Source organism: Pecten maximus, chromosome 7 (assembly GCF_902652985.1).
Source record: "Pecten maximus chromosome 7, xPecMax1.1, whole genome shotgun sequence".
NCBI lineage: Eukaryota > Metazoa > Mollusca > Bivalvia > Pectinida > Pectinidae > Pecten > Pecten maximus.
This window is the reverse complement of record NC_047021.1, coordinates 335,992-894,599: the sequence shown is the minus strand read 5'-3', so window position 1 is coordinate 894,599 and position 558,608 is coordinate 335,992. Positions and strand designations below refer to the sequence as shown.

The 558,608-nt window shown below is 37.4% G+C and overlaps 13 protein-coding genes and 2 long non-coding RNA genes across 25 annotated transcripts; 6 read left to right on the top strand and 9 right to left on the bottom strand.

Annotated features, from left to right (window-relative positions):
* The first annotated feature begins 3,197 nt into the window (after positions 1–3,197).
* LOC117331275 (beta-1,2-xylosyltransferase RCN11-like) lies at positions 3,198–13,334 on the top strand. Of its 3 annotated transcripts, none has more exons than XR_004533452.1 (3): positions 3,198–3,263; positions 7,259–9,714; positions 9,789–13,334. XR_004533452.1 is itself a non-coding variant. In XM_033889881.1 (2 exons), the coding sequence occupies exon 2, from the start codon at positions 7,813–7,815 to the stop codon at positions 9,052–9,054; it is 1,242 nt and encodes a 413-aa protein (XP_033745772.1). In that variant the 5' UTR covers positions 3,198–3,263; positions 7,259–7,812; the 3' UTR covers positions 9,055–13,334. The 3 variants fall into 3 exon arrangements, 1 of the variants encoding a protein (XP_033745772.1); XR_004533453.1 differs by having other exon boundaries at positions 7,259–9,931; positions 10,002–10,021; XM_033889881.1 differs by having other exon boundaries at positions 7,259–13,334.
* Positions 13,335–18,499: 5,165 nt separating this feature from the next.
* LOC117331274 (DC-STAMP domain-containing protein 2-like) lies at positions 18,500–37,144 on the bottom strand. The gene is made up of 4 exons (XM_033889880.1): positions 37,053–37,144; positions 25,607–26,655; positions 21,947–22,143; positions 18,500–21,200 (listed from the first exon to the last, which is right to left on the bottom strand). The coding sequence occupies exons 2-4, from the start codon at positions 26,636–26,638 to the stop codon at positions 19,952–19,954; spliced, it is 2,478 nt and encodes an 825-aa protein (XP_033745771.1). The 5' UTR covers positions 26,639–26,655; positions 37,053–37,144; the 3' UTR covers positions 18,500–19,951.
* Positions 37,145–86,014: 48,870 nt separating this feature from the next.
* LOC117331001 (probable serine/threonine-protein kinase clkA) lies at positions 86,015–87,965 on the bottom strand. Its single transcript, XM_033889594.1, has 2 exons — positions 87,926–87,965; positions 86,015–87,096 (listed from the first exon to the last, which is right to left on the bottom strand). The coding sequence occupies exons 1-2, from the start codon at positions 87,963–87,965 to the stop codon at positions 86,015–86,017; spliced, it is 1,122 nt and encodes a 373-aa protein (XP_033745485.1).
* Positions 87,966–92,495: 4,530 nt separating this feature from the next.
* LOC117331000 (probable serine/threonine-protein kinase clkA) lies at positions 92,496–93,906 on the bottom strand. The gene is made up of 2 exons (XM_033889593.1): positions 93,743–93,906; positions 92,496–93,627 (listed from the first exon to the last, which is right to left on the bottom strand). Exons 1-2 carry the CDS (start codon positions 93,904–93,906, stop codon positions 92,496–92,498), a joined length of 1,296 nt encoding a protein of 431 aa, XP_033745484.1.
* Positions 93,907–102,925: 9,019 nt separating this feature from the next.
* On the bottom strand, positions 102,926–248,195 carry LOC117330999 (reelin-like). Its single transcript, XM_033889591.1, has 61 exons — positions 247,988–248,195; positions 231,491–231,719; positions 228,174–228,244; positions 223,280–223,382; positions 220,917–221,013; positions 218,579–218,630; positions 216,503–216,602; positions 215,701–215,891; positions 213,493–213,761; positions 206,865–207,013; positions 201,146–201,361; positions 200,245–200,255; positions 198,717–198,829; positions 192,149–192,369; positions 187,776–187,904; positions 187,351–187,460; positions 187,003–187,066; positions 185,334–185,567; positions 181,656–181,817; positions 179,874–180,113; positions 179,167–179,466; positions 178,658–178,795; positions 178,082–178,268; positions 177,114–177,319; positions 176,497–176,656; positions 175,438–175,608; positions 173,970–174,181; positions 173,280–173,431; positions 172,725–172,932; positions 168,252–168,496; positions 164,454–164,642; positions 163,887–164,169; positions 160,254–160,394; positions 158,107–158,284; positions 154,902–155,101; positions 153,065–153,141; positions 149,641–149,800; positions 149,246–149,366; positions 148,220–148,440; positions 142,913–143,181; positions 139,420–139,570; positions 139,012–139,270; positions 138,725–138,866; positions 138,126–138,233; positions 133,209–133,377; positions 131,861–132,001; positions 131,518–131,695; positions 130,448–130,641; positions 129,514–129,832; positions 127,776–128,002; positions 126,154–126,349; positions 125,313–125,488; positions 125,026–125,132; positions 124,088–124,267; positions 123,476–123,699; positions 121,702–121,946; positions 121,281–121,435; positions 116,363–116,579; positions 115,894–116,008; positions 106,509–106,687; positions 102,926–105,835 (listed from the first exon to the last, which is right to left on the bottom strand). The coding sequence occupies exons 1-61, from the start codon at positions 248,193–248,195 to the stop codon at positions 105,784–105,786; spliced, it is 10,521 nt and encodes a 3,506-aa protein (XP_033745482.1). The 3' UTR covers positions 102,926–105,783.
* Positions 248,196–256,192: 7,997 nt separating this feature from the next.
* On the bottom strand, positions 256,193–308,340 carry LOC117331273 (origin recognition complex subunit 5-like). The gene is made up of 15 exons (XM_033889879.1): positions 308,246–308,340; positions 305,332–305,538; positions 300,115–300,207; positions 299,568–299,768; positions 296,727–296,801; positions 295,313–295,424; positions 293,391–293,521; positions 288,515–288,563; positions 287,625–287,715; positions 285,966–286,024; positions 276,648–276,760; positions 275,284–275,334; positions 265,403–265,513; positions 263,064–263,176; positions 256,193–256,464 (listed from the first exon to the last, which is right to left on the bottom strand). The coding sequence occupies exons 2-15, from the start codon at positions 305,434–305,436 to the stop codon at positions 256,419–256,421; spliced, it is 1,350 nt and encodes a 449-aa protein (XP_033745770.1). The 5' UTR covers positions 305,437–305,538; positions 308,246–308,340; the 3' UTR covers positions 256,193–256,418.
* A 162-nt stretch (positions 308,341–308,502) lies between these two features.
* Positions 308,503–316,306, top strand: LOC117331272 (LHFPL tetraspan subfamily member 5 protein-like). Its single transcript, XM_033889878.1, has 3 exons — positions 308,503–309,074; positions 313,119–313,358; positions 314,269–316,306. The coding sequence occupies exons 1-3, from the start codon at positions 308,645–308,647 to the stop codon at positions 314,379–314,381; spliced, it is 783 nt and encodes a 260-aa protein (XP_033745769.1). The 5' UTR covers positions 308,503–308,644; the 3' UTR covers positions 314,382–316,306.
* A 173-nt stretch (positions 316,307–316,479) lies between these two features.
* On the bottom strand, positions 316,480–317,625 carry LOC117330998. Its single transcript, XM_033889590.1, has one exon. It carries the CDS (start codon positions 317,623–317,625, stop codon positions 316,480–316,482), a length of 1,146 nt encoding a protein of 381 aa, XP_033745481.1.
* Positions 317,626–322,790: 5,165 nt separating this feature from the next.
* On the bottom strand, positions 322,791–324,697 carry LOC117331271. The gene is made up of 2 exons (XR_004533451.1): positions 324,192–324,697; positions 322,791–323,744 (listed from the first exon to the last, which is right to left on the bottom strand). It is a non-coding gene; the product is annotated as an uncharacterized LOC117331271 (long non-coding RNA).
* Positions 324,698–329,316: 4,619 nt separating this feature from the next.
* Positions 329,317–361,550, bottom strand: LOC117331269 (uncharacterized protein C3orf67 homolog). 2 transcript variants are annotated; one of them, XM_033889875.1, is made up of 20 exons: positions 361,070–361,550; positions 358,766–358,846; positions 358,207–358,300; positions 357,958–358,030; positions 353,550–353,664; positions 351,165–351,321; positions 350,207–350,298; positions 349,121–349,208; positions 347,792–347,907; positions 347,562–347,622; positions 345,540–345,698; positions 345,196–345,339; positions 344,623–344,925; positions 340,965–341,142; positions 338,827–338,947; positions 337,944–338,480; positions 337,342–337,599; positions 333,914–333,990; positions 332,284–332,396; positions 329,317–330,131 (listed from the first exon to the last, which is right to left on the bottom strand). In XM_033889875.1, the coding sequence occupies exons 1-20, from the start codon at positions 361,088–361,090 to the stop codon at positions 329,983–329,985; spliced, it is 2,937 nt and encodes a 978-aa protein (XP_033745766.1). In that variant the 5' UTR covers positions 361,091–361,550; the 3' UTR covers positions 329,317–329,982. The 2 variants fall into 2 exon arrangements, with proteins under 2 accessions (XP_033745766.1, XP_033745767.1); XM_033889876.1 differs by lacking the exons at positions 350,207–350,298; positions 351,165–351,321; positions 353,550–353,664; ... (2 more) ...; positions 358,766–358,846; positions 361,070–361,550 and adding an exon at positions 350,080–350,148 and having other exon boundaries at positions 329,319–330,131.
* Positions 361,551–361,619: 69 nt separating this feature from the next.
* LOC117331270 lies at positions 361,620–372,896 on the top strand. Its single transcript, XR_004533450.1, has 4 exons — positions 361,620–361,754; positions 366,565–366,620; positions 370,815–370,905; positions 372,176–372,896. It is a non-coding gene; the product is annotated as an uncharacterized LOC117331270 (long non-coding RNA).
* Positions 372,897–406,748: 33,852 nt separating this feature from the next.
* LOC117330997 (S-antigen protein-like) lies at positions 406,749–408,942 on the top strand. The gene is made up of 2 exons (XM_033889589.1): positions 406,749–406,769; positions 406,912–408,942. Exons 1-2 carry the CDS (start codon positions 406,749–406,751, stop codon positions 408,367–408,369), a joined length of 1,479 nt encoding a protein of 492 aa, XP_033745480.1. The 3' UTR covers positions 408,370–408,942.
* A 27,102-nt stretch (positions 408,943–436,044) lies between these two features.
* On the bottom strand, positions 436,045–440,973 carry LOC117331268. 2 transcript variants are annotated; one of them, XM_033889873.1, is made up of 2 exons: positions 440,890–440,973; positions 436,045–439,680 (listed from the first exon to the last, which is right to left on the bottom strand). In XM_033889873.1, the coding sequence occupies exon 2, from the start codon at positions 439,671–439,673 to the stop codon at positions 438,921–438,923; it is 753 nt and encodes a 250-aa protein (XP_033745764.1). In that variant the 5' UTR covers positions 439,674–439,680; positions 440,890–440,973; the 3' UTR covers positions 436,045–438,920. The 2 variants fall into 2 exon arrangements, with proteins under 2 accessions (XP_033745764.1, XP_033745765.1); XM_033889874.1 differs by lacking the exon at positions 440,890–440,973 and adding an exon at positions 440,320–440,673.
* An 11,462-nt stretch (positions 440,974–452,435) lies between these two features.
* On the top strand, positions 452,436–514,999 carry LOC117331267 (copine-8-like). 7 transcript variants are annotated; one of them, XM_033889865.1, is made up of 23 exons: positions 452,437–452,642; positions 454,402–454,489; positions 457,434–457,537; positions 460,256–460,295; positions 460,648–460,724; positions 466,829–466,860; positions 469,410–469,438; positions 471,076–471,179; positions 471,566–471,670; positions 471,806–471,847; positions 472,807–472,882; positions 474,716–474,730; positions 486,024–486,077; positions 487,796–487,857; positions 489,870–489,872; positions 492,967–493,122; positions 498,248–498,320; positions 498,514–498,641; positions 499,606–499,708; positions 501,173–501,230; positions 504,404–504,466; positions 504,587–504,597; positions 507,089–514,999. In XM_033889865.1, the coding sequence occupies exons 1-23, from the start codon at positions 452,554–452,556 to the stop codon at positions 507,251–507,253; spliced, it is 1,677 nt and encodes a 558-aa protein (XP_033745756.1). In that variant the 5' UTR covers positions 452,437–452,553; the 3' UTR covers positions 507,254–514,999. The 7 variants fall into 7 exon arrangements, with proteins under 7 accessions (XP_033745757.1, XP_033745759.1, XP_033745763.1 ...); XM_033889866.1 differs by lacking the exon at positions 504,587–504,597 and having other exon boundaries at positions 452,436–452,642; positions 504,404–504,477; XM_033889869.1 differs by lacking the exon at positions 474,716–474,730.
* A 13,357-nt stretch (positions 515,000–528,356) lies between these two features.
* Positions 528,357–533,341, top strand: LOC117331265. Its single transcript, XM_033889864.1, has 2 exons — positions 528,357–528,388; positions 531,144–533,341. The coding sequence occupies exon 2, from the start codon at positions 531,153–531,155 to the stop codon at positions 533,157–533,159; it is 2,007 nt and encodes a 668-aa protein (XP_033745755.1). The 5' UTR covers positions 528,357–528,388; positions 531,144–531,152; the 3' UTR covers positions 533,160–533,341.
* The last annotated feature ends 25,267 nt before the right edge of the window (positions 533,342–558,608 follow it).

The following is a 558,608-nucleotide window of genomic DNA, read 5'->3' as shown; positions in this document are numbered from 1 at the left end:
ATCAGATATTTTATCTTCATTGCCTGTCCTGCCACTAACTGCATCCTCAGATACAGCAGTTATCACCCCTAAATCCTCTTCGACATTGTCACCACTAGGTGTCTCTGTTTGTGCTGGGATTTCTGAAGGAGGTGGAAGCAATGGCACGCCTGTATTTGACTCTTGTAATAGTTCTTCCAAATCATCCTGCAGAGCTGTTTCATTTTTTTTTGCTTTTGGTTTCTTTTGCTGTTGAACAAGGAAAAAAATTGTTACAACATGATAGAAGTGTATATTTCATGAATTAAGCTAAGTGTATATTATATATTGACTGTACAATTTCATGATATAAGATTGACAGACAATGCCTTGTAAAAAATGGCTGATAATGGACGCAGTCTCATCTGAAACAGATGTTATATAACAAGTTCATACTCAAGAAAAGTTCCTTTCCTTTTCACCAATTGTCTTCTAAGAAAGAGACAAAAAGTCTGAATCCCAAAGTTTTAAAATCAACAGGCCAATGGGCCTTAATGGTCACCTGAGTTTTGATATATATTAGCATATTTGACCCCTGTGGCCTTTAATGCAGTTTAAGGTCATTCATTTGAACAAACATTTTAGACCTTTACCAAAGAATGCTACAAACCCAATATCAGATCTCTGGGCCTTTTTGCTATCGAGAAGAAGTTGATTAAAGATTTTAGCATGTTTGATCCCTGTGACCTTGAAAGAAGGTCAAGGTCATCGTTTGATTAAACTTGGTAGTCCTTCACCCCAGAATGCTACAAACAAAATATCAGGTCTCTGGGCCTGTTGGTAATTGAGAAGAAGTTGAAAATGTAAATTGTTTACGATACACGACGGACCCCAGACAAAAGACGATCGCAATAGGTCAACTGAGACTTTGTCTGAGGTGACCCAAAAAGACAAAACAAGTAAGGATGAAATGTGATGCATCATAGGTTATAAGCCTTTGTCAAAATACTAAGGTCCATATCAAAATATCCAACTTAAATGTAGACACTATAGCTTACAGAATTAAACGCTGGAAATTACATAAACGAAATAAAGGACTGCTACTTCTAGTACTAAACGGCTTCCTTATTTCATTTGAAGATTACCTAGATAGTTGAAGAAATTCTAAAGAAGAAAAGGGAAAGAGAGATAAAAGTGGAAGAAAAAAACTAAAAGAATATTTATAGTAATTTGATGTGTGCATGCTGTTTTGAATGGTTCAAATTAAATTTCTCAATTTTGCAAATGTCTGGAAGTACATGAACGAATCTGGGAGTAGTCGGTGGACATGCCTAGTGAGACAGAGTATATAAATATCAATAATTTGGATCTGTGGCAATTTGTCTTGAGAGAAGTACAGAGATGCATATCCCTGCATCATTTTTCTAGAGTGGGCCAATTTCAACCTAGACTACAGAGTATCAAGCATTGCACTGACACTGACTGGACAAGTTCAAATTGGACTGAATAAGTACACGTACATTAAGACCTATACATATTTAGTTTCATCTACATGTTGGAGTGGCTTAAACCATGTCGGTATATAGACTTAATGAGGATTCATCTTAGTTACTGACACTACACTTATCTGAATGAAATGACATTTTCCAGTTAACTTCCCACCAAGCTTAAATGTCTAGGTCAGTTGGAACCCAGACAAGACATTTGCATATATTGTTGTGTTCTTTCTGATAAGAGGTCTTCTATCCAGCAAGTCATTTATACGATAGTGCCTAATTAACTGATGGAGAGCCCGATCCTCGAGAAAAGGAACATAGAGGAATTGGAGAGGCTATCACGGATCCTCTGCTATTTCGCTCCACCTTAAACGAGACAAAATACTATCCGCAAGTAGCAGTGTGTAAAAATGATAGGGTGCAAAATTAAATCCTTAGAGACATTAAGGAGACTTATGCCATACATGATTTCCACACACAGCAACGGCAGGGAGAGGGGTAGAACATACCAGAGCCACAAGCACAACAGATCAGGTTCCAGGTATATGTAAGCATACTGCGACCTCTGCAACCAGCTTTTAAAACTTTTTATATAGCAACTCACCTTTATGGATTTTAGTTAACTTTTATCACTCAGTCTGCACAGGGTTTTTTAGCATCTGCTCTTAGTAGAACTCTTATCACCAGCTGGTCTGAACTGGGTTTTTAGCATCTGGCCCTAACAGTTTTTATCCATAAAACCTCTCTCTTATCAATCTTTTATTGACCGATTAGCTGCCATTCTTTTAACACTAGCCCATAAGGAACTGTGTGTTGCTGCAATATCTGAAGTTTTTACTTTTAGGGTGTGTATCGGATTTGTTTGTGATTTTACTTTATTCTCATATTGTAATAATGATCTAGCAGGATGGATTTTTAACTTATGATTCTCCAGGGATTCAACTGGACAGCTCCTGAATAGAAAGGAGAGAAAGACACTAAAGAGAAGACATACGGCGGGAAAGGCTAACTGCAGTATCAAATGCTTTTGAGAAGTCCATGATGAGAATCTCTAACTGATATTTGTTGTTGGTGATGAATGAACTCGAACTGCTTACCTTCGCATTATCTTCATTTCAAAAAGTCATGCTGGTGTATGGTGGATATAAAATACATTGGAATATCCGCATGCATCATGCAGTGTCATGATCTTAACGAAATGGGACGATAGTCGGCTATCGAGCACAACCAGCACATAAATTACACCATTTTCAGTAAAAAAAAAATACTAGAGATATAAAACCAACAGTGATTATTCAGTACTGACTCGACATTTTAAAGACATGCATGCACATATATAACGTTATGACGATGCAATTTCCAACAAGCAGCCAGTTTTTATAACCCTTAAAATACATTGTTGCTTCTACAAACATTTACAGATGAATCATTAATATTACATAGTCAGCATGTAGGTATAAGTCTTATACAGTATTTCATAACAAAAAAAATCAATACAGATGCAGCTTTAGTGGCATACTTTTGTGTGTTTACGAGAACTGCGTCTTTCCCTCACAGCCTCTGCCATTGTTGTTTTTCTTATCATATGACATCATTCGGAATTCTATTTACATCGATGACCTGCATTGAGTATGGTTAATTGTAGAAAGGTTCCGAAAAACCATAACAAATCAATCTGAGTTTTTTCTGTGTTTTATTCGCATTTAGAAATAGTTCTTACTTAAAGCTTCTTTTTAACGCCGTCATAGTTTGGGTTGGCACACAACGCGGAAAGATGCTGCATCTGACTGGTGTAAAGAACGCTATATTGTAAGTTGAAGACTAACTGATAGGAAATATTCAGATTGGAAGTTCGTTCTGATTAACTAAAGTGCGTTTGCCGTATACTGCGCCGTGGTCGGCACTTATCTAATCTTCCAACATAATCGAAACAAACAAATTTTGGCGGTGGGCGGACACAAGTGTGTCGATCGGGATCGAACGTTTCCGTTTGAAGTTTTGGTGCTATCTACATTGTATATAATGATAATAGATATTCATTTAATGAATACGGCATGTTTATCACGAAGGTAATCTTCTATATGACCTACTCCAACAATGTTAGAGGTTTTACACGGCGAGATACTTTTGACAGGCGCCGTGTAGTCGCAGTCGGCAAAATCATATCCGATAGAAAAAGAGCCGACCAGCGGCCTCTTATGTTATAGGAGTACTATATATGACCCTAAATAGCAATGCCCAAGCATTTTTTTCATATATATTCTAGAAGTAGGTCTAATTTTGAGTAATTTTCTTGAAGAGTATCACCACCTGATTGTAAAACAGCAATCAGAACAAGTTTGTCATTAAAATAGAATTTTTAGTGAATTTTTGAAATATGGAAATTTTGATCTTATAAACACCACTTATCCAAAAAATCAATAAAAAGCGTACATAGCCCATTAATATGAAAATACTTATGATTCAGAAACAGTTTTTTGACCATAATTTAAGTAACATCATATTCTAATATAAAAAGCAACAAATTCATGCTAAATATTTCCACAGGCACAGATTTTGAAGCTATTGTATTTTACAAAGTTGTCTCCCCTGACAACAAAGTGTCCATATCATAGGAAACGCCTTAATTAAAATGCCTTTTTGTGCAAAATGGACAAACAACTCCCAATGTGTGTAGATTCCTTTCCTGTGTGTAGTTCTGTAAGATATGTTTAGTTCAATCTAATTTATTATACACATAATTGGTTTGTTATCAGAAAATTTAAATGATTTAAAAGTTCCTTTAAACATACATGTACTACTAGCTTGGTTCCTTTTAAAAACAAACATTTATAAATCCTACATTTTTTGATAAATACACAGACAACTTAATGCATGGGATTAAGAATTATAAACACACATAGGATGTGCATGCAGTTGTCAGATATTAATTACAATTTGATGATGTCTATATGATAGTCTAAAGTTAATATGAAGAAACAATTGGCAGATTATAAAAGAAATATGCAGATATATGAACAAGGTGTGATCCTGTGCTACTACTATTAAAATGTTGGAAAAATATTTTTAAATACAATTATATTTTGATATATAACATGCCAAGTGGAAACCACTCTAAATTTCAGCCTAGAGACTTTCATGATTAACTGTCAATCAACTTAAGCTCTAATCTATATAAAGTTAATGACTTGCTTTTTTGTTTTCTGTGACAATAGTAATGCATTTGCTTTAACCATTGTCAAGTCCTTTTTAATTCAAATAAAACAGTAGCAATAGCATCCATTCATAAACAAACAAATCCTCATCCCCCTGTTTTCTTTAATAATCATCCAGTAATTAATACAGCAGGACTGTCACAAACATTTAGGTTTAAGTTTTAATAAGAAAAGGGTACCGGGTCTGATCATATATCAAATATATATGGGCCATAAGGATTACAACAGGTCTAAGAAGATGTACATATCACCATGTACTTAATTCAGCAGAAGAAAATTAGAAACAGAACAAAGAAATCCTAATCACAAACCTACACTTGTATAAAATCATTAATATATACATATATACACTTACCTATCTCTATGAATTTATGAAAGCATCAAACCATTCATAAATACAAATAATTTTAGAAATGAAAGAATCCTCAATATTCCTTCTACTAGAGTAGAACTATAACAATTATAATCACTGGAACTCTCTTGATGACTCTTATAAGAAACTCTGTTTCAATTTCTAGCTAAAAAAACTAAACTAAAAACAGTAGTTTCTTACAACTAACTCTCCAACTATGTCACAATATTTTTCTATAATCTACAGGAAAGGATTTATAATATTAAACCTAGTCTGTTATCCAATCCCCTTTGTCAAAACTAAGTTTTTATAATTTTCTATGTGTATTGTAAGAATACTTTGTCTAACTTATATTTGTTGTGTTGACAATGAAATATTTTGAAATGAAATGAAAATATATTGTGCTTCTGTGTCTTTTGTCTTGGAAAATCCAAAGGAAATTCATCCATTAGCAAGTTGCTTGAATCTGATGATTTTCTTTAGTGCATCTAAACAAATCAAAAGATGGATTTGTAGTCTATGTCCATAGGAAATATATTGCATGATATGGCATATTGCTACTGATACAGAGCTAGTAAGGTGACCTATACTTCTACATAATGTTGAATGTTTTCTCCTTATCAGATAATTTATACTCTGCATTGTTACAGGTTTCCACCATTATAATTACATAATATCTATCATACAGACACACACAGTAACACACATTACACACCAAATCCCATCCCCATGATCTGCTCTAGCTCAGTTCAAATATGTATAGCCAGTTGTACCTAGCCAACCACTTTCTGTTCATTGCCCTTGATTGCTTGCTGGTCTATTGGCTGTCCATAAACAATTTTTGTAATCACTATTTCTTGGAAGGATAATTCTCAAACTTGATTATTAGGTTCCCCGTGGTCCCTTGATGTGCTCATTCAATTTAGAGACTTACCAGTAAACAATAGCCTATAGGATTTCATCTTGGATTTGGATTGTTGATGTTTTTGGTCATATTTCTTTTAGAAGTGCTGGAAGGATATTTCTCAATCCTGATAAAAAGAAAGCCGAACAGAGGTAGCTACCGTGTATTTTAACAATTGAAGTTTTGTTATTGATATATATTTCTCAGAAAGTTTGATGTAGGTTCTGATTGCTTTAAAAGATTATTAAGACTAAGAAGAAAAGGGAAATTTAAGAAGATAAGGGAAAAATTTGTATAAGTTATAATATAGCTTTAATAAGGTCATTCAGTGGTGGAAGTAACAATCACTCGTGGTAGCCTTAATAAGGTCATTCAGTGGTGGAAGTCATGATCACTCGTGGTAGCCTTAATAAGGTCATTCAGTGGTGGAAGTCACGATCACTCGTGGTAGCCTTAATAAGGTCATTCAGTGGTGGAAGTCACGATCACTCGTGGTAGCCTTAATAAGGTCATTCAGTGGTGGAAGTAACAATCACTCGTGGTAGCCTTAATAAGGTCATTCAGTGGTGGAAGTAACAATCACTCGTGGTAGCCTTAATAAGGTCATTCAGTGGTGGAAGTAACAATCACTCGTGGTAGCCTTAATAAGGTCATTCAGTTGTGGAAGTCACGATCACTCGTGGTAGCCTTAATAAGGTCATTCAGTTGTGGAAGTCACGATCACTCGTGGTAGCCTTAATAAGGTCATTCAGTGGTGGAAGTCACGATCACTCGTAGTAGCCTTAATAAGGTCATTCAGTAGTGGAAGTCACAATCACTCGTGGTAGCCTTAATAAGGTCATTCAGTGGTGGAAGTCACAATCACTCGTGGTAGCCTTAATAAGGTCATTCAGTTGTGGAAGTCACAATCACTCGTGGTAGCCTTAATAAGGTCATTCAGTGGTGGAAGTCATGATCACTCGTGGTAGCCTTAATAAGGTCATTCAGTGGTGGAAGTCATGATCACTCATGGTAGCCTTAATGAGGTCATTCAGTGGTGGAAGTCACAATCACTCGTGGTAGCCTTAATAAGGTCATTCAGTGGTGGAAGTCACAATCACTCGTGGATTTTTCTTACATTCAAGAGATAAATTCAAAATGTTTGATAGCACTTAAGATGTGTGATGTACAACAGAAGGATACTCGAACAGTTCATCTGGTCTGATTGAACTCACACGTGTGTTAAATTTAATCCAATACAGGCAAATAGAAAAATGATGAAAATAGTGATGTAATTGTTGAAATAATTGCAGCATCAAATATAATGTAATAAGTTGTTGTTTTGTTTTTGCAGAAATTTGAATGGCCTAGACACCTCACCCTATCAATAAGCAGAAGTTTGAGTGGCTTAGACACCTCACCATATTGATATATAGAAGTTCACAAGACCGTGTCCCGTTAGAATTGCCTGCAGGTGTTCTTGTAAAATATCGTCAATTGATCCATCAACTTAATTTGAACTTCAAGACCTACAGAATCTTCAAAACACGATTAGAAACCTTTCAAAAAACCCAGGATGGATTACAAACATTCACAAACAAATTATGAGGCTTTCTACAAAATCAGGATATAAAATCTTTGACACCAATAACAAGGGCCTTGAACCTTGTGTGATAGCATTGAATTACCAGTGTTGATGTTTCTGATGTGGCTACTTTAAGAAGAAGAAATTTATAAATATAAAAAAAAAACTGATATCACCATTTCCTGAAACTAATTTATTATACTGGAGAACAGATAGGATTACAATGTTTTACTGTTTGAAGCCAGGATTACAATGTTTTATGGTTTGAAGTCTCAAGGCATTTGGAAAATATATAACTTGTACATCAAAACAGAACATATTTAATGATGGTGGCGAAATTAAGACTGAAGAATTCTGTTAAATGTTTTGTACCTTTTCTAGTCATATGTTCATTTATGATCATTTTGATTCCTAAGCTCAATCTGGAACACATTCGACATCAGTTGTACTATCTTTACTGGCTACACGACGTCGACTTGGAACAGGAATGGCTGCACCAGCCCACCAAGCTTTGTGATGGATCATTTATAGGATATGGGAATGAGTTTGCCATTCTCAGAGATGTAGAAGTTTTTCCAGATGTTAAATTCAAACTGAAATGTTCCTCCAAAATGCTTCAAAAATATAAATTCACCAATGGAATGGGTGCAAAAAACCACCTGAACAATTGGTTTAAAGCACTCGAAGACACATCTGCCAATGGAAGTAAAACTGTTCAGAAAAAGAAAACTATTTTTGTGTTGAGATATGAATATGCTAATCTTTACCACCAGATGACTGACTTCTACAACGCTTTTCTCTTAGCATATGTGTTGAAAATTCCACCGGATGACTTGGATGTAGTACTAATGGATCGAAATGCACCTTCAGTTCTGGACAATGCTTGGGATGTCCTCTTTGGAGATGTTAAGAAATTCAAAGATATGAATGAACCAGTTCTGTACAAAGAGATGATATGGGCTGTGATAGGATACAATAGTCCAATGAATTTTCATTCCCTTAAATCTCTGCCCTATGTGAATGAATTCTCCAATTTCCTTAAAGCTAGATATAATGCTGGGCCCAAACTATTAGACTGTGCTGGTGTTTCTATACTGTTTGTGTGGCGTAGAGACTATGTTGCTCATCCAGGAAACCCAACGGGATCAATCTCACGTAAAATAAAAAACGAGAAGGAGCTGATTGAGGCTGTACAGGAAGTGTTCCCTGGCCACAGTGTCGCCGGGATACAGCTGGACGAACATGAAATAAACGACCAGGTGAAATGGGTGTCCCAGACGGACATTCTTGTGGGCATGCATGGAGCTGGTATGAGTCATATTATGGAGCTGCCCTACCATGCAGGAGTGTTAGAACTCTTCCCCACATATAAGGCTAAAACAAATAGACATTTCCGGGCTATGGCAGGGTGGAGAGGACTACATTATCGAAGCTGGCAGAATATCAACCCAAATAATGAGTTTCACGATCAGTATACTCGTATACCACCAATCGTCGTCACTCAGCTACTTCTAAGTCTGTACACAGATATGTGTGGACCAATTAAAACTCGTACAAAATCGTGAGGTAAACATATCACATCATTAAACACCAGATTAAATATGTACACAGTATTGTAGCCCTCTAACTATAAAATAAGATCTGTAATTTAAATTGTTTCCCTAATAAAATAAACTAGGTAACACTGATATCATGCAAACATAGATATAACTGCATAATTCCAATACATCCTATGTAGTATTACAGAACTCCTATATATATAACCTATGTACGTAATACCTTCTATATATTTAACCCTATATAAACAGTACATGTATGAAACCCCTATATACAGAACCCCTATATATGTTACCCCTGTATACATGGAATTTCCTTGGTGCATCTTTGAATTTGACATTAAAAGATTGCCATCACTATTTCTTGAGAAATAGTTAAAGGATTTTCCTCAAACTTCATATATAGGTAGCAGCTCGCCTTGTACATTTGTAGGTCCCCAGTCGTGATCATTGGATTCTGGGTCTAATTTAGGAAAACAAATTTAAAATGGTCAATAGGTGGCCATCTTGGATTTAACATTTGAGGTTTGTTTCTGCTATTTCTTGAAAAGAACTAGAGGGATATCTATATCACATGTAGGTTCCCCTAGCTCCACTAGGTGTACCCTAATAGTCAGTTTTAGATGGTCAGTGAGGTCCACTGTAGATCTGTCAATACTGTACTACTAGGTGTAACCTTATAATGGTCAGTTTTAGGCGGTCAGTGTGATCCACTTGTAGATCTGTCAATACTGTACTACTAGGTGTAATTATCTAACGGTCAGTTTTAGGCGGTCAGTGTGATCCACTGTAGATCTATCAATACTGTACTACTAGGTGTAACCTAATGGTCAGTTTAAGACGGTCAGTGTGATCCACTGTAGATCTATCAATACTGTACTACTAGGTGTAACCTAATGGTCAGTTTTAGACGGTCAGTGAGGTCCACTGTAGATCTATCAATACTGTACTGCTAGGTGTAATTATCTAACGGTCAGTTTTAGACGGTCAGTGTGATCCACTGTAGATCTATCAATACTGTACTACTAGGTGTAACCTAATGGTCAGTTTAAGACGGTCAGTGAGGTCCACTGTAGATCTATCAATACTGTACTACTAGGTGTAACCTAATGGTCAGTTTAAGACGGTCAGTGTGATCCACTGTAGATCTATCAATACTGTACTACTAGGTGTAACCTAATGGTCAGTTTTAGACGGTCAGTGTGATCCACTGTAGATCTATCAATACTGTACTGCTAGGTGTAATTATCTAACGGTCAGTTTTAGACGGTCAGTAAGATCCGCTGATTGTTGTTTTCTTCTTAGGAATTGGACTTTAGCGAGGTCATCTTTAACCAAAAAAATGGCAATTTTGCAATATACCTTGCCATAAACTTACAATGTATGAATAATGTCTGGAAATATTTAGTGTTTTATGTTTCTATCAGTAAATCTTCGCCTGCTAGCAGTATTTTGATATTTTTGGAGTACCGAATCATTGTCTCCTAGCTATAGCAGTATGTTGAGTGTCAGAATTGTCGTCTGCTAGCATACATGTATGTTGATTGACAAAAATTGTCTGCCCTCCCATGCCACATAAAGTTTTGTTTGTGTTTTTCTTTTATAAAGGGGCTTATTTACGGGAAGCTTGGGGCTTACATGTAGATAAATATTGTACAATAACTTCTAAAATTGAATGTTTTATTGATGTATCTAACAGTATGTAAAGTAAAAGGCACAAAGGATCTGAGCATTATTTTGGCCTCAGAGCCTCAATCTATACATATCAATAGCCACCATTTCATTATAAGTTTTGATGGAATAGTACAGAGCTCTGTGTGTTATTAATGTATGTTCAAAATCAGTTATAAATGTAGAACAAACTGACCTTAAAAGACTAACTGCAAGATTTTATTCATGAAATAGTGATGGGAAAAAACAGCAGGCTGGTAAGTGGCCAGGGTCACCCAGATCATATGACATCGTCCTGGATGGTTAGTGGTCATGTGGTCACCCTCATCATGTAACATCGTCCTGAGTGGCCGGTGGCCAGTAGTCACTCTGATCATGTGACATCGGCCTGGGTGGTTAGTGGTCAGTGGTCACCCTGATCATGTGACATCGTCCTGGGTGGTAAGTGGTCAGTGGTCACACTGATCATGTGACATCGTCCTGGGTAGTCTAGTCAGTGGTCACCCTGATCATGTGACATCGTCCTGGGTGGTCAATGACCAGTGGTCACCCTGATCATGTGACATCGTCCTGGGTGGTAAGTGGTCAGTTGTCACCCTGATGATGTGACATCGTCCTGGGTGGTTAGTGGTCAGTAGTCACCCTGATGATGTGACATCGTCCTGGGTGGTTAGTGGTCAGTGGTCACCCTGATCATGTGACATCGTCCTTGAATTGGTGGTCTGTGGCTAGTGGTCCATAGTCATACTGTACATGTATCACTGTCATGCTGATTAAATATATATTATCACCAAACATTTATTGATTATTAAGAAGATTTAACAATTATGATATAGTTATTTGATTTATTGATATACTTGAATGCACTTATGAAATGTTAAATTTATTTTATATTAACAGTTATATGTATTTTATTCAGCTCCTTGCCAATTAACTATAATTGTCATCAGGATAATATATATATATATACATGTATATATAATCCAGTCAGATTTTGATTTGTAGCTGAAGTAAAACCATTTCTCGAGGTCAAAATATGTCAAGTAGGCAGATCCTTACAAAGTCAAATCTCATCCAATCAGGATCTCCTGGGAATGTGTACAGATCCTTACAAAGTCAAATCTCATCCAATCGGGATCTCCTGGGAATCTGTACAGATCCTTACAAAGTCAAATCTCATCCAATCGGGATCTCCTGGGAATCTGTACAGATCCTTACAAAGTCAAATCTCATCCAATCAGGATCTCCTGGGAATCTGTACAGATCCTTACAAAGTCAAATCTCATCCAATCAGGATCTCCTGGGAATCTGTACAGATCCTTACAAAGTCAAATCTCATCCAATCGGGACTCCTGGGAACCTGTCCTGACTGATCATTGTTCTCGCATCATTTAATGGCAGACATATCAAACAACAGTCCACTAGGATTTCTAAAAGTCATTGTGAATGATATATCACAGAGACTCGGCATACTTTCTCAATTAACACTTATACCATGAACCATGGGTTGGAAATTTGTGCCAAATTCCTGTGTGTATAACATCACAAACAGTATGAAACCAAAGGATAATAACATTAATGTGAATTAAAATCCCTATCAAGGTCTGATCTTATTTAAGAAGATGATTAAATAGCCTTACACATAAACTCATATAGCTGTCCTGTCCAATGACTGGCATTTCACCAGAAAACATTGTCCTTCTGCAGGTAGCTGCTCTTGGTAAAAAAAAATTCTTTGAGTTGCTTCCCTTTAAATGTTCCATGTATGGGTTGGCTCCTAAAATGTCAATACACATTATCATATTTATCAATTATAGACCTTTGGTGAGAGTCATGTGTAAATGACCTTAGCTGTTGATAGGACATTAAACAATACAAAACCAAGCCTTTGTTGAGGTAAATATGGTGTTATACTAACCTGGTAGAATCTAATATTGACCTAAGGCAAAGCCCATAGGCTAATATTTCATATTCTACCAGGTTAGTAATACATTATTGACTAAATCAAAGGTTCTGATTTTTTTTATATATATATATGTAATTATATAAATATATATTGGGTATGAAACTTTTTTCCAAAGGGTAGCATTGCAGTAAACCTGTATTTATCTTGATAACAGGGAAACTATTTGGGCAATATGAACAGCCAAGCCACAGGGAAAAAAAACGAATCGTCATCACCCATTGATGGGGCCATGCAGTGTTTTATATGTACACTGTACATAGATTTTCATTTCCATCGTTTTTTATTTCTTTCATGTGAATATTTTTCATTTTTTCCCCAATTTGTTTCTGAATTTTGAAATTACAAATAATATTGATGTAAAAAAATAATAAACTCATATTAAAGATACCACATATAGTACTTTGATCTTATGGTGGATTTGCCTAAATGTCTATCATAGACATCGTAGACATCATAATAAGCCATTTCTATTTTGTAGTCCTTGTGGGGCTCCCACCCCAGACCCTGTAATTCCACACCGACATTTCGGATACTTTCCTGTACCGACATTTCGGATACTTTCCTGCACAAGGCAGCCTCCGTTCTAAAATCCAATTTTCTGTTCAAGGTACTGAAAAGCATAATAAGTTTTCAATAATTTTGTATATGTGTATTATGTTGTTTTTTTCTGATTTGTTTACATATCTTTTATACTCGTGCCATATTTAGGATATTATGTACCTGTTTTGTTTATTACTGTATATGATTAACACTACACATGTTTATGATTATGTACCTGTTTTGTTTATCTTGATGAATGATTACTTCGTTAAATGCCATATAAATTAGTGCTTCAATAACTATTGTTTTTATGTCACCTGAGACAAAGTCTCAAGTGACCTATTCTAACTGCTTTTTGTTCGTTGTCTTCAGCCCTGCATCATGCGTCCGTAAACAAGAATTATTTACATTTTGACTTCTCCAAAATCGCTGAACCAAATTCAATGAAACTTGGCAGGAAGCTTCCATGGTCAAAAGTCAACTAAAATTGTGAATTGTATGGTCCCCACCGCCCAGGGGCCTGAGGGCCAGGCCAAAAGAAGTCTAATTGACTAAACTTTCAAAAATCTTCTTCTCAACTCCCAGATAAGGTAAAATCAAATACTCTTCACAGATAGAAAGGTCTTAAGGTGCTTTACCAAAATTGTGAATTTCATGACCCTTGGGTCTCACGTTTTCCCCTGGGGAGGGAGTAAACTTTACTATAGTTTATACTGTATTGGGAAATCACAATCATTTGTGTGATTTCTATTGGAATTCATTCTAACATTATCAGCATTTGATAACAGCTTGATGGTATATACATGTTGGCTCTTGACCGACTCCCTTGGCTGATGGACTGGGCCAAAAAGGGTTGATTGAATTAACTGAAATATTTCAAAACTCAAGTGACCGTTAAGGCCCTTAGGCCTCTTGTTTATTTATTTTTTTGTCTTTTCCACATCTTAAATGTTGTAATAGAATCTGCATTTGTAATTATTTTTATTGGATCTATTTTAAGTCATCTATATTTATTATAATCTTTATATTAAAACTCTCTAACAGAGTGTTGAGGTAACAGAATTTATTTCTGTGGACTTTAAAAACCAAAACTAGTGATGAAATGAAGTTTTCATGTGAAGCATTTGTTTATATCATTATAAATGATGTATGGATCGATTTTGGTTTATAATTGTATGCTAAGTGTCTTATAAATGAAAATATCCAGTCTGTTACATTATGGTTCCTTGCAAGGTCCAGTGGAGCTATTGCTATACCCCAGCGTCCGTGTTGGTGTCGGTGTTGGTGTCGGCCATAGACAGGCTATGTGGTTCCTTGCCTGGTCCAGTGGAGCTATTGCTATACCCCAGCATCCGTGTTGGTGTCGGTGTTGGTGTCGGCCATAGACAGGCTATGTGGTTCCTTGCCTGGTCCAGTGGAGCTATTGCTATACCCCAGCGTCCGTGTTGGTGTCGGCCATAGACAGGCTATGTGGTTCCTTGCCTGGTCCAGTGGAGCTATTGCTATACCCCAGCGTCCGTGTTGGTGTCGGTGTTGGTGTCGGCCATAGACAGGCTATGTGGTTCCTTGACACTAGTTCTTTCCATACATTTTCGGACCTGCTGACCTTGACTGTGACATTTGACCTACTAAAACTTCTGTAAACTACTAAGGACTGACTGAATGGTAATTAAATATCGTTTGAGTTGGTAGTTGTTCTGGTCACAAAGTTCTATTTAAGGGGCATCTAAACATTATTCTGCTATATAGATGACCCTTAAAAAACCTATCTATGTACATGATACTGTTTTTTCAAAAAAGATCTAATGTCATTTTTGTTCATATTAACACTTTTGATTACATTTGATTTATAATATATGTAATAAGTAAGTTTGGCATCACACAACATACCAATATAAACAAAAACAGTGGTTACTTTCTCTGCTGTCTGGTACCAGTGTCCAAAGTGTCCTGAGATGGAACTCTTCACTTCACTAGTTTTAATTTTGTTTTAAAATTGTACAAGCTTTTTATGTTTGAGTATTACATTATGAAATAAATTTCTTTTGTTTTGATGTCTTATGTTTCCTCCATTTTGTGTGTGTGGTACATGTAGCTAACAGTCAGAAACAGGTATTTTAAGGTCACCTGAGCGGTGATCGGTGACCTTGTCCAATCCGACTTCGTCCTTGGCCGTCGCCATCATTGGTTAACATTTACACATTTTAAACTTCTCAAAAAATCCCGAAACTATTTTTGATGAAATTTTGCAGAAACATTCCTTGGCTAGAGGTCTACCAAAATTGTAAGTTAAATGGTCCCTATCACTCAGAGGATGGGCCAAAAGGGGTCAAATTGACTTACAAAAAAATGTATTTCAAAAATCTTCTTCTCAAGACCCAGATACATGTATGGCAGAACGATACATACTCGTCATGAATGTAAGGTTCTACAGGTGCTTTATCAAAACTATCAATTTCATGGCCCCTGAGTTTCACATTTCCCCTGGGGAGGGGATTTTACTACTAGTATATATAGGGAACTGGCATATTTTAGCATAATTTGTTTAATTTTCATTGGAAATTAGTAAGCATTTGGTCAGGACTAACTTTTCTCAATGACGCGTGTTATCACAGAATGTGTCATGGTCAAGGCCTTGCTATGGGGTCAAAAGTAGATCAAAAATAAAGAGATCAAATTCAGTATTTTTTCATTGCATATGAAAGAACATGATCCACTGAAAAAGAATTTGGAAGTTTTATGGTCATCGAATGAAAAATGAGATAAAGCACTTTGAAAAATCAGAAACGCCACCTCTATATATAACAAAAACCTACCTGTCAGAAACGCCACCTCTATATATAACAAAAACCTACCTGTCGGAAACGTCACCTCTATATATAACAAAAACCTACCTGTCAGAAACGTGGCCTCTATATATAACAAAAACCTACCTGTCAGAAACGCCACCTCTATATATAACAAAAACCTACCTGTCAGAAACGCCACCTCTATATATAACAAAAACCTACCTGTCAGAAACGTCACCTGTATATATAACAAAAACCTACCTGTCAGAAACGCCACCTCTATATATAACAAAAACGCACCTGTCAGAAACGCCACCTCTATATATAACAAAAACCTACCTGGCAGAAACGCCACCTCTATATATAACAAAAACCTACCTGGAAATATGATCGAGGTCATTCATTTGAACAAACTTCCTAGCTTGCATCCAAGAACGCTACAAGTCAGATATAAGGTCTCTGGACATTACAGTTATTGAAAATAAGTTATGGAAATATTTTAGCCTATATGACTGCTCTCACCTTGAAAGGTCAAGGTCATTCATTTGAACAACTTGGTACCCCTTCACCCCAGCATGGTACAGACCAAATATCAAGTCCCTGGACCTCTTGGTTATTGAGAAGAAGTAGTTTAAACATTTAAGCCTATCTGACCCCTGTGACTTTAATGAAACCTACCTGTCAGAAACACCACCGCTATATATAACAAAAACCTATCTGTACTGACTTTCTGTTTGGCACCCATTTTAGTTAATAGTCATTTTAGATGTTATTTTTGTAATATATACAACAAACCAAATAACAACCATAAAGCTGTTTAACCTTGATATGGAAGATAACCTTTCGCTACGTCCTTCTGTGGCCACGATAGATAGAGTTGAGCTGGTACTTTCAGGCTTCTTTGCAAAAGTACATAAAACATATACCCGAAATCAGATTAACCATATGTTTTTGGAACAGTGCATAGTTAAACCAGAGATGTCACCGAGGGGGTGACAAGTATACCCCCCGCTTTTCCAAGATTGGTTTGGATACTTTGTGAAGCTGCCTATCTATGGTACTATAACCAAATCAAATATGTTCTATGTTAAGGTAAGAACTAAGTGAATGCATAGCCGAACAAAATTTTGCTCGTTTTTAAAGAAAAAGGGAAATAACTCTATTAGAACGGGTAATTCGACAAAATCTTTGCATAGAGCTAAGCCTCATAGGGTCCTCTAACTACATACCAAATTTTAGTAAAATCCATTGAAAACAAAGCAAATGCATAGCTGGACAAGCTAGTAACCATTTTTTACATAAAGAGGCATAACTCTGTAAAAAAGGGGGTTTTTTTCGGAAGAAGCCATTCCTGGAGACATAACTTCATGCCATCCTTCAACTCTGTATAAAGTTTCAAGAAAATCCATCAAAAACTAAGTGAATACATAGCCGGACAAAATTATGACACATTTTGTATGAAAAAGGGGCATACCTCTGTTAAAAAGGGCTAAATCGCAAAATCACTGCAGGGGACACAAGTTCATATGGTCTTCTAACTATATACCAAATTTGAGTGAAATCCATAAAGAAACTAGAACTATCGCCAGCATGGCTGACTAATACCCCCGCAATCTACACGAGTCAATGGTGAATTGGAACTGTTTATTAGAGGCTAACTAAGATAACCCAGTAATATAGTGACCAGTTGCCATAGCAGCCATTATTTTGAGAAAAAGAAAGTGGCATGCATATCTACACATGGTCCTCTATATTTGTGTGAAGTTTCATTGAAATTGGCCCTTCAGTTAAGGAGTTGTCCGTACAAACTTAAAGTTATGGTTCTTATCGGAAAACCTGTTTATAGTGACCAGTTGCCAAAGCAACCATAATTTTGAGAAGAAAGTGGCATGCACATCTACACATTGTCCTTTATATTTGTGTGAAGTTTCATTGAAATCGGCCCTTCGGTTTAGGAGGAGTTGTCCGGACAAACTTAAAGTTATGGTTCTTATCGGAAAACCTGTTTATAGTGACCAGTTGCCATAGCAACCATAATTTTGAGAAGAAGAAAGTGGCATGCACATCTACCCATGGTCTTCTATATTTGTGTGAAGTTTCATTGAAATCGGCCCTTCGGTTTAGGAGGAGTTGTCCGGACAAACTTAAAGTTATGGTTCTTATCGGAAAACCTGTTTATAGTGACCAGTTGCCAAAGCAACCATAATTTTGAGAAAAAGAAAGTGGCATGCACATCTACACATGATCATTAATATGTGTGTGAAGTTTCATTGGAATCGGTCCATCGGTTTAGGAGTTGTCCGGACAAAATGTGTCTACAGACGGACGTACGGACGGACAACCTGATTCCAGTATACCCCCTAACTTCGTTGCGGGGGTATAATGAGCGAATGCATAGCCGGACAAATTTTGTGACAGACGGACAAGGTGATTCCAGTATACCCCCCTAACTGCGTTAATAAATAAATAAATAAATAAACATTTTACATCATGCATAACAATATTTTTATAATACTGATAATAACAGTGATCACAATGTAATTTGAACTATATACACTGCATTGTGCGAAGCTTTGATATTTCAAAATTACTCCTGGATTTTTCAAAAGACGGCTTTAAGTATGATCATGGACATTCCAAAACAATGCCTTTTATATTTGTTCAAGGATATTTCAATAAAAAGGCTTGAAAATTTGTTCATGGACATTCCAATGCGATGGTTTACAAATTTGATGATGGAACAATGGCTTACATATTTGTTCATGGACTTTAAAAAGACGACTTACAGTTGTGTTCAACATTTAAAAATAATAGTTTCAAATGGGTTTATTGATATTTCAAAAGAATTGTTAACAAATTTGTTTATGGATGTTTCAAAAGAATGGTTAACAAAATTGTTCATTGGTATTTAAAAGTAGAAGGCGAACAAATTTGCTCTATACTATTTTCAAACGAAGGGCTGACGAATGTCTTCATTACATTTTAAAACAAGGACCAATTCATTTGCTCAGCAATAATTCAAAATAAGCTTCACATATATTTCTTAAGAAGTTACACATTTTGCTCATTGATATTTCATAAAACTGCTAATCTCTTTGCTCTTTAGTTTCAAAACAATGACGTACATAATTGGCATTTCAAAACAAATTGGGTATTAACAATTCATTAAAGGACTGACACATTTTTCATGGATGTGGATATTTCGAAAGAATGACTTACAAGTTTCATTAACAATTGAAGACAATGGCTTACAGCTTCGGTTTTTGGCATGTCAGAAGAGATTCCAAACGAAGGGCTAACAAATGTTTTTATGTAATATTTCAAAATAAGGACCAATTAATTCGCTCGGCAATGTTTCAAAGTTTCCAAAGAATGCCTAACGTTTGTAAAAAAAAAAGAAGATACAAAAGACATTATAACATTTTTCAAATCTTTAGATACAGAAGAACTAATGTGAATTACACTGTATCATACAGTTGTTTCGTCCTTATGGGACTCGTCAGTGATGCCAAGGGTCTGAAGTGTTGATACATGGAACTCTCAAAATATCTTGTAAAGAATTAAATTGGCCAACGTTCCTGAGAGCAAAGGTATATAAATATTATCAGGACTGTACAAACCAAAATTATTGAGTGCCGAAATGTCACTATGGGATACACTATACCGACTGTTAGGGACTGTCGAGTCGACGACGGGAGGCGACCAAATTGAGTATCGAAAAAGCAGCAATGTAATGTAGGATATATGAGGGATGCTGTTTGAGATGTCCAAAAAAACAACGATAGTTAAGGAATTAAGAAAGTATTAACAAATTGAATAATTAATACGATGAATTGTCAGATACCACCATGGGATCATGTAGAGAACAAGGCCTTTAACGTTCGATAAAGGCTATATATATATCGCGGTACATTTTACCAACATCCCCGTCGTTATGTATCTAATTGACACCACCTCCACAAAGGTGACATTTTTCGCCGATTTCGTTCATACAAGTTTCACAATAATCGGCTGAACACGTTGGATTTGTACAAGTGACTATTTTGAGATATTCGCCTTCGTTTGATCCACAGTTGAGACAGGTTCTCGATTCTGGTTTCTTTTTCCCAAACCTTCCTGCAAATGGTCCTTTGTTATCACTTTTCTTCGTCATCCGTCTTTCCTTCTTCATGCTGCGGAGATGCTGTTTAAGTTGTAACTGATGTGTTTTTCTGTCATGTCGTATTTTTCTGTGTAGGTACACGGTCCTCTCCTGCTCCTGTTCTGGGTAGTAATAGGCACATATTTTCCTCCTCAGACGAAGGCTGTAGGACTGCGATAACACGGCTATTATAGCCAGGCCGTATAGGACAGCATAAGCATAGAAAAGGTTAACATTAGGCTCGGCAGGGTTAGGGAGACAACTGGTGACGTTAAAATCGGCATCGTATACGTTATAGAGGTTGATCCCAGTTATAAAAGAGCGCATCAGCTTGGCGATCTCACCTGTACCAGTGATTTCTAGCAGTATACTGCTTTGTCCCGACAGTTCGATGTTCACTCGACCGTAACGGTGTATCAGATATACACAGTAGTAGAGAATGTAGTCGAAGAAGACGATGAGGAAGGCGAATATCATGTGTAAGATAACCTGTATGATTCCTACTGTACTAGACCTGACCTCGGCCGGGGACATCTTCGGTGATTTGGTGTCTGTGTACATACGTTTTTCTCGTTTCCTCAGGGGAAGGATGAATGACTCTCCTTTCGTTTCCCGCTCTTTGTCGTAAGCCTTGAACGCTGTTGTTATGTATATGTTGTTGTACTCGTCACGGGAAATGTAATACTTCAGGTACACAAATGATTGGATAAATAAAAGAAGCAGAGAAAGGGCAAGTAAATTAGTGACCAAAGTCACCCCGAATTGTATCCAGTCAACATTATAGTTTAAGCTTGATTCCACTTCGTCGATAAACTCGCCGGGAGTTTTGGTAGCGTTAGCTAATCCGGATAGACCAAGTTCTCTTATCACATCAAACGCGAACCAACTCTCTATTTCATCTATTCCTTTTTGGACTTCCTTGGCGACGGCGTTAGCAGCTGAGTCCAGAGCCTCGACAGGAGAGCATGCGAATGAGCCTATGTTGACAACCTGACACACACCCGACACGTCTAAGATGTCACAGACATCAGCCAATCCTCTCTTGAATCTGTCGACAGAGAAAGCATCATATTAACACTCATTACATATAAAGCGTAAAACGACCCTATGGATTTTAATCCTTATAGCGTAAAAGGGTTTCTATGACCTCACGAGCAACAGGCAATTGTAAGGATATTTGTTTTAATGATAATTAAATGTATGATACGAGCGCTGATTGACAAGTTGTGAGCCTGATATTGAAGGATTTGAATTTTGCCAGACATATTGTATTATTTTTCAACATAATCCCCTTCAGTATCTATACACTTGCCAGCGGTAATTGAGGGCGTAATGCCACTTATATATAACACCTTTTATTGGCTGCTCAGAAAGTCATCCACTGCATTCTAGGGTTAGGGATAGGATTAGGGTGCCCAAAATAGCTGTTTATAGATGAATGTCTGATGGAGCGAGATCAGATGAATAAGGTTGATGCTCAATCAATGTAAAGCCACCATCGTGAATGGCAAACATGGCAATGAGAGACTCTTTCATCCTTGCCCTAACATATTTTGCCATTTCGCAAAAGCCGCTTGTCTTGTTTTCTTTAAAGTGCTACCTCGTCGATATAAACTAACCAAATGAGACTAGTCCTAGTCAGAGAATAGTAGGAATTAAAAAGAACATCCCCGAGTAGTACCTCCTTCCATACGAGGCTCACAACATATCAACCAACTCTCGTAAGATATTATTAAGATACACCGGATAAATGCACTAAGTGTAATCGAGTCTAGACGTTCTAAAGGTACATACCGATGATGTTCCCCTTTCATTAGTAGTGCTAGGGTTAGGTGCTTGTGTTCCCGTATAAAATCCTTCAGTTCGTTTTCTGTCTCGCGCCGTTTCCTCTTTAGTCCCAGTGATCCTAACGTGCTCACACATTTCGTCTTGGCGTTGCTTATTTCACTTACACACGACGTGTACGCATCGGTGAAAAGACGATTACATTCCTGAAATACAAGGAATACTTTCTGTAACTATAACAACTATGTGACTTTGTATAACACCTCTCACTGTCTGTCTCAGAAAACGAATTAGACGTATGTACATATATGTATGTCTTAAGTCCGTGGTCAAACAGTTTCCGATTTATGGGTGGTAAAATGGTCAATACATGTAGTTCATGACTGATTAGATCAAATAAAACAGTACATCCTAATTACAAGCTTCACACATTCTATACCGGGTACCGTTAGTCACGACATGATTGGAGTTACCGTAGATAACTCACATTCTATACCGCGTACCGTTAGTCAAGACAGGATTGGAGTTACCGAAGATAACTCACATTCTATACCACGTACCGTTAGTCACGACAGGATTGGAGTTACCGTAGATAACACACATTCTATACCGTGTACCGTTAGTCAGACAGGATTGGAGTTACCGTAGATAACTCACATTCTATACCGTGTACCGTTAGTCACGACAGGATTGGAGTTACCGTAGATAACTCACATTCTATACCACGTACCGTTAGTCACGACAGGATTGGAGTTACCGTAGATAACTCACATTCTATACCACGTACCGTTAGTCACGACAGGATTGGAGTTACTGTAGATAACTCACATTCTATACCGTGTACCGTTAGTCAGACAGGATTGGAGTTACCGTAGATAACTCACATTCTATACCGTGTACCGTTAGTCACGACAGGATTGGAGTTACCGTAGATAACTCACATTCTATACCACGTACCGTTAGTCAGACAGGATTGGAGTTACCGTAGATAACTCACATTCTATACCACGTACCGTTAGTCACGACAGGATTGGAGTTACCGTAGATAACTCACATTCTATACCGGGTACCGTTAGTCAGACAGGATTGGAGTTACCGTAGATAACTCGCATTCTATACCGTGTACCGTTAGTCAGACAGGATTGGAGTTAACGTAGATAACTCACATTCTATACCGTGTACCGTTAGTCACGACAGGATTGGAGTTACCGTAGATAACTCACATTCTATACCACGTACCGTTAGTCAGACAGGATTGGAGTTACCGTAGATAACTCACATTCTATACCGTGTACCGTTAGTCAAGACAGGATTGGAGTTACCGCAGATAACTCACATTCTATACCACGTACCGTTAGTCACGACAGGATTGGAGTTACCGTAGATAACTCACATTCTATACCCCGTACCGTTAGTCACGACAGGATTGGAGTTACCGTAGATAACTCACATTCTATACCGCGTACCGTTAGTCAAGACAGGATTGGAGTTACCGTAGATAACTCACATTCTATACCGGGTACCGTTAGTCACGACAGGATTGGAGTTACCGTAGATAACTCACATTCTATACCACGTACCGTTAGTCACGACAGGATTGGAGTTACCGTAGATAACTCACATTCTATACCGGGTACCGTTAGTCACGACAGGATTGGAGTTACCGTAGATAACTCACATTCTATACCGATAACCGTTAGTCAAGACAGGATTGAAGTTACCGAAGATAACTCACATTCTATACCACGTACCGTTAGTCACGACAGGATTGGAGTTACCGTAGATAACTCACATTCTATACCACGTACCGTTAGTCACGACAGGATTGGAGTTACCGTAGATAACTCACATTCTATACCGGGTACCGTTAGTCACGACAGGATTGGAGTTACCGTAGATAACACACATTCTATACCGTGTACCGTTAGTCACGACAGGATTGGAGTTACCGTAGATAACACACATTCTATACCGTGTACCGTTAGTCACGACAGGATTGGAGTTACCGTAGATAACTCACATTCTATACCGGGTACCGTTAGTCACGACAGGATTGGAGTTACCGTAGATAACACACATTCTATACCGTGTACCGTTAGTCACGACAGGATTGGAGTTACCGTAGATAACTCACATTCTATACCGGGTACCGTTAGTCACGACAGGATTGGAGTTACCGTAGATAACACACATTCTATACCGTGTACCGTTAGTCACGACAGGATTGGAGTTACCGTAGATAACACACATTCTATACCGTGTACCGTTAGTCAAGACAGGATTGGAGTTACCGTAGATAACACACATTCTATACCACGTACCGTTAGTCAAGACAGGATTGGAGTTACCGTAGATAACACACATTCTATACCGTGTACCGTTAGTCACGACAGGGTTGGAGTTACCGTAGATAACTCACATTCTATACCGTGTACCGTTAGTCACGACAGGATTGGAGTTACCGTAGATAACTCACATTCTATACCGTGTACCGTTAGTCACGACAGGATTGGAGTTACCGTAGATAACTCACATTCTATACCCCGTACCGTTAGTCACGACAGGATTGGAGTTACCGTAGATAACTCACATTCTATACCGTGTACCGTTAGTCACGACAGGATTGGAGTTACCGTAGATAACACACATTCTATACCGTGTACCGTTAGTCACGACAGGGTTGGAGTTACCGTAGATAACACACATTCTATACCGGGTACCGTTAGTCACGACAGGATTGGAGTTACCGTAGATAACACACATTCTATACCGTGTACCGTTAGTCACGACAGGATTGAAGTTACCGTAGATAACTCACATTCTATAACACGTACCGTTAGTCACGACATGATTGGAGTTACCGTAGATAACTCACATTCTATACCACGTACCGTTAGTCACGACAGGATTGGAGTTACCGTCGATAACTCACATTCTATACCGTGTACCGTTAGTCACGACAGGATTGGAGTAACCGTAGATAACTCACATTCTATACCACGTACCGTTAGTCACGACAGGATTGGAGTTACCATAGATAACTCACATTCTATACCGTGTACCGTTAGTCACGACAGGATTGGAGTTACCGTAGATAACTCACATTCTATACCACGTACCGTTAGTCACGACAGGATTGGAGTTACCGTAGATAACTCACATTCTATACCGGGTACCGTTAGTCACGACAGGATTGGAGTTACCGTAGATAACTCACATTCTATACCCCGTACCGTTAGTCACGACAGGATTGGAGTTACCGTAGATAACTCACATTCTATACCACGTACCGTTAGTCACGACAGGATTGGAGTTACCGTAGATAACTCACATTCTATACCCCGTACCGTTAGTCACGACAGGATTGGAGTTACCGTAGATAACTCACATTCTATACCACGTACCGTTAGTCACGACAGGATTGGAGTTACCGTAGATAACTCACATTCTATACCGCGTACCGTTAGTCACGACAGGATTGGAGTTACCGTAGATAACTCACATTCTATACCACGTACGAGCTGTCAAAAGATTCTATATTGTCAGAATTAATCTATGTATACCATTTGCATACAGTATGGAGGAAAAACTCAACATCCAAGGTCAAATACCGCTTACCGTTTAGAAAAGACATGTATGATATACCACCAGTGTTATTGTGTAACTTACCACTGACGCGGCGTTGAGGACGGCTTTGGCGTCCTGTGCCCCGCTGTCAATGGCGTTGATGGCACTTGCAACAGGTCCAAACGCACTCTCTATGGCATTGCCGATGGCTCGTAGGCCCTTTGTGTTCTCTTCGATCTGGTCAGCGGCCTGATTGATGGGCTCCTGAAGCTGGGTTTTTAAGGACTCGCTTTGGTTGTAGATCACGTTCATGCTGCATGCCATGGCTGTGGAGACCTCCTTCGCGTTGTTTGAGATATTATGAACAGGTCCCGATAAAAGGATGCCCACAATGATTGTGAGAAGAAGGGCTCGACCACGAGCTGAGGCAAGACTGGGCAACATCAGTAGGCCTATACACCTGCAATGGACCGACAAAGCCAGACCGAGGCACATAAAGAACGTCAAACCCAAGGTTATATAGCCTGCGATATCCAGGGCAATTTTAAAGCCGTAAGCAAGCAGGAAGAACAGTCCAACGCCAGCTAATATCCCTATGATAATTCCGAAAACAGATTTCTGCCAAGCAAACTTGTTTCTTTCACTGGAAAATAGTTGATCAGCAAAATTTTTTATTTGGTTAAGACGTTTTTCTTTTGCCTCCTCTGTTTTATCCTCGTCCATTTCACTTAGTTCTTCCTCGTGGTCACTGACGATGTCATTGTCTGTGTCGAAGTCTTCGGCATTATCAGAATCCTCTATCTCGGAATCGTTTCCCATTTTTGACTTCAAATCTCTCATCTCCATGACAGTATTATCTGGTTCGAGAGCTGGTCTGTCGATTTGACTATTATATTGAGGCTCCTGGTTCCTACGAGATCTGGCCTTAGTGAACCTACGTATGATATTAGTGGTGAACGTCTCCACCTTCTGGACGTAGGATGCAGGGAAAACCCCAGTTTCGTTGGTATTGATATTCGTCCCAATAACCCAGCCATTTCCAACATCTTTCACTTTTCGGAATATGTCTCCAACCTGTAACCGTATTTCCTCCGACCCTTCCGGCTCGAAGGCGGCTATAGCTTCATACGACATTATCCCTAGTGTCTAATCTGTAAGTATAGGACAAGTCAGATTATATCTAAATCAACTCATTATACGTCTATTTTTATCTCACAAACTTACTCAATTGATAATTTTTGAACGACTAATATATTACAACATATGAATCATGTTTTATGCATTTTAACGATTTTACAACTTTTGAAGGCTGTTTTATGTCATAGACTTACTGAATTTATACTATTTTAATTTTACAACAATTAAAGCATGTTTTATCAACTTATGCTGATCATTTTTTATAGCATCAAAGGACCAGTAGTTCTAAATGTGGAGATGAATGAGGGTTACTCTGTACAACGTAGTAATTAGATATACAATGTAGGTTACTGTATACAAAGTAGTAATTAGATATACAATGTGGGTTACTGTATACAAAGTAGTAATTAGATATATAATGTGGGTTACTGTATACAACGTAGTAATTAGATATATAACGTGGGTTACTGTATACAATGTAGTAATTAGATATACAACGTGGGTTACTGTATACAAAGTAGTAATTAGATATACAATGTGGGTTACTGTATACAAAGTAGTAATTAGATATATAACGTGGGTTACTGTATACAATGTAGTAATTAGATATACAACGTGGGTTACTGTATACAACGTAGTAATTAGATATACAATGTGGGTTACTGTATACAAAGTAGTAACTAGATATACAATGTTGGTTACTGTATACAAAGTAGTAATTAGATATACAATGTGGGTTACTGTATACAATGTAGTAATTAGATATACAATGTGGGTTACTGTATACAACGTAGTAATTAGATATACAATGTGGGTTACTGTATACAATGTAGTAATTAGATATACAATGTGGGTTACTGCATACAACGTAGTAATTAGATATACAATGTGGGTTACTGTATACAATGTAGTAATTAGATATACAATGTGGGTTACTGTATACAACGTAGTAATTAGATATACAATGTGGGTTACTGCATACAACGTAGTAATTAGATATACAATGTGGGTTACTGTATACAATGTAGTAATTAGATATACAATGTGGGTTACTGTATACAACGTAGTAATTAGATATACAATGTGGGTTACTGTATACAACGTAGTAATTAGATATACAATGTGGGTTACTGCATACAACGTAGTAATTAGATATACAATGTGGGTTACTGTATACAATGTAGTAATTAGATATACAATGTGGGTTACTGTATACAACGTAGTAATTAGATATACAATGTGGGTTACTGTATACAACGTAGTTATTAGATATACAATGTGGGTTACTGTATACAAAGTAGTAATTATATATACAATGTGGGTTACTGTATACAACGTAGTAATTAGATTTACAATGTGGGTTACTGTATACAACGTAGTAATTAGATATACAATGTGGGTTACTGTATACAACATAGTAATTAGATATACAATGTGGGTTACTGTATACAACGTAGTAATTAGATATACAATGTGGGTTACTGTATACAACGTAGTAATTAGATATACAATGTGGGTTACTGTATACAATGTAGTAATTATATATACAATGTGGGTTACTGTATACAACGTAGTAATTAGATATACAATATGGGTTACTGTATACAAAGTAGTAATTATATATACAATGTGTGTTACTGTATACAAAGTAGTAATTAGATATACAATATGGGCTACTGTATACAAAGTAGTAATTAGATATACAATGTGGGTTACTGTATACAAAGTAGTAATTATATATACAATGTGGGTTACTGTATACAACGTAGTAATTAGATATACAATGTGGGTTACTGTATACAACGTAGTAATTAGATATACAATGTGGGTTACTGTATACAAAGTAGTAATTAGATATACAATGTGGGTTACTGTATACAAAGTAGTAGCTAGATATACAATGTGGATTACTGCATACAAAGTAGTAATTAGATATACAATGTGGGTTACTGTATACAATGTAGTAATTAGATATACAATGTGTGTTACTGTATACAAAGTAGTAATTAGATATACAATGTGGGTTACTGTATACAACGTAGTAATTAGATATACAATGTGGGTTACTGTATAGAACGTAGTAATAAGATATGCAATGTGGGTTACTGTATACAAAGTAGTAATTAGATATACAATGTGGGTTACTGTATACAATGTAGTAATTAGATATACAATGTGGGCTACTGTATACAAAGTAGTAATTAGATATACAATGTGGGTTACTGTATACAATGTAGTAATTAGATATACAATGTGGGTTACTGCATACAACGTAGTAATTAGATATACAATGTGGGTTACTGTATACAACGTAGTAATTAGATATACAATGTGGGTTACTGTATACAAAGTAGTAATTAGATATACAATATGGGTTACTGTATAGAAAGTAGTAATTAGATATACAATGTGGGTTACTGTATAGAAAGTAGTAATTAGATATACAATATGGGCTACTGTATACAAAGTAGTAATTAGATATACAATGTGGGTTACTGTATACAAAGTAGTAATTAGATATACAATATGGGTTACTGTATACAAAGTAGTAATTATATATACAATGTGGGTTACTGTATACAATGTAGTAATTAGATATACAATGTGGGTTACTGTATACAACGTAGTAATTAGATATACAATATGGGTTACTGTATACAAAGTAGTAATTATATATACAATGTGGGTTACTGTATACAATGTAGTAATTAGATATACAATGTGGGTTACTGTATACAACGTAGTAATTAGATATACAATGTGGGTTACTGTATACAACGTAGTAATTATAAATACAATGTGGGTTACTGTATACAATGTAGTAATTATATATACAATGTGGGTTACTGTATACAAAGTAGTAATTAGATATACAATGTGGGTTACTGTATACAATGTAGTAATTACATATACAATGTGGGTTACTGTATATAACGTAGTAATTAGATATACAATGTGGGTTACTGTATACAAAGTAGTAATTAGATATACAATGTGGGTTACTGTATACAACATAGTAATTAGATATACAATGTGGGTTACTGTATACAATGTAGTAATTAGATATACAATGTGGGTTACTGTATACAACGTAGTAATTAGATATACGATGTGGGTTACTGTATACAATGTAGTAATTAGATATACAATGTGGGTTACTGTATCCAACATAGTATATACAATGTGGGTTACTGTATACAACGTAGTAATTAGATATACAATGTGGGTTACTGTATACAAAGTAGTAATTATATATACAATGTGGGTTACTGTATACAATGTAGTAATTAGATATACAATGTGGGTTACTGTATACAACATAGTAATTAGATATACAATGTGGGTTACTGTGTACAACATAGTAATTAGATATACAATGTGGGTTACTGTATACAACATAGTAATTAGATATACAATGTGGGTTACTGTATACAAAGTAGTAATTAGATATACAATGTGGGTTACTGTATACAAAGTAGTAATTATATATACAATGTGTGTTACTGTATACAAAGTAGTAATTAGATATACAATGTGGGTTACTGTATACAACGTAGTAATTAGATATACAATGTGGGTTACTGTATACAACGTAGTAATTATAAATACAATGTGGGTTACTGTATACAAAGTAGTAATAAGATATACGATGTGGGTTACTGTATACAAAGTAGTAATTAGATATACAATGTGGGTTACTGTGTACAACATAGTAATTAGATATACAATGTAGGTTACTGTATACAAAGTAGTAATTAGATATACAATGTGGGTTACTGTATACAAAGTAGTAATTAGATATACAATGTGGGTTACTGTATACAATGTAGTAATTAGATATACAATGTGGGTTACTGCATACAACGTAGTAATTAGATATACAATGTGGGTTACTGTTTACAACGTAGTAATTAGATATACAATGTGGGTTACTGTATACAACGTAGTAATTAGATATACAATGTGGGGACTGTATACAACATAGTATATACAATGTGGGTTACTGTATACAAAGTAGTAATTAGATATACAATGTGGGTTACTGTGTACAACATAGTAATTAGATATACAATGTAGGTTACTGTATACAAAGTAGTAATTAGATATACAATGTGGGTTACTGTATACAAAGTAGTAATTAGATATACAATGTGGGTTACTGTATACAATGTAGTAATTAGATATACAATGTGGGTTACTGCATACAACGTAGTAATTAGATATACAATGTGGGTTACTGTATACAATGTAGTAATTAGATATACAATGTGGGTTACTGTATACAATGTAGTAATTAGATATACAATGTGGGTTACTGTATACAACGTAGTAATTAGATATACAATGTGGGTTACTGTTTACAAAGTAGTAATTAGATATACAATGTGGGTTACTGTATACAATGTAGTAATTAGATATAGAATGTGGGTTACTGTATACAACGTAGTAATTAGATATACAATGTGGGTTACTGTATACAATGTAGTAATTAGATATACAATGTGGGTTACTGTATACAATGTAGTAATTAGATATACAATGTGGGTTACTGTATACAATGTAGTAATTAGATATACAATGTGGGTTACTGTATACAATGTAGTAATTAGATATACAATGTGGGTTACTGTTTACAAAGTAGTAATTAGATATACAATGTGGGTTACTGTATACAAAGTAGTAATTAGATATACAATGTGTGTTACTGTATACAAAGTAGTAATTAGATATACAATGTGGGTTACTGTATACAACGTAGTAATTAGATATACAATGTGGGTTACTGTGTACAACGTAGTAATTAGATATACAATGTGGGTTACTGTATACAAAGTAGTAATTAGATATACAATGTGGGTTACTGTATACAAAGTAGTAATTAGATATACAATGTGGGTTACTGTATACAATGTAGTAATTAGATATACAATGTGGGTTACTGTATACAACGTAGTAATTAGATATACAATGTGGGTTACTGTATACAAAGTAGTAATTAGATATACAATGTGGGTTACTGTGTACAACGTAGTAATTAGATATACAATGTGGGTTACTGTATACAAAGTAGTAATTAGATATACAATGTGGGTTACTGTATACAACGTAGTAATTAGATATACAATGTGGGTTATTGTATACAACGTAGTAATTAGATATACGATATGGGTTACTGTATACAAAGTAGTAATTAGATATACAATGTGGGTTACTGTATACAAAGTAGTAATTAGATATACAATGTGGGTTACTGTATACAACGTAGTAATTAGATATACAATGTGGGTTATTGTATACAACGTAGTAATTAGATATACGATATGGGTTACTGTATACAAAGTAGTAATTAGATATACAATGTGGGTTACTGTATACAACGTAGTAATTAGATATACAATGTGGGTTATTGTATACAAAGTAGTAATTAGATATACAGTGTTGGTTACTGTATACAAAGTAGTAATTAGATATACAACGTGGGTTACTGTATACAACGTAGTAATTAGATATACAATGTGGGTTACTGTATACAACGTAGTAATTAGATATACAATGTGGGTTACTGTATACAACGTAGTAATTAGATATACAATGTGGGTTATTGTATACAAAGTAGTAATTAGATATACAGTGTTGGTTACAGTATACAAAGTAGTAATTAGATATACAATGTGGGTTACTGTATACAAAGTAGTAATTAGATATACAATGTGGGTTACTGTATACAATGTAGTAATTAGATATACAATGTGGGTTACTGTATACAAAGTAGTAATTAGATATACAATGTGGGTTACTGTATACAACGTAGTAATTAGATATACAATGTGGGTTACTGTATACAATGTAGTAATTATATATACAATGTGTGTTACTGTATACAACGTAGTAATTATATATACAATGTGGGTTACTGTATACAACGTAGTAATTAGATATACAATGTGGGTTACTGTATACAATGTAGTAATTATATATACAATGTGGGTTACTGCATACAACGTAGTAATTAGATATACAATGTGGATTACTGTATACAACGTAGTAATTAGATATACAATGTGGGTTACTGTATACAACATAGTAATTAGATATACAATGTGGGTTACTGTATACAAAGTAGTAATTAGATATACAATGTGGGTTACTGTATACAAAGTAGTAATTAGATATACAATGTGGGTTACTGTATACAACGTAGTAATTAGATATACAATGTGTGTTACTGTATACAACGTAGTAATTAGATATACAATGTGGGTTACTGTATACAAAGTAGTAATTATATATACAATGTGGGTTACTGCATACAACGTAGTAATTAGATATACAATGTGGATTACTGTATACAACGTAGTAATTAGATATACAATGTGGGTTACTGTATACAACGTAGTAATTAGATATACAATGTGGGTTACTGTATACAAAGTAGTAATTATATATACAATGTGGGTTACTGTATACAACGTAGTAATTAGATATACAATGTGGGTTACTGTATACAACGTAGTAATTAGATATACAATGTGGGTTACTGTATACAACATAGTAATTAGATATACAATGTGGGTTACTGTATACAAAGTAGTAATTAGATATACAATGTGGGTTACTGTATACAAAGTAGTAATTAGATATACAATGTGGGTTACTGTATACAAAGTAGTAATTAGATATACAATGTGGGTTACTGTATACAATGTAGTAATTAGATATACAATGTGGGTTACTGTATAGAACATAGTAATTAGATATACAATGTAGGTTACTGTATACAACATAGTAATTAGATATACAATGTGGGTTACTGTATACAACATAGTAATTAGATATACAATGTGGGTTACTGTATACAACGTAGTAATTAGATATACAATATGTGTTACTGTATACAACATAGTAATTATATATACAATGTGGATTACTGTATACAACGTAGTAATTAGATATACAATGTGGGTTACTGTATACAACGTAGTAATTATATATACAATGTGGGTTACTGTATACAACATAGTAATTAGATATACAATGTGGGTTACTGTATACAACGTAGTAATTAGATATACAATGTGGGTTACTGTATACAAAGTAGTAATTAGATATACAATGTGGGTTACTGTATACAAAGTAGTAGCTAGATATACAATGTGGGTTACTGTATACAACGTAGTAATTAGATATACAATGTGGGTTACTGTATACAAAGTAGTAATTAGATATACAATGTGGGTTACTGTATACAACGTAGTAATTAGATATACAATGTGGGTTACTGTATCCAACGTAGTAATTAGATATACAATGTTGGTTACTGTATACAACGTAGTAATTAGATATACAATGTGGGTTACTGTATACAATGTAGTAATTATATATACAATGTGGGTTACTGTATACAACGTAGTAATTAGATATACAATGTTGGTTACTGTATACAACGTATTAATTAGATATATAATGATGGCTACTGATCAATTCGTTATTTATGTTTGTGGCTTGATAGGTTAAACGACATGGGTAAACGACAGTAAATACCGACATTGAAATTTTTTGTATGGAAACCCTAGACTAATTATAACACCAAAAGCTCCGGAATGGGAAGCGTCTTTCGGGTCATCGACGACAACCCCATGTACATGGTAGACAAATCGTTTTGGCCGTAAACTCGTCAAACTTTGTTAATTAGCATTGATAAGTATGCAGTATTATACAGCTCAAATGTATACCATTAAACTGACTCTAAAGCCCTAGTTGTCTCCCCTGTATAATGGTATAAACATTAGGCACTAGTTATCTCCCCTGTAGAATGGTATAAACGTTAAGCCCTAGTTATCTCCCCTGTAGAATGGTATAAACATTAAGCCCTAGTTATCTCCCCTGTAGAATGGTATAAACATTAAACCCTAGTTATCTCCCCTATATAATGGTATCAACATAAGGCCCTAGTTATCTCCCCTGTAGAAGAGTTAACTCAAGAATGTGTGTAACTTTTATCCTCTGAGATGACTTGAGAGACTTACATTGATACTCTCGGATGACTTGAGAGACATTGATACTCTCGGATGACTTGAGAGATTTACATTGATACTCTCGGATGACTTGAGAGATTTACATTGATACTCTCGGATGACTTGAGAGATTTACATTGATACTCTCGGATGACTTGAGAGACATTCATACTCTCGGGTGGCTTGAGAGACTCAATTGATACTCTCGGATGACTTGAGAGATTTACATTGATACTCTCGGATGACTTGAGAGATTGACATTGATACTCTCGGATGACTTGAGAGATTTACATTGATACTCTCGGATGACTTGAGAGATTTACATTAATACTCTCGGATGACTTGAGAGATTTACATTGATACTCTCGGATGACTTGAGAGATTTACATTGATACTCTCGGATGACTTGAGAGACATTGATACTCTCGGATGACTTGAGAGATTTACATTGATACTCTCGGATGACTTGAGAGATTTACATTGATACTCTCGGATGACTTGAGAGATTTACATTGATACTCTCGGATGACTGGAGAGATTTACATTGATACTCTCGGATGACTTGAGAGATTTACATTGATACTCTCGGATGACTTGAGAGATTTACATTGATACTCTCGGATGACTTGAGAGACATTGATACTCTCGGATGACTTGAGAGATTTACATTGATACTCTCGGATGGATTGAGAGATTTACATTATAATACAATGAGAGCTACAATTTGGTCTCCGAGAGATAAACCATCTAACGTAGGGAAATATTGATATACATTTATATATACACTAGTATTTGAAGCCACATATACCTAAGTATACAACATGACGTACATAACAATTTGTGTCGGATTAATGGTGTATAGGTGATATTAATACAACCTGACTTTTACCGATTTGCTGTTTGTCACATTATAAACTAACAGAATTACAACCACAGATCAAGATATGAGTCATATTGAAAGTGAGGAAGTAATTTTCTGGGTCAATTAGTCAGTCGTCTTCAAGTGGATTCGGGTCCTCATGCGGGTTGATAAATATCATGGTCTCATATGGAAAATGGGACTTTAAGTATACATTTTCACTATTTATCCAAAGGTTTCTAATGTCGTATCGACCTTTTTATGTCAGATTTTTGAAAGGCCGATAAAACGTCAGAAACCTTCGGATTACCTCAAAAGCAGTGTAGTAGTAAAACCACCGCGATTTCATGTTAGAATTAGGACCATTTAAAACAAATATTAACGCTTTAATCTCACAATAATTCCTGACAAGTTTCAACTCAATCGATCTGATGTAACTAGAGATGATTTTTAAAATGACAGACATAGCGAACAGACATAGCGACCATCCTGGTACAATTGGCAAGGACCATCTTAGGACCATTTCAGTCAGGTTTGGGTAGAATCCCACCGGTGAAAATTGAAAAGTTTGGAAAGTGTTTTTAAGATGGCGGCCATCTCAAGATTATTACATTTAAGAATGTGCTTGTTGTCTAACCTGGAACCTTGAATCAACCTTACAAACAAATGAATCAACCTTACAAACAAATGAATCAACCTTACAAACAAATGAGGCCCTTACAAACAAATGAATCAACCTTACAAACAAATGAATCAACCTTACAAACAAATGAGGCCCTTACAAACAAATGAGGCCCTTACAAACAAATGAGGCCCTTACAAACAAATGAATCAACCTTACAAACAAATGAGGCCCTTACAAACAAATGAGGCCCTTACAAACAAATGAGGCCCTTACAAACAAATGAGGCCCTTACAAACAAATGAATCAACCTTACAAACAAATGAATCAACCTTACAAACAAATGAGGCCCTTACAAACAAATGAGGCCCTTACAAACAAATGAGGCCCTTACAAACAAATGAATCAACCTTACAAACAAATGAGGCCCTTACAAACAAATGAGGCCCTTACAAACAAATGAATCAACCTTACAAACAAATGAGGCCCTTACAAACAAATGAGGCCCTTACAAACAAATGAGGCCCTTACAAACAAACGAGGCCCTTACAAACAAATGAGGCCCTTACAAACAAATGGGGCATGGCGTCTGTCACGATTGTTTAGTTGAAGTTAGAGATAGCTTTCGGAACTGGTGTGGAATAATATCGTCCTTATTACATAATGATTATTATTATAGTAATCAAAAAGTATGGTAAAGTGTAGACATATAGTTACGTAGTGGTGTTTCCATCTCCTGCCAGGTCGCTTACGTCTGTAGTATTTACAGGCAGCCTGAGATGTTATGGGCATATATTATGGGGATTCATTTTGAATGATTTTAAATATGTTCTATATATAACAAAATCAATGCATTGTATTTAAGGAAAATGTTAATCTACAAACACAAGCTAAAGTAAAACAAATATGACTTACCTATTGTTTCCTCAGACAGGAGATACATCAGTGTGTATGATGAACCACGGTCCTTGTATACAGAGATAGAGGATGTATTAGTGTGCACGATGAACAGGAAGGTTAATCATAATTCATGTTTAGTATTAGTTGACTGACTCAAGTGTCTGTTCATAAAAGTCCGATTTTCATTTCGTTGGTGGACAGAAGTGACCAATAACTTCCAAAACATTTCATAAGTTACTACATCCCAGAGCTGTCCTAATCTTTTATAACACAGTAGTGACTCAGAGCTGTCCTAACCTTTTATAACACAGTAGTGACCCAGACCTGTCCTAACCTTTTATAACACAGTAGTGACTCAGACCTGTCCTAACCTTTTATAACACAGTAGTGACTCAGACCTGTCCTAACCTTTTATAACACAGTAGTGACCCAGACCTGTCCTAACCTTTTATAACCAAGTAGTGACTCAGACCTGTCCTAACCTTTTATAACACAGTAGTGACTCAGACCTGTCCTAACCTTTTATAACACAGTAGTGACTCAGACCTGTCCTAACCTTTTATAACACAGTAGTGACTCAGACCTGTCCTAACCTTTTATAACACAGTAGTGACTCAGACCTGTCCTAACCTTTTATAACACAGTAGTGACTCAGACCTGTCCTAACCTTTTATAACACAGTAGTGACTCAGACCTGTCCTAACCTTTTATAACACAGTAGTGACTCAGACCTGTCCTAACCTTTTATAACACAGTAGTGACTCAGACCTGTCCTAACCTTTTATAACACAGTAGTGACTCAGACCTGTCCTAACCTTTTATAACACAGTAGTGACCCAGACCTGTCCTAACCTTTTATAACACAGTAGTGACTCAGACCTGTCCTAACCTTTTATAACACAGTAGTGACTCAGACCTGTCCTAACCTTTTATAACACAGTAGTGACTCAGACCTGTCCTAACCTTTTATAACACAGTAGTGACTCAGACCTGTCCTAACCTTTTATAACACAGTAGTGACTCAGACCTGTCCTAACCTTTTATAACACAGTAGTGACCCAGACCTGTCCTACCCTTTTATAACACAGTAGTGACCCAGACCTGTCCTAACCTTTTATAACCAAGTAGTGACTCAGACCTGTCCTAACCTTTTATAACACAGTAGTGATTCAGACCTGTCCTAACATTTTATAACACAGTATTGACTCAGACCTGTCCTAACCTTTTATAACACAGTAGTGACTCAGACCTGTCCTAACCTTTTATAACACAGTAGTGACTCAGACCTGTCCTAACCTTTTATAACACAGTAGTGACTCACACCTGTCCTAACCTTTTATAACACAGTATTGACTCAGACCTGTCCTAACCTTTTATAACACAGTAGTGACTCACAGACCTGTCCTAACCTTTTATAACACAGTAGTGACTCAGACCTGTCCTAACCTTTTATAACACAGTAGTGACTCAGACCTGTCCTAACCTTTTATAACACAGTAGTGACTCAGACCTGTCCTAACCTTTTATAACACAGTAGTGACTCAGACCTGTCCTAACCTTTTATAACACAGTAGTGACTCAGACCTGTCCTAACCTTTTATAACACAGTAGTGACTCAGACCTGTCCTAACCTTTTATAACACAGTAGTGACTCAGACCTGTCCTAACCTTTTATAACACAGTAGTGACTCAGACCTGTCCTAACCTTTTATAACACAGTAGTGACTCAGAGCTGTCCTAACCTTTTATAACACAGTAGTGACTCAGACCTGTCCTAACCTTTTATAACACAGTAGTGACTCAGACCTGTCCTAACCTTTTATAACACAGTAGTGACTCAGACCTGTCCTAACCTTTTATAACACAGTAGTGACTCAGACCTGTCCTAACCTTTTATAACACAGTAGTGACTCAGACCTGTCCTAACCTTTTATAACACAGTAGTGACTCAGACCTGTCCTAACCTTTTATAACACAGTAGTGACTCAGACCTGTCCTAACCTTTTATAACACAGTAGTGACTCAGACCTGTCCTAACCTTTTATAACACAGTAGTGACTCAGAGCTGTCCTAACCTTTTATAACACAGTAGTGACTCAGAGCTGTCCTAACCTTTTATAACACAGTAGTGACTCAGACCTGTCCTAACCTTTTATAACACAGTAGTGACTCAGACCTGTCCTAACCTTTTATACAGACCTGTCCTAACCTTTTATAACACAGTTAGTGACTCAGAGCTGTCCTAACCTTGTATAACACAGTAATGAACCAGACCTGTCCTAACATTTTATAACACAGTAGTGACCCAGACCTGTCCTAACCTTGTATAACACAGTAGTGACTCAGACCTGTCCTAACCTTTTATAACACAGTAGTGATTCAGACCTGTCCTAACCTTTTATAACACAGTAGTGACTCAGACCTGTCCTAACATTTTATAACACAGTAGTGACTCAGACCTGTCCTAACCTTTTATAACACAGTAGTGACTCAGACCTGTCCTAACCTTTTATAACACAGTAGTGACTCAGAGCTGTCCTAACCTTTTATAACACAGTAGTGACTCAGAGCTGTCCTAACCTTTTATAACACAGTAGTGACTCAGACCTGTCCTAACCTTTTATAACACAGTAGTGACTCAGACCTGTCCTAAACTTTTATACAGACCTGTCCTAACCTTTTATAACACAGTTATGACTCAGAGCTGTCCTAACCTTGTATAACACAGTAATGAACCAGACCTGTCCTAACATTTTATAACACAGTAGTGACTCAGACCTGTCCTAACCTTTTATAACACAGTAGTGATTCAGACCTGTCCTAACCTTTTATAACACAGTAGTGACTCAGACCTGTCCTAACATTTTATAACACAGTAGTGACCCAGATCTGTCCTAACCTTTTATAACACAGTAGTGACTTCAGACCTGTCCTACCCTTTTATAACACAGTAGTGACTCAGAGCTGTCCTACTCTTTTATAACACAGTAGTGACCCAGACCTGTCCTAACCTTGTATAACACTAATGACCCAGACCTGTCCTAACCTTTTATAACCAAGTAGTGACTCAGACCTGTCCTAACCTTTTATAACACAGTAGTGACTCAGACCTGTCCTAACCTTTTATAACACAGTTATGACTCAGAGCTGTCCTAACCTTTTATAACACAGTAGTGACTCAGATCTGTCCTAACCTTTTATAACACAGTAGTGACCCAGACCTGTCCTAATCTTTTATAACACAGTAGTGACTCAGACCTGTCCTAACCTTTTATAACACAGTAGTGACTCAGACCTGTCCTACCCTTTTATAACACAGTAGTGACTCAGACCTGTCCTAACATTTTATAACAGAGTAGTGACCCAGACCTGTCCTAACCTTTTATAACACAGTAGTGACTCAGACCTGTCCTAACCTTTTATAACACAGTAGTGACTCAGACCTGTCCTAATCTTTTATAACACAGTAGTGACTCACACATGTCCTAATCTTTTATAACACAGTAGTGACTCAGACCTGTCCTAACCTTTTATAACACAGTAGTGACTCAGACCTGTCCTAACCTTTTATAACACAGTAGTGACTCAGACCTGTCCTAACCTTTTATAACACAGTAGTGACTCAGACCTGTCCTAACCTTTTATAACACAGTAGTGACTCAGACCTGTCCTAATCTTTTATAACACAGTAGTGATTCAGACCTGTCCTAACCTTTTATAACACAGTAGTGACTCAGACCTGTCCTAACCTTTTATAACACAGTATTGACTCAGACCTGTCCTAACCTTTATAACACAGTAGTGACTCAGACCTGTCCTAACCTTTTATAACACAGTAGTGACTCAGACCTGTCCTAACCTTTTATAACACAGTAGTGACTCAGACCTGTCCTAACCTTTTATAACACAGTAGTGACTCAGACCTGTCCTAACCTTTTATAACACAGTAGTGACTCAGACCTGTCCTAACCTTTTATAACACAGTAGTGACTCAGACCTGTCCTAACCTTTTATAACACAGTAGTGACTCAGACCTGTCCTAACCTTTTATAACACAGTAGTGACTCAGACCTGTCCTAACATTTTATAACACAGTAGTGACTCAGACCTGTCCTAACCTTTTATAACACAGTAGTGACTCAGACCTGTCCTAACCTTTTATAACACAGTAGTGACTCAGACCTGTCCTAACCTTGTATAACACAGTAGTGACTCAGACCTGTCCTAATCTTTTATAACACAGTAGTGACTCAGACCTGTCCTAACCTTTTATAACACAAGTAGTGACTCAGACCTGTCCTAACCTTTTATAACACAGTAGTGACTCAGACCTGTCCTAACCTTTTATAACACAGTAGTGACTCAGACCTGTCCTAACCTTGTATAACACAGTAATGACCCAGACCTGTCCTAACCTTTTATAACACAGTAGTGACTCAGAGCTGTCCTAACCTTTTATAACACAGTAGTGACTCAGACCTGTCCTAACCTTGTATAACACAGTAGTGACTCCAGACCTGTCCTAACCTTTTAGGTATTGTCTATGGACCCTAGTCGTAAGTTATGTTTGGTGTATTGTCTATGGACCCTTGTCGTAAGTTTTGTTCCTTAATCTCCTTAATGTCATACATTCAGGGCATGACTTTCTGAACAGCCAAGAAAGTGATATTGCGGCCTTTAAACACCACTGGCCAAAGTGTATAGATACTGAAGGGGATTATTTTGAGGAATAATACAAATCAATAAATCTGGCAAAATTCGAATCCTTCAATTTGAGGCTCACAACATATCAATCAGCCCTCGTAAGACGAATGATTGTTCAAATCATTACAAAGGAATGCTATAAATTATGCAAGTTAAGGAAAAACATATCCGACTGATTATTTAGTAAACAGTTTTATTGCAAAGTATTGAAATAGTGAGTATATTAAATATGACTTGATATTTAACTGGGTTATCCTTTATACATTCGATAAGAAAGCGGAAGTTGTCATCCTGTCATTTTCCTGTTTTACTTGGCGGAAGTTGTACTAGTCGTATCAGTTGTTGTTAATGCCTTACGCACACTGTGTACCATCTCCAATGCATCGCCACCGGATATTGCATTAGCTGAAGCGATAAAGTTGAAGCGGGCGTCTTTGTTGATGGAAAGATTTCATAGATTTCCCCCTATAAAGTATTGTTCTTGCAAGTTAATAATATTTGTGTCAGTGTGTATATATAAGAGTTCCACCTTTACTATGTATTAACGTTAGAGCCTTGATTACGATTCAAATGTTGTTTTGACGAAAAAATGTATCGCCTAATGCAAACGAAATATCACTGGTGATCATGTTGTGTCATACGATCTGGGTCAAAATTACTTTAATCAAAAAGCCGGTGTACGGCAAATTGTTAAAATTTGTACGGCGTCTTGCAACAATCTCATAAAATACTGTACGGCGTTTTGCAGAATAATCAAACTTGTTATTTCTTTCTCATTCCATGAAGTTGTCATCCTGTCATTTTCCTGTTTTACTTGGCGGAAGTAGTAATGAAATCTTTCCATCAACAAAGACGCCCGCTTCAACTTTATCGCTTCAGCTAATGCAATATCCGGTGGCGATGCATTGTAGATGGTACACAGTGACGCAGACGATCTTAAGAGCTGCACTGACTGCTAGCGGCATACCACTTGAATCGCGTGATCAGTATGTTTCTCTCATCATCAAACTGTCATTTCTCTCAGTTAATATTGAATACAAACACATTGTCATTTCTCTCAATCAATATTGAACATCAGCAAATTGTCATTCCCATTAGTCAATATTGAACATCAACAAATTTTCATTTCTCTCAGTCAACATTGAATATCAACAAATTGTCATTTCCCTCAGTCAATATTGAACATCAACAAATTGTCATTTCTCTCAGTCAATATTGAACATCAACAAATTGTCATTTCTCTCAGTCAAAATTGAACATCAACAAAGTGTCATTTCCCTCAGTCAAAATTGCACATCAACAAACTGTCATTTCTCTCAGTCAACATTGAACATCAACAAATTGTCATTTCTCTCAGTCAACATTGAACATCAACAAACTGTCATTTCTCTCAGTTTATATTGAACATCAACAAATTGTCATTTCTCTCTTTGTAAATGTAAAATGTGGTAAGGTGATTAGTTAGATAAATTGTTTACTTTCATAGCCTTCATGCAATGTTCATGAAAAAAACGGGGAAGTTTGTTTTAATTTTGACTGATACGAAATGCCAGGAGAACAAAAAATGTAATGGTGAGGAGGGCGGCTTTTCAATTAAAAACCCCACATATACTGCAAAGACAACTTACTTCGTTTTTGAAGAAAGTAGATAAGTAAGAGAATTGATTTATAGCAGAACGTGCCTTTTTATATAAGTTTACTAACCTACTTTTCAAAAAGCTACTTCAAAATTTATTGATGAAATTCCTTTAAACTGAGTCAAAATCTTTTTACAAATCAAAACAAACAACATTTACTGCAGTCATTTTCCTCTGCAAATTTCATTACATCATAGATCTTGATTTTCCTTCCTTTATAGCTGATGTTTCAGAAAATTTTATGGTCTATTTATTATCGAATCTGACCCAACTCCGTAAATAATATTAAGAAGTGAAATAGGTCTCAAGCGTTTGATAATCTTATTAAAATTAGACTTGTAATTCCCATTCCTCGGTGGTACTCTACGATACAATATAATATCTAGCAATACCCCGTAGAAGGTCATCTCAGCATGACCTTTGAGTTTCAGCTATAAGCCAATGAAAACCTGTCAATGGCGCCATTAGGGTCAACCAAAGACAAAAATCCTTAGTATTTACGACTCAATTCAGCGCTTGATTTGAAATACGCAAAATTTCACAAACATTATTGGTAGACTATCTTAATGGTCACAATAATACTAATAAAAAAAGACTGCTGCTTACATTGAAAGAAGAACAGAAAACGAGTATACAATATCTTGACGATAGGACGAAAATCTTTACTGTACACGTTATTCCTTTTCAAACTATTTTTTACAACGCTGTTGCCTTCACTGTCCTTCTCATATACGATTAAGGAAAACACAGGCATCACACTTTATTTTGTAAAACTATAAATTTGTTGAGGTGAGCAGGGGTGGGCGAAGCTACATTCATGTATATCGTTTACCGTTACTTTGGACCATCTGAATACCTCGGGAACGTTAAGCAAGTATATATACTTCCGAAAAATGAGTTCACTCCTACGGTATATTGTTATCCTGTATTGCAGTGTATCGTAGAGGAGCGGGAATTACAAATATGAATTTAAGTATTAAATTCAAGTTTATACAAACAACTTTAACTTGAATATTTCCTTTCTGTATATGTGTGTTGATTGTTTTATAATGAATCATTTGGTAGTTTAAATGTTTATAAGGGGCATGGGGGTAGAAGGGTTACAAGGGTATAGAATTACTGGTAAGATAAGAATTAGACAGACAGCTAACATAGGTTAAGGATGAGGTCAGAATACTAATTAGGTACAGAGGTCACGTGACTAATTGACCAATTGTCATCGTGACTAATTGACCAATGGTCATTGAGATTAGGGACGCTAAGAATCAGTATAGAAAAAAAAATTTGGAGGTTTGACAGGAATTCTATTGAGGTGGTTTTTATCAGGATCAGTATTCACCCATGTTTTCATTCGCTTGGACCTGATTTTACTACTACTACAGTGTACCAATCAACTGCTATATCTAGCTATCCTATTTTACGGATTTATATCTGACTGTGTTTACGTACGTGAGCGATATAAACTTCCTAACTTTGACCTTTGTCCCGAGGGATTACGTGTTGTTTGATTCAGTGGCTGATATCAAGACTAGTCATTTTTACGATGGCTACAGCAGGTCAGTGATTATATTATTAGGCATGGATCATAACACACAACAAACCATGTGGTGAGGTGTCAAGATTGATTAAGCGGCTGCTAGATATAAACTTTCAGGAACACGTGAATTTACGTTTCACCATCATGGGACCAAAACGGAAACAAACCCGAGCAGAGCCATCCAATCTGAAGGTGTCATTTCTTCAGCTTCTATGAAGAAATCTCAACTCATCACATTATATAAGACCAGTGCTAGGGATGTGCCCATTGACGAAGCTGACAGTGCTTCCCCCAGATCTGTTACAGCTGGGCGGATATTACGTCACGATTCCCAGGATACACCGGTGTCAGACAATCAAGATGGCGGTTTATCATCAGCTTTAACTCAACTGTCGGAAACGATGCTTGCAATGAGGGCCGATATGAAGCTAATGCAGAACCGTATCACCCAATTGAGTGGACAAGCTCCTGCTGCAGCGGCAGGGAGTAGCCAGCAAACACTACGTGATGCAGGTGGCAGTATTTTCACTAGTACGGTCTGTCACAGAGAACATTCAAAACACAGATGTAACCAGGATTCAAAAAACGACAAAGCATCTCGATCAAACCAGCGCCACTAAAGACACCAGTTAAGGTATCTACACCCATCAACATAGATTTGTTGGAACAGATGCTCCAGTCTCATCCAGATAGAGCGTTTGTGCAATATCTCATCTCAGGACTAAGACAAGGTTTTCAAACTGGTATTCAGAATATCCCGGAGAATACATACGAATGTAAGAACTTACTATCTGCACGAACTCAGCCAGAGGCAGTGTCTCAGCTAATTAAATCAGAAGTTGAGAAAGGATTCCTAGCTGGTCCATACCAAAACATGCCATTCAGAGTTTACAGAATCAACCCCATAGGAATAGCGGAAGGGAAATACTCCAAAAAGAAAAGATTAATTGTGGACTTATCATCACCGCATAATGACAATGAGAATCCAAGCTTAAATGATCTTATTGACAAAAAAGAATATTCATTACAATATGTTACTATAGACACAGCAATAGACATCATTAAAAAACAAGGAGAAAAAAGCTGGATGTGTAAAACCGACATTTCTGATGCTTTTAAGCTGATACCCATCCATCCATCATTGTGGGCGTTTCGTGGTATTAAATGGGAGGGACAATATTATTTTTATACCAGATTAGTGTTCGGCAGTAGATCCAGCCCAAAGATCCTTGACTTACTATCATCAGCGATTTGTTGGATTGCTTCAAATATTTTCAACATACAGAATATTCTACATTTGTTAGATGACTTTCTAACTATTGACCCTCCACATCACCAGGCCAGTGGCACCATGACTAACCTGATGACAATGTTCCAGAAGTTAGATATTCCTATTGCCAGTCATAAAACAGCCGGTCCTTCAACTTGCTTAGAGTATTTAGGGATTATATTGGATACTGGGGAATATGCAAGCTAGAATGCCACAGGAAAATATAGACCGTATATGTGAAATCCTTACAGTGTTTAAAGAAAAGAAAACGTGTACTAAACGTGAACTGCTAAGCCTGTTGGGACATCTAAACTTCGCTAGTCGGTGTATTCCTCGTGACAGATCCTTCGTGTCTTATCTAATTGGGCTATCGACGAAAGTCAAAGAACTACATCATCACGTCCATCTTACCCAGGATTGTAGATTAGACATTAGAATGTGGTTTTTGTTTCTCAAACAGTGGAACGGCATATCATTCTTCATCAATGACAATATTACATTATCTGCAGACATGCACTTATACACTGACGTTACAGATAAAGCTTTCGGGGGCTTCTATGGGAATCATTGGTTCCAAGGAAGTTTTCCTGAAGACATGTCCTTAGAAGGGGAGACATTATCTATGGCATTTAGGGGGTTATACCCCATCGTGATGTGTTGTGTTTTATGGGGCAAGAGATAGTCACAAAAAAGGATACCTTTTCACTGCGATAATATGGCTACTGTCGACATTATAAACAAAGGACGCTCCAAGGTTAAAATAATCATGAAATTAATGAGGAAACTGACTTTTTGTGCAGCTTCATGTAACTTTATCATGCATGCACAACACATTCCTGGTGTCAATAATTCAATCGCCGATGCAATATCTCGATTCCAGATGGAGAACTTCCGCAGTTTGGCCCCAGCAGCAGACCTCTGCCCAACACCGTGCCTACCACCTTCCAGCCTACTTCTACTCTGCGGGACAATGTTGAGGAGCTGTGGAAGATGGCCATAAGTCCACATACAGCTCGAGCTTACTCGGTTGCCATACAACATCTGTTAAGATTCCTTACACTATTCGGTAGTGTGACTCCGTTAGGGGGACTTCCTTCATTGTCAGAAGATCTCTTGATTTATTTTGTGACGTACTGCTTTAATAGCTTAAATTTAAAAATCAATACCATTAACTTGTTACTTAGCTGGCATACGATTTCATTACCTCAAGGCGGGCAGAACAAATCCGTTCAGGGATTCAGAGAGGTTATCATGTGTATTACGTGGCATCAAACAAAAACAACGTGGGTGGTCGGAGAATAAGCGATTACCAATTACTTTCGATATTCTTAAAAGGATGTGTGGATTATTAGACGGACACTTATTCTCACATGCCATAGATTTGATGTTGGCATGCGCTTGCAAAATGGCTTATTTTGGATTTCTTAGGTGTGGGGAATTCACAACACAACGTCAATCTCTATGGCAACAGTATCTGAGTGTTCAAGACATCACATTTTCCTACGATCATTCCTTGTATACCATTTTATTGAAAACGTCCAAAACGGATCCGTTCAGATGTGAAGTTAAAATACCGATATTTAAAAACAATATACGACATATGTGTCCTGTAGCGTCCATGCAATTATATTTAAAGTTGAAAGAAACCCAAGGAGCAGTTGGTAGTTCTCCTCTCTTTGTGGGAGAACACGGATCTATTCTTACGCGAGAACAGTTTATTACCTATGTACGCCACCTTTTGACTTTGTTGGGAATAGACTGTAATCAGTACAATGGCCATTCATTTCGAATTGGTGCCGCCACCTCAGCAGCAGCCGCAGGCATCGAAGACCATATGATTCAAACTTTGGGACGTTGGTCTTCCAATTGTTATACACGTTACATTCGCTCATTTTCTGAGGTGATACAGCAAGCACAGACACGCATGTCTAACCTTTGATGTGCGATATGTTTTTGAGTTTGACATCTAGATCTAGACAACCTGAAAACATTTAACAATTTGTTTGCATAATTATGTTAAGTTTTTAATTCTAAGATTTTCACTCTTATATTATGATTAACTTCAAGTTTTATCGTAGATTATACTTTATTATGGTCTTCTTCGGGGCTCTCTTTCAAGAGACAATTATATCGGTTTATAAATCTTATATGTCTCTTTCAATTCGATTTGGCCATCAATTCAGTGTACTGAATTGTAACCCCAATTCAGACATTTAATTCACTCTTGGAATTCAAAATTTATATAATTGTATTATGATTGCATATCCATTTCAATGGTTATTATTACATAATTATCAATCAATTAATGAACAGCATCAGGTCGTCATTGCCGGGTACTCCCCGATTACAACCTACATCATTCCAAATTTGATTTACATCCCGTGACAACACACTACAGGCTGTTTTTGCCGGGTCCTCCCCAACTACAGCCTGGATAATTAGTATACAGTATCCATAACTCCTAGCAGTCGGTGTCTTTGCTGGGCCCTCCCCAATTACCACCTGGAGTTATATATGGATGCCCTGTTTCACTAATTACATGTATCTACAATTCACCTGAAACAGTCACACAGAGTAGCCCCTGAGAATGCCATATTTTATAAGTTTTGTAAATATTCATAATCATGTGTGTTAATAAATGCAGTTTTCCTATAACTTGAGACTATGTTGTTTGTATAAAGACTAACAGTTTAATTCGATTGGAGCTTTTGAGGAACTGTTTTGGTTTATCGCCCTTGAGTAAACAGGTAACTTTTCCTAAGCTTTCAATTACATACATTAAAGTCACATACTCCCAAACAACCTAAGTTCTAGTTTCATACATGTATCAATGACAATTCAAGATGTTTATTCACGCTCTCCTAACATTTAACTGACCACTGGTCTCGACGCTTGGCAGGGGGAGTCCTTGAGACATAAGTGCAAAAAAATAACTCGCCGCATTTATATTTATCGCGAGATTTGTCACGCAGCGGAGAACGAGGCTATAACAACGTGCACTGCACATAAACTACCCACATGTCTGTTGTTTACATATCGAGCATACATGAACTTTGCCTAATAATGCTTTCATTTAAACATATTAACAGAATACCGGTATTCGCCTAATAACTGAACAAAAAAAGCAAACATAGTTTACATTTAAATACGTAATTTTAAAATGTAGCAATATGCATACAACAAAACATCTATGGAATTTTAAATCGGGGAAGTTGACAATGTTAAAAAGCTAATCAGCAATTCAATAGACATGAGGCAAAATCGGAATTCGAGTCTATTCCCTTTTCTTTTCTCGCTTAGTTCTAACGAACCATTTTCTTTCCAAAGGAAATGCTTGGGTTTTGCCGATTCCACTCAGTTTTGCGTCTTTTTTTTGGCAGAATCTGTCACGCTGTTCACGCGTTTGGCGTGCCGCCATTTTGTATGTGGGACTATTTTTCAGAGAAACTTGGTCCGGCAGCCACAGTTATTATTTTGGGAATTTCTCGTATACTTTCATAAATACACATTTTCTTTCAGTTTCTGATTCATGATAGTCTGTTAGGTATGTATCAAATCCGAAAACTGCGAAAAGCACAACATGTAAACATTGATACATGTTTCTTCGAGAGTATGTGACTTTAAATTATCACAATATAGGAGTTTATAATATACTTACCTAAACGTTTCCAAAATCAGTTAAAACTTGAAACCTACAAATGTTATAATGCTGTATAACTGCGTGATTCGGTATTAACGATAATTGATAAATTTATGTTGCAGTATATCTGTATGACTGAGTATGAACGAAGAAATTGATAAAAATATTGCAGTACATGTATATCTGTATGACTGAGTATGAACGAAGAAATTGATGAAAATATTGTAGTATATCTGTATAACTTGGTTCTAACGATGAAATTGATGAATATATTGCTGCATATCTTGTCTGCCCTTAGCTGACAGAAGATGACGGTTAAACAGACGACTATACCTTTACGGGCATTATTACATTATATCAATTAGATTGTCTAATGGTAAACTTAGTGAATGGTGTAGAGGGTCGACCACATATAGCGAATCACTCCACGTTTACATCACACTACCAGTCTAAAAGTACAATAAACCTTAATAAGTGGAAAATAACTCCTACGTAATTAATTACACTAGGTTATCCTATTTCTAGAAAACACTCATTGTCAAGCGTAACATTCATATTTACAATGTATAACTTATATATACCACATACATAACGTATATTCTTAGATATATTCTCGCAATCGGATGTATATACATGTACTCAATATATATCTCGAGTACAAATACAATGTATTACAAATTAAACTCTTTGTATGAAACATACAAGTACAGTACATACCCTGAATGATTGGGCAAGGGTTTTCCCAACTTCGTTCATTGGTATACCTCAGTGTAAGTATCGCTAAATAAAAACAAGGTAACTGTTAAAATAATGTCATTTATCAATAACCTATACATTAGTTATTCCCTAAATAATGTTTACTGAACATTAGTAACTGGTGACCTTCGATGTCCTTGAAGCGATTTGAGGTAATCCTGATGCCATCATTTCCAAATGTGTCCTAAAGAGCTTGGGCCAGTTTCCATTAATTCATGTCATTTTCGTGTAGATCGAAGTCAACATGAGGATTATAATTGACATTCAATAGCATTACCAGAGTAAGTATGGTGGGGTCCTCAGGATGGTTTGATAACATGGTCAAAGGTCAAGAGTTCATAATTGCGGTCACGTCCGCCATAACCGTTACCAGTGCTTCATGGGTCAAGGCCTTGCCTTTCATGTCGAAAAACATTGCAGAGAGGATGTTTCTAGCTATTCCAATTATACGTTTCCAAACACCGCCCAATGTGTGACGAGTGTGGGTCATTAAATTTCCAATTAATTCTGGAATGGCTTAAGCATGTTTGAACTGCTTCATCTTCAACATTGACTAGTAATGTTCTAATTCGTCTGCTGCACCGATAAAATGTGTTCCTCTGTCGGACCTTGTCTACATTTTTGTGATGAAATTGTCAGTATTTAAGTCCCATAGGAGATCATCTTTGTCTAAATGCAGAGTCGTTACCTCTTTCCCCAAATCGTCTGTCGGAAAGGCCTTCCTAATAGCTGAGGTGTTGACGATTAACATTCGCCCATTTTCAAAGAGAGGTTTGTGTCCTTTGAAGCAGACTAATGATTTCTGTTTCTGACGCAGAGGATATCAAACCATCGGCTACATAGAAGTTGTGATTTACGAAGACTTTCACATCTTTGTCAACGTTATTACCATCTTTTTAAGACCGTATGTGGCAACCTTTGGTAAAGGATTAACAGAAGGACTAACAAAAGACATGTACTCTATCAAATCTAAACTCGCGTCGTTGTTACGATACCAAAAAAAACGCAAAAAGTCACGGTGTTCTTTTTTTACGTAGAACAAATAGAACACTGCAGCGGCTGCTAATTTGTTTTCTCTGAACCGTAGAAGTGTACCGAGTAGGTCGTAAGTGAATCGAATATCACTCTAATCTGATTAGGTTTTTGGGGATTGTACACTCCAAATATCGGTAGATACCACACTTCACCCGCTGGAGGAGGCGCTAATTCCGCTGCTCCAGACTTGAAAACTTTATCCATGAATGTTACAAAATGTTCTCTTTTTGTCGGGTCCTTTTGCAATCCGGCATGAAGTATCCTTACTCTCAGTAACGCCATTGTACGGTTGCTAGGCATTGTAGGTTTCGGTTCCCGGGAAGGTAATGAAGTCGTCCAATTACCATTTATATCGCGCTAACACTATTTGTCCATCAAATTGATAAACTGTCTATCCTCTACTGAACAACCAACTTCTTCATCATCCTTTGTTTTTTGGAAAAGGTTGCTGGTATTTTGATTTTCTTTAATAAATAAGTTATATTTACATTGACAAGCCTGTCCGTTTATAACACTATTCTTCATACCACGGAGATCGTTGTGATTAGGAGCATGAACCCTTTCCTAGACAGACTTCGCCGATTATCACCCATCCAAGGCCTAACTTTTGGCCAAACGGAGTCCCACTAAGTCCTATCCTCTGATCCAGCACATGATGAATATCCACAACATCCCGACCTAGAGGAATATGTATCTCTGAATTGTTGTCCATTTGATAGAAATTTCTGTAGCATTGTCCCGGAGATGAGGGTGGCTGTTGGTAACCTCTGGTGAGAGAATTTCATCACAATTTCTTGGAATATCCGAGCATTCTATTAACGTAGGAAGGTCGTACTGTCTTTGTCTATCTATACTGTCCACTCTCCACAACACAACCTGGTGCTCGTCGTCCTGTAGTTTTTACTGTGTTAGCACATGATGACAATGAATACTGTAAGCTCTCGAAACGACATACTAGTAGTCTAGGAATGTGTCTAGCCAGTCCGGTGTAACCAAAGAGCGATAACTTTGATCATCTATAAGCGCGTACAAAGGCATCTTCACTTGAGGTCTATCTTTGGGATAAATGTTTTCTTTAGCTATTTTGGCACATGATTTGCTCAATGAGGGATCCCCACAAAATCTGTGTACATCTACTATTGACATCGTTTTCTCCTCCGTTAAGAATTGGTTTTAAAGAATAGGTTTTAGCTGAAGTATTGTTACTGCGAACTCACCTCTCCTTTTTAACCATATGTTTATCACTGCTACAGCATCTGAAACATATTCTATTGTGTTTCAATACTTGTCTTCTCTCCTCTATGGGTCTCTTGATGAATTCCTTACAGTCTGCGAGGTAATAGGAATCTGAGTAAGGGTTAAGATGACATCATCTCTCCTCTGACGACTTGTTTATAGGTTGTACTAATTCCGTTTTATTTGTCGACACATGGCGTACACTGTTGTGTGAATACTCTTCCCTGTGATCTAGATTTTTCAGACTGGTTGTGTCCAAATTGAAGCTATGATCATTGAGCATAAAGCGTTATAAGTTATGTATGTGATATATAAGAGTTTATTTGTGTGAGTGAAGTTGGTATGTGGGAGAAAGGTAGCTGGGTTCAGTGTATAAGTCTTTGGCTGACACGTTATAGACAGTGGTGATATTTGTGTTGTTGACATTCAATAGAGTAAATCCTGTTTTATATTCAATACCCCATGTCTTCATTGTATGGTGTCTTTTTAATATAATAGACCTGGATTGTTCGTAAAATCTTACCGCTTTAGTAAATACATATCGGTATAACTGTGTGGCATGGTATTCACGATGTATTTAGTAAATATATTGCTGTATAACGTATGATACGGTATTCACGATGTAATTAGTAAACATGTTGCTATCTATCTGTATGACACATGTAATTAATAAATATATTGCTTATTAATCTATTTCTCGGTATTCGCAAGGTTGAAATATCAGACAATATTTACAGACTTAGTTATATGCGGTGTTAAACGCGTCTCCTCGTGTCAATAATACGGCAAGCCAAGTTGTCATTTATGCGCGGAGCAATGTTGATACAGTATTTTACCAATTTATGTCAGATATCTTATGTATTATATGGAATATCTTATATGTTTATCAGTTATCTTGTATGCTTACGAGATATCTTACATGTTTATAAGATAGCCTATTTGAAGTTTAGAAGATATCTTATAAAATATATAAGAATATATAAAAAAAGATATAAGATATAAACTGTTCTTTTTGAGGTATCTTATAAAGTATACAGGATATCTCATAAAGTATACAGGATATCTCATAAAGTATACAGGATATCTCACAAATGATATAAGATATCTTATAAAGTATACAGGATATCTCATAAATGATATAAGATATCTTATAAAGTATATAGGATATATCATAAATGATATAAGATATCTTATAAAGTATATAGGATATCTCATAAATGATATAAGATATCTTATAAAGTATACAGGATATCTCATAAATGATATAAGATATCTTATAAAGTATATAGGATATCTTATAAAGTATATAGGATATCTCATAAAGTATACAGGATATCTTATAAAGTATACAGGATATCTCATAAATGATATAAGATATCTTATAAAGTATACAGGATATCTCATAAATGATATAAGATATCTTATAAAGTATATAGGATATCTCATAAATGATATAAGATATCTTATAAAGTATACAGGATATCTCACAAATGATATAAGATATCTTAAAGTTTATAGGATATCTCATAAATGATATAAGATATCTTTAATATAAATGATATAAGATATCTCTATAAGTATATAGGATATCTCATAAATGATATAAGATATCTTATAAAGTATACAGGATATCTCACAAATGATATAAGATATCTTAAAGTTTATAGGATATCTCATAAATGATATAAGATATCTTTAATTTTTATAAGATATCTTAGATAATTTGGTAAAATCCTGGATCAACGTTGGCCCTTGAATAAATGACGGCTTGGCTTGCAATACAATAACGTAAGTTATTTAACACTGCTGTATGTCAACTGCATCATGCGGGGTTTTTTTGTTTGTTGGCACACTTGGTATATGATACGACCCAGACTACATTTAGTGTGACTTATTGACCGACAGACCTTTACATATTTATCAGAGCGAGTCTCTGTGCCAAGGTCGTTTTCATCAGAGACCAAAAACTGCTTACCTTTGATACACTGTAATGAATGTCATAATATTCATGTTTCCCTTCGGAATCTGGTTTCGCTAATTATATACAAATGTAATACTTGATTATAATTTAAGTAACCGTTCATCACCGTTAACACGGACTGTTGTCTTAACGATCTGATTTCTATGTCTTAAAACCGATAGTTTTGATGGCTGCCTGCTTGTCGTTTTGGATATATAGGAGAAATTCATTTGACCGGCGCTACAAGTTGTATAGGAAACGCTATCCTAAATCCTTACTGTCCGACTATCATCATCAATATCATATCGGCATTATTACTTAATTGTATTACTTAATATACGCTCTCATTCATCTACACACAGTGAACCGTTATCTATAAGTGTTCCTCTCTGTCTTTTAGTTAGAGGACTACTGTTGATGTCAGGCATATGGTTTGTCAGCAGAGGCTGGGCGGGTTGTAAATGCAGAACAGAAAATAAGACAAATGCGATGAATGTATTTAAAAGATGTCCCAAATTATAATGACATAAAGATCACCAATTGTTGATACTTGCTTGCTGCTCATTTTCGAAAAATTAAAAAATATTTAAAAAAAATATCATTTTAAAATGTGGGTAAAATTATTTTATCTATTTAGCAACGTGAAACAGATTAGTCCTGTAAACCTTATATTTGTAGTGCAGGCAAGTTAAACTAATTATATCTTCCGTGCAGGCAAGTTAAACTTATTATATCTTTAGTGCGGGCAAGTTAAACTAATTATATCTTTAGTGCGGGCAAGTTAAACTAATCATATCTTTAGTGCGGGCAAGTTAAACTAATTATATCTTTAGTGCGGGCAAGTTAAACTAATCATATCTTTAGTGCGGGCAAGTTAAACTAATTATATCTTTAGTGCGGGCAAGTTAAACTTATTATATATTTAGTGCGGGCAAGTTAAGCTTATTATATCTTTAGTGCGGGCAAGTTAAACTAATTATATCTTCCGTGCAGGCAAGTTAAACTAATCATATATTTAGTGCGGGCAAGTTAAACTAAATATATTTGTGATGCCAGACAATTAACCGTATTATGTATGTAGTGCGGGACAGTTAACCTTAGTCTATTTGTAGTGTCGGACAGTCAACCTTACTGTATTAATTCTGTAAAATTAAAATACGTGATACTGCTTCAACATTTTCGATTTCGATTTCAACCTTTAAAGTGTTTATAGATACATTTACACTTCTTGAACGAAAAATCTGAATGATTGAATGATAACTTAGTTGAAACTGTGTCACTAGAAACTTGTATCCTATTGGGTGCAGTTTATGTTAGGTCCACAACGACATTCTAGACTTTAACATTGCCTACCTACCCATACCACATTCATGCACATTCAGTCGTGACGGTTATACACCAGGTAGATAGAACTAGACTGACCTGACAACACTCACCATTTTAAAGTTCTGGAAAATCAGCTAACGCTATGGTAAGTAAAACATTTCAATCTTTTTGCAAATACATTTATTTGATTCTAATTCGTGAAAAATAGTGTCTTATTGCATTTAAGAAATTGATGTATACACACAGCAGAGTGTAAACGTTCCTCCGATATTAACTTCATATCAAAAGCTCATCTGAGATGAATGATATACGGGTTCGTGTTTAGAGCGCGCCGTAGTTCTATCGGTACAACCACTGACGATGTAATGTCTTCATCACAGGACACATCCAGGAACAAAGGATCCAATGATTGTAGTCTCTCTTGATTACATTAGGATCCTGTATAGTCTAACCAGTATGACCTGTCTATTACATTAGGATCCTGTATAGTCTAACCAGACTGACCTGTCTATTACATTAGGATCCTGTATAGTCTAACCAGACTGACCTGTCTATTACATTAGGATCCTGTATAGTCTAACCAGTATGACCTGTCTATTACATTAGGATCCTGTATAGTCTAACCAGACTGACCTGTCTATTACATTAGGATCCTGTATAGTCTAACCAGACTGACCTGTCTATTACATTAGGATCCTGTATAGTCTAACCAGACTGACCTGTCTATTACATTAGGACCCTGTATAGTCTAACCAGACTGACCTGTCTATTACATTAGGATCCTGTATAGTCTAACCAGTATGACCTGTCTATTACATTAGGATCCTGTATAGTCTAACCAGTATGACCTGTCCATTACATTAGGATCCTGTATAGTCTAACCAGTATGACCTGTCCATTACATTAGGATCCTGTATAGTCTAACCAGTATGACCTGTCCATTACATTAGGATCCTGTATAGTCTAACCAGTATGACCTGTCCATTACATTAGGATCCTGTATAGTCTAACCAGTATGACCTGTCTATTACATTAGGATCCTGTATAGTCTAACCAGTATGACCTGTCTATTACATTAGGATCCTGTATAGTCTAACCAGTATGACCTGTCTATTACATTAGGATCCTGTATAGTCTAACCAGTATGACTTGTCTATTACATTAGGATCCTATATAGTCTAATCAGTATGACCTGTCTATTACATTAGGATCCTGTATAGTCTAACCAGTATGACCTGTCTATTACATTAGGATCCTGTATAGTCTAACCAGTATGACCTGTCTATTACATTAGGATCCTGTATAGTCTAACCAGAATGACCTGTCTATTACATTAGGATCCTGTATAGTCTAACCAGTATGACCTGTCTATTACATTAGGATCCTGTATAGTCTAACCAGTATGACCTGTATATTACATTAGGACCCTGTAGTCTAACAATACTGACCTGTCTATTACATTAGGATCCTGTATAGTCTAACCAGACTGACCTTTCTATTACATTAGGATCCCGTAGTCTAACCAGAATGACCTGTCTATTACATTAGGATCCTGTATAGTCTAACCAGAATGACCTGTCTATTACATTAGGATCATGTATAGTCTAAACAGTATGACCTGTCTATTACATTAGGATCATGTAGTCTAACCAGTATGACCTGTCTATTACATTATGATCCTGTATAGTCTAACCATTATGACATGTCTATTACATTAGGATCCTGTATAGTCTAACCCGTATGACCTGTTTATTACATTAGGATCCTGTATAGTCTAACCAGACTGACCTGTCTATTACATTAGGATCCTGTATAGTCTAACCAGTATGACCTGTCTATTACATTAGGATCCTGTAGTCTAACCAGTTTGACCTGTCTATTGCATTAGGATCCTGTATAGTCTAACCAGTATGACCTGTCTATTACATTAGGATCCTGTAGTCTTACCAGTATGACCTGTCTATTGCATTAGGATCCTGTATAATCTAACCAGACTGACCTGTCTATTACATTTGGATCCTGTGTAGTCTAACCAGTATGATCTGTCTATTACATTAGGATCCTGTATAGTCTAACAAGTATGATTTGTCTATTACATTAGGATCCTGTATAGTATAACCAGTATGACCTGTCTATTACATTAGGATCCTGTATAGTCTAACAAGTATGATATGTCTATTACATAGGATCCTGTATCGTCTAACCAGAATATCCTGTCTATTACATTAGGATCCTGTATAGTCTAACCAGTATGACCTGTCTATTACATTAGGATCCTGTAGTCTAACCAGAATGACCTGTCTATTACATAAGGATCCTGTATAGTCTAACCAGTATGACCTGTCTATTACATTAGGATCCTGTATAGTCTAACCAGTATGACCTGTCTGTTACATTAGGATCCTGTATAGTCTAACCAGTATGACCTGTCTATTACATTAGGATCCTGTATAGTCTAACCAGTATGACCTGTCTATTACATTAGGATCCTGTATAGTCTAACCAGTATGACCTGTCTATTACATTAGGATCCTGTATAGTCTAACCAGTATGACCTGTCTATTACATTAGGATACTGTATAGTCTAACCAGTATGACCTGTCTATTACATTAGGATCCTGTATAGTCTAACCAGACTGACCTGTCTATTACATTAGGATCCTGTAGTCTAACCAGACTGACCTGTCTATTACATTAGGATCATGTATTGTATAACCAGTATGACCTGTCTATTACATTAGGATCCTGTAGTCTAACCAGACTGACCTGTCTATTACATTAGGATCCTGTATTGTATAACCAGTATGACCTGTCTATTACATTAGGATCCTGTATAGTCTAACCAGACTGACCTGTCTATTACATTAGGATCCTGTAGTCTAACCAGAATGACCTGTCGCATTGACTTTTTCGTAGAATATTCAAAGAAGGCGATCGTATGTGTGCATGGCTTCTGGTTAGTATCTATAGAACAAACCTGATTTTCTATTCCGTGTTGATATATCAGGAGTATGGGGCCAATATTTTGTTCTATAAATACTTACCAGAAACAGACGCCGGTGAAAAGGTATGGACGTTTTGGAGTCAAACGACAGAATAATCACTGCGATATCGCATAACATATTCAAACTATTGACAAAATAAAGCTATTTGGGAGTTCAGTAAACAGGGAAAGGCCTTACTAAAATGTACAATATTATTAAGTTTACTGAGCTTGGTCTCTTTGTCACACGCTTAAAATTGCATAGTCAGGCAGGTTTGCAAAAAAAAAAAAAAAAAAAAAAGACTGACGTGGTCGTTGGTTTGTATAACATCAGAGATCTTATCAAAAGTATCTTCACTATACTATATTAAAGTCGGTAAAACCGAATGTACCCCGGTAATTTGTCGTTGAGGTATCGCGTTGATCGTTGCATGATATCTGAATAGTCAACCTACAAGTTACCAGGAAGGATGATGACGACAATCAATTGTAAAGCTGAAAAAAAACTAAAAAGAAAGATCCAACGTAAAACCAAAACGAAACCCAATAGGATATGAACATATAAAACAACACGCAAATAAGGAAAAACTATATCCGACGAGATTCTAACCATTACAGGATAAAAGATACAGGTACTTTATTTAACGCCGCAAACCGCCTGAAGGCAGACATCTTGGAATATTGCATTCTGGGAAATAAAAATCCTCCATATCCACTACCTATCTCTCCCTGCTTGTCGTTTTGGATTTACAGGAGACATTCTTTTGACCGGTGCTACCAGTTGTATAGGGAACCTGATCCTAAAACCTTCCTGTCCGACTATCATCATCAATATCATATCGGCATTATTACTTAATTGTATTACTTAATATACGCTCTCATTCATCCACACACAGTGAACTGTTATCTATTAGTGTTCCTCTCTGCCTTATAGTTAGAGGACTACTGTTGATGTCTGGTAATATGGTTTGTCAGCATAGGCTGGGCGGGTTGTAAATCAGGACAGGAAATAAGACAAATGCGATGAATGTATTTATAAGATGTCCCAAATTCTAATGATATAAAGATCGCCAATTGTTGATACTTGCTTGTTGCTCATTTTTAAAAATTAAAAAATATCAAAAAAAAAAAATATTTAAAATGTGGGTTGAATTATTTTATCTATTGTTGCAACGTGACTGATTAGCATAAAACATTGGTCCTGTAAACCTTATATTTGTAGTGCGGGCAAGTTAAACTAATTATGTCTTTCGTGCGGGCAAGTTTAACTAATTATGTCTTCCGTGCAGGCAAGTTAAACTTATTATATCTTTAGTGCGGGCAAGTTAAACTAATTATATCTTCCGTGCAGGCAAGTTAAACTTATTATATCTTTAGTGCGGGCAAGTTAAACTTATTATATCTTTAGTGCGGGCAAGTTAAACTAATTATATCTTTAGTGCGGGCAAGTTAAACTAATTATATCTTTCGTGCGGGCAAGTTAAACTAATATATTCCGTGCAGGCAAGTTAAACTTATTATATCTTTCGTGCGGGCAAGTTAAACTAATTTTCTACCACAATACCCTGTGCTATATAACTCTCAGATCATCAGTTAATCATTACAGCTGTTGATTAACAATCTGTTTAAACCACACGTGGTATAAACTCTGTACGCATTTTGATTGGCTAACACGGTGAACTTTGACCCAAGCTGCAATTGTTATTGACGTCATCAATAATCTAATGACGTCGCATCACCGGGTCCAGGACGTCACCGGTACACTTTATTTGCATACGCAAAATTATACTTGGCCACGTTTCCCTTTGATTCGAACCGATATTATTGTGGTAGAAACAGGTCACACGACTCGAAATTGTTGGATATGGAATTTATTTCACACTCGTAAGTTATTTTTTAAAAGTTGCAAAAAACACTCGCTAAAGCTCGTGTCTTTTGTAACTTTGAAAAAATAACTCACTCGTGTGAAATAAATTCCATATCCAACAACCACTCGTAGTGTAACCTCTATATATCTTCCGTGCGGACAAGTTAAACTAATTATATCTTTCGTGCGGGCAAGTTAAACTAATTATATCTTATATCTTTAGTGCGGGCAAGTTAAACTAATTATATCTTTAGTGCGGGCAAGTTAAACTAATTATATCTTTCGTGCTGGCAAGTTAAACTAATTATATCTTTCGTGCTGGCAAGTTAAACTTATTATATCTTCCGTGCGGACAAGTTAAACTAATTATGTCTTTCATGCGGACAAGTTAAACTAATTATATCTTTCGTGTGGGCAAGTTAAACTAATTATATCTTTCGTGCGGGCAAGTTAAACTAATTATGTCTTTCGTGCGGGCAAGTTCAACTAATTATATCTTTCGTGCTGGCAAGTTAAACTAATATGTCTTTCGTGCGGGCAAGTTCAACTAATTATATCTTTCGTGCGGGCAAGTTCAACTAATTATAACATTCGTGCGGGCAAGTTCAACTAATTATATCTTTCGTGCGGGCAAGTTAAACTAATTATATCTTTCGTGCGGGCAAGTTAAACTAATTATATCTTTCGTGCGGGCAAGTTAAACTTAATATATTTGTGATGCCAGACAATTAACCGTATCATGTATGTAGTGCAGGACAGTTAGCCTTAGTATAATTGTAGTGTAGGACAGTCAACCTTACTGTATTAACTTTGTAGAATTAAAATACGTGCTACTGCTTCAACATTTCCGATTTCGATTTCAGTGTTGATACAGATACATTTACACTTCTTGAACGAAAAATCTGAATGCATGATTGAATGATAACTTAGCTGAAACGGTGTCACTAGAAACTTGTATCCTATTGGGTGCAGTTTATGTTAGGTCCACAACGACATTCTAGACTTTAACATTGCCTACCTACCCATACCACATTCATGCACATTCAGTCGTGACGGTTATGTAAATCAGGTAGATAGAACTAGACTGACCTGACAACACTCACCATTTTAAAGTTCTGGAAAATCAGCTAACGCTATGGTAAGTAAAACATTTCAATCTTTTTGCAACTACATGTATTTGATTCTAATTCGTGAAAAATAGTGTCTTATTGCATTTAAAAAATTGATGTATACACACAGCAGAGTGTAAAAGTTCCTCCGATATTAACTTCATATCAAAAGCTCATCGGAGATGAACGATATATCCGTTGTATAGATATAGGGGTTCGTGTTTAGAGCGCGCCGTATAGATATAGGGGTTCGTGTTTAGACCGCGCCGTATAGATATAGGGGTTCGTGTTTAGACCGCGACGTATAGATATAGGGGTTCGTGTTTAGACCGCGCCGTATAGATATAGGGGTTCGTGTTTAGAGCGCGCCGTATAGATATAGGGGTTCGTGTTTAGACCGCGCCGTATAGATATAGGGGTTCGTGTTTAGAGCGCGCCGTAGTTCTATCGGTACAACCACTGACGATGTAATGTCTTCATCACAGGACACATCCACGTACAAAGGATCCAATGATTGTAGTCTCTCTTGATTACATTAGGATCCTGTATAGTCTAACCAGTATGACCTGTCTATTGCATTAGGATCCTGTATAGTCTAACCAGTATGACCTGTCTATTACATTAGGATCCTGTAGTCTAACAAGACTGACCTGTCTATTACATTAGGATCCTGTATAGTCTAACCAGTATGACCTGTCTATTACATTAGGATCCTGTATAGTCTAATCAGTATGACCTGTCTATTACATTAGGATCCTGTATAGTCTAACCAGACTGACCTGTCTATTACATTAGGATCCTGTATAGTCTAACCAGTATGACCTGTCTATTACATTAGGATCCTGTATAGTCTAACCAGTATGACCTGTCTATTACATTAGGATCCTGTATAGTCTAATCAGTATGACCTGTCTATTACATTAGGATCCTGTATAGTCTAACCAGACTGACCTGTCTATTACATTAGGATCCTGTATAGTCTAACCAGTATGACCTGTCTATTACATTAGGATCCTGTATAGTCTAACCAGTATGACCTGTCTATTACATTAGGATCCTGTATAGTCTAACCAGTATGACCTGTCTATTACATTAGGACCCTGTAGTCTAACAAGACTGACCTGTCTATTACATTAGGATCCTGTATAGTCTAACCAGAATGACCTGTCTATTACATTAGGATCCTGTATAGTCTAACCAGTATGACCTGTCTATTACATTAGGATCCTGTATTGTCTAACCAGTATGACCTGTCTATTACATTAGGATCCTGTATAGTCTAACCACGCTGACCTGTCTATTACATTAGGATCCTGTATAGTCTAACCAAACTGACCTGTCTATTACATTAGGATCATGTATAGCCTAACCAGTATGACCTGTCTATTACATTAGGATCCTGTATAGTCTAACTAGTATGACCTGTCTATTACATTAGGATCCTGTATAGTCTAACTAGTATGACCTGTCTATTACATTAGGATCCTGTATAGTCTAACCAGTATGACCTGTCTATTACATTAGGATCCTGTATAGTCTAACCACGCTGACCTGTCTATTACATTAGGACCCTGTATAGTCTAACCAGACTGACCTGTCTATTACATTAGGATCCTGTATAGTCTAACTAGTATGACCTGTCTATTACATTAGTATCCTGTAGTCTAACCAGTATGACCTGTCTATTACATTAGGATCCTTTATAGTCTAACCAGAATGACCTGTCTATTACATTAGTATCCTGTAGTCTAACTAGTATGACCTGTCTATTACATTAGGATCCTGTAGTCTAACCAGTATGACCTGTCTATTACATTAGTATCCTGTAGTCTAACCAGACTGACCTGTCTATTACATTAGGATCCTGTATAGTCTAACCAGAATGACCTGTCTATTATATTAGGATCCTGTATAGTCTAACCAGTATGACCTGTCTATTACATTAGGATCCTGTATAGTCTAACCAGTATGACCTGTCTATTACATTAGGATCCTGTATAGTCTAACCAGACTGACCTGTCTATTACATTAGGATCCTGTATAGTCTAACCAGTATGACCTGTCTATTACATTAGGATCCTGTAGTATAACCAGTATGACATGTCTATTACATTAGGATCCTGTAGAGTCTAACCAGACTGACCTGTCTATTACATTAGGATCCTGTATAATCTAACCAGTATGACCTGTCTATTACATTAGGATCCTGTATAGTCTAACCAGTATGACCTGTCTATTACATTAGGATCCTGTATAGTCTAACCAGTATGACCTGTCTATTACATTAGGATCCTGTATAGTCTAACCAGTATGACCTGTCTATTACATTAGGACCCTGTAGTCTAACAAGACTGACCTGTCTATTACATTAGGATCCTGTATAGTCTAACCAAACTGACCTGTCTATTACATTAGGATACTGTATAGTCTAACCAGTATGACCTGTCTATTACATTAGGATCCTGTATAGTCTAACTAGTATGACCTGTCTATTACATTAGGATCATGTAGTCTAACCAGACTGACCTGTCTATTACATTAGGATCCTGTATAATCTAACCAGACTGACCTGTCTATTACATTAGGGTCCTGTATAATCTAACCAGTATGACCTGTCTATTACATTAGGATCCTGTATAGTCTAACCAGTATGACCTGTCTATTACATTAGGATCCTGTATAGTCTAACCAGTATGACCTGTCTATTACATTAGGATCCTGTATAGTCTAACCACGCTGACCTGTCTATTACATTAGGATCCTGTAGTCTTACCAGTATGACCTGTCTATTACATTAGGATCCTGTATAGTCTAACCAAACTGACCTGTCTATTACATTAGGATACTGTATAGTCTAACCAGTATGACCTGTCTATTACATTAGGATCCTGTATAGTCTAACTAGTATGACCTGTCTATTACATTAGGATCATGTAGTCTAACCAGACTGACCTGTCTATTACATTAGGATCCTGTATAGTCTAACCAGTATGATCTGTCTATTACATTAGGATCCTGTATAGTCTAACCAGACTGACCTGTCTATTACATTAGGATCCTGTATAGTCTAACCAGACTGACCTGTCTATTACATTAGGATCCTGTATAGTCTAACTAGTATGACCTGTCGATTACATTAGTATCCTGTAGTCTAACCAGTATGACCTGTCTATTACATTAGGATCCTTTATAGTCTAACCAGAATGACCTGTCTATTACATTAGGATCCTTTATAGTCTAACCAGAATGACCTGTCTATTACATTAGTATCCTGTAGTCTAACCAGTATGACCTGTCTATTACATTAGGATCCTGTAGTCTAACCAGTATGACCTGTCTATTACATTAGTATCCTGTAGTCTAACCAGACTGACCTGTCTATTACATTAGGATCCTGTATAGTCTAACCAGAATGACCTGTCTATTATATTAGGATCCTGTATAGTCTAACCAGTATGACCTGTCTATTACATTAGGATCCTGTATAGTCTAACCAGTATGACATGTCTATTACATTAGGATCCTGTATAGTCTAACCAGACTGACCTGTCTATTACATTAGGATCCTGTATAGTGTAACCAGTATGACCTGTCTATTACATTAGGATCCTGTAGTATAACCAGTATGACATGTCTATTACATTAGGATCCTGTATAGTCTAACCAGACTGACCTGTCTATTACATTAGGATTCTATATAGTCTAACCAGTATGACCTGTCTATTACATTAGGATCCTGTATAGTCTAACCAGACTGACCTGTCTATTACATTAGGATCCTGTATAGTCTAACCAGTGTGACCTGTCTATTATATTAGGATCCTGTATAGTCTAACCAGTATGACCTGTCTATTACATTAGGATCCTGTATAGTCTAACCAGTATGACATGTCTATTACATTAGGATCCTGTATAGTCTAACCAGTATGACCTGTCTATTACATTAGGATCCTGTATAGTCTAACCAGTATGACCTGTCTATTACATTAGGATCCTGTATAGTCTAACCAGTATGACCTGTCTATTACATTAGGATCCTGTATAGTCTAACCAGTATGACCTGTCTATTACATTAGGATCCTGTATAGTCTAACCAGTATGACCTGTCTATTACATTAGGATCCTGTATAGTCTAACCAGTATGACCTGTCTATTACATTAGGATCCTGTATAGTCTAACCAGTATGACCTGTCTATTACATTAGGATCCTGTATAGTCTAACCAGTATGACCTGTCGCATTGACTTTTTCGTGGAATATTCAAAGAAGGCGATCGTATGTGTGCATGACTTCTGCTTCTGGTTATTATCTATAGAAAAAAATCTGAGCTCCTACTCCTAGTTGATATATCAGGAGTATGGGGCTAATATTTTTTTCTATAAATACCAGAAACAGACGCCGGCGAAAGGTATGTCAACCAGTTTATAAGGAACGTTTACACGTTCTGGAGTAAAACGACAGAATAATCACTGCGATATTGCATAACATATTCAAACTATTGACAAAATAAAGCGAATTTGGAGTTCAGTAAACAGGGAAAGGCCTTACTAAAATGTACAACTTTATTAAGTTTACTGAGCTTGGTCTCTTAGTCACACGCTTAAAAGTGCATAGACAGACAAGTTTGCAAAAAAAAAAAAAAAAAAAAAAGACTGACGTGGTCGTTGGTTTGTATAATTCAAATAACATCAGAGAGCTTATCAAACAAATCTATAAATGTCAATAATTAAAGTCTGTAAAACCGAATGTACCCCGGTAATGTGTTGTTGAGGTACATATGAAAACATATGAACATATAAAAAAAACCACGCAAATAAGATTAACTCTTATAAGGGAAAACAATATTCCCAGCTGATGGAACAGTCTTTGCCTCCTTTGAAACATCCCATATTGTTTTCAGCAAAAGACAATTTGATGAAATATCAGGAGTATGGTAAGGGAGACAAGATGCTGCCTTAAATTAAGATTGACAACAAAAACAACTCATCAATCATATTTTCATATTGCTGTTAGTGATATCATTATGTAAAACTGAGAATGACAGTGTGATGTTAAATATGTTGTTCAAGAAAGTTCAATTCAAAACTTGAGCCATACCTTTCATCCGGGAACTCTGAAATTGAGATGTTTGGAAACACGAATAACACCATTGGTATTATTTCCAATCTTATAAAATAGATACATTGTGATCAACCCATCATGTATTAAGTGAATTGAATATTTTTTGTTTGTTTGAGGTTAAAACATCCGATTAAAAGAAAACTAAAAGACATTTTTAAAGATTGCATGACTTTTCCAATCCACTGATTAATGTACGGATAATACACTGTGTTTGGGGATTAATGGTTGTTCTGTTTCTTAACAAAGACAGCATGCTCGCCTGATATTACTTAGTTAGCATGGAAGATTGGTTGTCTTTGGGGAAAATAATAAGGTTTAGTGAATTTTGGAGTTTTAAATTTTTGGTACTGACAGAAGGGACAAGCGAGGCATTTAACCATGTTTAAACAGATAGAAGAATCAGTGCCTGACTGAGCATTAAGTTTTAAATCTATTCGTGTATATCAGATTTCCTCCTACTTATAAGTCGGTACATGGTCTATATAACTCCTCTACTGTTACGTGACATTGGCGCCACTCTACAGTTACGTGACATTGGCGCCACTCTACAGTTACGTGACATTGGCACCACTCTACTGTTACGTGACATTGGCACCACTCTACAGTTACGTGACATTGGCGCCACTCTACTGTTACGTGACATTGGCGCCACTCTACTGTTACGTGACATTGGCGCCACTCTACTGTTACGTGACATTGGCACCACTCTACTGTTACGTGACATTGGCGCCACTCTACTGTTACGTGACATTGGCACCACTCTACTGTTACTGTTACGTGACATTGGCACCACTCTACTGTTACGTGACATTGGCGCCACTCTACTGTTACGTGACATTGGCACCACTCTACTGTTACTGTTACGTGACATTGGCGCCACTCTACTGTTACGTGACATTGGCGCCACTCTACAGTTACGTGACATTGGCGCCACTCTACTGTTACGTGACATTGGCACCACTCTACTGTGACGTGACATTGGCGCCACTCTACTGTTACGTGACATTGGCACCACTCTACTGTTACGTGACATTGGCACCACTCTACTGTTACGTGACATTGGCGCCACTCTACTGTTACGTGACATTGGCGCCACTCTACTGTTACGTGACATTGGCACCACTCTACTGTTACTGTTACGTGACATTGGCGCCACTCTACTGTTACGTGACATTGGCACCACTCTACAGTTACGTGACATTGGCACCACTCTACTGTTACGTGACATTGGCGCCACTCTACTGTTACGTGACATTGGCGCCACTCTACTGTTACGTGACATTGGCGCCACTCTACTGTTACTGTTACGTGACATTGGCACCACTCTACTGTTACGTGACATTGGCGCCACTCTACTGTTACGTGACATTGGCGCCACTCTACTGTTACGTGACATTGGCGCCACTCTACAGTTACGTGACATTGGCGCCACTCTACTGTTACGTGACATTGGCGCCACTCTACTGTTACGTGACATTGGCGCCACTCTACTGTTACGTGACATTGGCACCACTCTACTGTTACGTGACATTGGCGCCACTCTACTGTTACGTGACATTGGCGCCACTCTACTGTTACTGTTACGTGACATTGGCGCCACTCTACTGTTACGTGACATTGGCGCCACTCTACTGTTACGTGACATTGGCGCCACTCTACTGTTACGTGACATTGGCACCACTCTACAGTTACGTGACATTGGCGCCACTCTACTGTTACGTGACATTGGCGCCACTCTACTGTTACGTGACATTGGCACCACTCTACTGTTACTGTTACGTGACATTGGCACCACTCTACTGTTACGTGACATTGGCGCCACTCTACTGTTACGTGACATTGGCACCACTCTACTGTTACTGTTACGTGACATTGGCGCCACTCTACTGTTACGTGACATTGGCGCCACTCTACAGTTACGTGACATTGGCGCCACTCTACTGTTACGTGACATTGGCACCACTCTACTGTTACGTGACATTGGCGCCACTCTACTGTTACGTGACATTGGCACCACTCTACTGTTACGTGACATTGGCACCACTCTACTGTTACGTGACATTGGCGCCACTCTACTGTTACGTGACATTGGCGCCACTCTACTGTTACGTGACATTGGCACCACTCTACTGTTACTGTTACGTGACATTGGCGCCACTCTACTGTTACGTGACATTGGCACCACTCTACAGTTACGTGACATTGGCACCACTCTACTGTTACGTGACATTGGCGCCACTCTACTGTTACGTGACATTGGCGCGACTCTACTGTTACGTGACATTGGCGCCACTCTACTGTTACTGTTACGTGACATTGGCACCACTCTACTGTTACGTGACATTGGCGCCACTCTACTGTTACGTGACATTGGCGCCACTCTACTGTTACGTGACATTGGCGCCACTCTACAGTTACGTGACATTGGCGCCACTCTACTGTTACGTGACATTGGCGCCACTCTACTGTTACGTGACATTGGCGCCACTCTACTGTTACGTGACATTGGCACCACTCTACTGTTACGTGACATTGGCGCCACTCTACTGTTACGTGACATTGGCGCCACTCTACTGTTACTGTTACGTGACATTGGCGCCACTCTACTGTTACGTGACATTGGCGCCACTCTACTGTTACGTGACATTGGCGCCACTCTACTGTTACGTGACATTGGCACCACTCTACAGTTACGTGACATTGGCGCCACTCTACTGTTACGTGACATTGGCGCCACTCTACTGTTACGTGACATTGGCGCCACTCTACTGTTACGTGACATTGGCGCCACTCTACTGTTACGTGACATTGGCGCCACTCTACTGTTACGTGGCATTGGCGCCACTCTACTGTTACGTGACATTGACGTTAGACTCACTACAAAAGCTGACAGCGTGGTGTATATCGTCAATCTATCAGGCGACATTTCAAAACGCCACATACATACCGGGGGGGGGGGGGGGGGGATAGTACTACGACAATACTACTGACATCAGACCGAAACCGTAATTCTAACTTTAAAACAACGGAACCACCAGGTTAATAAAAAAAAGTCCCCAACACATCTCCCAATGACACCATGGCGTCGACCATAGAACATTCCCGTGCGTCTATCGACATTCCCGTGCGTCTATCGAATCCTTGTGTTATTAATTCTCCATCAGTTGTCCACATCTGTCAATGGGAATCGAACCAACTTTGGCTTGTAAAAACCGTAGGCAGGGGATGCAGGGATGTTGCTATCTATAAATGGAAAATTAACAATATGGAAATCGTCACGTTTATCATACAGTTTAATTGTTAGCTATCCTTGTTGGTAAAATCAATGTGTGGGGCGATGTTGAAGATTCTGTCGCGTCCTTCACGGGATATATCCTATCAACATGGTCAATCGTATTTTTTAAGATATGTCTGTCTTTTGCAATAGACGACAGTCACCCTGTAAGCCGCATTGAAGGGTATTATGTGGTATAGCGGCCACTCGTGTAAGAACATATACAAGTACCTGATTTGTCACACTGCGTGATAATCGTAACAGGCGGGTAAAAGTGGGTCCCCTTGAGAATATGACTTACCCAGTATCTTTTATTTAAGGGGCAATAAAGAGAAGTTGGTATCTCCTGGACACCCGTCCTCATACGACCCCTGACTGTAGGTGTCCCTTAGACACCCGTCCTCATATAGCCCTGACTGTAGGTGTCTCCTGCACAACCGTCCTCATATAGCCCTGACTGTAGGTGTCCCCTAGACACCCGTCTCATATGACCCAGACTGGTATGACTGGTACGACTTAAAACGCTAAAAGCAGAGGAAACCATATACCAAGGTCAATGAGACATTTCCATACATTGTACGCTGTACCTGTAGTTGAGAGGTTTTTTTTTTAAAAAGCCCTTGTTCCAGTAAAATCTAGTCTTTAGAAACTGTAGGGGTTATGTATATAATTGTAGGATAGCTTATCAAATAATGATTGTTGTAATGAGCTGTTTTTTCTTTGCTTTGTTGACTTCTTTGTTTACATTCTACATTTTGTATTTGTCGAGGTAAATACAGGGTATGAAAGGACCCGGCTTACTTAGTCTACACCTTCTCCTTGACCTATATACATTCTTTTCACGAACAAAAAAGTCCTCTGCGTTGCACATGTTGAGGCGTATGGTTTTTAAATAGGACACGTCTCTTTGTATGTAATACAACACGGATCACACTGTAATACCGCTGCACTATTATGCTTTGTTGCAACCTCCTGTTGTAACGCTCTGACAAATACAACCATTAGGTGTACAGACATCGGATAGTTTATCTCACTGTCCACACATATCACTGTCCGTCCACACATATCACAGTCCGTCCACACAAATCACTGTCGTCCACACATATCACAGTCCGTCAAAACATTTCACTGTCCGTCCACGCATATCACTGTCGACACATATCACTGTCCGTCCACACATATCACTGTCCGTCCACACATACCACTGTCCACACATATCACCGTCCGTCCACACATATTACTGTCCGTCCACACATATCACTGTCCGTTCACACATATCACTGTCCGTCCACACATATCACTGTCCGTCCACACATATCAATGTCCACACATATCACTGTCCGTCCACACATATCAATGTCCGTCCACACATATAACTGTCCGTCCACACATATCACTGTCCGTCCACACATATCACTGTCCACACATATCACTGTCCACACATATCACTGTCCACACATATCAATGTCCGTCCACACATATCACTATCCGTCCACACATATCACTGTCCACACATATCACTGTCCGTCCACACATATCACTGTCCACACATATCACTATCCGTCCACACATATCACTGTCCACACACATCACTGTCCGTACACACATATCACTGCCCGTCCACACATATCACTGTCCGTCCACACATATCACTGTCCACACATATCACTGTCCGTCCACACATATCACTGTCCGTCCACACATATCACTGTCCGTCCACACATATCACTGTCCGTCCACACATATCGCTGTCCACACATATCACTGTCCACACATATCACTGTCCGTCCACACATATTACTGTCCGTCCACACATATCACTGTCCGTCCACACATATCGCTGTCCGTCCACACATATCACTGTCCGTCCACACATATCACTGTCCGTCCACACATATCACTGTCCGTCCACACTATCGTGCTTGTATCGACATTCCCGTGCGTCTATCGAATCCTTGTGTTATTAATTCTCCATCAGTTGTCCACATCTGTCACGGAAATCGTGATAATGGGAATCGAACCAACTTTGGCTTGTAAAAACCGTAGGCAGGGGATGCAGGGATGTTGCTATCTATAAATGGAAAATTAACAATATGGAAATCGTCACGTTTATCATACAGTTTAATTGTTAGCTATCCTTGTTGGTAAAATTAATGTATGGGGCGATGTTGAAGATTCTGTCGCGTCCTTCACGGGATATATCCTATCAACATGGTCAATCCTTTTTTTTTTTTTTTTAGATCTGTCAGTCTTTTGCAATAAACGACAGTCACCTTGTAAGCCTCATGAAGGGTATTATGTGGTATAGCGACCACTCGTGTAAGAACATATACAAGTACCTGATGTGTCACACATCATAATAATCGTAACAGGCGGGTGAAAGTGGGTCCCCTTGAGAATCTGATTTAAGGGACAATAAAGAAACGTTGGTTTTTCCTGGACACCCGTCCTCTTATGACCCATACTATAGTTGTATCCTGGACATCCGTCCTCATATGACCCATACTATAGTTGTATCCTGGACACCTGTCCTCATATGACCCATACTATAGTTGTATCCTGGACACCCGTCCTCATATGACCCATACTATAGTTGTATCCTGGACACCGTCCTCATATGACCCATACTATAGTTGTATCCTGGACACCCGTCCTCATATGACCCTTACTATAGTTGTATCCTGGACACCCGTCCTCATATGACCCATACTATAGTTGTATCCTGGACACCCGTCCTCATATGACCCATACTATAGTTGTATCCTGGACACCCGTCCTCATATGACCCTTACTATAGTTGTATCCTGGACACCCGTCCTCATATGACCCATACTATAGTTGTATCCTGGACACCCGTCCTCATATGACCCATACTATAGTTGTATCCTGGACACCTGTCCTCATATGACCCCTACTATAGTTGTATCCTGGACACCCGTCCTCTTATGACCCATACTTTAGTTGTATCCTGGACACCCGTCCTCTTATGACCCATACTATAGTTGTATCCTGGACACCCGTCCTCTTATGACCCATACTTTAGTTGTATCCTGGACACCCGTCCTCTTATGACCCATACTATAGCTGTATACTGGATACCCGTCCTCATATGACCCTTACTATAGTTGTATCCTGGACACCCGTCCTCATATGACCCATACTATAGTTGTATCCTGGACACCCGTCCTCATATGACCCATACTATAGTTGTATACTGGACACCCGTCCTCATATGACCCATACTATAGTTGTATCCTGGACACCTGTCCTCATATGACCCATACTATAGTTGTATCCTGGACACCCGTCCTCATATGACCCTTACTATAGTTGTATCCTGGACACCCGTCCTCATATGACCCATACTATAGTTGTATCCTGGACACCCGTCCTCATATGACCCATACTATAGTTGTATCCTGGACACCCGTCCTCATATGACCCATACTATAGTTGTATCCTGGACACCCGTCCTCTTATGACCCATACTATAGTTGTATCCTGGACACCCGTCCTCTTATGACCCATACTTTAGTTGTATCCTGGACACCCGTCCTCATATGACCCATACTATAGTTGTATCCTGGACACCCGTCCTCATATGACCCATACTATAGTTGTATACTGGACACCCGTCCTCTTATGACCCATACTATAGTTGTATCCTGGACACCCGTCCTCTTATGACCCATACTTTAGTTGTATCCTGGACACCCGTCCTCATATGACCCATACTTTAGTTGTATCCTGGACACCCGTCCTCATATGACCCTGTCTGTAGGTGTCCCCTAGACACCCGTCCTCATATGACCCTGACTGGTAAACTAAAACGCTAAAAGCAGAGGAAACCATATACCAAGGTCAATGAGACATCTCCAGACATCGTACTCTGTACCTGTAATTGAGAGTTAGACATCGGATAGTTTATCTCACTATCCGTCCACACATATCACTGTCCGTCCACACATATCACTGTCCACACATATCACTGTCCGTCCACACATATCACTGTCCGTCCACACATATCACTGTCCGTCCACACACATCGCTGTCGTTCACACATATCACTGTCCGTCAACACATATCACTGTCCATACATATCACTGTCCGTCCACACATATCACTGTCCGTCCACACACATCGCTGTCGTCCACACATATCACTGTCCGTCCACACATATCACTGTCCGTCCACACACATCGCTGTCGTCCACACATCGCTGTCGTCCACACATCGCTGTCGTCCACACATATCACTGTCCGTCCACACATATCACTGTTAATACATATCACCGTCCACACATATCACTGTCCGTCCACGCATATCACTGTCGACACATATCACTCTCCGTCCACACATATCACTGTCCGTCCACACATACCACTGTCCACACATATCACTGTCCGTCCACACATATTACTGTCCGTCCACACATATCACTGTCCGCTCACACATATCACTGTCCGTCCACATATGTCACTGTCCGTCCACACATATCACCGTCGACACATATCACTGTCCACACATATCACTGTCCGTCCACACATATCACTGTCCGTCTACACATATCACTGTCCGTCCACACATATCACTGTCCACACATATCACTGTCCGTCCACACATATTAATGTCCACATATATCACTGTCCGTCCACACATATCACTGTCCACACATACCACTGTCCACACATACCACTGTCCACACACATATTACCGTCCACACACACAAAATGTATCACTGTCCGTCCACACATATCACTGTCCACACATATCACTGTCCTTCCACACATATCACTGTCCGTCCATGCATATCCAACATATTATTAACACAATACTTCCCTACCTTGAGCGTGTGACAGAGAAATCTACAAATGGCAGAGAAAAGAGACCTTAGGGTGACAGACAAAACACATCCTAGGGATTACAGACAAAATACATCCTAGGGATGACAGACAAAACACATCCTAGGGATGACAGATAAAACACATCCTAGGGATAACAGACAAAACACATCCTGCGGGTGACAGACAAAACACACCCTAGGGATGACAGACAAAACAGATCCTAGGGGACCAAAGACAAAACACATCCTAGGGGACCACAGACAAAACACACCCTAGGGATGACAGACAAAACACATCCTAGGGATGACAGACAAAACACATCCTATGGATGACAGACAAAACACATCCAAGGGATGGCAGACAAAACACACCCTAGGGATGACAGACAAAACACATTCTAGGGATGACAGACAAAACACACCATAGGGACGACAGACAAAACACACCCTGGGGATGACAGACAAAACACATCCTAGGGATGACAGACAAAACACATCCAAGGGATGGCAGACAAAACACACCCTAGGGATGACAGACAAAACACATCCTAGGGATGACAGACAAAACACACCCTAGGGATGACAGACAAAACACATCCAAGGGATGGCAGACAAAACACACCCTAGGGATGACAGACAAAACACACCATAGGGACGACAGACAAAACACACACTAGGGATGACAGACAAAACACATCCTAGGGATGACAGACAAAACACACCATAGGGACGACAGACAAAACACACCCTAGGGATGACAGAAAAAACACATCCTAGGGATAACAGACAAAACACATCCTAGGGATGACAGATAAAACACACCCTAGGGATGAAAGACAAAACACACCCTAGGGATGACAGATAAAACACACTCTAGGGATGACAGACAAAACACACCCTAGGGATGACAGACAAATCACACCCTAGGGATGACAGACAAAATACACCCTAGGGATGACAGACAAATCACACCCTAGGGATGACAGACAAAACACAAAACAGGGATTACAGACAAAACACATCCTAGGGATGACAGACAAAACACACCCTAGGGATGACAGACAAAACACATCCTAGGGATGACAGACAAAACACACACTAGAGGACCACAGACAAAACACACCATAGGGATGACAGACAAAATACATCGTAGGGATGACAGATAAAACGCATCCTAGGGATGACAGACAAAACACATCCTAGGGATGACAGACAAAACACACCCTAGGGATGACAGAACAAAATACACCCGAGGGATGCAGACAAAACACATCCTAGGGATGACAGACAAAACACACTCTAGGGATGACAGACAAAACACACCCTAGGGATGACAGACAAAACACATCTTAGGGATGACAGACAAAACACACCCTAGGGATGACATACAAAACACATCCTAGGGATGACAGACAAAACACACACTAGGGATGACAGACAAAACACACACTAGGGATGACAGACAAAACACATCCTAGGGATGACAGACAAAACACATCCCAGGGATGACAGACAAAACACATCCTTGGGATGACAGACAAAACACATCCTAGGGATGACAGACAAAACACACCCTAGGGATGACAGACAAAACACACCCTAGGGATGACAGACAAAACACACCCTAGGGATGACAGACAAAACACACCCTAGGGGACCACAGACAAAACACACCATAGGGATGACAGACAAAACACACCCTAGGGATGACAGACAAAATACATCCTAGGGATGACAGACAAAACACATCCTAGGGATGACAGATAAAACACATCCTGCGGGTGACAGACAAAACACACCCTAGGGATGACAGACAAAACACATCCTAGGGATGACAGATAACACACACCCTAGGGATGACAGACAAAACACATCCTATGGATGACAGACAAAACACATCCTAGGGATGACAGACAAAATACATCCTAGGGATGACACACAAAACACACCCTAGTGACGACAGACAAAACACATTCTAGGGATGACAGACAAAACACATCCTAGGGATGACAGACAAAACACATCCTAGTGATGACAGACAAAACACATCCTAGGGATGACAGACAAAACACATCCTAGGGATGACAGACAAAACACACACTAGGGATGACAGACAAAACACATCCTAGGGATGACAGATAAAACACATCCTGCGGGTGACAGACAAAACACACCCTTGGGATGACAGATAAAACACATCCTAGGGATGACAGACAAAACACACCCTTGGGATGACAGACAAAACACATCCTAGGGATGACAGACAAAACACATCCTAGTGATGACAGACAAAACACACACTAGGGATGACAGACAAAACACATCCTAGGGATGACAGATAAAACACATCCTGCGGGTGACAGACAAAACACAAAACAGGGATGACAGACAAAATACATCCTAGGGATGACAGATAAAACACATCCTGCGGGTGACAGACAAAACACACCCTTGGGATGACAGATAAAACACATCCTAGGGATGACAGACAAAACACACCCTTGGGATGACAGATAAAACACATCCTGCGGGTGACAGACAAAACACATCCTAGGGATGACAGACAAAACACACCCTAGGGATGACAGACAAAACACACCCTAGGGATGACAGACAAAACACATCCTAGGGATGACAGACAAAACACATCCTAGGGATGACAGACAAAATACACTAGGGATGACAGACAAAACACATCCTAGGGATGACAGACAAAATACATCCTAGGGATGACAGACAAAATACATCATAGGGATGACAGTCACATCACACCCTAGGGATGCAGACAAAACACACCCTAGGGATGACAGACAAAATACATCCTAGGGATGACAGACAAATCACATCCTAGGGATGACAGACAAATCACATACTAGGGATGACAGATAGAACACACACTAGGGATGACAGACAAAACACATCCTAGGGATGACAGACAAAACACACACTAGGGATGACAGACAAAACACACACTAGGGATGACAGACAAAACACACACTAGGGATGACAGACAAAACACATCCTAGGGATGACAGACAAAACACACACTAGGGATGACAGACAAAACACACTCTAGGGATAACAGACAACACACCATGGGGATGACAGACAAAACACACAATATGGATGACAGACAAAACACACTCTAGGGATAACAGACAACACACCATGGGGATGACAGACAAAACACACAATATGGATGACAGACAACACATCCTAGGGATGACAGACCGAACACAAAATAGGGATGACAGACAAAGCATACATCCTAGGAATGACAGACAAATTACACCCTAGGGATGACAGACAAAATACACTAGGGATGACAAACAAAACACACCCTAGGGATGACAGACAAAACACATCCTAGGGATGACAGACAGAACACATCCTAGGGACGACAGACAAAACACATCCTAGGGATGACAGACAAAACACACTCTAGGGATAACAGACAACACACCATGGGGATGACAGACAAAACACACAATATGGATGACAGACAACACATCCTAGGGATGACAGACCGAACACAAAATAGGGATGACAGACAAAGCATACATCCTAGGAATGACAGACAAATTACACCCTAGGGATGACAGACAAAATACACTAGGGATGACAAACAAAACACACCCTAGGGATGACAGACAAAACACATCCTAGGGATGACAGACAGAACACATCCTAGGGATGACAGACAAAACACATCCTAGGGATGACAGATAAAACACATCCTGCGGGTGACAGACAAAACACACCCTTGGGATGACAGATAAAACACATCCTAGGGATGACAGACAAAACACACCCTTGGGATGACAGACAAAACACATCCTAGGGATGACAGACAAAACACATCCTAGTGATGACAGACAAAACACACACTAGGGATGACAGACAAAACACATCCTAGGGATGACAGATAAAACACATCCTGCGGGTGACAGACAAAACACACCCTAGGGATGACAGACAAAACACACCCTAGGGATGACAGACAAAACACACCCTAGGGATGACAGACAAAACACACCCTAGGGGACCACAGACAAAACACACCATAGGGATGACAGACAAAACACACCCTAGGGATGACAGACAAAATACATCCTAGGGATGACAGACAAAACACATCCTAGGGATGACAGATAAAACATCCTGCGGGTGACAGACAAAACACACCCTAGGGATGACAGACAAAACACATCCTAGGGATGACAGATAACACACACCCTAGGGATGACAGACAAAACTCATCCTATGGATGACAGACAAAACACATCCTAGGGATGACAGACAAAATACATCCTAGGGATGACACACGAAACACACCCTAGTGACGACAGACAAAACACATTCTAGGGATGACAGACAAAACACATCCTAGGGATGACAGACAAAACACATCCTAGTGATGACAGACAAAACACATCCTAGGGATGACAGACAAAACACATCCTAGGGATGACAGACAAAACACAAAACAGGGATGACAGACAAAATACATCCTAGGGATGACAGATAAAACACATCCTGCGGGTGACAGACAAAACACACCCTTGGGATGACAGATAAAACACATCCTAGGGATGACAGACAAAACACACCCTTGGGATGACAGACAAAACACATCCTAGGGATGACAGACAAAACACATCCTAGGGATGACAGACAAAACACACCCTAGGGATGACAGACAAAACACACCCTAGGGATGACAGACAAAACACATCCTAGGGATGACAGACAAAACACATCCTAGGGATGACAGACAAAATACACTAGGGATGACAGACAAAACACATCCTAGGGATGACAGACAAAATACATCCTAGGGATGACAGACAAAATACATCATAGGGATGACAGTCACATCACACCCTAGGGATGCAGACAAAACACACCCTAGGGATGACAGACAAAATACATCCTAGGGATGACAGACAAATCACACCCTAGGGATGACAGACAAATCACATACTAGGGATGACAGATAGAACACACACTAGGGATGACAGACAAAACACATCCTAGGGATGACAGACAAAACACACACTAGGGATGACAGACAAAACACACACTAGGGATGACAGACAAAACACACACTAGGGATGACAGACAAAACACATCCTAGGGATGACAGACAAAACACACACTAGGGATGACAGACAAAACACACTCTAGGGATAACAGACAACACACCATGGGGATGACAGACAAAACACACAATATGGATGACAGACAAAACACACTCTAGGGATAACAGACAACACACCATGGGGATGACAGACAAAACACACAATATGGATGACAGACAACACATCCTAGGGATGACAGACCGAACACAAAATAGGGATGACAGACAAAGCATACATCCTAGGAATGACAGACAAATTACACCCTAGGGATGACAGACAAAATACACTAGGGATGACAAACAAAACACACCCTAGGGATGACAGACAAAACACATCCTAGGGATGACAGACAGAACACATCCTAGGGACGACAGACAAAACACATCCTAGGGATGACAGACAAAACACACTCTAGGGATAACAGACAACACACCATGGGGATGACAGACAAAACACACAATATGGATGACAGACAACACATCCTAGGGATGACAGACAGAACACAAAATAGGGATGACAGACAAAGCATACATCCTAGGAATGACAGACAAATTACACCCTAGGGATGACAGACAAAATACACTAGGGATGACAGACAAAACACACCCTAGGGATGACAGACAAAACACATCCTAGGGATGACAGACAAAACACATCCTAGTAATGACAGACAAAACACATCCTAGGGATGACAGACAAAACACAAAACAGGGATTACAGACAAAACACACCCTAGTAATGACAGACAAAATACATCCTAGGGATGACAGACAAAACACATCCTATGGATGACAGACAAAATACATCCCAGAGATGACAGACAAAACACATCCTAGAGATGACAAACAAAACACATCCTAGTGATGACAGATAAAATATATTTTTTATGTCTGATTGTATAACAATATATTAATCCATATCGTGGTATTACTTTATTGTTTTTGAAGACAATACCCGTATTAAACTTATATTTTATAGTTAGTTGTTAGCCACTATTTCAGATTAATTTTAGTGTTCTATTTTGTCGTCTACTTTTTTCCCAGTCGTCATTATGGATTTTATTGTTTTATCTTTTGTTCCGTATTACAGGGTTGTTTCCTGAGAGAAGTATTCATCCTAGCTTTTTTGTCCGTCCAGTTGAGTACGGCGTACGAATGTACAGAGGATTCGAGCGTGTGTGAGACGACGCTAGTGATCCAACATAGACTGACTATGATGCACAGGTCAGAGAAGAAAGTGTACCCATACAAGGGGAAGCTGTACAAATATGATATCTCCGATCCCGATAATGCGTCACCTGTCCCTACTGAAGAGGTCATGACGGCAGACGGATGGGAAGACGACAGATTGGTTGTTGTTGCAAATGAAAGCCTTCCAGGGCCAGAGATTATCGTTTATACGGGTCAAAGGTTAAAAGTTCATATCGTAAACAAACTTGCATCAGACACTGTGACAATACATTGGCATGGACTCCCTCAGCCAAAAAGCCAGTGGATGGACGGTGTCCCGTTTGTAACTCAATGCCCCATTCTTGCTGGCCAGACCTTCACGTATGACTTTATCGCAGAACCGAAAGGGACCTACTGGTACCATGCGCACACTGGTACGCAGCGGGACTAAAGGGCTCCATGGTGCATTGGTCATAAAGGAAAGGCAATCCACCATGGCAGAACATATCATGACCGTTCAAGGTTGGAATCACCACTGGGGAGCCGACATGGACCATCAGAAGATGAATTTTGGCAGTTTTAAGGACCGAGTATCAACTTGCAGATAACTACTGGATTCGGGCTGAAACTCTAGAAATAGGACTTACACATAAAACTGAGGCAATATTGCGTTATAGCAACGGACCCATACAGGAACCGACAACATCAAGGAGAAAATGCACTGTCACTGATAGCTGTCTCGTCGTCAATTGTCCGTTCACGACCTTCCCAGCCGACACGTACACCGACTGTCTACGCTTCAACCATCTCAGATCATTAGCCAACAACGACCCTGCACCTATGCCCACCTCTAATGACAGGTTCAAAGAATACCACCTGAACTTTGCCTTTCCAGGGACAACACATTGGCCGTCAACAATTAACGGAAGAAAGTTTAAGTTTCCGCAGGTATCTGCTTTGCAACAGCCGTTCGAGATCGATTCGACTTGTGACAAAGTCGACTGTGGCGAAGAAAGGCTATGTGAATGCACGCACACATTGGACATCAGACACAATGATGTTGTTCAGTTGGTTCTGACTAACATGGGCATTGGCACGGGCTGGTCCCACCCTATTCACCTCCATGGCTATTCGTTCTATGTGCTGAAAATGGGCTATGCAACCTACAACATGACTACAGCAAAATTCATATCCCAGAATACAGATATCGACTGTCGAGGGAATAAGGCTATGACTGAAAGCTTCTGCAACAATGCCACTTGGAGGAATCCCAGTTGGCTTGGAAACAATGTGCCAGGACTTGAGTTGGCCAACTGCTCCACGGAAGGACACGCTGATAATACCTAGCGGTGGGTACGCTGTAATCAGGATCAGGGCCGATAACCCAGGCGTGTGGATAATGCACTGTCACATCCAGCTTCATGCTGATGACGGCATGGTCCTGCTGCTGAACAACTCATACGACAGACATCCGTCTCCGCCCAAAGGATTCCCAATCTGCCATGGATACCCGTCACAGTATCGGGAACATTACGAGGACAGCGTAAAGATGACACCAGCACCTCAGGTGGAAGTGGTGACAAGAACTGTGAAGGTTCCCTCAGAAGGTAAGATTTGTATGTCATTGTATCAGAAGGTAAGATTTGTATGTCATTGTATCAGAAGGTAAGATTTGTATGTCATTGTATCAGAAGGTAAGATTTGTATGTCATTGTATCAGAAAGGTAAGATTTGTATCTCATTGTATCAGAAAGGTAAGATTTGTATGTCATTGTATCAGAAAGGTAAGATTTGTATGTCATTGTATCAGATAGGTAAGATTTATATCTCATTGTATCAGAAGGTAAGATTTGTATCTCATTGTATCAGAAGGTAAGATTTATATATCATTGTATCAAAAGAGGTAGGATACAAATATATTATTAAATATCTTTAATTTTGAAACATTTTCTATTGAATGAATAGGATTTTATGGGTATGATTATGTTGCGTAGATATTAAATGTGTATCATTGTATTAAATATGTAATCGTTTATAAAATTAAAGTATATCTCAATATACTAGAATTATTTTTGTTTTAGAGTATCGATAATATGTGTGAATTAATTGATATGTTGGTTAAGCTTTTTTTCTGACCATTTGATATATTCAGAAACACTTCGTCAATTCAAAGGTTTACTTAACATTCACTGGTCATTTAAATAATACATATTGCTTTCATCGAAATGAAGTTGAATTCTAAATGTATCTTTTAAACTTAATATACAATATAGCCTAATTTGGACATTATTTATCTTGATTAGACGGATATGGGATGAAAACGTTTTGGATCATGTTTACCGTACTGGGATTGATAATCCTGTTCCTGATTGCCTATATCCTACATCTGAGGAAGGAGGTAAAAGAGTCCAAGAACAACCGAAAGTCGTCGTATTTACCAGACAGTATCCCGTCCGAGAACAACCGAAAGTCGACGTATTTACCAGACACTATCCCACAAAGCACAGACGGGAAGGACAATCCAACATTTACAACTGTGACGAAATACTAATCTTGTTTATAAAACAAATGTATACAATAATGTTAACTCCAGAATTAACACGTTGGTATAATGGCTGATAATTTTACTGCCATCTGAACTATTTATCTCCTGCAATATATAGTGTAGTATAATATCCAGATGATTGCTTTAACTTGACATCATGTATATAAATGTAATATGTGTAAATCTTATGGTAATGAACTCTAGTATAATATGCGGATGATAAATGTAATATGTGTAAATCTCATGGTAATGAAGTGTGTAAACATTGAGTAACAACATCAATGTGCTCACCATCGTCTGTTGAGAGTCGAGGTACAAACACACCACGGTTCCGTCAGTGTCGGGAATGATTTCACCAATGTCGCCTAGGAGGAACTGGATGACAACAAAAGCTGCTGGAACACATTGGTATGTTGTTCCCAACACCAGGGAACTATTTCTGTCCGACTGAAGATCCGTTCGGAGACTCTTAACAGGGTTATCTTTAAATTTTCTAATAACGTGAATGACGATATAGAAACATGAATTATGTAAGTATAAGTAGTTGTTATGGTGAAATAACATATGAATAAAATCAGGGATAAATATAAAATTCCTACGTATCAAAATATTCCCGAACATAACACACCAATTATACATTTATAAAACTAAAACAGTTTAATCATGGCTCTAATAGTTTGTGTTTCTTTTTCCTGTGTGTACATTGTTGTGATTATATGATTAATAAAACAACAAATCATTGCTGACTGTCTGCTTATATCTATATTCATTATGATCTTTCTTTACTGGTAACAACCAGGAATTCCTTTCGTAAGCTTTTAATATTAACAACCATGAACTCCTTTCGTAAACTTATAATGGTACCAACCATGGGATTCTCTCATAAGCTTTTAATGGTGACAACCATGGAATTCCTCTTGTAAGCTTTTACAAAATGTTGAGCAAGTGCAGCGGAAATTTCTCTCATGATCTTTCGTTTCATCCAAAGTCTGATTTTAAAGTTTTGTATTGTTGAAACGTGTTCTAATATTTGCCCTATGCATGGTTCAAAACAATCAAACTAATTATTTTCCTCAAAGATACGATTTTGGAATATTTCCATTCGGTTATTATTAAGGAATCTTACTCTTCACTTGAAGTCAATAGTTTTCTTTCTTTTATTTTCTAATCATTAATTTTGTTTTTTTTTGTTGACATAATATGTACATTTGAAGTGACGAAAAAAATTCAATTTGGCAAATGGTCCATGTTTCAACAACGTTTCTTGAATTAAGGAAATTCCTGATCTACGCATAGAAAATAAGTACACATTTCCTACAACAAACAACTACATATTTCCTATCGAAAACAACTACATATTTCTTTTAGAAAATCATAACACAATTTAAGGAAGATTTCTATAATTAACTGCAATAATATAATGCCCCCTCCCCACTTGTGATAGATAAAGCACCTCTTAGTGGTCATCCATTGTGATAGATATACCTCCTAGTGGTCATCCATTGTGATAGATATACCTCCTCTTAGTGGTCATCTATTGTGATAGAAATACCTCCTAGTGGTCATCTATTGCGATAGATATACTTAGTGGTCATCCATTGTGATAGATACACTTAGTGGTCATCCATTGTGATAGATATACCTCCTCTTAGTGGTCATACATTGTGATAGATATACCTCCTCTTAGTGGTCATCCATTGTGATAGATATACCTCCTCTTAGTGGTAATCCATTGTGATAGATATACCTCCTCTCAGTGGTCATCCATTGTGATAGATACACTTAGTGGTCATATATTGTGATAGATATACCTCCTCCTAGTGGTCATCCATTGTGATAGATATACCTAACCTTGGTGTGGTTGGTGGAGGATGTACGGTAGTTGTTACTTGCTGTGCTGTGGTTGGTGGAGGACGTACGGTAGTTGTTACTTGCTGTGCTGTGGTTGGTGGAGGACGTATGGTAGTTGTTACTTGCTGTGCTGTGGTTGGTGGAGGATGTACGGTAGTTGCTACTTGCTGTGCTGTGGTTGGTGGAGGACGTACGGTAGTTGTTACTTGCTGTGCTGTTGTTTGTGGAGGATGTACAGTAGTTGTTAATTGCTGTGCTGTGGTTGGTGGAGGATGTACGGTAGTTGTTACTTTTTGTGCTGTGGTTGGTGGAGGATGTACGGTAGTTGTTAATTGTTGTGCTGTGGTTGGTGGAGGATGTACGGTAGTTGCTACGTGCTGTGCTGTGGTTGGTGGAGGATGTACGGTAGTTGTTACTTGCTGTGGTGTGGTTGGTGGAGGATGTACGGTAGTTGTTACTTGCTGTGCTGTGGTTGGTGGAGGATGTACGGTAGTTGTTAATTGCTGTGCTGTGCTTGGTGGAGGATGTACGGTAGTTGTTACTTGCTGTGGTGTGCTTGGTGGAGGATGTACGGAAGTTGTTACTTGTTGTGCTGTGGTTGGCGGAGGATGTACGGTAGTTGTTACTTGCTGTGGTGTGGTTGGTGGAGGATGTACGGAAGTTGTTACTTGTTGTGCTGTGGTTGGCGGAGGATGTACGGTAGTTGTTACTTGCTGTGCTGTGGTTGGTGGAGGATGTACGGTAGTTGTTATTTGCTGTGCTGTGGTTGGTGGAGGACGTATGGTAGTTGTTGATTGCTGTGCTGTGGTTGGTGGAGGCCGTACGGTAGTTGTTACTTGCTGTGCTGTGGTTGGTAGAGGATGTACGGTAGTTGTTACTTGCTGTGCTGTGGTTTGTGGAGGATGTACGGTAGTTGTTACTTGTTGTGGTGTGGTTAGTAGAGGATATACGGTAGTTGTTTCTTTGTTGTGTTGTGGTGGTTGGAGGACGTTTGGCTGTTCTTGCTTGCTGTGCTATGGTTGGTGGAGGATGTACGGTAGTTGATACTTGCTGTGCTGTGGTTGTCGGTGGATTAGCATGTATAGTAACAATGGTATAACAAATCCTATATTAGTTATAGTATGCCAAAGTCAAATCGGTCTTATATGGTTTATCAGGTATTTTAGCCCAGACTATCGCTGTACGTGGCCTAGGTCAGGATAAGCGGAAAACGACCATACCTCTTTGTTGGTGGTATGCTAATTTGTACTTGTCCAAGGCCCTCAACTGTCTTTCCCTTGGACTGCTGCTGGAGAAACTGTGAGCCTATGAGGTAGATAATACCGAGAAGGGGAAAATAATATCACATCTCGAGAAAGAACTTAATAGCTTGAAACCTAAACCTAGAAATACGGCCAGTGGTCTATTTGGAATCGCGCAAACTGTACAAGTGAATAGTAGTTATGACGTGCTGGATTCTGAAAATATTCGTCGCGACTCTGCAGACAATATTCAAAAGCATTTGAATACAAGTACATGTAAATCAAGTAATGTTTCGTCCGCTGACGATAAGAGTCAGCACGACCCGATAGCATCGGAGCCGGAATCTGCTATACATCAGCCGAGTTACGCAGAGAAGGTAAAAACTGTGCGCACACAGGACACATCTAACGCACGCGATGTTCTCCGAAATGAGACAGCGACAACTGATTCTAAAAGTAGACCTAAGTACGTGTTTCAGGGTGTCCGGAGAAAGTCAAAGCCCAAACGTTTACTCATGTCAAGAATTAAGGCAGACGGTTCGTCGAACGAAATCATCCAATCTATCATATCTTACGCCGCGAATCGCGGTGTCAAAATAACTTGGGTACAATTGTTAAAGTATTGGGACAGAGAGAATCCTACATACACCGCTAGGGTCAATGTAGTGGAAGAGGATTACCATCTTGTTACAGATGGTTCCTTCTGGCCGGAAGGTGTGTTAGTTCGAGAATGGTGGGATCGAGAAGACTCGCGAATATCGAATAAAGGAAAACGCGACGAACGCGATATCAGACGACGGAATGTAAAAGACAAAAATGATTACGCAAACGACTGCATGTATAGTAATGAGGACAGGTCTGTAAAACCAACCCATTATAGAAATGCCGGTTTCGGATATGCGGATACATCGGACGATTGTGATGGATACTAGATGTCGAATCCCTGTGTTATTAGACTTGCTGTTATTAGTATTCTGTTGGTTGATGTTACTACAGACATGGAACATGAGGGGTGCCATGTATGGCACACCGTATTTGTGTGAAACGTTAAAGACAGTTGATGTGGCGGTTGTGGTTGAACATTGGCTTATGCCTGAACAGGTAAGGTTTTTCGATTCTGTAGACCCACATTTTAAGTCATATGCAAGACAGGATAGCCGTATCTCTGAAAACCCTAATAACCGAGGGAACCGCGGTTTTGGCGGCGTCGCTATCATGTGGAATACGCGTCTGCAGGTTATGCCTCTTTTTAATGAAGGAAACGACAGAATTATAAGCATTCGAATCAAGACGGGTGGTACTGTGGTATTCATTATTGGTGTTCTGCTACCGTCCTCTAATCAGAGTTTACGTGAGTATCGTGACACTATCGATACGCTAGCTGATGTTTACGATAGACTTGTCGAAGATGGAACTGTTATCGTGATGGGCGATTTTAATGCTCACATTTCAAAGATATATGGCGAAAAGAATCATGATATAGCGAACCACAGGGGAAAACTCTTGGAGGAATTCATGGTTGAAAGGCAGTTGATATCGGCCAACACTCAGTCATGGTCCACAGGTCTAGAATATACGTTTGTTTCCGGTAATGGTTTAAACGTTAGCATGATTGATCATATATTCGTCAATTACTCGAAAATTGATCTAATCGACTTTTGTCATAATTGCGATGACCATTTTCAGAATGTATCGGACCATGTCCCTGTGCAAATCGGTCTACGTAAACTTCCCGAATTGTATAACCAACAAATCAATGTCCGTAATGTTCATTGGAAAGCTGCTACACCGGAACATATCCAAGCATATCAGGAATATGTTGTAACTTCCTTACGATCTTGCGACATAAGTAATGGTGGTGTGACTGACGCTGATTGTTGTATCAAAACCTTCGTAAAATGTATGAAAGACGCGGCTGATTCCATACTTCCGCATCAAGTATACAAGCATTACCTCAAACCATATTGGAGACGTGGCAATGTGAAAACGCTACATAAGGACATGAGGCACATGAGGTCAATTTGGATATCTGAAGGTCGTCCTAGGGGACACACTTTTGAGTCTTATGCTAAATACAAACACGTGAAGAGGCTGTTTACGAATGAACTTATCAGAGCAAAGACAGAGTATGAGCAAGAGCAATTTCAAAAACTTGGGCAATGTGCCGAAATAGATACAGGTACATTTTATAAAGCTGTAAGGGCTAGACGCGGGAATAACGCGGGTAACGGATCGTCGGAACTTCGCGTTAATGGTGACATAGTACGCGATCCTGACCTTGTACGAGACGCATGGAGAAACCATTATAGTCTCCTTGCAAGCCCACTTGAAAAAGAACATTTCGATAATAAATTCATGACTTATATAACCGAGCGTGTATGCAAACTAGAATCAGAAAGTTTTAATAACTGTGATTCAATATGTGACAATCCTGTAACGCTTAATGAATTGAAGCTTGCATTGCGCGAAATTAATTCTGGGAAAGCTGGTGGACATGATGGTATAGTGGCGGAACATTTAAAGTTTTTGAACGATGAATCGCTTGTCATTTTAGTAAAAATTTACAACGGAATAATCTATACCGAACATTACCCAGGGCATTTCAAATATGGTGTTGTGATCAGTCTGTTCAAAGGAGGGAAGAAAGACAAACTAGATCCGAACAGCTATAGGGACATCACCCTCACTCCTGTTATTCAAAAATTGTTTGAAAAAATCCTCTATCAAAGAGTATGGAAGAAATGTTCTGAACTGGATTTTCCTCATCCGCTACAGCAAGGCTTCCGTAGTCGCTGTGGTAGTATAACTGCAGCATTTGTGGCAAAAGAATCAATTTCTCATTATATAGAACAGGATTCAAAAGTATTCGCTGCCTTTTTGGACAACCAGAAGGCATTTAACAGTGTATGGATAACCGGAATGATGTACAAAATATACCATCTTGGTTTCAATGGGAAATTTTGGCGTCTTTTGTTTGACTCTTATCGAAACGTTGAAGCGTCTGTGCTTTATAATCAAATCCTGAGCAAACGGTATCCGGTGTTGCAAGGCGTCGGACAAGGAAGAACTTTATCTGCTTGGTGTTTTTTGGTAATAATAAATGATCTGATAGCTGAACTTGACACTTACAATCACGGTTTGAAAGTAGGAAATGTACATGTCCCGGGTGTTTTGCTAGCGGACGATACCATGGTCCTGTCCGCTTCCATGGACCATCTTCAACATGAATTAGACATTGTACATACATATTCATGCAAATGGAGACTTAATTATAACCCACAAAAGAGTAACGCTATGCAGTTTACACTAAACCGTCAGAAGCTGACATTTAATCGCACTGTTCATCTTGGCGAGAAAGAACTGTCCTGGGTAACGAGCACCATTTACGCAGGGGTTAGCTTCGTATATAACCTGAAAGACGATGAAGGCATACTCGACTCATGTAAAAAAGGAAGACGTACGCTTAATTCCCTTGTAGGTGTTGGCATTCATTATAATGGGTTAGACCCCTTAACGAGTAAGACTATACTGACTTCTGTGGTTATTCCAGGGATAGTATATGGATGCGAATTGTGGAATAATTATACCCAAAAAGCAACTGACCAAGTAAATGTAACATTAAGACACGCTTGTAGGCGCTGCGTTGGTCTACCGCAACGATCATATACTGCGGTTACCTCGCAATGTATCGGTCTGATGGATCTGTGGAGTATGGTAGAAGAGAGAAAGCTGAACTTTTGGAATAAGCTTGCAAATGGCAATATGTCATTTGTGTGGTACCTGTTATTTGTCGTCAGATTATGTAGCTTCATTTATGGCAACACACTTAAACGGAAGATGGGTTTTATCCAAGATGTTTTTAAATTAATGGCGAAATTCCAAATCGATATGTTTTTCAAAGAACAGGTTACTGACTTTATTTCATATCCGAAGACTACATGGAAAAGGTTTATCAAAAATGTTATAGCATATTGGTATTATGATAAATGGAGACATGATCTTGCATCAAAAGTGGAACTAAAACGGTATAGTGGAATACACGTATCGATGGGTCCTAACCCCATTCTGAGTTTATGTTCAAAGTTTCCGAAACATTGCTGGAAATTAGTAGACCTTATGCTCTTATCAGTGACTAATGTAACCGAAGAAGTGATATGTAGATTGTGTGCGAAAAATAGCATCGATATCGTTGCGCATTTACTTACTGAATGCCCAGTACTCTATATGACACGCGATGCTTTCTTAGAGCAGGTTGTTAATGTTATAAACGTAAAAGATTATGTAAAATTTTCATTTCTTGAAGACAATGTTCAAACTGACTTTTTACTGGGATGTCGTACGCAGGTTCAGTTGGATGATGAGGAATGGAAACACCTAATGCTGGTAGTCTCAGACGGGATTGATGTGCTGCTCTCTGATATGAACTCAAAACTATAAAAAAACTTAATCAGTGTAATCTGATTTAGAAACTAAAACATTCAAATGATTTGATGATTTGATTCAAATAATTTATGTATTGCATTTCGTAACTAAGGTATTGTATTTATGTATTGTTCAAAATCTCTGTAAAGAGGAAATAAAGAATCTGTCTGTACATTTGAAGTGACGAAAAAAATTCAATTTGGCAAATGGTCCATGTTTCAACAACGTTTCTTGAATTAAGGAAATTCCTGATCTACGCATAGAAAATAAGTACACATTTCCTACAACAAACAACTACATATTTCCTATCGAAAACAAATACATATTTCTTTTAGAAAATCATAACACAATTTAAGGAAGATTTCTATAATTAACTGCAATAATATAATGCCCCCTCCCCACTTGTGATAGATAAAGCACCTCTTAGTGGTCATCCATTGTGATAGATATACCTCCTAGTGGTCATCCATTGTGATAGATATACCTCCTCTTAGTGGTCATCTATTGTGATAGAAATACCTCCTAGTGGTCATCTATTGCGATAGATATACTTAGTGGTCATCCATTGTGATAGATACACTTAGTGGTCATCCATTGTGATAGATATACCTCCTCTTAGTGGTCATACATTGTGATAGATATACCTCCTCTTAGTGGTCATCCATTGTGATAGATATACCTCCTCTTAGTGGTAATCCATTGTGATAGATATACCTCCTCTCAGTGGTCATCCATTGTGATAGATACACTTAGTGGTCATCTATTGTGATAGATATACCTCCTCCTAGTGGTCATCCATTGTGATAGATATACCTAACCTTGGTGTGGTTGGTGGAGGATGTACGGTAGTTGTTACTTGCTGTGCTGTGGTTGGTGGAGGACGTACGGTAGTTGTTACTTGCTGTGCTGTGGTTGGTGGAGGACGTATGGTAGTTGTTACTTGCTGTGCTGTGGTTGGTGGAGGATGTACGGTAGTTGCTACTTGCTGTGCTGTGGTTGGTGGAGGACGTACGGTAGTTGTTACTTGCTGTGCTGTGGTTTGTGGAGGATGTACAGTAGTTGTTAATTGCTGTGCTGTGGTTGGTGGAGGATGTACGGTAGTCGTTACTTGTTGTGCTGTGGTTGGTGGAGGATGTACGGTAGTTGTTAATTGTTGTGCTGTGGTTGGTGGAGGATGTACGGTAGTTGCTACGTGCTGTGCTGTGGTTGGTGGAGGATGTACGGTAGTTGTTACTTGCTGTGGTGTGGTTGGTGGAGGATGTACGGTAGTTGTTACTTGCTGTGCTGTGGTTGGTGGAGGATGTACGGTAGTTGTTAATTGCTGTGCTGTGCTTGGTGGAGGATGTACGGTAGTTGTTACTTGCTGTGGTGTGCTTGGTGGAGGATGTACGGAAGTTGTTACTTGTTGTGCTGTGGTTGGCGGAGGATGTACGGTAGTTGTTACTTGCTGTGGTGTGGTTGGTGGAGGATGTACGGAAGTTGTTACTTGTTGTGCTGTGGTTGGCGGAGGATGTACGGTAGTTGTTACTTGCTGTGCTGTGGTTGGTGGAGGATGTACGGTAGTTGTTACTTGCTGTGCTGTGGTTGGTGGAGGACGTATGGTAGTTGTTGATTGCTGTGCTGTGGTTGGTGGAGGCCGTACGGTAGTTGTTACTTGCTGTGCTGTGGTTGGTAGAGGATGTACGGTAGTTGTTACTTGCTGTGCTGTGGTTTGTGGAGGATGTACGGTAGTTGTTACTTGTTGTGGTGTGGTTAGTAGAGGATATACGGTAGTTGTTTCTTTGTTGTGTTGTGGTGGTTGGAGGACGTTTGGCTGTTCTTGCTTGCTGTGCTATGGTTGGTGGAGGATGTACGGTAGTTGATACTTGCTGTGCTGTGGTTGTCGGTGGATTAGCATGTATAGTAACAATGGTATAACAAATCCTATATTAGTTATAGTATGCCAAAGTCTAATCGGTCTTATATGGTTTATCAGGTATTTTAGCCCAGACTATCGCTGTACGTGGCCTAGGTCAGGATAAGCGGAAAACGACCATACCTCTTTGTTGGTGGTATGCTAATTTGTACTTGTCCAAGGCCCTCAACTGTCTTTCCCTTGGACTGCTGCTGGAGAAACTGTGAGCCTATGAGGTAGACGGGCCTGCTACAGACCTCATCAGAAGTTACTTCAGTATCAGGCGACAGTGTACTAGGCTGAGACATGTATCCAGTGAATTGGGCCTTTTATCAAAAAGGGTATCCCAGGGATCTATCGTTGGACCCCTGATGTTCAAACGATATTTATTTTACAATTTGCAGATGGTACTCTTTATAACTATGCTGATGACAATACCCCGGCTCAAATTAGCCATACTCGAACAGATTTGACAAAAACACTTGAAGATGAAAGCTTTAAGCTATTACATATAAACCGGTTTGCGGAAATGGCATGGAAGCCAATCCGGACTTTCAGCCAATATGTATTGACAAAACAATCCTTCAAACATTGATTCTTACAGTCAAGCTACTGGGTGTTGATATCGACTCAAATTAAAACTTCAACGTGCACCTTTCGAACACATGCCGTAAAGCTTCTGAGCGACTGTGTGTTCCCTAGCGAACTGGTAAATATCTGACAAAGATGGCAAAAAATAGTGCCAGTTAATTAAGGTAGACCGATCCCTTCTGTGACGTCACAGACATGAGTCCGGCGATCCGGCGTCCGGCGATCCGGCGTCCGGCGATCCGGGCCCTTGATTATATTCACGAATAGTTACATCTGGTTTAATTTTCAAGTCAGCTGGGAGATAAATGTTTAGGCCTACAGCACGATGCGGTCAAGAGGTAAAGGGGTCAGTTTTGTAAAACTAAAAGACTAGGTAAGGCTTATGCTTTCAATGAAGTGAGAACATAAATTAAAGATGGTCCATTGAAAACAAGGACAGCGCCGATGTATCACATAATGTGCCAATGTGTGACGACCATATAACGTTAGTTACAATCTCGGCGGAGACAATTTATATCAAGTCAGGAAGAGGTTAGCACATCTCCAATTTATGGCAATGTAGAACAAGAGGACACTTCATGGCGCACGGGCCGACGCATAGTGGAGTTGGGGACTTTGGCCGATGCTCTAAAAGTACATGCACTTTGCGGCAACCAACAATTACTTCAGTATGTCAGAGACCTATATACTAGTAATAGGTCTCTGAGTATGTACTCCATCTGTCAGATTGTATATTGTTTGGGGAACGTAAGTTCGGCCTTGCGCACTTTACATGTGATATATTGTTATTCAGAATACGAGGTAGTCAACCATATTCCAACCGCGGCTAGACACAGATCAGAAAAAGGAGGAAACGCATGGGACGTAAACACAAAACTTGCAACATGCATTGATGGTATAAAAGATCTATATAAACTCAAACGAAATTTACGTTGACATTCGACAATTTTTCAAAAACCTAAAACCCGTGAAATTGATGTAGATGTTAAGTGCCTTTTTACTCATATTCTGGATATATTATAAATATTGTATTTAATTAACTGTAGGCCTATAAAACACGTTTCTTGTGATCCGTCTAGGCTGGAGATTTCACTCCATCTCTACCAGGTTCGAGCAGTTTTATAAATAGATCACAACAAAAACGGATGACGGATTGACAAGCACAAATTCGGACCCTTTAAAGAGGCATGTCCGTGAATGAATTGTAACGAGTTGCATAAATGCAAAAAATACATAAACAAAAACCATCAAAAGGCCAACTCTGGTAATTTCTACATCACTACCATGTCAGCAAATTGCGGCGCCCGGGTGTAAAGCTCAAGAGCGTCTTCGTTGCCACAGGTGTAAAATACGGAAATGTTTAATTTTCCTATTTAACTATTACCAATCAATCCAATAAGACTTGATGATGTCAAAATATATAATTCCGATAAACTGTGAGATTTACAGTCATTTCGATCGCGGATTTTGCTGTATATGTTGCATAATTCGTGGATTGCGGCATAATTTGGTCATACCCGCCTACAATGTGGGCGAATTAGCAAAAAATGAGAGGTGTTTTTCCTGTCAGTTATCCTTGCAAGTTATAGCCAATTTATCATTTTGTTCCGTGGTCGGGTTATTTTCCTTGAAGGACATCATTATCACATCAAAAAAGAGAAAAAATATCCCAATCGTTCTTCCGATCCCGTCTTCGGCGTTCATTTTCTATCGAAATTATCGTTGTCCGGGTGTAAAATTCATCGACGCCCAGGTGTAAGCACCGGCGCCCGGTCAGTACGATTGAACCCGGTGAGTAAAGCCTGGGGTCGCGGTTCGATGACGGTGGAGGCACACTACTTGCTTTTCTGTTACATCGGTTGACCACTCCAAGTGCAAGCTATATGAAAATGAGAGGCTTCGTTGGGGATAAAACCTGGGTTAATGTGTGTTCGGGGCGAACACGTTTGAAAAGTGAGGAATAGTGAGGCAGGTTTTAATTGTAAATAGGGTACATAGTGATTTCAGGTGGGGGAATTTCCATTAAGTCAGTCGGTAGAGCGACGGAGCAGTAAGCAGAGGGTCGCGGGTTTAACCCCTTGTGGCGGCACTAAATTCGCTTTCCTGTTATATATATGAAAATATTGTTGTATCGTCTGCCCTTTTACGTTGTTAGTAGCAAAGAAATATGGCAGTAGAATACTGATGCCATTATTAAGTGCACGATCATTTGGAATCCAACAATGCAAAGTAAAGACAATGAAATTCACATCAGGACAAACAATAAACAAGTCTGTCACTCAACTTGCAGTGTTCGAAAGTAAAGGTGGTCCGATGGCCAGAGGCTATAGAAAACCTGGTCGGTCTATGTAAAATTTCTCAGTGTTGGCCCCAATGGCTATGAAAAGTTCGAGTCCTGACATACATTACAATTCATGTAAACAACATTCCAATATTTTCTGACAAATGATGATATGAAATCCGAGCTTAAAATAGAGGTTTTTTTAACCCATAATAGCGTGTTATTACTGGATGATGCAAGCGTTTGCGTGACAGTAATGCTACTTTTCAACAATATGTTTACAAAATGGGTCTGTGGAAAAATGACTTGGGCTATGGGATTTCAATTTGCTGTAGACATACTGTCTAAGGCATTTTCATATATACTTTCATGTATAGATGTTTAGATGTAATACATAGTTATGTTACAATGTGTTGTAGCATTTTTTTTGTGTCATTCTTTTAAATTAACCCCCCCCCCCCCCCCCCTAAAAAAAAGTCTAAAATCTGAAAATGTGGTAGTATATATGTAAGAGGAGCGTACGTTAAACTGCACCCGACTCGCCCTTGTGGACCAACAACCCAGGTTCGATGGGTAACTTGTATCTGTCGTATAGAGAGAAAACAAACGCCTTGAACTACAATTAACACTTTATTAACGATGACATAAACATTTACAACATGAAATTACATATAAACGGACAGCAGCATAGGCCTAGCTATATAATAAACATCCTAACCTAAAACCACCCCCATACCTGTACGACCTAACTAAACCCAACATCCCGACTAATACTTTCGTGTAAATTTGGCAGAGGACTCTATTTGTGTAAACTGAGGTAACATTTGTGAAAATGCGCATCATTTCTTTTTTGAATGTCCAATATATGCTACTGCTCGTGCTGAAATGTTCCAATATTTTAATGATTTAAATATACGTGTAAATTTAAATTTGTTATTATATGGTAATGAAAACTTGGCTTTGGAAGTGAATAGTTATGTATTTGGATATGTGCAGTCTTTCATAAAGTCCAGCAGAAGATTTTGAATATATATACTTGTATCTCTTTATTATGTAAATGTACATTGTATGTTAAATTATCAATTTTTCCTCCTAAATGTTACATGATTTACTATATATTATACCTATGTCATTACTTGTAAATATTAACATGTTGAGTGGAGAAGGCTTCATAAGTTGTAATAACTTGTGCCTAATCCTATTGTTCTTGTTTAGACAATAAAATATGTTTAAAGTCAAGACTAGTACTACCCACCCAAGACCCTACATACCCTAACGTTACATTAGTACTAGCGAGAAAGACGTGACAGCACACAGGAAATTAATCCATCAGACTGCCCAGTATACGATACACCACCCTAAATTTATCCCACTTTTTAACAATACAAAACTATAAGGACCAATCACGACAGAGGATACACAGGCACGACATACACTGACGAAAAAGCAAGCGACTACGAACAATGCACGACAAAAACATCGACCAGAGACAGCACACGTGAACAGAGGACTAGCAAAGGTCAAGGTGACACAGGTACACATAGTACAGACACGACATATAGGCATGACATATAGTTATCGTTAAGCTTAGAGCAAGGGTACGTAATTTCGCACAGTACGTAAATTCGCACACCTGACATTTTTTTGCGTTTTTCCTCCAAGTGGTCGAGGGCTGTGTTTTTTTGTTTACATGTTGACTAATGCCAACCTTTAGTGGAACATTTGCCGTTTTAAGTACATATTTTCAGATTTAGTTCGTTTTGAAAACAAATTTTAACTGATACGACTCTCGTCCGATAAAATGGATACCGGATGATTAAATATTTTATTTAAAATAATCCCAATTGTTGATTGGCATGTGAATTTGCAAATATTTAAGGAAAATATCATTTGATCAGATTATAAACAAAACTTATTACAAATCCACCAAGTATAACTAATAACAGCGCTGACCTGCAGACACCCCATCATTTTCACCGCCTTGTTTACATTACCTCCGTAGGGAGCGGTCATTATTTAAAGCAAAAATGGCGGTAAATTGACACTTTCCAATTTTACATTATTTTGTTTTTAAAGATATTTTTAATCATGGCATTGGGCTTAATCTTAGTTTAGGATGTTGTTTGTCTACAAAATGGCTGAAAACTATTTTTACCAACAAAATTAAATAAGTTAGATGGGTGTGCGAAATTACGTTCCCGATCGTCTTCAAACCCAGCAATAAACACAAGTTAACAACAGCTCCCTTGCGCAGTGATACGTGTGCGCATATCAGGTTGCACACTTGTATGTTACGAAGCATTTGTACATCTAACAATGTGAGGTATTCTTTCTTGATTTGAAATTCATTTGATGGAAATGTATTTAAATACATACAGAAAGTGTGCGAAATTACGTACCCCCACTCTAACCCTGTCAGCTTAACCTGTCAGTACATACACGATAACATCCCCCGCTACATATACATGTTACGGTGAGTGATTACTGTCATAGGCTGCGCTCTTCTAAGGCTTTGCCTTAATTCAAATTACATTATCGCATAGGTTGGAACGCTCGACACTCGAGCAACCTTGTTTAGCGCTGCAAATGAAGCTCATATTGTGCATATTCTGGCATTCTGTATCACCGATACGCTTCGTTTGACATGGCGTATTAGAAGAAAGCGTCTGAAGGACCGTTAGTGTAATGTTCTAATTTTCATCCGGAAAAGAGGAAAATATCCGGAAAATGTTAATTGCGTTTGGGAAATCAAACAAATAAAATTCTTTTAGAAAAAAAGAAAGCACCAGTAACATAGATTACAATATAATTTATGAAAGAAAATGGTAAAGATTTAACAAAAAAATTCATCAATCTCAGATTCCAAAATAACTGCTCTAATTTGGTAATTTGAGCCATACTTGAAGCAAAAGTTTTGGGGTACCAGCAAAGTAAACGGCCATAGTGTCAAAAGTAATATGGTGAGGTGTTATTTTTATTTTTTTCTCTTAAAGCATACATATGAAATTTTTAATTAAGCAAAAAAAAGGGGGTAATTTTTCTGTTCATTTTTTCAGGAAAAAAATAAACGTGTATTTTTTTAAATCAATTTTTCACTAAAAATAACAGGTTTTTTGTATAAAAATAGCCATATTTTGTTAACCACCCAAAGAATCTTCTCTTTTTTGATAATTATGAATGATATTGCTCATACTGATGATATAAATAGGATATAAACTCCTTTTTATGCTTGAGGTGAATATTATCGGGGAAAGATAAAATCTACCAAAATCCTTAAAAATATGGTTCAGCTATTAATTAATACGTATCTTTATGTGGCCCTGGTAGTAAAACGAACGTGGTGACATATGTTTTTTATGTGTTTTTTGTGATAAGAGCATAATTAACATTGAAATAAAAATAAAATTAAGGAGATCTATCAGAGGAAACCCGAATGGGGCGGTCTACCTTAATTAATGTAAAAATTGTTTCTGTTTAATAAAACTCCACAAGTAAGATTAAAGAAAAATGGATTTTCAAGAACTCAGAAGAGCTTTAGATCAATCTCGAGCATTCGCCCCTGAAGAAGTAAAATAGCTTTTAATTGTTCAACACTACCACGTCTGATATCAGAAAGATTTTCTAGTTCTTATAACGAAACATACAAGTTTGTCAAGTAATGCGGACGATTAAAAGTGAATTATAAAGGAAAGTAATGGTACACACCGACAAAGATAAAATGATGTTCTTTCAGACACGATAAAGATAAAATGTTTATTACGTGAAAATAACAGAAAGATGAAACCAAACAGCTAAGTTCAAAACACAATTCAATGATATATACAAAACTAAGCAAGTTACAGAGATAATAGGCAATTTAAATTAATTGGTGTACAAGCTGGTGTATTAAATCAACACTGTTAATTACTTATCTTATAACAGCTGTCCTTGAGTAATCCTTTCCTATCCATTTCTCCAAAATTAAGAATGTTTATACTCCCACAGTTCGCAGTATCAGGCAATTAATAATCCAACAAAATTCACAAAACTCACCTTAACAGTTGTAAATCAGTTCCGGATAACAATTTGTCTCTCGTGGTATATATACTAGATTCTATATTGCCAAATCTTTCGAGAACATTGTCCAGCCATCTCTTTTCTAGAATTGTCTAACACACTTTTTGCAAACAACCACTTGTCAATAAATACTTGTAAACAAAATGCAATGACACATCTCTCTTGCAGAACATGCCAGAGTTATATATTTCTGTAAGGGTTATCTCCCTTCAATCAATGTTATATACCATGATGTGCTTTCAGACACGATAAAGACCTCCTTGTCAAGTGCTAAGGTTCATTTGAAGATCCATGAATGATGCATGCATTTACTCTATCGATCGGATACAATGAATGGCAGAAATATATAACTCTTGCCACCCCCTGTCAAAAAGTCGGATTTTGCCATTTAGGCTTATTTTTACCGCTTTTAAACGAATTGTCATCTCTTATAGCAGCATAGACTGCACAAATATTGAAATTTTACAAACTTTATGGAAGTTTCCGAACAACGCCGTTTCCGGATTTTGCTTTACTTGTTAGTGTGTGTTAAACTTGTCGTCTGCATGAATATAAACAACGATAGTGACTAGGCCTACTGATCGAGGGGAGGAGATATTCGAGGAGATATTCGAGGAGCTAGCAGCCAGAATTGTTGAACTGGAGAACTGACAGACATGGATAACAGATGACATGTTCCAGGGGATCGATTTGATGATGCAGATGACACAGAAGCGTTTGTAAAAAATATGAAAACAAAACATGATAAAAAGATGAGTGATATAAAGACTCTCCGGTTGATAAGAGGTGTAATATCAAAATGGTCATATCTTTAAATATTCGGCTGACAATATATTTTACTCCACAGCTGCCTGCGAATATATGCCCTCAAATATAACAAGAGACCCAGAGGGCCTATATTGCTTACCTGAATATTTAAGTAAGTATGGCGAATAGAAATGCTCTGATTTAAGTTAATTTTCAAATATTTTCCTACTTTTGAACTGACTCTCCTAACAGTGGTTCACCACTCAAACTGCAGGGTAGACTAAAGCTTGTCATTCTTGAAAAAGTAATTGAAAGTTGTTTTTTTCTCTCTACATTGCCCTTATTTGGCCTCCTTTTCCCCCGCTAAAAGAGAGTCACATCCTTCCTTTATGCAACATAAAGCAATGCTAAATAATCCTCCAGATAAAATTTCATCAAAATTTAAAAAAACTTAACCTTTGGGCAAAGTTAGCTAAACAGTTGTTAACAATAATATTACTACAAAGGGTAATAACTCTGTCAGTTACAGCTGAATAATTCCAATTTTGGAACTTGTCCAAGATATTTTTGATATATGCTACATGCAAAGTTTCATCAAACTTGGTTGATATTTACTCCAGTTATCATGGTCACAAGGTCTAATAATAATAGTATTACAAAGGGCAATAACTCTGTAAGTTACTGTCAAATTATTTTTTATTTCCGAACCCATCTGAGATCTTTTTGATATTTGGCTGCATACAAAGTTTTATCAAATTTGATTGTTATTTACTGCAGTTATCATGTTCACAAAGTCAAATAATATAATTACAAAGGGCAATAACTCTGTAAGTTACTATCAAATACTTTTCATTCTCGAACTCATCAGAGATCTTGTCGATATGTAGCTGCATACAAAGTTTCATCAAATTTGATCGCTATTTACTGCAGTTATCATGTTCACAAAGTCCAAAAATAATATTATTACAAAGGGCAATAACTCTCTCAGTTACTTTTGAATAATTTCCATTTCTAAACATGTCCGAGATCTTGTTGTTATATGGCTGCATACAACGTTTCATCAAACTTGGTTGATATTTACTCCAGTTATAATGGTCACAAAGTCCAATAATAATATTATTACAAAGGGCAATAACTCTGTAAGTTACTGTCAAATTATTAGGCGATTGGGTGCCATAGATCACGAGTTCGAGGCCCAGTCATGGCACGAGTCATAAAGTTGGTTTCCGTCATCAGTTGTGTTGCTATGTTATGTATATCAAATAATTAGCACAATGTATCATATGCACTATGTGTTTGTGATCCGAAGATAAAGATTTGAATTTCCTGTTGTAGTTGTACTGTGATGAATATTTATACCATGTGTACAATTCGCTTCCATGCATGTAAATACATTGCGATCCAGGTATTCATATCATCTAAATTCTACAAACGACTTCCACCATGATCATATCAGGATTACCGATATTTGGCTGACCATCACTGCGCTATTAAAACATTATTTTTTAAGAACACCGATGTGGCGCAGCCGTATAAGCTGCGGATATTTCTGGCTAGGTGATTGGGTACAGTGTGTTGGAGGAGTGGCCGGTTTGGATAACCTTGGTCACGTTGTTGTGTATGTCATAGAATAGCTAGGATCAACTCGTTTGTATGGTTAGCCAAATTCAAGTTTTATTTCATTGTCACATGTAAATACACATATTCATGAAAATATCGCATGTACATCATAAGATAATTTGATTAAAACAGTTAAGATATATAAACACCCAGCTAATATTGACTTGGGACACCATATATAGTTGTATTGTTAGCTGTATAAGAGTATGACATGTTAGAACAAATAACCTCCGACAGAGGCAGCAATGTTGAATTATATTGCAACATGATTCCAACATATATCAACATAATGTATTACATCAATACTGAAAAAAGAGTGGTTCAGGTTAATTCTTTTGTACATCATACACAACAACAGTATACTATATTCTGTGTTATCAAACGTCAGTATAGCCAGGTACATCAGATATTATAATGGTTTTCTAAATTGTGTTGTATCAAACGTGAGTATAGCCGGGTACATCAAATATTACTAATTTACTTTTATTATTACAATGGTTTACTACATGGTGTTGTATCTAACGTCAGTATCTATTACATATATCACCGGGTACATCAATTATAACTAGTGTAACACCATAAATAGTTTAACTAACGAAACACCTTTCACTCTCGCATGCAAAAGTGAATCACTTTTTTGCCATTAGTCAATCATTAGTTGCTTTCATCTAATGGTAAAGTATATAGCCCCCTTGTCTTCCATAGTGTATTTGCTTCATGTTCTAAGGGCTGTGCTGAAACATATATTTGTTATTTCTATGATAATTAAAGTATGCTTCGTGTGGATGGTGCTTGAGGTGTTATTCTGTGAATGCTTAAGAGAACAGAAGCACATGGGTTCATACAAATAATGATATGATTGGGAAGGGAATAAGGGGTGAAAGGTATGTCATGACAGGTGCCCCATGTTGTAAAGGTAACAGTGAGGCATGATGGGAATCAATTATGACAGTTATATATGTAGTAATTGGTGCCACATGTGGGGACATGAGACGTTACGATGAGTGCCACATGAGGTGGAATTTGATGTTATGATAGTTGATACATGAGATGATAGGAGCCATTATGACGGGCGGGGTGCCACATGAGATGACAGAAGACATTCTAACGGATGCCAAACTAAGTGATATTTGATGTTATGATATGTGATAGATGAGGGGACAAAAGACTTAGTGACAGGTGCCAAATGTGTACATATAACTGTACATATGGAAGATGTAATGATGGGTGACAAATTATGTGATGGAAAATGTTATTGCAGGTGGTACATTTATTGTATATAGGATAACAAAGATATTATGACAGGTGGTATATATGGTGATGGGAGATATTATGACAGGTGGTATATATGGTGACGAGAGATATTATGACAGGTGGTATATATGGTGACGAGAGATATTATGACAGGTGGTATATATGGTGATGGGAGATATTATAACAGGTGGTATATATGGTGACGAGAGATATTATGACAGGTGGTATATATGGTGACGAGAGATATTATGACAGGTGGTCTATAGGGTGATGGGAGATATTATAACAGGTGGTATATATGGTGATGGGAGATATTATGACAGGTGGTATATAGGGTGATGGGAGATACTATGACAGGTGGTATATATGGTGATGGGAGACATTATGACAGGTGGTATATAGGGTGATGGGAGATACTATGACAGGTGGTATATATGGTGATGGAAGATATTATGACAGGTAGTATATATGGTGACGAGAGATATTATGACAGGTGATATATATGGTGACCAGAGATATTATGACAGGTGGTATACATGGTGATGGGAGATATTATAACAGGTGGTATATAGGGTGATGGGAGATATTATGACAGGTGGTATATAGGGTGATGGGAGATATTATGACAGGTGGTATACATGGTGATGGGAGATATTATGACAGGTGGTATATATGGTGATCAGAGATATTATGACAGGTGGTATATAGGGTGATGGGAGATATTATGACAGGTGGTATATATGGTGACGAGAGATATTATGACAGCTAGGTGGTATATATGGTGCTGGGAGACATTATGACAGGTGGAATATATGGTGACGAGAGATATGACAGGTGGTATATATGGTGACCAGAGACATGACAGGTGGTATATATGGTGACAAGAGATATTATGACAGGTGGTATATATGGTGATGGGAGATATTATGACAGGTGGTATATATGGTGATGGGAGATATTATGACAGGTGGTATATATGGTGATGGGAGATATTATGATAGGTGGTATATATGGTGACGGGAGATATTATGACAGGTGGTATATATGGTGATGGGAGATATTATGACAGGTGGTATATATGGTGACAAGAGATATTATGACAGGTGGTATATATGGTGACGGGAGATATTATGACAGGTGGTATATAGGGTGATGGGAGATATTATGACATGACATATGTACCACATTTGGTGATTGGCGGTGCTACAACAGGTTAAGGAAGCATTTAGCTTTGTCAAGTGTGATTCTTATTTAAAACATTGGAATCTTGGCAGTGTAGTGTGTAAGGTCTAGTGTAGGGTGGTGTGTGAGATCTACCCAGTGATGGTGATAGGCCTTGGTAAATATACATGTAGGTAATGTATAGTATGACTGCAAAGAAAATGTGTTACACGGGTGGTTGTTTGAAATATTTAGAGTTTGGCTATACCAAATGTTGTCATGGTACATTGATGGGGGTAAACTTCCCTCAGAACACAAGGATAGCATTTACTCTCATGCCACAAAATCACTTTACATAGCAGTACACTCGAGGGTGTGTACAGTTTTATTATGGAGATTACTACCATCTAAATCCCTTTGCTGGCCAAATGTCTTCCACTTTGTATTTTAGGTAGGAACAAACAAAACGTCTTTTTCATTCTCCTCTCCATTTACTTCGTCTGAATCTTGAAAAAGAATTATGATTTCTGAAAAGTGAACAAACCTCAATTATTCATATGTTAATACAATACTTGAGTAAGAAGTATGATACTTTTATTTTATCACTTATATTAACTATGACTGAAATTGGCGTGTGGTTGATCTTCTTCAACATTTATGAGGGGGAAAAAACTCTTGATGTAAGATTTTTTTTTTTTAAATTATCCAGCTGCTTGAGACAGTAATTGTTTATTTGGTTTATCATTTTTACCCTTTCTAATGATGGCATTCCTACATTTCGATGGTTACAATATTATCTATCAGGGCTCATTCTCAAAATTAAAAGTAACATTTTTGCATAGATTGTAGTCCTGTATATTTTCAGATTTTAACATATATGTTAAGATTTCTATAAATCTAGTCTTAGTAAATCATGATTTTCTCAGGATTTTCACACATTTGCATTGTACAGTAACTTAGATAATGCTTTTCTTAGAATTATGTTTTGATTATCACAAACCATTACAAACTTTTGCTATACTTTTTCTTAAAGCTTATGTTGTTGAGTACACTAATTTACATTATATTTTTGACTTACTCTCTTTTACAAACTTTAAAATATGCTTTTCATAAACTTTGTAATGCGTATATAAAAAGATTATACAAACTTACATTACGATTATCACAAAGTTAATATGTTGTTAATTTCCACAAACTTGCCTAATGATTTGTACGTCATCAATCGCCCACTGGTCATGCCCCTCTCCATCATGTACTGGTTGCCACCATCGGAACTGCACTCCATTGACCTGTGCATCCCTGGGTAGATTATATGCTGCCATTTTTGGATTAAGATAATCTTCTGGGTCATGTCTAGCCAAAAGTTTCCAGTGTGTTCCCTGTAAATGTTTAATGACTTGATGTAAACAGTGTGTTCCCTGTCAATGTTTAATGACTTGATGTAAACAGTGTGTTCCCTGTCAATGTTTGATGACTTGATGTAAACAGTGTGTTCCCTGTAAATGTTTAATGACTTGATGTAAACAGTGTGTTCCCTGTGAATGTTTAATGACTTGATGTAAACAGTGTGTTCCCTGTGAATGTTTAATGACTTGATGTAAACAGTGTGTTCCCTGTGAATGTTTAATGACTTGATGTAAACAGTGTGTTCCCCGTGAATGTTTAATGACTTGATGTAAACAGTGTGTTCCCTGTAAATGTTACACTACAGTACAGACACATAAGGATGCTTCCTTCCAAATTAAGTTAAATTTTGATCAGTGGTTAACAAGAAGAAATCAATTGTTGACAGACAGACGTGGGACTCCAGTGCCATAGTGTGACAAAAACCTTATCTGTAGTACACTGTAGCAATACATCTCTATATATACCTAACACCTACATCATTCCGTACATTACATGTGGACATCAGACCTACCTCATCTGTACTGTAGTAACACCCCTCTGTACCTAACACCTACATCAGTCCGTACATTACATGTGGACGTCAGACCTACCTTATCTGTACTGTAGTAACACCCCTCTGTACCTAACACCTACATCAGTCCGTACATTACATGTGGACGTCAGACCTACCTTATCTGTACTGTAGTAACACCCCTCTGTACCTAACACCTACATCAGTCCGTACATTACATGTGGACGTCAGACCTAACCTCATCTGTACTGTAGTAACACCCCTCTGTACCTAACACCTACATCAGTCCGTACGTTACATGTGGACGTCAGACCTACCTTATCTGTACTGTAGTAACACCCCTCTGTACCTAACACCTACAGTTGGGAGCAAACTAAACTTGGTACCAAGTGCACTTCGTAGTGCACACGTAGTGAACAACGTAGTGCACTAGACTAAACATCGTAGTGCATTTGAGTTCACTACGATGTTAACTCCAGTGCACTACAATGTTAACTCCAGTGCACTACGATGTTAACTCCAGTGCACTACAATGTTAACCCAAGTGCACTATGATGTGCACTTCAGTTCTTGGGTAAATGTTGTTATGAGCTATATGATTTGATGTGTTGTATATTATGTATGTGTGCAAGTCAAGTTTTGAAGGTATAGCTTCGTGTATGTAGCACAATTAAACCTTCTGACTCAGTACTAATCTAGACTTGCTGACAGAGAGATTTCTTATTAGATTTAAATATAATATATTCTGTCAAAATGTCAGTCTTAACGTATAAAGGCCAGAGGAATTCAATCCATGCCAGATGCAGGAAATGTGTATTTTTAACACTATGCTAAAACAATATGAACAAGTACTAATTGTAATGGGAAACCATTACAGAAGTCCCCCAAACACCCCTGCAGTCATACCATCACGTTCGGCATCCCTCAATATCCCTATATACCAAATTTCATTGAAATTGAACAATATCTAAATTTCGACCAATCAGAAGCTTCCGTATGGTTGTTATGGTAGTGAACACCATTTAGTTGATTTTGGAGTCCCCTAATACCCCTACATACCAAATTTCATCAAAATCTGACAATATCTAAATACAGACCAATTAGAGGCCAGGAAATGGCGGCCATTTTGTTAAAAAGTGAAAGTGAGGTTACGAGAGTGACCGGTGTTTCATGATGTACCTTCAAACCAAATTTGTATCAGTATCTTGCAGTTAAGATTTTATTAGGATTAATTCATTGTGTGTAAAAGTATGTAGCTTCCCCTCAACTTATGTTAATTATTTGTTTTATATTGAATAAGCAAACAAATTTATATATTTTCCTAAAAGCTTCACATACAATGTTACAATTATAGTTATATTCATGATATATAAATGATTAATTGATTAGGGAGTATACCTATAATTATGTATACATATTAAGCAATCTCCATTAAAAGCCATTAATTACTTGTTTGATATTAGATAAACAAACAAATTAATTTATTTTCCTCAAAGCTTCACCTACAATGTTATAATTATAGTTATATTCATGAAATATAAATCATTAATTAATTAAGGAGTACCTAATTAAATATATATAAGTAATCTCCATTGAAAGCCATGTTTGTTATAAAATGAGAAATCATTTTAGATTTCATCCATATACTAATTAGCAATACTGCATTTTGATTGTCATTTAGATAATGAAACTGAAAATTCAGTGAAAACAAAAGCAATTTTGTTTACCGCAGATACAAAATATGAAACAATTGACCAAGCACTGTTTACTATTGTATACTGTTCACAGAACTGTATTAAGTTGAGTCGCTTTACATAATTATGAAAACAGTTCAAACTAAGGAACAAGTTAATCTCCCTGTGGCTTGTCGGTTGTACCTTGTTGTGCCCATCTCCAACACCAAAAAAGAAAGTCAAAGTGAATAATCCAACTTTAAATGTAAGTATTAATAAATTTGCATTCTTAATGATCAATATACGACACCCAGCGTTTACCAGGTAAGACATTCTGAACTACGATACAGGTAAAGTATTTTCTTGGTCAGGTGAGACTACAGGTGTGAGAGTAGAACAATAGGGGATAATTACAGGTAGGGTCAGAGACATATATACAGAGAGATTAGTAACATCGCTATTTCCCCGTACACATAGTGGCTCCCTTTATTCGTGACCACTCAAGCATATCCCTTATCGAGAGCGTCCTGTCTCCTATCAAACACACGCGAGCGCAGGTAAATCGGGCTATGCGCATGTGTGTATCGTAGTATTGGAACTTATTCGACATGTTCTGGTTAATCCGCCATTACGTCAGACCAAAACATCGTCATTTTAAATACACACAGAAAGCACATCGTTTTATTTTGGCCACTACAAAAGTTACCACATTAACCAAAATCTATCAAACTTATGGGATATAGTCTTATTGATCATGCATATTGTTGTCATTTATCCGTATTTTCGAAAATCCATTGGGTCCTATTCGACATGTCTAAGTTTGTAAATAGCCGCCATTACGTCAGACCAAAACATCGTCAATTTTAAACGCACACAAAAAGCACATCGTTTTATTTAGGCCACTACAAAAGTTACCACATTAACCAAAAACTATCATACTTATGTGATATAGTCTTAGTGATCATGCACATTGTTGCCATTTATCCGTATTTTCTACAATCCATTGGCGTCCTATTCGACATGTCTAAGTTTGTAAATAGCCGCCATTACGTCAGACCAAAACATCGTCAATTTTAAACGCACACAAAAAGCACATCGTTTTATTTAGGCCACTACAAAAGTTACCACATTAACCAAAAACTATCATACTTATGGGATATAGTCTTATTGATCATGCATATTGTTGCCATTTATCCGTATTTTCTAAAATCCATTGGGTCCTATTCGACATGTCCAAGTTTGTAAATAGCCGCCATTACGTCAGACCAAAACATCGTCAATTTTAAACGCACACAAAACGCACATCGTTTTATTTTGGCCACTACAAAAGTTACCACATTAACCAAAAACTATCAAACTTATGGGATATAGTCTTATTGATCATGCATATTGTTGTCATTTATCCGTATTTTCGAAAATCCATTGGGTCCTATTCGACATGTCCAAGTTTGTAAATAGCCGCCATTACGTCAGACCAAAACATCGTCAATTTTAAACGCACACAAAAAGCACATCGTTTTATTTAGGCCACTACAAAAGTTGCCACATTAACCAAAAACTATCAAACTTATGTGATATAGTCTTATTGATCATGCACATTGTTGCCATTTATCCGTATTTTCTAAAATCCATTGGGTCCTATTCGACATGTCCAAGTTTTGTAATTAAGCAGCCATTACGTCCGACCAAAACATCGTCAATTTTAAACGCACACAAAAAGCACATTGTTTTATCTAGGCCACTACAAAAGTTACCACATTAACCAAAAACTATCATTCTTATGGAATGTGGTCTTGATTATCATGCACATTGTTGTCATTTATCCGTATTCTCGAAAACCCCATAGGGACTTTTCGAAAATTGGAGATTCCCGCCGATCTTTCCTGCGTTGTGCTTGACTTTCATACTCAAAATACAAACACTTGGACAGCAAATTGTGATATATTTCATATTGATGACACTTCTGCACTTTGATATTAATAAAATTAAAGCACATAATTGGATCTTGGTGTGGATTTCAATTAGAAATTATCGATAATTATGTGTCTGGTTTTCAAGTTTTCTCCAATATGGCGTCTAGTGAAGACTGAACCGAGCGACCGCAAAGGATTGTGGGAAGGTCAGGGGCCACTATGTAAACACAAGGGCAAATAGAGAGCTGCCAATCCCTCTGTATATATGTCTCTGGTGAGTGTAGGACAAAAGCCCCCCCGGACATTAGCCCCCCCGGACATTAGCCCCTAGGACAAAAGCCCCTCCGGACGAAAGCCCCCCCGGACATTAGCCCCCCCGGACAAAAGCCCCTTCATTATAAATTTAGCTGGTATACTTTATATAAATCTGTACTTTTGAAAAACAAAAACTGTATATATACTGCTGTTTTTATCTCTGAAATTTGTAATATACTGCAAATATTGATAATCAAAGAAATGCCTACAAAACATGTTGCTCTGTGTTGTAATTTTAATTTTAGGAATGATTAAAATCAAAGAAACAATATAAAAACAATTCATACCTGTGCAAACATAGAAATTTCACTGTTGATACACATGAAGCCATTAATGATATATTTCCTTCGAGGAGAATACAACATCAATGAAAAACCTACCAAACACCTGTGTAACAGCTTATTGTTTATGTAACAGTAAAATCAATGAAAAACCTACCAAACACCTGTGTAACAGCTTATTGTTTATGTAACAGTTCAAGTAGTTGTTTACATTGCTAAAACATATATTGTAATTTTAAAAAAAAATGAATAAATAAAAACATAAAAAATAAAAAAAATATATATAATTTTTTTTATGAAGGGGCTTTTGTCCACTTTTTGATTAGTGTGAAGGGGCTAATGTCCGGGGGGGCTTTTGTCCTAGGGGCTAATGTCCGGGGGGGCTTTTGTCCGTACCTCGTCTCTGGTAGGGTCTAACCAACAGATCAATTTTCACACCTTGGTCTTGTATGGTCATACCTGAGTGACCACCAGGTAAATTCCATGTAAAAGTGGTCAGTCAAGTGCAACATTTTGTAATCAGTCATTTCAGCAAAATAATAATGATAAGTAGTTAACCTCCCTATAGACATTTGAAAAAAAAATCATTTGTTTATAATCTTATAAATATAATAATGTTATAAGTAATGAAAAAAGTAATCAAATTATAAACATATTTGTTTTACCTATAATTTTTTAAGATCTAGTCGATGCAGACATTTGGTCTAGCATGACTAGTACTGTAACTATAATTTTTGACACTTTGATTTAACCCATACTCTAATACACACAGCTTGGTGACACTTATCAAAACGACAGGTAAACTCACAAGTTTTTGTTTGGATTTTAAAAACCTTTATAATATTATCTCGAAAGTCTTATTATAAAATTATATAAACTTGCAAACCAGTATTTTTATTTCTCAATAATAATCAATAATTTTAACGGGGAAACTAATTTATACACTTATTAGGTACATACGATAAAAATTAGATTGGGGACTGATTATATATCATTACATGAGTGTTTAGGGGAGGGGTAGCCATGCATGACTAGTACAGTACCTGTACAGGTAAACCCTTAATTAAGCTTAATGCCCTTTGGCCATGCCCAGAACAGCTGGACTCCTTGTGCCAGATAACCTTGGCTGTGTTTTCACACCTTTCAACAAAATAACAATCATAATCCCATTTTGTGTGATTTACCTGGTCTGGAAAGACTGTATAATAAAAAGGGCGGAAGGTTATACTGCTGCTTTGTCGATTACAAGAAAGCGTTCGATCTTATTGAAAGGTCTCAATTATGGAGTAAACTAATAAGACAAGGTGTGAGGGGGAAAATGTTACGAGTCATTCAATCATTATATAATTCAGTTAAATCTTGTGTGAAACATAACGGTTATTACTCTGATTTCTTCTCCAACACAATCGGTCCCTTCCAAGGAGAAATCCTCTCCCCGATTTTGTACTCAATATTTGTAAATGACTGTGAAATGCATTTTATAAGTGAATGTTGTCCATCAATTGAACTTAACTTAATCAGTATTTTTCTTCTTATGTATGCTGATGATACAGTGTTATTTGCTGACTCTCCAGAGAATTTGCAACAGGTCATAGATGCTCTCAAATCTTATAACAATAAATATAGTCTTATTTTGAACACAGACAAGACGAAAATAATCGTCTTTAGAAACGGCGGGAATATTAAAAATAACGAAAAGTGGTTTTACAATGAAACTGAACTACAAATTGTAGACCAATTCAATTATCTAGGGATGCTTTTCAATTATAATGGTAAATTTTATGTTACCCAAAAGCATGTGGCTGAACAGGGCAATAAAGCATATTACGCTATATATAATAAGTTCAAAAATCATGATTTCAACATTAATACCCAATGTTCTGTGTTTGACACATATGTAAATAGCATACTTAGTTACAGTGCCGAGGTATGGGGTTTCCACAAAGCCTTAGATATTGAAAAGATACATATTAATTTTTGTAAAAAAGTACTTGGTGTGAAAAAAAGTACATGTAATAATTTAGTATATTGTGAACTCGGAAGATTACCATTGTCAACATTCAGAAAACTTCGTATAATTAAGTACTGGTTGAAACTGAGAAATTCATATAATTGTATATTAAGAAATTGCTATGAGGAAAGGATAAGATCAAATGGCAGTTGGATTTTAAACATAAGAGCAGAATTAGATAAATTAGGATTATCTTATCTTTGGAACAATATAACATGCAATGCTAGGAAAGCTTATAAAATTATTGAAAATAGATTTTACGACGTTTATCGTCAAGAACTTTTATCAAACATACAAGCAATTCCAAAGGGTTTTCTATACCGACATCTTATCGATAATTTTACACTACAATTTTATTTAACTAAACCTATTAGTAGTTCTTACCAAAAGAATATAGCACGTATTAGACTTAGTTCACACAATTTGAATATTGAACAAGGACGGTATAGAAACCGTCCTAGAGATCATAGGATATGTGAAGTATGCAATTCTAATGATGTTGAGGATGAATTTCATTTTCTTCTAAGGTGTAACTGTTATACTGATTTAAGGCAAAAGTACATTAAGTCATATTATTACAGACGTCCCAGTGTTTTTAAGTTGATCCTTCTATTAAATACCCGGAATATTGGAGAATTAAATAAGTTAGGCAAATATATATCTTTGTGTTTTAAGCGCCGAAATAATTATATCTAATTTTGCCTCAAGATAGGTTGATACAAACATATCAGACCTGTACTTTCATTTAAATTTTATATCAGTTTAAAAGACATGTCGAATGGTTGAGATTGTATAATTATAGGATAAAAGGTATATATCAGTGTACTTCCTGTCTACAAATAAGTGGTCCTTATAAAGCTAATATGTAAAATCGTATATGTATATACTTAAAGTAAGGATTGGCACTATTTACCGTTTCTATAGTACTAGTATACTATATCATGCTTGTATTATCAATGAAACATATTGTATACTATATTACTTTATTATGCATTTATGATAAATGTATATGAATATTATCTATACTTAATAAATATGTCAGCGTTCATATAGATTTTATCCTGGGGCTTATATCGAGGATTTGTATGAAGAGTTTCTTTTAAAAAATCCTGAAAATTTTGTGGTCAACGTAGTGAATGTTAAAATATCAGTGCATAAACACTGTGATTATCATTTAATATGAATTTAAGTAAATGTAATGCATTGTGCTATTTTTTAATGATATACCATGTAATGTGTTCTTCTATATCAAGATATATATATTCTTGATTGATATAATGATATGATTGTCCATCACTATCTGTACTATTGTATTATTGTATATGTATATGTCTACTCTCCAATGTGTCTCGTAACACAAGGAAATAAAATAATCTGAATCTGAATACCTGACGGTATACAAACTATCTGTATAACATTTATGTTGCATGTACAATATATGTTTCAATGAAGGCAGAATCAATATTGCTTGATGTTAATCGATTTAATTTTAATTTCAAAACTGGTATTTTCAATGCTTTCTTAATTTTAAGTTTTTGTGTATATTCTATTTACCAATACATGACATGTATTATACTTATATACATGTAATAAACATATCTGAAATAAAAGTGAAATGTACACACCATCATGAACACACACAATATACATGGACTAGTCCCTGTATATATATTTTTGAAATTTTGTTTTAATGAAACATTTATATGTTCAAGAGAATATGCATTGTATATCAAATACTTTGTATGTATTGACTCTAGTGCACTATGATGTGAACTCAAGTGCACTACGATGTTCACTCCAGTGCACTACAGTGTTAACTGGAGTTAACTTTTGTAGTGCACTGAAGTGCACTAGACTACCAAGTTTAGTTTGCTCCCAACTGTACATCAGTCCGTACATTACATGTGGACGTCAGACCTACCTTATCTATACTGTAGTAACACCCCTCTGTATCTAACACCTACATCAGTCCGTACATTACATGTGGACGTCAGACCTACCTTATCTGTACTGTAGTAACACCCCTCTGTACCTAACACCTACATCAGTCCGTACATTACATGTGGACGTCAGGCCTACCTTATCTATACTGTAGTAACACCCCTCTGTACCAAACACCTACATCAGTCCGTACATTACATGTGAACGTCAGACCTACCTTATCTGTACTGTAGTAACACCCCTCTGTACCTAACACCTACATCAGTCCGTACATTACATGTGGACGTCAGACCTACCTTATCTGTACTGTAGTAACACTCCTCTGTACCTAACACCTACATCAGTCCGTACATTACATGTGGACGTCAGACCTACCTCATCTGTACTGTAGTAACACCCCTCTGTACCTAACACCTACATCATTCCGTACATTACATGTGGACATCAGACCTACCTCATCTGTACTGTAGTAACACCTCTCTGTACCTAACACCTACATCAGTCCGTACATTACATGTGGACGTCAGACCTACCTTATCTCTGGTGTACTGTAGTAACACTCCTCTGTATTTAACACCGGCACCGGTTCGTACATTACATGTGGATGTTTGTGCTCGACATCCTATCTGTAGCACAAACATTATTTTGCTGGAAAAGATAATTGTGAATTGCAGCAAAAAACCATATGAGGTTTGTAATTTATTTTAATGAACTGTCTGGGACTAGTAATATTGAAAAAGATACTTTCATAGTTAAGGTATGGATTATTACACTTACTATATTAAAACTTCCTGTAGACAATATGATTATGTACATAGGTATATGCATGAAGAAATGGCAATGATATATTGAATTCTGCTTGTAAAGAATTATTTTGTAAAATTCATAAAGCACTTGAGATATTCAGTGGAAACACGATCAATTGACAACATTAATTAGTTGCTATTTGATGGTTTAACTAAAGACAAAATGAAAACAAAATACAAGGTCAGCATATTATACCTTGCACTGCGGAGATCCATTTCCGAGGTAATCATCTGTCGTAAGCCACAGTCATTGAAGTATAGTGTTTTCCCATGGGCATAGGGCAACAGAGCACCACACCCAAACCCTATACCCCCTCCAGTGATGGTAGACCAGTAATGTCTGGCCACCCCTCCCTCAAATGAATCCAACATCGTCCGGAGGAGATGTCTGGCGATTTTCTCACAGGATAATCCTGAACAAATTACAGATGTTGACAAGATAAATACAATTTTTGTTGTAATACCAAGACTTCAATCAGTACCTGATCTGTATTCCCATTATCATAGTCAGTAACTAATCTGTATTCCCATTATCATAGTCAGTATCTCATCTGTATTCCCATTATCATAATCAGTAACTAATCTGTATTCCCATTATCATAATCAGTAACTAATCTGTATTCCCATTATCATAATCAGTAACATATCTGTATTCCTATTATCATAGTCAGTAACTAATCTGTATTCCCATTATCATAATCAGTAACTATTCTGTAATCCCATTATCATAGTCAGTAACTTATCTGTATTCCCATTATCATAATAAGTAACTAATCTGTATTCCCATTATCATAGTCAGTAACTAATCTGTATTCCCATTATCATAGTCAGTAACTAATCTGTATTCCCATTATCATAGTCAGTAACTAATCTGTATTCCCATTATCATAATCAGTAACTAATCTGTATTCCCATTATCATAATCAGTAACTAATCTGTATTCCCATTATCATAGTCAGTAACTAATCTGTATTCCCATTATCATAACCAGTAACTAATCTCTATTCCCATTATCATAATCAGTAACTAATCTGTATTCCCATTATCATAATCAGTAACTAATCTGTATTCCCATTATCATAGTCATAATCTAATCTGTATTCACATTATCATAGTCAGTAACTAATCTGTATTCCCATTATCATAGTCAGTAACTAATCTGTATTCCCATTATCATAGTCAGTAACTAACCTGTATTCCCATTATCATAGTCAGTAACTAATCTGTATTCCCATTATCATAATCAGTAACTAATCTGTATTCCCATTATCATAATCGGTAACTAATCTGTATTCCCATTATCATAGTCAGTAACTAATCTGTATTCCCATTATCATAATCAGTAACTAATCTGTATTCCCATTATCATAACCAGTAACTAATCTGTATTCCCATTATCATAACCAGTAACTATAATCTGTATTCCCATTATCATAGTCAGTAACTAATCTGTATTCCCATTATCATAACCAGTAACTAATCTGTATTCCCATTATCATAGTCAGTAACTAATCTGTATTCCCATTATCATAATCAGTAACTAATCTGTATTCCTATTATCATAGTCAGTAACTAATCTGTATTCCCATTATCATAATCAGTAACTAATCTGTATTCCCATTATCATAATCAGTAACTAATCTGTATTCCCATTATCATAACCAGTAACTATAATCTGTATTCCCATTATCATAATCAGTAACTAATCTGTATTCCCATTATCATAATCAGTAACTAATCTGTATTCCCATTATCATAACCAGTAACTAATCTGTATTCCCATTATCATAGTCAGTAACTAATCTGTATTCCCATTATCATAACCAGTAACTATAATCTGTATTCCCATTATCATAATCAGTAACTAATCTGTATTCCCATTATCATAGTCAGTAACTATAATATGTATTCCCATTATCATAATCAGTAACTAATCTGTATTCCCATTATCATAACCAGTAACTAATCTGTATTCCCATTATCATAGTCAGTAACTAATCTGTATTCCCATTATCATAACCAGTAACTATAATCTGTATTCCCATTATCATAATCAGTAACTAATATGTATTCCCATTATCATAGTCAGTAACTAACCTGTATTCCCATTATCATAACCAGTAACTAATCTGTATTCCCATTATCATAGTCAGTAACTAATCTGTATTCCCATTATCATAGTCAGTAACTAATCTGTATTCCTATTATCATAGTCAGTAACTAATCTGTATTCCCATTATCATAATCAGTAACTAATCTGTATTCCCATTATCATAATCAGTAACTAATCTGTATTCCCATTATCATAACCAGTAACTATAATCTGTATTCCCATTATCATAATCAGTAACTAATCTGTATTCCCATTATCATAACCAGTAACTAATCTGTATTCCCATTATCATAGTCAGTAACTAATCTGTATTCCCATTATCATAGTCAGTAACTAATCTGTATTCCCATTATCATAGTCAGTAACTAATGTGTATTCCCATTATCATAGTCAGTAACTAATCTGTATTCCCATTATCATAGTCAGTAACTAATCTGTATTCCCATTATCATAGTCAGTAACTAATCTGTATTCCCATTATCATAATCAGTAACTAATCTGTATTCCCATTATCATAATCAGTAACTAATCTGTATTCCCATTATCATAGTCAGTAACTAATCTGTATTCCCATTATCATAATCAGTAACTAATCTGTATTCCCATTATCATAGTCAGTAACTAATCTGTATTCCCATTATCATAGTCAGTAACTAATCTGTATTCCCATTATCATAATCAGTAACTAATCTGTATTCCCATTATCATAATCAGTAACTAATCTGTATTCCCATTATCATAGTCAGTAACTAATCTGTATTCCCATTATCATAATCAGTAACTAATCTGTATTCCATATCAGTCAGTAACTAATCTGTATTCCCATTATCATAATCAGTAACTAATCTGTATTCCCATTATCATAGTCAGTAACTAATCTGTATTCCCATTATCATAACCAGTAACTAATCTGTATTCCCATTATCATAGTCAGTAACTAATCTGTATTCCCATTATCATAGTCAGTAACTAATCTGTATTCCTATTATCATAGTCAGTAACTAATCTGTATTCCCATTATCATAGTCAGTAACTAATCTGTATTCCCATTATCATAATCAGTAACTAATCTGTATTCCCATTATCATAATCAGTAACTAATCTGTATTCCCATTATCATAACCAGTAACTATAATCTGTATTCCCATTATCATAATCAGTAACTAATCTGTATTCCCATTATCATAACCAGTAACTAATCTGTATTCCCATTATCATAGTCAGTAACTGATCTGTATTCCCATTATCATAGTCAGTAACTAATCTGTATTCCCATTATCATAGTCAGTAACTGATCTGTATTCCCATTATCATAGTCAGTAACTGATCTGTATTCCCATTATCATAGTCAGTAACTAATGTGTATTACCATTATCATAATCAGTAACTAATCTGTATTCCCATTATCATAGTCAGTAACTAATCTGTAATCCCATTATCATAGTCAGTAACTTATCTGTATTCCCATTATCATAATAAATAACTAATCTGTATTCCCATTATCATAGTCAGTATCTCATCTGTATTCCCATTATCATAGTCAGTAACTAATCTGTATTCCCATTATCATAGTCAGTAACTAATCTGTATTCCCATTATCATAATAAATAACTAATCTGTATTCCCATTATCATAATCAGTAACTAATCTGTATTCCCATTATCATAGTCAGTAACTAATCTGTATTCCCATTATCATAATCAGTAACAAATCTGTATTCCTATTATCATAGTCAGTAGCTAATCTGTATTCCCATTATCATAGTCAGTATCTCATCTGTATTCCCATTATCATAGTCAGTAACTAATCTGTATTCCTATTATCATAGTCAGTAACTAATCTGTATTCCCATTATCATAGTCAGTAACTAATCTGTATTCCTATTATCATAATCAGTAACTAATGTGTAGTCCCATTATCATAATCAGTAAGTAATTTGAATTCCCATTATCATAACCAGTAACTAATCTGTATTCTCATTATCATAACCATTACTAATGTGTATTCCCTTTATCATAATCAGTAACTAATCTGTATTCATATTATCATAGTCAGTAACTAATCTGTATTCCCATTATCATAGTCAGTAACTAATGTGTATTCCCATTATCATAATCAGTAACTAATCTGTATTCCCATTATCATAATCAGTAACTAATCTGTATTCCCATTATCATAACCAGTAACTAATCTGTATTCCCATTATCATAGTCAGTAACTAATCTGTATTCCCATTATCACGACTGTAATCGGTAACTAATCTGTATATAACCGTGACAACAGATAGATCTAGTATTGTTACTTTGTATGTTACTTTGACAACAGATATATCTAGTATTTTTACTTTGTATGTAACCTAGACAACAGATATATCTAGTATTCTTACTTTGTATGTTACCTTGACAACAGATAGAGCTAGTATTCTTACTTTGTATGTAACCTTGACAACAGATAGAGCTAGTATTCTTACTTTGTATGTTACCTTGACAACAGATAGATCTAGTATTCTTACTCAGTACATAACCTTGACAACAGATAGATCTAGTATTCTTACTCAGTACATAGCCTTGACAACAGATAGATCTAGTATTCTTACTCAGTACATAACCTAGATCTAGTATTCTTACTCAGTACATAGCCTTGACAACAGATAGATCTAGTATTCTTACTCAGTACATAACCTTGACAACAGATAAATCTAGTATTCTTACTCAGTACATAACCTTGACAACAGATAGATCTAGTATTCTTACTCAGTATGTAACCTTGACAACAGATAAATCTAGTATTCTTACTCAGTATGTAACCTTGACAACAGATAGAGTTTATATTGTTATCCTGTATATAGTGTTGACAAGAGATAGAGAATACATTGTTATCCAGTATGTAACCATGACAACAGATTGAGCTTACATTTGTATATTGTTATCCAGTATGTAACCTTGACAACAGACACAAGTTACCTGTTAAGGTAACAACAGACAATGTACAGCATATTTACCTGTGTAACCTTCCTGACAGACACAGGCGCCAAACAGACATGCCCCCCTTCCACTACACATGCCCGGACATTTTTCCCCGACATAAACATCATCCAGAGCCCAGGATGAGGCTGATGAATTTGTTGCTTCCTGTAGCCATCGGAATCTTGTCACACTAGAGAGAGAAACAACAGCTTAGTTACATCCACCACTTACTTCTAATAAGGACATGAAAAGGTATGCTCAAATGCTTAACAGAATGTAACAAGTAAAGGTGGGATATATATATAGTCAATGATATTTACCTCTAAACTGATCAGAAATACTGTAAAGTTTGAAAAAAATCAGAGTGTTATCTATAACTGAATTTCAAATCTTCCGAAAGATTACATCCTATTAATATTTTAACACATCTATCATTAAATGTCTGTGAAAAGCTACCTTGAGTAGACTGTGTCAGGGAGATCAATGGTGACCCAGGTCCAGGTGGGGTAACCTTGTGGTGAATATTCACTGGCAGAGTGATAGTGACTCGGACGACAATCAGTCTGCATACCATTCAGATCAGGTAGACACAAGGGCTGGACATAATCCCAGCGGTCAGTGGCTGGATTCTTGTTATATAACAGTTTGACCGGTGAGTTAGAGGCACAGGAGTCCGGCTGACCATTACAGCCTACTACTATCTGAGGAAACAAAACCATTACAGCCTAATATATATACTGTCTGAGGAAACAAAATCATTACAGCCTAATACTGTCTGAGCAAACAAAACCATTACAGCCTAATTCTGTCTGAGCAAACAAAACCATTACAGCCTAATACTGTCTGAGCAAACAAAACCATTACAGCCTAATACTGTCTGAGCAAACAAAACCATTACAGCCTAATACTGTCTGAGCAAACAAAACCATTACAGCCTAATACTGTCTGAGGAAACAAAACCATTACAGCCTAATACTGTCTGAGCAAACAAAACCATTACAGCCTAATACTGTCTGAGCAAACAAAACCATTACAGCCTAATACTGTCTGAGCAAACAAAACCATTACAGCCTAATACTGTCTGAGCAAACAAAACCATTACAGCCTAATACTGTCTGAGGAAACAAAACCATTACAGCCTAATACTATCTGAGGAAACAAAACCATTACAGCCTAATACTGTCTGAGGAAACAAAACCATTACAGCCTAATACTATCTGAGGAAACAAAACCATTACAGCCTAATACTGTCTGAGCAAACAAAACCATTACAGCCTAATACTGTCAAACAAAATCACTGACAGTAACATTTGCAATTACAGTGTAACTCTCCTTTGGTATCTCCAGTTCATCAGTATATATCAAAACAGCTAATTTTTAAGTTTCTTTTTTTTTTGCATTATGTTTTGTACAATTTTACACCAAACATTTAAATTCAACAAGCAAATTAATGAAATCTTTATCCCCTGTTTTCTGAGGTAAGGAGTAAAAATGTCATCTTAGCTTGACAGAATGATAATTTTTGTTAGCCTTAATGTATTGCTTGAAACTCAAAAAACGTAATGCCTTATACAGGATGTTTGATAAATATGAAATTATGGGATAAAGAAAACTAATTTTGCAAGACTTCTCTTCTCATCTGCCATTAACAAAACTCTACCATGAATTTAGCCGAGTGCTCAATACATTCAACCCTGTTCCAAAGTTTGAATGTTTTCGGAAAATATTTAGGAAAGTTATATTTTTTGCAGCCAAAGTAAATTTTTTGTTAATCCAGGGATTAGAACTCTGCCAAATAACATCTAGCAAAAGTGGATTAGCTCTTAAGGCATTTAACATTATTATCAAGTTTGACGAAAACCTGTTAACAATTATTTCAGTTATTTCACGGAAATGGATGAAAACAACATTTTAAGTTAATGAAGGGGCTATAACTCCTTCAAATACAGTTCAGCAAAAGTAGCAATCAAACTTGGCTGAGCCCTTAATGCTTCAAACCTTGTTCAAACCAAGTTTGAATAAAATCTGTTCACATTTGATGCAGTTTTTGCACAGAAATGAAGCATGACAGACAGACAAACCCCAAATTAATATCCCACGTGAAAGCAGGGCTTAAAAAGAAATAAAGCTAAAGAGTGATGGAAATTGAATTGATCTAGGACATTGGTAACATTACTCTCACCTACACGCCATAAAACAGTTTATTGCTAAGTTAAAAGACCAAGCCTACCTTGAACTGTAACATGTAGTTGTGCTGTACAATCATTTGACCAGAGGTGATGCTTCGTGTGCCTTTTCCTTCATCCCAGGCTATCGCATGACCATCAGTGGTACACACATGCTCACGAATTTCCCCGTGAGGAGTAAATTCCCAGGGTGCATCACTCTGAATATCCACACCTTCTGTGTCATCAAAAGAAACATGCATCTCGCTGGGGTTGATCTCAGTTCCACCTACAAACAGAAGTCTCTCTATATCTGTGACAGCATTGTTTGGTATCTAATGGTAAATTCTTAACAAAAATGAAAAAAACAAATCTGTCCATTGACAACTTTTCTACAGTTACTTATACAAGAACTACTTGAGTATTTCAAATTTTATCATAAAGTAGTGGTAGTTTCAAAGAAAGGATGAGAGAATTATTTGTGTATGCATGTCATTCACAATATATATATATTTTTTATATATCGTTATAAAAGCAATATTGTGGTAGTGGTATTTTTTATAAAAGCAATATTGTGGAAGTGATCTTTTTTTTTATAAAGCAATATTGTGGTATTGATATTTTTGATAATAGCAATATTGTGGTAGTGATCTCTCTATACAGTGAGTAATACATACCAATATATACTTCGTCAATATCCCACTGAGGGCCATTCGGTGAGTATCCCTCTGACAATGGCTGCCACCAGCGTACCTTGGTACTCTCAGTCCTGGCTCCTTGAGGAAGGAGAATGTAGTCCTTCTTTACTTCCTGGTAACTGGCATAATCCAGGACATGGAGGCTCTCCCAGTGAATACCTGGAGAAACAAATTTTTCTACAATGGCTTGTACCTCTCTAGAGATTTTACGAAAAGTTCTCAACTACATGTCCAAAGTGGACACTATAATGAATATGTGTCAACCAATTGAAAGCAAAGAAGCTAATTAGATATGTGAAGGATGGCAGCCACCATGAACCATGACAGAACATGAAAATAAACTTTCAAATGTATGTAAAGCTATAAAACTATACAAAAGTGACGTTTGTACGTAAACTGTACCAGCAGATAAGGTACAATTACAAGGAATAGGTTCCCTATTATTGTCCTGAAGCAATATTTTCATTTTTCTGGCAACCAATAATAAAATGATGATTTTCAATTCAATACTGAATATATGGAGATTCATCAAAACTATCGCTTTACTTCTGATCAACTTTAATTGCAACCATGGAAGATGGAAATATAACGGGCGGAGATTACACTCACAATTGTCGACAGAGTATTGTAATATGACACGAGATTACACTCACCATTGTCGACAGAGTATTGTAATATGACACGAGATTACACTCACCATTGTCGACAGAGTATTGTAATATGACACGAGATTACACTCACCATTGTCGACAGAGTATTGTAATATGACACGAGATTACACTCACCATTGTCGACAGAGTATTGTAATATGACACTAGATTACACTCACCATTGTCAACAGAGTATTGTAATATGACACGAGATTACACTCACCATTGTCGACAGAGTATTGTAGTATGACACGAGATTGCACTCACCATTGTCGACAGAGTATTGTAATATGACACTGTGTCGCGAGGATGTCGGAGGATAACATCCTGGTTCCGTGCTGGCCCCACCAATCACAGCGTAGTATTGTATAAACCTATCAAAACATGTAATTTACACTTGTATTCCAATTAGATATTATCCACATCACTGATGAATATTATATAATCATGTACAATGTAGATGAGATTTATTTTCATTTTATTTTCACTACTATCATATGATTAAACAATATTAACAAGAACAGAAGGCGTTTTTTTTTCCCCAATTCAATTACCTGGCATTACGAAGGTCAAGGTCACCTGTGACAATTTGTCGGTTACCAGGACCAGACATGACCATGGCCGAGTCTTCCACTAGATCGTGGCATCCTCTACCCACATGACCACCCTGGACTAATGACCACTTGGTCTTGTCTACATCTGATCCTTCAAAGTTATCCTTTAAGTATGTCTAAAAACAAAATAATCCTTCAAATATGTCTGAAATCAACAAAATAATCCTTCAAGTATGTCTGAAAACAACACAATAATCCTTCAAGTAAGTCTGAAAACAACACAATAATCCTTCAAGTATGTCTGAAAAACAACAAAATAATCCTTCAAGTATGTCTGAAAACAACAAAATAATCCTTCAAATATGTCTAAAAACAACAAAATAATCCTTCAAATATGTCTCACTCTGAAAACAACACAATAATCCTTCAAGTATGTCTGAAAACAACAAAATAATCCTTCAAATATGTCTAAAAACAACAAAATAATCCTTCAAATATGTCTCACTCTGAAAACAACACAATAATCCTTCAAGGACCAGGCATCATCAACTACCTAAAGATTTATTTTGCACTTTTAACCAGTAAATAACTATCTGGAGTTATTCCTTGTAATTATAGCATTTAACTCAACAGATCATTTTTTTATTTCTGAAAAATCACAAAAAGAATTAGGAAAAGAAATATTAATGAATTGGAAATGCTTTATCAAACATGTGTGTGTTAACTAATACAGGTCATTTAATAAATGTTTCATTGATTTACAACAGAAATACACAAACCAATATTAAGTTAGTTTTGTTTCATTTCTGTCTAATTCCATGTAACCATACTACACACTTACAGGATTCACAGAAAACAGCGAGCTACAGTCTGTATTTCCATATCCGGAATCACAGGAGCATTGTGGGAAGTGACAGGTGCCTCGCCCACTACAGTGCTGTTCACAGGGAGGACCTACGTACAGCTGTCTCACTCCCCACAGGTGGGCATTGCCCTCCTGTCCATCTGCCTTCTGGATCCATCGCAAGCGAGTACCACTGGGGAACAAAATCAAGCAACAAAATGATTATATCAATGGGATCAAACTTATTTTGCTGATACAGCCAGCTAGTAACTGTGATCTTGAGTTAGTATTAGTCAAATCATAGACATCTATGGTTCAATATGAAGCACAGAGGTAAATGAACAACACATTACAATAAAAACAGGATCTCCGACTGCTGGTACATACAGTTGAGTGTAGACTAAAGGTTACACAAAGTGCACTCCGAGTGCACTCCGTTTGGACTCGGAGTGCACTCCGTTTGGACTCCAGGTAAACTTGGAGTGCACTCAGAGTGCACTCCAAGTTTATCTGGAGTCCTATCAGGCCCCAATCCTACCTGGGTCCACATGTATCACATGTACCTGTAACCAAGTACATATATACATAATGTTTATAGATAGATGTATACTCTTATACATTTTGACTCCTTAAACATGTAACAATAAGATATGTGCTACTGTTTTATCTTTGTATATATCATCTTATTATTTTGTTGGTTCATTTCTCGTTGGTTAACTAACAGCATCTTATATAATTGATTTTTTTCTATTAGTTAACCGTATATAAAACGAATAGATCTGGCACTTCGTTGAAAAATGTATGATAGCATTCCTTTGATTTGAAGAGTTTTAATAAGCCACGTCAATTAGTAGCAAATTGGCAATAAAAAATGTATTTGGCAAGTTGTTTGTGGTCTCTCAAAATGTTTTTTTGATTGTGTACTGGACATAACTTGTACTCCAAATGGAGTGCACTCGGAGTGCACTTGGGTGTAACCTTTAGTTTACACTCAACTGTACAATGATGTAGGCTTGTTATGACATGAGCTTTTGCCAAAGTCGGTCTTTTGTTTTTTAATTTGAATTTCCAGCTTCAAAGTGACCCTGCTGTAACTAACCAGCCTTGATACAAATGGGTACACCTCCAAGCCTCACAATGAACCTGCTGTAACTGAACATGCACCCTTGATATGTGTATAACTTCAAGCTTTACAGTGACCCTGCTGCAACTGAACAGCCTTGATACAAATGGGTACACCTCCAAGCCTCACAATGACCCTGCTGTAACTGAACATGCACCCTTGATATGTGTATAACTTCAAGCTTTATAGTGACCCTGCTGCAACTGAACAGCCTTGATACAAATGGGTACACCTCCAAGCCTCACAATGACCCTGCTGTAACTGAACACCCTTGATATGTGTATAACTTCAAGCTTTACAGTGACCTTGCTGCAACTGAACAGCCTTGATACAAATGGGTACACCTCCAAGCCTCCAAATGACCCTGCTGTAATTGAACTGCATTGATATGTGTAGAATTTCAAGCTTTACAGTGACGTCGACCCTGCTGTGACTAAACAGCCTTGATACTGATAGACCTTCAAGCTCTACACTGACCCTGCTGTAATTGACATACCTTGATACTGGTAGACCTTCAAGCTTTACAGTGACCCGGCGCCACATTCCCATTGGTTCACTGAAGAAGATGGTGGGCATCTGTGGTCCCCCATTACACTGCGGATCGTCAGGTAGACACTGATGTTTAAGGTGGTGCCAATGTAATCCATTGTCAGATGAGTACTGTAGGTGGACAGGAGGACCACTGACATTCCACTCCTGGCCACAGCCCACGTTTATCTCAAACTGAATACACGCAACAACTAGAATTTCATTTAACTACTAATGTTATTATGGCTAAGCATATTTTTAAGAAATAAATGTTCATTCAAACCAAATTATCTGGGTCTGTCAGTAAAATCCAGGCTTATCAGATGGCAGAGGCTAATGACATTGGCTAATATCAAATGCCTTTTAACTTTAATCTTATTCCTGCTACAATTGCAGGAACCATACATTTCAATAACATGTAGTCTGTGTTTGTACCTGTAACATGTAGTCTGTGTTTGTACCTGTAACATGTAGTCTATGTTTGTACCTGTAACATGTAGTCTATGTTTGTACCTGTAACATGTAGTCTATATTTGTACCTGTAACATGTAGTCTATGTTTGTACCTGTAACATGTAGTTTATGTTTGTACCTGTAACATGTAGTCTATGTTTGTACCTGTAACATGTAGTCTGTGTTTGTACCTGTAACATGTAGTCTATATTTGTACCTTTAACATGTAGTCTATGTTTGTACCTGCAACATGTAGTCTATATTTGTACCTGTAACATGTAGTCTATATTTGTACCTGTAACATGAAGTCTATATTTGTACCTGTAACATGTAGTCTATATTTGTACCTGTAACATGTAGTTTGTGTTTGTACCTGTAACATGTAGTCTGTGTTTGTACCTGTAACATGTAGTCTATGTTTGTACCTGTAACATGTAGTCTATGTTTGTACCTGTAACATGTAGTCTATATTTGTACCTGTAACATGTAGTCTATGTTTGTACCTGTAACATGTAGTCTATATTTGTACCTGTAACATGTAGTCTATATTTGTACCTGTAACATGTAGTCTATATTTGTACCTGTAACATGTAGTCTATATTTGTACCTTTAACATGTAGTCCATATTTGTACCTTTAACATGTAGTCTATGTTTGTACCTGTAACATGTTTGTACCTGTAACATGTAGTCTATATTTGTACCTGTAACATGTAGTCCATATTTGTACCTTTAACATGTAGTCTGTGTTTGTACCTGTAACATGTAGTCTATGTTTGTACCTGTAACACAGAGTCTATGTTTGTACCTGTAACACAGAGTCTATATTTGTACCTGTAACATGTAGTCCATATTTGTACCTTTAACATGTAGTCTGTGTTTGTACCTGTAACATGTAGTCTATGTTTGTACCTGTAACATGTAGTCTATATTTGTACCTTTAACATGTAGTCCATATTTGTACCTGTAACATGTAGTCTATGTTTGTACCTGTAACATGTAGTCTATATTTGTACCTGTAACACGTAGTCTGTGTTTGTACCTGTAACATGTAGTCTATGTTTGTACCTGTAACATGTAGTCTATGTTTGTACCTGTAACACAGAGTCTATATTTGTACCTTTAACACGTAGTCTATGTTTGTACCTGTAACATGTAGTCTATATTTGTACCTGTAACATGTAGTCTATGTTTGTACCTGTAACATGCATATGTAGTCTATGTTTGTACCTGTAACATGTAGTCTATGTTTGTACCTGTAACATGTAGTCTTCATCAATATTGATATCCTGAGTTGTTAACACAGAGTTTTCATCCACGGGGGTGGTTCCCTTGGCAACATTAGTCTCCCCACAGTAATTATCAGCAACCATGTTGTCAGAGGCTAGCCAATCACTGTCATTCAGCTCATCAGAGAACTCACCAACCATGCTGCTGGGATTTACTTTTTGTCCCCCGATCCTGACATTGTCCAGAACCCAGTCTCCAACAGGTTTGCCTCCGTGTGTGGGCTGCCACCATCGTATCCTTACAGCTCTCTGTCTTGCGCCCTCAGGTAAATCTGCATGGACAAACCTGTCAAATATTATAGATTATTATAGACTATGGAAACCAAGATTTTGAAGACACACAACAACTGCTGAAATTGGTTTGTTCTGTACAACTTTTATTGTTCACAGACAAGCAGTTTGTAAGTATCACATTATCACTTTCCCTGGGTATTTCTTTATTTCTAATTCATGTCACGGCTATATTTGGATAAATTTAAAACCATCAATAACTGAATTTGTCCCGCAGCTTTTGTGAAGAAGTCAAAAAAGTTAATTGTTAATTGATGACAATACAAAATACAAAATACAAAAGGTAATTAGAATAGGTCACTGTAGACTTCTCAGGTGATCTAAAAAATTGTTACATAATGACAAACTAGAAAATGTGTGTACTGCTGCCACTTGACCCAACGAAACCTTGGACATAGGTAACACTATATCCCTCCCCCCTCCACTTCATAGCGGGGTATATAGCAAAATAGCCAGTAATAACATAACTACCATGAGAGGAGATATAACAAGATTTTACCATACCATACCAGGATCTCCTATTTAAATGTGTAGGTAAGTATTAGCTATGGTAATGGAATCATTATCTGCTCTAGGACCTAGAGATTTTAATTGTCCTCATCATGATCACCTTGGTGATTTGTACAGGGCATAGTATAGTTCAATGACCGATGTCCAGGTGGAGCCACCATCAGTGGAGTAGTCGACGAGCACACCCTGGTTACGAGTGACTGGGGCAGCATTGCATCCAAACATAAAGTAGAACTGGATCATTGTGGCGTTGGAAAGGTCAAGGTCATGGCTAATCAGCAATCGACTGCAACCCTGGCAATGACAGTTAAATGACAGAAAAACCCTGACAACAAAGGTTTATAACAGTACAACCCTGACAACAAAGGTTTATAACAGTACAACCCTGACAACAAAGGTTTATAACAGAACAACCCTGACAACAAAGGTTTATAACAGAACAACCCTGACAACAATGGTTTATAACAGTACAACCATGACAACAAAGGTATATAACAGAACAACCCTGACAAGAAAGGTCTATATTAGAAAAACCCTGACAACAATGGTTTATAACAGAACAACCCTGACAACAAAGGTTTATAACAGTACAACCCTGACAACAATGGTTTATAACAGAACAACCCTGACAACAAAGGTTTATAACAGTACAACCCTGACAACAATGGTTTATAACAGTACAACCCTGACAACAATGGTATATAACAGTACAACCCTGACAACAAAGGTTTATAACAGAACAACCCTGACAACAAAGGTATATAACAGTACAACCCTGACAACAAAGGTTTATAACAGAACAACCCTGACAACAAAGGTTTATAACAGTACAACCCTGACAACAAAGGTTTATAACAGTACAACCCTGACAACAATGGTTTATAACAGTACAACCCTGACAACAAAGGTTTATAACAGTACAACCCTGACAACAATGGTTTATAACAGTACATAGGTCAATTTATCTTCTTTATAATGGTATCTACATTTTGCTTCTCGGGAAATGATATTGAGATGATTTTTATTATACCACTCATTTCCTTCATTTCACATTGAAGAATATGAAAACTAGGTAAATAATTTTTTATCAAAAGATTCTGAAGATGAACAATTAACTGAACAAATACATATAAATACCAGGTAACATAGTGATCCATTCACAGTGCCTACCTCCATGAAATGCAAGGTGTTACCGGAAGCCAGAACTTCACAAGCCTCAGTGACCTTTGCCCCCACAACCTTTGACCACAGGGTATCATCGATTCCATTGGAGAATGTATCATACAGATGAGTAGGAAGCGCTTTGATTGGCTGACCACAATTGACACCTGACCAACCTGAATCACACCTGCAACAAAAGTCAATGATTAAGTAAAAACGTGATCTTGGATTCTTGAACCCAGTAACTAATAAATCACAAAAATTTCTTTCGAATAAGAAGTTTTCAAAAAATAAAAGCATTAAAAAAATCAAAGAACACATAATAACTGAATATTTTATACTAAACACTTACAAACAGCCCGAGTTAGAACAGCGACCATGACCTCCACACAATGAGGGGCAGTCCTTGCCAATATACAGGTAAGACACAGCCCACGGCTGTTTGTCTAATGTCCAGCCATCCTGTATCCACATCAGTCGGGTGGACTTAGACCTGTCACAAACATACACACATTGAAGATGAGTAGACTTAGACCTGTCACAAACATATATACAGTAGACTTAGACCTGTCACAAACACATACACATTGAAGATGAGTAGACTTAGACCTGTCACAAACATACACACATTGAAGATGAGTAGACTTAGACCTGTCACAAACATATACACATTGAAGATGAGTAGACTTAGACCTGTCACAAACATATACACATTGAAGATGTGTAGACTTAGACCTGTCACAAACACATACACATTGAAGATGTGTAGACTTAGACCTGTCACAAACATATATACACATTGAAGATGTGTAGACTTAGACCTGTCACAAACATATATACAGTAGACTTAGACCTGTCACAAACATATACACATTGAAGATGTGTAGACTTAGACCTGTCACAAACATACACACATTGAAGATGTGTAGACTTAGACCTGTCACAAACATATATACAGTAGACTTAGACCTGTCACAAACATATATACAGTAGACTTAGACCTGTCACAAACATATACACATTGAAGATGAGTAGACTTAGACCTGTCACAAACATATATACAGTAGACTTAGACCTGTCACAAACACATACACATTGAAGATGAGTAGACTTAGACCTGTCACAAACATACACACATTGAAGATGAGTAGACTTAGACCTGTCACAAACACATACACATTGAAGATGTGTAGACTTAGACCTGTCACAAACATATATACAGTAGACTTAGACCTGTCACAAACATATACACATTGAAGATGAGTAGACTTAGACCTGTCACAAACATATATACAGTAGACTTAGACCTGTCACAAACATATATACACATTGAAGATGTGTAGACTTAGACCTGTCACAAACATACACACATTGAAGATGTGTAGACTTAGACCTGTCACAAACATATACACATTGAAGATGTGCTTATTATAGTCCTTTACCCCACCATAAAAATATCAAGTCTCTGTGCTCACAGTTATTGAGATAAAGTTATTTAAAGACAAAGTTGATGCTGGATAGCTGGCCGGCCAGCTGGATGGACGGACGATGGATGCGGCTCCAATTCATAAGCTCATGTGCCCTCCAGGCAGGTTAGCTAATGATCCCCAGTCTATGATCCATTACACTGTGAATAATAGTAAACTTTTTTCAAATACCAAATAATTTGTAATTTATTGCTACAATAAGTGTTCACTAACCTTGTATAGTGAGGCATGGGAATAGTGACCCTGTTCCAGCCTGTGTGGGTATCCGACACCAGGGAACTCCCAGGATAAAATCGTCCACAGTCCATATCCGATGGAAGACAAGGTGCCTGAAGGAGCTTCCAACTGTTACCCATGTCATGTGAGTACTGTATCCTAACACCTGTAAAAAATATACCACAAACAGGTAAGGTGTTTAGTAGTGAGTACTGTGTTTTAACACCTGTAGTGAGTACTGTGTCCTAACACCTGTAGTGAGTACTGTATCCTAACACCTGTAGTGAGTACTGTGTCCTAACACCTGTTGTGAGTACTGTGTCCTAACACCTGTAGTGAGTACTGTATCCTAACACCTGTAGTGAGTACTGTGTCCTAACACCTGTAGTGAGTACTGTGTCCTTACACCTGTACAAATTACACCACATACAGGTAAGGTGTTTAGTAGTGAGTACTGTATCCTAACGCCTGTAGTGAGTACTGTGTCCTAACACCTGTAGTGAGTACTGTGTCCTAACACCTGTAGTGAGTACTGTGTCCTAACACCTGTAGTGAGTACTGTGTCCTTACATGTGTAGTGAGTACTGTGTCCTAACACCTGTAGTGAGTACTGTGTCCTAACATGTGTAGTGAGTACTGTATCCTAACATGTGTAGTGAGTACTGTGTCCTAACATGTGTAGTGAGTACTGTATCCTAACATGTGTAGTGAGTACTGTGTCCTAACACCTGTAGTGAGTACTGTATCCTAACACCTGTAGTGAGTACTGTATCCTAACACCTGTAGTGAGTACTGTATCCTAACATGTGTAGTGAGTACTGTGTCCTAACACCTGTAGTGAGTACTGTATCCTAACATGTGTAGTGAGTACTGTATCCTAACATGTGTAGTGAGTACTGTGTCCTAACACCTGTTGTGAGTACTGTATCCTAACACCTGTTGTGAGTACTGTATCCTAACATGTGTAGTGAGTACTGTATCCTAACATGTGTAGTGGGTACTGTATCCTAACACCTGTAGTGGGTACTGTATCCTAACACCTGTTGTGAGTACTGTATCCTAACACCTGTTGTGAGTACTGTATCCTAACACCTGTTGTGAGTACTGTATCCTAACATGTGTAGTGAGTACTGTATCCTAACACCTGTAGTGAGTACTGTATCCTAACACCTGTAGTGAGTACTGTATCCTAACACCTGTTGTGAGTACTGTATCCTAACATGTGTTGTGAGTACTGTATCCTAACATGTGTAGTGAGTACTGTATCCTAACACCTGTAGTGAGTACTGTGTCCTAACACCTGTAGTGAGTACTGTATCCTAACATGTGTAGTGAGTACTGTGTCCTAACACCTGTTGTGAGTACTGTATCCTAACACCTGTTGTGAGTACTGTATCCTAACACCTGTAGTGAGTACTGTATCCTAACACCTGTAGTGAGTACTGTGTCCTAACACCTGTTGTGAGTACTGTATCCTAACACCTGTTGTGAGTACTGTATCCTAACACCTCTAGTAAGTACTGTATCCTAACACCTGTAGTGAGTACTGTGTCCTAACACCTGTAGTAAGTACTGTATCCTAACATGTGTAGTGAGTACTGTATCCTAACACCTGTTGTGAGTACTGTATCCTAACATAACATGTGTAGTGAGTACTGTATCCTAACACCTGTAGTGAGTACTGTGTCCTAACACCTGTTGTGAGTACTGTATCCTAACATAACATGTGTAGTGAGTACTGTATCCTAACACATGTAGTGAGTACTGTGTCCTAACACCTGTAGTGAGTACTGTATCCTAACACCTGTTGTGAGTACTGTATCCTAACATAACATGTGTAGTGAGTACTGTATCCTAACACATGTAGTGAGTACTGTGTCCTAACACCTGTAGTGAGTACTGTGTCCTAACACCTGTAGTGAGTACTGTATCCTAACATGTGTAGTGAGTACTGTGTCCTAACACCTGTAGTGAGTACTGTGTCCTAACACCTGTAGTGAGTACTGTATCCTAACATGTGTAGTGAGTACTGTATCCTAACATGTGTAGTGAGTACTGTATCCTAACACCTGTTGTGAGTACTGTATCCTAACATAACATGTGTAGTGAGTACTGTATCCTAACATGTGTAGTGAGTACTGTATCCTAACACCTGTAGTGAGTACTGTATCCTAACATGTGTAGTGAGTACTGTGTCCTAACACCTGTAGTGAGTACTGTGTCCTAACACCTGTTGTGAGTACTGTATCCTAACATGTGTTGTGAGTACTGTATCCTAACACCTGTTGTGAGTACTGTGTCCTAACACCTGTAGTGAGTACTGTATCCTAACATGTGTAGTGAGTACTGTATCCTAACACCTGTTGTGAGTACTGTATCCTACCACCTGTAGTGAGTACTGTATCCTAACACCTGTACAAATTACACCACATACAGGTAAGGTGTTTAGTAGTGAGTACTGTGTCCTAACACCTGTTGTGAGTACTGTATCCTAACATGTGTAGTGAGTACTGTATCCTAACACCTGTAGTGAGTACTGTATCCTAACATCTGTTGTGAGTACTGTATCCTAACACCTGTTGTGAGTACTGTATCCTAACATGTGTAGTGAGTACTGTATCCTAACATGTGTAGTGAGTACTGTATCCTAACATGTGTAGTGAGTACTGTGTCCTAACACCTGTAGTGAGTACTGTGTCCTAACACCTGTTGTGAGTACTGTATCCTAACATGTGTAGTGAGTACTGTATCCTAACACCTGTTGTGAGTACTGTATCCTAACATGTGTAGTGTACTGTATCCTAACACCTGTAGTGAGTACTGTATCCTAACATGTGTAGTGAGTACTGTATCCTAACATGTGTAGTGAGTACTGTATCCTAACATGTGTAGTGAGTACTGTATCCTAACATGTGTAGTGAGTACTGTGTCCTAACACCTGTAGTGAGTACTGTATCCTAACACCTGTTGTGAGTATTGTATCCTAACACCTGTAGTGAGTACTGTGTCCTAACACCTGTTGTGAGTACTGTATCCTAACATGTGTAGTGAGTACTGTATCCTAACATGTGTAGTGAGTACTGTGTCCTAACACCTGTAGTGAGTACTGTATCCTAACATGTGTAGTGAGTTCTGTATCCTAACATGTGTAGTGAGTACTGTATCCTAACATGTGTAGTGAGTACTGTATCCTAACACCTGTTGTGAGTACTGTATCCTAACACCTGTAGTGAGTACTGTATCCTAACACCTGTTGTGAGTACTGTGTAATAACTCTACAGAAGATTATTGTTGGAGGTCAGTGGGAGTATAAAAACAAGCTTTAAAATTTGGTGCTACAAGGTTAATTCAATCATAGGATCAAACTATGATAGATATTCTCACCTCTGATTAGTTTATAAAGACACAGGATGTTACATAGGAAGTAAACACTTCCCTCAGTAAGAGTAAAGTCGAACTCATATGTGGAGCTTCTGACTGATACATGAAAAGTTAGAATCAACAAATTGTATAGTTTGATGTTAATGGTCAGCATATTTAACCAATGACCAGTAGGTATATAAGAGTAACAACTGACCAGTATGTAAGGCTGACAACTGTCCAGTTTGTAAGGGTGACAACTGACCAGTAGGTAATGGTGACAACTGACCAGTATGTAAGGTTGACAACTGACCAGTAGATAAGGGTGACAACTGTCCAGTATTTAAGGGTGACAACTGACCAGTAGGTAAGAGTGACAACTGACCAGTAGGTAAGGGTGACAACTGACCAGTAGGTAAGAGTGACAACTGACCAGTAGGTAAGAGTGACAACTGACCAGTAGGTAAGGGTGACAACTGACCAGTAGGTAAGGGTGACAACTGTCCAGTAGGTAAGAGTGACAACTGTCCAGTAGGTAAGGGTGACAACTGACCAGTAGGTAAGAGTGACAACTGACCAGTAGGTAAGGGTGACAACTGACCAGTAGGTAAGAGTGACAACTGACCAGTAGGTAAGAGTGACAACTGTCCAGTAGGTAAGGGTGACAACTGACCAGTAGGTAAGAGTGACAACTGACCAGTAGGTAAGAGTGACAACGAACCAGTAGGTAAGGGTGACAACTGACCAGTAGGTAATGGTGACAACTGACCAGTATGTAAGGCTGACAACTGTCCAGTATTTAAGGGTGACAACTGACCAGTAGGTAATGGTGACAACTGACCAGTATGTAAGGCTGACAACTGTCCAGTATTTAAGGGTGACAACTGTCCAGTAGGTAAGGGTGACAACTGACCAGTAGGTAATGGTGACAACTGACCAGTAGGTAAGGGTGACAACTGACCAGCAGGTAAGGGTGACAACTGACCAGTAGGTAAGAGTGACAACTGACCAGTAGGTAAGGGTGACAACTGTCCAGTAGGTAAGAGTGACAACTGACCAGTAGATAAGGGTGACAACTGACCAGTATGTAATGGTGACAACTGACCAGTATGTAAGGCTGACAACTGTCCAGTATTTAAGGGTGACAACTGTCCAGTAGGTAAGGGTGACAACTGACCAGTAGGTAATGGTGACAACTGACCAGTAGGTAAGAGTGACAACGAACCAGCAGGTAAGGTTGACAACTGACCAGTAGATAAGGGTGAAAACTGACCAGTAGGTAAGAGTGACAACTGACCAGTAGGTAAGAGTGACAACTGACCAGTAGATAAGGGTGACAACTGACCAGTATTTAAGGGAGATAACTGACCAGTAGGTAAGAGTGACAACTGACCAGCAGGTAAGGGTGACAACTGACCAGTAGATAAGGCTGACAACTGTCCAGTATTTAAGGGTGACAACTGACCAGTAGGTAAGAGTGACAACTGACCAGTAGATAAGGGTGACAACTGACCAGTATGTAATGGTGACAACTGATTGGTACATGACACCTACTGTAACAGTCCTGCGATGGTGAACATCCCATGGCGATATCAAACTGTACAAACGTTCCCTCCTCTACCATCACATCGGCAGATGTGGCATATCTCATCGGTCCCTCACCTGTAAGTAATGTGGGGTGTAATGTACACAACAATTCATGTTAATCTATTGGGATACATTGTAATGTACACAACAATTCATGTTAATCTATTGGGATACATTGTAATGTACACAACAATTCATGTTAATCTATTGGATACATTGTAATGTACACAACAATTCATGTTAATCTATTGGATACATTGTAATGTACACAACAATTCATGTTAATCTATTGGGATACATTGTAATGTACACAACAATTCATGTTAATCTATTGGGATACATTGTAATGTACACAACAATTCATGTTAATCTATTGGATACATTAAGTGTAAGGATTGCCACATTTATTTCCTTAATATGTAAATATTAAACTAATAAATTAAAATCAACCTGTTATTTTGCCATTTTCAACCTAGAGGTACACTGTACATTGAACTCACATTGAAATGAATTTACACTCACATTGAAATGAATTTACACTCACATTGAAATGAATTAACACTCACCCTGGAAGTGAATGGACTCTGCCAGAGATCCACATACATGTTCTATTACCCCTCCAGGGTACATGAGCCAACTTGTCTCCAGTGGGGTCATGGGGTCATCCAACAAGGGCTGCATCCCCTGAACATCTCCTCCAATGTATATCTATTCCCCAAAACATGATCAATGTTATAAATTAAAAATATTTAGGAGTCCTAATTACTGTAACTTTGATATGTATGACGAAGATGAGGTACTTCTACCTGGTCATTTATATATGATCAAAGAACAAGGGTTTGATGCTTGTTACCTGGTCAATGGCCCAGTCTTGGGTAAAGCTCCCATCCAGTGATGGCTGCCACCACCGGAGGTGTGTGGAGTTGGTACGAGCCTTCTCTGGCAGATGAAGTGCATAGTATTTCGGCCTGTTGCTGTGTTGGTTAAAATCAAACTGTTCAATTGACTGCCAGGATACACCGCCATTGATACTGGACTGGAGGTACACAGGCATACTGTTGTCTGTCAGAGGTGTCGTCTCACACCCCAGGCGCAGGAAAAACTGTACCGTACTGAAAAGATTCAGGAGATATTTAAGATTTTGAAAAATGTTTTGTTTAATTATAGATAATAGTCAGGAGATTTGAGACAAATAACATTTAATTTGATTTCACAAAGTCACACCTACCCCTGACATTACTGAGGTCAAGGTCACACCTACCTGACATTACTGAGGTCAAGGTCCCTACTAACCAGCACCCTCTCTCCAGCAGCATTGAAATGGAGACTGCTGCCACTAAGCAGAATGCCACATTCATCACTTATGTGGCCACCACTGGAAAGCCACCACTTAGTTTCATCTACTGGCTGATCTAACATATATCAAAGGTCAAAGTTGAAAGAGCATTTATGTAAAATATATGAAAAGCATGTAAAAGGTATTTGAGTCAGAAAGTGACCATCAAAAAATTAATATTCCAGAAATTAATATTTGTGCTGTGAAATTTAGCAGAAACAATGTGTGTTTTGCAAACCTTTTTGCATTAATCTGAAAGTACTTAAAGTGAAAGTATCTTAGACCATCCCGACCAGTATTGTATGTAAAACGCTGTACAATTGTAGATCCCTCGACTAGCACACTGACCATGTGGTCCCTCGACTAGCATACTGACCATGTGGTCCCTCGACTAGCATACTGACCATGTGGTCCCTCGACTAGCACACTGACCATGTGGTCCCTCGACTAGCATACTGACCATGTGGTCCCTCGACTAGCATACTGACCATGTGGTCCCTCGACTAGCATACTGACCATGTGGTATATCGACTAGCATACTGACCATGTGGTCCCTCGACTAGCACACTGACCATGTGGTCCCTTGACTAGCACACTGACCATGTGGTCCCTCGACTAGCACACTGACCATGTGGTGACCCTCGACTAGCATACTGACAATGTGGTGACCCTCGACTAGCATACTGACCATGTGGTCCCTCGACTAGCATACTGACCATGTGGTATATCGACTAGCATACTGACCATGTGGTCCCTCGACTAGCATACTGACCATGTGATCCCTCGACTAGCATACTGACCATGTGGTATATCGACTAGCATACTGACCATGTGGTCCCTCGACTAGCATACTGACCATGTGGTCCCTCGACTAGCATACTGACCATGTGGTCCCTAGTCTAGCATACTGACCATGTGGTCCCTCGACTAGCATACTGACCATGTGGTCCCTCGACTAGCATACTGACCATGTGGTCCCTAGTCTAGCATACTGACCATGTGGTGACCTTCGACTAGCATACTGACCATGTGTTGACCCTCGACTAGCATACTGACCATGTGGTCCCTCGACTAGCATACTGACCATGTGGTCCCTAGTCTAGCACACTGACCATGTGGTCCCTCGACTAGCATACTGACCATGTGGTCCCTAGTCTAGCATACTGACCATGTGGTCCCTAGTCTAGCATACTGACCATGTGGTCCCTAGTCTAGCATACTGACCATGTGGTCCCTAGTCTAGCATACTGACCATGTGGTCCCTAGTCTAGCATACTGACCATGTGGTCCCTAGTCTAGCATACTGACCATGTGGTCCCTAGTCTAGCATACTGACCATGTGGTCCCTCGACTAGCATACTGACCATGTGGTCCCTAGTCTAGCATACTGACCATGTGGTCCCTAGTCTAGCATACTGACCATGTGGTCCCTAGTCTAGTATACTGACCATGTGGTCCCTAGTCTAACATACTGACCATGTGGTATATAGACTGGCATACTGACCATGTGGTATATAGACTGGCATACTGACCATGTGGTCCCTAGTCTAGCATACTGACCATGTGGTCCCTCGACTAGCATACTGACCATGTGGTATATTGACTAGCATACTGACCATGTGGTATATTGACTAGCATACTGACCATGTGGTCCCTAGTCTAGCATACTGACCATGTGGTCCCTAGTCTAGCATACTGACCATGTGGTCCCTAGTCTAGCATACTGACCATGTGGTCCCTAGTCTAGCATACTGACCATGTGGTATATTGACTAGCATACTGACCATGTGATCCCTAGTCCAGCATACTGACCATGTGGTATATCGACTAGCATACTGACCATGTGGTCCCTAGTCTAGCATACTGACCATGTAGTCCCTAGACTAGCATACTGACCATGTGGTCCCTAGTCTATCATACTGACCATGTGGTCCCTAGACTAGCATACTGACCATGTGGTCCCTAGTCTAGCATACTGACCATGTGGTATATTGACTAGCATACTGACCATGTGATCCCTAGTCCAGCATACTGACCATGTGGTATATCGACTAGCATACTGACCATGTGGTCCCTAGTCTAGCATACTGACCATGTAGTCCCTAGACTAGCATACTGACCATGTGGTCCCTAGTCTATCATACTGACCATGTGGTCCCTAGACTAGCATACTGACCATGTGGTCCCTAGTCTAGCATACTGACCATGTGGTATATTGACTAGCATACTGACCATGTGGTCCCTAGTCTAGCATACTGACCATGTGGTATATCGACTAGCATACTGACCATGTGGTCCCTAGTCTAGCATACTGACCACATGTGGTCCCTAGTCTAGCATACTGTCCATGTGGTCCCTAGTCTAGCATACTGACCATGTGGTCCCTAGTCTAGCATACTGACCATGTGGTCCCTAGACTAGCATACTGACCATGTGGTCCCTAGTCTAGCATACTGACCATGTGGTCCCTAGTCTAGCATACTGACCATGTGGTATATAGACTAGCATACTGACCATGTGGTCCCTAGTCTAGCATACTGACCATGTGTTGACCCTCCACTAGCATACTGACCATGTGGTCCCTAGTCTAGCATACTGACCATGTGGTGACCCTCCACTAGCATACTGACCATGTGGTCCCTAGTCTAGCATACTGACCATGTGGTCCCTAGTCTAGCATACTGACCATGTGGTATATAGACTAGCATACTGACCATGTGGTCCCTAGTCTAGCATACTGACCATGTGTTGACCCTCCACTAGCATACTGACCATGTGGTCCCTAGTCTAGCATACTGACCATGTGGTGACCCTCCACATACTGACCATGTGGTCCCTAGTCTAGCATACTGACCATGTGGTATATAGACTAGCATACTGACCATGTGGTCCCTCGACTAGCATACTGACCATGTGGTCCCTAGTCTAGCATACTGACCATGTGGTGACCCTCGACTAGCATACTGACCATGTGGTATATAGACTAGCATACTGACCATGTGGTCCCTCGACTAGCATACTGACCATGTGGTCCCTAGTCTAGCATACTGACCATGTGTTGACCCTCGACTAGCATACTGACCATGTGGTCCCTAGTCTAGCATACTGACCATGTGGTCCCTAGACTAGCATACTGACCATGTGGTCCCTAGTCTAGCATACTGACCATGTGGTCCCTCGACTAGCATACTGACCATGTGGTCCCTCGACTAGCATACTGACCATGTGGTCCCTCGACTAGCATACTGACCATGTGGTCCCTAGTCTAGCATACTGACCATGTGGTCCCTCGACTAGCATACTGACCATGTGGTCCCTCGACTAGCATACTGACCATGTGGTCCCTAGTCTAGCATACTGACCATGTGGTCCCTAGTCTAGCATACTGACCATGTGGTCCCTAGTCTAGCATACTGACCATGTGGTATATTAACACCTCCACTCCGCGTAAATACAAAATCTGTTTTGGAAAAATCATCTCGCAGGTAATCAGGGAGATGGTTGGCTGGATGGCAGCTGTCACCTTGGTAACCAGGATCACATGTACACATCATGGTGTTAGAACACTGGCCATGTCCTAAACAATGGTCCATACAGGCCATTCCAATGAACACATTGTCGATGGCCCACTCAGGGCCGAAGTCTTCGTCTGGAATGAATCCCTGGTACCATCGGAATCTTAGAGACCTTAGTTAAGATCAATAAAAAAAAAAAAAACTTTTTCAAATGATATGTTTTAAACACCTTGACAGAAAACTGTAATGTTTTCATATTTAATATAATAATTGATTTTTAGGAATTATTGATTTTAATTATCAAATATGATTTAGACCTGCAAAACAAAAAACAATCATTTGTATTATCACATGTAATAATGACGTTCAGCATTCTATTCATTAACATAAAATTATATCATATCCAAAATCATATTTCATCGTTCATACAGGCTTTTTAAAAGAAAATGGAAAATTCAATGTGTTTCCCTTTTTGTACACTTTGATGTGATTTTGTGTATTTTTGGGTATATATTGCTTATTGCAGTATTGTTAGACTGTAAGTGTAAAAATGTCTCAAGCACTGTTACAATCTTACCAACTAACCCACATAATTATGTGTACCAAATTACTCAAATGTGTGTACCATCTAATTATCGCCATGTGTGTACCAATATATTACCCACATGTATGTACCAACTAATTACCCCCATGTGTGTACTAACGTACCCCCATGTGTGTACCAACTTACCCACATGTGTGTACCAACTAATTACCCCCATGTGTGTACCAACTTACCCACATGTGTGTACCAACTTACCCCCATGTGTGTACCAACTTACCCACATGTGTGTACCAACTAATTACCCCCATGTGTGTACCAACTTACCCACATGTGTGTACCAACTTATTACCCCATGTGTGTACCAACTAATGACCCCCATGTGTGTACCAACTTACCCACATGTGTGTACCAACTTACCCACATGTGTGTACCAACTTACCCACATATGTGTACCAAAACTTACCCACATGTGTGTACTAACTTACCCACATATGTGTACTAACTTACCCACATATGTGTACTAACTTACCAACATATGTGTACCAACTTACCCACATGTGTGTACCAACTTACCCACATATGTGTACCAAAACTTACCCACATGTGTGTACTAACTTACCCCCATATGTGTACCAACTTACCCACATGTGTGTACCAACTTACCCACATGTGTGTACCAACTTACCCTAATGTGTGTACCAACTTACCCACATGTGTGTACCAACTTATTACCCCCATGTGTGTACCAACTTATTACCCCCATATGTGTACCAACTAATCCCCCAATGTGTGTACCAACGTACCCCCATGTGTGTACCAACTTATTACCCCCATGTGTGTACCAACTAATCCCCCAATGTGTGTACCAACGTACCCCCATGTGTGTACCAACTTACCCACATGTGTGTACCAACTTACCCTAATGTGTGTACCAACTTACCCACATGTGTGTACCAACTTATTATCCCCATGTGTGTACCAACTTATTACCCCATATTTACCCCCATGTGTGTACCAACTAATTACCCCCATGTGTGTACTAACTTACCCCCATGTGTGTACCAACTTACCCCCATGTATGTACCAACTTATTACCCCCATGTGTGTACCAACTAATTACCCCCATGTATGTACCAACTTATTACCCCCATGTGTGTACCAACTTATTACCCCCATGTGTGTATCAACTTACCCCCATGTGTGTACCAACTTATTACCCACATGTGTGTACCAACTTATGACCCACATGTATGTACCAACTTATTACCCCCATGTGTGTACCAACTTACCCCCATGTGTGTACCAACTTATTACCCCCATGTGTGTATCAACTTACCCACATGTGTGTACCAACTTATTACCCCCATGTGTGTACCAACTAACAACTCCAATGTGTGTACAAAGTTATTACCCCCATGTGTGCCAACTAACAACTCCAATGTGTGTACCAAGTTATTACCCCCATGTGTGTACCAACTTATTACCCCCATGTGTGTACCAACTAACAACTCCAATGTGTGTACCAACTTATTACCCCCATGTGTGTACCAAGTTATTACCCCATGTGTGTACCAACTTACCCCCATGTGTGTACCAACTTATTACCCACATGTGTGTACCAACTTATTACCCCCATGTGTGTACCAACTAACAACTCCAATGTGTGTACCAACTTATTACCCCCATGTGTGTACCAACTTATTACCCCCATGTGTGTACCAACTAACAACTCCAATGTGTGTACCAAGTTATTACCCCTATGTGTGTACCACCTTACCCCATGTGTGTACCAACTAATTACCCCCATGTGTGTACCAACTTATTACCCCCATGTGTGTACCAACTTATTACCCCCATGTGTGTACCAATATATTACCCCCAATGTGTGTACCAACTTATTACCCCCATGTGTGTACCAACTTATGACCCACATGTATGTACCAACTTATTACCCCCATGTGTGTACCAACTTACCCCCATGTGTGTACCAACTTATTACCCCCATGTGTGTACCAACTTATGACCCACATGTATGTACCAACTTATTACCCCCATGTGTGTACCAACTTACCCCCATGTGTGTACCAACTTATTACCCCCATGTGTGTATCAACTAACAACTCCAATGTGTGTACCAAGTTATTACCCCAATGTGTGTACCAACTTACCCCCATGTGTGTACCAACTAATTACCCCCATGTGTGTACCAACTTATTACCCCCATGTGTGTACCAACTTATTACCCCCATGTGTGTACTAACTTACCCCCATATGTGTACCAACTTACCCACATGTGTGTACCAACTTACCCACATGTGTGTACCAACTTACCCTAATGTGTGTACCAACTTACCCACATGTGTGTACCAACTTATTACCCCCATGTGTGTACCAACTTATTACCCCCATATGTGTACCAACTAATCCCCCAATGTGTGTACCAACGTACCCCATGTGTGTACCAACTTATTACCCCCATGTGTGTACCAACTAATCCCCCAATGTGTGTACCAACGTACCCCCATGTGTGTACCAACTTATTACCCACATGTGTGTACCAACTTACCCACATGTGTGTACCAACTTACCCCAATGTGTGTACCAACTTACCCCCATGTGTGTACCAACTAATTACCCCCATGTGTGTACCAACTTATTACCCCCATGTGTGTACCAACTTATTACCCCCATGTGTGTACTAACTTACCCCCATATGTGTACCAACTTACCCACATGTGTGTACCAACTTACCCACATGTGTGTACCAACTTACCCTAATGTGTGTACCAACTTACCCACATGTGTGTACCAACTTATTACCCCCATGTGTGTACCAACTTATTACCCCCATATGTGTACCAACTAATCCCCCAATGTGTGTACCAACGTACCCCATGTGTGTACCAACTTATTACCCCCATGTGTGTACCAACTAATCCCCCAATGTGTGTACCAACGTACCCCCATGTGTGTACCAACTTATTACCCACATGTGTGTACCAACTTACCCACATGTGTGTACCAACTTACCCTAATGTGTGTACCAACTTACCCACATGTGTGTACCAACTTATTATCCCAATGTGTGTACCAACTTATTACCCCATATTTACCCCCATGTGTGTACCAACTAATTACCCCCATGTGTGTACTAACTTACCCCCATGTGTGTACCAACTTACCCCCATGTATGTACCAACTTATTACCCCCATGTGTGTACCAACTAATTACCCCCATGTATGTACCAACTTATTACCCCCATGTGTGTACCAACTTATTACCCCCATGTGTGTATCAACTTACCCACATGTGTGTACCAACTTACCCCCATGTGTGTACCAACTTATGACCCACATGTATGTACCAACTTATTACCCCCATGTGTGTACCAACTTACCCCCATGTGTGTACCAACTTATTACCCCCATGTGTGTACCAACTAACAACTCCAATGTGTGTACCAAGTTATTATCCCCATGTGTGTACCAACTTATTACCCCCATGTGTGTACCAACTAACAACTCCAATGTGTGTACCAACTTATTACCCCCATGTGTGTACCAAGTTATTACCCCCATGTGTGTACCAACTTACCCCCATGTGTGTACCAACTTATTACCCACATGTGTGTACCAACTTATTACCCACATGTGTGTACCAACTTATTACCCCCATGTGTGTACCAACTAACAACTCCAATGTGTGTACCAACTTATTACCCCCATGTGTGTACCAACTTATTACCCACATGTGTGTACCAACTTATTACCCCATGTGTGTACCAACTAACAACTCCAATGTGTGTACCAAGTTATTACCCCTATGTGTGTACCACCTTACCCCATGTGTGTACCAACTAATTACCCCCATGTGTGTACCAATTTATTACCCCCATGTGTGTACCAACTTATTACCCCCATGTGTGTACCAATATATTACCCCCAATGTGTGTACCAACTTATTACCCCCATGTGTGTACCAACTTATGACCCACATGTATGTACCAACTTATTACCCCCATGTGTGTACCAACTTACCCCCATGTGTGTACCAACTTATTACCCCCATGTGTGTACCAACTTATGACCCACATGTATGTACCAACTTATTACCCCCATGTGTGTACCAACTTACCCCCATGTGTGTACCAACTTATTACCCCCATGTGTGTATCAACTAACAACTCCAATGTGTGTACCAAGTTATTACCCCCATGTGTGTACCAACTTACCCCATGTGTTTACCAACTAATTACCCCCATGTGTGTACCAACTTATTACCCCCATGTGTGTACCAACTTATTACCCCCATGTGTGTACCAACTAATTACCCCCATGTGTGTACCAACTTATTACCCCCATGTGTGTACCAACTTACCCCCATATGTGTACCAACTTACCCCCATATGTGTACCAACTTACCCCCATGTGTGTACTAACTTACCCACATGTGTGTACCAACTTACCCCCATATGTGTACCAACTTACCCCCATGTGTGTACCAACTAATTACCCCCATATGTGTACCAACTTACCCACATGTGTGTACTAACTTACCCCCATATGTGTACCAACTTACCCCCATATGTGTACCAACTTACCCCCATGTGTGTACCAACTTACCCCATATGTGTACCAACTTACCCACATGTGTGTACCAACTTACCCACATGTGTGGAGAGAATCAAGAGTGATGAGGACACGGCGCCAATAGCTGGAAGTCCCTCCGTAGTAGACAGACGGGTGTAGTGTGACATCAAAACAACGAGCAGACGACACTTCAGCACAGTTGGGCACCAGTAAATGCCAAGTTTTTCCTCCATTAGGCGAGTACTCCAGTCGGACAGGGTATCTGTCTGTAGGTTCTGACTCACAGCCAACATTTATCTGGAAGGTTGATCAGTGATTGTGGTAAATTTTCTGATTTGATAAAATAATATCATTAATTACAGACATGATTCATTCAAACATAATCATAGAAAAATGGTTGAACATCTTTAAATTATTTGACACCTGTGACTTTGAGGGTCAAGGTGACTTATTTCAAAGAGATTGTTAACCAAGAAAATGCACAAATAAAGTATGAGTATTGTCATTATAATGATAACAGGACAGTTTACATCACTCATATCAAACTGTAGGACAGACATTGGTCCTACATAACAACACTCACATCAAACTGTAGGACAGACATTGGTCCTACATAACAACACTCACATCAAACTGTAGGACAGACTTTGGTCCTACATAACAACGCTCACATCAAACTGTAGGACAGACATTGGTCCTACATAACACTCACATCAAACTGTAGGACAGACTTTGGTCCTACATAACAACACTCACATCAAACTGTAGGACAGACATTGGTCCTACATAACACTCACATCAAACTGTAGGACAGACTTTGGTCCTACATAACAACACTCACATCAAACTGTAGGACAGACATTGGTCCTACATAACAACACTCACATCAAACTGTAGGACAGACATTGGTCCTACATAACAACACTCACATCAAACTGTAGGACAGACTTTGGTCCTACATAACACTCACATCAAACTGTAGGACAGACATTGGTCCTACATAACAACACTCACATCAAACTGTAGGACAGACATTGGTCCTACATAACAACACTCACATCAAACTGTAGGACAGACATTGGTCCTACATAACAACACTCACATCAAACTGTAGGACAGACATCGGTCCCACATCCATGTCCCTGGTTACTACGTAGTGTTCACCAGAATCAGGGCCTCGTCTAAACACCAAACCTGACTGTCCCGCAGATATAGTGTCACTCCTGTACATACAGAATACTCAGTCTTTAGGATGTAGACAAAATTAAAATCAATAAATAAGAAATATAGTTTTGAACATTGGGAATATTCAACAGTAAACATATGCTAATATTCCTATTTTGTCTATAATTATTAAACACTTTCTTTACCAGTTAATAAATTTTAAGTAAACTACCAAATTCTATATCACATCTATTGAAAGGTTTATATGATATTATTAATAAGTAAAAATGTACATTGTATCTGATTTAAAACTTAAACAACAAAATGTTTTACCTGGTTTTGTGCTGACAGTAACTACCAACCTCTCCATCATTGACAAAAAGCCAAACATCAGAAAGAGGCTGTGAGTCAAAACTGTCTACCAACATGCTCGGGTTCATCACCATCCGGCCGATAAATAGGTTATCTACAGCCCAAGTTGATCTCATCTCACCTAGATATATTTAACAGCCAAGAGTTTTCAAGTATAAATTTGCTGAAGAGTACAATATTTTATAAACTTAAGGCAATTTTTTTAGCAAACTGGAGAAATGAAATTTTTACTTCCACGAAAGGAATCAATTATAGAATTTACAAGACTGAACTTTGTTTAGAGAATTATTTACTAGAACTCCCTCCCAAATTAGCCAAAGCGTGCTGTAAATTTAGAGTAGGTAATACAAAAATACCAATCCAAAGTGGTATATGGACTATTCTACCATGTTTGCTATGCAACGCCAGTTTTGAATGGTTTAAAACCATGTATTATTTTCCAATAATACACGCTCGTGCCAATAATACACGGTCGGGAGTCACGGCTGTAACAATTTTATATATCTAATATTCACCCGTTTTAATAAAGGTTACTATAGCCGAGTGGGCTAATGGGTTAGTCTTTCATTCATTTTTATCACGACGCAAGTTCGAATCCTCCGGAGGCCCACCTTTTTTTTTTCTTTTTTTTTTAATCCTTTTTTTTAATTTTCAAAATCAATGCCATATGAAAGATGCTCTTGATCGTAGTACTGTATTGCCTGTATATTTCATCAACAAATAATGCAATACTCAAGAAATAAATTACAAGGTTTTCTCGGGGTTTCTTTGCTGTTTTTCTATTAGAAAGAGGTCGATCTAAGAACTAAACAGTACACGGTAGAATAGAAATAATCAACTTTGACTCGTGTATTGTTGCAGGATATACAACTCGGACTCGGATATTTTGCAATTTTAATTAATAACTCAGGCCTGTGGCCTTCGTTATTAATTCAATTGCAAAATATCCACGTCCTCATTGTATATCCTGCAATAATACACGAATCATCGTTAATTATTTCTTAAATATACCACGAAAACATAGAATATGTACTTTATGTAATTTAAGAAAAATAGGCGACCAATTTCATTATTTATTTAACTGTGATCAGCAACTTATACTCAATAGTAGACGGAAATATATGTCTAGATATTATTATGAAAGACCAAATACATTTAAATTTCATATATTATTCAATTACTAACTAAAAATGAACCTATTTCATTGGCTAAATTTATTATTGATATAATTATAATAATTAATACTGATGTCCATCCTGTTTTACCATGTTTCATTGTTATCCATTTGTCTGTATTCTTATTCTCTACACTGTACTGTTTACGAGAATAAACAAATTGTCATAACCTAAACATCACCCTCTGGCCGATCAAAAGGTTAACTATACAGCCCAGGTTGATCTGTCATAACCTAAACAGCACCCTCTGGCCAATCAAAAGGTTAACTATACAGCCCAGGTTGATCTGTCATAACCTAAACAGCACCCTCTGGCCGATCAAAAGGTTAACTATACAGCCCAGGTTGATCTGTCATAACCTAAACATCACCCTCTGGCCAATCAAAAGGTTAACTATACAGCCCAGGTTGATCTGTCATAACCTAAACATCACCCTCTGGCCGATCAAAAGGTTAACTATACAGCCCAGGTTGATCTGTCATAACCTAAACATCACCCTCTGGCCGATCAAAAGGTTAACTATACAGCCCAGGTTGATCTGTCATAACCTAAACATCACCCTCTGGCCGATCAAAAGGTTAACTATACAGCCCAGGTTGATCTCATCTCAGCTACAACATGAATATCTTTAACCTGTAAAATATTGATGCTTTTAGCAAATCAAGGTAAATTTATTGGATTTATCAAATTGTCAAATGAAAGACATCTTTTCTTTCCTTTTCTCTTCTTTCACTTTTCCTTCAAAACATTTGATAACTTTATACAACACTCTACAGCAGGTGGATCCTGCAATTGTCAAAATCCAAGATGACCGTACTGTTTGTTAATCTGTTTCTTTCTTTCAATCAGACTTTCATGCTCAACTGGAGACCAAGGGGAACCTCTACATTCAAGTTTGGGTAAAACCCATAATGGCCATTTAGTACTTTAAGAAAAGTCAAAGAATTGTCAAAATCCAAGATGGCTGCATGTTGGCCATGTTGTTGTCAGGTTGGACCGATACAGGAATACACATAACTATGGATCAAGGGAAACCTACATATGAAATTTGAGAACTAGCAGTAAACTTCAATTGTCAAAATACAAGATAGCTGTCTGTTGGCCATGTTGTTTTCTGATCGGTCCAAAATGCAATATGCACAACTTTGGACCAAGGGAAACTTAGATATGAAATTTGAGAAAGATCCCTATAGTACTTTCTGAGAAATAGAGATAACCAACTTCAATTGTCAAAATCCAAGATGGCCACCTGTCAGCCATGTTGTTTACCGATCTGTCCCCAAATGTAATATATACAACAAGGGACCATCTGATTGACTAGTACCCAACGCGCTCCCCTCCCTGTTGTACAGTTTTATAGCATTTTGAATTTTTACAAATTTAGAATTGATTTTGGATGGATATAAAATCAGACAAATAATTGAAGGGTTATATGGTTATTTATCAGAAAACCTGTTTACAATGACTTATTATCATCTCGACCATAATTCTGAGAAACAAGTTGGATGCACAATAACACATGGCCCTTTGTATTTGTGTGAAGTTTCATTGGGATTGAATAACCAGTCTAGCAGTTGTCTGGACAAGGAAAGTCTGTTGATCATGACTGGCTACCATGGTAACCAAAATTTTGGATTTCAAATAGCTGCATGCATATCTGACCATGTTCCATAACGTTTGGGTGAACGTTTTGTTAAAAGCAGTCCACAAGTTTAGGAGTTTTCTTGACAAAAACTCTGCTGATAGTGACCAATGACCATGGCAACAAAAATTTTGGAATTGCATGCACATCTACACAGGTTCTTCTATATTTGTGTGAAGTTTCATTGGAATCTGCCCACCAGTTTACGAGAAGTGGTTTGGACAAAATTGTTATCAGAAAACCTGTTTATAGTGACCAGTAACCATAGCAACCAAAATATTGAGAAAAAAAAAATTGCATGCATATCTACACATCATCCTATATTTTTGTGTGGAGTTTTATTGGAATCGGCCCACTGGTTTAGTAGGAGTTGTCAGGACAAGATTATGGGACAACAGATGGACAGACAAACACGCCGATTCCAGTATACTCCCCCCCCCCCCCCCCCCCCCAACTTCATTGTGAGGGTATAAAAAGTCTCATTTTCCCCTGTTATACACACAAGAGCTTTTATAACAGTTTAAAAGCTCCTCAAACGTAATAAAGTGAGGATAACAAACTTTCTTACCTCCATTTTTCGGCTGCCAGAATCTGATGCGAGTAGCATTATTTCTGGCCTTGAAAGGAAGGTCAAGGCCGAAGTATCTACAATGGCAAAACAACACATTATCTGTGATACACTATAATCAACAGCTAAAAATCTGCTAAATATTCAGACAAACATGAGGCCCAGAAGGCCTGTATCACTAACCTCAATATTTTAGCAATCATGAAAACATGGGTTAGGATGGGACAGAACATTGCTTTATAATACTTTTTATAGCCCCCTTCACCCATGAATATTCACTGTGATTATTTTTTTTATCATAAATCGTATTCGATGCCTGGATGTCAAGGTGTGATGTCAAGGTGTGATGTCAAGGTTTGATGTCAAGGTTTGATGTTAAGGTGTAATGATCACATGTGATGCTTGGATGTCAAGGTTTGATGTCAAGGTGTGATGTCAAGGTTTGATGTCAAGGTTTGATGTCAAGGTTTAATGTTAAGGTGTAATGATCACATGTGATGCTTGGATGTCAAGGTTTGATGTCAAGGTTTGATGTCAAAATTTGATGTCAAGGTATGATGCCAAGGTATGATGTTAAGGTGTGATGTCAAGGTTTGATGTCAAGGTGTGATGTCAAGGTTTGATGTCAAAATTTGATGTCAAGGTTTGATGTCAAGGTGTGATGTAAAGGTTTGATGTCAAGGTTTGATGTCAAGGTGTGATGTCAAGGTGTGATGACAAGGTGATGCTAAAGTACGATGTTAAGGTTTGATGCCTAGGTATGATGTCAAGGTTTAATGTCAAGGTTTGATGCCCACATGTGATATGTCAAGGTTTGATGTCAAGGTTTGATGTAAAGGTTTGATGTAAAGGTGTGATGTCAAGGTTTGATGTCAAGGTGTGATGTCAAGGTTTGATGTCAAAATTTGATGTCAAGGTTTGATGTCAAGGTGTGATGTAAAGGTGTGATGTCAAGGTATGATGCCAAGGTATGATGTCAAGGTTTGATGTCAAGGTGTGATGACAAGGTGGTACTAAAGTACGATGTTAAGGTTTGATGCCTAGGTATGATGTCAAGGTTTGATGCCCACATGTGATATGCCAAGGTATGATGTTAAGGTGTGATGTCGATATCTAATGCCAGGATGTCAAGGTGTGCTGCCAATGTGTGATGCCCACTTGTGATACCAAGGTGTTGTATATGTTGCCATGGTGACCACTTGTACTAGTTTATTGCTGTATTGACATGGCCATATATCTGTTTCCATGGCGATCATGTGTAAATACCTATTGCCATGGAGATTCTGTGTACCTACTTGTTTCTAGAGTAAGACGTACCTGGCTCCTTCGTGACTGTGGTAGTGGATTTCTGTGTACCTACTTGTTTGTAGAGTAAGACGTACCTGGCTCCTTCGTGACTGTGGTAGTGGATTTCTGTGTACCTACTTGTTTCTAGAGTAAGACGTACCTGGCTCCTTCGTGACTGTGGTAGTGGATTTCTGTGTACCTACTTGTTTCTAGAGTAAGACGTACCTGGCTCCTTCGTGACTGTGGTAGTGGATTTCTGTGTACCTACTTGTTTCTAGAGTAAGACGTACCTGGCTCCTTCGTGACTGTGGTAGTGGATTTCTGTGTACCTACTTGTTTGTAGAGTAAGACGTACCTGGCTCCTTCGTGACTGTGGTAGTGGATTTCTGTGTACCTACTTGTTTGTAGAGTAAGACGTACCTGGCTCCTTCGTGACTGTGGTAGTGGATTTCTGTGTACCTACTTGTTTGTAGAGTAAGACGTACCTGGCTCCTTCGTGACTGTGGTAGTGGATTTCTGTGTACCTACTTGTTTGTAGAGTAAGACGTACCTGGCTCCTTCGTGACTGTGGTAGTGGATTTCTTTGAGAAGGTTCCATGTGATACCTCCATTGATACTGTACTGTAGAAGGACACTCTCCGACCTCGGCCAATCCAGAACCTCTCCATTACAGCCAAACTTGAAGAAGAACTCCATTGTATCCAACATACTGGTGTCTATATCACGACTCACCACCATCCTCAAGTTTCCCTGTGGAATACCAACAATTGTACAGTAAAATACAATAGGCTGTAGAAAACAATTAGAATATGTGATGTACCATTACTTGTATAATTAATAATGATCTAAAACCCAATCTGTTTACACAAGTGTTAAAATTAACATGAGGCCAATGGCCTTATCAGTCACCTGAGATCGGATATATAGGTGATGTTTTGTTTTCAAACTAAGATTTAACACATATCATCCCTGTGACAATGAAAATTGAGTAAAGTTCATTCAAACTTGGTAGCCTTAACCCAGCATGCTCCTGGCTAATCATCATGACCTTGTCAGTTTTAATTACATGTCCAGATTTGTCAGTATAGTAAGTGTTAATTACATGTCCAGATTTGTCAGTATAGTAAGTTTTAATTACATGTCCTGATTTGTCAGTATAGTAAGTGTTAATTACATGTCCTGATTCATCAGTATAGTAAGTGTTAATTACATGTCCAGATTTGTCAGTATAGTAAGTTTTAATTACATGTCCATTTTTGTCAGTATGGTAAGTGTTAATTACATGTCCAGATTCATCAGTATAGTAAGTGTTAATTACATGTCCTGATTCATCAGTATAGTAAGTGTTAATTACATGTCCAGATTTGTCAGTATAGTAAGTTTTAATTACATGTCCTGATTTGTCAGTATAGTAAGTTTTAATTACATGTCCAGATTCATCAGTATAGTAAGTGTTAATTACATGTCCAGATTCATCAGTATAGTAAGTGTTAATTACATGTCCAGATTTGTCAGTATAGTAAGTTTTAATTACATGTCCTGATTTGTCAGTATAGTAAGTGTTAATTACATGTCCAGATTTGTCAGTATAGTAAGTTTTAATTACATGTCCAGATTCATCAGTATAGTAAGTGTTAATTACATGTCCAGATTTGTCATTTTAGTAAGTTTTAATTACATGTCCTGATTTGTCAGTATGGTAAGTGTTAATTACATGTCCAGATTTGTCAGTATAGTAAGTTTTAAATACATGTCCATTTTTGTCAGTATGGTAAGTTTTAATTACATGTCCAGATTCATCAGTATAGTAAGTTTTAAATACATGTCCAGATTTGTCAGTATAGTAAGTTTTAATTACATGTCCTGATTTGTCAGTATAGTAAGTGTTAATTACATGTCCAGATTTGTCAGTATAGTAAGTTTTAATTACATGTCCTGATTTGTCAGTATAGTAAGTTTTAATTACATGTCCTGATTTGTCAGTATAGTAAGTGTTAATTACATGTCCAGATTCATCAGTATAGTAAGTTTTAATTACATGTCCTGATTTGTCAATATAGTAAGTGTTAATTACATGTCCTGATTTGTCAGTATAGTAAGTGTTAATTACATGTCCTGATTTGCCAGTATGGTAAGTTTTAATTACATGTCCTGATTTGTCAGTATAGTAAGTGTTAATTACATGTCCAGATTTGTCAGTATAGTAAGTGTTAATTACATGTCCTGATTTGTCAGTATGGTAAGTTCTAATTACATGTCCTGATTTGTCAGTATAGTAAGTGTTAATTACATGTCCAGATTTGTCAGTATAGTAAGTGTTAATTACATGTCCAGATTCATCAGTATAGTAAGTTTTAATTACATGTCCTGATTTGTCAGTATAGTAAGTGTTAATTACATGTCCTGATTTGTCAGTATAGTAAATTTTAATTACATGTCCTGATTCATCAGTATAGTAAGTGTTAATTACATGTCCAGATTCATCAGTATAGTAAGTGTTAATTACATGTCCTGATTTGTCAGTATAGTAAGTGTTAATTACATGTCCAGATTCATCAGTATAGTAAGTTTTAATTACATGTCCTGATTTGTCAGTATAGTAAGTTTTAATTACATGTCCTGATTTGTCAGTATAGTAAGTTTTAATTACATGTCCTGATTTGTCAGTGTGGTAAGTTTTAATTACAGGTCCTGATTTGTCAGTATAGTAAGTGTTAATTACAGGTCCTGATTTGTCAGTATAGTAAGTTTTAATTACATGTCCAGATTCATCAGTATAGTAAGTGTTAATTACAGGTCCTGATTTGTCAGTATAGTAAGTGTTAATTACATGTCCTGATTTGTCAGTATAGTAAGTTCTAATTACATGTCCAGATTTGTCAGTATGGTAAGTTTTAACAAGGACATAGTTGACAAGATCCTCAGCCCATGCAAATATTGTATTACATGAAAATAAAGCGGGTAACATGCATAAAAATATGAAACAAATGACAAAGCATTTAGAATCATTACATTTATTTGTGTTCAGTCATCAAGTCACTGTGACAGTAATCAACATAATTAGTAACAAGTCTACCAAGTTTCATCAAAATCTGATCATTCCTTCAAAAGATTTCTTGCTGAAAGCTATCAGCCAATCAGATCACAGCAGCCTCATTAAATATGTGTGACATATGCCGATTATCTAACTTAAGCGAGGAGTTTAGGTAATAAGTCTATCAAGCAAGTTTAATCAAAACCCGATCATTTCTTCAAAAGGTATCATGTGGAAAGCGAATCCGGATGGTCGGAACCCATTTGTATATCCCCGGCAACTTCATTGAGCTGGGGATAATTATGATGATTGGCCACTTGGGGATCAACCTCAGCATTTGTACCATTGCTTAGTTCCAGAGAAAAAGTTGTTTATATCAATTAAGCCAAATTGACCATTTTTAGCCCCATCCCTCAGCCCCCAGGGTGGTTTGCCCCACCATTTGTACAATTTCTAGTCCCCACCCCATAATGATGCTACCAGTCAAATTTTGTTCAATTCTCATCAGTGGTTATGAAGAAGAAGTCAATGGTTGACAGACGGATGGATGCCGGACACTATGATATCCTTAGGACTAGGTGAGCTAAAAATTCTCTGTAGCAAGCAAGGCCTGTCAAAAACTGTGTGGTAAGGCGGTGAGTGACTGTCCATTCACAAGTTTATAAAACTTGATACACATGTAAATCTGGACATGACTTAATGTGCATGTAAGACAGCCTACCTTATTAAACGTGAGTGAACGTCCACTGACAAGTTTTCCACAAATGTCAGAGTTTTCTCCTCCATATATCTCTCTCCAGTTGTCAGAGTTCACGTCACGACTGTTGAAGTCATCCCTCAGCATCATGGGTAGGGGCTTGCTTGGTACGCAATAAGGGCCAGAAAATCCTGGGTCACATCTGTAAAATAAGCATTTACACTGTTACAAATAAAGATAACAAGAGATCCCTCAGGACAACATAACAAACTTTAATTGTCAAAATCCAAGATGGCTACCTGTTGGCAATGTTGTTTTCAGATTGGTCCCAAAATGCAATATGCATAGCTAGGGACTAAGGGGAACCTACATATGAAATTTGAGAAAGATCCCTTCAGTACTGAGAAACAAGGGCCCAATGGGCCCGAATCGCTCACCTTCAATGCAGTGATCTTTTCATATATGGATCCTGCAGTTATTTGAAAGCATGCTACAGGACCAATATAATGTCTCTCAGCACTTAAGCTATTCACTAAAAGTCATTTAAAGATTTAAGCATACTTGATCGACGTGACCTTGAATGTGAGTCCGGGTCATTCATTTGAACAAACTTGGTAGCCCTTCACCCCAGCATGCTAAAGACCCAATACCAACTCCATGTGACTCTTGGTTATTGAGAAGAAGTCGTTTATATATTTCAGCCTTTTTGACCCCTTTGACCTTGAATAAAGATCAAGGTCATTCATTTGAACAAAGTTGGTAGCACTTCACCCCAGCATGCTACAGACCTAATATCAACTCCCTTGGACGCTTGGTTATTGAGAGGAAGTCGTTTAAAGATTTTAGCCTTTTTGACTCCTGTGACCTTGAATGAAGGGCAAGGTCATTCATTTGAACAAACTTGAGAGCCCTTTACCCCAGCATGCTACAGGCCAAAAATTAGGTCTCTGGGACTCTTGGTTATTGAGAAGAGGTCGTTTAAAGATTTTAGCCTTTTTGACTCCTGTCACCTTGAATGAAGGTCAAGGTCATTCATTTGAACAAACTTGAGAGCCCTTCACCCCAGCATGCTACAGACCCAATATCAACTCCCTGGGACTCTTGGTTATTGAGAAGAAGTCGTTTAAAGATTTTAGCCTTTTTGACTCCTGTGACCTTGAATGAAGGTCAAGGTAATTCATTTGAACAAACTTGGTAGCCCTTCACCCCAGCATGCTACAGACCCAATATCAACTCCCTGGGACTCTTGGTTATTGAGAAGAAGTCGTTTAAAGATTTTAGCCTTTTTGACTCCTGTGACCTTCAATGAAGGTCAAGGTCATTCATTTGAACAAACATGAGAGCCCTTCACCCCAGCATGCTACAGGCCAAATATTAGGTCTCTGGGACTCTTGGTTATTGAGAAGAAGTCGTTTAAAGATTTTAGCCTTTTTGACTCCTGTGACCTTGAATGAAGGTCAAGGTCATTCATTTGAACAACCTTGGTAGCCCTTCACCCCAGCATGCTACAGACCCAATATCAACTCCTTGGGACTCTTGGTTATTGAGAAGAAGTCGTTTAAAGATTTTAGCCTTTTTGACCCCTGTGACCTTGAATGCAGGTCAACTTTATTCATTTGAACAACCTTGGTAGCCCTTCACCCCAGCATGCTACAGACCCAATATCAACTCCCTGGGACTCTTGGTTATTGAGAAGAAGTCGTTTAAAGATTTTAGCCTTTTTGACCCCTGTGACCTTGAATGAAGGTCAACTTTATTCATTTGAACAAACTTGGTAGCCCTTCACCCCAGCATGCTACAGGCCCAATATTAGGTCTCTGGGCCTTTTGGTTATTGAGAAGAAGTTGCTTGAATGGAAAAGTTGACGCCGGACAGACGGCCAGACGACGGACCACGGCATAAGCTCACTTGCCCTTCGGACAGGTGAGCTAATAATGATAACAAGATTTGTTATGGAGGGACGGATGGACGGACGGCCGGACCAGAGACCACAGACCATGATTTGAATGATGATGGGCTAAAAGTTACAATATCTAGATTCTTTTTTCAATATTTGATCTATTTTCAACTCCAGGGGGTAACAAGGAATATTGAATGTTTTCCTGATATTCACTAAAATCTTAATAAAAAACATTTTTTTAAATCTTTGTTCTTCAAACCAAAATACTGACACACAAGTTTTGTTCCTGCAGTAGCCCTGACCAGAACACAGCCACGGACAACCATCTCCGAGGTACACGTTATCCAGGGCCCATACGTTTCCACGTTGGGATGATGTATGCTGCATCCATCGGAATCTTGTAGCTGGGGACCTACAACCATACACAATACTGGATGTGAAACTGATACTGGTACAAAATCAACACTAAACATTTAAACCTACAGACAGATGTACATACTGGTACAAAAACAACACTAAACATTTAAACCTACAGACAGATGTACATACTGGTACTAAATCAACACTAAACATTTAAACCTAGTCAGATGTACATACTGGTACTAAATCAACACTAAACATTTAAACCTAGACTGATGTACATACTGGTACTAAATCAACACTAAACATTTAAACCTACAGACAGTAGGACAGAAGTTGACCTTATTATGTGACAATCCAGTGACTGGTCTACAGTCATGTCATACATAAATCACATACAATAAACAAGACTTACACACCACCTGGTGGTAGATATAAACAAGACTTACACACCACCTGGTGGTAGATACAAACAAGACTTACACACCACCTGGTGGTAGATACAAACAAGACTTACACACCACCTGGTGGTAGATACAAACAAGACTTACACACCACCTGGTGGTAGATACAAACAAGACTTACACACCACCTGGTGGTAGATACAAACAAGACTTACACACCACCTGGTGGTAGATATAAACAAGACTTACACACCACCTGGTGGTAGATACAAACAAGACTTACACACCACCTGGTGGTAGATACAAACAAGTCTTACACCCCACCTGGTGGTAGATATAAACAAGACTTACACACAACCTGGTGGTAGATACAAACAAGAATTACACACCACCTGGAGGTAGATACAAACAAGACTTACACACCACCTGGTGGTAGATACAAACAAGACTTACACACCACCTGGTGGTAGATACAAACAAGACTTACACACCACCTGGTGGTAGATACAAACAAGACTTACACACCACCTGGTGGTAGATACAAACAAGAGGCCCAGGGGCCTTAACGGTCATCTGACTCTAAATTAAAACCCTTATATTATTGTAGTATGCATTCTCTGTAGCATGTATATAGTAGCACTGTTGGCCATGGTGGCCATCTTGGATTTCTGACCGACCCAATAAATAACAACACTTGGTCTGGACCATCTAAGGATAATTTCAGGTAAGTTAGAGCTGAATCCCACCGGTGGAATTTGAGAAGAAGTTTGAAATAGGCATTGTCCAGGAAAACCATGATTGCGCAATCATGTTACAAAATGGCCGCCATATTGCTGCAATGTCATAGTTTTTACGAAGCCAAAAAAATAACAACACTATGTTGGCTCGCCTTCCTTGACATCCTCACCCATTTCCAGCTCAATGGCACCAATGGAACTGGAGAAGAAGTTTAAAATGTGTTTTTCAAGATGGCGGCTATGGCGGCCATCTTGGATTTCGGACCGACCCAAAAAATAACAACACTTGGTCGGGATCATATCAGGATCATTTCAGGCAAGTTTCAGCTCAATAGCACTGGTGGAACTTGAGAAGAAGTTTAAAATGTGTTTTTCAAGATGGCGGCTATGGCGGCCATCTTGGAATTCGGACCGACCTGAAAAAAAACAACACTTTGTCGGGATCATCTCAGGATCATTTCTGGCAAGTTTCAGCCCAACAGCACTGGTTGAACTTGAGAAGAAGTTTAAAACGTGTTTTTCAAGATGGCGGCTATGGCGGCCATCTTGGATTTCGGACCAACCCGAAAAATAACAACACTTGGTCGGGATCATATCAGGATCATTTCAGGTAAGTTTCAGCTAAATAGCACTGGTGGAACTTGAATAGAAGTTTAAAATGTGTTTTTCATGATGGTGGCTATGGCGGCCATCTTGGAATTCGGACCGACCCAAAAAATAACAACATTTTGTCGGGATCATCTCAGGATCATTTCTGGCAAGTTTCAGCCCAACAGCACTGGTTGAACTTGAGAAGAAGTTTAAAACGTGTTTTTCAAGATGGCGGCTATGGCGGCCATCTTGGATTTAGGACTGACCCGAAAAATAACAACACTTGGTCGGGATCATATCAGGATCATTTCAGCAAGTTTCAGCTCAATAGCACTGGTGGAACTTGAGAAGAAGTTTAAAATGTGTTTTTCAAGATGGCGGCTATGGCGGCCATCTTGGATTTCGGACCGACCCGAAAAATAACAACACTTGGTCAGGATCATATCAGGATCATTTCAGGCAAGTTTCAGCCCAACAGCACTGTTGGAACTTGAGAAGAAGTTTAAAATGTGTTTTCAAAATGGCGGCTATGGTGGCCATCTTGGATTTCGGACCGACCCGAAAAATAACAACACTTGGTCAGGACCATCTCAGGATCATTCCTGGCAAGTTTCAGCTTTATAGCACTGGTGGAACTGGAGAAGAAGTTTAAAATGTGTTTTTCAAGATGGCGGCTATGGCGGCCATCTTGGAAATTGGACTGACCTGAAAAATAACAACACTTGGTCGGGATCATCTCAGGATCATTTCTGGCAAGTTTCAGCCCAACAGCACTGGTGGAACTTGAGAAGAAGTTTAAAATGTGTTTTCAAAATGGCGGCTATGGCGGCCATCTTGGATTTCGGACCGACCCGAAAAATAACAACACTTGGTCAGGACCATCTCAGGATCATTCCTGGCAAGTTTCAGCTTAATCCCACTGGTGGAACTTGAGAAGAAGATTGAAATGTGAAAAGTTTACGGACGGCAGACGGCGGACGGCGCACGGCGCACGGCGCACGGCGGACGGCGGACGGCGGACGGCGGACGACGACGGACGAAACATGATGGCTATAGGTCATCCTGACCCTTCGGGTCAGATGACCTAACAAGACTTACACACCACCTGGTGGTAGATACAAACAAAACTTACACATCGCCTGGTGGTAGATATAAACAAGACTTACACACCACCTGGTGGTAGATACAAACAAGACTTACACACCACCTGGTGGTATATACAAACAAGTCTTACACCCCACCTGGTGGTAGATATAAACAAGACTTACACACAACCTGGTGGTAGATACAAACAAGAATTACACACCACCTGGAGGTAGATACAAACAAGACTTACACACCACCTGGTGGTAGATACAAACAAGACTTATACACCACCTGGTGGTAGATACAAACAAGACTTACACACCACCTGGTGGTAGATACAAACATGACTTACACACCACCTGGTGGTAGATACAAACAAGACTTACACACCACCTGGTGGTAGATATAAACAAGACTTACACACCACCTGGTGGTAGATACAAACAAGACTTACACACCACCTGGAGGTAGATACAAACAAGACTTACACACCACCTGGTGGTAGATACAAACAAGACTTACACACCACCTGGTGGTAGATACAAACAAGACTTACACACCACCTGGTGGTAGATACAAACAAGACTTACACACCACCTGGTGGTAGATACAAACAAGACTTACACACCACCTGGTGATAGATATAAACAAGACTTACACACCACCTGGTGGTAGATACAAACAAGACTTACACACCACCTGGTGGTAGATATAAACAAGACTTACACAGCGGCCGGTGGTAGATATACTGATACTCTCGTCCAGTTACGATGCTGGTCAGAAACATACTTGCTGGACAAGTGGTAACCTGAACACTCAAAGTTAGGGGGAGTACACTCCTCCACGACAGGTCGCCAGGTCTGACCCATGTCCACGGAGTACTCGAGTTCCACACTGTACAGAGTGCCATAGATTGTCCCATAGAGAGAGTCACACGCCATAGCAATGTCAAACTGTAGAAACATGGACGGAGTCACACGAAAATCATGAGTAACGGCAAACCTCAGTCCTATGGAAACAACATAAAGTACAGACAGATAAGATTTTATTGTGGGTAAATCTTGTACTCCATCATGAAAATAAAGCAATCTTAATTCCAAATTCTGTTTAAGCATTTTACTGCTTACAGAAAATTTATTTCCTTTATTGTTTCATTAAACATAAAGACACAAAGTTGTCACCAAGCAGAAACACTACAAAATGTTGTGTATGCTTAAGATATCAATAATATTAAAGTGAATAAATAATTGCATCGACTGGGGTTTGAAACCTGTTGAATACGCCTGTTTTTACCTTTATCCCGACTGAATTCCAGGGCATTTCCCTGAGAGTAACATGTTATCCTAGGGATAGCACTTTCTGTCAGCATCCATTTCTGGGGGTCAGGGGTCATGGAGTGGAAGTCATCATGGAAACCATCAGAATTGGTCTCATTCACACCCACAATGACACTATCCAGGCCCCATTCTGCACGAGGTAAACCTGCCAATGATATTCAGCTTGGTCAGTTTTATTTCAATCCAAGAAATAAAATGTTAGCACCTAACAACAAGACATTTGTATAATGTAATTAACAATTCAAGGCAATTTGACAGCCCTTCTGTACATTACAAAGAAAGGTTTACTGGGAAGCCAAACAACTAAGGATTAATAAATCCTTGGAGGTATCTTACACTGTACCTCCATAGCCCATATCTCTTACACTGTATCTCCATAGCCCATATCTTACACTGTACCTCCATAGCCCATCTCTTACACTGTACCTCCATAGCACATCTCTCTTACACTGTACCTCTATAGCCCATATCTCTTACACTGTACCTCCATAGCCCATCTCTTACACTGTACCTCCATAGCCCATCTCTTTACATGTACACTCCATAGGCCCATCTCTTACACTGTACCTCCATAGCCCCATATCTCTTACACTGTACCTCCATAGCCCATATCTCTTACACTGCTACCTCCATAGCCCATATCTCTTACCACTGTACCTTCCATAGGCCTCATCTCTTACACTGTACCTCCATAGCCCATATCTTACACTGTACCTCCATAGCACATCTTTTACATGTACTCCATAGGCCCATATCTCTTACACTGTACCTCCATAGCCCATATCTCTTACACTGTATCTACATAGCCCATATCTCTTACACTGTACCTCCATAGCCCATATCTCTTACACTGTACCTCCATAGCCCATATCTCTTACACTGTACCTCCATAGCCCATCTCTTACACTGTACCTCCATAGCCCATATCTCTTACACTGTACCTCCATAGCCCATCTCTCTTACACTGTACCTCCATAGCCCATATCTCTTACACTGTACCTCCATAGCCCATATCTCTTACACTGTACCTCCATAGCCCATCTCTTACACTGTACCTCCATAGCCCATATCTCTTACACTGTACCTCCATAGCCCATATCTCTTACACTGTACCTCCATAGCCATACCTTACACTGTACCTCCATAGCCCATCTCTTACACTGTACCTCCATAGTCCCATATCTCTTACACTGTACCTCCATAGCACATATCTCTTACACTGTACCTCCATAGCCCATATCTTACACTGTACCTCCATAGCACATCTCTCTTACACTGTACCTCCATAGCCCATATCTCTTACACTGTACCTCCATAGCCCATATCTCTTACACTGTACCTCCATAGCCCATATCTCTTACACTGTACCTCCATAGCCCATATCTCTACACTGTACCTCCATAGCCCATATCTTTACACTGTACCTCCATGCCCATATCTCTTACACGACCCCCTGCCCATTCTTACCTGTACTCCCTAGCCCAATTCTTTCACTGTACCTCCTAGCCCCTCTCTTACACTGACCCCATAGATCTTTAACTGTACCTAAGCCCCTATTTTAATTACCTCCAAGCCCCCTCTTTTAAATGACCTCCTAGCCATATTTTTACACGTACCCCATAGCCCATCTCTACATTACCCCTAGCCCCCCTTTTTTACATTGTAGTCCCGCCCATATCTCTTCACTGTACTCCATAGCCCATATTTTTACATATACCTCCCAAACCCCCTCTTAATGTACCTCCATAGCCATATCCCCACACTGTATCTCCCCTGCCCCTCTCTTACAGTGACCCATAGCCCCTCTTTACATGACCTCCATAGCCCATATCTCTTACATGTTTTCATAGCCCATCTCTTTCAGTTACCTCCATGCCCCTCTTAAGACCTCCATAGCCCCAAATTTTTAAACTGTACCTCCATAGCCCATATCTCTTACACTGTACCTCCATAGCCCATATCTCTTACACTGTACCTTCCATAGCCCATATCTCTTACACTGTACCTCCATAGCCCTATCTCCGTACACTGTACCTCCATAGCCCATATCTTACACTGTACCTCCATAGCCCATCTCTTACACTGTACCTCCATAGCCCATATCTTACACTGTACCTCCATAGCCCATCTCTTACACTGTACCTCCATAGCCCATCTCTTACACTGTACCTCCATAGCCCATACCTCTTACACTGTACCTCCATAGCCCATATCTCTTACACTGTACCTCCATAGCCCATATCTCTTACACTGTACCTCCATAGCCCATCTCTCACACTGTACCTCCATAGCCCATATCTCTTACACTATACCTCCATAGCCCATATCTCTTACACTGTACCTCCATAGCCCATATCTCTACACGTGTACTCCATAGCCCCTCTCTCTTACACTGTATCTCCATAGCCCATCTCTTACACTGTACCTCCATAGCCCATCTCTTACACTGTACCTCCATAGCCCATATCTCTTACACTGTACCTCCATAGCCCATATCTCTTACACTGTACCTCCATAGCCCATATCTCTTACACTGTACCTCCATAGCCCATCTCTTACACTGTACCTCCATAGCCCATATCTCTTACACTGTACCTCCATAGCCCATCTCTTACACTGTACCTCCATAGCCCATATCTCTTACACTGTACCTCCATAGCCCTATCTCTTACACTGTACCTCCATAGCCCATATCTCTTACACTGTACCTCCATAGCCCATATCTCTTACACTGTACCTCCATAGCCCATATCTCTTACACTGTACCTCCATAGCCCATCTCTTACACTGTACCTCCATAGCCATATCTCTTACACTGTACCTCCATAGCCCATATCTCTTACACTGTACCTCCATAGCCCATATCTCTTACACTGTACCTCCATAGCCCATATCTCTTACACTGTACCTCCATAGCCCATCTCTTACACTGTACCTCCATAGCCCATATCTCTTACACTGTACCTCCATAGCCCATCTCTTACACTGTACCTCCATAGCCCATCTCTTACACTGTACCTCCATAGCCCATATCTCTTACACTGTACCTCCATAGCCCATCTCTTACACTATACCTCCATAGCCCATATCTCTTACACTGTACCTCCATATCCCATATCTCTAACACTGTACCTCCATAGCCCATATCTCTTACACTGTACCTCCATAGCCCATATCTCTTACACTGTACCTCCATAGCCCATCTCTTACACTGTACCTCCATAGCCCATATCTCTTACACTGTACCTCCATAGCCCATATCTCTTACACTGTACCTCCATAGCCCATATCTCTTACACTGTACCTCCATAGCCCATCTCTTACACTGTACCTCCATAGCCCATCTCTTACACTGTACCTCCATAGCCCATATCTCTTACACTGTACCTCCATAGCCCATATCTCTTACACTGTACCTCCATAGCCCATCTCTTACACTGTACCTCCATAGCCCATATCTCTTACACTGTACCTCCATAGCCCATATCTCTTACACTGTACCTCCATAGCCCATATCTCTTACACTGTACCTCTATAGCCCATATCTCTTACACTGTACGTCCATAGCCAATATCTCTTACACTGTACCTCTATAGCCCATATCTCTTACATTGTACGTCCATAGCCCATCTCCTACACTGTACGTCCATAGCCCATCTCTTACACTGTACCTCCATAGCCCATCTCTTACACTGTACGTCCATAGCCCATATCTCTTACACTGTACCTCCATAGCCCATCTCTTACACTGTACCTCCATAGCCCAATGGCTGCCACCATTTAAAGATGGTAGCATCTGTTTTTGCCTCTGGTGGCAGAGAGATGGTGAGTTTTTCTGTGCTGCCATTGTAGATACGAGGTTCAACGACCTTCAGGGTATGCCACGTGACCTCATTATCGGTTGAGTAAGCCACCACCACACCCTCATTACGGCTGTTGGGTTGGTGGCACTCGGGGGAACTTCCATCACTTCCAATACGAATAGCGAACTGCAACATCCTGTCAAGTAAATTGTGTTAGTCTTGTACTTACAGAATGGTTGTGTTGATGAAATTTACATTATTATGATGTGTATATGATGGAGCTAAGACATAGGTCCCAGCAAAAACTTTTAAAAGTACTCATCTGTCAGACAAGTGGCTTGATAAAAAGTACTTGTCAATCAGACAAGTGGCTTGGTGTAAAAAGTACTCGTCTGTCAACTAGTGGCTTGGTAAAAAGTACTCGTCTGTCAACTAGTGGCTTGGTAAAAAGTAATCGTCTGTCAGACAAATGGCTTGGTAAAAAGTACTTGTCAGTCAGACTAATGGCTTGGTAAAAGTACTTGTCTGTCAGACTAGTGGCTTGGTTAAAAGTACTTGTCACTCAACTAGTGGATTGGTAAAAAGTACTCGTCTGTCAGACTAGTGGCTTGGTAAAAAGTACTCGTCTGTCAGACTAGTGGCTCGGTAAAAAGTAATCGTCTGTCAGACAAATGGCTTGGTAAAAAGTACTTGTCAGTCAGACTAATGGCTTGGTAAAAAGTACTTGTCAGTCAGACTAGTGGCTTGGTAAAAAGTACTCGACTGTCAGACTAGTGGCTTGGTAAAAAGTACCTGTTTGTCAGAATAGTGGCTTGGTAAAAAGTACTCGTCTATGGGACCAGTGGTTTGGTAAAAAGTACTCGTCTGTCAGACTAGTGGCTTGGTAAAAAGTACTCGTCTGTCAGACTAGTGGCTTGGTAAAAAGTACTCGTCTGTCAGACTAGTGGCTTGGTAAAAAGTACTCATCTGTCAGACTAATGGCTTGGTAAAAAGTACTCGTCTAGTGTTGAGGGAGGACTAATTTCATACTTGAGAGAGGACTTATTTCGTACCTGAGAGAGGACTAATTTTGTACTTGAGAGAGGACTAATTTCATACTTGAGAGAGGACTAATTTTGTACCTGAGAGAGGATTAATTTTGTTCCTGAGAGAGGACTAATTTTGTACCTGAGAGAGGACTAATTTTGTACCTGAGAGAGGATTAATTTTGTACTTGAGAGAGGACTAATTTCGTACCTGAGAGAGGACTAATTTTGTACCTGAGAAAGGACTAATTTTGTACTTGAGAGAGGATTAATTTTGTACCTGAGAAAGGTAGTGTTGAGGGAGGACTAATTTCGTACTTGAGATAGGACTAATTTCGTACCTGAGAGAGGACTAATTTTGTAACTGAGAGAGGACTAATTTTGTACCTGAGAGAGGACTAATTTTGTACTTGAAAGAGGACTAATTTTGTAACTGAGAGAGGACTAATTTTGTACCTGAGAAAGGACTAATTTTGTACTTGAGAGAGGATTAATTTTGTACCTGAGAGAGGACTAATTTTGTTCCTCAGAGAGGACTAATTTTGTTCCTGAGAGAGGACTAATTTCGTACTTGAGAGAGGACTAATTTCGTACTTGAGAGAGGACTAATTTTGTACCTGAGAGAGGACTAATTTTGTACCTGAGAAAGGACTAATTTTGTACCTGAGAAAGGACTAATTTTGTACCTGAGAGAGGACTAATTTTGTACCTGAGAAAGGTAGTGTTGAGAGAGGACTAATTTCGTACTTGAGATAGGACTAATTTCGTACCTGAGAGAGGACTAATTTTGTACCTGAGAGAGGACTAATTTTGTACCTGAGAAAGGACTAATTTTGTACTTGAGAGAGGATTAATTTTGTACCTGAGAGAGGACTAATTTTGTACCTCAGAGAGGACTAATTTTGTACCTGAGAAAGGACTAATTTCGTACTTGAGAGAGGACTAATTTCGTACTTGAGAGAGGACTAATTTTGTACCTGAGAGAGGATTAATTTTGTACCTGAGAGAGGACTAATTTTGTACCTGAGAGAGGACTAATTTTGTACTTGAGAGAGGACTAATTTTGTACCTGAGAAAGGACTAATTTCGTACTTGAGAGAGGACTAATTTTGTTCCTGAGAGAGGACTAATTTTGTACCTGAGAAAAGACTAATTTTGTACCTGAGAGAGGACTAATTTCGTACTTGAGAGAGGACTAATTTTGTACCTGAGAGAGGACTAATTTTGTAACTGAGAGAGGACTAATTTTGTACCTGAGAAAGGACTAATTTTGTAACTGAGAGAGGACTAATTTTGTACCTGAGAGAGGAATAATTTTGTACCTGAGAAAGGACTAATTTTGTACCTGAGAGAGGACTAATTTTGTACCTGAGAAAGGACTAATTTTGTAACTGAGAGAGGACTAATTTTGTACCTGAGAGAGGAATAATTTTGTACCTGAGAAAGGACTAATTTTGTACCTGAGAGAGGACTAATTTTGTACTTGAGAGAGGACTAATTTTGTACCTGAGAAAGGACTAATTTCGTACTTGAGAGAGGACTAATTTTGTACCTGAGAGAGGACTAATTTCGTACTTGAGAGAGGACCAATTTTGTACCTGAGAGAGGACTAACTTTGTAACTGAGAAAGGACTAATTTTGTACCTGAGAGAGGACTAATTTTGTACTTGAGAGAGGACTAATTTTGTACCTGAGAAAGGACTAATTTCGTACTTGAGAGAGGACTAATTTTGTACCGGAGAGAGGACTAATTTTGTACCTGAGAGAGGACTAATTTTGTACCTGAGAAAGGTAGTGTTGAGAGAGGACTAATTTTGTAACTGAGAGAGGACTAATTTTGTACCTGAGAGAGGACTAATTTTGTACCTGAGAGAGGACTAATTTTGTACTTGAGAGAGGACTAATTTTGTACCTGAGAAAGGACTAATTTCGTACTTGAGAGAGGACTAATTTTGTACCTGAGAGAGGACTAATTTCGTACTTGAGAGAGGACCAATTTTGTACCTGAGAGAGGACTAATTTTGTAACTGAGAAAGGACTAATTTTGTACCTGAGGGAGGACTAATTTTGTACTTGAGAGAGGACTAATTTTGTACCTGAGAAAGGACTAATTTCGTACTTGAGAGAGGACTAATTTTGTACCGGAGAGAGGACTAATTTTGTACCTGAGAAAGGACTAATTTTGTACCTGAGAGAGGACTAATTTTGTACCTGAGAAAGGTAGTGTTGAGAGAGGACTAATTTCGTACCTGAGATAGGACTAATTTCGTACCTGAGAGAGGACTAATTTTGTACCTGAGAAAGGACTAATTTTGTACCTGAGAAAGGACTAATTTTGTACTTGAGAGAGGATTAATTTTGTACCTGAGAGAGGACTAATTTTGTACCTCAGAGAGGACTAATTTTGTACCTGAGAAAGGACTAATTTCGTACTTGAGAGAGGACTAATTTCGTACTTGAGAGAGGACTAATTTTGAACCTGAGAGAGGACTAATTTTGTACCTGAGAAAGGACTAATTTTGTACCTGAGAGACGACTAATTTCGTACTTGAGAGAGGACTAATTTTGTACTTGAGAGAGGACTAATTTTGTACTTGAGAGAGGACTAATTTCGTACTTGAGAGAGGACTAATTTTGTACCTGAGAGACGACTAATTTCGTACTTGAGAGAGGACTAATTTTGTACTTGAGAGAGGACTAATTTCGTACTTGAGAGAGGACTAATTTTGTACCTGAGAGAGGACTAATTTTGTACCTGAGAGAGGACTAATTTCGTACTTGAGAGAGGACTAATTTTGTACCTGAGAGAGGACTAATTTTGTAACTGAGAGAGGACTAATTTTGTACCTCAGAGAGGACTAATTTTGTACCTGAGAGACGACTAATTTCGTACTTGAGAGAGGACTAATTTTGTACTTGAGAGAGGACTAATTTTGTACTTGAGAGAGGACTAATTTCGTACTTGAGAGAGGACTAATTTTGTACCTGAGAGACGACTAATTTCGTACTTGAGAGAGGACTAATTTTGTACTTGAGAGAGGACTAATTTCGTACTTGAGAGAGGACTAATTTTGTACCTGAGAGAGGACTAATTTTGTACCTGAGAGAGGACTAATTTCGTACTTGAGAGAGGACTAATTTTGTACCTGAGAGAGGACTAATTTTGTAACTGAGAGAGGACTAATTTTGTACCTCAGAGAGGACTAATTTTGTACCTCAGAGAGGACTAATTTTGTACTTGAGAGAGGACTAATTTTGTACCTGAGAAAGGACTAATTTCGTACTTGAGAGAGGACTAATTTTGTACCTGAGAGAGGACTAATTTTGTACCTGAGAAAGGACTAATTTTGTACCTGAGAGAGGACTAATTTCGTACCTCAAAGAGGAATAATTTCTTACCTGAGAAAGGTAGTGTTAAGAGGTGCTGTCACAGCCTCCCTTGTACCCTTATCATTGAAGAACAAAGCATTTCCATAATCAACCACCCCACAGCCAAGGCCAAGCTTTCCACCCATAATCCTCCTCCAGATGTTTCGAGGTTTGTGATGGTTGTCAAACCAGTCCAGTAGGCCATGAGGAGTCTCACCGGGGGATTGGCAGTCTGGTTCTGAAAGGATTGGTTTATACTCATGTTTTGTAAATAACCTATATTTCCCTGGTTATATAAACATGTTGTACCGTACATAGAGAAGTTACACAGTTATACATACCTAGGTATCCCTCGTATACATTGTATATAACATAGTAACACAAATGACGAAGGATATAAATATATAAATACCAGGTACATGTATATACCGTTGTACCGTTGATAGAGAAGTTACACAGTAACACATACCTAGGTATCCCTCGTATACATTGTATATAACATAGTAACACAAATGACGAAGGATATAAATATATAAATACATGTATATATACATGTTGTACCGTACATAGAGAAGTTACACATACCTAGGTATCCTTCGTTACAGCTACATGTTGTACCGTTAGTACATAGACCCTCTCTGTGACAGTTCTCAGGACAAGGAGGCCCAATGTACACATCATTCAGGGCAAAACTGTGGGCATACCCTCCAGGCTGCCACCAGCGGAAGAGGACAGGGCTGTAACAGGAAGAATGGATTAGAGGGGAACCTTCTAGCAATAAGTTGTTTAAAGATTTTAGCATAGTTGACCCCTGTGACCTTGAATGAAGGTCAAGGTCATCCGTTTGAACAAACTTGGTAGCCCTTAATCCTAGCATGCTTCAGACCTAATATTGGCTCTCTGGGCCTTTTGGTTATCAAGAAGAAGTCATTTAAATATTTTAGCATATTTGACCCATGTGTCCTTGAATGAAGGTCAAGGGCCTCCATTTGAACAGACTTGGTAGCCCTTCATTCCAGCATGCTACAGACCCAATATCAGGTCTCTGGTCCTGTTGGTAATTGAGAATAAGTTGAAAATGTAAATTGTTTACAACGCAAGAAGGACGCCGGATGACGCTGGACAAAAGGCTATTGCAATAAGTCAACTGAGACTTTGTCTCAGGTGACCTAAAAATCCAACTTCACATCATCCCTAATTTACAGTAGGTTGTGTTTAGATGTCTTTAGTATCGCTTTCATGACTCTCTCCACAGGTGAGAGCAAAATGACTTACTGCATTGCGACTGCCTGTGAGATGGGTATGACAACTGTCTGCCAGTAACCATGGGGACCAGAGTAATATATGGTTCCCTCTGTGTGTTCACTACAGTCCATCTCCTGGTAACATGGCTCCGACAGAAGGCGCCATGTCTGGCCACCATCATGGCTATACTGTAACAGGACTGGGTGGTCGAGGCGGAACAGATTACTACAACCGACATTGATCTGGAAACAGGATAGTTAGAAACATTTTATACATCACAAGTTTTTTCTTAATTGCTAATATGGAGGAATTTAAAACATATTTTACTAAAATCAATATCAGTGAAAACAGAATCCTCAATCAAATACTTACATTTTCCCTTAATTACATCACATTACATAGACTTTATTCCATTTTGGATATAAACTAATTTCTAAGTCATTTGGAAAAGCAATGAAGATTTTATATCAATTTCACAACATTTAAGTTTTTTTCTAAAATACAATGTACAGCAAAAAATCAAAAGGGTGTGTTGAGATGTCTGTACTACAATGTAATCTGTAGGGTGTGTTGAGATGTCTATACTACAATGTAATCTTTAGGGTGTGTTGAGATGTCTGTACTACAATGTAATCTGTAGGGTTGGTTGAGATGTCTGTACTACAATGTAATCTGTAGGGTGTGTTGAGATGTCTATACTACAATGTAATATGTAGGGTGTGTTGAGATGTCTGTACTACAATGTAATCTGTAGGGTGTGTTGAGATGTCCATACTACAATGTAATCTGTAGGGTGTGTTGAGATGTCCATACTACAATGTAATCTGTAGGGTGTGTTGAGATGTCTGTACTACAATGTAATCTGTAGGGTGTGTTGAGATGTCTGTACTACAATGTAATCTGTAGGGTGTGTTGAGATGTCCGTACTACAATGTAATCTGTAGGGTGTGTTGAGATGTCCATACTACAATGTAATATGTAGGGTGTGTTGAGATGTCTGTACTACAATGTAATCTGTAGGGTGTGTTGAGATGTCTGTACTACAATGTAATCTGTAGGGTGTGTTGAGATGTCCATACTACAATGTAATCTGTGGGGTGTTGAGATGTCTGAACAAAAATATAACTATATTCTAGGTTTGGTTGAATTAACATTCATTTAAAACCTTTTGTAAAACTGAGCTAAACAAAGAGCTTTGAAGTTCTGATTCCCAACATCCCTAATTTCCAGAGTCACTGATCTTTGAAGATTTTCAGTAAATGATGGATGTATTTGGATGCATGACCACTACGTGATCTAACTATATGCCAAGTTTGGTTAAAATTGGACATATTCTGTTTGAGCAACAATGACATTTTTATGATGGCATAGACTTACTGTTCGACAAAGTCGCAGGCAGGACAAAATGTATTCATTAACACAAGGAGGTTGAGTGTCCCTTCTTTTTTGTGTCAGATTAAACAGACATGAAAATAACAGCCATAGAAAATAACCTCACCCTGAACTGAACAACGTCTCCAGTCTTCAGGTCAAAGTCCTTTGTGATGGCAAATTTATCATTCTCCTGATTGGTGAGAATGAGGGCAGGGTCCCGAGCCTGGCAGTATTTACCCAGCACACCTTCTGTCACAGTCGACCACACATTGGAGTCCAGCACATCCAGATGATCCTAACCAATCACAAACATAAACATCAGTTTGGTTCGGAATTTATAACTGGTTAAACATTAAATACCTAATCAGCAAAAACATATCTTACAGATACATAACATTACGAGATTTATTGTTTTACAGATACATAACTTTAACAAGATTTATTGTTTTACAGATATATAACTTTAACAAGATTTATTGTTTAACAGATACATATAACTTTAACAAGACTTATTGTTTTACAGATACATAACTTTAACAAGATTTATTGTTTTACAGATATATAACTTTAACAAGACTTATTGTTTTACAGATACATAACTTTAACAAGATTTATTGTTTTACAGATATATAACTTTAACAAGATTTATTGTTTTACAGATACATAACTTTAACAAGATTTATTGTTTTACAGATATATAACTTTAACAAGATTTATTGTTTTACAGATACATATAACTTTAACAAGATTTATTGTTTTACAGATATATAACTTTAACAAGATTTATTGTTTTACAGATATATAACTTTAACAAGATTTATTGTTTTACAGATACATATAACTTTAACAAGATTTATTGTTTTACAGATACATATAACTTTAACAAGATTTATTGTTTTACAGATACATAACTTTAACAAGATTTATTGTTTTACAGATACATAACTTTAACAAGATTTATTGTTTTACAGATATATAACTTTAACAAGATTTATTGTTTTACAGATACATAACTTTAACAAGATTTATTGTTTTACAGACACATAACTTTAACAAGATTTATTGTTTTACAGATACATAACTTTAACAAGATCGATTTATTGTTTTACAGATACATAACTTTTACCAGATTTCCCTTTTGATTATCAATAAGCTGCCCCGCATCATTGTTCTCTATACTCACATTAAAGTTGTCCTCCATCTTTGTCATGTGATCATAACTGCCGAGCATGATTTCATCGATGGCCCACTGGTCCTGTCCACCACCAGAGTGAGAGCCCTGCCACCAACGGAACTGTGTGTTGGGAGAGCGGGCCTCGGGTGGGAGAACAGCGTGTACAAATCTGTGGGTATATAGGTTAATGTTTAAATGTTAACCTTAACCCGACCACCAACAGAACTGTGTGTTGGGTGAGCGGGCCTCGGGTGGGAGAACAGCGTGTACAAATCTGTGGGTATATAGGTTAATGTTTTAAATGTAAACATTTTGTGTCCAACTCGTCATCAATCTGGTTTGTGACCACAGGACTGGCGAATGTGTTCTAGATAACAATAAGATGTACCCAGGAATACAACGCCATTTTACTGACACCAAAGTTATGTCTATACTTCACATATCACATCAGATCACACAGGAAGCTCTTCCAGGTAATTAACATACAAAAAACACTTAAGAATAAGATACAAGAGGTGCACTGCATGTTGGCCTGCAGACATTTCTATAGAGGTAAGGTTATAACATATCTGTTTTAGAAGTGAAATATTTTGTGTCCTAATAATGTTGATATAACAATGACATACTTGGGATTCCTGTACTCGTCTGGTACTAGTTCCATCAACTGTTCCCAGGTGGTGCCACCATCTGTAGAGAACTGGAGGACAACTCCTTCCTGTCGCGTCTCTGACCCTGAACAATCTGGGAGGTGACCTCCAATCCTCAGGTAGAACTGGAGATAATCACTCTCTCTTGTGTCAAAGTCCTTTGTCTGTAGCTCACGTACTCCGTTCTGTTGAGAGAGTAGGGGAATAAAAACCATTATGAATGTTTGAAACTCCAAAACTTTATGAATTGACCTACAGAATATAGGTAAACAACAGGTCAAATGGGCCTGTACCAATTAACTTCTTCAAATGCAACTTCAAAGTTGATCTAGGTCATTTATGCAGATGCTAGGCTGATTACCACTTTATTCAATGTAAGAGTAGGCTAGGTGTATACCTATAAAACAATTTAGTAATCCTTCATTCCAGCATACTAATCTCAGGTCTCTAGGTCTTGTGTTTATTGAGAATTGGTTGTTTAAAGATTGTAACCTATTTGACAACTGTGACCTTCAACGTAAGTCAATGTCATTCATTTGAACAATCTTGGTAGCCCTTTTAACCTCTAGCATGCTACAGACCTAATATCAGCTCTGGACTTCTGAATTGGTTAGTGAGAAGTAAAAGATAACACCAGATGGCTGATGGCTACTGCACCATCAGCTCACCTGTCCTTTGAGCAGGTGAGTTAACAATAGCTGTGCATGTAACTAATTTTGGTACACACAAATTTCAGCATATAAATATCAAACTTGACCAGACAATTGATTGTACTCTATACAAAAGTGTTTTCACTTTGTTTCATTGTATAAACCATTAAATATAAAACTAGAAAATACAGAGTCAGGTCACCTTTCCCAGTTATTTTTCTACTTGCTCAAATTTTGAAATGATCCTTTTGAATTTTCTTCAAAGCTATAATCTCCACGGACTAAAATACCACTTACTCCTGAGAAATAAAGGGACTCCCCTGACAGAAGAGTTCCACAGCCTTTCCTTCCGTTGATCACCTCTCCTCCTAGGATACTTGAGAAGTCAGCTTCTGGTTCGTATCGTATCCCAAAGTCAGCCTGCATGAAGGATTGCCAAGCTTGCTGGTTGTGACAGTCCAATCCTTCAAACCCTTCCTCACACCTACCACACAAACTTATTTCTATCAGAAGTCAACAGATTTTTCAAGGTTATTTTTTCCAGGTCAAATTGACATCTATACAATAATGATAAACTAATTTGACACCTCAGATTATTGTGATTTACCAAAGAGCTGATTAAAATGTTTATCAAACAAAAGTTCAGGACATTGTACAAATAAATGGGTTGGAATCTCAACAAGAGGCCCAAGGGCCTTAACGGTCAACTGAATAGTGAGATGACCAACTAATCTGGAAGCCTTTAAGTTCTAGCATATTTGTTAGATTACAATATGGCTGAATTACTATTTACTGAGTTATAAAATATTCAGTCAAGATGTAGACGTTTCAAGACTGCTTGTACGTAGGTAAGAAAATATATGTGATGTTTACCTACAGACTCCATCCATACACTGACCATGTCCACTACACATGGATGGACACTGCTGACCAATGTATAGTCTGGACACTCCCCAGGAATCTGTCGAGCTCCAATCCGGCTGGCGTAGACGGAACTTGGTCACAGGGCCCCTGACAAAGAGAGCAAAATCAAATTGGACTTGATATACTACGAGTTTAGTCCAATGCACAATTTACTATACTGAATCTTATCATCTTATAAGTACAATTGTATCCAAGAAACCATTGTTAAAATGTCTAAATGAATTACTGGTATGACATATCATCAGCCTGGTTTACAAATGATGTTTTTTTCTCCAATTTGTTATTTATCACTGTGGTAAGCCTGGACATATGTCACCACCCAAATTATCCACATTGTCTACTGCACTACGTCACCATACAGTGCTATAATTGTTGTGTTCCCTGTAATATTGAGAGAACCAACAATGGTATAATTGTTTTGTGCCCTGTAATATTGAGAGTACCAACACTATACGTACCAGGTGGCTGGAGGAAGTGGCACAGTGACTTGAGTCCAGGCCGTGTATTTAGAAGATTTGTAAATCGTCCCCTCTGTGAAGACATCACAAGCTTTAGGAGGCAGACAGGGGGCAGTGACGAGCCCCCAACTCAGGCCATGGTCCGCAGAAAACTCGAGGTAAAGGTCATTGTCAAGGTCGTCACTGTACATAAGGTGACATCCCATGACCAGGTCAAATTGGATGATGTACGATGGACCCACATGCATCGAACTGGTCATCAGAAATCGCTGGCCACCATCTTCATGAGGATCATAAAAACTGTAAAAAACATTTATATTGCTTGTTTTTTTCGTTTTATAACACATCATAACTACAAAATATGAAAAGGTTAAATTAATATTTTTTTATACATATTTTTGTAACTTTCTATCCTGTTTCTTTTTTTTTTTTTAGATATTCTAAAATGCATTTCAGATCACAAAAATAGATAGATACAATAACTCGAAAAGAATAGGAATGTGAGAATTAATACTGATCAAAATATCCCACAGTATTACTGACTTGTAAACATTACATCATTACACAGACCTGTTATAGTTGAAGCATAATACAATGATTTGGTGTGATGCCTGGTGCCATCAGTCCGATTTAATGATACATACACTTTAAAAAACGAATATCACATGAAATCTCAATCATGGATACACCTGACTTTCTCTACTAACCTGATAGACCTCCATTTATCACAGTAACCGTCGGAGATCTTGCCTAGGTTTAATATAAGAGGAGTTGTATCATTGGCTGCATCGCTCATCTCCATGGTGAGGGTGTTAAACAGGTGACTATTGAGACTTAGACTGTCTATGGCCCACACATCTCGTCCACGCCCCGAGTGTTCTGGCTGCCACCAGCGAAACCGACAGCCCATGCCCCGAGCTCCCTCTGGTAACATGACCATGTCTGACCTAACACAGTTAAATGTGATTACTATTATATCATCAAAGGGAAGGAATTGTGTGTTCTAGTTCAGCAAAGCACTGCTCTACATGCTAAATAATCATATCTGAGGACAGAAGACATTGAGGAGGAGGAGAATTTAGTTTGGTGAGCTGAAGTCTGAGGACAGAAGACTTTGAGGAGGGAGGAGAATTTACTTTGGTGAGCTGAAGTCTGAGGACAGAGACAGAAGACTTTGAGGAGGTGGAGAATTTACTTTGGTGAGCTGAAGTCTGAGGACAGAAGACTTTGAGGAGGTGGAGAATTTAGTTTGGTGAGCTGAAGTCTGAGGACAGAAGACTTTGAGGAGGTGGAGAACTTAGTTTGGTGAGCTGAAGTCTGAGGACAGAAGACTTTGAGGAGGTGGAGAACTTAGTTTGGTGAGCTGAAGTCTGAGGACAGAAGACTTTGAGGAGATGGAGAACTTACTTTGGTGAGCTGAAGTCTGAGGACAGAAGACTTTGAGGAGATGGAGAACTTACTTTGGTGACTTTGAGGAGGTGGAGAACTTAGTTTGGTGAGCTGAAGTCTGAGGACAGAAGACTTTGGGGAGGTGGAGAACTTACTTTGGTGAGCTGAAGTCTGAGGACAGAAGACTTTGAGGAGATGGAGAACTTACTTTGGTGACTTTGAGGAGATGGAGAACTTATTTTGGTGAGCTGAAGTCTGAGGACAGAAGACTTTGAGGAGATGGAGAACTTACTTTGGTGACTTTGAGGAGATGGAGAACTTATTTTGGTGAGCTGAAGTCTGAGGACAGAAGACTTTGAGGAGATGGAGAACTTACTTTGGTGACTTTGAGGAGGTGGAGAACTTACTTTGGTGAGCTGAAGTCTGAGGACAGAAGACTTTTGAGGAGGTGGAGAACTTAGTTTGGTGAACTGAAGTCTGAGGGACAGAAGACTTTGAGGAGGTGGAGAATTTAGTTTGGTGAGCTGAAGGCTGAGGACAGAAGACTTTGAGGAGATGGAGAACTTACTTTGGTGAGCTGAAGGCTGAGGACAGAAGACTTTGAGGGGGAGGAGAATTTACTTTGGTGAGCTGAAGTCTGAGGGACAGAAGACTTTGAGGAGGTGGAGAACTTAGTTTGGTGAGCTGAAGTCTGAGGGACAGAAGACTTTGAGGAGGTGGAGACTTAACTTTGGTGAGCTGAAGTCTGAGGACAGAAGACTTTGAGGAGATGGAGAACTTAGTTTGGTGAGCTGAAGTCTGAGGGACAGAAGACTTTGAGGAGGTGGAGACTTTCTTTGGTGAGCTGAAGTCTGAGGACAGAAGACTTTGAGGAGATGGAGAACTTACTTTGGTGAGCTGAAGTCTGAGGACAGAAGAGTTTGAGGAGATGGAGAACTTACTTTGATGAGCTGAAGTCTGAGGACAGAAGACTTTGAGGAGATGGAGAACTTACTTTGGTGAGCTGAAGTCTGAGGACAGAAGACTTTGAGGAGATGGAGAACTTACTTTGGTGAGCTGAAGTCTGAGGACAGAAGAGTTTGAGGAGATGGAGAACTTACTTTGATGAGCTGAAGTCTGAAGGACGGAAGACTTTGAGGAGATACCAGGAAATGCCTCCATTACAGCTGTAGTCGAGGAGAACAGACTCGGATTCCTGGTCAGGTGGTGGACAGTTTGATGTTGTAGACTGGCTTCCAACTCGAATATAGAACTGAAGGTACCTAAAATATATCAAAACATTGGGGTGTTTCAGGTTCCCAGTAATATTTATAATTGGGGTGTTTCAGGTTCCCAGTAATATTTATAATTGGGGTGTTTCAGGTTCCCAGTAATATTTATAATTGGGGTGTTTCAGGCTCCCAGTAATATTTATAATTGGGGTGTTTCAGGCTCCCAGTAATATTTATAATTGGGGTGTTTCAGGCTCCCAGTAATATTTATAATTGGGGTGTTTCAGGTTCCCAGTAATATTTATAATTGGGGTGTTTCAGGTTCCCAGTAATATTTATAATTGGGGTGTTTCAGGTTCCCAGTAATATTTATAATTGGGGTGTTTCAGGTTCCCAGTAATATTTATAATTGGGGTGTTTCAGGTTCCCAGTAATATTTATAATTGGGGTGTTTCAGGTTCCCAGTAATATTTATAATTGGGGTGTTTCAGGTTCCCAGTAATATTTATAATTGGGGTGTTTCAGGTTCCCAGTAATATTTATAATTGGGGTGTTTCAGGTTCCCAGTAATATTTATAATTGGGGTGTTTCAGGTTCCCAGTAATATTTATAATTGGGGTGTTTCAGGTTCCCAGTAATATTTATAATTGGGGTGTTTCAGGTTCCCAGTAATATTTATAATTGGGGTGTTTCAGGTTCCCAGTAATATTTATAATTGGGGTGTTTCAGGTTCCCAGTAATATTTATAATTGGGGTGTTTCAGGTTCCCAGTAATATTTATAATTGGGGTGTTTCAGGTTCCCAGTAATATTTATAATTGGGGTGTTTCAGGTTCCCAGTAATATTTATAATTGGGGTGTTTCAGGTTCCCAGTAATATTTATAATTGGGGTGTTTCAGGTTCCCAGTAATATTTATAATTGGGGTGTTTCAGGTTCCCAGTAATATTTATAATTGGGGTGTTTCAGGTTCCCAGTAATATTTATAATTGGGGTGTTTCAGGTTCCCAGTAATATTTATAATTGGGGTGTTTCAGGTTCCCAGTAATATTTATAATTGGGGTGTTTCAGGTTCCCAGTAATATTTATAATTGGGGTGTTTCAGGTTCCCAGTAATATTTATAATTGGGGTGTTTCAGGTTCCCAGTAATATTTATAATTGGGGTGTTTCAGGCTCCCAGTAATATTTATAATTGGGGTGTTTCAGGCTCCCAGTAATATTTATAATTGGGGTGTTTCAGGTTCCCAGTAATATTTATAATTGGGGTGTTTCAGGTTCCCAGTAATATTTATAATTGGGGTGTTTCAGGTTCCCAGTAATATTTATAATTGGGGTGTTTCAGGTTCCCAGTAATATTTATAATTGGGGTGTTTCAGGTTCCCAGTAATATTTATAATTGGGGTGTTTCAGGTTCCCAGTAATATTTATAATTGGGGTGTTTCAGGTTCCCAGTAATATTTATAATTGCTAAATGGAGAGTTAGACCTTAATGCATTATATAATTCTATATTCTGTATGTGTTTTTGGTATTATTATCTATAGAGTGCCATTAATATCAATCTGTATCTCAATGTCAGTTTCCATCATTAAATGAAACCTTTGGTGAACACCATCCTGGAAGTTTTATATATTTTTCATGTTAACAAGAGACCCATGGGCCTGTATCGCTCACCTGGTTGGATTTGACCAAACGTTAAAATAATGTTCATGTTCAATTTGTTAATATGTAGCTTTATTTGTCGAACAATGCTATATCATAGTTATAGTGTGGGGATCCAGCTGCTTTAAAGAAATAATGAAGTCCTGACTGTTTAAGGGTGTGAAAAGACAGCAGGTATTGTTTTTACAACATGATCATGTTTTAGCTAAGTCCCTTAGTGTGGGGAAAGACCCTTGGGGCTATTTTTACATCAGAATTGTGTTTATCCCTTAACGTCCAGCGATGCTATACATGGTTATGGGATGGAGGGTCACAGCAAAATCTTTCCACAAAGGATATACCTCTAGATCTGAGCAAATTGGGTTCAAATCCATTCAAAACTTATAATAAGTAGCAATTTAAAGAAATCACCTCTATTTCCCCTATTTGATCCCACCCCTCTGACCCCTTGGAGGTCAGAATCGTCATTTATGCAAAATCTGTTGTTCCCCTTCCCCCAAGGATGTTTCTGACCAAATTGGGTTTAAATCCATTCATAACTTTATGACTTTAGTAGTGATTTAAAGTAATTCCCTCTAATTTACATATTGGACCACACCCCTTTGGCCCCTTGGGAGACAGAGTCACCTTTTATTCAAAATCTATTCCCCTTCTCCCAAGGATGTTTCTGACCAAACTGGGTTAAAATCCATCTACAACTTTAATAAATTACCTCTATTTCCCCTATGTGACCCCACCCCTCTGGCCCCTTGGGGGTCAGGGTCACCATTTATGCAAAATCTGTTTCCCTTCCCCCAAGGATGTTTCTGACTAAATTGGGTTCAAATCCATTCATAACTTAATGACTATTCCCTTATTTGACCACGCCCCTCTGGCCCCTTGAGGGTCAGAGTCACTATTTATGCTAAATCTGTTTCCTCCAAATCCATTCAAAATTTTATGACAAGTAGCGATTTAAATGAATTACCTCTATTTCCCTTATTTGACCACACCCCTCTGGCCCCTTGAGAGTCAGAATCACCATTTATGCAAAATCTGTTCCCCTTCCCCCAAGAATGTTTCTGTCAGTGACTAAATTGGGTTAAAATCCATTCATAACTTTATGACTAGTAGCGATTTAAAGGAATTACCTCTATTTCTCCTATTGGGCCCCACCCATTTGGCCCCTTTGGGGTCAGAATCACCATTTATGCAAATTCTGTTCCCTTTCCCCCAAGAATGTTTCTGACCAAATGTGGTTAAAATCCATTAAGTATTTTATGACTAATAGCAATTTAATGCAAATGTTGACGGACGGACGACGGACGCCGCACCATGGCATAAGCTCACCTGACCTATGGTCCAGGTGAGCTAATAAATTGATACACATTTTATTCAGATATCTTTAATAATAATTATCTTTCCCAAATTTGATTTTTTGAAAAATTATAACTTGTTTGTATCTAAGAAATTAATTGATTTCCTTCTATCTATCAAGATGAAATAACATAATGAAGAGAACATTTTATGATGACTGAATCTAAGATAAAATATTAATTACCTGTTATGTGTTGTGGTGAATGAATCTAAGATAAAATATTAATTACCTGTTATGTGTTGTGATGACGGAATCTAAGATAATATATTAATTACCTGTTATGTGTTGTGGTGAATGAATCTAAGATAAAATATTAATTACCTGTTATGTGTTGTGATGACGGAATCTCGGATAATATATTAATTACCTGTTATGTGTGGTGATGACTGAATCTAAGATAAAATATTAATTACCCATTATGTGTTGTGATGACTGAATCTAAGATAAAATATTAATTACCTGTTATGTGTTGTGATGACTGAATCTAAGATAAAATATTAATTACCTGTTATGTGTTGTGATGACTGAATCTAAGATAAAATATTAATTACCTGTTATGTGTGGTGTTGAATTCAAACGTGCTAATCTGCCTTGGACCAGCTTGATTGAAAACTAAAGCTTTCTCTGAAGACAGTACTCCACAAACATAGCTGAGTTGTCCTCCCTTGATTGTTAAAGAGTTGGAGGAGGTGAGTACGGCTGGGTCAGCGAAGTTCTCCATCAGTTCTGTAGGGTTAGGCACTACAGTCTCCTCACATGTAGGTCCAGTATAGCCAAAGTCACACCTGTTAACGAGTTCAATTACAACATAAGTCTACAACAGCTGAAGTCACACCTGTTAACAAGTTCAATTACAACGTAAGTCTACAACAGCCGAAGTCACACCTGTTAACGAGTTCAATTACAACGTAAGTCTACAACAGCTGAAGTCACACCTGTTAACGAGTTCAATTACAATGTAAGTCTACAACAGCCGAAGTCACACCTGTTAACGAGTTCAATTACAACGTAAGTCTACAATAGCTGAAGTCACACCTGTTAACGAGTTCAATTCCAACATAATTAAGTCTACAACAGCCAAAGTCACACCTGTTAACGAGTTCAATTACAACGTAAGTCTACAATAGCCGAAGTCACACCTGTTAACGAGTTCAATTACAACGTAAGTCTACAATAGCTGAAGTCACACCTGTTAACGAGTTCAATTACAACGTAAGTCTACAACAGCCGAAGTCACACTTGTTAACGAGTTCAATCCTTCAGGACAATCAAATCTCACCTACATACGATATTCAGACATGTTCTTGTCATCCTTCGGGACAATCAAATCTCACCTACATACGATATTCAGACATGTTCTTGTCATCCTTCGGGACAATCAAATCTTACCTACATATATCATTCAGACATGTTCTTGTCATCATCCTTCGGGACAATCAAATCTCACCTACATACGATATTCAGACATGTTCTTGTCATCCTTCGGGACAATCAAATCTCACCTACATACAATATTCAGACATGTTCTTGTCATCCTTCGGGACAATCAAATCTTACCTACATATATCATTCAGACATGTTCTTGTCATCCTTTTAGACAATCAAATCTTACCTACATACGATATTCAGACATGTTCTTGTCATCCTTTTAGACAATCAAATCTTACCTACATATATCATTCAGACATGTTCTTGTCATCCTTTTAGACAATCAAATCTTACCTACATATATCATTCAGACATGTTCTTGTCATCCTTCGGGACAATCAAATCTTACCTACATACGATATTCAGACATGTTCTTGTCATCCTTCGGGACAATCAAATCTCACCTACATACGATATTCAGACATGTTCTTGTCATCCTTCGGGACAATCAAATCTCACCTACATACGATATTCAGACATGTTCTTGTCATCCTTCGGGACAATCAAATCTCACCTACATACGATATTCAGACATGTTCTTGTCATCCTTCGGGACAATCAAATCTCACCTACATACGATATTCAGACATGTTCTTGTCATCCTTCGGGACAATCAAATCTTACCTACATACGATATTCAGACATGTTCTTGTCATCATCCTTCGGGACAATCAAATCTTACCTACATACAATATTCAGACATGTTCTTGTCATCCTTCGGGACAATCAAATCTTACCTACATACGATATTCAGACATGTTCTTGTCATCCTTCGGGACAATCCAAACTCACCTACAGGTGCCGTCCCAACACACTCCATGGCCTTGGCATCCTTCAGGACATTCACCTATATAAACTGTAAAAACTCTCTTTCAGTAAGATTTTCTGTATATTACAAAAACGATGTGATGATTGATTATCTCGGGATCTCTCCCCTTTAACCACATGCTAATTGTTTAATATTTAAACAAGTAAAATCATACAAGTTATTAGATTTTCTTTACTATTATACAACAACTGCTAATCATGCATAATCTTTTTATCCAGACTATAATTGAACGTCGATCAGCGTCCCATATCACAACGTATTGTTTATTGTTTCCCATCGGGTTATATCCATTGTTTTTAATCTTGTCTCACCATTGTCAATGGCCCAGTTTGGTGCAGCACCCTCTGATGTCTGTATCCAGCGGAACCTCACGTGGGGAACCATGGCAACGTAAGGTACTGGTATAGTAACCTGCTTCCAGCTTTGTAACAAAACAATCAAAGGTCGGCTTACATTATCAATACAACTGTCTGGACGACACTACATGATTTGATAAATACATTTGTAGATGATCACATTAGCAATTATGTGAATGATTCTGAAATTTTCCATGCTATATTAATATTTATAGTTTTTTATATATGGTGGTTTATAGTGGTGACTTCCAATGAAATATATGAGCTGCTATTATATAATTATATGTATCAAAGCTGATGACTTAGCAAACTTTATCAAAATGTGGATTACATAAACTTCAACTTCTGATGTTCCTATCGTGTTTATAATGTTGCTGTACCTAGGGTAGTCATTGGAGGAGAAGGAGGAGACAACAGGTTGGTAGTTGCCTTGACAACGGCCATGTAAACACGGTGTCTGGAGGTCATGCCATGTCTGTCCCAGATCTGTGGAGTACTGCAGGTCTACTCTGTGGACAGGAAACATGTCAAAGGTCATAGCTAGGTTAAAGGTCAGATAAATATAGCACACTGTTTGTTCATAAGCTCTTGTCAGCTGAATTGCCAACAGGCTGTTATAGCGGACGTAAAACCTGTTAAATAAATAAATGTTGATAAGGTTTAAAGTTAAAGACCTTAACGGTCACATGGGCTCTGAAATACATACCGATAGTTGAGAATCTTGTTTTTAGATAAGAAATTTAACTTTTTTGACCCCTGTGACCTTGAAAGTAGGTCAAGGCCATTCATTTGAACCAAATTTATTCTGTTATCCAAGCATTTCACAGTCCCAATATCATGACGCTGGGCCTCTTACCAAATGAGAAGAAGTTGTTTAAAAATTTGAACACAATTGATACTTGTCACCTTGAATGGAGGTTAATGTAAGTGTTAGTCCTCAATGCCAGCTTAATTGCTACTTGGCCAATATCATGACCCTTGTCCTCTTGGGTATTAAGAAGAAGTTGTCAAAATACTTCAACACATTTTACCCCTTGTGACCTTAAAATAGGCCAAAGTCATTCATTTGAAAAGACATTGTAGCCCTTCATCACAGCATGCTACTGATTCAGTATCATGACCCTTGGCCATTTGGTTATTGAGAAGAAGTTTTTAAATAGTTCAATACCTTTGAACCCTATGACCTTGAAAGTAGATTAAAGTCATTTACAAGAAAAAACTTGGCAGCCTTCATCCCAGTATAATACTGGTCTAATACCATGACTCTGGGCCTCTTGGTTAATAAAAGAAGATTAAACCCTGTCACTGTTCATATGGTTCAAAGAAATTTCAAAGAAAGTTAAACCAGTTGGAGTTGTAGTTATACCTGTTAGAGTTGTAGTTATACCTGTTATACCTGTTAGAGATGTAGTTATACCTGTTAGAGGTCTAGTTATACCCGTTAGAGTTGTAGTTATACCTGTTGGAGTTGTAGTAATACCTGTTAGAGTTGTAGTTATACCTGTTAGAGTTGTAGTTATACCTGTTAGAGTTGTAGTTATACCTGTTATACCTGTTAGAGTTGTAGTTATACCTGTTAGAGTTGTAGTTATACCTGTTAGAGTTGTAGTTATACCTGTTAGATTTGTAGTATTACCTGCTAGAGTTGTAGTTATACCTGTTAGAGTTGTAGTTATACCTGTTAGAGTTGTAGTTATTCCTGTTATACCTGTTAGAGTTGTAGTTATAACTGTTAGAGTTGTAGTTATACCTGTTAGAGTTGTAGTTATACCTGTTAGAGTTGTAGTTATACCTGTTAGAGGTCTAGTTATACCCGTTAGAGTTGTAGTTATACCCGTTAGAGTTGTAGTTATAACTGTTAGAGTTGTAGTTATACCTGTTAGAGTTGTAGTTTTACCTGTTAGAGTTGTAGTTATACCTGTTAGAGGTCTAGTTATACCTGTTAGAGGTCTAGTTATACCTGTTAGAGTTGTAGTAATACCTGTTATACCCGTTAGAGTTGTAGTTATACCTGTTATACCCGTTAGAGTTGTAGTTATACCTGTTAGAGTTGTAGTTATACCTGTTAGAGTTGTAGTTATACCCGTTAGAGATATAGTTATACCTGTTAGATTTGTAGTAATACCTGTTAGAGTTGTAGTTATAACTGTTAGAGTTGTAGTTTTACCCGTTAGAGTTGTAGTTATAACTGTTAGAGTTGTAGTTATACCTGTTAGAGTTGTAGTTATACCTGTTAGAGTTGTAGTAATACCTGTTAGAGTTGTAATTATACCTGTTAGAGGTCTAGTTATACCCGTTAGAGTTGTAGTTATACCTGTTAGAGGTCTAGTTATACCTGTTAGAGGTCTAGTTATACCCGTTAGAGTTGTAGTTATACCTGTTAGAGTTGTAGTTATACTTGTTAGAGTTGTAGTTATACCTGTTAGAGTTGTAGTTATACCTGTTAGAGTTGTAGTTATACCTGTTAGAGTTGTAGTTATACCTGTTAGAGTTGTAGTTATACCTGTTAGAGTTGTAGTTATACCTGTTAGAGGTCTAGTTATACCTGTTAGAGTTGTAGTAATACCTGTTAGAGTTGTAGTTATACCCGTTAGAGTTGTAGTTATAACTGTTAGAGTTGTAGTTATACCTGTTATACCCGTTAGAGTTGTAGTTATACCTGTTAGAGTTGTAGTTATACCTGTTAGAGTTGTAGTTATACCTGTTAGAGTTGTAGTTATACCTGTTAGAGGTCTAGTTATACCTGTTAGAGGTCTAGTTATACCTGTTAGAGTTGTAGTTATACCTGTTAGAGTTGTAGTTATACCTGTTAGAGTTGTAGTAATACCTGTTAGAGTTGTAGTAATACCTGTTAGAGTTGTAGTAATACCTGTTAGAGTTGTAGTTATACCTGTTATACCTGTTAGAGGTCTAGTTATACCTGTTAGAGGTCTAGTTATACCCGTTAGAGTTGTAGTAATACCTGTTAGAGTTGTAGTTATACCCGTTAGAGTTGTAGTTATAACTGTTAGAGTTGTAGTTATACCTGTTATACCCGTTAGAGTTGTAGTTATACCTGTTATACCCGTTAGAGTTGTAGTTATACCTGTTAGAGTTGTAGTTATACCTGTTAGAGTTGTAGTTATACCTGTTAGAGGTCTAGTTATACCTGTTAGAGGTCTAGTTATACCTGTTAGAGTTGTAGTTATACCTGTTAGAGTTGTAGTTATACCTGTTATACCCGTTAGAGTTGTAGTTATACCTGTTAGAGTTGTAGTTATACCTGTTAGAGTTGTAGTTATACCTGTTAGGGGTCTAGTTATACCCGTTAGAGATGTAGTTATACCTGTTAGATTTGTAGTAATACCTGTTAGAGTTGTAGTTATACCCGTTAGAGTTGTAGTTATAACTGTTAGAGTTGTAGTTATACCTGTTAGAGTTGTAGTTATACCTGTTAGAGTTGTAGTAATACCTGTTAGAGTTGTAGTTATACCTGTTAGAGGTCTAGTTATACCCGTTAGAGTTGTAGTTATACCTGTTAGAGTTGTAGTTATACCTGTTAAGGTTGTAGTAATAACTGTTAGAGTTGTAGTTATACCCGTTAGAGTTGTAGTTATACCTGTTAGAGTTGTAGTTATACCTGTTAGAGTTGTAGTTATACCTGTTAGAGTTGTAGTTATACCTGTTAGAGTTGTAGTTATACATGTTAGAGTTGTAGTTATACCTGTTAGAGTTGTAGTTATACATGTTAGAGTTGTAGTTATACCTGTTAGAGTTGTAGTTATACCTGTTAGAGTTGTAGTTATACCTGTTAGAGGTCTAGTTATACCTGTTAGAGTTGTAGTAATACCTGTTAGAGTTGTAGTTATACCCGTTAGAGTTGTAGTTATAACTGTTAGAGTTGTAGTTATACCTGTTATACCCGTTAGAGTTGTAGTTATACCTGTTAGAGTTGTAGTTATACCTGTTATACCCGTTAGAGTTGTAGTTATACCTGTTATACCCGTTAGAGTTGTAGTTATACCTGTTATACCCGTTAGAGTTGTAGTTATACCTGTTAGAGTTGTAGTTATACCTGTTAGAGTTGTAGTTATACCTGTTAGAGTTGTAGTTATACCTGTTAGAGGTCTAGTTATACCTGTTAGAGGTCTAGTTATACCTGTTAGAGTTGTAGTTATACCTGTTAGAGTTGTAGTTATACCTGTTAGAGTTGTAGTAATACCTGTTAGAGTTGTAGTAATACCTGTTAGAGTTGTAGTAATACCTGTTAGAGTTGTAGTTATACCTGTTATACCTGTTAGAGGTCTAGTTATACCTGTTAGAGGTCTAGTTATACCCGTTAGAGTTGTAGTAATACCTGTTAGAGTTGTAGTTATACCCGTTAGAGTTGTAGTTATAACTGTTAGAGTTGTAGTTATACCTGTTATACCCGTTAGAGTTGTAGTTATACCTGTTATACCCGTTAGAGTTGTAGTTATACCTGTTAGAGTTGTAGTTAAACCTGTTAGAGTTGTAGTTATACCTGTTAGAGGTCTAGTTATACCTGTTAGAGGTCTAGTTATACCTGTTAGAGTTGTAGTTATACCTGTTAGAGTTGTAGTTATACCTGTTAGAGTTGTAGTTATACCTGTTAGAGTTGTAGTTATACCTGTTAGAGGTCTAGTTATACCCGTTAGAGATGTAGTTATACCTGTTAGAGTTGTAGTTATACCCGTTAGAGTTGTAGTTATACCTGTTAGAGTTGTAGTTATACCTGTTAGAGTTGTAGTAATACCTGTTAGAGTTAGGGTCAATAGCACAGCCCATGTTGATACCAAACTGAACGATTTTGTCTCTGTTAGGGCCGGCTCCTTGAGGGGTCACAGGAAACACACGGACACTGTCCAGGGCCCACACATCTTGGCCTCCACCATTGTGGAACTTTTGAATCCAACAGAAGCGTACCTCCTTCTGTCTAAGTTGACCCTCCACTGGTAGGGACACCAACCTGGACTCCTGGACGAGTATACATCATGTATCATTCAGTAGATTCTTTATAACAAACATATATAACAATAACGAACAGTCACAGAAAAGAAGTAGTGAATTTATATACAACACCAAAAGTAATTCACTATCATTACTATCATACCTTACCATCACCATCCATACACTACCATCACCATTCATACGCTATCATCACCATCCATACACTATCATTACCATCCATATACTATCATCACAATCCATACTCTAGTATACTATTATTGTCTACACCTTAAGATTATGTGCATGGTATAAAATATATTATGATCAGAGATATTGTGATACTTGAAAATATAACAATTTAAAAGTTTACAATTTTCAAATTGTGAAGTTAATTAAGCATTGAACTGCTTTCATTTGGAAGTTATGGGCTGATGAATGCCATCTGGACGAAGGCAAATTTAATGAAGCGCGCTAGCGCTTCATGTTGAATTTGCCTTCGTCCAGTTGGCATTCATCAGCCCATAACTTCCAAATGAAAGCAGTTCAATGCTTATATTTACATTTGACAACGAATTTGAAAGACTATATCCAGGAATTTTACTCTGATAATGAATAAACAAATTATTATCGTCAAAGACGGAACAGCCTTTTCAACTGCCATCTTTCGTTATCGCCGACGTTACAATTATGACGTCACTATAATAATGACGTCATAATAAAGATTTGGAAGTTATGGACTCATAACTTCCAAGTGAGCTTGGTAAAGTTATATAGTGGGGCTGCAGTGTAAATGTAAATATTGTGAAAATAACTGCACCTTCTTTGATCATGACCTGCTTTTACCTGTTGAAACTCAGCTGAATGACTGAATCCTATACTAGTTATAACAGAACCGACTAGAACTGGCTATAGTTATTATAGAGCTGACTATAGTTATTATAGAACTGACTATAGTTATTATAGAACTGACTACAGTTATTATATTGCTGACCAGTTATAATAGAACTGACTATAGTAATTATAGAGCAGACTTGTTATTATAGAACTGACTAGTTATTATATTGCTGACTATAGTTATTATAGAGCTGACTAGTTATTATATTGCTGACTATAGTTATTATAGAGCTGACTATAGTTATTATAGAACTGACTATAGTTATTATAGAACTGACTATAGTTATTATAGAACTGACTACAGTTATTATATTGCTGACCAGTTATAATAGAACTGACTATAGTAATTATAGAGCAGACTTGTTATTATAGAACTGACTATAGTTATTACATGTATATTGCTGACTAGTTATTATATTGCTGACTATAGTTATTATAGAACTGACTAGTTATTATAGAACTGACTATAGTTATTATAGAACTGACTATAGTTATTATAGACCTGAATACAGTTATTACAGAACTGACTATAGTTATTATAGAACTGACTAGTTATTATATTGCTGACCAGTTATAATAGAACTGACTATAGTAATTATAGAGCTGACTAGTTATTATAGAACTGACTAGTTATTATATTGCTGACTATAGTTATTATAGAGCTGACTAGTTATTATAGAACTGACTATAGTAATTATAGAGCAGACTTGTTATTATAGAACTGACTATAGTTATTACATGTATATTGCTGACTAGTTATTATATTGCTGACTATAGTTATTATAGAACTGACTAGTTATTATAGAACTGACTATTGTTATTATTGAACTGACTATAGTTATTATAGAACTGACTATTAATTATTGAACTGACTATAGTTATTATTGAACTGACTATTTAGTTATCATATTGCTGACAGGTTATTATAGAACTGACTTTAGTTATTATAGATCTGATTATGGTTATTATAGAACTGACTAGTTATTATAGAACTGCATGACTATCATTAGTATAGAACTGAGTAGTTATTATAGAACTGACTTTAGTTATCATAGAACCGACTAGTTATTATAGAACTGACTTTAGTTATCATAGAACCGACTAGTTATTATAGAACTGACTATTGTTATTATTGAACTGACTATAGTTATTATAGAACTGACTATAGTTATCATAGAACCGACTAGTTATTATAGAACTGACTATTGTTATTATTGAACTGACTATAGTTATTATAGAACTGACTATAGTTATTATAGAACTGACTAGTTATTATAGAACTGACTTTAGTTATTATAAAACTGATTATGGTTATTATAGACGTGACTAGTTATTATAGAACTGCATGACTATCATTAGTATAGAACTGAGTAGTTATTATAGAACTGACTTTAGTTATCATAGAACCGACTAGTTATTATAGAACTGACTATTGTTATTATTGAACTGACTATAGTTATTATAGAACTGACTATAGTTATTATATTGCTGACAGGTTATTATAGAACTGACTTTAGTTATTATAGAACTGATTTTAGTTAGTATAGAACCGACTAGTTATTATAGAACTGACTATAGTTATTATATTGCTGACTAGTTATTATAGAACCGACTATAGTAATTATATTGCTGACTAGTTATTATAGAACTGACTATAGTTATTATATTGCTGACAGGTTATTATAGAACTGACTTTAGTTATTATAGAACTGATTTTAGTTAGTATAGAACCGACTAGTTATTATAGAAGTGACTAGTTATTATAGAACTGATTAGTAATGATGGAACTGACTATAGTTATTATTTAACTGACTATCTATTATGGAACTGACTATAGTAATTATAGAACTGACTAGTTATTATATTGGTGACTAGTTATTATAGAAATGGCTTTAGTTATTATAGAACTGACTAGTTATTATAGAACTGCATGATATCACTAGTATAGAACTGACTTTAGTTATTATAGAACCGATTAGTTATTACAGACATGACTAATTATTACAGAACTGAGTAGTTATTATAGAACTGACTATAGTTATTATAGAACTGACTATAGTTATTATAGAACTGACTATAGTTATTATAGACCTGAATACAGTTATTATAGAACTGACTATAGTTATTATAGAACTGAGTAGTTATTATGGAACTGCATGACTATAGAACTTTATATGGCTGATTATATATGGAACTGACTATAGCTATTATGAATTAACTTATATTGCATCAAATGGAATATGAGACTGTCGTATAAATCATTTACCTCAATTGAACTTGTTTTAATCATTTTCATTATCATAAGAAATAGATCAATTTAAAGCAAGGAGAGCATGTTTTAATACCTTAAAACTTAAGTTTTAAATTCACCTTTACTGTACACATGATAAAGTTACACAATATAATCAATAAGCATCATATAAATAGAACCCCTGTAAGATTTGACAATATGTAAAACCCAGAATACCGACTGACTGAGCAGCTTTGACTGACAATTAACTATACTTAATACGGTACGTTAAACTTAATTAACCTCAAAATCAAAATGTTAAGACTGGGTTTGTCTCAATGTAAAATCAGGAAACATCATTTGATAAAGTTACCATGGCTACAATACTGCTGTAATACATTATATTTTGTCTGTGTAAGCTAACTTGACATTATATGTGTGGCTGGTTTTTCCATGTCTAAATTTAACACCAAGTGTCGAGCTGTATAGTCTATACACTGATAGTGACAGTTAGTAAGGTTTTCAACACAATAGTACTGATGAGGATACAATGGCCTGCGAGATCCACAAACATGAAGGGAAACAGAAGATTATGGTATGTGTGAGTTGTAACTATGGAGTTTGTGACTTATGTATAGAAGACAACCATAATGGACACAAACTTTTGTCATATGATACGGTAGCCCAGAATGTTATCGATCGTCTGCAGGAATCCACTAACAGTCCACAGTTTATCACGCTGAACGATCAACTGAAGCACATTACAGAGTTACGTCAATGTGAAGCTGATCAAGCTGTCAGAACAAAGGAAGAACTTCAGGAAAGACAGGGGCAAATTAAACAACACGTCGACGAGTTTATGAAGACATCTGTGACAAAACTGGACCAGCACAATGACAACATGTTAAATGAATTAGACAAATTCCTGAAAAATATAAATGAACAAATCCAAAAAGTTGATGACTTTAAGAAGGGAGTAGAGAGGCTAACGACCTTAAGTCCTCTGGATATTGTAGAACAGGGATGGAGAATGGAGGTCCCCAAAATTCAATTGGTGGACTTTCCAAATGTATCAAGACTTGTGTTTGTACCACAAGGGGAGGCAATGGGGAGGTTGTTTGGAGAACTGACACCTGAGGGTCTAACTCCACCAGCCAGTACACTCCAGTCAGAGGCAGCTACTCAACAGGAAGAAAGCTACAATCAAAATGACTTTCAATTATCTAGTATAGACACATCTGAACTGTATTGGGATGGCCCAGACTCTGGTATCAACACACACATTACCAGTTCTACTGACTTGGACACACTGTCTACTGATTCGGACACACAGTTGAAATCTACAGAGAATCCTCAATGTCTCCAGTGTGATGTCAGCCTGACTCACAAACATTCGTTTCATATTTCTCAGACGGCACGGGCCATGAAGCCAACATCTGATGGAAACTGCTGGGTGAAATGTCATACTGACAACAGAGTTAAACTTGTCCGTACCAATGGTGACATTGTCAGTGTGATTAACTGTAATTCCCCAGTACTTGATATGGCCGTGGTACCGGTGACAAAACAGGTCTTGTTTACATTCACATCAGAGAATGTGATCAGGCAAGTAAACCAAAATGGCCCGGACCTAATCATGTCCTCCCTGATCCATACAGGACCGCTGAGACCTTGCTTCATGTGTGTGACACACCATGGGGACATCTTGGTGACACTAACAAACAAAACGTCCTGGTCTGTAGAGCCAGACTCTACAACAGAGCTGGTCAAGTACACTAGTAATGGTAGGAGACTGACCAGTATTAGGGAAGATGGACATGGTGACAATCTCTTCTTTATTTCCGATGGGATATCTATTGATAACAATGGAACAACAGTGGTTGTTATTAATGCTACAGCCAGAGATCCAATGAGAAGTCATTTGGTGATGTTGGATCAGCAGCTGAATCTCAAACTCCGGTATATATCCGATGGAGCTACCTTGGCTGCTGAAGACCAGATGTCCAAACAAACCAATGAATTCTGGATAACAGGAGCGGCGTTCAACCAGCACAACCTCTTACTCGTCTCTGAGTTTTACTCTCAGACAGTGCAGCTGCTCGACCCAATGTGTAAACTGCTGAAAGTTTTAGTAAGGGAGCACCAGGCTCCCCCACGGACACTCGCTCTACAGGCCGGTGGTACAGAACTGTGGGTGGGACTACGGGGTGGAGTAGTACAGGTGTACAAACACACGTGTGAATTTACAACGGGGTGGAGTAGTACAGGTGTACAAACACACGTGTGAATTTACAACGGGGTGGAGTAGTACAGGTGTACAAACACACGTGTGAATTTACAACGGGGTGGAGTAGTACAGGTGTACAAACACACGTGTGAATTTACAACGTGACATCAGTCCTACATCTGGAGGAAGGTCAACAAAATGATGACCTGGTCAATTATCTCGATCGAAACCAGACTTCTGAAGTGTTGTTGTGTGGCCGTGACTTACCCGATGTTTATTAGGGGAGAACTTCTGAAGTGTTGTTGTGTGACCGTGACTTACCCGATGTTTATTAGGGGAGAACTTCTGAAGTGTTGTTGTGTGACCGTGACTTACCCGATGTTTATTAGGGGAGAACTTCTGAAGTGTTGTTGTGTGACCGTGACTTACCCGATGTTTATTAGGGGAGAACTTCTGAAGTGTTGTTGTGTGACCGTGACTTACCCGATGTTTATTAGGGGAGAACTTCTGAAGTGTTGTTGTGTGACCGTGACTTACCCGATGTTTATTAGGGGAGAACTTCTGAAGTGTTGTTGTGTGACCGTGACTTACCCGATGTTTATTAGGGGAGAACTTCTGAAGTGTTGTGGTGTGACCGTGACTTACCCGATGTTTATTAGGGGAGAACTTCTGAAGTGTTGTTGTGTGACCGTGACTTACCCGATGTTTATTAGGGGAGAACTTCTGAAGTGTTGTTGTGTGGACGTGACTTACCTGATGTTTATTAGGGGAGAACTTCTGAAGTGTTGTTGTGTGGCCGTGACTTACCCGATGTTTATTAGGGGAGAACTTCTGAAGTGTTGTTGTGTGACCGTGACTTACCCGATGTTTATTAGGGGAGAACTTCTAAAGTGTTGTTGTGTGACCGTGACTTACCCGATGTTTATTAGGGGAGAACTTCTGAAGTGTTGTTGTGTGGCCGTGACTTACCCGATGTTTATTAGGGGAGAACTTCTGAAGTGTTGTTGTGTGACCGTGACTTACCCGATGTTTATTAGGGGAGAACTTCTGAAGTGTTGTTGTGTGACCCTGAGTATTTTCCCCATACAATAGGACATGTACATCTTCTGACTCTGTCATGTGGCAACTTCCACTTCCTGTAAAAATAAGTTACACAAGGTTGTCTTAGAATTATGATGCAATAGTACAACACTAAAGGATACATAGAGATATGAGGCTATATATGTATATATATAGGGGATTTGTGGTTTGTTTTGTTTAACGTCCTATTAACAGCCAGGGTCATTCACGGACGTGCTAGGTTTTGGAGGTGGAGGAAGGCTGGAGTACCCGGAGAAAAACCACCGCCCTACGTTCAGTACCTGGCAACTGCCCCACGTAGGTTTCGAACTCGCAACCCAGAGGTGGAGGGCTAGCGCTAAAGTGTCGGGACACCTTAAACTTTATGACTAGCCCTCCACCTCTGGGGATTAGAGGGGTTGACTATTAGGTCAAATAAAGTGGGAATACCTGACTCTTACTTGTATAATACCTGACACTTACCTGTACAATCCTGACACTTACTTGTACAATACCTGACACTTACTTGCACAATACCTAACACATACTTGTACAATACATAACACTTACCTGTACAATACCTGACACTTACTTGTACAATACCTAACACATACTTGTACAATACATAACACTTACCTGTACAATACCTAACACATACTTGTACAATACATAACACATACTTGTACAATACCTGACACTTACTTGTACAATACCTAACACATACTTGTACAATACCTGACACTTACCTGTACAATACCTGACACTTACTTGTACAATACCTGACACTTACTTGTACAATATCTGACACTTACTTGTACAATACCTGACACTTACTTGTACAATACCTAACACATACTTGTACAATACATAACACTTACCTGTACAATATCTGACACTTATTAGTACAATATCTGACATTTACTTGTACAATACCTGACACTTACTAGTACAATACCTGACACTTACCTGTACAATACCTGACATTTACCTGTAATATATCTGACACTTGTACAATACCTGACACTTGTACAATACCTGACACTTACTTGTACAATATCTGACACATACTTGTACAATATCTGACACTTACTTGTACAATACCTGACTCTTACTTGTACAATATCTGACACTTGTACAATATCTGACACTTACTTGTACAATATCTGACACTTGTACAATACCTGACACTTACCTGTACAATATCTGACACTTGTACAATATATGACACTTACTTGTACAATATATGACACTTACTTGTACAATATCTGACACTTACTTGTACAATACATGACACTTACCTGTACAATACCTGACACTTCTACAATACCTGACACTTACCTGTACAATACCTGACATTTACCTGTACAATACCTGACACTTACTTGTACAAAACCTGACACTTACTTGTACAATATCTGACATTTACTTGTACAATATCTGACACTTACTTGTACTATATCTGACACTTACTTGTACAATACCTTACACTTACTTGTACAATGACTGAAAAAACAAGAGAGTAGAGATATATATAGAACAAGTGATTCTATAGGTATCTGGAGTACATGATAGATGTAAACTTACCCATAGAGAAGTAGAATCGAAGGTGATACTTACCCATAGAGATGTAGAATCGAAGGTGATACTTACCTATAGAGAAGTAGAATCGAAGGTGATACTTACCCATAAAGAAGTAGAATCGAAGGTGATACTTACCCATAGAGAAGTAGAATCAAAGGTGATACCCATAGAGAAGTAGAATCGAAGGTGATACTTACCCATAGAGAAGTAGAATCAAAGGTGATACTTACCCATAGAGAAGTAGAATCAAAGGCGATACTTACCCATAGAGAAGTAGAATCAAAGGTGATACTTACCCATAGAGAAGTAGAATCGAAGGTGATACCCATAGAGAAGTAGAATCGAAGGTGATACCCATAGAGAAGTAGAATCGAAGGTGATACTTACCCATAGAGAAGTAGAACCGAAGGTGATACTTACCCATAGAGAAGTAGAATCGAAGGTGATACTTACCCATAGAGATGTAGAATCTAAGGTGATACTTACCCATAGAGTTGTAGCATAGAAGGTGATACTTACCCATAGAGGTAGAATCGAAGGTGATGCTTACCCATAGAAAAGTAGAATTGAAGGTGATACTTACCCATAGAGAAGTAGAATCGAAGGTGATACTTACCCATAGAGGTAGAATCGAAGGTGATGATTACCCATAGAGAGGTAGAAACGAAGGTGATACTTACCCATAGAGATGTAGAATTGAAGGTGATACTTACCCATAGAGTTGTAGTATAGAAGGTGATACTTACCCATAGAAAAGTAGAATCGAAGGCGATACTTACCCATAGAGAAGTAGAATCAAAGGCGATACTTACCCATAGAGAAGTAGAATCAAAGGTGATACTTGCCCAGAGAAGTAAAATCGAAGGTGATACTTACCCATAGAGAAGTAGAATCGAAGGTTGCCAACTCCTCTAGTATCGAGATATGGTGTACATGCTTTTCTACGTCCATTACTGCTGAACACTAACGAATTTCCTTCGTGAATGATGCCACAGTTTACGTCCGGCAAGCCACCCTGTATGTCCCACCTGTTTAAAGGAAACCATTGATGTGTTTACCTATATATATTTTAGTTGTACATGTTTATTTATGATGTACAATACCGAAGTTTTGACGTTCGTCACATGAACGTATAGTAACATTCATCAATGTTAAGTTGATACCTTTTGAGATGCATATGGAAATACAAACGAAAACTGACAAAGAAATCACCGTTAAAATGTGTGAACCTTACTAACAAAGTACATTGAAGTGAAATACTTATGATAATTGATAATAATTGTTGAATTTTAATTATTTTTAAATAAATTTCTGTGGTACTGATCAAAGTATGAAAAGTAATTTTTAGAACATAAAAAGACAAAAAAAAAAAAAAAAAAACGAGATCAAAAACATTTGATATTACCAAATGATAATTTTCTGTATCTTATTTGATAGATATTTGTTGTGGTTAATCCTGGGTATTATTTTTTTTAGTCTTAGATTTGTAGTCGACTGAAAAAGTCAGATTTAAGTTTGAAAATATTAATATGCTGTAACCCCACGCAATGTGTGAAAATATTCGAAGTCCAAAATAAGTACAAAAAAGCACGATGGCATTAGCTGAAAAATTCTAAGTCCCAAAAAAGTAGGAAAAAAGTACATCCATATTTTCACAATCTTTCAAAAAAATTCTAAGTCAGATTTCAGCACAAAAAAAGTACTCTGAAAAATTTCAGAGTCCAAATAAAGTACAGAAAAAGTACCCTGAAAAATGTCTAAGTCCAGAAAAGTACAAAAAAAGTACTCTGAGAAATTTCAGAGTCCAAATTTAGTACAGAAAAAGTACTCTGAAAAATTTGTAAGTCCAGAAAAGCACTTAAAAAGTATACTTTTTTGGTACTTTTTCAAAAAAGTAGGAATTAGTATATACTTAAAGTAGCATAAAAGTATACTTTAGTGTGCTTTATTTCGGTATGGGATATACCATTACCTATTTTAGTCGTACATGTTTATTTATGATGTACATACCATTATCTATTTAAGTCGTACATGTTTCCTTATGATGTACATACCATTATCTATTTTAGTCGTACATGTTTATTTATGATGTACATACCATTATCTATTTTAGTCGTACATGTTTATTTATGATGTACATACCATTATCTATTTTAGTCGTACATGTTTATTTATGATGTACATACCATTATCTATTTTAGTCGTACATGTTTATTTAGGATGTACATACCATTATCTATTTTAGTCGTACATGTTTATTTATGATGACATACCATTATCTATTTTAGTCGTACATGTTTATTTATATAATGCACACCAAAAAAAAATACTATCTTATGGTAATAACTCTGACCAAGTTTCAATCATTTCCAATGGAAATAAAACAAATTATGATAAAAAAAATGTGATTTTCCTATATAAACTGTTTTTTTCAGTTTTAAAATCTTTTTATTCATCCTTTTGCATATTATAAGTACATGAAATACATAGAAAAAACATCAATTATTTATACAGTTTTACAGCAGCACAATATCATTTTTTGAGAAGAGCATCAAGGGTGACAATGATTTGGTATACATAATAGTAACATAAAATGTGTACATGTATATATATTGAAACAATGTTTAATGGCTAATAGAAATAAAGTATGTATTGAACAATTTAGATAAAGATGAACCATTGTTGAATTATATATAGATTACAGTATTAAGAGGTTGGTAGGTGTACATATATAGTATTGAAGAGTTATGACATATATATGTATAGTAAGTTGACCATCATTTGTATAAACTGGAGGTGTTGCATGATTGTATAGTATAGAATATATATAATGGTTTTAAGAAACAGCAGAAATGCAAGCTACCCGAATATTATTTTGAGACTTGTCTCCCTTTGATTAAAAGCTATATCTGGATCTGCATATAATAATTATAGAAAGGCTAATGAAAGTAGCTATTGTTAATTATTGATTTATGGCATGTACTTATATAAGGCAATTAGTGAATATAGTAATAAAACAAGAAATAAAGGATTTTTTTTTCTATCATTTACAACATTTAATACAGCTTTCACACTCACTTTCACACATTTACTGAATGCATACTGTAAAAGTGGAAATGTTCGCGGTGTGGAAATTTTCGCTTGTTTCGCGACCATCAAATCTCCGCGAAATTATCCACACGCGAACATAATAACACGTGAAAATATTGACACGCGAATATTTCCATGAAATAAACTAAATTAAATCCAAGACGCAAGTTCCTAGTGTTATACCATCTGCACTCAAGCGTCATATCGTCCGTGATGTATAACGTTGTCATGGTCGGTTACGAGACATGCATGGATATAAACTAATTTAAGTAATGTTTAAAATGTATTTTATTTAAAAAGATGTTTAAAAAGTATTTTATTTAATTCAATGTTTATTTATCATTAAATTTGCTTCATTTCGTGATAACTATGACCGTTACTACGTTAATGTTACTGTACAGATTAATCTCGGAGCAGCTCGGCCTTTTGTAGCTATACATTATGTAGGCCCAGAAACAGCTCAGGTTTCATTTGTTACACAAAAGATAGACTTACTTGTAATAGAAACGTAAAGTCATTGCACGGTAACATGTTTTATCTGAATCTGAAACTTCGATACATTATTGCAATAAATAACCCGTTTAATTTAGCATTGCATGCATAAGCGTTTGCGTTTAGGAAAGGGCTACTGTAGAAACAGGTATATGTTGGAGAAATAGGTCAGACATCAATATGTCTGCTTTTAAATAGCCCAGTCGTTTTTAAATATCTGACATATTTGATATCTGCAAAATTAACCATCGCTAATTGAGACACCTGCGTTTGTTTTGACTGGACATGAATGCTTATCACAGCACTCAGCATGACCGGGTGGCCGATCCGTTCAACTTTACAGTGGGCGGCACCTCGCGTGGCCTGTCTACTAATTATCGTAAGCGAGGAGGTTTACATGTTGACAGGTATACCAGAGATGTTCAGTCGCAATTAAATAATCAAAATACTAAGTTAACACTGTATTTGACAATACATGATTTCTTAATCAGTTTGCCATACAGCACAAGTACTAGCTGATATCGTACATCGCGATGTACATTATCGGGGCCTAAAGTTGCGATCAGCTGCCTCTTGCGGTGTACTGTTCAACGCAAAAAACTGCATCAACGCTAAAATGTGTGACATATATATTTTTTTTTTCTGTCACAGACGTACTGCAAAGATCACACATACAACCCATTAACCTGTTGATCAAAGTATTGGTATATTACTGGGCCGACCGACGCGAGCTTTCAATGAAGTTTTCTGAAAAATCTTTCTTTACGTACATGCCTACTGACATCACGCGAAAATATATTTTCATCATGAGTGACACCGCGAAAACATCCACACCGCGAATAGTTTGGAGGCTGACTAAGCGAAAATTTCAACGCACGAAAATAGTCACTTTTACAGTATATATATATAAACTTATACAAATAAAAGGTGCATTTTCAGTAAGAGAAAAAAATCTATTTTATATGGACCATTTATTTTCAAACTTATTGTATTTCTAAATATTACTTCTTCTATTTTCAGATAAAAATCTAATTCGTTTTTAAATCCATTTATATTAGGAAGACAGTTCCTAAGTCTTTGTTTGTAAATATGAAACTTTGCTAATAGAATTATATATAAGTAAAGTGTTGAGATATTTTAACTCTTTTCCTATATAAACTTAGTAACTAAGTTCAGTCCCTCCCAAGGGGGCAATATGAAACCCAGGAGCCATGAAATTCACAATTTTGATAAAGCACAATAAGATCCTTCCATCCATGAAGAGTACTTGATTCCAACATATCTGGGCCTTTATAATAAGTCAATTTGACCCTTTTTGACCAGCCCCTCAGGCCCCTGGGGCGTTGGGAAGGTTTCTGCAAAATTTTATGTTTTAGGTGTCAGACCAGCCTCATTGATAAAAAATATGATTGTCCTCCACAAAAGATGTTTCACACCAAATTTGGATGTAATGTAACCAAGGGTTAAGAAGGAGTAGGGTTTTAAGCAAAAATTCACAAAAGTTCCCCTTTTTGTGGCCCTGCCCCTCTGTCCTTATTGGTCAGACCAGCCTCATTTATATAAATTATGTTTGCCCTCCCCCTAATGATGTTTCACATTAAATATGGTTGTAATCCACCCAAGGTTTAAGAAAGAGAAAGGTTTTAAAGCAAAATTTTAGCAAAGTTCCCTTTTTGGGGCCCCGCTCCTCTGTCCCCAGGGATAGGACCTGCCCCACCTCTCTGTCCCCAGGGGTCAGACCAGCCTGATTTCAATAAAATATGATTGACCTCCACCAATGATGTTTCACACCAAATTTGGTTGTAATCAACCAAAGGGTTAAGTAGGAGTATGGTTTTAAAGCAAAATTTCACCAAAGTTCCCTATTTGGGGCCCCACCCCTCTGTCCCTAGGGGTCAGACTAGCCTTATTTCAGGGATGCAGATGGTATTCTGCTGATAGACGGAGCACGATGGCTATAGGTCATCCTGATCCTTTGGTTCAGATGACCTAAGAATGTAGGTCAAAGTGACTTATTTTGATACATAGAACATCCCCACTGGTATGAGGGTTCCAGTGACAAGTAGTGTAGGAGATACAACCTGGACAAATATTTTCTGTTTGTAGGTCAAAGTGACTTAATTTTGGTACATGACACACCACCTCACCTCGGATATACATGATACAAACTACAGTCCTTTCCCAGTTCCTAGTGGGGAACTAATGTGACAAAGACTCCAACTCACCTCGGATACACACGATACAAAACTACAGTCCTTTCCCAGTTCCTCCACCTCACCTCGCATACACATGATACAAAACTACAGTCCTTTCCCAGTTCCTCCACCTCACCTCGGATACACATGATACAAAACTACAGTCCTTTCCCAGTTCCTCCACCTCACCTCGGATACACATGATACAAAACTACAGTCCTTTCCCAGTTCCTCCACCTCACCTCGGATACACATCACACAAAACTACAGTCCTTTCCCAGTTCCTCCACCTCACCTCGGATATACATGATACAAACTACAGTCCTTTCCCTGTTCCTCAAACTCACCTCGGATATACATGATACAAACTACAGTCCTTTCCCAGTTCCTCCACCTCACCTCGGATATACATGATACAAACTATAGTCCTTTCCCAGTTCCTCAACCTCACCTCGGATACACATGATACAAAACTATAGTCCTTTCCCAGTTCCTCCACCTCACCTCAGATACACATGATACAAAACTTTAGTCCTTTCCCAGTTCCTCCACCTCACCTCGGATACACATGATACAAAACTACAGTCCTTTCCCAGTTCCTCCACCTCACCTTGGATACACATGATACAAAACTACAGTCCTTTCCCAGTTCCTCCACCTCACCTCGGATACACATGATACAAAACTACAGTCCTTTCCCAGTTCCTAGTGGGGATCTAATGTGATGGGATGAGGAGGTAGGAAGTATACATACCCTGGCTGTTGTTTCAGCTCAAACACTTCTTCCAGTACAACATCAGACATGTCCTCTGTACTAAGGTCCATATCCCTGGTCACGACATAGTTTACTGTCTGGTTCACCATACTAAAGTACATTGAGTTCTCTTCTGACCGACACTTACGCTGTAAATATTAACACACAAATTAAATGTCAAAAGAAATAGCTGGCATTATAAATCAAAGACAGACTTGTCACCCAACACTTACGCTGTAAATATTAACACACAGATGTCAAAAATAATAGCTGGAATTATAAATCAAAGACAGACTCGTCACCCAACACTTACACTGTAAATATTAAAACACAAATGTCAAAAGAAATAGATGGAATTATAAATCAAAGACAGACTCGTCACCCAACACTTACGCTGTAAATATTAAAACACAGATGTCAAAAGAAATAGCTGAAATTATAAGTCAAAGACAGACTCGTCACCCAACACTTACGCTGTAAATATTAACACACAAATGTCAAAAGAAATAGCTGGAATTATAAATCAAAGACAGACTCGTCACCCAACACTTACGCTGTAAATATTAACACAAAGACAGACTTGTCACCCAACACTTACGCTGTACATATTAACACAAAGACAGACTCGTCACCCAACACTTACGCTGTAAATATTAACACAAAGACAGACTCGTCACCCAACACTTACGCTGTAAATATTAACACACAGATGTCAAAAGAAATAGCTGGAATTATAAATCAAAGACAGACTCGTCACCCAACACTTACGCTGTAAATATTAACACACAGATGTCAAAAGAAATAGATGGAATTATAAATCAAAGACAGACTCGTCACCCAACACTTACACTGTAAATATTAAAACACAAATGTCAAAAGAAATAGCTGGAATCATAAATCAAAGACAGACTTGTCACCCAACACTTACGCTGTAAATATTAACACAAAGACAGACTTGTCACCCAACACTTACGCTGTACATATTAACACAAAGACAGACTCGTCACCCAACACTTACGCTGTAAATATTAACACAAAGACAGACTCGTCACCCAACACTTACGCTGTAAATATTAACACACAGATGTCAAAAGAAATAGCTGGAATTATAAATCAAAGACAGACTCGTCACCCAACACTTACGCTGTAAATATTAACACACAGATGTCAAAAGAAATAGATGGAATTATAAATCAAAGACAGACTCGTCACCCAACACTTACACTGTAAATATTAAAACACAAATGTCAAAAGAAATAGCTGGAATCATAAATCAAAGACAGACTCGTCACCCAACACTTACGCTGTAAATATTAAAACACAAATGTCAAAAGAAATAGCTGGAATTATCAATCAAAGACAGACTTGTCACCCAACACTCACGCTGTAAATATTAACACACAGATGTCAAAAGAAATAGCTGGAATTATAAATCAAAGACAGACTCGTCACCCAACACTTACGCTGTAAATATTAACACACAGATGTCAAAAGAAATAGCTTGAATTATCAATCAAAGACAGACTCGTCACCCAACACTTACGCTGTAAATATTAACACACAGATGTCAAAAGAAATAGCTGAAATTATAAATCAAAGACAGACTCGTCACCCAACACTTACGCTGTAAATATTAACACACAGATGTCAAAAGAAATAGCTGGAATTATCAATCAAAGACAGACTCGTCACCCAACACTTACGCTGTAAATATTAACACACAAATGTCAAAAGAAATAGCTGGCATTATAAATCAAAGACAGACTCGTCACCCAACACTTACGCTGTAAATATTAACACACAGATGTCAAAAGAAATAGCTGGAATCATAAATCAAAGACAGACTCGTCACCCAACACTTACGCTGTAAATATTAAAACACAGATGTCAAAAGAAATAGCTGGAATTATAAATCAAAGACAGACTCGTCACCCAACACTTACGCTGTAAATATTAACACAAAGACAGACTCGTCACCCAACACTTACGCTGTAAATATTAACACACAGATGTCAAAAGAAATAGCTGGAATTATAAATCAAAGACAGACTCGTCACCCAACACTCACGCTGTAAATATTAACACACAGATGTCAAAAATAATAGCTGGAATTATCAATCAAAGACAGACTCGTCACCCAACACTTACGCTGTAAATATTAAAACACAAATGTCAAAAGAAATAGATGGAATTATAAATCAAAGACAGACTCGTCACCCAACACTTACGCTGTAAATATTAAAACACAGATGTCAAAAATAATAGCTGGAATTATCAATCAAAGACAGACTCGTCACCCAACCCTTACGCTGTAAATATTAAAACACAGATGTCAAAAATAATAGCTGGAATTATCAATCAAAGACAGACTCGTCACCCAACACTTACGTTGTAAATATTAAAACACAAATGTCAAAAGAAATAGCTGGAATCATAAATCAAAGACAGACTCGTCACCCAACACTTACGCTGTAAATATTAACACACAAATGTCAAAAGAAATAGCTGGAATTATAAATCAAAGACAGACTCGTCACCCAACACTTACGCTGTAAATATTAACACACAAATGTCAAAAATAATAGCTGGAATCATAAATCAAAGACAGACTCGTCACCCAACACTTACGCTGTAAATATTAACACACAGATGTCAAAAGAAATAGCTGGAATTATAAATCAAAGACAGACTCGTCACCCAACACTTACGCTGTAAATATTAACACACAGATGTCAAAAGAAATAGCTGGAATTATCAATCAAAGACAGACTCGTCACCCAACACTTACGCTGTAAATATTAACACACAAATGTCAAAAGAAATAGCTGGCATTATAAATCAAAGACAGACTCGTCACCCAACACTTACGCTGTAAATATTAACACACAGATGTCAAAAGAAATAGCTGGAATTATCAATCAAAGACAGACTCGTCACCCAACACTTACGCTGTTAATATTAACACACAAATGTCAAAAGAAATAGCTGGCATTATAAATCAAAGACAGACTCGTCACCCTACACTTACGCTGTAAATATTAACACACAGATGTCAAAAGAAATAGCTGGAATCATAAATCAAAGACAGACTCGTCACCCAACACTTACGCTGTAAATATTAACACACAGATGTCAAAAGAAATAGCTGGAATTATAAATCAAAGACAGACTCGTCACCCAACACTTACGCTGTAAATATTAACACACAGATGTCAAAAGAAATACCTGGAATTATAAATCAAAGACAGACTCGTCACCCAACACTTACGCTGTAAATATTAACACACAGATGTCAAAAATAATAGCTGGAATTATCAATCAAAGACAGACTCGTCACCCAACACTTACGCTGTAAATATTAAAACACAAATGTCAAAAGAAATAGCTTGAATTATAAATCAAAGACAGACTCGTCACCCAACACTTACGCTGTAAATATTAACACACAGATGTCAAAAGAAATAGCTGAAATTATAAATCAAAGACAGACTCGTCACCCAACACTTACGCTGTAAATATTAACACACAGATGTCAAAAGAAATAGCTGGAATTATCAATCAAAGACAGACTCGTCACCCAACACTTACGCTGTAAATATTAACACACAAATGTCAAAAGAAATAGCTGGCATTATAAATCAAAGACAGACTCGTCACCCAACACTTACGCTGTAAATATTAACACACAGATGTCAAAAGAAATAGCTGGAATTATAAATCAAAGACAGACTCGTCACCCAACACTTACGCTGTAAATATTAAAACACAAATCTCAAAAATAGTAGCTGGAATTATAAATCAAAGACAGACTCGTCACCCAACACTTACGCTGTAAATATTAACACACAGACGTCAAAAGAAATAGCTGTAATTATAAATCAAAGACAGACTTGTCACCCAACACTTACGCTGTAAATATTAACACACAGACGTCAAAAGAAATAGCTGGAATTATAAATCAAAGACAGACTTGTCACCCAACACTTACGCTGTAAATATTAACACACAGACGTCAAAAGAAATAGCTGTAATTATAAATCAAAGACAGACTCGTCACCCAACACTTACGCTGTAAATATTAACACACAGACGTCAAAAATAATAGCTGGAATCATAAATCAAAGACAGACTCGTCACCCAACACTTACGCTGTAAATATTAACACACAGATGTCAAAAGAAATAGCTGTAATTATAAATCAAAGACAGACTCGTCACCCAACACTTACGCTGTAAATATTAACACACAGACGTCAAAAATAATAGCTGGAATCATAAATCAAAGACAGACTCGTCACCCAACACTTACGCTGTAAATATTAACACACAGACAGACTCGTCACCCAACACTTACGCTGTAAATATTAACACACAGATGTCAAAAGAAATAGCTGGAATTATAAATCAAAGACAGACTCGTCACCCAACACTTACGCTGTAAATATTAACACACAGACGTCAAAAGAAATAGCTGGAATTATCAATCAAAGACAGACTCGTCACCCAACACTTACGCTGTAAATATTAACACAAAGACAGACTCGTCACCCAACACTTACGCTGTAAATATTAACACACAGACGTCAAAAGAAATAACTGGAATTATAAATCAAAGACAGACTCGTCACCCAACACTTACGCTGTACATATGTCAAACATAGCTTAGTTTAGAATTGTAAGTCAAAGACAACCCACAGAAAATTATTGTTACAAAGCAGAAATGATAAAATAATCAAGAGACATCTAGGATTAGTGAGTAACCTAAAAATAAAAACACTTGGTCAAGACCATCTCAGGATCAAGTCTGAGCTGAACCCCACTGGTGGAACTTGATGATAAGTTTTAAATAGGTGTTGTTCAGGAAATTAACTTTTACTTTTAATTTACTTTTACTGTTTGTACCATATCATTATGGATATTCTTAGGTGTTAAACCTTTTTATGCAAATATTGGATCACTGCTCTTTCACCGATTTTGTACATTCTGCGAAAGCTGCTTGTCTTCTTTACTTTAGAGTGCTGCTTCGTCGATATACACGTAAACTAACCAAATGAGACAAGTCCTTGGGTTCACAGCCCTATATAGTCAGAGAATAGTAGGACTTAAAAAGAACATCCTTGAGTACCTCCTTCAATACGAGGCTCACAACATATCAATCATCCCTCGAGGCTCACAACATATCAATCATCCCTCCAGGCTTACAACATATCAATCATCCCTCCAGGCTTACAACATATCAATCATCCCTCGAGGCTCACAACATATCAATCATCCCTCCAGGCTTACAACATATCAATCATCCCTCCAGGCTCACAACATATCAATCATCCCTCGAGGCTCACAACATATCAATCATCCCTCCAGACTCACAACATATCAGTCATCCCTCGAGGCTCACAACATATCAATCATCCCTCCAGGCTTACAACATATCAATCATCCCTCCAGGCTCACAACATATCAATCATCCCTCCAGGCTCACAACATATCAATCATCCCTCCAGGCTCACAACATATCAATCATCCCTCCAGGCTCACAACATATCAATAATCCCTCCAGGCTCACAACATATCAATCATCCCTCCAGACTCACAACATATCAATCATCCCTCCAGGCTCACAACATATCAATCATCCCTCGAGGCTCACAACATATCAGTCATCCCTCCAGACTCACAACATATCAATCGTCCCTCGAGGCTCACAACATATCAATCATCCCTCGAGGCTCACAACATATCAATCATCCCTCGAGGCTCACAACATATCAATCATCCCTCGAGGCTCACAACATATCAGTCATCCCTCGAGGCTCACAACATATCAATCATCCCTCCAGACTCACAACATATCAATCATCCCTCCAGGCTCACAACATATCAATCATCCCTCGAGGCTCACAACATATCAATCATCCCTCCAGGCTCACAACATATCAATCATCCCTCCAGGCTCACAACATATCAATCATCCCTCCAGGCTCACAGCATATCAGTCATCCCTCGAGGCTTACAACATATCAATCATCCCTCCAGGCTCACAACATATCAATCATCCCTCCAGGCTCACAACATATCAATCATCCCTCCAGGCTCACAACATATCAATCATCCCTCCAGACTCACAACATATCAATCATCCCTCCAGGATCACAACATATCAATCATCCCTCCAGACTCACATCATATCAATCATCCCTCGAGGCTTACAACATATCAATCATCCCTCGAGGCTTACATCATATCAATCATCCCTCCAGGCTCACAACATATCAATCATCCCTCCAGGCTCACAACATATCAATCATCCCTCGAGGCTCACAACATATCAATCATTCCTCGAGGCTCACAACATATCAATCATCCCTCCAGGCTCACAACATATCAATCATCCCTCCAGGCTCACAACATATCAATCATCCCTCCAGGCTCACAACATATCAATCATCCCTCGAGGCTCACAACATATCAATCATCCCTCAAGGCTCACAACATATTAATCATCCCTCCAGGCTCACAACATATCAATCATCCCTCCAGGCTCACAACATATCAATCATCCCTCCAGGCTCACAACATATCAGTCATCCCTTGAGCCTCACAACATATCAATTATCCCTCGTACTTACCTGGATATTAGCTCCAGGGAAGAAAAGCCAGTTAGAGGGGTCAACGGGGTCAAAGGTGTCGGAGATGACCAAAGGGGCATTAGCTGTGTTGACCACCAGGATATTGTCCAGGGCCCAGCAGGACTTGTATGGACCAGTGTGTGATTCCTCCCCTATAGGTGTGTAATCCTCTGTACTCTCCTCTCCAATCAGGCTGATGTTACCAAGGTCACCCCTGATGTTACTAAGGTCACCCCTGATGTGGTACTTCTTCAATAGGGGTTTACTTCCTGTAGGTATTGTTAAGTACGTTGTAAAGCATTGAAATATTGGCAGATACATTATATATGTGTATACATGTTGTGGCAGGATTAAATATGTCTTCCCTTCGCACTTATTATGCATTATTGACCTTTGACCTTTAGTTCAGGGTTGCACTGCACTTTGTCAGTAAGGTGATATAGTTATACATCAACAGAAGCAGTGTACTGCACATTATCTTTTAAACTAGAGGAGGCATCTATGCTTCAAGTCTCATTAACATATCTTCAAAAGTATAGAAAATTAACTTAGAACAAGAAATTGCTGAAAAATTGGACTTGTTTTATCTTGAGATCAAGGTCAAAGTGAAAGTGACGCAAGGATGCTTTAAGTTTCATCAAAATATCATCAACAATTTAGAAGATATGGCCCTGACAAGAAAGTATTGGGAAAATTTTAACTTATTTGACCTTTAACCTTAGGTCACTGTCACATTGACATAATATCGGTGCACTGAACATAAGCTTTACAATGTATGTGCTGCAAGTATCCTATATAACATGTATTAAGACATACCTATATCATTACTAGACACTAGATATAACATGTGTTAAGACATACCTATATCATTACTACAGACACTAGATATAACATGTATTAAGACATACCTATATCATTACTAGACACTAGATATAACATGTATTAAGACATACCTATATCATTACTACAGACACTAGATATAACATGTAAGACATACCTATATCATTACTACAGACACTAGATATAACATGTGTTAAGACATACCTATATCATTACTAGACACTAGATATAACATGTAAGACATACCTATATCATTACTACAGACACTAGATATAACATGTATTAAGACATACCTATATCATTACTACAGACACTAGATATAACATGTATTAAGACATACCTATATCATTACTACAGACACTAGATATAACATGTGTTTAGACATACATATATCATTACTACAGACACTAGATATAACATGTGTTAAGACATACCTATATCATTACTAGACACTAGATATAACATGTAAGACATACCTATATCATTACTACAGACACTAGATATAACATGTAAGACATACCTATATCATTACTACAGACACTAGATATAACATGTAAGACATACCTATATCATTACTACAGACACTAGATATAACATGTAAGACATACCTATATCATTACTACAGACACTAGATATAACATGTGTTAAGACATACCTATATCATTACTACAGACACTAGATATAACATGTAAGACATACCTATATCATTACTACAGACACTAGATATAACATGTAAGACATACCTATATCATTACTACAGACACTAGATATAACATGTGTTAAGACATACCTATATCATTACTACAGACACTAAATATATAACATGTATTAAGACAAACCTATATCATTACTAGACACTAGATATAACATGTAAGACATACCTATATCATTACTACAGACACTAGATATAACATGTGTTAAGACATACCTATATCATTACTAGACACTAGATATAACATGTGTTAAGACATACCTATATCATTACTACAGACACTAGATATAACATGTAAGACATACCTATATCATTACTACAGACACTAGATATAACATGTGTTAAGACATACCTATATCATTACTACAGACACTAGATATAACATGTGTTAAGACATACCTATATCATTACTAGACACTAGATATAACATGTGTTAAGACATACCTATATCATTACTAGACACTAGATATAACATGTGTTAAGACATACCTATATCATTACTACAGACACTAGATATAACATGTAAGACATAACTATATCATTACTAGACACTAGATATAACATGTAAGACATACCTATATCATTACTACAGACACTAGATATAACATGTGTGACATACCTATATCATTACTACAGACACTAGATATAAGACATACCTGTGTTGGTATCATTGTCATCAGCTGGTGTATCAGACTGAGGAGAATCTAGTAATGGCAGATTGTCAGGTAATAATGAAAGTTTGTTGATAGCTGGGGGCTCCTGTGACCAACGGACACACACATTGTCCTGCTGACCATTCACCGGAATGTGGACAAGATGTGTCTCAGGCTTAGGTCCATCTGGGGCACTGAATAATGATATCATTGAGGTCAAGGACACTATATCATTGAGGTCAAGGACAATATATCATTGAAGTCAAGGACACTCAATCATTGAGGTAAAGGACACTCTATCATTGAGGTCAAGGACACTCTATCATTGAGGTCAAGGACACTCAATCATTGAGGTAAAGGACACTCTATCATTGAGGTCAAGGACACTATATCATTGGGGTCAAGAACACTCTATCATTGGGGCAAGGACACTCAATCATTGGGGTCAAGGACAATTCACAGTTAAGGTCAAGGACACTATATACATATGTATTATTAGAAAGCTTCAGGGTAAATCAATGCTATTGACCCAGGGAGCCATAACCAATAGTACAACCCGAAGTCTATAAAATAAAATGTCTCTTATAGACATTTGTTTTCATAATTTAAAAAGGTAACTAAGGATTCAATTTAAGCCTCAGCCTTCAAATTTACTTACCTGACAGTATCTATGACAACCCATGTTACCTCAGCCTTCAAAACTTACCTGATGGTATCTATGACAACCCATGTCACCTCAGCCTTCAAAACTTACCTGACGGTATCTATGACAACCCATGTCACCTCAGCCTTCAAATTTACTTACCTGACGGTATCTATGACAACCCATTCACTGCAATGGTTGATTCCGAGAGCGACAATGATATCCTCTTCCTCAAAGACGGTGCCTCCACAAGTTCCGGCAGCTGTATATAAAATAATTCATGAATTCACTGGGGATTATAATCTGTTTGGACGTTTGTGAAATACATTAACGATGCATTGCTTTTCCAGTCTTTAAAGTGATTAGTCATGTACAAAGTGCTCCTTTAGCCACAGAATCACTTCAGTGACCTTATTGTTTCTGAACTAATCCTCTGAAATGAACTTCCTCAAAATATTGATGTGATGGTTATTCACACACTTGGAATCAATTAACTTGTTCCCACTAATTTAAAAGCAGGGAATTTGAAATAGAGTTGCTAACAGGTCAATGTCAAGTCAACGGCAGTGTAAATATTACACCAATGTCAAGTCAATGTCAACATCTAATCAACATCAATGTAAATATTACATCAATGTCAAGTCAACATCAATATCAACATTACATTAATGTCAAATCAATGTCAATATTACATCAATGTCAACATTACATTAATGCCAACTCAATATCAATGTCAACATTACATAAATGTCAAGTCAATTTCGACTTTACATCAATGTCAAGTCAATGTCAACATTACATCAATGTCAAGTCATTACATCAATGTCAAGTCAACGTCAATGTCAACATTACATCAATGTCAAGTCAATGTCAACATTACATCAATGTCAAGTCAATGTCAACATTACATCAATGTCAAGTCAATGTCAACATTACATCAATGTCAAGTCAATATCAACATTACATCAATGTCGAATCAATTTCAACATTACATCAATGTCGAATCAATGTCAACATTACATCAATGTCAAGTCAATGTCAACATTACATCAATGTCAAGTCAATGTCAACATTACATCAATCTCAAGTCAATGTCAACATTACATCAATGTCAAGTCAATGTCAACATTACATCAATGTCAAGTCAATATCAACATTACATCAATGTCAAATCAACATCAATGTTTAGCATCAATTTTTTTGTTAATCCAAGATAGATGTAAACTTTAATTGCTCTATTCCGTTCATATAGAAACGTAGATCAAAGTGACCTGGTTTTGAAAAATTTACGTTTAACCTAAGACTAATAAATGATGTCAACAACAGTGAATGAAAGTGAGTTGACATCTTTTATGATCATCCCACATGTCCATTTGTATTGTCCTATAGCAATTCTTAGAAGTACCGCGTATATCACAGTAACCTAATTTGGCATTCAGCATCTGTTGCATCTAAGATATCAATTTTCATTGTCCTAGAACAATTTTCAATGAAAGTAGGTCACCTTGACATAATTTTATATAAATTCAAGTTTAACATTAATTTCTCATCTCAGTTTTTTAATTTTTATTGTATGGCAATATTTAGAAAGATAGATCACATGTCCAAGAACAAATTTGACAAAAGTAGGTCACAAAGACCTTATTCTATAAATTCAAGCTTAGTTTACTGGTTTATTGGTATATAAATATGGTATTTGCCAATCAATAGATAGATGGATTTATTGTCAGATAAATATGGTATTTGCCAATCAATAGATTTATTATCAGATAAATATGGTATTTTCCAATCAATAGATTTATTGTCAGATAAATATGGTACATGTATTTGCCAATCAATAGATTTATCATCAGATAAATATGGTATTTGCCAATCAATAGATTTATTGTCAGATAAATATGGTATTTGCCAATCAATGGATTTATTGTCAGATAAATATGGTATTTTCCAATCAATAGATTTATTGTCAGATAAATATGGTATTTGCCAATCAATAGATTTATTGTCAGATAAATATGGTATTTGCCAATCAATAGATTTATTGTCAGATAAATATGGTATTTGCCAATCAATAGATTTATTGCTCCACTATGGTAGGCTTATTACTGTAGATAAATTTATTGTCAGATATTGAATGGTTTGGTCAATGAATTAACAGCTTGATTTATTGTCAGATATTGAATGGTTTGGCCAATAGACAGACACATGTTTTGATTCAATCCTTTTACCAATACATACAGATTGTAAACTGAAGAACTGCAGCAGACGTCAAGTTCAGTGGAACAGACATCTGAAAAATAAAATTTTATTATCTGTTAGATAACACACAGTGTAATGGTGTAGTAATTCATTTTATTATCTGTTAGATAATGCATAGTGTAATGGTGTAGTAATTCATTTTATTATTTGTTAGATAACACAGTGTAATGGTGTGGTAATACATTTTATTATCTGTTAGATAACACAGTGTAATGGTGTAGTAATTCATTTTATTATCTGTTAGATAACACACAGTGTAATGGTGTAGTAATTAATTTTATTATTTGTTAGATAACACAGTGTAATGGTGTAGTAATTCATTTTATTATCTGTTAGATAACACACAGTGTAATGGTGTAGTAATTCATTTTATTATCTGTTAGATAACACAGTGTAATGGTGTAGTAATTCATTTATTATCTGTTAGATAACACACAGTGTAATGGTGTAGTAATTCATTTTATTATCTGTTAGATAACACAGTGTAATGGTGTAGTAATTCATTTTATTATCTGTTAGATAACACATACTGTAATGGTGTAGTAATTCATTTAATTATCTGTTAGATAACACACAGTGTAATGGTGTAGTAATTCATTTTATTATCTGTTAGATAACACACAGTGTAATGGTGTAGTAATTCATTTTATTATCTGTTAGATAACACAGTGTAATGGTGTAGTAATTCATTTTATTATCTGTTAGATAATGCACAGTGTAATGGTGTAGTAATTCATTTTATTATCTGTTAGATAACACACAGTGTAATGGTGTAGTAATTCATTTTATTATCTGTTAGATAACACAGTGTAATGGTGTAGTAATTCATTTTATTATCTGTTAGATAACACACAGTGTAATGGTGTAGTAATTCATTTTATTATCTGTTAGATAACACAGTGTAATGGTGTAGTAATTCATTTTATTATCTGTTAGATAACACAGTGTAATGGTGTAGTAATACATTTTATTATCTGTTAGATAACACACAGTGTAATGGTGTAGTAATTCATTTTATTATCTGTTAGATAACACAGTGTAATGGTGTAGTAATTCATTTTATTATCTGTTAGATAACACACAGTGTAATGGTGTAGTAATTCATTTTATTATCTGTTAGATAACACAGTGTAATGGTGTAGTAATTCATTTTATTATTTGTTAGATAACACACAGTGTAATGGTGTAGTAATACATTTTATTATCTGTTAGATAACACACAGTGTAATGGTGTAGTAATTCATTTTATTATCTGTTAGATAACACAGTGTAATGGTGTAGTAATACATTTTATTATCTGTTAGATAACACACAGTGTAATGGTGTAGTAATTCATTTTATTATCTGTTAGATAACACAGTGTAATGGTGTAGTAATTCATTTTATTATTTGTTAGATAACACACAGTGTAATGGTGTAGTAATTCATTTTATTATCTGTTAAATAACACAGTGTAATGGTGTAGTAATACATTTTATTATCTGTTAGATAACACATACTGTAATGGTGTTGTAATTCATTTTATTATCTGTTAGATAACACACAGTGTAATGGTGTAGTAATTCATTTTATTATCTGTTAGATAACACATAGTGTAATGGTGTAGTAATTCATTTTATTATCTGTTAGATAACACACAGTGTAATGGTGTAGTAATACATTTTATTATCTGTTAGATAACACACAGTGTAAAACACACAAAATTCATTTTATTATCTGTTAGATAACACACAGTGTAATGGTGTAGTAATTCATTTTATTATCTGTTAGATAACACACATTGTAATGGTGTAGTAATTCATTTTATTATCTGTTAGATAACACAGTGTAATGGTGTAGTAATTCATTTTATTATCTGTTAGATAACACACAGTGTAATGGTGTAGTAATACATTTATTATCTGTTAGATAACACACAGTGTAATGGTGTAGTAATTCATTTTATTATCTGTTAGATAACACACAGTGTAATGGTGTAGTAATACATTTTATTATCTGTTAGATAACACACAGTGTAATGGTGTAGTAATACATTTTATTAGCTGTTAGATAACACACAGTGTAATGGTGTAGTAATACATTTTATTATCTGTTAGATAACACACAGTGTAATGGTGTAGTAATTCATTTTATTATTTGTTAAGATAGCACACAGTGTAATGGTGTAGTAATACATTTCTCCAAAATTTCAAATGATTTGATGCCTTGCAGTCTGTACCACAAGCAGAAAAGCCAGTGTACTAGGTACACTTTTGATCAGTGTCATTCAAAGATCTCATTAATAATATTCTACTATATCATGTTAGGCCTGACTTACAAGGCTGCGTGATCCGTCTGTGTTACAGAAGAGAGTCGAGTCACCGTGAAGGACAGTTCCACAGTCACTGTTGATGGACGCCCCTTCATGGGATGCCCTGTAAATGGATCAGGGTTAAATATAATCTTCTTATTTATATATTTAAAATTTCTAAAAAGTTATTCTCTTTCAAGAGATTTACTTATCAGTTTTTCGTTTATTTTTGTTTTACATAATACAAAATATAAAATGATTTGGAATTGTAAAATATATTTGAATTGCCATTATTTGCACGACAAACCCATTTTCTGTCTCAACTACTCTGTTGGATATGTGATGGAACAGAAAAAAATAACTCTTGATTAAAACAATTAACTCACCAAACATACTTAACTCACCAAACATACTTAACTCACCAAAAATACTTAACTCACTAAACATGCTTAACTCACCAAACATACTTAACTCACTAAACATACTTAACTCACCAAACATACTTAACTCACCAAACCAAACATACTTAACTCACCAAACATACTTAACTCACCAAACGTACTTAACTCACCAAACGTACTTAACCCATCAAACATACCTAACTCACCAAACATACTTAACTCACCAAACATACTTAACTCACCAAACGTACTTAACTCACCAAACGTACTTAACACATCAAACATACTTAACTCACCAAACATACTTAACTCACCAAACATACTTAACTCACCAAACATACTTAAGGCACCAAACATACTTAACTCACCAAACATACTTAAGGCACCAAACATACTTAACTCACCAAACACGTAACTCACCAAACATACTTAACTCATCAAACATACTTAACTCACTGAACATACTTAACTCACCAAACATACTTAACTCACCAAACATACTAAACTCACCAAACATACCTAACTCATCACAAACATACTTAACTCACCAAACATACTTAACTCACATACTTAACTCACCAAACGTACTTAACTCACCAAACATACTTAACTCACCAAACATACTTAACTCACCAAACATACTAAACTCACCAAACATACCTAACTCATCACAAACATACTTAACTCACCAAACATACTTAACTCACCAAACATACTTAACTCACTAAACATACTTAACTCACCAAACATACTTAACTCACCAAACATACTTAACTCACCAAACATACTAAACTCACCAAACATACCTAACTCATCACAAACATACTTAACTCACCAAACATACTTAACTCACCAAACATACTTAACTCACCAAACATACTTAAGGCACCAAACATACTTAACTCACCAAACATACTTAAGGCACCAAACATACTTAACTCACCAAACACGTAACTCACCAAACATACTTAACTCATCAAACATACTTAACTCACTGAACATACTTAACTCACCAAACATACTTAACTCACCAAACATACTAAACTCACCAAACATACCTAACTCATCACAAACATACTTAACTCACCAAACATACTTAACTCACTAAACATACTTAACTCACCAAACATACTTAACTCACATACTTAACTCACCAAACGTACTTAACTCACCAAACATACTTAACTCACCAAACATACTTAACTCACCAAACATACTAAACTCACCAAACATACCTAACTCATCACAAACATACTTAACTCACCAAACATACTTAACTCACCAAACATACTTAACTCACTAAACATACTTAACTCACCAAACAAACTTAACTCACCAAACATACTTAACTCACCAAACATACTAAACTCACCAAACATACCTAACTCATCACAAACATACTTAACTCACCAAACATACTTAACTCACCAAACATACTTAACTCACTAAACATACTTTACTCACCAAACATACTTAACTCACCAAACATACTTAACTCACCAAACATACTTTACTCACCAACATACTTAACTCACCATACTTAACTCACCAAACATACTTAACTCACTAAACATACTTAACTCACCAAACATACTTAACTCACCAAACATACTTAACTCACCAAACATACTTAACTCACCAAACATACCTAACTCATCACAAACATACTTAACTCACCAAACATACTTAACTCACCAAACATACTTAACTCACTAAACATACTTTACTCACCAAACATACTTAACTCACCAAACATACTTAACTCACCAAACATACTTAACTCACCAAACATACTTTACTCACCAAACATACTTAACTCACCATACTTAACTCACCAAACATACTTAACTCACTAAACATACTTAACTCACCAAACTTTATTCACCAAACATACTTAACTCACCAAACATACTTAACTCACCAAACATACTTAACTCACCATACTTTATTCACCAAACATACTTAACTCACAAAACATACTTTACTTACCAAACATTAGCATCAAAGTCAGGTGATGTATCAAAACTCTCCCTCAGTAGGTAGTTATCAGCGTTGATACCGATTGTGTCTGGTCTCTCTGGTTCTCTTGAAGCTATCATCAAAACAGAAATCTTGATGGAGAATTAAGTACATATACACCAGTACAGTAAGTACATATATACCAGTACAGTAAGTACATATATACCAGTACAGTAAGTACATATATACCAGTACAGTAAGTACATATATACCAGTACAGTAAGTACATATATACCAGTACAGTAAGTACATATATACACCAGTACAGTAAGTACATATATATACCAGTACAGTGAGTACATATATATACCAGTACAGTAAGTACATATATACCAGTACAGTAAGTACATATATATACCAGGACAGTAAGTACATATATACCAGGACAGTGAGTACATATATACCAGTACAGTAAGTACATATATACCAGTACAGTAAGTACATATATACCAGTACAGTAAGTACATATATACCAGTACAGTAAGTACATATATACCAGTACAGTAAGTACATATATACCAGTACAGTAAGTACATATATACACCAGTACAGTGAGTACATATATACCAGTACAGTGAGTACATATATACCAGTACAGTAAGTACATATATACCAGTACAGTAAGTACATATATACCAGTACAGTGAGTACATATATACACCAGTACAGTAAGTACATATATACCAGTACAGTGAGTACATATATACCAGTACAGTGAGTACATATATACCAGTACAGTGAGTACATATATACACCAGTACAGTAAGTACATATATACCAGTACAGTAAGTACATATATATACCAGTACAGTGAGTACATATATACACCAGTACAGTAAGGACATATATACCAGTACAGTAAGTACATATATACCAGTACAGTGAGTACATATATAACAGTACAGTGAGTACATATATATACCAGTACAGTGAGTACAGTACAGTGAGTACATATATACCAGTACAGTAAGTACATATATACCAGTACAGTGAGTGCATATATAACAGTACAGTGAGTACATATATATACCAGTACAGTGAGTACATATATACCAGTACAGTGAGTACATATATACACCAGTACAGTAAGTACATATATACCAGTACAGTAAGTACATATATACACCAGTACAGTAAGTACATATACACCAGTACAGTAAGTACATATATACCAGTACAGTAAGTACATATATACCAGTACAGTAAGTACATATATACCAGTACAGTGAGTACATATATATACCAGGACAGTGAGTACATATATATACCAGTACAGTGAGTACAGTACAGTGAGTACATATATAACAGTAAGGAGTATAATGGTTTTAGGTTTTCCTGACCCTTTGGGTCAGATGACCCTAAAAAGGTTATCAACAACCAATCAGTAAAGGCTGTCATTAACCAATCAGGGAAAGGCAGTCAACAACCAATCAGTGAAAGGCAGACATCAACCAATCGGTGAGAGGCAGACAACAACCAATCAGTGAAAGACAGTCAACAACCAATTAGTGAAAGGCAGTCAACATTGAGGTCATTTCTACAGATACTATGCTGATAACCAATTAATTCAATGTATATTATTGGCCTAATATCGGGTCTTGGTGACTCTTGGCTTTCACAAGATTTAAAAATATTTCACCCCTGTGACCTTGAATGTTGATCAATGTCATTCATTTGAACACACTTGGTAGCCCTACACCCCAGCATGCTACAGAGTACAGACAGGCCTAACCTCAAGTGCCTCAGCCTCTTGGTGTTTGAGAAGAAGTTGTTTGAAGATTATAGCCTATTTGACCCATATGACCTTGAATGAAGGTCAAGGTGATTTCTTTGAACAAACTTGATAGCCCTTCATGCAAGCATGCTACAGACCCAATATCGAGTCCCCAGGCCTCTTGGTTATTGAGAAGAAGTCGTTTGAAGATTATAGCCTATTTGACCCATGTGACGTTGAATGAAGGTCAAGGTCATTTATTTGAACAAACTTGGTAGCCCTTCACCCCAGCATGCTACAGGCCCAATATCAAGTCCCTGGGCCACTTGGTTATTGAGAAGAAGTTGTTTGAAGATTATAGCCTATTTGACCCATTTGACCTTGAATGGAGGTCAAGGTGATTTCTTTGAACAAATTTGGTAGCCCTTTACCACAGCATGCTACAGGCCCAATATCAAGTCCCTGGGCCTCTTGGTTATTGAGAAGAAGTCGTTTGAAGATTATAGCCTATTTGACCCATGTGACCTTGAATGAAGGTCAAGGTCATTTATTTGAACAAACTTGGTAGCCCTTCACCCCAGCATGCTACAGGCCCAATATCAAGTCCCTGGGCCTCTTGGTTATTGAGAAGAAGTTGTTTAAATGAAAAAGTTGACGCCGGACAGACAGACGGACAGACGACGGACGCCACACCACGGCATAAGCTCACTTGCCCTTCGGGCAGGTGAGCTAAAAAATAGCTTGGATATTCATTGTTTCTATTCCAAGTATAATTTGTATGATTTACCGCATGAATTTCCATAGAATGAATGAACTCACGAATGATGGTAATACCTATATGGCGCCTTTTTCAGAACAAGAGGCCCATGGGCCTTAACGGTCACCTGAGTTTTGATATATTTTAGCACATTTGGCCACCATGACCTTGAACAAAGGTCAAAGTCATCCATTTGAACAAACTTGGTAGCCCTTCATCCCAGCATGCTACAGGCCCAATATTAGGTCTTTGGTCCTTTTGGTTATCAAGAAGAAGTCATTCAAAGATTTTAGCATATTTGACCCTTGTGACCTTGAATGAAAGTCAAGGTCATCCATTTGAACAAACTTGGTGGCCCTTCATCCCAGCATGCTACAGGCCCAATATTAGGTCTCTGGGTCTTTAGGTTATCAAAAAGAAGTCGTTCAAAGATTTTAGCATATTTTACTTCTGTGACCTTGAATGAAGGTCAAGGTCATCCATTTGAACAAACTTGGTAGCCCTTTATCCCAGCATGTTACAGGCCCAGTATTTGGTCTCTGGGCCTTTTGGTTATCAAGAAGAAGTCATTCAAAGATTTTAGCATATTTGACCCTTGTGACCGTAAATGAAAGTCAAGGTCATCCATTTGAACAAACTTGGTAGCCCTTTATCCCAGCATGCTACAGGCCCAATAACAGGTCTCTGGGCCTTTCGTTATCAAGAAGAAGTCATTCAAAGATTTTAGCATATCTGACCCCTGTGACCTTGAATGAAGGTCAAGGTCATCCATTTGAACAAACTTGGTAGCCCTTCATCCCAGCATGTTACAGGCCCAGTATTTGGTCTCTGGTCCTTTTGGTTATCAAGAAGAAGTCGTTCAAAGATTTTAGCATATTTGACCCTTGTGACCTTGAATGAAGGTCCAAGTCATCCATTTGAACAAACTTGGTGGCCCTTCAACCCAGCATGCTACAGGTCTAATATGATGTGTCTGGGCCTTTTGGTTATCAAGAAGAAGTCGTTCAAAGATTTTAGCATATTTGACCCTTGTGACCGTAAATGAAAGTCAAGGTCATCCATTTGAACAAACTTGGTAGCCCTTCATCCCATCATGCTACAGGCCCAATATTAGGTCTCTGGGCCTTTTGGTTATCAAGAAGAAGTCATTCAAAGATTTTAGCATATTTGACCCATGTGACCTTGAATGAAGGTCAAGGTCATCCATTTGAACAAACTTGGTAGCCCTTCATCCCATCATGCTACAGACCCAATATCAGATCTCTGGGCCTGTTGGTAATTGAGAAGAAGTTGAAAATGTAAATTGTTTACGACGGACGACGGACGACGCCGGACAAAAGGCGTCTCAGGTGACCTAAAAAGGCGACACAAAAATTGGAAATATGTAAATCCATCGGTTTTAAGTAAAAATAAAAACATTTTCAGGATCTGATTTTATTTCCCTCGGTGAACAGTTATAAGCAGAAAAACAACAAATGCACAACATTTAATAAATTTGAGTAGTAATAATAAATTGATATCAAATGCAATCTTTGCACAAATTCCTGTGTGAATTAATTATTACTGCAGTGATTATTCTTTAACCAGTGTTATGAATATACAGGTGAACTGTGTATTCAGATTTCTCACCTGTTGCCAACTCATCTGATGACTAACATTTAACCCTAGTCCTAATTCTAAAGACGTTAGGTACACACATCAATTGGAGTGGTGGATCTAAGAGGTTTTGTAGACATGATGAGTGAAGTCGTTGATAGCATTTGTTGATTGCCAGAACATTTAACTACATTTATGTACTGAACATCTTACCCTGAACATGTCATTATAGTGCTATCCATACTTTTCTCAAGCAAGCACTTTTGGTAAGGAAGCACTGTATGAAGTTTGAGTTTGATTAGCCAAAGGGAACTCAAGTTATTGCAAGGAAACCAATTTTCTATTAATAGTAACAGCGACCTTGACCTTTGACCTTTGAACCTGAAAAGCAATCCCAAGCAAGCACTTTTGGAAAGGAAGCACTGTATGAAGTTTGATTGGCCAAAGGGAACTCAAGTTATTGCACGGAAACCAATTTTCTATTAATATTAACAGTGACCTTGAACTTTGACCTTTGAACCTGAAAAGCAATCCCAAACAAGCACTTTTGGTAAGGAAGCATGGTATGAAGTTTGAGTTTGATTAGCCAAAGGGAACTCAAGTTATTGCACGGAAACCATTGTGCGGACGACGCCGACGACATTGACGCCTATATGTCACATTTTCAAGGTGACACAAAAATGCATGTATAGCTATTTATTTTTCTAGCTTCCAAGAAAAGAAGGTCACCTGACAAGGAACAACCTATAACACTTACAATCCTCACCAAAACAGATTAAACTCTCAAACACACTAACCTCCAAGTTCACACAGCTGAAGAACAGTGGTGTCCTTGAATAGCATCTGGTGCCCAAGTGTGGCTGTAGCTCTGAAATCAGAAAAAACGTTTATCACACCTGTTCTCTGCCTGAAGTAGTATTTCAACAATTTTTCATTGATTTCATTAACCCAGAGCCCCACATCTGGCAGCAATACCAATTATAAACATGTACAAGCAAGGGAGTGTACAGAATGCTTACATGATCAAAATAAAGTAAAGAATGAGGGGACAAGATGGTATATCTAGTCCTTGGTCATGGGGACAGTGAGAGGAAAGAGAGTAGGGGACAAGATAGTATATCTAGTCCTTGGTCATGGGGACAGTGAGAGGAAGTAGAGTAGGGTGGGGGACAAGATGGTATATCTAGTCCTTGGTCATATAGACAGTGAGAGGAAGGAGAGTAGGGTTGGGGACAAGATGGTATATCTAGTCCTTGGTCATGTGGACAGTGAGAGGAAGGAGAGTAGGGGTGGGGGACAAGATGGTATATCTAGTCCTTGGTCATGGAGACAGTGAGAGGAAGGAGAGTAGGGTGGGGGACAAGATGGTATATCTAGTCCTTGGTCATTGGGACAGTGAGAGGAAGGAGAGTAGGGGACAAGATGGTATATCTAGTCCTTGGTCATGGAGACAGTGAGAGGAAGGAGAGTAGGGGACAAGATGGTATATCTAGTCCTTGGTCATGGGGACAGTGAGAGGAAGTAGAGTAGGGTGGGGGTCAAGATGGTATATCTAGTCCTTGGTCATGGAGACAGTGAGAGGAAGGAGAGTAGGGGTGGGGGACAAGATGGTATATCTAGTCCTTGGTCATGGGGACAGTGAGAGGAAGGAGAGTAGGGGACAAGATGGTATATCTAGTCCTTGGTCATGGAGACAGTGAGAGGAAGGAGAGCATGGGACAAGATGGTATATCTAGTCCTTGGTCATGGGGACAGTGAGAGGAAGGAGAGTAGGGGACAAGATGGTGTATCTAGTCCTTGGTCATGGGGACAGTGAGAGGAAGGAGAGTAGGGGACAAGATGGTATATCTAGTCCTTGGTCATGGGGACAGTGAGAGGAAGGAGAGTAGGGGTGGAGGACAAGATGATATATCTAGTCCTTGGTCATGGGGACAGTGAGAGGAAGGAGAGTAGGGTGGGGGACAAGATGGTATATCTAGTCCTTGGTCATGGAGAAAGTGAGAGGAAGGAGAGTAGGGTGGGGGACAAGATGGTATATCTAGTCCTTGGTCATGGGGACAGTGAGAGGAAGTAGAGTAGGGGACAAGATGATATATCTAGTCCTTGGTCATGGAGACAGTGAGAGGAAGTAGAGTAGGGTGGGGGACAAGATGGTATATCTAGTCCTTGGTCATGGGGACAGTGAGAGGAAGTAGAGTAGGGGACAAGATGATATATCTAGTCCTTGGTCATGGAGACAGTGAGAGGAAGTAGAGTAGGGTGGGGGACAAGATGGTATATCTAGTCCTTGGTCATGGAGACAGTGAGAGGAAGGAGAGTAGGGTTGGGGACAAGATGGTATATCTAGTCCTTGGTCATGGAGACAGTGAGAGGAAGGAGAGTAGGGGACAAGATGGTATATCTAGTCCTTGGTCATGGGGACAGTGAGAGGAAGGAGAGTAGGGTGGGGGACAAGATGGTATATCTAGTCCTTGGTCATGGAGACAGTGAGAGGAAGTAGAGTAGGGGTGGGGGACAAGATGGTATATCTAGTCCTTGGTCATGGAGACAGTGAGAGGAAGGAGAGTAGGGGACAAGATGGTATATCTAGTCCTTGGTCATGGAGACAGTGAGAGGAAGGAGAGTAGGGGACAAGATGGTATATCTAGTCCTTGGTCATGGGGACAGTGAGAGGAAGGAGAGTAGGGGTGGGGGACAAGATGGTATATCTAGTCCTTGGTCATGGAGACAGTGAGAGGAAGGAGAGTAGGGGTGGGGGACAAGATGGTATATCTAGTCCTTGGTCATGGGGACAGTGAGAGGAAGTAGAGTAGGGGACAAGATGGTATATCTAGTCCTTGGTCATGGGGACAGTGAGAGGAAGGAGAGTAGGGGACAAGATGGTATATCTAGTCCTTGGTCATGGGGACAGTGAGAGGAAGTAGAGTAGGGTGGGGGACAAGATGGTATATCTAGTCCTTGGTCATGGGGACAGTGAGAGGAAGGAGAGTAGGGGACAAGATGGTATATCTAGTCCTTGGTCATGGAGACAGTGAGAGGAAGGAGAGTAGGGGACAAGATGGTATATCTAGTCCTTGGTCATGGAGACAGTGAGAGGAAGTAGAGTAGGGTGGGGGACAAGATGGTATATCTAGTCCTTGGTCATGGGGACAGTGAGAGGAAGGAGAGTAGGGTGGGGACAAGATGGTATATCTAGTCCTTGGTCATGGGGACAGTGAGAGGAAGGAGAGTAGGGTGGGGACAAGATGGTATATCTAGTCCTTGGTCATGGGGACAGTGAGAGGAAGGAGAGTAGGGGACAAGATGTTATATATAGTCCTTGGTCATGGAGACAGTGAGAGGAAGGAGAGTAGGGGACAAGATGGTATATCTAGTCCTTGGTCATGGGGACAGTGAGAGGAAGTAGAGTAGGGGACAAGATGGTATATCTAGTCCTTGGTCATGGGGACAGTGAGAGGAAGGAGAGTAGGGTTGGGGACAACATGGTATATCTAGTCCTTGGTCATGGGGACAGTGAGAGGAAGGAGAGTAGGGTGGGGGACAAGATGGTATATCTAGTCCTTGGTCATGGAGACAGTGAGAGGAAGGAGAGTAGGGGGGACAAGATGGTATATCTAGTCCTTGGTCATGGAGACAGTGAGAGGAAGGATAGTAGGGTGGGGGACAAGATGGTATATCTAGTCCTTGGTCATGGGGACAGTGAGAGGAAGTAGAGTAGAGGTGGGGGACAAGATGGTATATCTAGTCCTTGGTCATGGAGACAGTGAGAGGAAGGAGAGTAGGGGTGGGGGACAAGATGGTATATCTAGTCCTTGGTCATGGAGACAGTGAGAGGAAGGAGAGTAGGGGACAACATGGTATATCTAGTCCTTGGTCATGGGGACAGTGAGAGGAAGGAGAGTAGGGGTGGGGGACAAGATGGTATATCTAGTCCTTGGTCATGGGGACAGTGAGAGGAAGGAGAGTAGTGTGGGGTCAAGAAGGAAGGTTAGGGAGGGGAATATTACTTACAGAAAGCTGACACATTCAGTTCCTGTCACAGGAGCTAGTCAGAGGAAGGTTAGGGAGGGAAATACTACTTACAGAAAGCTGACACATTCAGTTCCTTACTTACAGAAAGCTGACACATCCAGTTCCTGCCGCGGGAGCCAGCCAGAGGAAGGACAATCGATGCCCTGGCCGCGGAGAAATGTGACTGTGGACAATGGAACACATCAGGTTTTGGGCGGAGAGAGCATCACCATAGTAACCGAGATTTTCCAGGCGTGTCCTAGCACTACTGCTCATTGTGTACAATCCGGTCATGAGGAAGCCATCAAAGTTCTGGTTTGAAGTGATGGACACTGAAAGAGATGATTTTAATGAAGAGAAAAAACTGCCATCATCCTAGCTAGTGACACATAAGTTATTCTATGATGTACATGTATTGTGGAATATGCTTTTGTTCCAAAGTATAGAATAAGGTCACACATATGAATGTGAAAGTTACCTATGAAGATGATGCACATTCTATACTGATATAACCACTGTCCTGGACATGTAGTCCTCTTTACTATCTTTACATTTCTGTTGGCGTAGACAAAAACTTGTTTTGATGAATAATCATCATTGGCACAGCAACCAAATCAAACTGAACCATAGTTTCAAACAAGAAAAAGGATTAATCTGGCTGCTTTCCTTATTTCATACATCAGTCAATACAAGGCTGTATAGTGTTACATCTACCCTGTCATCACTCTGACAAGGCTGTATAGTGTTACATCTACCCTGTCTGTCCTGTCATCACTCTGACAAGGCTGTATAGTGTTACATCTACCCTGTCATCACACTGACAAGGCTGTATAGTGTTACATCTACCCTGTCATCACTCTGACAAGGCTGTATAGTGTTACATCTGTCCTGTCATCACTCTGACAAGGCTGTATAGTGTTACATCTACCCTGTCTGTCCTGTCATCACACTGACAAGGCTGTATAGTGTTACATCTACCCTGTCATCACACTGACAAGGCTGTATAGTGTTACATCTACCCTGTCATCACTCTGACAAGGCTGTATAGTGTTACATCTGTCCTATCATCACTCTGACAAGGCTGTATAGTGTTACATCTACCCTGTCTGTCCTGTCATCACACTGACAAGGCTGTATAGTGTTACATCTACCCTGTCATCACTCTGACAAGGCTGTATAGTGTTACATCTACCCTGTCTGTCCTGTCATCACACTGACAAGGCTGTATAGTGTTACATCTACCCTGTCATCACTCTGACAAGGCTGTATAGTGTTACATCTACCCTGTCATCACTCTGACAAGGCTGTATAGTGTTACATCTACCCTGTCTGTCCTGTCATCACTCTGACAAGGCTGTATAGTGTTACATCTACCCTGTCATCACTCTGACAAGGCTGTATAGTGTTACATCTACCCTGTCATCACTCTGACAATGCTGTATAGTGTTACATCTACCCTGTCTGTCCTGTCATCACACTGACAAGGCTGTATAGTGTTACATCTACCCTGTCATCACTCTGACAAGGCTGTATAGTGTTACATCTACACTGTCTGTCCTGTCATCACTCCGACAAGGCTGTATAGTGTTACATCTACCCTGTCATCACTCTGACAAGGCTGTATAGTGTCAAATCTACCCTGTCATCACTCTGACATGGCTGTATAGTGTTACATCTACCCTGTCTGTCCTGTCATCACACTGACAAGGCTGTATAGTGTTACATCTACCCTGTCATCACACTGACAAGGCTGTATAGTGTTACATCTACCCTGTCTGTCCTGTCATCACTCTGACAAGGCTGTATAGTGTTACATCTACCCTGTCATCACTCTGACAAGGCTGTATAGTGTTACATCTACCCTGTCATCACACTGACAAGGCTGTATAGTGTTACATCTACCCTGTCTGTCCTGTCATCACTCTGACAAGACTGTATAGTGTTACATCTACCCTGTCATCACTCTGACAAGGCTGTATAGTGTTACATCTACCCTGTCATCACTCTGACAATGCTGTATAGTGTTACATCTACCCTGTCTGTCCTGTCATCACACTGACAAGGCTGTATAGTGTTACATCTACCCTGTCATCACTCTGACAAGGCTGTATAGTGTTACATCTACACTGTCTGTCCTGTCATCACTCCGACAAGGCTGTATAGTGTTACATCTACCCTGTCATCACTCCGACAAGGCTGTATAGTGTTACATCTACCCTGTCATCACTCTGACAAGGCTGTATAGTGTTACATCTACCCTGTCATCACTCTGACAAGACTGTATAGTGTTACATCTACCCTGTCATCACACTGACAAGGCTGTATAGTGTTACATCTACCCTGTCATCACTCTGACAAGGCTGTATAGTGTTACATCTACCCTGTCATCACTCTGACAAGGCTGTATAGTGTTACATCTACCCTGTCATCACTCTGATAAGGCTGTATAGTGTTACATCTACCCTGTCATCACACTGACAAGGCTGTATAGTGTTACCTCTACCCTGTCATCACTCTGACAAGGCTGTATAGTGTTACATCTACCCTGTCATCACTCTGACAAGGCTGTATAGTGTTACATCTACCCTGTCATCACTCTGACAAGGCTGTATAGTGTTACATCTACCCTGTCATCACTCTGACAAGGCTGTATAGTGTTACATCTACCCTGTCATCACTCTGACAAGGCTGTATGGTGTTACATCTACCCTGTCATCACTCTGACAAGGCTGCATAGTGTTACATCTACCCTGTCATCACTCTGACAAGGCTGTATAGTGTTACATCTACCCTGTCATCACTCCGACAAGGCTGTATAGTGTTACATCTACCCTGTCATCACTCTGACAAGGCTGTATAGTGTTACATCTACCCTGTCATCACTCTGACAAGGCTGTATAGTGTCAAATCTACCCTGTCATCACTCTGACAAGACTGTATAGTGTTACATCTACCCTGTCATCACTCTGACATGGCTGTATAGTGTTACATCTACCCTGTCTGTCCTGTCATCACACTGACAAGGCTGTATAGTGTTACATCTACCCTGTCATCACACTGACAAGGCTGTATAGTGTTACATCTACCCTGTCTGTCCTGTCATCACTCTGACAAGGCTGTATAGTGTTACATCTACCCTGTCATCACTCTGACAAGGCTGTATAGTGTTACATCTACCCTGTCATCACACTGACAAGGCTGTATAGTGTTACATCTACCCTGTCTGTCCTGTCATCACTCTGACAAGACTGTATAGTGTTACATCTACCCTGTCATCACTCTGACAAGGCTGTATAGTGTCAAATCTACCCTGTCATCACTCTGACAAGACTGTATAGTGTTACATCTACCCTGTCTGTCCTGTCATCACACTGACAAGGCTGTATAGTGTTACATCTACCCTGTCATCACTCTGACAAGGCTGTATAGTGTTACATCTACACTGTCTGTCCTGTCATCACTCCGACAAGGCTGTATAGTGTTACATCTACCCTGTCATCACTCCGACAAGGCTGTATAGTGTTACATCTACCCTGTCATCACTCTGACAAGGCTGTATAGTGTTACATCTACCCTGTCATCACTCTGACAAGACTGTATAGTGTTACATCTACCCTGTAATCACACTGACAAGGCTGTATAGTGTTACATCTACCCTGTCATCACTCTGACAAGGCTGTATAGTGTTACATCTACCCTGTCATCACACTGACAAGGCTGTATAGTGTTACATCTACCCTGTCATCACTCTGACAAGGCTGTATAGTGTTACATCTACCCTGTCATCAATCTGAGAAGGCTGTATAGTGTTACATCTACCCTGTCTGTCCTGTCATCACTCTGACAAGGCTGTATAGTGTTACATCTACCCTGTCAGTCCTGTCATCACTCTGACAAGGACTGTATAGTGTTATATCTACCCTGTCTGTCCTGTCATCACTCTGACAAGGCTGTATAGTGTTACATCTACCCTGTAATAACTCTGACATGGCTGTATAGTGTTACATCTACCCTGTCATCACTCTGACATGGCTGTATAGTGTTACATCTACCCTGTCATCACTCTGACAAGGCTGTATAGTGTCACATCTACCCTGTCATCACTCTGACAAGGCTGTATAGTGTTACATCTACCCTGTCATCACACTGACAAGGCTGTATAGTGTTACATCTACCCTGTCATCACTCTGACAAGGCTGTATAGTGTTACATCTACCCTGTCATCACTCTGACATGGCTGTATAGTGTTACATCTACCCTGTCTGTCCTGTCATCACTCTGACAAGGCTGTATAGTGTTACATCTACCCTGTCATCACACTGACAAGGCTGTATAGTGTTACATCTACCCTGTCATCACTCTGACAAGGCTGTATAGTGTTACATCTACCCTGTCATCACTCTGACAAGGCTGTATAGTGTTACATCTACCCTTCTGTCATCACACTGACAAGGCTGTATAGTGTTACATCTACCCTGTCATCACTCTGACAAGGCTGTATAGTGTTACATCTACCCTGTCATCACTCTGACAAGGCTGTATAGTGTTACATCTACCCTGTCTGTCCTGTCATCACGCTGACAAGGCTGTATAGTGTTACATCTACCCTGTCATCACACTGACAAGGCTGTATAGTGTTACATCTACCCTGTCATCACTCTGACAAGGCTGTATAGTGTTACATCTACCCTGTCATCACTCTGACAAGGCTGTATAGTGTCACATCTACCCTGTCATCACTCTGACAAGGCTGTATAGTGTTACATCTACCCTGTCATCACTCTGACATGGCTGTATAGTGTTACATCTACCCTGTCATCACTCTGACAAGGCTGTATAGTGTTACATCTACCCTGTCATCACTCTGACAAGGCTGTATAGTGTTACATCTACCCTGTCATCACACTGACAAGGCTGTATAGTGTTACATCTACCCTGTCTGTCCTGTCATCACTCTGACAAGGCTGTATAGTGTTACATCTACCCTGTCATCACTCTGACAAGGCTGTATAGTGTTACATCTACCCTGTCATCACACTGACAAGGCTGTATAGTGTTACATCTACCCTGTCTGTCCTGTCATCACTCTGACAAGGCTGTATAGTGTTACATCTACCCTGTCATCACTCTGACAAGGCTGTATAGTGTTACATCTACCCTGTCATCACTCTGACAAGGCTGTATAGTGTTACATCTACCCTGTCTGTCCTGTCATCACACTGACAAGGCTGTATAGTGTTACATCTACCCTGTCATCACTCTGACAAGGCTGTATAGTGTTACATCTACACTGTCTGTCCTGTCATCACTCCGACAAGGCTGTATAGTGTTACATCTACCCTGTCATCACTCCGACAAGGCTGTATAGTGTTACATCTACCCTGTCATCACTCTGACAAGGCTGTATAGTGTTACATCTACCCTGTCATCACTCTGACAAGACTGTATAGTGTTACATCTACCCTGTCATCACACTGACAAGGCTGTATAGTGTTACATCTACCCTGTCATCACTCTGACAAGGCTGTATAGTGTTACATCTACCCTGTCATCACACTGACAAGGCTGTATAGTGTTACATCTACCCTGTCATCACTCTGACAAGGCTGTATAGTGTTACATCTACCCTGTCATCACTCTGACAAGGCTGTATAGTGTTACATCTACCCTGTCATCAATCTGAGAAGGCTGTATAGTGTTACATCTACCCTGTCTGTCCTGTCATCACTCTGACAAGGCTGTATAGTGTTACATCTACCCTGTCAGTCCTGTCATCACTCTGACAAGGCTGTATAGTGTTATATCTACCCTGTCTGTCCTGTCATCACTCTGACAAGGCTGTATAGTGTTACATCTACCCTGTAATAACTCTGACATGGCTGTATAGTGTTATATCTACCCTGTCATCACACTGACAAGGCTGTATAGTGTCACATCTACCCTGTCATCACACTGACAAGGCTGTATAGTGTCACATCTACCCTGTCATCACACTGACAAGGCTGTATAGTGTCACATCTACCCTGTCATCACTCTGACAAGGCTGTATAGTGTTACATCTACCCTGTCATCACTCTGACAAGGCTGTATAGTGTCACATCTACCCTGTCATCACTCTGACAAGGCTGTATAGTGTCACATCTACCCTGTCATCACTCTGACAAGGCTGTATAGTGTCACATCTACCCTGTCATCACTCTGACAAGGCTGTATAGTGTTACATCTACCCTGTCATCACTCTGACAAGGCTGTATAGTGTTACATCTACCCTGTCATCACTCTGACATGGCTGTATAGTGTTACATCTACCCTGTCATCACTCTGACAAGGCTGTATAGTGTTACATCTACCCTGTCATCACTCTGACAAGGCTGTATAGTGTTACATCTACCCTGTCATCACTCTGACAAGGCTGTATAGTGTTACATCTACCCTGTCATCACTCTGACAAGGCTGTATAGTGTTACATCTACCCTGTCATCACACTGACATGGCTGTATAGTGTTACATCTACCCTGTCTGTCCTGTCATCACTCTGACATGGCTGTATAGTGTTACATCTACCCTGTCATCACTCTGACAAGGCTGTATAGTGTTACATCTACCCTGTCATCACTCTGACAAGGCTGTATAGTGTTACATCTTCCCTGTCATCACTCTGACATGGCTGTATAGTGTTACATCTACCCTGTCATCACACTGACAAGGCTGTATAGTGTCACATCTACCCTGTCATCACTCTGACAAGGCTGTATAGTGTTACATCTACCCTGTCATCACTCTGACAAGGCTGTATAGTGTTACATCTACCCTGTCATCACTCTGACAAGACTGTATAGTGTTACATCTACCCTGTCATCACTCTGACAAGGCTGTATAGTGTTACATCTACCCTGTCATCACTCTGACAAGGCTGTATAGTGTTACATCTACCCTGTCATCACTCTGACAAGGCTGTATAGTGTTACATCTACCCTGTCATCACTCTGACAAGACTGTATAGTGTTACATCTACCCTGTCATCACACTGACAAGGCTGTATAGTGTTACATCTACCCTGTCATCACTCTGACAAGGCTGTATAGTGTTACATCTACCCTGTCATCACTCTGACAAGGCTGTATAGTGTTACATCTACCCTGTCATCACTCTGATAAGGCTGTATAGTGTTACATCTACCCTGTCATCACACTGACAAGGCTGTATAGTGTTACCTCTACCCTGTCATCACTCTGACAAGGCTGTATAGTGTTACATCTACCCTGTCATCACTCTGACAAGGCTGTATAGTGTTACATCTACCCTGTCATCACTCTGACAAGGCTGTATAGTGTTACATCTACCCTGTCATCACTCTGACAAGGCTGTATAGTGTTACATCTACCCTGTCATCACTCTGACAAGGCTGTATAGTGTTACATCTACCCTGTCATCACTCTGACAAGGCTGCTATAGTGTTACATCTACCCTGTCATCACTCTGACAAGGCTGTATAGTGTTACATCTACCCTGTCATCACTCTGACAAGGCTGTATAGTGTTACATCTACCCTGTCATCACTCTGACAAGGCTGTATAGTGTTACATCTACCCTGTCATCACTCTGACAAGGCTGTATAGTGTCAAATCTACCCTGTCATCACTCTGACAAGACTGTATAGTGTTACATCTACCCTGTCATCACTCTGACATGGCTGTATAGTGTTACATCTACCCTGTCTGTCCTGTCATCACACTGACAAGGCTGTATAGTGTTACATCTACCCTGTCATCACACTGACAAGGCTGTATAGTGTTACATCTACCCTGTCTGTCCTGTCATCACACTGACAAGGCTGTATAGTGTTACATCTACCCTGTCATCACTCTGACAAGGCTGTATAGTGTTACATCTACCCTGTCATCACACTGACAAGGCTGTATAGTGTTACATCTACCCTGTCTGTCCTGTCATCACTCTGACAAGACTGTATAGTGTTACATCTACCCTGTCATCACTCTGACAAGGCTGTATAGTGTCAAATCTACCCTGTCATCACTCTGACAAGACTGTATAGTGTTACATCTACCCTGTCTGTCCTGTCATCACACTGACAAGGCTGTATAGTGTTACATCTACCCTGTCATCACTCTGACAAGGCTGTATAGTGTTACATCTACACTGTCTGTCCTGTCATCACTCCGACAAGGCTGTATAGTGTTACATCTACCCTGTCATCACTCCGACAAGGCTGTATAGTGTTACATCTACCCTGTCATCACTCTGACAAGGCTGTATAGTGTTACATCTACCCTGTCATCACTCTGACAAGACTGTATAGTGTTACATCTACCCTGTAATCACACTGACAAGGCTGTATAGTGTTACATCTACCCTGTCATCACTCTGACAAGGCTGTATAGTGTTACATCTACCCTGTCATCACACTGACAAGGCTGTATAGTGTTACATCTACCCTGTCATCACTCTGACAAGGCTGTATAGTGTTACATCTACCCTGTCATCAATCTGAGAAGGCTGTATAGTGTTACATCTACCCTGTCTGTCCTGTCATCACTCTGACAAGGCTGTATAGTGTTACATCTACCCTGTCAGTCCTGTCATCACTCTGACAAGGCTGTATAGTGTTATATCTACCCTGTCTGTCCTGTCATCACTCTGACAAGGCTGTATAGTGTTACATCTACCCTGTAATAACTCTGACATGGCTGTATAGTGTTACATCTACCCTGTCATCACTCTGACATGGCTGTATAGTGTTACATCTACCCTGTCTGTCCTGTCATCACTCTGACAAGGCTGTATAGTGTTACATCTACCCTGTCAGTCCTGTCATCACTCTGACAAGGCTGTATAGTGTTATATCTACCCTGTCTGTCCTGTCATCACTCTGACAAGGCTGTATAGTGTTACATCTACCCTGTAATAACTCTGACATGGCTGTATAGTGTTATATCTACCCTGTCATCACACTGACAAGGCTGTATAGTGTCACATCTACCCTGTCATCACACTGACAAGGCTGTATAGTGTCACATCTACCCTGTCATCACACTGACAAGGCTGTATAGTGTCACATCTACCCTGTCATCACTCTGACAAGGCTGTATAGTGTCACATCTACCCTGTCATCACTCTGACAAGGCTGTATAGTGTCACATCTACCCTGTCATCACTCTGACAAGGCTGTATAGTGTCACATCTACCCTGTCATCACTCTGACAAGGCTGTATAGTGTCACATCTACCCTGTCATCACTCTGACAAGGCTGTATAGTGTTACATCTACCCTGTCATCACTCTGACAAGGCTGTATAGTGTTACATCTACCCTGTCATCACTCTGACAAGGCTGTATAGTGTTACATCTACCCTGTCATCACTCTGACAAGGCTGTATAGTGTTACATCTACCCTGTCATCACTCTGACAAGGCTGTATAGTGTTACATCTACCCTGTCATCACTCTGACAAGGCTGTATAGTGTTACATCTACCCTGTCATCACTCTGACAAGGCTGTATAGTGTTACATCTACCCTGTCATCACACTGACATGGCTGTATAGTGTTACATCTACCCTGTCTGTCCTGTCATCACTCTGACATGGCTGTATAGTGTTACATCTACCCTGTCATCACTCTGACAAGGCTGTATAGTGTTACATCTACCCTGTCATCACTCTGACAAGGCTGTATAGTGTTACATCTTCCCTGTCATCACTCTGACATGGCTGTATAGTGTTACATCTACCCTGTCATCACACTGACAAGGCTGTATAGTGTCACATCTACCCTGTCATCACTCTGACAAGGCTGTATAGTGTTACATCTACCCTGTCATCACTCTGACAAGGCTGTATAGTGTTACATCTACCCTGTCATCACTCTGACAAGACTGTATAGTGTTACATCTACCCTGTCATCACTCTGACAAGGCTGTATAGTGTTACATCTACCCTGTCATCACTCTGACAAGGCTGTATAGTGTTACATCTACCCTGTCATCACTCTGACAAGGCTGTATAGTGTTACATCTACCCTGTCATCACTCTGACAAGACTGTATAGTGTTACATCTACCCTGTCATCACACTGACAAGGCTGTATAGTGTTACATCTACCCTGTCATCACTCTGACAAGGCTGTATAGTGTTACATCTACCCTGTCATCACTCTGACAAGGCTGTATAGTGTTACATCTACCCTGTCATCACTCTGATAAGGCTGTATAGTGTTACATCTACCCTGTCATCACACTGACAAGGCTGTATAGTGTTACCTCTACCCTGTCATCACTCTGACAAGGCTGTATAGTGTTACATCTACCCTGTCATCACTCTGACAAGGCTGTATAGTGTTACATCTACCCTGTCATCACTCTGACAAGGCTGTATAGTGTTACATCTACCCTGTCATCACTCTGACAAGGCTGTATAGTGTTACATCTACCCTGTCATCACTCTGACAAGGCTGTATGGTGTTACATCTACCCTGTCATCACTCTGACAAGGCTGCATAGTGTTACATCTACCCTGTCATCACTCTGACAAGGCTGTATAGTGTTACATCTACCCTGTCATCACTCTGACAAGGCTGTATAGTGTTACATCTACCCTGTCATCACTCTGACAAGGCTGTATAGTGTTACATCTACCCTGTCATCACTCTGACAAGGCTGTATAGTGTCAAATCTACCCTGTCATCACTCTGACAAGACTGTATAGTGTTACATCTACCCTGTCATCACTCTGACATGGCTGTATAGTGTTACATCTACCCTGTCTGTCCTGTCATCACACTGACAAGGCAGTATAGTGTTACATCTACCCTGTCATCACACTGACAAGGCTGTATAGTGTTACATCTACCCTGTCTGTCCTGTCATCACACTGACAAGGCTGTATAGTGTTACATCTACCCTGTCATCACTCTGACAAGGCTGTATAGTGTTACATCTACCCTGTCATCACACTGACAAGGCTGTATAGTGTTACATCTACCCTGTCTGTCCTGTCATCACTCTGACAAGGCTGTATAGTGTTACATCTACCCTGTCATCACTCTGACAAGGCTGTATAGTGTCAAATCTACCCTGTCATCACTCTGACAAGACTGTATAGTGTTACATCTACCCTGTCTGTCCTGTCATCACACTGACAAGGCTGTATAGTGTTACATCTACCCTGTCATCACTCTGACAAGGCTGTATAGTGTTACATCTACCCTGTCTGTCCTGTCATCACTCGACAAGGCTGTATAGTGTTACATCTACCCTGTCATCACTCCTGACAAGGCTGTATAGTGTTACATCTACCCTGTCATCACTCTGACAAGGCTGTATAGTGTTACATCTACCCTGTCATCACTCTGACAAGACTGTATAGTGTTACATCTACCCTGTAATCACACTGACAAGGCTGTATAGTGTTACATCTACCCTGTCATCACTCTGACAAGGCTGTATAGTGTTACATCTACCCTGTCATCACACTGACAAGGCTGTATAGTGTTACATCTACCCTGTCATCACTCTGACAAGGCTGTATAGTGTTACATCTACCCTGTCATCAATCTGAGAAGGCTGTATAGTGTTACATCTACCCTGTCTGTCCTGTCATCACTCTGACAAGGCTGTATAGTGTTACATCTACCCTGTCAGTCCTGTCATCACTCTGACAAGGCTGTATAGTGTTATATCTACCCTGTCTGTCCTGTCATCACTCTGACAAGGCTGTATAGTGTTACATCTACCCTGTAATAACTCTGACATGGCTGTATAGTGTTACATCTACCCTGTCATCACTCTGACATGGCTGTATAGTGTTACATCTACCCTGTCATCACTCTGACAAGGCTGTATAGTGTCACATCTACCCTGTCATCACTCTGACAAGGCTGTATAGTGTTACATCTACCCTGTCATCACACTGACAAGGCTGTATAGTGTTACATCTACCCTGTCATCACTCTGACAAGGCTGTATAGTGTTACATCTACCCTGTCATCACTCTGACATGGCTGTATAGTGTTACATCTACCCTGTCTGTCCTGTCATCACACTGACAAGGCTGTATAGTGTTACATCTACCCTGTCATCACACTGACAAGGCTGTATAGTGTTACATCTACCCTGTCATCACTCTGACAAGGCTGTATAGTGTTACATCTACCCTGTCATCACTCTGACAAGGCTGTATAGTGTTACATCTACCCTGTCTGTCCTGTCATCACACTGACAAGGCTGTATAGTGTTACATCTACCCTGTCATCACTCTGACAAGGCTGTATAGTGTTACATCTACCCTGTCATCACTCTGACAAGGCTGTATAGTGTTACATCTACCCTGTCATCACGCTGACAAGGCTGTATAGTGTTACATCTACCCTGTCATCACACTGACAAGGCTGTATAGTGTTACATCTACCCTGTCATCACTCTGACAAGGCTGTATAGTGTTACATCTACCCTGTCATCACTCTGACAAGGCTGTATAGTGTCAAATCTACCCTGTCATCACTCTGACAAGACTGTATAGTGTTACATCTACCCTGTCATCACTCTGACATGGCTGTATAGTGTTACATCTACCCTGTCATCACTCTGACAAGGCTGTATAGTGTTACATCTACCCTGTCTGTCCTGTCATCACACTGACAAGGCTGTATAGTGTTACATCTACCCTGTCATCACACTGACAAGGCTGTATAGTGTTACATCTACCCTGTCTGTCCTGTCATCACTCTGACAAGGCTGTATAGTGTTACATCTACCCTGTCATCACTCTGACAAGGCTGTATAGTGTTACATCTACCCTGTCATCACACTGACAAGGCTGTATAGTGTTACATCTACCCTGTCTGTCCTGTCATCACTCTGACAAGACTGTATAGTGTTACATCTACCCTGTCATCACTCTGACAAGGCTGTATAGTGTTACATCTACCCTGTCATCACTCTGACAAGGCTGTATAGTGTTACATCTACCCTGTCTGTCCTGTCATCACACTGACAAGGCTGTATAGTGTTACATCTACCCTGTCATCACTCTGACAAGGCTGTATAGTGTTACATCTACACTGTCTGTCCTGTCATCACTCCGACAAGGCTGTATAGTGTTACATCTACCCTGTCATCACTCCGACAAGGCTGTATAGTGTTACATCTACCCTGTCATCACTCTGACAATGCTGTATAGTGTTACATCTACCCTGTCATCACTCTGACAAGACTGTATAGTGTTACATCTACCCTGTCATCACACTGACAAGGCTGTATAGTGTTACATCTACCCTGTCATCACTCTGACAAGGCTGTATAGTGTTACATCTACCCTGTCATCACACTGACAAGGCTGTATAGTGTTACATCTACCCTGTCATCACTCTGACAAGGCTGTATAGTGTTACATCTACCCTGTCATCACTCTGACAAGGCTGTATAGTGTTACATCTACCCTGTCATCAATCTGAGAAGGCTGTATAGTGTTACATCTACCCTGTCTGTCCTGTCATCACTCTGACAAGGCTGTATAGTGTTATATCTACCCTGTCTGTCCTGTCATCACTCTGACAAGGCTGTATAGTGTTACATCTACCCTGTAATAACTCTGACATGGCTGTATAGTGTTATATCTACCCTGTCATCACACTGACAAGGCTGTATAGTGTCACATCTACCCTGTCATCACACTGACAAGGCTGTATAGTGTCACATCTACCCTGTCATCACACTGACAAGGCTGTATAGTGTCACATCTACCCTGTCATCACTCTGACAAGGCTGTATAGTGTCACATCTACCCTGTCATCACTCTGACAAGGCTGTATAGTGTCACATCTACCCTGTCATCACTCTGACAAGGCTGTATAGTGTCACATCTACCCTGTCATCACTCTGACAAGGCTGTATAGTGTCACATCTACCCTGTCATCACTCTGACAAGGCTGTATAGTGTTACATCTACCCTGTCATCACTCTGACAAGGCTGTATAGTGTTACATCTACCCTGTCATCACTCTGACAAGGCTGTATAGTGTTACATCTACCCTGTCATCACTCTGACAAGGCTGTATAGTGTTACATCTACCCTGTCATCACACTGACAAGGCTGTATAGTGTTACATCTACCCTGTCATCACTCTGACAAGGCTGTATAGTGTTACATCTACCCTGTCATCACTCTGACAAGGCTGTATAGTGTTACATCTACCCTGTCATCACACTGACATGGCTGTATAGTGTTACATCTACCCTGTCTGTCCTGTCATCACTCTGACATGGCTGTATAGTGTTACATCTACCCTGTCATCACTCTGACAAGGCTGTATAGTGTTACATCTACCCTGTCCATCACTCTGACAAGGCTGTATAGTGTTACATCTACCCTGTCATCACTCTGACATGGCTGTATAGTGTTACATCTACCCTGTCATCACACTGACAAGGCTGTATAGTGTCACATCTACCCTGTCATCACTCTGACAAGGCTGTATAGTGTTACATCTACCCTGTCATCACTCTGACAAGGCTGTATAGTGTTACATCTACCCTGTCATCACTCTGACAAGACTGTATAGTGTTACATCTACCCTGTCATCACTCTGACAAGGCTGTATAGTGTTACATCTACCCTGTCATCACTCTGACAAGGCTGTATAGTGTTACATCTACCCTGTCATCACTCTGACAAGGCTGTATAGTGTTACATCTACCCTGTCGTCACTCTGACAAGGCTGTATAGTGTTACATCTACCCTGTCATCACACTGACAAGGCTGTATAGTGTTACATCTACCCTGTCATCACTCTGACAAGGCTGTATAGTGTTACATCTACCCTGTCATCACTCTGACAAGGCTGTATAGTGTTACATCTACCCTGTCATCACTCTGACAAGGCTGTATAGTGTTACATCTACCCTGTCATCACTCTGACAAGGCTGTATAGTGTTACATCTACCCTGTCTGTCCTGTCATCACTCTGACAAGGCTGTATAGTGTTACATCTACCCTGTCATCACTCTGACAAGGCTGTATAGTGTTACATCTACCCTGTCATCACTCTGACAAGGCTGTATAGTGTTACATCTACCCTGTCTGTCCTGTCATCACTCTGACAAGGCTGTATAGTGTTACATCTACCCTGTCATCATTCTGACAAGGCTGTACATTGTTACATCTACCCTGTCTGTCCTGTCATATTAAAGTTTTTCTGATATATCTTACAAAGTGCTAAAGTCTTAATTTTGTAAGATATACCTAACAAAGTATTAAAGTCTTACTATTGTAAGATATACCTAACAAAGTATTAAAGTCTTACTATTGTAAGATATACCCAACAAAGTATTAAAGTCTTACTATTGTAAGATATACCCAACAAAGTATTAAAGTCTTACTATTGTAAGATATACCTAACAAAGTATTAAAGTCTTATAATTGTAAGATATACTTAACAAAGTATTAAAGTCTGACTATTGTAAGATATACCTAACAAAGTATTAAAGTCTTACTATTGTAAGATATACCTAACAAAGTATTAAAGTCTTATAATTGTAAGATATACTTAACAAAGTATTAAAGTCTTATAATTGTAAGATATTCCCAACAAAGTATTAAAGTCTTACTATTGTAAGATATACCCAACAAAGTATTAAAGTCTTACTATTGTAAGATATACCCAACAAAGTATTAAAGTCTTACTATTGTAAGATATACCTAACAAAGTATTAAAGTCTTATAATTGTAAGATATACTTAACAAAGTATTAAAGTCTGACTATTGTAAGATATACCTAACAAAGTATTAAAGTCTTACTATTGTAAGATATACCTAACAAAGTATTAAAGTCTTATAATTGTAAGATATACTTAACAAAGTATTAAAGTCTTATAATTGTAAGATATTCCCAACAAAGTATTAAAGTCTGACTATTGTAAGATATATCTAACAAAGTATTAAAGTCTTATAATTGTAAGATATACCCAACAAAGTATTAAAGTCTGACTATTTTAAGATATACCTAACAAAGTATTAAAGTCTTATTATTGTAAGATATACTTAACAAAGTATTAATGTCTTACTATTGTAAGACAATCCCAACAAAGTATTAAAGTCTTACTATTGTAAGATATACCTAACAAAGTATTAATGTCTTATAATTGTAAGATATACATAACAAAGTATTAAAGCCTTATAATTGTAAGATATACGTAACAAAGTATTAATTAAAAGTCTGACTATTGTAAGATATACCTAACAAGTGGACAGTTAATATGAGCAAGTCATATATATAATGTATGTACATTGTATTGCTGAAAAACTGAATAAAAAGTAAACTATGAAAAAAATACATATACCTAACAAAGTATTGTTATTGTATAACACAACATTTTATTGTTACACACCATTTGTTGTGTCTGATCTTTTTGTTGTTCCACAAATAAAAGTACAATTTATATTGTTGTATTGATCATTGTTACAGTTATAAGGGCTAACTACAACACCCAAGAAATCATTTGAATGTGATGAACCACAAAAGTACACTCAAACATTTCACCTGATAAAGTGTTACAAACCAAATAAACAGTTCTGTATCTCAAATCTTACCATTGTAGAAATCTCCGGGAGTGTAGTATTCCGGGTTACCCTCTACCGACACTCGTATGGCTACTTCACCTTTCTCCGCTATAAGGTCATTAGTGTTGCCATGGTAATTACACAAGAAAAAAAACGGTTCCACATATGGAGAAAATCCAGCAGTATTCTTTGCAATAAAAAATATCACTTGTATAACTAATATCAAACTCCTCGCCATGCTGTTAACAGAAGTACCTGAAATAGACATAAATAAACCTCGTTAGGCTAAGACATCCATCGTTTACTGGTACATCTGTAAGATCAGTCAGGATAAATAACTTTTACTGGATATTTTCATGACAAAAAATATAATCCCATTCAAAATTAACATTATTATATTTCATGAAATATGAAAAGTCCAATTGCATTCATGATAATAAAACAATTATGAAATTCTAAATGTAATAAAAAGTAAATTTTGTACTGTTCCTATTTGAAATATATTACATTTTGATTTCTATACAAGATGTTAAATACTTTTTCTTTAATATTACTTCAACATTGATATTCAATTTTAAAACTTCTCCTGAAATAAAATTTATTCAATGTTAATTTTTAAAGAAATGAAATGTAATGTTACCTGGTGTTGTTGAGCATCTCGATGAGAGTGTACTGTATCTAATGTTCGGGACAATAAATTGTATATCACATCTATACACTTGGTTAAACTACTCCTGGTCCAATAGCCCTGTAACATTAGCCAAGTATTCCAGCAGCACACGTCATCCACTTGAACCAATTCTGGGTAAGATAGAGGTCCCCATGGGGTTTAATGTTTCTGAAGGACTAGTGTACAGAAACAGTTGAATGAACTTAAATTACCTTTTATTTATTTATAATTATTTTATTTTTGTATTTACATTTAACTTCATCATTATATTTATCTAAATTTAACTCCATTTTTGCATTTATTTAAATTTAACTTTAATGATCTTTTATTCATTAACTCATTTTTCATATTCTGTTTGCAACATCATTGGCTTATGTTAAACATTAATGAGTAAATTATATAAAATATTTGGAATTATTGCTATCAAAATCAAATAAAACAGCTTAGTTATCGAGATTTACATTTGTGTTACTTCAGAATGAAAATGAACTTATGGTTATAAGCACCAAAAATAATCTGAAATGTACTGAAGAGACCCAGTTTTCGTTTTCGTTTTAAATGTCAGATTTACAGTAAATCTTTGTAAAATACAGGACCCCACACATTTTATGATTTTTATCAAATTTTATGTGATAAGAACAAATAATTAAGCCAAAATTTTCTCTTCAATCAAAATAAATAAAGTTTTAGGTAAATTTTGCGATGTTATCACATTAGGACAGATAGCATGACACACTTGATATATTACAAATCACAAGGGCTCCAAGGCACTTCACACTTTTCAGAAGTTAAGGGTCAATAGGTGTCAAGTTATCTACTATATCTCATTTACATCTCACTTCATCAATCACTTCCAAAATACATGGTTAATGTAATGTAGAAGCTGTTTAAGTACCCAGCACTTCTGGTGTTCCAATTCCACACATCTTCTCACCAGCCATTTACACTCCAGTATCAATCCAACAACATCCAAAACTATTCTATTTAAATAACTTTTGATGATAAATATTTATATTTATAAATATCTGTTGTTAATGAGCCCTCATCAATTCAATGTGTTTTAAACCAGAATACTCAGTAATGAATTAATCTATTACAAGATGACCAAACTTTCATGGATCTTAGGGAGCATGAACCATGATGGGTTTTGCAGTTTGACAGAATTTGTTTATCAGACCCAGTCCCGGTATGATGATAGATATAGCGATTACGTTACACACTTTTCATTTGACATCAGCATTTTCCAAACTCATATTACTCCTGAAATTTTTTCTGTGTAGATATCAATTAATCACTTTTAAAATTGACACACTGATCAGTAATCCTTGACAAGAAGCCCAAAGACCCTGTATCTCTCACCAGCTTCTAATGCAACTTTGAGTTGATCCAGGTCACTTCTGCAGATGCTAAGCTAACCACCTCATTCAAATACCTGATAAAAAGCTAGGTTTATTAAACAAAAACCGTAGACTTCCATGTACACATGTACAACTGGCCCAACATCAGGTCTCTGGGTTTCTTGATTGTTGAGAAGTCATTCTTTAAAGGTTATACAACATTTGACCCATATGATCATGAAAATAGGACAAGGTCAGTATATCGAACAAACTTTGCAGCCTTCATCCACTCATACTACAAGCCCAATACTAGATTTCTGGGCCGTTTAGTTATTATGATATTAGTTATTATGACATTAGTTATTATGACATTAGTTATTGTGATATAAGTTATTATGATATTAGTTAGTGTGATATTAGTTATTATGATATTAGTTAGTGTGATATTAGTTATTATTATATTAGTTATTATGATATTAGTTATTATTATATTAGTTATTATTATATTAGTTATTATGATATTAGTTATTGTGACATTAGTTATTATGACATTAGTTATTGCGACATTAGTTATTGCGACATTAGTTATTGCGACATTAGTTATTGTGATATTAGTTATTATATTAGTTATTATATTAGTTATTATGATATTAGTTATTATATTAGTTATTATGATATTAGTTATTATGATATTAGTTATTGTGATATTAGTTATGATATTAGTTATCATGACATTAGTTATTATGACATTAGTTACTGTGATATTAGTTATTATATTAGTTATTATGATATTTGTTATTATGATATTAGTTATGATATTAGTTATTATGATATTAGTTATTGTGATATAAGTTATTGTGATATTAGTTATTGTGATATTAGTTATGATATTAGTTATTGTGATATTAGTTATTGTGATATTAGTTATTATGATATTAGTTATTGTGATATTAGTTATTGTGATATTAGTTGTGATATTAGTTATTGTGATATTAGTTATGACATTAGTTATTATGACATTAGTTATTGCGACATTAGTTATTATGACATTAGTTATTGTGATATTAGTTATTATATTAGTTATTATATTAGTTATATTAGTTATTGTGATATTAGTTATTATGATATTAGTTATTATGATATTAGTTATTATGATATTAGTTATTATGACATTAGTTATTATGATTTAGTTATGTGTAAAGGTATGATAGGTTAGTTTTATGCATATAGTTATTATGATATTAGTTATTATGATATTAGTATTATGTATTAGTTATGTAATGATATAGGTTAGTTATGATATTAGTTATTATGATATTAGTTATTATGATATTAGTTATTATGATATTAGTTATTATGATATTAGTTATTGTGATATTAGTTATTATGATATTAGTTATTGTGATATTAGTTATTATGATATTAGTTATTATGATATTAGTTATTGTGATATTAGTTATTGTGATATTAGTTATTATGATATTAGTTATTGTGATATTAGTTATTGTGATATAAGTTATTGTGATATTAGTTATTGTGATATTAGTTATTGTGATATTAGTTATTGTGATATTAGTTATTATGATATTAGTTATTGTGATATTAGTTATTGTGATATTAGTTGTGATATTAGTTATTGTGATATTAGTTATTATGACATTAGTTATTATGATATTAGTTATTGTGATATTAGTTATTGTGATATTAGTTATTATGACATTAGTTATTATGACATTAGTTATTGTGATATTAGTTATTGTGATATAAGTTATTGTGATATTAGTTATTGTGATATTAGTTATTGTGATATAAGTTATTGTGATATTAGTTATTGTGATATTAGTTATTGTGATATTAGTTATTATGACATTAGTTATTATGATATTAGTTATTATGATAAAGTTGTTCAAAGATTGAACTTAAACGTGGATAGATTACAGATAAAGTTCATTTCTTGTCACAAACTTTGAGGGGCTCCACCATAGGAATCGACCACTAAAATGTTACTATTCTAGGCCTTTCGGTTTTATGAGTAGTTGTTTGAATGTTTTAGCAAATTTGACTGCAACTGTCATTATGGCTCAAGGTCATTTATTTTCACAAACTTGGTAGGTCTCCATCTCATTAAGCAGCCAAATGAGCCAGATATCATGATATCATCACACTAGGATTTTTTTAAACAAAAAGAAGTAGTTTAAAGGTCTTAAAAATTTGACCCTTTTGACTTTAGATATAAGTCAATGTTATTTTTCTTCACAAAATTTGTCAGACTTCATCCTATATCAATCTTATCAGCCAAATATCATGTTTCTAGGATTGTTGGTTAACCAGAGGAATTCATTAAATGTTCTTACAACTTGTGACCCCTGTGACCTTGAAACCAAAATAGATTTTTTTTCAAACAACCTTTAGTGGTGCTCTATCCCAGAAACCTAACGGCCTAATATCATGATTATCAGATTCGTGGTTCATGAGAAGAAGTTGTTTAATGTTTAAGTTGACAGATGGACAAGACACCGTGCATAAGTTCATTTCGCCCTTTGTCGAGCTGATGAATAATTAAAAAGAAATTCAAAAGAATCATTTCAGAACAATAATAAGATGTCCACTGGGCCTGTATTGTTCATGATCAAAGGCCATATGAATAACCTCTGTGAACTAACATCAAATTCAATAAGAGATCTTGGCTCGTATCATTGTATGATCTTTATTGGTTTTAGGTAAGTTGGATCTTTCTTGTACTGACCTAGTTCATCATCTACTTTATTGTCATGTCTGTAGTGAAGAGTTTGAAATATACACCTGACATTGAAAGTGGGTCAAGGTCATTCATCTGAACAAACTTGAGGCCTTCATCCTATAATGCTACTGGCTCAATATTATGACCCTCAGTTTCAGATTACTGAGAAGTCATCTAATGATCTTAACACATTTTATTTGTTACCTTGAAAGTATTCAAGGTCATTCATCTGAACAAGTTAAAAGCCCTGGTCCTCTTGATAAATGGGAAGTGTCAAATTTATATCACTCAATTTCAAGGTAATTTATTTGAAAACGTTTTGAAATCCCTTCATCCCAGTAAACTACAGCACAAATATGACCCAAGGCCTCTTGGTTATAATATTAATCATGCTCTTCCTCTATATAGTCACAGCTTATCTAGTTTCCCCACATGCAGCCAAAACTAATCCTCTTATTCCACTTTCCAGCCACTAAACTAGAATTTCCATTAATCAGCCAGTTTTCTAAGTAAACTAGCTGTCTCAAAACCCTTTTCTAAGACAAAGAAATACAAACGATTAACACACTAACAATTAGATATCTCTGTATGTAGCTTTACGGAGACAAAGAAATACAAACGATTAACACACTAACAATTAGATATCTCTGTATGTAGCTTTACGGAGACAAAGAAATACAAACGATTAACACACTGAACAATTAGATTTCTCTGTATGAGCTTTACGGAGACAAAGAAATACAAACAATTAACACACTAACAATTACATTTCTCTGTATGTAGCTTTACGGAGACAAAGAAATACAAACGATTAACACACTAACAATTAGATTTCTCTGTATGTAGCTTTACGGAGACAAAGAAATACAAACGATTAACACACTAACAATTAGATATCTCTGTATGTAGCTTTACGGAGACAAAGAAACACAAACGATTAACACACTGACAATTAGATATCTCTGTATGTAGCTTTACGGAGACAAAGAAATACAAACGATTAACACACTAACAATTACATTTCCCTGTATGTAGCTTTACGGAGACAAATAAATACAAACGATTAACACACTGACAATTAGATATCTCTGTATGTAGCTTTACGGAGACAAATAAATACAAACGATTAACAAACTAACAATTACATTTCTCTGTATGTAGCTTTACGGAGACAAAGAAATACAAACAATTAACACACTGAACAATTACATCAGTTAATTTATTTTCATAACATTGCATACAATTGTGGTTTAGAAATATAGAATTTCAATGTAGAATGGACAATTTTCCTGGACATTGTTTTTTTCTCAATTCATATGATAATGTTATTGTCTATTGTGATCCTTGTCACCAGGGTAGATGTCTTCAGAATAAAGGTTTTATTTGAATTTTCAGTGAAATCTAGTCTCTCATTAATCAAATACTTTGCAGTCTTTTACAAGAGTATTGAGGTAAGCTGACTTTTGTAATTTATAAACCTTCAGAGAATCGAAGGTAAATATACCGCACACATTAGGTTTCTAAAGAAACATCAATAACTAGAACTGTCGCCAGGATGGCTGACTAATACCCCCGCAATCTGCACGAGTCAATGGTGAATTGGAACTGTTAATTAGAGGCTAACTAAGATAACCCAGTAATAAAGTGACCAGTTGCCATAGCAACCATAATTTTGAAAAAAAAATGGTCCTCTACATTTGTGTGAAGTTTCATTGAAATTGGCCATTTAGTTTAGGAGGAGTTGTCCGGACAAACTTAAAGTTATGGTTCTTATCGGAAAACCTGTTTATAGTGACCAGTTGCCATAGCAACCATAATTTTGAGAAAAATAAAGTGGCATGCACATCTACACATGATCATTAATATTTGTGTGCAGTTTCATCAGAATTGGCCCATCGGTTTAGGAGGAGTTGTCCGGACAAAATGGGTCTACAGACGGACGGACGGACGGACGGACGGACAACCTTATTCCAGTATACCCCCCTAACTTCGTTGCGGGGGTATAATAAGTTTAAACTGTCAAAATCCATGATGGCAGTATTTTAGTCATTTTGTTTTCCTGATCAGCCTCAACATACCAAGGGGACAGTCTACACACCAAGGGGACAGTCTATACACCAAGGGGACAGTCTACACACCAAGGGGACAGTCTACACACCACGGGGACAGTCTACACACCAAGGGGACAGTCTATACACCAAGGGGACAGTCTACACACCAAGGGGACAGTCTTCACACCAAGGGGACAGTCTACACACCAAGGGGACAGTCTACACACCAAGGAGACAGTCTACACACCAAGGGGACAGTCTACACACCAAGGAGACAGTCTACACACCAAGGGGACAGTCTACACACCAAGGGGACAGTCTACACACCAAGGGGACAGTCTACACACCAAGGGGACAGTCTACACACCAAGGGGACAGTCTACACACCAAGGGGACAGTCTACACACCAAGGGGACAGTCTACACACCAAGGGGACAGTCTATACACCAAGGGGACAGTCTACACACCAAAGGGACAGTCCACACACCAAGGGGACAGTCTATACACCAAGGGGACAGTCTACACACCAAGGGGACAGTCTATACACCAAGGGGACAGTCTACACACCAAGGGGACAGTCTATTGTGATCCTTGTCACCAGGGTAGATGTCTTCAGAATAAAGGTTTTATTTGAATTTTCAGTGAAATCTAGTCTCTCATTAATCAAATACTTTGCAGTCTTTTACAAGGGTATTGAGGTAAGCTGACTTTTATAATTTATAAACCTTCAGAGAATCCCTTAGCAGATCCTTTTGTTTTTGGGAACATACAATATGATGTATGTCCAGTTGTATCACAACAGTATTTGTCACTTATGGTGTAATAAAACTGGCCAAGTTTTTAACACAGCATCAAAAAGATTCTCTGTATAATTCTCTCACATGTGGTCTCCTGATATCATCATTGGCATTTATTCCATCATTAGTTGATAGGTGAGTTCTGTGGTATATCTTTATATTAATTCCATCATTAGTTGGTAGGTGAGTTCTGTGGTATATCTTTGTGTTAATTCCATCATTAGTTGATAGGTGAGTTCTGTGGTATGTCTCTGTGTTAATTCCATCATTAGTTGATAGGTGAGTTCTGTGGTATGTCTCTGTGTTAATTCCATCATTAGTTGATACACGAGTTCTGTGGTATATCTTTGTGTTAATTCCATCATTAGTTGATAGGTGAGTTCTGTGGTATATCTTTATATTAATTCCATCATTAGTTGGTAGGTGAGTTCTGTGGTATATCTTTGTGTTAATTCCATCATTAGTTGATAGGTGAGTTCTGTGGTATATCTTTATATTAATTCCATCATTAGTTGGTAGGTGAGTTCTGTGGTATATCTTTGTGTTAATTCCATCATTAGTTGATAGGTGAGTTCTGTGGTATATCTTTATATTAATTCCATCATTAGTTGGTAGGTGAGTTCTGTGGTATATCTCTGTGTTAATTCCATCATTAGTTGATAGGTGAGTTCTGTGGTATATCTTTGTGTTAATTCCATCATTCGTTGATACGCGAGTTCTGTGGTATATCTTTATGTTAATTCCATCATTCGTTGATAGGTGAGTTCTGTGGTATATATTAATTCCATCATTCGTTGATACGCGAGTTCTGTGGTAGCCAGATTATTACCACCTGGAGTTGAGACGTAGTATTGGTGCCACAAACTCTACACAAAGTCGTATAGATATCTCAGGACATCAAACCCCACAGTTCTGTAAAAAAACAAAACCTATGATTTATTGATATCAGCACAGAAATTGTAGAGGCCAAATGGACCTCTTGTCTAATGACAAACCTAGTTAAAATCAACTGCCCATGACCTCAATTACTTCATCAGAACATCTGAGGATACTGCTACCAGGGTCAGATTACCTCCTTGTAAAACGTGTTGGTTATTGTAACAAAGGGTCCAATGGACCTGTATCCCTTCTATTAACAACTGTGATATTGATATAGGTCATTTAATTAAGAGAAAGGTAACACAGATAACTTGGTACAGTGGTAACTAGGTAACACAGATAACTAGGGACAGTTGTTACTAGGTAACACAGATAACTAGGTACAGTGGTTACTAGGTAACACAGATAACTTGGTTACAGTTGTTACTAGGTAACACAGGTAACTTGGTTACAATTGTTACTAGGTAACACAGATAACTTGGTCATAGTTGTTACTAGGTAACACATAATTTGGTTACAGTTGTTACTAGGTAACACATACAAGAGGCCCAATGGGCCTGTATCGCTCACCTGGCTCTACAGCAAATTTGCAGTTGATTGAGGTCATTTCTACAGATACTATGCTGATAACCACTTTATTCAAATATCAGAGTAAGCTATGTCTATTCATGTCAATATCGTTTCTAGTCCTTCATTCCAGCATACTATTGGCCTAAGATCGGGTCTTGGTGACTCTTGGCTCTAAGCATGCTACAGACAGGCCCAATATCAAGTCCCTGGGCCTCTTCGTTATTGAGAAGTCGTTTGAATATTATAACCTATTTGACCCATGTGACCTTGAATGAAGGTCAAGGTCATTCATTTGAACAAACTTGGTAGCCCTTCACCTCAGCATGCTACAGGCCCAATATCAAGTCCCTGGGCCTCTTGGTAATTGAAAAGAAGTAATTTGAAGATTAAAGCATATTTGACCCATGTGACCTTGAATGAAGGTCAAGGTCATTTATTTGAACAAACTGGGTAGCCCTTCACACCAGCATGATACAGGCCCAATATCAAGTCCCTGGGCCTCTTGGTTATTGAGAAGAAGTTGTTTGAAGATTATAGCCTATTTGACCCATGTGACCTTGAATGAAGGTCAATGTCATTTATTTGAACAAACTTGGTAGCCCTTCACCCCAGCATGCTACAGGCCCAATATGAAGTCCCTGGGCCTCTTGGTTATTGAGAAGAAGTTGCTTAAATGAAAAAGTTGACGCCAGACGGCCGGCCAGCCGGCCGGTCGACAGACGCCGCACCAAGGCATAAGCTCACTTACCCTTCGGGCGAGAGCTAATACCTAGGTACAGTGGTTACTAGGTAACACAAGTAACATGGTTACAGTTGTTACTAGGTTACACAGGTAACTTGGTACAGTGGTAACTAGGTAACACAGGTAACTTGGTTACAGTTGTTACTATGTAACAAAGATAAATAGGTACAGTGGTTACTAGGTAACACAGATAGCTAGGTACAGTTGTTACTAGGTAACATAGACAACTAGGTACAATTGTTACTAGGTAACACATATAGCTTGGTACAGTGGTTATAAGGTAACACAGATAACTAGGTACAATTGTTACTAGGTAACAAAGACAATTAGATACAGCTGTTGCTAGGTAACACAGACAACTAGGTACTATTGTTACTAGGTAACACAGATAACTAGATACAGTTGTTACTAGGTAACACAGATAACTTGGTCCAGTGGTAACATAGTAACACATGTAACTTGGTTACAGTTGTTACTAGGTAACACATGTTACTTGGTTACAGTTGTTACTAGGTAACACATGTAACTTGGTACAGTTGTTACTAGGTAACACATATAACTTGGTTACAGTGGTTACAAGGTAACACATGAAATTTGATACAGTTGTTACTAGGTAACACAGATAACTACATACAGTTGTTACTAGGTAACATAGACAACTAGGTACAATTGTTACTAGGTAACACAGATAACTAGATACAGTTGTTACTAGGTAACAGACAACTAGGTACAATTGTTACTAGGTAACACATATAGCTTAGTACAGTGGTTGCAAGGTAACACAGATAATAAGATACAGTGGTTACTAGGTAACACAGACAACTAGGTACAATTGTTAATAGGTAACACAGATAACTAGATACAGTTGTTACTAGGTAGCACAGATAACTAGGTACAGTACTGTTGTTACTAGGTAACAGATAACAAGGTACAGTGGTAACTAGGTAACATAGATAACAAGGTACAGTGGTTACTAGGTAACACAGATAACTAGGTACACTTGTTACTAGGTAACATAGACAACTTGGTACAGTTGTTAGTTACTAGGTAACACAGATAACTTGGTACAGTGGTTACTAGGTAACACAGATAACTAGGTACAGTTGTTACTAGGTAACACAGATAACTAGGTACAGTTGTTACTAGGTAACACAGATAACTAGGTACAGTTGTTACTAGGTAACACAGATAACTAGGTACAGTGATTACTAGGTAACAGATAACTAGGTACAGTTGTTACTAGGTAACACAGGTAACTTGGTAAAGTGGTTACTAGGTAACTCAGATAACTTGGCAGAGTTGTTACTAGGTAACACAGATAACTAGGTACAGTTGTTACTAGGTAACACAGATAACTAGGTACAGTTGTTACTAGGTAACACAGATAACTAGGTACAGTTGTTACTAGGTAACACAGGTAACTTGGTAAAGTGGTTACTAGGTAACACAGATAACTAGGTACAGTGATTACTAGGTAACAGATAACTAGGTACAGTGGTTACTAGGTAACACAGGTAACTTGGTACAGTGGTTACTAGGTAACACAGATAACTAGGTACAGTTGTTACTAGGTAACACAGATAACTAGGTACAGTTGTTACTAGGTAACACATAACTAGGTACAGTGGTTACTAGGTAACACAGATAACTAGATACAGTTGTTACTAGGTAACACAGGTAACTTGGTACAGTGGTTACTAGGTAACACAGATAACTAGGTACAGTTGTTACTAGGTAACACATAACTAGGTACAGTTGTTGCTAGGTAACACAGATAACTAGGTACAGTTGTTACTAGGTAACACAGGTAACTTGGTACAGTGGTTACTAGGTAACACAGGTAACTTGGTACAGTGGTTACTAGGTAACACAGATAACTAGGTACAGTTGTTACTAGGTAACACAGGTAACTTGGTACAGTTGTTACTAGGTAACACAGATAACTAGGTACAGTTATTACTAGGTAACAGATGACTAGGTACAGTGGTTACTAGGTAACACAGGTAACTTGGTACAGTGGTTACTAGGTAACACAGATAACTAGGTACAGTTGTTACTAGGTAACAGATAACTAGGTACAGTGGTTACTAGGTAACACAGGTAACTTGGTACAGTGGTTACTAGGTAACACAGATAACTAGGTACAGTTGTTACTAGGTAACACAGATAACTAGGTAAAGTGGTTACTAGGTAACACAGATAACTTCGTACAGTTGTTACTAGGTAACACAGATAACTAGGTACAGTTGTTACTAGGTAACACAGATAACTAGGTACAGTTGTTACTAGGTAACACAGGTAACTTGGTAAAGTGGTTACTAGGTAACACAGATAACTAGGTACAGTGATTACTAGGTAACAGATAACTAGGTACAGTGGTTACTAGGTAACACAGGTAACTTGGTACAGTGGTTACTAGGTAACACAGATAACTAGGTACAGTTGTTACTAGGTAACACAGATAACTAGGTACAGTTGTTACTAGGTAACACATAACTAGGTACAGTGGTTACTAGGTAACACAGATAACTAGATACAGTTGTTACTAGGTAACACAGGTAACTTGGTACAGTGGTTACTAGGTAACACAGATAACTAGGTACAGTTGTTACTAGGTAACACATAACTAGGTACAGTTGTTGCTAGGTAACACAGATAACTAGGTACAGTTGTTACTAGGTAACACAGGTAACTTGGTACAGTGGTTACTAGGTAACACAGGTAACTTGGTACAGTGGTTACTAGGTAACACAGATAACTAGGTACAGTTGTTACTAGGTAACACAGGTAACTTGGTACAGTTGTTACTAGGTAACACAGATAACTAGGTACAGTTATTACTAGGTAACAGATGACTAGGTACAGTGGTTACTAGGTAACACAGGTAACTTGGTACAGTGGTTACTAGGTAACACAGATAACTAGGTACAGTTGTTACTAGGTAACATAACTAGGTACAGTGGTTACTAGGTAACACAGGTAACTTGGTACAGTGGTTACTAGGTAACACAGATAACTAGGTACAGTTGTTACTAGGTAACACAGATAACTAGGTAAAGTGGTTACTAGGTAACATAGATAACTAGGTACAGTGATTACTAGGTAACACAGATAACTAGGTAAAGTGGTTACTAGGTAACACAGATAACTTCGTACAGTTGTTACTAGGTAACACAGATAACTTGGTACAGTGGTTACTAGTTAACACAGATAACTTGGTACAGTGGTTACTAGGTAACATAGATAACTAGGTACAGTGATTACTAGGTAACAGATAACTAGGTACAGTGGTTACTAGGTAAGAGATAACTAGGTATAGTGGTTACTAGGTAACACAGATAACTAGGTACAGTTGTTACTAGGTAACACAGGTAACTTGGTACAGTGGTTACTAGGTAACACAGATAACTAGGTACAATTGTTACTAGGTAACACAGGTAACTTGGTACAGTGGTTACTAGGTAACACAGATAACTAGGTACAGTTGTTACTAGGAAACAGATAACTTGGTACAGTTGTTACTAGGTAACACAGATAACTAGGTACAGTTGTTACTAGGAAACACAGGTAACTTGGTACAGTGGTTACTAGGTAACACAGGTAACTTGGTACAGTTGTTACTAGGTAACACAGGTAACTTGGTACAGTTGTTACTAGGTAACACAGATAACTAGGTACAGTTGTTACTAGGAAACACAGGTAACTTGGTACAGTGGATACTAGGTAACACAGGTAACTTGGTACAGTTGTTACTAGGTAACACAGATAACTAGGTACAGTTGTTACTAGGAAACACAGGTAACTTGGTACAGTGGTTACTGGGTAACACAGGTAACTTGGTACAGTTGTTACTAGGTAACACAGGTAACACAGGTAACTTGGTACAGTTGTTACTAGGTAACACAGGTAACTTGGTACAGTGGTTACTAGGTAACACAGATAACTAGGTACAGTGGTTACTAGGTAACACAGATAACTAGGGACAGTTGTTACTAGGTAACACAGATAACTAGATACAGTTGTTACTAGGTAACACAGATAACTACGTACAGTGGTTACTAGGTAACACAGATAACTAGGTACAGTTGTTACTAGGTAAAACAGATAACTAGGTACAGTGGTTACTAGGTAACACAGATAACTAGGGACAGTTGTTACTAGGTAACACAGATAACAAGGTACAGTGGTAACAAGGTAACATAGATAACAAGGTACAGTGGTTACTAGGTAACACAGATAACTAGGTACAGTTGTTACTAGGTAACACAGATAACTAGGTACACTTATTACTAGGTAAAACAGATAACTAGGTACAGTGGTTACTAGGTAACACAGGTAACTTGGTACAGTGGTTACTAGGTAACACAGATAACTTGGTACAGTGGTAACTAGGTAACACAGATAACTTGGTACAGTTGTTACTAGGTAACACAGATAACTAGGTACACTTGTTACTAGGTAAAACAGATAACTAGGTACAGTTGTTACTAGGTAAAACAGATAACTAGGTACAGTGGTTACTAGGTAACACAGATAACTAGGTACACTTGTTACTAGGTAACAGATAACTAGGTACAGTGATTACTAGGTAACAGATAACTAGGTACAGTGGTTACTAGGTAACACAGATAACTAGGTACAGTTGTTACTAGGTAACACAGATAACTAGGTACAGTTGTTACTAGGTAACACAGATAACTAGGTACACTTGTTACTAGGTAACACAGGTAACTTGGTACAGTGGTTACTAGGTAACACAGATAACTAGGTACACTTGTTACTAGGTAACACAGGTAACTTGGTACAGTGGTTACTAGGTAACACAGATAACTAGGTACACTTGTTACTAGGTAACACAGATAACTAGGTAGTTGTTACTAGGTAACACAGGTAACTTGGTACAGTGGTTACTAGGTAACACAGGTAACTTGGTACAGTGGTTACTAGGTACATTGAGTGAAAGCTGTTAATTATTACAAGTAGAGCACTTATCCAAGGAAATTTGCAATTGTCGCCAAAAATTAGGAGAATTAATGATCTAAAACACTTCCTTCCCTGCTAATCCTTAAAGAAATAGGTCAAGTTAGTCGTCCAAGAGAGTTTTGTACAACCCCAAGTGTAAGGTAATTACAACCCACTAGTGGTAGGGACGTAATCAGCCAATCTCAGCAATGGAAAGTTATTTTACTACAAATCCAGTGTCAACAGGGAGTCAATGCTCTGAGGGCTTTACACTTGGATGTAGAGCCTCAGTATGTAGGTAAAACATTGGGGGGGGGGGGCTTGTTGTCCGAGAGAATATGTTAATGTGATTACTGACCTTGACACTGATTTAATGAACTCCAAGGACACCAGACATTTGTATTTGGGCGTGTCTATTTGGTCATCTCCAGCCACTTGTCCAAGCATGTTTAGACTGACCAAAGAGGAGATCTACAATCAAAAAATATACAACAACAGTGTTACAATGACCTAATCAGGCCAGGGATGGACTGTTTCTCCTACATGGTCACATTAGATTCCAGATCAAGGATCACTCACACAAGAGATCTCACAGATATCTCGGCTCCTATCATCGCATCATTTTTATCTGGTCTATGCTTCCTTTACTTTTCTCTTTTCCTCTTAATTATTGTAAATGTTTAAATCAAACATGGCCATCTGTACAATACACACAACTAAGGATCAAGGAAAATATACCGCACACATTAGGTTTCTAAAGAAACATCAATAACTACAACTGTCGCCAGGATGCCTGACTAATACCCCCGCAATCTGCACGAGTCAATGGTGAATTGGAACTGTTAATTAGAGGCTAACTAAGATAACCCAGTAATAAAGTGACCAGTTGCCATAGCAACCATAATTTTGAAAAAAAATGGTCCTCTATATTTGTGTGAAGTTTCATTGAAATTGGCCATTTAGTTTAGGAGGAGTTGTCCGGACAAACTTAAAGTTATGGTTCTTATCGGAAAACCTGTTTATAGTGACCAGTTGCCATAGCAACCATAATTTTGAGAAAAATAAAGTGGCATGCACATCTACACATGATCATTAATATTTGTGTGCAGTTTCATCAGAATTGGTCCATCGGTTTAGGAGGAGTTGTCCGGACAAAATGCGTCTACAGACAGGCAGACGGACGGACGGACGGACGGACAGACAACCTTATTCCAGTATACCCCCCTAACTTCGTTGCGGGGGTATAATAAGTTTAAACTGTCAAAATCCATGATGGCAGTATTTTAGTCATTTTGTTTTCCTGATCAGCCTCAACATACCAAGGGGACAGTCTACACACCAAGGGGACAGTCTATACACCAAGGGGACAGTCTACACACCACCGGGACAGTCTACACACCAAGGGGACAGTCTACACACCAAGGGGACAGTCTACACACCAAGGGGACAGTCTACACACCAAGGGGACAGTCTATACACCAAGCGGACAGTCTACACACCAAGGGGACAGTCTATACACCAAGGGGACAGTCTACACACCAAGGGGACAGTCTACACACCAACGGGACAGTCTACACACCAAGGGGACAGTCTACACACCAACGGGACAGTCTACACACCAAGGGGACAGTCTACACACCAAGGGGACAGTCTACACACCAAGGGGACAGTCTACACACCAAGGGGACAGTCTACACACCAAGGGGACAGTCTACACACCAAGGGGACAGTCTACACACCAAGGGGACAGTCTATACACCAAGGAGACAGCAACCATGGGGCAAGCCTACATATAAAGAGGCAGCCTATATTTCAGGCTTGAGAAATATTCTTCAAGTACTTCTCAAGCGTGGTGATACCAACGATTGTTTACGGATAGATGAAAAATAACAAACCAACAAACGAAGGACTGACCATGGACAAGTGGATGGTGCATGGCTAATAAATGAAAGTGTCCTCTTCTGGTATTTTAATGGTACCATACATATAATGTATAACATGCAACTATCGAGTCTGTTTATCAAGTTGTACCCACCTGTACAAATATATTAGCTGTAGGGGACACTTTTCCCTCAACTCTCGAATCTGTTTATCAAGTTGTACCTACCTGTACAAATATATTAGCTGTAGGGGACACTTTTCCCTCCACAACTCTCGAGTCTGTTTATCAAGTTGTACCCACCTGTACAAATATATTAGCTGTAGGGGACACTTTTCCCTCCACTATCGAGTCTGTTTATCAAGTTGTACCCACCTGTACAAATATATTAGCTGTAGGGGACACTATACTTTTCCCTCCACTATCGAGTCTGTTTATCAAGTTGTACCCACCTGTACAAATATATTAGCTGTAGGGGACACTTTTCCCTCCACTATCGAGTCTGTTTATCAAGTTGTACCCACCTGTACAAATATATTAGCTGTAGGGGACACTTTTCCCTCCACAACTCTCGAGTCTGTTTATCAAGTTGTACCTACCTGTACAAATATATTAGCTGTAGGGGACACTTTTCCCTCCACAACTCTCGAGTCTGTTTATCAAGTTGTACCCACCTGTACAAATATATTAGCTGTAGGGGACACTTTTCCCTCCACTATCGAGTCTGTTTATCAAGTTGTACCTACCTGTACAAATATATTAGCAGTAGGGGACACTTTTCCCTCCACTATCGAGTCTGTTTATCAAGTTGTACCTACCTGTACAAATATATTAGCTGTAGGGGACACTTTTCCCTCCACTATCGAGAAGAAAATGGCCATCAGCCTGTCTATAGGGAACTGTTTCGGACCCAGCATGTGGTTACTAGTCTGAAACAAATGATAATGAAACTGTCTGAAATCTTTCGTAATTACCTCCCTTAGGAAATGTTAGTTAGAGTAAGGTAAACAAGTGCAATCAATGATTGCGAAAGCTCACCGGCGGCAGCAATCACACTATGCATTCATTTTTTATGTATGTATAAGCATGTCATTTTGAAATTGTATGTCACATAATATCGCTCCTAGACCTCTAATGGATGTATAAACCAAATAAGGATGTGGACTTACAAGCTTTCCAAAACTAACACCCAAAATCTTTAAATTAAGTCCATTAAATGGTAAAATGCCAAAAAAATCACAATTTTTTTCGGCATGATTTTGCCATAACATCACTCCTGGACATCTAATGAATGTATAAACCAAATTAAAAGGGTGTTAGGTGCATACTTTTGGACTTACCCCCAAAACTTTGAAGTGGATTTTGGTGCTACAAAACTTTGAAGTGGATTTTGGTGTTAAAAAAGTTAAGTTCACAAAATGGTAAAATGCGAAAAAATCACAAAATTTTTCTGCATGATTTTGCCATAACATCACTCCTAGACTTCTAATGAATGTATAAAGCAAATTAGATGGGTGTGAGGTGTATATTTTGGACTTAGAAGCTTTCCAAAAACTGATCCCAAAAACTTTAAGTTTTGGGGTGGGACGCCGACGCGGATGCGGACACCGGGGTGACAGCATTAGCTCTTGGTTATTCGTAACCGGTGAGCTAAAAAAAAACAGTCCTAATAATCCATTGACTAAGGTCAAACTAGAACTGTCATCTGGGGGGCCAACTCATACCCCTACCCCCATTAGGTTATTTGTAGAATTATGAAAATAATTGCAGTCTTGTAACACAGGATCGAGGTCAATTAAGCTTTCCGAAACAGGGAGGTAAATACTACCTCTTATAGATTACACACATCTACAATGTATAAGGATTAGTCCTGGTAAGTATCCCATTGGGATTGATATGACAAGGACTCAGCAATGGGAAACCATCACAAAAGTCCCCCAAAACCAAACACCTCCATATTCCTGAAGATGTAAATGTGGTCTCTATGGCAACAAAACCGATGCAGTTGCATTTACAGTCTCTAAAACACCTATCAACCAATTTTCAAAGAAATTCAGAATTTTATGTGATACTAGTATTTGATTTAATACAGTTCCACTACATAGCCTTGTTTACCTGGTGATCAGTTCGTATATTGTTACTGGTATATTAACCTGGTAAACTTTTGAAATATGACAGAAGTGTTTTTCTGTAAGGTTTTTTTGCCTTTTTCCTGCCTTGCTTGAGGATCTTCCATTCTCTGTTAATAATAATATATTTATCTTTTTTGAAATTAAGTGAGATATATTACTTATATGTCTCCTCAGTTTATGCATGATTGACTAGTAATCATTTCTTATATTGTTTCTAATTAAGATAGGAAGTAGGTTTTTCAGTAAGAGTTATTGCCCTTTGTTATTTCTCTTGTCAAATTCCCTGGCAATATCAGTATTTATACAACAATAAAAATGAAAGACAGTACCGATAAACACAAGTACAGATTCAGGTATTACCTTATTAAATATAACCTAGTCCATTGTTATATCCTTGTGTACCTTCTCCCTCTTATTTAACTTGTCTTTCTCTGCGCTGATTCTATTCTACTTTTCCTTTAATTACTTAAATCTCTTTTCTTTCTTTCTTTCTTTCTTTCTTTCTTAAAAACAGTACATATCAGTTATTTAGCAGTTACACTATAGACCATTAATATTTAATCTTTAATATAGTGTTGAAATGTAGCTATAATGATAAGGAATGGAATGATTGTATGTTATGTATAGAAAAATTTAATTGTAAATAATAAGTAAACTTGGTTTTTAATTTTAAAAAATCAAAAAAAGGTTTCAAAGAAGTCAAACAATATATAATTCGCAACAAATCAGAATCTTCTATGTGATTACTTTGGCAGCCAATTCCAAACAGTAAAATTTGCAGTCCCCTAATATCTTTAACAAATTTTCATCAAAATAGGACAATATTTTAATTTCAATCAATCAGAAGCCTAAATGTGGTTACTATGGCAATGAAACCCATTTAGTTGAATTTGCAGTCCCGTAATACCCTTGTACACTTTAATTTGTTTTGGTGTTGCTGATATGGGTTAATTATTTAATACATGTCCCTCGACAACATTTTTATTTGTTTTGGTGTTGCCGATATGGGTTAATTATTTAATACATGTCCCTCAACAACACTTTTATTATCAAAGTATATCATACACATACTTAACTTTGACATATCATCGAAGTAATTGTACAACACTAATTTGTATAGCTGAAGAAGCAGGATTGGCTCTTAGTAAACTGCCAGGAATGGTCCTCTTAATGCTACTTCAAAATACCAACAATTTCCTCAAGTGGAAAACACAAATACCAAGTACCATGGAATCAGACACAGGTTTCCTACCAGGACCTAGACAAGTGTTTATGCTTAGACTTAATTAATTAAAATGATTTTTTTTTAAAAGGATCTATTTTAGTTTCATACAATAAATACCGAGATGAGGAATCATCTATAGTGATAAAGGATATCAAACGACAACCACTGCCCTGTCTATGTGGAAAGAAATAACAGTCACACATTGGACTGATATTTCTCACATCTAATGTTTTCATCAACAATTCAATATCTTACATTCATCATTGAAAAAGAAATCTATTTCAAACAGTGCTGCCAACTTATTAAATCTCAATAACAAGGATTAGTGACAGCTTTAATTTGTACGGTTGTTGTCATGGTACACGTGTTATATTATGGACGTTAGATTAGTGACAGCTTTAATTTGTACGGGTTGTTATGGTACACGTGTTATATAATGGACGTTAGATTAGTGACAGCTTTAATTTGTACGGGTTGTTGTTATGGTACACGTGTTATATAATGGACGTTAGATTAGTGACAGCTTTAATTTGTACAGGTTGTTGTTATGGTACACGTGTTATATAATGGACGTTAGATTAGTGACAGCTTTAATTTGTACGGGTTGTTATGGTACACGTGTTATATAATGGACGTTAGATTAGTGACAGCTTTAATTTGTATGGGTTGTTGTTATGGTACACGTGTTATATAATGGACGTTAGATTAGTGACAGCTTTAATTTGTATGGGTTGTTGTTATGGTACACGTGTTATATAATGGACGTTAGATTAGTGACAGCTTTAATTTGTACGGGTTGTTATGGTACACGTTATATAATGGACGTTAGATTAGTGACAGCTTTAATTTGTACGGGTTGTTGTTATGGTACACGTGTTATATAATGGACGTTAGATTAGTGACAGCTTTAATTTGTACGGGTTGTTGTTATGGTACACGTGTTATATAATGGACGTTAGATTAGTGACAGCTTTAATTTGTACGGGTTGTTATGGTACACGTGTTATATAATGGACGTTAGATTAGTGACAGCTTTAATTTGTACGGGTTGTTGTTATGGTACACGTGTTATATAATGGACGTTAGATTAGTGACAGCTTTAATTTGTACGGGTTGTTGTTATGGTACACGTGTTATATAATGGACGTTAGATTAGTGACAGCTTTAATTTGTACGGGTTGTTGTTATATAGTACACGTGTTATATAATGGACGTTAGATTAGTGACAACTTTAATTTGTACGGGTTGTTGTTATGGTACACGTGTTATATAATGGACGTTAGATTAGTGACAGCTTTAATTTGTACGGGTTGTTATGGTACACGTGTTATATAATGGACGTTAGATTAGTGACAGCTTTAATTTGTACGGGTTGTTGTTATGGTACACGTGTTATATAATGGACGTTAGATTAGTGACAACTTTAATTTGTACAGGTTGTTGTTATGGTACACGTGTTATATAATGGACGTTAGATTAGTGACAGCTTTAATTTGTACGGGTTGTTGTTATGGTACACGTGTTATATAATGGACGTTAGATTAGTGACAGCTTTAATTTGTACGGGTTGTTGTTATGGTACACGTGTTATATAATGGACGTTAGATTAGTGACAGCTTTAATTTGTACGGGTTGTTGTTATGGTACACGTGTTATATAATGGACGTTAGATTAGTGACAGCTTTAATTTGTACGGGTTGTTGTTATGGTACACGTGTTATATAATGGACGTTAGATTAGTGACAACTTTAATTTGTACGGGTTGTTGTCATGGTACACATGTTATATAATAGACGTTAGATTAGTGACAGCTTTAATTTGTACGGGTTGTTGTCATGGTACACGTGTTATATAATGGACGTTAGATTAGTGACAGCTTTAATTTGTACGGGTTGTTGTTATGGTACACGTGTTATATAATGGACGTTAGATTAGTGACAGCTTTAATTTGTACGGGTTGTTATGGTACACGTGTTATATAATGGACGTTAGATTAGTGACAACTTTAATTTGTACGGGTTGTTGTTATGGTACACGTGTTATATAATGGACGTTAGATTAGTGACAGCTTTAATTTGTACGGGTTGTTGTTATGGTACACGTGTTATATAACAGACGTTAGATTAGTGACAGCTTTAATTTGTACGGGTTGTTGTTATGGTACACGTGTTATATAATGGACGTTAGATTAGTGACAGCTTTAATTTGTACAGGTTGTTGTTATGGTACACGTGTTATATAATGGACGTTAGATTAGTGACAGCTTTAATTTGTACGGGTTGTTGTTATGGTACACGTGTTATATAATGGACGTTAGATTAGTGACAGCTTTAATTTGTACGGGTTGTTGTTATGGTACACGTGTTATATAATGGACGTTAGATTAGTGACAACTTTAATTTGTACGGGTTGTTGTTATGGTACACGTGTTATATAATGGACGTTAGATTAGTGACAACTTTAATTTGTACGGGTTGTTGTTATGGTACACGTGTTATATAATGGACGTTAGATTAGTGACAGCTTTAATTTGTACAGGTTGTTATGGTACACGTGTTATATAATGGACGTTAGATTAGTGACAGCTTTAATTTGTACGGGTTGTTGTTATGGTACACGTGTTATATAATGGACGTTAGATTAGTGACAGCTTTAATTTGTACGGGTTGTTGTTATGGTACACGTGTTATATAATGGACGTTATATTAGTGACAGCTTTAATTTGTACGGGTTGTTGTTATGGTACACGTGTTATATAATGGACGTTAGATTAGTGACAGCTTTAATTTGTACGGGTTGTTGTTATGGTACACGTGTTATATAATGGACGTTAGATTAGTGACAGCTTTAATTTGTACGGGTTGTTATGGTACACGTGTTATATAATGGACGTTAGATTAGTGACAACTTTAATTTGTACCGGTTGTTGTTATGGTACACGTGTTATATAATGGACGTTAGATTAGTGACAGCTTTAATTTGTACGGGTTGTTGTTATGGTACACGTGTTATATAATGGACGTTAGATTAGTGACAGCTTTAATTTGTACGGGTTGTTGTTATGGTACACGTGTTATATAATGGACGTTAGATTAGTGACAGCTTTAATTTGTACGGGTTGTTGTCATGGTACACGTGTTATATAATGGACGTTAGATTAGTGACAGCTTTAATTTGTACGGGTTGTTGTTATGGTACACGTGTTATATAATGGACGTTAGATTAGTGACAGCTTTAATTTGTACGGGTTGTTGTTATGGTACAGGTGTTATATAATGGACGTTAGATTAGTGACAACTTTAATTTGTACGGGTTGTTATGGTACACGTGTTATATAATGGACGTTAGATTAGTGACAGCTTTAATTTGTACGGGATGTTATGGTACACGTGTTATATAATGGACGTTAGATTAGTGACAGCTTTAATTTGTACGGGTTGTTGTTATGGTACACGTGTTATATAATGGATGTTAGATTAGTGACAGCTTTAATTTGTACGGGTTGTTGTTATGGTACACGTGTTATATAATGGACGTTAGATTAGTGACAGCTTTAATTTGTACGGGTTGTTGTTATATGGTACATGTGTTATATAATGGACGTTAGATTAGTGACAGCTTTAATTTGTACGGGTTGTTGTTATGGTACACGTGTTATATAATGGACGTTAGATTAGTGACAGCTTTAATTTGTACGGGTTGTTGTTATGGTACACGCGTTATATAATGGACGTTATATTAGTGACAGCTTTAATTTGTACGGGTCGTTGTTATGGTACACGTGTGTTATATAATGGACGTTACATTAGTGACAGCTTTAATTTGTACGGGTTGTTGTTATGGTACACGTGTTATATAATGGACGTTAGATTAGTGACAGCTTTAATTTGTACGGGTTGTTGTTATGGTACACGCGTTATATAATGGACGTTACATTAGTGACAGCTTTAATTTGTACGGGTTGTTGTTATGGTACACGTGTTATATAATGGACGTTAGATTAGTGACAGCTTTAATTTGTACGGGTTGTTGTTATGGTACACGCGTTATATAATGGACGTTACATTAGTGACAACTTTAATTTGTACGGGTTGTTGTTATGGTACACGTGTTATATAATGGACGTTAGATTAGTGACAGCTTTAATTTGTACGGGTTGTTGTTATGGTACACGTGTTATATAATGGACGTTAGATTAGTGACAGCTTTAATTTGTACGGGTTGTTGTTATGGTACACGTGTTATATAATGGACGTTAGATTAGTGACAGCTTTAATTTGTACGGGTTGTTATGGTACACGTGTTATATAATGGACGTTAGATTAGTGACAGCTTTAATTTGTACGGGTTGTTGTTATGGTACACATGTTATATAATGGACGTTAGATTAGTGACAGCTTTAATTTGTACGGGTTGTTATGGTACATGTGTTATATAATGGACGTTAGATTAGTGACAGCTTTAATTTGTACGGGTTGTTGTTATGGTACACGTGTTATATAATGGACGTTAGATTAGTGACAGCTTTAATTTGTACGGGTTGTTGGTACGGTACATGTGTTATATAATGGACGTTAGATTAGTGACAGCTTTAATTTGTACGGATTGTTGTTATGGTACATGTGTTATATAATGGACGTTAGATTAGTGACAAATTTAATTTGTACGGGTTGTTGTTATGGTACACGTGTTATATAATGGACGTTAGATTAGTGACAGCTTTAATTTGTACGGGTTGTTGTTATGGTACACGCGTTATATAATGGACGTTAGATTAGTGACAGCTTTAATTTGTACGGGTTGTTGTTATGGTACACGTGTGTTATATAATGGACGTTAGATTAGTGACAGCTTTAATTTGTACGGGTTGTTATGGTACACGTGTTATATAATGGACGTTAGATTAGTGACAGCTTTAATTTGTACGGGTTGTTGTTATGGTACACGTGTTATATAATGGACGTTAGATTAGTGACAGCTTTAATTTGTACGGGATGTTATGGTACACGTGTTATATAATGGACGTTAGATTAGTGACAGCTTTAATTTGTACGGGTTGTTGTTATGGTACACGTGTTATATAATGGATGTTAGATTAGTGACAGCTTTAATTTGTACGGGTTGTTGTTATGGTACACGTGTTATATAATGGACGTTAGATTAGTGACAGCTTTAATTTGTACGGGTTGTTGTTATATGGTACATGTGTTATATAATGGACGTTAGATTAGTGACAGCTTTAATTTGTACGGGTTGTTGTTATGGTACACGTGTTATATAATGGACGTTAGATTAGTGACAGCTTTAATTTGTACGGGTTGTTGTTATGGTACACGCGTTATATAATGGACGTTATATTAGTGACAGCTTTAATTTGTACGGGTCGTTGTTATGGTACACGTGTGTTATATAATGGACGTTACATTAGTGACAGCTTTAATTTGTACGGGTTGTTGTTATGGTACACGTGTTATATAATGGACGTTAGATTAGTGACAGCTTTAATTTGTACGGGTTGTTGTTATGGTACACGCGTTATATAATGGACGTTACATTAGTGACAGCTTTAATTTGTACGGGTTGTTGTTATGGTACACGTGTTATATAATGGACGTTAGATTAGTGACAGCTTTAATTTGTACGGGTTGTTGTTATGGTACACGCGTTATATAATGGACGTTACATTAGTGACAACTTTAATTTGTACGGGTTGTTGTTATGGTACACGTGTTATATAATGGACGTTAGATTAGTGACAGCTTTAATTTGTACGGGTTGTTGTTATGGTACACGTGTTATATAATGGACGTTAGATTAGTGACAGCTTTAATTTGTACGGGTTGTTGTTATGGTACACGTGTTATATAATGGACGTTAGATTAGTGACAGCTTTAATTTGTACGGGTTGTTATGGTACACGTGTTATATAATGGACGTTAGATTAGTGACAGCTTTAATTTGTACGGGTTATTGTTATGGTACACATGTTATATAATGGACGTTAGATTAGTGACAGCTTTAATTTGTACGGGTTGTTATGGTACATGTGTTATATAATGGACGTTAGATTAGTGACAGCTTTAATTTGTACGGGTTGTTGTTATGGTACACGTGTTATATAATGGACGTTAGATTAGTGACAGCTTTAATTTGTACGGGTTGTTGGTACGGTACATGTGTTATATAATGGACGTTAGATTAGTGACAGCTTTAATTTGTACGGATTGTTGTTATGGTACATGTGTTATATAATGGACGTTAGATTAGTGACAAATTTAATTTGTACGGGTTGTTGTTATGGTACACGTGTTATATAATGGACGTTAGATTAGTGACAGCTTTAATTTGTACGGGTTGTTGTTATGGTACACGCGTTATATAATGGACGTTAGATTAGTGACAGCTTTAATTTGTACGGGTTGTTGTTATGGTACACGTGTGTTATATAATGGACGTTAGATTAGTGACAGCTTTAATTTGTACGGGTTGTTATGGTACACGTGTTATATAATGGACGTTAGATTAGTGACAGCTTTAATTTGTACGGGTTGTTGTTATGGTACACGTGTTATATAATGGACGTTAGATTAGTGACAGCTTTAATTTGTACGGGTTGTTGTTATGGTACACGTGTGTTATATAATGGACGTTAGATTAGTGACAGCTTTAATTTGTACGGGTTGTTATGGTACACGTGTTATATAATGGACGTTAGATTAGTGACAGCTTTAATTTGTACGGGTTGTTGTTATGGTACACGTGTGTTATATAATGGACGTTAGATTAGTGACAGCTTTAATTTGTACGGGTTGTTGTTATGGTACACGTGTTATATAATGGACGTTAGATTAGTGACAGCTTTAATTTGTACGGGTTGTTGTTATGGTACACGTGTTATATAATGGACGTTAGATTAGTGACACCTTTAATTTGTACGGGTTGTTGTTATGGTACACGTGTGTTATATAATGGACGTTAGATTAGTGACACTTTAATTTGTACGGGCTGTTGTCATGGTACACGTGTTATATAATGGACGTTAGATTAGTGACAGCTTTAATTTGTACGGGTTGTTGTTATGGTACACGTGTTATATAATGGACGTTAGATTAGTGACAACTTTAATTTGTACGGGTTGTTGGTACGGTACATGTGTTATATAATGGACGTTAGATTAGTGACAGCTTTAATTTGTACGGGTTGTTGTTATGGTACACGTGTTATATAATGGACGTTAGATTAGTGACAGCTTTAATTTGTACGGGTTGTTATGGTACACGTGTTATATAATGGACGTTAGATTAGTGACAGCTTTAATTTGTACGGGTTGTTATATACTTACTCTCTCATGTTTCTTTATGAATTTTGCTCGTTTGTCAACCTTGCCAGAGTTCTGAAAAAAAAAATATAACCTGATTTGATTGTTAGGTTTTCAATACTGATTATTTATAAAATGAAAATTCAACAGCCAAACAAGATCCCAAAAGGATCCTAGCGCCCACCATCAAATTATCTTTATTGGTCCAACGAAAGGCTTCTATCTTTTTTCTACTTTCATTTTGTTCCTCTCTGATCATGTTATAATAACTGGTACATATCTATAACACGTTATAATAACTTGTACATATCTATAATATGTTATAATAACTTGTACATATATATAACATGTTATAATAACTTGTACAAATCTATAACATGTTATAATAACTTGTACAAATCTATAACATGTTATAATAACTGGTACATATCTATAACACGTTAAAATAATGGGTACATATCTATAACACGTTATAATAACTGGTACATATCTATAACACGTTATAATAACGGGTACATATCTATAACATGTTATAATAACTGGTACATATCTATAATATGTTATAATAACTTGTACAAATCTATAACACGTTATAATAACTTGTACAAATCTATAACATGTTATAATAACTGGTACATATCTATAACACGTTATAATAACGGGTACATATCTATAACATGTTATAATAACTGGTACATATCTATAATATGTTATAATAACTTGTACAAATCTATAACACGTTATAATAACTTGTACAAATCTATAACACGTTATAATAACTTGTACAAATCTATAACATGTTATAATAACTGGTACATATCTATAACACGTTATAATAACTGGTACAAATCTATAACACGTTATAATAAGTTGTACATATCTATAATATGTTATAATAAATTGTACATATCTATAACACGTTATAATAACTGGTACAAATCTATAACACTTGATAATAAGTTGTACATATCTATAATATGTTATAATAACTTGTACATATCTATAACATGTAATAACTGGTACATATCTATAACATGCTATAATAACAGGTACATATCTATAATATGTTATAATAACTTGTACATATCTATAACATGTAATAACTGGTACAAATCTATAACATGCTATAATAACAGGTACAAATCTATAACATGTTATAATAACTTGTACATATCTATAACATGTTGTAATAACTGGTACATATCTATAACATGCTATAATAACAGGTACAAATCTATAACACGTTATAATAACTGGTACATATCTATAACATGCTATAATAACTTGTACATATCTATAACACGTTATAATAACAGGTACAAATCTATAACACGTTATAATAACTGGTACATACTAATAAGTTTTCTGCCTATAAACTACAAACCTACCCTGGCAAAAAACCTGCGATCAGTCTTGGCAGGGTTGTAGGAAGCAAGGTAGGCTGCGATCAACAGATACTTGGAATAGTACGGAAGTTCCACGTGGTTTCTCGAGGACAAACCTGCAGTGAAGAAAATGACTTAAACATCCACCAAAGTATTGTAACTTGATGTACCAACACTTGTTCACTCAAATTTACTTGTTTTCATTAAGTTTCCTACAATACATGTAAATCAACTAACTAGTTACACTTCTTAATCTACCTAGATGCCTTTAATATATCTTTTATTTTATCCTTATTCTGGAGAAAAATCTTTATTGAAAGAAACACGTCTACATGAGTTAACTCCCTTCCACCATAAAGCAGTTTTATTAATAACTAGCTTATATTAACATATATTCCTAATACTTAACAACAGGCCCATGGGCCTTAATGGTCCCCTCAGTTTTGATATATTTTGGCAGATTTGATTCCCATTACCTTGAAATTGAGGTAAACATCATTCACCCCAGATGCTTAAGGTCTCAGGGCCCTGACATACACTACCTCGTAGAGGTACCAGGTAAGTTATTCCAGACATACACTACCTTGTAGAGGTACCAGGTAAGTTATTTAGATATACAGTACCTTGTAGAGGTACCAGGTAAGTTATTCCAGACATACACTACCTTGTAGAGGTACCAGGTAAGTTATTTAGACATACACTACCTTGTAGAGGTACCAGGTAAGTTATTTAGACATACACTACCTTGTAGAGGTACCAGGTAAGTTATTTATACATACATTACCTTGTAGAGGTACCAGGTAAGTTATTTAGACATACACTACACTACCTTGTAGAGGTACCAGGTAAGTTATTTCAGACATACACTACCTTGTAGAGGTACCAGGTAAGTTATTTCAGATATACACTACCTTGTAGAGGTACCAGGAAAGTTATTTAGACATACACTACCTTGTAGAGGTACCAGGTAAGTTATTTAGACATACACTACACTACCTTGTAGAGGTACCAGGTAAGTTATTTCAGACATACACTACCTTGTTGAGATGTCAGGTAAGTTATTTAGACATATACTACCTTGTAGAGGTACCAGGTAAGTTATTTCAGACATATACTACCTTGTAGAGATGTCAGGTAAGTTATTTCAGACATATACTACCTTGTAGAGGTACCAGGTAAGTTATTTAGACATATACTACCTTGTAGAGGTACCAGGTAAGTTATTTAGACATACACTACCTTGTAGAGGTACCAGGTAAGTTATTTCAGACATACAGTACCTTGTAGAGGTACCAGGTAAGTTATTTCAGACATACACTACCTTGTAGAGATGTCAGGTAAGTTATTTAGATATACAGTACCTTGTAGAGGTACCAGGTAAGTTATTTCAGACACACTACCTTGTAGAGGTACCAGGTAAGTTATTTCAGACATACACTACCTTGTAGAGATGTCAGGTAAGTTATTTAGATATACAGTACCTTGTAGAGGTACCAGGTAAGTTATTTCAGACACACTACCTTGTAGAGGTACCAGGTAAGTTATTTCAGACACACTACCTTGTAGAGGTACCAGGTAAGTTATTTCAGACATATAGTACCTTGTAGAGGTACCAGGTAAGTTATTTAGACATATACTACCTTGTAGAGGTACCAGGTAAGTTATTTCAGACATACACTACCTTGTAGAGGTACCAGGTAAGTTATTTCAGACACACTACCTTGTAGAGGTACCAGGTAAGTTATTTAGACATATACTACCTTGTAGAGGTACCAGGTAAGTTATTTCAGACACACTACCTTGTAGAGGTACCAGGTAAGTTATTTAGACATATACTACCTTGTAGAGGTACCAGGTAAGTTATTTCAGACACACTACCTTGTAGAGATGTCAGGTAAGTTATTTAGACAAACACTACACTACCTCGTAGAGGTACCAGGAAAGTTATTTAGACATACACTACCTTGTAGAGATGTCAGGTAAGTTATTTAGACAAACACTACACTACCTTGTAGAGGTACCAGGTAAGTTATTTCAGACATACACTACCTTGTTGAGATGTCAGGTAAGTTATTTAGACATATACTACCTTGTAGAGGTACCAGGTAAGTTATTTCAGACATATACTACCTTGTAGAGATGTCAGGTAAGTTATTTCAGACATATACTACCTTGTAGAGGTACCAGGTAAGTTATTTAGACATATACTACCTTGTAGAGGTACCAGGTAAGTTATTTAGACATACACTACCTTGTAGAGGTACCAGGTAAGTTATTTCAGACATACAGTACCTTGTAGAGGTACCAGGTAAGTTATTTCAGACATACACTACCTTGTAGAGATGTCAGGTAAGTTATTTAGATATACAGTACCTTGTAGAGGTACCAGATAAGTTATTTCAGACACACTACCTTGTAGAGGTACCAGGTAAGTTATTTCAGACACACTACCTTGTAGAGGTACCAGGTAAGTTATTTCAGACATATACTACCTTGTAGAGATGTCAGGTAAGTTATTCCAGACATACACTACCTTTTAGAGGTACCAGGTAAGTTATTTAGACATACACTACCTTGTAGAGGTACCAGGTAAGTTATTTAGACATACATTACCTTATAGAGGTACCAGGTAAGTTATTTCAGACATACACTACCTTGTAGAGGTACCAGGTAAGTTATTTCAGACATACACTACCTTGTAGAGGTACCAGGTAAGTTATTTCAGACATACACTACCTTGTAGAGGTACCAGGTAAGTTATTTCAGATATACATTACCTTGTAGAGGTACCAGATAAGTTATTTCAGACATACAGTACCTCGTAGAGGTACCAGGTAAGTTATTTCAGACATACAGTACCTTGTAGAGGTACCAGGTAAGTTATTTCAGATATACACTACCTTGTAGAGGTACCAGGTAAGTTATTTCAGACATACACAACCTTGTAGAGGTACCAGGTAAGTTATTTAGACATACACTACACTACCTTGTAGAGGTACCAGGTAAGTTATTTAGACATACACTACCTTGTAGAGGTACCAGGTAAGTTATTTAGACATACACTACACTACCTTGTAGAGGTACCAGGTAAGTTATTTCAGACATACACTACCTTGTTGAGATGTCAGGTAAGTTATTTAAACATATACTACCTTGTAGAGGTACCAGGTAAGTTATTTCAGACATATACTACCTTGTAGAGATGTCAGGTAAGTTATTTCAGACATATACTACCTTGTAGAGGTACCAGGTAAGTTATTTAGACATATACTACCTTGTAGAGGTACCAGGTAAGTTATTTAGACATACACTACCTTGTAGAGGTACCAGGTAAGTTATTTCAGACATACAGTACCTTGTAGGGGTACCAGGTAAGTTATTTCAGACATACACTACCTTGTAGAGATGTCAGGTAAGTTATTTAGATATACAGTACCTTGTAGAGGTACCAGGTAAGTTATTTCAGACACACTACCTTGTAGAGGTACCAGGTAAGTTATTTCAGACATACACTACCTTGTAGAGGTACCAGGTAAGTTATTTAGACATACACTACCTTGTAGAGATGTCAGGTAAGTTATTTCAGACATACACTACCTTGTAGAGGTACCAGGTAAGTTATTTAGACATACATTACCTTATAGAGGTACCAGGTAAGTTATTTCAGACATACACTACCTTGTAGAGGTACCAGGTAAGTTATTTCAGACATACACTACCTTGTAGAGGTACCAGGTAAGTTATTTCAGACATACACTACCTTGTAGAGGTACCAGGTAAGTTATTTCAGATATACATTACCTTGTAGAGGTACCAGATAAGTTATTTCAGACATACAGTACCTCGTAGAGGTACCAGGTAAGTTATTTCAGACATACAGTACCTTGTAGAGGTACCAGGTAAGTTATTTCAGATATACACTACCTTGTAGAGGTACCAGGTAAGTTATTTAGACATACACTACCTTGTAGAGGTACCAGGTAAGTTATTTAGACATACACTACACTACCTTGTAGAGGTACCAGGTAAGTTATTTCAGACATACACTACCTTGTTGAGATGTCAGGTAAGTTATTTAAACATATACTACCTTGTAGAGGTACCAGGTAAGTTATTTAGACATATACTACCTTGTAGAGGTACCAGGTAAGTTATTTAGACATACACTACCTTGTAGAGGTACCAGGTAAGTTATTTCAGACATACAGTACCTTGTAGAGGTACCAGGTAAGTTATTTCAGACATACACTACCTTGTAGAGATGTCAGGTAAGTTATTTAGATATACAGTACCTTGTAGAGGTACCAGGTAAGTTATTTCAGACACACTACCTTGTAGAGGTACCAGGTAAGTTATTTCAGACACACTACCTTGTAGAGGTACCAGGTAAGTTATTTCAGACATATACTACCTTGTAGAGATGTCAGGTAAGTTATTCCAGACATACACTACCTTGTAGAGGTACCAGGTAAGTTATTTAGACATACACTACCTTGTAGAGGTACCAGGTAAGTTATTTAGACATACATTACCTTATAGAGGTACCAGGTAAGTTATTTCAGACATACACTACCTTGTAGAGGTACCAGGTAAGTTATTTCAGACATACACTACCTTGTAGAGGTACCAGGTAAGTTATTTCAGACATACACTACCTTGTAGAGGTACCAGGTAAGTTATTTCAGATATACATTACCTTGTAGAGGTACCAGATAAGTTATTTCAGACATACAGTACCTCGTAGAGGTACCAGGTAAGTTATTTCAGACATACAGTACCTTGTAGAGGTACCAGGTAAGTTATTTCAGATATACACTACCTTGTAGAGGTACCAGGTAAGTTATTTCAGACATACACAACCTTGTAGAGGTACCAGGTAAGTTATTTAGACATACACTACACTACCTTGTAGAGGTACCAGGTAAGTTATTTAGACATACACTACCTTGTAGAGGTACCAGGTAAGTTATTTAGACATACACTACACTACCTTGTAGAGGTACCAGGTAAGTTATTTCAGACATACACTACCTTGTTGAGATGTCAGGTAAGTTATTTAAACATATACTACCTTGTAGAGGTACCAGGTAAGTTATTTCAGACATATACTACCTTGTAGAGATGTCAGGTAAGTTATTTCAGACATATACTACCTTGTAGAGGTACCAGGTAAGTTATTTAGACATATACTACCTTGTAGAGGTACCAGGTAAGTTATTTAGACATACACTACCTTGTAGAGGTACCAGGTAAGTTATTTCAGACATACACTACCTTGTAGAGATGTCAGGTAAGTTATTTAGATATACAGTACCTTGTAGAGGTACCAGGTAAGTTATTTCAGACACACTACCTTGTAGAGGTACCAGGTAAGTTATTTAGACATACACTACCTTGTAGAGATGTCAGGTAAGTTATTTCAGACATACACTACCTTGTAGAGGTACCAGGTAAGTTATTTAGACATACATTACCTTATAGAGGTACCAGGTAAGTTATTTCAGACATACACTACCTTGTAGAGGTACCAGGTAAGTTATTTCAGACATACACTACCTTGTAGAGGTACCAGGTAAGTTATTTCAGACATACACTACCTTGTAGAGGTACCAGGTAAGTTATTTCAGATATACATTACCTTGTAGAGGTACCAGATAAGTTATTTCAGACATACAGTACCTCGTAGAGGTACCAGGTAAGTTATTTCAGACATACAGTACCTTGTAGAGGTACCAGGTAAGTTATTTCAGATATACACTACCTTGTAGAGGTACCAGGTAAGTTATTTAGACATACACTACCTTGTAGAGGTACCAGGTAAGTTATTTAGACATACACTACACTACCTTGTAGAGGTACCAGGTAAGTTATTTCAGACATACACTACCTTGTTGAGATGTCAGGTAAGTTATTTAAACATATACTACCTTGTAGAGGTACCAGGTAAGTTATTTCAGACATATACTACCTTGTAGAGATGTCAGGTAAGTTATTTCAGACATATACTACCTTGTAGAGGTACCAGGTAAGTTATTTCAGACATACAGTACCTTGTAGGGGTACCAGGTAAGTTATTTCAGACATACACTACCTTGTAGAGATGTCAGGTAAGTTATTTAGATATACAGTACCTTGTAGAGGTACCAGGTAAGTTATTTCAGACACACTACCTTGTAGAGGTACCAGGTAAGTTATTTCAGACATACACTACCTTGTAGAGGTACCAGGTAAGTTATTTAGACATACACTACCTTGTAGAGATGTCAGGTAAGTTATTTAGATATACACTACCTTGTAGAGGTACCAGGTAAGTTATTTAGACATACATTACCTTATAGACGTACCAGGTAAGTTATTTCAGACATACACTACCTTGTAGAGGTACCAGGTAAGTTATTTCAGACATACAGTACCTTTTGTAGAGGTACCAGGTAAGTTATTTAGACATACATTACCTTATAGAGGTACCAGGTAAGTTATTTCAGATATACACTACCTTGTAGAGGTACCAGGTAAGTTATTTCAGACATACACTACCTTGTAGAGGTACCAGGTAAGTTATTTCAGACATACACTACCTTGTAGAGGTACCAGGTAAGTTATTTCATATATACATTACCTTGTAGAGGTACCAGATAAGTTATTTCAGACATACAGTACCTCGTAGAGGTACCAGGTAAGTTATTTCAGACATACAGTACATTGTAGAGGTACCAGGTAAGTTATTTCAGATATACACTACCTTGTAGAGGTACCAGGTAAGTTATTTAGACATATACTACCTTGTAGAGGTACCAGGTAAGTTATTTAGACATACACTACCTTGTAGAGGTACCAGGTAAGTTATTTCAGACATACAGTACCTTGTAGAGGTACCAGGTAAGTTATTTCAGACATACACTACCTTGTAGAGATGTCAGGTAAGTTATTTAGATATACAGTACCTTGCAGAGGTACCAGGTAAGTTATTTCAGACACACTACCTTGTAGAGGTACCAGGTAAGTTATTTCAGACACACTACCTTGTAGAGGTACCAGGTAAGTTATTTCAGACATATACTACCTTGTAGAGATGTCAGGTAAGTTATTCCAGACATACACTACCTTGTAGAGGTACCAGGTAAGTTATTTCAGACATACACTACCTTGTAGAGGTACCAGGTAAGTTATTTCAGACATACACTACCTTGTAGAGATGTCAGGTAAGTTATTTCAGACATACACTACCTTGTAGAGGTACCAGGTAAGTTATTTCAGATTTACACTACCTTGTAGAGGTACCAGGTAAGTTATTTCAGACATACACTACCTTGTAGAGGTACCAGGTAAGTTATTTAGATATACACTACCTTGTAGAGGTACCAGGTAAGTTATTTCAGACATACACTACCTTGTAGAGGTACCAGGTAAGTTATTTCAGACATACAGTACCTTTTGTAGAGGTACCAGGTAAGTTATTTAGACATACATTACCTTATAGAGGTACCAGGTAAGTTATTTCAGATATACACTACCTTGTAGAGGTACCAGGTAAGTTATTTCAGACATACACTACCTTGTAGAGGTACCAGGTAAGTTATTTCAGACATACACTACCTTGTAGAGGTACCAGGTAAGTTATTTCATATATACATTACCTTGTAGAGGTACCAGATAAGTTATTTCAGACATACAGTACCTCGTAGAGGTACCAGGTAAGTTATTTCAGACATACAGTACATTGTAGAGGTACCAGGTAAGTTATTTCAGATATACACTACCTTGTAGAGGTACCAGGTAAGTTATTTAGACATATACTACCTTGTAGAGGTACCAGGTAAGTTATTTAGACATACACTACCTTGTAGAGGTACCAGGTAAGTTATTTCAGACATACAGTACCTTGTAGAGGTACCAGGTAAGTTATTTCAGACATACACTACCTTGTAGAGATGTCAGGTAAGTTATTTAGATATACAGTACCTTGCAGAGGTACCAGGTAAGTTATTTCAGACACACTACCTTGTAGAGGTACCAGGTAAGTTATTTCAGACACACTACCTTGTAGAGGTACCAGGTAAGTTATTTCAGACATATACTACCTTGTAGAGATGTCAGGTAAGTTATTCCAGACATACACTACCTTGTAGAGGTACCAGGTAAGTTATTTCAGACATACACTACCTTGTAGAGGTACCAGGTAAGTTATTTCAGACATACACTACCTTGTAGAGATGTCAGGTAAGTTATTTCAGACATACACTACCTTGTAGAGGTACCAGGTAAGTTATTTCAGATTTACACTACCTTGTAGAGGTACCAGGTAAGTTATTTCAGACATACACTACCTTGTAGAGGTACCAGGTAAGTTATTTAGATATACACTACCTTGTAGAGGTACCAGGTAAGTTATTTCAGACATACACTACCTTGTAGAGGTACCAGGTAAGTTATTTAGATATACACTACCTTGTAGAGGTACCAGGTAAGTTATTTCAGACATACTTTGGTTTGATTTGGTTTATTTTGTTTAACGTCCTATTAACAGCTAAGGTCATTTAAGGACGGCCTCCCGTGCGTGCGACATGTATGCGTGTGGTGAGTGCGTATGTGTTTTGGGAGGCTGCGGTATGTTCGTGTTAAGTCTCCTTGTGATAGGCCGGAACTTTTGCCGATTTATAGTGCTATCTCACTGAAGCATACTGTCGAAGACACCCAGCAGCACACCCCACCCGGTCACATTATACTGACAACGGGCGAACCAGTCGTTCCACTCCAACTATGCTGAGCGCTAAGCAGGAGTAGCAACTACCATTTTTAAAGACTTTGGTATGTCTCGGCTAGGGGACAGAACCCAAAACCTTCCTCACAGCGGCGAACGCTCAACTAAAGGCCAAACGTGAGGCATTGTCAAGGGAGACATTAGGAAGAAGAAAGTTGTTAAGAAAGAAGAGAAAAGATAAGATCCCAAGTTTAGTCGCCTTTTACGATCATGCAATGGGGGCAGCAGGTACAATTCTTACGCCCTAACTGCAGGGCAGTTTCAGACATACACTACCTTGTAGAGGTACCAGGTAAGTTATTTCAGACATACATTACCTTGTAGAGGTACCAGGTAAGTTGTTTCAGACATACACTACCTTGTAGAGGTACCAGGTAAGTTATTTCAGACATACAGTACCTCGTAGAGGTACCAGGTAAGTTATTTAGACATACACTACCTTGTAGAGGTACCAGGTAAGTTATTTAGACATACACTACCTTGTAGAGGTACCAGGTAAGTTATTTCAGACATACAGTACCTCTTAAAGGTACCAGGTAAGTTATTTAGACATACACTACCTTGTAGAGATGGCATCTGTCCCACTTCTGTTTCCTGCTGTGCTTTTTCCCACTGAGAACTACAAATTGAGTAAACAAATACAAATCAAACTAAAAATAGATAGTACAAAAGAAAAAAAATTGCTCAGATGAAAAGGACAGAGATAATTATTTTAGATAACCCTGGCAAGCCCATATTTCTGAAATTCAGAATGTCTGAAATATGTGTTGTTCACAATAAAGAGAATTCAGTGACCAGTAGCCATAGCAACTATAATTTTGAGAAAAAGAAAGTGGCATGCACATCTACACTTGATCATTAATATTTGCATGAATTGGAATCGGTCCTTCGGTTTAGGAGGAGTTGTTCGGACAAACTTAAATTGATGGTTCTTATCGGAAAACCTGTTTATAGTGACCATAATTTTTAGAAAAAGATACAGATAAACAGCCTATAGTAAATACCTTGACACTTCCCTCAGGTAAACAGTCTGTAGTACATACCTGGACACTTCCCCAAGGTAAACAGTCTGTAGTACATACCTGGACACTTCCCTCAGGTAAACAGTCTGTAGTACATACCTGGACACTTCCCCCAGGTAAACAGTCTGTAGTACATACCTGGACACTTCCCTCAGGTAAACAGTCTGTAGTACATACCTGGACACTTCCCTCAGGTAAACAGTCTGTAGTACATACCTGGACACTTCCCTCAGGTAAACAGTCTGTAGTACATACCTGGACACTTCCCCCAGGTAAACAGTCTGTAGTACATACCTGGACACTTCCCTCAAGTAAACAGTCTGTAGTACATACCTGGACACTTCCCTCAGGTAAACAGTCTGTAGTACATACCTGGACACTTCCCTCAGGTAAACCGTCTTTAGTAGTAGTACGTACCTTGACACTTCCCCCAGGTAAACAGTCTGTAGTACGTACCTGGACACTTCCCTCAAGTAAACAGTCTGTAGTACATACCTGGACACTTCCCTCAGGTAAACAGTCTGTAGTACATACCTGGACACTTCCCTCAGGTAAACAGTCTGTAGTACGTACTTGGACACTTCCCTCAGGTAAACAGTCTGTATTACGTACCTGGACACTTCCCTCAAGTAAACAGTCTGTAGTACATACCTGGACACTTCCCTCAGGTAAACAGTCTGTAGTACATACCTGGACACTTCCCTCAGGTAAACAGTCTGTATTACGTACCTGGACACTTCCCCCAGGTAAACAGTCTGTAGTACGTACCTGGACACTTCCCCCAGGTAAACAGTCTGTAGTACATACCTGGACACTTCCCTCAGGTAAACAGTCTGTAGTACATACCTGGACACTTCCCCCAGGTAAATAGTCTGTAGTACATACCTGGACACTTCCCCCAGGTAAACAGTCTGTAGTACGTACCTGGACACTTCCCCAAGGTAAACAGTCTGTAGTACGTACCTGGACACTTCCCCCAGGTAAACAGCTGTAGTACATACCTGGACACTTCCCTCAGGTAAACAGTCTGTAGTACATACCTGGACACTTCCCTCAGGTAAACAGTCTGTATTACGTACCTGGACACTTCCCTCAAGTAAACAGTCTGTAGTACATACCTAGACACTTCCCCCAGGTAAACAATCTGTAGTACATACCTGGACACCTCCCCCCAGGTAAACAGTCTGTAGTACATACCTGGACACTTCCCTCAGGTAAACAGTCTGAAGAGCCTTTTTCAGGTGAGGTTCTATATTTTTCCACAACTTTCTTGTGTCTGATGCTTCGGCTGCAAGAATATATTTGTAACATTACACATAAAGGAAGGAAATGTATGGATGGTCGTGTGGTGAGGTCAGCATTCATTGGCTATTCCCCAATCAACATGAAAAGTTAATTGGGCTATTTGTCCATCCACATGGGTTTTCTCTGGATTCTCTAGTTGCCTACCATACCATTAGTTGTTATATTTCGTTTTGCATTTGTTGTAAAAATAAATAAAGTTTACTGTTTGATAATCTATAATGAAAAGCACTTTGTACCACTTGTAAACAAACTCAGATTAGCATTATCACTGTTTATGATGGTATGTGGTACATTCAAATCAATATATTACTAATCTGAAGCTTTCTTGGCCTTTTAAAAATCTAATATCAGAACTCCTGTCATAGTGAAAATGGGGGGGAAATTGACCCATCCTCGGCCATGTTTACAAACAGTTTGGATTTGACATTTGATATCCATCAAGGTAGAAGGAGCCAGTATAATGTTATACTGTAATTACCTTCTCCTGTCCTGATTGGCTGACAGTACAGGTCATAGTTCAGCCCTGCCTGTATATAATGTTATACTGTAATTACCTTCTCCTGTCCTGATTGGCTGACAGTACAGGTCATAGTTCAGCCCTGCCTGTATATAATGTTATACTGTAATTACCTTCTCCTGTCCTGATTGGCTGACAGTACAGGTCATAGTTCAGCCCTGCCTGTATATAATGTTATACTGTGATTACCTTCTCCTGTCCTGATTGGCTGACAGTACTTCTCGTAGTTCAGCCCTGCCTGTATATAATGCTATACTGTACTTACCTTCTCCTGTCCTGATTGGCTGACAGTACTTCTCGTAGTTCAGCCCAGCCTGTATATATATAAATATATATTATAATAACAGTGTGGCAAAGCAAGAGTTAAAAGTAGAGGCATCAAAGATTTATTAATAGAATGTCGGGTCATTGATAGTAGATAGTTAATCAATTAATTATTTCCCATAAACCACTATTAATATCAATGACAACTGTAATTACACATCAATAATATCAGTAAATATATACATTGTACATGATTCCCATAAACCACTATTACTATCAATGACAACTGTAATTATACATCAATAATGTCAGTAAATACATTATATACATTCGGGCAGGTGAGTTATAAACCACTTAACCTTCATTCAGGTGAGCTATAAACCACTTACCCTTCAGACAGGTGAGCTATAAACCACTTACCCTTCGGTCAGGTAAGCTACAAACCAGTTACCCTTTGGTCAGGTAAGTTATAAACCAGTTACCCTTCGGTCAGGTGACCTATAAACCACTTACCCTTCGGTCAGGTGAGCTATAAACCACTTACCCTTCGGTCAGGTGAGTTATAAACCACTTACTCTTCGGTCAGGTGAGTTATAAACCACTTACTCTTCGGGCAGGTGAGTTATAAACCACTTACCCTTCGGTCAGGTGAGCTATAAACCAGTTACCCTTTGGTCAGGTGACCTATAAACCAGTTACCCTTCGGTCAGGTGACCTATAAACCACTTACCCTTCGGTCAGGTGAGTTATAAACCACTTACCCTTCGGTCAGGTGAGTTATAAACCACTTACCCTTCAGTCAGGTGACCTATAAACCACTTACCCTTCAGTCAGGTGACCTATAAACCACTTACCCTTCGGTCAGGTGAGCTATAAACCACTTACCCTTCGGTCAGGTGAGCTATAAACCACTTACCCTTCAGACAGGTGAGTCATAAACCACTTACCCTTCAGTCAGGTGACCTATAAACCACTTACCCTTCAGACAGGTGAGTCATAAACCAATTACCCTTTGGTCAGGTGACCTATAAACCACTTACCCTTCAGTCAGGTGAGCTAAAAACCAGTTAACCTTCGGTCAGGTGAGCTATATACCAGTTACCCTTCAGACAGGTGAGTCATAAACCACTTACCCTTCGGTCAGGTGAGTTATAAACCACTTACCCTTTGGTCAGGTAACCTATAAACCACTTACCCTTCAGTCAGGTGACCTATAAACCACTTACCCTTCCGTTAGGTGAGCTATAAACCACTTACCCTTCGGTCAGGTGAGCTAAAAACCAGTTAACCTTCAGTCAGGTGACCTATAAACCACTTACCCTTCAGTCAGGTGAGCTATAAACCACTTACCCTTCAGTCAGGTGACCTATAAACCAGTTACCCTTCGGTCAGGTGAGTTATAAACCACTTACTCTTCGGGCAGGTGAGTTATAAACCACTTACCCTTCGGTCAGGTGACCTATAAACCAGTTACCCTTTGGTCAGGTGACCTATAAACCACTTACCCTTCAGTCAGGTGAGCTATAAACCACTTACCCTTCAGTCAGGTGACCTATAAACCAGTTACCCTTCGGTCAGGTGAGTTATAAACCACTTACTCTTCGGGCAGGTGAGTTATAAACCACTTACCCTTCGGTCAGGTGACCTATAAACCAGTTACCCTTTGGTCAGGTGAGTCATAAACCACTTACCCTTCGGTCAGGTGAGTTATAAACCACTTAACCTTCGGTCAGGTGAGCTATAAACCACTTACCCTTCGGTCAGGTGAGCTAAAAACCAGTTAACCTTCAGTCAGGTGACCTATAAACCACTTACCCTTCAGTCAGGTGAGCTATAAACCACTTACCCTTCAGTCAGGTGAGTCATAAACCACTTTCCCTTCGGTCAGGTGACCTATAAACCAGTTACCCTTCGGTCAGGTGAGCTATAAACCACTTACCCTTCGGTCAGGTGAGCTAAAAACCAGTTACCCTTCGGTCAGGTGAGTTATAAACCACTTACCCTTCGGTCAGGTGACCTATAAACCAGTTACCCTTCGGTCAGGTGAGCTATAAACCACTTACCCTTCGGTCAGGTGACCTATAAACCACTTACCCTTCGGTCAGGTGACCTATAAACCACTTACCCTTTGGTCAGGTGACCTATAAACCACTTACCCTTCAGTCAGGTGACCTATAAACCACTTACCCTTTGGTCAGGTGACCTATAAACCACTTACCCTTCAGTCAGGTGACCTATAAACCACTTACCCTTCGGTCAGGTGACCTATAAACCACTTACCCTTCGGTCAGGTGACCTATAAACCACTTACCCTTCAGACAGGTGAGTCATAAACCAATTACCCTTCGGTCAGGTGAGCTATAAACCAATTACCCTTCGGGCAGGTGAGTCATAAACCAATTACCCTTTGGTCAGGTGACCTATAAACCACTTACCCTTCAGTCAGGTGAGCTAAAAACCAGTTAACCTTCGGTCAGGTGAGCTATATACCAGTTACCCTTCAGACAGGTGAGTCATAAACCACTTACCCTTCGGTCAGGTGAGTTATAAACCACTTACCCTTTGGTCAGGTAACCTATAAACCACTTACCCTTCAGTCAGGTGACCTATAAACCACTTACCCTTCGGTTAGGTGAGCTATAAACCACTTACCCTTCGGTCAGGTGAGCTAAAAACCAGTTAACCTTCAGTCAGGTGACCTATAAACCACTTACCCTTCAGTCAGGTGAGCTATAAACCACTTACCCTTCAGTCAGGTGACCTATAAACCAGTTACCCTTCGGTCAGGTGAGTTATAAACCACTTACTCTTCGGGCAGGTGAGTTATAAACCACTTACCCTTCGGTCAGGTGACCTATAAACCAGTTACCCTTTGGTCAGGTGAGTCATAAACCACTTACCCTTCGGTCAGGTGAGTTATAAACCACTTAACCTTCGGTCAGGTGAGCTATAAACCACTTACCCTTCGGTCAGGTGAGCTAAAAACCAGTTAACCTTCAGTCAGGTGACCTATAAACCACTTACCCTTCAGTCAGGTGAGCTATAAACCACTTACCCTTCAGTCAGGTGAGTCATAAACCACTTTCCCTTCGGTCAGGTGAGCTAAAAACCAGTTACCTTTCGGTCAGGTGAGCTATAAACCACTTACCCTTCGGTCAGGTGAGCTAAAAACCAGTTACCCTTCGGTCAGGTGAGTTATAAACCACTTACCCTTCGGTCAGGTGACCTATAAACCAGTTACCCTTCGGTCAGGTGAGCTATAAACCACTTACCCTTCGGTCAGGTGACCTATAAACCACTTACCCTTCGGTCAGGTGACCTATAAACCACTTACCCTTTGGTCAGGTGACCTATAAACCACTTACCCTTCAGTCAGGTGACCTATAAACCACTTACCCTTTGGTCAGGTGACCTATAAACCACTTACCCTTCAGTCAGGTGACCTATAAACCACTTACCCTTCGGTCAGGTGACCTATAAACCACTTACCCTTCAGTCAGGTGACCTATAAACCACTTACCCTTCAGACAGGTGAGTCATAAACCAATTACCCTTCGGTCAGGTGAGCTATAAACCAATTACCCTTCGGGCAGGTGAGTTATAAACCACTTACCCTTCGGTCAGGTGCGCTATAAATAAATTACCCTTCGGTCAGGTGAGCTATAAACCACTTACCCTTCGGGCAGGTGAGCTAAAAACCAGTTACCCTTCGGTCAGGTGAGTTATAAACCACTTACTCTTCGGGCAGGTGAGTTATAAACCACTTACCCTTCGGTCAGGTGAGCTAAAAACCAGTTACCCTTCGGTCAGGTGAGTTATAAACCACTTACTCTTCGGGCAGGTGAGTCATAAACCACTTACCCTTCGGTCAGGTGACTTATAAACCAGTTACCCTTTGGTCAGGTGAATCATAAACCACTTACCCTTCGGTCAGGTGAGTTATAAACCACTTTCCCTTCGGTCAGGTGACCTATAAACCACTTACCCTTCAGTCAGGTGAGCTAAAAACCAGTTACCCTTCGGTCAGGTGAGTTATAAACCACTTACTCTTCGGGCAGGTGAGTTATAAACCACTTACCCTTCGGTCAGGTGACCTATAAACCAGTTACCCTTTGGTCAGGTGAGTCATAAACCACTTACCCTTCGGTCAGGTGAGTTATAAACCACTTACCCTTCGGTCAGGTGACCTATAAACCACTTACCCTTCAGTCAGGTGAGCTATAAACCACTTACCCTTCGGTCAGGTGACCTATAAACCAGTAACCCTTCGGTCAGGTGAGCTATAAACCACTTACCCTTCGGTCAGGTGAGCTATAAACCACTTACCCTTCGGTCAGGTGACCTATAAACCACTTACCCTTTGGTCAGGTGACCTATAAACCACTTACCCTTCAGTCAGGTGACCTATAAACCACTTACCCTTCGGTCAGGTGAGCTATAAACCACTTACCCTTCGGTCAGGTGACCTATAAACCACTTACCCTTCGGTCAGGTGACCTATAAACCACTTACCCTTCAGACAGGTGAGTCATAAACCAATTACCCTTCGGTCAGGTGAGCTATAAACCAATTACCCTTCGGGCAGGTGAGTTATAAACCACTTACCCTTCGGTCAGGGGAGCTATAAATAAATTACCCTTCGGTCAGGTGAGCTATAAACCACTTACCCTTCGGGCAGGTGAGCTATAAATAAATTACCCTTCGGGCAGGTGAGCTATAAACCACTTACCCTTCGGGCAGGTGAGCTATAAATAAATTACTCTTTGGGCAGGTGAGCTATAAATAAATTACCCTTCGGTCAGGTGAGCTATAAATAAATTACCCTTCGGGCGGGTGAGTTATAAACAAACACTGTCATGCACACTGGAAATACAAACCAGATATCTGATTTCCCTAAGGTCCCTACACACCATGTGGAACACACTCAGGAGAAGATTCAGGTACATTGAATAGAAGTCCGCCTCGCTGCCATCAGGTCGGTCCTCTGTCAGAATTGTCAGGACTTCATCTGAAGCACGAAAACCAATGAAGTGTGAACACATTGCCATTGAATTAATACATTCAACAAAATAATACTACAGTTAATAGACAAACAGAGACACCTTCCTATGACCTCTAACCTTTTGTGTATCCAGGGAAGTTGACTATGTAGGGTTCACATTAACCCTTTATTGTGTAGGTATGACCTCTAACCTTTTGTATAGTCAGGGAAGTTGGCTATGTGGGGTTCACAGTGACCCTTTATTGTGTAGGTATGACCTCTAACCTTTTGTATAGTCAGGGAAGTTGGCTATGTAGGGTTCACAGTAACCCTTTATTGTTTATGTATGACCTCTAACCTTTTGTATAGTCAGGGATGTTGACTATGTAGGGTTCACAGTAACCCTTTATTGTGTATGTATGACCTCTAACCTTTTGTGTAGTCAGGAAAGTTGACTATGTAGGGTTCACAGTAACCCTTTATTGTTTATGTATGACCTCTAACCTTTTGTGTAGTCAGGGATGTTGACTATGTAGGGTTCACAGTGACCCTTTATTGTGTAGGTATGACCCCTCACCTTTTGTGTAGTCAGAGAAGTTGACTATGTAGGGTTCACAGTAACCCTTTATTGTTTATGTATGACCTCTAACCTTTTGTGTAGTCAGGGATGTTGACTATGTAGGGTTCACAGTGACCCTTTATTGTGTAGGTATGACCTCTAACCTTTTGTGTAGTCAGGGAAGTTGACTATGTAGGGTTCACAGTGACCCTTTATTGTGTATGTATGACCCCTCACCTTTTGTGTAGTCAGAGAAGTTGACTATGTAGGGTTCACAGTAACCCCTTTATTGTGTAGGTATGACCTCTAACCTTTTGTGTAGTCAGGAAAGTTGACTATGTAGGGTTCACAGCAACCCTTTATTGTTTATGTATGACCTCTAACCTTTTGTATAGTCAGGGATGTTGACTATGTAGGGTTAACAGCAACCCTTTATTGTGTAGGTATGACCTCTAACCTTTTGTGTAGTCAGGGAAGTTGACTATGTGGGGTTAACAGTGACCCTTTATTGTGTAGGTATGACCTCTAACCTTTTGTGTAGTCAGGGATGTTGACTATGTAGGGTTCACAGTTACCCTTTATTGTGTAGGTATGACCTCTAACCTTTTGTGTAGTCAGGGATGTTGACTATGTAGGGTTCACAGTTACCCTTTATTGTGTAGGTATGACCTCTCACCTTTTGTGTAGTCAGGGAAGTTGACTATGTAGGGTTCACAGTGACCCTTTATTGTATAGGTATGACCTCTAACCTTTTGTGTAGTCAGGGAAGTTGACTATGTAGGGTTTACAGTGACCCTTTATTGTGTAGGTATGACCTCTAACCTTTTGTATAGTCAGGGATGTTGACTATGTAGGGTTCACAGTAACCCTTTATTGTGTAGGTATGACCTCTAACCTTTTGTATAGTCAGGAAGTTTACTATGTAGGGTTCACAGTAACCCTTTATTGTGTATGTATGACCTCTAACCTTTTGTATAGTCAGGGAAGTTGACTATGTAGGGTTCACAGTGACCCTTTATTGTGTATGTATGACCTCTCACCTTTTGTGTAGTCAGGGAAGTTGACTATGTAGGGTTCACAGTAACCCTTTATTGTGTATGTATGACCCCTCACCTTTTGTATAGTCAGGGAAGTTGACTATGTAGGGTTCACAGTGACCCTTTATTGTGTAGGTATGACCTCTAACCTTTTGTGTAGTCAGGGAAGTTGACTATGTAGGGTTCACAGTGACCCTTTATTGTGTATGTATGACCCCTCACCTTTTGTGTAGTCAGGGAAGTTGACTATGTAGGGTTCACAGTAACCTGTGCCAGTGCGGAACTTCTCCCATACAATTTCGGTCATTAATATCACACATACATTTTGATGGGTCTGTAAAGGAAAACAAAAAGAAACTTGTCAACTGGATAATTACATTACCATTGTTTATTACATGGTCAGAATACACAATTACCATAGTAATGCAAATGTATGAAGAAAATTACGTAAAAATGATCCTAATGGCAAGTATCATATCATACTTCTCAATCTACTGTCAAATTGATCTTGTAATATGTAAAGTTATCTCCCTTGGATCATTGTCAGAAGGTTGGGAGAATGTAGTCCGAGGAAGATTGAAAGATGTGAACTCCTACGTATACATTATACCAATTTATACAACAATGATATACCAGCTAATGTTGTCTGAGGAAGGTTGGGAGAATGTAGTCTGAGGAAGGTTGGGAGAATGTAGTATGAGGAAGGTTGGGAGAATGTTGTCTGAGGAAGGTTGGGAGAATGTTGTCTGAGGAAGGTCGGGAGAATGTTGTCTGAGGAAGGTTGGGAGAATGTTGTCTGAGGAAGGTTGGGAGAATGTAGTCTGAGGAAGGTTGGGAGAATGTTGTCTGAGGAAGGTTGGGAGAATGTAGTCTGAGGAAGGTTGGGAGAATGTAGTCTGAGGAAGGTTGGGAGAACGTAGTCTGAGGAAGGTTGGGAGAATGTTGTCTGAGGAAGGTCGGGAGAATGTTGTCTGAGGAAGGTTGGGAGAATGTAGTCTGAGGAAGGTCGGGAGAATGTTGTCTGAGGAAGGTTGGGAGAATGTAGTCTGAGGAAGGTTGGGAGAATGTAGTCTGAGGAAGGTTGGGAGAACGTAGTCTGAGGAAGGTTGGGAGAATGTTGTCTGAGGAAGGTTGGGAGAATGTAGTCTGAGGAAGGTTGGGAGAATGTTGTACGAGGAAGGTTGGGAGAATGTTGTCTGAGGAAGGTTGGGAGAATGTAGTCTGAGGAAGGTTGGGAGAATGTAGTCTGATGAAGGTTGGGAGAATGTAGTCTGAGGAAGGTTGGGAGAATGTAGTCTCAGGAAGGTTGGGAGAATGTAGTCTGAGGAAGGTTGGGAGAATGTAGTCTGATGAAGGTTGGGAGAATGTTGTCTGAGGAAGGTTGGGAGAATGTTGTCTGAGGAAGGTTGGGAGAATGTACTCTGAGGAAGGTTGGGAGAATGTTGTCTGAGGAAGGTTGGGAGAGTGTTGTCTGAGGAAGGTTGGGAGAATGTTGTCTGAGGAAGGTTGGGAGAATGTAGTCTGAGGAAGGTTGTGAGAATGTAGTCTGAGGAAGGTTGGGAGAATGTCGTCTGAGGAAGGTTGGGAGAATGTAAACTCCTACATTATACCAATTTATACAACAATGATATCATACCAGCTCCTGTAGTCTGAGGAAGGTTGGGAGAATATTGACCTCCTTATCTCGGAGACACTCTGCTTTGTCAAGCACCTGAAATGAATAAAACAATAACTTTTAACATATAGTATCTAATGTTTTAACTAGTTCACAAACAGAAGTAATCAGCTAATAAAATGAACAGGCCCTATAGGCCTTAAGTCATCTGACTATAAAGAACGAGTTATACAAATAACAAGAGGCCCCCATAGGCCTCAACAGTCACCTGACTACAAAGAACCAGTAACACAATTAACAAGAGGCCCCATAGGCCTTAAGTCATCTGACTTTGGAGAACCAGTAATACAATAAACAAGAGGCCCCATAGGCCTTAACAGTCATCTGACTATAAAGAACGAGTTATACAAATAACAAGAGGCCCCCATAGGCCTCAACAGTCATCTGACTACAAAGAACCAGTAACACAATTAACAAGAGGCCCCATAGGCCTTAAGTCATCTGACTTTAAAGAACCAGTAATACAATAAACAAGAGGCCCCATAGGCCTTAACAGTCATCTGACTATAAAGAACGAGTTATACAAATAACAAGGGGCCCCCATAGGCCTCAACAGTCATCTGACTACAAAGAACCAGTAACACAATTAACAAGAGGCCCCATAGGCCTCAACAGTCATTTGACTATAAAGAACCAGTAACACAATTAACAAGAGGCCCCATAGGCCTTAACAGTCATCTGTCTATAAAGAACCAGTTATACAATTAACAAGAGGCCCCATAGGCCTTAACAGTCATCTGTCTATAAAGAACGAGTTATACAAATAACAAGGGGCCCCCATAGGCCTCAACAGTCATCTGACTACAAAGAACCAGTAACACAATTAACAAGAGGCCTCATAGGCCTCAACAGTCATCTGACTATAAAGAACCAGTAACACAATTAACAAGAGGCCCCATAGGCCTTAACAGTCATCTGTCTATAAAGAACCAGTTATACAATTAACAAGAGGCCCCATAGGCCTTAACAGTCATCTAAGAATATGTTTAAAGTGCATTCTTCAAAAAAATGGTCACCATGGCAATCCTTGATTTCTGGCACACCAAAAAAATAATAACACTTTGTCAGGATCATTACAGGTAGTTTTTCAGTGGAATCCCACAAGAAGAATTTGTGCAGTCGTTATTCAACAAAACTTGTACAATCATGTTACAAAATGATGACCATAGCTGCTGTTTCAAAAGACAATGAACACTGTTAAATTTAAATTTAATAATCTTTTAGTAATTTTAGTAATTTTTTTCACAACAGATGGTTAATCATAATCAACAATGCAATTACTTGCCCTTGAATACATTGTTATTATAACTATTACGTCATAATTGACAATTGAATGTTATCCTCCTGAAGAGTACTTCAGGGGGGATTTTACCTGTAAAAAATTGTCCTAATGAAGACCCTGCGATAGGGTCGAAACTAGTAGACAATAAAGTTCCAACTTATCGGTAACGCTTGAGTATGTTGCAGTTATTACTCCCTTCTTATATTTAATTATTTACTCTAACTGCCCAGCATACCTATAGGGTATCCAGACTCAACGCGAAGTACCACACTGAGAAAACCCACTGATTTCCAGCTGACGTTGGCTCCTTTCTCCTCCTTTATATGTTTTGACAACAACATTTTATTTGCTATTTCAAGCTCAATGGAACGACCCCAAATAAATAACAACATTTGGTCAACACCATCTCAAGGCAAGTAGAGTAAGAATTTGAAGAATGCATTTTTTAAATCTATTTTTCATTTCAAAATGCATCTTTTAGCTAAAACTTACTTGTCCTGTCCAGTCTACAAGTGAACGGTAAAATGTACTTGTCCTAAAAAATTTATACTGGTACAAACAAGTTGGACAAGTATGAATGTGGAGTCCTGGTAAAACAAGAGGCTCATGGGCCTTAACGATCACCTGAGTTTTGAAATATTTAAGTTAATTTAATTGACCTGCCCATCAGTCCATGGGGTCAGTCAGGGCCAACATGTGCATACCATCAAGCTGTCATCCCATGCTGATAATGTTAACTAACTTAAATTGCAATCAAATAAATGATAGTCAAAATTGTGATTTCCCTATATAAACCTTAGTCAAATTAACCTCCTCCCCAGGGGCAAACACGAGACCCCAGGGTGATGAAATTTACAATTTTGGTAAAGCACCTGAAGATCCTATCTACAAAGAATATTTGATTCTACTTTATTTCGGTCTTGAGAAGAAGTTTCTTGAAATTTCAGTTGATTTGACCCTTATTTGTTACCGCCCATTAGTCCCTGGCGTTCAGTCAGTGCCAATATACATGTAGTTTACAACAGGCATCCCATACTGATAATTCTGACCAAGTTTGCTTTATTTCCAATGGCAATTGGAACAAACAATGCTCAAAAATGTGATTTCCAAGGGGGAAACGTATGAGACCCCATGGTCAGGAAGTTCACAAGTTTGGAAAAAGGACCTTAAGACCTTTCTAACTGTGAAGAGTATTTGATTCTATCATATCTGGGAGTTGAGAAGATTTTGAAATCTATTTTTTGGCCCCGACCCTAAGGACCTGGAGGGGAAGGGGGGGGGGGGGGGGGGGGGGGGGTGGGGGGGTGTCAGGACCTTATATAATTCACAATTTGGTTGACCATTGGCCATGGAAGCTTCCTACCAAATTTTATTGAATTTGGTTCAGAGGTTTTTGAGAAGAAGTCGAAAATGTAAATTGTTTACGAACACAAAACGCACGACGGTCAACGACGGACAAAAGGTGGTTAGAATCGTTCACTTAAGACTTCGTTTCAGGTGACCTTATAAATCTTACTCACAATATATACTGTCTGTTTGTTCAGACCCTGATCTTCACACACTTGTCTGAACATCCGTATAAAGTCGTTCATGTTATCACACTTGAGGTAAGAATCCGGGTCAGCCATGTATGACCGTAAACCCTGTAGCTTGTTAAGGATCTTCTCGTACATAAATCGTTGATTGTAACACTCCACACAGTTGACAGTGACATGAGGTAACTGTGAATATAAAACATGAAGGTAACCTGGGGTAACTATATCTATACAACAATATATAGTACATAGTAATATATAACGATATATATAGTACATAGTAATATATAACTATATATATAGTACATAGTAATATATAACTATATATATAGTACATAGTAATATATAACTATATATAGCTGACAATATGTCACACAAGTTCCTATCACAATGATTTAAAGATAAATAGTTACCTGGGGTAACGATAGCTACACACAATATCGAGTTTCTATCACAATGATTTAAAGATAAATAGTTACCTGGGGTAACGATCGCTATACATCAATATGTTACACAATAAGTTAAGGCCTACCTCTAGTGTCTGGACCAGGGAGTTAATGACAAGTGACTTCCCTGTACCTGTGTGTCCATATATAAACAGAGCAGGGGGCGCCACCTGCTCTCGCTGAAAATAAACAGGAATATCAGTTGAACTACTTCTCCCAAGTCATACAATATAGTGATCGGTATAACAACATCACTCATACAATATAGTGGTCGGTATAACAACATCACTCATACAATATAGTGATCGGTATTTACAACATCATTCACTCATACAATATATGGTCGGTATAACATCACACATACAATATAGTGGTCGGTATAACGACATCACTCATACAATATAGTGGTCGGTATAAAAACATCACACATACAATATAGTGGTCGGTATAACAACATCACTCATACAATATAGTGGTCGGTATAACAACACTCATACAATATAGTGGTCGGTATAACAACATCACTCATACAATATAGTGGTCGGTATAAAAACATCACACATACAATATAGTGGTCGGTATAACAACATCACTCATACAATATAGTGGTCGGTATAACAACACTCATACAATATAGTGGTCGGTATAACAACATCACTCATACAATATAGTGGTCGGTATAACAACATCACTCATACAATATAGTGGTCGGTATAAAAACATCACACATACAACATAGTGGTCGGTATAACAACATCACTCATACAATATAGTGGTCGGTATAACAACATCACACATACAATATAGTGGTCGGTATAACAACATCACTCATACAATATAGTGGTCAGTATAACAACATCACTCATACAATATAGTGGTCAGTATAACAACATCACACATACAATATAGTGGTTGGTATAACATCACTCATACAATATAGTGGTCAGTATAACAACATCACACATACAATATAGTGGTCAGTATAACAACATCACACATACAATATAGTGGTCGGTATAACAACATCACTCATACAATATAGTGGTCGATATAACAACATCACTCACACATACAATATAGTGGTCGGTATAACAACATCACTCATACAATATAGTGGTCGGTATAACAACATGACACATACAATATAGTGGTCGGTATAACAACATCACACATACAATATAGTGGTCGGTATAACAACATCACTCATACAATATAGTGGTCAGTATAACAACATCACTCATACAATATAGTGGTCGGTATAACATCACTCATACAATATAGTGGTCAGTATAACAACATCACACATACAATATAGTGGTTGGTATAACAACATCACTCATACAATATAGTGGTAGGTATAACAACATCACTCATACAATATAGTGGTCGGTATAACAACATCACACATACAATATAGTGGTCGGTATAACAACATCACACATACAATATAGTGGTCGGTATAACAACATCACTCATACAATATAGTGGTCGATATAACAACATCACTCACACATACAATATAGTGGTCGGTATAACAACATCACTCATACAATATAGTGGTCGGTATAACAACATGACACATACAATATAGTGGTCGGTATAACAACATCACACATACAATATAGTGGTCGGTATAACAACATCACTCATACATTATAGTGGTCGGTATAACAACATCACACATACAATATAGTGGTCAGTATAACAACATCACTCATACAATATAGTGGTCAGTATAACAACATCACACATACAATATAGTGGTTGGTATAACATCACTCATACAATATAGTGGTCAGTATAACAACATCACACATACAATATAGTGGTTGGTATAACAACACTCATACAATATAGTGGTCGGTATAACAACATCACACATACAATATAGTGGTCGGTATAACAACATCACTCATACAATATAGTGGTCGGTATAACAACATGACACATACAATATAGTGGTCGGTATAACAACATCACTCATACAATATAGTGGTCAGTATAACAACATCACACATACAATATAGTGGTTGGTATAACATCACTCATACAATATAGTGGTCGGTATAACAACATCACTCATACAATATAGTGGTCGGTATAACAACATCACTCACTTATACAATATAGTGGTCGGTATAACAACATCACACATACAATATAGTGGTCGGTATAACAACATCACTCACACATACAATATAGTGGTCGGTATAACAACATCACTCACACATACAATATAGTGGTCGGTATAACAACATCACACATACAATATAGTGGTCAGTATAACAACATCACACATACAATATAGTGGTCGGTATAACAACATCACTCACACATACAATATAGTGGTCAGTATAACAACATCACACATACAATATAGTGGTCGGTATAACAACATCACACATACAATATAGTGGTCGGTATAACAACATCACTCACACATACAATATAGTGGTCAGTATAACAACATCACACATACAATATAGTGGTCGGTATAACAACATCACTCACACATACAATATAGTGGTCGGTATAACAACATCACTCACACATACAATATAGTGGTCGGTATAACAACATCACACATACAATATAGTGGTCGGTATAACAACAACACTCATACAATATAGTGGTCGGTATAACAACATCACTCATACAATATAGTGGTCAGTATAACAACATCACTCATACAATATAGTGGTCGGTATAACAACATTACACATACAATATAGTGGTCGGTATAACAACAACACTCATACAATATAGTGGTCGGTATAACAACATCACTCATACAATATAGTGGTCGGTATAACAACAACACTCATACAATATAGTGGTCGGTATAACAACATTACACATACAATATAGTGGTAGGTATAACAACATCACTCATACAATATAGTGGTCGGTATAACAACATCGCACATACAATATAGTGGTCGGTATAACAACATCTCTCATACAATATAGTGGTCGGTATAACAACATCACACATACAATATAGTGATCGGTATAACATCACTCACTCATACAATATAGTGGTCGATATAACAACATCACTCATACAATATAGTGGTCAGTATAACAACATCATTCATACAATATAGTGGTCGGTATAACAACATCACACATACAATATAGTGGTGGGTATAACAACATCACTCATACAATATAGTGGTCGGTATAACAACATCACTCATACCATATAGTGGTCGGTATAACAACATCACACATACAATATAGTGGTTGGTATAACAACATCACTCATACAATATAGTGGTCGGTATAACACCATCACACATACAATATAGTGGTCAGTATAACAACATCACTCATACAATATAGTGGTCGGTATAACAACATCACTCATACAATATAGTGGTCGGTATACAAACATCATTCACACAATATAGTGGTCGGTATAACAACATCACTCATACAATAAATCTTTTTCTTAATCATTTGTTTACATTGTAAACTTACATATGAAAAAGAAAGATCTTTCTGAGAAACATTGATAACATTTATTCAAAATCAAAGTTGACTGCCAGCTAGTTGGCCATTTTCCCCCTGAACAGTTTCATGTTTCTGATAATTACTAGTCTACAACTTACTTCTTACTATGATAATTACTAGTCTACAACTTACTACTTACTATGATAATTACTAGTCTACAACTTACTACTTACTATGATAATTACTAGTCTACAACTTACTACTTACTATGATAATTACTAGTCTACAACTTACTACATACTGTGATAATTACTAGTCTACAACTTACTACATACTGTGATAATTACTAGTCTACAACGTACTACTATGATAATTACTAGTCTACAACTTACTACTTACTATGATAATTACTAGTCTACAACTTACTACATACTGTGATAATTACTAGTCTACAAAGTACTACTATGATAATTACTAGTCTACAACTTACTACATACTGTGATAATTACTAGTCTACAACGTACTACTATGATAATTACTAGTCTACAACTTACTACTTACTATGATAATTACTAGTCTACAACTTACTACTATGATAATTACTAGTCTACAACTTACTTACTACTATGATAATTACTAGTCTACAACATACTACTTACTATGATAATTACTAGTCTACAACTTACTACTATGATAATTACTAGTCTACAACTTACTTACTACTATGATAATTACTAGTCTACAACTTACTACTTACTATGATAATTACTAGTCTACAACTTACTACTTACTATGATAATTACTAGTCTACAACTTACTACTTACTATGATAATTACTAGTCTACAACTTACTACTTACTGTGATAATTACTAGTCTACAACTTACTACTTACTATGATAATTACTAGTCTACAACTTACTACTTACTATGATAATTACTAGTCTACAACTTACTACTTACTATGATAATTACTAGTCTACAACTTACTACTTACTGTGATAATTACTAGTCTACAACTTACTACTTACTGTGATAATTACTAGTCTACAACTTACTACTTACTATGATAATTACTAGTCTACAACTTACTACTTACTGTGATAATTACTAGTCTACAACTTACTACTTACTATGATAATTACTAGTCTACAACTTACTACTTACTGTGATAATTACTAGTCTACAACTTACTACTGTGATAATTACTAGTCTACAACTTACAACTTACTGTGATGATTACTAGTCTACAACGTACTACTTACTGTGATAATTACTAGTCTACAACGTACTACTTACTGTGATAATTACTAGTCTACAACGTACTACTTACTATGATAATGACTAGTCTACAACTTACAACTTACTGTGATAATTACTAGTCTACAACGTACTACTTACTATGATAATTACTAGTCTACAACTTACTACTTACTGTGATAATTACTAGTCTACAACTTACTACTATGATAATTACTAGTCTACAACTTACTACTATAATAATTACTAGTCTACAACTTACTACTTACTATGATAATTACTAGTCTACTCTTAATTACAAAAAACTTAGAGAGGAGGCCTGTATATACAAGATTAAAATGTTGAATAAAAAAACAGAAAAGGGAAGTAACTCTTCCAAATTACTGAATGATATGCTTCTGATCACAAATGCATGTCGTTAACTATACTATTTACATGGTTCAAAGGTATTGGTCAAAACTGGAAGGCGAGATCTATGGACCGAAAAAAAGGTAAATGACAGAAGTGCAATGCTAAATACCATATAATTCATGGCTTCTCATCAACATTCCAACAGTCTCGGTCACCAAGTAGACCCCTGTATATTTACCTTCCCAATGAGTGATACTAAAGTCCTGATTTGCCGATCCCGGCAGGAGATTTTACCAGACATGTTTGTGACTGGATCTACTTCCTCTATTTCTACAGTTGTCATGGTAACTCCTGAATATCTCTGGCACTTTGATGTATCCTACATATATATAGCTTCCACTTGATGCAAAACTGGTCTGGAGCCTGACTTCGTACCTCAGGTGACCTGCAAGATAAGAGGTGTTGTTCTTCAAAATGTCAGGTTCATTGGAAGGAATGCAATTAGATGTTACAAGTAATTATTACAATTCTATAATTAATGAAACAAAGATCAATACATCAAAACCAATATCTGTATTTCTGGTTTTGCTCCTTTTAAAAAGGAAAGGAAATGTCTGTAGTACATTTGTACATATGTAATTTTGTATCACGGTACAGATGTGATTTAAATACAAGTACATGTCACCCCCGGTACAGATGTGATTTAAATAAGTACATGTAGGAGCCCTGACAGACACCAAAAGTAAGTCACATGCATGGATTAAATAATCTTACCCTTCATTCCGTCTGACAGGGTTAAAATAATAGGTCTCCTAGACCATAATTGAGCATGACAAAGCAGGGTATTTGAATGTACATAAGTAAATTTTAAACAGATGTATACATTTAAAAATTACTCATCAACATTTAAACTGTAACCTCAACTTGTTATGTTCTCATTTCCGCCACTTCAGGTAAATCATCAGTCATTACTATAAATAAGGTAATTAGTCTCAGCTAGGCTATGATGGATCTCACTGACTTCATAATTTAATTTAAAACAGCTGTCATTAGTTGAAACGTCGGCAGACTTATTGGTAGACTAGTAGTGGAGTAGAGCCAATCAGGTATGACCTGTAACCCCCCCCCCCCTTCTTATTCTCACCACCATGTGAACCTTAAACTACACATCACACCTGTACCAATGATTTATCAGTCATCCATGTCACCACACCTGGCCAGTTGTCCCTCCACCCATGTTTACTAGATAATTACCTCACAGGGGGTCCATTCGCCCATCCATTCACAGTATATTGCTACAGTGACCTGACCCCTAGTTAGTTTCTTGTCTTTATTTGTACTGGTGGTAATGTTTTAAATGTATGATCAATTTTGTGAACATATGAAATCATCAAAATGTGAAGTTTGGATTTTCTTTTTAAAAGCAATCACTACATTAGTATTAATTACATTGTTTAATACTCTTCAAATCCTCTTTTACCTGATAAAATTATTACAAAATACATTGTATAATATTCTCCAAATCCTTATTTACCTGATAAAATTATTACAAAATACATTGTATAATATTCTTCAAATCCTATTTTACCAGATTACCTGGTCCAAATGAAAAATACATTGAGAACTTCCAATCACACTACAAACTGGAAACGACCGGAATACTACTAGACACACCAACACTTTACCATATAACAATGAAAGAATCATAAATTCTAAAAACAATGCTTTCTATGCTTAAAACATCTTTTAATTCTTTTTGTAGATAAAACCACCTTCTGTATCTATGTAATACTGAGCTGCCTTCAGGTCTGAAGAATACTACTCGGGGAGAGGTGGCAGGATTTAGTCAATTTTGTGGAGGATCCTTCGGAAGTCCTCCACATCAGTTACTGTTACACAGCTGTTGTCAGCTGGGACTGTTTTTACAGGTTCCAAGTGTTCCTGTGAGAAGTTTAATGTTTTACAGATATCAGATAGATCCCACCCCACACTCAGCTATCTGCCCTCCAGGTGTATTTGCCTGGCTACACCATTTTCCTGGACAGGTGTCCCTTTCCCTCTGGCCGTATCCAGTTTTACCTGTATACATAACTAACACCCTGATACAAGCACAGGCTAAGGTCCAACTGTTCTCTGGCTATATCTAGGTTGTGTTATGAGTACCTATATACAGAGGCTGCAGAGTATATGTTAAGCAGGGTTCACCCTGGACCAAAAATCATGGGCCATTTTGACAAGATTTCAGAAATCTATGGGCCAAAACATAGAAAATTGAAGAAATTTGGCCCTTGGCCCATGGCCCTTTCCAGAGTTATCCCTGGCTAAGTTTTGTTTAAGTTGAACTTAAACGTTTTTAGCAACACAAAACTTTGAGTGAAATGTTGATAACATTATCGGTGTTGCCGCAAGTACCTTAATTTACCTGTATGGGGGTTTAGGTCCTACATCACCTGTTTACCTCTTCTAGTCTACCTGTAGTCTATATTGTCAGTCTAAACCTAAGCTAGTGCACTAGGTGTAAAGGTTATAGTCTACACATTCACTGTAATTTTGATTCCATTTAATGGACATTGGACCCATTCGTAACATACAGAGACAATACATAAAACATCTACATGCAAACAATTACTCATACAGTCAATTGCAACACAGGGGCATGTCTAGTCTTATATTAAAAAATATCGGATGCTTCCCTTGTCTTAATATATAGGTATTCTGGCTATTTTTCAATATAAGACTAGACATACCCTTGTGATTTCAATGACAATGTACAAAATTTATACAATATAGTAAATGGCCAAGTTCACCAGGCTCTACAACAGGCTATGTCTGTTTTCTTTCCACGCACTTTCAAGAGACTCAGAGATAACTGTATAATAATTTGTCATAATAATTCGGACTACTATACAGCGAATATATGATCCAGGTAACATGAAGAAATTCTTGGGATAAATGACTGGTGTTTAATTTGTCAAACTTTACAAAATAAGAAAGTGACTACATGCACGTGGGCTAGCTTAGGGCACGGGGCATCAGTGGTTCCGTCAGGAAATCAGAAAGCGTACAGATGCGATATATATATACTGTACCTGTGCCTAAGACACTTAGTGCGTGATTTTTGTTAGTCTCTGTCGTCTATATATAATGTTTACCTGCTAAATAAGTTAGATCAACACCAAATGTTCTTCATTTTTCCCACCAAATGCCAAACGTTTTCACACACTTCCGGTTTCCGGCAAAATATGACCCGTGACCTCTGCATCTGTAATGAGCCATGTGGTATTCTTAAAATAGCTCTGGTGGAACAGGTTTATGCATGGCGGTATCAACAACAGGTAAGCACAGCCAATCAATGAGCTGAGGTAGAAACCTGTTCTACCAGTTTGATCGGGCGCTATTTTTAGATTGTATTTCCATTGACAGAGGCTACGAATCGTAGACCTCACCCTCCGTTTACAAACTACACACGAGGTCTAATTTCGACCGGTGGAAGAAACGTCGGGGAGTTTGTAAATATCGCACAAACAGGTGCTGCAGGTCGGGGTAGCATCATGACGTCTGTTATGGATCCGAATGTTTCTAAATTCAACCCAGAGACAGCAAGAGTGTACCATTTTCGTTACATGAGAGAATACCGTGCTATCTGTGCATTATGGGGTCTGCTCACAATCATCTGGTGTATATTGAATCTGGTGACATTTATCCAGCCTCAGTGGATTGGAGACAGTCCGCAGTCCCCGGGATACGGACATCTGGGCGTGTACGCCAACTGCTACCCCGATCACGACCGTGGGGAGTACTTGTGTGATGGGTCCCCCTTCAGCTGGGACTCGATCCTCAACAACTCCTTCAAAGCGACATCGTTCTTCGTTGGTGTATCAGCCTTGTTGATGTTGATCACAGTAGCTGCCCTGCTCTTCTTCTTCTGCTTCAAGAAAACCTTGGTGTTCTACTTGTGTGGAATTATGGAAATCATCTCTGGTATAACGCAAATATGTATTATATATATAGTATATCAACTGCATTATAATCATGATTTTTTATCCACAATATATAAATTATTTATGTGTATGAATTGACTGCTTTATATATTTAAGCATCTTCATATTTCATCATAATTAAAGAAAACAGGCACTCATATATAACAATTTAATGCTATATATTTTTTATGAAAGTGATTTTATTTGAAAAAAAAGAATGAATCGCTCACTATGAAGTCCAATATGATTCATTCAAGAAATGGATGATGCCCCTTGCTATGGGTGTTTACTAATAACCCTTGTTATGGGTGTTTACTAATAACCCTTGTTATGGGTGTTTACTAATAACCCTTGCTATGGGTGTTTACTAATAACCCTTGTAATGGGTGTTTACTGGTGCCCCTTGTCATGTGTGCTTACTTATAACCATTGTTATGGGTGTTTACTAATAACCATTGTTATGGGTGTTTACTAATAACCATTGTTATGGGTGTTTACTAATAACCCTTGTTACAGGTGTTTACTGATAACCCTTGTTATGGGTGTTTACTGATGCCCCTTGTTATGGGTGTTTACTGATGCCCCTTGTTATGGGTGTTTACTAATAACCCTTGTTACAGGTGTTTACTGATAACCCTTGTTATGGGTGTTTACTGATGCCCCTTGTTATGGGTGTTTACTAATAACCCTTGTTATGGGTGTTTACTGATAACCCTTGTTATGGGTGTTTACTGATAACCCTTGTTATGGGTGTTTACTGATAACCCTTGTTATGGGTGTTTACTAATAACCCTTGTTATGGGTGTTTACTAATAACCCCTTGTGGGTGTTTACTAATAACCCTTGTTATGGGTGTTTACTAATGCCCCTTGTTATGGGTGTTTACTAATGCCCCTTGTTATGGGTGTTTACTAATAACCCTTGTTATGGGTGTTTACTAATAACCCTTGTTATGGTTGTTTACTTGAACTACAAAAAGAGACTTATTTCTTAATTGATAAGATACTAAAAGGTATATATAGGTACAAGTATATGTAGGTAACCGTACGTGTAGGTACCAGTACGCGTAGGTTCCAGTACGCATAGGTACCAGTATGTGTGGGTACCAGTACGTGTTGGTACAAGTATGTGTAGGTACCAATACATGTAGGTACCAGTATGTGTAGGTACAAGTACGTGTAGGTACCAGTACGTGTAGGTACCAGTACGTGTAGGTTCCAGTACATGTAGGTACCAGTACGCATAGGTACCAGTACGCGTAGGTTCCAGTAGGCGGAGGTACCAGTACGCTTAATGCGTAGGTACCAGTAGGCGTAGGTACCAGTACGCTTAATGCGTAGGTACCAGTACATGTAGGTACCAGTATGCGTAGGTACCAGTAATGTAGGTACCAGTACGCGTAGGTACCAGTACATGTTTTATGTATACTTTTAAGTAAAAGTTATACAAAAACGTGAGAATATTGGAGTACCTTGTAGTGGTGTGGTGGGGGTCAGATGGTGGTGGTACCTTGTAGTGGGGGGTGGGAGGTTAGATGGTGGTGGCACCTTGTAGTAGTGGGGTGGGGTGGGGGGTTAGATGATGGTGGTACCTTGTAGTGGTGGTGGGGGTGTCAGATGGTGGTGGTACCTTGTAGTGGTGGTGGGGGGTGTCAGGTGGTGGTGGGGTGTCAGATGGTGGTGGCACCTTGTAGTGGTGGGGTGGGGTGGGGGGTTAGATGATGGTGGTACCTTGTAGTGGTGGTGGGGGGTGTCAGATGGTAGTGGTACCTTGTAGTGGTGGGGTGGGGGTCAGATGGTGGTGGTACCTTGTAGTGGTGGTGGGGTGTCAGATGGTGGTGGTACCTTGTAGTGGTGGTGGTTGTGGTAGTGGTGGGGGTTGTACTTCGATTGTTCATAAACGAATAAAACTATTTTTTACATCTATCTACCTTGTAGTGGTGGGGTGGGGGTCAGATGGTGGTGGTACCTTGTAGTGGTGGGGTGGGTGGTCTGATGGTGGTGGTACCTTGTAGTGGTCGTGGGGTGGGGGGTCAGATGGTAGTGGTACCTTGTAGTGGTCGTGGGGTGGGGGGTCAGATGGTGGTGGTACCTTATAGTGGTGGGGTGGGGGTGTCAGATGGTGGTGATACCTTATAGTGGTGGGGTGGGGGGTCAGATGGTAGTGGTACCTTATAGTGGTGGGGTGGGGGTCAGATGGTGGTGGTACCTTATAGTGGTGGGGTGGGGGGTCAGATGGTGGGGGTACCTAATAGTGGTGGGGTGGGTGGTCAGATGGTAGTGGTACCTTGTAGTGGTGGGGTGGGGGTCAGATGGTGGTGGTATCTTGTAGTGGTGGGGTGGGGGTGTCAGATGGTGGTGGTACCTTGTAGTGGTGGTGGTTGTGGTAGTGGTGGGGGTTGTACTTCGATTGTTCATAAACAAATAAAACTATTTTTTACATCTATTTAAAATGCACTCATCACAGCAGTGGGATTAACATTTCAAGATAAAAAAAACATTAAGTGATCTCACAGTGAATTCCAGTGTGAACACTTTGGTGTCCCAGCAACGAGTGCTCCATTAGATTCCACTGTGTTAAACTAACAATACACAGATACAATTGACTAAGTCAAGTGTGTCTATATATTGTGAATGTTAAAGTGTAAGAAGTTTGATAGATAGCATATCCAATCTGATTTTATGGAAATTTAATAACATTTGTATAAAGTTAGTTAAATAGCATATGTAGGAAAACCTAGAAATAGTTTTCTGTATAACAGGAAACGTGTATGTTGTCTGAAAGGATGAAAGTTTCTATTAGAATATGGCCTGTATAGGCAGGTGATTGGAGGTGGTTCATAGTAGACTTGGTCTTTATAGACAGATGACCAGGGCATACATTAGATATAGACAGTTTCTGTGTGGAGGTGGTCTTTATAGACAGGTGATGGTGGTGTGTTATATATAGACAGTTTCTGTGTGGATGAGGTTTCTATAGACAGGTGATGGTGTGTTATATATAGACAGTTTTTGTGTTGATGTGGTCTTTATAGACAGGTGATGGTGTGTTATATATAGACAGTTTTTGTGTTGATGTGGTCTTTATAGACAGGTGGTGGTGGTTTGTTATATATAGACAGTTTCTGTGTTGATGAGGTCTATAGACAGGTGATGGTGGTGTGTTATATATAGACAGTTTCTGTGTGGATGTGGTCTTTATAGACAGGTGATGGTGGTGTGTTATATATAGACAGTTTCTGTGTGGATGTGGTCTTTATAGACAGGTGATGGTGGTGTGTTATATATAGACAGTTTCTGTGTGGATGTGGTCTTTATAGACAGGTGATGGTGGTGTGTTATATATAGACAGTTTCTGTGTTGATGTGGTCTTTATAGACAGGTGATGGTGGTGTGTTATATATAGACAGTTTCTGTGTGGATGTGGTCTTTATAGACAGGTGATGGTGGTGTGTTATATATAGACAGTTTCTGTGTTGATGTGGTCTTTATAGACAGGTGATGGTGTGTTATATATAGACAGCTTCTGTGTGGATGTGGTCTTTATAGACAGGTGGTGGTGGTGTGTTATATATAGAGTTTCTGTGTGGATGTGGTCTTTATAGACAGATGATGGTGGTGTATTATATATAGACAGTTTCTGTGTGGATGTGGTCTTTATAGACAGGTGATGGTGGTGTGTTATATATAGACAGTTTCTGTGTGGATGTGGTCTTTATAGACAGGTGATGGTGGTGTGTTATATATAAACAGTTTCTGTGTGGATGTGGTCTTTATAGACAGGTGATGGTGGTGTGTTATATATAAACAGTTTCTGTGTGGATGTGGTCTTTATAGACAGGTGATGGTGGTGTGTTATATATAGACAGTTTGTGTGTATGTGGTCTTTATAGACAGGTGATGGTTGGGAGGTAGTATATAAACACTTGCTATGATTCCTTGAAATTTGACATGCAGGCCAGGCCATGTTTTAGTGTAATTGTTAATTAACTGTATTAATTCCAAATTGACTTTAATTTCACCTTTAATACCTGTTTTCCTTGTAGCTCTGTTCATGTTTCTGGCCTGTGTGATCTACCCTAGCGGATGGAACCAGGCCGAGGTGAAGACTATCTGTGGTGATATGGCTGGGGAGTACCGCCTGGGCGAGTGTGGGATCCGCTGGGGTTACATCCTCGCCATCCTCGGTATATTTGATGCTGCCTTTCTAGCTATTCTTGCATTCCTCTTAGCTACAAAACGTGCAAAGCTGGAGATGTACTCAACGACCGGCACAGTGACAAAGTGTGAGTATATGTGTAGTTATCTGAAATACTTGGATAGCCTTACAAATGAACATCTTTCTGTTTAATTGAAAGGTTGTCCCTCAGAACCATGGGAGTTGGTCTAAAGTGTAAGATTACTGAATGTGTAACATTAACAAATTCATTGTCTTGATTAATTCTTCATTTCTGTATAGATATTTAAAAATTCCAAAGTAGTTGGTTTACTTTGATTCATTTGAGCGAGCTGGGCTTCAAAGAAATCTTAATTTTGACTAAATTAAGATGTTTGAAGTATATGTGTTGAAATGTTAGAGATATGTATTGAAGGGAAAAAATCCTTCATCTACATTTCCATGTGATTTTGGATTCACTGGTTTGGGTGTGTAACATAAAATAAGGCAGGTATATAAGGCAGGTAAATAAGGCAGAAATAAGGCAGGTAAATAAGGCAGGTAAATAAGGCAGGTATATAAGGCAGGTAAATAAGGCAGGTATATAAGGCAGGTAAATAAGGCAGGTATATAAGGCAGGTAAATAAGGCAGGTATATAAGGCAGGTAAATAAGGCAGGTAGATAAGGCAGGTAAATAAGGCAGGTAGATAAGGCAGGTAAATAAGGCAGGTAGATAAGGCAGGTAAATAAGGCAGGTAAATAAGGCAGGTATATAAGGCAGGTAAATAAGGCAGGTATATAAGGCAGGTAAATAAGGCAGGTAAATAAGGCAGGTATATAAGGCAGGTAAATAAGGTAGGTATATAAGGCAGGTATATAAGGCAGGTAAATAAGGCAGGTATATAAGGCAGGTCTCTACCTGTATATATAGTTGTAGGATGGTAGTTAGACTGCTAACTTCAGTATTTTAAAAATATTTCTGGTTTGTTTTATACATTTCCAATTCATATTTGAAATAATCAATATGTTTTTATTACAGCCGAGTTGAATGGCTACTCGGGCGACACCCTTTCGAAGCATTCCGTGCCGATTCAGCCAGTGGTGGCCGTCCCGGACTCTCAGTATGGTGGCCGACGGGACTTTACTCTGTGATTCCTCATTTTCCCGGACTGTATGGGTCATTTATTATCTCTGATCTGCCAACAAACTTGCTGCTGTTTGTAACTATGTTCAAGGTGAAGATGATGGGCTGCATGCTTCAGCATCCTTGAATAATTCTTACATAGTGATATAATAATAATGTTTCCAATGTGTATATAAAACGCTTCATGTGCTGAAGATGAAGCTTACCCATGGAAAAAAAAAACGTGACAAAGAAAAGTTATCTGGGAAAGTGGACAGAAGGATCAAACTAAGAAATGTATTACATGTCATCAGTGATGTTGTTACTAAAATATGTCTGTATATAGATTATAAAACAAAAATCTTATGATGATATTCATTCTCTTCACAAAAACATTTTGGCAGAATTATTTTGTAGAATGGGAAGATTTCTAATATTTAAAACAGGAATAGAACACAGGTCAGAATTGTTTTTATAATGAATATATTACTATGTAAAGTTTGATACCAAATTTTCATTATAGGGGCAATGCATGGGTATGTGAGTGTATAGTACACACAGGTCCCTAGGGTAACAGAGAATTCTCATTATAGGGGCAATGTATGGGTATGTGAGTGTATAGTACACACAGGTCCCTAGGGTAACAGAGATATCATAAAGGAACTTTGAACAAATGAATAAATATACCCAGTCGAAATAGTATTACAGGACAGGTGTCCTGTCACCTGGGGGCAATAGAATAATGATTCTAGAAATATACATGTGTGTAACCAATGTTCACTTCAAAGACATAATCATATTGAATGATCAAGGTGAAAATAGGAGGCTGAAGACTCAAGGAGGATGTATTATCAGAGAGCTGTCAATGGGCAGTACAAATGAGAAACAGAATGTCAAACTATTACACTGATGGGAGACTTAGCAGTTCATCTCCTCCATCTGTGTAATATCTGGCCCTGTAAATCATATTTCTTTATTCTGTAGAATCTTTCTGTACCATATTACATATATTTTTGCATAGTTTAAAAATGTATACCAACACAACGATAACAAATATAAACCTCTGGATGCTTTCTGATGTTGTTCAGTCAGTCTTTGTACATAATTCTATCTCTATGCATTTTTAAATAGTTTTTCAGTTAAAGCAATTAAAAAGTCTTCGAAAAATTTTCTTTTGTACTTTTTATTTGAGAAATTGTCTCAATAAATATATTGTATGACCCTGTCTCTTTGGAAATTTACTGGCCTGTTTTATATTACATCAGTGATTGAATTGAATGCTTACAACAAGCTCAAAAATATTATTCATGTAGGCATTGTTTTATAAAAGAGAATGACTGGAACCAACAAGGTAAAGTTTCTTCTCGCCCGATTATCATTACACGATACATACCTTTTAGTTGTGCGAGTGTATTTTACTGTTGTATTATCAGTATGGTTTTATGAGTAGCTCCTTATATAACGAGGCTTTATACACAAAATATGTATATACATATATATATCCATAATGAACTGCTTGAAAATGGTTTCAGTAATCTATACATTATACGTTCATATTGGTTTAAATTATATTTTTATGGAGGAAAGGTGAGAATACATGTTTTTTCTTCACTATGAAATTCAGACAGAACACCCTAACAATCAAATTCACCTTTACACAGAAATCCATGAAAACCATATTGGTGAGTCTGTTTAGCATTTCCTGTTAAAAAGAGGTGATCATTAAAATATCTGGGAACACCAGATAGTCACTACAATGTACTTTGTTTCATTCCTAAGCTAAAGAAAATATTGGTCCTCATTTTTACGATATTGAAAACATTGTAATTAATTATTCCTCCAGTTCATTTTTCTAAACAGGGGGTTTGGGAATCTGTAGTATTGATGTATTTAAAATTTGATGAATTGTGATTTTGTACATAAGGAAGAAACAATAAATATACACCATTTTCTACATCGTGTCCTGGCCTGTTTTTTCAAACAACTTGATCAAGTGTCACAAGCATGTCCTCGACATTTCCTTATGTGACAGGTGTCGGAAAGAAGTCCTCGACCTTTCCTCATGTGACAGGTGTCGGAAAGAAGTCCTCGACCTTTCCTCATGTGACAGGTGTCACAAACATGTCCTCAACATTTCCTCATGTGACAGTTGTCCAAAAAAAGGCCTCGTCCTTTCCTCATGTGACAGGTGTCAGACAGAAGTCCTCGACCTTTCCTCATGTGACAGGTGTCGGAAAGAAGTCCTCGACCTTTCCTCATTTGACAGGTGTCGGAAAGAAGTCCTCGACCCATCCTCATTTGACAGGTGTCGGAAAGAAGTCCTCGACCCATCCTCATGTGACAGGTGTCACAAACATGTCCTCGACATTTCCTCATGTGACAGGTGTCAGAAAGAAGTCCTTGACCTTTCCTCATGTGACAGGTGTCGGAAAGAAGTCCTCGACCTTTCCTCATGTGACAGTTGTCGGAAAGAAGTCCTCGACCTTTCCTCATGTGACAGGTGTCGGAAAGAAGTCCTCGACCTTTCCTCATGTGACAGGTGTCACAAACATGTCCTCGACCTTTCCTCATGTGACAGGTGTCAGACAGAAGTCCTTGACATTTCCTCATGTGACAGGTGTCAGAAAGAAGTCCTCGACCTTTCCTCATGTGACAGTTGTCAGACAGAAGTCCTCGACCTTTCCTCATGTGACAGTTGTCGGAAAGAAGTCCTCGACCTTTCCTCATGTGACAGGTGTCGGAAAGAAGTCCTCGACCTTTCCTCATGTGACAGGTGTCACAAACATGTCCTCGACCTTTCCTCATGTGACAGTTGTCGGAAAGAAGTCCTCGACCTTTCCTCATGTGACAGTTGTCAGACAGAAGTCCTCGACCTTTCCTCATTTGACAGGTGTCGGAAAGAAGTCCTCGACCCATCCTCATTTGACAGGTGTCGGAAAGAAGTCCTCGACCTTTCCTCATGTGACAGTTGTCGGAAAGAAGTCCTCGACCTTTCCTCATGTGACAGGTGTCGGAAAGAAGTCCTCGACCTTTCCTCATGTGACAGGTGTCACAAACATGTCCTCGACCTTTCCTCATGTGACAGGTGTCAGACAGAAGTCCTTGACATTTCCTCATGTGACAGGTGTCGGAAAGAAGTCCTCGACTTTTCCTCATGTGACAGTTGTCGGAAAGAAGTCCTCGACCTTTCCTCATGTGACAGTTGTCAGACAGAAGTCCTCGACCTTTCCTCATGTGACAGTTGTCAGACAGAAGTCCTCGACCTTTCCTCATGTGACAGGTGTCAGACAGAAGTTCTTGACATTCTTATGTGACAGGTGTCAGACAGAAGTCCTCGACCTTTCCTCATGTGACAGTTGTCGGAAAGAAGTCCTCGACCTTTCCTCATGTGACAGGTGTCGGAAAGAAGTCCTCGACCTTTCCTCATGTGACAGGTGTCACAAACATGTCCTCGACCTTTCCTCATGTGACAGGTGTCAGACAGAAGTCCTTGACATTTCCTCATGTGACAGGTGTCAGAAAGAAGTCCTCGACCTTTCCTCATGTGACAGTTGTCAGACAGAAGTCCTCGACCTTTCCTCATGTGACAGTTGTCGGAAAGAAGTCCTCGACCTTTCCTCATGTGACAGTTGTCAGACAGAAGTCCTCGACCTTTCCTCATGTGACAGGTGTCGGAAAGAAGTCCTCGACCTTTCCTCATGTGACAGTTGTCGGAAAGAAGTCCTCGACCTTTCCTCATGTGACAGTTGTCAGACAGAAGTCCTCGACCTTTCCTCATTTGACAGGTGTCGGAAAGAAGTCCTCGACCCATCCTCATTTGACAGGTGTCGGAAAGAAGTCCTCGACCTTTCCTCATGTGACAGTTGTCGGAAAGAAGTCCTCGACCTTTCCTCATGTGACAGGTGTCGGAAAGAAGTCCTCGACCCATCCTCATTTGACAGGTGTCACAAACATGTCCTCGACCTTTCCTCATGTGACAGGTGTCAGACAGAAGTCCTTGACATTTCCTCATGTGACAGGTGTCGGAAAGAAGTCCTCGACCTTTCCTCATGTGACAGGTGTCACAAACATGTCCTCGACCTTTCCTCATGTGACAGGTGTCAGACAGAAGTCCTTGACATTTCCTCATGTGACAGGTGTCGGAAAGAAGTCCTCGACCTTTCCTCATGTGACAGTTGTCGGAAAGAAGTCCTCGACCTTTCCTCATGTGACAGTTGTCAGACAGAAGTCCTCGACCTTTCCTCATGTGACAGTTGTCAGACAGAAGTCCTCGACCTTTCCTCATGTGACAGGTGTCAGACAGAAGTTCTTGACATTCTTATGTGACAGGTGTCAGACAGAAGTCCTCGACTTTTCCTCATGTGAGAGGTGTACTCAGAGACAAGTTCTTGACCTGACTAACACTTCCCAGACCTATCTATGGACAGGATATGCTGACTATGGATAGGCGGTGCTGACTAACACTTCCCAGACCTAAAACATATCTATGGTCAGGCAATGCTGACTAACATTCCGGACCTAAAACATATCTATGGTCAGGCAATGCTGACTAACATTCCAGACCTAAAACATATCTATGGTCAGGCAATGCTGACCAACAGTCCGGACCTAAAACATATCTATGGTCAGGCAATGCTGACTAACAGTTCCCGAACCTAAAACATATCTATGGACAGGCAATGCTGACTAACACATCCCAGACCTAAAACATATCTATGGTCATATAGTGAGGCAATACTGACTAACATTCCGGACCTAAAACATATCTATGGTCAGGCAATACTGACTAACACATCCCAGACCTAAAACATATCTATGGACAGGCAATGCTGACTAACATACCAGACCTAAAACATATCTATGGTCAGGCAATGCTGACTAACATTCCGGACCTAAAACATATCTATGTACAGGCAATACTGACTAACATACCAGACCTAAAACATATCTATGGACAGGCAATGCTGACTAACACATCCCAGACCTAAAACATATCTATGGTCAGGCAATGCTGACTAACACATCCCAGACCTAAAACATATCTATGGATAGGCAATGCTGACTAACACATCCCAGACCTAAAACATATCTATGGACAGGCAATGCTGACTAACATTCCGGACCTAAAACATATCTATGGTCAGGCAATGCTGACTAACAGTTCCCGAACCTAAAACATATCTATGGTCAGGCAATGCTGACTAACACATCCCAGACCTAAAACATATCTATGGACAGGCAATGCTGACTAACATACCAGACCTAGAACATATCTATGGTCATATAGTGAGGCAATACTGACTAACATTCCGGACCTAAAACATATCTATGGTCAGGCAATACTGACTAACACATCCCAGACCTAAAACATATCTATGGACAGGCAATGCTGACTAACATACCAGACCTAAAACATATCTATGGTCAGGCAATGCTGACTAACATTCCGGACCTAAAACATATCTATGTACAGGCAATACTGACTAACATACCAGACCTAAAACATATCTATGGACAGGCAATGCTGACTAACACATCCCAGACCTAAAACATATCTATGGTCAGGCAATGCTGACTAACACATCCCAGACCTAAAACATATCTATGGATAGGCAATGCTGACTAACACATCCCAGACCTAAAACATATCTATGGACAGGCAATGCTGACTAACATTCCGGACCTAAAACATATCTATGGTCAGGCAATGCTGACCAACAGTCCGGACCTAAAACATATCTATGGTCAGGCAATGCTGACTAACACATCCCAGACCTAAAACATATCTATGGACAGGCAATGCTGACTAACATACCAGACCTAGAACATATCTATGGACAGGCAATGCTGACTAACACATCCCAGACCTAAAACATATCTATGGTCAGGCAATGCTGACTAACATTCCGGACCTAAAACATATCTATGGTCAGGCAATGCTGACCAACAGTCCAGACCTAAAACATATCTATGGTCAGGCAATGCTGACTAACACATCCCAGACCTAAAACATATCTATGGACAGGCAATGCTGACTAACATACCAGACCTAGAACATATCTATGGACAGGCAATGCTGACTAACACATCCCAGACCTAAAACATATCTATGGTCAGGCAATGCTGACTAACATTCCGGACCTAAAACATATCTATGGTCAGGCAATGCTGACCAACAGTCCAGACCTAAAACATATCTATGGACAGACAATGCTGACTAACATCCCAGACCTAAAACATATCTATGGTCAGGCAATGCTGACTAACATTCCGGACCTAAAACATATCTATGGACAGGCAATGCTGACCAACATTCCGGACCTAAAACATATCTATGGACAGACAATGCTGACTAACATCCCAGACCTAAAACATATCTATGGTCAGGCAATGCTGACTAACATCCCAGACCTAAAACATATCTATGGTCAGGCAATGCTGACTAACATTCCGGACCTAAAACATATCTATGGACAGGCAATGCTGACCAACAGTCCGGACCTAAACATATCTATGGACAGGCAATGCTGACTAACACGTCCCGGACCTAAAACATATCTATGGACAGGCAATGCTGACTAACACATCCCAGACCTAAAACATATCTATGGTCAGGCAATGCTGACTAACACATCCCAGACCTAAAACATATCTATGGACAGGCAATGCTGACTAACATTCCAGACCTAAAACATAGGTATGGAGAGGCAATGCTGACTAACATTTCATGGACCATTCAGCATAATTGGACTTTGTTTCCAAAAATAACTCTCCCCAGAGATAAACGGATAGTGGGATTTCCATCGTTCGTATAGGTAGTATCGGTGTAGTTCTGTGATGCCCAGTAGATGGATTCCACAAGGAATACAGGAGTCCGGCCATAAAATAGAGTAATCACAGGAGTCCGGCCGTACAATAGAGTAATCACAGGTCAGTCTGGCCGTAAAATAGAGTAATCACAGGAGTCCGGCCGTAAAATAGAGTAATCACAGGAGTCCGGCCGTAAAATAGAGTAATCACAGGAGTCCGGCCGTAAAATAGAGTAATCACAGGAGTCCGGCCGTAAGATAGAGTAATCACAGGAGTCCGGCCGTAAAATAGAGTAATCACAGGAGTCCGGCCGTAAAATAGAGTAATCACAGGAGTCCGGCCGTAAAGTAGAGTAATCACAGGAGTCCGGCCGTAAAATAGAGTAATCACAGGTAAGTCCGGCCGTAAAGTAGAGTAATCACAGGAGTCCGGTCGTAAAATAGAGTAATCACAGGAGTCCGGCCGTAAAATAGAGTAATCACAGGAGTCCGGCCGTAAAATAGAGTAATCACAGGAGTCCGGCCGTAAAATAGAGTAATCACAGGAGTCCGGTCGTAAAATAGAGTAATCACAGGAGTCCGGCCGTAAAATAGAGTAATCACAGGAGTCCGGCCGTAAAATAGAGTTATCACAGGAGTCCGGCCGTAAAATAGAGTAATCACAGGAGTCCGGCCGTAAAATAGAGTAATCACAGGAGTCCGGCCATAAAATAGAGTAATCACAGGAGTCCGGCCGTAAAGTAGAGTAATCACAGGTAAGTCCGGCCGTAAAATAGAGGAATCACAGGTCAGTCCGGCCGTAAAGTAGAGTAATCACAGGTCAGTCCGGCCGTAAAATAGAGTAATCACGGGAGTCCAGCCGTAAAATAGAGTAATCACAGGTAAGTCCGGCCGTAAAATAGAGTAATCACAGGAGTCCAGCCGTAAAATAGAGTAATCACAGGTAAGTCCGGCCGTAAAGTAGAGTAATCACAGGTCAGTCCGGCCGTAAAATAGAGTAATCACGGGAGTCCGGCCGTAAAATAGAGTAATCACAGGAGTCCGGCCGTAAAATAGAGTAATCACAGGAGTCCGGCCGTGAAATAGAATAATCACAGGAGTCCGGCCGTAAAATAGAGCAATCACAGGTCAGTCCGGCCGTAAAATAGAGTAATCACAGGAGTCCGGCCGTAAAATAGAGTAATCAGAGGTCAGTCTGGCCGCAAAATAGAGCAATCACAGGAGTCCGGCCGTAAAATAGAGTAATCACAGGAGTCCGGCCGTAAAATAGAGTAATCACAGGAGTCCGGCCGTAAAATAGAGTAATCAGAGGTAAAAAATGACCACGACAACATCTTGCTGGGTTTCTCGACTGAAATCCAAATATTTACTAGTTTCGACATTAAGGGGTGTCATCATAAGAACAACTTTGAAATACAAGCATTCGGGTATGTATAAGGTACGGTGCCTAGCTTGCCAACCATAAAAACATCTTATAGTCTATGACGTAGTACATAGTCATATTTTACCTCTGATCTCCTCTGGGATAGTTAGAGTGAATAGCATTCAATAACCTTTTGAACATCTAGACAATAGGGCTTTGCAAGTTGTATTACCAACAGAACATATTCTAGAAAATAAACAAAATCATTCATATTTCTACTTTTATTTCTCTCTCCTTTTGGATCACAGACTTGTGTACATATTAAATAAAACATTAACAATTCAGCAACATGTTTATCAAACGTCACTCAGCATAGGTCTGTATACCTCTTTCATAAATCATAAAGGACACATCCTGTAAACATTCACATCACTATACAGTTAACCCTCCTTATACTGCCACTGTACTGAACATTGTCACTCTATACAGTAAACCCTCCTTATACTGCCACTGTACTGAACATTGTCACTCTATACAGTTAACCCTCCTTATACTGCCACTGTACTGAACATTGTCACTCTATACAGTTAACCCCTTATACTGCCACTGTACTGTACATTGTCACTCTATACAGTTAACACTCCTTATACTGCCACTGTACTGAACATTGTCACTCTATACAGTTAACCCTCCTTATACTGCCACTGTACTGAACATTGTCACTCTATACAGTAAACCCTCCTTATACTGCCACTGTACTGAACATTGTCACTCTATACAGTTAACCCTCCTTATACTGCCACTGTACTGAACATTGTCACTCTATACAGTTAACCCCCCTTATACTGCCACTGTACTGAACATTGTCACTCTATACAGTTAACACTCCTTATACTGCCACTGTACTGAACATTGTCACTCTATACAGTTAACCCCCCTTATACTGTCACTGTACTGAACATTGTCACTCCAGTTAACCCTCCTTATACTGCCACTGTACTGAACATTGTCACTCCAGTAAACCCTCCTTATACTGCCACTGTACTGAACATTGTCACTCTATACAGTTAACCCTCCTTATACTGCCACTGTACTGAACATTGTCACTCTATACAGTTAACCCCCTTATACTGCCACTGTACTGAACATTGTCACTCTATACAGTTAACCCTCCTTATACTGCCACTGTACTGAACATTGTCACTCTATACAGTTAACCCCTTATACTGCCACTGTACTGAACATTGTCACTCTATACAGTAAACCTCCCTTATACTGCCACTGTACTGAACATTGTCACTCTATACAGTAAACCCTCCTTATACTGCCACTGTACTGAACATTCACTCTATACAGTTAACACTCCTTATACTGCCACTGTACTGAACATTGTCACTCTATACAGTTAACACTCCTTATACTGCCACTGTACTGAACATTGTCACTCTATACAGTTAACCCTCCTTATACTGCCACTGTACTGAACATTGTCACTCTATACAGTAAACCCTCCTTATACTGCCACTGTACTGAACATTGTCACTCTATACAGTAAACCCCCTTATACTGCCAATGTACTGAACATTGTCACTCTATACAGTTAACACTCCTTATACTGCCACTGTACTGCCACTGTACTGAACATTGTCACTCTATACAGTAAACACTCCTTATACTGCCACTGTACTGAACATTGTCACTCTATACAGTTAACACTCCTTATACTGCCACTGTACTGAACATTGTCACTCTATACAGTTAACACTCCTTATACTGCCACTGTACTGAACATTGTCACTCTATACAGTAAACCCCCTTATACTGCCAATGTACTGAACATTGTCACTCTATACAGTTAACACTCCTTATACTGCCACTGTACTGAACATTGTCACTCTATACAGTAAACCCTCCTTATACTGCCACTGTACTGAACATTGTCACTCTATACAGTAAACCCTCCTTATACTGCCACTGTACTGAACATTGTCACTCTATACAGCAAACCCTCCTTATACTGCCACTGTACTGAACATTGTCACTCTATACAGTAAACCCTCCTTATACTGCCACTGTACTGAACATTGTCACTCTATACAGTTAACCCTCCTTATACTGCCACTGTACTGAACATTGTCACTCTATACAGTTAACCCCTTATACTGCCACTGTACTGTACATTGTCACTCTATACAGTTAACACTCCTTATACTGCCACTGTACTGAACATTGTCACTCTATACAGTTAACCCTCCTTATACTGCCACTGTACTGAACATTGTCACTCTATACAGTAAACCCTCCTTATACTGCCACTGTACTGAACATTGTCACTCTATACAGTTAACCCTCCTTATACTGCCACTGTACTGAACATTGTCACTCTATACAGTTAACCCCCTTATACTGCCACTGTATTGTAAGATTGTGGCATTATCAGAGGCTTTGTCATTAAAAAGTATAAAGCAGATTTTCAAATATGTTAACCGTAATTGAGGAAACAAAACCTGTAGCTTAAATCATGTTCATATGGAACACCTTATTAGTGTAACCATCATTGTACAGGTCGCCAATTCTTCAGTAACATTAGTGAATAACTGGAAATACAACAACAGTTATCATTACCACCAGTTGTGTTAACTTACTGTGGAAATACAACAGTTATTATTACCATCAGTTGTGTTAACTTACTGTGGATATACAACAACAGTTATCATTACCACCAGTTGTGTTAACTTACTGTGGATATACAACAGTTATCATTACCATCAGTTGTGTTAACTTACTGTGGAAATACAACAGTTATCATTACCACCAGTTGTGTTAACTTACTGTGGATATACAACAGTTATCATTACCACCAGTTGTGTTAACTTACTGTGGATATACAACAAGTTATCATTACCATCAGTTGTGTTAACTTACTAGGGATATACAACAACCGTTATCATTACCACCAGTTGTGTTAACTTACTGTGGATATACAACAGTTATCATAACCATCAGTTGTGTTAACTTACTGTGGATATACAACAGTTATCATTACCACCAGTTGTGTTAACTTACTGTGGAAATACAACAACAGTTATCATTACCATCAGTTGTGTTAACTTACTGTGGAAATGCAACAACAGTTATCATTACCATCAGTTGTGTTAACTTACTGTGGAAATACAACAACAGTTATCATTACCACCAGTTGTGTTAACTTACTGTGGATATACAACAGTTATCATTACTGTGGATATACAACAGTTATCATTACCACCAGTTGTATGACATATCGCTGAGGTATGTATATAAAGATGTGAATAAATAATCATGAAAGGAAATCTCTCGCTGTTGACCAGTGGTCTAGATCGCTGTTGACCAGTGGTCTAGATCGCTGTTGACCAGTGGTCTAGATCGCTGTTGACCAGTGGTCTAGATACAGAATGTTCTGTGTCATTTATAACACATGTGCAGAATACACCACACACATGTCAACAAAAATGGCTTCCCAAGTTAATCGACTGTAGCTGAAAAGAGTTATAAAACAAAAGATGGCAAAATGGGACCTGTTCAAGTCAGACAGAGCAATCTGGATGATGTACAAACATGTATTCTGCTGCATCGGCAGTAAGTGTACTAAATTGTGTGGTCAAGCTGGACACTGGAAATTGATGTGACTATACGGATAGCACAGAAATGTAAATTGTAAGGTGTACATGTATTATTTATATCAAAAAAACATGTACAATCAATAAAAAAAATGTTTTTACCATGATGTCCCTTTGAAGCACTTAACACAAATTCATAATTATGTATTTGAAAAGATGTTCAACTCAATTTACTAACAAAATCCTTAATGTTCTAAACTTTAAACACACAGATGATCATGGAATGCAGTTGATATGGCATACTGTCCTCACAGCCAGACATTGCCACCTTGTGGTCAACTCAACGTATCTGTTCAAGGTATTGTTAAATAAAAATATAACAAAGCCTGTAAAAAATCAACCTTCAGTTACAAACCTGTAGATAACACGGCGATGATCTTATCCTCATTTCATACAGACAATCACTTTACAAATATGGCAACTCTATGTAACGTAAAGAAATCAAACTGTAAAATACATCTCACTTTTAACATTCTCATTCTAAGTAGCCTGTGTTACAGATGTGATTACCAATTTAAATTACTTAATAAAATAAAATTTTATAAATAACAATATGGGATGAAAAAAAGAAATGTCTAAACTGATATTAACTAGAATGTAATTCTCAAACTCTATGTTGATCACAAAACTGAAATATTCAAACCAACCTTATCTACATAATGTAGGTAGCCTGTGTACTTGGTGAACTAAGTAAACCTTTTTGTATACAACACATGTCAAGTCTCCAAAATAAATGTTAACTCTAATCACTGACAAATAAAATACATTACATTGTGAATCATATCATGCAGATAAGATAAAATTGCAAAACTAAAATTATTATCAAATTATTAAATATAACTTTCTGTGAAAACATACCATTTATATAAATCACAACTGGCCAAGAATACTGAATTATGCTGTGAATGCTACACAGCATTGATATAATGATACAGGTCTGTATGATACACTAACATGTGTTAAACTATAATGATCATTGGTTGATCTGATGATACAGGTCTGTATCTATAATGATCATTGGTTGATCTGATGATACAGGTCTGTATCTACAATGATCATTGGTTGATGTGATGATACAGGTCTGTATCTATAATGATCATTGGTTGATCTGATGGTACAGGTCTGTATCTATAATGATCATTGGTTGATCTGATGGTACAGACCTGTATCTATAATGATCATTGGTTGATCTGATGATACAGGTCTGTAACTACAATGATCATTGGTTGATCTGATGGTACAGGTCTGTAACTATAATGATCATTGGTTGATCTGATGGTACAGGTCTGTAACTACAATGATCATTGGTTGATCTGATGGTACAGGTCTGTAACTACAATGATCATTGGTTGATCTGATGGTACAGGTCTGTAACTACAATGATCATTGGTTGATCTGATGATACAGGTCTGTATCTATAATGATCATTGGTTGATCTGATGATACAGGTCTGTATCTACAATGATCATTGGTTGATCTGATGATACAGACCTGTATCTATAATGATCATTGGTTGATCTGATGATACAGGTCTGTATCTACAATGATCATTGGTTGATCTGATGATACAGACCTGTATCTATAATGATCATTGGTTGATCTGATGGTACAGGTCTGTATCTATAATGATCATTGGTTGATCTGATGGTACAGGTCTGTATCTATAATGATCATTGGTTGATCTGATGGTACAGGTCTGTATCTATAATGATCATTGGTTGATCTGATGGTACAGACCTGTATCTACAATGATCATTTGTTGATCTGATGATACAGGTCTGTATAATGATCATTTGTTGATCTGATGATACAGGTCTGTATCTATAATGATCATTGGTTGATCTGATACAGGTCTGTATCTATAATGATCATTGGTTGATCTGATGATACAGGTCTGTATCTACAATGATCATTGGTTGATCTGATGATACAGGCCTGTATCTATAATGATCATTGGTTATCTGATGATACAGGTCTGTATCTATAATGATCATTGGTTGATCTGATGATACAGGTCTGTATCTATAATGATTATTGGTTGATCTGATGATACAGGCCTGTATCTATAATGATAATTGGTTGATCTGATGATACAGGTCTGTATCTACAATGATCATTGGTTGATCTGATGATACAGGTCTGTATCTATAATGATCATTGGTTGATCTGATGGTACAGGTCTGTATCTACAATGATCATTGGCTGATCTGATACAGGTCTGTATCTATAATGATCATTTGTTGATCTGATGATACAGGTCTGTATCTATAATGATCATTGGTTGATCTGATGATACAGGTCTGTATCTATAATGATCATTGGTTGATCTGATGATACAGGTCTGTATCTATAATGATCATTGGTTGATCTGATGATACAGGTCTGTATCTATAATGATCATTGGTTGATCTGATGATACAGGCCTGTATCTATAATGATCATTGGTTGATCTGATGATACAGGCCTGTATCTACAATGATCATTGGTTGATCTGGTGATACAGGTCTGTATAATGATCATTGGTTGATCTGATGATACAGGCCTGTATCTATAATGATCATTGGTTGATCTGATGATACAGGCCTGTATCTATAATGATCATTGGTTGATCTGATGACACAGGTCTGTATCTATAATGATCATTGGTTGATCTGATGATACAGGTCTGTATCTATAATGATCATTGGTTGATCTGATGATACAGGCCTGTATCTATAATGATCATTGGTTGATCTGATGATACAGACCTGTATCTATAATGATCATTGGTTGATCTGATGACACAGGTCTGTAACTATAATGATCATTGGTTGATCTGATGATACAGGTCTGTAACTATAATGATCATTGGTTGATCTGATGGTACAGGTCTGTATCTATAATGATCATTGGTTGATCTGATGATACAGGCCTGTATCTATAATGATCATTGGTTGATCTGATGATACAGGTCTGTAACTACAATGATCATTGGTTGATCTGATGATACAGGTCTGTATCTATAATGATCATTGGTTGATCTGATACAGGTCTGTATCTATAATGATCATTGGTTGATGTGATGATATAGGTGTGTATCTATAATGATCATTGGTTGATCTGATGATACAGGCCTGTACCTATAATGATCATTGGCTGATCTGATGATACAGGTCTGTAACTACAATGATCATTGGTTGATCTGATGATACAGGCCTGTATCTATAATGATCATTGGTTGATCTACTGTATACACTACTTGTATGGATAACACTCTTAAATTCATAGACAAAGAAGTGATACACTGATGGGCTGACAGACAGATGGATTGACAGACAGATGGATTGACAGACATCAATATTTCAAGCCAGGGGACAAACAAAATAAACTGTATTTTGAGTTTAACATTTAAACTATTATACATAGTTTTTTTTTTAAGTTATTAAAACTTTTAATAGTTAAAACATACATGTACAAGTATATAAGTTCCCAGATTTTAAAACTCTCACAGATTTCTGAATCAACACATTTCTTGAAAACATTTCTTGAGGACGTTCACTAAATAAAAAGATTTACACACTGTTCATGTATTTAACTGTGACAGTTTCTGACAATGTCTATGTTTATGTACTTGGTACCTGAAATTCACAATCTGAATGAACACCACTACAATTACAAAATCCTATGTCAATGCTGATGAATGGATTCCAAACTGTAACATGAAAATTGCTGATTGGAAATGAATGATGGCTAACAGAATATTCAGATTTCCAGACAATCAAATTTTGCTGACACACCTGTTGAATATAAGAGGACAATGCTACACAAGTTCATAGTATTTACAGCTCCTTGGATCATAGTAACAGTTGAGACAAGGATCGTACAGTAAGTCCAACTCCTCTATAGAATCATCATCCGTCGTATCCTGTCGTCCTATTGCAGATAATCCTGCCTTCCTCGGGCTCAAATCTGGAACAACAACAGACTCTTCAAAACAGCATTCTGAGATATTTCCAGTCATGCACAATTTTTGTTTGAGAGAAGATGTTGAGGAGATAGCTGTACTGAATTAGTAAGTGATGTCTTGCATAAGATAACTTGGTGATTGAAATAAATTGGGTGTGGTGAAGTGTTGTAGGATTACTACTTCAGTTATAAACAATTTATCATAAGCTAAAATCTGAAAACAAATGTATGTTGTCTGACCTCATATCAATGTATGTTGTCTGACCTCATATCAATGTATGTTGTCTGACATCATATCAATGTATGTTGTCTGACATCATACCAATATATGTTGTCTGACATCATACCAATATATGTTGTTTGACATCACATTAATGGATTACAAACCTGAAGTTTCCTTCCGTGGAGACAGGTCAATAGATGCTATCGCTGTACTCACCAGAAAGTTCCTTCCGTGGAGACAGGTCAATCGAGAGATACTATCGTTGTACTCACCAGAAAGTTCCTTCCGTGGAGACAGGTCAATAGAGAGATGCTATTGTTATACTCACCAGAAAGTTCCTTCCGTGGAGACAGGTCAATAGAGAGATACAATTGTTATACTCACCAGAAAGTTCCTTCCGTGGAGACAGGTCAATAGAGAGATACTATTGTTATACTCACCAGAAAGTTCCTTCCGTGGAGACAGGTCAATAGAGAGATGCTATTGTTGTACTCACCAGAAAGTTCCTTCCGTGGAGACAGGTCAATATAGAGATGCTATTGTTGTACTCACCAGAAAGTTCCTTCTGTGGAGACAGGTCAATATAGAGATACTATCGTTGTACTCACCTGAAAGTTCCTTCCGTGGAGACAGGTCAATAGAGAGATACTATCGTTGTACTCACCTGAACTTTCCTTCCATGGAGACAGGTCAATAGAGATGCTATCGTTGTACTCACCAGAAAGTTCCTTCCGTGGAGACAGGTCAATAGAGAGATACTATTGTTATACTCACCAGAAAGTTCCTTCCGTGGAGACAGGTCAATAGAGAGATACTATTGTTGTACTCACCAGAAAGTTCCTTCCGTGGAGACAGGTCAATAGAGATGCTATTGTTGTACTCACCAGAAAGTTCCTTCCGTGGAGACAGGTCAATAGAAAGATGCTATTTTTATACTCACCTGAACTTTCCTTCCGTGGAGACAGGTCAATAGAGATGCTATTGTCATACTCACCTGGAAGTTCCTTCCGTGGAGACAGGTCAATAGAGATGCTATTGTTGTACTCACCTGAAGTGTCCTTCCGTGGAGACAGGTCAATAGAGAGATACTATTGTTGTACTCACCAGAAAGTTCCTTCCGTGGAGACAGGTCAATAGAGAGATACTATCGTTGTACTCACCAGAAAGTTCCTTCCGTGGAGACAGGTCAATAGAGAGATACTATTTTTATACTCACCAGAAAGTTCCTTCCGTGGAGACAGGTCAATAGAGAGATACAATTGTTATACTCACCAGAAAGTTCCTTCCGTTGAGACAGGTCAATAGAGAGATACTATTGTTATACTCACCTGAAGTTTCCCTCTGTAGAGACAGGTCAATAGAGAGATACTATTGTTATACTCACCAGAAAGTTCCTTCCGTGGAGACAGGTCAATAGAAAGATGCTATTGTTGTACTCACCAGAAAGTTCCTTCCATGGAGACAGGTCAATAGAGAGATACTATTGTTGTACTCACCAGAAAGTTCCTTCCGTGGAGACAGGTCAATAGAGATGCTATCGTTGTACTCACCAGAAAGTTCCTTCCGTGGAGACAGGTCAATAGAGATGCTATCGTTGTACTCACCAGAAAGTTCCTTCCGTGGAGACAGGTCAATAGAGATGTTATTGTTATACTCACCAGAAAGTTCCTTCCGTGGAGACAGGTCAATAGAGATGCTATCGTTGTACTCACCAGAAAGTTCCTTCCGTGGAGACAGGTCAATAGAGATGCTATCGTTGTACTCACCAGAAAGTTCCTTCCGTGGAGACAGGTCAATAGAGATGCTATCGTTGTACTCACCAGAAAGTTCCTTCCGTGGAGACAGGTCAATAGAGAGATGCTATTGTTGTACTCACCAGAAAGTTCCTTCCGTGGAGACAGGTCAATAGAAAGATGCTATTTTTATACTCACCAGAAAGTTCCTTCCGTGGAGATGGGTTATTGCTGCCCACAGACAGGTCCTCGTTCGAGTTCTTCAGCTGGTTTTGGAAGACTGGTAGGGGTGGACTAAACATTCCCCAGTCCCTGTAACCATGTTATAAGGTTTTAGTGACAGCAGTACAATGTATAAACATATCAAGATTTGGTGTAAATCAACATAACAACATTTAAATATGACATGATTACATATTGATACAACGTTACAGATTACTGACTTTAATTATAGTATTACAAATAATATGTAAAACAAGAGGCCCTATGGGCCCTGTATCACCTAGATCATATATCAGTGAATATGGCAAGACACTCTACATCAACATCAGGACCCTGGTGGCCAGAGCAGATCCACTGTTTATACAAAATTGCTTCAGCTTTACCCAAGGATGCTTCAGACCAAATTGGGTAAAATTCCTTGAGTCGCTCATGCCATGACATAAGCTGATTATATTAACATATATATAAATTCAAACAGGAACAAGAAAATAAATAAATTTATGAAGATCTTCCTAAATTCAAACTTCTATGATCTAAAAACGTTCTACTTTCTCTATGACTGGAGCTTTATATAGATAGACAAGACAGCTGTCTGGTATAGACCTACCTGGGGTCGGATGAGGTGAGGGTTGTCTGGTGTAGACCTACCTGGGGTTGGATGAGGTGAGGGTGTCTGGTGTAGACCTACCTGGGGTTAGATGAGGTGAGGGTGTCTGGTGTAGACCTACCTGGGGTCTGATGAGGTGAGGGTGTCTGGTGTAGACCTACCTGGGGTCAGATGAGGTGAGGGTGTCTGGTGTAGACCTACCTGGGGTTGGATGAGGTGAGGGTGTCTGGTGTAGACCTACCTGGGGTTGGATGAGGTGAGGGTGTCTGGTGTAGACCTACCTGGGGTTGGATGAGGTGAGGGTGTCTGGTGTAGACCTACCTGGGGTTGGATGAGGTGAGGGTGTCTGGTGTAGACCTACCTGGGGTCAGATGAGGTGAGGGTGTCTGGTGTTGACCTACCTGGGGTTGGATGAGGTGAGGGTGTCTGGTGTAGACCTACCTGGGGTCAGATGAGGTGAGGGTGTCTGGTGGTGACCTACCTGGGGTCAGATGAGGGGAGGGTGTCTGGTGGTGACCTACCTGGGGTTGGATGAGGTGAGGGTGTCTGGTGGTGACCTACCTGGGGTTGGATGAGGGGAGGGTGTCTGGTGTAGACCTACCTGGGGTTGGATGAGGTGAGGGTGTCTGTCTAGACTTACCTTGGGTTGGATGAGGTGAGGGAGTCTGGTGTAGACCTACCTGGGGTTATATGAGGTGAGGGTGTCTAGTGTTGACCTACCTGGGGTCAGATGAGGTGAGGGAGTCTGGTGTAGACCTACCTGGGGTTATATGAGGTGAGGGTGTCTAGTGTTGACCTACCTGGGGTCAGATGAGGTGAGGGTGTCTGGTGTAGACCTACCTGGGGTTGGATGAGGTGAGGGTGTCTGGTGTTGACCTACCTGGGGTTGGATGAGGGGAGGGTGTCTGGTGTAGACCTACCTGGGGTTGGATGAGGTGAGGGTGTCTGGTGGTGACCTACCTGGGGTCAGATGAGGGGAGGGTGTCTGGTGTTGACCTACCTGGGGTTGGATGAGGTGAGGGTGTCTGTACTTAGTCGAGATTTCATTTCATCCTGGTAGTTGTGAGGGGCATTAGGCTGGAAAACAAGACAATTTTATCAACAAATACTTCACAGATAAGAGGCCCATGGGCCTTAGCTTTCATCTGAGCATAGAAAGTTTTCAGCTAATTTGACCAAGCTGAAAGTTAGAATGAATTCCAATATAAATCAAACAAATTATAGTAAAAAATGTGATATAAACTAAAGTAAAGTGTACCTCCTCCCCAGGGGCAAACGTGAGACCCCAGGGTCAAGAAATTCATAATTTCAGGAAAGCATCTTAAGACCCTTCCGTCTACGAAGAGTTTTTTATTCTGAAGAGTTTTTTATTCTATTATATTTGAGGTTTGAGAAGATGTCTTTTGAAATTTCAGTTAAATCTGACCATTTTGGGCCCCGCCCATCAACCCATGGGGGTCAGTCAGGGTCAACATGTGCATACCATCAAACTGTCATCCAATGCTGATAATGTTAACCAAGTTAGAATGAATTCAAACAGAAATCAAACAAATGATGGTCAAAAATGTGTTTTCCTTATATAAACTATAATTATAGTCAAGTTTAGCCAAGCAAACATGAGACCCCAAGGTGATGAAATTCACACATTTGGTAAAGCACCTTTAGTTAAGACCCTTCTATCTATGAAGAATATTTGATTCTACTTAATTTGGGTCTTGAGAAGAATATTTTTAAAATTTCACTCATTTTGTCCTCTTTTGGCCCCATCCCTCAGTCCCATAGGGAGTTTGGTTAACCTTTTGCCATTGAAAGTATTTGCAAAATTTCATTGAAATTGGTTCATGGGTTTCTGAGAAGAGGTCAAATATGTAAATTGTTTATGGACGGATAACACACGACAAACGATGCAGAGCACAGGACGATGCACAAAAGGTGATTAGAATAGGTCACTCTCTGGTGACTTTAAAATAAAATAAAATGCAAAGTTAGCACTAGAACATACTTATAAGGTGAGTGGTATCTATTAAGAAATGTTTGGAGGGAATATTGAATTAAATGAAAACTAGAGATTGCTTCTATGAATAAAAACATTTCACCTATAAATATAAATCTCCCCTTTTCCCTTACTAGGCTTTGATTTTGTTCTGCACTCAATTGACTTAGGCCTTTGACCTTAAGGACAACGTCACATTGCACTGTTATGGCCTTGACTTACGGGAACCTGACACGTACTGATGTAACACAATGTACAGAGAGTAGGAAGGTCGTTAACTTACGGGAGTCTGACATGTACTGATGTAACACAATGTACAGAGTAGACAGAGAGTAGGACGGTCGTTAACTTACGGGAGTCTGACACGTACTGATGTAACACAATGTACAGAGTAGATAGAGAGTAGGATGGTCGTTAACTTACGGGAGTCTGACACGTACTGATGTAACACAATGTACAGAGTAGATAGAGAGTAGGACGGTCGTTAACTTACGGGAGTCTGACACGTACTGATGTAACACAATGTACAGAGTAGATAGAGAGTAGGACGGTCGTTAACTTACGGGAATCTGACACGTACTGATGTAACACAATGTACAGAGTAGATAGAGAGTAGGACGGTCGTTAACTTACGGGAGTCTGACACGTACTGATGTAACACAATGTACAGAGTAGATAGAGAGTAGGATGGTCGTTAACTTACGGGAATCTGACACGTACTGATGTAACACAATGTACAGAGTAGATAGAGAGTAGGACGGCCGTTAACTTACGGGAGTCTGACACGTACTGATGTAACACTATGTACAGAGTAGATAGAGAGTAGGACGGCCGTTAACTTACGGGAGTCTGAAACGTACTGATGTAACACTATGTACAGAGTAGATAGAGAGTAGGACGGTCGTTAACTTACGGGAGTCTGACAGGTACTGATGTAACACAATGTACAGAGTAGACAGAGAGTAGGACGGTCGTTAACTTACGGGAGTCTGACACGTACTGATGTAACACAATGTACAGAGTAGACAGAGAGTAGGACGGTCGTTAACTTACGGGAGTCTGACAGGTACTGATGTAACACAATGTACAGAGTAGACAGAGAGTAGGACGGTCGTTAACTTACGGGAGTCTGACACATACTGATGTAACACAATGTACAGAGTAGACAGAGAGTAGGACGGTCGTTAACTTACGGGAGTCTGACACGTACTGATGTAACACAATGTACAGAGTAGACAGAGAGTAGGACGGTCGTTAACTTACGGGAACCTGACACGTACTGATGTAACACAATGTACAGAGTAGATAGAGAGTAGGACGGTCGTTAACTTACGGGAGTCTGACAGGTACTGATGTAACACAATGTACAGAGTAGACAGAGAGTAGGACGGCCGTTAACTTACGGGAGTCTGACACATACTGATGTAACACAATGTACAGAGTAGACAGAGAGTAGGACGGTCGTTAACTTACGGGAGTCCGACACGTACTGATGTAACACAATGTACAGAGAGTAGGACGGTCGTTAACTTACGGGAGTCTGACACGTACTGATGTAACACAATGTACAGAGTAGACAGAGAGTAGGACGGCCGTTAACTTACAGGAACCTGACACGTACTGATGTAACACAATGTACAGAGTAGATAGAGAGTAGGACGGTCGTTAACTTACGGGAACCTGACACGTACTGATGTAACACAATGTACAGAGTAGACAGAGAGTAGGACGGTCGTTAACTTACGGGAGTCTGACACGTACTGATGTAACACAATGTACAGAGTAGACAGAGAGTAGGACGGTCGTTAACTTACGGGAGTCTGACACGTACTGATGTAACACAATGTACAGAGTAGACAGAGAGTAGGACGGCCGTTAACTTACGGGAGTCTGACACGTACTGATGTAACACAATGTACAGAGTAGACAGAGAGTAGGACGGCCGTTAACTTACGGGAGTCTGACACGTACTGATGTAACACAATGTACAGAGTAGATAGAGAGTAGGACGGTCGTTAACTTACGGGAGTCTGACACGTACTGATGTAACACAATGTACAGAGTAGACAGAGAGTAGGACGGCCGTTAACTTACGGGAGTCTGACACGTACTGATGTAACACAATGTACAGAGTAGACAGAGAGTAGGACGGTCGTTAACTTACGGGAGTCTGACACGTACTGATGTAACACAATGTACAGAGTAGATAGAGAGTAGGACGGTCGTTAACTTACGGGAACCTGACACGTACTGATGTAACACAATGTACAGAGCGTAGGACGGTCGTTAACTTACGGGAGTCTGACATGTACTGATGTAACACAATGTACAGAGTAGACAGAGAGTAGGACGGTCGTTAACTTACGGGAACCTGACACGTACTGATGTAACACAATGTACAGAGTAGACAGAGAGTAGGACGGCCGTTAACTTACAGGAGCCTGCCATGTACTGAGACTGGTGTCATCGTCACTGGTCAGTGTAGGAGAGAAGTCATATAAGTTGCGAGGATTGTGTTCCTGTGTGGAGTGAGGACTCTTATTTGCAGGCATGCTGGGAGCTGTCTGTTTCCTTGGCGATTCGACTACATCCTCCAATTCCTCATCATTATGACGTTTCATGCTGGATAACATTTTGGCTTCAAATGATTCTGTAATGTCTGCCATTTGGTATTTTGAAAAGTCATATGGCTTCTATAAAATGAAAAATAAATCACCAAGTATTAAAAAAAACAACATTCTTACCTGGTAATTTAAAACACTTTAAACATCTTGATTTCTAACCTTCTCTTAATTTACAGATATGTAATTATCACTGTCATCAAAATAATTATTGAATCAGGAAAAAATTAATATTTGTAAAATTTATCAACTATATATTGCGATAAAAATAAATAACACAAAAATGACAATTAAGTTATAATGGAATAGATTTGATCATGGGGTGAGATAATGTTGGAAGGTTTGTTTCATAAAGGTTTGTCTTAAGAATGTGTAAACAAACATGATAATATTTGGCTGGATCCATTGTTGCCTACCTCAGATGATTTCAGTCGGGCATCATTCATTGGAATCTCTCGTAAAGATTTTCGACTCATGCGGGAAATAGAATTGTTAGATAAATGTCCATTGCTCATTCCGGGAACTTGTAATACTGATGTGTTAGAGCGGAGTTCTGGACTTTCGTTGGCAATCTGAGGCTGTACTGAACTTAACACTGTCCTCGGAATCTTTTTTTCCACCCCAGATTTAGGACTAACTGACATATTGTTTGTACCATTTCTGGTTTTGCCACTGTGATTTCGGCTATTGGTGCCACTTTGTGTGCCACTATGTGGTCGACTATTTGTGCCACTATGAGGTCGACTGTTTGTGCCACTATGAGGTCGGCTGTTTGTGCCACTATGTGGCCGACTGTTTGTGCCACTGTTAGGCCGTGACCCTGCTAACTTTTTCCAGAGATGTACATCATCTTCATCACTACTCGAGTTTTTGCTAAAGAAATCCTCCTCAGGACGCGCTCCTCTGGCTAAGTCCTTGGAAACCTTCTTTGAATTTTGTGGAAGTGCTCTAGACTGAAAAATTGTCAAAGGGTAACCACCACTGCTTTTTGTTTCTATCACAATAACAGGTACATTATAACACTTCAGAAAAAGTAACAGAAAATACTATATTTACAAAATAGGACTAAGTTATCAAATACGGGCAAGAATGAGGTTTGATGTAGTATTTTACCATCTACTAAAACAATCAGATAGTGGTCATCCTGATGACCAATTACTAAAACAATTAGATAGTGGTCATCCTGATATACATTGGTATAACAATCAATTTGTCATTCGTTAATTATATTCCTGTATCACCTCCTATACAATTCGTTAATTATATTCCTGTATCCTATACAATTCCTTTAATTTTTACCTGTGATGAGAAGTCAGCATCTAAGATACTGTCTGTCTGGCTCGGGGACAAATGGCGTCGTGGTGCTGACTTTGGTGGAACAGCAAACATGAATATGTTGTCTTTTTTGTCACTGTCTTCCCTATAAATACAGCAATACTCGATTACAACACATGACTTGATACAAAAAATCTTTAAACTTCAGAGAAAAAAAAATATGCATAATTTCTTAATCAGTAAAGACTATACTAAGAAACTTTTATACTTAAGCTCATGTTTTGTGATCGGAGTCAAATGTAGCAGTGACATACACAATCCTACATGATCCTGTAATAACACATTAATCTTGTCAATCCTACATGATCCTGTAATAACACATTAATCTTGTTAATCCTACATGATCCTGTAATAACACAATAATCTTTTCAATCCTACATGATCCTGTAATAACACATTAATCTTGTCAATCCTACATGATCCTGTAATAACACATTAATCTTGTTAATCCTACATGATCCTGTAATAACACAATAATCTTGTCAATCCTACATGATCCTGTAATAACACATTAATCTTGTCAATCCTACATGATCCTGTAATAACACATTAATCTTGTCAATCCTACATGATCCTGTAATAACACATTAATCTTGTCAATCCTACATGATCCTGTAATAACACATTAATCTTGTCAATCCTACATGATCCTGTAATAACACATTAATCTTGTCAAACCTACATGATCCTGTAATAACACATTAATCTTGTCAATCCTACATGATCCTGTAATAACACGTTAATCTTGTCAATCCTACATTATCCTGTAATAACACATTAATCTTGTCAATCCTACATGATCCTGTAATAACACATTAATCTTGTCAATCCTATATGATCCTGTAATAACACATTAATCTTGTCAAACCTACATGATCCTGTAATAACACATTAATCTTGTCAATCCTACATGATCCTGTAATAACACATTAATCTTGTCAATCCTGCATGATCCTGTAATAACACGTTAATCTTGTCAATCCTACATTATCCTGTAATAACACAATAATCTTGTCAATCCTACATGATCCTGTAATAACACATTAATCTTGTCAATCCTACAGGATCCTGTAATAACACAATAATCTTGTCAATCTATAGCTACATGATCCTGTAATAACACATTAATCTTGTCAATCCTACATTATCCTGTAATAACACATTAATCTTGTCAATCCTACATGATCCTGTAATACCACGTTAATCTTGTCAATCCTACATGATCCTGTAATAACACATTAATCTTGTCAATCCTACATGATCCTGTAATAACACATTAATCTTGTCAATCCTACAGGATCCTGTAATAACACAATAATCTTGTCAATCTATAGCTACATGATCCTGTAATAACACATTAATCTTGTCAATCCTACATTATCCTGTAATAACACATTAATCTTGTCAATCCTACATGATCCTGTAATACCACGTTAATCTTGTCAATCCTACATGATCCTGTAATAACACATTAATCTTGTCAATCCTACATTATCCTGTAATAACACATTAATCTTGTCAATCCTACATGATCCTGTAATAACATGTTAATCTTGTCAATCCTACATTATCCTGTAATAACACATTAATCTTGTCAATCCTACATGATCCTGTAATACCACGTTAATCTTGTCAATCCTACATGATCCTGTAATAACACATTAATCTTGTCAATCCTACATGATCCTGTAATAACACGTTAATCTTGTCAATCCTACATGATCCTGTAATAACACGTTAATCTTGTCAATCCTACATGATCCTGTAATAACACATTAATCTTGTTAATCCTACATGATCCTGTAATAACACATTAATCTTGTTAATCCTACATGATCCTGTAATAACACATTAATCTTGTTAATCCTACATGATCCTGTAATAACACGTTAATCTTGTCAATCCTACATGATCCTGTAATAACACGTTAATCTTGTCAATCCTACATGATCCTGTAATACCACGTTAATCTTGTCAATCCTACATGATCCTGTAATAACACATTAATCTTGTCAATCCTACATGATCCTGTAATAACACATTAATCTTGTCAATCCTACATGATCCTGTAATAACACATTAATCTTGTCAATCCTACATACTCATCACTCTCTTCGTACTCCTCCCGGCCCAGATCCTCAGCCGAACTCTCCTCTTCATCTGTCAGATGATCCCAGTCCTGGCCCAGACCTGCCTTCTGTTTCAACAGTTCTATCACACTGCTCATAGACTCATCCATCACCTCGGCACCCTCTTCCTCATAGTCTTCACAGTGGTACTCTATATGGTTTAAAAGATGTAAAGTAAAATGTTTTGGGATGTAAAACAAACGCAAAATGATCCTTAGGCATTCGTTGGAACTATTGTATTCTCTTTTTTAATTAACAAATAACTATCTTGAGTTTTTGATGAGAACAGAAGATGGGATGATCAGCCTTTATCAACTTAATCACCCCACAACTGTATATTTGACCAGAGAGACAATAGACGATAAAACGTAAATATACTTTTAAGTTAGTAGAAACTTGATCATAACTTTAATATCCTCATTTTAGACTCCATGTCTCCAAATTTGACCTTTAAACCTCAACCCAATATATCACCTGCTGGTTTAAGTTCCTCCACCTCTACCACAACCCAATATATCAATGGCTGGTTTAAGTTCCTCCACCTCTACCACAACCCAATATATCAATGGCTGGTTTAAGTTCCTCCACCTCTACCTCAACCCAATATATCAATGGCTGGTTTAAGTTCCTCCACCTCTACCTCAACCCAATATATCAACTGCTGGTTTAAGTTCCTCCACCTCTACCACAACCCAATATATCAATGGCTGGTTTAAGTTCCTCCACCTCTACCTCAACCCAATATATCAACTGCTGGTTTAAGTTCCTCCACCTCTACCTCAACCCAATATATCAACTTCTGGTTTAAGTTCCTCCACCTCTACCACAACCCAATATATCAACTGCTGGTTTAAGTTCCTCCACCTTTACCACAACCCAATATATCAATGGCTGGTTTAAGTTCCTCCACCTCTACCTAACCCAATATATCAATGGCTGGTTTAAGATCCTCCACCTCTACCACAACCCAATATATCAATGGCTGGTTTAAGTTCCTCCACCTCTACCACAACCCAATATATCAATGGCTGGTTTAAGTTCCTCCACCTCTACCTCAACCCAATATATCAATGGCTGGTTTAAGTTCCTCCACCTCTACCTCAACCCAATATATCAACTGCTGGTTTAAGTTCCTCCACCTCTACCTCAACCCAATATATCAACTGCTGGTTTAAGTTCCTCCACCTCTACCTCAACCCAATATATCAATGGCTGGTTTAAGTTCCTCTACCTCTACCTCAACCCAATATATCAATGGCTGGTTTAAGTTCCTCCACCTCTACCTCAACCCAATATATCAACTGCTGGTTTACGTTCCTCCACCTCTACCTCAACCCAATATATCAACTGCTGGTTTAAGTTCCTCCACCTCTACCTCAACCCAATATATCAACTGCTGGTTTAAGTTCCTCCACCTCTACCACAACCCAATATATCAATGGCTGGTTTAAGTTCCTCCACCTCTACCTCAACCCAATATATCAATGGCTGGTTTAAGTTCCTCCACCTCTACCTAACCCAATATATCAATGGCTGGTTTAAGTTCCTCCACCTCTACCTCAACCCAATATATCAACTGCTGGTTTAAGTTCCTCCACCTCTACCTCAACCCAATATATCAACTGCTGGTTTAAGTTCCTCCACCTCTACCTCAACCCAATATATCAACTGCTGGTTTAAGTTCCTCCACCTCTACCACAACCCAATATATCAATGGCTGGTTTAAGTTCCTCCACCTCTACCTCAACCCAATATATCAATGGCTGGTTTAAGTTCCTCCACCTCTACCTAACCCAATATATCAATGGCTGGTTTAAGTTCCTCCACCTCTACCACAACCCAATATATCAATGGCTGGTTTAAGTTCCTCCACCTTTACCTCAACCCAATATATCAATGGCTGGTTTAAGTTCCTCTACCTCTACCTCAACCCAATATATCAATGGCTGGTTTAAGTTCCTCCACCTCTACCACAACCCAATATATCACCTGCTGGTTTAAGTTCCTCTACCTCTACCTCAACCCAATATATCAATGGCTGGTTTAAGTTCCTCCACCTCTACCACAACCCAATATATCAACTGCTGGTTTAAGTTCCTCTACCTCTACCACAACCCAATATATCAATGGCTGGTTTAAGTTCCTCCACCTCTACCACAACCCAATATATCAACTGCTGGTTTAAGTTCATCCACCTCTATATAATTCTCCATGTCCCAGATGTCTACTAGCCTAACTCTATGACCCTATGACCCTATGACCCTATATTTTCTTTAATATGAGAAGAGGATTTTTAACTTTATTTCATTCTTTGCTCCCTCAAAACTTTTTTCCTGGTTTGCCTAAGTTATTTTCATTCAAAATATTTTATTCAATCAAGCATTTGAATTAATTTACATACAATATTTCATAATAGAGATAGATTTTAGATATAAAGTGGATTGGACAACAGGCTAAGCCTGTACAGGTCCTTTCCGTACTTCCGTTATACATATTATAAGTAATTTTAATGGTATACAATGTAGTTGTATTTCTAATTATTTAACGATATAGTAAAATGGAATGCTTATTATCAATTAATGGAGGAAAAGAAAGATCATAGTTGAGAGGAAAGTTTTGCTTATAATAGAGAAGATAATTAAGCTTATGAGCTTTTCATTAATACCAATTTTGTAAAAAAAAAAAAAAAAACTCTGCCAGTACAATTGTATATGTAATATAATTTAAAAATATTTTCTCAGATTTTAATGTGTCCCGCAATATATACACCTACTTTTGGTGTAAGGTTGGCAAAACACAATATTTGGAAGTAAACAGACAATCCTGTGACAAAATTGGGCCCATAATGCATAATGCATTTTCCTGATCCAACCAGTATGAAGTATAGACATGTGTAGTGTCATACTATGTATTTACTATACACACACGTTTTGTGCAATCGAGGAGAAATCCCTCGCAGCACGAGGTTATGATCGAGAGGTTCGACATCTGTTAATATTCTATAGTAGATACATACTAAGTATCATCATGGTGTTTTTTATTTTAACATTTCAAGTTAACTCTATATGAAGCGCCTAATAATTCACATTAAGTGTTGTTTTAAATCAATGACCTACCATGTCTATTAGTTCATACGTTAAGAAAATTAGACTGTTTGTATTTTACTGTGTTCTATTTGTTACATACAGTGTACACAACATACAACATACTAAGACGGAGGGTCCTGTGTATCCATGTACATTTACTTCATACAAAAGATGAAAATCGTGAGTTTATGGACATATGTCTTGTCCTGATGATACAACACTACAATCATGTGGTATTAATAAAAGAAAATGCCATCTTCAATTGTATTGCTGTGCTGACATGTTTTGGACAATTCCTTAGAAAATTTCAGAAGGAAATGCTATTTTACTAGATTTTGCCATTGTTTATGAAACTTATGTAGGTCAGATGCTTTGTGAAGGAATCCAAAATCAAGAAATTGCATTATGTGTTATGGATATCATTTCCTCACATGATTGTCTGTTTACCCATGATCTTAGTCAGTACTCAAAGGTGACTGATATACATAATCCCTGTGTAATGGAAAATAATCATTACACTGTCAAATTATTTACATCATACATACCCTTTGAAGCCTTAGAGCTCAGTTTGCTGTGTGGATCTTGTCCCGAGGCTCCAACCCCTTTAAAACGACTGCCTGTTCTCCCGACTTGTTGGTCAGCCATTCTCGGGACTCCCTGTACTACAGCACAACGTGCTGTCTCCGCAGATCTGTTTCGGTTGGCTGAATCTGCTGTATTCTCACTTTCGTCTGATAAAATGAGCTCTCCATCTGATACTAAGCGTTTGCGATGTGTAGCTGTGAGACTACTGTAACCGGACTCTGAATGCTGTGACTGTTTGTTTGGACCAACACTTGTGCTCTCATCTTTAATAATTATACAGTTAATTATAAGCATTTTGCCCTTGACATCAAACTCGTACCAAATTTTATCAGATAGGAAACTGAAATTATTTTTGATAAATAAACTAACAACCTAAAACTTTCCATGCAAAATTAAAAGATGCAAAACTGATAAAATTTGCTTTCTGTATAAAAATGGTTAGTTTAACTCATTGAAGAAAATTCAATAAAATATTTAAAATTACCTAACTGTTCCTGATTGTTGGAATTCTGAAGCCCAGCAGATTGACTTACCCGTAACAGAACCAGCACTTGACACACGGTCCTTACCGACTCCACTACCACCAGCCTTTACACGTATCTTACGCCGTAGTCTGTCCTTGGATGGCTCACGAGGGGGGTGGGGCTGTACCATAGAGAAATCCTGTTTTGGTTTGTCTGAAAATCAACATTGAACTTATATATTATTCTAACAAATTGTTTTCTATAGAGTTCTGTTACAAGAAAAATGTTGAAATTACTTTAGATCAGCAACACTATGCAACATAAAGTAGATTGATATAAATAACACATGCCATGGGTTATTTTATGTCAATACTTTACAACTCTCCTGTCTAAACGTGAGGATACCAACTTACCGATCCGGGACATCATTTCCAGATCAACCTGGGAGAGGGAGTCAGAGCCCTGTCTCTGGTGGGAAGGCTGGTGGACGGAATCTTCTCGACTGTGATCACTCAGAAGTCCATCCTTACTTGTTATACTGGAAGACAGCTCAAAGTGCTCCTCCGATGTGTCTGTCAAATAGTACATACTCGTCAATATCATCTCCTCCGACATGTCTGTCAAATAGTACATACTCGTCAACATCATCTCCTCCGACATGTCTGTCAAATAGTACATACTCGTCAAAATCGTCTCCATCTGACATGTCTGTCAAATAGTACATACTCGTCAATATCGTCTCCTCTGACATGTCTGTCAAATAGTACATACTCGTCAACATCATCTCCTCCGACATGTCTGTCAAATAGTACATACTCGTCAATATCGTCTCCTCTGACATGTCTGTCAAATAGTACATACTAGTCAATATCATCTCCTCCGACATGTCTGTCAAATAGTACATACTCGTCAATATCATCTCCTCCGACATGTCTGTCAAATAGTACATACTCGTCAATATCATCTCCGACGACACGTCTGTCAAATAGTACATACTCGTCAATATCGTCTCCATCTAAATCTTTTATATGCACATTCTCATAAAAACCTCATATATAATAAATAATTTTGTGAAAATCAATGTCAAACTAGCAATCTTCACCAGTATTGGACTTCCATCAATGCCAGGTGAATTTTGTTTTAATGGTGTAAAATGTGTAGTTTATGTAAGGATTTTGTAAGAGACCAATGTTTGTACGGTATGTACACTGTCACCTTCATCAGACAAACTGTATGATGAAGGTGACAGTGTATTTGTCTGAGGACTTCTACAGGTGCACCTATAAAAACACCAAGGAATACCAATTTTACCAGTGATGGGTGAATATTTGTTATTGGTGAATATTTGTTATTGGGTAAATATTTGTTATTGGTGAATATTTGTTATTGGGTAAATATTTGTTATTGGTGAATATTGGTGAATATTTGTTATTGGTGAATATTGGTGAATATTTGTTATTGGTGAATATTTGTTATTGGGTAAATATTTGTTATTGGGTAAATATTTGTTATTGGTGAATATTTGTTATTGGTGAATATTTGTTATTGGGTAAATATTTGTTATTGGGTAAATATTTGTTATTGGTGAATATTTGTTATTCGTAAATATTTGTTATTGGTGAATATTTGTTATTCGTAAATATTTGTTATTGGGTAAATATTTGTTATTGGTGAATATTTGTTATTGGTGAATATTTGTTATTCGTAAATATTTGTTATTGGGTAAATATTTGTTTTCTGTCAATGGTGAATATGTGTGAATGGTGAATATTTAATTTGTGAATGGTAAATATCTGTGATAAGGTGAATATCTGTGATATGGTGAATATCTGTGATATGGTGAATATCTGTGATACGGTGAATATCTGTGAATGGTGAATATCTGTGATATGGTGAATATCTGTGATACGGTGAATATCTGTGAATGGTGAATATCTGTGATATGGTGAATATCTGTGAATGGTGAATATCTGTGAATGGTAAATATCTGTGAATGGTGAATATCTGTGAATGGTAAATATCTGTGATATGGTGAATATCTGTGATATGGTGAATATCTGTGAATGGTGAATATCTGTGATATGGTGAATATCTGTGAATGGTGAATATCTGTGATATGGTGAATATCTGTGAATGGTGAACATCTGTGTGAATATCTGGCAGAGAAAATTATCTAGTATAAAGTAGATAAAACAATATTAACAAATCCGAAGATGATATTTTTATGTTATACTTTTTCATGCCATGATGTTCCTTGTTTCTGTATAGCATACAGTATATACTAGGGTAAAATGATACTCTATTCATCTGTAGTTACAGTTTTTAATGTGAACATTAGGTTATCATTATATAAAATAACTTAAACTGTCTCCTCAACAATTGAAACAAGCTACAAAACACAGAAATGGTGTATACAGAACACCAACCAAACTAACCTTCTGTCTGAGAATCCATTCGAGAGTATGTATTTCTGCTACTTCTGTTAGTCATATTGCCCTGTGAAAAAGCAAAAAATCTGTTTACAAAAATATTTTTACTATTGGATAGCAAATTCAATCCTGCAGAGTGGATCACTATCACTCATGAACTAAATAACTAAATTTCTTTAAGATTGTCCAAGAAAATTACTGCTGTATCAATAGACGATTGTGAACCTGTGTCTTACCTGTGCGGACTTCCTACTCGTATTCTGACTCGTGGTTTTACCTCCAGGTACCTTGGAACCAAATGCTATATGGTAGGAGTCATTTAAGGAAGTCCGACGTCCACTGGAGTTCAAATCTAAATCAAAGTTTTGTATGTTATTGTACTACGACATGTTATTGTACTACGACATGTTGTTGTACTACGACATGTTATTGTACTACGACATGTTATTGTACTACGACATGTTTAAATCTAAATCAAAGTTTTGTATGTTATTGTACTACGACATGTTATTGTACTACGACATGTTATTGTACTACGACATGTTTAAATCTAAATCAAAGTTTTGTATGTTATTGTACTATGACATGTTATTGTACTACGACATGTTATTGTACTACGACATGTTTTAATCTAAATCAAAGTTTTGTATGTTATTGTACTACGACATGTTCAAATTGTTTACTATTGATCATTTCCTTCCTACTAGATTCCAGCCGTGGATATTTTTACTGCTCAAAATTCTCAGGAATCTTTCCCTTCAACTTTAAGTTAATACAATTTAATAGTGGAAATTACCATACAAAAACAACGTAAAAAATCTTCAGCAGTTTTCAAATCCTTTATAAACAAATATTAATGAAAGGCTCAATTGGGTTTGTCACTCACCTGCTTCTAATGCAACTTTGAAGTTGATCTAGGCCATTTATGCAGATGCTAGGCTGATTTTATTCAAATGTAAGAGTAGGCTAGGTTTATTCATTTAAAACAATTCAGTAATCCTTCATTCCAGCATACTACGGGCCAAATCTCAGGTCTTTGGATCTTTTGAATATTGAGAAGATGCTGTTTAAAGATTTTAACACATTTGACCCTTGTGACTTTGAAAATAGTTCAAGGTCATTCATTTGAACAAACTTCACAGCCCTTCACCCAAGCATATTACAGGCCCAATATCAGGACCCAGGGCTACTTGGGTATTGAGGAGAAATCACTTTTTAAAAGATTTTAGCCTATTTGATTCCTGTGACCTTGAAAAAAGGTCAAAATCATTCATTTTAACAAACTTGATAACCTTTCACTCCAGCATGCTACAGGTCCAATATCAGTCCCCTGTGTCTCTTGGGTATTGAGAAGAAGTTGTTTAAGGGAAAAGTTGACGCTGGACTTACAAAAGGGCCGACAGACGGACGATGGACAACCCACCATGGAATGGAGTTAGAAAACAGATGGGCTACATTCATTTTAAGAAAGCTACTCATCAAAAACAATATACAGTTACATGAAGAGAAGAAATACTTCTACAACAGGAAGATTAAATTTCTGATCTTTAAAACTGTTGCTGTACCTAGTTCCAGAGTGGCTGATGCGCGATTCACATCTCCACTCCCGCCTCTCAGCCTCTCACCGTGTCGGATCTTAGTCAATGTAAGCAGCTGGAATTCATAGTTATATCATTACAGGAATGTAGTTAGAATCTCAAACATTCAGCTGCACACATCAATTTTAACAGATACCCATGAAAAATACAGGTATTTTATCATACATATGACATATACATAGGATCTAAAATGAGTTTTCACTTCAGGAGATTTTATGAAATAAGGCTTTGGTGAGCAAAAAACTAAACTGAGTTTCATCGATCTCAAATGAAATGAAATGAAAATACATTTTAGAGCACATATTTTCACATTACTAAGAAAACTTACTTTTAGACAGATTTAAAAGTTAAAATGTTGAGGAAAAAATCAAATCTTCATTTTAAAACCCTAATATAATGCCAATCAAAAATGCTAGGGTACAATACACAAGTAACATACACACACATAATGTATGCAAAAATGTTAAATGAGAGAATTCACTGGATAACAGGCTGCTAATACAACCTTCAAAATTAATGTAAACCATTTAATTTTTCTATTTATTTGTTAAAAAAAATAGAAAAAAACACTTCATCAAATCTTTAACTTTGTATTCTGACAACAAGACAGTGCTAATTTGTGCTGACTGCTAAATACAATTTCAGCATTTTCTGCTGCTATTACCTGTTAAGATTTGCTTACATGAAAATCACTGAGAATAATTAGGTTTCATTTCAACAATTTACTGTTAGCTATTTTTGATATATTGATAAGTAAACTAAACAACAGAAAGAGAGTATTACTAACTATATAAAGTCCAAATCACTTTAATATTAAGCACATTTCACTATTAAGACCTATTTTGCCTGTGTTATTTGCTGGATGTCGTTGGACAGTTGACTCGACTTTGGTATTAAGCACATTTCACTATTAAGACCTACTGTACCTGTGTTATTTGCTGGACGTCGTTGGCCAGTTGACACGACTTTGGTATTAAGCACATTTCACTATTAAGACCTATTTTACCTGTGTTATCTGCTGGACGTCGTTGTCACTAGTAAGACCTACTGTACCTGGGTTATTTGCTGGACATCGTTGGCCAGTTGACACGACTTTGGGATCTGGTCAAGTTCTCCAGAATTACTTGGAGGGCAGCCATACATTTCTACAGTAAATAAGACACAAACAAATGATTAACAAGAATTCCATGGAAGTGGATGTGTCAACTGCGCAGAGAGTTGGATGATTACAAGTAGCATGGAAACAGATTTTCTATTAATAATAACAGAAACCTTGACCTTTGACCTTTGGACAAGTAAAAAAACAATCCAATGCAAACACTTGTTGTAAGGAAAAAATGTATGAAGTTTGATTTTGATTGGCCAAAGGGAACAAATTTTTCTATTACAGTGACATTGACCTTTGACCTTCAGACCTGAAAAGCAATCCGAAGCAAGCACTTGTGGAAAGGAAGATCTGCATGAAGTTTGAGTTCGATTGTCCCAAGGGAACCTGGTTATCCCACAGAAACAACTCTTCTATTTTTTAGTAATGGTGTCTTTGGCCGCCGACACCGAAATGTCAGGAAAACGCATTTAATATATACCATAATATCAATGATGGCTAAAATCAATTGATATAAAAAGTAGTTTTTAAAAAGACAATGATTAGAATTTATCTCAAAAGTTGACTGTCCTACATTTACAATGCAAATAAAAGGCATGTTGATTATTACAATATTATTACCTCCCTTTAATTCAAAAGCAAGCTACAATCAAAAATAAAATTTAAGTCTGGTGTTTATGTTTTTTTGATAGTGAACATGGGAATCTAAATTCTGTCTTTAATCTTTACCTCAGTTGTATTTTCCAATATCTTTAGATTTGGATGCATAACCACAAAGTTGGGTTTTTTTTTTTTTTGTTTTTTGTTTTTTATTTATCAAACAGTTTGTACTGATTTTAATGAAATATTATCATTTATACCCAATAGGATTTAAATACTTTCTACCACAATGGAGTGGAAACCTACCCTCATCTCCTGCTGTGTCAGGTGGCTGGGTCTTCATAGTAAAAATACGCCGAAGTTTACAGTTAGCAGATACAGTGATACTTTGTGTTGCTTTGTATGTCTGTCCCCGCCAAGTCTCACCCACCAAGGACACCATGTCTATACACATGTTCAGCCACTGAATAAAAAAACTCAATTCATTCATTCAATGTTTATTCAAACAATGATACTTCCAACTCTTTATAATAGAATAAAACTTTTATATCTGATTTCATCTCTTTATAATATGAACTTCCATAACTCTTATATACTGATACCTTCCTAATCCTTTAAATACTGATACCTTCCCATAACTCTTAAATATGATACCCTCCCAAACTCTTTATATACTGTCCTTCATACCTCTTTATAATACTATACACCTTTCCATAACTTTTATAACACTGATAATTTACTCTTATATACCCATGATATCTACATACTCTTATAACACATGATGATATCCTTAACCTCTTTATAACACTGATATCCTTACCCTCTTTATAACACTGGTATCCTTACCCTCTTTATAACACTGATACCCTAACCCTCTTTATAACACTGATACCCTAACCCTCTTTATAACACTGATATCCTTACCCTCTTTATAACACGGATACCCTAACCCTCTTTATAACACTGATATCCTTACCCTCTTTATAACACGGATACCCTAACCCTCTTTATAACACTGATATCCTTACCCTCTTTATAACACGGATACCCTAACCCTCTTTATAACACGGATACCCTAACCCTCTTTATAACACTGATATCCTTACCCTCTTTATAACACTGGTATCCTTACCCTCTTTATAACACTGATACCCTAACCCTCTTTATAACACGGATACCCTAACCCTCTTTATAACACTGATATCCTTACCCTCTTTATAACACGGATACCCTAACCCTCTTTATAACACTGGTATCCTTACCCTCTTTATAACACTGATACCCTAACCCTCTTTATAACACTGATACACTAACCCTCTTTATAACACTGATAGCCTTACCCTCTTTATAACACGGATACCCTAACCCTCTTTATAACACTGATACCTTAACCCTCTTTATAACACTGATACCCTAACCCTCTTTATAACACGGATATCCTAACCCTTACCCTCTTCATATTACTAATATCCTTTCCATAACCCTGTGAATACCAACACAATAAGGTGTTTAGTTAGTTACCAACACATAGTGTTATGTTGATGTTCTACCAACACAATAACGTGTTTAGTTTTGATGATACCTAACCATAAGTGTTAGTAATGATTCTACCAACCATAACGGCTGCTTTATTTAACTGATTACCTAACACATAGTTTTAGGTTGATGTTACCCAATACGGTTTTAGTGAACTGATACCACAATAACCTCTTTATGTAACTGTTCTACCTAACCAATATTTTAGTAATGTTCCTAACCCGTACATGTGTTTAGTGTTATAATGTTCTACCAACACCTAAGTGATTTAGTTTTGATGTTCTACCAACACAATAAGGTGTTTAGTGTTTAATGATCTACCAACACAATAAGGTGTTTAGTGTTTAATGTTCTACCAACACAATAAGGTGTTTAGTGTTTAATGTTCTACCAGTACAATAAGGTGTTTAGTGTTTAATGTTCTACCAACACAATAAGGTGTTTAGTGTTTGATGTTCTACCAACACAATAAGGTGTTTAGTGTTTGATGTTTTACCAACACAATAAGGTGTTTAGTGTTTGATGTTCTACCAACACAATAAGGTGTTTAGTGTTTAATGTTCTACCAACACAATAAGGTGTTTAGTGTTTCATGTTCTACCAACACAATAAGGTGTTTAGTGTTTGATGTTCTACCAACACAATAAGGTGTTTAGTGTTTAATGTTCTACCAACACAATAAGGTGTTTAGTGTTTAATGTTCTACCAACACAATAAGGTGTTTAGTGTTTGATGTTCTACCAACACAATAAGGTGTTTAGTGTTTAATGTTCTACCAACACAATAAGGTGTTTAGTGTTTAATGTTCTACCAACACAATAAGGTGTTTAGTGTTTGATGTTCTACCAACACAATAAGGTGTTTAGTGTTTAATGTTCTACCAACACAATAAGGTGTTTAGTGTTTAATGTTCTACCAGCACAATAAGGTGTTTAGTGTTTAATGTTCTACCAACACAATAATGTGTTTAGTGTTTAATGTTCTACCAACACAATAAGGTGTTCAGTGTTTGATGTTCTACCAACACAATAAGGTGTTTAGTGTTTGATGTTTTACCAACACAATAAGGTGTTTAGTGTTTGATGTTTTACCAACACAATAAGGTGTTTAGTGCTTAATGTTCTACCAACACAATAAGGTGTTAAGGACACTTACAATACTTCGGCGGAGGATGGTGAGAGGAATCTTGGCATGAAGTGGAGTGACCTGAGTCTCCTTCTGTGCTGTAGAGAAGTGAAGCCTTCTCTTATTGTTACCCAAGTCTGCTACTCTGTAACCACAAACAGTTCAATCATGTAGTCTCCTCAAAACTATGAAAATTCCATTTTCATCATTCCGTAACTGGACGGACATTTATAGGACAAATATTCTCTTATATATATAACTCATCCAAATTGTGTGCACTAAACACAAATATTTATGGTAATTGAATTCTTGTTACTAACAGTATGAGCAAAATTGAGTTTGTTTGTGTTTTTATTCTTGTGATAATTTGATAATTGTAAAGGCAATGGTCTGACAGACTACTAAGACTACATGGAAAAGGTATTAGGCAGTTGGGCTATGATAGAACATGGTCAAAATTATAAATCAATTTTAACAAACATGTCTGATGTGTTATACTGAGTTAATAACGGTTTACTGCCTACATGTCACTATGACTAAGTTGTCTTTACAATATAACGGTTTACTGCCTACATGACTATCACTAAGTTGTCTTTACAATATAACGGTTTACTGCCTACATGTCACTATCACTAAGTTGTCTTTACAATATAACGGTTTACTGCCTACATGTCTACGACTAAGTTGTCTTTACAATATAACGGTTTACTGCCTACATGTCACTATGACTAAGTTGTCTTTACAATATAACGGTTTACTGCCTACATGACTATCACTAAGTTGTCTTTACAATATAACGGTTTACTGCCTACATGTCACTATCACTAAGTTGTCTTTACAATATAACGGTTTACTGCCTACATGACTATGACTAAGTTGTCTTTACAATATAACGGTTTACTGCCTACATGACTATCACTAAGTTGTCTTTACAATATAACGGTTTACTGCCTACATGACTATGACTAAGTTGTCTTTACAATATAACGGTTTACTGCCTACATGACTATCACTAAGTTGTCTTTACAATATAACGGTTTACTGCCTACATGACTACGACTAAGTTGTCTTTACAATATAACGGTTTACTGCCTACATGACTATCACTAAGTTGTCTTTACAATATAACGGTTTACTGCCTACATGTCACTATCACTAAGTTGTCTTTACAATATAACGGTTTACTGCCTACATGACTATCACTAAGTTGTCTTTACAATATAACGGTTTACTGCCTACATGACTACGACTAAGTTGTCTTTACAATATAACGGTTTACTGCCTACATGACTACGACTAAGTTGTCTTTACAATATAACGGTTTACTGCCTACATGACTATCACTAAGTTGTCTTTACAATATAACGGTTTACTGCCTACATGTCACTATGACTAAGTTGTCTTTACAATATAACGGTTTACTGCCTACATGACTATCACTAAGTTGTCTTTACAATATAACGGTTTACTGCCTACATGACTATGACTAAGTTGTCTTTACAATATAACGGTTTACTGCCTACATGACTATGACTAAGTTGTCTTTACAATATAACGGTTTACTGCCTACATGACTATCACTAAGTTGTCTTTACAATATAACGGTTTACTGCCTACATGACTATGACTAAGTTGTCTTTACAATATAACGGTTTACTGCCTACATGACTATGACTAAGTTGTCTTTACAATATAACGGTTTACTGCCTACATGACTATCACTAAGTTGTCTTTACAATATAACGGTTTACTGCCGTACATGACTATCACTAAGTTGTCTTTACAATATAACGGTTTACTGCCTACATGACTATCACTAAGTTGTCTTTACAATATAACGGTTTACTGCCTACATGACTATCACTAAGTTGTCTTTACAATATAACGGTTTACTGCCTACATGACTATCACTAAGTTGTCTTTACAATATAACGGTTTACTGCCTACATGACTATCACTAAGTTGTCTTTACAATATAACGGTTTACTGCCTACATGACTATCACTAAGTTGTCTTTACAATATAACGGTTTACTGCCTACATGACTATCACTAAGTTGTCTTACAATATAACGGTTTACTGCCTACATGACTATCACTAAGTTGTCTTTACAATATAACGGTTTACTGCCTACATGTCACTATGACTAAGTTGTCTTTACAATATAACGGTTTACTGCCTACATGACTATCACTAATTAGTTGTCTTTACAATATAACGGTTTACTGCCTACATGACTATCACTAAGTTGTCTTTACAATATAACGGTTTACTGCCTACATGTCACTATCACTAAGTTGTCTTTACAATATTACGGTTTACTGCCTACATGACTATCACTAAGTTGTCTTTACAATATAACGGTTTACTGCCTACATGTCAATATGACTAAGTTGTCTTTACAATATAACGGTTTACTGCCTACATGACTATCACTAATTAGTTGTCTTTACAATATAACGGTTTACTGCCTACATGACTATCACTAAGTTGTCTTTACAATATAACGGTTTACTGCCTACATGACTATCACTAAGTTGTCTTTACAATATAACGGTTTACTGCCTACATGACTATCACTAATTAGTTGTCTTTACAATATAACGGTTTACTGCCTACATGTCACTATCACTAAGTTGTCTTTACAATATAACGGTTTACTGCCTACATGACTATCACTAAGTTGTCTTTACAATATAACGGTTTACTGCCTACATGTCACTATCACTAAGTTGTCTTTACAATATTACGGTTTACTGCCTACATGACTATCACTAAGTTGTCTTTACAATATAACGGTTTACTGCCTACATGTCAATATGACTAAGTTGTCTTTACAATATAACGGTTTACTGCCTACATGACTATCACTAATTAGTTGTCTTTACAATATAACGGTTTACTGCCTACATGACTATCATTAAGTTGTCTTTACAATATAACGGTTTACTGCCTACATGACTATCACTAAGTTGTCTTTACAATATAACGGTTTACTGCCTACATGACTATCACTAAGTTGTCTTTACAATATAACGGTTTACTGCCTACATGTCACTATCACTAAGTTGTCTTTACAATATAACGGTTTACTGCCTACATGACTATCACTAAGTTGTCTTTACAATATAACGGTTTACTGCCTACATGTCACTATCACTAAGTTGTCTTTACAATATAACGGTTTACTGCCTACATGACTATCACTAAGTTGTCTTTGCAATATAACGGTTTACTGCCTACATGACTATGACTAAGTTGTCTTTACAATATAACGGTTTACTGCCTACATGACTATCACTAAGTTGTCTTTACAATATAACGGTTTACTGCCTACATGACTATCACTAAGTTGTCTTTACAATATAACGGTTTACTGCCTACATGACTATCACTAAGTTGTCTTTACAATATAACGGTTTACTGCCTACATGACTATCACTAAGTTGTCTTTACAATATCAGGGGTTGACATAATCACTTGTCGTACATGTGTTTCTACTTTCCATCTGTTATGTGTAAACAGTGAGATGATTTATTATAAAGTAGAGGTAAGCACTGCAAGCCATAATTTCGACTCATAATAATTACTAACAACAATAAAACAGCAAGAAAGTATTATTACAAGTTATTTAAGTTTTACTAAACCATCCTTTTTTTACCTAAAAGCAGATGAATGAAGTACTTTAAAATAATTAACTTTCATGAAGAACTGTTCGACTAAACTGTAAACAAACTTACTACTGTGAAAACATTAAAACATGTCACCGTTTTCTAGGGCACGGCAGTCTGCTTCATCTGTAGCCTCCTTAATTATATCAAAACTGATTCATTTTTATTACGATTCCAGCAGACGGTATCTGTCGTAGTATCAATGCTCTCACATGTACAGCATTCGCATGCGTTTCAAACATACTAGTGATACCGATTACATGTTTTCGAGAGCCCTCGGAAGTCTACCATCATTTCTATGTAGTTCCGAATGAAGCTTTAATAAGCATGATCAACTCACTTCCGTTCGATGGTTAACACAATTTAAAGGAGTTTTTACTCATTTTACAGTGAGTATTGAATCAGTTTTGACTTCAGAATATAACATAAATAAAACACAAAGACAGATTTGCTACTTGTCCCGTCGGACAAGTACTTTAATGACTTCACTTGTCCGACATCAATTTCGTCTGGTACCGGACAATCGGACAAGCGTTAATGTCGACCCCTGAATATAACGGTTTACTGCCTACATGACTATGACTAAGTTGTCTTTACAATATAACGGTTTACTGCCTACATGACTATGACTAAGTTGTCTTTACAATATTACTATCAATTGTAATAAGTTACATTGATAAAACATCATTCAATGAAACCACAACTTAAACAAGTCAGAATAAAACTGTACTTGTAGCAATACATCTACTACCAGGTATAAGACCTACCCTAGTTCAATGGACAGGTCCTGACCCTTTGCAAGGTGAAGCTGTATTACCAGGTATCGCTGGATCAGGGGAACTGTACAAACAGAAACGTTCACCAATTTATATTATCAGAAGCATAAATCAACACAGCATAACATATTACATCCAACAAGTGGCTATCTCAAAATATTTCTCTATAGATCAAAACTAAAAATTATAATTCAAGAATCTAACTTCATGGCATACCATACAAATAATGATAGTGCTTACCTGCTTGTGACTGATCCTTTGGGAACTGAACCTTGGTAGTTGATGGTGTCCCTTCCAGACTATAGATAAAACTCTTCACATCCTTATCAAATGTCTGTAACAAGTCAGTACACATATTAATGATTAGCATAAAATTGGCATTTAGACTGAGACCAAGGTTTGTGCTGAGTATCTTATTGTGAAAGAACAGGAAAAACATGTGTTTGCTGGGTCCACAGGCAGAATATATACTGTATATAGAATCACATGTTTGCACCTCACATATATATAGGGGAGGCCATATCCTGAAATGACCATAGCAGTTGATTTAGGACATTAAATGATACTAAACTAAACCATTCCTTTTGCAAATAAATATGAGGTATTTTTCAGACTAAATGAGGGTACATCTGTTTTGTTTGAATAGACTTCTTAATAGTAAGAGGGATCCTTTTTATTTTCTACGATTCCAAATGTTATTGCGACTTTAACACAAACTCTGTGAAACATAGCTTAATTTGATGTAGAAGGTGGCACCTCTAGCCTATAACCACCTCATCACTACAGCAAGAAAATGTACCTTCTTAACTCCACCACTGAACTTCCAATGAGCAGACGATTCCTTTCCTTGTAAGGTAAGAATTTCAAAAAAAGGTCCACCCTGAAAGAAAAAATTAATTAATTGGCATTAAATTCCATTATCACTAAAAACATAATACTCACACAAATAAATTTACACTTTCACCAACAGTTCTAAATTTATATTGGCTCATTGTACTGTTGCTATGAAGTGAGACATAATAATCAACATGGCAAGCTTTCTGGCCTTCTACTTCAATCAATGCATCATTGACACACAGAGGATTGTAATAAAGATGACTGTAGCAGGACAGGATTGGGTTGAACAATACCATAACATTAGAGGTTGCTGGTCAGCTGATTTATTATCTAGTTGAACAATACCATAACATAAGAGGTTACATTGCTGGTCAGCTGTTTTATTAAACAATACCATAACATAAGAGGTTGCTAGTCAGCTGTTTTATTATCTAGTTGAACAATACCATAACATAAGAGGTTGCTAGTCAGCTGTTTTATTATCTAGTTGAACAATACCATAACATAAGAGGTTGCTAGTCAGCTGTTTTATTATCTGATGTTATTGTGCTGACTGTAACTTCTTATTTCCAAAGTGCTATTTCTTTGATGTGCATTCCGCCCTAAAATCAGGGGGAAAGAAAGATTTGATTAGATCACTATTTATGAATTAAACCTTAATGACAAGGTTGATGACAGTTTATGCATTAATTATGCCTTTTAATGCTCCAATCACTATATCATCTAAAATAGTTATTTATTACAAAAAAAAAAGGTGCAGTCAATGGTTGAGTTAACCTCAGCTTTCAAATATGTTGGTTTTGGTCAATTCAAAACGCAAATCAGTACAAATTCTATTTGCCATGTGGGTGTTTGCATAATTTTGCTTTTATACTAACATGACATTTCTGTATCTCTTCAGTGAAGAGTGCTATGTTCTATCATTTTAACGTTGGAAGAGGGGACAAAAATTTCGCAAAGAATTAGAATTTTGAGAATTGAAAAGTTTTTGGGTTACACAGTACTTATCATAAATTTGTCAACCGATACCTCTAACATTATTGGAGTAGGCTGAACACCAGTGGCAAGGTAGCTCAAAGAGAATATATAGTTTGGAGGCCTCAAGTTCAAGTTCTAGTCTGATTGTTGTATTTTCCCTTTCACATTACAATTATCGTCCCCCTATAAATATCCACATGTACAGAAAGTGGAATAAAGGTGGTGTGTATCTCTGCAGGAAGATTTAAATTTCTTAGTGAAAGGAAAGAAACAGAATTCAAACCAGGCTGGTCTGGTTGCCGCATTTCCCATCACCTGTACATGATAATCAAAATAGAGATTAGATCAATGCTTAATATTGATGTACTTGCTAATTTTATATCATCTTTTTATTACAAACCTGTGATGGACAGTTGTCTTTTTTAAATGAATTTTAATCAAACCAAATAGAATGTCTAAAAGTGTCTTACTCACAAGGATAATTCAAGAAAGGCATGTATATCTACAGATCTATAGCTATACAGGTCGGGGAAACCCCTAGATCGGCATATAATACCTCGATCGGCTTATTATACGCCGATTGAGGTATGGATTTGTTACTAAAAATAGCTCAAATCAATTTAAACTCATCTTTTTAAAAATTTCTATCCAAATCGCATTTATTTAGGCATTAAACGTTATACAAATACAAAAATTAATTTATTTGAGTGCAGGGAAAGAACTGAAAACAGATGTAATACTTCCGGTCTATATGGCCTATGTTACGATGGTAGTGTTACTTGTAACATCAAGTTTCTAAGTAGCCACTGCTTCCATTAAACATATTTCAGCAAAATATTATTTATTTTGTCATAAATTCATGCGACTTGGATAGAAAATTTTAAAAAGATGAGTTTAAACTGATTTGAGCTATTTTTAGTAACAAATCCATACCTCAATCAGCGTATAATAGGCCGATCGAGGTATTATACGCCGATCTAGGGGGTTTCCCCAACCTGCTATAGACTGACTGTTACATATATACAGGAGAGGAAAAAAACGCAACAACCAGACTGGGAGTCCCAAGTCTAGACGGCCACTATTTGAGCTACCTGGCCAGCCACCGGCACTCAGCTCAGTTCAGTTCAACTACATTCCTCCCTCATTTAATAAACTCTTCGACCCCGAAGACATGAGACCCTACACCACTTCCGTGGGTATTTGAGCTAAATTGTACCTGGCACTGGCACTCAGCCCAGTCCAGTTCCACTACCCTGACACTTAGACACAAAGAAAGTCTGTACATTACCTGGTACTCATTTTTGAACATGGTGCTACGTTACTGATACTTTGTTCAGACACTGTTTGTAGGGAAGTCCTGGTATTTTGGTAGTTTAACACGTATTTTTGTCATTTTTATGGAAAGATTAAGTAATCCAAAGGAAGCCTAGTGGATAATTTTTTGCATTTTCATTATGAATGGCTGGAAGTTAAACGCATGCCATGTCTGTCCAAATTCCTCTGGTACCACTTTTAAAACTTTGCAAAAAAAAACCACCAATCATTCACTGGTCGAAGTGTCTTCATTTATTTTGTCCTTATCCTGATTCGTCTTCACGCATAAACCAGGACAGTGACTGTCGTATTTCTTTTACATATGGTCCAAATCTTTGCAGTGTGAAGGCGTTGCATTAAGGAATTAATGTCACTTTACTTCCAACACAAAAACTATCCAAACATGACAAGTTTGCAAACAAAAGTTTCGGAAGTTCCATTCCTGTCCTCCATTTTGGTTGCTACTGAGTCTGTGCGTCCTCATAAACCAATCAAATCAGTTGTAACAAAATGAAACGAAGTAACGCATATGATTTACGTACATTCACTGCTTGTTTAGTTGGACGTTGTAAATGAGTGCGTCCAAACCATCAGGTAACACCAACGTGCCCGCGATTAGAACGATTACAAGAAGATTACAAACATGTCTGGAAGGGAAGGTAATAATTGAATTAAATATTAATTAATTTGGTATTTACATGGATGCCGATATGATAGTGAGTAGAAAAGGAAGGATTATATAATATATATCAGGCCCCTATTGATGAAATTCTGAAATAGCCTTTCCCAAATCGCTGTTTTTGTGGACTGGACTAGATTCTAGTACTGTGAGTGTGATTTTTCATAAACATGGAGAGTAAGACGAGAAGAAATTGTTTTTATAGCTATCAGATACATAACTTTAAAGTTTATAATAATAACAAACCATGTATTGGCTTTATATTTAAATATATGCTCTACATTAAAAAAATATATATCTTATCAAATAAGAACAACTGTGACCAATCAATTAAGACCTAGATCTACATGTATTTAAAATTGTAGTATTTAATAGTTATCAGTCGATATAACATCGATCCATCAGAAGAAAAATAGACAATATATTGTAATATCGAGGGAGGGTCCGCCCGGACCAACCGTTCCGGGCCAGTGTCGGCGAGACAAAAACCAAGTGATCATATAGTGTTTAAATTCCCAAATCTACCAACACTGGCCAGCGGACATGTCCAGCGAACTCTCCCTGCTGTTTCAGTCCGCTTCAATCCAAATCCAAGTCCCTCGGATGTGGAGGAGTTTACAAGTCACAAACCAATCAACACTTTGTATAAAGTTAACTAACGTTTATTAAAGTAAACATATTAAATGATATAGGCAAAGTATTTACATATGTAGAGTAGACAGATAGTTAATGGTTAGAAATCAATGCCCCAGTAGCCTTCCCACGTGGTAACAAATGAGCCTAATCTAGAGCACTAATAAACCCAGCCAACACCCCATACCGTGATCCTCTATAGTCAACACTAACATAACCTACACCCTATCGTCCCCTAACGTAGGTGTGCTGTTGTCAGCACATGTGTGGTACTGGTGTTCAGCACCTTGTGGCAACGTTGTCGAAGCCTGGTTTGTGGAGAGGGTGTCCTCTCCTGAGGTGTTGGCCGGGTATCCGGCCATGCAAGTCCCCGATTATCACTGTGCAGCCCCTTTTATACCCCAGCCCCCTGGTCCTACATGCAACCTGCATCCCTGCATCGCATACCCATTCTTATTGGACAAATCTATGGCATATGCGTAGTGAGGTCAGAACCTCTTCCAGCAACTCACCAAGATCCGGTCGTCTCCAAAGTAAACACCCCTGTAAACTTAGACAGCACCGGTGATAGCGACTAATACACAACCAGAAGAATACACGGAATGTATAGCCCTACCGTACCATTTGGTTGCAATTAAAGGATAGTACTATTAAAGGGACTCACAGTGATAACGGTATAACAATTGATACTGATAAGTCATAGTAAGGCCATAGTGACCTGTTTTCCCACAAGATTAAAAATTGCAATTATTACTGATTTGTAATAAATAATAAAAATAAATAATTTGTATCACAATAGATGTATTAGAAATATGATTCCTCCTTAAACTTAAACTATAGAAACACGCCCCATATATGGCAGGAAGGACATTAACTCTGAAAAAATGGTACAGTCGATATGACGTCTGCCTGGTTCAAATCCCCAATAAGAAGTAAGAAAGGAAAGAAAGATTAGGCGGGAAAAGGAAGAAAGAATTAGACGGTGCATATCACGGGTCAAGCGGTCAGTCATTGTCCATTTCATTTCAACATATTTTATTGTATAACATTTATACAAATGGGTTAGACAGCCGGCTAAGTCTTCCCCAATATAAATAGATCTAGAACAATAGAATTATACTATAACAATTGAAAGTAAAGAAGTATAATAAATATGGTATATAAATGTCCATACACACACAACACCTATACATAACAATAGTATACCTATTCGGAGCCTACTATTACGATGGTACATAAAACGAAACGAAAGTAAACGCACGGTTGCAGAGAAAATGCAAATAACTGACACCTTACGTCCCCCCGCCTACCGTAACATTCCTAAACTAACCCCCTAGCCTCTACACTCTACGATCTACCTTACGTCCCCCGCCTACCCTAACATTCCTAAACTAACCCTCTAGCCTATACATTATATGATCTACATTACGTCCCCCGTCTACCGTAACATTCCTAAACTAAACCCCTAGCCTCTACACTCTACGATCTACCTTACGTCCCCCGCCTACCCTAACATTCCTAAACTAACCCTCTAGCCTATACATTCTACGATCTACCTTACGTCCCCTGCCTACCCTAGCATTCCTAAACTAACCCCCTAGCCTATACATTATATGATCTACATTACGTCCCCCGTCTACTGTAACATTCCTAAGCTAACCCCCTAGCCTCTACACTCTACGATCTACCTTACGTCCCCCGCCTACCCTAACATTCCTAAACTAAACCCCTAGCCTCTACACTCTACGATCTACCTTACGTCCCCCGCCTACCCTAACATTCCTAAACTAAACCCCTAGCCTCTACACTCTACGATCTACCTTACGTCCCCCCGTCTACCGTAACATTCCTAAACTAACCCTCTAGCCTATACATTCTACGATCTACCTTACGTCCCCCGCCTACCCTAACATTCCTAAACTAACCCTCTAGCCTATACATTCTACGATCTACCTTACGTCCCCTGCCTACCCTAACATTCCTAAACTAAACCCCTAGACTCTACACTCTACGATCTACCTTACGTCCCCCGTCTACCCTAACATTCCTAAACTAAACCCCTACCCTAACATTCCTAAACTAAACCCCTAGACTCTACACTCTACGATCTACCTTACGTCCCCTGCCTACCCTAACATTCCTAAACTAAACCCCTAGACTCTACACTCTACGATCTACCTTACGTCCCCCGCCTACCCTAACATTCCTAAACTAAACCCCCTAGCCTCTACACCCTACGATCTACCTTACGTCCCCCGCCTACCCTAACATTCCTAAACTAAACCCCTAGCCTCTACACTCTACGATCTACCTTACGTCCCCAGTCTACCCTAACATTCCTAAACTAAACCCCTAGCCTCTACACTCTACGATCTTCCTTACGTCCCCCGCCTACCCTAACATTCCTAAACTAAACCCCTAGACTCTACACTCTACGATCTACCTTACGTCCCCCGCCTACCCTAACATTCCTAAACTAAACCCCTAGCCTCTACACCCTACGATCTACCTTACGTCCCCCGCCTACCCTAACATTCCTAAACTACCCCCCTAGCCTCTACACTCTATCTCCCCCATTCCACCTTCTAAGACCTACTTCTATGTGGTTCAGGAACTCAATCCTTCAAACTGCCCGCCACAAATGAACATATCACCGCTATATATACAGCCATGACAATGCAGAAACGACCTACAAATCAAGATACAGCACACTGACACAGGGACTCCACACAATCAACAACACAGGTACAGTACACTGTCACAGGGACTCCACACAGTCAAGATACAGTACACTGTCACAGGGACTCCACACAATCAACAACACAGGTACAGTACACTGACACAGGGACTCCACACAATCAACAACACAGGTACAGGTGGACAAAACACACAACAGGCGTTCTGACCTAAAACTAGCACAGCAACGGACATTAACTGACTGTTGCCTAACTCATTAACATATAGAATACAAAATGTACAACAAATGCTAACATAAAACAATTTATTCTCGTCATAGTAGAATAAGATATCTCTGGTCCTGATCATGACACCATGGTGAAAAGACCAAATGTTTATTGGTTGTTTTTTTCTGACATACTTAAATCAAGAAAACTACCATTAAGTTTATTTTTTCCCCAAAAGTGTTATGTTTAATGCAAGAATACATTATAATCAATAGAATATTGTGCCTTGAAAGGGTGTTTAGCCAAAATGACATTAAACTCTTTAAAATGAATTGTCCATGCCAAGTTGCAATTTATTTAGTCATGAAACATCATACAAATGTAAAAATAAAAATTATTTGCACATTGGAAAGGACCAAAAATTGATACATTACTTCTGGTAGCTAGAGTAACATTAAGTTCGAAGTAGACAAAGCTTTCAGTAAATATCTTTTAGTAAAACATTATTTAATATTATCTAAAATTTACCTTAAAATTGTCATTGGGAATTGGCTTCAATTTTTTTAATGCATTGGATTTCCCTCTTAAAGAACTCCTGTTGAGTGTGATAAGAAGGACCGTCTGCCCAAGTGCCATCTGGGGCATCTCAGTTTCCTCTTAGAACCGATAGTGTATGCTGTCTATACACACTAGCTCCTATTAGAATAGGATCGAGAACTTTGTTGTCCTACCTAGTGCCGAAGACTACCTCCTGACAATGGTCCATGTCTCGCATCCTACCTAGTGCCGAAGACTTCCTCCTGACAATGGTCCATGTTATCCTACCTAGTGCCGAAGACTACCTCCTGACAATGGTCCATGTCTCGCATCCTACGTATACCTAGTGCCGAAGACTACCTCCTGACAATGGTCCATGTTATCTTACCAGTGCCGAAGACTACCTCCTGACAATGGTCCATGCGAGACATCAGCATGTTGACCTCTGGCTAAGCTTCCATGTCATTGTTCATGATGGGACAAGTTTGTGTTACTCTTCAGAAAAGTGGCCGGCCTCCATTATTTTTGTTTGGCCGTTTACCTGAAGATAAATATCATGTTCCATGATCAGTAGGATTTTTCATTAACAAAGTAATTAAAAAATTTCATTGAATGTTTTATATTTATTCTAGGACCAGAGATATGATAGTGTTTGTTTATCATTATTGAGTCTTGTTATGTTGATTTGATAGTAATTTTAATCTTTCATATTTCCAGGAGGAAAAAAGAAGCCTTTGAAGGCTGCAAAGAAGCAAAAAGATGATCTTGATGATGTAAGTAGTTAATGTCACTCATAGAATGAGACAGACATTGCCTATAGTTGGTTCATAACGAAATACTGACATGTGTAATATGTTGGTGGTGATACACTTCTCATGACGACACAACGTATGTGTCGAAACTAGTCAACATTCTTTATTAAAGTCGATTAACCCAGCAAGACGTTGTCATGGTCATTTTTACCTATTAACGTGTAATATGTTGGTAGTAATTAATTTATAATACACTGATGTAGGCATCGAAATACTGACATGTGTAATATGTTGGTGGTGATACACTGATGTAGACATCGATACTGACGTGTGTAATATGTTGGTGGTGATACACTGATGTAGGCATCGAAATACTGACGTGTGTAATATGTTGGTGGTGATACACTGATGTAGGCATCAAAATACTGACGTGTGTAATATGTTGGTGGTGATACACTGATGTAGGCATCGATACTGACATGTGTAATATGTTGGTGGTGATACACTGATGTAGGCATCGAAATACTGACGTGTGTAATATGTTGGTGGTGATACACTGATGTAGACATCGAAATACTGACTTGTGTAATATGTTGGTGGTGATACACTGATGTAGGCATCGATACTGACTTGTGTAATATGTTGGTGGTGATACACTGATGTAGGCATCGATACTGACATGTGTAATATGTTGGTGGTGATACACTGATGTAGGCATCGATACTGACATGTGTAATATGTTGGTGGTGATACACTGATGTAGGCATCGAAATACTGACATGTGTAATATGTTGGTGGTGATACACTGATGTAGGCATCGAAATACTGACATGTGTAATATGTTGGTGGTGATACACTGATGTAGGCATCGATACTGACTTGTGTAATATGTTGGTGGTGATACACTGATGTAGGCATCGATACTGACATGTGTAATATGTTGGTGGTGATACACTGATGTAGGCATCGAAATACTGACATGTGTAATATGTTGGTGGTGATACACTGATGTAGGCATCGAAATACTGACATGTGTAATATGTTGGTGGTGATACACTGATGTAGGCATCGAAATACTGACATGTGTAATATGTTGGTGGTGATACACTGATGTAGGCATCGATACTGACTTGTGTAATATGTTGGTGGTGATACACTGATGTAGGCATCGATACTGACTTGTGTAATATGTTGGTGGTGATACACTGAATTTCACTGATGTAGGCATCGAAATACTGACATGTGTAATAAGTTAGTGGTGATACACTGATGTAGGCATCGATACTGACATGTGTAATATGTTGGTGGTGGTACACTTATGTAGGCATCGAAATACTGACATGTGTAATATGTTGGTGGTGATACACTGAATTTCACTGATGTAGGCATCGAAATACTGACATGTGTAATATGTTGGTGGTGATACACTGATGTAGGCATCGAAATACTGACGTGTGTAATAAGTTAGTGGCGATACACTGATGTAGGCATCGATACTGACTTGTGTAATATGTTGGTGGTGATACACTGATGTAGGCATCGATACTGACTTGTGTAATATGTTGGTGGTGATACACTGATGTAGGCATCGATACTGACATGTGTAATATGTTGGTGGTGACTGATGTAGGCATCGAAATACTGACGTGTGTAATATGTTGGTGGTGATACACTGATGTAGGCATCGAAATACTGACATGTGTAATATGTTGGTGGTGATACACTGATGTAGGCATCGAAATACTGACATGTGTAATATGTTGGTGGTGATACACTGATGTAGGCATCGATACTGACTTGTGTTATATGTTGGTGGTGATACACTGATGTAGGCATCGATACTGACATGTGTAATATGTTGGTGGTGGTACACTGATGTAGGCATCGAAATACTGACATGTGTAATATGTTGGTGGTGATACACTGATGTAGGCATCGATACTGACATGTGTAATATGTTGGTGGTGGTACACTGATGTAGGCATCGAAATACTGACATGTGTAATATGTTGGTGGTGATACACTGATGTAGGCATCGATACTGATATGTGTAATACGTTCGTGGTGATACACTGATGTAGGCATCGATACTGACGTGTGTAATATGTTGGTGGTGGTACACTGATGTAGGCATCGAAATACTGACATGTGTAATATGTTGGTGGTGACTGATGTAGGCATCGAAATACTGTGGATTAATTTGCAGACAACAGTACATGTATTGTCAAAACATTTGTGTCAACAGGATAAGAGCTGAAGTGCACACAATAAGTTATGAAGGCTGAAAACAGGTCTGATTGTTGAAACTTTGTAAAAGCCTGCAGCTGATAATCATAACTTGGACAAACTCAGTATATATGTAGGTATCCAATGTAAAACAAATAATGCATGTGTTTTGTGATGTACATGTAAGCAAACATATGTACAGATGTTTATACAACATGTACAGATGTTTATACAACATGTACAGATGTTTATACAACACATACAGATGTTTATACAACATGTACAGATGTTTATACAACATGTACAGATGTTTATACAACATGTACAGGTGTTTATACAACATTTACAGATGTTTATACAACACATACAGATGTTTATACAACATGTACAGATGTTTATACAACATGTACAGATGTTTATACATGTTCAGATGTTTATACAACACATACAGATGTTTATACATGTACAGATGTTTATACATGTTCAGATGTTTATACAACACATACAGATGTTTATACATGTACAGATGTTTATACAGGTTCAGATGTTTATACAACATGTACAGATGTTTATACAACATGTACAGATGTTTATACAACATGTACAGATGTTTATACATGTACAGATGTTTATACAACATGTACAGATGTTTACACAACATGTACAGATGTTTATACAACATGTACAGATGTTTATACAGCATGTACAGATGTTTATACAGCATGTACAGATGTTTATACAACATGTACAGATGTTTATACAACATGTTCAGATGTTTATACAACATGTACAGATGTTTATACAACATGTACAGATGTTTATACAGCATGTACAGATGTTTATACAGCATGTACAGATGTTTATACAGCATGTACAGATGTTTATACATGTACAGATGTTTATACAGCATGTACAGATGTTTATACAACATGTAAAGATGTTTATACAACATGTACAGATGTTTATACAGCATGTACAGATGTTTATACAACATGTACAGATGTTTATACAACATGTACAGACTAGGATGGTTGGGTGGCACAGTGGTAATTATAACACTTGCCTTTCACCTAGGCGGCCAGGGTTCTATTCCCTGATCAGAGGTAAAAAGGTATGGGGTCACCTGCCCGACCAAGTGTGTTTTCTCCGGGTTTTCCGGTTTCCTCCTAAAGCAAGACCCCTCACGTGCTTCAATCCGAGCCAACAAACGTGATTAAAATCGGGTATTTCCAAGGAAATAATTGATGTCATGTGATCTCATTAGAACCAATGAGTGATAGCTAGTGTTACATTCCAATCTATAATAAGTTTCCTCATGACATCACTGAGGAGCCAATGTAATAGTCAAGATTCGTGGAGTCTTATATATTGACTCCCGCTAAAAATAGAAATTATGTCATCTGATGCATGAGCCAATATGTATTTTTAGCACAGATCAATATCACATTCCACAGACCTGTCGAAATGTTATCTATCGACCTTCGGCCTTCTTGTGATGTGATGAGGATTTTTTAAAGGAACTTAAAAAAAAATGTTTTTAATTAATATAAATCATAATAATAAAGTAAATGCAGTCTTCATGTAATCCATGGTTTTACAGGGACCTGCCCTGAACTATATGCCCCCAAGGCCGAAGGCACCAAAGTCTGTATTTGTATAATAATTATATAATGTTTATACACAGTTGTACAACATGCACATATGTATGTTTAAACAACATGTACACTGTTAAACAAATGTACAGATGTTTATAGAATATGCCCACTGTTATATAATAAGTTTGGGATAATTTTGATAGGTTCATCTTTCAGAATTTACTTTTGTTGTAAACTCTACATATTTAAATGTAAATCTGAAGGAATTTGCCAAAATTCAAGATGACTAGTACTGTTGTAAAGGATATGAAATAAAACAACTGAATCAAGTTATTTGTTGAGTCTGCTAACATTACCAAATGTGAAAATGAAAGAGTATTTTTCTGTTTTATAGGAAGATCTTGCATTTAAACAGAAACAAAGAGAAGAGCAAAAAGCCTTAAGTCAAAAGGCAAAGGAACTGTCTGGGAAGAAAGGACCAATTGGTGAGATGTTGTATTGTTTATTTCTCATTTTCTGGACCTTTTTTTCACCTTTGCTAATTTTCAGCCTTTTTACGTCACATCAAGTGACCTTTTCAAATTGTCTTTTGTCCGTTGTCGTCCATCGTCCATTCGTGAACAATTTACATTTTCAACTTCACAATAACCAAGAGGCCTAGAGACCTGATATTGTGCATATATATAGCATGCTGGGATGAAGGGCAATCAAGAGTGTTCAAATGAATGACCTTGACCTTCATTCAAGGTCACAGGGGTCAAATATGCTAAAATTTTAAATGAATTTTTACTCAATAACGAAGAGGCCCAGAGACCTGATATTAGTTAGGCCTGCAGCATGCTGGGGTGAAGGACTACCAAGATTGTTCAAATGAGTGACCTTGACCTTCATTCAAAGTTTCAGGGATCAAATATGCTCAAGTCTTTAAACATCTTCTTCTCATTAACCAAGAGGCCTAGAGATCTGATGTTAGACCCATAGCATGCTGGGGTGATCAAGGGCTATCAAGATTGTTCAGATGAATGTCAATGAGTGACCTCGACCTTTGTTAAAGGTCACAGGTTTCGAATATGCTAAAACTTTAGAACGACTTCTTCTCATTAACCAAGAAGCCTAGAAACCATATAGCATGCTGAGGTAAAGGACTACAACATTTGTTCAGATGTATGAACATGAACTTGACCTTCATTTATGGCCACCAGGCACAAATATGCTAAAATCTTTTAAACATCTTCTGATGGACCAACACACATAGAAACGATATATTTTGCCTGTAGCATGCTGGAGTGAACACATTGACCTCATATTCAAGGTCACAGGAATCCAATCTACCAAAATATATCAGGTGACCGTTAAGGCTCATGGACCTCTTGTTTCCCTACCACTTGCCACATCAAATTCAAAGTTGTCTTGGTATACGTATACGTGACTTATAGTGATTTACAGATCAAGTTTGATCCCAGTGTTAATACTCCATACTTTGCACTGTCATCAGATTGATTCATAAGGCGACTTTTATTTCATTTCATGTTAATTGAGTCATGATACATCATATTGCAGGTCCCAAAGTAGCCTAAATCATATGTAAGGAACATGTGTAGCTCTACAAAGATAAATTCTCATAATTGCTGAACAATTTCAAGGAACCAGTGTAAAAAGATCTTTCTATAATAATACTAGTGTTAATATTGTTATTGCATTATGGTCTCACTTACACATCAATAAATTTAATCGATGTTGTTTCTTCATTGACAGGTGGCTCAGGCATAAAGAAATCAGGAAAGAAATGACCCCTGGAGAATAGAGGGGGATTATTGGGAAAGTGGGAAGACGTTATTCTGAATCACTTAACAGACATGATCATGGATTCACATATAATAAAGTGAACACCTCATTGTCATTGGACTCTGTTTTAATCATCACAACCATGCTCTGGAGAAGAAGTTAGCTGGATATCATTTCTCTCAAAATTTTTAGCAAGATTTAATAAATTAGAGTGTAAATGCACAGAACATATATTTACCCTAATCCTTGTGAATACAGACAAGCTTTTGACTGTTTTAGAAGTATCATGTTTTACAATTTCACTTCCAGTAGTTTACAAAGCATGGTTGTAGACATAATCAATAATTGTGTTGTTTGGTTGTCTTGTAAAAATATTAGGGAGATCGTAATTTAATCTGAAGCTGTGAATGAACACTCTTTATCTTCAGTTTTTTATCCCTGTCTAAATGTAAATTTTGATGTCCTTAGCTGATAAAAAAAAACATTGTGTTCAATAGATGTTCACATAAATGATGCATTGTGCAATACATTTAAGTGTAAACATACAGGTTTATGTAAAAACAAAGGAAAATTTCTTAAATATCTTTCTTCACAATAACATTTTGCTTTTGTTTATCAGATGTAAAAAAATATTTTAAAAGAGATGCTGACATAATATTGGAAAAAATAAAATTACAAAATGAAACAAGAATTGAAATGTTTTTTTTCAAATTTCTTACTTGATTTATTAAGTGCACCATTTCACAAACACTGTCTGTCTTTAAATTTAACAAATCTGAAGTTTTCTAAATATAAAAATGCAAAAATAGTTCCTGTTAAATACTGTACACTGAGGTTACGTATGGTGTTAAATACTGTACACTGAGGTTACATGTGGTGTTAAATACTGTACACTAAGGTTACATATGGTGTTATACTGTACACTGAGGTTACATATGGTGTTTAATACTGTACACTAAGGTTACATATGGTGTTAAATACTGTACACTGAGGTTACATATGGTGTTAAATAATGTACACTGAGGTGACATAAGGTGTTAGACACTGTACACTGAGGTTACATATGGTGTTAAATACTGTACACTAAGGTTACATATGGTGTTAAATACTGTACACTGAGGTTACATATGGTGTTAAATACTGTACACTGAGGTTACATATGGTGTTAAATACTGTACACTGAGGTTACATATGGTGTTAGATACTGTACACTGAGGTTACATATGGTGTTAAATACTGTACACTGAGGTTACATATGGTGTTAAATACTGTACACCGAGGTTACATATGGTGTTAAATACTGTACACCGAGGTTACATATGGTGTTTAATATTGTACATTAAGGTTACGTATGGTGTTAAATACTGTACACTAAGGTTACATATGGTGTTAAATACTGTACACTGAGGTTACATATGGTGTTAAATACTGTACACTGAGGTTACATATGGTGTTAAATACTGTACACTAAGGTTACATATGGTGTTAAATACTGTACACTAAGGTTACATATGGTGTTAAATACTGTACACTGAGGTTACGTATGGTGTTTAATACTGTACACTGAGGTTACATATGGTGTTAAATACTGTACACTAAGGTTACATATGGTGTTAAATACTGTACACTAAGGTTACATATGGTGTTAAATACTGTACACTGAGGTTACGTATGGTGTTTAATACTGTACACTGAGGTTACATATGGTGTTAAATACTGTACACTAAGGTTACATATGGTGTTAAATACTGTACACTGAGGTTACATATGGTGTTAAATACTGTACACTAAGGTTACATATGGTGTTAAATACTGTACACTGAGGTTACATATGGTGTTTAATATTGTACATTAAGGTTACGTATGGTGTTAAATACTGTACACTGAGGTTACACGTACGACCAATTTCCAAGAACACAGGTTTTCATAGTATAAGTTTGACTGAGCTTGTGTGTCCCGCCTAGGCAAACTTCTCTGATGATGGTCCATCCCACTTTGTTAACATTATCAGCATGGGATGACAGCTTGATGTACTGTAATCCACATGTTGGCCCTGGCTGACCTCATTGGCCCTGGCTGACCTCATGTTGGCCCTGGCTGACCTCCAGGGCCAAACAGTGTCAATATAATGAACTTAAATATTTCAAAACTCCGGTGACCATTAAGGCCATGGGCTTCTTGTTTAACTGGAAACATTATCCTACCTTTGTTTTGGAACACTTAGCACTAGATATACAATATTAAACTGTAAAATCATTTATACAGCACTAGATATACAATATTAAACAGTAAAATCATTTATACAGCACTAGATATACAATATTAACTGTAAAATCATTTATACAGCACTAGATATACAATATTAAACAGTAAAATCATTTATACAGTACTAGATATACAATATTAAACTGTAAAATCATTTATACAGTACTAGATATACAATATTAAACAGTAAAATCATTTATACAGCACTAGATATACAATATTAACTGTAAAATCATTTATACAGCACTAGATATACAATATTAACTGTAAAATCATTTATACAGCACTAGATATACAATATTAAACAGTAAAATCATTTATACAGTACTAGATATACAATATTAAACAGTAAAATCATTTATACAGTACTAGATATACAATATTAAACTGTAAAATCATTTATACAGCACTAGATATACAATATTAAACAGTAAAATCATTTATACAGTACTAGATATACAATATTAAACAGTAAAATCATTTATACAGCACTAGATATACAATATTAACTGTAAAATCATTTATACAGCACTAGATATACAATATTAAACAGTAAAATCATTTATACAGTACTAGATATACAATATTAAACAGTAAAATCATTTATAAAGCACTAGATATATAATATTAACTTTAAAATCATTTATACAGTACTAGATATACAATATTAAACTGTAAAATCATTTATACAGCTCTAGATATACAATATTAAACAGTAAAATCATTTATACAGCGCTAGATATAGAATATTAAACAGTAAAATCATTTATACAGTACTAGATATACAATATTAAACAGTAAAATCATTTATACAGTACTAGATATACAATATTAAACTGTAAAATCATTTATACAGCGCTAAATATACAATATTAAACTGTAAAATCATTTATACAACACTAAATATACATGTACACTATTAACTGTAAAATTATTAATATTGAGATAGCTACAAATTAAGCTGAAAACATTTGAAATGACGGACGAATTGACGTTATACTGGCTATCAAACACATGCTTGTTAAGGACTCACACAACTAAATCAGCCAATCAGCTGGTGTTTCTCGTGAACCAAGTCCCTGAGGAAAATGTGTTTCTTAGGTTTGTAACTGTTTTCATGAGTAATTAATATATGGGTACTTTCTATACACGAAAATAAATTGTAGGGTCTTGAAGTTTGGAAAATCAAAAATATACACTCCTACTGAAAATAGAATGGCGTAGGATTAAAAAAAGTAAAAAGACGGGAATTCTCCAGGTAGGGGTTCCCCAGTGTACTGTTAATGTCAGGGTTACTGTCTTCCGAGTACCCGTGTGCTCTAATATGCCATTAAACATATACAATAACAATATTTATCCGATAGAAAAAACTTCAAACTTTAATTTGATATAAATTTCACATCATTTGAACTTCAAACGAGCGAATAACAATATTGATAATAACATATAGTAAATTATTTAGTTGTGTGAGTCCTTTAAACATTTGAAATGACGGACGAATTGACGTTATACTGACTATCAAACACATGCTTGTTAAACATTTGAAACTAGAACTGTCGCCAGGATGGCTGACTAATACCCCCGCAACCTGCACGAGACAATGGTGAATTGGAACTCTTAATTAGAGGCTAACTAAGATAACCCAGTAATATAGTGACCAGTTGCTAAAGCAACCATAATTTTGAGGAAAAGGAAGTGGCATGTACATCTACACATGGTCCTCTATGTTTGTGTGAAAGTTCATTGAAGTCGGCCCTTCTGTTTAGGAGGAGTTGTGCTGACAAAGTTAAAGTTATGGTTGCTATCGGAAACCCTGTTTATAGTGACCAGTTGCCATAGCAACCATAATTTAGAGAGAGAAAAATGGCATGCACATCCACACATGGTCTTCTATATTTGTGTGAAGTTTCAGTGAAATCCGCCCTTCGGCTTAGGAGGAGTTTTCCGGACAAAGTTAAAGTTATGGTTGCTATCGGAAAACCTGTTTATAGTGACCAGTTGCCATAGCAACCATAATTTAGCGAAAAAGAAAGTAACATGCACATCTACACATGATCATTAATATGTGTGTGAAGTTTCATTGAAATCGGCCCATCGGTTTAGGAGTTGTCCGGACAAAGTAAAAGTTATGGTTGTTATTGGAAAACCTGTTTATAGTGACCAGTTGCCATAGCAACCATAATTTAGAGAAAAAGAAAGTGGCATGTACATCCGCACATGGTCCTTTATATTTGTGTGAAGTTTCATTGAAATCGGCTCTTCGGTTTAGGAGTTGTCCGGACAAACTTAAAGTTATAGTCTTTTGTTTTATCGAGAACACCGCCATACAACTCTGGGTTAAATCTGTGTTGAGATACATTCTCAAACTAAGAACAAGGGTGGTGACAAAAGGATCAATTGGCACATGAACAAGGATCGAACATGTCCTGATATGTATTGCACACGGGTATTTTGTCCTTAATTGACAAATTCAGTTATAGCAGGATTACATGTTGGTAAATCCAGACTATGTATGTCACTAGAAGATCACTAATGTCCATATGTTGATGCGACCACTTCCGTCCATATGTTGATGCGACCACTTCCGTCCACATGCTGATAAGACCTCTTCCGTCCATATGTTGATATGACCACTTCCGTCCACATGTTGATAAGACCACTTCCGTCCACATGCTGATAAGACCACTTCCGTCCATATGTTGATATGACCACTTCCGTCCACATGTTGATGTGACCACTTCCGTCCACATGTTGATAAGACCACTTCTGTCCGTTTTCTCCAGTTAGAATTAAACGTCTTCATGGCCGAGCTTTTGTTGGAGAAGTATTCATCAAACCGCTTTGACCTGTACTGTAGACCTGTAGACGTGGATACATGAGACCTTTAGTTATAGTATACATAGGATTCGATCATCATATTCCATAGCGATATAGTCTATCCTACCATTATCCTATTCTCCAGATTTTTTTTTATTAGCAGTATTCGTAATAAAAAAGCTGAATTACTCTAAAGAACCTGTTTTAAACGTTCATCTTTGACGGGAGTATTATGGTATGGCGTTGTCTGTCCGGCCGGCGTAAGCTTTCGTTTGTCTAGCAATCTCCTGTATTTTTCGGCCGATCTCTTTTAAACTTGATGTTATGATCGTGATATCAAGTTGTGTCTCCCAGAAAACAATTCTTATTTATCTGTTTTTCCAAGAGTTAATGCTCTTTGTTCATTTCAGTATTGGAGTTTTGTATCGCTTTTCACCGCCTTCATTTTTGACCGATCCCTTTGGTAATTGGAAGACATTGTGATTTTAATATAATCAAATTGTGTGTCCTGGAAAGAACACCGGAGATCTCCTATATTCAACCATTTCTTTTTTAAACTTGGTAGGCCTTATAATCATATGTTGGTGTGTTTTCTAAAAAAGAATTATGATTCAACGCTTTTTGCCAAAATTATTGCCCTTTGTTTCTTTCAGAACTGGATTTTTATCTGGCGATTTCCTCCTATATTTTTGACCGATTTCTTTGAAACTTCTGTATAATTCAAATGCATAAGAGAAATTAACTAGCTCAAACACTGATTGCATTTCATGGTGGCTGTTGGCAAGGCGGGCAATGTCATCTGCGCATGTAGGGCAGGCTACATTGATGTCTCCAATGTGGGTTCCCATGGCAGTGCTAGTTATACTGTCCAGTATGGTGTTATTATATATCTTATAGAGCGTGGTTGAGAGCTTGGCTCCCTGTTTTGTTCCCTGTTTGAGCTGTACATCGTCTGAGAGGTTGTCTTCTATTTGACTTTGATGTTAGAATTCCTGTACATGTTCCTCGGTAGGATCCAGAGAGGTCCTGTCACTCCTGCATGGTAAAGATTGTTGGAAAGTATCTCATGGTTCACCGTGTCAAAGGCTTTTTGTGCATTTGCGTTACCAGAAACTTGTTCTCTTTTGCATGTATGATTGCCTCAGAGACCAGAAGGGCAGCCCCGAGGGGTGAAACTCCTGACGTAAAGCCACTCTGTAGTGGATTTTGTTTGAGATTAATAATTTACCCCAGTCTGGACTTCACGATGGCCTCCAAGACTTTGGAGAACGTGTTTGTGACTGTGATACCTCTATAATTGGATGGTATTGTTTTATCCTTTCCCTTTGTGAGTATATGTGTTAGTATCCCTTCTTTCATCGGATTGGTTATGTCCAGATTTTACAGTAACTTATTGAAATGTTTTGGCTAGGGTAGCTGCTAATTTATCCCCTACATATTTCAGATGTTCTGCTGATATGCCATTTGCATCCATGGCTTTTCCGGAGTTGAGACTTTTTATGGCTATCCACTTCTTTTTCTGACATAGGCTTGATCGTAGTGCCTTTTGAGACTTCAACTTCCACGATGACCGCATTTTGTATTTTTGAAAATGCTCTTTTGTTAAGTCGTTACTAATGACCGGTTGTGGTGTGGCTAATTGTTCTAGGATTTCCAAAGGTTTAGAATAGAGAATGTTGTTGACGTTGGTTACTTTAGTGTTTTTGGAGCTTGACGATCTTTGCTTGCTAACCAGTTTATAAATAGCTAACTGTCCCTCTGTGAGGAATTCATGATATCTCGATGAAGTTGGCTACGCTGGGATGCATAGGCTCTCCGTTGAAGTGCTCTTACTCTTCTTTTAATCGCCTTGGCTTTTTGGTGGAGTGCCAGGGATTCCACTTCGTTTTTAGATGTTCTTCGTTTTGCTTGTACTAATTTTGAATCTTTAAGGGCTTTAGCTATGTCCTCATTGGTGATTGCTTTTCCCACCTTTCTTAGAGTGATGCCCTAAAACTCAGTAAACTCTTACTCCTCGGCAACAGTTCATGGGTAACATTCACGGTAAATCACGTGACCGGGCAACATTTCATGGGTAACATTCACGGTAAATCACGTGACCGGGCAACATTTCATGGGTAACATTCACGGTAAATCATGTGACCGGGCAACAGTTCATGGGTAGCATTCACGGTAAATCATGTGACCGGGCAACAGTTCATGGGTAGCATTCACGGTAAATCATGTGACCGGGCAACAGTTCATGGGTAGCATTCACGGTAAATCATGTGACCGGGCAACAGTTCATGGGTAGCATTCACGGTAAATCATGTGATCGGACAACAGTTCATGGGTAGTATGTTTTATAATTATTGTAGTATGGAAATCTCAACACACCCTACAGATTACATTAATTTAATTTTTGCTGCATTTGTGGAGAAAATTTTTTTTTTTGAGAAATTAATTTAAAGTCATTATTGAAGCGATTTTGAGGTTTCAGTGGGGCAGGCGAAACATGTTATTAAAACTTACTATACTGACAAAGTGTTACAGGTGAGACATGTCATTAACACTTACTATACTGACAGTGGGACAGGTGAGACATGCCATTAAAACTTACTATACTGACAGAGTGGGACAGATGAGACATGTAATTAACACTTACTATACTGACAGTGGTACAGGTGAGACATGTCATTAACACTTACTATACTGACAGAGTGGGACAGGTGAGACATGTCATTAACACTTACTATACTGACAGTATGGGACAGGTGAGACATGTCATTAACACTTACTATACTGACAGTATGGGACAGGTGAGACATGCCATTAAAACTTACTATACTGACAGTATGGGACAGGTGAGACATGTCATTAACACTTACTATACTGACAGTATGGGACAGGTGAGACATGTCATTAACACTTACTATACTGACAGTGGGACAGGTGAGACATGCCATTAAAACTTACTATACTGACAGAGTGGTACAGGTGAGACATGTAATTAACACTTACTATACTGACAGTGTTACAGGTGAGACATGTAATTAACACTTACTATACTGACAGAGTGGTACAGGTGAGACATGTCATTAACTCTTACTATACTGACAGAGTGGTACAGGTGAGACACGTAATTAACATTTACTATACTGACAAAGTGGGACAGGTGAGACATGTAATTAAAACTTACTATACTGACAAAGTGGTACAGGTGAGACATGTCATTAACACTTACTTTACTGAAAAAGTGGTACAGACGAGACATGTAATTAAAACTTACTATACTGACAAAGTGGGACAGGTGAGATATGTAATTAACACTTACTATACTGACAGTGTTACAGGTGAGACATGTAATTAACACTTACTATACTGACAGAGTGGGACAGGTGGGACATGTAATTAACACTTACTATACTGACAAAGTGTTACAGGTGAGACATGTCATTAAAACGTACTATACTGACAAAGTGGGACAGGTGAGATATGTAATTAACACTTACTATACTGACAGTGTTACAGGTGAGACATGTAATTAAAACTTACTATACTGACAAAGTGGTACAGGTTAGACATGTAATTAACACTATACTGACAAAGTGGTAAAGGTGAGACATGTCATTAACACTTACTATACTGACAAAATGGGACAGGTGAGACATGTAATTAAAACTTACTATACTGACAAAGTGGGACAGGTGAGACATGTAATTAACACTTACTTTACTGAAAAAGTGGTACAGACGAGACATGTCATTAACACTTACTATGCTGACAAAGTGGGACAGGTGAGATATGTAATTAACACTTACTATACTGACAGAGTGGGACAGGTGGGACATGTAATTAAAACTTACTATACTGACAAAGTGTTACAGGTGAGACATGTCATTAAAACTTACTATACTGACAAAGTGGGACAGGTGAGATATGTAATTAACACTTACTATACTGACAGTGTTACAGGTGAGACATGCAATTAAAACTTACTATACTGACAAAGTGGTACAGGTTAGACATGTAATTAACACTATACTGACAAAGTGGTACAGACGAGACATGTAATTAAAACTTATTATACTGACAAAGTGGTACAGGTGAGACATGTCATTAACACTTACTATACTGACAAAGTGGGACAGGTGGGACATGTAATTAACACTTACTATACTGACAGTATGGGACAGGTGAGACATCTAATTAAAACTTACTATACTGACAAAATGGGACAGACGAGACAGGTCATTAAAACTTACTATACCGACAGTGGGACAGGTGAGACATGTCATTAACACTTACTATACTGACAGGGGGTTACAGGTGAGACGTGTCATTACACTTACTATACTGACAGTGGTACAGGTGTGACATGTCATTAACACTTACTATACTGACAGTGGTACAGGTGAGACATGTAGTTAACACTTACTATACTGACAGAGTGGGACAGGTGGGACATGTAATTAACACTTACTATACTGACAAAGTGGTACAGGTGAGACATGTCATTAACACTTACTATACTGACAGTATGGGACAGGTGAAACATGTCACTAACACTTACTATACTGACAGCATGGGACAGGTGAGACATCTAATTAAAACTTACTATACTGACAAAATAGGACAGACGAGACAGGTCATTAAAACTTACTATACCGACAGTGGGACAGGTGAGACATGTCATTAACACTTACTATACTGACAGGGGGTTACAGGTGAGACGTGTCATTACACTTACTATACTGACAGTGGTACAGGTGTGACATGTCATTAACACTTACTATACTGACAAAGTGGGACAGGTGAGACATGTAGTTAAAACTTACTATACTGACAAAGTGGGACAGGTGAGACATGTCATTAACACTTACTATACTGACAGAGTGGTACAGACGAGACATGTCATCACACTTACTATACTGACAGTGGTACAGGTGAGACATGTCATTACACTTACTATACTGACAAAGTGGGACAGGTGAGACATGTAATTAAAACTTACTATACTGACAAAGTGGGACAGGTGAGACATGTAATTAAAACTTACCATACTGACAGAGTGGTACAGACGAGACATGTCATTAACACTTACTATACTGACAGTGGTACAGGTGAGACATGTCATTACACTTACTATACTGACAAAGTGGGACAGGTGAGACATGTAATTAAAACTTACCATACTGACAGAGTGGTACAGACGAGACATGTCATTAACACTTACTATACTGACAAAGTGGGATAGGCGAGAGTTTTAATTACGTGTAATTCTTGTAATGGATTTGATGTATATAATATGCAGCATAGGAAAAAAGTTTTCTCAGATGAAAAGATTCGTTCTCCATCGAAATATTTATCTTTAAATTTTATTATTTCGGTATCTTCATTCATAAAATTTTCACAAGAACATATTTATTAGTAAAGTCAATGAAGACCACATGGATCTGATGTTTTTCTGTACCTATATTGTAATTAATGCACACATACGAAAAAGGCAAACAGATATTTAATGATAACAAGGCACTTTACCAAAATACTTAGTGGCTGTTTCTTGTTTTTCCTTAATGACGGTATGGAGTTGTAACTGATTTAGTGATGTAGAGTCAGATTGTGTGATATGTACTGCGGACATCCGATTTATGAAAATAAGAACCCTATCTAACCGTGTATCGTGTTTGCATAACATCGGTAATCATCGGCGGTTAATAGAAAACACGTAACAGAAACGGCTTTTCTCCCGAGAAACAGAATGACTTTGAGTTATGGGGCGTCCTAACAATCACGGATTGGCGTGTGTATGGAATGTTTACGCGTTTGTTTACCGACCCCCGGGAGGACACATATTTACTATGATGACGTCACCACTCGACGCCTTACTAACGAAACATCTACTAAAGTCATATTGACACGTTTATCGCCATAACCAAAGACTAACTTTCTAATACAAGTCCTGGCTACATATAAATCATATGTACAATTGTATACCAATATAGATATAGATAGCTGTTGGTGGAAGTCTGTATGGGGACGGTATATATCACCTTAGATGTTGGTGGAAGTCTTTATAGGGACGGTGTATATCACCTTAGCTGTTGGTGGAAGTCTGTATAGGGACGGTGTATATCACCTTAGCTGCTGATGGAAGTCTGTATAGGGACGGCGTATATCACCTGAGCTGTTGGTGGAAATCTGTATGGGGACGGTGTATATCACCTTAGTTGTTGATGGAAGTCTTTATAGGGACGGTGTATATCACCTTAGCTGTTGGTGGAAGTCTGTATAGGGACGGTGTATATCACCTTAGCTGTTGGTGGAAATCTGTATGGGGACGGTGTATATCACCTTAGCTGTTGGTGGAAATCTGTATGTGGACGGTGTATATCACCTTAGCTGTTGGTAGAAGTCTGTATGGGGACGGTGTATATCACCTTAGCTGTTGGTGGAAGTCTGTATAGGGACGGTGTATATCACCTTAGCTGTTGGTGGAAGTCTGTATAGAGACGGTGTATATCACCTTAGCTGTTGGTGGAAGTCTGTATGGGGACGGTGTATATCACCTTAGCTGTTGGTGGAAGTCTGTATGGGGACGGTGTATATCACCTTAGCTGTTGGTGGAAGTCTGTATGGGGACGGTGTATATCACCTTAGCTGTTGGTGGAAGTCTGTATAGAGACGGTGTATATCACCTTAGCTGTTGGTGGAAGTCTTTATAGGGACGGTGTATATCACCTTAGCTGTTGGTAGAAGTCTGTATAGGGACGGTGTATATCACCTTAGCTGTTGGTGGAAGTCTGTATGGGGACGGTGTATATCACCTTAGCTGTTGGTGGAAGTCTGTATAGGGACGGTGTATATCACCTTAGCTGTTGATGGAAGTCTGTATAGAGACGGTGTATATCACCTTAGCTGTTGGTGGAAGTCTGTATAGAGACGGTGTATATCACCTTAGCTGTTGGTAGAAGTCTGTATAGGGACGGTGTATATCACCTTAGCTGTTGGTGGAAGTCTGTATAGGGACGGTGTATATCACCTTAGCTGTTGGTGGAAGTCTGTATAGGGACGGTGTATATCACCTTAGCTGTTGGTGGAAGTCTTTATAGGGACGGTGTATATCACCTTAGCTGTTGGTAGAAGTCTGTATAGGGACGGTGTATATCACCTTAGCTGTTGGTGGAAGTCTGTATGGGGACGGTGTATATCACCTTAGCTGTTGGTGGAAGTCTGTATGGGGACGGTGTATATCACCTTAGATGTTGATGGAAGTCTGTATAGGGACGGTGTATATCACCTTAGCTGTTGGTGGAAGTCTTTATAGGGACGGTGTATATCACCTTAGCTGTTGGTGGAAGTCTGTATAGGGACGGTGTATATCACCTTAGCTGTTGGTGGAAGTCTGTATAGGGACGGTGTATATCACCTTAGCTGTTGGTGGAAGTCTGTATAGGGACGGTGTATATCACCTTAGCTGTTGGTGGAAGTCTGTATAGAGACGGTGTATATCACCTTAGCTGTTGGTGGAAGTCTGTATAGGGACGGTGTATATCACCTTAGCTGTTGGTGGAAGTCTGTATAGGGACGGTGTATATCACCTTAGCTGTTGGTGGAAGTCTTTATAGGGACGGTGTATATCACCTTAGCTGTTGGTGGAAGTCTGTATGGGGACGGTGTATATCACCTTAGCTGTTGGTGGAAGTCTGTATAGGGACGGTGTATATCACCTTAGCTGTTGGTGGAAGTCTGTATGGGGACGGTGTATATCACCTTAGCTGTTGGTGGAAGTCTGTATAGGGACGGTGTATATCACCTTAGCTGTTGGTGGAAGTCTGTGTGGGGACGGTGTATATCACCTTAGCTGTTGGTGGAAGTCTTTATAGGGACGGTGTATATCACCTTAGCTGTTGGTGGAAGTCTTTATAGGGACGGTGTATATCACCTTAGCTGTTGATGGAAGTCTTTATAGGGACGGTGTATATCACCTTAGCTGTTGATGGAAGTCTGTATAGGGACGGTGTATATCACCTTAGCTGTTGGTGGAAGTCTGTATGGGGACGGTGTATATCACCTTAGCTGTTGGTGGAAGTCTTTATAAGGACGGTGTATATCACCTTAGTTGTTGGTGGAAGTCTTTATGGAGACGGTGTATATCACCTTAGCTGTTGGTGGAAGTCTGTATGGGGACGATGTATATCACCTTAGCTGTTGGTGGAAGTCTGTATGGGGACGGTGTATATCACCTTAGCTGTTGGTGGAAGTCTGTATGGGGACGGTGTATATCACCTTAGCTGTTGGTGGAAGTCTGTATGGGGACGGTGTATATCACCTTAGCTGTTGATGGAAGTCTGTATGGGGACGGTGTATATCACCTTAGCTGTTGATGGAAGTCTGTATGGGGACGGTGTATATCACCTTAGATGTTGGTGGTAGTCTGTATGGGGACGGTGTATATCACCTTAGCTGTTGGTGGAAGTCTGTATAGGGACGGTGTATATCACCTTAGCTGTTGATGGAAGTCTGTATGTGGACGGTGTATATCACCTTAGATGTTGATGGAAGTCTGTATGGGGACGGTGTATATCACCTTAGCTGTTGGTGGAAGTCTGTATGGGGACGGTGTATATCACCTTAGCTGTTGGTGGAAGTCTGTATAGCGACGGTGTATATCACCTTAGCTGTTGATGGAAGTCTGTATGGGGACGATGTATATCACCTTAGCTGTTGGTGGAAGTCTGTATGGGGACGGTGTATATCACCTTAGTTGTTGGTGGAAGTCTGTATGGGGACGGTGTATATCACCTTAGCTGTTGGTGGAAGTCTGTATGGGGACGGTGTATATCACCTTAGCTGTTGGTGGAAGTCTGTATGGGGACGGTGTATATCACCTTAGCTGTTGGTGGAAGTCTGTATGGGGACGGTGTATATCACCTTAGCTGTTGGTGGAAGTCTTTATAGGGACGGTGTATATCACCTTAGCTGTTGGTGGAAGTCTTTATGGGGACGGTGTATATCACCTTAGCTGTTGGTGGAAGTCTTTATAGGGACGGTGTATATCACCTTAGCTGTTGATGGAAGTCTTTATAGGGACGGTGTATATCACCTTAGCTGTTGGTGGAAGTCTGTATGGGGACGTTGTATATCACCTTAGATGTTGGTGGAAGTCTGTATGGGGACGGTGTATATCACCTTAGCTGTTGGTGGAAGTCTGTATGGGGACGGTGTATATCACCTTAGCTGTTGGTGGAAGTCTTTATAGGGACGGTGTATATCACCTTAGCTGTTGGTGGAAGTCTTTATAGGGACGGTGTATATCACCTTAGCTGTTGATGGAAGTCTGTATGTGGACGGTGTATATCACCTTAGCTGTTGGTGGAAGTCTGTATGGGGACGGTGTATATCACCTTAGCTGTTGGTGGAAGTATGTATGGGGACGGTGTATATCACCTTAGATATTGGTGGAAGTCTGTATAGGGACGGTGTATATCACCTTAGATATTGGTGGAAGTCTGTATGGGGACGGTGTATATCACCTTAGCTGTTGGTGGAAGTCTGTATGGGGACGGTGTATATCACCTTAGCTGTTGGTGGAAGTCTGTATAGGGACGGTGTATATCACCTTAGCTGTTGGTGGAAGTCTGTATGGGGACGGTGTATATCACCTTAGCTGTTGATGGAAGTCTTTATAGGGACGGTGTATATCACCTTAGCTGTTGATGGAAGTCTGTATGGGGACGGTGTATATCACCTTAGCTGTTGGTGGAAGTCTGTATGGGGACGGTGTATATCACCTTAGCTGTTGGTGGAAGTCTGTATGGGGACGGTGTATATCACCTTAGCTGTTGGTGGAAGTCTGTATGGGGACGGTGTATATCACCTTAGCTGTTGGTGGAAGTCTGTATGGGGACGGTGTATATCACCTTAGCTGTTGATGGACGTCTGTATAGGGACGGTGTATATCACCTTAGCTGTTAGTGGAAGTCTGTATGGGGACGGTGTATATCACCTTAGCTGTTGATGGAAGTCTGTATGGGGACGGTGTATATCACCTTAGCTGTTGGTGGAAGTCTGTATGGGGACGGTGTATATCACCTTAGCTGTTGATGGAAGTCTTTATAGAGACGGTGTATACCACCTTAGCTGTTGGTGGAAGTCTGTATAGGGACGGTGTATATCACCTTAGCTGTTGGTGGAAGTCTGTATGGGGACGGTGTATATCACCTTAGCTGTTGGTGGAAGTCTGTATGGGGACGGTGTATATCACCTTAGCTGTTGGTGGAAGTCTGTATGGGGACGGTGTATATCACCTTAGCTGTTGGTGGAAGTCTGTATAGGGACGGTGTATATCACCTTAGATGTTGGTGGAAGTCTTTATAGAGACGGTGTATACCACCTTAGCTGTTGGTGGAAGTCTGTATAGGGACGGTGTATATCACCTTAGCTGTTGATGGAAGTCTGTATGGGGACGGTGTATATCACCTTAGCTGTTGGTGGAAGTCTTTATAGGGACGGTGTATATCACCTTAGCTGTTGGTGGAAGTCTGTATGGGGACGGTGTATATCACCTTAGATGTTGGTGGAAGTCTGTATGGGAACGGTGTATATCACCTTAGCTGTTGGTGGAAGTCTGTATGGGAACGGTGTATATCACCTTAGCTGTTGGTGGAAGTCTGTATGGGGACGGTGTATATCACCTTAGCTGTTGGTGGAAGTCTGTATGGGAACGGTGTATATCACCTTAGCTGTTGGTGGAAGTCTGTATGGGGACGGTGTATATCACCTTAGCTGTTGGTGGAAATCTGTATGGGAACGGTGTATATCACCTTAGCTGTTGGTGGAAGTCTGTATGGGGACGATGTATATCACCTTAGCTGTTGGTGAAGTCTGTATGGGGACGGTGTATATCACCTTAGCTGTTGGTGGAAGTCTTTATAGGGACGGTGTATATTACCTTAGCTGTTGGTGGAAGTCTTTATAGGGACGGTGTATATCACCTTAGCTGTTGATGGAAGTCTGTATGGGGACGGTGTATATCACCTTAGCTGTTGGTGGAAGTCTGTATGGGGACGGTGTATATCACCTTAGCTGTTGGTGGAAGTCTGTATGGGGACGGTGTATATCACCTTAGCTGTTGGTGGAAGTCTGTATAGGGACGGTGTATATCACCTTAGCTGTTGATGGAAGTCTGTATGGGGACGGTGTATATCACCTTAGATGTTGGTGGAAGTCTGTATGGGGACGGTGTATATCACCTTAGCTGTTGATGGAAGTCTGTATGGGGACGGTGTATATCACCTTAGATGTTGATGGAAGTCTTTATAGGGACGGTGTATATCACCTTAGCTGTTGATGGAAGTCTGTATGGGGACGGTGTATATCACCTTAGCTGTTGGTGGAAGTCTGTATGGGGACGGTGTATATCACCTTAGCTGTTGATGGAAATCTGTATGGGGACGGTGTATATCACCTTAGCTGTTGATGGAAGTCTGTATGGGGACGGTGTATATCACCTTAGCTGTTGATGGAAGTCTGTATGGGGACGGTGTATATCACCTTAGATGTTGATGGAAGTCTTTATAGGGACGGTGTATATCACCTTAGCTGTTGATGGAAGTCTGTATGGGGACGGTGTATATCACCTTAGCTGTTGGTGGAAGTCTGTATGGGGACGGTGTATATCACCTTAGCTGTTGATGGAAGTCTGTATGGGGACGGTGTATATCACCTTAGCTGTTGATGGAAGTCTGTATGGGGACGGTGTATATCACCTTAGATGTTGGTGGAAGTCTGTATGGGGACGGTGTATATCACCTTAGCTGTTGGTGGAAGTCTGTATGGGGACGGTGTATATCACCTTAGCTGTTGGTGGAAGTCTGTATGGGGACGGTGTATATCACCTTAGCTGTTGGTGGAAGTCTGTATGGGGACGGTGTATATCACCTTAGCTGTTGATGGAAGTCTGTATGGGGACGGTGTATATCACCTTAGCTGTTGATGGAAGTCTGTATGGGGACGGTGTATTTATTGGAATTGTTAAATGAAATGTAGTGTTATTGTATAATTCATTATGAATTAAACTTAGTAATTGAGTTGTATAAACACAGCGGAAGAATTGGTGTGGCAGTGTTTCAGTTTCGGAGTTGCACAAGTGACATATTCCATTTGATATATTCATTACATGCAGTCTTTTCTCTGTATATATTATTCTGTGAGTGCATTTCCATTGATATTCCTTCATTTGTTTGTTATTGCTTTGTCAGTTTTTGTTTCAGATTTCCCCATATTTTATACCATACTATTTCTTTTTGAAAGTGATCATTCCATTTTATTTCTGCATTTGGTCTCGTAATTGTTTTTTTTTTATTTTGTAAAAATGACAGCTGAAGTTCGTTTGTTTTCAGAATTTTAAAATTATCTATTTTAAAAATACATATCTTTGACTTATTGTTGATGTAAATGTGTTGCCTTTTCACTTCTCCATCATTTTGCCCTTGCAATTGTGAAATAAACAGTTGCAAATTCGTATCACCAAAAAGTGGACATGATAAAATTTGTCGTATTCCACTTGGTTCTATTTTTTATTTGAAGTTGGTCCATGTTCTCAATATAGTATGATAGAATTTTTGACATTTGGTTTGCTAATGCTTTGTCCTGTTAAGTCTGAACAGGCTGTTATTTTGCTTATGATTACCAAAAATAAATAAAATTTTCCTATTGCATTCCAGCTCTCAGTCTTTGTATGCAGAATTTTGTATATACTTTTAGTTTGTTTACTTTCTACCAAAGTCTATCAAATTTATCATACTCAACCAACCGTTATCGTTGCTATTACAACAAACTTTCCTCTCTATCTGATTAACCGTCCCATTACATGTATAATTCCATATTATTTTATTTTTTTCCTGTACATATATCTCCAAGATTCCACTGGCTTCAATTTCAAATCATATCAATGACATAATAAAGGATTAGAAGATTAGTGCTTTCCCTTCGTAGGTAAGATTTCTTGTTTTCCAAACATGGAGACAGTTTCGTACAGTTTCGGACAGTTTCTGTACTTTCGGACAGTTTCGGACAGTTTCGTACAGTTTCGGACAGTTTCGGACAGTTTCTGTACTTTCGTACAGTAAGGACACATACATCTTTGGCATTTTTTTTTCCATATTCCATCATCATCTTTCTCATGACCATGAAAAATACCTAGAGTTTATACAGCAGATTTTTGTCCGTTTAATTTCTGTAAATATAGGATCTTTGTTTTCCATGGTCCTAAGTAAAAACCTTCTGTTTTATTGTAATTGATTTTTGATCCAGATGCACTAATTACCCCGCCCCAATTCCTTCCCCGAACAGAAAACAGACACGCGCCAACTCACAGGAACTAGACACAATGGATATTTACTTTGTCTATATAGTTGATACTACCTGTAGAAATAGGTGTATAATATTAGGTGTATCTAGCACCTGTGTAACAGCATGCTGGGATCACCCGACATACCGTTACTGAACACTTTCGTACAGAAAGGACACATACATGTGGTTACATCACAGCACAGACCCCATTCACGTCAACAAGTATTTAATACGTGGTCTGTGATCTAGGACGTCTTCGTTAGCACCTGATGTTGTGTGGGAGCGGTTACTGGTTACCGACATGTAATTATAGTGCCGTACACGTGTAGTACGCGCTAATTTTGACTCGTACCTTGATGGAGTACAATTAGCAATGACATTATCTCGTTAATGACCTTTAGTATAGTACCTGGTCCCTTATTCGAATCTGCCGTCTTCAACATGACAAGAATACTGCAAACATATTAAATTGAATTCGTTTACTTTATTAGCGATAAAACTACAGAAAAAAATAGTTTAAAAATCTGAATAATTTGCTTTATTACTGCCGTTATGATTTGAAAAGTTGAGTTGTCTATTTATATAAATCTTGTGGGAACATTTTACCTTGCAATAACGAACGCTTTCTTTCCCCGGACGGTTTTTTGGTTTGTTTTTGTTTAACGTCCTATTAACAGCCAGGGTCATTTCAGGACGTGCCAGGTTTTGGAGGTGGGGGAAAGCCGGAGTACCCGGAGAAAAACCACCGGCCTACGGTCAGTACCTGACACTGCCCCACGTAGGTTTCGAACTCGCAACCCAGTGGTGGAGGGCTAGTGTTAAAGTGTCGGTACACCTTAACCACTCGGCCACCGCGGCCCCTCCCCGGACGGTTGTCCGACACACTATCAAATGATTTAGAGGTAGTCAACCTTAAGTATACCGCGTGTGTTGATGAGACTAAAATGCGGTGTAGAACTGAGGAATAATGCTCGTGCCATGTGCTTTGTCACATCAGGGCAAGAAAAATAAAGTTAATCATCGGCCCAAAAGCAATAAATTAATTTTGTTTTGTTTTGTTTCTTAACACCTTTTTAACTTTCCGAACATCTCTTTTGACAAAAGCCCAACCCTTTGACATAAGGGATGAGACAAGGCAGCTTATTGGCTTCGTCTCTAGACTCAGAATAAATGACACTTCAAGAGTTGTCGTTAGAATGAACTCTATGTAATGACAATGGAGGGATGTGTTATTGTGTTCTCGAGTGGCAATGCAGTGCCTTTTTACACGCTGTCATTTGCCCAATAATTTTGTTTCTAGGATGTAAAATTCAGAAAAAGTCCTCTGGTCACACGACACACCGCGTCATCCTAAGGTGTGTACGGTACAGCTTGTCAGTAATAATCCCAATTTTGTCCGGTCCTTACACGTCAGATCTAATCCATTGCCTTTGTATACCGGTATCTGGTCGGAGATGAAAATGTTCGCAGGGGATGAACGAAGGTCACGTCCGTATATTTATAATATAAGTATAATACGTGTACAGACACAGGGGATGGACGAAGGTCACGTCCGTATATTTATAATATAAGTATAATACGTGTACAGACACAGGCGATGGACGAAGGTAACCGTCCGTATATTTATAATATAAGTATAATACGTGTACAGACACAGGAGATGAACGAAGGTCACGTCCGTATATTTATAATATAAGTATAATACGTGTACAGACACAGGGGATGAACGAAGGTAACCGTCCGTATATTTATAATATAAGTATAATACGTGTACAGACACAGGGGATGGACGAAGGTCACGTCCGTATATTTATAATATAAGTATAATACGTGTACAGACACAGGGGATGAACGAAGGTAACCGTCCGTATATTTATAAGTATAATACGTGTACAGACACAGGGGATGGACGAAGGTAACCGTCCGTATATTTATAATATAAGTATAATACGTGTACAGACACAGGGGATGGACGAAGGTCACGCCCGTATATTTATAATATAAGTACAATACGTGCACAGACACAGGGGATGAACGAACGTCACGTCCGTATATTTATAATATAGTATAATACGTGTACAGACACAGGGGATGGACGAAGGTCACGTCCGTATATTTATAATATAAGTATAATACGTGTACAGACACAGGGGATGAACGAAGGTCACGTCCGTATATTTGTAATATAAGTATAATGCGTGCACAGACACAGGGGATGAACGAAGGTCACGTCCGTATATTTATAATATAGTATAATACGTGTACAGACACAGGGGATGGACGAAGGTCACGTCCGTATATTTATAATATAAGTATAATACGTGTACAGACACAGGGGATGAACGAAGGTCACGTCCGTATATTTATAATATAAGTATAATACGTGTACAGACACAGGGGATGGACGAAGGTAGCCGTCCGTATATTTATAATATAAGTATAATACGTGTACAGACACAGGGGATGGACGAAGGTAACCGTCCGTATATTTATAATATAAGTATAATACGTGTACAGACACAGGGGATGGACGAAGGTCACGTCCGTATATTTGTAATATAAGTATAATACGTGTACAGACACAGGGGATGGACGGGGGTCACATCCGTATATTTATAATATAAGTATTATACGTGTACAGACACAGGGGATGGACAAAGGTCACGTCCGTATATTTATAATATAAGTATAATACGTGTACAGACACAGGGGATGAACGAAGGTAACCGTCCGTATATGTATAATATAAGTATAATACGTGTACAGACACAGGGGATGAACGAAGGTCACGTCCGTATATTTATAATATAAGTATAATACGTGTACAGACACAGGGGATGGACGAAGGTCACGGCCGTTTATTTATAATATAGTATAATACGTGTACAGACACAGGGGATGGACGAAGGTCACGTCCGTATATTTATAATATAAGTATAATACGTGTACAGACACAGGGGATGGACGAAGGTAACCGTCCGTATATTTATAAGTATAATATGTTTACGGGGTAGGATAGCGGATTCTGTATCATCTTGGTGTTTTATATCGACGATATATATCTATCGATATTAATGATTGACAGAAGGGCGGTTCCTTGTTTTTCAGTTCTACAAAGTCAGCATGCTGCAACCACAAGCCGTCTGTACGCAATACATGCATCACCTCCACAGGTAAACAGGTGAAACTGGTTTCTGTTAAAAACCTATATATAATTACAAACGGTATCATATAACAAAATCATTTTAACCAGAAACACTTGTTACAATAACAAGTGATATATATAGACTAATAGCTGTTGTTATGTGTATATATAAACGTGCCGGATTCCGCGCGTGCTTTACCAGTCACGTTACTGTGTGTGGAGACATTGTATAGATTTGACGTGTAAGGAGCGGAGAGTTTTGGGAACAATGCCGACAAGCTGTACCGTACACACCATGGCGCGGAGAGTCGTGTGACCAGAGTTACTGTATACCCAGCAATCGTCCTGTAGACTCCAGTGATAAACTATATACCCAGCAATCGTTCTGTAGACTCCAGTGATAAACTAATCGTCCTGTAGACTTCAGGGATAACGGACAACGACAATATACACACCTAACGAGACAACAGGAGAAATGTTTGGCGTGATAGCTTCATCGTCTGGCTGTAAAGGTAAACGGTATATAAGATACCTAAATAATATTGCCACAATTAATGTTAATTTTTCACTATTAATCATTTCATTGACAAATCGAATTCCAGAATAGATCATTTATCATGCCTAAATATAGCATTCAAAATTTTATAGTTACATTATATTAAATGTTTTTAAAAGCAAAATGAAATTCTCCTCTAAACAGACTATATTGTGATGCTGTAGTATAAATGAATGTCATCGTAACACCTAGCTTATTCAAGGTCTTTTTCAAATCACATGTACACTATATATAGTCAATGGCTTTAGATTCCACCGTCCAACACGTCAAATGTCGCCTGGTCCTGATAACTGACGCGGGTTTTATACTCTTATTTCAACGAACCTATACAACATCCGATCGGTAGATAGATGTGGTTTGACTGGAATGACACCCAGTAGCAAATGGTTCCATCTTTAATAACAAACATTTACAAGTTCATCATGTTGTTTGGTTACGGTTGTTATTTTGACTTTAGATTCGGTTACGGTTGTGCTATTTTGACTTTAGGTTTGGTTACGGTTGTGCTATTTTGACTTTAGGTTTGGTGACGTTTGTGTTATTTTGACTTTAGGTTTGGTTACGGTTGTGTTATTTTGTCTTTAGGTTTGGTGACGGTTGTGCTATTTTGACTTTAGGTTTGGGTTACGGTTGTGCTATTTTGACTTTAGGTTTGGTTACGGTTGTGCTATCTTGACTTTAGGTTTGGGTTACGGTTGTGTTATTTTGACTTTAGGTTTGGTTACGGTTGTGCTATTTTGACTTTAGGTTTGGTTACGGTTGTGTTATTTTGACTTTAGGTTTGGGTTACGGTTGGGTTATTTAGACTTTAGGTTTGGGTTACGGTTGTGTTATTTTGACTTTAGGTTTGGGTTACGGTTGTGCTATTTTGACTTTAGGTTTGGTTACGGTTGTGTTATTTTTGACTTTAGGTTTGGGTTACGGTTGTGTTATTTTGACTTTAGGTTTGGGTTACGGTTGTGTTATTTTGACTTTAGGTTTGGTTACGGTTGTTATTTTGACTTTAGGTTTGGTGACGTTTATGTTATTTTGACTTTAGGTTCGGTGACGTTTATGTTATTTTGACTTTAGGTTTGGTTACAGTTGTGTTATTTTGACTTTAGGTTTGGTTACGGTTGTGTTATTTTGACTTTAGGTTTGGTGAGGTTGTGTTATTTTGACTTTAGGTTTGGTTACGGTTGTGTTATTTTGACTTTAGGTTTGGGTTACGGTTGTGTTATTTTGACTTTAGGTTTGGTGACGGTTGTGCTATTTTGACTTTAGGTTTGGGTTACGGTTGTGTTATTTTGACTTTAGGTTTGGTTACGGTTGTGCTATTTTGACTTTAGGTTTGGTTACGGTTGTGTTATTTTGACTTTAGGTTTGGGTTACGGTTGTGTTATTTTGACTTTAGGTTTGGGTTACGGTTGTGTTATTTTGACTTTAGGTTTGGTTACGGTTGTGTTATTTTGACTTTAGGTTTGGGTTACGGTTGTGTTATTTTGACTTTAGGTTTGGGTTACGGTTTTGTTATTTTGACTTTAGGTTTGGCTACGGTTGTTATTTTGACTTTAGGTTTGGGTTACGGTTGTGTTATTTTGACTTTAGGTTTGGTTACCGTTGTGTTATTTTGACTTTAGATTTGGTTACGGTTGTGTTATTTTGACTTTAGGTTTGGTTACGGTTGTGTTATTTTGACTTTAGGTTTGGGTTACGGTTGTGTTATTTTGACTTTAGGTTTGGGTTACGGTTGTGTTATTTTGACTTTAGGTTTGGGTGACGGTTGTGTTATTTTGACTTTAGGTTTGGGTTACGGTTGTGTTATTTTGACTTTAGGGTTGGTTACGGTTGTGTTATTTTGACTTTAGGTTTGGGTTACGGTTGTGTTATTTTGACTTTAGGTTTGGTTACGGTTGTGTTATTTTGACTTTAGGTTTGGGTTACGGTTGTGTTATTTTGACTTTAGGTTTGGGTTACGGTTGTGTTATTTTGACTTTAGGTTTGGTTACGGTTGTGTTATTTTGACTTTAGGTTTGGTTACGGTTGTGTTATTTTGACTTTAGGTTTGGGTTACGGTTGTGTTATTTTGACTTTAGGTTTGGGTTACGGTTGTGTTATTTTGACTTTAGGTTTGGTTACGGTTGTGTTATTTTGACTTTAGGTTTGGTTACGGTTGTGTTATTTTGACTTTAGGTTTGGTTACGGTTGTGTTATTTTGACTTTAGGTTTGGTTACGGTTGTGTTATTTTGACTTTAGGTTTGGTGACGGTTGTGTTATTTTGACTTTAGGTTTGGTGACGGTTGTGTTATTTTGACTTTAGGTTTGGGTTACGGTTGTGTTATTTTGACTTTAGGTTTGGGTTACGGTTGTGTTATTTTGACTTTAGGTTTGGTTACGGTTGTTATTTTGACTTTAGGTTTGGGTTACGGTTGTGTTATTTTGACTTTAGGTTTGGGTTACGGTTTTGTTATTTTGACTTTAGGTTTGGTTACGGTTGTTATTTTGACTTTAGGTTTGGTTACGGTTGTTATTTTGACTTTAGGTTTGTGTTACGGTTGTGTTATTTTGACTTTAGGTTTGGGTTACGGTTGTGTTATTTTGACTTTAGGTTTGGTTACGGTTGTTATTTTGACTTTAGGTTTGGGTTACGGTTGTGTTATTTTGACTTTAGGTTTGGTTACCGTTGTTATTTTGACTTTAGGTTTGGTTACGGTTGTTATTTTGACTTTAGGTTTGGGTTACGGTTGTGTTATTTTGACTTTAGGTTTGGGTTACGGTTGTGTTATTTTGACTTTAGGTTTGGTTACGGTTGTTATTTTGACTTTAGGTTTGGGTTACGGTTGTGTTATTTTGACTTTAGGTTTGGGTTAGGGTTTTGTTATTTTGACTTTAGGTTTGGTTACGGTTGTTATTTTGACTTTAGGTTTGGTTACGGTTGTTATTTTGACTTTAGGTTTGGGTTACGGTTGTGTTATTTTGACTTTAGGTTTGGTTACCGTTGTGTTATTTTGACTTTAGATTTGGTTACGGTTGTGTTATTTTGACTTTAGGTTTGGTTACGGTTGTGTTATTTTGACTTTAGGTTTGGTTACGGTTGTGTTATTTTGACTTTAGGTTTGGGTTACGGTTGTGTGATTTTGACTTTAGGTTTGGGTGACGGTTGTGTTATTTTGACTTTAGGTTTGGGTTACGGTTGTGCTATTTTGACTTTAGGTTTGGTTACGGTTGTGCTATTTTGACTTTAGGTTTGGGTTACGGTTGTGTTATTTTGACTTTAGGTTTGGTTACGGTTGTGCTATTTTGACTTTAGGTTTGGGTGACGGTTGTGTTATTTTGACTTTAGGTTTGGTTACGATTGTGCTATTTTGACTTTAGGTTTGGGTTACGGTTGTGCTATTTTGACTTTAGGTTTGGGTTACGGTTGTGTTATTTTGACTTTAGGTTTGGTGACGGTTGTGTTATTTTGACTTTAGGTTTGGGTTACGGTTGTGTTATTTTGACTTTAGGTGTGGTGACGGATGTGTTATTTTGACTTTAGGTTTGGTTACGGTTGTGTTATTTTGACTTTAGGTTTGGTTACGGTTGTGTTATTTTGACTTTAGGTTTGGTTACGGTTGTGTTATTTTGACTTCAGGTTTGATTACGGTTGTGTTATTTTGACTTAGGTTGGTTACGTTGTGTATTTTGACTTTAGGTTTGGTTACGGTTGTGATTATTTTGACTTTAGGTTTGGGTTACGGTTGTGTTATTTTGACTTTAGGTTTGGTTACGGTTGTGTTATTTTGACTTTAGGTTTGGGTTACGGTTGTGTTATTTTGACTTTAGGTTTGGGTTACGGTTGTGTTATTTTGACTTTAGGTTTGGTTACGGTTGTGTTATTTTGACTTTAGGTTTGGTTACGGTTGTGCTATTTGACTTTAGGTTTGGGTTACGGTTGTGCTATTTTGACTTTAGGTTTGGGTTACGGTTGTGTTATTTTGACTTTAGGTTTGGGTTACGGTTGTGTTATTTTGACTTTAGGTTTGGTTACGGTTGTGTTATTTTGACTTTAGGTTTGGTTACGGTTGTGATATTTTGACTTTAGGTTTGGGTTACGGTTGTGTTATTTTGACTTTAGGTTTGGGTTACGGTTGTGTTATTTTGACTTTAGGTTTGGTTACGGTTGTTTATTTTGACTTTAGGTTTGGGTTACGGTTGTTATTTTGACTTTAGGTTTGTGTTACGGTTGTGTTATTTTGACTTTAGGTTTGGGTTACGGTTGTGTTATTTTGACATTAGGTTTGGGTTACGGTTGTGTTATTTTGACTTTAGGTTTGAGTTACGGTTGTGTTATTTTGACTTTAGGTTTGGTGACGTTTGTGTTATTTTGACTTTAGGTTTGGGTTACGATTGTGTTATTTTGACTTTAGGTTTGGGTTACGGTTGTGTTATTTTGACTTTAGGTTTGAGTTACGGTTGAGTCATTTTGACTTTAGGTTTGGTTACGGTTGTTATTTTGACTTTAGGTTTGGGTTACGGTTGTGTTATTTTGACTTTAGGTTTGGTTACGGTTGTGCTATTTTGACTTTAGGTTTGGGTTGTGTTATTTTGACTTTAGGTTTGGGTTTGGGTTGTGTTATTTTGACTTTAGGTTTGGGTTACGGTTGTGTTATTTTGACTTTAGGTTTAGTGACGGTTGTGTTATTTTGACTTTAGGTTTGGGTTTCGGTTGTGTTATTTTGACTTTAGGTTTGGTTACGGTTGTGTTATTTTGACTTAAGGTTTGGTTACGGTTGTGTTATTTTGACTTTAGGTTTGGTGACGTTTGTGTTATTTTGACTTTAGGTTTGGGTTACGGTTGTGTTATTTTGACCTTTAGGTTTGGTTACGGTTGTGTTATTTTGACTTTAGGTTTGGTGACGGTTGTGTTATTTTGACTTTAGGTTTGGTTACGGTTGTGTTATTTTGACTTTAGGTTTGGTTACGGTTGTGTTATTTTGACTTTAGGTTTGGTTACGGTTGTGCTATTTTGACTTTAGGTTTGGTTACGGTTGTGTTATTTTGACTTAAGGTTTGGGTGACGGTTGTGTTATTTTGACATTAGGTTTCGGTTACGGTTGTGTTATTTTGACTTTAGGTTTGGTTACGGTTGTTATTTTGACTTTAGGTTTGGTTACGGTTGTGTTATTTTGACTTTAGGTTTGGTTACGGTTGTGATATTTTGACTTTAGGTTTGGTTACGGTTGTGTTATTTTGACTTTAGGTTTGGTTACGGTTGTGTTATTTTGACTTTAGGTTTGGTTACGGTTGTGCTATTTTGACTTTAGGTTTGGTTACGGTTGTGTTATTTTGACTTAAGGTTTGGGTGACGGTTGTGTTATTTTGACATTAGGTTTGGTTACGGTTGTGTTATTTTGACTTAAGGTTTGGTTACGGTTGTGTTATTTTGACTTTAGGTTTGGTTACGGTTGTGCTATTTTGACTTTAGGTTTGGTTACGGTTGTGCTATTTTGACTTTAGGTTTGGTTACGGTTGTGTTATTTTGACTTAAGGTTTGGGTGACGGTTGTGTTATTTTGACATTAGGTTTGGTTACGGTTGTGTTATTTTGACTTAAGGTTTGGTTACGGTTGTGTTATTTTGACTTTAGGTTTGGTTACGGTTGTGTTATTTTGACTTTAGGTTTGGTTACGGTTGTGCTATTTTGACTTTAGGTTTGGTTACGGTTGTGTTATTTTGACTTTAGGTTTAGTTGCGGTTGTGTTATTTTGACTTTAGGTTTGAGTTACGGTTGAGTCATTTTGACTTTAGGTTTGGTTACGGTTGTTATTTTGACTTTAGGTTTGGGTTACGGTTGTGTTATTTTGTCTTTAGGTTTGGTTACGGTTGTTATTTTGACATTAGGTTTGGTTACGGTTGTGATATTTTGACTTTAGGTTTGGTTACGGTTGTGTTATTTTGACTTTAGGTTTGGTTACGGTTGTGTTATTTTGACTTTAGGTTTGGTTACGGTTGTGCTATTTTGACTTTAGGTTTGGTTACGGTTGTTATTTTGACTTTAGGTTTGGTTACGGTTGTGATATTTTGACTTTAGGTTTGGTTACGGTTGTGTTATTTTGACTTTAGGTTTGGTTACGGTTGTGTTATTTTGACTTTAGGTTTGGTTACGGTTGTGCTATTTTGACTTTAGGTTTGGTTACGGTTGTTATTTTGACTTTAGGTTTGGTTACGGTTGTGTTATTTTGTCTTTAGGTTTGGGTTACGGTTGTGTTATTTTGACTTTAGGTTTGGGTTGCGGTTGTGTTATTTTGACTTTAGGTTTGAGTTACGGTTGAGTCATTTTGACTTTAGGTTTGGTTACGGTTGTTATTTTGACTTTAGGTTTGGGTTACGGTTGTGTTATTTTGACTTTAGGTTTGGGTTACGGTTGTGTTATTTTGACATTAGGTTTCGGTTACGGTTGTGTTATTTTGACTTTAGGTTTGGTTACGGTTGTTATTTTGACTTTAGGTTTGAGTTACGGTTGAGTCATTTTGACTTTAGGTTTGGTTACGGTTGTTATTTTGACTTTAGGTTTGGGTTACGGTTGTGTTATTTTGTCTTTAGGTTTGGGTGACGGTTGTGTTATTTTGACTTTAGGTTTGGTTACGGTTGTGTTATTTTGACTTTAGGTTTGGGTTACGGTTGTGTTATTTTTACTTTGGGTTTGGTTACGGTTGTGTTATTTTGACTTTAGGTTTGGGTTACGGTTGTGTTATTTTGACTTTAGGTTTGGGTGACGGTTGTGTTATTTTGACTTTAGGTTTGGTTACGGTTGTGTTATTTTGACTTTAGGTTTGGTTACGGTTGTGTTATTTTTGTTGGGTTTGGTTACAGTTGTGTTATTTTGACTTTAGGTTTGGTTACGGTTGTGTTATTTTGACTTTAGGTTTGGTTACGGTTGTGTTATTTTTGTTGGGTTTGGTTACAGTTGTGTTATTTTGACTTTAGGTTTGGTTACGGTTGTTATTTTGACTTTAGGTTTGGGTTACGGTTGTGTTATTTTGACTTTAGGTTTGGGTTACGGTTGTGTTATTTTGACTTTAGGTTTGGTTACGGTTGTGTTATTTTGACTTTAGGTTTGGGTTACGGTTGTGTTATTTTGACTTTAGGTTTGGGTTACGGTTGTGTTATTTTGACTTTAGGTTTGGTTACGGTTGTGTTATTTTGACTTTAGGTTTGGTTACGGTTGTTATTTTGACTTCAGGTTTGGTTACGGTTGTGTTATTTTGACTTTAGGTTTGGTTACGGTTGTGTTATTTTGACTTTAGGTTTGGGTTACGGTTGTGTTATTTTGACATTAGGTTTGGTTACGGTTGTGTTATTTTGACTTTAGGTTTGGTTACAGTTGTTATTTTGACTTTAGGTTTGGGTTACGGTTGTGTTATTTTGACTTTAGGTTTGGGTTACGGTTGTGTTATTTTGACTTTAGGTTTGGGTTACGGTTGTGTTATTTTGACTTTAGGTTTGGTTACGGTTGTTATTTTGACTTTAGGTTTGGGTTACGGTTGTGTTATTTTGACTTTAGGTTTGGTTACGGTTGTGTTATTTTGACTTTAGGTTTGGGTTACGGTTGTGTTATTTTGACTTTAGGTTTGGTTACGGTTGTGTTATTTTGACTTTAGGTTTGGGTGACGGTTGTGTTATTTTGACATTAGGTTTGGTGACGTTTGTGTTATTTTGACTTTAGGTTTGGTTACGGTTGTGTTATTTTGACTTTAGGTTTGGGTGACGTTTGTGTTATTTTGTCTTTAGGTTTGGTGACGGTTGTGTTATTTTGTCTTCAGGTTTGGTGACGTTTGTGTTATTTTGACTTTAGGTTTGGTGACGGTTGTGTTATTTTGACTTTAGGTTTGGGTGACGGTTGTGTTATTTTGACTTTAGGTTTGGTTACGGTTGTGTTATTTTGACTTTAGGTTTGGTTACGGTTGTGTTATTTTTGTTGGGTTTGGTTACAGTTGTGTTATTTTGACTTTAGGTTTGGTTACGGTTGTGTTATTTTGACTTTAGGTTTGGGTTACGGTTGTGTTAATTTTACTTTGGGTTTGGTTACGTTTTTTTTATTTTTCGTTTGGGTTTGGTTACGGTTGTTTTATTTTTTGTTTGGGTAGGTTATGGTTGTTTACGTATCCGTTCGGGATCGAATGGCGATGTCAACGCCTTTTGATTCGATGTGCTATGTTCGCGGTGAAGGTGTTCCGAAATGTACATTTTTGCCACACACCGTACAATTTACACGGGTTACACGATATATATACGTACGTACAGTATACACGTGTTACACGATATCTATACGTACAGTATACACGGGTTACACAATATCTATACGTACATAAACTTTACACGGGTTACACGATATCTATACGTACGTACAGTATACACGGATTACACGATATATATACGTACATACAGTATACACGGGTTACACGATATATATACGTACGTACAGTATACACGGGTTACACGATATATATACGTACATACAGTATACACGGGTTACATGATATATATACGTACGTACAGTATACACGGGTTACACGATATATATACGTACATACAGTATATACTTGTTACACGATATTTATACATACGTACAGTATACACGGGTTACACGATATATATACGTACGTACAGTATACACGGGTTACACGATATATATACGTACGTACAGTATACACGGGTTACACGATATCTATACGTACGTACAGTATACACGGGTTACACGATATCTATACGTACAGTATACACGGGTTACACGATATATATATGTACGTACAGTATACACGGGTTACACGATATCTATACGTACGTACAGTATACACGGGTTACACGATATATATACGTACAGTATACACGGGTTACACGATATATATACGAACAGTATACACGGGTTACACGATATATATACGTACATACAGTATACACGGGTAACACGATATATATACGTACATACAGTATACACGGGTTACGCGATATATATACGTACGTACAGTATACACGGGTTACACGATATCTATACGTACATACAGTATACACGGGTTACACGATATCTATACGTACGTACAGTATACACGGGTTACACGATATATATACGTACGTACAGTATACACGGGTTACACGATATCTATACGTACATACAGTATACACGGGTTACACGATATATATACGTACATACAGTATACACGGGTTACATGATATATATACGTACGTACAGTATACACGGGTTACACGATATCTATACGTACGTACAGTATACACGAGTTACACGATATATATACGTACGTACAGTATACACGGGTTACACGATATCTATACGTACATACAGTATACACGGGTTACACGATATATATACGTACGTACAGTATACACGGGTTACACGATATATATACGTACGTACAGTATACACGGGTTACACGATATATATACGTACGTACAGAATACACGGGTTACACGATATCTATACGTACATACAGTATACACGGGTTATACGATATATATACGTACGTACAGTATACACGGGTTACACGATATATATACGTACGTACAGTATACACGGGTTACACGATATCTATACGTACATACAGTATACACGGGTTACACGATATCTATACGTACGTACAGTATACACGGGTTACACGATATATATATGTACGTACAGTATACACGGGTTACACGATATATATACGTACGTACAGTATACACGGGTTACACGATATATATACGTTTGATGTGGCTTCATCTTTATCTCCTAAGAACCTAGTGAAACAAACAAAACAAGAAAAGGTGTCGGTCACTGGCCATTTTCGAAAATTGAAAAACAAGCATTTTAAATAAAGCAAAACAACTGGAAACTGTTTTGTCGGTTAAACGCCGCAAATCAACACAAATTAGCAGTTCCCTGGTACAATGGGTGTAAATAAAGCCCGCCCACATGTGGCAGTGTTTGTGATAATTTCTGCGGAGTCTACATGTACAAAGAGATTGATGTTGGATGCTCTTTGGCCAGCTATTGTTATACCTATGTTATGCCTATCAATGATAGTGATTAGCTACACATGTCTAGATGACTGTACCAATACAAGACCGAGGTTGTGCTAGTCGACTCATTATACCGCCCGCTATACTAAATATCTGGCATTTTTATAACACTGTGTTCCGACTGCCAACTGCTTTTCACGAGGTAGTGGTGTTTGACGAAATACGTGATGGATTTGATGAATAACTTTACGTTATATTACTACTAAATTTGATAAGTATAAGGATGTTTGTTATGTCGAAATGAACCTACCGCGTTGAAAAACAAAAACATTCACTACAAGGCACGCACCGCCATCACATCGATTCAACTCGCGATGTTATTTTGTTAAACCTTTTAGTTATATTATTTATTATTTACTTTTACCATCTGTACACCACCTAAGATGTTTTCTAGTTAATTATAATAGGCTCTCGGCGAATTAATTATCGGCCGAGGGGATCGTTTTCACAACATACCGATACTTATTGTTGTTTATACCTACTATATGTGTGTAACTGTTCCATGTTTATATGTGATCGTATGTAATTTACCTGTGTCTTGATAAAGGGGCAGATTGCCTCGAAAATTCGACAATTTACTTGTCTGTACTGTCGTTATTACTACTTGACAATTATATATATATCGCACTCGTGAAACATATAAAAAAATTAGCCTCACTCGTGAAATATATCAAAAATATTAGTCCCACTCGTGAAATATATTTGTTATTACTGAAGATAGTGTAAGATATCCTCTATGTATATAAACAGTAACATAATATTAGGATAAGGATGTGTGATATGAATGCACACACACACACACGCCCACCCACACCCACACCCTCACCCACCCACACACCCACCCTCACCCACACCCACCCACCCATCCACACACACACACACGCACGCACACACACACACACACACACACACACACACACACACACACACAACCTCACCCACACACACAACCCCCCCCCCCACACACACACCCTCACCCACACACACCCTCACCCACACACACACACACACACCCACACCCACACCCACACACCCACACACACACACACACACACACACACACACATATATATGTATACATATAATATTTGTAGATATCATCGATTTAATACAGATATTGAAATATGTTTTATGTATCAAACATTATAACGACCAGTTTCATATCTATCCGATGTGATGTGCAGAATATTTCGGTAAAAACCCCCTCGCCAAATATATCTCCGTACAACGATGCAGTTTAATCGGAATGATCAGAACATTCTACTTTTGATAATAAAACGATCACTGTCAATCATATAACATGTTTTAAACACAACGACATGCGTCCAACACCAAGCTTTCTAATAAATCTTCTCCCTACTTCAGCTAGCTCAAGGTTCTAACGCCAACCCGACCCTAGATAACACTGCTAAGTTCCGCCCTGATTTCAAGGCGGAAGGAAAGGGACAACAATATCCGTATTTATAGATATAAACTTGGTTACAACGGTGTGTACATTTAAACAGTCCAATCACCAAGTCTGACCAAATTAATAATATGTTGACACAAAACACTTTGCTACATCATTCCACCGCTTCATGTAACCTATTTCGAACATGGCGACATTGGTTGTAAAAGATACGAAATGTGTGTTACCATGCGGAACAAATATAAAGTGCAAAGCAAATAGCCTTTCGTTTGTTTTGCTTTATATTCCATTTTTGCATTTAACGGACCGCCATTTTTAGTCCGAGTTGTTACCGGAATGAAGTCTGGAAATGTAAATAGTCGTGATTGTGTCTTTCAGTGCTGTGTTTGTGCATTTAATGATGAATTCATGAAAAAGAGGTTATAACATGACACCGTTAAACACTTAAACGTAAATTACTTGCTTGACATGATCAAAATCCTGACTTTGAAAATTTGACATTCTGCTTAGTGTAAATCCGTCTTGGGAAGTTAGAGGTTATACAGGGCCTGTCATAAGGTTCTCGCCGTGTTATCATCTAACATTGTTGGAGTAACCTTCTTCAGTGTGATTAGCAATGTTGTTGCGATAATATCGTTAATGAACCAATGAGCTTGTATAGCTTCTGGCACATCAGAAGAATGACAGGTCTGTGCATTAACAAGCCAGGAGTGTGCACCAAGGGGACGCGAGCCTGTCTATTTCATATCAAATACCCTAGTGGTCGGCGTCAGGGAGCTATCATTGCAGGCGAGAGATGTGTATCAGGAATAGTTAGCCAGCTTCTTTTGTGACATAAACTGATAACAAGGCTTCATAGGTTGTCAAATACAAGCCCTGCTACTTAATGTGTGAAACAACCCGGTTTGTATGCACTGAGATGATGTTCAATCGAAAGCTAAAACGATCTTAAAACAACCTGGAATCTGTGTCTGTGTACATCATGACGTCGGAGTTCATCAGGGTATCTTCATCTACTGTATCGGGATCGAACGCTGTACTCAGACATGAAGTCAAACGCGTGTAAATAGGTTTGTACGTAAACATGACGATCTGTACTCACTGTCGTATGAGACGACTAACTGTACATGTGAGACCCCTTGCAGAATGGGACAAAAGAGCCCAGGTCAGGAGACAAAGGTGAGCCCAAGTCAGGAGACAAAAGAGAGCCCAAGTCAGGAGACAAAGGAGAGTCCAAGTCAGGAGACGAAAGAGAGCCCAAGTCAAGTGACAAAGGAGAGCCCAGGTCAGGAGACAAAAGAGAGCCCAAGTCAGGAGACAAAGGAGAGCCCAAGTTAGGAGACAAAGGAGAGTCCAAGTCAGGAGACAAAGGAGAGCCCAGGTCAGGAGACAAAGGAGAGCCCAAGTCAGGAGACAAAGGAGAGCCCAGGTCAGGAGACAAAAGAGAGCCCAAGTCAGGAGACAAAAGAGAGCCCAAGTTAGGAGACAAAGGAGAGTCCAAGTCAGGAGACAAAGGAGAGTCCAAGTCAGGAGACAAAGGAGAGCCCAGGTCAGGAGACAAAGGAGAGCCCAAGTCAGGAGACAAAAGGGAGCCCAAGTCAGGAGACAAAAGGGAGCCCAAGTCAGGAGACAAAGGAGAGCCCAGGTCAGGAGACAAAAGAGAGCCCAAGTCAGGAGACAAAGGAGAGCCCAGGTCAGGAGACAAAGGAGAGCCCAAGTCAGGAGACAAAGGAGAGCCCAAGTCAAGAGACAAAAGAGAGCCCAAGTCAGGAGACAAAGAGAGCCCAAGTCAGGAGACAAAGGAGAGCCCAAGTCAGGAGACAAAGGAGAGTCCAAGTCAGGAGACAAAGGAGAGTCCAAGTCAAGAGACAAAGGAGAGCCCAAGTCAGGAGACAAAAGAGAGCCCAAGTCAGGAGACAAAGGAGAGTCCAAGTCAGGAGGCAAAAGAGAGCCCAAGTCAGGAGACAAAGGAGAGTCCAAGTCAAGAGACAAAGGAGAGCCCAAGTCAGGAGACAAAAGAGAGCCCAAGTCAGGAGGCAAAAGAGAGCCCAAGTCAGGAGACAAAGGAGAGCCCAAGTCAGGAGACAAAGGAGAGCCCAAGTCAGGAGGCAAAAGAGAGCCCAAGTCAAGTGACAAAAGAGAGTCCAAGTCAGGAGACAAAGGAGAGCCCAAGTCAGGAGACAAAGGAGAGCCCAAGTCAGGAGACAAAGGAGAGCCCAAGTCAGGAGACAAAGGAGAGCCAAGGTCAGGAGACAAAGGAGAGTCCAAGTCAGGAGACAAAGGAGAGCCCAAGTCAGGAGGCAAAAGAGAGCCCAAGTCAAGTGACAAAAGAGAGTCCAAGTCAGGAGACAAAAGAGAGCCCAAGTCAGGAGACAAAGGAGAGCCCAGGTCAGGAGACAAAGGAGAGCCCAAGTCAGGAGACAAAGGAGAGCCAAATTCAGGAGACAAAAGAGAACCTAAGAACAAGGCCCGCTGTATCACACTATGTTGTTTGTAGAAGGCGACTTAACGTGGGCCACCAGCAGAACCTGAAAGGGTTGTTTTTCTTTGTCTTCTATTTAGGGGGATATTGGTCTTATATCCATTTTCATGGATCTCCATGAAAACCTATTTGTACTCGAATGTCCCTATTTCCCCCTCGTGTTGTAAATTCGAGTTAGAATTACAGTGTCATTTTCGTGTCAGTATTCTCTGTTGTATCTCTTGTATTTGAGTTAGAAATACGGTTTCGTCGCTAGGCTCTATTGTTTCCCCTCGTTTTATTGGGTTGAGTTAGAATTACGGTTTCGTTATTATGTCAGTATTCTATGTTGTTTTTGAGTTAGAATTACGGTTTCGTTATCATGTCGGTATTCTGTGTTATTTTAGAGTTAGAATTGTAGTTTCATTATTATATCGGTATTGTCTGTTGTTTTCTCTCGTTTTATAAATTTTGATTTCCCCTCGTTATTATGTCGATAATCCCTGTTGTTTACCCTCGCTTTGATGTCGGTATTCTCTGTTGTTTACGCCCGTTACCATGTCGATAATCTCTGTTGCTGTTCCTCGTTTTTATGTCAGTATTATATGTTGTTTACTTATCGGTGTTTTATGTTGTAATCCTTATAATTTGATGTTACGTATATATCATTTGAAGCATCACTTGAGTGTAAACAAGTTGTTGACGTAATTTATCATTCTCGTATTCTGTACAGGTCCCAGCCACAGCAGCAGTAGTACCAGCAGCAGCAAACATCAGAGTAACCATGACAACCACCAACGCAGAGGCAGCCAGGACGTAAAAGTGGGTATCAGAACCTCTTGTCGGAGGAAGTTTGGATCGTAATCAGCAGATACTTTCTTTTGATTTCTGTCTGTTTATGTACAGCTATATATCATAGATTTGTGTCTGTTTGTGTCCGTTTAGGTACAGCTATATATCATAGATTTGTGTCTGTTTAGGTACAGCTATATATCATAGATTTCTGTCTGTTTAGGTACAGCTATATATCATAGATTTGTGTCTGTTTGTGTCTGTTTAGGTACAGCTATATATCATAGATTTCTGTCTGTTTGTGTCTGTTTAGGTACAGCTATATATCATAGATTTCTGTCTGTTTAGGTACAGCTATATATCATAGATGTTTGTGTGTTTAGGTACAGCTATATATCATAGATGTTTGTGTGTTTAGGTACAGCTATATATCATAGATTTGTGTCTGTTTAGGTACAGCTATATATCATAGATTTGTGTCTTTTTAGGTACAGCTATATATCATAGATGTTTGTGTGTTTAGGTACAGCTATATATCATAAATTTGTGTCTGTTTAGGTACAGCTAAATATCATAGATTTTTGTGTGTTTGGGTACAGCTATATATAATAGATTTTTGTGTGTTTAGGTACAGCTATATATCATAGATTAGTGTCTGTTTAGGTACAGCTATATACCATAGATTTGTGTCTGTTCAGGTACAGCTATATACCATAGATTTGTGTCTGTTTAGGTACAGCTATATATCATAGATTTTTGTGTGTTTAGGTACAGCTATATATATAGATTTGTGTCTGTTAAGGTACAGCTATATATCATAGATTTGTGTCTGTTAAGGTACAGCTATATATCATAGATTTTTGTCTGTTTAGGTACAGCTATATATCAAAGATTTGTGTCTGTTTAGGTACAACTATATATCATAGATTTTTGTCTGATTAGGTACAGCTATATACCATAGATTTTTATGTGTTTATGTATACTCTATATATCATAGATTTCTGTATGTTTAGGTACAGTCATATATCATAGATTTGTGTCTGTTTAGGTACAGCTATATATCATAGATTTGTGTCTGTTTAGGTACAGCTATATATCATAGATTTGTGTGTGTTTAGGTACAGCTATATATCATAGATTTGTGTGTGTTTAGGTACAGCTATATATCATAGATGTTTGTGTGTTTGGGTACAGCTATATATAATAGATTTGTGTCTGTTTAGGTACAGCTATATATCATAGATTTGTGTCTGTTTGGGTACAGCTATATATCATAGATTTGTGTCTGTTTAGGTACAGCTATATATCATAGATTTTTGTCTGTTTAGGTACAGCTATATATCATAGATTTGTGTGTGTTTAGGTACAGCTATATATCATAGATTTCTGTTTGTTTAGGTACAGCTATATGTCATAGATTTGTGTCTGTTAAGGTACAGCTATATATCATAGATTTCTGTTTGTTTAGGTACAGCTATATGTCATAGATTTGTGTCTGTTAAGGTACAGCTATATATCATAGATTTGTGTCTGTTTAGGTACAGCTATATACCATAGATTTCTGTATGTTTAGGTACAGCTATATATCATAGATTTTTGTGTGTTTATGTACAGCTATATACCATAGATTTCTGTGTGTTTAGTTACAGCTATATATCATAGATTTTTGTGTGTTTAGGTACAGCTATATATCATAGATTTCTGTGTGTTTAGGTACAGCTATATACCATATATTTCTGTATGTTTAGGTACAGCTATATATCATAGATTTGTGTCTGTTTAGGTACAGCTATATATCATAGATTTGTGTCTGTTTAGGTACAGCTATATATCATAGATTTGTGTCTGTTTAGGTACAGCTATATATCATTGATCTGTGTGTTTAGGTACAGCTATATATCATAGATTTTTGTCTGTTTAGGTACAGCTATATATCATAGATCTGTGTGTGTTAAGATACAGCTATATATCATTGATTTCTGTCTGTTTATGTACAGCTATATATCATAGATTTGTGTCTGTTTGTGTCCGTTTAGGTACAGCTATATATCATAGATTTGTGTCTGTTTAGGTACAGCTATATATCATAGATGTTTGTGTGTTTAGGTACAGCTATATATCATAGATTTGTGTCTGTTTAGGTACAGCTAAATATCATAGATTTTTGTGTGTTTGGGTACAGCTATATATAATAGATTTTTGTGTGTTTAGGTACAGCTATATATCATAGATTAGTGTCTGTTTAGGTACAGCTATATACCATAGATTTGTGTCTGTTTAGGTACAACTATATATCATAGATTTTTGTCTGTTTAGGTACAGCTATATATAATAGATTTTGTGTGTTTAGGTACAGCTATATACCATAGATTTCTGTATGTTTAGGTACAGCTATATATCATAGATTTGTGTCTATTTAGGTACAGCTATATATCATAGATTTGTGTGTGTTTAGGTACAGCTATATATAATAGATTTTTGTGTGTTTAGGTACAGCTATATATCATAGATTTGTGTGTGTTTAGGTACAGCTATATATCATAGATTTGTGTCTGTTAAGGTACAGCTATATATCATAGATTTTTGTCTGTTTAGGTACAGCTATATATCAAAGATTTGTGTCTGTTTAGGTACAACTATATATCATAGATTTTTGTCTGATTAGGTACAGCTATATACCATAGATTTTTATGTGTTTATGTATACTCTATATATCATAGATTTGTGTCTGTTAAGGTACAGCTATATATCATAGATTTGTGTCTGTTTGGGTACAGCTATATATCATAGATTTCTGTCTGTTTAGGTACAGCTATATATCATAGATTTCTGTATGTTTAGGTACAGCAATATACCATAGATTTCTGTCTATTTAGGTACAGCTATATATCATAGATTTGTGTCTGTTAAGGTACAGCTATATATCATAGATTTGTGTCTGTTTAGGTACAGCTATATATCATAGATTTGTGTCTGTTTAGGTTCAGCTATATTTCATAGATGTTTGTCTGTTTAGGTACAGCTATATATCATAGATTTGTGTCTGTTTAGGTACAGCTATATATCATAGATTTGTGTCTGTTTAGGTACAGCTATATATCATAGATTTGTGTCTGTTTAGGTACAGCTATATATCATAGATGTTTGTCTGTTTAGGTACAGCTATATATCATAGATTTTTGTCTGTTTAGGTACAGCTATATCATAGATTTGTGTGTGTTTAGGTACAGCTATATATCATAGATATTTGTCTGTTTAGGTACAGCTATATATCATAGATTTGTGTCTGTTTAGGTACAGCTATATATCATAGATTTGTGTCTGTTTAGGTACAGCTATATATCATAGATTTTTGTCTGTTTAGGTACAGCTATATATCATAGATCTGTGTGTGTTAAGATACAGCTATATATAATTGATTTCTGTCTGTTTATGTACAGCTATATATCATAGATTTGTGTCTGTTTGTGTCCGTTTAGGTACAGCTATATATCATAGATTTGTGTCTGTTTAGGTACAGCTATATATCATAGATTTGTGTCTGTTTAGGTACAGCTATATATCATAGATTTGTGTCTGTTTGTGTCTGTTAGGTACAGCTATATATCATAGATTTGTGTCTGTTTGTGTCTATTTAGGTACAGCTATATATCATAGATTTGTGTCTGTTAAGGTACAGCTATATATCATAGATTTCTGTCTGTTTAGGTACAGCTATATATCATAGATGTTTGTGTGTTTAGGTACAGCTATATATCATAGATTTGTGTTTGTTTAGGTACAGCTATATATCATAGATGTTTGTGTGTTTAGGTACAGCTATATATCATAGATTTGTGTCTGTTTAGGTACAGCTAAATATCATAGATTTTTGTGTGTTTGGGTACAGCTATATATAATAGATTTTTGTGTGTTTAGGTACAACTATATATCATAGATTAGTGTCTGTTTAGGTACAGCTATATACCATAGATTTGTGTCTGTTTAGGTACAGCTATATACCATAGATTTGTGTCTGTTTAGGTACAGCTATATATCATAGATTTGTGTCTGTTAAGGTACAGCTATATATCATAGATTTTTGTCTGTTTAGGTACAGCTATATATCAAAGATTTGTGTCTGTTTAGGTACAACTATATATCATAGATTTTTGTATGATTAGGTACAGCTATATACCATAGGTTTTTATGTGTTTATGTATACTCTATATATCATAGATTTGTGTCTGTTAAGGTACAGCTATATATCATAGATTTGTGTCTGTTTGGGTACAGCTATATATCATAGATTTCTGTCTGTTTAGGTACAGCTATATATCATAGATTTCTGTATGTTTAGGTACAGCAATATACCATAGATTTCTGTCTATTTAGGTACAGCTATATATCATAGATTTGTGTCTGTTAAGGTACAGCTATATATCATAGATTTGTGTCTGTTTAGGTACAGCTATATATCATAGATTTGTGTCTGTTTAGGTTCAGCTATATTTCATAGATGTTTGTCTGTTTAGGTACAGCTATATATCATAGATTTGTGTCTGTTTAGGTACAGCTATATATCATAGATTTGTGTCTGTTTAGGTACAGCTATATATCATAGATTTGTGTCTGTTTAGGTACAGCTATATTTCATAGATGTTTGTCTGTTTAGGTACAGCTATATATCATAGATTTTTGTCTGTTTAGGTACAGCTATATATCATAGATTTGTGTGTGTTTAGGTACAGCTATATATCATAGATATTTGTCTGTTTAGGTACAGCTATATATCATAGATTTGTGTCTGTTTAGGTACAGCTATATATCATAGATTTGTTTGTGTTTAGGTACAGCTATATATCATAGATTTGTGTGTGTTTAGGTACAGCTATATATCATAGATTTTTGTCTGTTTAGGTACAGCTATATATCATAGATTTTTGTCTGTTTAGGTACAGCTATATATCATAGATTTTTTTCTGTTTAGGTACAGCTATATATCATAGATTTTTTTCTGTTTAGGTACAGCTATATATCATAGATTTGTGTGTGTTTAGGTACAGGTATATATCATAGATATTTGTCTGTTTAGGTACAGCTATATGTCATAGATTTGTGTCTGTTAAGGTACAGCTATATATAATAGATTTGTGTCTGTTTAGGTACAGCTATATACCATAGATTTCTGTATGTTTAGGTACAGCTATATATCATAGATTTTTGTGTGTTTATGTACAGCTATATACCATAGATTTCTGTGTGTTTAGGTACAGCTATATATCATAGATTTTTGTGTGTTTAGGTACAGCTATATATCATAGATTTCTGTGTGTTTAGGTACAGCTATATACCATAGATTTCTGTATGTTTAGGTACAGCTATATATCATAGATTTGTGTCTGTTTAGGTACAGCTATATATCATAGATTTCTGTGTGTTTAGGTACAGCTATATATCATAGATTTTTGTGTGTGTTTAGGTACAGCTATATATCATAGATTTTTGTGTGTTTAGGTACAGCTATATATCATAGATTTCTGTGTGTTTAGGTACAGCTATATATAATAGATTTTTGTGTGTTTAGGTACAGCTATATATCATAGATTTCTGTGTGTTTAGGTACAGCTATATATCATAGATTTGTGTCTGTTAAGGTACAGCTATATACCATAGATTTCTGTGTGTTTAGGTACAGCTATATATCATAGATTTGTGTGTGTTTAGGTACAGCTATATATATAGATTTGTGTGTGTTTAGGTACAGCTATATATCATAGATTTGTGTGTGTTTAGGTACAGCTATATATCATAGATTTGTGTCTGTTAAGGTACAGCTATATATCATAGATTTGTGTCTGTTTAGGTACAGCTATATATCATATATTTGTGTCTGTTAAGGTACAGCTATATACCATAGATTTCTGTGTGTTTAGGTACAGCTATATATCATAGATTTCTGTGTGTTTAGGTACAGCTATATATATAGATTTGTGTCTGTTTAGGTACAGCTATATATCATAGATTTTTGTCTGTTTAGGTACAGCTATATACCATAGACTTGTGTCTGTTTAGGTACAGCTATATATCATTGATTTTTGTGTGTTTAGGTACAGCTATATATCACAGATTGTTTTCCTAGTGGGTTGGGCGGGAGTTTGAACAAAAACATTGTGATATATGGTGAAGGCCAATGTTTATCATGGCTAAGAATAACCCTGTCGGTTTTATTTTTGTAAAGCAGTTGGTTCGTAGCTTCCTAAATAACATTCATTTAAGTCAGTTTCGTTCCTCTAACAGTCCACGTTCTGTTAACAAAAATAACACATACGATGTACTATATGATGAGCTGATTCCGAATTTAGCCTTCTTCCGCAACACATGTTTGGTGCATGGCCACTCCTTACCGATCTTAGATACCTTTGTCCTTGTGTTTCGCATGTATTTATAGAGAAATTTCAGCTTGTTATTTTGCATCCGAGATATGTTGATATTTGTACTTGTCAAATAAGATAAACAGTTATACATTTAGTCATTATTTCATATACGACTAAATACATGCATTTTTTAGATATAAATTGATTAATGATATAATAAAACATCGGTATAGATCTTTATGGAGTAGTTTTTTTAACGTCTATGTATGTTTTTATTTATAAAGACCTAAACTAGGTTTTTTATCATTAGATAAATATCTGTCTGGTTTGAGGGACGTAAGATGTAGGAATGTTAGACATGGAAATTGTCTGTAATGCTGATCTAAACTTTCCTTTGCCTGACGTAAAATAGATCTGTATTTAACAAGCTTGTAAAATGTCGATAAATTTGACAAAATAAGCATGCGCAACTGTTGCCTCTTAAATTCAACTAGGTCAAGTTCAGCATGCGCAATTCATAACCCATGTTTACATCCAGTCGAGTTCAGAATGTTCTTTTACGCCGAACTTTATAGACCAATAAACATTTCACAGTGAAACAAGGCTAGTTTAATTTCCCGTTTTTCATAACAGTAAGATTAAATAGAGAGATATATTAAGTGTTTTAAGTTGTTATGAGCGCCGTAATGTTTGGGATGTTCACACCGTAACACATATCCTCTTTTTAATGATGGTATCTCGTGCTGCACCAAGATCCTCTGTTTCCTGTTGTTTAACCACGTGTTAAAATAGCCGACAATTTACTCGTCAATATAAATGCATTCATGTTTGTTGTCAGACAGCCAAACAGCTTGCCCTATTTTTACCTACCTTTCCAAACTCTGTGAAAGAATCATGCACGTGAAAGCTAGCTCACGTGCGGAAATCTAGCTCGCGTGAGCAGATTTGTTTTCTACTAATACAAAGAAATGTTTAGTCCTGCATAGAACGAGATATAATAAAACAGGAGGTAAGGACGAAATTGATCTTTTTGACATTTACGATAGCGTGCATCGACAAAGTGTGATTTCAGGGTATCTATCTAGTTTGGAAACAAAGAGGATCACGTGCTGTAGGGTTGATCCAAGTAGCGTATTAAATCATTGCTCTGATGTAATGAAACAGAAGTAACTTGATAAATTGTTAGTATCGATCATGGCTAACCATGGGTTTTGGCGTTAACACGTAATTTGATAAGCTGCTTGTTATTTTCGAAAAAAAAAAAAAAAAAAAATATTGGACGAAATAACCATGCCGTTATGCTCGCAAATGTCTAGAGGAGGCCGTGAATGACATTGCACAAATATGGCATATCGGGAGGCATTTCAATTATAAAAACGTTGTTTTTGAGTAAAGTAGTTATACCTTAGAGAAAACATTTACCTTTGTCTTTCTTCATGTACGAGAAACGGCGCTAAACACAATCATGATTAAAGTAGCGTTTATTGTGTTAACCCTAACCCTGGCATGTTAATAGGACGTCTAACAAAGTCAACCTAATTAATCTGTAATATCGGACTTTTTACATAAAGGTATGAGGTATAACCTCATTTAGGTAAGATATAGCATATTTCATCTTTTTTTATGAAACAACCATTGACATAATTGTTAAACACATTACCATTGTACTCCTAGTGTTAAACACACTACCATTGTACTCCTAGTGTTAAACACACTACCATTGTACTCCTAGTGTTAAACACACTACCATTGTACTCCTACTGTTAAACACACTGCCATTGTACTCCTACTGTTAAACACACTGCCATTGTACTCCTACTGTTAAACACACTACCATTGTACTCCTACTGTTAAACACACTACCATTGTACTCCTACTGTTAAACACACTACCATTGTACTCATACTGTTAAACACACTACCATTGTACTCCTACTGTTAAACACACACTACCATTGTACTCCTACTGTAAAACACATTACCACTGTACTCCTACTGTCAACACACTACCATTGTACTCCTACTGTTAAACACACTACCATTGTACTCCTACTGTTAAACACACTACCATTGTACTCCTACTGTTAAACACACTACCATTGTACTCCTACTGTTAAACACACTACCATTGTACTCCTACTGTTAAACACACTACCATTGTACTCCTACACATACCACGTCTAAGTGTTGTATCATAGAGTAGCTCGATTGATACTCTCGTTTCCATGTCTAACACATTAGTCACCACAGAGGTTTGTATAAAAGCTGTTAATCTGATCTATTTAAAGGGATCTGAGTAGATTTTACAGTACACAGACCCTGCCATATCAATCTTTAGATTAACATTTTATATGCAAACGCATGTGGTAGTCACAAGTTCATGTAAGCGAGTTCGATCACCAATGATTTACTTTAGTCCGACTGTTCCCTCTAATGTCATTACATATACAACAACCCAACTGCCGTGCTTCCAAATGATGACGCATGCGCAAATGAAGTCTAGTTGCCATGGTCAGACCAAAGTAAAGCAATGGTATGACCATTGTCGACTAGACATGCGCACCTTAACTTCTTGTTTCTGTACACATGCGCATTATAAATAACCAAAGTGATCATCATGAGTTAGCTCCTACTCTAGTTAGACCAAGGCCGTTTTCGTTTGTACGATCCAAACGGTTGTTGTTCGTTTATGATAAAGACTGACCTGCTGATTTTATATTGTTTTCGGGCGAGCCTTGACAAAGACTAACAAGGCCTGTATTAACATTTGCAGGTCCGTCAAGATACACATTTGTATGTTTGAAATATTACATTTAAAAACTGACAGATCGGTTTATCCGCATACACGAACAGGCCCTGTATCTACTATTAGTTTCTGATCGAACTCGCTCATGTACGATCTAGTTATGGAGTATAACTGCGCATGCTCAGTGGAGTGCTTACTAATTTTCTGTCCTCAAACACAAGCCTGACTCCTTTCCTTATATTTGTGCACAGGACCGAGAAACCTTTATAACCCCGGAGGAACTATTCCAAATAATATCCAACAAACGAAACGCCGAACTGATCAGCAGTCGACACAAACATTCACCAAGATGTATTCATTCTGAACATAGTCTTTTCACACCACAGGAAAAACCAAGTCATCATAAAGACAAAGAGAGCAGAAAGTATGGTGTCTTTTCTATAAACCAGGCCATCGGAACATCCATGTCGTGTGTCGGCGGATCCCAGCAGTTTGTGCGAGAGTTGGGTGTCAAAGCATCCGCCTCTCCGAAGACTTGAACAGTATCTAAAGACCCGAGACCTGTGATAACATTGTTCGTGTGGCACTTCCTGTGCCTGTCTGAGGGGATTTACGTCTCGATGAGAAGGAAATTGTTATTTAGGAGGAATGTGAGGAGGTAGTGAGATGAGCGATACACCCGAGTCCCCTTTCGAGTAATGGTTCACGAGAAATGTTGTGGATCATGGGGTTTCCTGCGGAAGATAAGTCGGTAACCATTTTTGTTACCATATTTAGACACGTGACATAATTATGTTGTCATGGGAATCCCAGTCCGTATTCATGAATATTGTGCTCAAGCTCACTCACACTCATTCGGTGCTTTCACTACTAAAACTCATTTCCGTGGTTCGGTAAAAATGAATATCCTAGCGATGATTTGAAATAGCTACTGTGTTACCCGAGTTTCCTCTGGTCCTAACACCACACTTAGACATTATGACATATAATTGTCAGTTGTTGGGGCATTCTAAGATGAGCACTACACCAGGCACCTCTCTATCAGACTTTCTAAATCTCGTGTCAGGGCCACAGTAAACTCCGGCTAGCCACTATGCAGATGATTGAAATGCAATACGTATTATATGACGATTTTAGTGAAGACTTTCAACTTGATTTCATAAGCACTGACTCTCATTCTACATTAAAGAAGCAACACGGAAGACAGACTAGCCCGAGAATACCGAGTGTTTACCATTCCAATGTTATGTTGTTAATCACACATGTATTAATACCAGGAAATCACTTCTAATCCACGAGATAATTATTTTCGGTGATGTATTATTCACGAAAACAAACGATCTTGGGTAAATATGTCTCGCCAAATTTTATTTCGACCCCATTAAACAGGGAAATTAATTACTTACTGATTAATACAGTTCATAAAGAAATCAGGATTTTGTGTAAGCCACCCACAGAACAAAAATTTAATTAGTATCTTTTAAGATATTGCGTCCTTCAATCGATAATTATATGATACAATATAGCATCGACCTCCTTATGGATATCCTGTACAGTGAGGATGTTAGCGACCTCCTTATGGATATCCTGTACAGTGAGGATGTTAGCGACCTCCTTATGGATATCCTGTACAGTGAGGATGTTAGCGACCTCCTTATGGATATCCTGTACAGTGAGGATGTTAGCGACCTCCTTGTGGATATCCTGTACAGTGAGGATGTCTGTACAGTGAGGATGTTAGCGACCTCCTTATGGATATCCTGTACAGTGAGGATGTTAGCGACCTCCTTATGGATATCCCGTACAGTGAGGATGTTAGCGACCTCCTTATGGATATCCTGTACAGTGAGGATGTTGGTGTCTTTTTCCCGTTCGCGCAGAAAAATATAGTGTGACTTTTGTAGATTGTGAAATATAAAATACTTATCTTGACTTGATTGGATCTGTAAGCTGACTGTCGATTTGATTTCGTGAAAAATGACATCACCGAGGACAATTTCCCGAAAGCAGTATATATTGTATTGTATGCTCCGTATACGTTTTTTTTATGTGAAAATATTTTTGTTTCATGTTCCTAACGCTTAATCTCACATATGTGACGCGTACCTGTTTTACACGAGTTTTAACTTACACAGGGACCAGACAAAAGCTCATTGGCCATGAGATAATTTTATCAGTATTATATCAAAAGATTATTCACCGACGTTACTGGATCCTGTGACCATTTCAAGTAGATGCGGTAGAGATCGCCTCTGTAAAACAGGTATGGCTATGTGTAATTCACTCAAATGTTTAGCTTTATGTGGTTTTACAACGATTAATTCATATTAAATAATAAGACATTTCATTGTGTCGAAGTTTTGTATCGGTTATTTCGGAACACTTTAGATCAAGAGGACTAAGTTATAGTCCAGCAGCAGCCCTCTACACCTCGCAGTCCACATAATGGTCTCTAGTGTTTTATGTATGTTGGATGAGTGCTGATTCCAAAACTACCTGGTGCCGTAAGGTAAACATTACGAATATATCATTAAAAAACACCAATATGTACTTAGTCAAATCCAAGATGTTCAATGGCCACTAATAAAATCAAAGAATAAATTTTTTAAGATACGAACTCCGAGAGCTCGCAATGGCAATGCGTGTGGAAACCATAATTAAGGTTATCATTCCAATAATTTATTTTTATGTGTTCTACATTTTTGCGGGGGTATAGATGTACCTATGATACAAACCACAGTCCAAACAGATAAACTTATATGGGGTACAGGCGTACCTATGACACCATACTGTACACAGACCACATACATTAACTTGTATGGGGTACAGGCGTTAACACCCTCACATCTGATAGTATAGTTTACTAGTTATAACATCCCTCACATCTGATAGTATAGTTTACTAGTATGTTAACACCCTCACATCTGATAGTATAGTTTACTAGTATGTTAACACCCTCACATCTGATAGTATAGTTTACTAGTTATAACACCCTCACATCTGATAGTATAGTTTTACTAGTATGTTAACACCCTCACATCTGATAGTATAGTTTACTAGTATGTTAACACCCTCACATCTGATAGTATAGTTTACTAGTTATTACACCCTCACATCTGATAGTATAGTTTACTAGTTATAACACCCTCACATCTGATAGTATAGTTTACTAGTGTGTTAACACCCTCACATCTGATAGTATAGTTTACTAGTATGTTAACACCCTCACATCTGATAGTATAGTTTACTAGTTATAACACCCCCACATCTGATAGTATCGTATAGTTATAACACCCTCACATCTGATAGTATAGTTTACTAGTTGTAACACCCTCACATCTGATAGTATAGTTTACTAGTGTGTTAACACCCTCACATCTGATAGTATAGTTTACTAGTATGTTAACACCCTCACATCTGATAGTATAGTTTACTAGTTATAACACCCTCACATCTGATAGTATAGTTACTAGTTATAACACCCTCACATCTGATAGTATAGTTTACTAGTTATAACACCCTCACATCTGATAGTATAGTTTACTAGTATGTTAACACCCTCACATCTGATAGTATAGTTTACTAGTTATAACACCCTCACATCTGATAGTATAGTTTACTAGTTATTAACACCCTCACATCTGATAGTATAGTTTACTAGTATGTTAACACCCTCACATCTGATAGTATAGTTTACTAGTTATAACACCCTCACATCTGATAGTATAGTTTACTAGTTATAACACCCTCACATCTGATAGTATAGTTTACTAGTTATAACACCCTCACATCTGATAGTATAGTTTACTAGTTATAACACCCTCACATCTGATAGTATAGTTTACTAGTATGTTAACACCCTCACATCTGATAGTATAGTTTACTAGTATGTTAACACCCTCACATCTGATAGTATAGTTTACTAGTTAGTTAACACCCTCACATCTGATAGTATAGTTTACTAGTATGTTAACACCCTCACATCTGATAGTATAGTTTACTAGTATGTTAACACCCTCACATCTGATAGTATAGTTTACTAGTTATAACACCCTCACATCTGATAGTATAGTTTACTAGTATGTTAACACCCTCACATCTGATAGTATAGTTTACTAGTTGTAACACCCTCACATCTGATAGTATAGTTTACTAGTATGTTAACACCCTCACATCTGATAGTATAGTTTACTAGTATGTTAACACCCTCACATCTGATAGTATAGTTTACTAGTATGTTAACACCCTCACATCTGATAGTATAGTTTACTAGTTATAACACCCTCACATCTGATAGTATAGTTACTAGTATGTTAACACCCTCACATCTGATAGTATAGTTTACTAGTTATAACACCCTCACATCTGATAGTATAGTTTACTAGTTATAACACCCTCACATCTGATAGTATAGTTTACTAGTATGTTAACACCCTCACATCTGATAGTATAGTTTACTAGTTATAACACCCTCACATCTGATAGTATAGTTTACTAGTATGTTAACACCCTCACATCTGATAGTATAGTTTACTAGTATGTTAACACCCTCACATCTGATAGTATAGTTTACTAGTTATTAACACCCTCACATCTGATAGTATAGTTTACTAGTGTATAACACCCTCACATCTGATAGTATAGTTTACTAGTATGTTAACACCCTCACATCTGATAGTATAGTTTACTAGTTATAACACCCTCACATCTGATAGTATAGTTTACTAGTTATAACACCCTCACATCTGATAGTATAGTTTACTAGTTATAACACCCTCACATCTGATAGTATAGTTTACTAGTGTGTTAACACCCTCACATCTGATAGTATAGTTTACTAGTTATAACACCCTCACATCTGATAGTATAGTTTACTAGTTATAACACCCTCACATCTGATAGTATAGTTTACTAGTTATAACACCCTCACATCTGATAGTATAGTTTACTAGTTATAACACCCTCACATCTGATAGTATAGTTTACTAGTTATAACACCCTCACATCTGATAGTATAGTTTACTAGTGTGTTAACACCCTCACATCTGATAGTATAGTTTACTAGTATGTTAACACCCTCACATCTGATAGTATAGTTTACTAGTATGTTAACACCCTCACATCTGATAGTATAGTTTACTAGTATGTTAACACCCTCACATCTGATAGTATAGTTTACTAGTATGTTAACACCCTCACATCCGATAGTATAGTTTACTTGTATGTTAACACCCTCACATCTGATAGTATAGTTTAATTGTATGTTAACACCCTCACATCTGATAGTATAGTTTACTAGTATGTTAACACCCTCACATCTGATAGTATAGTTTACTTGTATGTTAACACCCTCACATCTGATAGTATAGTTTACTAGTTATAACACCCTCACATCCGATAGTATAGTTTACGAGTTATTAACCCTCACATCTGATAGTATAGTTTACTAGTGTGTTAACACCCTCACATCTGATAGTATAGTTTACGAGTTATTACACCCTCACATCTGATTGTATAGTGTATTAGTATGTTAACACCCTCACATCTGATAGTATAGTTTACTAGTTATTACACCCTCGCATCTGATTGTATAGTTTACTAGTATGTTAACACCCTCACATCTGATAGTATAGTTTACTAGTATGTTAACACCCTCACATCTGATAGTATAGTTTACTAGTGTGTTAACACCCTCACATCTGATAGTATAGTTTACTAGTATGTTAACACCCTCACATCTGATAGTATAGTTTACTAGTGTGTTAACACCCTCACATCTGATAGTATAGTTTACTAGTTATAACACCCTCACATCTGATAGTATAGTTTACTAGTATGTTAACACCCTCACATCTGATAGTATAGTTTACTAGTTATAACACCCTCACATCTGATAGTATAGTTTACTAGTGTGTTAACACCCTCACATCTGATAGTATAGTTTACTAGTGTGTTAACACCCTCACATCTGATAGTATAGTTTACTAGTTATTACACCCTCACATCTGATAGTATAGTTTACTAGTATGTTAACACCCTCACATCTGATAGTATAGTTTACTAGTTGTTAACACCCTCACATCTGATAGTATAGTTTACTAGTGTTAACACCCTCACATCTGATAGTATAGTTTACTAGTGTGTTAACACCCTCACATCTGATAGTATAGTTTACTAGTATGTTAACACCCTCACATCTGATAGTATAGTTTACTAGTATGTTAACACCCTCACATCTGATAGTATAGTTTACTAGTATGTTAACACCCTCACATCTGATAGTATAGTTTACTAGTATGTTAACACCCTCACATCCGATAGTATAGTTTACTAGTTGTTAACACCCTCACATCTGATAGTATAGTTTACTAGTGTGTTAACACCCTCACATCTGATAGTATAGTTTACTAGTTATTACACCCTCACATCTGATAGTATAGTTTACTAGTGTGTTAACACCCTCACATCTGATAGTATAGTTTACTAGTATGTTAACACCCTCACATCTGATAGTATAGTTTACTAGTATGTTAACACCCTCACATCTGATAGTATAGTTTACTAGTATGTTAACACCCTCACATCTGATAGTATAGTTTACTAGTATGTTAACACCCTCACATCGATAGTATAGTTACCTTGATAGTATAGTTACTAGTTATAACACCCTCACATCTGATAGTATAGTTACTAGTGTGTTAACACCCTCACATCTGATAGTATAGTTTACTAGTGTGTTAACACCCTCACATCTGATAGTATAGTTTACTAGTATGTTAACACCCTCACATCTGATAGTATAGTTTACTAGTGTGTTAACACCCTCACATCTGATAGTATAGTTTACTAGTGTGTAACACCCTCACATCTGATAGTATAGTTTACTAGTATGTTAACACCCTCACATCTGATAGTATAGTTTACTAGTATGTTAACACCCTCACATCTGATAGTATAGTTTACTAGTAGTGTTAACACCCTCACATCTGATAGTATAGTTTACTAGTATGTTAACACCCTCACATCTGATAGTATAGTTTACTAGTTGTTAACACCCTCACATCTGATAGTATAGTTTACTAGTATGTTAACACCCTCACATCTGATAGTATAGTTTACTAGTTATTACACCCTCACATCTGATAGTATAGTTTACTAGTATGTTAACACCCTCACATCTGATAGTATAGTTTACTAGTTATAACACCCTCACATCTGATAGTATAGTTTACTAGTATGTTAACACACTCACATCTGATAGTATAGTTTACTAGTGTTAACACCCTCACATCTGATAGTATAGTTTACTAGTGTGTTAACACCTCACATCTGATAGTATAGTTTACTAGTATGTTAACACCCTCACATCTGATAGTATAGTTTACTAGTATGTTAACACCCTCACATCTGATAGTATAGTTTACTAGTATGTTAACACCCTCACATCTGATAGTATAGTTTACTACTATATTACACCCTCACATCTGATAGTATAGTTTACTAGTATGTTAACACCCTCACATCTGATAGTATAGTTTACTAGTATGTTAACACCCTCACATCTGATAGTATAGTTTACTACTATATTACACCCTCACATCTGATAGTATAGTTTACTTGTATGTTAACACCCTCACATCTGATAGTATAGTTTACTTGTATGTTAACACCCTCACATCTGATAGTATAGTTTACTAGTATGTTAACACCCTCACATCTGATAGTATAGTTTACTAGTTATAACACCCTCACATCCTGATAGTATAGTTTACTAGTTATGTAACCCCCTCACATCTGATAGTATAGTTTACTAGTATGTTAACACCCTCACATCTGATAGTATAGTTTACTAGTTATAACACCCTCACATCTGATAGTATAGTTTACTAGTATGTTAACACCCTCACATCTGATAGTATAGTTTACTAGTGTGTTAACACCCTCACATCTGATAGTATAGTTTACTAGTATGTTAACACCCTCACATCTGATAGTATAGTTTACTAGTGTGTTAACACCCTCACATCTGATAGTATAGTTTACTAGTATGTAACACCCTCACATCTGATAGTATAGTTTACTAGTGTGTTAACACCCTCACATCTGATAGTATAATTTTACTAGTATGTTAACACCCTCACATCTGATAGTATAGTTTACTAGTATGTTAACACCCTCACATCTGATAGTATAGTTTTACTAGTTTGTTAACACCCCTCACATCTGATAGTATAGTTTACTAGTTATTAACACCCTCACATCCTGATAGTATAGTTTACTAGTATGTTAACACCCTCACATCTGATAGTATAGTTACTAGTGTTAACACCCCACTCTTTTTGAAGTTTTCTAGTTTAAAAACCCCTCCATCTGATAGTATAGTTTTGTTGTTAAACCCTCCATTGTAGAATTTAATATAAGTTAAACCCTCACCTGATAGTTAGTTTAAGTATGTTACACCCCACTCTGATAGTATGTTTATTATAAACCCCCCCACATCTGAAATAGTTACAGTATGTTAACAACCCACATCTAAGTTAGTTACTATTTACACCCTACTTGTATATAGTTACTATTGTTAAATAATTAAGTTTTTTTACTATTTAACACCCACATTTATAAGTTTCTGTATTTTAAAACCCTCAATTGATATATAGTTTACTAATGTGTTAAAAACCCTACACTGATAGTATATTTTACTAGGGTTAACACCCCCACATCGATAATTAGTTTACTGGTTTTTAACACCCCCAATCTGATAGTAAGTTTACTATTTTAAACCCCCAAAAACTGAAGTTGTTTCTATTGTTAAAAAAAACCCTCACATCTGATAGTATAGTTTACTAGTATGTTAACACCCTCACATCTGATAGTATAGTTTACTAGTATGTTAACACCCTCACATCTGATAGTATAGTTTACTAGTTATAACACCCTCACATCTGATAGTATAGTTTACTAGTTATAACACCCTCACATCTGATAGTATAGTTTACAAGTTGTTAACACCCTCACATCTGATAGTATAGTTTACTAGTTATAACACCCTCACATCTGATAGTATAGTTTACTAGTATGTTAACACCCTCACATCTGATAGTATAGTTTACTAGTGTGTTAACACCCTCACATCTGATAGTATAGTTTACTAGTATGTTAACACCCTCACATCTGATAGTATAGTTTACTAGTATGTTAACACCCTCACATCTGATAGTATAGTTTACTAGTATGTTAACACCCTCACATCTGATAGTATAGTTTACTAGTATGTTAACACCCTCACATCTGATAGTATAGTTTACTAGTTTTAACACCCCCACATCTGAATATAGTTTTTTAGTTTTTAAAAACAAGAAAAAAAGTTTTATTTCCCCCCATTGATAGTAAGTTTTCTAGGGGTTAACACCTCCATTTTGAGGGAAGTTTTTCTAGTGTTTAACACCCACATCTGATAGTTAAGTTTTAGTTGGGAAAAAAATAATTGAAAAGTTTATATGTTTAACCCTCAATCTGATATATAGTTTACTAGTTATAAAACCCCCCACATCTGAAGTTAGTTTCTAGTTGTTAACACCTCAATCTGATAGATAGTTTTCAGGGGTTTAAAACCCCAATCGATAGATGTTTATAGTTTTTAAAACCCTCCCAAAACGATAGATAGTTTACAGTTGTTAAACCCCCACATCTGATAGTATGTTACAGTATACACCCTCCCTCTGATAGATAGTTTTATAGTTTTTAAACCCCCAAAATTGAAGGATTAAATAATTGTTAAAACCCCCCAAATCTGATGTATAGTTTACTAGTATGTTAACACCCTCACATCTGATAGTATAGTTTACTAGTATGTTAACACCCTCACATCTGATAGTATAGTTTACTAGTGTGTTAACACCCTCACATCTGATAGTATAGTTTACTAGTGTTAACACCCTCACATCTGATAGTATAGTTTACTAGTATGTTAACACCCTCACATCTGATAGTATAGTTTACTAGTTGTAACACCCTCACATCTGATAGTATAGTTTACTAGTATGTTAACACCCTCACATCTGATAGTATAGTTTACTAGTGTGTTAACACCCTCACATCTGATAGTATAGTTTACTAGTATGTAACACCCTCACATCTGATAGTATAGTTTACTAGTATGTTAACACCCTCACATCTGATAGTATAGTTTACTAGTATGTTAACACCCTCACATCTGATAGTATAGTTTACTAGTTATTACACCCTCACATCTGATAGTATAGTTTACTAGTATGTTAACACCCTCACATCTGATAGTATAGTTTACTAGTATGTTAACACCCTCACATCTGATAGTATAGTTTACTAGTGTGTTAACACCCTCACATCTGATAGTATAGTTTACTAGTATGTTAACACCCTCACATCTGATAGTATAGTTTACTAGTTATTACACCCTCACATCTGATAGTATAGTTTACTAGTATGTTAACACCCTCACATCTGATAGTATAGTTTTCTAGTGTGTTAACACCTCACATCTGATAGTATAGTTTACTAGTATGTTAACACCCTCACATCTGATAGTATAGTTTACAAGTTATTACACCCTCACATCTGATAGTATAGTTTACTAGTGTGTTAACACCCTCACATCTGATAGTATAGTTTACTAGTATGTTAACACCCTCACATCTGATAGTATAGTGTTATAGTGTGTTAACACCCTCACATCTGATAGTATAGTTTACTAGTTATAACACCCTCACATCTGATAGTATAGTTTACTAGTATGTTAACACCCTCACATCTGATAGTATAGTTTACTAGTATGTTAACACCCTCACATCTGATAGTATAGTTTACTAGTATGTTAACACCCTCACATCTGATAGTATAGTTTACTAGTATGTTAACACCCTCACATCTGATAGTATAGTTTACTAGTTGTAACACCCTCACATCTGATAGTATAGTTTACTAGTGTGTTAACACCCTCACATCTGATAGTATAGTTTACTAGTATGTTAACACCCTCACATCTGATAGTATAGTTTACTAGTATGTTAACACCCTCACATCTGATAGTATAGTTTACTAGTATGTTAACACCCTCACATCTGATAGTATAGTTTACTAGTATGTTAACACCCTCACATCTGATAGTATAGTTTACTAGTATGTTAACACCCTCACATCTGATAGTATAGTTTACTAGTGTGTTAACACCCTCACATCTGATAGTATAGTTTACTAGTGTGTTAACACCCTCACATCTGATAGTATAGTTTACTAGTTATTACACCCTCACATCTGATAGTATAGTTTACTAGTATGTTACCACCCTCACATCTGATAGTATAGTTTACTAGTATGTTAACACCCTCACATCTGATAGTATAGTTTTACTAGTGTGTTAACACCCTCACATCTGATAGTATAGTTTACTAGTATGTTACCACCCTCACATCTGATAGTATAGTTTACTAGTGTGTTAACACCCTCACATCTGATAGTATAGTTTACTAGTGTGTTAACACCCTCACATCTGATAGTATAGTTTACTAGTATGTTAACACCCTCACATCTGATAGTATAGTTTACTAGTATGTTAACACCCTCACATCCGATAGTATAGTTTACTAGTTATAACACCCTCACATCTGATAGTATAGTTTACTAGTATGTTAACACCCTCACATCTGATAGTATAGTTTACTAGTTGTTTTAACACCCTCACATCTGATAGTATAGTTTACTAGTGTTAACACCCTCACATCTGATAGTATAGTTTACTAGTTATGTTAACACCCTCACATCTGATTAGTATAGTTTACTTACTAGTGTTAACACCCTCACATCTGATAGTATAGTTTACTAGTATGTTAACACCCTCACATCTGATAGTATAGTTTACTAGTATGTAACACCCTCACATCTGATAGTATAGTTTACTAGTTATAACACCCTCACATCTGATAGTATAGTTTACTAGTATGTTAACACCCTCACATCTGATAGTATAGTTTTACTAGTGTGTTAACACCCTCACATCTGATAGTATAGTTTACTAGTTATAACACCCTCACATCTGATAGTATAGTTTACTAGTATGTTAACACCCTCACATCTGATAGTATAGTTTACTAGTGTGTTAACACCCTCACATCTGATAGTATAGTTTACTAGTATGTTAACACCCTCACATCTGATAGTATAGTTTACTAGTATGTTAACACCCTCACATCTGATAGTATAGTTTACTAGTGTGTTAACACCCTCACATCTGATAGTATAGTTTACTAGTATGTAACACCCTCACATCTGATAGTATAGTTTACTAGTGTGTTAACACCCTCACATCTGATAGTATAGTTTACTAGTTGTAACACCCTCACATCTGATAGTATAGTTTACTAGTGTGTTAACACCCTCACATCTGATAGTATAGTTTACTAGTATGTAACACCCTCACATCTGATAGTATAGTTTACTAGTTATAACACCCTCACATCTGATAGTATAGTTTACTAGTGTGTTAACACCCTCACATCTGATAGTATAGTTTACTAGTGTGTTAACACCCTCACATCTGATAGTATAGTTTACTAGTATGTTAACACCCTCACATCTGATAGTATAGTTTACTAGTATGTTAACACCCTCACATCTGATAGTATAGTTTACTAGTATGTTAACACCCTCACATCCGATAGTATAGTTTACTACTATATTACACCCTCACATATGATAGTATAGTTAACTAGTGTGTTAACACCCTCACATCTGATAGTATAGTTTACTAGTTATAACACCCTCACATCTGATAGTATAGTTTACTAGTGTGTTAACACCCTCACATCTGATAGTATAGTTTACTAGTTATTACACCCTCACATCTGATAGTATAGTTTACTAGTATGTTAACACCCTCACATCTGATAGTATAGTTTACTAGTGTGTTAACACCCTCACATCTGATAGTATAGTTTACTAGTTATTACACCCTCACATCTGATAGTATAGTTTACTAGTGTGTTAACACCCTCACATCTGATAGTATAGTTTACTAGTGTGTTAACACCCTCACATCTGATAGTATAGTTTACTAGTATGTTAACACCCTCACATCTGATAGTATAGTTTACTAGTGTGTTAACACCCTCACATCTGATAGTATAGTTTACTAGTATGTTAACACCCTCACATCTGATAGTATAGTTTACTAGTATGTTAACACCCTCACATCTGATAGTATAGTTTACTAGTGTGTTAACACCCCTCACATCTGATAGTATAGTTTACTAGTATGTTAACACCCTCACATCTGATAGTATAGTTTACTAGTGTGTTAACACCCTCACATCTGATAGTATAGTTTACTAGTATTAACACCCTCACATCTGATAGTATAGTTTACTAGTTATTATAACACCCTCACATCTGATAGTATAGTTTACTAGTGTGTTAACACCCTCACATCTGATAGTATAGTTTACTAGTTATTAACACCCTCACATCTGATAGTATAGTTTACTAGTGTGTTAACACCCTCACATCTGATAGTATAGTTTACTAGTTGTAACACCCTCACATCTGATAGTATAGTTTACTAGTGTGTTAACACCCTCACATCTGATAGTATAGTTTACTAGTTATAACACCCTCACATCTGATAGTATAGTTTACTAGTATGTTAACACCCTCACATCTGATAGTATAGTTTACTAGTGTGTTAACACCCTCACATCTGATAGTATAGTTTACTAGTATGTTAACACCCTCACATCTGATAGTATAGTTTACTAGTATGTTAACACCCTCACATCTGATAGTATAGTTTACTAGTGTGTTAACACCCTCACATCTGATAGTATAGTTTAACTAGTATGTTAACACCCTCACATCTGATAGTATAGTTTACTAGTTATAACACCCTCACATCTGATAGTATAGTTTACTAGTATGTTAACACCCTCACATCTGATAGTATAGTTTACTAGTGTGTTAACACCCTCACATCTGATAGTATAGTTTACTAGTGTGTTAACACCCTCACATCTGATAGTATAGTTTACTAGTGTGTTAACACCCTCACATCTGATAGTATAGTTTACTAGTGTGTTAACACCCTCACATCTGATAGTATAGTTTACTAGTTGTAACACCCTCACATCTGATAGTATAGTTTACTAGTGTGTTAACACCCTCACATCTGATAGTATAGTTTACTAGTGTGTTAACACCCTCACATCTGATAGTATAGTTTACTAGTTGTAACACCCTCACATCTGATAGTATAGTTTACTAGTGTGTTAACACCCTCACATCTGATAGTATAGTTTACTAGTATGTTAACACCCTCACATCTGATAGTATAGTTTACTAGTATGTTAACACCCTCACATCTGATAGTATAGTTTACTAGTGTGTTAACACCCTCACATCTGATAGTATAGTTTACTAGTGTATTAACACCCTCACATCTGATAGTATAGTTTACTAGTAGTTAACACCCTCACATCTGATAGTATAGTTTACTAGTGTTAACACCCTCACATCTGATAGTATAGTTTACTAGTATGTTAACACCCTCACATCTGATAGTATAGTTTACTAGTATGTTAACACCCTCACATCTGATAGTATAGTTTACTAGTATGTTAACACCCTCACATCTGATAGTATAGTTTACTAGTATGTTAACACCCTCACATCTGATAGTATAGTTTACTAGTTGTAACACCCTCACATCTGATAGTATAGTTTACTAGTTGTTAACACCCTCACATCTGATAGTATAGTTTACTAGTATGTTAACACCCTCACATCTGATAGTATAGTTTACTAGTATGTTAACACCCTCACATCTGATAGTATAGTTTACTAGTATGTTAACACCCTCACATCTGATAGTATAGTTTACTAGTATGTTAACACCCTCACATCTGATAGTATAGTTTACTAGTATGTTAACACCCTCACATCTGATAGTATAGTTTACTAGGTGTTAACACCCTCACATCTGATAGTATAGTTTACTAGTTGTTAACACCCTCACATCTGATAGTATAGTTTACTAGTGTTAACACCCTCACATCTGATAGTATAGTTTACTAGTATGTTAACACCCTCACATCTGATAGTATAGTTTACTAGTGTGTTAACACCCTCACATCTGATAGTATAGTTTACTAGTTTTAACACCCTCACATCTGATAGTATAGTTTACTAGTATGTTAACACCCTCACATCTGATAGTATAGTTTACTAGTGTGTTAACACCCTCACATCTGATAGTATAGTTTACTAGTATGTTAACACCCTCACATCTGATAGTATAGTTTACTAGTGTGTTAACACCCTCACATCTGATAGTATAGTTTACTAGTTATAACACCCTCACATCTGATAGTATAGTTTACTAGTATGTTAACACCCTCACATCTGATAGTATAGTTTACTAGTATGTTAACACCCTCACATCTGATAGTATAGTTTACTAGTTATTAACACCCTCACATCTGATAGTATAGTTTACTAGTATGTTAACACCCTCACATCTGATAGTATAGTTTACTAGTGTGTTAACACCCTCACATCTGATAGTATAGTTTACTAGTATGTTAACACCCTCACATCTGATAGTATAGTTTACTAGTTATTACACCCTCACATCTGATAGTATAGTTTACTAGTTATAACACCCTCACATCTGATAGTATAGTTTACTAGTTATAACACCCTCACATCTGATAGTATAGTTTACTAGTATGTTAACACCCTCACATCCGATAGTATAGTTTACTACTATATTACACCCTCACATATGATAGTATAGTTAACTAGTGTGTTAACACCCTCACATCTGATAGTATAGTTTACTAGTGTGTTAACACCTCACATCTGATAGTATAGTTTACTAGTGTGTTAACACCCTCACATCTGATAGTATAGTTTACTAGTATGTTAACACCCTCACATCTGATAGTATAGTTTACTAAGTTGTTAACACCCTCACATCTGATAGTATAGTTTACTAGTAGTGTTAACACCCCCACATCTGATAGTATAGTTTACTAGTATGTAACACCCTCACATAGGATAGTATAGTTTACTAGTGATGTTAAACACCCCTCACATCTGATAGTATAGTTTTATCTATTATTTACACCCTCACATCTGATAGTCTAGTTACTAGTGATGGTTAACACCCTCACAATCTGATAGTATAGTTTACTAGTGTGTTAACCCCTCACATCTGATAGTATAGTTTACTAGTTATGTTAACACCACTCACATCTGATAGTATAGTTTACTAGTTGTAACACCCTCACATCTGATAGTATAGTTTACTAGTGTGTTAACACCCTCACATCTGATAGTATAGTTTACTAGTGTGTTAACACCCTCACATCTGGTTGTATAGTTTACTAGTGTGTTAACACCCTCACATTGATAGTATAGTTTTACTAGTTGTTTAACACCTCACATCTGATAGTATAGTTTACTAGTGTGTTAACACCCTCACATCTGATAGTATAGTTTACTAGTGTGTTAACACCCTCACATCTGATAGTATAGTTTACTAGTATGTTAACACCCTCACATCTGATAGTATAGTTTACTAGTGTGTTAACACCCTCACATCTGATAGTATAGTTTACTAGTATGTTAACACCCTCACATCTGATAGTATAGTTTACTAGTGTGTTAACACCCTCACATCTGATAGTATAGTTTACTACTATATAACACCCTCACATCTGATAGTATAGTTTACTAGTATGTTAACACCCTCACATCTGATAGTATAGTTTACTAGTATGTTAACACCCTCACATCTGATAGTATAGTTTACTAGTATGTTAACACCCTCACATCTGATAGTATAGTTTACTAGTTATTACACCCTCACATCTGATAGTATAGTTTACTAGTGTGTTAACACCCTCACATCTGATAGTATAGTTACTAGTGTGTTAACACCCTCACATCTGATAGTATAGTTTACTAGTATGTTAACACCCTCACATCTGATAGTATAGTTTACTAGTATGTTAACACCCTCACATCTGATAGTATAGTTTACTAGTATGTTAACACCCTCACATCTGATAGTATAGTTTACTAGTTGTTAACACCCTCACATCTGATAGTATAGTTTACTAGTATGTTAACACCCTCACATCTGATAGTATAGTTTACTAGTGTGTTAACACCCTCACATCTGATAGTATAGTTTACTAGTTATAACACCCTCACATCTGATAGTATAGTTTACTAGTTATTACACCCTCACATCTGATAGTATAGTTTACTAGTATGTTAACACCCTCACATCTGATAGTATAGTTTACTAGTATGTTAACACCCTCACATCTGATAGTATAGTTTACTAGTAGTGTTAACACCCTCACATCTGATAGTATAGTTTACTAGTATGTTAACACCCTCACATCTGATAGTATAGTTTACTAGTGTGTTAACACCCTCACATCTGATAGTATAGTTTACTAGTGTGTTAACACCCTCACATCTGATAGTATAGTTTACTAGTTATAACACCCTCACATCTGATAGTATAGTTTACTAGTATGTTAACACCCTCACATCTGATAGTATAGTTTACTAGTATGTAACACCCCTCACATCTGATAGTATAGTTTTACTAGTGTGTTAACACCCTCACATCTGATAGTATAGTTTACTAGTATGTTAACACCCTCACATCTGATAGTATAGTTTACTAGTATGTTAACACCCTCACATCTGATAGTATAGTTAACTAGTGTGTTACCTACCTCACTTCCAATAATAGAAACTAACAGTGAAGTTTGAAGAAAATCCCAGCACTTCTCCAGAAATAGCGACAATAATAATTGTTGACTGACAGACGGATAACGAACGTACGGCGATTTCAATAGAGAAAAAAGTAACACATATTTTTCCCTCAATGGCTTTAATGGATTTCTAATAAAAGATACCAGTTATATGAACAAAGAAATACATAAAAACAGTTCCTAATATTGACCTTAATCAGAAAGTTTTACTCTTAGGATTTCTGTAGTTTCTTTCAGAAATGTTTCTCATCGGTATATTATCTTTATATACTGAAAAAAAACCATAGTGTCGTTTTCTTGTTTTTTTTTTTGTTGTTTTTACTTAAAATTTTCATTTTACAAAAGTTACATCTCAGTCATTGCCATTTTCAAATTTGCCAGTAGTTTAGAAAATAAAGAGCAATACCTGGTTATTTTGATATCTACATTATGTGTACATGTTTTATGATATCAGTCGACAAGTGAAAATTCTCTGGGGTACACAACACCATTTACCTTCACCATATATATATACCTATCACATTTGTCATGTACCATATCCCAACACAAAGTCTCAACATGTCGGAACACCAGTCGGTACAGTAGAGGCGCCGATAACAAATGACATAAACAACGGTGAGTTATGTCGGAACCTGAACTCTTCTTAGGATGACAGAATTGATGGGTTGATTCGATTTTCAAGATACATTTTGCGAAAATAAGAAATCCGGAGGCAAATAAAAATATGTGAAAATTACTGCATGATAGATAGGTATGATTGTGTTCTCATCACCCTACTGGCACGTGCAGACTGTCCCGAAGAGCTTCACATGATATTGGAATAAGACCGTCTCTTCATTTTATAAACCAAGGGGAATAACTCTAACAAAAATATCTTAAAAATAATCGTGGTCCTTAATTTCACAACTTTTGTTTTAATTTGTCATGTTAACTTATTTTGTAAAATGCATCAATTGGAAATGTTTAAACAATACATTTTTCACACAATATTCCTCTAACCAAATAGATTAATAAACAGCCAACATCTGTCCATGCATTCATTCCATAGCTATTTTATATCTCATAAACATAGTACAACATTACACAGCATCAGGACCAGGGAATGTATAGACTTGTTCAGCATTATCTTTGCATATCAAGATCTTAAATTAAATTCCCACCTCAAAGATTTGTGGTAGATGGGAACGTCCTGATTGTTGTAAAGTCAATAGCTTCTATCACCCAAGTTGCATACGATTTATTTTCAAAAAATATACATTCTGAAAGACTTTACACATAAAATCACTATGTACATGAGGAAACAAAGATAAAAATATTTCTATAACACAATAATTGTAAACAATGCATATATGAGAACACACAATCAGATTGAACATCATTGATATGTATGGTATACATTAGGTGGAGTGCTATAATCAAATCTAGCTATCATTAACATTCATTTGGATAAAAAATCAGCACTTGTGTTCTTAATTCAATTTACATAATAATATCTAATTCAGATCAAGTATATAGTATATATTCAGTAGGCAAGTGAAAATTATTACAATCATCGGACTGTTTGTGATTTCTTCACTATCAATACTTCTTAAAGAGATATAGTTGTGTCACATGATTATTGTATTAAGAGAATCGTCCTGACATCTAACGACTTAAATATTATGATGTGTTCATATCTGTTTTCATTGTAGTAGATATGTACAATATATAATACACACACATAGAAATATCTAATAACGTTCAGATCTACGGCAAAACCAGACTAATTAGGTATAACTTAGGTACCTGAATAAGAATAGCATTATATACACGTAAATATAAAAACTAATAATTAACCTGTTTATAAAAATATTAACAATTTTTTTGCAAATACATTTTAGAATGTCAGCAGGATAATCTCCCCTGATATACGATGGGGAAACTTACAGTAAATACACAATGGTCATTCAGCTGCTAAACTTCACTCCAGGTGAATCATTTTGTGATGAATGTGGTAGTTATGAAACAGGTGCAAAAGAACAATTTGCAGAAATGAGAACAATATCACACAATTAAACCCGACAGAAATAACTGTGTATATACATGTATAATATGTAGTAAATGTACTGATGATTTTTACGATACAGAAAAGAAGAAATAACTAATATACTAATGCAAAAATAACCCCGAATTTAACTGTATCAAAAATATCCTCAAATTTAACTGTATCAAAAATAAACCCAATTTCAGTGTATCAAAAAAAAAACCCAAATTGTACAGTTTCAAAAATAAACCCAATTTTACTGTATCTAAAAGGAAGAAGGGCATGAAAATATAACCAGATAAAAATCTTTTAATGATATATATAAACAAGAAAGATGTGTAATTTCGGAAAAACAAACTTCCTTATAAGTCTAAATAAAAAACAACAACATATTTAAGCATATATTTTTGCTTGATAAATAGAAAAGTGTGTGAAAATAAAGTAATCAATGTTAAAACATGGACTGTTGAAATACAAACTGTTCCCACTTCCATTAACTTCAAATTAGTTCAAATACATAAAGATTTACGGTATAATTAATGTCAAAGCTTCTTTCTCAAAAACATTTGTATATTCCTGTATTAACTCTCATGTACCCATGAAAGTAAATTAAGCTATTGAAATAAGCCATTACTTCAGAAGATTCAAATAGATCTGATCCACAGACAAGACACACCAGCTAGCCCACTTTCCAGTTAAAAAAGGTAAGACTTTAAACAGCTTTAAATTCTTTAACTTTCTATTCTGCCAAACTAATTAAAGTTTTTTGAGATTTGGCCAATAATGCATTTTTGATAACACAAAAGAAAAAAAAATGCCAAAATTGTCTTGAACAAAAATGTCTTTTTCATTATTTATCTTTTATTTGATTTAGTTTTAATGTGATTCTCTGAGGAAATTGAAGTTCACTAGAAGCCTAAATTGCGTGTTTGTATCCTTATATTTTATCATGAGATTATGGTGGTAGAACGCGACTAGAACTATGGCTATCCCAATAGGCTTGTTCATCTATCAATGACCGTTCAACCACAGCAAATACAATAACTGCTGTCAGAATGGCCAATAGGCCAGAGAATATAATAAATCTCTCAGATTTTCTTGCACATCTCTGAGCCTCATCAATATTTCCACGCATAATTCCTTCATCAAATTCCTTTTCAGTTTTAAAGGCATAATACACAGCTGGTATACCTGTTGGAAAGAAGAAAAAACAGGCAATAATTCCAAAGATCTTTAACAACATGATATGGCGTTGTCGCAAGGGACGCTGACGCTCCAAGTCTCTCCACCTCTCTGTTTCCTGAATATTGGCTGTTTGGATCACGCGACGGCCATTATTGCTTCCATTCGATTTTGCAGTTGATTCTGAAGTGCTCTTAAAATGAACTGGAGTACTTTTAGATTGAGCATTCCCATTCTGATTTGAAGAAGTTGTCATGATGGTCACTGATGGCTCATTAGCACTGCCATTTTTTTGCACACTAGGGGTGACAACCTGACCTTGACCTTGATTCAATTTGACCTCTGGCTCAACATCGACCTTGTCAAATGGTAGTGTCTTTTCATTATTTTCTGGGTTGTTGAAATCAAAAGGTGTGAATCCTTCGTTATCAAACTGTAGGTGTCCGAGGTGGGGTTGGAGTTCATTATCATAGGCCAATTCATCGTCCCCCACCATTCCTTCCCCTGGCTGATAACGCTTCGCCATCGTTTATCTGAAGGGTATGAAAAATAACCGACTTAAATATACTGTAAGACAATGCCAAGTTTAAGTCTGGATTTGAATGTACAGGCTTTTAACAAAGATAAATGAGGAAAGCAGCTCTGTTTACTGCTTGAATGTATCCTGCATCATGGTTAGTAGTATTATACTAAACTTAACTGTTTATCCTTATAAATTAAACTGAAACATTATTAATGCTTGTAAAATACTTTTTACCATGTTATTGTTCCAAATCTGTCTACTGGAACTCTTGCTGGATTTTTACAAATATCTTTAGCTAGGAGTGAATAAATTAGCTACTTGAGGTAGAGCACTGACATAGATTTCTGTTATCTAAGCATATATATATACATGTATATACTCATTTCTTAGACTTATAGACTTGTGTTATCTTATATAAGTATATGATAAACCCATTTCTCTGACTTATAGACTTGTGTTATCTGTACATAAATATATATATCCATTTCTCTGACTTATAGACTTGTTATATCTGTATATAAATATGTATATCCATTTCTGCAACTTATTGACTAATTGTATTACCTGTATATAAATATATATATCCATTTCTCAGACTTACAGACTTGTGTATTCTGTACATATATATATCCTTTTCTCAGACCTTTACCTGCTGGAGAGTACACTCCCTCCCGAGGCTGTCATGTTAGAAATCCTTGAACACAAAGAGGCTTTCCCTGAGCTAGGGAGAGGTTATAAACTCTACAGGCGTTTGTAGTCATTACTGTGCTATTTTATATATACAAATGTATACTGTCTTCTACTAAATGAAGGTTCATCATGGCCACCATAATATACAGGTTAGTGTCTCGAGTGGACCCTAATCATGACACTCTTTATAGAACGAGTAGTAACATTAGAGGGGTTCGGTAGCCCCTGGAAGATTAGATTACATATTTTTCCTAAACTTATTCATAGACACAGCCACACTAATACCAGGGGCCCTAGTATTAGTGTGACTGTGTCTATGAATAAGTTTAGGGCATGTGTTATAGTAGCATATGACTAGTGTTCCCCTACTGCTAAATATAGATTTACGTGCGATGACGTTTATGTTCGCCAGGTACAGATCGGGGGGTGAAGGTGCTTATTTGTCCTTCAAACACGTCCTCTAACAGTAAGTTACAGAGAGCCGTATATACTTAATACAAGATCTGACCTCATTAACAGATTGATTTACCTGTCGTATTTCTGTTGCTGATCACGGGACTCACACCGTCGCCATACTGATAACATAGAACACTACCTGGCCAACAGGGGGCGCTTTGTGCTATTGGCGCCAAATACAAAATTTGAAGTCTAGCCACGTCTACTGCTCGGGACAAACTAACATTCTCTCGTTGAAAGATAAAAAGACCTGCAGGCAGGTCAGAATAACGTGAAGTGGATATCAAAGCGGATTCAGAAACGCACTTTAAAATACTTTTGAATCTATTTTTACACGCCAAAGATTATTTATCTGATAAATCTCGAATGAAATGAACCGTGAATGTATATTTTCTTTTCCCTGTAAGCGACCGGAATCTTATATAGTTCAATCCCAAGTGGAAGAAGTTGAATGCGCATTGTCATTAGGTACATAATTACTATTTATTCACTATTTTTGATATAAAAGTTAATTTGTTTTTTTTTTATAGTATTTTTGAAATATTTTTTTTTCTTGTTTAAACCAGAGACCTATATATGTCTCTGGTTTAAATAAAAAAAAAAATCAACTTTTTGATAGAAAATTCTTTCATTTTCCTATATAAAGATAGAAAGATATGAGGTTACACGCATAAGGCACCGTTTTACTATTTGATTATTATTTCTTGATATCAAGAATTATTTTTTTATACCAAGAACTTGAATTCTTGAGATAAAAATTAAATAGTAAACATAGAAAAATGGAGAGATTTTAGAATTATTATAAATAATCACTTTGATATAAGAAAATGAATAAAAATACGAACCGTGAGGTTGGTAAGTTTCCCTAGGGCCTCTGGAAATATTACATTTGTACTTAACAGGTTGATAAATCCTCGTATTCACCTGATAAAAGGTTGATAATTGTATAATATTGTTCAGCCATTGACTTTGCTACTGTATGGAGAGTCGAACGTTGGAAAAAAACATGTCGATATTAAATTGTGATATTGTAATATTAAAGGTAAAATATTAAATATAACTTATGTACTGGAACCAAGTCTTGTGTAAAAAAATGGAATTAAACAAACTCGGTCTTTCTCGTGTTTTATCGGTTTAAAACAATGTGTGTGCGCGCGTGTGTGGAGGTGCGTAGGGTGTTGCCATTCTTATTTTCATATTTTATTTGAATAATTTATAGGAGTTCATTGATAACGAAGTGAAATATCTATGATATATTGCTTTGTCAAAACTTTATCGGATTGTATCTAAAACTATTAATTTTGTTACATTATGTATATGCCGACGACACTGTTGTGCTAGCAGAATCGCCCGAAGGCTTACAGGAACCATTGGGTGTATTTGGTGATTACTGTAAAGAAAGGAAATTATAACTTGATAGAAACAAATATTAGACAGTTCCTTTTCAAAAAAAATTAAAAAGTCGTAAATTTGTGCTGTATGGACAGGAAATTGAAATTGTAGATTCTTATCCATATCTTGGGTTATTGTTCCACTATGCTGGAAACTGTGGTAAGAAAAATAAATTAGCGGACCAAGCTGAAAAAGCTTTGTCTGAAATACTATTAGTATATAGGACAAGAAGCCAATGGCCGGGTCGGTCTCTGACAAATTGATTTCTATCATTACTTTGGAATTTTTAAACCTGGAACCAGGGGACACTGATGCCCTTTGTGAACTTTGTTCACGTGGATTGTAGGCGAAGGAATTCTGCTCTTCTTTCCATCTCGTGTTTGGATTATACAAAAAGTTTTTTTTTCAAATGCCAGGTACGTTCGTTTTTTTTCTCAGAAATCTGGCAGTGAAAATGACATGTTTTGTTAACACGTATCCCGAACTGGGATAAATCTGTGGATTCTGATCCATACGCAGTCCATGTTCGTGATAGTCCAACATAGGTTACATTAGGGGTAGGACGCTCTTACCAGTAACCCAGCATCCCTCGACTGAAGTGGTTACTGAACGACACATGGAGTTTGATATCAGTAGATAACCTTTACGTGATCCAGGGAACTTTGTAGTCGGCCAGAGCTACATAATGATTTAGAAATGTTGGAAGTGATACAATTGATTCGGTCAGGTCATGGATAGCAGACGGGGTAGATGCTTTCAGCTTTCTTTGACATGTTAAAGGGAATTTTAAGGGGAAATCATATGACTCTGGTTTACCACCAAAGCTAATCTTCCCAAATACATCAATATGTAAGGAGAAAATATCGTCTGGGGCTGTTCGGGTATTAGGTAAGGTTGGTGAGTGAGATGCCAGGGATGGTCATGCCCTTGACAATTGAGCCTTCTAAGCCAAGGTTATGTCAGGATGTTCGTTACATAAACCTCTGGACAAATGATTCTCCTTTTCGATTAGAGACATTGAGTGATGTACATTGGCTGGCTGAGAAGAATGCCTACATGGAAACATGACGAGTAATCTGGTTTTGACCACATAAGGATATCTGTGGAGTCGCAGTCTTTCTTTGACCTACAATTTGGTGGATATGCCATGGTTTATACAATTATACCGTTTGGGTGGAAGGCATTCCCATAAATATATCAAACTACATACATGGTTGTTATTTCCTATTTGAAATGTAAATCTGTCAACAACCCAATATATAGATGAGAGGGTGGGTATAGCTGGTAGAAGTGTTGGAGATGCACTTTTGTTTGTTTTTGTTTTACGTCCTATTAACAGCCGGGGTCATTTGAGGATGTGCCAGGTTTTGGAGGTGGAGGAAAGCCGGAGTACCCGGAGAAAAGCCAACCTACGCTTAGTACCTGGCAACTGCCCCACGTAGGTTTCGAACTCGAAACCCAGAGGTGGAGGGCTAGGGATAATGTGTCGAAACACCTTAACCACTCGGGCCACCGCGGCCCCTGGAGGTGCACAAGTGTTATATGAAGGTGAGGTTATTATGTTGAGAGGTCAATAGGTCAATAGCTACAGACATAGAGAGCCATAGAAGAGTAAAATCATTCATTATTTTGTCGAGAGGTCAACTGGTCAATACATACAGGCATAAAAAAACCTCTAGAAGAATAAAACTAGATGGGGAACTTAAAGGGGAAATCTGTAACTGGCGTTTTGTAGACACCTGAGATGGTTTTTTTTTCTAAATGAAGACCAGAGAATCATGAGCAGGTTAACATGTCAACAAAATGCTACTCAGTTCAGAAAGTCTCGAAATGGTGAAATGCATTATACACCAATCCCTACACCTAAGTCTTCAGGTGTGAATGTATATGCACAGGATTCGAGGGGGAAGGAGAACACATGTGTTTCCACCTATGCATGATAACATCTCTACTATAATTAATTTGTGAGCAAGGCGTGGTTAACTGTACCTGTGTCCTTCCGGTTGCAAATTGGTGAGCGCTTTCAGAAAGGGATGATGATAACTCCTTCTAAACATGGTTTTGTGAGTGGCAGGAAGGGTCTGACATGGAGATTGGTTACATACCGGTTGTCATTATCATAGTCTGAATGTTTTATTTACACGTTACGCTGACTGTTGACTTGGTGGATATTGATAACAAGATTTTGGAGTTAGTTTAAACATTATCTTTATTCAACAAGACACAATAACATTACATATACAGAAAATAGCAAATGGGATGGGAAAACAAGCTTAAAGCTTATATTAATTCCTTTCCCAATCACAGAAAAGCAAATACATCTTCGGAACTAGTTTCTTTAGTGTCTTTTCTGAACACTTTGCCAGGGAAACCATTACTTTCTGCATGCTCTCCTGATAATATGAGTAGGTTTAAAGTGTGGAAAGATAGGATGGAAAGATTAATAATCATAAAGTACACTGTAGGTTTCTGGGGTCAAAAGGGAAAACATCTTGTGGCTGTTCCGTCCCGTTAGCTTCTGGTACGGTTAGCGTGTTAATACAATATTTAGTAGATATTTTTAGTGGTGCTGGTCTTACAAGGTTTTGGATATGTCAAGTTTTATTGAGATCCGGCGGCTTCCCCCTTGGTCAAGAATTATTTAAGGTTGATTCATGAAGAAAAGGCCAGACCCCATGTTTTGCTAAAACAGGCTTCTCCTATCTTTTTATCCCAGATAAAGTCAATCTCAGTTTATAGCGGAATCTAGACCGGGAAGATATCTCTCTGCGGGAGAGTAGGAGTATTAGAGGGACCAGACTTGGTTTGAATTACAATTTTTTTGGTGGTGACAGGGCCGGTGATCTAGCGGGTTCATGACGCAGGATATTAGATCTTTGAATGATGGAACAGGTCTGAGTCATACTTATGGATAGACTCTGCGTGGTGCAAAAGACAAGACCAATATGTTTGTTGTCAAAGGATGTGAAGATTGCCTTCTTTGCCCGGTCAACGGTTTGCAGGTTTATGTTGATGGGTCAGAGAAACTAGGGGTTTTATTTCTCCTGGATTTCTCTTCAGGACACAGGCGCTTGCATAGAAAATGTGATTTTCATTTTTTTTATGACAGTGGTATGTGTAATCTGTTAAGCACAAGGTTGGCAACTCCGCCACGAGCGAAACGGCACACCACCACACTCCAATCGACTAAAACACACATTTATTCAAACTGACACGGCGCATACTTTATACTACCGCCATCTAGAAACAATTATCTTTTACCTACCATGTCACTCATTACGAAATGTTACATCCAAAACACAATAATCCGTGAAAACATTGCCGAATTCCTCCAACAAAATACCATTTTTCAAACTGCTCCCCCAGCCTGTCCAGATTGCCATTTACATACGGAGTTGAAAGGTCATGCGCTTATATAATCGTCTGTCGTCAGAGCCCCGTTCGATTTGCACTCTTCTGATTCTAGAAGATATCTTCCGGTCACTCGATTTGAAGCTCTTCTGCTTCTGGAAGATCTTCTACTCTTCCGTCTCAAAGCTGGAAGATTTATCTTCCAAGATGGCGGCGACCATGTTTTAAGTGTGCGAGTGATGAGTTTCACTAGAGAAGGATTTATAACACATACATGCACATGTTTGTGTCATCGTGTTTGAGAAAACTTAAAAACTTGCTTATTTTTTGTTTTATTCTCCCGGTTTACTCGATTTACATATAACGGAATACGATCTTCTTAGAAGGCTTCTCTTCTTAGAAGAGTGCAAATCGAACGGGGCTCTGGTGTACTTTTTGGGGTCATCTCCGAATGCATTTTGTCCGGAAAACGCTTCGGCTCGTTGATAAGTGTCGCCTAATTTACGATAATTTGAAGAGTTTCGTCGAATGAGCGATGATTTATAATCATGAATTATTTATTATTTTGAATGTGAGAATACCATGCACCGAATATGACAGACACAGGAAAAGCAAACGAAGTCAAGAATGCCTATTCTGCAATCACATTCACGTAGTAAGCCTAGACAGTTCATACTTTGAAATTAAAAATGTAAAAGGGAAATGGATTAGCATACTTTTGTCACAAAGATAGAACAAAATGTTTATTTATTGATTAACTTTTGTCAGTTTACTGAAATAAGGACAAGCAAAAAGAAAAGTGTATCACGAATAAGACTATCATCAGATTACTGGAACGTATACCAACATTGCTTACTTCAGACCTGTTCATTAATTTCTACACATTTTTCAAATATCATGTCGTTGTCAAATACGAAGATCATACCCTGCCAAACGATTTGCATATTATGTGATCAGTGATCCTTCCTCAATTTATTTAGTACATGTATATATATATGGGGCAAAGAAGTAATTCCAACAGTGTGGACAATGAGGCTTGTTAAATTTTCGAGGCAATCCGCCCCTTTATCAAAGCACAAAAAATACAGATACAATCACATAATATATATAAGAAGTACTGGAAATACAATAAAATACAATAAGAATAATGTTTTAGTAACTGGAGAAACAACAATGAACCCTTCGGCAAACGTGGGCCGAAAGCGGATACTAGCGTGACTGTATCATGTTCAACACTAGAACGCTATGCGACCAACGGTATATTTTGAATTCCACCGCACGTGAAAGTATATCGAATAGTTCAAAGACGATTCGTCCCTAAATACTTAGAGAATAGGTAAGTAAAAAATTAGTGGACGACATTGCATTGATATCAGATTTCAGAATAAAAATGTTGCATTATCGTCTCTACAGTGATTGATTAAATATATTAAATCATTACAAGTAATTCGTATCCTCCATACATTTATGTGAGGATCCAGTGTTATCTGGATTATACTGTTCATATTACTTCTTTGACCCATATATATATATACACATGTATATAACTTTATCTCTGCGTATTGCATATACGTGTATATATGTATATATTAACTAAACTTTTTATATTAACTAAAAAGTGTATTTTACCAACAACAAGACCTTGTGGATGATTAGACTTTGGATAAACATGTTTAATATCGTCAGAAAATAAAGATTATTATAAAGAAGATATATTTATTGGCAAATACATATCTGCCTCTTAAAAAAAAATAAAAAAAATAAATATCATAGTGTTTCACTTACCTGTACTGACTGCACATCTAAAACTGACGTCACATTGCCTTTTTCTGTGTACTTCATCATGAGGTCACAAGTCAGTTGCTCCCGATCGTGGTGAATATTCTCGCACAATTTGTATCTCTTACATATCTTTTTTATACACTGTAATCTTCCTATGGTCTGTAAGTACATGAAGGACTTGTAATACCTGTTTGACTTCTGGTCAGTGTGTACACTAGTAACACACTGGTCATGTCCGACGACAACTGGAGATAAGTTGAAGAAGACAATTGCTGTCGGTATAACATGCTGCAGTGACACAACAAACATGATGATGTCACATCATATTTAGATTATATTCTTATCATTTAACGTTCGATGGCGCAGTGCTTTATGTTCTACGAATACTTTCAGTTAATGTGTAGAAAACGTTTATCCAAATATTCGTATTCTAATTAAAATCTCACTGTTAACATCCTTCACCGGTGTCTGACGAAGGTAACTTATTGTAGTCACGAAAACACTGTTTGTGATATGCCAAAGTTATAGCTTATTAATCCAAAATTATCGAACGAACTACATTTATCAGAATTATCAGGCCAATGATGGAACGTCTGCCTGATTGATGACATGGTCATGACAGTACAACAACACGGAAGTAAAGAGAGAATATTAATTATTTACGGATTGCACTCCTACATGCCATACAGATTTATAAACAGGATATCACAGTTTGTTTAGACATAATCATCGAATATACCATACCGTACCGTATAAATTGATTATATATATATATAATCATAAACGTAATAGACTGGGACGGGACAAACTCACTCCATGGGGACCTAAACTTCCTTAAAACCTTGTTAAAATATTTTTTTTTCACTTCCAGTTTTGATATTAAATCAAAGGAATATCGAACGGTAATAATTATTCAGAACAATTTCCTAAATGATTACGAACCAGGGGACATATAAATAAATAGCTTATCAAATGTTACTTCACAGGCGCATTGAATCTCCATCAATCACAATCAATGTTTCAAATTTGGCGCGTACCCCGACTGCACACGCTGTGACGTATCTGATAGATGACGGTGGCGGGATAGAGGCCACCATGACTGTCTCGATTTACATGGAGGACCTCTGGAACAACTTAGATATGGCTCCTACTTACTTTTAACAAACTAGGATGGAACTGGAACACAAAGTTGTCAAAAAAAAGTTGGAAATGAAATCAGACGACATGATATTGTTGAATATCAATCTGATTAAAATCATGTGTTATATGGCTACGTTTACTACGTAAATAATTACGTCTGAACAGGCGTAGTCACTTTCCAACTTGATTTTTAGATAAAGAATAATGATCTTACCCTGATCTAGGCAACCCACACTGATAATCTGAGCTAAAACATTCAGGTAAACTATCACGTGAACTATTGTGATTCCCACGGTACCAGAGTAGATCGCGTATCTGTAGTTAATTGACATATTGATTAGGAGTTTTACATACCCATCCATGTATGTGTCTGCAATTTGACTTTTTTATCCAAGTAAAACTTTCTATCTCGATATTTCTGTCTACATACTAAGTACATTAGATTAACTATATTATTCTTTTAATGTTGAAAATATCTTTCAAATACGACACATGAAAAATAAATGGTATTAAGAAACATAACAAAATATGAAAGATACATCTTGGCGATTCTAATGTAGTCTTCCCACCATCCCTAAAACCAAGATATCAATTTTGTTGTAATTTTGTCCAGTCATTTTTGCCTATATTTTGAGTATAGTGACTGGATTGTTATAACGAGTTAAATATCTTTATTTGCCTTCATTTTCTAGATGTTTGACATGTTTCTTTGAGACGTGTCTCGTGTTTACGTTTGATATGCTGATGGAGGTAAACTCACGGAGCAATGTTGATCCAGGATTTTACCAAATTATATAAGATATCTTATAAGCTTTATAAGATATCTTATATACATGTACTTTATAAGGTATCTTATATAATAAATGAGATATCTTATATACTTTTCTTTATAAGATATCTTATTTATTATATAAGATATCTCATAAAAGATGTAAGATATCTTATATAATATATAGGATATCTTATAAAATATATATCATATGATAAAAGATATCTTATAAACTTTAAATAATATATAAGATATCTTATCAGATATATGATATCTTATATAATTTGGTAAAATACTGGATCAACATTGCTCCACGAATAAATGACAACTTGGCTTGCCGTAGTGCCACAGTGACAGCATTGGTGTCGGGTACCGTCATGCTTCCTGACGTGTCGTGCCAGCGACGATTCCAATGTGTACGTTTTCATACAGATGCGATATTTGTACCTTGGTTTCTCTTTTATTCCTTCTTCACGAAGTGGATTTGATAAAGCCATCTGTAAAGCTAATACTTATATATTATATACAGTCGTGACCTCCTGCGTGACAGACAGTCGTCGACCCCATGGGCAACACAGAATCTTGGGGAGTAAATGTGCAATTTAAGATTAGATATTCCCCCAGGGTTCCGTGATATTAGACATCTCTGGGTTCTGTGATATTAGACATCTCTGGGTTCCGTGATATTAGATATCTCTGGGTTCCGTGATATTAGACATCTCTGGGTTCCGTGATGTATGTATCTCTGGGTTCCGTGATATTAGACATCTCTGGGTTCCGTGATATTAGACATCTCTGGGTTCCGTGATATTAGATATCTCTGGGTTCTGTGATATTAGACATCTCTGGGTTCCGTGATGTATGTATCTCTGGGTTCCGTGATATTAGACATCCCTGTGTTCTGTGATATTAGACATCTCTGGGTTCCGTGATATTAGATATCTCTGTGTTCTATGATATTAGACATCTCTGGGTTCCGTGATGTATGTATCTCTGGGTTCCGTGATATTAGACATCCCTGGGTTCCATGATATTAGACATCCCTGGGTTCCGTGATATTAGACATCTCAGGGTTCTGTGATATTAGACATCCCTGTGTTCCGTGATATTAGACATCTCTGGTTTCTGTGATATTAGATATCTCTGGGTTCCGTGATATTAGACATCTCTGGGTTCCGTTATACATGTATTAGACATCCCTGGGTTCCGTGATATTAGACATCTCTGGTTTCTGTGATATTAGATATCTCTGGGTTCCGTGATATTAGACATCTCTGGGTTCTGTGATATTAGACATCTCTGGGTTATGTAATATTAGACATCTCTGGGTTCTGTGATATTAGACATCTCTGGGTTCCGTGATATTAGACATCTCTGGGTTCCGTGATATCAGACATCTCTGGGTTCCGTGATATTAGACATCTCTGGGTTATGTAATATTAGACATCTCTGGGTTCCGTGATATTAGACATCCCTGGGTTCCGTGATATTAGACATCTCTGGGTTCTGTGATATTAAACATCACTGGGTTTCGTGATATTATACATCTCTGGGTTCCGTGATATTAGATATCTCTGGGTTCCGTGATATTAGACATCTCTAGGTTCCGTGATATTAGACATCTCTAGGTTCCGTGATATTAGACATCTCTGGGTTCTGTGATATAAGACATCTCTGGGTTCCGTGATATTAGACATCCCTGGGTTCCGTGATATTAGATATCTCTGGGTTCCGTGATATTAGATATCTCTGGGTTCCGTGATATTAGACATCTCTGGGTTCCGTGATATTAGACATCTCTGGGTTCCGTGATATTAGACATCTCTGGGTTCTGTGATATTAGACATCTCTGTGTTCCGTGATATTAGATATCTCTGGTTTCTGTGATATTAGACATCTCTGGGTTCTGTGATATTAGACATTTCTGGGTTCCGTGATATTAGACATCTCTGGGTTCCGTGATATTGGACATCTCTGGGTTCCGTGATATTAGACATCTCTGGGTTCCGTGATATTAGACATCTCTGGGTTCCGTGATATTGGACATCTCTGGGTTCCGTGATATTAGACATATCTGGGTTCTGTGATATTAGACATCTCTGGGTTCCGTGATATTGGACATCTCTGGGTTCCGTGATATTAGACATCCTGTGTTCTGTGATATTAGATATCTCTGGGTTCTGTGATATTAGACATCTATGGGCACTGTGATATTAGACATATCAGGGTTCCGTGATATTAGACATCTCTGGGTTCTGTGATATTAGACATCTCTGGGCACTGTGATATTAGACATCTCTGGGTTCGGTGATATTAGACATCTCTGGGTTCTGTGATATTAGACATCTCTGGGTTCTGTGATATTAGACATCTCTGGGTTCTGTGATATTAGACATATCTGGGTTCCGTGATATTAGACATCCCTGGGTTCTGTGATATTAGACATCCCTGTGTTCTGTGATATTAGACATCTCTGGGTTCCGTGATATTAGACATCCCTGTGTTCTGTGATATTAGACATCTCTGGGTTCCGTGATATTAGACATCCCTGTGTTCTGTGATATTAGACATCTCTGGGTTCCGTGATATTAGACATCTCTGGGTTCTGTGATATTAGACATCTCTGGGTTCTGTGATATTAGACATCTCTGGGTTCCGTGATATTAGATATCTCTGGGTTCTGTGATATTAGACATCTCTGGGTTCCGTGATATTAGATATCTCTGGGTTCTGTGATATTAGACATCTCTGGGTTCTGTGATATTAGACATCTCTGGGTTCCGTGATATTAGATATCTCTGGGCTCTGTGATATTAGATATCTGGGTTCCGCAGAGACCTATATACTAGTATATAGGTCTCTGGGTTCCGTGATAGAAGTATTTGCTATACGGATGTTATGTTTGAGAATATTAGCAACAGTCCAGTTCCGCTACATATGACCACCGGGGATGGCATTTTTGCCAAATTTTAATCTAGCCCCCCCCCCCCCCCCCCCCCCGCCAAAAAAAAAACAACGTCTCAAAATGTGCTATACACACTAGGGGAGGTCTAAATACATGTAGACTGTAACTACCGAGGACAACGGAACTTCGAATTCCCTCGCTTACTTAGCGTGTGTTAGGCGCAACTAATCGATAATGTACTTTAGTAGCTAAACAGACAAGACTAACGATAAAACCTGAGATTAACATAAACAGGAAGTTGACGGTCCACCTCGACCGAAGTTGACAACTTTTTTGCAGAATCAGAAGATAGAAAAGAGTTGTCATTTGTAAGATTATTTTCAGCTGTAAAAGCTGTGATGGCAGGTTACCCAGGTGCTCAAGGAAATTTCCAGGCGGGAACGGCTGCAGTTCCAGCATCTCAAGTCGAAATAACTATATCGTGCAGGTAAAACTTGGTCTGTTTTGTCCTTCCTTGAAGTTAGTAATCGGGCTTGTCACCTTCCTAAGACCCCAAAATAATGATATATATATATACAAACCCTATATCACTTATCATTTGATCTAGGGATCAGACCCAAGGGTTAATCACAGGTGCCTGACTCGTTTTATAAAATAATAACATATATAACAGTACATATTAATGATATAAATGAGATTTATTTGTACTCTTATATGTTATTATTTTATAAAACGAGTCAGGCACCTGTAGGTTAATTTTTCATTTTGGGTCTAAGGGAGATGTCAGCCTCTGTGTATCTGTATATCGATCATCAAACACTGGAGATTCTGACAGTAAATTTCTGAGTTGTGATGTTTAACAGCCTTCCAAAATTCTGCTATGGGCCGACTAACATCAGATTTCATAGTGAAAAGGGATGATTAACCACAGTATGTTTTCAACTATTCAATACCAATATCAAAACAGCAATATTATTTAAAAGTAGGTGTCGGTCGCCTTACTAGCTTAGACTAGCGGGAATCTCCCTTTAGCCTAGTGGTAGAAATATGTTTGCATTGAGAACGAGAAAGTCGCTAGTTCAAAGCCCGGCAAGTGCATGTGCAGGGTTCCTTTTCATTACTCCTTCCTATTACACAGACGTACATGTCAAAACATAAAGCAGGTCAATCCATTCATTTTATTATTAATGCAAATCTGAGTTTCCAAACATTTTGCAGCCATAATGTGTATGGCATGATTAATACAGGTCTAAGTGGAGACTGTTTTTAACATGAGGAATTACACTGTACCTTCGTTACAAGATGTCATCGGGTCACATGACAATGAATGTGATTATAATAAATATGGGTGGATTGACCTGTTTATGTATGCTGACATGTGTATGCTTGTACAGTCAGGTATGTCAAAAAGTTACACAGTTTTCAATGTATGTGTGTTTTTGTGTTTTCAATCTGAATGGCAGTATATATTCTATTTTAGAAAACATACAATGAAGTACAAACCAGAGGGATGGGTTTGTTTTTCCCTGCCTCCATCCCCCCTTTCACTATTGCAGGAGTTTTGACGTTAGCCCTTGTAAGATTTTTGAAAGGCCAGTAAAACAGAAATTTTCAGATTAGCGATACCCTAGCTTATTTTATAATTGTCAGTTTTAACACATATTGCTACAGTTTTGTGGCCCACAAGCACATGTCACACCTACGATTATTCCTACTCTATACATCTTTTTGTACTTGTGTTCTTTACAGACATTTATACAATCACGTGTGTATACAAGTTACGTGTTTTAATCCTACTCACTTGTGTGTGTATACAAGTTACGTGTTTTAATCCTACTCACTCGCGTGTGTATACAAGTTACGTGTTTTAATCCTACTCACTCGCGTGTGTATACAAGTTACGTGTTTTAATCCTACACACTCGCGTGTGTATACAAGTTACGTGTTTTAATCCTACACACTCGCGTGTGTATACAAGTTACGTGTTTTAATCCTACTCGCGTGCGTGTGTATACAAGTTACATGTTTTAATCCTACACACTTGCATGTGTATACAAGTTACATGTTTTAATCCTACTCACTTGCATGTGTATACAAGTGTTACATGTACATATGTATCTCTCCTGCTTCCAATATACAATCCAACTGATACAATTTTGAGTGTACAATTGTACTTTCCATGCTGATCTGTTCCCTTTCATTACTTTAGTTATGGTATGTTTATATTTTTTCATACTTTGTTGCAGGGGATTGAAGGATGCTGATTTGTTTTCCAAGTCTGATCCAATGTGTGTCCTCTATACGAAAGATAAGAAAACAGGGTCATACTATGAGGTGAGTGCTAATATTTAAATTTACACGCATTGAACAAGCAAAGTATGAATGAAAACAAATTGATTTCAGGAATTAAAATGATGCAAATTAAAGGATTGTTTATTGTACAAAATATTGTATGCTGTTGTAACAAGTCTTGCATAAAAATATTCCTGTGACAAAGACTATATGGTTTTTAGGTGCTGTCAAACACTGTCACCTATAGCTGTAATCACAGGCTTTTCGGAGGAAATATTCATTTGGAACTCTTTGGGGAAACAAAATATCGCTTACCTCTGTGATATATTTGAATCACGATGGGTTCAGGATGAGACCGGAAATTATTCTTTCCAAACAAACTAACAACACACTATCTTCTGCCGCGAAATATAAATCACGCTTATAAATATCTGAAGACATTTGTTTAAGATAAATAGTTATAGAAAAAGCTTTAAATTCATACACAATGACCTGTTTTATCATTAAGTATTATGCAATATTTTTCAGCTTATACCCTCTGCTTTTACAGCTATATCGTCAATTCATGTATATCATTATATATTAATACATATGTACAGTATCGTAACTAAGATTTAACAGACACCACAACTTTCACTTAGTCCACCCAAATAATATTAAATCTCTTCCAGAAAGAACCAAAAGACAAGGTGAGCTTATGCCATACAGTGGTGCTCGATGTCCATCTGTCCGTAACAATTAACTTCTTCAAAACCACTGATCATAGTTTTAACAAAATTTGACCGGTAGCATCATTATGAGGTCTGGATTAAAAATTGTAAAAATGGTGGGGATGACCCCCCAGGGGCTGAGGGGTGGGGCCAAAGATATAGATGACTTTTTCTATGGAACTAAGCAATGGATATTGCTCATATTTGTCTGGTAGCATCGTTATGGAGTAGGGATTTAAAATTATACAAATGATGGGGCTGACTCCTCCGAGAGCTGGTTGCATCCTAAGGGTAGGAATAAACCAATTTGTACAAATGATGGGGCTGGCCCTGAGGGCCTAAGGGGAAGGGCCAAAAGGGCTCAATTTGGCTAAATTGATATAAATGACTTCTTCTTTGAAACTAACCAATGGATATTGCTCAGAATTGTCTGCTGGCATCGCTATGGGGTATGATTCAAAATTATACAAATGGTGGGGCTGGTTGCATCCTTATATGTCTTTGTTCTAATTTCAGGACGGACAGAGACATAATATGGCTTTATTCTGATTTCAGGTTGGACGGACAGAGGCGTAAATAGAGGATATCTAACAGTACTAGTGTCTTCAGTAATACCAAATATATTTCACGAGTGGGGCTAATATTTTGATATTTTTCACGAGTGCGCAGCACGAGTGAAAAATATCAAAATATTAGCCACACGAGTGAAATATATTTGGTATTACTGAAGACACTGTTAGATATTCTGTTTATTACTTTTTTTATCAACGAAAAACCTACCCCGTATGCTAACTAGGCCGACAGCAAAAGTTTGCATACAAAAAAGGTAGTTCCCCCGTCCAGGTGCTGACATATATTATATGTCGGGCTTTCTGATTGGTCAATTATTTTGGTACAAATCAGCAAAAGTGATATTTTCACTTTTATAGAATGAATAATTTTTGATATTTCACTGGTAAAAATGTAATAATATGTCTTTATTCTGATTTCAGGTTGGACGGACAGAGGTGTAATATGTCTTTATTATTGAAATGGGCTCCGTCCGTCCGTGTGTTCGTCCGAGATTCTTTTCCGGGCTATAACTCCATAACCGTTCAACGCAGCTCCTTGAAACTTTCTGTATATATCAGACTAGTGCCCTAGTTGTGCCTTTTGCTATTGCGGACCTTCCATTTTCGGTACTTTTTCTGTCACCATGGAAACTTAATCAAAAATACCAAATTACTGTTTCCTTTTGTTTCCGGGCTATAACTCCAAAACCGTTCTACGCAGCTCTTTGAAACTTTCTGTATATATCAGACTAGTGCCCTAGTTGTGCCTTTTGCTATTGGGGACCTTCCATTTTCGGTATTTTTTCTGCCACCATGGAAACTTAATCAAAAATACCAAATTACTGTTTCCTTTTGTTTCCGGGCTATAACTCCATAACTGTTCAACGCAGCTCCTTGAAACTTTCTGTATATACCAGACTAGTGCCCTAGTTGTGCCTTTTGCTATTGCGGACCTTCCATTTTCGGTATTTTTTCTGTCACCATGGAAACTTAGTCAAAAATACCGAATTACTGTTTCCTTTTGTTTCCGGGCTATAACTCCAAAACCGTTCTACGCAGCTCCTTGAAAATTTCTGTATATATCGGACTAGTGCCCTAGTTGTGCCTTTTGCTATTGCGGACCTTCCATTTTCGGTATTTTTTCTGTCACCATGGAAGCTTAATAAAAAATACCAAATTACTGTTTCCTTAATAACTCTTACTTTGAGCTTGATATATACATGTATTTGGGTTTTCATACCATCTGCGGGGCGCGGGGGATAATGCCAAGCTTTGCGGCTCCTTGTTTTGATTTCAAGTTGGATGGACAGAGGCATGATATGTCTTTATTCTGATTTCAGTTTGGACGGACAGAGATGTAATATGTCTTTATTCTGATTTCAGTTTGGACGGACAGAGACGTAGTATGTCTTTATTCTGATTTCAGGTTGGACGGACACAGACGTAATATGTCTTTATTTTGATTTCAAGTTGGACGGACAGAGGCGTAATATGTCTTTATTCTGATTTCAGTTTGGAAGGACAGAGGCGTAATATGTCTTTATTCTGATTTTAGGTTGGACGGACAGACGTTATATATCTTTATTCTGATTTCAGGTTGGATGGACAGAGACGTAATATGTCTTTATTTTGATTTCAAGTTGGACGGACAGAGGCGTAATATGTCTTTATTCTGATTTCAGGTTGGATGGACAGAGGCGTAATATGTCTTTATTCTGATTTCAGGTTGGGCGGACAGAGATGATAAAAGATACTCTAGACCCAGACTTCGTGAAAAAATTCACAATGCAGTACTTCTTTGAAGAATCTCAAAAATTGAAGTTTGAAATGTAAGTTTTCCTTTTGAGGGCTATTCAAATCGTCTTTAGTCTGTGGTCTGCTTGTCCGTCCATAAACAATTATTGTTATCACCATTTCTCATAAAATAATGTACCGAACTTTCTTACACTTTGTATGTAGCTTCCTTATCATTATGGTCCCTAGTTGTGCATATAGAATTTGTAGACTGATCGGAAACAAAATGACATTTAGGATTTTGACAGGTTGAAGTTTGTTACCACTATTTCTCAGAAACTAATTAATGTATCTTAAGTTTGATCTTTATCATATGTAGGATTCTTTTGGTCCCTGGTTGTGCATGTTAAACTTGAGATTGATTGTCGGCCATTTTTAATTTTGATAGGTTGAAGTTTCTTAACGCCAATTCTCAGAAAGTTCAAATTCTTCATGGAACTTTCTCGAATTTCTTCTGTGGTCACTAGTTGTGCATGTTTTATTTTGTGACTGATATAAGAACAAGATGTCTAAGAGGTGGCCATTTTGAATTTTATCAGTCAAAGTTTATTATCACTATTTATCAAAAAGTTTTTCATATATATCGTTCTCAAATTTGTTATGTACAGTATGTGTCCCTTGGTTAGTAGTTGTGTTTTTTCCATTTTGAGACTGCTCAGAAATCAAAATGGTTGAAAGGTGGCCGTTTTGAATTTTTGACAGTTGAAGTTTGTTATCTCTATTTCTCAGGAAGTTCTTCATTGTTATTTCTTGAATTTCATTTTGTTAACCATGTTTCATAGAGAGTTCTTGACAAATCTATCACATAATTAATATGTAGGTTCAGCTTGTTTTCAAATGATTGAGTAGAAGAGAAAAGTAGAGAAAATATCAATCTTACAGAGGGCCAATAAAGGTCATTTGATAGTGGGCACCAAGATCCCTCTTAGCTTGGATCTCTTGTTTTACCTAGATTAATGAAAACTATGTAAATACCAAAGGAGAGTTGTGTTACATTTAATCACATGTTCTGGACATGTTACCTTTGATCACATGTTCTGGACATGTTACCTTTGTGTCATAACTTACATGTATAGGATTTAGCCTTTAGTCAAGTTCATTTTTCAAATCATGATTTTCCATTGAATAAGATGTTGATATTAAGTACTACAGTTAGTCTTTTAAAATGTCATCTGCTAATTATAGGTACTGACCTGACAGTCCAAACACAGAATCTGCTAACTAGGTGTTGATCTGACAGTTGAGACTCATAATCTGCTAGCTAGGTGTTGATCTGACTGTCGAGACTCATAATCTGCTAGCTAGGTGTTGATCTGACTGTCGAGACTCATAATCTGCTAGCTAGGTGTTGATCTGACAGTCGAGACTCATAGTCTGCTAGCTAGGTGTTGATCTGACAGCCCAGACACCGAATCAGCTAGCTAGGTGTTCATATGACAGTCGAGACTCATAATCTGCTAGCTAGGTGTTGATCTGACAGCCCAAACACATAATCTGCTAGCTACTGTAGGTGTTGATCTGACAGCCCAATTTAACACAGAATCTGCTAGCTAGGTGTTGATCTGACAGCCCAAACACAGAATCTGCTAGCTAGGTGTTGATCTGACAGTCGAGACTCATAATCAGCTAGCTAGGTGTTGATCTGACAGTCGAGACTCATAATCAGCTAGCTAGGTGTTGATCTGACAGTCGAGACTCATAATCAGCTAGCTAGGTGTTGATCTGACAGTCGAAACTCATAATCTGCTAGCTAGGTGTTGATCTGACAGTCGAGACTCATAATCAGCTAGCTAGGTGTTGATCTGCATGACAGCCCAGACACATAATCTGCTAGCTAGGTGTTGATCTGACAGCCCAGACACAGAATCTGCTAGCTAGGTGTTGATCTGACTGTCGAGACTCATAATCTGCTAGCTAGATGTTGATCTGACAGCCCAAACACATAATCTGCTATAGTTAGGTGTTGATCTGACAGTCGAGACTCATAATCTGCTAGCTGGGTGTTGATCTGACTGTCGAGACTCATAATCTGCTAGCTAGGTGTTGATCTGACAGTCGAGACTCATAATCTGCTAGCTAGGTGTTGATCTGACAGCCTAGACACAGAATCTGCTAGGTAGGTGTTGATCTGACAGTCGAGACTCATAATCTGCTAGCTAGGTGTTGATCTGACAGCCCAAACACAGAATATGCTAGCTAGGTGTTGATCTGACAGTCGATACTCATAATCTGCTAGCTAGATGTTGATCTGACAGTCGAGACTCATAATCTGCTAGCTAGGTGTTGATCTGACAGCCTAGACACAGAATCTGCTAGCTAGGTGTTGATCTGACAGCCTAGACACAGAATCTGCTAGCTAAGTGTTGATCTGTGATTTATAAACCCCTATAGGCTATACAACAAAGTTATTTATCTGTGATTTATAAACCCCTAGATAGGCCTTACAACAAAGTTATTTATCTGTGATTTATAAACCCCTAGATAGGCTATACAACAAAGTTATTTATCTGTGATTTATAAACCCCTAGATAGGCCTTACAACAAAGTTATTTATCTGTGATTTATAAACCCCTAGATAGGCCTTACAACAAAGTTATTTATCTGTGATTTATAAACCCCTAGATAGGCCTTACAACAAAGTTATTTATCTGTGGTTGATAAACCCCTATAAAGTTAGATTGAAACTGAAACATAACCTAAAATGTATTGCATAATTTACTTGTACATTCTATATTGTTGTTTTCTGTTTACAGATATGATGTAGATTCTAATACAGTGAGACTTGATGCCCATGTAAGTTGTCAGGTTGTCTGTGGTTGGCTATTAAATGACATACATCACTAGGTTGGCATCACTTGGCAAAGTTTAATCACATGTAAAAGTGTTTCATACATGATACACATTATAAATTTAATCACATATTTCATGATAAAATTAAGCGGGGTAAAGGGGTTTCCATGTCGTGCCTACATTTCTAGTTGTTTAAGTTTTTATCTAATCAAGTGATCGAAACAAGGTGAGCAATACAGGCCCTCTGGGCCCCTTATCTAATCAAATGATCGAAACAACACGGTTTTACTGATTCTAACATCTGCTTTAGAATTTATTGGAAACAGAAACTTTAGTATCATGAATTTCATTCCAGGATTTTTTAGGACGATTTGAAGGAACGTTAGGAGAAATTGTTGGATCCCCAGGAGGAAAAATAGAAAAACCTTTAACGTAAGTAATAGCCAATGATTAATGTTTTAAGACTTTATCGTAGAAGTATACAACCATATAGCACTCATTATTGAAAAGACTGTTCCATTACATGTACATCAAATGACTTGAATTGCCTTGTCAGTTTAAAACACTACAAATTCAGTATAATCCGTAGACAGTTCCAGGTGTAAGTTTTAAACACTACAAATTCAGTATAATCCATAGACAGTTCCAAGTGTAAGTTTTAAACACTACAAATTCAGTATAATCTGTAGACAGTTCCAGGTGTAAGTTTAAAACACTACAACTTCAGTATAATCCATAGACAGTTCCAGGTGTAAGTTTAAAACACTACAACTTCAGTATAATCCGTAGACAGTTCCAGGTGTAAGTTTTAAACACTACAAATTCAGTATAATCCGTAGACAGTTCCAAGTGTAAGTTTTAAACACTATAAATTCAGTATAATCCATAGACAGTTCCAGGTGTAAGTTTTATACACTACAAATTCAGTATAATCCGTAGACAGTTCCAAGTGTAAGTTTTAAACACTACAAATTCAGTATAATCCGTAGACAGTTCCAGGTGTAAGTTTTAAACACTACAAATTCAGTATAATCCATAGACAGTTCCAGGTGTAAGTTTTAAACACTACAAATTCAGTATAATCCATAGACAGTTCCAGGTGTAAGTTTTAAACACTACAAATTCAGTATAATCCATAGACAGTTCCAGGTGTAAGTTTTAAACACTACAAATTCAGTATAATCCGTAGACAGTTCCAGGTGTAAGTTTTAAACACTACAAATTCAGTATAATCCGTAGACAGTTCCAGGTGTAAGTTTTAAACACTACAAATTCAGTATAATCCGTAGACAGTTCCAGGTGTAAGTTTTAAACACTACAAATTCAGTATAATCCATAGACAGTTCCAAGTGTAAGTTTTAAACACTACAAATTCAGTATAATCCATAGACAGTTCCAGGTGTAAGTTTTAAACACTACAAATTCAGTATAATCCGTAGACAGTTCCAGGTGTAAGTTTTAAACACTACAAATTCAGTATAATCCATAGACAGTTCCAGGTGTAAGTTTTAAACACTACAAATTCAGTAAGTTTTAAACACTACAAATTCAGTATAATCCGTAGACAGTTCCAGGTGTAAGTTTTAAACACTACAAATTCAGTATAATCCGTAGACAGTTCCAAGTGTAAGTTTTAAACACTACAAATTCAGTATAATCCGTAGACAGTTCCAAGTGTAAGTTTGAAACACTACAAATTCAGTATAATCCATAGACAGTTCCAGGTGTAAGTTTTAAACACTACAAATTCAGTATAATCCATAGACAGTTCCAGGTGTAAGTTTTAAACACTACAAATTCAGTATAATCTGTAGACAGTTCCAGGTGTAAGTTTTAAACACTACAAATTCAGTATAATCCGTAGACAGTTCCAAGTGTAAGTTTTAAACACTACAAATTCAGTATAATCCATAGACAGTTCCAGGTGTAAGTTTTATACTCTACAAATTCAGTATAATCCGTAGACAGTTCCAAGTGTAAGTTTTAAACACTACAAATTCAGTATAATCCATAGACAGTTCCAGGTGTAAGTTTTAAACACTACAAATTCAGTATAATCCGTAGACAGTTCCAGGTGTAAGTTTTAAACACTACAAATTCAGTATAATCCGTAGACAGTTCCAAGTGTAAGTTTAAAACACTACAAATTCAGTATAATCCATAGACAGTTCCAGGTGTAAGTTTTAAACACTACAAATTCAGTATAATCCATAGACAGTTCCAGGTGTAAGTTTTAAACACTACAAATTCAGTATAATCTGTAGACAGTTCCAGGTGTAAGTTTTAAACACTACAAATTCAGTATAATCCATAGACAGTTCCAGGTGTAAGTTTTATACTCTACAAATTCAGTATAATCCGTAGACAGTTCCAAGTGTAAGTTTTAAACACTACAAATTCAGTATAATCCATAGACAGTTCCAGGTGTAAGTTTTAAACACTACAAATTCAGTATAATCCGTAGACAGTTCCAAGTGTAAGTTTTAAACACTACAAATTCAGTATAATCCGTAGACAGTTCCAAGTGTAAGTTTAAAACACTACAAATTCAGTATAATCCATAGACAGTTCCAGGTGTAAGTTTTAAACACTACAAATTCAGTATAATCCATAGACAGTTCCAGGTGTAAGTTTTAAACACTACAAATTCAGTATAATCCGTAGACAGTTCCAAGTGTAAGTTTTAAACACTACAAATTCAGTATAATCCGTAGACAGTTCCAAGTGTAAGTTTAAAACACTACAAATTCAGTATAATCCATAGACAGTTCCAGGTGTAAGTTTTAAACACTACAAATTCAGTATAATCCATAGACAGTTCCAGGTGTAAGTTTTAAACACTACAAATTCAGTATAATCCGTAGACAGTTCCAGGTGTAAGTTTTAAACACTACAAATTCAGTATAATCCATAGACAGTTCCAGGTGTAAGTTTTAAACACTACAAATTCAGTATAATCCATAGACAGTTCCAGGTGTAAGTTTTAAACACTACAAATTCAGTATAATCCATAGACAGTTCCAAGTGTAAGTTTTAAACACTACAAATTCAGTATAATCCATAGACAGTTCCAAGTGTAAGTTTTAAACACTACAAATTCAGTATAATCCGTAGACAGTTCCAAGTGTAAGTTTTAAACACTACAAATTCAGTATAATCCATAGACAGTTCCAGGTGTAAGTTTTAAACACTACAAATTCAGTATAATCCGTAGACAGTTCCAGGTGTAAGTTTTAAACACTACAAATTCAGTATAATCCGTAGACAGTTCCAGGTGTAAGTTTTATACACTACAAATTCAGTATAATCTGTAGACAGTTCCAAGTGTAAGTTTTAAACACTACAAATTCAGTATAATCCGTAGACAGTTCCTGGTGTAAGTTTTAAACACTACAAATTCAGTAAGTTTTAAACACTACAAATTCAGTATAATCTGTAGACAGTTCCAGGTGTAAGTTTTAAACACTACAAATTCAGTAAGTTTTAAACACTACAAATTCAGTATAATCCATAGACAGTTCCAAGTGTAAGTTTTAAACACTACAAATTCAGTATAATCTGTAGACAGTTCCAAGTGTAAGTTTTAAACACTACAAATTCAGTATAATCCGTAGACAGTTCCAGGTGTAAGTTTTAAACACTACAAATTCAGTATAATCCATAGACAGTTCCAAGTGTAAGTTTTAAACACTACAAATTCAGTATAATCCGTAGACAGTTCCAGGTGTAAGTTTTAAACACTACAAATTCAGTATAATCCATAGACAGTTCCAGGTGTAAGTTTTAAACACTACAAATTCAGTATAATCCGTAGACAGTTCCAAGTGTAAGTTTTAAACACTACAAATTCAGTAAGTTTTAAACACTACAAATTCAGTAATAATCCGTAGACAGTTCCAGGTGTAAGTTTTAAACATTACAAATTCAGTATAATCCGTAGACAGTTCCAAGTGTAAGTTTTAAACACTACAAATTCAGTATAATCTGTAGACAGTTCCAGGTGTAAGTTTTAAACACTACAAATTCAGTATAATCCGTAGACAGTTCCAGGTGTAAGTTTTATACACTACAAATTCAGTATAATCTGTAGACAGTTCCAGGTGTAAGTTTTAAACACTACAAATTCAGTATAATCCGTAGACAGTTCCAAGTGTAAGTTTTAAACACTACAAATTCAGTATAATCCATAGACAGTTCCAGGTGTAAGTTTTAAACACTACAAATTCAGTATAATCCGTAGACAGTTCCAAGTGTAAGTTTAAAACACTACAAATTCAGTATAATCTGTAGACAGTTCCAAGTGTAAGTTTTAAACACTACAAATTCAGTATAATCCGTAGACAGTTCCAGGTGTAAGTTTTAAACACTACAAATTCAGTATAATCCGTAGACAGTTCCAGGTGTAAGTTTTAAACACTACAAATTCAGTATAATCCGTAGACAGTTCCAGGTGTAAGTTTTAAACACTACAAATTCAGTATAATCCATAGACAGTTCCAGGTGTAAGTTTTAAACACTACAAATTCAGTATAATCCATAGACAGTTCCAAGTGTAAGTTTTAAACACTACAAATTCAGTATAATCCATAGACAGTTCCAGGTGTAAGTTTTAAACACTACAAATTCAGTATAATCTGTAGACAGTTCCAGGTGTAAGTTTTAAACACTACAAATTCAGTATAATCCGTAGACAGTTCCAAGTGTAAGTTTTAAACACTACAAATTCAGTATAATCCATAGACAGTTCCAGGTGTAAGTTTTAAACACTACAAATTCAGTATAATCCATAGACAGTTCCAGGTGTAAGTTTTAAACACTACAAATTCAGTATAATCCATAGACAGTTCCAGGTGTAAGTTTTAAACACTACAAATTCAGTATAATCCGTAGACAGTTCCAGGTGTAAGTTTTAAACACTACAAATTCAGTATAATCCATAGACAGTTCCAGGTGTAAGTTTTAAACACTACAAATTCAGTATAATCCGTAGACAGTTCCAGGTGTAAGTTTTAAACACTACAAATTCAGTATAATCCATAGACAGTTCCAAGTGTAAGTTTTAAACACTACAAATTCAGTATAATCCATAGACAGTTCCAGGTGTAAGTTTTAAACACTACAAATTCAGTATAATCTGTAGACAGTTCCAAGTGTAAGTTTTAAACACTACAAATTCAGTATAATCCGTAGACAGTTCCAGGTGTAAGTTTTAAACACTACAAATTCAGTATAATCCGTAGACAGTTCCAGGTGTAAGTTTTAAACACTACAAATTCAGTATAATCCGTAGACAGTTCCAGGTGTAAGTTTTAAACACTACAAATTCAGTATAATCCATAGACAGTTCCAGGTGTAAGTTTAAAACACTACAAATTCAGTATAATCTATAGACAGTTCCAGGTGTAAGTTTTAAACACTACAAATTCAGTATAATCCATAGACAGTTCCAGGTGTAAGTTTTAAACACTACAAATTCAGTAAGTTTTAAACACTATAAATTCAGTATAATCTGTAGACAGTTCCAGGTGTAAGTTTTAAACACTACAAATTCAGTATAATCCATAGACAGTTCCAGGTGTAAGTTTTAAACACTACAAATTCAGTATAATCCGTAGACAGTTCCAGGTGTAAGTTTTAAACACTACAAATTCAGTATAATCCATAGACAGTTCCAGGTGTAAGTTTTAAACACTACAAATTCAGTATAATCCATAGACAGTTCCAAGTGTAAGTTTTAAACACTACAAATTCAGTATAATCCATAGACAGTTCCAGGTGTAAGTTTTAAACACTACAAATTCAGTAAGTTTTAAACACTACAAATTCAGTATAATCCGTAGACAGTTCCAGGTGTAAGTTTTAAACACTACAAATTCAGTATAATCTGTAGACAGTTCCAAGTGTAAGTTTTAAACACTACAAATTCAGTATAATCTGTAGACAGTTCCAGGTGTAAGTTTTAAACACTATAAATTCAGTATAATCCGTAGACAGTTCCAGGTGTAAGTTTTAAACACTACAAATTCAGTATAATCCGTAGACAGTTCCAGGTGTAAGTTTTAAACACTACAAATTCAGTATAATCCGTGGACAGTTCCAGGTGTAAGTTTTAAACACTACAAATTCAGTATAATCCGTAGACAGTTCCAGGTGTAAGTTTTAAACACTACAAATTCAGTATAATCCGTAGACAGTTCCAGGTGTAAGTTTTAAACACTACAAATTCAGTATAATCCGTAGACAGTTCCAGGTGTAAGTTTTAAACACTACAAATTCAGTATAATCTGTAGACAGTTCCAGGTGTAAGTTTTAAACACTACAAATTCAGTATAATCCGTAGACAGTTCCAGGTGTAAGTTTTAAACACTACAAATTCAGTATAATCTGTAGACAGTTCCAGGTGTAAGTTTTAAACACTACAAATTCAGTATGTTTTGAGGTTAAGATCTCTGTTTAATTCTGATAGATGTTATCTGTTAAGATAACAATATTTAATATGTTGATCCACATTTCTTTCTTTACTTTGTTTTGAACAGAATACAGAATTACCAAAAAGGACGAATTATAAGTAAGTAGACTCTATTAACTGATACCACTGTAATGATACCATTTGTTATAATATATAATTACTGACATGTTATAGAATTGTTATAATATATAATTACTGACATGTTATAGAATTGTTATAATATATAATAACTGACATGCTATAGAATTGTTATAATATATAATTACTGACATGTTATAGAATTGTTATAATATATAATTACTGATATGCTATAGAATTGTTATAATATATAATTAGACATGTTATAGAATTGCTATAATATATAATTACTGACATGTTATATTATAATTGTTATAATATATAATTACTGACATGTTATAGAATTGTTATAATATATAATTACTGACATGTTATAGAATTGTTATAATATATAATTACTGACATGTTATATTATACTTGTTATAATATATCATTACTGACATGTTATAATTGTTATAATATATAATTACTGACATGTTATAGAATTGTTATAATATATAATTACTGACATGTTATAGAATTGTTATAATATATAATAACTGACATGCTATAGAATTGTTATAATATATAATTACTGACATGTTATAATTGTTATAATATATAATTACTGACATGTTATATTATAATTGTTATAATATATAATTACTGACATGTTATAGAATTGTTATAATATATAATTACTGACATGTTATATTATAATTGTTATAATATATAATTACTGACATGTTATAATTGTTATAATATATAATTACTGACATGTTATAGAATTGTTATAATATATAATTACTGACATGTTATAGAATTGTTATAATATATCATAACTGACATGCTATAGTATTGTTATAATATATAATTACTGACATGTTATAATTGTTATAATATATGATTACTGACATGTTATATTATAATTGTTATAATATATAATTACTGACATGTTATAGAATTGTTATAATATATAATTACTGACATGTTATATTATAATTGTTATAATATATAATTACTGACATGTTATAATTGTTATAATATATAGTTACTGACATGTTATAGAATTGTTATAATATATAATTACTGACATGTTATAGAATTGTTATAATATATAATAACTGACATGCTATAGAATTGTTATAATATATAATTACTGACATGTTATAATTGTTATAATATATAATTACTGACATGTTATAATTGTTATAATATATAATTACTGACATGTTATAATTGTTATAATATATAATTACTGACATGTTATAGAATTGTTATAATATATAATTACTGACATGTTATAGAATTGTTATAATATATCATAACTGACATGCTATAGTATTGTTATAATATATACTTACTGACATGTTATAATTGTTATAATATATAATTACTGACATGTTATATTATAATTGTTATAATATATAATTACTGACATGTTATAGAATTGTTATAATATATAATTACTGACATGTTATAGAATTGTTATAATATATAATTACTGACATGTTATAGAATTGTTATGATATATAATTACTGACATGCTATAGAATTGTTATAATATATAATTACTGACATGTTATAATTGTTATAATATATAATTACTGACATGCTATAGAATTGTTATAATATATAATTACTGACATGCTATAGAATTGTTATAATATATAATTACTGATATGTTATAGAATTGTTATAATATATAATTACTGACATGTAATAGAATTGTTATAATATATAATAACTGACATGCTATAGAATTGTTATAATATATAATAACTGACATGCTATAGTTATAATATATAATTACTGACATGTTATAGAATTGTTATAATATATAATTACTGACATGTTATAGAATTGCTATAATATATAATTACTGACATGTAATAGAATTGTGATAATATATAATTACTGACATGTAATAGAATTGTTATAATATATAATTACTGACATGTTATAGAATTGCTATAATATATAATTACTGACATGTTATAGAATTGTTATAATATATAATTACTGACATGTTATAATTGTTATAATATATAATTACTGACATGTTATAGAATTGTTATAATATATAATTACTGACATGTTATAGAATTGTTATAATATATAATTACTGACATGTTATAGAATTGTTATAATATATAATTACTGACATGTTATAATTGTTATAATATATAATTACTGACATGCTATAGAATTGTTATAATATATAATTACTGACATGTTATAGAATTGTTATAATATATAATTACTGACATGTTATAGAATTGTTATAATATATAATTACTGACATGTTATAGAATTGTTATAATATATAATTACTGACATGTTATAATTGTTATAATATATAATTACTGACATGCTATAGAATTGTTATAATATATAATTACTGACATGTTATAGAATTGTTATAATATATAATTACTGACATGTTATAGAATTGTTATAATATATAATAACTGACATGTTATAGAATTGTTATAATATATAATTACTGACATGTTATAGAATTGTTATAATATATAATTACTGACATGCTATAGAATTGTTATAATATATATTTACTGTTCATGTTACAGTTAGAGCTGAAGAAATGAGTAGCTGTAAGGTAAGTTGTGAGAATCACATTTACAATATACTACCTTTTTATACCCCCGCAACGAAGTTAGGGGGGTATACTGGAATCAGGTTGTCTGTCCGTCCGTCCGTCCGTCTATCTGTAGACACATTTTGTCCGGACAACTCCTCCTAAACCGATGGGCCGATTCCAATGAAACTTCACACACACATTAATGATCATGTGTAGATGTGCATGCCACTTTCTTTTTCTCAAAATTATGGTTGCTATGGCAACTGGTCACTATAAACAGGTTTTCTGATAAGAACCATAACTTTAAGTTTGTCTGGACAACTCCTCTTAAACCGAAGGGCCGATTTCAATGAAACTTCACACAGATATAGAGGACGATGTGTAGAATATTGATGTGCATCTCACTTTCTTTTTCTCAAAATTATGGTTACTATGGCAACTGGTCACTATATTACTGGGTTATCTTAGTTTGCCTCTAATTAACAGCTTTAATTCACCATTGACTCGTGCAGATTGGGGGGGTATTAGTCAGCCATCCTGGCGACAGTTCTAGTTCAATTTTGACCTCAGTTATCAGATCAGAGAAAATAAAAGTATTCCTGTTTAGAATGAGATTTTTTTGGGCAGGTGTTGGAACTTCCTGACTTTTATTAACTTTAAATGTACATACAATGTTTTTTATCTTAAAATCTTCTTGTACTACTTAAATGTTAATATTACTCAACATTGTATAATACTATCATCAGTATTAGGGAATATTTAACCACATCATTTGTTGATCTGATATTTGTCTAAGCTGTGGTCAAGTTTTGAGGGGCAGACATATCAATATTAACTACATACACAATGTACTGGTGATAGCAAGTGGGGTAACCACATGGTTTAAAACTGTACTATTAAATAGTCTAATGAACAGTTTGATCAGTCACATAAAATAACATCATTATTTTGTTAATACTCTACTGAACACGTACGTACCACCTAAAGGATAATTAACAAAAACAATATTATTGTGTTTGCTGTTTTGGTATATTGACTGTTTTGGTATATTTACTGTGTTGGTATATTGACTGTGTTGTTATATTTACTGTGTTGGTATATTTTCTGTGTTGGTATATTTACTGTGTTGGTATATTTACTGTGTTGGTATATTTTCTGTGTTGGTATATTTACTGTGTTGGTATATTTACTGTGTTGGTATATTGACTGTTTTGGTATATTTACTGTTTTGGTATATTTACTGTGTTGGTATATTTACTGTTTTGGTATATTTACTGTGTTGGTATATTTACTGTGTTGGTATATTTACTGTGTTGGTATATTGACTGTGTTGGTATATTTACTGTGTTGGTATATTGACTGTGTTGGTATATTTACTGTGTTGGTATATTGACTGTGTTGGTATATTTACTGTGTTGGTATATTTACTGTTTTGGTATATTTACTGTGTTAGTATATTTACTGTGTTGGTATATTGACTGTGTTGGTATATTTACTGTGTTGGTATATTTACTGTTTTGGTATATTTACTGTGTTGGTATATTTACTGTTTTGGTATATTTACTGTGTTGGTATATTCACTGTGTTGGTATATTTACTGTGTTGGTATACAAGTAATGTATTTACTAAGTTGCTGATTTTGTTATATTTTCCAGGAAGTAGTCACTCTACAATTTAAAGCCATCCATTTAGATAAGAAGGACTTTTTTGGTAAATCAGATCCCTACCTGGTGTTTTACAGAGCTAATGAGGACAGCAGGTGAGTTGACTATTTTGATAAATCTATATGATGCTTCAGTCTTTGTGGATAAACATTCCTGTGTTTAGTATATAAATAGTGTTAATTTTAATTGTCTCTGAGAATTTATCTGTTTAGTTTGTAAATAGCATTAATTCTAATTATCTCTGAGAATTTCTCTGTTTAGTTTGTAAATAGTATTAATTCCAATTGTCTAATTGAGAATTTCTCTGTTTAGAAACATTTTAAGACAGTACTTGATCCACTCTTACTCAATACTGTACATACAAAATGTATTGGATTGAGTTGTTTTTGTTCTTGACATTAACGACAGAATTGCCTTTTCAAGAATATTCCATGTTTAGCTTATTCTTAATTTAAATGTTTGACTTTTATTATGTTCTTAGCTATACCATTGTACATAAAACTGAAGTTATAAAGAATACACTAAATCCAACATGGAGACCCTTCACCGTGCAGGCCAGAGCTTTGTGTAACGGCGACTACGATAGGTTAGTTCCTACTTCATTACGAAACTGTATGTTATAATAAAAAATCAATGTTATCGCAATAATGAAAAAAAAACATTCAGCTGAAATCTATTTACATCAAATGACAATTTGAATAACCAAATTCTGTGATTTCAGGTCTATTAAGGTTGAATGCTATGACTGGGATAGTGATGGAAGGTGAGTAAAATAAAACAGAATATTTCATACTAGAAAGTGAATTTTTAGCCCACCATCATCAGATGGAGGGCTATTGAAATCGCTTTGCTTCCGTGGTATGTGGTCTGTCCGTCCCTCCGTAAACAAATCTTGTTATCGCTATTCCTCCGAAAGTACTGAAGAGATCTTTCTCAAATCCTGTGTAAGTTCTCCTTGGTGTCTAGTTGTGCATATTGTATTTTGGGACCAATCGGAAAACAACATGGCTGACAGGTGGCCATCTTGGATTTCGACAATTGTAGGTTGCGCCTGCTATACCATTTGGGGAAAGATCCCTTTGGGATCTCATGTATTATCATACCCTGGTGACAAAGTCAAGGACAGAATATAGCTGTCTGTTTGTATGGGAGTGGGTTCAATGGTATGTTCACCCTTTGTCAGCGCTCTAGCATTTTCATTCTTAAACAGATTTTGATCAAACTTCAAATTAAACGAATTGGTCAAGTATGAGAATACCTCCCAAACAAGTTTATGTTTTAGGGTTTCAAGGTCAAGGACAAGGTCCCATTACTATTTATAGAAGTTAGCACTCCAGCAACTTCATTTAATTTGATTAATGCATTTTGAATTAATACAACTTCCAACATTGGTTAAGATTAACAATACCTCAAATGAATTTTGTTCCAGGGTGCCAAGGTTAAGGACACAGTTACTTTGTATAAAAAATCTTTTGTCATCCACCAAGACTTCATTTTAAACAGAATCTAACCAAACTTCATATATATTGGTATGAGAATACCCAGATCAAGTTGGCCCCAGGCCTTATATTTTAGTGGGTATTCTTATATTTGTAACTTGAAGTAATTTGTTGTGTCATGATCCTGTAGTCAGGTGACACATATATGGTTAAGGTTTCCCAATTGATTATTAAACTCTTTTAATAAATTCCATATTAAATGTGTATGTTGTCTTGTTTGCAGTCATGACTTCATTGGAGAATTCACCACCAACATGAGGGAGCTGAGCCGAGGTCCTGGCTCCAGTAACCAATTTTCTGTAGGTACTTTTATACAGGCCTGTCATAAGTACATTCAACCTTTGACAACTGATTTTTGTGACAGTTGGACCAATGAAAGGTTTGTAAGGATAGAGGTCATTTAGACCCCTTTGACACTACTTAGATAGAGAAATAACTAGATTTGTCCCCACTTCCAGGTCAAGGTCAAACTGAGGTCACATGCCAAACACTAGTGAGCAACACTGAAAAGTATTTGTTTCAACCACAAAAGATTTGAGGAACTTGTTGGTATTCATAAATAAAGCTACTTGGTGTTCAATGTCCTTATATTACATTGTCCTATATTATTATCCTTACACTGTCCTATATTATTATCCTTACACTGTCCTACATTATTATGCTAACATTATCCTACATTATCCTTACATCCTCCTTACATTGTCTATACACTATCCTTACACTATCCTTACACTATCCTTACACTATCCTTTCATCCTCCTTACATTGTATTTACACTATCCTTACACTATCCTTACATTGTATTTACACTATCCTTTCACTATCCTTACACTATCCTTACATTGTATTTACACTATCCTTACATCCTCCTTACATTGTATTTACACTATCCTTACACTATCCTTACACTATATCTTTACATTGTATTTACACTATCCTTCCACTATATCTTTACACTATCCTTACTTGTCTATACACTTTCCTTACATCCTCCTTACACTATCCTTACATCCTTCTTACACTATCCTTACACTATCCTTACATCCTCCTTACATCCTCCTTACATTGTCTTTACACTATCCTTACATTGTCTTTACACTATCCTTACATTGTCTTTACACTATTCTTACACTTTCCTTACACTATTCTTACACTTTCCTACACTATTCTTTCACTATCCTTACACTATATCTTTACACTATCCTTACATTGTCTTTACACTATCCTTACACTATATCTTTACACTATCCTTACATTGTCTTTACACTATCCTTACACTATATCTTTACACTATCCTTACATTGTCTTTACACTATCCTTACACTATATCTTTACACTATCCTTACATTGTCTTTACACTATCCTTACACTATATCTTTACACTATCCTTACATTGTCTTTACACTATCCTTACACTATATCTTTACACTGTCCTTACATTGTCTTTACACTATCCTTACACTATCCTTACACTATCCTTACACTATTCTTACACTTTCCTACACTATTCTTTCACTATCCTTACACTATATCTTTACACTATCCTTACATTGTCCTTTACACTATCCTTACACTATCCTTACATTATCCTTACATCCTCCTTACTCTATCCTTACATTGTCTTTACACTATCCTTACATTGTCTTTACACTATCCTTACACTATTCTTACATTGTCTTTACACTATTCTTACACTTTCCTTACACTATTCTTACACTCTCCTTACACTATCCTTACACTATCCTTACACTATCCTTACACTATCCTTACATTGTCTTTACACTATCCTTACACTATCCTTACACTATCCTTACACCCTCCTTACACTATCCTTACACTATCCTTACACTATTCTTACAGTACCCTAATTTGTCCTATATTGTCCCTACTTTACCTTCATTGCACCTTTATTTAAGGATTAACTTGAACGATTTTGAAACAGAAATCAGATTATTAGCTATTTAATGGATACTTTCCTGTGAGAAATTATAATGGATCAGAATGGAAGTTACAAACAGCAACTTAATTTCTTTTTGTTATCAGATGATGACATACATTTCTTAGGCATTAGAAATGTTGGTTTCAAGTAGTATTGCAAAATGAATTGGAAACATTTTATATGTTGATTGTAGTCTGCCCAGTGGCCGGTAAGTATAAATCCACAGCTGGTCTGACATTAGGACATCAGCTATATCATGATATCAGGTATACTGTAATCGTGTATATTTGCTTCATATACTGATGATGGCATGCATATGCTGGGCATATATAAGGCTTCCACTTTATAATCACATTGCATGATGTTGTCATGTGCATTTGTCCAGATTTCAGACCCTTGTCCTCACTGAGATACTGTCACATGTTTTATGTCCTACTTACCCAGACTCTGTCCCTGATTTCAGACCCCGGTCCTCACCTAGATACTGTCACATGTTTTATGTCCTACTTACCCAGACTCTCTCCCTGATTTCAGACCCCGGTCCTCACTGAGATACTGTCACATGTTTTATGTCCTACTTACCCGGACTCTCTCCCTGATTTCAGACCCCGGTCCTCACTGAGATACTGTCACATGTTTTATGTCCTACTTACCCAGACTCTCTCCCTGATTTCAGACCCTGGTCCTCACTGAGATACTGTCACATGTTTTATGTCCTACTTACCCAGACTCTGTCCCTGATTTCAGACCCCGGTCCTCACTGAGATACTGTCACATGTTTTATGTCCTACTTACCCGGACTCTCTCCCTGATTTCAGACCCCGGTCCTCACTGAGATACTGTCACATGTTTTATGTCCTACTTACCTAGACTCTGTCCCTGATTTCAGACCCTGGTCCTCACCTAGATACTGTCACATGTTTTATGTCCTACTTACCCGGACTCTCTCCCTGATTTCAGACCCCGGTCCTCACTGAGATACTGTCACATGTTTTGTGTCCTACTTACCCAGACTCTCTCCCTGATTTCAGACCCTGGTCCTCACTGAGATACTGTCACATGTTTTATGTCCTACTTACCCGGACTCTCTCCCTGATTTCAGACCCCGGTCCTCACCTAGATACTGTCACATGTTTATGTCCTATGTCCTACTTACCCAGACTCTCTCCCTGATTTCAGACCCCGGTCCTCACCTAGATAATGTCACATGTTTTATGTCCTACTTACCCAGACTCTCTCCCTGATTTCAGACCCCGGTCCTCACTGAGATACTGTCACATGTTTTATGTCCTACTTACCCGGACTCTCTCCCTGATTTCAGACCCCGGTCCTCACTGAGATACTGTCACATGTTTTATGTCCTACTTACCCAGACCCTCTCCCTGATTTCAGACCCCGGTCCTCACTGAGATACTGTCACATGTTTTATGTCCTACTTACCCAGACTCTCTCCCTGATTTCAGACCCTGGTCCTCACCTAGATACTGTCACATGTTTTATGTCCTACTTACCCAGACTCTCTCCCTGATTTCAGACCCTGGTCCTCACTAAGATACTGTCACATGTTTTATGTCCTACTTACCCAGACTCTCTCTCTGATTTCAGACCCCGGTCCTCACCTAGATAATGTCACATGTTTTATGTCCTACTTACCCAGACTCTCTCCCTGATTTCAGACCCTGGTCCTCACTGAGATACTGTCACATGTTTTATGTCCTACTTACCCGGACTCTCTCCCTGATTTCAGACCCTGGTCCTCACTGAGATACTGTCACATGTTTTATGTCCTACTTACCCAGACTCTCTCCCTGATTTCAGACCCTGGTCCTCACTGAGATACTGTCACATGTTTTATGTCCTATGTCCTACTTACCCAGACCCTCTCCCTGATTTCAGACCCCGGTCCTCACTGAGATACTGTCACATGTTTTATGTCCTACTTACCCAGACTCTCTCCCTGATTTCAGACCCCGGTCCTCACTGAGATACTGTCACATGTTTTATGTCCTACTTACCCAGACTCTCTCCCTGATTTCAGACCCCGGTCCTCACTGAGATACTGTCACATGTTTTATGTCCTACTTACCCGGACTCTCTCCCTGATTTCAGACCCCGGTCCTCACTGAGATACTGTCACATGTTTTATGTCCTATGTCCTACTTACCCAGACCCTCTCCCTGATTTCAGACCCCGGTCCTCACTGAGATACTGTCACATGTTTTATGTCCTACTTACCCAGACTCTCTCCCTGATTTCAGACCCCGGTCCTCACTGAGATACTGTCACATGTTTTATGTCCTACTTACCCAGACTCTCTCCCTGATTTCAGACCCCGGTCCTCACTGAGATACTGTCACATGTTTTATGTCCTACTTACCCGGACTCTCTCCCTGATTTCAGACCCCGGTCCTCACTGAGATACTGTCACATGTTTTATGTCCTACTTACCCAGACTCTCTCCCTGATTTCAGACCCTGGTCCTCACCTAGATTATGTCACATGTTTTATGTCCTACTTACCCAGACTCTCTCCCTGATTTCAGACCCCGGTCCTCACTGAGATACTGTCACATGTTTTATGTCCTATGTCCTACTTACCCAGACCCTCTCCCTGATTTCAGACCCCGGTCCTCACTGAGATACTGTCACATGTTTTATGTCCTACTTACCCGGACTCTCTCCCTGATTTCAGACCCCGGTCCTCACTGAGATACTGTCACATGTTTTATGTCCTACTTACCCAGACTCTCTCCCTGATTTCAGACCCCGGTCCTCACTGAGATACTGTCACATGTTTTATGTCATACTTACCTAGACTCTCTCCCTGATTTCAGACCCTGGTCCTCACTGAGATACTGCCACATGTTTTATGTCCTACTTATAATTACCCAGACTCTCTCCCTGATTTCAGACCCTGGTCCTCACTGAGATACTGTCACATGTTTTATGTCCTACTTACCCAGACTCTCTCCCTGATTTCAGACCCTGGTCCTCACTGAGATACTGTCACATGTTTTATGTCCTACTTACCCAGACTCTCTCCCTGATTTCAGACCCCGGTCCTCACCTAGATACTGTCACATGTTTTATGTCCTACTTACCCAGACTCTCTCCCTGATTTCAGACCCTGGTCCTCACCTAGATACTGTCACATGTTTTATGTCCTACTTACCCAGACTCTCTCCCTGATTTCAGATCCCGGTCCTCACTGAGATACTGTCACATGTTTTATGTCCTACTTACCCAGACTCTCTCCCTGATTTCAGACCCCGGTCCTCACTGAGATACTGTCACATGTTTTATGTCCTACTTACCCGGACTCTCTCCCTGATTTCAGACCCCGGTCCTCACTGAGATACTGTCACATGTTTTATGTCCTACTTACCTGGACTCTCTCCCTGATTTCAGACTCCGGTCCTCACCTAGATACTGTCACATGTTTTATGTCCTACTTACCCGGACTCTCTCCCTGATTTCAGACCCCGGTCCTCACCTAGATACTGTCACATGTTTTATGTCCTACTTACCCAGACTCTCTCCCTGATTTCAGACCCTGGTCCTCACCTAGATTATGTCACATGTTTTATGTCCTACTTACCCGGACTCTCTCCCTGATTTCAGACCCCGGTCCTCACTGAGATACTGTCACATGTTTTATGTCCTACTTACCCAGACTCTCTCCCTGATTTCAGACCCTGGTCCTCACTGAGATACTGTCACATGTTTTATGTCCTACTTACCCAGACTCTCTCCCTGATTTCAGACCCTGGTCCTCACTGAGATACTGTCACATGTTTTATGTCCTATGTCCTACTTACCCAGACCCTCTCCCTGATTTCAGACCCCGGTCCTCACTGAGATACTGTCACATGTTTTATGTCCTACTTACCCAGACTCTCTCCCTGATTTCAGACCCCGGTCCTCACTGAGATACTGTCACATGTTTTATGTCCTACTTACCCAGACTCTCTCCCTGATTTCAGACCCCGGTCCTCACTGAGATACTGTCACATGTTTTATGTCCTACTTACCCAGACTCTCTCCCTGATTTCAGACCCTGGTCCTCACCTAGATACTGTCACATGTTTTATGTCCTACTTACCCAGACTCTGTCCCTGATTTCAGACCCCGGTCCTCACTGAGATACTGTCACATGTTTTATGTCCTACTTACCCAGACTCTCTCCCTGATTTCAGATCCCGGTCCTCACCTAGATTATGTCACATGTTTTATGTCCTACTTACCCAGACTCTCTCCCTGATTTCAGACCCCGGTCCTCACTGAGATACTGTCACATGTTTTATGTCCTACTTACCCAGACTCTGTCCCTGATTTCAGACCCCGGTCCTCACTGAGATACTGTCACATGTTTTATGTCATACTTACCTAGACTCTCTCCCTGATTTCAGACCCTGGTCCTCACTGAGATACTGCCACATGTTTTATGTCCTACTTACCCAGACTCTCTCCCTGATTTCAGACCCTGGTCCTCACTGAGATACTGCCACATGTTTTATGTCCTACTTACCCAGACTCTCTCCCTGATTTCAGACCCTGGTCCTCACTGAGATACTGTCACATGTTTTATGTCCTACTTACCCGGACTCTCTCCCTGATTTCAGACCCCGGTCCTCACTGAGATACTGCCACATGTTTTATGTCCTACTTACCCAGACTCTCTCCCTGATTTCAGACCCTGGTCCTCACTGAGATACTGTCACATGTTTTATGTCCTACTTACCCAGACTCTCTCCCTGATTTCAGACCCCAGTCCTCACCTAGATACTGTCACATGTTTTATGTCCTACTTACCCAGACTCTCTCCCTGATTTCAGACCCCGGTCCTCACTGAGATACTGTCACATGTTTTATGTCCTACTTACCCAGACTCTGTCCCTGATTTCAGATCCCGGTCCTCACTGAGATACTGTCATATGTTTTATGTCCTACTTACCCAGACTCTCTCCCTGATTTCAGACCCCGGTCCTCACTGAGATACTGTCACATGTTTTATGTCCTACTTACCTAGACTCTGTCCCTGATTTCAGACCCCGGTCCTCACCTAGATACTGTCACATGTTTTATGTCCTACTTACCCGGACTCTCTCCCTGATTTCAGACCCCGGTCCTCACTGAGATACTGTCACATGTTTTATGTCCTACTTACCCAGACTCTGTCCCTGATTTCAGACCCCGGTCCTCACTGAGATACTGTCACATGTTTTATGTCCTACTTACCCAGACTCTGTCCCTGATTTCAGACCCTGGTCCTCACCTAGATACTGTCACATGTTTTATGTCCTACTTACCCAGACTCTCTCCCTGATTTCAGACCCAGCTAGCTGTTATTGTCCGTTGCATATTTCCCAATTTTACTGGACACCATTGACCCTGAAGCTTTCACTTGACCTCTACATTAATGTATAGTATGGCATGTTTTGTTGTCTTCCCGTCCTGATACAGGTGGCCTAGCTTGATAGTATTTGTACATAACAATAACACTATGTAGAAGTAATACATACAAAGTTCTATCTTTAATATTTCAGTAGTAATTTAATCACTAGCATTATTAGTCGTTATTAAGTATTTTAAATTCTAGCAATTAGTTGTTTATAGTTGCACATTTTAGGTTTCAAAATTTTAGAATTAAAGATATTTAATATTTTAAAGTCTATATCTGAATTCTAAAGTCTGACGTTTTCAGTTTTATGTTTGCTGAATTAGGACTATATAACCAGGAACTAGAATGAGTATCTAAAAGTTTTAGAAAGAAAATAATAGCATATTAAAAACAATGGTGAGTCCTTGGTAAGAATTAATTAAAAAACACAATAGTCATATTATATAATAGTGCTTTGAATGTATTGATTATATCTGTAAAACCATACATTAACCTGATGGAACACATCACATACCTGTAAACCTTTCCTGTTTGGGGCTCCCTTATGGAACACATCACATACCTGTCAACCTTTCCTGTTTGGGCTCCCTTATGGAACACATCACATACCTGTCAACCTTTCCTGTTTGGGGCTCCCTTATGGAACACATCACATACCTGTCAACCTTTCCTGTTTGGGGCTCCCTTATGGAACACATCACATACCTGTCAACCTTTCCTGTTTGGGCTCCCTTATGGAACACATCTCATACCTGTCAACCTTTCCGGTTTGGGCTCCCTTATGGAACACATCACATACCTGTCAACCTTTCCTGTTTGGGGCTCCCTTATGGAACACATCACATACCTGTCAACCTTTCCTGTTTGGGGCTCCCTTATGGAACACATCACATACCTGTCAACCTTTCCTGTTTGGGCTCCCTTATGGAACACATCTCATACCTGTCAACCTTTCCGGTTTGGGGCTCCCTTATGGAACACATCACATACCTGTCAACCTTTCCTGTTTGGGGCTCCCTTATAGAACACATCACATACCTGTTAACCTTTCCTGTTTGGGCTCCCTTATGGAACACATCACATACCTGTTAACCTTTCCTGTTTGGGGCTCCCTTATGGAACAGATCACATACCTGTCAACCTTTCCTGTTTGGGGCTCCCTTATGGAACACATCACATACCTGTCAACCTTTCCTGTTTGGGCTCCCTTATGGAACACATCTCATACCTGTCAACCTTTCCGGTTTGGGCTCCCTTATGGAACACATCACATACCTGTCAACCTTTACTGTTTGGGGCTCCCTTATGGAACACATCACATACCTGTCAACCTTTCCTGTTTGGGGCTCCCTTATGGAACACATCACATACCTGTCAACCTTTCCTGTTTGGGCTCCCTTATGGAACACATCTCATACCTGTCAACCTTTCCGGTTTGGGGCTCCCTTATGGAACACATCACATACCTGTCAACCTTTCCTGTTTGGGGCTCCCTTATGGAACACATCACATACCTGTCAACCTTTCCTGTTTGGGCTCCCTTATGGAACACATCACATACCTGTTAACCTTTCCTGTTTGGGGCTCCCTTATGGAACAGATCACATACCTGTCAACCTTTCCTGTTTGGGGCTCCCTTATGGAACACATCACATACCTGTCAACCTTTCCTGTTTGGGGCTCCCTTATGGAACATATCACATACCTGTCAACCTTTCCTGTTTGGGGCTCCCTTATGGAACACATCACATACCTGTCAACCTTTCCTGTTTGGGGCTCCCTTATGGAACACATCACATACCTGTCAACCTTTCCTGTTTTGGACTCCCTCATTAGGGCCCTGTATCACTGTCCATCCTATCCGTTCACAAATTTGGTTCTGAGCTGATAACTTTAGTATTTATTGTTACAAGAGTGATTTAAATGCACATGAAATAGTTAAAATGATTGAAGTCCACAATGTCAACCTCAGCGATATGGGCGTTTAAGACCTATCATTGTTTTAGTTTTTACTCCAAATTATTATATTGGAATTCTGCATATTTCTCAATCTTGCATTCATACTGAAGTTAGATTAGTTCATTGCATAGGACAAGCAAATACATTGTAGGTTAAATTGCACGTTCTACTATTTCAAGGAAACATTTAATATACACGTATATGTTTTGAAGACATTAATTTTCATCTTGCATTCCTCTCTCATTTCTGATTTGAAAAGTTGACAGGTATATGGTTATTACATTACCTATTGTTGGTGTTCAGTAAGATGTACATGTACCTGTTGTTGGTGTTCAGTAAGATGTACATGTACCTGTTGTTGGTGTTCAGTAAGATGAAGCTGTTGTTGGTGTTCAATAAGATGTACATGTAGCTGTTGTTGGTGTTCAGTAAGATGTAGCTGTTGTTGGTGTTCAGTAAGATGTAGCTGTTGTTGATGTTCAGTAAGATGTAGCTGTTGTTGGTGTTCAATAAGATGTACATGTACCTGTTGTTGGTGTTCAGTAATATGTTCCTGTTGGTGTCCAGTAAGATGAAGCTGTTGTTGATGTTCAATAAGATGTACATGTAGCTGTTGTTGGTGTTGAGTAAGATGTAACTGTTGTTGGTGTTCAGTAAGATGTAGCTGTTGTTGATGTTCAGTAAGATGTAGCTGATGTTGGTGTTCAGTAAGATGTAGCTGTTGTTGGTGTTCAGTGAGATGTAGGTGTTGTTGGTGTTCAGTAAGTTGTAGCTGTTGTTGGTGTTCAGTAAGATGTAGCTGTTGTTGGTGTCCAGTAAGATGTACATGTACCTGTTGTTGGTGTTCAGTAAGATGTAGCTGTTGTTGGTCTTCAGTAAGATGTACATGTACCTGTTGTTGGTATTCAGTAAGATGTAACTGTTGTTGGTCTTCAGTAAGATGTTCCTGTTATTGGTGTTCAGTAAGATGTAGCTGTTGTTAGTGTTCAGTAAGATGTAGCTGTTGTTGGTGTTGAGTAAGATGTAGGTGTTGTTGGTGTTGAGTAAGATGTAGCTGTTGTTGGTGTTGAGTAAGATGTAGCTGGTGTTAGTGTTCAGTAAGATGTAGTTGTTATTAGTGTTCAGTAAGATGTACATGTACCTGTTGTTGGTGTCCAGTAAGATGTACATGTACCTGTTGTTGGTGTTCAGTAAGATGTAACTGTTGTTGGTGTTGAGTAAGATGTAGCTGTTATTGGTATTCAGTAAGATGTAGCTGGTGTTAGTGTTCAGTAAGATGTAGTTGTTATTAGTGTTCAGTAAGATGTAGCTGTTGTTGGTGTTCAGTAAGATGTTCCTGTTGTTGGTGTTGAGTAAGATGTAGCTGTTATTGGTGTTCAGTAAGATGTTCCTGTTGTTGGTATTCAGTAAGATGTAGCTGTTGTTAGTGTTCAGTAAGATGTAGCTGTTATTGGTGTTGAGTAAGATGTTCCTGTTATTGGTGTTGAGTAAGATGTTCCTGTTATTGGTGTTGAGTAAGATGTTCCTGTTGTTGGTGTTGAGTAAGATGTTCCTGTTGTTGGTGTTGAGTAAGATGTAGCTGTTGTTGATGTTTAGTAAGATGTAGCTGTTGTTGGTGTTCAGTAAGATGTTCCTGTTATTAGTGTTCAGTAAGATGTAGCTGTTATTGGTGTTCAGTAAGATGTTCCTGTTATTAGTGTTCAGTAAGATGTAGCTGTTATTGGTGTTGAGTAAGATGTAGCTGATGTTGGTGTTGAGTAAGATGTTCCTGTTGTTGGTGTTGAGTAAGATGTTCCTGTTGTTGGTGTTGAGTAAGATGTAGCTGTTGTTGATGTTCAGAAAGATGTAGCTGTTGTTGATGTTCAGTAAGATGTAGCTGTTGTTGGTGTTGAGTAAGATGTAGCTGTTGTTGATGTTCAGTAAGATGTAGCTGTTGTTGGTGTTGAGTAAGATGTAGCTGTTGTTGGTGTTGAGTAAGATGTAGCTGTTGTTGGTGTTGAGTAAGATGTAGCTGTTGTTGGTGTTGAGTAAGATGTAGCTGTTGTTGGTGTTCAGTAAGATGTAGCTGTTGTTGATGTTCAGTAAGATGTAGCTGTTGTTGGTGTTCAGTAGGATGTAGCTGTTGTTAGTGTACAGTAAGATGTAGCTGTTGTTGGTGTTCAGTAAGATGTAGCTGTTGTTCGTGTTCAGTAAGATGTAGCTGTTGTTGGTGTTCAGTAAGATGTAGCTGTTGTTGGTGTTCAGTAAGATGTAGCTGTTGTTAGTGTTGAGTAAGATGTAGCTGTTGTTGGTGTTCAGTAAGATGTAGCTGTTGTTGGTGTTAGTAAAGATGTAGCTGTTGTTGGTGTTCAGTAAGATGTAGCTGTTGTTAGTGTTGAGTAAGATGTAGCTGTTGTTGGTGTTGAGTAAGATGTAGCTGTTGTTGGTGTTCAGTAAGATGTAGCTGTTGTTGGTGTTCAGTAAGATGTAGCTGTTGTTGGTGTTCAGTAAGATGTAACTGTTGTTGGTGTTCAGTAAGATGTAGCTGTTGTTGGTGTTGAGTAAGATGTAGCTGTTGTTGGTGTTGAGTAAGATGTAGCTGTTGTTAGTGTTCAGTAAGATGTAGCTGTTGTTGGTGTTCAGTAAGATGTAGCTGTTGTTGGTGTTCAGGGAGATGTAGCTGTTGTTGGTGTTCAATAAGATGCACCTGTTGTTGGTGTTCAGTAAGATGTAGCTGTTGTTGGTGTTCAGTAAGATGTAGCTGTTGCTGGTGTTCATAAAGATGTAGCTGTTATTGGTGTTCAGTAAGATGTAGCTGTTGTTGGTGTTCAGTAAGATGTAGCTGTTGTTGGTGTTCAGTAAGATGTAGCTGTTGTTGTTCAGTAAGATGTAGCTGTTGTTAGTGTTCAGTAAGATGTACCTGTTGTTGGTGTTCAGTAAGATGTACCTGTTGTTGGTGTTCAGTAAGATGTAGCTGTTTTTGGTGTTCAGTAAGATGCACCTGTTGTTGGTGTACAGTAAGATGTAGCCGCTGTTGGTGTTCAGTAAGATGTAGCTGTTGTTGGTGTTCAGTAAGATGTACCTGTTGTTGGTGTTCAGTAAGATGTAGCTGTTGTTGGTGTTCAGTAAGATGCACCTGTTGCTGGTCTTCAGAAGCTTGTACCTGAGATTATTTACCTGTTATACAATGTCATATTATCTATTATGCATGATATGGTAAAGCTTGCATAAACAGGACAGTCCTCCTGCCAGCTATATACTTAAATTAATGCAATGCATGCTTAGTTGATAACAGTAGGAATCACCATTGTCTCTATACACATGTCAGGTGAGACCCATTGACTCTATACACATGTCAGGTGAGAACAATAGGAATCACCATTGTCTCTATACACATGTCAGGTGAGACCCATTGACTCTATACACATGTCAGGTGAGAACAATAGGAATCACCAGTGACTCTATACACATGTACATGTGAGAACAATAGGAATCACCATTGTCTCTATACTCATGTCATGTGAGAACAATAGGAATCACCATTGACTCTATACACATGTCATGTGAGAACAATAGGAATCACCAGTGACTCTATACACATGTCAGGTGAGAACAATAGGAATCACCATTGACTCTATACACATGTCATGTGAGAACAATAGGAATCACCATTGTCTCTATACTCATGTCATGTGAGAACAATAGGAATCACCATTGTCTCTATACTCATGTCATGTGAGAACAATAGGAATCACCATTGTCTCTATACTCCTGTTAGGTGCTGGTCTGTTATTTCTAGACTGTTGATACTAACTGCATGTATGTTAACATTATCTATGTCAAGGTAGGGGTGACATTTCAAACTGTCACTTATCAAAACAATCACTGCTAACAATGATTCACCATCACCATAGTATTATATGGCATATAGAGTTATACTTCAGATAAATATGAGTATTATTTCCTGCATCAATATTAATTCTAGATGTTCTTGTTTAACAACTCAGAAGTAATATCCTTTTAAAAAATACATATTCCATTGGTGTCTCCCCCACCCCAACCCCCCAAAAAAACAAATTAATATTTAATGATATGGCTACAGGTAAATTATTGCACAATGTTCTGAGAATGAATTTGGTGATGAAGACTATTAATTTTTGCAGGTGATCAATCCGAAGAAAAAGGCCAAGAAGAGAAAATATACCAATTCAGGGGAGGTAACTTAAATCTTTCTTGATGTATTTTATTTGGCCACCTGTATCGTCTCAGATGACCTATTGCGATTGCCTTTTGTCCTGCGTCATGTGTCGTCTGTCCTACGTCGTAAACCATTTACATTTTCCTGGGGATTAGGTAAAATTTACTATATATAATAGATTATATATAAGTAAATCATATTTTAGACTGTAATTTGTTTCATTTCTATTTCAATTAATTCTAACTTGGTTAACATTATCAGCATGGAATGACAGTTTGATGGTACATGTATATTACATGTTGGCCCTGACTGTGTGTCCCCAAGAGGGGGCCAAAAAGGGTCAAACTAGCTGAAATATTCAGAAATCTTCTTCTTAAGACCCAGATAAGGTAGAATCCAATTCTCTTTATTGATGTAAGGGTCTAAAGATGCTTTACCAAAATTGTGAATTTCATGTCCATAGGGTCTCATGTTTGCCACTTTGGAGGAGGTACCCTTTACTGTAGTTTATATAGGGAAATCACATTTTTGACTATCTTTTGTGCCATTTCTTTTTGAATTAGCAGGTTTGGACACAGTTTGCTGGTATGCAATTATTGGCCCCCAGGGGCTGATGGACGGGTCAAAAAAGGGTCAAATTTACAGAAATATTTCAAAACTCAGGTGACCGTTAAGGCCCATGGGCCTCTTGCTTACACTAGAACTCTCTAGTAGAAAACGTGTTACTGGTAACAGGTTTTTGACACAGGATTTGTACGTATACTTTTTGTGTACAATTTTATCTACTATTAGCAGTAGATATTTTTGACACACTATGTACGTACATTTTTGCGTTGACAAAAACATACTACTAGTAACAACATTTTGCCAGTCCGATATCGGCCATTGTACTATTCTGTATCTAGAACATCAACAACATTTCCATAGATGGAACTATCCTGTTGGTGTCCTACTTGTCGGAATCTTTTTGTAATATCTGTCCATTAATTGATCAAATCCCTTACTTTTCAAAAAGATAAAGATAAGTACATCAGTACAGTGTGTTAATAACCTTTTCTCTCATCCCAACGGTATCATACTGGTCTGTCCAGGCAAATACACCCATGCTTGCTGTGTGTGTATTACCTCGCTTCCGGTATAGGATAGCCACGCGCGCGCAATGATACAAAAGTAGGTCGCCGAACAGAAAGTAGATCTATCTATAGATTTGTAAACACATCGTCTGCTCCATGTGCTAGGCCAGATCTAATAATTTTTTTTATTTATGATATAAATTATGTAAAAAAAAACACGTTCTTTTATTGTTTTTTATTAATAAAACATGGAACTATATTTTCACGCGAAAGGACACACTAGCTTGGCTGACATCAAGTGATTTGGCTTCGCTTGCAATGACAGGGCTGCTGAAACAACATTAGACTGTGGAATTGAATGAGAAAGCTATCGACAGATAGTGCCTATTTTTGCATATTTTAGGTTGGGGAATGAGAGAAAAATACTCAATCATATGTGGTTCATGTAGGATAGGGATATTTCACCCTCTGGGTCACAAAATGTGGTAAAACCTCAGGTTTTACCACATTTTGTGACCCCTCGGGTGGAATATTCCCTATCCTACATGACCACATATGAAAGAGTCTTATAGTATTGAACTTGTTTCAAGAATCTTATAAGTTTTATAGAAAATGAGCATTGAATTTAAATTTTGAATTTTAATTTGAGTGTATTCTACCTTAGGCCATACTGATGTCCTATAAGATGGAGATCCAACATTCCTTCCTGGACTACCTACAGAATGGGTAAGTAACTCTTCACAAATTGTATCAGACTTATTTGTTGGTTATAGTAACAGGTAAAGCCTCTCTATATATACATAACATATAGATTCTGTCAAAATTACCAAAAAATATGATGATAGAAAATATACCCTAATGATAATATGAGAATCATTACCGTAATTAAAACCGGCACACAACCCACTGATAACGGTGAATCTCTAATGCAGTGCTCCACTCTCTGTATGTAAATCATGTCAAATATGGGAGGGGACTATAACTTGATAAAGGGGGTGGGGAGGGGACTATAGCTTGATAAAGGGAGTGGGGAGGGGACTATAGCTTGATAAAGGGAGTGGGGAGGGGGCTTTAGCTTGATAAAGGGGGTGGGGAGGGGACTATAACTTGATAAAGGGGGTGGGGAGGGGATTATAACTTGATAAAGGGGGTGGGGAGGGGACTATAGCTTGATAAAGGGTGTGGGGAGGGGACTATAACTTGATAAAGGGTGTGGGGAGGGGACTATAACTTGATAAAGGGGGTGGGGAGGGGATTATAACTTGATAAAGGGGCTGGGGAGGGGATTATAACTTGATAAAGGGGGTGGGGAGGGGACTATAACTTGATAAAGGGGGTGGGGAGGGGACTATAACTTGATAAAGGGGCTGGGGAGGGGACTATAACTTGATTAAGGGGGTGGGGAGGGGACTATAACTTGATAAAGGGTGTTGGGAGGGGACTATAACTTGATAAAGGGGGTGGGAGGGGACTATAACTTGATAAAGGGGTGGGAAGGGGACTATAACTTGATAAAGGGGTGGGGAGGGGACTATAGCTTGATAAAGGGGGTGGGGAGGGGAGTATAGCTTGATAAAGGGGTGGGACGGGGACTATAACTTGATAAAGGGGTGGGGAGGGGACTATAACTTGATAAAGGGGGTGGGGAGGGGACTATAGCTTGCTAAAGGGGGAAGGGAGGGGACTATAGCTTGATAAAGGGGGTGGGGAGGGGACTATAACTTGATTAAGGGGGTGGGGAGGTGACTGTAACTTGATAAAGGGGGTGGGGAGGGGACTATAACTTGATAAAGGGGGTGGGGAGGGGACTATAACTTGATAAAGGGGTGGGGAGGGGACTATAACTTGATAAAGGGGGTGGGGAGGGGACTATAACTTGATAAAGGGGGTGGGGAGGGGAGTATAACTTGATAAAGGGGGAGGGGAGGGGAATATAGCTTGATAAAGTGGAGGGGAGGGGAGTATAACTTGATAAAGGGAGTGGGGAGGGTGAAAAAGGGTAAAATTTACAGAAATATCAGGTATATACAGTGTATATCAGAAACTCAGGTGACCGCTAAGGCCCATGGGCCTCTTGTTTAATAAATTGTGAGGTCTTGCTTCACTTTAATCTTATGTACACTGAGGACATCAAGTAGATTTGACATCAAACACCTATAGTGTCATACTGCTGATTAATAATTGATACAATGGAAAAGTTATCAAAGTTTGCTTCAGAACCTTGTCATTATATATTCGGCACTTGACATTTCCCATCATCAGATGGGGAGCTGTTAAAATTGTCCTTCGTCTGTGATCTATGGTCCATCAATAAACAATCCTTGTTGATCTATGGTCCATCAATAAACAATCCTTGTTGTTGCCCTTTATTGAGAAATACATTGTAACTTTCGTTATTTCTTTATGTAAGTTAGGGTTGAGACTCATTGGAAAACAAAATACCACCTGTGAGCCATTTTGTATTTGTTGTGTGTTCTCTCCACCACCTTCCCTCTCCTCCCCATCCCCCCCCCCCCCCCCCCCCAGTACTGACCCACAGATACACACTCTACAGTAACACAATCTATGTTATTATCGTTATGATATATAGCAAGCAGCTGATAAACAAAATAAATGTTGGAACATTTCAGAATGTTATATATGTATGTAGTTGTCAGGTTTAAGTTTTTTTAATGACATTTCTTTCTGTTTTCTTCATATTTTTGTGGACCCTGGGTTTTACTTCAATGGACATAAAGTGGGTATGTATAATTTCCCCTTGACATCTCATTTTCACCATCTTATGGTGAAGTTAATTTTAACCATGATATTGAGGCTCCTTGTTCAGACTTCAGAATCACAGCTATCCTTTTACTGCAGAAAAACTTTCATCATTGTAGCTAAAATACACACCAGCCAATGCCTAAACTTTTTTCGTAAGGGAGCTAACTTTGAAGACATTTCTGTTGGTTATTGCCCTTGAATTACTGACACTATAGCTTACTGTAAATAGAGACATTGGTACCTTGGTAAACAAATAGACAATTGATCCGAGTACCTCCTGTTTAGTACAATAGACAGTTGATCCGAATACCTCTTGTTTAGTACAATAGACATTAGATCAGAGTACCTCCTGTCTAGTACAATAGATATTTGATCCGAGTATCTCCTGTTTAGTACAATAGACATTAGATCCGAGTACCTCCTGTTTAGTACAATAGACATTAGATCAGAGTACCTCCTGTTTAGTACAATAGACATTTGATCAGAGTACCTCCTGTTTAGTACAATAGACATTTGATCCGAGTACCTCCTGTTTAGTACAATAGACATTTGATCCGAGTACCTCCTGTTTAGTACAATAGACATTTGATCCGAGTACCTCCTGTTTAGTACAATAGACATTAGATCCGAGTACCTCCTGTTTAGTACAATAGACATTTGATCCGAGTACCTTCTATTTAGTACAATAGACATTAGATCCGAGTACCTTCTGTTTAGTACAATAGACATTTGATCCGAGTACCTTCTGTTTAGTACAATAGACATTAGATCCGAGTACCTTCTGTTTAGTACAATAGACATTAGATCCGAGTACCTTCTGTTTAGTACAATAGACATTTGATCCGAGTACCTTCTGTTTAGTACAATAGACATTTGATCCGAGTACCTCCTGTTTAGTACAATAGACATTTGATCCGAGTACCTCCTGTTTAGTACAATAGACATTAGATCCGAGTACCTTCTGTTTAGTACAATAGACATTTGATCCGAGTACCTTCTGTTTAGTACAATAGACATTTGATCCGAGTACCTCCTGTTTAGTACAATAGACATTTGATCCGAGTACCTCATGTTTAGTACAATAGACATTTGAACCGAGTATCTCCTGTTAAGTACAATAGACATTAGATCCGAGTACCTCCTGTTTAATACAATAGACATTTGATCCGAGTACCTCCTGTTTAGTACAATAGACATTTGAACCGAGTACCTCGAGCTCATGTTTAGTATAGCAGTACCGTACCTTGGTAAACAAATAGACATTTGATCAGAGAGCCTGCTGTAGGGAGATATGATTTTTGAAGCAAACTTTGATTCTTTTTCCAGTGCATTAATTCGAAGTACATCTCACTAATCAATTAATCCTATTATCCTGGATACGTTATCATTTTTCCTCTAAGTTCAGCCTCTTCTTCACTGGTGACTTGTGTATTCATACTTTTTATATATACTAGGTAGACTCTTTTAATTGCTATTACAAATGTATGATAGAGTTTACAGTTACTACCCCTGTAATAGTGAAGGGGTTATGTTTAGTGTCACAAGTCACAGTTACTACCCCTGTAATAGTGAAGGGGTTATGTTTAGTGTTGTCACAGTTACTACCTCTGTAATAGTGAAGGGGTTATGTTTAGTGTTGTCACAAGTCACAGTTACTACCCCTGTAATAGTGAAGGGGTTATGTTTAGTGTTGTCACAAGTCACAGTTACTACCCCTGTAATAGTGAAGGGGTTATGTTTAGTGTTGTCACAAGTCACAGTTACTACCCCTGTAATAGTGAAGGGGTTATGTTTAGTGTCACAAGTCACAGTTACTACCTCTGTAATAGTGAAGGGGTTATGTTTAGTGTTGTCACAAGTCACAGTTACTACCTACCTCTGTAATAGTGAAGGGGTTATGTTTAGTGTTGTCACAAGTCACAGTTACTACCTACCTCTGTAATAGTGAAGGGGTTATGTTTAGTGTTGTCACAAGTCACAGTTACTACCCCTGTAATAGTGAAGGGGTTATGTTTAGTGTCACAAGTCACAGTTACTACCTCTGTAATAGTGAAGGGGTTATGTTTAGTGTTGTCACAAGTCACAGTTACTACCCCTGTAATAGTGAAGGGGTTATGTTTAGTGTTGTCACAAGTCACAGTTACTACCCCTGTAATAGTGAAGGGGTTATGTTTAGTGTTGTCACAAGTCACAGTTACTACCCCTGTAATAGTGAAGGGGTTATGTTTAGTGTTGTCACAAGTCACAGTTACTACCCCTGTAATAGTGAAGGGGTTATGTTTAGTGTTGTCACAAGACACAGTTACTACCCCTGTAATAGTGAAGGGGTTATGTTTAGTGTTGTCACAAGTCACAGTTACTACCCCTGTAATAGTGAAGGGGTTATGTTTAGTGTCACAAGTCACAGTTACTACCCCTGTAATAGTGAAGGGGTTATGTTTAGTGTTGTCACAAGTCACAGTTACTACCCCTGTAATAGTGAAGGGGTTATGTTTAGTGTTGTCACAAGTCACAGTTACTACCCCTGTAATAGTGAAGGGGTTATGTTTAGTGTTGTCACAAGTCACAGTTACTACCCCTGTAATAGTGAAGGGGTTATGTTTAGTGTTGTCACAAGTCACAGTTACTACCCCTGTAATAGTGAAGGGGTTATGTTTAGTGTTGTCACAAGTCACAGTTACTACCCCTGTAATAGTGAAGGGGTTATGTTTAGTGTTGTCACAAGTCACAGTTACTACCTCTGTAATAGTGAAGGGGTTATGTTTAGTGTTGTCACAAGTCACAGTTACTACCCCTGTAATAGTGAAGGGGTTATGTTTAGTGTTGTCACAGTTACTACCCCTGTAATAGTGAAGGGGTTATGTTTAGTGTTGTCACACGTCACAGTTACTACCCCTGTAATAGTGAAGGGGTTATGTTTAGTATTGTCACTAGTCCTGATATACAGTTAGGTAATTACTCTGTTTATTTATACTAATTGTTTTGTAAATGTTTGAACCTCCTCAGGTCATATTATTATAGGGCTTTGTTTCACTTTTGATTATTAAATAAATTGGTTCATTTTCTTACTAGTACTGAGATGAGCTTCACTGTGGCTGTGGATTTCACTGCCTCCAATGGAAACCCATCCTCTCCAACCTCTCTTCACTATCTCAACCCATATGGAGCTCCGAACCAGTATGCAGCTGCTATACAGGCAGTAGGGGAGATAATTCAGGACTATGACAGGTAACTTGACATTTATTACCATCCATACGAGTAAAGTAAATTCATAAGTCAAAGATCAAAATTAATAAAACATAATAATAGATAAAAATTAATTGATCTTTAACTCAAGAGTGTGCTAAACATCATCTATGTACCACCCTATAGTTTTTAGGTCATCTGACTGAAAAGATCAGGATACCTATATAGCCGTCATGTTTCATCCGCCATCGAGAGCAGTAAGCCATTCACATTTAATTTGTTGTTATGGTTGACTTCATGTTTGCTCATATGTCCAAATGCTGTGGTGTATCGTCTGTCACCAATGTATTCAGCAGTCTGCCGTCTGCCCGGCGTCCCTTTAAATAACTTTTCAATGACCTAGAGGCCCAGAGACGTGATATTGGGCCTGGAGCATGCTAGTATGAAGAGCTATCAAGTTTGTTCAAAAGAAAGACCTTGACCTTCATTCAAGGCCACGGTGGTCAAATGTGCAATATCTTGACCTGAAGTTGCTTATTGGAGCAAAATTCGAAATTGTTCTATTGCCTACACTCTCAACTATATTGTTTTGTAAGAGGTCCAGTGACAAATATATCATATTGAATCTGTGCATAATATATATTTCGCTTATTAAACGTTACATGTACATAATGATCTAGATGTATGTAAAAATGTCACCTTTACCTGCTGCCATGAGGTTTATAGCTTTGCTAAAGATGTTGAAATACAAGGTTATAGTTTATTTACTGAAAGTTTTCTGGTCAAAACTATAAAGTGGAGAACTATTGAAAGTTTGTGTAAGTAATGGATGTTGTGGTCTGAATAAGTAATGGATGTAGTGGTCTGGAATAAGTCATAGATGTTGTGGTCTGGAATGTGTAATGGATGTTGTGGTCTGGAATAAGTAATGGATGTTGTGGTCTGGAATGTGTAATGGATGTTGTGGTCTGGAATGTGTAATGGATGTTGTGGTCTGGAATGTGTAATGGATGTTGTGGTCTGGAATGTGTAATGGATGTTGTGGTCTGGAATGTGTAATGGATGTTGTGGTCTGGAATGTGTAATGGATGTTGTGGTCTGGAATAAGTAATGGATGTTGTGGTCTGGAATGTGTAATGGATGTTGTGGTCTGGAATAAGTAATGGATGTTGTGGTCTGGAATAAGTCATAGATGTTGTGGTCTGGAATAAGTAATGGATGTTGTGGTCTGGAATAAGTAATGGATGTTGTGGTCTGGAATGTGTAATGGATGTTGTGGTCTGGAATAAGTAATGGATGTTGTGGTCTGGAATAAGTAATGGATGTTGTGGTCTGGAATAAGTAATGGATGTTGTGGTCTGGAATATGTAATGGATGTTGTGGTCTGGAATGTGTAATGGATGTTGTGGTCTGGAATAAGTAATGGATGTTGTGGTCTGGAATAAGTAATGGATGTTGTGGTCTGGAATAAGTAATGGATGTTGTGGTCTGGAATGTGTAATGGATGTTGTGGTCTGGAATAAGTAATGGATGTTGTGGTCTGGAATAAGTAATGGATGTTGTGGTCTGGAATAAGTAATGGATGTAGTGGTCTGGAATAAGTAATAGATGTAGTGGTCTGGAATAAGTAATGGATGTTGTGGTCTGGAATGTGTAATGGATGTTGTGGTCTGGAATGTGTAATGGATGTTGTGGTCTGGAATGTGTAATGGATGTTGTGGTCTGGAATAAGTAATGGATGTTGTGGTCTGGAATAAGTCATAGATGTTGTGGTCTGGAATGTGTAATGGATGTTGTGGTCTGGAATAAGTAATGGATGTTGTGGTCTGGAATGTGTAATGGATGTTGTGGTCTGGAATAAGTAATGGATGTTGTGGTCTGGAATAAGTAATGGATGTTGTGGTCTGGAATAAGTAATGGATGTTGTGGTCTGGAATAAGTAATGGATGTTGTGGTCTGGAATGTGTAATGGATGTTGTGGTCTGGAATGTGTAATGGATGTTGTGGTCTGGAATAAGTAATGGATGTAGTGGTCTGGAATAAGTAATAGATGTAGTGGTCTGGGATGTGTAATGGATGTTGTGGTCTGGAATGTGTAATGGATGTTGTGGTCTGGAATGTGTAATGGATGTTGTGGTCTGGAATAAGTAATGGATGTTGTGGTCTGGAATGTGTAATGGATGTTGTGGTCTGGAATGTGTAATGGATGTTGTGGTCTGGAATAAGTAATGGATGTTGTGGTCTGGAATGTGTAATGGATGTTGTGGTCTGGAATAAGTAATGGATGTTGTGGTCTGGAATAAGTAATGGATGTTGTGGTCTGGAATATGTAATGGATGTTGTGGTCTGGAATGTGTAATGGATGTTGTGGTCTGGAATGTGTAATGGATGTTGTGGTCTGGAATAAGTAATGGATGTTGTGGTCTGGAATAAGTAATGGATGTTGTGGTCTGGAATAAGTAATGGATGTAGTGGTCTGGAATGTGTAATGGATGTTGTGGTCTGGAATGTGTAATGGATGTTGTGGTCTGGAATAAGTAATGGATGTTGTGGTCTGGAATAAGTAATAGATGTTGTGGTCTGGAATAAGTCATAGATGTTGTGGTCTGGAATGTGTAATGGATGTTGTGGTCTGGAATGTGTAATGGATGTTGTGGTCTGGAATAAGTAATAGATGTTGTGGTCTGGAATGTGTAATGGATGTTGTGGTCTGGAATGTGTAATGGATGTTGTGGTCTGGAATGTGTAATGGATGTTGTGGTCTGGAATAAGTAATGGATGTTGTGGTCTGGAATAAGTCATAGATGTTGTGGTCTGGAATAAGTAATGGATGTTGTGGTCTGGAATAAGTAATGGATGTTGTGGTCTGGAATGTGTAATGGATGTTGTGGTCTGGAATAAGTAATGGATGTTGTGGTCTGGAATAAGTAATGGATGTTGTGGTCTGGAATAAGTAATGGATGTTGTGGTCTGGAATAAGTAATAGATGTTGTGGTCTGGAATGTGTAATGTATGTAGTGGTCTGGAATGTGTAATGGATGTTGTGGTCTGGAATGTGTAATGGATGTTGTGGTCTGGAATGTGTAATGTATGTAGTGGTCTGGAATAAGTAATGGATGTTGTGGTCTGGAATGTGTAATGGATGTTGTGGTCTGGAATGTGTAATGGATGTTGTGGTCTGGAATAAGTAATGGATGTAGTGGTCTGGAATAAGTAATAGATGTAGTGGTCTGGAATGTGTAATGGATGTTGTGGTCTGGAATGTGTAATGTATGTAGTGGTCTGGAATAAGTAATGGATGTTGTGGTCTGGAATGTGTAATGGATGTTGTGGTCTGGAATGTGTAATGGATGTTGTGGTCTGGAATAAGTAATGGATGTTGTGGTCTGGAATAAGTAATGGATGTTGTGGTCTGGAATAAGTAATGGATGTTGTGGTCTGGAATGTGTAATGGATGTTGTGGTCTGGAATGTGTAATGGATGTTGTGGTCTTGGAATAAGTAATGGATGTTGTGGTCTGGAATGTGTAATGGATGTTGTGGTCTGGAATGTGTAATGGATGTTGTGGTCTGGAATAAGTAATGGATGTTGTGGTCTGGAATGTGTAATGGATGTTGTGGTCTGGAATAAGTAATGGATGTTGTGGTCTGGAATAAGTAATGGATGTAGTGGTCTGGAATAAGTAATGGATGTTGTGGTCTGGAATAAGTAATGGATGTAGTGGTCTGGAATAAGTAATGGATGTAGTGGTCTGGAATAAGTAATGGATGTTGTGGTCTGGAATAGTAATGGATGTTGTGGTCTGGAATGTGTAATGGATGTTGTGGTCTGGAATGTGTAATGGATGTTGTGGTCTGGAATGTGTAATGGATGTTGTGGTCTGGAATGTGTAATGGATGTTGTGGTCTGGAATAAGTAATGGATGTTGTGGTCTGGAATAAGTAATGGATGTTGTGGTCTGGAATAAGTAATGGATGTTGTGGTCTGGAATAAGTAATGGATGTTGTGGTCTGGAATGTGTAATGGATGTTGTGGTCTGGAATGTGTAATGGATGTTGTGGTCTGGAATGTGTAATGGATGTTGTGGTCTGGAATGTGTAATGGATGTTGTGGTCTGGAATAAGTAATGGATGTTGTGGTCTGGAATAAGTAATGGATGTTGTGGTCTGGAATGTGTAATGGATGTTGTGGTCTGGAATGTGTAATGGATGTTGTGGTCTGGAATAAGTAATGGATGTTGTGGTCTGGAATAAGTAATGGATGTAGTGGTCTGGAATGTGTAATGGATGTTGTGGTCTGGAATGTGTAATGGATGTTGTGGTCTGGAATAAGTAATGGATGTTGTGGTCTGGAATAAGTAATGGATGTTGTGGTCTGGAATATGTAATGGATGTTGTGGTCTGGAATGTGTAATGGATGTTGTGGTCTGGAATGTGTAATGGATGTTGTGGTCTGGAATGTGTAATGGATGTTGTGGTCTGGAATAAGTAATGGATGTTGTGGTCTGGAATAAGTAATGGATGTTGTGGTCTGGAATGTGTAATGGATGTTGTGGTCTGGAATAAGTAATGGATGTTGTGGTCTGGAATGTTCTTCAGATCACATTATAAGTCATAATACAAACAGTGCAGTGCACATTGTTTGCTTAATGTTGCAGGACATGGTTACCTTACTGTAATCATGTATTATATATATATATAATTAGACATTAACTAGACATATTACAAAGTTGTTAAGACATACAACTACAAATGATCATTTCAAGTTCACTGTATCATATCTGATGAAGAATACACTCATAACAAAGCCAAAAAAAAAACCTCTTCTCAGTTAGTAAACAAAAGTCACAGTGGAGAGTAAATGATATTGGATTAGAGGATTAGTAGCATCCCTAAGATGGATCGGTAACAAATCTGTTCAAGTGAACAACCTTGAAATACTATCTGGATCACTGGCGTCCAATGTGTTTAATAGCAGAGATGGAGCTAGTATATCTCTATGGTGGATTTTATTGTTATTCTGGTTGATTACATTTACCAGCAGATCTGAAACAAAAAATGAGCACATCTGTATTTCCAGCTTCTGAGAATTATAGAATTAATCCTGAATTACCAGAATATATCATAATGTAAACATTAGAAGTAAACTGAATGTTCCTCTCCTACAGTGACAAACTGTTCCCTGCCTTAGGATTTGGGGCCAGGATGAGCGATGGGAGTGTACATCATGAATTCGCTCTGGTAAGTCTCCAATTACAACATCTCCTAAGGTAATATTTTATGTTTGACATATAACAATATGTATATTAATAATTGATAAAATATATAAATTTGCTTTTATTTTCATTTCAGATGACCTTAATTTATATATATGTAAAAAGTAAATCCCATGATCACTAAACTATTGACAAGTTTATTGAACTGTAAATTTCAGAACTTCAGCCCGACCAATCCATTCTGTCAAGGTGTACAGGGGATCCTACAGGCTTACTATAACTCACTGAAGAATGTACAACTTTATGGGCCGACGAACTTCGCCCCAGTAATCAACCATGTGGCCAGGTAAGTTTCCTCAGGTGATGATACCAACAGATTTATGGGCCAACAAACTTCGCCCCTGTAATCAACCATGTAGCCAGGTAAATTTCCTCAGGTGATGATACCTACAGCTTTATGAGCCGACAAACTTCGCCCCTGTAATCAACCATGTAGCCAGGTAAATTTCCTCAGGTGATGATACCTACAGCTGTAATCAACCATGTGGCCAGGTAAATTTCCTCAGGTGATGATACCTACAGCTGTAATCAACCATGTAGCCAGGTAAATTTCCTCAGGTGATGATACCTACAGCTTTATGAGCCAACAAACTTCGCCCCTGTAATCAACCATGTAGCCAGGTAAATTTCCTCTAGTGATGATACCTACAGCTTTATGAGCCGACAAACTTCGCCCCTGTAATCAACCATGTAGCCAGGTAAATTTCCTCAAGTGATGATACCAACAGATTTATGGGCCAACAAACTTCGCCCCTGTAATCAACCATGTGGCCAGGTAAATTTCCTCAGGTGATGATACCTACAGCTTTATGAGCCAACAAACTTCGCCCCTGTAATCAACCATGTAGCCAGGTAAATTTCCTCAGGTGATGATACCTACAGCTGTAATCAACCATGTGGCCAGGTAAATTTCCTCAAGTGATGATATCTACAGCTTTATGAGCCGACAAACTTCGCCCCTGTAATCAACCATATGTGGCCAGCTTTATGGGTTATTGAAGGTTTGCTACATCAGTGTGTGATGGTTCTATTTTGTGACATATATTGTAGGTTTGCTACAACAGTGTGTGATGGTTCTATTTTGTGACATATTGTAGGTTTGCTACAGCAGTGCGGGATGCTTCTAACTATTTTGTGACATATTGTAGGCTTGTCCGAACAGTGTGTGATGGTTTTAACTATTTTGTGACATATTGTAGGTTTGTCCGAACAGTGTGTGATGGTTCTAACTATTTTGTGACATTTTGCAGGTTTGCCACAGCAGTGCGGGATGGTTCTAACTATTTTGTATTACTGATTATCACTGATGGAGTTATCACCGACATGCCTCAAACCATGCAGGCCATAGTCAATGTAAGTATAGTACTGCTTGTGTACTCAACAAGGCCATAGTCAATGTAAGTATAGTACTGCTTGTGGACTCAACAAGGCCATAGTCAATGTAAGTATAGTACTGCTTGTGTACTCAACAAGGCCATAGTCAACGTAAGTATAGTACTGCTTCTGTAACTCAACATACCAATGTAGGGACAATCGATATACTGATGGTGACAATAAAATTGGTAAATACATTTAATCAACTGCAACAGAATAAAATTGATAAATACATTTAATTAACTGCAACAGAATAAAATTGGTAAATACATTTAATTAACTGCAACAGAATAAAATTGGTTAATAAGTCTAATTAACTGTAACAGAATAATTTTAAAAATAGTTTTAGTGATTCCACTTTAAATTTTCCTGGGAAAGATTGACTCCTTAGAGATGAATGGTTTACAGTTATTTCATGTCTGACATTTCCAAATGATGAAAATAGTCCAATGAATTAAAGCGTGGTGTTTGGCTCCCTAAGGTATATAACCCTATTGATTTGAGGCATGATCAGCCAAAGTCAATGTCACTGTAAAATTTGGCATGTCTGCAGGGCAATAAGTTAGAATAAATTATCGATGAACTTTGTATGTGGCAAGGGTTAGAACTACATGTATATTAACTGGGTCATTGTCAATCACTGATATTAATGCTTTAATACCCATCTAAATAAGTTAAAGCACTATTAGGACTAGGAACTATCTTTTAAAGCTATAAACTTATTACAGGATAGATGATTAAAAAAATGACTAGCAAATAACTTTGGGCTAAAATGGCAGAAGGTCAAGGTCGTTGCTAGTACCGATTGTTAAACATAAATTTTGCCTTTCAATACTTAGATATCATGAAATTGGTACATGTATGTGTGCTGCCTCAGGGATTGATTTAAGGTCACTCAAAGATATTAATGGAGGGGCAGAAACCCAAAGAAGTGGGGTAGCACACTACAGTAGGACAGCCATGGATGATTTTTTGTAAGCAACTCCTGTAATATGATATACATAAAAAATGAAAAAAATAAATGTATTGGCTATAAATGGTATACATTTGTATCTTTAAAACGTCCATATTGTAGTTTAGAACTGACATTCCCTATAATACATGACTGTATACTATAATTGGTATATATCTGTATTTTTATAACGTCCACATTTAGAACTGACATTCCCTATAATACATGTATACTATAATTGGTATATATCTGTATTTTTATAACGTCCACATTTAGAACTGACATTCCCTATAATACATGTATACAATTGTACTATAATTGGTATATATCTGTATTTTTATAACGTCCACATTTAGAACTGACATTCCCTATAATACATGTATACTATAATTGGTATATATCTGTATTTTTATAACGTCCACATTTAGAACTGACGTTCCCTATTAATAATACATGTATTTGTTCCTAATTACTGTTGTATTGTATTGCAGGCGTCTGGGTTACCAATGTCAATCATCATTGTAGGGGTAGGAGATGCAGATTTTGAAGGTAAACTTTTTGCATCTTGAGAATGTTTTAACTACTTGTATTTGAAAAAAAATTAACATTTAAATGTACATTCTCTGTCTTATTTCCTTTCTATGCCCCGCCATAAAAATGATTGGGGGGTGGGGGTTGTTGTCTTGGGTGCATGTACAATGTAGTTATAGCGTTGTCCATATCTGTCGCGTCCGGTCCTGATTCAGTTTTGATGCCAAGGTCACTGTTGCTCAATATAGTGTACTTTTTGTTGTGTTGAATTTATATTTTTCAACTATGTATATATATACATTAAATATAGAAAATCATCAACCGATTCCATTTCATCATATCATGCTAGCTACATCATTTCTTAAGAGATTTGGATGGAAGCTTATACACAAAATCAAGTTTATAGACATAATACAGCTTTTACAGACATGCCCTGAACATATATTATATTATAGTGTTTGTGCTTCAGACTTCCAAGGTCAAAATCACTTCAAAGACACCATCTAGTCCCGTCTCGTCCCGTTTCAATGTTAACACAAAGCAACTTTAATCTTTGACAGATTTTCATCAAACTTTATGCTATTTTTGTACCATCGTCTTTCTGGCATATCGATCAGATATCCATATCAACATATTCAACATAGGAAGGTGTTAAAACTGACTATCTCAATTACAGTTGTTTTATATTCTACTAAGATCTGTATAAATGTATGACACTAGATACTTATATGTATAAATAGTTAATATCTATAAAGATAATTATACTGTTACTACATAGTTAATATCTATATCGATAATTATACTGTTACTACATAGTTAATATCTATATCAATAATTATACTGTTACTACATAGTTAATATCTATATCTATAATTATACTGTTACTACATAGTTAATATCTATATCAATAATTATACTGTTACTACATAGTTAATATCTATATCAATAATTATACTGTTACTACATAGTTAATATCTATATCTATAATTATACTGTTACTACATAGTTAATATCTATATCTATAATTATACTGTTACTACATAGTTAATATCTATATCTATAATTATACTGTTACTACATAGTTAATATCTATATCTATAATTATACTGTTACTACATAGTTAATATCTATATCTATAATTATACTGTTACTACATAGTTAATATCTATATCAATAATTATACTGTTACTACATAGTTAATATCTATATCAATAATTATACTGTTACTACATAGTTAATATCTATATCTATAATTATACTGTTACTACATAGTTAATATCTATATCTATAATTATACTGTTACTACATAGTTAATATCTATATCTATAATTATACTGTTACTACATAGTTAATATCTATATCTATAATTATACTGTTACTACATAGTTAATATCTATATCGATAATTATACTGTTACTACATAGTTAATATCTATATCAATAATTATACTGTTACTACATAGTTAATATCTATATCGATAATTAAACTGTTACTACATAGTTAATATCTATATCTATAATTATACTGTTACTACATAGTTAATATCTATATCTATAATTATACTGTTACTACATAGTTAATATCTATATCTATAATTATACTGTTACTACATAGTTAATATCTATATCTATAATTATACTGTTACTACATAGTTAATATCTATATCGATAATTATACTGTTACTACATAGTTAATATCTATATCGATAATTATACTGTTACTACATAGTTAATATCTATATCAATAATTATACTGTTACTACATAGTTAATATCTATATAGATAATTATACTGTTACTACATAGTTAATATCTATATTGATAATTATACTGTTACTACATAGTTAATATCTATATCAATAATTATACTGTTATTACATAGTTAATATCTATATTGATAATTATACTGTTACTACATAGTTAATATCTATATCTATAATTATACTGTTACTACATAGTTAATATCTATATCAATAATTATACTGTTACTACATAGTTAATATCTATATCGATAATTAAACTGTTACTACATAGTTAATATCTATATCGATAATTATACTGTTACTACATAGTTAATATCTATATCGATAATTATACTGTTACTACATAGTTAATATCTATATCGATAATTATACTGTTACTACATAGTTAATATCTATATCGATAATTATACTGTTACTACATAGTTAATATCTATATCAATAATTATACTGTTACTACATAGTTAATATCTATATCGATAATTAAACTGTTACTACATAGTTAATATCTATATCAATAATTATACTGTTACAACATAGTTAATATCTATATCTATAATTATACTGTTACTACATAGTTAATATCTATATCGATAATTATACTGTTACAACATAGTTAATATATATATCGATAATTATACTGTTACTACATAGTTAATATCTATATCGATAATTATACTGTTACTACATAGTTAATATCTATATCGATAATTATACTGTTACTACATAGTTAATATCTATATCAATAATTATACTGTTACTACATAGTTAATATCTATATCAATAATTATACTGTTACTACATAGTTAATATCTATATCAATAATTATACTGTTACTACATAGTTAATGTCTATATCTATAATTATACTGTTACTACATAGTTAATATCTATATAGATAATTATACTGTTACTACATAGTTAATATCTATATCGATAATTATACTGTTACTACATAGTTAATATCTATATCTATAATTATACTGTTACTACATAGTTAATATCTATATCTATAATTATACTGTTACTACATAGTTAATATCTATATCTATAATTATACTGTTACTACATAGTTAATATCTATATCGATAATTATACTGTTACTACATAGTTAATATCTATATAGATAATTATACTGTTACTACATAGTTAATATCTATATCGATAATTATACTGTTACTACATAGTTAATATCTATATCAATAATTATACTGTTACTACATAGTTAATATCTATATAGATAATTATACTGTTACTTCATAGTTAATATCTATATCGATAATTATACTGTTACTACATAGTTAATATCTATATCGATAATTATACTGTTACTACATAGTTAATATCTATATAGATAATTATACTGTTACAGAGATTTTACTTGTTGCAGGCTTATTCACAGGTTTAATTTGTAATAGAAATTGTTTGTTTTAGCCATGGACACACTGGATGGGGATGATGTCAGATTATCGTACAACGGCAAGCAGGCAGTCAGAGATATTGTACAGGTATGTTACAGTCAGAGATATTGTACAGGTATGTTACAGTCAGAGATATTGTACAGGTATGTTACAGTCAGAGATATTGTACAGGTATTTTCCAAGCAGGCAGTCAGAGATATTTTACAGGTATTTTACAAGCAGGCAGTCAGAGATATTGTACAGGTATGTTACAGTCAGAGATATTGTACAGGTATTTTACAGTCAGAGATATTGTACAGGTATTTTACAGTCAGAGATATTGTACAGGTATTTTACAGTCAGAGATATTGTACAGGTATTTTACAGTCAGAGATATTGTACAGGTATTTTACAGTCAGAGATATTGTACAGGTATTTTGCAGTCAGAGATATTGTACAGGTATTTTACAGTCAGAGATATTGTACAGGTATTTTACAGTCAGAGATATTGTACAGGTATTTTACAAGCAGGCAGTCAGAGATATTGTACAGGTATTTTACAGTCAGAGATATTGTACAGGTATTTTACAGTCAGAGATATTGTACAGGTATTTTACAAGCAGGCAGTCAGAGATATTGTACAGGTATTTTACAGTCAGAGATATTGTACAGGTATTTTACAGTCAGAGATATTGTACAGGTATTTTACAAGCAGGCAGTCAGAGATATTGTACAGGTATTTTACAGTCAGAGATATTTTACAGGTATTTTACAGTCAGAGATATTGTACAGGTATTTTACAGTCAGAGATACTGTACAGGTATTTTACAGTCAGAGATATTGTACAGGTATGTTACAGTCAGAGATATTGTACAGGTATGTTACAGTCAGAGATATTGTACAGGTATGTAACAGTCAGAGATATTGTACAGGTATTTTACAGTCAGAGATATTGTACAGGTATTTTACAAGCAGGCAGTCAGAGATATTGTACAGGTATTTTACAGTCAGAGATATTGTACAGGTATTTTACAGTCAGAGATATTGTACAGGTATGTTACAGTCAGAGATATTGTACAGGTATGTTACAGTCAGAGATATTGTACAGGTATTTTACAGTCAGAGATATTGTACAGGTATGTTACAGTCAGAGATATTGTACAGGTATGTAACAGTCAGAGATATTGTACAGGTATGTTACAGTCAGAGATATTGTACAGGTATTTTACAGTCAGAGATATTGTACAGGTATTTTACAGTCAGAGATATTGTACAGGTATGTACCAGTCAGAGATATTGTACAGGTATGTTACAGTCAGAGATATTGTACAGGTATTTTACAGTCAGAGATATTGTACAGGTATTTTACAGTCAGAGATATTGTACAGGTATGTTACAGTCAGAGATATTGTACAGGTATTTTACAGTCAGAGATATTGTACAGGTATTTTACAGTCAGAGATATTGTACAGGTATGTTACAGTCAGAGATATTGTACAGGTATGTAACAGTCAGAGATATTGTACAGGTATGTTACAGTCAGAGATATTGTACAGGTATTTTACAGTCAGAGATATTGTACAGGTATTTTACAGTCAGAGATATTGTACAGGTATTTTACAGTCAGAGATATTGTACAGGTATTTTACAGTCAGAGATATTGTACAGGTATTTTGCAGTCAGAGATATTGTACAGGTATTTTACAGTCAGAGATATTGTACAGGTATTTTACAAGCAGGCAGTCAGAGATATTGTACAGGTATTTTACAGTCAGAGATATTGTACAGGTATTTTACAGTCAGAGATATTGAACAGGTATTTTACAAGCAGGCAGTCAGAGATATTGTACAGGTATTTTACAGTCAGAGATATTGTACAGGTATTTTACAGTCAGAGATATTGTACAGGTATTTTACAGTCAGAGATATTGTACAGGTATTTTACAAGCAGGCAGTCAGAGATATTGTACAGGTATTTTACAGTCAGAGATATTGTACAGGTATTTTACAGTCAGAGATATTGTACAGGTATTTTACAGTCAGAGATACTGTACAGGTATTTTACAGTCAGAGATATTGTACAGGTATGTTACAGTCAGAGATATTTTACAGGTATTTTACAGTCAGAGATATTGTACAGGTATTTTACAGTCAGAGATATTGTACAGGTATTTTACAGTCAGAGATATTGTACAGGTATTTTACAGTCAGAGATATTGTACAGGTATTTTACAGTCAGAGATATTGTACAGGTATTTTACAGTCAGAGATATTGTACAGGTATTTTACAAGAGCAATGGATAAGATAATCTTATTAGAATCTGATTAAGTTTTTATATTGACATATAGCAGGTGATTTTGATCAAAAATGTTGGTACATACATGTAGATGCTTTTGTTTATCTTGTTTCAAATGATTTGACCAGTGGGACCAGATATGTGTAATATATTCATATTAATTACATTTTTATGGCCATGAAAAGTTAATAGGGACAGTTTTGAGATGATGTCTACTGACAAACCCCAACAAAGGCTTTCAGGCCCTAAATTAATGTTTGCAGGCCTAATGAGTTTGTCCAAATATGTTGAACTAATACACACTGGTTTGGGTTGATGCTTCTCTAGATTAAAAAATCAGCACTATTACAAAATCAAATTTAATTTAGTTGCATATACATGTACAACTGGTAAATCTGAATGTGTAAGTTTGTGTGTTTTAGTTTGTGCCATTCAGAGACTTCCTTCGGGGTGGTAACAGTAGCAGTATGCAGATGTGCCAGGCAGCTCTAGCCAAGGAGGTGTTAGCTGAGATCCCAGACCAGTTCCTCTCCTATATGAAGGCCCACAACTTCAAACCTAGACCACCAGCAGATGGACCCCACTGATACAACTCTGCTGTGAGACATCTGGGCTCAGTGATTTAGTCAAACTGTTCCCTCTCTGCTTGGTGACTTTGGGGTTCGCTGACTTTGGGGTTCGCTGACTTTGGGGTGGCTGACCTTTGGGTGGCTGACCTTTGGGTGGCTGACCTTTGGGTGCCTGACCTTTGAGTTCGGTCACTTGGGGAGGGGGGTGATAACTTCTGGGTACAGGTTCTTTTGAGCTCTGTCTCTTGGAATTGCTGTGACTTTGAGTCTAAAAGACCTCATTGTTGTAACTTCTATTTTGTAACTTTTCTGATCTCTCTATTTGTACTCTGTATTGATATAAGATATGAGGGACCTAAAACACTGTCTATTGCTCAAATGAAATATTTCAATAATAATTACTCGATTTATATTCTGATCTTCTTTTCTAATCTGTAGTCACTCACTTGTATACTTGTATTCAGTAAATATATATTTATATACAAAGTTTAACATTAGATCTAGTAAGACTAGGATTACTGGTCTATATCGGACCGGTAGACCGGTCTATATCGGACCGGTAGACCGGTCTATATCAGACTGGTCTTTATCGGACTGGTAGACCGGTCTATATCAGACTGGTCTATATCAAATGATTGATGACAGTCTTTGTTCAGGGTATTTCAATGATAACTACAGCAGTATGGTGAAATATTACAATCACCAAATATTTTAATCAATTTGTGGTGCTCTGTAGGATTATAAAGCAATATTATACGAATGTATCTGACAGGTTAATTGTCGATCACTTTATTATCATTTTAACTATTCAGAATAGAATAACATATATCTTAGTGGGATCTACTCTCAACTATGACAAATGCTACTGTATCTCAACCATCACATATACCACTGTATCTCAACCATCATGGTTGCCTCTGGGAAGGGGGTAAACTTTACTATAGTAATAGCTTATATATGGGAATTTTTTTACTATCAATTGTTTGATTTCTGTTGGAGTTCATTCTACCTTAATTTACGTTATCAGCCTGGGATGACAGTCTGATGGTGTACACTTGTTGGCCCTGACTGACCACCAGGGGCTGATGGTGTACACTTGTTGGCCCTGACTGACCACCAGGGGCTGATGGTGTACACTTGTTGGCCCTGACTGACCCCCAGGGGCTGATGGGTAGAATCAATATGAGTCAAATCAACTGAAATATTTCAAAACTCAGGTGACCATTAATGCCCATGTTATTTGCATGCTACTAACTTCCGATACAAATTCATACTTACCAGTACCTGTCTTAACAAATTGGAATCTTTTTAATAAGACATGTTTTATATAATATGTGCATATCATAGTGTTCATTGAATGTCATTATGGTCTGTATTAGTTATAAAATATCTCTTCAAATGTTTGCCCCTATGGGGTTGTGTTTTAGCTTTTCAATTACAACATTTGGATTGTGATAGCAATGATTATAGTGAATTAGAAAACAAATTTTGAAAAATTGTAACAATGTATTCATTGATAACTTATCGTTGATATGACACTGTTTATTTACATTGATATATACATTATATTTTATTCCTGTTTATGTTGCAATAATATATGAAATTGAATTTTATTTTGTTTACTGTGGAAGACAAATAGGGTTCACACAATTATCATAATATTTAGTGTTTTTAGAACTTTTATTTCTTAAACCTGGTTAGTGGTTTTAATAAACTATCAATTAATATAATAATTAAATATATCTGGTGTTTTACATGTGTTTTATTTACACACATTTTATATATGATGAAGTAAATTATGTTTTGATGTTGGTGTTGAACTGCTAGATACTGTGTAATAGAGACATGTATTAGATTGTATAATATATATTACATATATCTCATTAGTCCCGAAATAAACCCCACTCAAATTCATTTTCCTTAAAGACTTCTGAGAGTAACATTGATTTTATTTATGATGTTGGACAAGTAACACATTTGTCGATGTTTATGACATGAGGGTATGACATGGTATTACAGGTCAGTGATATGTGAAATAATACAAGATTATACATACAATGATTTAGGTAGTGACTGATGTTTAAATATGATAAAATTCTATTTACAGTCGAACCCATTTATATTGAAATGCTCGGGGAATGGAAAAATACTTCAAATTAACTGGTTTTCAATATAACCGGGATCCAGCCTTTTGCCGACATATTTAAGTACCGCGCTACGTCAAACAACACACCAGTGTTCAATATAGTTGATTTTACTTAGTCAGTATTTACAATCAGTTCCAAAATGATAATAGTTTCACAGTTTATTAAAAATAATGTTAAATTCGACGGGAGAAGTCTTCGACTGTTGCTTGTTTTTTGTTTATGTTGAGTTCGAATTCGCGGACACATGTGAGAACAGTTTCCGGTACATCCCGGCTACTTTCCAAGAAACTACCGTCTGAAATCGGACATGTGCGTCGATGATAGATGGATTTTCACGAATTGTTTGAGGGTCGTTGTCAATATCACTGTTCTGGTTACGTTGTTATCATTTTCTGTCGAATCCCTAAGAATGGCCTCGTCATTTGTTATTGTCTCGCGTGTAGTTAAATGAGTGTCAATTTCGATGTATATATGTAGCAGAAGCCTAAATAAGCTGTGTCCCTCATGGTATATTCGTAAACAAATAATTAAAAGTCACAATTTAATTGTATTGTGTAAATCAGAATTTCATTTTTACCTATCTATTGATCGGACGCACGTACCGTAGCGGCTGGTAATTATATAATCTAAGCCAGTCGTGGCGACTTTCAATTTAAGCGATACATAAACAATGGTTTAGCATTGTTGGGGGCAATAATTTCCTTTCAAATAAAGCGATATTTCAAATAAACCGATTTCAAAATAACCGATGAAACAATACAAAGACAAAGAAGGCATTTGGACGGGATTTTATTTCACTTCAAATTAAGCGATATTTCAATATATCCGATTTCAAATTAAGTGGGTTCGACTGTATTTTAATATTCGCTTTTGTTACAAAATAACACTCTACATAAACTAGTGGCTTTTTCACTCATTTAAATTGATATACATCTAAGTTCTCTCTGTAACTTGTTAAAATGTACGTCTGTATACAATCACCTGAAGGCCTAATTATACCAAAGAGTAAATAATCATACCATACTGTCAGCTATTTATAGTGGAAGTGAAAAATTCAATCTGAAAACGACCTTTTACAGACAATTCTACATAAATGGGAATTATTGTACTAACACTGAAAAATAACTACAGAATAACATTTGTCTTTATTGTTATGTGAGAGTGTCTAAATATGAGAATTCGTCACTTTGACCAGTTTAGATGTATTTTATAGTCACATTCCTTCTCTGTGTTGAAACTGTTAATTGTTTAATTTGATTGCTGTTGAATTTGTATTCCAGTTTAGAGTAGGTTTTTAGAGTAACATAAATCCCACCGATAAGTCTGTACTCAAGGCCAAGTCTGTACTCAAGGCCAAGTCTGTACTCAAGGCCAAGTCTGTACTCAAGGCCAAGTCTAGGCCAAGTCTGTACTCAAGGCCAAGTCTAGGCCAAGTCTGTACTCAAGGCCCGAGTCTGTACTGAAGGCCAAGTCTGTACTCAAGGCCAAGTGTGTACTCAAGGCCAAGTCTGTACTCAAGGCCAAGTGTGTACTCAAGGCCAAGTCTGTACTCAAGGCCAAGTCTAGGCCAAGTGTGTACTGAAGGCCAAGTCTGTACTCAAGGCCAAGTGTGTACTCAAGGCCAAGTGTGTACTCAAGGCCAAGTGTGTACTCAAGGCCAAGTCTAGGCCAAGTGTGTACTCAAGGCCAAGTGTGTACTCAAGGCCAAGTCTAGGCCAAGTGTGTACTCAAGGCCAAGTCTAGGCCAAGTGTGTACTCAAGGCCAAGTCTAGGCCAAGTGTGTACTCAAGGCCAAGTGTGTACTCAAGGCCAAGTCTGTACTCAAGGCCAAGTCTAGGCCAAGTGTGTACTCAAGGCCCGAGTCTGTACTGAAGGCCAAGTCTAGGCCAAGTGTGTACTCAAGGCCAAGTGTGTACTCAAGGCCAAGTGTGTACTCAAGGCCAAGTCTGTACTCAAGACCAAGTCTGTACTCAAGGCCAAGTCTAGGCCAAGTCTGTACTCAAGGCCAAGTCTACTCAAGGCCAAGTCTAGGCCAAGTGTGTACTCAAGGCCAAGTGTGTACTCAAGGCCAAGTCTAGGCCAAGTCTGTACTCAAGGCCAAGTCTGTACTCAAGGCCAGACATACACCATTCACACTTCAGATCGTAACAATGTCTGACAAATATCAACACAAATATAACCCTAGTCTTCAGACTTACCATACAGTCTACAAGTTACAAATATCAACACAAATGTAACCCTAGTCTTCAGACTTACCCTACAGTCTACAATTTACAAATATCAACACAAATAACCCTAGTCTTTAGGCTTACCATGCAGTCTACAAGTTACAAATATCAACACAAATAACCCTAGTCTTCAGGCTTACCATACAGTCTACAAGTTACAAATATCAACACAAATGCAACCCTAGTCTTCAGGCTTACCATACAGTCTACAAGTTACAAATATCAACACAAATGTAACCCTAGTCTTCAGGCTTACCATACAGTCTACAAGTTACAAATATCAACACAAATGTAACCCTAGTCTTCAGGCTTACCATGCAGTCCACAAGTTACAAATATCAACACAAATGTAACCCTAGTCTTCAGGCTTACCATACAGTCTGCAAGTTAAGTTTGTACCAGTACATAGAAAACTGGTCACAATTATCAAATTGAGATTTGGATAGGTACTGTTGGATGTCTTCTTCTAAAGATGTATCTTTAGTAATGAAGTTGTCTGCCCTTGAGAGAGATATCTTTAGCACTGAAGTTGTGTGCCCTTGAGAGAGATATTTTTAGTATCAAAGTTGTCTTCCCTTGAGAGAGATATCTTTAGTAATGAAGTTGTCTTCCCTTGAGAGAGAAATCTTTAGTAATGAAGTTGTCTGCCCTTGAGAGAGATATCTTTAGTATCAAAGTTGTCTTCCCTTGAGAGAGATATCTTTAGTATCGAAGTTGTGTGCCCTTGAGAGAGATATCTTTAGTATTAAAGCTGTGTCCCTTGAGAGAGATATCTTTAGTAATGAAGTTGTCTGCCCTTGAGAGAGATATCTTTAGTATCAAATTTGTCTGCCCTTGGGAGAGATATCCTTAGTATCGAAGTTGTCTGCCCTTGGGAGAGATATCTGTAGTATCGAAGTTGTCTGCCCTTGAGAGAGATATCTTTAGTAATGAAGTTGTCTGCCCTTGAGAGAGATATCTTTAGTATCAAAGTTGTCTGCCCTTGGGAGAGATATCTTTAGTATCGAAGTTGTGTGCCCTTGAGAGATATATCTTTAGTAATAAAATTGTCTCCCTTGATTTGGATATCTTAGTATTAAAGCTGTGTCCCTTGAGAGAGATATATTTAGTATCAAAGTTGTCTTCCCTTGAGAGAGATATATTTAGTATCGAAGTTGTCTCCCTTAATTTGGATATCTTAGTATTAAAGCTGTGTCCCTTGAGAGAGATATATTTAGGGGTAAGGCTGTCTCCCTTGATTTGGATATCTTAGTATTAAAGCTGTGTCCCTTGAGAGAGATATCTTAGTATTCAAGCTGTGTCCCTCGAAAGAGATATATTTAGGGGTAAGGCTGTCTCCTCTGAAGAGAGAAATCTTAAGTGTCAAAGTTGTCTCACCTTGAGACATATCTTTAGTGATAAATTTATCTCCCTATTGAGAGACATATATTGGAAAGTATCTTTAGTATTAAAGCTGTGTCCCTTGGAGAGGGATATCTTTAATAGTAAAGTTGTCTCCCTTGATTGAGATATCTTTAATGGTAAAGTTGTCCACGTTTGAGAGATGTTTTGAATTAATCAAATAACTGAAGCTTGTGAGATACGGTCTTGTAATCCCTTTGGAGATATGTTTTCACCTTATGACACACACATATATATATATATATATAAATTACAATTTTCTGGGGAGAGAGAGAACTGCAAATTATACTTAAAGAAATGTACATCTTCAGAGCTTTATTCGGGTATTTTATAGGATTCTGGGTAAAACAGTGCCTGTCTGTTCCTTTGTGCCAAAATGGCGACCACTCTAGTGTCCTTAGTGTCCTCTTCGTTTCACCATCAGAGAAACTCCTAGTCATCTTTTGCTTGAGAAGTTCTGTGTACTTACAATATCTGGCAGGGAAATGTTGGATTCATATGAAGGTCTCACGACGGCACTACTATTTGATGGCTTCTTGTCTATTAACACATTCAGCTCACATCCACCCTAATGTTAAAGAAGAGGCGGCTGATGCTTTGTGTAATCATTCTCATATGTTACCTGTGTCAACCCTAACCATAATGGCGGCAAAGAGCCTACATAAAAATTCAGCATCAACCAAACTTGCGTGGCTGTTTTTGCTCTTCTTCACTTAAGACATGTTTCTCGACTGTTGGTGTATGACCGATGGTGCAATTCTTCATCTTCTTGAGGTTTCCAACATGTTTCTTGACTGGCTTAGTGATAATGATGTTAGGCTTTATTTAAACTTGATCACATATAGAACAACGACTGGTCTATTATTTTATCACATATCGTACTAATATTTCAGTTTCCTGGCACAGCCTGCAGGTCAGTTGTGTCAAGGGCTCAGCTTCTGTGTTGGCCATATCAACCCTCGCCATGTCCGCATCGGCACGACTGACCCTCTCCACACTGATTAAACCAATTACTAAATACAACACATATTATAGCTAGATCTTCTCGACTTCGTGTACGACCGCTGGGCACATGAGTATATCTAGTATTATCGTTTTTCAATCGGTCATCCGACCGGTCAGCCAGACAGAGGCCTCTGATTGGTCGAAATATTGTCATATTTTGATTAAATATGGTATATAGGTAAAGTATGACACTAGAATTACAAACACCTGGGATATCGCCTGTTCTGTTCAAGACGGGCTGTGTAATGGTTCCTGTTACAACTGATACTTGTTTGAAGATTCTTTTCTTCCTATTTTTGTTATTTTATCCCTATAGTGCCAAACTTAGAGGGGATAGCTTACTACAGTAAACAAGGACCTGGTACAAATAGGGCTTCCGTACAGTTCACGTTTATGTACAGTATGTACAGGGACTGTTATATGTATATAATGTTACAGGCCTAAGACTCCTACAGATTTGGGAATTTGTTAAAAAGGGAGCATCAGTGTAAAATATGTTTGAATTAGCATTTTATTAAGTATTGAATTTAGAATGTAATAGGTTTATTTTAAAAATGCATATATACGTTTATCATCAATGTTATTTTGAATGCCCAGATTTAATCTCCTTAGAATAAAATATGATTTATAATAGATCTTTTGTTTTAACTCTGATCAATATGTATAAGTCTGCTTTACATGTTGTAAAAGCTGAAAGCGTCTTTACAAAACACTGATGACGTGTGTAACGTACATACGTTACGTGACGTAATTTTGTGGCTTGATGGTTAATGGGTGACTTTCAATCAATTACTTTGATTTTGTATTATTTTATGGTTACCATAATAACCAGTTTAAATTGTTCTAAGGTAAATACTCTACCATAACCAGCATCATCACGACCAATATTCCTCGTATTTATTATGTATATTTATTGTCGATATCTCTTTACAACTAAAATATCCTTGTGTTTTAATCAATAAATTATAACCCTGGCATTTAAAGTATGTGTCACTTATTTGTAGCCCGCAACCAAAATATATAGAGATTTTATACTAATGTATCTGATCACTTGACTGGCTGATTACATTTGTACATCAGTAACTTATTATATATATAATTAAAACAAAGATAGTATTACCGAGACAGTCATAAAGAGATATGGCGTACGGGATTTCTAACAAAGATAGTATTACCGAGACAGTCATAAAGAGATATGGCGTACGGGATTTCTAACAAAGATAATATTACCGAGACAGTCATAAAGAGATATGACGTACGGGATTTCTTACAAAGATAATATTACCGAGACAGTCATAAAGAGATATGACGTACGGGATTTCTAACAAAGATAGTATTACCGAGACAGTCATAAAGAGATATGACGTACGGGATTTCTAACAAAGATAATATTACCGAAACAGTCATACAGAGATATGGCGTACGGGATTTCTAACAAAGATAATATTACCAAAACAGTCATAAAGAGATATGGCGTACGGGATTTCTAACAAAGATAGTATTACCGTAACGGTCATAAAGAGATATGGCGTACGGGATTTCTAACAAAGATAATATTACCGAAACAGTCATAAAGAGATATGACGTACGGGATTTCTAACAAAGATAATATTACCGAAACAGTCATAAAGAGATATGGCGTACGGGATTTCTAACAAAGATAGTATTACCGTAACGGTCATAAAGAGATATGGCGTACGGGATTTCTTACAAAGATAATATTACCGAGACAGTCATAAAGAGATATGACGTACGGGATTTCTTACAAAGATAATATTACCGAGACAGTCATAAAGAGATATGACGTACGGGATTTCTAACAAAGATAATATTACCGAAACAGTCATACAGAGATATGGCGTACGGGATTTCTAACAAAGATAATATTACCGAAACAGTCATACAGAGATATGGCGTACGGGATTTCTAACAAAGATAATATTACCGAGACAGTCATAAAGAGATATGGTGTACGGGATTTCTTACAAAGATAATATTACCGAAACAGTCATAAAGAGATATGGCGTACGGGATTTCTAACAAAGATAGTATTACCGTAACGGTCATAAAGAGATATGGCGTACGGGATTTCTTACAAAGATAGTATTACCGAAATAGTCATAAAGAGATATGACGTACGGGATTTCTAACAAAGATAGTATTACCGAGACAGTCATAAAGAGATATGGCGTACGGGATTTCTAACAAAGATAGTATTACCGAGACAGTCATAAAGAGATATGGCGTACGGGATTTCTAACAGTTAATATTACCGAGACAGTCATAAAGATACGGTGTACGGGATTTCTAACAAAGATAATATTACCGAGACAGTCATAAAGAGATATGACGTACGGGATTTCTAACAAAGATAGTATTACCGAGACAGTCATAAAGAGATATGGCGTACGGGATTTCTTACAAAGATAGTATTACCGAGACAGTCATAAAGAGATATGGCGTACGGGATTTCTAACAAAGATAATATTACCGAAACAGTCATAAAGAGATATGGTGTACGGGATTTCTAACAAAGATAATATTACCGAGACAGTCATAAAGAGATATGGCGTACGGGATTTCTAACAAAGATAGTATTACCGAGACAGTCATCAAGAGATATGACGTACGGGATTTCTTACAAAGATAATATTACCGAAACAGTCATAAAGAGTTATGGTGTACGGGATTTCTAACAAAGATAGTATTACCGAGACAGTCATAAAGAGATAGGGTGTACGGGATTTCTTACAAAGATAATATTACCGAGACAGTCATAAAGAGATATGACGTACGGGATTTCTAACAAAGATAGTATTACCGAAACAGTCATCAAGAGATATGACGTACGGGATTTCTAACAAAGATAATATTACCGAAACAGTCATAAAGAGATATGACGTACGGGATTTCTAACAGATAATATTACCGAGACAGTCATAAAGAGATATGACGTACGGGATTTCTAACAAAGATAATATTACCGAAACAGTCATACAGAGATATGGCGTACGGGATTTCTAACAAAGATAATATTACCGAAACAGTCATAAAGAGATATGGCGTACGGGATTTCTAACAAAGATAGTATTACCGTAACGGTCATAAAGAGATATGGCGTACGGGATTTCTTACAAAGATAATATTACCGAGACAGTCATAAAGAGATATGACGTACGGGATTTCTAACAAAGATAGTATTACCGAAACAGTAATAAAGAGATATGGCGTACGGGATTTCTTACAAAGTTAATATTACCGAAACAGTCATAAAGATACGGTGTACGGGATTTCTAACAAAGATGATATTACCGAAACAGTCATAAAGAGATATGACGTACGGGATTTCTAACAAAGATAATATTACCGAAACAGTCATAAAGAGATATGACGTACGGGATTTCTTACAAAGATAGTATTACCGAAACAGTCATCAAGAGATATGACGTACGGGATTTCTTACAAAGATAGTATTACCGAGACAGTCATAAAGAGATATGACGTACGGGATTTCTTACAAAGATAGTATTACCGAAACAGTCATCAAGAGATATGGCGTACGGGATTTCTTACAAAGATAGTATTACCGAAATAGTCATAAAGAGATATGACGTACGGGATTTCTAACAAAGATAGTATTACCGAGACAGTCAAAGAGATATGACGTACGGGATTTCTTACAAAGATAACATTACCGAAACAGTCATAAAGAGATATGACGTACGGGATTTCTAACAAAGATAGTATTACCGAGACAGTCATAAAGAGATATGACGTACGGGATTTCTTACAAAGATAGTATTACCGAAACAGTCATAAAGAGATATGACGTACGGGATTTCTTACAAAGATAGTATTACCGAAACAGTCATAAAGAGATATGACGTACGGGATTTCTTACAAAGATAACATTACCGAAACAGTCATAAAGAGATATGACGTACGGGATTTCTAACAAAGATAGTATTACCGAGACAGTCATAAAGAGATAGGGTGTACGGGATTTCTTACAAAGATAATATTACCGAGACAGTCATAAAGAGATATGGTGTACGGGATTTCTTACAAAGATAATATTACCGAGACAGTCATAAAGAGTTATGGTGTACGGGATTTCTTACAAAGATAATATTACCGAGACAGTCATAAAGAGATATGGTGTACGGGATTTCTAACAAAGATAATATTACCGAGAAAGTCATAAAGAGATATGGCGTACGGGATTTCTAACAAAGACAGTATTACCGAGACAGTCATAAAGAGATATGGCGTACGGGATTTCTAACAAAGATAGTATTACCGAGACAGTCAAAGAGATATGACGTACGGGATTTCTAACAAAGATAGTATTACCGAGACAGTCATAAAGAGATATGGTGTACGGGATTTCTAACAAAGATAATATTACCGAGAAAGTCATAAAGAGATATGACGTACGGGATTTCTAACAAAGATAGTATTACCGAGACAGTCAAAGAGATATGACGTACTGGATTTCTAACACAGATAATATTACCGAAACAGTCATAAAGAGATATGACGTGTGGAATTTACTTAGACCCGAGCAATACGTTCATGGTGGCGTGGACCTGTTCGGGAATCATCTCTCAATGATGGCGAGCCAAGAATATCAAAGAAGATAGGTTTACACTTTAAGAAACAATATCATGCACTTATAACTAACCCATAAATTATAATCTTAATTCGTTTTATAAACGACTGTTATCATAAGCAAAGTTGGGGAAACTGTTGAACTCAGCATCGAAGCATTATTTTATCTGACAGAAGGACACCCCGATGACAACTGTTTTAAGCAGTATGATCCCAGTACTATTAATAATATTCATAAACAAGAGGCTAACTGCCACGTACCTCCCTGGACAGGATCTTTCGACGACAAAGCTATGATTTTTCTGACAAGCAAATTTTGACGGACAGTTGGATACAGACTTATAGTGATAGTGAAATATGACCTGTCAAAGGAAGGCATTTAAAAGCGTGAGCGGGGTACACCTGACTTTGCTCAGTTGTCAATGACGTAACACTTTAAATCATCTTATTTGTATTATGTGAATTGGCTGTTGCCTTTGATAAGATAAAGAGATTTAAGTTTTTTTACCGTATTTGACCCCTCTGACCTGTCAAATGTCAAATGTCATTGGTATGAGGGATTTAAAAAATATGCTACATGTATAGCACTTATTTATTGACAAATTATTACGCTGGTTCTTCTAGAACTTGAGAAGTTCCCCAAAGAACTTTCTATATTTGACCAGGGACATCCATGTATATAAATGTCTTCCTTCGTCACTCGTGATTCTAAGTAATTGCTTAATGTGTGTATTTGCATCCCTGACAATGTACATTAAGCAGCCTGTTACCGACAGAAATGTTTATACATTTAATTATATATAAGATGTTTTGTAATTAATCACAATCATGCCTTCGGCGAATCATTTATCGACCGAGGGGATCATCTTCACATTACTATATTGTTCGTGTCTTATCTACTCTGTAACTGTTTTATGTTCTATGCCTATATGTGATCGTTTATGATATACCTGTATCTTGATAAAGGGGCAGATTGCCTCGAAAATTCGACAATTTACTTGTCTGTACTGTCGTTTTTACTACAATGTACTTGATAGCATTTGTCTCCTCATTAATAGTTTAAAAGTAAGGTACCAATGACATTACCTTGACACACACCTTTAAGTGTGTAAACACTATGTTTGTACCTTTGACCTTTAGGGCAAAATGACCTCATTACAGTGCACTGCACAATATTGAAGGATGATATTGCACATAAATGTATACCACACGTTTAGTTTCGTCACTATATTTTAAAGTTATCGTCCAGAGAAAAAATATTCTGTGTTCAGGCCATTTTGTTAACAGAATGGCAAATGCATGGGTTTCGTTGCCATAGTAACCACAAGGAGGCATCTGATTGGTCAAAATTTAATAAGTTTGATTTCTATAAAATAAAAACCCACACAACCTTTTAGGGGACTGCGAATTCAACCGCATAAGTTTTGTTACCATAGCTACTACCTTTGCATTTCGAGACTATAGGGGGCGTATGGGGAAGTAGTGCAATGGTTTCCCATTAAAACTTATTTTATGTAAAATGACACTTTCAAACAAGTTTTCAGTTTACTATACAGCAATTCTGATTGTCTCTTATGTACCTATTGTTTGTTTTAATTAAACTGATGTTAGTGCTACATGTAAGTATACATACGTACATAAAAGCAGTATTTAAATGATCCTAGCACTTTCAACAAACATAAGAATTATGCGACGCATGATGTGTTGATTGCAAAGAAAAGACATTATTAAATGTCGGAAAAAATGTTTAAAGTAAAAATATGTGATTTCAATAATGAAGCTGATTATGAAGTGAGAGAACGAGGATGATGATGCGGCAATATTTAAAAGATTATAAGCATTTTTCAAATAAAGAAATGCAAACCGCAACCAATAACCTAAAACTAATTACTTTGGGAATAGTAGGCTACTAGTAACGGGAGAATTTCTCCTTCTGTAGGAATAGTAGGCTACTAGTAACGGGAGAATGTCTCCTTCTGTAGGAATAGTAGGCTACTAGTAACGGGAGAATTTCTCCTTCTGTAGGAAAAGTAGACTACTAGTAACGGGAGAATGTCTCCTTCTGTAGGAATAGTAGGCTACTAGTAACGATTTGGGATAATTTCTCCTTCTGTAGGAATAGTAGGCTACTAGTAACGGGAGAGTTTCTTCTTCTGTAGGAATAGTAGGCTACTAGTAACGGGAGAATTTCTCCTTCTGTAGGAATAGTAGGCTACTAGTAACGGGAGAATTTCTCCTTCTGTAGGAATAGTAGGCTACTAGTAACGGGAGAATTTCTCCTTCTGTAGGAATAGTAGGCTACTAGTAACGGGAGAGTTTCTCCTTCTGTGGGAATAGTAGGCTACTAGTAACGGGAGAATTTCTCCTTCTGTAGGAATAGTAGACTACTAGTAACGGGATAATTTCTCCTTCTGTAGGAATAGTAGGCTACTAGTAACGGGAGAATTTCTCCTTCTGTAGGAATAGTAGGCTACTAGTAACGGGAGAATTTCTCCTTCTGTAGGAATAGTAGGCTACTAGTAACGGGAGAATTTCTCCTTCTGTAGGAATAGTAGGCTACTAGTAACGGGAGAATTTCTCCTTCTGTAGGAATAGTAGACTACTAGTAACGGGAGAATTTCTCCTTCTGTAGGAATAGTAGGCTACTAGTAACGGGAGAATTTCTCCTTCTGTAGGAATAGTAGACTACTAGTAACGGGAGAGTTTCTCCTTCTGTAGGAATAGTAGGCTACTAGTAACGGGAGAATTTCTCCTTCTGTAGGAATAGTAGGCTACTAGTAACGGGAGAATTTCTCCTTCTGTAGGAATAGTAGGCTACTAGTAACGGGAGAATTTCTCCTTCTGTAGGAATAGTAGGCTACTAGTAACGGGAGAATGTCTCCTTCTGTAGGAATAGTAGGCTACTAGTAACGGGAGAATTTCTCCTTCTGTAGGAATAGTAGGCTACTAGTAACGGGAGAATTTCTCCTTCTGTAGGAATAGTAGGCTACTAGTAACGGGAGAATTTCTCCTTCTGTAGGAATAGTAGGCTACTAGTAACGGGAGAATTTCTCCTTCTGTAGGAATAGTAGGCTACTAGTAACGGGAGAATTTCTCCTTCTGTAGGAATAGTAGGCTACTAGTAACGGGAGAATTTCTCCTTCTGTAGGAATAGTAGGCTACTAGTAACGGGAGAATTTCTCCTTCTGTAGGAATAGTAGGCTACTAGTAACGGGAGAATTTCTCCTTCTGTAGGAATAGTAGGCTACTAGTAACGGGAGAATTTCTCCTTCTGTAGGAATAGTAGGCTACTAGTAACGGGAGAGTTTCTCCTTCTGTAGGAATAGTAGGCTACTAGTAACGGGAGAGTTTCTCCTTCTGTAGGAATAGTAGGCTACTAGTAACGGGAGAATTTCTCCTTCTGTAGGAATAGTAGGCTACTAGTAACGGGAGAATTTCTCCTTCTGTAGGAAAAGTAGACTACTAGTAACGGGAGAATGTCTCCTTCTGTAGGAATAGTAGGCTACTAGTAACGATTTGGGAGAATTTCTCCTTCTGTAGGAATAGTAGGCTACTAGTAACGGGAGAGTTTCTCCTTCTGTAGGAATAGTAGGCTACTAGTAACGGGAGAATTTCTCCTTCTGTAGGAATAGTAGGCTACTAGTAACGGGAGAATTTCTCCTTCTGTAGGAATAGTAGGCTACTAGTAACGGGAGAATTTCTCCTTCTGTAGGAATAGTAGGCTACTAGTAACGGGAGAATTTCTCCTTCTGTAGGAATAGTAGGCTACTAGTAACGGGAGAATTTCTCCTTCTGTAGGAATAGTAGGCTACTAGTAACGGGAGAATTTCTCCTTCTGTAGGAATAGTAGGCTACTAGTAACGGGAGAATTTCTCCTTCTGTAGGAATAGTAGGCTACTAGTAACGGGAGAATTTCTCCTTCTGTAGGAATAGTAGGCTACTAGTAACGGGAGAATTTCTCCTTCTGTAGGAATAGTAGGCTACTAGTAACGGGAGAATTTCTCCTTCTGTAGGAATAGTAGGCTACTAGTAACGGGAGAATTTCTCCTTCTGTAGGAATAGTAGGCTACTAGTAACGGGAGAATGTCTCCTTCTGTAGGAATAGTAGGCTACTAGTAACGGGAGAATTTCTCCTTCTGTAGGAATAGTAGGCTACTAGTAACGGGAGAATTTCTCCTTCTGTAGGAATAGTAGGCTACTAGTAACGGGAGAATTTCTCCTTCTGTAGGAATAGTAGGCTACTAGTAACGGGAGAGTTTCTCCTTCTGTAGGAATAGTAGGCTACTAGTAACGGGAGAATTTCTCCTTCTGTAGGAATAGTAGGCTACTAGTAACGGGAGAATTTCTCCTTCTGTAGGAATAGTAGGCTACTAGTAACGGGAGAATTTCTCCTTCTGTAGGAATAGTAGGCTACTAGTAACGGGAGAATTTCTCCTTCTGTAGGAATAGTAGGCTACTAGTAACGGGAGAATTTCTCCTTCTGTAGGAATAGTAGGCTACTAGTAACGGGAGAATTTCTCCTTCTGTAGGAATAGTAGGCTACTAGTAACGGGAGAATTTCTCCTTCTGTAGGAATAGTAGACTACTAGTAACGGGAGAATTTCTCCTTCTGTAGGAATAGTAGGCTACTAGTAACGGGATAATTTCTCCTTCTGTAGGAATAGTAGGCTACTAGTAACGGGAGAATTTCTCCTTCTGTAGGAATAGTAGGCTACTAGTAACGATTTGGGAGAATTTCTCCTTCTGTAGGAATAGTAGGCTACTAGTAACGGGAGAATTTCTCCTTCTGTAGGAATAGTAGGCTACTAGTAACGGGAGAATTTCTCCTTCTGTAGGAATAGTAGGCTACTAGTAACGGGAGAATTTCTCCTTCTGTAGGAATAGTAGGCTACTAGTAACGGGAGAATTTCTCCTTCTGTAGGAATAGTAGGCTACTAGTAACGGGAGAATGTCTCCTTCTGTAGGAATAGTAGGCTACTAGTAACGGGAGAATTTCTCCTTCTGTAGGAATAGTAGGCTACTAGTAACGGGAGAATTTCTCCTTCTGTAGGAATAGTAGGCTACTAGTAACGGGAGAATTTCTCCTTCTGTAGGAATAGTAGGCTACTAGTAACGGGAGAATTTCTCCTTCTGTAGGAATAGTAGGCTACTAGTAACGGGAGAATTTCTCCTTCTGTAGGAATAGTAGGCTACTAGTAACGGGAGAATTTCTCCTTCTGTAGGAATAGTAGGCTACTAGTAACGGGAGAATGTCTCCTTCTGTAGGAATAGTAGGCTACTAGTAACGGGAGAATTTCTCCTTCTGTAGGAATAGTAGGCTACTAGTAACGGGAGAATTTCTCCTTCTGTAGGAATAGTAGGCTACTAGTAACGGGAGAATTTCTCCTTCTGTAGGAATAGTAGGCTACTAGTAACGGGAGAATTTCTCCTTCTGTAGGAATAGTAGGCTACTAGTAACGGGAGAATTTCTCCTTCTGTAGGAATAGTAGGCTACTAGTAACGGGAGAATTTCTCCTTCTGTAGGAATAGTAGGCTACTAGTAACGGGAGAATTTCTCCTTCTGTAGGAATAGTAGGCTACTAGTAACGGGAGAATTTCTCCTTCTGTAGGAATAGTAGGCTACTAGTAACGGGAGAATTTCTCCTTCTGTAGGAATAGTAGGCTACTAGTAACGGGAGAATGTCTCCTTCTGTAGGAATAGTAGGCTACTAGTAACGGGAGAATTTCTCCTTCTGTAGGAATAGTAGGACTACTAGTAACGGGAGAATTTCTCCTTCTGTAGGAATAGTAGGCTACTAGTAACGGGAGAATTTCTCCTTCTGTAGGAATAGTAGGCTACTAGTAACGGGAGAATTTCTCCTTCTGTAGGAATAGTAGGCTACTAGTAACGGGAGAATTTCTCCTTCTGTAGGAATAGTAGGCTACTAGTAACGGGAGAATGTCTCCTTCTGTAGGAATAGTAGGCTACTAGTAACGGGAGAATTTCTCCTTCTGTAGGAATAGTAGGCTACTAGTAACGGGAGAATTTCTCCTTCTGTAGGAATAGTAGGCTACTAGTAACGGGAGAATTTCTCCTTCTGTAGGAATAGTAGGCTACTAGTAACGGGAGAATTTCTCCTTCTGTAGGAATAGTAGGCTACTAGTAACGGGAGAATTTCTCCTTCTGTAGGAATAGTAGGCTACTAGTAACGGGAGAATTTCTCCTTCTGTAGGAATAGTAGGCTACTAGTAACGGGAGAATGTCTCCTTCTGTAGGAATAGTAGGCTACTAGTAACGGGAGAATTTCTCCTTCTGTAGGAATAGTAGGCTACTAGTAACGGGAGAATTTCTCCTTCTGTAGGAATAGTAGGCTACTAGTAACGGGAGAATGTCTCCTTCTGTAGGAATAGTAGGCTACTAGTAACGGGAGAATGTCTCCTTCTGTAGGAATAGTAGGCTACTAGTAACGGGAGAATGTCTCATTCTGTAGGAATAGTAGGCTACTAGTAACGGGAGAATTTCTCCTTCTGTAGGAATAGTAGGCTACTAGTAACGGGAGAATTTCTCCTTCTGTAGGAATAGTAGGCTACTAGTAACGGGAGAATGTTTCCTTCTGTAGGAATAGTAGGCTACTAGTAACGAGGAGAATGTCTCCTTCTGTAGGAATAGTAGGCTACTAGTAACGGGAGAATTTCTCCTTCTGTAGGAATAGTAGGCTACTAGTAACGGGAGAATTTCTCCTTCTGTAGGAATAGTAGGCTACTAGTAACGATTTGGGAGAATTTCTCCTTCTGTAGGAATAGTAGGCTACTATAAACGGGAGAATTTCTCCTTCTGTAGGAATAGTAGACTACTAGTAACGGGAGAATTTCTCCTTCTGTAGGAATAGTAGGCTACTAGTAACGGGAGAATTTCTCCTTCTGTAGGAATAGTAGACTACTAGTAACGGGAGAATCTCTCCTTCTGTAGGAATAGTAGGCTACTAGTAACGGGAGAATTTCTCCTTCTGTAGGAATAGTAGGCTACTAGTAACGGGAGAATTTCTCCTTCTGTAGGAATAGTAGGCTACTAGTAACGTGATAATTTCTCCTTCTGTAGGAATAGTAGGCTACTAGTAACGGGAGAATTTCTCCTTCTGTAGGAATAGTAGGCTACTAGTAACGGGAGAATTTCTCCTTCTGTAGGAATAGTAGGCTACTAGTAACGGGAGAATGTCTCATTCTGTAGGAATAGTAGGCTACTAGTAACGGGAGAATTTCTCCTTCTGTAGGAATAGTAGACTACTAGTAACGGGAGAATTTCTCCTTCTGTAGGAATAGTAGACTACTAGTAACGGGAGAATTTCTCCTTCTGTAGGAATAGTGGGCTACTAGTAACGGGAGAATTTCTCCTTCTGTAGGAATAGTAGGCTACTAGTAACGGGAGAATTTCTCCTTCTGTAGGAATAGTAGGCTACTAGTAACGGGAGAATTTCTCCTTCTGTAGGAATAGTAGACTACTAGTAACGGGAGAATTTCTCCTTCTGTAGGAATAGTAGGCTACTAGTAACGGGAGAATTTCTCCTTCTGTAGGAATAGTAGGCTACTAGTAACGGGAGAATTTCTCCTTCTGTAGGAATAGTAGGCTACTAGTAACGGGAGAATTTCTCCTTCTGTAGGAATAGTAGGCTACTAGTAACGGGAGAATTTCTCCTTCTGTAGGAATAGTAGGCTACTAGTAACGGGAGAATTTCTCCTTCTGTAGGAATAGTAGGCTACTAGTAACGGGAGAATTTCTCCTTCTGTAGGAATAGTAGGCTACTAGTAACGGGAGAATTTCTCCTTCTGTAGGAATAGTAGGCTACTAGTAACGGGAGAATTTCTCCTTCTGTAGGAATAGTAGGCTACTAGTAACGGGAGAATGTCTCCTTCTGTAGGAATAGTAGGCTACTAGTAACGGGAGAATGTCTCCTTCTGTAGGAATAGTAGGCTACTAGTAACGGGAGAATGTCTCCTTCTGTAGGAATAGTAGGCTACTAGTAACGGGAGAATGTCTCCTTCTGTAGGAATAGTAGACTACTAGTAACGGGAGAATTTCTCCTTCTGTAGGAATAGTAGGCTACTAGTAACGGGAGAGTTTCTCCTTCTGTAGGAATAGTAGGCTACTAGTAACGGGAGAATGTCTCCTTCTGTAGGAATAGTAGGCTACTAGTAACGGGAGAATTTCTCCTTCTGTAGGAATAGTAGGCTACTAGTAACGGGAGAATTTCTCCTTCTGTAGGAATAGTAGGCTACTAGTAACGATTTGGGAGAATTTCTCCTTCTGTAGGAATAGTAGGCTACTATAAACGGGAGAATTTCTCCTTCTGTAGGAATAGTAGACTACTAGTAACGGGAGAATTTCTCCTTCTGTAGGAATAGTAGGCTACTAGTAACGGGAGAATTTCTCCTTCTGTAGGAATAGTAGACTACTAGTAACGGGAGAATCTCTCCTTCTGTAGGAATAGTAGGCTACTAGTAACGGGAGAATTTCTCCTTCTGTAGGAATAGTAGGCTACTAGTAACGGGAGAATTTCTCCTTCTGTAGGAATAGTAGGCTACTAGTAACGGGAGAATTTCTCCTTCTGTAGGAATAGTAGGCTACTAGTAACGGGAGAATTTCTCCTTCTGTAGGAATAGTAGGCTACTAGTAACGGGAGAATTTCTCCTTCTGTAGGAATAGTAGGCTACTAGTAACGATTTGGGAGAATTTCTCCTTCTGTATGTATACACATGTAATCGAGTATTGCTTTCTGAATCGGCGAAGAGTTTGCAAAGTCTTCTGAACAGTTAATCAAATACTTACTCATATAAACGTATTGTAATAACTGTAACGTCCGCTCTCCATAAATACGGGACGTGAAAGTTCTTTTTGGGATGGTTGTGGTGCGATAAACATAATTCAACACAGGATATAAAGTTTACTGATATGTATTAATCCACAGGAAAATCCCGAAGGTACAATATAATCCAATGAAGTTTCATCCATCTTCCACACTATCGCCGGCGCATTTCACACTTAACAGTTCACACACATTTAAACAAAACTAAGTCTACATATTTACATCCTAAATATGTACATCCAAACGGCACTAAGTCCGTTTAGACTTTACCCCGAAATATGGGCGTCTCTAAACCCCTATACGTCATTTCTAATTAAAGCCCTAGGCACTGACCACTGGTCCCACGGACCGTGTGCTACCTAATAATGACTGACTTTGAGGTGCTACCGTTTGGTTATATTTTACCTTGATATAGAACCTAGAACGGGTTAATTAACTACTGATCTAAGGGAAGCAACTCGAATAGATTTGGCTGACTATAGCGTATAGCTTTAACTATTCTAGGTAACTTTGAACACATAACGTATAAAACTTGTCTATTTCCTAGTTCACTACATAACCTAATATTATGGTATATGTATTGTAATAACCTAGTTTTATGTTATATGTATAGTAATAACCTAATATTATGGTATATGTATTGTAATAACCTAATATTATGTTATATGTATTGTAATAACCTAATATTACGGTATATGTATTGTAATAACCTAATATTATGTTATATGTATTGTAATAACCTAATATTACGGTATATAATTCATTCATTGAGTCGTTGATGAGATGTACAGGGGTCGGTCAGAGTCTGTGTGTGGCGTAAACATTCACAGGGACCGTAATTAGTATCACCGCCCAGAGTTATCGTTCCTGATCCAAAATTAGACAAGGGGATTTCCGAGCACGTACGAACATGGCCAGAAGGTGAGTCCAACATGTTGAATCATTTGCACTAGGTGTATGGAATATTCTCGATTTCAAGTGTAAGCTATGTTAAAGCGATTTTATGAAATACTTCTTTATATTGTTCTAAAGTTAATTAGGTGTACAATATGCAGACGCATGTGTTCACATGAACGACATACTCCAGTGAGTTATGTACATGTGCAGCTGTTGTACTCACTAACTCAGGGGTCCTCCTAAAGACATGAATGGACCTGAAAGGACCTGAATATGGACCTGAATGGGTTTTAAAGGTGTCACATAATAAATGACAAAGATTTTTTTAAACATGTGCCTTCAGATTAATAAAATATACTTGTTACCTAGACTATATACTTTACAGTAGGTCTAATGGGGGAAAATGCCATTACAGTATGTACCTGGAAAATAGACCTGCCGATTTGTCGAATAGTCTCATACAATGAAATAAACCTTACATTTTGATAACAGTACTAATTTGAATAGGCTACACTGGTCTGTTATTTTGAAAATATATCAAAACACTCGAACCACAGACATTTGTAACAACAACTGGATATGCTCAATCTAGTATATTGTCTTTTAATTCTGGTTGTTAATGAACTCGGCAATTAATATTTCCATTCAATATTAAATATTTTCATTCAAAGTATAAACCCCCACAGATATTCACTATAATAACTATATGGCTATATCTTAGCATCGTCCCAAATGGGGTCGTTGCAACCACACGTAAACATACCTAATTTTACCCACATTTTATATCCTTTCGGAACGCCTCGGATGTATTCCATATCATTCTATAGATGTTTGAAGAGAAGCAACTCATCCGTTCTTAAGAATTAAAATCGCAACAGTACGAGTATTGACGAAATGAAACTCGCGTGTACCTTATTGGTTTTTAAGGATCATTGAAATGTTCACTAAAATCGTAAATATGTACAGAAATTCGTGATGATTTAAAGAAACATTGGGTAGAACATAGGCTACATAAATGACGATATTTTTAGTGGGACAATGGTCGGAGTAGTATATATAGAGCGCCGATCTTTCTATACTACACTATAATTATTAATTTCTCAACGTTCATTCCTTTTACTTTACACTCTGAAAGGGTTTTCTTTGGGGATATAGACAAGAAAAAAAGGGGCAAGGAATAATTTTCTGGGGAAACTTAAAGAAATGACGATATTTTTAGTGGGACAATTGTCGGAGTAGTATATATATAGAGCGCCGATCTTTCTATACAACAATATACTTATTAATTTGGTTTACACCTGTATTTACTATTTTAATTCTACGCTTAGTTTACAGATGATAAGTCATTAAATGATTGCAATTACTTATTAATATCGTTAATAATGACAAAATAATGTGTGTGCGAGTTTCATTGCGTCAGTCAGTTGGACTATCAAAGCAATTCATATTAGAACGGAGGAGTTATTCCCCTTCAAACATTCATAAAATCCCGTGTAAAATTCCCGAGGTGTTCCGAAAGGAAAAAAAAATTGCAGTATTGTGTTTTTTTCAACGTCTGATTGGAATCGTCCCAAATGGGACGATGCTAAGATATAGATCCGGGCACATCAAGGATGTTGATTAAAAATAACTAATATAATAAAGTTTGAAGGCACACGTACGATGCATATGCTAGCAATACATTTGGCTGCAAGAGCAGATAATACTGAAACATAAATAAAAAGATGCTGAAAATGTAAATAAAACATGACGGTAATGTAAATAAAACATGACGATAATGTAAATAAAACATGACGGTAATGTAAATAAAACTTGATGATAATGTAAATAAATGATAAATAAAACATGACTGTAATAATATAAATAAAAAGATGATGAAAATGTAAATAAAACATGATGATAATGTAATAAAACCTGATGATAATATAAATAAAACATGGTGATAATGTAAATAAAACATGGTGATAATGTAAATAAAACATAATGAAAATGTAAATAAAAGTTAGTTATAATGTAAATAAAAAATGATGATAATGTAAATAAAACTTGGTGATAATGTAAATAAAACATAATAAAAATGTAAATAATACATGATGATAATGTAAATAAAACATAATGAAAATGTAAATAAAACATGATGATGATTTAAATAAGACATGATGATTATGTAAATAAAGCATGACAATAACATAAATAAGCAGACGATGAAAATAAAACATGATGATAATATTCATAAAATATGATGATTCCAATAAAAGAGGATGATATAATGTTTCAAACACAGGAGTGATGTAAATACAGTGGTATGATAATGTAGCGAATCAAACTTCGAGAGTTCGATAGATTCAAATCTCTTCATCGTAAGATGGCTCCGTCATCTGGTTCCTATTTAATACTACCTGAATTTCAACAGAAAGTGCAAATCTGCTTTCATTTTGTTATCATATATTATGTTCATGTATAAATGTGTCATTCGACCACGCGGAAAGAAATGTCCAGGCACCTAATTTGTTCAGCGTTCTAAATGATGCTGTGGTTGCAGCTTTCTTATACAGAAGATACACTGTCATCTTTTTATTAAGGATTGTCGTATTTTCTCTGCGAAAATCATAAAATATTTCAGTAAATGTTTATTATATTGATTACGTGTGAGTTTAAGTATTTCATGAAAATATGTGTAACTTAATACAAAATCAGAAATTGAGTTTAGTATACATTCTTTGTTATCTACTTTTGTCAACTTTTAATATAATATAGGAACAAACTCTTCTCATTTCAGGTAGAAACAATGATGAATCCAAAAGACCCTAGTGAAATTCAGAATAAATCTCTGATTTTGTCAAGGTATTTCGACCAGAGAGTTGGTTCAGAGGAGGTCTTTGCCTTCACGACGAAAGCCCATATATTGCGTGAATGTGTACATAATGCTAGCGCTGACAACTTCAGTGTATTACATGCTGGAAGTGTATTCGCGGGAAACAGTGCGAGTGTGGCAGATAATGATATACTGTTAATAGACAATCTGGTTGAGGTTTTATTGCCAGAACAACTTGTTTCTGAGGAGATCAAACATAAGACTGTCCTGTATATGAAGGAGTCTGATTGTCCACCTGGGTATAGACTGTTACAGCTTTGTCAACTTGGAAGGAAGTGTAGTCGCTGGTTGAATGATTCACTTGTTACTGTTGGAGACGCAGTGTTTGTAAGCAATGAAAACTGTAAAAAGGTTTCCATGGAAACAATGGGAGCTGTTTCAAAACCATTGTTGTCAAGTGGCTCTTTGGATATCATATTTTCTCTGAAGTGCAATAGCTGGCCTAAAGAAGCCTATGAATTTACAACACGTACACGCCTGTTTGCATGGCCTTCTCAACTAATGGTTGACAAAATTATACACGATGGTTGTGAACTTATCCCAGTTGGAGACCAATATTCAAGGGATAATTCTTTACAGTGGAAGATATCATTTGCAGCAGCAGAAAGGCAGATAGTTTATTCTCTCAACCACGTTCAACGGAAAGTCTTCATTCTTCTTAAACATCTCTTACAAGAAATCGAGCGGACATTGAATGATAATGGTGTTTGTAATGATATGCTGAACTCATATGTCATGAAAACTGCCTTATTTGTTGCAGGTGAAAACTCTCACCAAAACTTTTGGCAAGAGCAAAACTTATTCTTTTGTTTTTGGTTTTGCTACAACATAGTGCTGTCGTGGGTCAAGTCAGGTTACTGTCCAAACTTCTTCATTCCAACCAAAAACATTTTCAATAGACCTATCCATGTGCAAAACCAACAGAAATTATTTCATATTCTGAATGATTTTCACCAGAGAAAATGGATGAGCCTGTCTGTTGTGAAATTCTTCGGGCCATCAGTCTTAGAGCAGCTGTCAAATGAAAGAGTACAGAGTGTGTTGACTTCTCCTGAAACAACAGAAAACATTGAGTGGCGGCGTGATGTAGGTGTAATGGAATGTTTGAAAATGGATATTACAGCAAATAAAACTTCAAGAGCAGGGATGCAGGCTTGTAAAGCGGCAGATTTACTTCTAAGGACGGAGTCTGATAGTGATGAAATGATTGCCTACTACAAGACATGCGTTACTCTGTCAAATATGGCCTTGATTGTTTACACAGACCGCACACTGGCCACTGACAACAAGGCCAGATACAAAAGTCTTAAAAAATGCAAGCACTTGCTTTTGCCAAGAGCTTCTATTGGCACAAGTCTTTTATATCTGGCAACGTTTCACTTCCATTTGGGAACCTACTGGAAAGCACTAGATATTTGTAGACAAGTGATATCAAATGGTTATTTCGATACTTCCCCTATGAACACAAGGCAATCAAGACGATACATAGATGAATTTTGCAATAAAGGATACACTTTGTACCACAAACTGAAGACCGGGTACACACCAGCTCTTCAATTACAAGAACTTCTTTCTCTTCCTCATCTACAGCCAGAGATTTCAAAATGCCCTGTTGGGATGCATATACCACCACTACCTTATGCAGCGTTTCTGTCCTTCTTGTGCTGCCATGAGCTCGGAGACATCAAAGGACGTGATGGAGCTCTACGTGAAATGATAGTGGTAAAGTATGATGCGCAGCAAGGAGGACACAGACACTGGATAGTGCACACACTCCTTGGCATATGTTATCAAACTATAGGAGACACCCGCAGGGCCGTCAGGGCATATATGGACTCGCACGATTCACCAGCAGCATTGCAAGAGTTTAATCCCGCTAGGGAGAGAATAGATGCACTGCGTAGTTCTGATATTGGATAGATTAAACCTCCGTTCACATATTATCCAAATATGAAAAAACAAGAAAGGAAACAATTAACTGTTTTCATAATGATTGGCCTGGTAAACGGTCGTTTGGAACAGAAGTGTGTAATCGACAAAAACGATGGATGCATAATCTTGTCAGTAGTTAAATATATATAATATATACACTGATATCTGATGGACATTTGTCAGTAGTTATATATTACATTACACACTACACTAATACCAGATAGACATTTGCCAGTAGTTATACATAAACGCTACACTAATACCAGATAGACATTTATCAGCAGTTATATATTACACTACACTGATACCAGATAGACATTTATCAGTAGTTACACTACATATGATACCAGATAGACATTTATCAGTAGTTATATATTACACTACACTTATACCAGATAGACATTTATCAGTAGTTATATATAACACTACACTGATACCAGATAGACATTTATCAGTAGTTATATATTACACTACATATGATACCAGATAGACATTTATCAGTAGTTATATATTACACTACACTGATACCAGATAGACATTTATCAGTAGTTATATATTACACTACACTAATACCAGATATACATTTATCAGTAGTTATATATTACACTATACTAATACCAGATATACGTTTGTCAGTAGTTATATATTACACTACACTAATACCAGATAGACATTTGTCAGCAGTTATATATTACACTACATATGATACCAGATAGACATTTATCAGTAGTTATATATTACACTACACTGATACCAGATAGACATTTATCAGCAGTTATATATTACACTGCACTGATACCAGATAGACATTTGTCAGTAGTTATATATTACACTACACTGATACCAGATAGACGTTTGTCAGTAGTTATATATTACACTACACTGATACCAGATAGACATTTGTCAGCGGTTATATATTACACTACATATGATACCAGATAGACATTTGTCAGCAGTTATATATTACACTACACTGATACCAGATAGACATTTATCAGTAGTTATATATTACACTACACTTATACCATATAGACATTTATCAGTAGTTATATATAACACTACACTGATACCAGATAGACATTTATCAGTAGTTATATATTACACTACACTGATACCAGATAGACATTTGTCAGCAGTTATATATTACACTACATATGATACCAGATAGACATTTGTCAGCAGTTATATATTACACTACACTGATACCAGATAGACATTTATCAGTAGTTATATATTACACTACACTGATACCAGATAGACATTTATCAGTAGTTATATATTACACTACATATGATACCAGATAGACATTTATCAGTAGTTATATATTACACTACACTGATACCAGATAGACATTTATCAGTAGTTATATATTACACTACATATGATACCAGATAGACATTTGTCAGCAGTTATATATTACACTACACTGATACCAGATAGACATTTATCAGTAGTTATATATTACACTACACTGATACCAGATAGACATTTATCAGTAGTTACACTACATATGATACCAGATAGACATTTATCAGTTGTTATATAAACACTACACTGATACCAGATAGACATTTATCAGTAGTTATATATTACACTACACTGATACCAGATAGACATTTGTCAGCAGTTATATATTACACTACATATGATACCAGATAGACATTTGTCAGCAGTTATATATTACACTACACTGATACCAGATAGACATTTATCAGTAGTTATATATTACACTACACTGATACCAGATAGACATTTATCAGTAGTTATATATTACACTACATATGATACCAGATAGACATTTATCAGTAGTTATATATTACACTACACTGATACCAGATAGACATTTATCAGTAGTTATATATTACACTACATATGATACCAGATAGACATTTGTCAGCAGTTATATATTACACTACACTGATACCAGATAGACATTTATCAGTAGTTATATATTACACTACACTGATACCAGATAGACATTTATCAGTAGTTACACTACATATGATACCAGATAGACATTTATCAGTTGTTATATAAACACTACACTGATACCAGATAGACATTTATCAGTAGTTATATATTACACTACACTGATACCAGATAGACATTTGTCAGCAGTTATATATTACACTACACTGATACCAGATAGACATTTGTCAGCGGTTATATATTACACTACACTAATACCAGATAGACATTTATCAGTAGTTATATATTACACTACATATGATACCAGATAGACATTTATCAGTAGTTATATATTACACTACACTAATACCAGATAGACATTTATCAGTAGTTATATATTACACTACATATGATACCAGATAGACATTTATCAGTAGTTATATATTACACTACACTAATACCAGATAGACATTTATCAGTAGTTACACTACATATGATACCAGATAGACATTTATCAGTAGTTATATAAACACCACTGATACCAGATAGACATTTATCAGTAGTTACACTACATATGATACCAGATAGACATTTATCAGTAGTTATATATTACACTACATATGATACCAGATAGACATTTATCAGTAGTTATATATTACACTACACTGATACCAGATAGACATTGATCAGTTGTTATATATTACACTACACTGATACCAGATAGACATTTATCAGTAGTTATATATTACACTACACTGATACCAGATAGACATTTATCAGTAGTTATATATTACACTACACTAATACCAGATAGACATTTATCAGTAGTTATATATTACACTACATATGATACCAGATAGACATTTATCAGTAGTTATATATTACACTACACTAATACCAGATAGACATTTATCAGTAGTTATATATTACACTACATATGATACCAGATAGACATTTATCAGTAGTTATATATTACACTACATATGATACCAGATAGACATTTATCAGTAGTTATATATTACACTACACTGATACCAGATATACATTTATCAGTAGTTATATATTACACTACATATGATACCAGATAGACATTTATCAGCAGTTATATATTACACTACACTGATACCAGATATACATTTATCAGTAGTTATATATTACACTACACTGATACCAGATAGACATTTATCAGTAGTTATATATTACACTACATATGATACCAGATAGACATTTATCAGTAGTTATATATTACACTACATATGATACCAGATAGACATTTATCAGTAGTTATATATTACACTTCACTGATACCAGATAGACATTTGTCAGTAGTTATATATTTGTAGTGAACTAGGAAATAGACAAGTTTTATATGTTATGTGTTCAAAGTTACCTAGAGTAGTTAAAGCTATACGCTATAGGCAGCCAAATCTATTCGAGTTGCTTCCCTTAGATCAGTAGTTAATTAACCCGTTTTAGGTTTACACCCTTCATTCTATATCAAGGTAAAATATAACCAAACGGTAGCACCTGAAAGTCAGTCGTTAATATGTTGCACACGGTCCGTGGGACCAGTGGTCAGTGCCTAGGGCTATATTTGGAAATGACGAGATAGGGGTTTAGATACGCCCATATTTCGGGTTAAAGGTCATGATTGGTCAATTGACCACATCGTCAATTCATACATATTAACTAACTCTCAGGGGATATAAAAAGACTTGCGCGTTTTGCATAAGGAGTGTGTCCTAGGCTCGGTTATAACCGGAACAAGGACGTTAAGCCCCATCAATCAATCAATCAATCATAAGGAGTTCTCCAGCAGCTTTGAGTCTAAACGGACTTAGTGCCGTTTGGATGTACATATTTAGGATGTGAGGACTTAGTTTTGTTTAAATGTGTGTGAACTGTTAAGTGTGAATGCGCCGGCGATAGTGTGGAAGATGGATGGAACTTCATTGGATTGTATTGTACCTTCGGGATTTTCCTGTGGATTAATAAATATAAGTAAACTTTATATCCAGTGTTGAATTATGTTTATCACACCACAACCATCCCAAAAAGAACTTTCACGTCCCGTGTTCATGGAGAGCGGACGTTACATATTACACTACACTAATACCAGATAGACATTTATCAGTAGTTATATATTACACTATACTGATACCAGATAGACGTTTGTCAGTAGTTATATATTACACTACACTAATACCAGATATACATTTGTCAGCAGTTATATATTACACTACATATGATACCAGATAGACATTTATCAGTAGTTATATATTACACTACGCTGATACCAGATAGACATTTATCAGTAGTTATATATTACACTACATATGATACCAGATAGACATTTGTCTGTAGTTATATATACACTACACTGATACCAGATAGACATTTATCAGTAGTTATATATTACACTACATATGATACCAGATAGACATTTGTCAGCAGTTATATATTACGCTACACTGATACCAGATAGACATTTATCAGTAGTTATATATTACACTACATATGATACCAGATAGACATTTGTCAGCAGTTATATATTACACTACACTGATACCAGATAGACATTTGTCAGTAGTTATATATTACACTACACTGATACCAGATATACATTTATCAGTAGTTATATATTACACTACACTGATACCAGATAGACATTTATCAGTAGTTATATATTACACTACATATGATACCAGATATACATTTATCAGTAGTTATATATTACACTACACTGATACCAGATAGACATGTATCAGTAGTTATATATTACACTACACTGATACCAGATAGACATTTGTCAGCAGTTATATATTACACTACACTGATACCAGATAGACATTTGTCAGTAGTTGAATATTTGGAAGATGTGATATGATGATATGACCATTCTGAATACTTACCTGTTGTAGTGATATTTATTGTACTGTATTACAGTAGCGCTATTTGTAAATTGCGTTACTTCTGTAATGCGTGCAAATTATACCGATGGCAAACGTGTAAATCTGAGTGCACCAAATTAGAAAAAAAAAGATTTTCAGTGGAATGATTTGTTATTTAATACCCACATTTAGAGAGAATGTGTTTGGTTTGTTGTTGCTAATAATTCACTCTCATAACACATTCTTTTAATTGAATGAGAATGATATTTGTATAAGACATATTCCTCTTTAACGTTACAATAAACGGATACATATATATATGTGATGTTATATAATTACCAGATGTAATATATGTCACGAAATTGTACATATAAGTTCATCGCGGCGCATGTAAAACAAGATTGCTGTCTAGGAATGAATCCGGATATAGGTACCAGGCGAAGCGGAGATGGACAGAACGGACGAGTATAGGAGGTTCATTTTGTCGTATATAGTTGATACTATGCTGACATATTCATTATGAATCCATCTACCGGCAATGAGTCAAGAGTATGCCATTATTGGCGTTTTTCGTTATCGGCACATGTAAACATGCCATCCAGTACAGACAAATATCGGCACTGGTAATTTCAACACACCCAAACGCAGCTTTCTGGTGCCTTTAAACACACAAATAATAAGTCAGGTTCAATTATGATGCCTCGAAACTTAATATTTACAGAATTGTTGTAATTGGTTTGTGTATAAAATAATCCAAATTAATTATTTTCCACACGTTTGGGTGTGTTGGAGCTACCAGTGCCGATATTTGTCGGGGCGTGCCCATTCAACTTTTTGACTGATTGGTAAATTAAAATGGTCGTCACGCGGTCAACTTGACAGTTTATTGTGTCTCAAGTTTGTGTACTGTAATTATGAAAGAGTAAAGGAGAAAAGAAGAGTAAGTTAGAGAAAAAGTCACCTGTCTTGCATAAAACTAAAAAAATCATCCAAAGGAAGTTGTCAAGAACCCTTTTGGATATCTTATTAAGTCTAATTGGTACATTGTGATTTGAGATTTTTTTTCTATCGAGCTTTTGACTTCAGAATTCAAACATTTGAACTCTTTGTGCGGCATGCATAGTTTGGATCTATCCCTTATATCGATACATTTCGAAAACATTCTTGAAAAAATACCACGAGTTTAAATTAGGATTCTTAACTACCTCTAAGGTTTATTACAAATATTACGGGTATTAGTTTACCGTTTTCGTGATCTACAAATGCTAAATTATTAAATTAAAACTGTTTTATGATATTGCGGATTGACATAGTATTAAAGTTAAATTGGATATGAAACACTCATCAAAAGCTACCCCCAAATAATTCCAATCAAGGGTCAGACTGTAAGTGCGAGAAAAGTATTTGATAAAAAGAAAAACGGCAATGCGATATATTGTATTTATTTTCATGGAAATGTGATGTTTTTATTCTTCTATGATATTAGTCATAATCTATCATTGCAGGAAAGATTGTGTGATTTAATTCATGAATAAATCAATGTTCCATATATCGAGATTTTGGTGAATTTAAAATGGACCAAAAATAAATTCTTACTTGTAGGTATAGTTTCTCAACTGAAACAAGATTCTCTTTCTAATCACAAAACATTTGCAGAGGCTTGTTTGTCATTATTTTGAAATAATCGATTTTTGTTTTTGAAAAATTGCATTTTTCTTAAAAATGTGTAGATATCAAGGACTTAGCCTGGAAAGGCATAACATTTTATTCCAACAAAGCAAATGGTGGCACAAAGACCAATCATATCAATTTTCATGGCACAAAGATCACTCGTGTCAATAATTTCCATGACACAAAGACCACTCATGGCAATTCCCATGGCACAAATACCATAGTGTTGAAATCGAATGGTTGGTTGTCCGCTTTTTTATATGTGATCTTTAACACCTACAGCGTTTTGTATTATTCTTTTTGATACAAAGCTTAGTGATAAAAAATATTTGTCTTCTACATATCGGAATATACTGGAACTTTTTTTTTTTTACACTTTTTACAGTTGAGGAATATCATGGTACAAATAAGTATAATATGGGTATTGCATGACGTTACTGAATGCCGATTGCAGACATGGTTGTTCTAGAGTAAGGGTCTGTGGCATTTAGAGTGGATAGCTTGCTCCAATTTTATTTTAATAAGTAGATATTTTCAACAAAACCTGGTATGTTCCTTATGAGAGTAGAGTCCACTGAATTCTCATGTTGTCATGCATGTGATTCATCTAAGCAAGTATTTCTAATGTATAATCATGTGAGATAAAGTCTTTAAAGATATCATTGTAGACGTACCAAAAAACGTATTATGACTATTCGTACCAAGTAAGACTATAACTGCTTTCTAAAGGATTTTTTTTTTTTTTACATTTTAAGCTTCCCTGGCCCGAAGGGCAGGTGAGCTTATGCCTGGACGTGGTGTCCGTCACTATTTGCTTCAGATTACGACTTTTTGAACCAAATTAGGCAAGAAACTACCCTGGGGGAAGGGGAACAGATTTTGCATATATGTTGGCCGTGGTTGTGACCTCTTAGGCCGGAAGAGCGGGCCCAATAGGAGAAATAAAGGTATTTCCTTTGATTTGCTACTAGTAGTCCTACACGGATTTGAACCAAATTTGCTTAGAAAGACTCTAGGGGATAGGGGAACAGATTTTTCTTTCTTTTCTTTTCTTTCTACCTTTTATGTTTCGTTTTTGTTTTTAAAAATATCGGCTCTTCCACCTGGGGTTCAAGGACCGGGGCCTAATAGGGGAAACAGAGGAAATTCCTTATAATCACTACATGTCAAAAAGCCCTGACTGGATTAGGACCAAATTTGGTCAGAAAGATCCATTGGGAAGGGAACAGATTGTGCATAAATGGTGGCTGTGATACCCTGGGGCCGGCGGAGAAAGAAGGCCCAATAGAAGAAATAGGCGTTTTATCTTTTATTTGCTACTTGTCAAAAAGTTCTGAACGGATTTGAACAGAATTTGGTTAGAAAGATCAATGGGGGAAGGGAACATAATTTGCGATCCCCCACCCTGGCGGGAATGATGATCCAGGGCACAATAGGGGAAAGAGGTAATACCTTAAAACCACAGATCCTTGGAGAAATTGGAATATATTTTGCATAAATGATGAGTCTGGTCCCCTTTAAGGTTTGTATTATCAGGATAAGACTAAATTTTACACACAAGAAGGTGAAAGGTCCGTCAGACCAACAAAGTTATTTAGGCCAGTGTCAGGACAACCTATAGCCATAATGCGCCGCACGCCGTCCGTGATCCGCCGTTAAATATTCTCTTTCAAAACGCTACTACTCCTTAACCTCAAAGAGGATTACAACCAAATGTATCGTGAAGCATTGTGCAGCCATCAGTGAGACTGATTTGAACCATTGGAACAGAGGGGCGGGGCCCCAAAAGGGTAACTTCACTGAAATATTGCTTTAAAACCCTATATTTTTTTAACCTTGAGTTGATTACTACCAAATTTGGTGTGAAACATCCTTGAGGAAGGGCAATCATATATATTTTTAGAAAAATGAGGCTCTGTCCGACCCCTTGGGACTGAGGTGCGGTGCTAAAAAAGAGGAATATTGCTTAAAAAAATCTACTCTCTTTACCCTTGGATGGATTACATACTATACTATACAACAATATCTGATATAAATGATGCAGGTGTAACCCATGGGGCCAGTGGCATGGGGGAACGTAGCTGAAATTTTGCTTTAAAACTCTTCCTCTTTAGCCCTTGGGTAAATTACAACTAACTTTGGTGGGAAACTTAATTGGGAGGGCATTCATATCTTATATAAATGAGGCTGGTTCGACCCATGGGGCTGGAGTGGCGGGGCCCCAAAATGAGTACTTGCTGTATTTGTGTTTTAAAATATTACTCTTTTGCTAATCCTTTGAGTGGCTTTCTCCAAAATGTTGTGTGAAGCATCATTGATAGACAACAATCCTATTTTATATAAATGAGGCAGGTCTGACCATCGGCTTGGCTTCAAATGTCGCAACACATCAAAGGTATTTACAAGATCTTATCAGACAAGCAGTATAGATCATTTCAATATCTCAATGTGTCAATGTTTTTACCTATTGTTCAAAGTTTTTGTTTACCATATTAGATTTTAAAGCAATATTGCAAACTTCGATGAAAGTCAGATGAACGTTAAGGCCCTTGGGCCTCCTGTTGCAATACACAGCCTGTCACTTCTGTGCTTCTTGTTGCCTTTCCATATATATATTTTTCTTCATTGCGCTTCAAACCAGGGTATATCGCATACTGCTCTCGTAGATTCAACGCTTTTTAAAGACTTAAACTTTTTTTTCGGAACCATCTAGAATTAAACGAGTATTGTCTGCATATTGGGATAAAGGGTATTTTTATTTCCTAAATCCAAATTTTGAATCCTTTGATTTCCTTGTCATTTGTTATCATTGAATTTTCTACACAGACTACAGGAGAAATCTGGTCTCCATATCTGCACCCTCTACCAATAATGATATGCTCAGAGAAGAAGCCTCAACAATTCTTTGGTAATGTTGATATTTCACTTTCTTATAAAACCACCAAAATTCAAAAACGTTAATACATTTTCAAGAAAACTCCATGATAAGGAGTCAAAGGCCTTCTCGAAATCTATAAGTAACAAAAGACCAGGAGTATTTGTTTCTTCAGCATAATTAATATACCATTTATTTGCCTAGTGTTTCTCCAATAGATCTTCCTTTAAGAAATCATTTTTGGTTTTCATGGTTATATCATTCACAACAGATTTTAAGCCTAGAGCTAGTATATCCTATAATATTTTATACAAGACATTCAAAAGAGAGATAGGTCTCCAGTTTTTCAAAAAATCTTTAAGCAATATTGAGACAATACCTTGCTTTTGTGTATGTGAAAACTCTCCATGTTCGAGGCCCATTAAAAGAGTTGCAGATGAAAAATTTGAGGTCGTTCCAAAAATACTGTAATGTTAAATTCTGTAGTGTAATAGTCTGGACCTGGACTTTTAAAATGTTTTGATGTTTGACGTTTAATTTCCTTAAGAATAATTGATGATCTTAATTATATCTATCATACCTATCATCCAATTTGGGACATTTTTTTCCTAAATAAAGTATAAAGGTCAATATTATTTATTTAATCCTGGTTTTTGTCATAAAGATTGAAGTCTGCATTGGTGTACCTCTATTTCAAATAAGCTTTGTAACATTTTAATAAATAATATTTAGTTGCTCTAAATTAAAAAAAGTGTTTACTTGGTTTTTCTCCAGACTCTATCCACTCTCTAGCTCTAGCTCGAATTACAAGGCCATTCATGTAACTTGGTCTGAGTTCCCATAATTCTGATTTCAAGTCAGAAAAAGACTTCGTTAAATACATTATTTTGTGATGAAATGTCCATGGATAGCATCTACACAGCAATTATTAGTTTATCTATCCCTATTTCCCCCCTTGTTATCAGCACAGAAGGGCATGATCATAGAACGGGTATTTAAGCGATTCATCTGATAGATAGCTGACTATTTATTGTTGATTGGAAAAACAGAAGAATCAATATCTGAAATGTTATTGATATCCTACACAGGGGCTGCATACTCACGTTTAGTCTTGGTGATAACTTCCTTGACTTTTTTCCCATATGTTCTCTATCCCTAAGATTGGAATTATTAAATTTTAAAACGACACGACCGCGTTCGAAATCCGATATAGAGGGATATAGTATTCGGACAAGAGCTATTTAACAGAACAGAATAATATCCTACATGAAATACTGAGTGCTCCCTGACCAAAATAAATCTTCCCTATCTGGGGTTTATTCAGGGTAATATCACATTATAAAACTATAATTACTATAAGGGTAAAAGAGTTTCAACACTCATTGAGCGAGTGAGCACTCACTTCGACTGAGTGCTCACTTTTACCGAGCGCTCACGTTACCGAGTACTCACTGCTACCGAGCACTCAAAATACCGAGCACTCACTGAGTACTCACTTCTTACTGAGCACTCCCTAGCATATATTTAACGTTATAAGTGTACGTACAACTCTGTGCTCTCAGACACTTTCTTATAAACCACGAAAGTGGAAACTAGCGCCACCTATTATAAAATCAGGATCTTTAGAACGCTTCTAAACTTCCTAGGTGTATATTACTTACAAACGTCTACCTGACGTCGACACTAATAAACAAAGCGGAAGACGGACAGTCCGGAACGACAGGTAACACAACAGTGGTTCACCACAAACGTACCTTGATAGATTTATGTTGAACACCTAATCAGGCATCTCATACGGCTTCCTCGTCCTATTATCTGATTGGCAGTGTCAGTGTTTGTTTACATCGTAGTTCTAACTGTCCAAGTCGATCATTCCTATACCAGGAATATGACAGTTGGTAGCGAAATCTACATTATTTGATGTTTGACTTAAACTCTTTTGACTTTTTGATGCAAAGGCTTACTGGTTTCCAAATGTACATAGTATCCTAGATAGTATAGGATAATGGCTACGTGAGCACATACCCCATTCACCATCTGACATCGTACAATGATCTCATAATCACTATCATTACTGAGGTGCTCACTGATGTAGCCAGTTTCCAGTAATAGTTGGGATGTGCCACTGGTTATTTTGGGTAAGGTACGCCATTTATAACTTTGGAGTGTCACAATTACATGTATCTGCCGTCACATCAAGTTTGAAATATAGTGACTTGCCCACGCTGATAAGATCTGGCTCATCTCACGCTGAGCTAAGGTGCTGTGAACAATAATGTGCGTTTTCAGTTTGTCAGCTAGTTCCCTATCATTGCGTCTCGTGTTCTAACATGTATGGGTCCTCGAATTCCATTGAGACAGGCTGTTACAATTCTAGTGAGTGCCTCAATGGCATCAATGACATAGTTGGATGGAAGTTGTGTTTTGAAAAAACAGCCATTGCTTGTACAGTCCATGATATGACTCCATTATCTATCAGGATTTAGTTATATTTAAGGGGTAGCATTGGGTTGTTATGTTGAGTCTGCCGAGGTTTTAAGGCCCTGTCACACTGTAGCGTTTTGTTGGACGTTTGGTTGCGTTTTGAAAAATTGGAGAAACGTCGGGGAACGTCGACGTTCTTCAAATTGAGTTTCTAGGTCAACGTTGTTATAACGTCCAGGAGCGCAGCAACAGCATACTGGTGTTTCTCTTGGTCTGTCATTCTTCTGAGGGCTTTTGACCCTGTGAAAGTTCCAACAGGGCTGGCGTGGTCTCTGCAAGCCCCTTATATATGGCAAGTGCCTGTCAAACGCTCCTGAACGCTACCAGTAGGTTACAGGCGCGTTACAAGGACGTTACATGGACGTTACACTGACGTTGGAAAAATTCAGAATGCTGACATACGTTAAAAGAGCGTTACATGAGCGTTAATAACGCTCAGTGAACGCTGAGAAACGTTGGCGACACGCTGGATAGACGTTCGACGGACGTTACACAGACGTTACCCAAGCGCTAGCCACGCGCTGGACACTCGATCCTGATGGACCGTCGTCCGCCTAGCGTCCAGGGAACGTCCTGACGTTCGAGTTACGTTCGAGTAACGCCCGCCAACTTTCGTGTAGCGTTCCTCTAACGCGTAAATAGCGTTTTGGTAGAACGTCGTGAATTTTTGTGCACACCCAAAAATATTTTTCACCCTCAGCGTTCGTCGGCGTCCCTCAACGTTCCTAAACGTTTGCCGACGCTCGTCTAACTTTCTTATAACTTGTTTCCAACGTTACTCGAACGCTGGTGAGAACGTCGTAGTGTGACAGGCCCTTTAGATAAGATGGCATCTTTGTTGTCAAACCGCGTGATGCCAAATCTGACGAAACATCGCTAAATCCCTAAACAACGACATCTTTGTCATCTTTCTCAAGCGGAGAGAGACTATCCATCAGTATCGCCTCCCAGAAAGTTCCTACTGCCTAGAATGTGAGGCGCATGTGGGTTAATGTTGCGTCCCATTTCGTTGCTCATTAGTGTATTCATGTAAAATATAAATTGTTGTACATTGTTGCAACTTTTACATTCCGATGACGTCACATTGTTTACAGATCCCGCGTTGTGTCTGCACTGCCTGACACGAAAGCTTCATTCTGTGTTTTTTGGTGTATTTGTTAGTTTTCTTTTATTTCAATTGATCAGGTATGGTAAAACAACCTCAAGCAATATGAGCTGTGAATGTAGTTTTAAGAAAAAAACGGCATGTTGCGCAAAAGACTTCAACTTTCACTTTGACATTGCATTCGTGATCGCGGCTTAGATCGGCTGTCATGGCAACGACGAGGACGGTGGTTTTACCACAGTGTCGAATCTACAACTTCTAACTATACAATGTCTTTGGAAATCATATGTAAATAATTAATTGAATTAATTACGATCCATTGCATTCGTCTATCAACGTTTGTTCGTTTCTATATGTCGATTTCGATACTTAAACCATTGAAGAGTTCCAATATTGAAGCGTGAACATTAACACTTGCTCTATAAATCGTCCTAGAGCCCCCTACTACCCAAAATTAATACTTATGAAACAGACAAGAGCGTGAAGGTAATTGTACGAGAACAACGAAAAGTGCTGTACATTCTTACGAAAATGACAAAATCGTCAAAATTATTAAAAAAAGGAGTCAATTAATCGGCAATTCGTCAATTAATACCGGTTTATAACGCCGTTATGCAATTGTACGTGAATAAATAGAAGAATGTACATCACTTTTCCTCGGTATCTTAGTACGATGAACAAGTGTATCACGTTTGTTTGTGCGGCAAAATACGTTAGTTGGGTGCTCTGGCCATATTTACCGACCAAGTGTTAATGTGGTCCTTCGTGCCGGTCACGTGACCACGCGACAACACGAGGACCGACGAAAACATCCCGATAAGGACGTTGGACACCTAACATTAAAATCCGGTCAAGGAAACAAACAGAACTGACGGGGAAATTGTTAAATAATGCATTTATTTAAAAACATAACGATTTTAGTTCTTTTTAATTATATATGCAACATTAACCCACATGCGCGATCAGACAGGGTTATGCTCACGAACTTCAAATATTTCCGCTTCTACTGGCCATAGTAGGAGATTCTCTTCAAATGGAAACAGAACTCTTTGGAATAAAGATATATGTACGGTCAAATATGAAATTCACCCGCTTGCCACAAATTCGTCGAAAATTAGCTGTGTTCCAGAATATGTCTATTGTAAGATATTCAAGCGCAAGGAACAATTCAATTTCAATTTCAACATATTTTATTGACATGATGTAAAGTCAATAGGATTGGACATCAGGCATAGCCTATCTTAGTCCTTTCCTTATAATAAACAGATGGTAAACAAACACAGATCTATATACATATATTGAAGGTTGGTGAGGGTATCAGGGGAGGTAATTCCTTAATAATTACAAGGATTTATTAATTTTAACATTAAATAGTAACCCTTAGGATATTTAGTTTAGCTAATTGCTTTATTATTTACTAAATGAATATTCAAACATAGTGTATTTTGTAAAGTAGGTGTATCTATATGATGATATTGAGTTTATTCCCCCAACAGATACAGGCCATAAAGTCCATATGTTTAACACACAAGCCATCCACTGAAGAGGATCAAAATTCAATTTCATCCCATAGAAACATATTAAGTTAGTAGAGTTAGACCAACTCTTGAAAATAAAATGATTGTTTTAAAAAGACCTTTGTAGGAATTACCTCACTTACATATAAGCACAAACAAATAAGGTTATAGATAAATAGATTAACAGAAGATAAATTGTTAATAGACTGCCCAGAGTTCATTATTACATTAATCAAGTATATTTGGTAATCAAGAATAAATAGACATTGTTCACTCAATTTCATATTACATATTCTAAACATGTATTTAGATGTCTATTTAATTATTTAATTATATTACTGTATAATTGGAGTCACCAGGGGTTAAAAAGAAATATTAAAAATATTAGATCATTATACATCAGACATGATTTCAAAATCTCTTTGATTGCAGGATGAAATTTGAGACATGTGTCAAGATGCTAGAATTTTGAATATTATTACAAAGAGTACATCCATTGACAATGACATTGGTACATAAATGATTATGATGTGGATGATTTAAATGTTGTATAAGTACTAGACGAGGATTTTGATATAAATTACATTCAAAGAAATAATGTGATATAGTTTCAACAGATTGATTGCATTGACACATTGGAGATTCAATTAGATGATCATTAAAACGGTCGTAATTTAGATTACTTACGTTGTTTCTTAATTGGCATAGAATAATGTTTATATCACGCCGGCCAGAATATTTAAATACATCAGTTGTAGTGGATATAATATGGTGATTGTTATTTAAAAGTTTTTTAAATTGATTAGTGGAGTGAATATTACTGATTTCAGGAGCGAGTCTATTCATTTCATTTAACACAGATGGGAAAAAACTTTCAAAATAAGTTACTGTACGACATAAAGGGGGGTCAAATAATCGAACTGTACGGAGTGGATATCTAACTAAGGTTTCATCATGAATATATGGTTCAATAATTTCTCTTAAGTAATCTGGGGTTTCATTATTTAATATTTTGAACATTAAGATAAGTTTGTGTTTTTGCCTTCTGCAACTCAATGATTCCCACCCTAATTCTGTATATAGTTTTTCATGTGAAGTACCTTTGCGTAAACCAGTAATTAATCTAGCAGCATCTAATTGAATTGATTCTAAGAGATTTTTTTGTATTTGTGAACAGTTATCCCAAACAACATCAGCATATTCAATAATTGGCCTAATATAGGATGTATATATGGTTGTTAGAGACTTCCTATCAATTTTAGTTTTTAATAATCTTAAAATGTTTATTCTTTTTGAAGCTTTATCATATATATTAGAAATGTGTTGGTCCACTTGGCATCATCACTGAGTGTTAGACCAAGGTGTGTATGTAATTTATTTTCAGTAACTGGTTCATCATAAAAATTTACAGCAGGGTGATCTTTATTATTTTTTCTAGAAAATATAACTGATTCTGTCTTAGCAGGATTAAATTTAATATCCCATTTATTAGCCCATTGTTTGATATTAATTAGATCATTAGTGAGACTTTGAGCTATTTCAATGGGGTTATTATCACATATACCATACAGAGAGGTGTCATCTGCAAATAGTTTTATCTTATTAGAAACACAATCAACAATATCATTAATATAGATTAAAAACATCAGTGGTCCGAGGACTGAGCCTTGAGGAACCCCAGCTTGAACAGGGTCAAATGTCGATACAAAACCTTCAGTTTGAACTCTCTGTTTTCTGTGTAATAAAATTTTTTTAAACCAGTTTAAAAGATTACCTTTAATACCATATAACTCCAGCTTGTAAACCAGACCATCATGCCAAACCCTGTCAAATGCCTTACTAATATCGCAAAATATGTATCTAATTTCTTTGTTTTGATCAAGACATTTAACAATGGTATGGTAGATAGACAATAATTGATTTACAGTAGAGTCATTGGGTGTAAAGCCAGACTGATGTTTAGTGATAATTTTATAAGTGGTGAGGTAATTATATAAGTATTTAAAAATAATCTTTTCTAACATTTTACTAAAACATGATGTTACAGAGATAGGTCTATAGTTAGATACCTCATTGACTAATCCTTTACCTTTAAAGATAGCATTAATATTTGCCATTTTCCAGCTAAGTGGGATTACACCTGTTTCAAGAGTTTTGTTGAATAAAAGAGTAAGAGGTACATATATAGATGATAGTAGATTTTTTATGACTTTAGGAATCATATTGTCTGGTCCAGCAGGTTTGTTACTATTTAAGAGGAATAACTGATCTTTTACATCCTGCTGTGTTATAATAATGTTGTCAATGGAATGGGGGGAATTCTGGATAATTTCTGGAATTGGATCAGTATTTGCTGATGTTGTTGATATGGAAACAAAATATTTATTTAAACACTCAGCTTTGTCAAATGGATGTTGTATAAAAGTGTTGTTGTTTAATAGTGGGGGAATAGATGTAGATTTATTATTAATATTAAGGACATTTCTTGCAATTTTCCACCATTTATTGGGGGGAATAGATTTATCAGAAAGTGACTTTTGTAAATTTTCAATATATGTGTTTTTTGCTTCTCTTATCTTAGTAATAATTTCATTTCTCTTAATTCTATAATTTTCCCAATGGTGCATGGAATTAGTAGTTTTTGCTTTCCTATGAACTCTATTTCTTTGTCTTATAATTAATCTGATATCATTAGTCATCCATTTCTTATCATTTGGTCTAACTGTAACATATTTACTTGGTACACATTCACTGATTAAATCATTTACAGTATTACATAAAATATTATTAAATTCATTCGTATCATGTATATTGATTAAATTATCCCAATCCTTCTCTAAAATATGTCTGTTCATCTTATCAAAATCAGCATCTTGATATATAAAGATTTTTTTACGATAAGATTGTTTTTTGAAAACTGAATAAGAGATAGTGAATTGAACCAGTGAATGGTCACTACATATTGGAGGAAGTACGGATGCATTTTTAATCAGACTTGTATTATTAGTAAAAGCAATATCAATTGAAGTTGATGAAGTTGGGGTGATACGAGTAGGGTCCTTTATGAGATTTGAAAGATTAAATTTAGTCATCATTCTAGCCAGATTTGAATGAGGTTGAAGATTAAGCATGTTGACATTGATATCACCAGTTATCACTATGTCAAGGTTTGTGTTAATGGCTTTTTCAATGATGGTGTCCAGAATGTCCCAATATCTAACTGGTGATTCCGGTCGATATAAACAAGCCAATAAAAATTTTCGAGATTCAATATGGACCTCTACCCATAACATTTCAACTTCATCTTGTTCAAGATCATGTCTTCTTTTAGTAACAATATTATCTTTATGATATATTAAAACTCCACCACCGGGGCCAGTTTTCCTGTCTAGTCTGTGAATATTTTCAGAATAAGATTGAATCATTAGTTCAGAATCAGGTATTGCAGGAGTGAGATGTGTTTCCGTTAGACAGATAATGTCACTATCATATAATTCAGCATCAATAATATCTATTTTATGTCTTAGTGATCTTATGTTTAGGTGGGAAATATCAAGGTTGTGTAAGGGACCTGGATTTAGTTCAACATCACAACTAATTATTATTAACATACCAATGATATATAGAACAAAAATTAAGTTGTTAACTATTGGTGTAGAATACACGGGTAGATAATATGCTATATTGTATGCAATACTTTGTACAGTTAATTTATAATTAAACACAACTAAGTACACGTTGCCCCCAGTGAATCTACATGCCCTATCATAGAACAAGTATATTACTCTACTAGTCATTATCAAATAACCATATCTTTATAATATATTTGATAGGGCATGTGATACAGCTGGTATTTGTATGTACCTGTACGAGTGAAAATGTATACATTGAGACTGGGCAAGTCTTAAAATTGTTATAATAAAACAAAATGTGAAAAAATAAGCGATTTGTGGGCAAAGTCCACAAAAGTAATACATACATGTATATACAAGTAATTACCATACATGGATGAAAAATCATAGAAGACATCCCGCTATTTACATGGATGGACATCTTCAAAAAAACTGTAAACAAAACGTACAACTATTTATATACAGACCACGTGAAAGCACTCTAGTGATCACGATCATATATTCTCATCATAGTCTCTCAAACACTTAACTAAGTTTCAGTTTACTTACCATTTACTGTTCAGTACAATTAGATTGTATTATTTTCAAAGTATCAAACAATGGGTCAGATAATTCCTTTTGAGTAAAGAGATTAGCAATAATGAATACATGACATAAATAATTAAACTTACATTTGAGAGACTATATACATAACTAAGTGTAATCATATTCAGTTGAGAGGTGTGCTCTTTCATAAGAGTATTATGATAGCCATACGCATAAAAGCAGGCACGCCGATTTGTAACATTGAGTGTGCACGTGGATTTACATTGGATATAACTATCATTACTTTTGGAATACATTAAATAGAAAAATAATTAATAAGAAACCTCAGGAGACGCAGTGAGGTATACAATATGAGTGTCATTTCATATATATTTTCCTACAAGTATTATTCATATGGAGAAGAGGTATAGTATGTTCATGTATATATATACGAGACACGTACATATACACGTGTATAATTTGGATCTACAATTTTACATCTCTGATTGTAAAGGTGGAGATACAAACATTGCGTCATATTATCTTTTAAATATTACCATCAACCTAGGACCTGCCTTGTGTGGAAAGTACAGAACAAGCTTATTATAATAGGTATACTTATTTTCTTTAAAAAATCATGTAGATACACACATTATTTCAAGCAGTACTCCGGGAGAAATCAAGTGCATGTACATTCATATGATCATTCACATTAATACATTTTTTTTTTTTATTAGATGTTTAGATGATACTGATTAATTACAATGCACAGTACTTGATATGAAGTTACAATGCATGTAACTACATATCAACAATATAATATTAATACTAACTGTACCATTTAAGAATAAATAAAAGATTAACTAGATTAAATGTACATGTGTATCTTAGTAATTCCAATACCTGAGTATTCATATCAGTATGGGAAGCATACATGTATATACCACTTAGAAATAGAAATATTACTATATTGAGTTGCATTAGATAGAAATAAATATGGGATCTTGATTTACTTCCCATATATATACATGTACATGAGTGTGAATACATGCTAATCATTTCTTGTATAGACTATGCTAAGTAATTAGTATAATCAGGATAATAACCATACATATACACTGTACGCATTATGCTAGCAATGCGGAACCCATTAGAATTACTATGTAGTGAGTTTCATGTGATCAGACTTAACACACATAGGGCTATATATAGTGGACAAACAAAATATACAGACAAGGAACACAGTTTATTTATTAGGTTCAATAGGTTGGGTTCTCGGTTTGGCACGTGCACCGGTATCAGGTGTACCAGGAATCCAATTCTTGACTGTACGTATTCCAGGGGTTTTGGGAGGGGGGTCAGGATATGCCGATAGCTCGTCAAGACGGGTAACCTGAGATTTCTCGCCACTCGAATTGCGGATAACAATACGTCCGTCATTTGTCCATGTACCAGAGATGAGATTTTGGGACTTAAGAAATCTCGCCTTAGCATAAACTTGACTCCTGGCTTTTGTGAGCGCCTCGTTTATATATAACGAAGAAGTCCGAGTAGGTCGAGTTGGGGTAGGCTGGTCCGAGTTGGTAGTAGATTCATGTTTGTTTTTGAAGAGAATGAACCTGGCATCATAAACTGCTGCTCGTGTTCTATATGACAGAAATCTAACAATAATGTCCCTAGGATAATTCCTTACTTTGGGCCCAACTCGATGCGAACGACTAATGTCCTTTTGGGTGACCATGAGTCCCCCCAAGTACTTGTTACACGCATTGATAATGAGTTGGTCAGTGTCCTCGTCTTGGGACTCCGGGATACCTCTGAATTTCAAACAATTCCTTCTAGAGTATTGTTCGAGATCGTCTATTTTATTTTCAAGAGATTCAATTTTATGATACATGGCAGGGATTCCCAAAGCACCCACTAGCGCGTCTTTAAACATGGCGTTGTCCATTAGTTGGGTCACTACTTGTTTGACTAATGCCGGGTCACGAAGTTCACTGATAGCTTGGACGCCTTTCCTAACTTTACCAGAAAGTTCAGTAGACATATTGAATGGTTGCAAAATCGTAGAATGAGGTACAATGAAATATAGTAGAGACAGGATGTTAGAGGTGGTCTGTTAGGAGCATACAATGTAAACAAAGGAATCCGCGGGAAGATTGACCATTGTCCACTTCACTTCAGAAATAACTCTGTACGTTGTGAATACACAAAGGATGAACGGGTTGCATACTATGGTAAAATAAAGTTACTTAACTGGCATCATTGGGTGATGTTAGCAACCCCACAAGGTCGTTAATCCATGAAGAAATAGCTTTTTATCCTCTGATGCTAATCAACGTCCATGTTAGTTGACCACCGGAAGCAATTCGGAACAATTGAACAATGTTTATGTCTAATGATTCTACTATTGAATGAAATGTCTTCAATACACTGGAAACTGTCATGTTAAAAAGAGCTGAACACTGTTTCTATGATATGTCCGTCTCCACGTTTACCCAATACAAAAACCGGTGTATCGTCCTGGTTTTTAGTTTCAATACCGGTGTCAATGGAGGACGAACAAGGTGAAAAAATGTCTAGAAACTGTGTTCTTGTCAAACCTGTCGAGGCTTTACAATCTGCATCATCAATCAGTGTAATGGAAGAATCCTTCTTTGATAGCAGATGGCATACCCTAAACATATCATTATTGATATTCTTTGTTCTGGAAGGTAGCTGGGAGTCAACATTTCCTTTTCATCATTGCGAATTTCAGCGTTAGGTTTAAGATATTTCCCTAGGAGATGAAGTGAACAAATACGTGAGGACTAAGGACACCACAGTTTGTGATTAAAGACAAATTGGTGCTTAGGCGAAACTCTTCATTCATAGTGTTCATAGGCGTGGGGAGCCTGGCCATAAAATAGATCCTCTATAGATAATATTGAGGTGGTCCGTCTTGCACCAACGTTTAGATCTTCAGGCTGCGCCTTTCATTTCTAATCATTCTTGAAACACTACGCACACGTGCCAATCTCTTGATCATCATTAAATGTATTGTCATTTATTTCTAAACATTAAAGCAACCTATTGTGCTTGGAAAGCCCTATTGTTTGTAGCAGATTTCTTGGTTTTAATGCCTCCCCTACAGACAACTTTACAACCCGAGATTTCTTGGTTTTAATGCCTTTTAAGAGTTTTTATACAATATTTCAAATCATAGACATAGAGTTATTCACTCGAAGAAAATGTAGAAAATAATGTACAAAAGAACAAAGGTAACGGGTTATATTGTAATGGTCATGACAGGTTCAAATATTTACTAGTATCAAGGAAAGTAAAACATTTAGAGGATACATTCTTATGTCCAGCATTTTTTCTGGGGTGTCTAGCATCCTTAAAATAAACAAATTAATAATATCTTTTGTATCATTTGCATTGGTTACAGATGGTTAATCAGCGTCCAGGTATTCGTTGATCGACGAATGATTGTATTATCTAAGGATATTGACATTCAGTCCATTTTCTTCAAAATGGTCATACATGTTTTTCTGGTTCATCGTCACGAGGTACGGTTACCGCACCTACTACTGCATAACAATTTGTCTCTCATGGTAGTTATACTATATTGTCAAATGTTTCAAGTACATTCTCCAAAATCTTTTCTGAAATTCTCTAACGCACATCTTGTAAACAACCACTTGGCAATAAACACTTATGAATAAAATGCTATGAAACATCTTTCTTCCAGAACATTCCAGATAGTTATTTCCCTTGAGTAAACCACATACTTAAATCTTAGATTTCTTTAACGGTTGTCTCCCTTTAGTCACTGGATCTATAACACTGTACACTTCCGAAGAAAAATCTGGACACACTCCAGTATTAGCACTGTAACATGCTCTTTCATATTGAGTAAGACGAAGCCCACTTCTAAACGCTGTATGTATCATTCTGAGATTTGTGCTAATACCACACATAAATGTGACTTTTCCAAGCATGTTCACTGAGGCGTATATCCTTCACATCTATCTTTTTCCTACCTAGCAGAATTCCAGGCATGTTTTTTGGGCTTGTACTGTCAACAAGATTACCTCCTTGGTTTAATCTTGACTATAATACAAATAATGATGGAAATTGCGAAAAAGAAGACTTATAGAACTAGGTTTAACTAGATAAACGATCAAAATTTGTTGTATCTAGTTCGTGGATGATACATTTCGTACCTGTCTGTGATTACTGACATATTCTATTATCATATTATATGGAAACTACGAAGGTTGATAAGTTGTGAGCCTCGTATTGAAGGCGGTACTCAAGATTGTTCTTTTTAAATCATACTATTCTCTGACTATATAGGGCCTTGTACCCAAGGACTGGTGTCATTTGGTTAGTTTATATAAACGAGGTGTTACTCTAAAGTAAATAAGACAAACAGCTTTTGCAAAATGGACAAAATCGGTTAGGGTTAGGGTGAAATATTCTGCCATTGCCATGTATGCCATTCACGATTGTGGCTTTAGATTGACTAAGCATCCGTCTTAATCACCTGATCTCGCTCCATTAGATTTTCATCTATTTCCAAAACTGAAAACAGCTATTTCAGGCACTCTAACCTAACCCTAACACTAACATGCAGTGGATAACTTTCTGAACAGCCAAAAAAGGAGTTCTATAAAAGTGGCATTGAGGCCCTTAAACACCGCTGACAAAAGTGTATAGATACTGAAGGGGATTATGTTGAAAAATAATAAAATATGTCCGGCAAAATTCCAATCCTTCAATACGAGGCTCACAACTAATCAATCAGCCCTCGTGATATGGGCTGAAAGGTATGTAAGTATGTACTTTTAATCTTATGGTATGAAAGGTCAATTCATATCAGATATTTTCATTGTTCTGAAACGAAATGGAAATTTAGGCAGTTATCGATTTACGTTGACTAAATCCTTTTGTAGAATATAAACATTTTAAAAAGGCACAAATTTAGATTATTCTTGATTTGATTCAAACGAATGATTTTTTTTAACATCAATAGACTTGAATGGTGCTTATTTCAGCATTCCAATACATCCGGAATATCAAAACTACCAAACATTCTCTTGAAAAGAGCAGATTTTTGAGTTTTACTGTTTGTGTTGTCTACAGCTCCTAGATCATTCACAAAGGTGTTAAAACCAGTATTTGCTGGAAAGCAGGTATTAGATGTGCCTATTACATTGATAATTCTTTGCAAATAAATCAAAACTATGAATGTTCGGTCAGTAATACACAGAGAATAGAAGATCAATTAATAGGTAATTTTGATTATCCTATTAATACTGAAAAATCTGTGTTGATTCCAACTAAGAAAATTGTATTTTTGGACTTGTTTTTGATAATGATCAATTTAAGGTTTAAGTGCGAAATTGGCACTAGAATTGTCATTCGTAATTAGGGCTCTCACATCGGGTTCCTTGTCCATGCGTTCCATGCAATCCTGCCAGGACCCTTATATTATAGACATTAGGAAAGGGACAAGATCAAGTGGCTCAAACACAGCTATGATGATTTTGATTCACTCATAGTTTTATCTGAGCAGAGTGTACAAGAGATTTGTTGGTGGAGTCAAAATATGTTGTATTAAAGGGTAAACCAATAAGACAGGCACCTCTTGTAGTTTGGACAGAAACAAGGTTGTGGGCATACTATGTACTATATATTAATGACATGGGTGGCATGCAGTTTATTGAACTTGATATGTTAACTAGAAAAATTGGGACTGGTGTTTTGACCGGTCTATATTCCTCGATATGTATCGATACATTATTCAGACACTACAGAAAGGATGCTTTAAAGTGAAATTTTCGACAGGATTTGTTCATTTTTTTTTGTAATCCTAATATTGATTTGCTCGCTTCTAGATTAAATGCATGGTGTGCTGGTTATGCTGCTTGGTCTTAAGACCCAGACGCATTGATAGTAGATGCATTCTCAATTTCTCGGAAAGATTACATACCATACCATAGCAAGTGAAGAGATTGATAAAGCCGTATTAGTGATACCATTTTGGTCGACACAGCCTTGGTTTCCTCTCGTTATAGCGAATTTGATATCGTTACCTTGCACGTTACCAAGACCCAGAAACCTGTTAATATAGCCACACATAGACATGTAAGGGACATTGTTGTAATATAGCCACACATAGACATGTGTGAGACATTGTTGTAATATAGCCACACATAGACATGTAAGGGACATTGTTGTAATATAGCCACACATAGACATGTGTGAGACATTGTTGTAATATAGCCACACATAGACATGTAAGGGACATTGTTGTAATATAGCCATACATAGACATGTGTGAGACATTGTTGTAATATAGCCACACATAGACATGTGTGAGACATTGTTGTAATATAGCCACACATAGACATATAAGGTACATTGTTGTAATATAGCCACACATAGACATGTAAGGGACATTGTTGTAATATAGCCACACATAGACATGTAAGGGACATTGTTGTAATATAGTCACACATAGACATGTAAGGGACATTGTTGTAATATAGCCACACATAGACATGTAAGGGACATTGTTGTAATATAGCCACACATAGACATGTGTGAGACATTGTTGTAATATAGCCATACATAGACATGTGTGAGACATTGTTGTAATATAGCCACACATAGACATGTATGAGACATTGTTGTAATATAGCCACACATAGACATGTAAGGGACATTGTTGTAATATAGCCACACATAGACATGTGTGAGACATTGTTGTAATATAGCCACACATAGACATGTGTGAGACATTGTTGTAATATAGCCACACATAGACATGTAAGGGACA

Bases quoted from the DNA above. Each gene is read 5' to 3' on its own strand.
- LOC117331265 (XM_033889864.1), top strand. From the start codon at position 531,153: ATGATGAATCCAAAAGACCCTAGTGAAATTCAGAATAAATCTCTGATT.
- LOC117331274 (XM_033889880.1), bottom strand. From the start codon at position 26,638: ATGTCGTATGAAGCTATAGCCGCCTTCGAGCCGGAAGGGTCGGAGGAA. The intron at 22,144-25,606 runs GTAAGTTACACA...CTTGTATTTCAG, and splicing joins TCCTCAACGCCGCGTCAGTG to GAATGTAATCGTCTTTTCAC. The intron at 21,201-21,946 runs GTATGTACCTTT...CTCTGTCGACAG, and splicing joins ATGAAAGGGGAACATCATCG to ATTCAAGAGAGGATTGGCTG.
- LOC117331275 (XM_033889881.1), top strand. From the start codon at position 7,813: ATGATGGTGGCGAAATTAAGACTGAAGAATTCTGTTAAATGTTTTGTA.
- LOC117331273 (XM_033889879.1), bottom strand. From the start codon at position 305,436: ATGACAACTGTAGAAATAGAGGAAGTAGATCCAGTCACAAACATGTCT. The intron at 288,564-293,390 runs GTTTGTATTTCC...ATATATATACAG, and splicing joins TTAGGGAAATCAGATATCTG to GCTGGGCTGAACTACGAGAA. The intron at 286,025-287,624 runs GTATGTACTACA...CTCAATTTGTAG, and splicing joins TACCTGAGGGAAGTGTCCAG to TTCTCAGTGGGAAAAAGCAC.
- LOC117331001 (XM_033889594.1), bottom strand. From the start codon at position 87,965: ATGGTAATCCTCTTCCACTACATTGACCCTAGCGGTGTAT. The intron at 87,097-87,925 runs GTAGGATTCTCT...CGACAACCACAG, and splicing joins CATTGACCCTAGCGGTGTAT to CACAGCAAGTATCAACTACC.
- LOC117331267 (XM_033889866.1), top strand. From the start codon at position 452,554: ATGGCAGGTTACCCAGGTGCTCAAGGAAATTTCCAGGCGGGAACGGCT. The intron at 471,671-471,805 runs GTTAGTTCCTAC...CTGTGATTTCAG, and splicing joins TGTAACGGCGACTACGATAG to GTCTATTAAGGTTGAATGCT. The intron at 498,642-499,605 runs GTAAGTTTCCTC...GACATTTTGCAG, and splicing joins GTAATCAACCATGTGGCCAG to GTTTGCCACAGCAGTGCGGG.
- LOC117330999 (XM_033889591.1), bottom strand. From the start codon at position 248,195: ATGGCGAGGAGTTTGATATTAGTTATACAAGTGATATTTTTTATTGCA. The intron at 172,933-173,279 runs GTATGTGTAACT...CAATCCTTTCAG, and splicing joins CTGTAACGAAGGATACCTAG to AACCAGACTGCCAATCCCCC. The intron at 164,170-164,453 runs GTAAAAACAGGC...TTGTTTCCATAG, and splicing joins GGAATTCAGTCGGGATAAAG to GACTGAGGTTTGCCGTTACT.
- LOC117330997 (XM_033889589.1), top strand. From the start codon at position 406,749: ATGACGTCGGAGTTCATCAGG. The intron at 406,770-406,911 runs GTATCTTCATCT...GACCCCTTGCAG, and splicing joins TGACGTCGGAGTTCATCAGG to AATGGGACAAAAGAGCCCAG.
- LOC117331269 (XM_033889875.1), bottom strand. From the start codon at position 361,090: ATGTTCAAAAATGAGTACCAG. The intron at 347,623-347,791 runs GTAAGACACAGG...GCTTTTTCACAG, and splicing joins CGAGTAGGAAGTCCGCACAG to GGCAATATGACTAACAGAAG. The intron at 341,143-344,622 runs GTATGTATGATG...TAAACCATATAG, and splicing joins GAGCTCTAAGGCTTCAAAGG to AGTACCACTGTGAAGACTAT.
- LOC117331268 (XM_033889873.1), bottom strand. From the start codon at position 439,673: ATGGCGAAGCGTTATCAGCCAGGGGAAGGAATGGTGGGGGACGATGAA.
- LOC117331000 (XM_033889593.1), bottom strand. From the start codon at position 93,906: ATGTCTCAGCCTAGTACACTGTCGCCTGATACTGAAGTAACTTCTGAT. The intron at 93,628-93,742 runs GTATGGTCGTTT...TAACTAATATAG, and splicing joins AGCATACCACCAACAAAGAG to GATTTGTTATACCATTGTTA.
- LOC117330998 (XM_033889590.1), bottom strand. From the start codon at position 317,625: ATGAGGAAAGGTCGAGGACTTCTGTCTGACAACTGTCACATGAGGAAA.
- LOC117331272 (XM_033889878.1), top strand. From the start codon at position 308,645: ATGACGTCTGTTATGGATCCGAATGTTTCTAAATTCAACCCAGAGACA. The intron at 309,075-313,118 runs GTATAACGCAAA...TTTTCCTTGTAG, and splicing joins AATTATGGAAATCATCTCTG to CTCTGTTCATGTTTCTGGCC. The intron at 313,359-314,268 runs GTGAGTATATGT...TTTTTATTACAG, and splicing joins GACCGGCACAGTGACAAAGT to CCGAGTTGAATGGCTACTCG.